Here is a 576,716-nt window from a genome sequence, read left to right as displayed (position 1 = left end):
TCACACTAAATTATTTGCTCAGCTCTGCTGACTTCCTGCAGTTAAAGGGGTGGAGAGCATTGTGCTTCTCCAGCCAAGCAACACACCAATGCTTTCAGTTAGAATGTTCTTTATTTCAGATTAAGAGAGGAACAAAAAATAAAGTTGCCAGGTGAAAGCATACTGTATATATGTGTCTCTCTTCTCTGTGACAGTCTGCATTGAACTGAACACAAAATGGCTGTCCATCTCTGCAAAGACAGCAGTTTTGTAAACCTCTAAAAATGCAGTCCACACAGACACACTTAACAGTAAGATACCTAAACGTATCACAGTGGGCTGAAGCAGTATTAGATTTAAGTCCCTTCCAGTCTTCTGATGATATAGTTATATTCTGTGTCACACTGCAAAGGCTATATCAAATATACAGGGAAGTGCGCACCAACAGAACGAAGGCTGTTATAGTAAAAATATAGTAACACCACAGATGGTAACATAAAGCTGTACTTAATAGCTCAGCATGGTTTACCACAATATTACTTGACTACCTACAGTTTCATGGTAACATTACTATGGATAAGACTGATTTATTGTGGGCTCACTTAATAAAATAAGGTTTACAATATTATCTGTGCTGCTACAGTACATTTAATATCATAAATATTATTCAGCCTCAGCATCATTGTAAAAACTCCTGTTACCATGCACTGCTATTTTTTTTTTTAACTTCTAGGGATTGTGCCATAGTTTTAAGTGGGGTGGGAGGAAAGTAGGGCTGACAGTTGTGCTAAGTGAGGACTGGATCTCAGTGGTACAGTGGTTTGGTCCAGATAAATATCCAGTTCGACTACTAGGCCACACACAATTAGACAAATATTCAAGAGCAATGGCATCCCTTGTTTAACTCCATGATACGAATGAGACGTCTCTGGCCCTTGGTGGTTATTCAAGGCCATGTTAAGAAGTGTGCCAGTCATTAATTCATGGAGGGCAGAACAGTGCCATGGGCCTCCACGCCAAGTCTCTGCATAGATACCAGCCATAGCCATAGTCCTTATGTTCTGATGGGTGTGGTGTGGGAGCACGGCCCATCTCAGACTGGCCAGCACAGCTGGCTGCAGCTCCCATGCTCTCTGTGTCCACCTGAGATGCTGGAGTTCTCGCTGTGTGCCTGCACATTTCCTCCTGCTGCAGACTCTGCGGTAATCCTCCATTTGAGGCCATTGTGCGTGTGACCAGACCCCAAGCTGTGCTGTGGAGAAATATAAATGTGCCTTGGGGTCTCTCTATGTCAGTCCTCTGTTTGATCAAACATGGGTCCATCCCTCAAATGGTTTGAACTGAACTGTGTGTGTTAACTCTACCAGCACAGATTGATAGAAGGACCATCCATGGTACCTGTGCTAACTGCCTGGTACAGAGATGGTTGGCCTAATTTTCAGAAGTTCTATACGCCCAACACTCTAACTGAAGTTAGTCCATGTAAGTTGCAGCTATAGCCCTCACCACCATAATATCTGAGCGTCACACACTCTTTAAACTCCCAACAGGGCAATGGTATTATCTCCATTTTGCAGATGGGGAACTGAAATATAGAGAGAGACTAAGTGACTTGCCCAAGGTCACAGAGGAAATCTGTAACAGGGCAGGGAACTGAACCCTGGTTTCCTAGCACCAAAGATAGTGCCCTAATCACTGGATCATCCTACCCTTCCTTAAGTGCGGCAGCAGGTTCTTGGCAGCTCTGAAAACCAGCCTCTTGCTTGCAGTGTTCACACTAAATAAAAGGAAGTTCTCCAAATTATTGTGAGTTGCTTGTGGGTCTCTGGGCACGAATGTTAATGTTCAGACAAGCTCCCAAATTCTATACCTATGAGACATTCAGGTTTACTCTTCAGAAAGCATCTGTCCCTCTATCTCTCTGTTAGCAGCTGCAGACTGTCCAGTTCAGAAATAATCATGTCTTGGGAAAATCCATTAAAAGACAGTAACAATGTGTATTGTTCAGTGACCTTTGGGGCTCTTGATTCCACCCAGTTAATGATCACTTTGGAATGGAGAAGCTGAGCGGAGATGGAAGCGTTCAAAAGCCTCTTGCCACCTGCTCTGCAGACACAGTCGTCATCGCGCTGCAATATTTAATGTTGTTTGAGTAATGTTCTCCAATAACTTCAGTGTTGTTAATTGTGCTTCAAGGGGCCCCTCTTGACCAATTCAAATGCTCCTCAGCCTATGAATAATTGATAGAGGTGATGTCATCCAAAACTACTCACATTCCCATTGACAGCACTTTGCAGCAGGTATGTTAAAATGGAGAAATACTACTGTAGTGGATGTGGGTTGGAGAAACTGGTACCCACTTCAGAAACAGATCCAGACAGAGGAGAAAAATGCATTTTTCCCTTGAAAACTGGTATTCGCATTAGTCTGCCCCTGCCTCTGTAGAGAAATCATATAGCACATTCTGCTCATACACAACATAGTTCCCAGATGTCTCTTCTGTCATTCATCATTGAAGACACTGGCCCAAATTCACATCTGATAGAAACAGATGCAACTCCCATGGAAATACCTGGGATGAATTAAGTCCTACATTGTATGTAAGTGGGTGAGGCAATGAATTTTCATGGGATAGTTGTGTAACTTGCATCAATTTGTCATTCCATTGTAATGATGGGAATGGCGTAAGAAGACAGGAAGATAGATAGATTCGGTGTGTGTGCAAACTAGGTGTAACTTACTGACTGAACAGAGGAAGTGGCAGTAGTAACAGGAGAAGCAACTAACTGAAAAAGGTGGAATACTCCTTCATTGACACATTTAACATTAGACTGGACAAAGTGCTAGTAAGTATATTCGGGAGCAACCCCGAACTGGCAGAAGATGGATGGGCTGAGTCTGCAAAGGTACTTTCCATCTCTGATTTCTATGATTCTATCAAAGGATTATAGTGATGTCACAAATAGAGGCCTGGGATCTGATGGAATTTTAAGAGAAAACGACACTTTTCCCATTTGCACATCCCTGTGGTCTTCCTCTGAAGGATATCCTTACATTCAAAGATAGGCATAGCGTACTATTTATAGTAGAGTTGGAAGGGAAACGGTTTTCCCGTCCAATCAGAATTTTAAAGATTTCAAAACATTTCCTGTTCTGATTTAGGATGAAAAGTCAAAATCTGAGTCCCCAAAATACTCACATTTGGTCAATCAATCTTGACATTTTTTTTTAAACCTTTTTTAAAAGTATAAATTAGCTGAAATTGTTTTGAGGTGGGGGCATTATTTTGAACCCAAACCCAAAACTTTTCTTTTAAAAAATGTCAAAATGGGATGTTTTCACCGTTTCAAAGCTTTTAGAAAATATTTTGTGTGGCAAACTGCTGGCTCTGCTGCAGTGGGTATTGCACTTTTCCCTCCTGTGATGGGTCCGGGTGCCGCCTGTTACCCTGTCTCCGGGCATCGGCCCCTCCGGTAGTGCACAGTGAGGCGGGAGAAGGGACCCAGGCCCACCCTCTACTGGAGCTCTGTGCAGCTGACAATGCTCGAGGCTGCAATTCTTTCCCCTGGGCTACTTCCCCCTTTGCCCTTTCAGCTTCTCAGGTTCCCTGCCCTCTCTCTTTCTGGGCAGGGTCTCTTCCAGTCCTCCTGCCTGGGGAGACTTTCAGTCTTGTCGGTGGCATACCGAGAGAGAGACAGGGGGCCATGCCCCGGGGTGCTGGCCTGGGGAGGGGCGCCAGCTGGGCCCTCCTCAGAGAAGCCAACCCCCAGGGGCCACCGGGCTTTAACATCCCCAGCAGCCGTGCCAACCCCAGTTCAGGCCTGCCGGCGGCTGAGAGTTCGCACTGCAGGGGCAGCAAACGTCCTCCCGGCCCCTCCGCCCCCATGCTGGGCACAAGGAGGGAGCCACAGGGACCCCGGCCACACAGGGGTCAGGCAGTCAAAGGTGGGGCAGAGCCCGTCACACTGCCCCTCTTCTCCTCCCCACCGCCAGGTGGCCCGGGGGCATCTGCCCCTGTCGCTCCCACTCCCCACCGCCCCCACAGCAAGAGGGAGTGGGGAAGAGTGGGAAACGGGCCTGCAGACTCACCCCCCCACACACACACAGGGTACTGCCACCGCTGCTCTCAACCGGGGGGAGGGGTTGTACAAATGTAAGTGTGAGCCCCTTGGCGCCGGAGTCTCTGTACCCCACTGGTATGCCACGGAGTCTTGTTCCCCTGCGCAGCAGGGTCCTTTCTCTCAGGCCTCCGTGCCTGGAAAGTCTGGAAAGTTTTCCCTTCCCTGGTCTCTGTACCTTTCTGGTGGGTCTTCTCTCATCCTCCAGTGAATCCCAACAGCTCTCCTCAGTCACTCACTGCATGGCTGGAGTGGGGGGAGGGGTTTACCAGGTTCCGGCAGGGTCTTAATTAGCTCCAGGTGCTCTAATTAACCTGTAGTAACCTCCCCTCAGTCCACAGGGAACAAGGCCCTGATCAGCCTGGGGCTGCTAGATCTCCCATCTCTCTCTCTCCTGCTGCCCTCTGACCGTGCTTATCACATTTGTTTCCATTCAGGAGATTTGTCAGCACAGTTTCAATTTCGACAAATTGACATTTTCCGATGAAAAAGCATTGGTTGGAAAATTGCAGACCAGCTCTACTGACTATACCCACCATGTGCCCCTACCTCCAGATGCCAACCCCTCCAAAAATAATTTCTGCCTTTGAATCCCACCAGCCTGCTTTCCCAGAAATGCTCTCCCCTGAGGGGTGGACTAGGTTGCACTGACAATTAACCTAACATTTCTGGTGCAACGCCTTTGAAGACAGCATTTCGGTGAATGTCAGGCCCGCTACACCTGTTCCCCTACCCTGCAGCCAACTCTCTAGCCAATCGCCTGTACTGCTCAGAGTGGACTCTGCCAGGCAGGCCACATACGTGCATCTGGATGATGATATCTTATCCATCTTCAAGCCCAGTGATTCCCACCATGTGATTAATGGTGTTACACTGGATGAGGAAAGGAACAAGTCATGATTTGTCATTCACTGCAGAGCGCTGCTATTTCATCTGCTATCTTTCCCCTCGTGCTGGCTGTTCACTGTATGCCCCAATTTATAGTCTCGCCCCAGACTAACGATACCACACTTTTGCAAGGCGAGGGGGGGTTATATGTTTGTGTTTCACCAGCTGAGGATAATGTTAGTGATTGATGCCCACCTGTGTGTCTGATTTGAATATTGATACCTGGATTTGGGTTGTAATCAGCTGTCCAGACAACTGCCTTTTGGAACTGAATAGATCAAAGCTTTGTCGCTTTCCGATGGGCTTTAAGGAGACTTTGACAAACCTTGTTATAAGTGAACATTCAATTATGGCAAATTTTAGGGGCAATAGATCATCAAAGCACACAACCAAGGGCCTCTGGGAGCCATGGGAATATACATTTCCAACCATCAGAGGCTACCTCCAGGAAGAAAAGCAATAGGCGGCTGCCGTCAAAGCCTCTGGGTACATTTGAGGCTTTCAAGCAACTCACTGACTTCAGAGTTTTTCAATTTGCAAGGAGGGATAAAAGTCATTTGAGGAGGATGTCTCTGGGAGTGTTTAAGGTGAGAGACCTTAAGACACAAAGCTGGGATTTTCAAAGGATCCGAAAGAAGTTAGATACCCAACTCCCATTGACTTCTGAAAATTCCAGCCTAAATCCACAAAATTAGGCAGAGGTGAAAAGGATGGAGAAGGGGGAAAAAATGTTAGGATCAGTTTGCATATTTGCCAGCTTCATTTATGACCTTATACTTAGCTGACTAAGAACAGAAACACTCCTAGATCACAGGTGCCCGCCTCTGACAATTTATTGCAGGCATTTAAGACATAGGCTAAAAGAATCTATCAATTATATTATCCTGTATTTAGTGCCAAAAGCATACTAGGCACTTTACAAACAAGCATCATGAAGAGGGGAGCTGAAGCCCCTCTCTCTTCCATTCCTCAGATGTTCTGAGTGTGAAATTCTGTCTTGATTTACACCCCTTTGCAACCTTATTGACTTACTGGAGACGTAAATCAAGCCAGACAGCATTTTGCCTGAATTCCAGTTATCTATACATAGGTTTCTCAGAGATTCATAGGTTATCATGTCTGAAGGGAGAATTGTGATTGTAACAGATTTGGCAAGTTCCTGCAATATCTTTGAAAAAACTTACCAAATTAAGTCAAAGTTCATTGTATTAAATGCAAAGGTTAGGTGTTATTGTGGGCCTAGGTGATCAAAAGACGATAGTGAACAATGTGGCAGCTGACAGCGGTCTTTTGAACAATATGTGTGACATAGATTTCCTGGGAAATGTCTAGGGGGGAGCGAATGTAAATTCCCTACCCCTGGTTATGCAAAAACCCAGCCTTTTGAGATTGCAGCCTGAGGAAAGGACCATTGTCTGCTGATCACCTGATTCTGGAATGTGAAGATCAGAAGCCCAGGCTGTATGAAGGAAAGACTGAACTATTTACGGTTATTCTGCTTCTGAGCTATGGCTTTTATGAACTTGTAACCACAGAAAAACCCCTTTGTGGGACTTGAAGGTCTGACTCCAGCCAGAACCCCTGTTGGCGTTGGGGTGGGGAGGGGGGGTGGCCTCTGAGAAGCTTATTAGTATGTGTGTAGGTTCTATTATTGTTTTTAATCTGTTTTCTCTGTAAGGGTTTCACTTTAGGAATAAATTTGCTTGCTTAGAAAGGGCGGTTTGGTAACTAGTGACTGCTGGCAGTTCAGAGCCTTTGAAGAGAAAGCGAAGCACAGATGCTGGCCAGTTTAGACAGCCTGCTTTCTGGAGCATATACCATTTATTTATAAGACTGAGTGGCTCTTGAGTTCTTCCACCACACAGAGAATAAGTGAGAAGCCAGGGGAAGCCGAGCTGAGAGGTGTTATTAGTTTGGGAAAGTCTGCTGTTTAACTTTTCTCCAAACACTGTGTTCGCCAGGTGAAGTCTGTAAGACCATTGGTCTAACCCAGTGTGGCTATTCTGATGTTCTGAAGGATCTGCACTGGGTCCCAGAGCTGCCCCATGGAGGTCTCCTTGCATGTATTGGCTTGGCACCGCTCAGCTTGTGAGACAGGATGGGATCACTGTATAAGGCAGGCTGGCTGGATTTACCGGTTACTCCTGGATATTTCCCTTTGTAGAGGGCCCAGCTTCTGGGAATCCATCAGCTGCTATGGAGCTCAGGATGGGATACCCTCACTGTTCTGGCCCACCGCTCCCGTGCACAATACAGCGTGCCACCATTCAGCAGGTGCAGTGAACGAAAACAGTGAATCCACCTGGCCTCCTTCATCTCCACTAACTATTTCACTGCTGATCACCTTTAGCGGTTGGCATGGAGGAGGCATGACACTGGCAGACCAGGCAGATACATGGCTGAGATCAGTCTGGTTCACTTGGATGTTAGCATTGTTAAAATAGGTGTTAGACTTCTCAGAATGTTTTTAGAGTTTACACTTTATTGAGCTGTTTGCACACAGGCAAGAGGGGGATAAGAACCCCAAACAGGAGAAACTAATTCTCTGTGCTGTTTGGATCTCTAGGGGGAAAGATTTATGAGGCATCAGCAAGACATCTCCAGTGCTTAGCCTGGGTTAGCTCTAAAGGACATATCACGCTTGTAGGTTACAGAAGCTTTCATTGCCTTTTGAATTTTAAAATTGGAACTCATTTGTGTACGTATGTTTACCTGCTTTAACCATGTAAATAATTCTCTTGTTTCCTTTTCCTATTTAATAAATCTTTAGTTAGGTTAGTACAGAATTGGTCACAAGTGCTGTCTTCGGTGTAAAATCTATGGTGAAATCACCTGGGGTAAGTGTCTGGCTCTTTGAGAACAGGAGTAACCTGAATATTGCTGTGATTCTTGGTGTAAGGGATGATCTATCACAAAGGTATATTCCCTTGGGTGGCAAGGCAGATTGAAGTACCCATGAGGACTGTCTGTGACTCCATGTGGAGACTGTTATAGTGCCTGAGGAGTTTACACTTGATAATTGGTTAATGAAATCTAGGTACAGAATTCACAACCAATTTGGGGGTTGTGCCCTGGTTCTTAATACTCTGCCCTAAGATTAGTATTCACACTCTTGAGTCACTGCAGGCAACTTTACAGAGGCATTCAGAGCAAATCTCTGGAGGTTAGAACTGCGGCAGCGAAGGAGATATAGACTGGAGAAGAAGGAGGGATACTAAAACAGGAAAGGGGAAGAGAACCAAAGATGAGAGGATGGGGAAGCAAGAGAGATGAAAGGCAGAAATAGCAGTGCACCAAAAGGGGAGCAGATTTCTCCAGTGAGTGATGCTGAATGTGAACATTTGGCAGGGATCGCATAATAAAGAATTAAATATTAGTTGCCACACCAAGATTAAAAGTCATAGGGACATAAAAATGGCCTGACTGGGTCAGACCACTGGCACATCCAACCCAGTACCTCGTCTTGCGACAGTGGCCAATGCCAGATGCCTCAGAGAGCATGAACAGAATTGGGCAATTATTGAGTGGTCCATCCCCTGTCACATCCTACAGTCTGTCTTTGCTCACTGTCCTGAGTGGGGGCAGCAGTGAGTCCAAAAGATACGCCCCAGGCCACAGACCACAATTCAAAGTGAAATCCAGCCCTCTGCCCAATGAGTTTGACCTCCCTGCCATATGGGTTTTGTATTTTTTATTTTCCTCCTCTGAGAGAGACTGGAGACTGGGCACACCGGACTGGAGGATGGCTTCATTTGCCACTGCAAGAGTCAGGCTGGCAGAAAAGAAGAACCATTGTGGCCGCTCTGTCAAACCTAGACAGACTGCTGTCATAGATCCTCAGGATCTGCATATGCCCAGCCTTTAAAGAGTCCCTTGGAGGAACACCTTCAGTGTGCCAGACCCCCTCCAGGGTCACAATCTTCCTTATGGGTCGGCCACAATGCCTCAGAGACTGAGCCTCTGGGCTCCCGCACTCCTGTTTCACACTGTGAGCTCTGCCCACGTCCAACTGAAAGTGAGTGCTGTTCAAAGACTTCTTTACCTTATTCACGGGTCAATGCACCAGTGCAACTATTTTCAGTGACACCATGCAGCCTTTTACAAAAGAGCAGGGAAGTCCTTAGGTTGGCACAGAGAAGTTAAGACTTAGTCCATGTAGGCTAAGCCAACACTTTCTTGAGTCATGCTGCTGAAGGAACCATCTTTATTTCCTCTCTCTGTCTCTGTTCCTTTTTTGTCCATGCCTGGTGAGTGCTCATGTCTCTTGTCTTTCCGGATCCTCCATTAATATGGGTTAGTTTCATCCAGAACTTAAACAGCCCATTGATACCACCCCAGACAGGTATGTGACACAAAAATCTTATGTCTCATGCTCTAGCCCAAAAGCAGCCGTTTGCACCCACTGGGTTGCAATCCCTCGCCAAGTAATTCACTGTCAGGCATATCATTCCTAAAAATGGTACAGCAAATTCCCACGTGGGCACAACATCATCTTTGTTAGTTAATTTGCTCTAAAGCTCTGGCTGCCGGGAAAAATTCCTGACAAATATCCCAGTGAAAGCATAATGCAGTGGGAGATGTCTCTGGCCACTGGTGATAGTTTGCTTGGCAGCTTTTCTTTGCTACTTTTGAATGCTAAATTAGTTTTTCTCCCTAGAATAACAATCTGCTTTTAATTAAGGAGTACCCAAGGAAGGCGCTGACAAAGCCGAACCTGGGTGAAAAGTGAAATGTGGAAACTTTTTTTCATTGTTTGTTTCATCTTGTCTTCTCGTCCCTGCCTCTCCCACCAAATTAAGAATTCTTCAGCCAAAGTTCACACTCTAAAAGGCATCGAAATCCAAGCATGCAGGCTTCTGCCAGTCGCTCGGCTGGGTGAGCACCGAGTGGCCCACTCCATTCCTGCCCATGTGCTGGCAGGATGGCACATTAAAATAAAACTGTTACATGCTCGAAGGGATTTCAGCTATGGATGGGATGGTGGGAAATAGATTAACAGTGTATTTTCCCCCCTGGTACCAGCTTGACTGGCAGCTTGGGGAAAGACGAACCCATTCTAAATGTTCCCAGGGGTCTGAAAAGGATCTCATTACATCCAGACTGCCAGTAGCCAGCAGTTCTGCTTTGTGAGCTGTGAAACTAATGTTTATCCACCACTCAGTTAGATTCAGTGCCATTTAAGGATTTCAGGATATTAAATTGGAGGAATGAGAAGTATATTACCCAGTGTGTTATTTAAACCGAGCCTAGGAAAGAGGAATCAGAATGGGACCCCCTTCCCTTTTAGCTGGAACATAACAAACAAGTCAATGCAGTTGTGCAAGAGTGCCAGAGGGGAAGGACTTCTGGCTGTCGATTTGTCTTTCCTTCTATTGTTGGGTGCTGGTTGATAGGCCTTTCCAACATAGGGATCTCGTGTGAGTTGGTCAGCCTCATGTTTCTTGCCTTTCTGCAAAGCCTTGCATCGTAGGAGAGCAAAGTGGCCTGGAGAGGTCTGCATTCATTTCCCTCGGGATGGTTGCACAGATTCTGCCCTATATTTTCAGGCCGAGGTTCTGAACAGTGACCAGTGATATGGGGTGTGCAACTCCGACCTTCAAGGGGCCTGATTTCCAAAGGGTTGATGCTCAGCATCTTCTCATAATCAGACATCCAGTACTACTACACATCTTGGCCACTTTCCCATTTCAGGCTAGAAGCTTCACATGCAAGGGTTTGGGTAGGAGGAGAGGTGTTCTAGGTTCAATCCCTGTTTCTTGGATAGAGAACTCCTGAGAAGGGTTCAAACAGGAACAGTGGGTCTGTAGGAAGCAGTTCTGTCAGGCTAGACAGAAGCAAACCACTCTGCCTTGCTTCCTGACTCAGATGGGGGAAGCTCTTCTCAGCCAGGGGTTGCAGTCGCATTAGCTGAGGATGGGATGGCAAAAAGGATGCTGTAACAAGGTGATGACACAGGGCAAGGTAGATGGGCCAAACGTAATTTCCTGGAGTGGAATTTGGCAAGGACCCTGGGGCTAACACCCTTGTTCTTGCAAAAGAAGTACACTGGGATCTTTAATTACCTCAAGGGATCAAAGAAGGGAACAAAGAGTGACAGAGGAGAGAGAGATTCAGGGAAACAGAAGACAACAAAAGGCCTTTTGTTGTTTTATTATTTATTTATTTTTGCAATCGATGATGCCCCAGAATGTTGACTCTGTAAATTTGTTCAACAAGGAGCTCGGCAAACACAGACGCTTCAGGATTTGAACAGCATCACCCAGCATGGCTGATTGCTGAGTTTACTGAGGGCCAGAACATGCAAGACATTGCAAACAATATGGAGAAGAAACAAGCAACTCTGAGCTGGGAGATTAAAGCTGTATAATCCCGCATCCAATACCCGCGCAGGCAATGTTAGTGACACAGGAATGCAGAGTGGAGGGAAGGGGAACTCACAAGAACACAACCTTCCCCTTTGCAAAGAAAGAGTAAGGCTGGGGTAAAGACAGTGGGTGGTGAGTCAGGAGAGCTGGCTTCAATTCCCAAATCTGCCATAGGCTTTGGATATGACTTTGGTGAAATCTCTTTGGCTCTCAGCCCCCCATTTGCAAAATGAGGCTAATAATATTTCCTCTCTGCTTACCCTTTGCCTGTCTTTGCTGCTCAGATTGCAAACATTGCAGGGCAGGGACTGTCTATTACATGCAATGCCTGCCACCCTGGGACTCTAATATCAGGTGGGCCGCTAGGCCCTGTACCATGGGGTGTGCAAACCCTAGACTGTCTCAGACACTAAAGGGAACTGACTGTCTGCTCAGTGGGGGCTGATTGGTGGTCTCCCCTCAGCCAAGGAGATAAAAGGGCTGCAGAACGGAAAAGCAGAGTAGCTGCCAGAGAGGTTGAGAGCAGCAGTTTCCAGCAAGGGGGTGGGGAAAAGCCATCCAGGAAATGGGATCCTCTGGAAGAGAGAGCCCCAAGGTGTGAGTCCAAGGAACTGCTTACAAGAGGGGTACAGTAAGAAGCAGACCAGGAAAACAGTATGAGGTTGGGAGAGCTTAGTGCCAACCCCTGCATATGGGATCCCTGGCCTGGAACCCAGAGCAATGAGTTCCACTGTCCAACCCAGCAAGGGGCTTTAATAGGGCCTAGAACAAATGAGCTATGCTCAAAGAGGCCAGGAACTGTATGCCCCTCATCGAAAGCGACTGAAGTATTGGAGTGTTCAACACAATCAGTGACCTGGCTGGGCGGCCAAGGTGGTAACAAAGAATCAACATGCGGGCAGGATGGTTATTAGCCTGTCAAAGGAGGGGAACTGAGGCAGAGTTGCTGTGTTTTCTGTTTTTGTGTCAAAGATCTAAGGTGACCACCAACACCCTTCCATAGTGCAAATAATAAATAGCAACAATAATAATAATAGCATTTCAGAATCTAAAATCCGAGATTTCCAAGAGTCTGTTAAGTTGTATCCACAAAATGTCCCCCCCACACACTTAAAAGATGGTATTTGCATGCACAGGGGGACATTTTGCATTGCAATTAGCAACGCTGTATGTGCACATGTGTGTCTTGTCCATGTAAACGTGGGTTTTGTATGTACGCACCTCTCTTCAAATGTGAGGGGGGAAGGGTCCCGGACCTGAGATGCCTATGCTGCATTTGACAGGATGGGCCAGCCACTGGTGTTTTACTGCAGTGTAGATGTAGCCACTGAGGTTCAGTGTTTGGCTGGTCTGCGGGTCTATTGGAAAGCCTGTATTAAAATGGACATAAATACAGAATGGAGATGGAGAGTTCATTGGTCTCTGTTCCGGGACGTTCTCACCGGGGCAGCTCTGAGCTAGTGCTGCTCTTATTTGACTCCCAGCTCTAGTGGAGGGTATTGTAATTTTCACAAAAAACCTCCTGCTCTTTCCAATCTCACTCCCTCCCCCTAGATCCTAAGCCGTGCAGAAGCTTAACTGTGAGAATCCTGAAGAATCCCCAAGCATCCTGAAATAGCCCCGGTAATATACCCTTTCCAACGGCCTCGCTCAGCTGGCTGAGTCAGAGCCCTCGCCCTGAAGAAGGGCTCCCAGGCAGTAGAGGATATTAAGAAGTTGTATAACTGACTGGGGAAGGCGCTGCATCAAGGCTGACAGCAGCGAAGCACATTTGAACGTTTCCAGTGCTGAGTAAACCATATGTCTTCATAATTTGATTGTGCCCTGGTCCCATAGGCACTTCCCAGCTCTATTGAACACCGATGGAGTTATTTAGAATCATCAATAATATTATCAAAAAGGATCCACTGGGTAAACAGAGTCAGTGTATAAATTGTTGGAGTGTGATATTGATTGTTCTTAGCTGACTAATGAATTATTCTGTTTAAGAGCCCACTGAAATAATGTTCAGTGTTTTCAAGGTGAGGGCCCTTTGGAGGATTTCCCTGGAGTTCTGCTTAGCTTTGTTGTTTCGGCCACTGCAGCCGGGAAGAACAGCCCGTCAGCAATCACACCAATAAACGCCCGTGTAACAGAACAGGTGAGCACTTAAGCAATGAGAGTCTGGTGCGGGTTAGGGCAAGCGGGGAGAGATGTATTAAAGGTGGCAGCTTGTCATGGGTAAATCATGGAACGTTTTCCTAACCTTTGATCCTTCCAGCGTCGTTGTTTTCCCTCCCCAAATTTCCTCCCAGATTCCTTCCTTTCTTTCTTCCTTTCCTGTTTTGCAGATGCCCAGGCAACACTCTGCAGACAAAGTGAGCGTGCTCTCTGTCTCAATCTCCCCCATACGCCTCCACGCCCCTGATCATGCTCCTTGTTGTTCTCTGAACACCTCCTGGGTTGTCCACTTCTTGCTGGTGTTAAGGTACCCTGGCAGAACTGAATGCTTTGGAACATAGCAGGCTAGATTCAGACCTGCTGTTGGCAGATGTAAATGTGTGATCCCATTGGAGCTGCACCAACAAACACAGCTCGCAATCTGGCGTAGTGCTTCTGAGTCTACAGCCCAAAATTCCCTTCCCATTTTGGATCTGCGTAGCATTGCTTGTTCAGACTTAGTTTGTGGAGCTCTATCATCTATCACTCTTATTGTTTTCTAGGTTTTCTTCAATTAAGTATCTGCAGTTTGCATCATTTCCCCTTAGATATATTAGCTTCATTGATCCTCCTCCAGAATCAGATTAAATGGACTTTCCATTTTAAAGTTACTTCCAATTTTTTTCCTGACAGTTGCAAAATACACTCTGTTAAATGTATAGTATTGCAATCCCTTTGATGCAAAGCACTCAAAATACCAGCTAATCTCACACTGCGGTGACAGGAATTTTGAAGGCATTGGTGGGATCAGTGAACCAGAAAACAATTATTGTCAGGGTAGGTGGGGAGGGAATTAAGAAACACAACTAGTTTTAGAACAAATGATTTCAACTGAATAACTCCCTCCCCCCGCAAATTTAGTCTTTCCAGGGCACCGATCCTGCAAGCCCGTATGTTCACAAGTGACTCTACTCAAGTGAGTTTTCCTGCTGACTTAAAAGGTATCATTAGCATACATAAAGTTATTCACATGGGTAAGTGTTTGCAGGTTCAGGGCCTGTATTATTTCATAATAAAATAGATAAAATCATCTTTGACTTAAAAAAAAATATATGTCTGCATAAGTAACTGAGGAAACAAAGGAGATGCCAGATTGGAGCAGACAGACGCATGGTCTGTCCTGTCCAGTATCCCAGCTCCGACAGTGGCCAATACTCGCTTCTTCAGAGAAAAGTGCAAGAAACCCTTCTGTAGGCAGATGCAGGATAATCTGCATCATGTGAACGTCTCATCTTAACCAGAATAGTCAGAGATTGATTTTAATCCTGAAACACGTGATTTTATATCCCTGCCAAAATTTGTGTGTGTGTGTGTGGGGGGGTTATTATTATTTAAGCATTAACTCTTAGACTTCTTTGCATAATGCTTTTTAGTTGGAACAATGACTCAATCTGTGCAAAACCCAGTTTTAAATTTCTAATTTCATGCAGTTTTATTTTTGCTGTTTTGCATGATTTTGCACCCCTCAGATTCTGTCTTTATGTAAAATATGAATCTTCACACACAAAGCCCCACAAACCGATGAATGCAAAGATGCAAAGCTGTCTTCTCTTGAAAATGAATCCCTTTCCACTTGAAGAATGTACTTATCTTGCCAAACTTTTTCACAGGAATGAGCCCACTCGGGGGTTTGTTATAAAATGTAGCACACACACCCCCACACACCCCTGAATTTTAAGTTGTTTTTTGTTTAATTGCAAATAATTTGCACACCTCAACTTAAGATCACATTTGCATCTTATTTGTAGTCTGTGTTAAACTGTAGACGTTATTTAAAATTCAAAATGTAAGAAAATTAATAGCATAATTCTGGCTTGCCGTAAATTAAAGGACTTGAGGGCTAGGGTTGCATGAGAAACGAGTGACCAAAAATGCCCTATGTATGTTTTAAACCCCTCCTTAAAAAACCTCAGACTTGTGAAGTGAGCAAGAAATGGTAAATAGCCTCTGTAAAGCACACAAGAGGTTTACAAAGTAGCTTTATGTAGAGAATAATTTACTATTATTAAAAAGGTAAAATGCTTGAATAGCACTTTCCCCCCACTGTTCCCACCCTAGTTATAGTAGGCAAAATAGTGCTGTGCTGTTTGGATGTTTATTTGGGGAGGGTTCGGCGGCAGCTGTATTGCATTCCTACAATGGGATTCTGGCACAGAGCCCAGTTATTAGCCTTTTATGAGAGTCATTTTCTTTCAGAATATTAAAACTTTTACTGCCTCAAGGGCAGCACTTTTGCTCCTGATAATTAATACTGATTTTACTGTAATATCTTATTTTTATATGCATTATCTTGTTATTCATGAGCTTCAAATATCACTCTAGTTTATAAAATAAGCTACTTTATTTTCCTTCACAAATATCATATTTGGGTCATTTTCTTGGCTCATTCTGGTGATAACTGGCCTCGGGTGACACTGAACATTGCTGAGTCCATTCTTTCTTGGGGATGTCTTTCAAAGACTATTAACTTGTTTCATTCACTTTTCTCTCTGTTAAGGCCCCAGTTCAGGAAAGCACTTCAGTAGTTGCTTAACTTTAAGCATGCGCTAATGTTCCATTTTAGTCTGTGAGACGTAGGCAAGCGCTTAAACTTAAGTACATGCTTATATGCTTTCCTTAACAGGATGACACTAATTCCCCTGTTCTTGTGACCTATATGATTGGATTTCTAATGAGCAAAAGCAGCTAGGAACTCAGTTCTCTGTCTCCTCTGAAATAAAGAATTTGTTTAGTTAATGACAGTTTTAGGGATTTTTCTCAGATTAATCTATTATGCTGAGATCAAAGAAACTGGTTCTTCCCCCAAAAGATTTTTACCCTGGGACTAATTCAGACCAAGACATGCACTCAGAGGGAGAGATGTACCAAAGTCTCAGGTGGTAACGTGATGTTAAAGCCTGCAGTTTCTATGTCCAGGATTCAACATTGCATAGCTTGCCCAGTTCTGTATCAGATCCCTTGGTGTTGAAAAGCTGGTAATTCTGTGCATATATTGCTAGGAGTGGGTAGATGGAGAAAGACCAGCCCACACCTTACCTCTGTGAGTGTAGGGATGTGGAGGGGAAAGATGCGACATACTAAGATCTTGATGTCCAGCATAATTTGGACCATTTAATTAGTGCCCCATGCTTGTTTCAGTCAATAGTGTTTCTCCCCTAAGGAGAAGTGCACCGGCTCACATGCATCGCCTGTTATCTTTCAAGTACTCAGAACAGAATGCTTTTTCAGTAACCTCATCAAAGGATAAGCTAGGATTCAGATAAGCTTTTCAGGGAGGAAGTCAGGGTTATAATTTTCAGAGACTTCTGAATGTCACCTCCAATTTTCAACTCTTCAATTGAAATGCCAGTTTTTGGAAGCCACACAGCCTCAGATATTGAAATCGTTGACCTATGGACTCAGGCCCTCTCAATTTCTGGTCATCTTAAACTGGCAAATCTTGGAGTTGAAAGAGCTGGAGATTTCTGACTTTATAATAATGCAGTTTCTCAGAAGTGCAAATTACAGAGGAATTGGTGCTAAACTCCCCATTAACTACAGAGTCCAAGAAATCTTTAGTGTCCCAAATTACCTGTCACTTTCTCTGTAACACGGTATAATTCTGTCGCTTAAAAAAATGGCTATAATTTGAAATTTCAGTGAAATTTCTAATTGAATCTGCACTTAACTTTGCAGGCTTGATGTTCCCCCATTTCATCTACGGGCAGGAATACATTCAGCATTCCAATTACCAGAGCCCTCTTTCCTTTGTGTACTTCAGCGCTTATCCCAGGCCTCAACGCAGGACTACACAGGCAATGTTCACTGAGTGCCCTGCCAGCTCTTGTGCTGTTTCTAGTGGCAGCTCATCAGAAGGGGTTCAAGGAGGTCAGCCATTTTCAAAAGTCACTTATAAATATTTAGATCTGGGTAGTCAGGAAAACACATTGCTCTCTCCTCTGTCTTCCATCGCCTATAATTTTTTTTCAAAATATGATGATCACTCTTCATAGCTAGAATCCTTTGTTATGATTCCTTTATAGATTCACAGGGAGAACTGGTTCCCATCTGCCAATAGGCAATTTAAAAATAAAGGTAGATGAAGATAAAAGAAAACTAGATGAAGATGAACTAGATAGCTATAGGATAATAGATAATAAAAAACTGGATGGATGGGTGGATGGATAGAGATGTTGTTGGGTGACTAGTTTCTCCTCAGTGATCTATAGGACTGTAGGACCCTTGTTCTATTATTTATCTGTAGCATTTAATTTTCAGAGGAGGTAGAGAAAAGATTCTTTCACAGCAAAACACACCCAGTGTGCACAACGTAATTTTGTTAATGGAGACAGCCGTTGTTCTGTTCTAGAAGAGCAAAGGGATGTTGACAAAAAGGAGCATAGGGTGATCAGATCCCTGTGATACAAACAGGTCACAGCCGTGATGGTCAAGTTGTTGATTTTTATGTTAAAGAAAAAGAAGTGCAAGACTAAAATGTGAAACCCTAAAACACTGAATGGAAGAGAACATTTGGATTTAGTCTTAATCTGTCTCTTGGGAGGAAACATGATTCTTGGCAATAAGAGAAAAGGCCTGAAGCACTGTCTGTTGGGATCTTATTCCATGTATTGCAATAGGGCCTAAAGACCCTGACAGAGACCACAACCTGACTGTGCTCAGTGCTGCACATACACAGTCTGAGGAAGAGTCCCTGCTCTGAAAAGTTTATTGTCCAGACAAAGGAAAGATTAACATCTCCAGTTTACAGATGGGACACTGAGGCACAGAGAAAGTCTGTGATTTACTAGTGGTCACACAGGGAGTCTGTGGTAAAGCAGGGAATCAAACAAGGTCTTCTGGGTCCTAGTCCAGTTCTTTAGCCTCCAACCATCTCTCCTCTTTAAAAAAAGAGAAGTATCTCTTTTCTCAATTATTCCTTCAATCCTATATATGCATCCATGGTATAGATCCAATACAAACACTAGCCTCTCTCTCCGTCAGCTCTAACCACAAGACAAAACTCCTTCCCTCCCTTGCTGCCTTTATCCATGGAGGAAGAAAAACATTCTATTCTACTTGTCTCAGAAATCCTTTTCCCAGGTTTCCTTTGGGGATTTTTCACTCCCTAGGCTCACTAATAAAGAACAGTAACAGCTACTAATACAGTCATGTAAATTAGGTAGGACACTGATTAGGATTGTGTAAAAAAGACAGTTTAACTTGAAATGGAAATAAAACTTGGAGAAATTAGAAAGCAGTAGGAATTTTTAACACTTAAAAAAAGAGAGAGAGAGAGAGGATATTGCTGGGTAGGTTCACCTCCAGCTCTCTTGCTCTATCATTCACAGATCTTGGAAAGTTATTGGTTATTGTGATTAATTTAATGACAATTATTGTGGTGAGCCCTTTACAATGCGCAAAAACCCGAACAATCCCTGCACCTGTGGCCTAAAGGCTCCGCAGAATGAAGGCAGAATGTCGTGTGAAACCCAGATTTGAGGGTCACATAAGGATTTTGAGGAGGTGGGGATAAGTATGCCTCTAGAGCTACAATAAGCCATGTCTCGTGGGAGAAATTGGGTTTATTAAAAGGGATTTGAATGTAGAGAGGGTGGTGGCTTTTCACACTAAGAGGAAATAGAGGACAGGCGTGGCTGATGAAGGTACGGAGCCAGGCATGTAAAATACTAGAGGTGGTCAGAACATTTTGCTGTGGAAAACGTCAATGAAAATGAAAAACAGTTCATTTTTGGTAAAATTTCAGTGGAAAATTTTGGCTTTTTTTGGTCATAAAAATGAAAACCAAAAAAAAAAAAAAAAAAAAGTGGTTGCAAAATGCCAAAACCTGATTTTCACCCCTACCCCATTCCCCACTAACACTGTCAAAAACTAAAATTTTGACTGAACGTTTTCATTTTTCAAACCAAAAAAAAAAAAAAATCAAGTATTTTAAAAGGACAACAGACACTAGCCACAAAAGCTTTCCTTTCTTCAAAACCCATTTTTTGTCAAGAAAAAGTTTCAGTGTAAATATGAAATATTTTCCTCCCCAACTTGATTCAATTTTTCTCTGATAAGGGACAATCCTGGTTGTTGTTTTTACTGTTTGTTTTAACATTTTCAAGTGGTGCAACCCTGATCCCCTTAGTGGAGGGTGACAGCCACAACTGAAACCTTTGATCAAAACACTTCCCAGATATTCCCCCTCAGGTTCATCGTGGGCTTTGCACACCTCTCTCCTTTACCTCACTGTCCACTGCTGCAACTGCACTGAACTGGGTGGAGCTGCTCCTGATTTCTCCTGGCATGAAATGAAAATCAGGCCCCTGGAGTCCATTTGTGCATGTTACTATGGCCAAAGCTTTTCTCCCTGTAAATGGCATCACAGTTAAACTGCTTTGTCTGAGAGATTTTTTCAGCCCTGTGTAAATGTATCAATCCAGATCATATACACTTAAAAACTCCGTCCCACCACAGTAAGCAGGGGCGTTCCAAGGACTAATGGCTCTCCCTAGTCTCAACTTGCCATTGATTTCCTATTTTCTGTTCCTTTCCTCTGCTTTCCAAAGCTGTTTTCCTGCTAATGCCACAAACACAGGTGTGTTTAGTTAGTCGCTTTGTCATGGTGAGAAGCTCTCCTGTTCCCAGCTGCTTGCACTTGTGTACAGACATCAAAATTCAATTATCCAGCCGCACTCAGTCACAGAGGAGGGGCCAGGTCTGGTTCGGGTAGATATCAGTAAGGTGGATGCCATGACTTCATCCGTGTCTACACTATGGGGACTATCATGGCATAGCCACGAAAGGGTCTTTGCATCTTGGCAGGAACATCACCTCCTGAAGGATTCTTCCATTGATCTAGCCGCGTCTACACCCGGGGTTAAGTTGGCCTCGCTACGGTACTCAGGGCTGTAGATTTTTCATCCCCTTGAATGCTGTTCCTATGTCGACCTAGCCTTTCAATGCAGAGTAGGCCTCTGAAAGAGACAGCTCGGTTGGCTGGGGCACTTGTAATCTTCACCTCTCTCTCCTGCGTCTGTCGCTTTCACAATGGTAAGATGTAGGCAGGCCATAAACCTGCTTCTGTTCTCCAGCTCACGACCCCGCCACATGAGATTTGGACCCATTACCTTCAGCCCCAAAAGACTGAGCGCTAATGCTTGCGCGAAGAGAAGAACTTCACTCCGTAGTAGCAATACCAGGCTGTTATCCTTTGTATGGCTCGACTACGCAATGGGGACAATGCAGAAACTCCATCTGCCCAGCTGCTGGAATGGACTAGGAGTTTCCCAACAAGCGTGCTTCTGATGCGTCACTCTGTTGCATTGCGTAACCGGGACGGGGAACGGCAACACCCATGGGATGGAGTTCACAAACCCTACACCGGACAGGAAGGGGTTAAAGAGCCGCCATCGGCTCAGTAAGATCGGGGGGACTTAAAAAGAGGGAAACCCACTGGGGGGTGGGGGAGCGATGATGGTGAACAGGCTTGTGCAATTGAGACTGCAGCCTGCCCAGACCCCCTGGCAGGAGGCTGGGCTGGGACTGGACTGCTGGTTTGATTGAGCCCAGCAAGCTACGGTTGTGCATTGAGTCTGGCCGCTGCAGCCGGGGGCCTGCCTGTGTGGAAAGGGGCAGAAAGTCAAGCCTGACAGGGCTGAAGAGTCTTTTGCTTTACGCTTCTATTGTATCTGAAGGACTCCGTTACTCCAGAAGAGGCTGAACTCTCTAAAATGACTAGGCCAGAGAGCTAAGCCATACCTACAGAGAAAGTGGGCCAAAGAAAATGTGGGGAAACTGAGGCAGGGCTGCTGCAACACACCACGCCACATGGAGGTCCCCGGACATGGCACTTTTTGTGACAAGTTACAACCCATTAAAAAAAAAAAACAGAAGTTTCAGTTGCTTGTTTTTAACCTCAGAAAAGTACTTATGTCTTGATTTTGGTTCTGTTAGCTGAACACTCTTCACCCTACAGTAGTATTAGGTTCAATGGGCTAAAAAGCATTTTTGAGCAAGATACCGTCTGGGAAGAGCTCACGCCAATATAATCATTGAAGAAAAAAGTTATTACATGGAGTATAAATAAGCAGAGAACAAATATTCCTCCATGGTTTTCCTCTTGTAAAAACTTGATTTGGTCCTGGCAAATGATAGCAGTGGGGCTAAGGGAAGCCAAGGAAAGAATATGATGATTTTAAAGTGAACTCTACAAACAGCTGGCTTCCCATTTGTGCTGGGCTCCTCAGAGCTTAGCTATCCCTTAAAACAGAGGCAGAGGATGCAGCTTCAGATTCAGACTAACAGAAGGCGTTTTATTTAAGCCTGTGCAGTTTCTAACAGGGCTGCTCCATGAGAGGTATATGTGTGAGAGAGAAAGAGACTCAGGCCTGTCCACACCGAAAAGTTATACCAACATGGGTGCTTCAGTCAGGACTGTGCAAAAGTCATGCCACTGACATACAGCCCTACGGACATAGCTGTGTCTGTATCGACAGAAGAGGCCATGCACCGACATTATTAATTTCATTCAGGGTCAGGGAGGCTGTGTTCCTACCCTGACAGAAAAACCCCATCTGTTTCTGTAGACTTCCTCTACAAATAAAGGCCTATGCCAGTATCGTTTATGTAGTGTAGCCATACCCTCAGAGACAGGCATCTTTTTGCACCAAGTGACTTTTCTCATTAGATTGTTCTTTCCTGGGGGCAAGGGAGAGAGCAGCTTTTGTAGATAATGTCCATTTTGTGGGTAGCTCACCCCCCCACACACACAGACCCTGGGACTAGTAGGGAAATGAGGGTTTTTTTCACTGAAAGTTTCAACAAAATTGAAAAAAAAAATTGTCTACACTTTCAAGAGAAAATTTTGACTTTTCAACGAAAAAATGGAAAATGATTTCCTTTGGAGGAGGAGGGGTCGATGAAAAATTGGACATTCTCAATGAAAGGAGATTCTGTCCATGACAACTTTCGTTTAGTTGAAAATTTAATTTTCTATTGACTGAAAAAGTTCATCGGGAACTGTTGGTCCAGCTGTGGCAGGGCACTGCAGCGCTGACACGCTCATGGCTGTTACTTCAGTCGGGGAGAGCAGGGTGAGATGCATGGGTCCCCCCAGCCGCTTTGATGAGGTGTGGTGAATGCAGAGAGTGCATCCACTGACTGTACCCTTAGGAGCTGAGTACAGGGAAGTGTCAAAGGCCTGTGGGGAGCTGGTGAGCACAGAGCCCAAGGTCAGAGGCAATGGCTGAGTTGTTGTGCTGGGGAAGGTACTGTAAGGTAGCGGGCAGGCTCCCCACAGAGTCAACACTGCACAGCTCCTACCACCAAGTCCAACCTCATGCAGCTTGCGTTCAGCTCATCCAGGAGGGGACAATTCCCAGACTATCCCAGTTCAATGAGCCTCCTACTGGATTGATGCTTGAGAGGGTTGGTGGCGAGTCTCAGGTGAGCCCTGCCGGCGTGGTGCTGGGTGAGTCTGGAGGAAATGGCAAGCCAGGGAAGGGTGACTACCGGTTGAGGCCAGCATTGCTAGGGTCGTATCGGCTCTTGTATTTGGCTCACAAGCCCCAGTCCCTGTCTCTGGGTCATGGAAGATATAATGTGAATCTTGGCTGTGTTCATATGCAGGATGGAGGACTTGGCACATCGGTCACATCTGCTGCTCTCTCCGGCCTCCAGCACACAGGTGCAACAGGCTTCTGCTTCCAGTCCCATGTCCTGGTGGGTTGCATGTTGTGAACACTAACTCGTCTCCTTCAAGTTACCCCTTCCTTCCTGGGTCTCCTGGCTAGAAAAGGGCATTCGCTGTCAGCTGAAAATCTTTCCTCAAGCCCCTGCATCTCTGTTGCTCCAGCACCACAAATTCAGGATGAAATTTCACTTCCTCTTCCAAGAGTTCCCAAGGGGGAGTGTGTGCAGCTCCTGCTGCTGGTAATGCCCGCCCAGGTGCCCACTGGTGCACAGAATGGAGCAAACTCAACAGCATCATGGCGCATTCTCCCCCTTTTCTTTTTTTCCCGGCTGAATCAATAATTTAGCACGTTCTAAGTAGTGCAGTTTTGCTTGAAAATTTCCATTTGGCTCATGCATTAGTTGGAAATGAAATATTTAGAGGACAGAATTCAGTTATAAAGCAAGAGCACATTTCTGTCTGTATATTTTAATTTTTTTTAACTAATGAGACACTGCAGCCCATCTCCAGTCTCTCGGTATTGGTGGCTTTTCCCTCTTCCCCTTGTGAGGCAGGAGATAATATCCCCCTTTAAAAAAAAAAATAAAGTCAGACATGTCTTACAAATCTCAGGGCCCACACTCTCAGATTGCAAATGTTCAAAGGAATTTCCCAGAAGGCTTTGGGAGAGAGAGTGGAGTAACCCAGCATCCCCATGGTTATGCTTGTACTAACTGGGGATTTATTTGCAAGGGGGAAGTCAGATGATTCTTTTCACTTAAACTATCTGTTCCCTGGTGCTAAACCTTCAATAATTTCCCAGAAAGGGATTGGATTCTTGTCACACAGGCACACAACCCCATCACCTCCATCTCCTCCTCTGTTTTTCTGTGGTTTGCATTTTCACTTGCTAAATATATTATGACGTGGTTTTTACCTCTGTCTGTGGCTTTGAGATGTTTGCAAGACTTTCCTCCCCTGGGAGTTTCATGAATAACTTACTGATGCTAATAGCTAAGCAGAGGAAAAAAAGATTTTTTTAAAAGTATTTTGTGATTGGGTTTTGGAGGGGATGTTGTATTCTAGGATATCATTTTTAACAACTGAGCCTCCATCACACCTTCTGGTCTGCATTCATTTGAGAGGTAGTGTGGCATAGTGGATAAAGCAGTGGACTTGGTCTTTAGAAAGACCAGCATTCCATTCCAAGCTCTCCAATTCCTCTGCTGAGTGACCTTGGGCAAGCCATGTCCCCTCTCTGTGCCTCAGTTTCCACATCGGTTAAATGGGGATAATGATCCTGACCTCCTTTGTAAAGTGCTTTGAGCTCGATGGATGAAAAGAGCTAGATAAAAGAGAGGTGGTGTTATTAGCATGTTATTAGTGTAATCTGTTGAAAACCTTGGGAGTTTGAGATTTACAGAAGCTGCTTGCCAAGAAGTAGACAACACTGTAACATACAAGGCCTGAAGGAGGATACACGACACAGCACAGCAGGTGTGCTCCACTTGGACATTTCCCTAGTGCATTCAACAGTAGAGCAAGTGCATTCTGCCTAGACAACTCTCAGTGGTAGTCAAACAGTTAAAATTGCGTCTATGGGCATGTCTGCACTGCAATTAAAAACCTGCACCAGCTGACTTGGGCTAAAGGGTTGATTAATTGCCATGTAGACATTTGTGCTGGGGTCTCGGGTCTAGGACACTGTGAGCTGAGGCTCCAGGACCCTTGAATAGCTGAATATAACATAGTGGAACTTACAGTTATCTTTCATACTTCTGAGGCTGTGCAGCCCTTCTATCCTTAGCAGAGTAGGTGGGAAACGTTTTTCCAATACTGCAAACATTTTTGACATTTCAAAAAACTGTCCTACCTGGAATCAGGATGAAAAGTCAAAATCTCAAATTTTCATGAACCAAAAGTCTGGAAAAAAAACCAAACGAACTCTGGGTCTGAGCAATTAAAATATCTTCTGCTTTTTTTTAATTAGCATTTTACTATAAATTAACTTACATTTCTAAATGAGAAGTTGTTTCAGATCAAAAAATCGGAAGGGTTTTTTTTTAAAAAAACCATTGAAACAGAATGTTTTGACAATTTCCTTGAAATGGGGAATTCACTGAAAGCAACCCTTTCCTGTGAACAGTTTCAGTTTCAACAAGTAGGCACTTTCAGACAAAAGATGTTTCAGTGTTAAATTCCCTACAAGATCTAATCCTTAGTTCCTACTAAGAATGATAAAGAGGGGGGACAGGTGGTGCGAGTTGGGAGTGGTAGCATTATGACCGGATACGGATGACTTCTAGGAGTCAGACCCCAATCTCGTTTCACATAGGCCGCCTAGCGACCTTCGGTGATTTTTTTCAATCACTATTGACATGGGCTGGATCCACCGCAGTGACCTGGACAATATGTTCACCTCAAAAAGATATAATAAATGTAAGGGGTACACAGTTGATCTTAACTAGATACATTGAGGTAAAACTACCCATGCCTTGTTTCCACTCTGATTTTTGCTTTGAGACAGCTATCTCAATGTTTGTTTAAAAAAAAAACCACCCTACCCATGCCTTTCACTACAGTGAAGATGTAGCCCTAGAGATGAGAGGCTGTATATTCTGTTCCCAGCTGCAGGGACTATCCACTTCTCCTAAATCTTTCTCTTTGTGACTGTACTTCCTTCATGTTAAGGTTTCAGATCTCAGACAGATTTACATGGGTGTCATAAGGCATTTTCTGCTGATAATATTGATCTGGTTGACTGTTTCCACAAGCTGCTTAGTCATTACCTCAGTTCCACGAAGATGTGATTAAAAATAATAAAAAAAAAAAACCCTTCTGTTTCAGGTGTGAAACAGCTTAAGATAACTAATTATTTGCACAGCTTGCCTCTCTGAGCTCCTCTGTACTTTAGATAAATATTTTGTATACGTTTGAACTTGGAAATTAGAAGAGAAGTTGAGTGATGTTGATCTTGAATCCAGCTTTGCTGTCTAGATCTCGCTGTGTTTGAGAAGTCAATCCATTCATCTTCAGCAAATTGGGGAAGGCAGAAAATTGATATTTTTCTAATATTTGCTCAGCCTATTGTCTCTTGCTGTGTATTCCCTGGAGGAAAGGCTTTTGCAGAAATTTAATCACTCGGTCTTAAGACCTCCTTGGCTATGTTGCTTTGGAGTGTATAGTGTTGAACATATACATACAAAAATATATTCACTGGGCCTAATTGTCCTTTCATTCACACCAGTGTAAATCGGGGTAATGCCATTGAATCAGTGGCAGTCCACTGGTGTAAAAGTGGTGTAAGTGAGAGAAGAATCAAGCATTCCATCATAATTCTGGTTTCACACATGGCTTGACTCAAAGCCCACTGAATTCCATAAAAAGGGTCCCATTGCCTTACTGGTCATTGCACCAGGAGGCCTGTGCACCGGTGTAACACAGGAGAAACTCCATTTTAGCCAGTGGAGCTAAATGGGTGTGAAACTGGGAGGAAGCTGAGGCCCCATCTCTTCACCATGACAGTAGAAGTCATTGGTTCCTGTAAAAAGTATACCTTCCGAAAAGGTGCTACCAACATTAGTAACATGACCTAGACCTTTTTAACAACACTTATTGCCCATCTCTGCAACATCAAACGTCGCCTCTGGGGGCAGGGCTTCCCAAAATCCCACCATGCCTGCGGGCAGCCCCAGTTGCCCAATGTAGCCACGAGCCAGGGATACATTTGTGTGGTTGTCAAGGCCAAGATGGGTTATCCACCCACTTCCTGTTTCCAGAAAGGAAGCAAAGTAAAGGCTATAGAAGGGTGGATGAAAAGATGACAGGTCCCCTAGTGCATGCGGACTGGAATTTGATACATTAGCAGAGCTGTGTTAGAGCCCGGGGTTGCTGAAGAGGGGATTAAGATACACAGGCATATTGGCACCAGGTATCATGTTGTACCCTGCTTGGCTCTGGCCAGCAGTGTATTTCTCCTCCTTTTCTAAGCACTAGGGATGACGAATTCATCCCTGTGTTGGTGCTGGGGCTTCCACAGGGATTGAAGACAGACAGCTGCCCTCGTTCTGGGGCTGCGGAACCACATTGGCCCCCTCTGCATGCTAGAGCCACCCCAGAGCAGCTCTAACCTAACTTGCACCCCTGCTGCAGTGGGCGATTTCTAGAGCTCAGAATTGCCCTCACCATGCCTCTTCTTCCTCTTTCCTTCCCGCAGCACACCCATCCCAAATCGCTCCCCGTGCACAGCTGGCAGAGTACGTCTGGCCTACAGTCTATGCAGCTGGAAAGAGGACTGGGGTGGCAAAGAATCCATACACATGGCCATTTCACAGCTGCTACGTGGTGAAACGTGGCACTCTCTGGGGGAAGGCTTTAAAATGCTGAGCGGAGCAAACTGAGGGCAGGCAACTTTCTCTTAAGTGCCAGGTGGTCTGTGGCATCCTTAGCTTATAATTGCCATCTGTTTTCTGGTTTGTAGCTCAATGCTATTTTAAGCAGCACAGGGTTGGTTTGGATTTCCAAGGCTGGCACTTTAACATGTGGACAAAACTATTGTTTTGGACTCTCTGAACAACTTTCAAGCCAGTTGCTGAGTTAAGCAGGACAGAGGGAAGAAGAGAAGGGTCCTTCTTCATTAATAACTCACTGGCAGTCCGAAGGAAATCTTTCTAGTCAGCTCTTTGTAGTTGATTCTTGATAGGAGTCCTATCACCGTTAACATTATTGTTAAACTCCTGTGTTCTCACTGACAGAGCGAATTATAATAATTAACAGAGAACTCGTGAACTCGTCAAACTGATAATTATAAACCACAGGAACTTTTATCATTAATAGATGCCATTCAGCAGTGAGGGATGGGGGGAAATGCAAAACCTCTTTTGATTAAAGATATAGCAGCAAGGATTCATGTCTCTGTCCAGCCTTGATCTCCTCTGGAATCTGGGCTATGTCTCCTCCAGACACCACAGAGACCAACTAACTGGTGCCCCGGGAGAGCCAGGATTTGGCATTCCATTCTCCAAACTGAACAAGCAATTATGCACAAATAGTTGCCTAGAAATCCAACAGAAACCCTCCTGGGCAGCTTTCCCTAGGCCAGTGCTGCCAACACTTTCAGGCCCCAGACACTCCCTGCTGCCTTGCTTGAGAAATGAATATTGGATCAAAAAGTTCTATTTTTGACTGAAGCCTCAAAAATCAAAATATTTCAGCCATAAACGGACCTCTTGGTGAGGGGAAGCTGTGCATCCCGGAGTCCCCAGCTGTAGTGCAGTATGGAAGCTGGATTACAGCTGGGGATGCTGGCCCTTAGAGGTGAATGGGGACATGAGAAACAAACGACAGCTCTCATGATGTTCTGTAACTCCCATTTTCAGCCAACAGATTTTGACGAAAGCCGAGTTTTCCATGAAAAGCTGACACTTTTTGTGAGATTTATTTCATTGAAAACCCAATTTTGTATCCAACTGTTCTGTTAAAGTCATTTTAACCAGCCTCATGCTGGAGCGGTACCGTAAGGTTGGTTTCATGAGTTAGTTGTAATAACAGCTACAGAATGAATGTCAAGTCAGTTCTTTCTGTGCTTCTTCGGTATGGGTGGGGAGGGGGATAGGAGGAACAAGCTGGGCCCTGTCTAAATTGGGTCACAAACTGAGCGAGCCAGAAAATAACACCCGAACATGACTGACAAGAAGGTGGTTGTTTTTTAATTAATTCCATCATGCTAGCTTTGCCCTGGGGAAGAGTTTGTGTCTCATCCAAATACATGTCACTGGTTCAGCAGAGGATTTTTTTTTTCCTCTTCTCAGCTCATTCAGTGACTTTTGCTTAGCTATTCTCCAAGTTCCCCTCGTGTCTATTGTGAGTTTTCTCTCCTGGACAGTAAACAACAAATGGTCCTTTTCACCCAGGAGATAAGATTGTTCATCTTCCAAAGTCACCGCCACTTGTTCGCTGGGTCTGGAACTGTTTGAGTAATGAGTCTCCAGGAGAACGTATGTTTCTTTTTGCATGTCCTTTTCTTAACAAAGATCTGAGATTCCCAAGGCAGCAGCTTTACCAGAAGGCAAATGCAAAAGGGCCGCATCTGAAGGGCACAAGTTACAGAGATGTTGCTTTTTGCTTTTTTCTCTTTTCCAATTGTCTTTTTTGCCAGGCACAGCCAATGAACATTAGGCCCTTTATGCAAAAATTCCCACCTGGACTGGCACACACCTTGTGGTACAGATTTGCTTCCACCACGATACAAGCTGTGCTTCTTCAATGGGTTCATTCCTGATCTTAATTTTAAAGGAAGCAAAAAGTTCCCTGTATCCTCAAAGTTTTGCTTTTGTGCCTCTTTTGTGTTATGTTCCCTGCTCCTTCCCATGGCTCTGCCTTTGTGCGTGTGTGTGTGCGTGCACGCGTGCGATCAGAACTGGTGTTATCCCCAAGTCTGAGCCAGACTCTTCCCCATCCTGCTGTCCCATCATTTTTCTGCCTACTGCATCCAGGTCTCTCCTAAACCCCTACTCTAATTCTGCCTGTCTCGGTCCCCTCACCTGTGTCAGCACTGATGGATGCATTTCTCATGTGCATCCAGCACCTGAACAGATGAGGACGCAAGCAGCAGAAGAGGAAGAGGAGTGGAGCATCTCCAGCAGAGCCCTGGGTTCATTCACATCGCCCTTTTCTCCAGAGTTCTCGAGGACCCATTAGCTTAGTGCTTCCCAAATTCAGGCACTCAGGTAACATTGGTGGGTGCAGGTAAGAAAGGATTTAAGTCCATCTCTATTCAAGGCAGCATTTAAGCATGTGCTTAACTCTGAGCATGTTCCGATCCCAATGACCCTGAATAGAAGTGTTTTCCTGAGCTGGAGTCCAAATAAACTTAGTTAGATATGCTTTATTTTCCTTCCTCTCCCATTCCACTTTTTCCCTGAGCCTCATCTCTTCCCCCCTCTCTCTCACACGCACACACACGCTCCCCTGCCTGTTTTCATTTCCCCTTTTGCTTCACCCCTACGCTAACCTTTAAACACCCTTCCATTTCACTCTTTCCTCAGCCTTTCTCCCATTTCTACCTCCTCCTTTCCCCATTTCACTGCTGCGTTTGCCCCTTCTGTTCTCCACTCTTGCTAACAAGCACATAACGTGTAGAAATAAAGCAGTGTTGCAGTGTTTACATTAAAATGTGAAGGGGGCAGGGAAATCACAGCCACATTAGCAATGTTCACTCAGATGATTGTATTGAAATCCAAGTCTGTAAATTTGACAGGGCTAAGAGTAAACCAAAGCAGATGTGTCCATCACTCCAGCAGCATTATTAGGGCTAATCCTAGACAATACAGGGAAAAACAGAGCAAGCGCCTGCATGCAGTTTCGCTCCTAATTGTCTGTGCATGCTGTGTACTCACACACCTCTAGACTCCTGGATACACAGGGCCTGACCCATCATTACAGTCACTGACACAAATGCAAAGTGACTGCACAGGGCGTGTTCTTCCCAGGAACGTTACTTTGCACTGGTGTCAATGGTGACTCAAGGTGTGGGGGTGCAATGGAGAACTGGGCCCAGGCTGTAATGCTCCCAGCTTTCACTCCACTCCCCAGCATTCTGATGTCATCTGCGGAGGCAAAACTTCAGAGCTTTGGTCCAGAGTCTTTGCTTATTTACCTTATGCTCTGGAGACTTGTTCCCATGCTCGGCTGGAACCCAGCATAGCCATGAGAATAAAGACATGAGAAAAAAAATACCAAGTTTTTACTCCACTCTGAAATGTGAGGCATGAAAATGAAATCCAGGTTTCCTTCCCAATGACTCCATAAAACAATGAAAGAGATTATTTCTCTTGGCTTGCCAACTCCGCCTACAATCTGAGAGTCAAGCTGGGTTCTGTCTGTCTCATGTGCCACCAGGAAGAAAGAATATTCTGGCCAAATTAGCCGCTCAGCAACTACTGTGCAACCCCCGTTGTTCTTTAATTATGACCTCAGTGATACCTGGCCAAACTCAGTAGCCATCAACAGGATTCCAGCTGGAATTTAGGAAATAATTCTCTTGATGATGCACAAGAAGGGACACAACTCAGCTGACTCTCTCTTACCTGTGCTGGCTTAGCAGGACAAATGGGAGTGTGAATTCAGCCAACGGCCCTGACTGAGAGATTATTCAACAGGAGCAGCGAGAAGGTGCCATTTTCACATAGTCCCTGTTTGCTGAGCAGAGCTGCGCTTTTGGAAACATTTAAGTCAGGAACAAAAGTTCGGTTGGGTTCTTTATTATCCCAACAAGTCTGGCCCAGCCTCTCTGCCAATGCACACAAAACACATTGAAAATCCAAGTGCACAGTTGACTTGCTGCAGGCCATTACCTGCGTGCTGTTCTGGGGCCACAAACCTGCTGTGGAGGCCATGTTCAGAAGGGAAAGGAGAAGGCCCATGTTGCCCTTGCCAGCCTTATGCACAGAGGCATCATGCGCATTCAAGCATTTAAAATACATTAAAGAAGCACTTCCTTTGAAGTGGGAAACTATCTCTATTTAATCAGAGAGAAACAACTTTTCAAACGATTTTTTTTTCCTCTTTACCTTCAGCTGTCTGGCTTCTCCTGCGGATAGTACCATGAATAAAACATGCATATCCCAATTAAATCTTGATTTAATTTCACTTCTTTGCAAAGCTGATGAACTCAAGTGCTTTCATAAAGACACTGAACATTAGCATTCTTTTGTCATGCACTATCCAGTCAGAGGAACAAGAGACTAAAAATAATCACCCGCGTCCTTCCTGGCCCTGCCAAACTCTCTGCCAATTTAGGGAATAAATCCCCAGTTGAGATAATCCTCAGGATTAGCTGCCATATGCAGCCCATGGTCATCTACAGACTCATGGGGGTGGGGACTGGACCAAAATAAAGGGACCCCCACTGAAAACAGAAGGAGGGAAGGGAAATCAAGGATGGATGGTTTCATATAACCAGCCAGTCTAGTAGCCTTTTTCTTAAATGCTGTCCATGTTGCAGCCAGCTGGTATGGCTTAAAATGTATTCTGATATACCCCTGCAATGGTGATTGGCCAAATGATTGTTATTTTATGTTTACATGTTTATTGATTTGTATTTCCTTAGGTCCTAGGGAACTCACATTAGTAATCTGGTTCATAGACCCATTGTACTACATGAGCAAGTAATAAGACAACAGACAGTATCTGCCCCTATAGAGAACACAATCCAACAGGAAAGATGCGAGAGGTAAGTGACACACAAAGTCTGGGCTGGGTAGAGGTGGGAAGACAGTATTATTTATTTAATGATGTAACTAGGTAGCAAGAAAGCAAAAGGGTTTTTGCATAATTATTAGCAGAGCTGATCAAAAAATGAAAATAAATGGTGTGAAAATTGTCAAAGTCATTTTCATTTCCTTTTTTTGTTTCTTGGGTATTCTCGGGACATTTTTTTTTTTTTTGCAAAATTTTTAATTGACAATTTCTATCCTTTTTGACAATTGATCCTTTTCCATTTTCAAAAGAAATGTTTAGAAAGTGAGTTTTGGACAGCCTTCTCACATCAAAGGACGTCTGATTAGTTACTTCAAAAATTACACATTCTTTTTAAAAAAACGGCTTATTTTGAAAATGGAAAATGACATTGAATGAAAAAAATAGACAAAAATTTCACAAACCAACAACTTTTAATGAAAAATGTGTCAATACCAAAAAAGGACAATTTTCATTTAAAAAAATAATTTTATCTACAACTAATCAAGCACGCATTGAAGTCATTGGAGAGACTCCCATGGACTTCAACAGGCTTTGAATCAGATCCTATTTGCCAAGCCATTGTCATATGGCAAATTTCCAAAGGCATCCCAGAGGAGTCAGTTCTTAGGAAAGAGTTTTAAGATGATTGTATGCAGAGGCTGACCAGGTCAGGTCGAATAAGAAACAATCTGAAACAAGCCCTACATATTTTCTATCTTTCTATTGGAACTGGCCAAAATGTTCCAAATTATGTTTTTTCAGTGAAAAAATTAGTTGACTTTATCAGCAAAATGGTTGTGAAAAGTGTTCCCACTTTTCACTTGCTCCTCTGTCTAATCTATTTCATGCCCATCCCTATAATCTCTCATCACGGATAGGTACTCTCTATTGTTTGAAGCTCTTCACAGAATATTTTTAAATGTTTTTGTGCTACAGTTCCCAGTTGCTTTTTCATGAACTTTTAAGCCTTGATCTTGCAAAGATTTATGCATTTGCTTAACTTTATGCAATATGAATAGTCTTATTGACTTCAGTGTCTTGAAGTTGTAGTCAGATAGGGAAGCAGAGCTGGCTGAAAATTTTGGTAAATGTCTTTTTGATCAAATGGAAATTTTTGTGGAAAACATTAATGTGTGGGGCTTCATTTAAAAACAGGACATCTTGAAATCTGAAACATTTTGGGTTTTGGCTGTTGAAAATATTCTTGGTTTTTCAACAAAAACCCAAAAAATGTCATAGACAATTTTTAACAAAATTTATTTTCATCAACATTTTTCATGAGGGGAAAAAATTCACTTCCCTGCCAGCAAAAATATAACCATGGAAACTGTCTCTGTTTCATTTCCATTCGGGACCAAAGAGGGAAAACTAATAATTTAATGTGCTCATAAGATTTGCAGCCAAAAAAGTTCTAAATAATTGGGGGAAGCAGGAGCATTTTGACAGCTGACGCTTGATCTGGTCATTAATACACAAGACTGGGTCTTCGGAGAGCTATTTACTCTCACTAGAGCTGTGCTACTGAGCCCTGGTCTATGCTACGAACTTATGTCGGTAAAACTACTAAAATCCACACCCCTTAGTGACGCAGTTATACCTACTGAGCTCCTGGTGTAGACAGCGCTTTGTTGATGGGACGGCTTTTCCCATCAACATAGCTGCAGCTTCTTGGAGGGGCGAGTACCTACGCCAACAGGAGATGCTCCCTCGTCGGCATAGGTAGCGTCTTCACTGCTATAAGTGTAGACAAGCCCTGAGTTTGCCTCTCTGTATGAGTTTGGGCAAATAATTTCACCTCTCTGTGCCTCAGTTTCCCAATAAGTACAATGGGGGGGGGGAGTAGAAAATAGGAAGATATTGGCTGGTCCCTCCTTCTTTTAAGAAAGGAAACCATACCAGGAGCCATACAGTTAATAGAAAGAAACAACTCCACGGTAGTCACAATAAAGCAATGTTCAATGGGAAACCATGTAATGGCTATTTTCATGGGTCATTGCAGGAGATTATGAATTCCACTTCACAGCTCAAACAGCTAAAACAGCATTCAACAAAGTTAAATGTACTCCGATGCCAGAGAGATCACATCGCTTCTGTGGCAGGCGGAGCACCCGCTCGGGGTGGGAGTGATGCTTTAGGCAACTCCTTGCCTTTGAAGAGTTTGGCATGATTTCCCTGTTGTGTCATGTGCTGCATTGGGCAGGCTACTGCTCATTCCCCACTGGCCGGGACCCAGCAAAGTGCTTAAGCATGTGACGTCAATGTGACTTAGGCATGTGCTTCAGTGCTTTGCTCAGTATCTTGTGGGAGCAATGATGATTATATCCATTCCCCAGGGGGAAGGTATAGGCCATCAAGACCTATTCAGCACAAGATGCTGAGGTAAGTGGAGCGCCGGTTATCTCACAAGGTGCTTCTTGTGCAAGAGCTCCATGAATGCTTTGGAGGAGGGAAGCCATGAAGCACTGCCGGTTCTGCAGAGAGCTCTTCCCCAGGGTAGCGAATACTGCGAGGTGTGGGAACTGTGCTGGTGCCTATTTCTTGAGGAAATCATTTGCTACATGGTAGCCAAGTGAGTGCACAAGCCATAGCGATGAATTGTCGCCAACAGTTATACAAGGGGGCAAGAAGGGCTGGGAGACTGGAACGCAGCAGCAAAGGAATTGCCAGACTGGATCAGACCCTGGGCCCATCTAGCCCAGAGTAAAGGATAATCTGCCCTCCCCACGTTAAGTCTCATCCTGGATTCTAGTGGTTAGAGATTGGCTCTGAAGGCTGCACTTAGAGGGGAGAGAAGAAAAAGATGACTCTTCAGTTAAGAATCTGAATCCCTGGCCCAGCTGGTGTGAGATTTATTTCCTCCGCTCTCCCAAAGGGCAGTTTATTCCTATTTTCAAGTCTGCCAAGTGGGGGTGGGGTGGCAGGGAGGGAGTGTTGAAATAAAGGTGTTAACTGTCTGGAGATGAGGGGAAATACAGTGTTTAGTGTTTTTAGGAACTCGCAGGGGAAGAATGTATAAAATTGCTATAATAACCCCAAGTATTAGAGTCTGCTTCCAGGAGTGTGTTTTAGTGAGCGGCTAAGCCAGCCTCTGACTGACCCTTAGTGCAGGATGTACTGTAATATATAGATATAAAATAAAAGCCAGGGAAAAGAATTAAAAACAAATTACTACATCTGATTACTTTAACGCCCCATCCATCTCTGGACAGGTTCCCCAACTCCATTCATAAGCATTTGTGCAGGTTGTCAAATTCCTTCCCTTCCCCTCCTCCCCCGCCATAGAAACTCAGTGATTTACTAGTCTGTGTGATCGATAAGCATCTGAGATGCCTTATTTATAAGATGAGGATTGTGATGTACTGCAAAGAAGTTTCAGTGAGCATTGCTTTTGATTTATGGATTTGCTGACGCTATTATAAACACAGGGCCTTGTAAATATCCGATTTATTTGTTAACTTTCCGATTCCGCACGAATGCCAGGGATAAGTGGAAGACATTATGCCCCAGTTTGGGAAACCAGAGCTTCAACTCAGTAGGGGTCAGTGTCTGACAGATCAGAAGTTTGACTCATGTAACAACCTGGTTGTTATGATCGTGACACTGGCAGACCAGGTGCCAGCTCACACCAAAGCCCCTAGGCCTCACTGAACACTGGAAGCCAGTCTGTCTCACCTGTGTATTAGTATTGTTAGAATAGATATTAGAGTTATAACTATGTATTTAGTGTTTCTGAAATGCTTGGAGGATCCTGCATGTATTAATCTTACTTATAATATCTGTGTCCCATGGCCCAGCGGGGCTCCGGCCAAAACGTGCCAACTGTGTCTCTTGCGGCACTGCAGACCGACTGGAGTCAGCTGCCCCGGGCCACTTCCTACCCTGCCCTTTGGGAGTACCTGGCTCCGTGGGGCATCCTGAGTCTCCGCGTTGTACTTGGCTAGTGGCCGCCCTGGCGGTTCTTCAGGAGATGGAGGCTCCTGGGCAGGCAGTGGGCGTCTGGGCTCAGCAGCAGAGGCAGCAGCTCAGAGCAAACAGGAGGCCTCCATCTCCCTCGCTGTCTTGGCCGCAACTGAGCCAGTGGCCTGCCTTCTTATACTTCCTGTCCCGCCTACCCACTTCTGGTGGGAGGGGTGAAGGTATTCTGGCTCCTCCCACCTGAGTAAGGAAGGTTGCCCCTCCCCTTCTGGGTCGGAGGGAGGCCACACTGCCTCACTGCACACATGTTTTTAAGCAACTTGCTGAATGAGGGCCATATCTATTATATCGCTAGCATGCAAAAGGAGACAATAAGAACAAGCCACCTCGCCATAGGCTCCCTGTTCAGTTATAGCAGGAAAATGGCGAACGGCCGTGCATGCTCACTGTGATTGGAAAACAAAAAGGTACCACGCGCCACCATTAATTGCTAAGCAAGGGTAGGGGGGAGCAAAGGATAAAGTTATTTTACCTGCTCAGTGGGATAATGAAAAGCTGCCTAACCCCCCCCTCACCTTTTTCATTACGGTGCCATTCATTATAAAGCCAGAAAGAATTAACTATGCTGCGTTATCAGATAGAGAAAAATATTAATAGCAAAAGTGGGAAAGAGAATAGAGGAATTTTTGCTGCGTTAATTAAACCACACATCCTCAGTGACTTCAGTGAATGGTTGGACTTCCTGGGGCTTAGCAGATCCCTAGTGCATGTGATACCATCTTTGAGAAAGGAACTATCCAATTCGAGGAACTTTTCCATCTAAAGACAAAGTCCTGGGTTGCATTACATGCTTGTGTGTTGGTGGCCATTGTGGCTGACAAACGGGGTACTGAAAGGGGACCTCCAATGTTCAAAGCATGCATCACTGCAGCTTGAGTCTCAGTGTTTGCAGGCAGGGGCCGTGACAGTCTCTCCTTCTCTGTGAATCAGGTGCAGAAGAGGATATGCAGCACATGCTGGCTGCTGAGTTACTCCTGTGCAATCACTGAAGTGCCTCTTCACTCTTCTGCATAAGTTTGCTGGGGTTGGGGCATCTCAGGGCAGGGTGGTAGAGCAACCTCCATGGGGCCATTGCACCCTTTCCCACCCGGGTGAATTGGGAGTGGGTGGAAAGAAACATGGGCCAGTGCTGCTGGGACACTCTCAGAGTCACAGTTCGCTCCCTGGTCCACTCCTGGTCCAGTGCAGATATGTGCTGCTCTTTACTATGAGTAAACGTAAACCCCCAGTCCAGACCCACAGCAGCATCTTGAGAACCAGAAAGCGAAATCGATTCTACAGCAGAAGGTCAACTTGACGAGTCTCATGTCATAATTTCACTGGAATGCAGGATGTAAACAATCAGTGCAAGTGGTGAACAAGATGTCCAATTTTCAAAGTTATTTTAGGTGTTTAGAGGTAAGAACTCGTAAAAATAGATATGATTTCTATCAGCACATTGTATCTTTAAATCAAGCCAAGAGGCAGACAAGAAATTTAAACAGGAGCACACCTCAGCTTGACGGGGGTCTGATTTTTAAAAGGGCTTTTATCCTGTGTGGGTTTATTCTACATTATAAAACCCTGAAAGTAACAAAACTCATCCACAATTTCTAATAAACAGCAATTGACAGAGTCTGCAGCTTCACCTCTCACATCACCACTGCACGGTTTCAAACCCGGCTCAGCTGAATAAAAATGGGTTGTTTCACTAGGAGAAAGCCCATTTTTCAAGCCATGATATCGGTTCTCAAACTTTGACTACATATGCAAGTGATGGCAAAACACTGTAGCCTGCATGGGGTTAATTAACGGAGGCACTCTTGTGCTAAGTTACAGGGCAAAGCTCAATTAAGTGGGGAACTGAAATGGATAATTCCATTAAAATGGATGTATTCACTGTGTCTGCCACCGACACGTGTCATGCCGAGGAATATGTTCAGTGAAAGTTTGTATTTCACCAGCCTTGCTTCCCTGTCGCTATCATCCCAAAATGACTGCAGTAGAGGTAGGAGCAATTAGTAAAGCACCACAGGCCGAGTTCATGCCTGGAGTAACTCAATCACTATCGGTAGATACATTGGGGATGAATTTGATCCACAAACCACAGGAGGGGATCAACCTCTTTGAAAAAAGGTGGGTTTTCAGATTATATTAGACAAGTGGCGCAGTTTGGCTGTCCTGTTGCTTCACAGGGACATTTGGGAGACTCAAATCCAGTTCTGAAGTCTGGGCTTGATCCTGGGCTCACACCAGCGAGAATAGGGATAATTCTACTGAAGTCAATGGAGCTAATCTGGATTTCATGCTAGTGGAACTGAGATCAAAATCTGGCTCCTGCTCTCTTGAACCCAGGGTTAGCACAGACAGAGAATGCTGCATATAGCCTCTGGAGAAGGGAGACTGAGCACGTTAGGCTGTTCAACAAGCATCCTTCAAGGAGCTGTTTAGGCCTGTTATTGATGGACTCTGTAAAGAGTTTCCTCCATGAAGACAGTAGCTCTGATATAAAGATGGGGGAAACAGAGGATCTTGTTGGACTGCGTGGGAGCCGCTCTGACTAGAATTTGACCCTCAGTTCCTAAGGGAACAGGGAGACTTTTTCTAAAGACGGCAGCAATGGGCAGGTAAGTGCTGGAGCCCTTTCAACTCCCATCCCTGCCATCTTCAGCAGCGCACCAGCACAGCACAGGAGAGGGAGCTGTCAGCGCCCATGCCGCTCACCAGGCAGACGAGCACATCCAAACGCTGGTAATTAATAGACGATCACAGAGTTACGCAAATGCAGACTGACAGTAGCCCTGCCTCACCCGTAACCTGCGCCTTGCTAACATTAGTTCTACAGCGAGACCCGCTGTCTGTTGACATGTTGTTCCTCCGCATTAATAAATAACTGCCTGAAACAATTACCTGCTAGAAACCACACTTATTATTTTTAATCTGTTTGTTTGTTTGTTCCCCCGGTGAAAGGGACCCAAAATAAATAAATAAATAAGGCTCAGGACGCCTAAGTGAGCAGAACTGCTGCTGCCCCATGGTCCATGTTCCTTCCCCAAGCAAACTTTTTCAAACGCTTCACTTTGAACCCTCCTCTAGGGGTCGCTCCCATCTTTCCTCCCGTTGGCCCCAGCCTCACCCATCTTCTCCCTGTCTCCATGCAAAGGGGGGGCTCACACTGGGGTGTCTTACAGGCCTATGGCCCTGCACTACAGTGCCTCTTGCTTTGAAATCTCACATGGGCTGTTGCAAAGTGGTGCAAACATGGTTCCAATTTTGGGGTGTCACACACCTCTCAGTGCACCTCAGTCCTTCCTGCCCTGCACTCCCCCTGCTATTCCAGCCCTAGGCTCCCCAGAGAGGTTTTGTCCTGAATCCAGACCTGCTATTCCAGTCCTGGGGCTTTCTCGACCAGATGCTCCCAGTCATGCCCGTTCCTACTGAACTGGGGGCAATTCAGCAATGTTAACAAGTGGGGATTCAGCGGAGATCCACCCTATCCAGTTCATATTTGACTTGATGTAGCATCAACCCCAAGGGCTAGTCTTCAGTACAAAGGGTTTGCCACTGGAGCTCTACTCCTCTAGCTATCCAGCAAAGTTCTCCAGTAGAAACACAGGGTACACTGGCAAGAGGAGATGAATCTCCTCCCCAGATGAAATAAGCTGTGTCTGCGGAAGGACTCTTGTCACGTATAAGCTGCATCTACCTGGGGAGTGGGGACTTGCTGCCTAGCAGTGTCACTTAGGGGTGATTCTTGCACAGTCCTAACCGAAATACTTAACGCTGGCAAAACTTTGTAGCATGCCTCTGTCCAAGGCAGTGACAAGCTAATGGGCAGATCTCTGTGCTGCCCACCCAAGAAGCTACAGAAGTTTCACACAGCAGAGCAGTTTGGTAAAAAAGAAAAGCCCTGGAAATGTAATAAACAAAATTGTTTCTTCCTTTCCCAGGGTCAGTTGCTTTGCAGTCAATTTAGGACATTGGGACACCTCTCTGTTTCATTTCTTCGGTTTAATTCTCACCACTTCATTAAAATCTGACCTTCTGGGAACTCTGTGGCTACTGCAGATGTCCAGCAAGAGACGCCATTATATTTTAAAGGCTGTTAAACTGTCCAATGGTATTTTAGCTTCTTTTTTATATTTGATAGCAAATCATCAATCACCATCAGCAAACTTAGCGTATGGCAGAGAATGGAAAAGCAGGAGATAATACGAAAGTATAGAAAGCTAAATCAATTTAATTCCTTTTTTCTATGAGCAGAGGAAAGGTCAGGTGAGATTTCAGTCAATTATCTCATTGTGTTTATTGACAAATCATTGGAGGTTTCAGAGCTGTCAATGTGTGACTTGAGACAAACAGATATTTAGTTACAAAAGGATGCTACAAAAGGAACAGGGATGAAAACTGTGTTAGATATAAATTCCTGTGACTTAGCCAGGCTCCAAGACAAGTGAAGGCTGGGATCCAATCATCCCCTAAACTATCGCTGGCATGATTGTTTGGGCTTCTGATTGTATGTCTGTATAAATACAGCTGAGCAGACAGGTAGGAGCAGGCATCCTAAGTGGCAGATGATGTGTCATGAGGAACCTTGGCAGTGCACTCAATTAATTTCACTTTGAGGAGCTGGCAATCAATGCCATTTTCAGGGCACAAGTGCAATAAGTTTGCTGGTTGCTCATGGCTTGGTCTCCATTTTCCTCCCCCACGCTTCAAAACTACTGGTGATTTGATTTGACACAGTTCAGTAGGATTGGCAACCGTCTGCTTAGGAAGGTCCCCAAAACTGAACTGAACTGCAGGGCATAGTTTAAGTGTGTAGCCAATGCTCATCAAACGAGGACGTCTGGGGTGAGCACAGGCTGGGACTGAGATGCACTGACAGAGTTCGGGGAGAAGAGAGCAGGATAAGAATGGCAGGGCTGCTTTAGGACGAGGTTTCTATGCCTTGACCGAACAGGCAGGAGAGTGTGCTGTGGGCTAGCGGCGTTCCATCCAGCTGCAATCAGCCGATGCTAAGCAGCCATCGCCGGAAAACCAGGCCCCTTAATGCGTCGCGGGTTGTGCCGCCAAGAGCTGAAGAGTCCCAAATCACGAGTCATTTTTGAAAATCTGGGCTGTGCATTTCTGTGAGGACTGGTTGAAAAATGTACCATGACCGCCCCTCGGCCATGCGACTGCCACGATACTTCAGTTTTCATCCTAAATGTTTCAGAGGACGATTTTTTTTCACCAAAAATTATTTTCGGTGGAAAAAAGAAAATGTTTTCCAACCCCACGCCTATGTGTTTTGTACAGCACCTCGCACAGCAGAGCCTGATCCTGAACAGACACTACCACGGTGCAAACATCATAGAATAATATTAATAGCACAGAAAAATTCATTGTGAATGGATGTAAGCCCAGACCCTCAATGTTGTTCGAGTGCCTAACGTCTACCAATCTCAGCAGGAGTTGGGTGTTTAGATGCCTTTGAGAATCTGGTCTGAAGAGATCTCCTGCAGAGCGTGGCAAGGAAGGCGTGAACTCTCCAGGAAGGTGTACCATTGACTACCCAAGTGCAGGGATTTGCTGGGAAGTGGGGCTGTTCCTGGCCAGCTGTGGGGACTCACTTACATTTCACAGTGGCTATCAGAGGGAGAGGTGGTGATGGGAGTGTGTTTGGTTTGCTAGGGAGCGCCAGGGTCTCTTGGAGGAGAGCTGAAGTCGGGAAAAGAAAAAAGAGAGATGTTTTCTCTTCATGGGTCTTTTGCTTCTCTGACTACTTCAGGCCTTTGCTTTGGGCGTGACTGACGTGGACTGTGGGTCTGCTGTGGTTGTAGTGGTGCTATAAATAGGCCCACATTTGCCTAGAACCGCTGGCCCCAGGCTCACAAATCTCAGAACCTTTTCCAGGGAGCTTAGCCGTCTTTTCAGGGCAGTAACCAGCCCCAAACTTAGCATGTTTGACCTAGTTTCATGATGAAGCTTCTACGCAGCTTTGTAAGGTACAACTTCCTGCTGAGCACACTGAGGAGTTGGCCTGTCTCGCCCCGGGGACTGCTATTGAATCATGCCAGGGTCTCTTTCCTCCCTAGAAGGGCCATGTGCTGCTTTTAGCACTCTCAGCATTGTCTGGGCTAGCGGTAAGGGCTAGCTAAGGTAAGGGCTAGCTAGGTAAGGAAGGGCTAGCGGTAAGTGTTGCTAGTGTTGCTAGTGATACCAGTATGCCATGTGGTAATACTCCGCTTCCCTCCGAGGATCTCAAAGCACTATACAGTTACTAATGAGTTAAAACGGGAATTCAAACACAAGCTCTCCCATTGCTCAGTGCGGAACATGAATCAGGGTACCGTGCAGCATGTGCCACACCATGCTTTTATGATACCTGGCCGGTACTGGGTCGTTCCATTTTATTTGTTCATCTTATTAGAAAGAGAGGCATCCAGCCTTTTAATTTCCGCTCTGTCCATCTATCCCATGCTGTGTTATAAATAGCGTTGATCATGTAGCAAGGAAAGGCAGAGGCCTATGGAGAGGTAAGGCCTGTGAGAAGAGCTGTTTAATAATAACACTGGAATGATTTATTACTTACTGCTTTGAGAGAGCAGCCTTTCTCTCCAGGAGGAGCAAACCTTCCGAATCTGCTCCTTTAATTTGCATAGATAATGGCCAGATTATTAACAGCTCATTAGGAACACTGAAAAGTCAGAACCATGTGACCAAACAAACCAAGAATCACTGGACTAGTGGGAAACAGAGTCCCTTGGCTTGTAAATTACAGGGAAAGTGCAACCTGTACCAGATTCAAAACTGCAGGTTAAAAAAGCAACTGGAATGACAGGTGTAAAAAATTGTGGCTCACGGAGATCTTATAAAATTAACCTATGAGGAGAGATGTGCAGAATGCAGGTTAAAATGGTCCTATGGTGGCCAGTGCGGCCCTGAGCTGCCTGTAATAGAATGAATATCCATGGACTACAATGAGAGAAGGACAGAGGGCAGGGAGTTAGTTGATACACTCTGTCATGTGGGGTGGGTGAAATAAGCCTGTTTTACGCATGCCATCAAGTGTTTTGAGCTTGCGTCTCTGTAGATTCTCCGCGGTGTTGTGCTACTGTTTGTTTTCCAGAAGCACCAGTTGAGATGAGGGCCCCATTTAGCAAGGATCTGAATACACGCACAGTGAGAGACAGCTCCTGCCCCGATGAGCTTACATCTAAAGATACAAGACAGACAAAGAATGGGAGGGGAGACAAAGGCATGGAGGGGAAAGTGAGTCCCCCAGGATATTGTACTAGATGGGACATTGGTATGATCCAGTGGAGTCATTTTTATGTTCCTGTTTATAGGCCATATAGCAACATTGGAAGCTCTGAATGCTTCCTCTAGCCAGACACCGAACTAATGGACATGGGAATGTGTTGCTGCAGTCTTGCACTGTCCGTGCCAGCTCTATTTTCTGGCCTCTCTCCAGCACTATCAGTTCTTCCACTTCCATAAATGCTCTATGTATTACCCCTACAATTTAAAGAATGGGGAAGAAATTATAAGTTGAATATGAGCCAATCTTGCCCAGCAGGTGCCTTTGTCAGGAAAGAAAGCCCTGGAGTCTTCAAATGACTAAAAAAATAAAACAGGTAAAAAAAGTGGATAAAATATAAATTAAAAAAGAAGAAAGAGCTGGTTTCAATCAATAACCCTTGAATTATTGACTGCTCTTACCATTACATTCTTATACCCTGGTAATCTTGTAGGGGAATTCTGCGAGGAGCACATCTGTGGGAGATAAGATGGCCATTGTCAAAAGTTATAATTCATTCCACTCCAGAACTGATAGGCACAGCGTGTACTCTTTTTTTTTCCTCCCTGAGTGATTCAGTATCATTGCAAATGACATGACATCATTATAGCCAAACCATATTAAATATTATCAAAGGAGCCAGCTCACATGTCTGTTGAGCTGTCATTACAGACAGGAGAACTTGTCTGAGTAGGACTTTTGGTTTTCCTTTTGTCAGCTCAAGTGTAGACAGCTTTCTGACATTTAAAAGTTGCGGTGTGGGGGTAAGGGAGAAGGGGAAGGGAACAAGCTTAGATAAAATAAGTTTCATGTGACAGATATATCTATAACAACAGCTTTTCTATTACAGTATTTCTTAGGCAAGGTGTTGACTTGACAGCCATGAAGACTGCAATCCTTGATCATGGACTGTATGGACTGTATGGACAATGAGGACAAACTTTTCTGTACTGCCTTGCCAATGTGATTCAACTCTATCCTTCAAGTAGCCACTTTTAGGCACCAGAGTATCATTCAGCAGAGCTGACCAGGATATTTATATTTGCTCCTGTAAAAAATTTTAAAGGAATTTTTTTTTGTATGTTGTCAACATTTTTCTTTCACCACTCGGGTGTTTTTCGACAAACCACCCCCAAAATTCATCACCATCATACATTTCACACTGACATTTTGGTTTTGATGAAAAAGCCATATTTGTAGAACAAAATAATTGAGTTTGCCCACTAATGCCACTAGTTGTGTAAGTGCTTGTTTCAGAAAAAGAGAACTGTCCACTGGGAAATGAACCAAGGCAGCTACCCAGATTTCATGCAGGCAAATGAATAGCTATCAGCTGGTGACACAACTTTCAGTCCCTATTGTCCTCGGACAGACACAAACCTCGCAATAAAAGGCTCGGGACTATATTTCATAACTGAACAGTGTTCACTCTATTTTTGGACGCCCAAGTGGAGACACCTCAAAGGAGCCTGATTTTCAGAAAGTTCTGATGGCAATCTGGATTCTCTGGGGGACTCAGGTTGAACACATAGAATCACCACCAGTGTTGAAAATCTTGGCCTCTGTGCCCATCACCAATCCTATGATATATCCACTATCTTCAGTCAAACTACTGACATTCCCCCTTTGTTATTTTTTAGAGGATTTCGTCTCAAGTTAGTTTCAGGTCGAAATATTCAAACCTCAGAGTTATGGGCAGATCAGTAAACTATGTGCACATACCTATTGCAATGGCAAAATCCTATATTTGTTCTTGCAAGTCAAGTAACTGCACAGACAAATAGGCAGCTAGATGTGTAATATCCCAATTTGCACACATAAATCACTGTCTGTGGGTGCTGCAGACCCAAAGCATGTGCCTGTACATTTGCACATCCACCATAGCGCCCTAAGGTCTGAAAGTAGCCCTCAAAGCCATTGCTGATCTCGTAAACGTCCAGCGAGTTCTCCAACCCTTAGCAGGCAGCTGCTGGCCTCCATCCCCCTCTGAAATTGTCATGAAGTGCTCTCTTTCAAAAATTGCATTGGATTTCTGGAGCAGAGAGAGAGTGGAGGAGGAATGAGAGCATTAGAAAAGGCATATACCATGCCGCTTTCTCTGGGGCATTGTGTCCAAATAGAAAAGCAAAGGTCTGCTGATTTTTATTATTAAGATTTACAGCTAGGAGTTATTTTTCTTGGCAATCCTGTCCACGGCATTTATGAGCAGCAATTACAAAGCATTTGGTACCTGGGAAAGCAACAAGCTTGAGATGAAATTCTCTGAGTGTATCACTCTGAGGAGCAAACGTCTTTGGTAATAAATACCATTGTTCATTAAGGTAAAACACGGAATGCAATCTTTCCCCAGGAATTCTCCCTCCCCTCGGAGCAGCATTTTTTCCTTATTTACAAGGCGTCCTTTCCATCCCTGTTTAAATGAGGCAGGCAGCAGGCCCAGAAGGAGAATTGATTAGAGTCAGTCATTCAGGGTGACCACGTCAGAACAATGGGAAGGGAAATTTTGCTCAAATCAGTTTCATTGTTATTCTCGTGGCTTTGGAGGTGAGGGTTGCTCGAGATTGTGAGTGAATTTTCAGTGTGGGCAAAAGACTTCAGACTGGCATCTTTGGACACGGAAGCCCTCTACATGCTGTGGGCTAGATCATGTCCCGAGGACACAGCTCATACTACAGAGCCAGCACAGGAGCATCTCAGGGCAGGAATTGTAGCTCTAAGCGTTGCAATTTCCTCACTGCTGCCTGCTTCTCCCCAAGGGGTGGTAATTTGCTTCTGAGCTACGCCAGCTGCAAATTACTATCCACCCCAGCTCAACTGTGCTGGCTGGTGCACGTGCGCGGGGGGAGGGGGGGGGGAGGGGGCAGGACCACTCCCCATTCACCTGCTCTGAGGGGAGAGTAAGCAGGTGCACAGTGCCTCTTACCCCTGTGCCCCCATCCCCCTGGTCTGGGTAGCCTGTGCAAGTCGGTAAGCCGTGCGAGGCATTGAGGAGTCGTGTAGCCCCTGCATGGCGGCACAGGCTTAGTCAAAATCTAGAGTGGTGTGAGCTACAGCTTGGGCATTGATCAGCTGGCATCGGCTGGACAATCAGGGTGTTTGGAACAGGAGGATCAGTGACCCAAGCTGCTGATTTGCAGAGAGAAGATTAATAATATTCAGAACAAAGCAGTTTCTCGAGGAGCCAGTTAAAAGAAAAATGCTTTCTCCCCTGGCATCCTGCCCCATGCAATGATTTCTAAACTTCGCTGGGTGCACCCGGTTCCATTTACCAAGGGCTTTTATATGCAACCCTTCGCTGGCAAAGTGTGAAATGGAACCCGAATGTTACCAACGTCCTTTACAGAGAAGAGGAGAACTAATCCAGCTCAGAGAAATAACGAGAGACGGTAGCTGGCCCTGCAAATCAAGATGTTATTGTTCCAATGCATTATTAATGATCAAGGCTGCAACTATTTGTAATGTGGTCATCACAAAAGCAGCTGTTACCATTTACATGTTGGTCTCCCAGAGTATGTTATTAAGGTAATATTTTATCGTGCATTCTAAATAGCTCAAGGGCTGCATTCCTAATGCATGGAGTGAACATTTCTCCTATTTACAAATAATCATTCCTTTCCTTCACTTTCACCACAAGTTAAGGGCCGTGAAAAATTTCAGCAAAGCCAGAGGCCACGTTTCTGTGCATGTCCTTTATGAACGGGGGGAAAAAATAAGATGTTGGAAAACATTCTGAGAGCCCCATAATTTTTAGTTTGCATTTAAAAATAACCCATTCGGAGTTATGCTGTCACTGTTCCTCAGCACTGAGCACTGGCTTCAACCCCCACACAGCTCAATATTTATACATGAGAAAGTAAATGCTCAAAAGATAAAAAATAAATCAGGTTAAAGTCCCACTAAGGGAGCCTGGATTTAGCAAAGGAGAAAAAAGCAAGAAGCTGTGGCGCTGGAGCCTGCCTGCTGCGGAAAGCATTTGCAGCCCTGAGCAGAGGAAGCATCTCCTGGAAAAAAACAGGAACTATGAAACTGTGGGCATCTTTGTGGTCTGCACTTCACGCGGCCCTAGGAGGTTAATTCTTTTGGTTTGTGTGAACAGAGAACCTCAAAGTTTGGGTCAGAGAAAGGACACCAAAGTTAGGACATTTCTCCAAACTTACCAAATTGTTCGGGTCTACAAAAGTGGACCTTGAAACCGTGGAGAAAGGATGGTTTTTGCTGTGCTTTGTGATTTTTGTTGCTCAGCCAGAACCAGAAAGAGCTTAAGAACGGCCACACTGGGTCAGACCAATGGTCCAACTAGCCCAGTGTCCTCGCTTCCAACAGTGGCCAATGCCAGGTGCTTCAGAGGGAAGAACAGAACAGGTCATCATCAAGGGATTAATCTCCTGTCACCCATTTCCAGCTTCTGGCAAACAGAGGCTAGGGACACTTCAGAGCATGGTTGTGCATCCCTGCCCATCCTGGCTAATAGCCACTGATGGACCGATCCTCCATGAACTTATCTAGTTCATTTCTGAACCCCGTTATAGTCTTGGCTGTCACAACATCCTCTAGCAAAGAGTTCCACGGGTTGACTGTGAGTTGTGTGAAGAAATACTTCCTTTTGTTTGTGTTAAACCTGCAGCCTATTCGTTTTATTTGGCGACCCCTAGTTCTTGTGTTATGAGAAGAAGGAAATAACACTTCCTTATTTACTTTCTCCACACCTGTCATGATAATATAGACTTCTATCATATCCCTCCTTAGTTGTCTCTTTTCCAAGCTGAAGAGTCTCAGGCTTATTAATCTCACCTCTTATGGAAGCTGTTCCCTGCCCCTAATCATTTTTGTTGCCCTTTTCTGTACCTTTTTCATTTCCAATGTATCTTTCTTGAGATGGGGTGTCCAGATCTGCTTGCGGTATTCAAGATGTGGGCGTACCATGGCTTTATAAAGAGGCAATACGATATTTTCTGTCTTATTATCTATCCCTTTCCCAATGATTCCCAACATTCTGTTAACTTTTTTGATGTTTGCAGAGAACTATCCACAATGACTCCAAGATCTCTTTCTTGAGTGGTAACAGCTAATTCGGACCCCCCTCGTTTTCTATGTCTAGTCGGGATTATGGTTTCCAGTGTTGTAGTCAGACCGTGGCATTCCTCCCCCTCTGGGTTGGAAGGAGGCCACGCCATCTCACTAGGTCACCATCTCTTGACAGGGGGAATTAGCCTTGAGGCCATTAGGGGAGCCCCATCCCGCAGGCAGGGCAGGGCAGGCAAACAGTCTAAAGCCCATGGCAGGGGTTTATGCACCTCTGCAGTCGAAGGTTTAGGTAGGGGGTAACTGCTACTCCAGGATGGTGGGGAGGGGGATGCAGGCCCACCCGATTCCACTGTGTCCCAGCCCAGGGCCCTGACAGTGGGGGAGTGCTCTGCCACGGGGTCAGCGGGAATCCTGCTGTAACGCGCTGACCGGGCTCAGGCCCCAACACAGCTGAATGGCAGTCAGCCGCTCCTGGGCGACTTCCGACCCTCTCCCCGGGCTGTACCTGGGTCCATGGGGCATCCTCAGTGACCCTGGGATAGGTGCAGAGGCAGTCCCGGCAGTTCCCCTGCAGGCATGGACTCCACAGCGGGCAGGGCGCATCAGTGAAGGCAGCAGCCTGGAGCAAGCCCAATGCAGCCCCAGCTGAGTGAGCTGGAGACCCTGCCTTTTAATTCTTGTCCCGTCTACTCGCTTCTGGTGGGAGGGGCAAGCTTGGTCTAGCTCCGCCCACTTGGGTAGGGAGCGTGGCTCCTCCTCCTCTGGCTCAGAGGGAGGCCACACTGCCTCACTACAAATATGTGCTACTTTGCATTTATCAACACTGAATTTCACCTGCCACTTAGTTGCCCAGTCACCCAGTTTTGTGAGATCATTTTGTAACTCTTCGCGGGGGCTGGGATAAAACCACCCGCAATATTTCATCCGGAGAGTTTTAAACATGGAGTTCAGACAGGCGTAATGTTTGTTGTCCCTATTTCCTGTGTCCTTGGCAGTAGGGGATCACTTAGCGCCAGCAGCCTTTAGGTTGTGAATCTGAAAAACAAGAGGGATGAGAAATTGCCAGCAAAGGTTTTCACGCAGTGAGGTCCCTTCGGGAATCTCAGATCATCTCCATTTCCACCCTCTCCCTTGTGTCCTCTGTCCCACAAGAGTGAAATGCAGGAGGGTGATTAGCAGGTCCGCAGTTGCAGCTTCAAGGACCACCTTAAATCATAAGAGTAGAGAGTTTCCGCTGTAATTGCCTGGGATAATCAGTGAGATTCTTCCATTTCCTTCTGCTAATATTTCCTGTTCAAAATCACCCAAGTGTTGCCATATAAATTTCAAGTGTAAAACCCAGAGCAATAATAGCCCGGGGTCTGACTGGGCTGTCCAGTGCCCGGGAGAGGGGGGGAGGGCAGGTGTTGTGAGATGGAGTGCTGGGCTGATTATTAATTGCTTCCTCTGTGTTGCTGCCCTCCTAAAAAATGTAACTCACAAAATGCTCAACAGAATATTCAGCTCTGACCAGGCACAAGGAATACGTCATACCACAGATGCTGAGCCACATTTCACCCTCCCCTGTGGAAAAAAAGCTGCACAGTGACAAAAGCTAAGCAGCAGTGAGCAATGTGGCCTTCAGGCTGCAGGCTTCCAGCTGCTCCTTCCTGTCCAGTAGGTTGGAGATGGCAACCTGGAGAGGAGACCTAGGACCTTCCCACCCCATCTTGCTGTCTATGGGATCCCTTGGTAGCTGCGAAGGGCCACAATGTTTGTGCATAGGAGCTTTTGAGGAGCTCTCCAGACCCATCTGTCTGAAGGGGAGCTGGGCTGTAACAGTGCGTCTACACGGCAGCTCGGACTGAGCCTCCCAGCCTTGGTAGACAGGGACCTCGGGGTAGGGTGGGCTCGTGCTCAGGTGGCTAGCCCGAGCCTACATCAGTGCCTCCATCGCCACCCTGCTATTTTTAGTGAGCTAACGCAAGCCCCGCGCATGCACGTCCATCTACCCAAGCTAGGAGGCTCACTCACTGCCGCAGTGTGGACGTTTTTATTTGCTTGTCATCGTAACAGGGCCAAGCCCCTCTCCCCTGCCAGTATTATTAATCCTGAACCCTCAAAAGTCATGAGTTTGGCTTCAAAATCACAAGGGTTGTTTTTTTTAAAATGATGAATGGAAATGGGAATCATCACATTGTCTGCCTTTAGGATTCATGTTTTCAAACTTTTCTCTGAAACCCTGAGGGATAGAAACTAATCTATAACAAGTGAGGTTCTCGCACAACGGCATGACTCCAGAGCCGGGGCTTTGCGAAAGACGTCAAACATCTTGCGCCTCACAATAAAGTCACAGGAGCTGGCAACATGGGCACACAGGAGATATAGAGGCGCGTGCCAGGAACCCAGGGAGAGTCATGCAGACAGGGTCAGAGGTGACACTTCTGGTCCGTGGCAGAAGCAGGAGTAGGAGTTTTGTGCTCCTCCCCACTAAAACATGCTGCTTCTCTTCTTTCTGTAGCTCCATGCGCCCCCGGCAGCCTCAGAAGCTTGTTTGTGTCTTTAATGTACTATGCGCCCAAAGAGGACTCTGGTGACACAGGCAGTAACATCAGACCATTATTACAGCCAGACTTAATGCTGCACTAATGTGAAGCCAGAACAAATGCAAAATGGTTCTGTCCTCTAAGAAGTTCATGGGAAGGGAAGAGTTAAAAGGCCATCTTCTCTACAGGAAAGGATTCAACCGCAAACTAAGCAGCACAGGGAAATGTTAGCGCCTTTAAAACACAGGCACAGCTCCTGCTACAAGCACCGTTAGCTACCCACATTCTGCCCCCTTGTTAAATGCTAGCGCCTACCCTCCCTGAGCATGGAGTCTGAGATGAAAGGCAAAGGGCTGGGAGTGATCCTGCATGTCAGTGGCAGGAGCTTGTCTCATAGTTGAAGCTAAATAAATTTAGCATGGTCTTAAAAACATTACTGTCTCCTCCTTGGTTCCTCAGCGGCATTAAGAGCCCAAACACAGGGGCAGCTGGGGCTGTTCTGAGGCTTGAATCCTGGCTTGTCTGTTGCTGGGCAGCTTGTTTCCCTGCCTCAGTCTCCCCGCCTGTAAAATGGGGATGGTTACTCGGCTTTGTAAAATTTCCTGAGCTCTAGGGATGAAACGCCTTAATATATAAGTGCCCAGGGCTCCGGTTGGCATTGCCTTGTGACATGGGTCCTGGCAGTTGGGCTGGTGCCGTGCTGTCAGCTTGGCACACCTGGAAAGACAGCCGTAGTAGGTCTGTTGTATCATATTGCCAGACACTCAGGGGGCAGAGGAGAAATGAGAGCTCAAGTTAGAGCTCTGCTCCAGCTGTTTCCATCCCCCAACACCAGGAGTCTGTGGTTTCATTGCAATGTCCACGCGATACAAACCATCCCCACAGCAGGGATCCTTGGAAGGGACTGTCTTTTTGTTCTGTTTGTACAGCGCCTAGCACGCTGCAGTCTTGGTCCATGCTGGGGCTCCTAGGCATTACCACAACCTGAATAATAATAATACCACCAGTGGAAGCAGAGCTTCCAGGGGGTGAATAGGAGTGTCTTCGTATTAGTTGTTCATACAGTGCCTGGAACAAGGGGCCTAATTCCTGTTTGGGTCCTTATAAAAATATAATAAAGGTAATTAATAGGTCTTGGTCACCCCCTCTTAGCCCTAGAATAGGGTCCTTCATGTGGAATCTGAACCACAGTGATGGAACGATATGGGGGAAGTTGATGCTGCCTGCATCTGTGTTGGGGATAAATAAAGAACTTGAGTCTAGTTTGCAAAATGTTTCAGATCCGTTGGGATGAAAGATTCTACACACATGTAAAAATATGATTCTTGTTATCTTACCGGGCTGCTGTTCCCCTGTCCTCTCTGCCTCCCAGCAATGCTTTTGGATGCCTGTTTGTTTTGCTGCGGATGGTAAGTTTGGTTCTAAGCGACAGCAATTTACAGTAGCTGAGAGTCAACTTCACCCTATGCTGCATTCATAAATTAATCTCCCGGGATTAGACACTGTATGTCAGTAACACTCCCAAGGCACTTTATTTACACATTAATAATAATAATAATAATAAAAGCAAAGCAAGACAAGTTCTGACAACTTTCAATAATGTTCTGAAATAAAAGCAGAAAACACAAAAGCCAGACACAGTGCCTGGAATTAATTATGTCCATTTGGTGCGGGACTTCTGGTTCTTTTCCTTCTAGGTGCAATTTTAAGACAACATTTTCTCTTCTTTAAAAAATTGTCACCCAAGGAAACATCTGACAGAGCAAACAGTGAAGCCGCTTTGATTTCTTTATATTTATTGTCACTTATGTTATTGTTTTCTTTAATTGTTGTGTTATTTTAGGAAGATGATGTAGGTTTGGATTTATTATTTATTGCTGTGATGCCTACAAGGTGCTTGTTTCAAGCTCTTAAGCACAAAAACAATTCTATATTGAAGAGATGTTGCAGAAATAATACAGAGCCGATGCACGATCAAAACTAAAGTGCTGCCCTACCCCATAAAATCAGAGAGATTCCCTTTAGGAAAATTTCCTTTACGTAAACTCTGCAGAATACCATGAAAGTCCACCAAGAGCATAAATTCCAGAGCTGAAGGATCTTGGATACATGGGGCCAGATCATCAGTTATAATAAACTGGCTTAGTTCAAGGAGAACATTACTGCTATGGCATCCTCTTCTACCAGGCAGAGGCGCGCTGGCAGCTGCAACCCCCCTGTTTCGAAAAATCTTCGAAGGCGCTGGCAACGGGTGACTAAGCAGCCCAACCAAAATCTGAGTTGCCTCTCCCTGTTTGTGTGTGTGTGTTTCTTCCCAGCGCATGGACATTTGGACATCAGCAAATGCTGAAGAATCATAAAAGGCAGAAAAGTAGAATTCCATTGCCTGGGCTGAAAAAACAAAAAGGATCATCGGTGCTAAGCTTCAGCCAGTGGAACACAAAAACCGGTATTAAAGGATTTGCTTTTCATGACCATAATTCAGAGTTAATGTTCATTTGATGTTTAATGTATGAACCACCGGTGATTTCAAACTGGCACGGCCTTTTCTAAATAGTGTTTTAATCTAAGGGTTTTTTTTTCCCAAGGTTCAGACTGCGGGTCTGTCAGACACGAGGAGAAAAATATAAGGCAAAGCTGGGTGTGAGGATCTGATCTGGGCATAGGCTTTTGTTCAGTCTTTTATTGCGGTTTTACCTCTAATCTCTGCCTTTTTGATGCAATTTAAGATTAAGGAAATGAAAGGCAAGGCTGCCTGTGAACAGTTATACAAACAGGGCAGCCAAGGGCTGTTCGTGAGATAGTTTTGTAAGGGGCTTTGGGCTGCTTTCTCCAGGAAGGACGAGGCCCGCAGATGAGCAGCAGCACACTTTTGTATGCCGGTGGGAACAAGAACAGGGACAGCTTCTTGTGACTGATGTTCGGAGATGATCAACCTTAGCCTTTAAACAGAGCACCTTTTTCAAGAAGTGAAAGGACGAAAGGAGCTTAGAACTCATCGCCAGTGAGCATCCCCTGAGACAAATACTGCTCATGCACCCACAGGTCCTAGCTCAATATGTCTGTGATCTTCTTCCTCTCTTCAGTCTGGCCCCAAGCCCTGACTCAGGAAGATACTTGAGCACGTGTGTCACTATAAGTTAGTAAGGACGGGCACTGAAGAAGAAGTCACTATGTACCTTCCTGAATCGAGGCACCAGAGAGGATCAGAACAGGCCATCTGCATGCTGCTAAAGGATTTACTTCTTTAGGGGCAGATTCAGCATCCCTTTCAGCCAGTGCAAAGTCACCCATTGACTTTAGAGGGCATTGGATTGGATCCTTCATGGTACTTTTGGGGCTGAAAATCCAAATGGAAAGTCCCAGTGATGACCAAGCTCTCTGCACGCATGTGGAGTCAGTTCATTACACCAGCATGTGACACTCTGCCTTGATCCCAGCAGGCCTGGGCTAGATCCAGCGCTGCCGTAACTCCCCTGACTCCACCATGAATTGGCACTTGATGCTGTTTCTCGGTACAGTTCTGCAGCTCTTATGAGAACCAGGAAAGCCTAATGCACAGGGAACTGGACTAGGAGTCTGGAGACTGTGTTCTCTTCCTGTTTCTGCTCATGACATTAGGGAAGTCACTTCACCTTTCTCTCTGTCTATTTAAATGGTAAGCACTTTGGGCCAGCTATATACATCTACATGACTTAGCACAATGGGTTTTCTGCATGCTACTGTGATCAAAATAAAAACGACAATGCTCTGTTTGCCAGGTCTCTGAAATGAAGTGGGAGAAACACCACTGTCTCCTAGTCAAAATCTGCCACCTGTTCCAGTCGGCCATTAATTTGATTTGAGTTCAACGAATGTGATCCCTTGAAACACTGAGAGAATGAACAGGAACCAAACTCCTGCCAGAGAAACCGTCTAAAATAATCAGACCCCTTCATGTGGCCTGCTGATGAATGGATGTTTCCTAGCCCGATGAACAGACAGGTCATTGGCAGACTTCACAAAATAATAATTAACTAATCCTGACCTTTGTTCAGGATCAACTGCAACCTCAGTACCCGGGTCAGGAGATGATTTCTTTGTGTTCTGGGCACAGCTCCAAAGGGCTCATTATTAGCAGTGGCCCCAAATTTTGCAAGAGGAAGAAAGATTGATCATCAGTTAAGACAAGTGTAATTTTCCAAGCTTTTGCCTTTCAGATAAATAATTTGCATTAAGCTTTTTTTTTTAAACTTTTTTCTTTTAAATTCCCGGAAGGGGAAGAAAATGTGTAATTCCTGTCCTTTTGGAACTCTAAACTTAACACAAAATAAAGATTCAGAGACTAACGTAGAAAAGAACTATGAGCCTTTTTTTACAAGTCTAACTGAAACTGCATGCTCCTCAGGACAGAGGCTTTGCCTTCTTATTTGTCTGTACAGCACCTAAAACATCAGTGGCACTAGCTGCAGGACACAAGGCATTTCTTTAAACTTGAAATAAGTTTGTTGAATCAAGAACTGACAAATGCAAATGAGTCCTGGAAAGTTTAAAAAAACTATATTTGAACAAATTCTACAGCCCAGCACAAGGTCATTAATATTTTTAGGATTTTGCAGTTTTGACACTGTTTTTCATCAAAAGTTGCGATTTGGACCAAAAATACTGTCAACAGTCTCATGATATTTTTTCCAATTTGTCAGCCTGCTCTAGTTGTAAACATGAAAGAATTTGATTCATCATGTTGATCTGTATGTGCTTCCTGTAACTACACAAATTGGACTGCTGTCTCTCATCTTTGCTCCAATCCACCGACACTTTGGGCCAGGTGTAGCCTTAATTATATCTAATAATTTCATCAGTTTTCCCACCACCTGATTTTTGCTTTTCCACGACTAGAGATACAAGTACCAGAGAGCAAGTTCTAGTGGGACAGGTACCCACCGTATAATACCTACCAGCCTGGCTGTGACTCCTCAGCTCCCTCGTTGACAATGGGGTTGAGCATGTGCCAGTAAAGTCAATGTGAGTTTTGCCATCAATTTCAGCGAGAAGAAGACTGGGTCTAATATCAGCAGAGAGGCCAGGAATTGCATGAGCCATTGATATTGGCCTGATCACTGAAGTCCATGGAAAGACTTCTATTGACTTCAGTGCACTTTGGATCAAATCTTCAAAGGCAGACATGCAGGTCATATGTGGAGTAGCCTGGTGGGTGCAGAGCGGTGTGTGTGGAAAGCTACCACAGTCCCCTGCCTATTCTATAGCCGCACTGTGAACAAGCAGTTCATGGAGTGTAAGGCCAGACTGGACCACTGAGGTCATCTAGTCTAACCTCCTGGTGCATCTCTCTCCAGGGCAATCAATCTATCGCCTTCCACCAGCACTAAATCCACTATTTAAAACATTGTAAAAGAAGAGGCATCAGGAATAAACAATGCAATGTCCCAACTAAAGTAGAATCCTGTTCCCCAGGAAAGTGTATTGTCTAGCACATTTGCTTTCAGGCTGACTCGGATTCCAATTCCCCTGACTTTGCCAAGTCTTTTGTTCCTTTGTAGGCGTCTTATATTTCCCCCAAGTTTTCCCCATGGAACCCTCACAGCTGAATTACCTCAGTGCTGTGAGCGTGGCATGACATCATTGGTAACAGGATGGGCGGCAAGAGCCATCAGCTAAGAGTTTGCCCTTCCCTTTTGTGGCGCTGAAAATCTCACTGGCTGCTGAGTAAAGAAGAAAAAGTCCTTGCTCTCCCCTTATAATCTGGCAGTCATTTTCTTCCTCCTGGGATTCTAGTTCTGGTCACTGATTCCTCTAGGACACTCAATATGGCCTTGGACGAATTTCCTACATGCCTAATTTGGTGCATTCGAAAGCATGAGTCATACGGTATCTGAAAGACAGCAGAATTCCCACTCCAAAGCTTACCTCCAATAGAAAGGAAAGGCAGCTTAATAGCCTGCTTTCTAGTTATCCAAGTATATTGCAAATGGATTGAAAATATACTTGTCCTATTGCCCATGCCGTGTGGAGAACTGGGTCTGATTTCCTGTTTTGGTTTCATGGGCACACAACTACACACATGCTTTGTTTGCTGCTGTTGTTTTTAGGATTGTTCTATACGCTCACTGCCTTGAAAATAAGAAAGGAGAGGAATTACTGTCCTGAGAAATAACTTCTTTCTTCTTGGCAAATCAAGAACTGTAATTCCAGCATGGATCTTAATGGTCTAAGGATCTCAGAATAAACCCAAGTTATCACCAGGCAGATCCCCCTCTGGAAAGTTAACTTTTAGGAGGACTGATTGTATGATCGAGGGGTCTGAGGTGCCAGCTATCACCACTGAGAGTTCATGAGATAGCTCAGAAGCTTTTGATAAGTAGCCTGGCTGGCTCAAGTGAGTCACAGTGGGCTAAACGAGGGTGCCTTTTCTCTTTGCTGGGCCACAGGTTCACGTCTGACTCAGGCTTACATATAACTGAAAGCTGCTATCATCTGTGGCTGTTTGGTTTCCTGTGTGAAAGGTGTTGATTTCAGGTGGACAGGGTCCCTGTCACAGAAAAACTGTCCCCCTTTTTAGCAGCCTTCACAAAGGGCCTAAGAGCTGAAAGGACCATGTAGACTGGACTGTTTTCTCCCTTGCAGAGATAGCCCCTTTGTGTATGACAATATTCAGGCACGTTAATGGGGCCCAAGGTGCGACGCTAGCAGTGCACTTGTCATGTGACTAGAGAAAGCCTCAGTTCCTAGCTCTGTCAATTTAGCACCAAAGTTTCAAAAGCAATTATGAATTCCTCCTGCATTTCCAAAGGCACCCTGAGACTAGGTACCTCCCACCACTGCACTTCTATTTTTAGGAGTGAGCTGCATGGAGGAGCCATTGCCAACTCCTACCTTCTTCCTTCCAAAGCGCAGGTCTTTGAGACCATTATGGAAGTGACGTCTGAGGCTGATGTGCCCGCCAAATGGGTACTCATTTCACAACACTTCCTAATTGTTCTGTTTTCACCTCAGCCTTTCTCACAATCCACATTCTCTCCATACAATGTTGAGTACGGATGTTGATTTACACTGGGAAGCTTTGACCATGTGCCAAAAACAAAGTGCCTTTCACCATCATAAACACAATTCAAGCTCACCGCACCAAATTTTTCACGTAACTAGCCAAAAGTAATGATTTTCCCTCCACCTTGTTTCTGCCAAGTGCGTGCAGCAAATTTTCACACAATTTTCCCTGAGAAGCTGTTTGATTTTTAAGCTACAGAAGGAATCTGGATGTGTAAACCAGAACTGGCTGGTATAACAGCAAATGGAATCTCTCCAGACCATTTCAGTGATGAGAAATGCTGATGTTCAACTTTTGGAGCTTTTTCCCTGGAGCTGCTCAGGCTGGAAGGGGCAGGGGAAAGAAAGCGAGCGAGCGAGAGAAGGGGCGAACGGAAACGCACCGCCGGAGCTTTCATTTAAATAAAGAGCAGAGTTTCATTGTGCTCCATTGATTACTATTTTTTTCTGACTGTTGTGACATTTGCGGGGAGGCTAATTTATTCAAGCATGGAAATCTTTAAAAACGTAATTAAGTTATTTCTGCGATTTCCATGTCTTATTGTTTCGACTTCACATTTAACTTTAATTCTGGTTAATATTAAAAAAAAGAAGAAGAAGAACATTTAAAAAAGAGAGAGAGAGAAAGAACCAGCAAGTGGGAAATCCAATTTGTGCCATTCATTGGCTCTGCTTCAGTGGACCAGTCCACCGGACGCTGGACTCTGCTTTTATCTGCCTCTGCAGGGTGTGTATGGTTACTGGAGATTCACTACGAACCAAAGCTTTTCCTCACAGATGTCGCTGGGATGTGCTGCTGTGCTGGATCAGCTGCAGGGATGTTGATTTCTATGTGTGGGGTGGGGGAAGCGTTTGTGAAAATGAATGGCTGGAGAGAGACAAAAGTGACACAGCTGAAGTATCCGAGATTGTTCACAGGTGTAGTAGCAGTGTTGGTCCCAGGATAGTAGAAAGACAAGGTGGGTGAGGTAATATATGGTTTTTTGGACCGACTTCTGTTTCACCTGTTAGTAAGGTACCAGGTTCAGTGGTGGGGCAGCATTTCAGTCCCTTGGAGAGTACGGATAATTCAGCTCTGAGTAGGGATGGTCATGATCATACGATGATGACGACGTTGGGTTGTCGTGACGTGTCCATCTGGTGGGTCCTAGAGTCAAGGTAACCAAGACAAATTCAGCGGGCAAGCAACGGTGCTCTCAGCTTTCCTGAATGGCCTGGCCGCACACAGAGAAACGAGGGGTTTGTGACTCCCCTCCCCAATAAATGCCCATCGCCTGCTTTGCAACCCGGATCTAGGAGGGAAGAGTGGCTCAGAGCCACCTCTCTGCTGCCCCCAGTCCTAGGGCCACCCTGAGGTTGGAACAGTAATTCTGAGCACGCTAGAGAACTTTCTGCCAGATGGGGATCGTCAGAGTGCGGCACGGTCCAACAACCCCCTTCCTGCCTCCAAGCTGTCCCCCTCCCCCAGAATGTCTCTGTCAGGAGAATCCCCAGCTGTCCTTTTAAAGCAGACTTCCAGCTGCCTGAACCACAAAAAGCAGCCAGGGGAGGGGCTGACAATCTGGTGATAGGACTTTCTGTTTGTCAGTTAGCCTAGGGCTGTGAGAGCCGACGGGCCCGGGAACCTCTCCCCTCCCCAAAGTCCTGCTCTGCTACTGGGTCCTGATTTGCAACACCAGAATGAAAGCAGAACAGAACCCAGCCAGTTCTGGCTAATCTAGTGGGCAGTGCCTGAGGTCCCCATAGGGCCAGCCCCCTCCACGGTCACCCCACCTCAAGGCATTTGCATTTTCTAAATAGCAGCATGTCGGTTTCTCACGCCACATCACAACAGGGTGCTCTGCACCCCCCACCATGCCTCCTGCCCTCTCTGGACCCTCGTGCATTCATTCTGCTCTTCTCCCATGCAGGTATGGGCATCCTCTAATCCTCTACAGAGCTCGAGCTGCTCCGCACCTGTCTGGAAATGGAAGGCAGTGGGAGAGGAAAGAGGAGCGACTGTTAATGTTGATGCATTCACCTCCCCAGGAAGAAACCCTCCTTTCACCTGGACAATGAATCTGCCATCAACCCAGCTCCCAATGGCATTCCAATCTGCTCCCAAGCGGAAACAGGCCCCAGGGAAGGCAGGGAGAGAGGGCACAGAGGTACTGCCATCTGTTCTTCCTGACTCCCCACGGCCATTAAACAGCATCTGTCCTGACCCTCTGCAGTATCTCCCCTAGCAAGGGTGGGCTGGCCTTTCCTGGCCTGGCCAGGGCTAAGGGCTGATCCTGCTGAGGTTTCTTATCTTGCTTCTCACTGCTGAGACTCTCTGTTCCTAAGCCACATCTGTTGCCCAAATGCCTGTTGACAGTCAATGGGATTTTGGCTGCTAAGTGCTTAGATCTCGTCTGAAAATGAGATATTGGCAATGACCTTGGAATGTTTTGCCTTTCTCTGCAGCGTGTGAGTGCAGGTCACTTCCCAAGGTTATCTGGGTATATCTCACTTAATCACTTCCTTGCCATTGAGGGTGGCATCCATGCTCCCCTGAGTGCTGAAAGTTTCACTTTCTCGGTTCACAATAACGTCCAAACTTATTTTCCTTGCACCAATAGTGAGCAAGCTTTAGAAGTTGCCATGGGAGTTTTGCCTGGGGAGGTAGTCCTTTAGGACTGTAAGCTCCCCAGAGCAGGAAGAGTTGTTTATTATATATTTGTACAGTGCTTTGCAAACTGGGGCCCAGTCCTCTCTGGAACCTCAAAAAGCTATCACAGTAACAACAAGCTGCAGCCCATCACCCCGACCTTCCCAGGATTGCGTGTATAATGAAGCTAGAGGCTGTGATACGCACATGAATGTTCATTGCTGTGGGATACCTGGGAGTTTCCCTTCATGATGAGGGGACTTGTGAATCGTTGGTCCATTTGGGTTCCCATGGGCTTCTGCCGTCATTTGGTTTTTGAGTTCTGGGTTTGAACCAATAAATCTAAAACTGAAACTCAGTTGAAACTGCTGAGTTTTGCTTGCATTGAAGGCAGCAGATTATGCACAGCTTTATGCGTCTCTTCAGTGGGGTTACTCCAGGAATGACTTCGACTCCAAGGTTTTGTAGCACCTCCAACCCACTAGTGGCTGTATCCCAGATTAATTGAGTACTAGCCACACTCGACTGTCACAAAAACGTCCCACACGCTGCACCATTTTGTTATAGCGTGCAATCCATCTCCATGGACTATCTGGCCTCTAACCTGATGGACCTGCCCTTCTAGAGAATGTGGAAATCATCGGTCTGGTGTTGCAGGTTGGGTGGGCCCATAACAGGTCAAGAGAGCCAAATAGAGATACTAGTGACAGAGAGCTGGACTGGACTCCGCAGGAAGCAAATCTTCCTTCTTTCTGCCTGTAATGTTTTTTCATTTTCCTCCTACTGTAACTCAGGTGAAATTTGTGTTCTTCAGCCAATAGCTGTCCCGTGCATATGGAATACATTTGCTTTGGGTGTTTGCCATTAATGTTTTCATTTCCGTTTAGCATCAGGAGTTTTCGATTACTGGCTTTGCAGAGCAGAGAGCTTTTGTTTTCATGCTCCCTTTGTTTTCACTTCCACATACCATCAGAGTAAATTATAGGATAGGAGTCCTGCCCTGGGGAATGGAGGAAGAAACCTAGCTGCTAGACTAGATTTGAATTTGTCTACTTTGGCTCGGTCATGGGTTAACAAGACCCAGATATATGCCAGACCCTCATCCACTCACACAGCTCTGAAGGAGCTCAGACTCAGAGCAAATCCATCACTCCTTCCTTCCGTATTTCCAAGTTTCCTGACCCTTCTTTAACAGGCTGGTGTTCTTCAGATTTTCCCGTGCTCCTCTTAAAATGCCTCTGGTGATGCATGCAACAATGTGGCTTTGAGGTAAAATGAACCTGATACGAGCACGGTGCCGACTGACTCAGAGTGGGAGGCAGGCTGATTTCTGCAACCCTGTGACAGCTGCTGCCTGATCATTATGGTCCCATGCCTTGGGTGCAGTAAGGTGCAGGAGCCTTCACCCCTGCAACTCCTGCCTTACTCTTGCTACACTTTACTGAATCCCTGTCTCTTGCCTACGCCTCTCCCTCTGCTGTGGATTTATATCTCAACTTTATTATTTAACTCCAGGCAGCAGACTACAAATAAAACTGCACTATCCTGTGTAGAAAGAGGGCCCAAGTAAACACACAGTCTGACTGTAGCAGCAAAGTCCATATTTCTGAAGTGCCACTTTCCTAAAATGTAATTAAGCCATAATGTTTAGAAGTGAGTAGCTGAAGGAGCAATAAATGGCTGACAGGTCAGGTAAACAGCAAAGCAAAAGCTAAAGCATTTACCAAAACTGAAAGCCGTTTATTGTGTATATACTATTTGCTCCTAAACATTATTGCGTTATACAGGCTGTCACCAGAATGTGAACAGTAAATAATTAGGGAGCAGTGGCTTGAGAAGGCTGCAGTGCAGCAGCTCGGTTCCCATGAGGACCTAGGCGCACAGGGATGGTAATGGTGGTGAATAATGGATCGAAGGCAGGATTTCAAGCTGAAAAACAGATCAAAGTGTAGCTCTGTGCTGGGAAGCATGAGGCGACTGGCCAGAGAGCTTGTCTGCCAAATTTATGAGGAAGGCGGTGATTTTCTTTTCTGGTCACATTGACTGGCTGATCTGATCTCAGTCCTGTAGCTCTGTGGAGATCCAGAAAGGATTATCGGGTATTTGCTTTTGAATAGTAACCACTCAGGAATGCTATTTGTTGGGTGGAATATTAACCCAATCCCTCTCTTCTTGGAGCTTATACTGGTCTCCTCTATCTTGCCCAAACAACTCACTCAGAATGAATTGCACTCTGCTATCTCCTCCCCTTTGTACGTATTCAATTTAGCCCTCTCGCCCCCATTGGAAACAGACACCACTGATTAACAAATCACCTCCAGGTGCATGCCTTATGATACCTGCCCTGCACTGCAGATATAATCATCAGCTTGCCTGCACAATGCTGGCTTGCAATATTATCCAGAGTTGTTATAATTAATGCTAACAAACCTTCAGGAAGGGATATTAAACCTCTTATTCCAGGGCTTCAGTGCATCTCTAACTCGTTTATTAGCGGGGGTTAGATTATCCCAGATTTCCCTACGGCAGGGTTCTCAAGGCGTTTGCTGAATCATCTGGTGATGACTATAGTCAGAGCCCAGACACTGGTCTAGCTGGACTTTGAGACTGGTATTCCCACGTTCTTATTACACAAAGAAACTTGTCTGACTACAGTAAGAGACTTAAAGCAGTAAGAAGAGATGCAGTGAGATGGAAGACAAAACTGCCATGGGCACTCCATCCCAGCAAAATATGGGGTCTGGAGAAGACAGACCAAACAAAAGCCTCCTGCATGATTATGGAGCTTTCCCTTTAAATTGCATGCAGTTAAAACCAAGTAAACCTGAGAGTCCAAGGATAAACTTGCTCCCAAGTCAGCAGTAAGCAAAGCAAATGGTGAAATGTAAACTCCAGACTCAGTTATCTGCATGTGGCCAGGTTCTGGTTGGATAGTGGAAGCTCACACAAGGTCGGGGGACTTTTTAGCAGGACATATTCTCTAAATTAAAGGATCCATCTTCATCTCCAACAGGAGATGCCCGTGTATCCCACTGATCAGGATCAGGATCAGGGTGTGTTCTCATCTCCCTCTGCACCAGATCTACAAAGCTCAGGCGGTAGACTCATGCACACTTCTGCTCTTTCCCATAGTATAAATAGCAGTCGTCACACCAACAGAAGCCTTTCTCTTCCCCGGCACCAGCTTGGTAGGGAAGCTGCTGGCTTTACAAAATATTAGGAGTGGAAGAGTCACCTAGCAGGCACTAGATTCTTGAACCAATTTCCTCCTCACCCCTCACTCCCCCCTTTCCCACAGAGCTCCCTCTCACTTCAGCTCTTCCATCTTCTTCCTCTTTAACTCCCCCGGACCTGAATTCACCCACAGTGGGAAGCACCCTGAGCAAAGGGGGTTCCACTTTGCAACTGCACCAATGAGCCTGGTCCCTCAGGCCAGCTAAGATGCAATGCTCAAGTTGGTGTGCAAGCCAGCCTGGCTCTCATGCCATGCAGCAGGCACTAGCCCTTTCACGGATCAAGGAGACAGAGGGTTGGTGCTCTAGCCCGGTCCTGGAGAGCCTGTTAAGTCCCCTGTGACACTCCCTGGGATCTACAGGGGCTGAGAGGAGTGCTGGAGAAGCAATGTGGTCAGCCTTTGGTGGCATACAGAAGTGTCACTCAAGAGTGTTCTCTCTGGCCAATGGAGAATCTGCATCGGTGGGTCCCAGTGTGAGTCTCACCCAATCTGCCCCAGAGAGGACAAGTGTCTTGCCCAAAACCACCAAAAGGGTTAGTCTCAGAGTCAGATTCATCATGTTTATGGGGCCATTAGATCATCTTGCCTGGCCTCCTGTATAGCACAGGCCATTAAGCATCTGCCACTTACCCCTGCACTGAGCTCAGTAACTTGGGTTTGTATAAAGCATTTATCAGACAGGCCTCCGCTCTTGATCTGAAGGAATCAAGAAATAGAGAATCCACCACTTCTCTTAGGAATGTGTCCCAGTGGTTAGCCACCCTCCTGTTAAACATTTGTGCATCATTTCAAATTGAATTTGTCTGGCTTCAGCTTCCAGACATTGGTTCTTGTTTTGCCTTTCTCCACTACGTTCAAGATCCTTTTAGTACCATAGGAGTCCTGAGTCCCGGTCCCCACTGATAAACAGGGGTCAATACTCCCTCTTTCTTTGCTGGACTTCGTGCAGCACTAACTTGGGTGGCCCCATCCACACTCATTACAGTTATTTCCCTTGTTATCTACGCGTTGCCATCTCTGCTTCCCAGACTAAGAGAAGAACACATCTCACATCAGCCAGAGGGGCAATTTATCTCTCTCTTCCTTCTTGAGAGAAGAGGAAGCAGCAAACAACAACCGCCTCTACCTGCTTTATGCATATTCCTTCTCCTCCCGTCTCCAATTCAACACTAAGGTTTGCTGGGGTTTTATAATTGGTTGGTTGGTTTTTTGTTTGATGATTTTCAAATGGACCAATTTTCCCTTTTGTCACGTGTCAGCTGCTGATATATTTGATGATCCTTTCTTGTTACTTGAAAGATTTTCTGCAATTCATCATCCTGTATTTCTTTGTCTTCCCATAATGAATCTCTCTCCAAGACGACTTTGCTTATTTTTATGACTCTCCCAGTGCCCCTCTTTACCAAATAGTTTATATTCTTGAAAGGATTTTTCTTTTCTACTTATTATTTACACTCACGTTTACACCCCAACTTAACCACATTGGTCCCCATTGCTCTTCTCCCCCCTCCAGTTTAGAATTAAGCAGTTTGAATCTACCTTCCTATCTCTCTAAATTATTTATGACATGTTTTCCACTTTTCTTCAGTCATTTCCCGGGCAGGGTTTCCCGCGGAGTTTTATGATCCCTTCACATTCATACGGTTTGTGGTCATTAGTTTAAGCACAATAACGGAGCAGGTGAAAAACAGCTAAGTAAATCTGGGAAAAAAGGGGTTAAAAAAAGATTCTTGATTTCATTTGAAATTTTTCATAAAATATTAGTTGGTTTTTTTGGTTCCTAAAAATTTCAAAACAATTTTTTCAACATTTCTCATTCTGAAGAACTTAAATACAAAATGTTTCATTTCCTCTGGGTGGGCTTTTCCCCCCTGCTCTTATTTTTAATTTCCCCTCTCTTTTCCCCCTGGGAATAAGTGTTGGAAAAATTAAAAGAAAGAAAGGAAATCCAGAGAAAGTGAGGAAAACCCCACTTTCTCTCAAAGTGCTTTTCTTCCAACTTTTTCTTTTTTAAAAAACTCCCCTCCCTTTCTCCAGTGAAAATACTTGTAAAAACATTTGACTGAAAATGAAATTTGTCCCACAATCTCCAAATTTTTGAATAATTTTGCATTTCTTGCACAAATTTTCCATTTCACAATTTAATTAAAAAACAAAAAACGTTGTCAACATTATTTTTTCAACCAAAAAAACATTGTTTTCAAAACCCATTTTTGATGACAAACTGGGTCGCATTTTCAAAAATGAGAGGCACTTAGGGCCAGGTTTTCAAAGGCATTTAGGTGCCTAAAGATGAAAATAGCTTCTGATTTCAATGCTTACATGTTTTATGAAAATACCACTAGGGGCCTCACTACTTTTGAAAATACTGCCATTGGGCAAATTGACTTCCAATGAGACTTAGGTGACTAAATACCTAAACAATGTTTGAAAATGGGAAACTAACTTAGATGCATTTGAAAATTTTACCCATGGAAGTCAGCAGCTGCCAGCACAAGCTCTAAAATTTTCAATTTTCCCCCGTGTTAATCGTTCCCAATGCCAGATGAGCACTGCCACAGACTTCACCAGAGAGACTGGCAAATCCTGAAGAACTATAGCTTAAGGAAAAGCTGGTATCCTTCTGAGTTTTTGCAAAGTTTGATTCAATCAATACGTAAATAAAGCAATTCCCTGCGATCTAAGTGGTGTTTATCTGTTTGGTTTTGTTGTTGTTTTGTTTTTCTCCCCTTCTTTTCTCATCCCTTTATAGGCCTTTTGTATATGGAGAAAGATTTCTTAACCTGATCTCTCTCACTACCTTACAGCTCCACTTGCTACATCTTAGAATCACCAGATTGCTTTTATTCTACTTAACTGCTGTCAAGCTGTCCTGCAGTGGGCCAAGAGCGTGAATACCAACCTCAGGGCAGACTAGTAGACCCATGGCACAAACCCCAAACTGGCTGGGAGTTCTATACTTAGATTTCAATAATCAATTATCAAGTGTAAAATCCTCAGGCACTATGACAGCCTAAACATGGAATCACAGACGGTTCCCTTGGGTACTCCAATCTATCTCGCCACCCAGGGGAATATATCTTTGTAATAGATCAACCCTTACAACAAGAATCACAATAGTATTCATGTTACTCCCGTCCCAAAGGACCAGTCACTTACCCTAGATCAGTTGCACCTTAGATCTCACACCAAATATGTCTGTAGCCAATCCTAAATTAAAATATCTAAAGATTTTTTAAAAAGGAAACAAGAGAGTTATTTACAAGGTGCAAGCAGATAAACATACATACACAAATGAGTTCCAACCTAAAGTTTTAAAAGGTAATAGAACCTTCTGTAACCAGCAAGCTCTCTCTGTCCTTTAGGGCTAACCCAGGCTAAGCACTGGGGTTCTCTTGCTTATGCCTAGAAAATCGTGCCTGGCAGAGTCCAAACAGCAGAGAGATACAGTTGGTTCTTGTTAGGGGTTTTAATTCCCACCCCCTTGTTCTCTGATCTGAAAACTCAGCTGATGGGAGGAATTCACTTGCATGCCTCATGTTCCTGGGGCTGAGGGGAGTAAACAACAAGGTATTTTATTGTCTTTAATGTTCCACTCTAGTCCATCGGGTGTCAATGGGCCTTCCTTGTCAGCCAGGATGTAACAGGAGCTGTTGGAGACCAGCATTTCACACCAGTTAATATCTCACTCCTGTGTGGTGATTTACACAGTTACAGAGGCTTACAATGCAAGCGCTCCAATATTACCTGATAATATGGGAGACAGATTTTGTAAGTGAGATTAATGCATGCAATAATTGACACGCGTTCCATAAAGTCTAAACACTGGACAGAGTCTTATAAGGCTAATGCCTGTTTTAACACTCCTAATGCATGGGTGAGCCAGGCTGATTCCAGCTATGGAGCTGCCAGTGTTCAGTGGAGGGCAGGAGCCCCTTGGCATGAGCTGGCACCTGGTCTGCTAGCATCGCAACTGTTACTCAAAGTGCTCGCCTGCATCTGCAAGCTGAGCTCTGTCCCTGCCCAGTGTCACAAGCCCTAGCTCACCATGCTCCTAGCCAGCGCAGGGGCTTGCATTGCACTTCAAGCACTCGGATCTGGAATGCAACTCATGATATTAAAAACCATTCTGGCATGATGGAGCAGGCCATTGTGACGTTCCCCCCTTGCAATCTGGACTTGGTGTGTGGCTGTGTCACCCCAGTTCTTTACTCCTGGGCCCCAACTTACCCCGCTTTGTTGTGTGAACCACCCACTCCTGGGTCGGCCCACGCCCAGCCTCCTAATGGGTCCATCACCTAGTGAAGGAGCGCTCTGGCCAGCCACTCATGGGATAGAGCCCCAGCAACACCCACAGTCCCAGATGCAACCCCAGGAACTGCCATCTTGCAGGGTGCAGCGCTGCACACTGCACCCTGCAATCTCATTTACATCTATCTGTCAATTTATTAAAGACATTGATATGCACCAGCTCAATCACTCTAAGCGAGGTCTCTGCACACACTGAATCCACATGCACTTCTTTAGATAAAACAGACAATTAAGTTTATTGATTACAGCAAGATTTTAAGTGAATCTAAATCAGATTATTAATAAATCAAGGGGTTAATTACAATTAACTAAAAGAGAACTCGCATCTTAACCTAAGATTAATATGTCAGTCTGTATTCAGCTTACCATGCAGGCTGGTTGGCATGCCTCTTGCAACCAGGCCCTCCCTCCCTGTGGGTAGATTCTCAATCTTTGGTGCTGCTTAGAAGATGGATTCCAGGGGAAAGCCAAGAGACACAGACGCCTCAGCTTTTAACAAGTTTCCCCAACGCCCCCTGGGGACAGGTGATCTGCCCTGTCCTGCAATGGCCATGATTTCTTCCACTTGGGCCGAAACACTCACAGGTGCTTAGGCCAGTCCATTGTTCCTGTGTGCCTGCCTCTGCTGGGGCATGGAAACGCAGCTTGGTGTTGGTCTGCATCTATCCAAACCACGTGAGGCACACATCTGAGGATAGGACACAGCGGAGTTCCATCTCTGTACATATGTATGAGATTGCAAGAAACATGCTACCATAACAATAATGTTCATCTGCCATGAGCATTCCAGAAACACCTGACATGGCATACTTTGCATCAGACAATGCACTGTTACACTGTAAGGTTGAACATGAATGATACACAAATCACACCATAAGGGTGCACACGGGGTACAGCGCGTCACAGCCATATCTTGTGATGTGCCTCTCTGGAGCCCCAGAAGAGGTGGAGTAAAGGTGGCTCAGATTCAGGCACAGCTACAGGGGGCAGAGTATCCCTTGGAGTAAATTACATCAGCTTAGCAGGATAGACCATCCCCTCACCCGCAGCCAATCTATCCCCCTCCTGCCTCTGGCCATGACCCCAGGACCCTTTATAATGGGGTTTGAGGGAGAGTGGGACATTGGGCAGCGCACTCCACTCCTGTTACTGCACTGTGGGAATTCCCATGAAGGCCGTTTCAGTCTCTCTACGCTGCAGAAGCTCCACAAAGGAGCCCTACTGAGGCTTTGAATCTGGCCCGGTGTATTTTACACGTGTTGGTATCTCTATTATGGATTAAACACTTTCAGGAATTCAGAGGCTTTCTGTATCTCGCAGGATGTATTGTGCCACACCATAGATTGCCAATGCAGTGAAATGGGACTCGTTTCATAACGTGCTAGGTATTTCTTAAGTATTGTCACATCTATTTTGAATCAATGTGCCAAATGTTTTATGACATGTAATACAGGCAGGGTAAAATATATATAGTCTTTCCCTGTGGCTGAATTTCAGAAGTCACAGGGGCAAATTCAGGCTCAGTAGTGCAAAATGAGGCAAATAAATCCAGCGACTATTAAATAACTATACGTACATCACCTAGGATACACACACACGCATGCATGCACACTCACAAAACTGCCACCTTGGCCTCACATATACCTTCAGCCCCTATGACACACACACACATCGACATGCCTCGCCTCCAGCTCCCAGACACTCACAACACCCCACACTGTAACACACAGAGACATATAAACACATACTCGCTCTTAGACTCCTCCTCAACGCCGTCATATCGACCAGCATTTCTCCACATAAATTCACTCCCCCACTCCTCCCACAGCATCTTGTATGCACAACATTCGCCTCCTCAAGCTCCCAGCACACGCACACACACACTCACATAGGGAGAGACTTTAAATAAAGGACAGGCTCTCTTAAAGTGACAGGAGCCTGCACCGATGCACTGTTGTTATGGCTGCAATCCCTCCCGCAAGCTGCTCCTGTGAGGAGGCCCGTTGGCATCACTACAATTCCACATGCTAGCAACCCCGAGTGTGTGCCCACGGGTCTCTGGGCAGTGTGGTAGCTGGCTACCACGGCTGCACTACTATTTTTAGCACGCTAGCCTGATGAAAGCTAACGTGAGTATGTGTCCTCGAGCTGGGAATCACACCCCTAGCTCCGAGCAGGCATGACCTCAGTGGGGGTAGAAGGGAGAGAACCTCCCCAATAGTTCTCATGTGAAACGGTGCAGGTCATGGGACGCTTGGGATTACAGCAGGTTACGTGACACAAAATAAAGATGCAACAAGAACCTCCCAACCATTTCTAGGGAGACAATGTTTTTGGCAGCAAAAGCAGAAGTCAAATCCACTGGTCCTGATTCTTCTGCCACTTATACCAGTTTTGTATCAGTGGCGTGCTTTTGACACCTGTAGAGTAACTCCTGGTTTATATCAAGGTGATATCACAAGCAAGCTCATTGACTTTTCTCAACAGATGAGAAAGCAAAGGGAAAGACGTCAAAGACACATACCTTCCTGTGGTCTCTGGTGATTTTAAATATACACACAGTTCAAAAAAGGTATTGCAAGACTGAAGAGTTTTGCAGCCGTACGAAAGCACTGTTAACCTATGATTTAAAGGCTGGGTCCCTTTTGATTTTTAAATGATTCAAAAGGTTTCTGCACTCCAGCAATCTAATTATCCAAAAGATTTCCGTTAGGTTTTTTTCTCCCTCTTTATTTCTAAAGAGGTCTTTCCAAGAATGCCACTGGGTTAGAATCATTATGGCATATATTGCAAACAGGGCCATTTATTGTATTTTTATGAGGGTAATATCACGCTATCTAATAAATTTCACAGGAAGGATTCAATATAGAGGACACTTAGTTTCAGCCACAGCAGGGTCAGCCAATGTAAGTTCTAACTCAAGATGAATGCAGTTAAAAAGGGGAAAAAAAGATAATTTCTACTCCTTTTATCTTGAGATGATAGAGATAGAGGAAGAGGCATGGTGATAAAATAAGAAAGCCCTGAGCCTCCAGGGCAAATTCATACCAAATTTGCATCTTTCTGGACTTTGAAAATGTTCTGCTAACTTTCTTCCTCATCAATTGGAATTTTTGTACAACTTCTGTGCTTCTTGGTTTTGGCTTGGTAGGATGGAAATTCTAAAATGCTGCAGAGAGGTAACGCTGCAAGACAATCAGATCTTGTGGTATTCCAGGTATGAGCAAAAACCAGAAGGTCTGAAAGTCACATGAGAAACTGGTTTTCTCACAAAAATCTTGGCTTTAGACTTAGTGTCAGACCATTCTGATTCAGAGACATGGGGACTTTTGTCCATCACTTATTGGTGTGTGTGAGTGCGGTCAGTCTTAATTATGGAGCCATGATCTGTAATACATACAACATGTGTGTGCGTACGTGTGTGTGTACTCAGTCTAGCATGCGTGGTGTGAGTAGACACACATGCATGCATGCACAGTGCTATGAATTCTTGCTTAACTAAGGTGAACAGGCTACCGCTTTAGCCAGTAGAAAGCGCTTGGTTTTGCAGCTGTATTTCTCTTAATCAGTTCATTACAACAAGTAAAGGAATCAATGAAAACAGGTTATTGATCAGAAATGCATATGTTAAAATGGTGCTGCAAGTACTAGTTCATTTCTCAGTGGCAGAGGCAGATCAATGCTGCCCCTTCCCTAGAAAATCACAGCTGATGTATAATTGTAATGGCTTTGTTCAGCTGCTGTTAGCATATCCCCACTGAGAGGATGCAATTCAGGCCACTGTTTAAGGCAACCTGCCTAGGCTTCCACTGAACAAAAGAAGTAGGGGGAAAGAATTTGTTGACTTAGAATCACTCTCTTATCTCACTGTCCATCCGGAGAACCCGGTGTCTGGTTCCACAGGCCCAGCACTTAGCCTGGGGTGGCTGCAGAAGCTGGGATGTGTCTGTTTCTGAGCATTTATGCAGCTCGGAGCAGGACTGGCAGGAGCGAAGCATGTTCCCCTGGCCCACATCTGGGAAGAAGCCCAAAGACTTTCCAGCTGTTTCAGGGCTGTCAGTTTGGAGAATCCGGCCCTCCGTAAAAGGCCACAGGAAGCACTGTGCTGCTTTGGCTGCTCCCTTCGTGCCCATCTGCTAGGAAGGCATGGTGCCCACTCACAAATTGGTCAGGCACTTGCCCTCAGGCATAGGTGCCAAGCAACCAGGGGAATAAACGGAAGGCTGCAGAACATTACCGGTGTCTTGTCTTCTGCAAGAAAGCCTTGCTCTGTGCCAGGGCTAAAGTGTATTGGCATTGCCCACTGACAGCACACCCCCTTTGCTCGATCACACCTGGTGACACTGCTAGGACAGCAGAGAGAAAGGAGGGTGATATGGACTTTACAGAGCTCCGGAGCGACTAGCTGATCTGACCGCGCTGCAGCGAGTATCTCAGAGAGCCTGGCCCATGTGGGGATTGCCAGGTGTGCAGAATGGGTCAATACTCCCCCAGGCCTCCTGCTCAGTGCTCATACCACAGTGGCAGGCAGTAGGGTAAAGCACCACGCTGGGCCCTTGTGTATTGGGGATAGCTGTTAGGATAAGCACTACCTCCCCTCCTTGTGCGGGGAACACCACATTGACAGGCGCTGACGAGAGGAGACACAATGTCCATAGCACAGACGGGAAGATCCAGCACTGTCCCGGGAAGAATCACAAGTTTCCATTACCCCCCAAAAGCCAGTGTGGGCAACTGGTGTAAACGGCAAAATGCAGCCTTAAGTTTTTCCTTTTCTTCCAACAATGTCTATTAGTAACTAGGAGAGTCTCAGAAATCTGTCCTTGGATCTCGGCAGATAAAAGGCTTTCAGTCCCTCTTGAAGAAGGAGGAGGGTATCTTTTCAGTCACTAGCCTGTTTCTGGGCATAGCACTTTCGGTCATTTCTAATGCGCCAGTGACTATCCCGTCGATTTCCAGGGCCACTGCACAGTCAGCACCGGCCTGCTTTGGAATGATGAGGTTTTGTGCCCGAGTGTGTGTCTGTGTTGAAGTCTGTTTCTGTGTGTCATTATCTGTGTGTACCTTTCCAACTGAAATATGCATAAGCCTTCGTGTCTGGGTAAGTGCTTAAACGTGTGGTGTGTGTGTGAGAGAGAGAGAGATGCAGTAACTGCATATTGCTGATGTTGCAAAAGTGAATGAAGGTTTGACAGTTAATCCGATTTTTCGTGCTTCTGTTGTTTTCCACACTCAGAACTGATAAAAATTTCCAGCAAATGACCGGTTCCATGGACTGTTTCCTCCTTTGTCAATACAAGGAATTGAGAGCTGTCATCACTTTCTCTCCGCTTGAGAGAAGGAACTCAAATATTTATAGCTGGCTCTTAAAATACTAATGGTATTTCTAATTGTTTTTCCTAGCAGCAATCTTATTTTTTTTCGCACCACTGGTAGTGGGCAGTTTAAGGGTGTATGCAGTGTGTTTCATCACACATGAGATTCAGGCATGAACTCATTTGAGATGACATTTTCTTTTCTAATCTTCTGCTTTTATTATTGATGTGGGGATTGAGTGGGAAACCCAGGCCTGTAGCTACTAACCTGGAACGCTCAGGACAGATGGTCAGGACTGAATACACTTGGATTTCTGTAGAACTGGATGGCGTTCTGCAGACAGCCGGGGTTTATGCATTCTCATCCACCCCCACCATGCTTGCTTGGCAGGCAGCCTGAACAGTGCTGGTCTTCCAAGGGTAAACTCTACTTCTCCATTCCAGCTGTGTGTTAGCAGCGGGTCGGCTGGTGAGGTGAGTTTACATTCATCAGCTCCAGCGTGCTGAGTCAGCCCTTGGCATCACCTGCAGGAGACGTTGGCTGGCTGGTCTCTGTTTGAGCCCCGGGGTTGAGAGGGGACAAGGCGCACAGTTTACGAACACAGTTCCACCGTTCAGTCTGGGGTGAGAAGATCCTCACAGCCGGGCGTGGGAGGGGGGAGGAGTGTTGCGAAGAGGGGCATCTTGGGGTGAGGTGGAGGACAGACTGCAGCTCCAGCAGAGCTCCCTCCAAGGCTTCCTACCAGACGAAAGGAAAGTTAAGTTCAAGAGTTTTATGCTTCGTGCCCCTTTTGAACCCTTTGACTAAGGATATGCCTACCCAGCAATAAAATACCCAGGGCTATCCTGTCTCAGCTGACGTGGGCTCCTGGGGAGCAAGCTGTGGGGCTATCAAATTGCTGTGGGAACGTTTGGACTCAGTCTCAGGTATTTTATTGCAGTGTAGACATACCCTGACACTGGCCGATGGGGAACAAAGGAATAAGCCGCTGATGGCTTGATCAGAGCAGAGTAATTGGTTGCAGAGCTCTTGCCGGCAACATGGTGTTTGTTACTACTACAGTGAGCAACATCTTAAAGAGACACATTATAATCAGCCAAATGCAGCTGAGGGCTGGGATTCCTTAGGCCTGTGAAGAGGCGTCCTGCAGAGAAGCTGTCTCTCTGTTCATTTCGCAGGCTCAGACTTGGATCTTCGGCTGGGTGCGGGAAGTGGTTTCTGCTCGGATGCTGCATTGCAAATTACAGCTAATGAAGCCAGCACAGGGAGGGCAGGGGAGGCTGCATGGAGGGAGCAAAGCAAGGCCGCTTGGAAACAGCCAAAGCCAGCCGTGCTTTCTCTGCCTGCAGCAGGCTTGATGAAGTAAGACGGGGCTTCTGCCTTGATTTGAATCCTTCTGTTTACATTGGCTTTCCCCCAGGAGTTATCTGGAGTTCTTTTAACACTGATTAGATGGGCATCCACGGGAGCTTAGCAAACATACCCCTTTCAAAAACAAAAATGGGCCAGAGGAGCCGACCGTCATGCAGCCTGGAGCCATTACTTGTCTCACCAGTGGCATCCCTTCGGGCTGGTTGAGGCACAATGCAGTGGACTGCCTGGGTGGATGTTAACAGTTTCCTCCCCCGCCCTTCCCATTTTATTTATTTCAAGGAATGGGCAGATTTGTGTTTCCAGGTTTGAAAGGACTCCTAGCATTCACTGCAGCCAGATGTACTGCAGGCATGACCTCCTCCCGGCCCTAGCTGATACACAGCTCTGCCAATGGCCATCTACATGCACCCTCTGCTAGTCCAGTTCTGGGCTTTATAGGGCTCTGACCGTGTACCTATGCCCTGTCTGGCAGCACCCTCTGTTGTTCCACTTCTGGGTCTTCCCCACAGCTTTGCTGATGTGCTTCAGTCCTGGCCCGCAGCCACCCCAACGGCTGAAGTTCTGAATTTCCGCAAACAAACAGCTTCAGCGAAGCCCTTCTCTCCTGACTTTTGACTCACTAGGATATCCCAGCGCCAGGCGCCCATGCAGCTCTGCCAATGTCCACAAGTGCTGGCCTGCTGCACCCCTGGCTCCAGATGGAAGGGACTGCTGTTGATAAAAAGAAGAGGTGTCCAGGTATCCGGCTGAGTGAGAGCTCAGCAGGTGATCCGCCTAAGAGCTCAGCATGGGCACATCAAATCCAGGCCATGCGGACTCTTCAGGCCAGACACTGGGCTTAAGGATTACACCCTTCTGTTTGCAGCAGACCAAAGCTCGTTGTTGCATCGTGTGGCTTTTCTCAGAACTGCTCTGAATGTTCCCACTGAGCATACACCCAGAGGAATATCAGCATGAATCATTTATGAACTGGAATTAGTTTACAAGATCTCTTACTTTTTAAATGCTTTGAGTGCCTTCTGTCTACTGGGGGAGAGAGGTTGATTGAGGAAGCTGTTCTGTATTTCCAGGTGTCCTGTCTCCAGCTGGTCTCCTCTCAAACTGCTCCTCACCCTTCCAGGCTATGACGTGACCCCCAGCATCCAAGCAATAAGGGACAACACAAGCTCTTAAGAAGAAGGCATCACCTTTCCTGAGTCCCTCTTTAGCCGTCTTATCTAGGATCAAAGTAATTCCCACAAAGCCATCCTGGTTCTTGAAAACTACAGGGAGCAGCAAGAGGAACTTAACACTTCATTAGGGCTGCTGTATAGCCAGTGGTTTTCCAGTATGGTCAGGGCACTCAAAACCTGGGGTGGGCTGTTAAATAAATAAACAAACAAATGAACTCCCTGGAAAGTGAACAGAGGCCACACAAACCTTTATACGACATAGCCCTTTATTTCAAGGGAGGCTTGTGCAGGAATGATCAAATTACAAACGAATCACATTATTATCTTGACAGCATCCTGGCCCCGGCAATTAGTTCAAGGGAGAGATTTGCCTGCAGAATGACTAAATAAGGACTTCACGACTGGTCACAGCTACAAGTTAGGGTGATTTTTACCTTTTGGGAGGAAAGAGGCCACTTAATTGTGCAATGTTATTAAAATGTTCTTAGCGGATAGGTGGCCATATAAAAACAGTTGGAGGGCATCAGGTGCTAATGTAATGAACATGGGATAGATAGATAGATAGATAGCTCTGTCTATTGATCGATCTATCTATTTAAATGATGACCTCTGAACCAACCCTCCAGTATAGGTGGTCTGTCTTAGCTGGATATATTGCTGTGAGGCAGTCTAATCCGTCCCCAGGCATCATAGCAGGTGAGATCTCACAGGGAGACAGCGTGCTCAAGTCATGATGTCCCTTTTGCTTCCATTCAAAGGTGAGCCAGCCTGGGCTGCTGAAAATATAAATTTCATTTCAGAACTGCAATTTGGCTGGAACACACTGCGGGACAGCTGCAGCTGCAGGAGCAAATCCAAATAATGCTCAGCACTATAATTGCATATGTAAAAAAAAATACAAAAGTGGTCTCCTTTTCTCCACTGGGTATTACAGATGTAGCTGTCATCTTATTTCCTCTGCTGAGTGGTTGGAGGTTACAGTACTGATACTATAATTTTCTCCACTGGTTGTTGTAGGGAGATTTGTAATATAATTTCTGATGCTGACTGAGCCATGTAGGATATCCAGTAGGGCCACAGAGTTAACAGTGTTTTACTGTTTGCTTAGGGCCTGACCCAAAGCCCACTGGTGACTATGGGAGTCTTTGCACTGATTTCAATGTGTTTAGGAGCGGATTCTTAGGTAGTAACACATGAAGAGCATTCTCCAATCCCACCTTCTGCTGCAGTGGGGGATCAGAATGATGGATACGTGCATAGCTCCATCTCCATTTTTCCCATGCTCACTACTTACCACCAGCTCACCCGCCCCGCCCCATAAATGAGTTACACCATCTCCATGGACTCAGTTATAAAGATTAAATTGCACATGAATAAACAATATTCACTTTACTTTGAAATCCTGCATTAAATCCCTTGAGGTGCTCCACAGGAGAAATACAATATTGTTTTTCTGTGTCCTAAATTAGATGGTGCACTTGATATAAATATTAATCATTATGGGAAAGAGACACCATCAAGGAAGACAACAATCTTAGATTTGACACAATTCCTTCGCGGTGTTATGCCTTAGATCATGCAAATTGAAATCATTTCACAAATCTAACTGGCTGTTCACTGTTTATGTTGTTGGTTTGCCTTTTGCATTTTATTCCAATTCAGACACTGAAACTTAATGGGACTGTTTCTCCCTCTATGTAGAGTCGGGGTCAGCTTTCAGGTTCTCATGCATTGACACTGTGTGCATGCTGTCCATAAAGCAAATGTCCCCTCGCTGTTTGCAGTCATTAAAGATCCCATGACATTTTTGCAAAGGATGAGTCAGTGACATCAGAGTATTAACTCACGTGAGAAATTCAATTCTGCCTCCCTAAATTGTCTCTGTCCTTTCAGTTAGCTATGGAATTCACTTCCTATCCTGAACTTCTGTGCAGAGGTTAAACAGTTGCTGCAGAGTGTCTACATTGTAGAGGTTGATGCATTTCAGTGGTGGGCAAAGTGATCTCTATATATCTCCTTCTCTGTCTCACAAGAGTGTTGTGATGCTTATGTTTGTGAGGTACTTTGAGAACCTTTAAAGAATGTCGTGTTATGGAGAAGTGCAAAGTGTTATTAATATGCCCAGATTTTCCCCCCAAAATCTGCTAAATAGATGAGCCATAGCCACAACAGCGTATTGTCATTCTACAATATTCCAACTTTTGATTTCTTTGAGTAGTAAATGTTTTCTATTTGTAACAAGCTGTGAATGTGATGAAAATGTAGAAAACACACAGACAAGCCGTTGAAGAAGCAAAATATATATAGCACAGTACATTGTTCCTATAGGGTATCTTCAAGTTTGCATCATAATGACCCAGCAGCTGCATATCCATACAAACTAGCAATGTTCCAAAAGACTGTAATTATTAATCTGCTAACACAGACACAATACACTCAGCCTTCTTCTCAACCCCTCTTAGGAATGGAAAATAATGCTACAGCGGCAATTACCCTAATGCAATTATCCCAAATGTGAAATTTCATAACACAAAGATCAGCTCCCCTTCTTGGAGACAGGTAAAGAAGGCGGGCCTTCTCCTAGACATATCCCACCCCTTTGCTCATCCTATGACATGTCTTCTTCAATGTTAAAAAGAGCCACAAACATTACTGGCTAGTAACACAGGCTGGCATTCATGTCTTCCCTCCAGCTATTTATAAATAGCCTTCTCGGTCTGGCAGGTCACCAAGCCATTGCTGTGCATTGGTAACACAGAACCCTTATGCAATTTGCATTGATTGTGCTGAGATTTTCCATTACGTGGAGATGCTTTGGGGAAAACTGTGTATTCGCACAGTAAAGATAGCCACGCAGCAGGTTGCACCATGTCCTCAGAGCCATTTTGCTGTGTTATAAACTCAGAGGAATCTTCTGCACGTCTTTCCTTGGCAGGTCTTTTCCTCTCATGAGCTGTTTGTATGAAAGAGTCCTGAAGCGCCTCTGAACTCCCCATGTGCAGCAGAGAGGCCAGAAGTGGTCCCTTGTGCTATCCAGTATGACATTTCCGGATGGCAAGACTCAAACTCAGACCAGCGCACCAGCGCACCTTCTGCAAGTGGCATCTCGCCTGCTTTCTTCAGCAGCAATTTACTGTTCAACCAGCTCTGACATACTTTGGGCACAGTTCTCTTTGACTTCAAGGGGAGCTGGAGCTTTTAGGGAAAAGGTTAAATTTTGCCATCAGAGCTTAAACCACACCAGAGGGAACCCCAGGCAAATGATTGCATTGCTCATTGGACAACCTTACACAGACTCCAGAAGACTGGATTCCCTAGAAGCCAGCAGAGCTGGCAGAGCAGGTTATGCAAGAGAGGACTTACGTTTAATTTACAGTGTGTGGCCCATTTTGCTATGCCTTGGCCAATTCCTTGCAATTCCCCATTGACCATTGGACATTTCTGGATCACAATGGCTATCAATGTGGGTCACCTCTGGTGAAAAATTGCCATCTATTTTGTCTAACAACTGATGGTCAGACATCTGAGTGGGTTTGACCAGCTCAGACTAACCCAGACGCTGGTTGGATGTCATAAACATTAACATAATTGAGGCTTCCACCAGAAACTTCGCAGTGCAAAGGCAGCACATCTGTCAAGCGAGTCATCCTTCCACCCAGGCAAACCCCTGAATTGAGCAGAAGGAGCTTTGATGATTTTGTCTTGGTTAGACACAGTGCTTTTCAGCCCTCACCAAGGAGGAAGAAAACACTTGGTACAATCTCTGAGATAATGGTAGGCCTTGCTGAAGGGATTTCTATAGCTTGCAACTCCCATTACAAGCAGTCACCCTGGGCCCTGGAAGGAATGACAATGTAAAAAAGAGGGACACCTGGAATTAGTGGCTGAAAGAGAAAGTCCTGTGCAACAAGTTGTCCCCCCACCCTCCTCTTTTCCCCAGATCAGGTCAGAAGATGCTCTGCAAGGTTCACAAGCCATTTCTGCGGACAACAAAATCCCTGAGTCTGGGGAAGGCAAGGAAACGATAAAGCAATTGCAAGAGGAATTAAAAAGAGAGAGAGAGATTTTAACTAGCCTGAAAAATAACATAGGGTTTTATTTCCTCAGTTCTGATAAATATTTAATTATCTAAAGTAACATGGGGAATTTGTTTGATTGTTTGTTTATTTTCTGAATGTGGATCACAGCAAGGACAGTATCTCACTTTCTGTACTATTTTATTGCTGCTCTTCCATTGCAACTGACATTCTTGTGTGGCATCTTCAAACTGACTTCCCTTGTAGTTAGAAGGAATTGTCTTTTCATACCACTAATCTGAATTGGCTAATTACTCAATGAATATTTAGCTCCTTGCATAGCCTAACATTAAGCGGAGATGCAGACTTCCTTGCATGCCTAATTCAATGCTGTACAGCTCCATGTAAGAGACATTCTCCTTCCTTCCAGGGACGTGGTCCTGCAATGTGCGGACTGCTCTGGCCCTCATCCATCAAAGCATCCATCAAACCAATGCAACTATTTGTACTGAAAGCTAAGCTCATGCTGGATCGGGGCCAGAGTGCTCAACACCTTGCAGGATTGAGCCCCATAACTCTGACCCAGCACCATCAGCCACTACTCTACATGGTCCAGCTCAAGTCATGTAAAGATTAGATTCTATAAACAGGAGCTCTGCATGTGCTTTGCACCATAAGCCTTCCCCCCTTGTGCTCTGTGTCTCTGATTTCCCAAGTGGCCTGTCCCCATTTCACACATGTGAGACTGAGCCTGTCAGAGTTCCTCCCATTCTTTTCACAGCAGCGCCAGCCCCCTCATGGCTCAAACCCAGGATTCAAACTGAACATCAAAGGAGGTGCGAAAGGGTCAATGAGCTTTAGTTTCTTTACTGCATTTCCTGGTTTCAGCTGAGGCTGGAAGTAGACGAGACCGCAGCAATAACCCTTTGCTCCCTTGGCACCCCTTCCATGTGTTAAGCTCATCAGGAGGCTCCAAACCCCCAGCCAAGGGCTGCACCCGTTCCATCCAGCTGACGACATCATCAGCTCACTGTGGTGGACAGAATGGGAGAGAACCTCTGCCATGATCAGGAACTCCTTCGTCATCATCAGGCCAGAATGGCTACCTGGCTTTGGGTTCCCACACTGACCCTGGAGCCAGATCAACAGGTTCAGGTGTGACTGTGTCAAGGTTCCCTGTGCCAAGGTTCAGGTTCCCTGTGCCAAGACCAGCCATGCCTGGAGGATGTAGGACCATCCCCTGTGCACCTGTGGTGCTAGAAAGGATGCTGCACGCATGCTGGATGGTTGCTTTTATCATCCTGGGCTCCCTAGAGGTCTTCTCAAGTTAAACACTGGTGACTGAGAAGCCACTGGTTGGATCAAGGCCATTTAGCTGTGTTTTCTTTTTTAAGCTTTGCCTTTCCTACATGCAATCTCTCTCTCTCTCTCTCTAGATAGATAGATAGATAGATACCCCCAGCCAATAAGCTGGTTAAGTATTAACAGACTTATTTTACAGTAGGAGAAACTGAGGCACAGTGGGTTGATGGTCACAGAATCAGTGACTGAGCTAGTGTTAGTCCTCAGGAATCCTGGCTCTGAGTCTCCTACTTTAACCACTAGACTATGAACCTTCTGGAAGTCTGTCCTTAGTTTATTTTCAAGCCAGATAGAATGAGGAGCTGCTAAAAAACTCGTGAGAGCCCGCACCCAGGTGTGGCAGACCAGGTGCCAGCTCATGCCACAGTGCCCCTGGCTCAATGGAACACTGACAGATCCATGGCTGGAATCAGCCTGGCTCACCTGTGTGCTAGGATTGTTGAAAAAGGCGTTAGCCTTATAAGACTGTGTCTAGTGGTTAGAATTTATGGAATGTTTGTCAGCATGACTCTCACTGATCACATCTGTCTCCCGTATTATCAGGTAATATCAGAGTGTTTGCTTTGTGAGCCTCTGAAACTGTGTAAATCAGGAGACAGGAGAGAGACATCAACCGGTGTAAAGTGCTGATCTTCAGCAGAAGGTTTATGTCCTGGGCTGGCAGTAAGGCCCATTGACACCAGTTGGACTAGAGTGCAACGTTAAGGAGAACGAAAGGCCATTGTTTACTTCACCATGAAGATGAGGCATGCAATTGAATTCCTCCCATCAGCTGAGTTTGCAGATCAGAGCAGAAATGGGGAAGGCAATAAAAACCGCTAACAAGGAGGAACTGTATTTTTATTCTGCTTGAACTCTGGGAGCAAGGATTACTAGGCATAAACAAAAGATCCCCAGCACTTAGCCTGGTTTAGCACTAAAGTATCTATGGAGCTTGCTTATTATAGATGTTTCTATTACTTTTTGAAACTTAAGATTGGAATTTCTTTGTGTGTGTCTATGTTCACCTGCTTTAACCTTATAAATATATCTTGTATTTCCTTTTCCTATTAATAAATATGTATATAGTTTATTAAAGGATTGGCTATCAGTGTTGTCTCTGGTGTGAGATCTAAAATGCAACTGATCTGGGGTAAGTAACTGGTCCTTTGGATTTGGGAGTGACCTATATATTGCTGTGATAGTTGGTGTAAGGGACTATCTACCACAAAGGTAGGCTCACCTGGCTGGCAGGACAAATTGGAGTACTCAAGGGGACTGTCTGTGACTCCGTGTTAAGGCTGTTATAATGCATGAGGAATTTACACTTGGTAGTTGAAATCTAAGTATCAAACTCCCAACCAATTTGGGGTTTGTGTCCTGATTCTTACCAGTCTGCCCTGTGGTTGGTACTCATGTTCTTGAGCCACTGCAGGACAACTTGACATAAGGAATTAGCCCTCAATTTTTGAAACTGAGCAAAGCAATTCTGAGAAGTCTGAACTGAACCTTTGGAGAATACTCTGTCACATATAGTGACATAATTCCTGTCTCTTTTCTCAGCAGCACTAAAATAAATTCCTTTATGTTACCTACTCCTGTGTCAATATCGATTTTCATATTCTGCAGGCCTTCTTTTCCCTAATTTTCTCTTGCACTGCATTTCATCCTGAACAAATATGGAAGTTTGTGTTTTAAACTTTAAACCCAGCGACATAATTGCTTTCCAGCATTTATTTACTTAAGTGATTCTTTATTGAACATCTTCAGGTTTTCATTTACTAATATCACACATTTACGTAATTGTGTAATTAGAAACGAAATGACAAATGTTTACTTAGAACAAGTGAAAAATGGAGCCTTTCATTCCTCTACATTCTAAATGCAATAGTTGGCTTCAGGCTTACTTCTGACATCCTTTCTCCTGGAGTGTGTGTTCCTGTGTATAGCCCCCTTTTCCCACTGTAACAGCCATGTATGTGTCCACTCTTAATTTTTTCCTGGTCCATACTCTATGTTGATTAATCTTTACTCAGGCAAAATCTCATTAAAAACACTGGGAATTTGCATGAGTTAAGAATCTCATGATCTGGTTCCCTGATTCAGGTTTGTAGTATGAGGAGTATCACATAGTCAGAGTTAGAGCCACGTGTCTAGATCCTCAGCTGATGGCAAAGCTCTGTTGACTTCAGTGGAACTACGCTGATTTGCACCATCTGAGCCTCTGGCCCTCGGAGTCCTGTGCTATCTTTTCTCTAATCCACCAGCCTAGAGCACTCTCCCACCCGACATACCCGGCAGAGTCCCCTTCTCTCTGCTTTTATTAAACAATATTATTCCTAGCAGGTTTCCTAATGATGTAGCCACATAAATAATATTCCCTATCAATTATTCCCAATATTGTGCTGGTATCTGGTCATTAATAGTACTGGATGTGTTTCTTTATACTGTTCAAAGAGCTACCTCAGCCTGACCACAGCTATAGAGGGGTCAGAGCACAGCAGAAAACCTCCAGTTGGAAAGAAGTAAATCTGCATGTAGGTGCATTAGGGTTACAAATGTGTTAGTACAGGAAAACAAGCCAGCACAGCATGGGGAGGCAGTGTTGACTAGTGAATAGAGCAATAGCCTGAGACTCAGGAGAGCTGAGTTCTACTGCAGGCTCTACCACTGGGTGACATTGGACAAGTCACATTGCTTCTCTGGGTCCCAGGTTCCCCAGCTGTAAAATGACACAGTCTCTTTATAAAGCACTTTGAGATGTAGAGAAGAAAAGCACTACACAGCAGCTAGGTGTTTGTTTCTGGCAAAGGGGACCGATGTTTTATGCCCTGCTGGTGAGGGCTTTGTATTCTGAGTGCACCCACCCAGTAAATATTCACACTCAGGTGAAGAAATTAACTGGCTTTTTACCACGGACAAATCCAGACAGGGGGAAACACCCCCGGAAACCACTTTGCTGCTCCTAATTTGCCATCGACATCCAGAACAGATGACATAGGCTTTCCCAACAAAAAAACACCATAGAGCATATTGTGAGAGCACCAGATGCCTCCCTCTCATCATGACCCCTTTCAGTGCAGTCTTCCTTGCCCCCTCAGAGGCCCACATCCCTCACCACCCCATCCAACCACTAGGACCAGGACCACTCTGCTTTGGTGCATGTGCTATTTAGCATCTCCTGAATGTTGCTAACCCCAAAGTTTAATGGCATGTGATTGGGTCACCTGCACGTCTGGAAAAAAGCTATAACAGTCTTCACATATCACGCTCAGCTCCTTTGTATCTCACACTCAATAATTCCTCTGCTCCGTAACCCGCAGCGTAGCTGCCAGGAGCTTGTCGTAAAAATGATAAGTCTGTAATTAAGCACATCTTCCTTCCCTGTAATCCTAATACGAATGGAGAGGGCATGAGACCAAATAGCAGCTTCCTTCTCCACTTCCTTTTTCACTTTGTTTGTTCGGTTTTTTTAAGTGGTTGCTATTATGCGAAGGACAGTCATAGCCTTCTAAGATGCCCCCTGAGTGCTTCTTGTTACCCATTTATTTTCTGTTTTCAGAAGACAGCCTAGTACTCAGAGGTTTTTAATCTGCATGTGTGATACTCCAGGGGTAAGTACACATACAGGCAGGTGGGCCCGTAGCCCATGTGTTCTCAGAAGGGCCAGTACTAGGTCCGCTCCTGCACTCTCTGGAAAACAAAAACTACACACAGAACACCGCTGAAGTCAGTGGAGTGACGCTGATTCATGCGAGCTCAGGATCTGGGCCACTGACTCCAGTGGAGCTACGGCCGATTTACACTAGCGACGGGTCTGGGCACAGTGACTTCACTGAAGTTACACTCATTTACACCATCTGGGGATCTGGCCTGGAATATTTTCGTGGTGTAACTCTCCAGAGTACGGGGGCGTTAGTTCTGGGCTGGAGAGCTTGTGCCGGAGGGTGCAATTATAAACACATTTGCAAAATTTGGATCCTGCTGTAGACCGGGATTTCAAGCACTGCCATGGGTTTGCGGGGCTTGGGTGTGGGGCTTTGGTTCAGGCCCGTCTCTGCTTAGTATCCATTTGGGGGATAAAATGAATTTCCATACAATGCACTATTAATAGATTGTATTTTGCAATCATCAGATTTGCCAGGCTGGCTGCAGGCCATTGCGTTACCTAGCCCCGTGGTTTGTACAGTCTTGGGTCCTGCCCACAGCAGCAGCAACCAGTATTGATGCTTCAGAGGAGGGTGACACCCCCATAATTCCCTTGCCTAATGGTGCGGTACTGACTGCGGTGGGCTGTTGACATTGTAACATAGTTTGCTATTTATTTACTGCAATTTATGACATATACAATGGCACCATTTGCTATTCAGAGCGCCTCTGACATCGCTTCAGCTCACAACATAACCTAAGCAAAACCGGCAGCAGTCCCCCAGCTCCAGTCTACCCCCAACGCAACCCAGCAATCTCCTCCCATCAGATTTCAGAGACGGAGAGAAGGAGAGATAGGACTGCATTGAAACAAGCGGCTCCAAGGCCTCCACTAAGGTACTGGATATAAATCTGATATGCCACACATGGTCTCTGCTGTATCTCCTCACCCCATGAGGGGAAGTACACATTAAATCCAACTCTAGCTAGCCAAACCTGCCGCAAGCAATGGACCCTGGGAGCACAGTCTCTTCTCACTGCCTTCGCAGCGACGTAGGGAAATGGGTGCCATGGTTCCTCTCCCATGCTCTTAGTGATGACTATAAAGTCCCTCCGTGCTGATGGGTGCTGTGTGTTTCCTTTTATTTTATCCATGTCCAAAGGACCCACTGGAGCATCCTCTGAAAGGGGGCAGGTAGCACAGATCTAGAACTGGAGCTTGGTGCTGAGAAGTGCAGCTGCCTGCCTATGGGAGGGAAGAGCAGTAAGGCAGAATACCTCAGACCACCCCGGCAGGCTTCTCTGTGCTAAGTGTTTGTTGTTTCTCTAGCAGCCACATACCCGTCCTCTCCCCCACCCCTCTGAGGAACACTTTGGCAGACGGGTTCCTGCTGTCCAGATGTTGTTGCCGGGAAGTCCTGTCAGGGGTTGATGGCCGGGGTCTCATTCTCGCCTGTCAGACTTGACATCTTCAGCGGATAATGGAATGCCAGGATGTGAGCAGCAGAGCAGGTGCATGCTAATGAGGAGATCAGTTTTAATTATGATTTTAATTAAACACCCAATCCGGTAGGAAATATGACAAGCAGGCTGAAAATGCAAAATTTATAAGACAAAAAAATTGCAAGAGAAAGGAAAAAGAGAAACCAGGATAGTGCAAAAACGTAAGCCTCCAAATAGTTAAAGAGCCAGGGAGGGAAAGGGACTGCTGCCATGGGGCTTTAGGGGCTGGACAAGGACTCATAGGTAGAAGGAAGGGAGTTTGATCTAATGGGTCAATAATTCTTGCTGGGAATTGGGAGATCAGAGTTCTGTTGTTGGTTTGTTGTGGGCCCTTAGACAAATCATCTCCTTCTTCTGTGCCTTGATCTCCCTTCTGTAAAACAGATAGAATAACCCTTACCTGCTTCACACAGGCCATGCACATAGGCTGGGTTGTTATTGTAGGGTGACTAAGTCTAATATTTTTGTTAGGTGAACAGGGGAATGGTTTGCGGTTAAGGGATTGGACCGGGAATGGGGGTGCTCAGTCCGGTTCCCAGCTCTGACATGGACTCCTTGTATGAGCCCAGACGCATATCTCTGTGTGCCACCTCCCTGTCTGTAGAATAGGGATACTAATACTTCTTTACTCTCACCGCTGGTTTGTCTTGCTGTTTAGATTGGAAGCTCTTTGGGACAGATTGTGTCTGTTCAGTGACTGGCACAATGGATCTTGGTTGGAGGCTCTAGGCTCTACCATAATACATAAAATAGAATTCCTTATAGTTGTCCTAAACTGATGAAGAAAGTCTGCCAGATTTGAAACATGGTTTTTAAAGCTACCACTGCTTTATTTTTCTTTCACTCCCCATTTTTATAGGCCCTATATAAACATAATACTTGTCTAGTTTGGCAGCAGCAGTTCACCAACAAATCCTGTTATGCACTGTGCACTCTCTTTGTCTCAGATGCTGAGCTCTTTGACAGGGATGCTTACATTGGCCAGATACATTGTTTGTAAGTCAAAGACAATGTTTCTGTTCTCTTTGAAAGCAGGTTCACTAATTTAGGCTCTGTTTAAAACACAGGAGTAGGGGGAAATCAACCTGATGGCAGACAACTGGAAAAGAAACAAAATAGGGATAGGAGAATGTATCTGCCAACGCCTTGGATATAAACAACAGAGTGTGGACCCACAATAAAAATATAACCCATTAAAGGAATTAGCACTAAATGGAGATCTGCACCTAGAAGACTTTGGACAGGAACAAGTTAATGAAGGGCAGTGAAATTCACAGATTTACAGATTATAAGACTAGAAGGGATCATCTAGTTTGACGTCCTGTATAACACAGGCCCAGAGGACTTCCCAGCATTAATTCCTGTTTGAACTAGAGCAGATCTTTTAGAGAAAACATCCAATATCGATTTAAAAATTGGCAGTGATGGAGAGTCCACCACAACTTTTGTTAAGATGTTCCAATGGTTAAAAATGGTCACGGTCAAAAATGTGCACCTTATTTCTATTCTGACTTTCTAGAGTCTAGAGACTGTCTGGGGTCAGCCACCATCCACTGGATACTGTGATGCCTTTGTCTGCTATGGAAGAACCCTCTATTATTAAAGTTTTGTTCCCCCTATAGGTACTTCATCAAGTACTTTTTTGTTAAATTAAGCAGATTGAGCTCCTGGTGTCTAATCACTATAGGACATGTTTTCCAACCCTTTAATCTTTTTTGTGAATCCTCTCCAATTTGTCAACATCCTTCTTGAACAATGGAGAGGACGGGAGAGAACACTCGGGAACATGATCATAACTTCTGAGCAGGATGACCGTAAAGAATTGGACCGGGGAAGTTACACTTTCAAGCAAAGGTCTATTGTTTAGACTCCTTGATTGTTCATTTCGAGGGAAGCTTGCTGTCCAAACCAGCCCCCAGCATTGCAGGAGCTAATGGGGTTAACCACAGATTTGGAGAGGGGGTGGGGATGACTCAAGCCCACCGCCAAGCCCCTATGCCATTTCCTATAGAAAGAGCAGCTGGCTGGATGTCCTTGCTAATGGAACACGAGGTCATCTGTGCCTTAGGGCTCAGAGGCCTAGGTAATGCAGCCGAAGCGGGAAAAGGAGCTGTAAATGAAAAGCATCTCACCAGTTCACCAGAATTTGATGGGCACAATCACGTATTTAACATGAGCACACATGTTGGGAACAGCCCTTTTAAACTCATCAAATATCTAAACTTGCCTCTGTGTCCCATCCCTTCCCTCCATGACTCTGCAGAGATACTGATTTTGCTGTTTCTCCCTATTACTTATTAGAAATGGACTCCAGCAACCCTTTTCCATAACTAATGAGGCCATTAGTACTAGGGCTTGGGCAGACAGACAGCTAGCCCAAGATCAATCAAACAGGGACATCTGCCTGCCTGGAGAGACAGCAAGGAGTAGTGGGACCACATAGAATATAGGGTGAATTATTACCAGTGGTGAACGAAGCTGTTTGATTCAACAAGTCCTGCCCTGAACCTTTCCTTGAAATGCAAGCCAAAGTCTTAAAGCCAGCACCCTAGAGGTGAAAGGCTTCAGGTATGTCTACACGTCTACTTATGTCTGCAAAACGTACATTGCTCAGGTGCGTGAATATTCCACCCTCCCGAGAAACGTAAGTTACACAGACAGAAGCACCGGTGTCGACAGCACCATGTCAGCGGGAGAGCTTCTCCGGCCGACATAGTTACCACTGCTCGTTGGGGGTGGATTAATTATGTTGATGGTAAAGCTCTCTTAAAACGGCTACACTAGAGAGTTTACAGCAGCAGGGCTGCATCGTTTCAGCTGCACCAGTGTAAGCTTTCTAGTGTAGACATGGCCTTAAACTGCACCAGTGGCACTGCTGTCGTATTTCAATGTAGACACTCCCTGGGCCTGCGAGAGGGGTTCTCCTATTGCTGAAGGTTATCCAGCCCCCGAGAAGCAGCAGCTAGGTTGATGGAAGAATTCTTCTGTCAACCTAGCCCTGTTTACACCAGGATTAGGTGTTGGCATAGGTACGTCTCTCAGGGGGGTGGATTTTTCCTATCACTGAGAGATGTAGCTATGCTGATGTAATTTCCAGTGTAGACCAGCCCTTTACGTTCTTTCCCAGAGCCAGCCAGTCCCTCCCCCGAAGCAATTTTTTATGCAGTGGCCTGAAGTTTGCTTTGTGTATTTCTCCCTCCTGTTTAATGAGCTGCTTTGAGAGCTCAGGTTAAAACCTCGGAGCGCCAGCCTGTGTGTTTCATACAGTTAGAGAACCCGTCCGCACCTCCCTTCCGCTCCAGGAAATGTCGGCGCAGTCGGAGGTCCGCTCTCCTTTCTGCACCCACTGTCTGCGACAGCTCTTTGTTTTAACAACACTTTATGGTTTCAAATCCCACAGCAGCCCATTCTCTCCCACTCACGCACTCGAAAGAGGAAAGCGGACAGCAAGATAACAGTCCATCTGATGCCGAAGAGCCGAGGGAGGAGAGCATCACACATCTTTAACCCCGCGCTTCAGCAGGGTCATTTCATTTAGGCACCAAGGCGTTTTCTGCCGCCTGAGCAGCAGAGCACTATGCGCTCCAATGTAGCAGTTCAGGAAATCAGTCTGGCCAGATAAAAATGGGAAGGATGGATAGTTACTTGTCTGTGGCTCGATTTGCAGGTAAGGGGAGAGGAAGCTAGTGAAGAGGGATGGGTGGCTGCCGCAGTGGAGAGGGAACCTTTGACTCACCTCTGGGAATGGGTGATTGTTAGAGCTGAGCCATCTCTGGCTGTGGGAAGCAATTTGCCTCAGAGAAGCTGACAGGGGTTCCTTTTTTCTCCAGTCTCTCCTCGCTCAGAATTAAAAAGGACATCCTTTCATATGAAGAGGGAGGAGGGCTCCAGCTTTCGCTGGTAAGATCTCTCCCGAGCTGGCACTGACTGGCAATTTGTACAAATGACACTTCCCTGTTAAAAAAGAAGACGAAGAAAGAGGAGAAGATGAAAAATAATCTACCAGCTTCCAATTGGTGCCTTGCCAGTTTCTGCTCGAGTCAAGTCCCTTGTCTCCCCAAATTTATCCTAATTTTTGACGTTGGTTCTGCCCTCTGTCGCTATTGTTTTGGTGGACTTCTCCTTCTCTGGCTAGAGGCCATAGTTAAAGGGACAACTGGAACCTGGATTGGTTGTGTTTACACTGAGGCCTGGGTCCTGCAACTCCTCCACTGACATGCAGCGCCGATGTGAGCTGGAGTGGAGTCGGTGCACTGCAGGGGCCTGATCCAAAGTCCAAGGGAAAGCAAGATGAGTCTTTCCATTGATTCAGTGAGTTCGAGATCAGGCCCCAAAGTGAGCACGAAGGCCCAGATCCCTGAAGGTATGTAGGCACCTCACTCCCATTGAAATCAGTGCAGCCTCCCCAGCTCCAAAATACGTGCACTTGGTCCCGCTCTCCTCCCATCTGTTACAGTGAATGGGAGCAGAGTGGATCTTCTTCTTGCAAAATCACAGCTCCCACATTGCCTCTGCCTCCTTCTCAGTCCCGGCCACTTCCACCGGTGCAGCTCCTTCCTTATGCTGTCTGGTGCAGTTCCTGACTCTCACATACACAAGCCAGCCCAGTTTGCCCAGCCACTACCCCCAGACCACAGCATCCTCTCCAACTCCACTTCTTCTTAGTTCAGCCCCAGTCTGACTTAGTGAGGACCCCACATTCTTTCACAACCTGGCACCGGGTCTCAACAACTTCACCGGCCTGCTGGGTCTTTGTCCTTCAGTCCACCCCTGATCTAATCCTAGATGTTACTAACCAGTCCGGGAGATGCTGTTCAGGGCTGGAATTCTTGTTTGTTGAGGGTGGTACCCAGGCGTGAGCTATCTCGTCTGGTGGCATGACACTAGAGTGTTTCCCTTCTGCATCTCCATGCATCAGAGGATCACATCTCGCTTAGCCACATTCATTAAATAACACTAATGCCATCTTTGTGACAGCTGGCCCTATTTGCCTTGCTCTACAGATGTGGAAACTCACACACACAAAGGTGAACTTAATGTCCTGAGTGTCTTGTTCACGGTTTCACTGTAGATCAGGGACGGCACTTCAGACAGAACCCAGGAGTCCTTCTGACTGCCAGGCACCTGCTCTAACCAATTAGATTATTATGAGTTATTTGAACTGTGGCAGTGCTCCAAAGAGCTGATGATCTAAGAGGAACAGGGCAGCCTGCCCCTTTAAGGGCCAGAGGCCTCGGACCTCTCAGCCACGTTCAATTAACCCTGCCCTCCGACAGCTGTGCAGTCTGTACACCTGTGGGGCTGAAGAGGCAGGAAGCCCCGCACAGCAGAGCAGGGGGAGCACAGCACAGCACAGCGAAGCGAAGCGAAGGCCTGGGAATGGTTGCTTGGAAGAAGCAGCTAACGACGCAAAGGAGCCCAGAAGGGGTTGGCCAGAGAGAGGAAAAGGAGTCTGAGGAGGGTGAAAGTTAGGTTCCGACAGCAGGCGGAAAAGTGCTTGACTCAGGGCTGGTCTATGCTGAACACTCACATACACTTACACTGAATCCGCACCCTGAGAGACGTACTTGTGCCGACCCAACCCCAGGTATAGGCAGTGCTAGAAGAATTCTTCCATCAGCCTAGCTCCTGCCTCTCAGGGAGGTGAATTACCTACAGCGACAGGAGAATCCTTCCCAGCGTTGAAGTGAATGTCTACACTGAAGTGCTACCGCAGTGCGGCTGCAATGCTGCGCCGGTGCCGCTGCAGCATTTTAAGTGTAGGCATGCCTTCAGAAGGGAGGAAAGAGGAGGCTGGGAAGGAGTGGCTGGGCCCAGGTTGAAGCTGGTGTAAAGACTCTGTCTGTTGTGTTTGCTTTGGACCTGTGTTCGCCAGGAGAGGTGGACTTTCCACTAATGACTTAGCCAGAGGGAGTCTGCAGGGAGTCTCTGAAGCATTCTAGAAGGCATTGGTGGCCGAGCAGAATTGTAGAAAACCAAAGGAAACTAAGACTGAGCTACAGCAAAACCCCACTACATCACGAGAGGGAGCTCCGGGATGGTGAGTTTTGGTACGCTAAATATGAGGCAAGAGATGACGGGTGGATACAAAAAGGGGGGCACTGGGAAAAAAATGAGGCAACAGAGGACGTTCCGTCTCTTCATTCGGGATGGATGCCGGCATGATGAAGCTTCTTAAAGAATGTTTGTTTTTAATAATCTGGTTCTGTTTTCAATGTGAGGGGAATGCAGCTGAGTCATATACAAGTTCCCTTTATGGTTTTGTGGGTACAGCTCTGGACTGGATCTTGGGATATCTGGATTCAATGTCTAACCCTGTCACAGACTTCTTGTGTGAGTTAGGGCAAACCACACAGGGCCACAGTTTCAAAAGAGCTGGGAATCAGATTATCAAGTGCTCAGAACCAGCTACTGGGGTCAAATTTTCAAAAGAGCTTCACTCCCATCTAGGACCTTAGAAAGGGGCAGATGTTCAAAGTGCACAACTCTCAACGTCCTGAGGTCTTTTGAAAATTCTGGCCCCTATATCTGTTCCTCTGTTTCCCTCTTCGGATACTATAGTACAGGGAAAGGGCTATATATGGACTCATGTAGACAGAGCCAACCAGAAAAATATTCATTGACCAAAAGCCAAAAAAAAAAAAAAAAAAAAATGAAAAATCAAATGGAGTTTTTCTCTCATGCTTTGTATGTGTATGGGAGGATGGGGGATTGTGTGTCTCAAGGTGAAAAAGTATCATTTCTCTTCAAAAATGATCTGAGTTGTGTCCAAATGACAGAAATTTGGGCGGGACAAACCAACAGAACCCAGGCTACCCAGTTCCAGTCAGGGCTTGTCTATACCTACAGTGCAGCTGCACCACTGTAGTGCTGTAGTGAAGATGTTACCACACTGACAGGAGAGGTGGTTGCCGTGTCAACGGGGAAAGCTCTCCCATCGATCTAGGCCTGTCTACCCAGGGGCTTAGGTCGGTATAACCTTATCGCTCAGGGGTGTGGATTTTTCAAATGAAATGTTTTCATAATTTGTGTTGATTTTGGCAAATTGTTTCAGTTGAAACAAAAAAAAAAGACCAAAGTTTCAGAAAATGTAAAATGTTCAATGAGGCAGGGCCTGGAATCCAGGTGTACCCCCCTCCTCAATGAGTGCCCTAGCCACCAGGTTAGAGATTCACTTCAATGCACTCTGGCCCAGTGACTATTGAGGTATTTTTTAAATATAAAGTGAAACAGCTTCAGAAGGAGAGCTGGGGACGCATCCCAGAGTAGCCAGAGGTTCAGGTGCTCACCTGGGAGCAGGGAGAGCTGGGTGAAAGCTCCTGCTCCAGGAGGAAGTTTTGAACTGGTGTTGCTAACATTTCAGGGGAGCATACCAACCCCTTAGTTATTAGGAGACACCAATACAACCACCTCCTCCTCCTCCTCCTCAGTTTTATGACTTCAGATTGTCTTGCCTTTGCTTTTATTTAAAAAGGTTAAAAACGCCCAGGGCAAAAGGTTTTGTTCAAACCAAAACAACATTTTCCCGCCTTTTTTGGCTCCCTGAAAATTCTAACAAATGCTACCTGACTAGAATTTTTTTCCGTTGTTCAGAACTGCCAGGAAGGTGGGAAAAAACCGTTATTCGCACAGCTCTACTTGAAAGATCACCTAAAATATTATTATTTCAAAGAAAGCTCATTTCTAGGCAACAGGTTTCGAAATCCTGTCTCTCTAGAAGAAGCACGCATGGCCTCTGAGAAGTCTTCAGAAAAAAAATATGAGAGAGGCGTCCCAAGCTGTAGCTCGCAGGGCTATTTTCTGAACAAGTGGTAAGGTTCTACCTCCGCTCAGTCCCACAGCTCACGCTCCTTGGGAAATCAGCAGAAATACACCTCCAAGTCTCTGGCTGTAATAGAGGGTTTGCTCCCAGTTTTCTCTGTGTGAGCTGTGTCCTTCTATATACAGGTGAAGGGCACCCAGTCACACCACAGTAACCACAAACCTTCATGGTAAAATAGCAAATGGTCTCACACTCCAGAAAATACGGATGTTAAGGGGCCGTCTTGTTGCCAGAATTGTGGCAAGATACTCCGATGAGGCCAGGAGAACATGGGAGAAGGCATCTGGCTGCCTACGACCCAGGCACAGTTGCTAGGTGAGGGGCCATCCCTCTGTCTCTACAGAGGCTTCTCACACAGTGCCCCTGTCAAAGCATGACAGACGTTTGGTGCCCATGGAGGGGACTTTGCAGCTCTGCCACACCGCTACTCTCTACCCAGTGGTGCCCCAAGACAGAAACCCATTGATTGGCTTGGTGAGGCCAGTCTATCATATCCCCTCCCCTCCCCCCATCATCTGAGCTGAGAAGTCCCTGTCTTTTTAATCTCTCCTCATACAAAAGCTGTTCCATACCCCAATCATTTTTGTTAACCCATGCAAAACCACACTCGGAAGTCTTCCTCGCCTCTGTTGGCCAGAAGCTGGGAATGCCCACATGTTTGAACTGGGGGGCAGGGTCATTCTAATCCTTCTGCAGTGCTGAGCACGGGGTCAGGATGTTCCTCTGAGAGGACCAATGCAGGCTGCCTTTTGCTCCCCTCCCATTTGTGACCCTGTGAGGGATGCAAACATTTGCTTTGATTTGTAAAATGATTCATGTAATTAGGCAAAAGAGTTCATCTGGAGGATTTATTCCTGGAAAAGTGTCTCCTAGTGGCACTAACACCTGACACAAGGGGGTCATTATCACAGGATAATGGACCTTATCAACATTAAGCTCTGTCAGGACGCAATTCAACACACTCAATTATCTCCTAATCAGGGCCGTTTTGTCAGAGGTTATTGCCCTGAGGAATCAATTAGATTACATATACATGTCATTAATATTTTATGGCAAAATCATTCACAAGAAAGTGTTAAATACTTTTTACACCTTCACTTCCCCCTCACCCTCCAGGGGAAAACAATCCCTTAGCAACCCGCTCCTCCAGTTGAGGTCTTATCCCGCTGGGTTGTAACGTAGGGAATTCAAAACAAACCATGGGACTGCTGAATTGCACCTCTGCGGGTGCAGCTGCTCTAGAGGTGTGAATGACAGCATGTCCTCCGGCGCTGCGCCGTTGGGAGGTGATGCGCATCCATCATTACTTTGTGTACGGCCTTCCCTCGATGTGCGTGAGCGGCAAAGATAGAGGTAGGTGTACAAGCCAAGAGGAGGGAAGGTAGCGTCAGGGGACTGAATAGCTCTGAGCTGTCACTGGAGATTTTCACCTGTAGGGTGAGTGGTTCAGATCTTGCTGATATCAGAGGTGAAGAAATGCTTTCACCAGCTGAAGGACAGTCTACATCACATGAGTTTGTGGTCTCAGTCCAGGCACTTGTGTCCATCCACGTCAAAGCTGGTGGTAATTATCAGGCTCAGCCGAGAACTCAACAGGGCATGGACACAGACCTCACTTCTCAGGCCTGTGCTGTGGACAGAGCCCAGGGCTAGCAATCCTGCACCTTGCACGAACATCAGATTCACTGGGAGAGAGGAAAAGAGCCCTATGGTATGAGTGGGGTGCACCATATTGATGATGTCTGAAGCAAGGGCTAATATGTATGTGTATGAAGGGACCAGAAACACTATAAACAAACCCTTCACATTCCTCAGTTATAGCAACTAGATGTGTAATTCAGTGCCTTTCCTAGTGTCTGAGTTCAGCAATTATGGGATTCAGTGGTATGGGGTTTGATCCATGGTGTGGCAGAGAGGGGGCTGTTGCCTGGCAACAACACCTGTAGAACATTAAGCATCTTCCTTTAGCTCTTTAAACTCATTGTGGAGAATGTGGGGGCAGAGTGGGAGGTGCCTACCCTTTTGGGGAATGGTGCATGGTGGGTGAATGGAGCAGGACTGGTTGAAAAGATCCTAAAATTGTACAGTTCTTCTGGTCAAATGACACTGACTCAGCAAGATCACCTGTCTCAGTTGCTTGGTGCAGAGGGCCAAGAACTTGGTCCCTGTGCTATTGGCGTATGGGCTGGGAATGTTAATTACTTGTATTATATGCTCTCACACCAGGATAAGCCAAGAGTAACTTCATTAAAGCCAATGATAGTATGCCACTGTTGTAAATCCAGGGTGTGTGTGAAGGGAATCAGACTCTTAAATTTTGATCAGCAAAAGAAAGAGAAGGATCAGAAAATGGATTTTTTTCCATCCCATGAAACATTTTGAGATTTCAAAAAAGTTTTCTTCCTGAACTGGGATGAAAAGCCAAAATTTCTACTAAAAAAAGAGTGTGAAATGAAATTCTGGGGAAAAAAAAAAAATCAGGTCAGTTGACGTTTGAGTTCAATAAATTCCAAATGTTTCAGTTTGGTTAGCCTCCTTTAAAAATATTTAACATAAAATGCAGTAAATCTTGAAACAAAGTCACTTGGAAATGAAAAATCAAAGCCTCTTGTTACAAAATTACAGAAATGGGGCATTTTGACATTTTCTAAACTTTTTTTTTCAAAATGAAATGTTTGTTAAAATCGATGCGATTTCATGAAAAATGTTGGTTTAGTCAAAACTGCACTTTCTAACAGCAAACTGTTTTGACAAAAAAGTTTCCAGCCAGCGCTAGTTAGGATACAAGGCTGGAAATCAGGACTCCTCGGTTTTATTCTATGTTTTGCCACTGACTTCGTGTGCTTACATTCCAGCTTCAATTAAAACCCGGCTCTTTGTCGGACGGATAGCTCGGGGCTTGGTGTCAAAGTACAGAGCCTTTCACTTCAAGATTGCATGTCCACCTATAACACAGATAAGGAGGAAGAAGCACTGTAAGTATCAATCTAGCAGCAGTGCAGTGGCCTATGTGAAATGTGTCAGAAGCCTCAGTCTAATGCCCTGTGTACAGGAGTCCACAAGTGGCAGTAGTCAATTGTCATTCTCTTTGGAAGTCTGTCTGAGCAGAGAGGCCAAAGTCTGAAGAGTCCTTGAAAATGAATTCCCCTCTCACCCAAAGAGATGATCCAGGGCAGACTTGAGGCACCTTTCACCAATCTCAAATTCACTCTAAAGCTTCATCTGTGTGTAATTTCAGTTTCTATGCTAACTTCAGGTCCCTTTCTAGAATTCCAGAAAGCAAATGTGCTGTGACGTTTTCTTGCAAAACCATCTCCTATCTCCTCATACAATCACACTTACACGCATCCTGCAGTTATTTTATTGCTTTGGGTTATATTTGACTCACACCGTAATATTTTGGAGCTTAGCAACCTTGAAGTTTTACCAAGAAAGAGGTTTGAGTATTCCATCCACCAGAGTCTTGCATATAGCTAGTTGGAAAACGTGTGGTGTTTTTTCTGCTGAAAATTTCAGAAGAAACAATTCATTTACATCAACATTTTCTGCGGGAAAATGTTGACCGTTTCATCAAAAACAGAACAACGTTGGCCAAAAAGTGTTTGCTTTGAGTTTCTGGGTGTTTAGTTTTTCAGCAAAAAGTCAAACTTTTCCATGGAAATCAGACATTCCATCCCAAAATTCAGTTTAATGGAAAACACAAATATTCACCAAAACAGTTTTTATGGACAATTTCCACCATGCCCTACTTGTGACATTCTGTAACTTTGGGCTTGATCCTGTGATGCCTGCTGATCGGCTAAGTACTTTGAACACTGTTAATCTGTGCTAAAGCATCTTATTATTTTGATATTTCCACCCACTCACCCCCTACTTGTCTCATATGGGTTTGGTGTAGGGTCTGTATTTGTGCATCACCTTGCACAACGGGGCTCTGTTGTGGTTGAGACCTCCAGGTGCTACCTCAATAGAAATGTTAACTAATAATGATGATGATGATCTTCCAAGGTGCCGATTTCCATCACTCAGAAGTATCCATGAATATCCATTCCTTTGGCAGGTTTGCCCAAATGTTTCTCTGATACCTTTGTCCTGTTGTTCTCTCGGAGTGACTTTTTTCCTGGCAAAAATATAACAGAAAGAAAATAAAAAAGAGAGACAGTGAGAGAGAGAAGTAAGGAAAGTTACAATATATTATGATACACTTCTGTGTCCACTAAGACTTCAGTATGCAAATAAAATAAAAAGTAGTATTTCTGATTGGCTGAGTCACTTCTGATGTCAGAAAATCATCACCCAACAACGAGTTTCCCTATTACAATTTCAAAATCAAATCAAAACCAGCTCTTTGTGTATTGCCACATAATAATTGCCTTAGTATCCCAGTCCTTACAAAGTTCTTGCTTGGGTATCTCTCTCACAACTTCCTGCAGAATGATTTTTCAAAACACAGCTTTCCAAAGTAATCAGGTGTCCAGGGAATGGAGCGACAGTACAAAGAGGGGTGTTCCTTAAAGCATGCTGAGATTCTCAGGACCTCACTGCATGTGGGCATGGAAAGAATGGAACATTTTCAAATACTTACAGGTATGTTAAGACTCAAAAAAAAATCTATCTTTCCATCTCACTTTTTAATCTGCTAGATGCAAAAAAACAAGCATTTCACATTCATGGGAATTGACATATGGTATAATTTTTTTAAGAAGTTCTCTGTTCCCTAGGCAGTTTTGATGTGAATATTAATACTAACATAATTTCATGATGATTAGAGAACACAATTAGGGGCTATTAATAATGACACAAATAATGACATTTAAGGCCTCGTTTTAATTGGAGTAATATTCTGTCTGGTGGTATTTAAACAGCTCTGTCTAGCACAATTACATCTGGGCCACAGTGCAATCACCTCATCACAATATCAATCATATCACTCCTGCCCCCCACAATGATAAGCGATGGTTCAGAGTCACCCAGCCTTGGAAAGGCAGCTAAAAGAAAAGCGATTTTCAATAAGATAGGAAGTTGCCTTGTACTTTTTGGAGGGATGTGTTCGCAGGCTGGTGGCTCTGTGAAAATACATATTATCTTGGTGATTTACCTCTAGGTTATATCACAGATTAAATGAGTTCAGGGGCTTCTCAGGCTGGGCCGTGGTGGGCGTCTGCATCACAAAGGACCAGATTCTGTTACCCGTATTTATGTTGAATGGCACCATGCTCCTACAATATTTCCTTTGAAGACAATGGGTATCACAATCTGGCCCAAAATGCACAAATAAGCATTATTGTCAGCCTCTGCTCAAGTGATTAGCAGGGGGTGCTGCAGGTCAAAATCAAAGTGACTTTGCTCTTGGTAGTGGGTCAGCCCTGGAATATCAAGGGCCATCACAGAGCTATTTAGAAGTCCAGCTATCTCCATTCCCTCTACATCTCTCATTGTCACATCTAGGTGACCTGGGTTCTATTCCTAGCCTGCTGAGTGACTTTGGGCAGGTCACTTCACCTCCCCGTGCCTGAGTTTCCCCATCTGTAAAATGGGGAATAATGGTACTGACCTCCTTTTTAAAGTGCTTGGAGATCTACCAATGAGAAAAGTGCTATATAAGGGCTAGGAATTGTTAGGTGCTTAAATCACTGGGTGGGGAGGGCACGGCAAACGTTAGCAGGATTCTGTAAGGGAGGCTTGCACTGCACCTGCCCGTGCTATATTGGGTGCTTCTCAGCTTCCTCTAACTCTCAGAAGCTCCTAATTTAAGGAGGCTATGCAGGAAACACTCAGAATTCTGCAGTCACTAGTAAAATACCATCTAATCTTGTTCAAAATCTCCAAAATTTTGTGTCTCCTGTGTCCCCTCTGGTATTAACCTAATGGAGTCACCCTTGCACTTATTTTGACTGAAGTCAGGCATTGAAAACATCCAGTCCCCTCTGCAATATACTCACTGCCAAGATCAGCCCTAGCAAGTGGTCTTGCTGTGCTAATGTGGGTTAATGGAAACTGCCAAATCCATTTTCTCTCCCAAAGAAAATCTCCCTGGTTTAGGCAGCAAAGGCTTTAATACTGGAAATGGCTTTGGATCTTTTTTCTTTTTTCAAGGTACATTGTAGTTCAACAAAGAGAGGGTTAAGTGAAACTTTTCTGGGTAATTGACTTGGTCTGTATGCATTGTCTTGGTCTGTATGCATTGTCCCAAGGAGACACAAAGCAGAATGTTGCGAGTTCTCTGTAGACACACGGTGCTGCTTTGTTGGAGAGGGGGAATGGTAATGTCTGTGTAGTGCTCGCCCTCTCGGTAACAAACTCGCGTTTGTCTGAATCCCTGATGCTGAGACTTCGGGAGCCGTCTCGCTCTGTGCAGCACAGATGATAATGCTGAGGTGTTGCCTTTATCATCCTACACTAGGCTCGGTGCAATACTAAACCAGTGAACAATTTCCATGGAGCCATCCCAGGCGATCTGTGTCACACACTCACACTATCTGACTCTTTCTGCCGCAGGAGTTCCTCGAGCTGCCTCTGCCACACTAATGTATTTTGCAGAGAGGAAATATGGATAACTCCACGGGCTGTACATTGCAGACATGTCAGGTTCTTCAGATGGCCTCACAGCACCAGACGGAATGAAGTCTGTGTATGGTTTTTGCTCTCGTCGGTGGACAGTGATTGGCATATTTGTGCCAGTGGATGAATTTTACCTGGATTATACTATTATTATTTGCACTACAGTAGTACCTAGAGGATTACTGCCCCATTGTGCTAGGTGCTGTATATGTATAATATATACATGCAACATGTTTTGATAAGTAAAGATTTTTTAATAAGCTCCTAAGTCGAAGAGTCCTTGGAACTCCTGCATTTTCACTGTGATGAATTTCAGTTTAATAAGACTTAAAGTTTAGTTTCACAGGCAGCATTTTCAGAAAATCAGCCACCTAATTTTGCATGCACAGTTTTGTGCCTGCAGTTATTTGCAAATGCAAAACTTCACTGGTGCCCCTGAAAACCAGATGCTTTGAGCTCTGACTGCCTGATTTACAGGCACAAATAAATAAGTTTTGCATGACAATAGAAGCAAGCCAATATATTTCCAAAGCAACTAGTGATCTTGGATGCATCAATTTTGGGGTGCCCACACTGAGGCATCTTAAAGAATCTGATTTTCAGAGGTCAGGAGCTGAGAACTTTGTGAAAATCAAGCCTGCTTAAAGACTCCTGGAGTAAGCAAAGGCAGCGAGCAAGCTACTACTACAACCCTGCTGATTTGATATTTTGGATTCACAGCTCTTTGCAGAGGGACCATGGGGACTGAGCCTCTTCACACTCACTTATCTCTAAATAAAGACTCTGCAGCCACCCTCCAGCAATAAATGTGGTTTATTGAAAACTGTTAAAATAATGATCTATCATTTTAAATTCTCTGTGGTTTCCTAGTCTTGCTTGCAAGGGAAGTGTAGGATCAGAGTCAATCTGCAGCCAACCAGCCTGCAGTAAGATGTGGTGAGTTGTGCCGCTCTGGTTTTTAGGGAGCAGTCTGCTTTGTTTCTCTCTGTTTTGTTTTTTTTTAAATCCCATTTTCATCATCAGTTTTTTTCTGTTATGCTCAATGCACAAACACAGAGAAGTTAGATAACAAAATACTCTTGCTGGAAAATTGGAGCATAACACTACTTTATTTGTTAGAGTTCAGAATGATGATATACAAGAAGTCATAAACACAGAAAAAGAGAAAGCAGGTTGCTCCCCAAAACAGGCTGGCTGGCTGAAGACTAACTCTGATCACACACACTTCCCTACAGACTCTCTAGCAGGACTAGGAAAACCTTTGAAAACTTAAAGTGATAAATCACAATTTTAACAAGTTTTCAATACATCACAGAAAACAGCATGTTCCGTTTAGGTGAAGAAGGGTGCTATTTTGGCAAATCAGTAAGCATAGTTTCTCCAGTGAAAGCTACACCAAAGCTTTGTATAGGAAGCAGTTAGAGGAAGAGAGACATACTGGAGAGACATAACCCCAGCTGACGTCACTGAGAATTCCTCTCCCCATCCCACTATGGTCTAGTATACACTTGTAAGTGAATTATATACGTGGGTTGTTACACCAAGCAGCCAATACTGGACACTTGGGAAAGTAGATTTCAGTCTACAATAGCTGGCTGGAAGTGTGCTGAGAATACTACCTAACATGTTGACCATTACTGTTCATTGTTCCCTTTTACCCTCCCCTCCCGTCCCCCCCATCCCACCCTGTCTGTTGTCTCTTGTCTCATACCTAGATTGGAAACTTTGTAGGGAAGGGACCATCTCTTTGTTCTGTGATCATACAGCAGCTACGACAATGGGGCCCTGATCCATGACTAGGGCGCCTAGGTGCTACAGAAATACAAATAATAAAGATGGATCATTAGTCTGTTCCAGGGTGACAACTATGTTCCGAAGAAGTCAGGGGTGGGAAATGACATATAAAGCAGATTGATGCAAGCAATACTGCCCTTAGCAGAAAGGGCCAACTTCCCCGACTGCGCTGAAGTCATTTCAGTCAGCTGTCTAAGTACTCAGTCTTGTACATACAAGGCTCCCCTCTTCCTATATAGTTCAGTGCCACTGTTTAATTTATCCTCCCATTTGGTAACCAACTCCAGACGTATTCTGACAGTGCAAAGTCACCAGCTGAACAAAGACCTTAGCTTTTGACAGTGAATGAGGCACTTCGCTCCGTGGAGTGGGAGGGGGCCCTTTTTATAGATGGAAAAATCCACCAAACAAGCTCTGACACTTAAATGAAACAATGCAGAAGGTTACGGGGCTAATGCTAACATTTAATGAGTCACGGCATTATTGGCTTCCCAGCTGAACAGTAGCACAGTAAATAAATGCTGCTCCTCAAAGGTTCCTGCCTGCCAGACACCATCCTTTTTGGCAGCCTCTCAATCTCTTCAGTCTTCCTCCGCCCAGGCAATGCGGAGCAAAGCGGCTCTTCCTTCTGTCCGCCTCAAGAAGAGGATTTATTTTCATGCTGCCCAGTGTCTCTGATCTGGGCTTGTCTTTCTTGTGGGTCTCTTGCTTTTTTACTCTTTACCTCTCCCAACACTTTTTCATTCAACCTTTTTCTGATCTTTTTAGCGCAGACGAATGTGAGGGTCTCACAGCCAGGCGTGAGTAAGGCAGCCACCGTGCAAGCTTTGCATGCGGACACATACACACACACACTCACTCTCTCTCCTGCCAACCTCTATCATGGTTGGTAGCAATCTCAGTTCTTCCAATCCTGGGCCCATCCAGCTCTGCCGATGCCCCTCCATCCTGACCTGCAGCACCGACTGCTAGCCTAGTGCCAAACGGCGCCTCCATGGACGAGCCCAGGGCCAGACTGAGTTGTGCTGTATGGGGATCCTCGGCTCAGACGGAAGGTCTGGGTCCCCCAGATCCGGGCGTGCAGTGCAGTTGAGTGGCTGGCAGCATCCCTTAAAGGGAGACTGGCCATGTGTGCGCTGACACCCTAGGCACAGCCTGCTGGTAGCATCATCCCTGTTACCTCCAGCTCTGTCTTTGCTAACATGAAGAGGTCTGATCCTTTCTTCCTTCTCCTCCTCCCCACGCCACAGGATGCAGGCAGCTCCCACAGACTCCAGTAGGAGTCACTCCTATCCTGTGGCGGGGAGAGGGGGAAATGAGGCCCACTGGGGCTGACTGAGAAAGAGGCAATGGTCAAATAGTGGGGTGAGTTCTGAGGCTGCCTCAATGAGCCATTTCCTCTCACCCCACCTCTATGTGCCCCGGATGGCTCACGCAACTCATGGGCTCCCTGCAGCCGAGCTGGGAAGCCGGGTTTCTTGCTCTCCCTGCCGATAATGAAAAAGGGGCCCAGGTTTTTGGGCAGGCAAACAAAACACATCTCTGCTTTTGGCTGCGAACAGCCTCTCCGCCTTGCAGCTTAGGATGCAAGTAGCGTAGCATCCAGAGCTGCACAGCTGCAGAGAGCAATTCAGGAATTGCTGTGCTGGACTACAGCGTGCCAATTTTTCAAATCTCGAGCCATTTGCAGTATTACAGCCTGCACCGCCGAAGCCAGGAGGGATTGTCTTCGGGGGAGCACAAATTGATTCAGAGGTTACCATTAACCCACATTAGCTCGGCATGGCCCCTTCTAGAGCTGTTCCAGGGAGGGAATGTGTCCAAGCCTGGTCTCACTGGAGCTAAGAGCGAGGGTGAGGGGTACCCCAGTATCATAGATTGCATGTGAGGGCGTGTGAGAGAGAGACAAAGGGAGAGCACATTATGGAGATCATGAAGGAGGGCTACTAATATTTTCCTAGTAGCTGCTGGATTCGGAGAGTTTCCCACCGTATTTTTATGAATCGGGGTGGATTTGAGGTTTATGCAAGTAAACAGCTATTGCGGGTGTCTGGAGCCAGGCATCGGATTGGAAGCTGCTCTCCATGAACCTGCTACACTACTGATTCCCAATCTGCAGCACCCCTGCTATTCCAGATCCCACCTCTGCCAATTCACCTCACTCCTGACCTGTGCCCCCCTGCTCTCTGAGTCCTCCCCTCCCACCCAGTCTGTGCACCTCCATCCTGACTCATAGCACCCCTGCTTTCCCCGTCCTGTGCTCAGCTCTGCAGAGGGATCTGCAGCCAAACTTGCAGCTATCCCAAGATTGGTAGACATTGAAATTTGCCAGTGGGACCTTTTCTGGCCTTCCGAATTCCATACACTGCTCAGATTCCTAGTTATAATCAACTATGAAATTAGGGGATGATTTTATGATGTGGAAAAATAAAAGAGAGGCATGAGTCCCATCGAACTCATGTCACCAGTGACTGATCTTTGAGCACAGCGCTCCAAAGGAGAAAGGCTAATGCATTCATCCTTTGCACAGCTCAAGACCTTGTTAAGATGGGGGCCAGGCTTTCCCCACCCTCCCGCAGGGGCTAGTGCAGTGTTTGCAATCTTGGCTAAATGCTTTCAGGGGTGGGTCCATAGCTGGGGCAGCTGCAGCTGAGGAGGGTTGATTGGTGGTGAATTTCTATAAAAGGGGGGAGGGGCAGGTGAGGGTAGGGGGTAAAGACATGGGGAAAGGCAAGGAGGGGTGGTTGGAAGATCACCACAAAGCAAACTGCTGCTTCAGCATCTACCCTGTTCCCCCTAATTTTGGGGGTCCTTCTGCAGCAAGCACCTTAGCTTCCATTACTCTGGTAAGACCTAGACATTCTCCCCTGATAGTGGACTTTGAATTCTGTGGGCCTCCCCCACTTTTCCCCCAAGCAGGTGTGAATTAAAGCTGTACTAATGGGACTATAGCTCTGAGGCCTATAAAAGTGCAAAGGATGGCTGTAGGGTTGGGGGATGCTGCCTGTGAGAGCTGGGGTCTGCTTTGAGTCAGCATCAGCAGAGCTGGGAGACAGGCACTTTTAAAAAGTGAAACCGTGTAGGACTGGGGATTTTTTTGGCTTCTTTTCTTAAATTGGAGAAGGATCCCCATTCAGTTTTACTCCTTTTATGCCTTCATGGGAGTCATCTCAATGGCCCCCTTGAAAACACCCAGCAAATGTAATTCCCTCTTGCAACAAAATTATTTCTTGAACTCCAGGCTGGTGGCAAAACAATTGCCTCTCATTAGGGAGAGCCTACCAGCTGAGGGGACCTGCATACTGAATTCTGCTGTGCAGTGAAGCATGCACCTTCTGCACGACCTTGCTGTTTAACTAGGATGGGTGGGTTTCGAAATGGCCCTGGCAGGTGGGTTGGGACATCTTCTGCAGTAGAAGCTCACTCTGGCTCTGCATTACTTGGTAGCCTGCTGAATTGTGCAGGGTGGCAAGGGAGAGAGAGGGTACTGCTAAGTGCTGACAGGACGTTGCTGTCAACACAATGTTCCACCCTAATGAGCCTTCATATATAAAGATATTTAATGAATTAGTTAATTAATGAGTGGAATTTGATTGATGGATCATACAGTGTTCTCAGCAGGCTGAGCTGACCCTGGGATATTTCCGCTATTGCTTAAACGTATCCCCTCATTGGTCTGAAGCACTCCATGTTCTGGCAATTTGCATGCATTTAATGTAGCTCTTTAATAGGCTGCAATGTTCGCGAAAAGCCAAAAGCACAGCAGCTGTAACTTAAAAGACAGCCCCATTACTGCAAACCTTATAATTAGGGTAAGAGGGAGACTGGCTCTGCCATATGTTAAACTCTTTGGAGGTTAATAGCTCTGTAAGATTTTGCAATTTAAAAAAAATTAGTCTGGAAGACTGACGAGGAGGCTCATCAGTGAAGCTTTTCAAACCAGGGACTGGGGATGGTCTATCCCCTCACAGGCCATCAGGAGGCACTTACTAAGATGGAGCTGGTACAGGGAGGTGGTAGCAGGTATCCTGCTCTTTCCTCATTCTTGTTGCATCACACTTCTCCACATTGATCTTTGTCTCTTCTCTGCTCTCCTCTGCCCACTTATCTTTCACCTCACCCCAGCTCCCCTAAAACTAGCACGACTTCATTTAACAGGGCATGAGCAACAGGCCTGGGCAGCGGTCTGCTTCACTTCCTCTGTGGCAGGCCTGCTGTGCAGTAAAATTATCCAGTGGTAGCTGTTGTCCGTAGGTCCGAAGTTTAGCATTGAGCAGACACTTATTGCACAGCATTTTCCTCCGGTTGTTGCCCTTGCAGACAGCAGCCTCTGGGGGAATGTGGTCTAGAGTCTGGAGTAGGGAACCAGAGGCTGTGTTTCCTGGTTCTATTCCTAGCTTGGGTGGAGGGGTTTGAACTGGAGGCTAGGAGTCAGAACGCCGAGGTTCTTCTCAGCTCCCCCTGACACTCTGATTTACGGCAAATGACTTCACCTTCCTGCGCCTCCGTATTCTCTCATCCATGTAACTGGGGCCAGTGAAATATTTCGCAGGGGTGTTGAGCCTTCTGCTTCTGAAGTGTTTAAAGTTCTCTGCTGACAGTTGTTGTGGAAGTGCAAATGCTTTATTGTTGCACAAAAGGGGCGGCTGGCAGACTGCAGCAATGTGCCCAGGGCCATCTGTGTCTGTGATAGCCTGGCCCATTGGGGCTTTCTGGGTTGTGCAGCTGAGCACCTGTCTGTGCAGGGACCAGTTGTCTTCCTTGGTCAGTGAAGTGCTGCTGATGCTCTGTAAATGACCAATGTTAACAGTACCCTGGTCTGAGTGAGGGACCATGGGTCAGCATAGTGCTGTTGTCATGGAGGCCGTAAGTTCTCTACTGCCTCCTCATTTCCTGCTCAATGACCTCATTGCAGGAAAAGAGGCTATCCTCCCTGCCCCTTCTACCCCCCAGCCACCCATTGGGCAGGAGTTTCTGGCTTAGCCATGTAAGGTTAAGCCCAGTTCATCACACTCCAGGGCGCCCTCGACCTCGGGCAGTGAGTCAGGGGACAGGTCTGGAGCGTTGGTTCCTGAAGGGGTAACAACCGCAATGTGCCACCACTGTCACCCACTTCTGTTCTACAAGGTTTGTGGCTTGCTACTGCTGCATCCTGAGGCTGTCTCTGGCCCCAACTCCGGGCTGAAGGCTGCCCGGTGTTGCCACCAATCCCAGCAGTTTTCTCCTGTCACTTTTAGTGCTCACAACCCACCACCACTGCTGCTGCCTGCTCACGGTCTTGTTTCACCTCCTTCCAAGGTGGCTAGGAGCACCCTGCTGGTGTTAATCTATCTGCAAGATCACTGGAGTTGATAGCAGCTGTGGGCTGGCAACCCCCAGTCCACATACCCAGTGCAGCTAACAGCCAGAGCTCTTTAGAGCTGGGTGGCCAGAGAACAGCGGTTGCTGACCAGGTGCTCTGAAGGCTGTACCACTCTCAGCAGCAGAGCAGGAGTAAGGGTGACATGACATGACATGGGGAGGGGAGTGGCATGGCATAGGGGAGTTGTTGCTTTTTGGGGGGTCATCACAGCCTGAAATATTTTCAAAGGGGGTCCCAACAAAAAAATTTGAGAACCCCTGCTTAAATGCAACTAAACCATCCTTATAAAGGAAAGAAACACATGAGAAGAGATGTTAAATGGTCAAAGCAATCTGATACATATGACTTTAAGGTCCATATATATCAGATCCTCAGCAGAACTGAGGAGTTTGCAGGCTTGTAGCATTTGTCAGTGTACATCCAGTACCTGGATGAGTCTCAGTCCTTCGTGTCACAGCTTCGGTTGTAGATGAGTTGATCCAGGGGCAGGAAGCAGGAATGAAGACAAGATGAAGATGGTGCAGCTGCATTTTATGGTTTCTGCTGTGAGGCTTGTGTATTTTGTCCCGAACACAGAACATGGCATGGGACAGCCTCAGAGTCCCCTGTCCATAGGCATGTTCTTGCATGTCCTGGTGATTCATAACGTGCAGCCCATGGGTTCTTACAACATGATAGTTCCCTTTTCCTTCTGCTGTGCTGTGCTCCAATGTCAGAAGTGAAATTACCATCCTCGGATCGATAGCGAAACCACTAAAGTGCACCTTAAATTTATACTCACGGTACTGCTGTCTTCATCATGTCTTTGGCAGCACTTCTTGTACTCTGGCTCATCTCTTCTTGTAGAAGGATAAGCTTTACTGAGCCCTTGGTGGCCACAGGAGTTAGTCGGCTGCCTTTTTGTTTCTGTGGGTGGGCCGAGGGTTTGAAGGCTGGCTTACTCTTGTGAAAGGGAGATTGGTAGGCTCATCAAAGGGTTCGTTAGGGGTTTTTTAACACAGAATAACGAGGCTGACACAAGCTCCCGGTGTGAAGCAGGGCCTGTTACAACTTAACCCTGTTTTAAGCCACCTCCATGCTTTGGTTTTGCACTGGCATAATGACATTGGTGTAAAAATCCCTACTGTAAAGGAGCCCTCACTCTCCAGGGGATATTTATCCAGGCACAATGTGCAGTCTGCAGCATGGCTGTCTATGCAGGCATGTGCAAAACACTTAAACACCCTTTTTTATTTCAAATCCCTCTGCACCCATTTCTACTGCGATGCCTGTAAGAAGTTAGCCAAGTCAGACAGATAGGACAAGGAGCAACTGGGGATAATTGATGGTCTGTTACTTTTCTCCTATTGTACATTTGTAACTTACCTAATATTGTGAGTTCTTCAGCCGAGGAAGCATGTGTTACTACATGTTTGGACAACACTTAGCACACTGGCTGCTACCATAACGCACATCTGTTCAGGTCCTTGCAATGTGTGCATCACACTTTCCAGTCGCACACTAGTCCATTTGACTAACATCTATTGCACACGAGTGGTGGCCTTTTGCATGGTTCTTTATTAATAACCCTCAGAAGGTGGGTTTAAGAGCCTTTTGTTTCCATTCTCCCTTTGCCACCTCCTGCTGGGATAGTTGAGTCCAGGTGGGTCGTGTTGGGGTCTCCGCCTGTCTGCCTACCCACAGAAAAGCTTTGTTTTTGTTGGCAAGAGGCAGTTGTCTAAATTAACTGGGGGTCTTGGGGCTGCGGTCTCCAGCCACTGTGCACTCGAGCAGGTTGTAGGACTGATACACCTACCCTGGTGCCCTGACTCCTCTGCAGTGAGGTCAGTATTGGCTACCTTGGCTCTGCCAGCTACCCCATTCAGGAACCCCCTGCCCCATTCATACAAACAGGAAAGAATGACTAAAGCCCCATTCTCACAGGTGAGGTGAAGATGTCCGGTGATTAGCCCCAGAGCGGCAAGTCCCGAAACTCCCGTTAAACCAGTTACAACGGCTGCTGTGTCCTCTCCAGCCCTTTCACGTATTCAGTGCACTATCCCAGCTTCTCCTCCCATGCAGGAGAAGGAGAGGATCTACAGAGCTCAGGGAAGAGGCTACTTTTTAATCATCTCTGATCTGCCTGAGGTTCGGCGCTTCATTTCCACCCAGCAGGAAAAAAATCAATAATGTTTAAATTATTCCATTAAAAAAGTGTTGGCTGCCAGTTTCTCTTCCTGTGCGAAGCAGCCGTCTCCTCCAGGAAAGGAACGTCTGCTGCAGGTGTGCTACACAAGGAGCACTGTGGTGCCAAACGGGATGCTTTTACAATCTCCCTTTCAGTACAGTGGGGGAGGAAGGAGAGAGTTTCCTTCCCTGTAACTGAACACAGCATGGCATGAGCTCTTGTCCTGGGGGAGCCATGCTCGGAAGCATAGTTGAAAAACTAGAATTTACTGCGAAAGCGAGAGCTGGGCCCAAACAAAAACCTCAGTTGAAAAGAGCCTTGCACAGAAGGAAGCTTCAGTGATGCCTCCCCCCACTCAGGAAGGGTTTGAGTGTCCGAGGTCCAGTTAAGTGCCCCCTCTTGGCCACTCACAAGACTGTTGTGTGGGAATCTCATCGCTGGATCCCATGTGTTTTAAGCCACGAGTCTGAACAGACCCTGTCTAAAGTCCCTAGGCATATTCTTGGTGTGCAGCTCCTCTATCTGGCATCTTCCTTGAGCATCTAGACCACATGGCCCAGTGCCCCCGTAGATCAAACACACCCTTGCCCAGAATCCCACTGCAGGTGTGAGCTATCCAGGTTAGTTTAACTCAAGTACTTAAGGTGTAGCACACACAGACTTTGCACAGAATTTGCACACAGCATTGTTCACTGTATATTTCTTGCACTAGTAAGTCTTTTTTTTATAAAAACAGTAAATCCTACACTTGTTTCCCTGCCTGTTTCCTCACCACTTGGGGCACTTTTTGGGCTGAGGACAGGGCTGTCTCCGGCTGTCTGGCAACCTTCTGTTAGTCTGTGGCTTGGCTCTGAAATAAAAGTCCTTCTCCCTCCAGCTAGCTTCCTCTGACCTTGGCTATTCTGTCCCCTTCCCCTCTGCTGCCCAAACTTCCTCTGTCTTTTTCCCGGAGTCTCGCCTTTGAGTCCTTTTATAATTTCCTGCTTTTGTCATCTTTGTCTTGCTTGATAACTTTCCATTCTGCAAACCTGTAATCCCTTCTTCAGGAAAACCGAAGAGCTAGTTTCTGGTAGAATGCAGTTACTCTTGTTCTCCCGAGGTCAGGCCTATTCAGGCACTGATAGTCCTTAATAATCCACTGTTGTTGCTGGTCTGGGACGTGCCCTCTTGGAGTTTAACATATCACCAGCCAGTGATGGGATACTTCAGGAATGGCTTGATGCTGGCTGGCTAGCTTGTGCTGTTAAAACTGAGAGTACACAGGAGAAAAGCAAATGGAAATCCATCTCCCAAACTCTGGTTAAATGATCATGTTGTTGAAGATGCAGGGAAATATACTTTAGAAAACTGACAATAAAACCTTATGGATGCTGTCAAACATGCTCTTAATTTTTTTGTGGGTATGTTGTTGATCAAGTGTGCGGTGTGAAGTGAGGTAAATAACGTGTTCAGCAAATGAAAGGCCAGAAACTGATCCTGTCCATGTCTAACCTGTTAAGTATGAGACGTAATGATCTGGTATACAAGAATTTCCTGGGGCAAGTGTGAGGGAGCCATGAGACTGGCCTGGGACACAGGTCAGGGACTAGAACCTGCCAGATGCTCCAATGGGGCCTTAAAAGATAGGAGCTGTGGAGAGAAGGAAAAAGGTCTGACAAGATGTAGGGAGGCATAGTGTCCCCTTGGAATGTCTACCTGGTTGCCTTCTTGGAGGGGGTGCATTTCTGCTAAGAATCAGGTGCAGGACAGCTGTCTGACCATCCTTGCGATAACTACATATTCCTGAGCTATAAGGCAAATGTTCCCAGTGGAGCAGTGTTTAACTTGGGCCAAGAGGGAAGGGGGTTCCCAGTGCTCATCTTGAGTCAGGAGTAGTCCAAGCTCTGTGGTTAAAGCACAAACAAATTCATCTGATCACTCACTTTTTCAGTTGATACCTCCAGGATACCTGGACAGTTCAGCAAATTTCATTCTGGCCACTTCCAGTAGCCTTTCTGACTACTTGCCTGATATTGACTCGGTCACTCTGCATCCCTCAGAACCTTTTGCTGATGTATTTGTATCTCTTTGTGGTGGTGGGGAAGCATTTTACTCCCTATTTGCCTAATTTGTGGTGATGAGGGGGAGAGAGCTAGCACTCTGAGGTGTTGTAAAGGACAGGAAAGTCTAACAAGTCACAGATCCTAGGTTTAGCTTCTTGGTACAGAGTATTTGAATTGGGAGTCCTAAATACACAGCAAGCTAAATAGAGAACAACCTATCACGTTTTGTTCCCAAAGGTTTCATCTCAGATTTTAATTTCTTTAATTAATGAGCTCATTCTTTTTATATATGCTAGTATTAGTCTGGTTTCCACAGTAACAACCACAACTGGTACCCAAAGCTCTGAGACAGACTTGAGTAAATAATGGAAGGAAAAAAATTCCTTGACTGCAGAGTGAACTTGCTTTAACTGTCCATGACCCCCTCTCTCCATTTTTCATGACTGGTCCTTCAAAGGAGTTTGGCAGCAACTTTCTTGGAAACATGGCTCTTAAGCCAATACTGGAGAATATTAATGGAAACTTGTATTCAGATTCATAATTCTTGGTGTTTGTATGAATAGCAAAATGCCAAATTCAGGGTGCAATGCTCAGTATCCCTAGCCACTATCTCTATGCAGCAGGCAGCATCAGGAGGTGTTGTAGTGGTGTCAAGCCAAATGGTACCAAGATCATGTATGGCTGTTTGAGGAAGCCCAAATATTTAGGACCAGATTTTAAAAGGTATATAAGCTCTCCATTGCATTAGGCATTTAATGGAACTTTCAAAGCACCTAGGTGTCTGTCTGCAGCTAAAAATCTGGCCCCTAGACTCTTGATGATAAAGCATGGGTACTTTTCACTGCTGGCACTGCAGATATGATTCACAGGGCAGTGGTGGCTATGAAATACCAATTTTTTTTCCTTAGAATTTTTTCTTTAGTCTTCCAAAATTTCCTGCAATTACTTTAATTTTGCAATGAAAAATGGAATTTATTCCCCTCTCCTGTTCTTAACAAAAGGAAAGTCCTTGTGGCTTTTTCTGTTGGGGGAGGGAGAGGGAAATGCGAATGAAAATTCTTTATAAGGGAAGGGAAAATTTCAGTAGAAACCAGATCTATTTAGAAGAGCCATTGTGCAGGTCTAAACTCATTGGTCTAATTCTCATGCAGAGCCAGGACTATAACAAGGGGCCAGTTTCTAATCCATTTTCTGTCCAAAATGTTACTCTGTAAAGCAAATGCTTTGGTATTGACAGTTTTCTCAACTTGTAGTAATTATCTTGGTTAACCTCTAGGCAGATCAATTATTCCCTATGACAGGGAATATAATCTTAATATCTACTTGGGTTAACTTACAGTAACTCCTTGGTACTTTTCCATGGTATCACAACACATCTTAATCAGATGGTGAGTGGGTTTAATTAGCTGAAGTATAGGCTTTTTTGATTCCTATGACTACTTAATCTAATGGAAACACATTATCTGCTCTGAGGTTTGCAGTTTTCCCTTTGTAATTATTGCTGCTCTTAATTGATAGTGCATCATAGTTGTGACTGCAATATGGGAACTGAAATAATGTCTCCTTTCTTGAGTAGAGCCTTAAATATGTTATCATTGAAGCGTCTATGCCCTCATCTTTGCAGACAGATGGACTCCCATTTTTAATTATTGGTTATCAGGCTTCTGTCAAAGGAGAAAGGACGTTCTTGGAAATTGATGTATTCAGTCTCTCATGAAGAACTTGTGTGTGGAAGTTTATCATGCCTGTGTATTTTTGGCTATCAATAATTTAATCTGGGGAATCTGCAGCAGGAAATGTAGGTAAAATATCTTAGTTTCCAAAGGAGACCTGACAATTATAGTGAGCACTGTAACTAATACGTGGCTGTCACCTTGTCTCACACCACATACACACAGATTTGGTGAAGGAGAGGGACAGGGATTATAGAACCAGAGACTCCCAGCTCAGACACCACAAACTCTCTCTAATTCCAGAAATGGAGACTTAGTGTTATGGGACCTATAACACAACCGAGTAGGTCAGATTTCATCAGGTAAAGGCAGTAGCACATGTTAGCATCTGGAGAACACCAGCTAGGATTCAAATTGAAAACTGAGATTTATCCTGTGGCTCCAGGATATCAACTGATGATTCATAGACCTGAGGAGGACAGCCTCTTCCCCAAAATGGTGTTCCTCAAGTGATCATTGAGACCAAGTAGTAGAACTGAGTAGAGAATTAAACACGAATGTGGCCAAAGAATGTCCAATGTCACAATATAAGGATTACAGTATTTATGTTGCGGTGGAATCTAGGAACCCCAGGCATGGACCCAGGACCCCTTTGTGTTAGGTGCTGTAAAAACCATGGAGGTAGGCAACTGGGGGTAATGGGAGCTTTAGCTCCCTCCCTCTAAAAGAAAAAAAAATAGCATTAACAAAGCTTCAATTCCATACTCCGTATTTCCTTCATCTAACTTTATTAAGTGGACAAATGTAGTCATGGTACAAAACTGCTCATTGAAGTGACGTTCAACAGCAATGGCTTTATTTTTTAAATTTACCATGGAACAAAAAAAGTTGCCCGCAAACAGTGAAAAGACAGCCCCTGTCCCGATTGCTTGCAGTAAAACTGATGCTTCAGGATGGAAGTTAACTGCTGACTGAGTGTGGGCAGGAAGAAATTTCCTGTGACCGGGCAGCCCCTTTAATAACTGTTTGAGCCTGGTAGAGGGGATGATCAGATCCAGCTGGGAAGGGGCCAGGTGATGACTATAAAGCCAGCAAGTGGCTCATTTGGGATGGAGAGAGTTGCATGAGACCATATGGTGGTTGTGGTAGGTCTTGGAGCAGAGGACTCCCTAGCAGATAGCTTGTAGGTTGATGGAGGGGGGCGGATAACTGTTTCTTTGAATTCTGTCCTCAAGTAATAGAGAACCTGAGAAATGGGGTCTAAGCAGGCTTTGAGTGTTGTCAGTCTGCTCTTGACTGAGAAGACAAGCCAGTAGTCTTGGATGTCTATTACAACATTTCTTGCATCTTCCTCTGAAACAGCTGGGGCCGGTCGCTGTTGGGCCACAACTCCCGGGCTGCAGTCTAAATTGATGCATTTTCTGCTGTAGGCCTTTTCCATTTGGTGCTAGGGCATGAGAGGGGAGGACAATCTCAGACTATTCAAACCTGAATAAGGGACAAGATTGCTGGCCAAGGGACAGGTACTGTGCTCCAGTAGCATCAGAGGTGCACCTCTGTCCCAGCCATCCAAACATCTCCTGTTCAGGCTCCTGCCGTCAGAGGAAATATACATAAATGCGGTGAGTGCTTATTTCCCCTCTCGCTTGTCTGTTTTTATTACAGTGATGTTGCTTAGCTCAGGCTGCCCGGGGGGGTTGGAGGGAGGGAGGGAGTGCTAGGCACTGAGACATTACCTCCAGAACAGGCTGAACTCTACATCTTGGGCCACGGGTCACCCATGCTCAGGGCTAGCAGGGGCTTCTTCATGCACTCACATCTGGGGCTGGGGAAGCCGTTGGTTTTGCAAAAAAAAAAAATATTTGCATAGCTCCCTCATGTCTGACTTCAGTCAGTGACCAGGAGAAGCCAAGGATTCCTCTCCCAGCCTCTTACAGGGTGACAGATCAGGTACGGCACCCTAAGCAAATGCACAGAGCAGTTAGGTGTGTTTGGGGAGTGTAGGGGAGGCAATTGGCAGTATTACAGGAAAATGCCAGTGTCTGTGATGCGGTGCTTTGTCAGAAAGCCTTCCCCCCCCCCCCAGAGATCTGCAGTGGCCTTCAGCAATCTGGTAGGAATGAAGTGGGAGGGATGGTTTTATGGTTAAGGCACTGGACTGGGATTCTGGAGAAGCGGTTTCAATGCCTGATTCTGCCACACTCCCCGTGACCCTGAGGCAGTCACTTAATCTCTCCGGGACATTGTTCCCCATCTGTGAAAATCCTTGGTTTAGACTGTAAACTCTTCAGGGCAGAGATTCTCATCTCTTGCAATGTTTGTGTGCAGCACCCTATGCAATGGGGGCTGGATCTTGCTATAATATAAACAATAGGGAAGGAAGCTGGTTGTTGAATAGGAAGGAGGACAGGAAAGTGTGTGGTTGAACAAGAGGTTGCCTGCTCCTATGCCATGTTTGCCAACCTTTATCCTTTGTCTCAATTTCAGCAAAAGCAAAATCAATCTCTGCCTTTCTGACTGTTCTGTGTGCACACAACAGTAGCAAGGCGGGGAATGGGTTTGCACATGTATCTATATGGGTGTTGACCGGGCTATGTACCCCAGAGTGGCTAGAGATTAAGACCTACATTGCACCTGAAAGCTTGTACACCCACGTACGCTTGTGTGTGCACCCAGGTGTGTGCACCTGCTGCAGTGGGGGATGTGACTCTGCATTGCCATCCATTGGCTCAGCTGCATATATCGCAGCACAGGCCAGGCTCACAGCTTTACTGGAGCATGTACGTGTGCGGGTGTGTGTCTGCAGATGTGTGCCTGTCTGACTCTCATACTTTGCCTAATAACAAGCTTTAGATCACCCTGGCAAACAAGTGCCCTTGTCCATCTTGTTACAGCTGCTGGTGTTCTCTGTTTCTGTGAACCTGAATTATGTGGGTAGAATGGTCTGAGATGATAACACTGTGTTCCACCCTCCAGTCTTTGCCACCTCCCTATCTTGTAGCTTTATTTAGCCACAGCTAGAGGCAAGTCTGAGGTATTAAACCAAGGTTGTTCACGACTTCTGAATGTGCAAAATAACCTTAGCTCCAAAGACATACAAACCCTGCCCTGCTGTCTCCCCTGGAAGGAGCAATAATTCCTCACCTTCATGCCCCAGCTATCCTGCCTAAGACCAGTGTTCCTTCTTAACACTGCAGAATCCACATCTGTCTCTCTTATGGTGTTTGTTTACATTGGGAAACTTCTGTTTAAAAAATAAAAAGTTAAGAGACTTTGGGAGTTGCCTGAACGAGTCCTCATATTTAGAAATGACAGACCTTTCAAGTTTAATAGATCAATTGCCTGCAGCCTTCATGGATTTTACTGACATCTGAATGCGTGTTACATAAGTGTCTGTTACACAAATAAATAAAGGGGAGAGATGAGCTTCTGATCTAAGTGAGCCCTCATCTAATGGTTCTGCAGTGCTCAGCTCAAATCCACATTAAGGATGTTGAAATAAATTTTCATTGCACTATTGTGGGTCAGTTTCACAAAGCCAGCATATAGCTTGCAAAACTGGCAAATCTCTGCTATTTTTAAAATTCGTCTGTTCTTGTTAAGCTGCGGCAGGTGTCTTTGACAATCCTGGCACAGTCATTTCACTAACGTGTTGGCAAGAAAATCTGCCTCTAGAAAAGAAAGGGGTGCTGCAGAGTGGAGACAATGATGCAGCAGATCAGAATTGAAGAGCGTTAGAATTCCACACTGGAATAATAAGGGAGCCAGCCGGTTAGGAATAAGATTAACTGGTATTACTTTGTGTGGAAGGAAGACTGGAATAGCTGGGAGTACTGGGAGGTCAGATTTCAGGTGGTCAGACAGGTGTTCAGGGGACACAGGGAGATGCGTAAGGAAGGGGGGAGCTATGTGACTTCAGTAAACAGTCAAAAACTAGCATGGTGAGAGGGGAGCTCATTTCAAATAGATCTCTGCTCTTACTTGTCTGTCTAGCAGCTGCAGTCAGTGGGGTTCACTTAAGGTGTCTACACAGCACTTTGAACGGCGCAGGAGCAAGCCTCCTAGCCTGAACTGACAGCGCCTGGCTAGCAGAGCCATGCTAGCACTCTAAAACAGCTGTGCAGATGGTACTGTGAAGTTGCGGCTTGGGCTGGAGGTTGGGGTCCCAAGTGCATCTGTCCCAGGCTTCAATGTCTGACCTGGGCTGGGAGCAGTCTCCCTCCTGCTCAGCCCCACATCCTGGGCAGACATGCCCTTGAACACATTGTGCTGGAACAGGGGCTGCAGTGGGCCTGGACTGAAGGGCATGGACAGATGTCAGAAGCTTCCGCAGCACCTGCTCGGCCTCGGTCTTAACTGAGCCCATGGCCATCAATCCTATTTTCTGGTGAGCTCTGAATTCACCAAACGCTGGTGTGTTCCTGAATAAAAGCAATGGAAAAACCTTGTTGGGTGAGGATCTCTTTCAAAGCATCTCCGTCCCCGGCTATGCCAGAGTGGGCTGCTGAGACCTTTGTACTCTCCCGAGTCTGGCAGAACAGCACAGGAATAGAGAACACCATGGCAGCATAAATAAGACTGGATCATAAGAGCACTGGTGCTCGCCAGCTTCATTTGTGTGTGAAAATGAGTCCAGACTCCTCTAAATCATGCCATATCTCCTCTGGTCTGTTCTGCTGTTGGGGAGCGGGGGGAGGGAGGCATGGGGAGTGAAGGAGCTGGCTGTACACTGAGACGTGTGTTAAACTTTAAACCAATGCAGTGAACTGGAAATGGCATCAAGGTAATTGGTGAGCTCTCCTCTACCTGGAGGACAGAATGCAGAGTTGAAGAGTTTACTTATCGCTTTAAATTTACATCACTGCATGGTTGTCATCAGAAACCAATTTCACACTGGGCCGTTTGAGCAGGGCCTGGCTTCGTGAGTAAGATTCTCTCACCCCTTTGGGCAGAGTGACCCCTGCATTTAGTGCTGCTTTCACAGCCACTGGGTTAAGCTATTAAATCTTATATGGAAGACGTAATATTCTTTGTCACTACCCCATTCCCTATGCATTAAGCATCTTAGCTTCTTGACTGTAGCTGCACATTGAGCAGAAGTCTGTAGAGAGCACTTTACAATGGCACCCAGGTTGTGCTGAGTTGATGCAAATAACTTGTACCCCTTTCAGGCTTTTAAGTTCCCCCCCTCAGTGTGCATAACTTTACATTTATCCACAATGAATTTCTTTTCAAGTAGTCCTGCCCATTTACCTACGTTCTTTAGGACTCTCTGAAGTTCCTCAATCCTTTCTGGTCCTGAGTAACCTAAATAACTCATCTGCAGCTGTTGCTAGGTCACTTCTTTCCCTGTACTTTTTCCAGATTATTAATAGAGTATACTGGAGACTGAAACATATTGGAGACCAGCTGGTAATTTAGAGTGCATGCGTATTTTAGTTGCTCCACTTACAGTATAAGTATCTTAGGGAATCTGCGAGGCTATGGAAATTTCCTTCTCCGAATCATTGGCCAGTCACTAGTGCTCGAAGTTTGGGCTGCTGAGTAAAACTAGCATGGTGAGATTCAAAATCACCCCAAGGGACAAGTATCCATATCATAAAACCATCACTGCCAACAACATGAACTGGTAACCTGGCTGGTTGTTGTCGCAAGAGAACACTGATTAAATGGGCTGGAGACAATGAAGTGGGGAAACAGTCTAGTGGGTAAAGCATGTGACTGAACTGAGCTCTAGATTCTATTCCCAAATCTTCTACTCACTGGGCAAGGGTGTGTAACCTCTCTGCCTCTGTCTTTTATATAGCCTCCAAGGCTGAGGTTTCATTACTTAATGTCTAACAGTATTTTAACAAGAAGTGGTACCAAAATGAAGATATTTGCTAAGGAAGTGTAGTACAAGCAGCAGATATAAGGTTTACTCAATTTAAAAAAACTATTTTTCTTAGAATAAAAATTACAGGAATGACACTAATTTGTATAATTGTTTAAGCAGCACAGGTTTATATTCTAAGTATTTCCAGCAAACTCTACTGATGAGTCAGTCAAAATTATTTATCATATGTGGTAATTCTGTTTTAGACAATGTTAGACTTCAATTTCTTTTCTTACCAGAACTGCATAATTGTGTGTAATTACTAATCTAATAATTTTTTCCCTTGTCAATGTTTATCAGAATAATTAACATTTGGGGGAGGGTTTCTGCAAAAGAGCTCAGGATGTTTATTTCTTAGGATGTAGAGAAGATTAAAAGGATAAAATCAGTCTCAAGAAATGCATTTCTAGAGTAGTTTCAGATGTCACAGCTGCTGAGTTCCACTGCCAGTTTTTGTGGTTGTACATTCCTATTTTCTGTTGGTTTTGTGCATGTGCACGCACACAAGGGGAAACTATACAGGGCCAGAGCAGAAATGATTCAACACAATGTTCTTCCCAATGCATGAAGTGAACAAACTGATAAAACATTATTTTTTACATTTAATCATCCATTGATAAATGGGTAGTGGGTCTAACAATAGTAAATATTCTAAATATTTTAAAGTGCACCCGTTAAGACTATTGTCAAATAATTGAAGCCCCAAATTGAGGCTTTTCCTAAATTACTTTAGATACTAAAATGGAACAGGAATTCTGGTTTTGAGCTTCAATTTCAATCAAAGCTGCTTGCGTTTTTTGTTAAAACGAACATTCCCACAAAGTGCTGGAAGCCCAAATGCTGTTTAGAAAGATGGACGTGGCACATACAGACCACAGATTGAAACAGCTCAGCCTAGTTTCACTGTCCTCACTGGGTTGTGGTACGGGAGGGAAGAAAACTGGATGAATAGTGGACAGTAATTAGATCCTCTCGAGAGAGAGAGAAAGGGATGAAGGTGACAGGCCTTTGCCAAACCCGAAGGAAACAGACCCTGCCTAGATGAGCTCACTGTCTAAAAGGACAGATGAGGTTTCCGAACGGGGCTGTGATATGTAAGTCAAGTAGCAAATTGTAACTTGGATGCCCTGAGGAAGGGGTGGCACCTAGATGCACTGTCTCAGAAGGAGACCAAAGGACAAATGGTTCGAGCCGAGGCCTCTTCCTACCTGCTGCCTGTTCCCACCCACACAGCAGGTTGTGTCTGGAGCGTAGCCAGGTTGGATTTGAGCAGGGCGAAGCAGGGAATGAGAGAGTCTTACTCTTTCTTCCCCATGTTTCTGAGGGTGAGGGATCAAGGGAATGATGGTGACAAATGGTATCTTTCCTAATCTGCTGATAGGTCGTTTGGGAGTTAAACTCCCATATTCCCCATCCTCCACTCATCTTGTTGGCTTCAACCAATCTTAAGCTTCAGGCTCAGACTTGCCTGTGCTAGCTACGATTCACAACCAGTGCAACTCCACCTTGGGTAACAATGGTGCAAGCAGTACAGGAGACTGGCCCCAGTGTTCTTTCCACCATCTCTATCCCTAGTAGTCCTCATCTATGCTACAGCTTACACTGTTGCTACAGATGATGGAGCTGGCCCCTGCTCGTAAACTATAGCCATGGCTAAGTTTGCTAGTGTTGGTGGGGGGCCCAGTGTTCTCCTATTCCTCCCTCTCACAGCCAACTCCTTTGCATGTGTTCAGTTGATAGGATAAGTAACCCAAGCAAATGGTTAGCTGATTTACTTGCAAGAATCCTGAGGATTCTGGTTCATTGGATGTGCTTATCCATTTAAATGGCTAATCCTCTTCAAAGTCCTACCTAACTTCTAACTGTAATACATATGTGTGAGTGCATTCTGAAGTAGTGTCTCACAACCTTGTCCATCTTCTAATGACATCCAGTCACCAAAAGAGAGGACAGCTTGGTCTCCTGCATAGAACTCTATTTTCTTGTAATCAATCAGATGCATCAAATGGTCACCAGGAGATACATCTGTGAATGTTTGTTTCCTGCGAGGTGAAGCTGGAACCAGTCTTTTAGAATGACTCTTTGTGCAAAACGTTTCAGCAAAGCAGGGCTACTCCTAGATCAGAGGCAGAGCTTGAAGAGGTGACCTGCTGGAATTTACATATGACGTTACAAAGCAATACACAAACGGGATAAGGCTATGAAGATCAGTATGATCAAGGGGAAGCATGAAAAACATTGGAGGGCCTTGGAACTAGGAGGGGGGCAGGTAGGGGGAGAAGCAGAGATGAAAGAAACAGAAGAAAATTAACACTGAATATTTTAACTAACAGAAAAGTTTCTTGCATTGAAGATAGATGAAAGACAGTGAGGAATTATTAGGACAGAAGATAAGGAGACAGCAGAGATAGGAAATAATTATAAAGACAGATACAAAATAAATGAAAATGAAGGGCATTAACTTAAATGGCATTTAGACTTTCAGGGACAGAAGGGGATGAATTAGGAATCATTTAGATAACATGGAATTATTATTAAAAGGTTGGGGGGCTCTTGAAACTGACTAGGCTTCTAGACCAGACAAGATCTTCTTAGTGTTAGGAGGCATAATGTGAGGCTTAGTCTTGCGGAAGCTTTCATGGGTATTTGTACAGGACTGCTTGGTTAAATACAGGAAAGTGACAGCGTCCTAAGTGTGCATAGAACTTGGCAAAATACTAGCGTCTCTGCCCTGGGGAGCATGCACTTCAGTGCCGAAGGAATACACCCAGCAGCAGGTCACATATATGACTGGGTGGGCATGGTGCCAGCAATAAGGTCAACTAGAAATGTTTTGCAAAAGTGTGGGGAGAGAATAGGAAGCATTTCAAGGATGGTGCAGGTGCTCCTGGAGATAGGGCGGATGTTGGTGATCTCAGGGGTGAGATGAAAAGATGAGTGATGCAATTGGGGAAAGGGTTATAGCTAGCCGTGTTATAGGGACAAAGGTGTATGTGCATGGGTCCTCTCTGATTAGCACCATTGCTACTACACCTGCAAATAGCATCTCTAATTGCACAACATTTAATTTATATTTTCAAACTAAATCTGATGCCAGTGTATCATTCTGCAGGATACAGACCTCAGCCTAGAGAAGTACAAGTGGTCCAGTCTCTCAAAGCCCTCTCTCATATCAGCCCCTCAGCCCACTGGGTGCAAAGCATATTTATTGAAATCACAAGCCCTGGGCTCTCCTGCGTTTTCATGCACATTGCAAAAATCTGTTTGTTCAGGTTTAGTTCAATTTTAGAAAGGTTGTTATAAAATCAGTCTTCCAATTTTGCATGCACAGTTTTCTGCTCATAGTTATTTGCAAGTGCAAAAACCCCTTGAATTTTAAACACTGACTACCTAATTTACAGGCACAGTACATAGGTTTGTGCATGTCCTTTGAAAACACAGGCCAAGATTCACTGTGACCAGGGATATTGGGTGCTTCAATTTTTGGAGCTCCCAAATTGAGAAACCTTTAATGGGTCTGATTTTCAAAGAGCAAAGGCCCTGATTTTTAGGAAGTGCTGAGCACTTGAAGATCTCCGTTTAAGCAACCAAATGCACTAACCACTTCTGAAAATCTGTCATTGTTCCCATATTGAAAATTAAAACTCAGTGTAAGCTTTGAAAATTTACAATGATGTACTGAATAGAGAAGCTTGGTAATTGCCTCTTAGACTGGTCTTCCAATACTTGTATAAACCACACTTTAGGCCTCGTCTACACTGCCAGCAAAATTCAGTGGCAGTTTACAGGAGTTACGCAAGCTACAAGGAGTTGCTTGTGACTCCCGTCAACTTAGTAACATCTGTTTAGTGCTCAGTCTCCACTGTGCTGCACCAACAGAAAATGCCTACCCGTCAATGCAGCGCTACTCTTTTTGGGGAGGTGGCGTTATTAAATCAACTTCAGGATCAATTGAGTGTCTTCACTGTGCCGCTCAATCAAATCGGAAAAATCGACCTGATGGTGGCAAATTTGCCTCTGTCCATGCAGATATAAACTGTTTTCTTTTTCTCCTACATACCCAAACTCTACAGACACCATGCTCACTGGTGATATCAGTGGTACTACACAATTTCAAGAGATTCCTCTAGCATTTCTGGAAGGCTTTTATTTTTTGTAAGGTTTTACTAGGGTGAGCAGATAGCAAGTGTGAAAAAAATTGAAACAGAGGCTGGGGGCGTAATAGGCACCTATATAAGACAAAGCCACTAATATCAGGCCTGTTTCTATAAAATTGAGACATCTGGTCATCCTAGGTTCTACCAGTGGGCTTCTAAACTCAGTCTATCCAAGAAAAGCCAGAGGCTGGGGATGGTTTGGGACCAGCTTTATTCTTTTCTGCTGACAGAACTAGATATTCAACTAATTCCTTGAGTCTGCCATAGATAGGGGCTCCTTGAGTGTGACATAAGGATGCTGTCAGGCCCGGCTTCTAAGAGTCTTAGTCAGCTTACTGCCTATTTGAGCAACTTAGCCCTGTGGTAATTACACCAAGCCTGTGTCCATGAGGAGAGCTGTGATATATCCGTGTAATCCTCCAGTTAAAATCCCATGCAGGGGAAGCTCAATGTTGCATATGTTTCCTAAAGATGGCAGGATCAACCTCCGGAGTGGGCAAGTTGCTTTATTTATAACTTTCTTGCTGCAGTTCAACTGGTTGAATTTTCTGGAGCAGCCCAGTGCTTGCAACTAATGCTGTATAAATGACTAGCAATGGAGTCTGTAGTCCATGAGATAGCTACAACGTATAGAGAATAGCCTAGCTATGCTATAGGCATGGATTGATGGTGTCATTTGCAATCGGTAAGAGTGTCAGTGAGGGACCCCTTAGAGGGAGTGAAGGCCAACTGGGTTTATTTTATTTGCTTTTAATACTGTCCCCTTTCTGCTGCTTCTGCTTCCTTAGCGTCACCTGGTGCTATATAAACCCGCACCTCAATGACCATTTTGATGTGAATGAAGGAGCTTAAGCCCTGATCTTGCAAATACTTATGCGGTGTTTACTTCACATGCTGTGTATAATCCCATTGAAGCCAATAGTCTGCAACTTGGTACATAAAGTGAAGCATGTGCTGAAACCTTTGCAGGAATGGAGCCTTGGTTACTGTGCTTATAGATACTAAGAGATGAGAAAATATGACGTTTGTTTCAGTCAATGAGCATCCCTCCTTGCACGCAGTCTGCTCGCTGCACTCCAGGTGAGAAGTGGTTGAGTTAACAGAGCTCAAGAAAGGATTAGTCAAAGAAGAAAGGGAGGGGTTACTGGTTGAAGTGAACTTGCTCTAACTGGAACATCCCAAGACCTTGACTTTCATGTAGGTAGGACTACTGCTGCCTTTCCACTGCTTAAATAAATGGCTCTCAAAGACCATGGTTATGTATTAACACTAGCCCCAACTGGATTAGATCTTTTCTGAGAACTTTTCACTCAGTTCAAGAAATACAAAAATTGCAGCTGAATAAACACCAAGGAAAAATAGGGGTTCTTAGAGGCTGCTAATGTCCATATATACAGTTAATTACTTTGTCAAATGTGTCATTAGCAAGGGCCGCCTCCTGCAGCTTTTGAAGTGCAGTCTTGCAAATTACCACAATAGATTTAGGATTTGGTCCTTAGTGAGAATTGATTGTACTTTTCACTTGAAGGGGGAATGGACCTAAATTACAGTAAGAGCACAACTGAAAATGCAGCCTCAATGCCTTTAATTTTTATTTTCAGATCACTGACTGCTATTTATACATAGGTACATACATCCCTATCTTCACAACTGCAGAAGCTGGCAGGATGTTGGGTAGGAATGATACTTTCTTACCAGATATAGAGGATCCAAATATGGCTGTACAAATTGTGGAGCGACTCAAATTAGAAGGCTGAGGAAATAAGAGCTGCTCTCACAGTTACTATAGTGCAATTTTCAAAGAGAAATTGAACAACCTGTGTGTCAACTAGGTAATGTAAGACTCATAATGTTGTCTTAGCTGGATATTTTGGAAGTGTATAAATGACAGCGGGACCCCTTTCAATCATTCTGGTTAGTTACTAAATGCTTCTAGGAATTTAGATTACAAAAAGGACCCATACAAAAATCAGAGGGCAATATCCCAGGAGGCCACTTTGCTACTTATAATAGTCCTTAAAGTGATCACTCTTTAGTACCTTCAGTAGAACTAGTTGAAGATCAGACTGAGTTTCAGTGGAAGGACTTTGAAAGCAGAATACTCCAGAGACTAGTGTTACCTGTAATAGTTTAAAAAAAAAAATCTATATTTACAGCCTGTATAGTAACAGGCTTATTGATCACAAGCACAACACAAATGTAGACATGATTTTGAAGAGCTGCTGTATTTCTTCTGACATGCAGCTGTAATAGAAAGCCATGCATGACCTTAATGAGACAAAACAATCTAAAGCTATAGATGGAACCTGAGGGAGTTTCTCCAAACTTTTGCTAATCAAGTCAAACATGGTCATTTCATGTCATACGAATTAAAAGGTACAATGGAAAATGTAGTCCCTTAGGTGTATTGAGCAGTATTTTGGTGCATAAACTGGATTCTTATAAAACAATCATCCAAAATAACTGTTAAATAAGGGTCCTTTGGCACCAGACAAGCTGATGGTTTTAAAACCATACATGAAAGATGCATGCATTCAGCTGGCTTTATACGGGATTTTCTGGGTGAGATACACCATACAATTAACATAGTTGCACATTAGGGGATAAGAACTTGCATAGAAATTACTGGCATGTAAGCAGCATAAGAAAATATGCTGCCACCACTACATGTTGATATATGAGCACTGCAGGGAAATGTGAATGTTCAAGTCATGTATTTTGCAGCCTAGGTGGGCAAACAAGCTCTTTGCTTCTATTGTGTTTAGCAATATGGTAGCATAGAGATCCACTTGGGTAGCAACTATAAACTCAAGTGCAAGACTTGCCCTGGACTATTTTGAAAGCCTAGTCCAAAATGACTTGCAGGCCCAAGTTCAAATGTAAATACCTCAAGTAAAGGCATTTGATTCCTTACTCATGTTTGCGTCTGGGCAGAAGGACACATCTAAATGTAAAATTGGGCTTTTTATTTGGAAAATGAACTCATTGGTCTGTTTTCAATGTTGAAAAATAATCACTGAACTTGCTGCACTGTTCATATGTTTCATTGGTCATAAGTCAAGCACCATATACTGCATTCAAGTCCAATGTTCAGACTGGAAAATCCAGTTGTCTCTGGAATGGGAATAAGTGCTTCTTTCTTTTGACACCCCTTCCCCCCCCCCCCCCACCTAATTCCCTGCAACCCAGGAACTGAGTTGAATGTCTAACAAAGCTTATTGTTTAGTTCTCTGAACTGTCCATGTCTTAACAACCTCTTACTTCAGTGGAGAGTCTGAAAAATTTAATATTTCAAATAAGAGAGCCAATCAAACTTGACATTATTAATATGATGTCAAGAGTTTTTCCAGCTGCTTAGGGAAAAAACAATGTGTCCCATTAAACACAGCTCCTTGCACTGTGAAATATGAAGTGACTTCTCAACAACTACCAGCTGGAGCTATTAGTTTTTCTTCATAACCATTGATGCTGAGAGAAGAGGTTGGTTGAGAACCTTTTATGAAGATGTAAGCTGAGCCTGTGCAATCAGAAAGGCTTTTAGGTTTCATAGGGATCCCACTTTAACTACAGCTGCATATCAAAATATGAATTATTAAAGGCTTTAAATACATTCTGCAATATGTTCATCCTCTCCCTCTCTTAATGCACTTGTTCCATCAGGGCCTCTGTAGTCTCCCGTGGGAATTCCACACTATACTTTAATCAACTGAGCCAACTTCTCCATCTCCTCCCCTCCCACTTACCAGGAGCAGGAAAGGCAAAGAAGGGAGGAATAGTTTTTTATATGGATTTTTGTGGTCAGTGCATGGAGGTACCCGCTAGTCTGGGATGTGAGTGAGGGCAGCTGTTCTGGATATTGAGCAGTGTTACATTCTGACAGGGTATCTCATTCAAAGTGGGTTTTCCTGCCTGGATATCTCAGCTGCTGCTTCCCTGCTTCTGGTTTTTCTTCTCTTGGCCTTGGACAGGCAGCTTGGGACAAGGAATATAAAGATCCTGAGATCTTCTCCTTAATCTGCTTTGAATTTGTCTGTAACCAAATTGCTTCATCTTCATCCAGACTGTTTGAAAAACGTATCTTTGGAATGTGTTAGATAATGTGCTAACTAACACATTGTAAAAGACTAAGGCAGATAAGGCTGCGTACCATATGTTCGTGTACACAGCTTGGTCTGTGTTAGACTTCTGCATTGTGTTGGCGCACATTACTGAATGTTCTAAAGACGCTTTAAATCCTAGTTAATACAAAGCCTCTTTCCCACCTGAACAATGAGCTAGCTCAAGGGGAGCCTGGAATATGAATTTCATGTTTATGCAGCTTTTTGCTGACCTGGGGTTGAATGTAATGTACAACTTTGAAGAAGTTGGGGCAGTGACCTTTGTATGCAGACTTCTCCTTAAAATATGCATTGACCTTCGGGGCTAGGAACAAAGATCATGGACATTGGACATCTCACATTCCCAGAACTACTGCTCAGATCCAGCATGTTCCCTCTGTTCTGACCATGCTTTAATTTGTTATCAAGTTGTTTAAATTGTTAATGCGGTTATAAGCTCTAGTGGAGTAGCTATACAAATGCTCCTCCCTCCTCCCCCCCACATATGTTTGCGTTGGCCTATGCTAGGATTTAGAATCAGGCTAGTTCATTTAGTCACATGTTTAAAATATGACTTTAAAGTCCAGTAGAGGCACATCCCATGTGCAGTGACTTCAGGATTTTTATGGGCCTAATACCAAGGGTGCTTTCTGATGAGTGAGCAGCTCGAGCTTTTGTAGGCTTCTTGTGAAAGGTGTGCTCCTCGCCCCAAAACGGGCTTTGGGACTGGCAAGTTGCCTTGCGATGTAGAACTGACCTGCTCAGCTGTGCCTCAGGCCTTCACATAAGAGTAGTTTCCACTGGCTTCTGATGACAGATCTACTCTTACCAGCCTCTTTTGTTGGGATCAGAAATGCTGTCTTGCAATCCAAGCGTCTGTTTTGAACATAGCATCTTCCCACTGTCTATGCAATGCATTTAAAAAAAAAAAAAAAAAAACCCTTGGTCCCATTGACTAATACAAAATCCAAAGCAGAGATTTAATTTTGTCTGGCTAATGTGAAGCAGCAACCTTCGCAAACTCCATGTAGACAGGTGGCAAGCTCCTGTGCTGTGAATAGCATGGAAAGTGCAGTTCTAACCAACAACCCCTGAGCATGGAGGTGTGCTGCCTTCCCCTCCACACTGAGCTGGGTCCTGTCACTAAATACAGCCTGGTTTCTTTCATACCCTACAGGGAGGAGGGAAACTTCTGAAGTCTCCTCTTGCTGTACAACCTTCCTTCGCCTTCTTTCTTTTAAAGTCTTAATCAAGTAGCTGATAAGAAAACTGATCGGTGAAAAGGACAGGTATCTTGACAAGACAGACTTGCAGTTGCACTTTTCTCCACAGATCAACATTTCCCACAAGAGCAGGAGAGACAGATTTTGTACCCTTAAGCCTCCACCAGTGCAGTTCAAAAGACCAATCTTTACAGAAAATAAATTTAAAGGAGAATTTTTTGTCTATTATGGTCTCTTGTGGCTTACAATAGTACTGCTGGCAGCATATGGAGTTATGCAAAGCCAGAGTGAGATTACTTAAGTGTCTGTAGTTCTTTGTGTCAGAGAAAAAATAAAATACACACTAGTTAATCCATCAGACCTACACTGATATCTCGCTGCTATTGTTCAATAGATGAAATTTGCCTTTTCCCTGCAGTATTTTACTGTTTTTAAGGGCATATATTTATTTAAGATCCCACTCTACATATTAAAATTTTGAGGTTCTCCATGCACATGGATGTAATCGGTGTGATGCTGAGACCAGCAGCTCCATAAACAGCAATTTGTGAATCTGAAAGCACAAAGAAGTTTGTCTCTTGGTGGTAACAGTAATATTTCCTAGGCACTGTGGTCTAGCAAACGGGCACTGAACCCGAGTTCTATCCTTGACTGCTTGAGATCACACAGCAGGTCAATAACAGACCTCTCTCTTCCCCCTTCACTGTTTCCCTTGTCTATTTAGATTGCTTCATGGGGAAATTGGGCATATTTTGTGAAACAAGGAAAAGCCTGTTGGGCATGAAGGGCAGCTTCAAATTTCAGCTTTTTAACTTGGTTTCAGTTTGGGGGAAAAAGCCAGTCCATGAACTGTGCAGAAAAACACTTAGTGTGAAAGTGCCTAAAGCAGTCCTGGCCAGATCTCCAGAGTGCTAGTTATTTCTCATTTCGTTAATTTCTTTCAATATATTTAAAAAAAAAAAAAAAAAACCTGATCTACTTAAACTCTCTGAGCTAGGTTCTCATTTAGCTGGAGGTCCCTTTTGCTGCAGCACTCGAGCAGTGTAAAAGGACCCAGGCTGTTGTATAAGGGATCCTCCTATAAATGAGCGTCTGGCCCTAGGTGCTTAGTCATTAAGATGAGGTTGAAAACTGCATCTGCTGAGGGACCCTCTCAACCCATCACCAGTAAAAAGCAAAAGCTGCCCCCCTTAGGGAAGACCTGGGAAAATAGATAGGCCTTGCAGCATAGCCTGAAGGTTGGCAAATCTAAGCTGTCAAGACACTGCTCATAAACTGTCACTTGCTCTGCTATCTCCTGCACCTGGGAGGTGGGAGGGAGAACATTAATTGCAACTCTGGAGTGCTTGTTTGCTCCTCCCAGTGACTGCCATCCAGCCTGGCGGTGATAGGGAATGCACAGAACATGCTGGATGGGTTACTGGCAATCCATCAGCTGCTCAGGATTTATCAGTGTGCCAACCTGTCTGCCCATTTCTGGGGATCTTGTCTCCCTTCTCAAACAGCTCAAAGTGGGAGTGAGTTGAATCTGCAGTGACAGCTTGACTCAGTTGGCCTCTGAATTTCTTGGCTCCTCCACATCCAAGTCTTGCCTTCCTGTTCAGCTTAGATGCTAGGTTTGGTTTGGTGTCCCAGAGTCAGGTGTCATTGTGCTTGCTAAGGGAAGCCAAGATCTTTTGAACTGTAATCCTGGTTCTGACGTCCAAGTTCACAGAAGTCAGTAGTAAGTCACCTAACCTTCCTGCCCCATGTTCCTTTGGCCAGCAAGTGGAGAAATGTATTTAGTAATCGCACAGGGTACATTTGAGTTTGTGGCTGTGCAGTGCTTTGCAGATCAGATCATGGACCCAGTACCTCATTGTTCAAGGTGCTGTACAAATGCAGAATAAAAACCCTTGCATCAAAAAGCTTAGATTCTAAAAATTACATCCGAGTATTTGTTTTATCCAGCTTCCTGGTGGAATAACAGAACTGGGCTGGTCAATGTTTCAGACCCATTAGTCAGGCAGGTATTAAAATACCCCATACTTGCCTACGCCCACAAGTGCCATAAAAATCCCCTTAGATTACTTGTTCACAAGGCTGTGGTCCTGGGAATATCAGTGCCATTACTGTCAACATCTTACACCTCTGTGTATATTCTCGTATGCGTCTTCAATATAAACTGCCCATCTTACAGACAAACACCTATCGCTGTCTCAGCAAGGGTGTAGGATTCTGATTTCAACGGAGCTATTTGTCTGTCTTTGTTACATGTCTGGTAACTATTGTAAGGGGCAAGGTTGTTTCAAGAGTTACGGTCAGAAGAGTGACTCCTCCAAATTGTCTTCAGGCTTCATGTTTATCCCTCAGCAACAACTTGCAGAGGAAACTTGTCCTATTAACATGTGCATGTGTTGAGGTGGTGTCTAGATTGTTCAGTCAAGAATCCGTTTCCCACTGTGCTGAGGTTTGTAGAAACCTACAAACGAAAGCCGGTCCCTGCCCAAAACAGCTTACAGTCTTAGTAACAAGCACATATAAAACTTATTGCAAAGCCTGCAAACTCAGTCACACCTGAAAATCAAGCTGGATTCTTACTGTGGTATGTACCTTACAATGCTGCTCATTTAATCCACATCACCAAAAATAACTGTTCCAAAATCCGAATGGAGCCATCAGTCTTGTGGATTATGTATAAGGTGTAATAAGACGCCAGCTCACTCCTTCGCAGGTATATTGGCTTTGCAGAACTGACAGTAGTAATAGCTTGTTCTTGTCAGTTGGCTAAGCAGATATGATTCAGGAGGCATACGCAGAGCAGAGATGAGCTGTACCAAGGTGTCTTATTTCTCTAACAGTCACTTTTTGCCCAACAATTCCTGTAGACAAAGCATTGGGTTTTTGGCTTTTTTAAAAAGCCAATTCATGAGGCAGCAGCTCACCAAGAATCGCTAAGGTGGCATTGAGTGTCTCTTGTAACATGGCAGTGATCCTACACAAGAAGGAACTAACTGGGTTTTATGGTGGGCCTCTTTGTTTCACTTGCGGTGATTCTCAAATCCTCAATGTTTAGCTGCAGTAAATGGCTCTGTGAAAATGACACCTTGATGTATCCGTTCCATCTGCGATTTTTATGACCGGCCTCCCAGCTCCTTAATCACTGTGAGTGATGCCCAGACAGTCAGTGCTGAAGGAACAACTTGACTCTTGGAAGTCTAGCTGGCTTGACATCTGCTTCAGAATCGGTCATCCAAGAGAGACTCTGAGCTCTGTTAAGTATTCTTAAAGCACCCATCACCATAATGCTCAGCTGTTGCTTTTGACAGAGTATTGTTGATATACAAGACTTATAACAACCTGGTTAATGTGACTGGAATGGCACTAGTCAAAGTAACTGCACTGCAGGTTAGTGGTCAAATCAGAGAAAACATCACGTGCTGGGGATGGTGGTTGGATAGGCAGTTTCTCCACATGGAGACAGTTGTGAGATTGGAATGAGGATAAGGATTCTCGGATCTTTGATTTTCAAATTTATGTTACTTCACCTCTTGACAGAAGTGAACATGAGAAGCAAAGTTCAGACCCAGAACAGGGTTTTCTGGAACTGAACAGCATAAACTCAGGTCCACAATATCAAGTGTCCAGAGCCCCAATTTTCAAATGTTCCATACCCACAACGGGGGTCAGATTTTCCAAAAGTGCTCCGCTCCCATGGTGACATTTGGACAGGCTTTCAAGAGAGCCCCAGGATTTTGGGTGTGGAACAGAATCTAGTCAATGTGTGTAAATGAGAGCTAGCTCACTTAAAATCAAAATCTGCCTCTAGTTGAGAGCTGAGCTTTCACAAACTCTGGCTTCAAGGACTAAGTCCTCTACCTGACAGATGTAGATCTGGTGTGAACCTGTATGTGAAGCAGGCACAGAGCAGGATGTAGAACAATGACCAGTGGCCTACACAGAAACAGCGTGCAAATTAAAAATATTTTTAGCTTTGACCGTTTTAATGTTGGATTCATCTATTGCAGTAAAAGTTCAGGGTTGGTTTTTATGTCTAAAGCAGTTATCTTGTCCTTAACTGAATCTACTCGCAGACTTGGGATACATAAGCCTGGGCTGGCTTTAAGATACAGTGGAGATTTAATAGTATCAGACATTATACAGGGTCACGTTACTAGTAACGAATATTTAAATGGGCAATGGCTAATTTAGAAATCAAGCCTGTTTTGTCTTTTAAAATGTGACCATGACCTCTGCGGCTGATGGCTGAAAACACCACATTTTAAAAAAGTTGAAATGTCTTCCATTCTCATGTATGTTTTGTTGGGAACTGTAACAAAGCAAGACCATGGAATTGTCTAACGCTCAGGAGTGAGTTATGAGTCTTTGAAGGCAGAAATAGCTGTTCCTGAAGCTTTACAACTGTATGAATATAGCAAAGATAAGAACAGAAGGATGGTCCAGTGGTTAGGGAACTAGCCTCGAAGTTGTGGTGGTCCAGGTTGACCTTGGCTGGGCCACAGATTTCTTGTATGTCCTTGTGACAGTGTAGACTTACCTGGACTAAAACTGCATCCAGGAGCAAGCCTCCCAGCCCAGTCCAGACTCTACCTAGTGTGCTAAATAGGCGTGTAGATACTGTGTCTCAGGCTGCAGCTTGGACTTTGAAGGGTGGGATGGGCTTGAGAGCCCACACTCCAGCCTGCATGTGGACACGTCCTGCTAGCACATGTATAGACCCTGGCTGAGAGTCACTGCCAGATGTAGTTGTACCCTCTATGCCTCAGTCCCCCATTGGTACAACAGAGATAATAGCACTGCCCTCCCACATGGGTGAAGACCAAACCATTAAAATTGCAAGGTGCTCAGGGTCTATGGTAATAGGCCATATAAATACAATGGACAAAGGATGTATAGGAAGGTGACTAGAGCAGGTGGGTAGAGCATTCTCATGCAGTCTTCCAAAGTGTTCATGCTTCTCCCCTTGCAAGTGGAAGTATTCCCACGGCTGATGTAGACAGCTGGCGACTTTCCTCAACCTGTTGGCCAGGGAAGGGAACGGCCCACCATTAATTGTGTAAATCTAGAAGCCAAAAGCCTGTTCCAGAGCTTACTGGAGTCAGTGGGAGTCTAATCATTTATTTCTAAGTGTTTTGGATCTGGTCTCAAGTTCTAATTCAGGTCGTGTGGGGGGGGGGGGTGGCAGCTTTGACTTTCAATGGTGTTTTCCCCTCCCTATATCATTCTGAAGTGGCTAAATGACTAGTTGATACTTGGCTCCTTTCATGCAATAATCTCCACTATTTGCAAACAGTAAGGGCCTGATTTTCAGAAGGGCTGAGCATTTGCCGTTTCCCTTGATTTTAACTTCAGTGCCGAAGGCTCAGCCCTTCTGCAAATCAGGCCACTTAAGTAGGTGCCTAAATTTGAATGTAGGAACCTAACTCCTCAAGTTATAAAAATCTTAGCTAGAGAGAATTACTCCCTTTGAAAATCCTCACCTGTATGTGTAGTGTATTGAAACCTATTAATACATATAACATTATTTAAATACCAACCAGATGTGTGTGTAAATATAAATAGCACCTGATGAATAAAGCAGGGCATTGACCTATAATTACTTTGTAGCTGATTCCGTCCATAATAAATATCTATTGCAATTAATAGCGAATCAAAACTTAATTAATGAAGCAATAACATCAGTGGAACAGAGTATGTCACAGGATAATGGTCTCCTGCAGCCAGTATACTGTAGCTGTCCCACTAAATCAAAATTAAGTACAATATTATGTGTATTTGGAACACTCTGAATATAAAGTGTCACTGTGCTCACTGTCTTGTTGCTGCTGGCCCCATGCCCACCTTCTTAGCAGGGTGCTTTGAGGACACTGGTTTTACGTAAAAGTACAGAGCATCTCCAGTAAAATGGGGTTCATGATTGCATGAAGAGTGAAGAGCAAACATACTCTGAACTTCTCTCAAACTACCCACTATAATCTCTGAGCCCTGGTACAAATGCAGCTCTATGCCATTCAGGCATGGGGATTCTGTTGCTCTGGATCTAGGTATAGCGTGCCTACATGTTGAATAGGCAGCATATGTCCTGTCCCTTCCTTCAACCATCTCCTCTCCCCACCTGCCCTGTGGCTTGGGCAGTAAAATGGGACGGAATGACTGACACATTTTTGTCTTAGAAAATGTAAGTCAAAGAGATTGTGCTTTTGAGAAACCATGAAGGCAGCATTTTTAGCAGCACCTTCAGGAAATGAGTGCGTTAGAATTGCCCAGGCACAGCACTTTTTTTTCTGCTTCGTTCTATGCCCTGTCCTTTTCTTAGAGTGCAGGTTGTTGCATTAAAGGTGACTTGGGACACACACATGCCAGCTCCTTTTCGTTTTTAAAACGTCACATTTTTCTGTCTTGTCAAGTCTATTTAAGAATTTAATGATGAGATAGCACCAATAAATTTAACACAGCACAATAACTCTGATACGGGCCACCGACTAATAAACTTCCATCCTTGGGACAGGAAAGTGATCCAGCCTATATTAGATTGTATCTGATTTGATTGCTTTGCTCAGATATTAAAAAGGCTGAACAAGGACTTTTCAGGCACTACTGCAAATCTAAGTGTCCTGAGCAGGAAAGATCGGAGTGGGCTTGCAGAAGGCAAGGTTGGCTGTTTAATTTCCAACTGAGGTATGGAAGATGGGCTCCAAATTTTCTTTTCTTTAATCCTATGAGTGTAGCCCAGCTTTCAGAGTTTGATAGTCATTCACTGGCCCCTTGCAAGCATAACGAGGTAGGAGGAGTCAGAAGACTATTTCAAAGGCTTTAGAATTCCATACGTACTATACAGATGTTCCAGATGTGCACTAACCAAACAAACACTGCATCTCACGTAGAGCTGACTTTCAACTCCAAATGCCTGAGGGTCTCTACCTCGTGACCTGAACAAACAGAACTCTCCTGCTGAGCTCGTTCAGGAAGAACTGTTACACAGAGATGAGATAATTGAGGCTGGGGTTTTCAAAGGCGCCTAAGTGTTGGGCACCCAATTTGTGTTGAAATCCAGTGGGATTTGGAGCCCTAACTCCATTCAACTGTGTTGAAAATCTCACCCTTAATGACCAATTTGGCAAATTGTCCTCCTTCCCATTTGTGACACGTCTGCAAGCAGCTGGCTGTTTTCTTAGACCTGTTACCTGGAATCATTAGCTGTCTTTCAGGATCCTTGTTCACCAAACATCTTGCCATGCATCATATTGCAAGCTGTTTCAACTGGTCATGAAGGGTCCATTGTTTATCACCCAGGTGGGTGAGAAGACCATGGTTTCTGTCATCAGGAACACTCCCTCAATGAATTTAAAACTTTTCATAAATGTGTGCAAGCTTAAAATTCACTTCCAGTGTAACTCATTGGCATGAATATTTGTGGCAGAAGGAAATGCATATTGGAGGAAGGGTTGTGCAATTCTGTTTGTAGTAAGTCTACTAATTGCTTTTATAACCTGATGCAGACCACCCAGGAGAGGTGTAATAATGGCAGAACAAAACCTTTCATGGGTGACGCATACACAACAGTAATCACAAGTTCATGAGAGTCCATGATTCTCCTCTCTGCCGAGGGAGAGGTGGGGAGAACTATACCTGCTCATGCTTCTTGCAGAACACTATCATCCAGCTGTACCTAACCAAGCCAGTGGGTGACATTTACTCTGATCCCTTATAAATCCATCTTGGGCTCTTCTCTATTTATAGATTTCTAAAGCCCACCAGTGCTAAAATTAATCATGTTTGTAGCTTTAGCTAGACACAAATCTAATTATCCCCAATGTGGGGAAGAGAAAATCACATAAAAAGTATCTACCTTTGTGGAAATCACAGTGGAAGATTCTAAGGTCCAGAGTCTGTTTCCTAGAGTACAGAGCTCCATCATAAGCACAGGGCTCTCTAAGCTCACTTTTTGTTTATCTGTTTTTGCTCTGTTTGCTGTGCTAAGGGACATGCTGAGGGTAGTTTTACAGCTTTCTCTTTAGCTCGGTTGCAGTACAGTAGAAATAATGCAATCGTGTCTTAGCTACATATGGTCTCCGAGGCTGACAAGCAGAACAACCTTTTGCTTTTTGTTTTTATGATGCTGAAGAAAACGGTGGGGGAGGGAGTTCCTGGTGGTGTTGCCATCAAGACCCAATACCCTCCCCTTTGTACCCTTCTGCCCCCAAAAGGACCGAGGCCTTGTTGGGGCTTATTTGTGGTGATGTATGACTAGGGAGAAAACATTATGCTTGGGGAAACAGCTATTCATGACCTAATTTTTTGTCTGGGTATGTGTATGAGAACCAGTTACAGATACTCACTGGCCTCAATACAAGAGTAACTGAACAAAATTCTATGGGCTGTGTTAGCATTAGATCTAGTCTGATCTTCTGTGTAACGTCTGACCCCTTAAGATCTATGAATATGTATGTATATGTAATATGCAGTATGGGTATTGTAGCTTGATGGTCAGACCTTATGGAAGGCTGTAGGTCTGGACTGTTACTGTATCATACATTGTCATTGCGATTTTGAGGCTAGTCTATGGAGAAATGGTTCTGTGTAGTCATGGCTGTTCCTAATTGCTGTTCTAAGGTGGTTTAAAGGTTTAATTGACTTCAGAATGCATGTGACATGGCTCTGTACTGGCCCCGTTCCTGGAAGCAGAGATTCTCCTTTTATTTTTAGAGGACAGAGACCTGCACTTTCGGACGGTCTGAACTCTCTTCAGTAGACATGAAGTTTTGAATGGCCACTGATCAAGTCATAGATGGCTGTGGCTTTGTTAGTATTCAACTAAGTATGTCAACATAGTGTAAGAATCAAGGGTATTGCAACATAGGTCATAAGAGAAAAGAGGGCCATTGGTTTGTCCTCTGAATCCAGAAGCTGTGCAAATTATACACCTAGCATTGCTTGCAAAATCCATCCAGAGCAGTCATATATATATATACATCCATTGCACTGGGGCTCAGATTTATTATTAAACAAGCTACTCAAATACTCTGAAGGGAGAATTTATTGTCCTGACTAGCACACTTTTAACTTTAGCTAAATAAGACCCACACGGGTTCGGGGGCAGGAGGTTTCTCAGACAGCAGAGTCAAATACACAAAAATTCCTTAACTGTCAGTGTTGGCTCGGCTACAGGTCACAAAGTGATAAATTCATCCAGCCTTGAACCCTGAAGTTTCTTGACACAAACGTAGGGGATCAAGAAAACATTCCAGAATGCCATTCTGTGCACAGAGCTGCAGTAACAAATGTTTCTAATTAGAGGGAGTTTGCATGCAGTGTCGTTTTCACCAAATGCTGCACAGTCTGGATTTCCTCACTGATGTGGTGAGGTCTGTTGGCCAACATATATGTTCATGTAGAAACAAAAGCCAGCTTTATTGGGTCTTTCATTGTACATATAAACTGTTTGAGGGAATGAGAGAGCAAAATCAAGAGGTGAGAGCAGAGATCTGAAGAGGTCTGTGGAGGAGACAGTGTTTTCAGGACCTGGTCTGAGTCAAATTCCCACAAGAATGAAGGACAGTCTCTCATCACCATCTTCCACTCCATGTGTAAGGTGCACTTTCCCGACCTGCCTTCTGACATAAAAATAGAGCAGCATGGATATCTGGGGTTGGGGTAATGTACTAAAACAGCACTCTTCGGCTCACACAGTTCTCCCCTGTGTTCTAGGGAGGGGATGACATGCGTGACAGATGCTATTCCTGTTTAAGGCATTACTGGAAGGTATGCTGACATTAAAGCAATGAGGGTAGGATAAGAACCAATAAAATAGCCTAAAGATACAGGGAAGCGGTTTTGGATGAGAAGGCTCTTGCACCAAGAGGGACAAGAGCATGTGACAGGACTATGAGGAGGCTTGTGCTTAAAGGAGTTTGAGAGGAACCTGGTTTGAGTCAAGCTGGAACAAGTCTTGAATAACTTCCAAATGATGGCTCATTTTGAACTGGAGAGCTGGTCGTGGGGTTGAGAATAGGCCTGGTTTGCCTAACTGTCAGCAGGTGGTGGTGGCCTTGTAGTAGCACCAGGCAAACACAGTAAGGGATGGACCCTGCACTGAGTAGCTTAGAATGGAAATAGAAAAGACAGAGCGGGAGAAAGCCAGTCTTAGCACTTCAAAGCAGCCGGAACTGACTCTCAGAGAAGGGTGAGTCACCAAAGGCCAGAGGAAGTCTCTGGCAGACCCTGGAATCGACCCTGTATCTCTTGATTCCCAGTCCGGTGCCATGCACTCAAGGATGGCCTTGTGGCTATTTAAAGCACAAAGCATTTGAATGGTGAGATCAGGGTTCTACACCTACCTCTGACTCTGGCTTCTTGAGTGACTTTGGGCAAATTGCTTCATCTCTCTGCACTTGAGTTTCCCCACTTGCGAAGTAAGGCAGATCCTCCCCTGGCTCCTATAAAATGCCGTAGTTTGAGATGCTCTGATGGGCATTAGGGATGGATCTAGATCAGCTGTTCCTGAATATTTTAAGCAAGATGCTCCTGAGATGGTTCATTTTTGGCTGCTGGTGTGTAGCTGCTGTTGCTGGGTCAGGCAGAGACCCTGAGGTTTTTTCCACCTTCCTCTGTAGCATGGGGGCACAGTTGACATGCAGGTTTAAACTAGTGTGAATTGTGGATTCTCCTAACTTGACGTCTTTAAACCACGATTTGAGGTAACTCAGTCAGAGGTTAGAGTTCCATTACAGGATTGGGCAGGTGAGGTTCTGTGGCATGCGATGTGCAGGAGGTCAGACCTGATCCTGCTTCCTTCTGACCTTTGTGTGAGTCTGAGAAGCCTACATCTATTTAGAGCAACTTTCTACTGGATTCACCTCCCCCCTGCCCATGTTTTTATCCATTGCCTTTTCTTTGCATCACCTTCCTTATTTTTGGTACCAATAAACTTAATCCTGAAGGTTATATTCTAACCTGTGATGCATGTCAGAGATATTAGTGTTTGAGAGGCTCTTCTATGTTCAAAGCAGAAAAGCCCAGCTGTTCAGATGCTGCTTATCCAAACTCACTGAAAGCCACAGCTCTGTGTAATTAGGATGTGCGTGTGCTTACAGCCCTCACGGTGGTATTTTGGCTCTTCTGGTCCTGCTGAAACCTCTAAGTGCAGAGGTATCAGCAGGGGATCTGAGAAATGAATGGTTTTAGAGGAGGTGAATTTAGGAAAGTTTGGCTAAGTTCAAGAAAGGCTTGGTTCAGTTCACTAGATTATGTATACATTTCTTAAAAGCATTAGATGTCTGAGCCCCTGGCTGCCCTTATAACAGGAATAATATGGCCTGCAGCCATACTACCTCAGGCTATGATCTCTCCAGTTACAAGCTGAACCAGAGTCAGGCCTGATAAGTGTTTAGATCAGAGACTTCCAAGGAAAATCCAGGATGCTTCAGAGAATGGTGCTGCTCAGTTAGGAGAGAACTTTCTGTCAGCATTGAACTGTCCTGCGGAGGAGAGTTACAGGGCTTGTGCTGACTGAGATGCTGTCTTTCAGCTGAGTTGCAAGCTCAAACCCCCTTGTTCCTTGGGGTCATTAATGAATCCATGGCACATCTCTCAAAACCAGCAGGGGGAGTGGCTTTATTTTAAACTGCAACGCTTTGAATTGTTTCTTTGTTGATCTTCATGTAACTACACCACCTTCTAAAGGGGTTCTTTCCAGGATTGTTCATTTGTGCTTTCAGCTAATGTCTAGCTTAGTGAGTTTTGACCTATAGGGCTATAGCTAGTATCGTAGGCTGAGCCTTTCCTAAGATGTTGAAAGGACTAAGTCCGCTGGCTCTAATACAGGCGAAGGGAACAGGGCAGGCCCAAAAAAAGCCTTGCTGTGGTGTTAGTAACAGAACTGGGCTCGTTTTTCTTTCGTGTGTTCAACAGAATAAGAAGTGCCGGGAGAGAGACAGCTGATAGATAGAAGGTGGGAGGGATTGAGGCAGAGGAGGTGCTGTGTGCCTAGAGCATTGATCTTGCCCCTACAGGAGTAAATGGAGATGCTCCCAGGTGTGACAATAGTTCAGCACTGGGTTAATAGTCAGGGTTGCTCAGGGTACAAGCGTACATCTAATGCATTCCTAAACAAAGGGGCGCTGTCAGCCTGTTCAGACCCCGTGCTGCCCTCCTTCAAAGGAAGGGGAGTTGTGTTTCATCCCTGTATGATGGCTGCAGTAAATAGATGGGAGAGGGGATGAAGATTGTTCAGTGTCCCAAATCTAGGTTCTTGTCTTCCCCTCCTGTTAGTCAGGGGAAATACATTAACCAGTCATCCTGCTTCCTCAATGCTTCAATTAAATGCACTTAAAACAGCTATTCTATTAAATGTAATCTGAGGTCAATTGTTACCTCCCCATAGTCTCTCAATTCTCCCTCTGGTTGTAATGAAACAATAGTTACTGCAAGGAACAAAACTGACTCCACTGAACCCCTCTTTTCCCATGCATCCCCCTCACCTCCCCAGTGCTTCCTGGTAAATCCTGCAACTTCATTGGATGGTGTAAATTTGTAATGCCATTCCGAGAAAAGCACCCTGCAAACCACCTCTGTCTAGCATCCATAACAAACTTATCAAAGAGCTTCTTTGCAGCAAGATCCAAGCCCTCCAGGTTTTGATTCGTAACAGGTAAAGACTGAACGTGCTGAAATCTGATTAAAATGAGCGAGATCAACAAAATAGAGCAGCGAATGTGCAATAATTGGAAAAGAAGCACTCGACTTGCTTTGTGTGTGTGCAGGTGATCCCTGCGCTTTCATCTTCCATTTCCAAAGGGAAGTCTTTGTCTTACATGCTCTTTATTATAGTGTTCATTTGTACAATGGGTCTTATTAAAAAAAGCGAACTCAAATTCTTGCTGACTTGTACCTTGTTCGTTGCAAGAACACAAAGAAATCTCTCTTTGATATTGAGGCTGAAAAGGTGAGTATGGAAGGAGGAAAGGTACTGATTCTAATTAAGGAATTCTTTCCCCCACTCTATTCCTCTGATCATTGTCCTAATAAACAGCTGATATTTACTGTAGATCAATAGATCTGAGATGGAGAGCTTTTGTGCTCTAACTTATTTGGAAGATAAACACTCTTGGAGGTGAGGGTTACATTTAGTTGCAGAACTAAAACCTCTGGGATCATCGGGGCAAAATGAATTGACTCATGTTGATCAGGTACTGAATCTGATATCTGAGAAGCCACACAGGTTCCAATCTTGGCCTTTTGTTACAACTGGTGTAAAGGTTTTGGTAGAACTTCTTTCCAACAAAAGGGGTCCTTTTTCCCCCCCGCTTAACAATTTTTCATGGGAAGTTTTCTCTATCAAATGTTGGACTTTATGACAAATCTTTGGCTGGCTGGCTGGCTGGTTTTCTTTTAGAAACTGAAATCTGAAAGCTCTTTGACTTGTGTGTGTGGGGGGAGGGGGTGGGTCTTTTCCATTTCATGGTCTCTTTCCACTAGAAATGGGGAAAGAATAGTTTAGAAAAAAAAGGGGGGGGGAAGAGAATGGACTGAAACCTTTTATTCAGTAAATTAAACAATGCTTTACATGGAACAACTTGTTTTTCTTTGAACCATGTTCATCACTTTTGGATCAAACAAGTGAGGCTCTGTCTGCCACATGTGGTCCTTCAACTGAGACCTTTTCCACAGAGGGGAGGTTTGCTCTCGTGTCCTTAATCAAAATTCCCTCTTTGGGTGCTGTGCTGTGATTGCCATGCTATGACCTGCTTTTTTCTGAGGCACTCTGTTCTCATTGAGGTCAACAGGAGTCGTGGGTGCTCAGCTTCTGAAAGTCAAATCACTAGTATTACCTTCTACTCCCCCCTCCCATCTGTTATCTGCCAGTTGTCCGCTGAGTTAAAATTAGACTGGTCTCTTTTGGGCACACTCTTATGCTTGTATAGCATCTAGACAAAGGGCCCTGGCCTCTAGGGATCATGGAATATGAACAAGTGTTTTGGGTATGAACAGGGCTATTAAACTATTTGAAGGAGGGGAAATTCAGTTTTGAATCTTCTTGCCCCTGCCCCAACCCTGTCTGCAAAACATCTCTCTGCCTAGGAAGTTTCTATTTTAATTCTCTGCTAGGATTCAATTTTGTAATTGCAGAGGAGCCCCGGCCATTTCATGTTGTACAGAAATGGAGGTGGCAATGCTTTGTGACCTCTGTCTTCCTCTATTACAGCAGAACCTTTAATCTCAGTGAACATAAGCAGGTATGCCTTCGTGTACATAGAGTAAACAATGGCCATTCCCCAGGCATATTGCTTATTCCACCCTCAGGAATGAATTGGAGGTGAGGAATGACTCCAGGAATGTCTCAAGGCAAAGATGCCAAATCCAGAGCTCTGAAAGCAAGGCTTCAAGCACTGACAGAATAGTACTCATGGCTCACTCCGAGGAGATGTATGGACCATTTTGCTGCACAGCTGTTCTTTGTGCTTTCCCCGTGGGGTGCCTGATTCATGGACAGGAGTCATGGCAAGTAAATGAGCTAGGGAGGCTGATAGAATAGAAGCCAAGTAAGTGAAGCAGGATTTTAAGACTGGTTCCAGCTCTGTCCCAAGCCCCCATGCAGAGGAGTTAAAGAAATCAGCCTAAAATTAGGGCATTGTTTACCACATCTTTTAATGCTACTGGGTGCTGCACCACAGGGCTGAGCTGCAGAAGGGATGTAGGGTCATTCCTGGGGGACCAGGACTAAACTGGGCACCATGACATAGGAGGCGATGATAAAACAGCAACACTTTTCCTCTTTCTATTCTCAGATAGTTTCACTTTTGACTCCAGCACCCATTGCCTGGACTGAGTGCCTCTCCATCTAAAATGACCAACCTACATACAAGATCCAGTCCGCTCACCCCCTTCTACCAAGCAGCAGCTTGCAATCCAATGCCAGTACCCTTGTGCGTTAGCCTAATCTCCCTCTCCCTACCTGTCATGAAAATCGATAGGCCCTGCCACTTGCCCTGAAAGTCAACGGTTTGGACTATTTCAGGCCGGAGTGCAGGAGGCTTCCTTCAATCCCCATCCCCACCTCTTGCCTTTCCCTTGCCACCTCTTTCTCTGCCAACGAAACTTGGCAATTCTCAATATTGCCCTGAAATTTTGCTCTTCCTGTGGAATGGACAGGAGACTTCAGAGGTCCAGCCGATGCACTTCGAACCCTGATGGGTCCTCCCATTGGCTTTGCCAGGCTTCAGACCCCTGGCCTGGTAGCAGCAGCCAGGCTTAAACCGCACAAAAGTGGTTTGAAGACAGAGCTACTGGAGCCTAATTATCACCAGATAGAATCACTGCCCTGCTGCAGATGCCAGACTGATTAACACGTGTCCCCAGCTAGATGAAAGCCCCGCGCATTCCATGGGGGGCGGGGAGGTCTCCAGGCTTCACAGTAATAGAGTGGTAGGTTTAAAGCGGTGACACTTCACTGTGCATCTGGTGAGCAGACCCCATAGGACCTGCTGCATCATGAATGACTTGGCATCAGACACACATGATTTGTAGACACGGGTGTAAACTAGACAGTGACACGCAAGCAGAAACCCGCTGCTGCAAAACACAGTATTCAAAACACTTTGCGGAATAATTCAACATTGGGGGGGGAGGGCAAAGGAAAATGGAGAGGCGGCAGTTATGTAATAGAGTTCATGGTGCTGTCAATTCCTGTGTGCCAGATGGACCAGTCCTAGACCTGAGACAAAAATATGTGCTGGAATTACACTTGCAGGAACAGCTTTAATCATATCTCCAGAAGATGAAAACTAACTTTAGTGCTGGGAATTGAGGCATGAGCAAGAGATCTCAAGCAAGGCATGCTATAAAGGAAACCTACATCCACATGCCATGGAGGAAGAAATACCTTTTGAGAACCAGCGTCTGGGGTTCATATTCAGTCTTGATCCTAACCAGTAACGGGCCTGGCAGAGGATGGACTACTGTCACTATGATTTCTTTGGGAACCTTTTGTAATGACTTCATGCAATCCACCTACCTGCTGTAATGTTTTTGCTAAGGGGCATTTGTGCCAAAGACTAAATGATTTTAATAACAAGACCTAAACTTGAGTATAACATGCAGCTTATTGGTTTTTAACCAGCAACTGCTCTCCTCTTCCAAAATATAAAAGCTTGAAGCCTAGGAGCAGAAGTCTGAGTTTAAAAGGGAACAATTGACTTGGCTGGTACATACTGAATTGGTTGGTTGTCTAGATTTGGATTTGAGAAACGCTCATGAGCTCTATACTATGACTTCATATGGTAGCATTCCATGTTTCCCTCCGCTATATGGCCTAATGGTAGGAGTAAGGGCCTGGAAGACAAAGAATTAAAATAAATTCCAGCGCTAACATGCTGTTTGCAAACCCATTTTCTGCTCTCTGCTTGTCCCTTATCTCTGCTCCTTCTCTGCCTGCTCTGCTCAGCCTAAGACCTTTAGGGCAGCAGCAGTGCTGCAATTAAATTGTAAGAGTTTGAGTCTCCTTCCAGATTTCGTGTTCACATGACTCCAGGGGCTGGGGCTTTGAGAACACACAACTCTGGTTTCATTGGGGGACATTCCCAGCCCTTCACAATTGTGGAGACCAGGCTAAAAGTATAAGCTGGCTGTGACTTAACCTGATTTAAGGCACACCAAAAGTAAATAAGAACCCAAAATATGTTTGGCTTAAAACTGAGTTTTAAACCCCTCTTGTGACTTTTTTACTTTTTTTTTTTGGGAGGGGGGTGGATCCTGATTCTTGATTTTTTTGAATTCTTGGGGCTGGCAGTACTGAAGGAGGGGCTGTCTATCACTGTACAGCACCTCACCCGTTAAGGGGTCATTCTCATTTGACCCCTATGGCCAGATTTTTAAAGATACCTAATTCCAGTTGAAATCAATGGAAGTTAGGCACCTAAATACCATGAAAACTCTAGCTCCTAGGCATTACCGTGCTGTAAGGCAGTGTGTTGAATCACTATGGAATAATGTTGCCTTTTTAAACAAGGGCTGCTGGCTGCTCTGAGCAGGTTTTATCTTGGTGAAATTTGGCGAAGGGCACTCACTCCCCTTCCCCCTGCTTCCCTGTGACCATTTTTGCTTTGTGGTCCCTGTTTTCTCTGCTGTTATGATCTCTCTTGCCTCTTCCCCCCGCTCCTCCCCAGGTCTGCCTGTAAATTTCACATCATAAACTGCTGTTGGTTTCCCTACTACTGCATCTTGCTACATTGTGGAACGCAGACCAAACAGAGCGCACAGAACCCGATCAGCCACTTAAACACAAATACTGACTTCCCATTACAGACTGAGATGATCATGCAGCTATAGCTTGAACACGTTTCCATTGACCCTGCCGCTAAGTTAAAATGTAGGTAATGCTGCAAACATAAGCCAAAGGGACAGACTCCGGAGAGCTCTTTCCTTGCATGAAAAAGACCGTTTTGTTCCTCCTTGTTACCTGCAAATGAGAAGGTGAAAAAAGTGCCGCATTCCACCACTGCTTGTAACATTATTCCAGCCATATTGATTCACAGCTCCCTTTTCCCCTAGCTAATAAGTAATCATGAGAAAGTTTGTGCTCTTGTTATATTTGGCCCAGGAAATACATTTTTCCCCACCTTGCTCAGTAAAATGCTTCCTGGGATTTATTTGTGAGCCTGTAAATGGAGTAAATAGCTTTAATGTATTGGGCTACTGTATGAAACGATCTACAAAACAAGAATTCCATCCAGCTCTATGGAACTGAGCAGGGTCTGTGTGGAGGCTGGAGGGGACATATCTCTGAATATTTTTCCCTTTCCGGCTGTTGTCATAGTCAACCTGCTCTGCCAAAGGATGCCAGCCTGCAAAACCAGTGTGTTTTTCACTGAAGGCTTGAGTCCTATAGTGAGCGCCACACAAGTGTTGAGGTCAGGTTGCCTGGAGCTTGCTGCAGGATCAACTATGGCACAAAAGGCAGGCACAAGGAGACACCCTGGGACCCAGAGGAAGGTGTTAGCTTGGTATTTTTCTCTTCTCCTTACTGTAGAGTACTGGGCTGCAGAAGCCTGATGCCAATTGATGTTGACAGGCATTTGCATAAGTAGCAGGGCTCTAGCGAAGGTTTGCATGGAGGGAAGCAGTCTGGCGCATGGGGGAGCAGCACCACACGGGTAGAGTGGGAGAGTGGAAGGGACAAGCCTGGCTTTGGTGGAGCAAAAGGGAGGGTGTGATATGAGAGCTGGGGTGCAAGTAGGAGACCTGAAAGCCCCCATGCATATTTCTGTGTTGGTGAAGGCAAAGTCTGTCACTCTAATGGCTGGTCCACACATCTCCCAACACCAGTCGGCTGTGTTACTCCTTTAGCTTTGAGTGAGGGAAGGTTCCAGGTTTAAATCCCTGCTGACACGTCATTGCAGCATCATTACACGTGCAACGGAGACACTTAGAACATTGGCTTGTCTGGATCCTGCTGCATCTCAGCCACTGTCCCAACCCGAGTGAAATTCTGTGCAAACAGTGCACACCTGCCTTTTTAAATACTTTATGGACTCAGTCATGATGCTGCTTTCTAGCTCTTCTTGAAGAGGGAAAGCCACTAATGAAACAGCAGCTCCTGGTCTTTATAATATCCTTGGCACTCCTAAGCATTACCACTTGTTCATGCAGCTATCCCACCCCCTCTATTTGCAGCCTCAAAAAGAATCTCTTCTCTTCCATGTTCCCTGTAGCATCCACAACATAAATTAGGCACAAGCCCAAAAGGTGGATGGGTGGAAATGCTGGCAGTCCTGGCACACTAGCCAAGCGCCTGGATAAATGAGCCACTCAGGAAAAATTTGTTCTCCCCTGCTTAGCCCAATAATAGGGACTGGCATACTTCCAGGTATTGGCCTAGTTGGTGGTCCATCAGTTAATGTGCTGGATTGGAGATTGCTCTACTTCAGGTGTACTCATCTGTCACAGATGAGCTTGAGTGGTTGTGTTCTGTATGGCTTTTCTAGTTTTGGTTTTTTAATTCCAGGTTTTGAAACTTACCAACTAAGGATCCTAGGTTGGCGTCTATTTATCAAGATGCTTCCTCACCCTTTTTTCTGTTTTTACTGCCTGCCCTGGCTACATCTGACAGCTTATTTAGAATGGGCTGGTGCCCAGAGATAGAATTTGCAAACAAATATCTTGCACACAAACCTAAACTTTGTCCTTATTAGTTTTTGGACATAAAGCATTTTTAATCTGTCCAACCTTGATTAAATGTCAGTGGGAACTGGCTTCAACAAAACCCCAACTACTTTGTAATGAGTGCTGTCTCCGTAATCTGAGGAATGAAGGAACTCTGCTTTCCCACTTGCTACCCACCATCGCCTAGTAAACTGTATTGAGTTCTGCAAGCTTTATTTGTGTACCTATAGTCATTTTTGAGGAGTGGTGGATATCATTAGCACTAGCTGATATCTGTGCATATTTTTTCCTTTTCCTCAACATCTTTTCTCAGAGGGCACCAGGAGCCCAAGAAATGCTACATGTTCTTCTGGAAACAAGTTCCAGGTTAATCTTGCTTTCTTTTTAATCATAAGCATTTGCAATTCCTGAAGCTGTTGCCCATTTAAAGGCTGACCTTAAATTACATATTGATAGTCACAGCATGTGGGGCAGAGGAGGATTGGGGAGGAGTATATGCAGGGGACTGGACTAAGACCTCTTGAGGTCCCTTCCAGTTCTACGATTCTATGCTGCAGTAAATGCTACCATTTCTTCTTGGCCCACCCACTCCTTTGCATTCTGTTAAAACTAGGCCCAACATGAATATTAAGATGGGGAGGAGGGAAACCTAATACATTCCAGTGTCTGTTCAGTCCATGATTCTTAGTCCCTAACGGAGGTATGAATTTAAGCTATGAATTTATGGCTTATTGCAACAATGTGTAACCCACTAACTCCCTCTTCTTGTCCTATGACTGCAGAAGTGTTAACAGGCCACTCTACATGGAACGGGCCCTTAGAATGTGTTTATGCTAAATAATCTGTTCCACCTTGCATTTAGCTGCGATGCTGCGAGTACCTTTCCAGATCAGAAGAAGAGCTCTGCGTCGTTCAAAGCTTGCCCCTCACCAACAGAAGTTGGTCCAATGAAAAATATTACCTCACCCATCTTGTCCCTTAGTACACTGAGTTTTCCAGGGAGAAACACAGGTCCTTCCCATTTGCTCCCACCTCCAGACTGCAGGTGCCTGGGGAGCAGTCACTGAATTGTCAGATGAAGGCTGACAGTCTCTCTCAAAGAAGAAACTGATCAGTTTTCTTATTGGGGTGCTGCGGGGCCACCGTTTTTCCTAAATACTCCTATCTTTCCCCTCTCAGGAATAAATAGCAAGCACGGAGACGAGATGAGAAGCACTATTTATCGCTGCTCTCGGAGGAAGCTGACATTGTGACAGGTGAAATATCAGGAGCAATTAAGAAAAGCAAGGGCATGCGCCAACAGCATGTGTGCTGCCAGCTCCTCACAGGTTAATTGTAAATCCAACGCCAGCCTCTGTAAGTATTCTGTTTTTCGAGGAACCCGCATGGAATTCGCTCTGTAGTTCTTCGATGATGACTTTCATCTGAGGGCCTTGGAGCTTTGTCGACATCTAAATTAAAGCTTTTTGTGCTCCCAGCAGGTACGGTAACTGCTCTTTATTATGCCCATTTCTCAGCTGCGTAAGTGAAACAAAGTAACTTGCTCAGTGACCCACAAATAGAGGTGGGACCCAGAGGTGCCAACTCCTTGCTCAAACCACTAGACAGCATTGCCTCACTGAACTTGGGTAACTTGATGCCAAGGTAGATATATTTGTGTGTGGCCTGTTTCCCTGCATCTCCTCTTCAGAGCCACACAAGTTCAATTCCCCTTTTCTTGTACTGGCCCTGGGCTTTACCTGTCCTGTAGGAGCCCTTCACCTAGTAGTTGTGGGTTTGCTGTAAATGTCTGAACTCTTAGAGACACTCCCGTCTCCAGTACAGGGCAGAGGAGAGATGGGAAAGATGAAGGACCCCAAACAGAGGTTCCAAGGAAGGATCACTGGGTATTGCCATCCTCTGGGACAGTGTGGGGGGAGGGGCTGTGGTGGCATAACTGGGTTGGGGGGTTGCAGTGTTGAACACATCTGGGCCTTCTCTCAGTTTGGCCGCTGGTCAGGAAGCTGGTGCTTCTCTCCTAGTGCTCTGTATGAAAGCTGTGGAGGCTCAAAATTTTTTAAACTCAATTCATAATGTTTCCGTGAATCCTCATCTCCTTCGTTACCCGGCTGAGAGCTGTGTGGGTGCAATGCAGTTGAGGATTTCACCACCTAGGGCTCCTGATGCTGGTTCTGTCATTTATCTTATTTGGTACATGCCTGCCTGGATATGCAAGGCATACAGATGTTCCTGGTGTCTCGGTTCCTGTCCAGAGGAGCATGTGCTTGGGGGTCACACGGATGATGATAGCATAGTCCAGTGTGTGAAGTCCTGGAATGAAGCATATATCTGATTGTTTTGATGGGCCCCAGAGGCAGTAGAAGAATCAGAAAATTAAAATAGGAGGGAGAACAGTTGCGGGTGGGGAGAAGTAGTGATATTTAGAGAGTTGGAAGCATGCAAGTTACTTGGGGCACAGAAAAGCTGAAGGTCCAGTTTTTACTCAGACCAGTTTTTCACCAGTGCTTCCACTGGCCCTAATGTAGCTATTGACTTAAACCAGGCTGAGGACCAGTAGCTTTCTATTTAAGTAACAAAAATGTGTGGGAGGTTGTATGTGCTATTTTCCAGCCTGCTTATCCAAGGGAAAAAAGCAGTGACCCAGGCAGCAAAAATCTTGTGGTTTTGGCAGTCTGGGAAACTTTTTAACAAATCACTGTCTTGATGCAGGGGGCTGAAGCAGGGGAATCCCAGTGGTATGTGCATTCTGAGAAGACTGCAGCTATCTATACCACTTAAGAGCTTGTCCATGGTTGTTTTTCTTGCTTTTGATGAGACAGCTGAGATGCATTAAGGAAAGCATCTGGAACAATGGCTCCTTTTAGCCTCCATTCTAAAATCAATGGTGAAGGGGCATGCCATGAGGGCTTCAAAAGATCAGTTCTGTTACAAATACTAGCTCTTCTCCAAGAGGCTCATGGGTCCGTTTAATCTCATTCCACTATCCCCATCTTTACCTCCTACCTATGTTTTGGAATTAAGTTTAAACTGCAGCATGGCTCCATAAGGAATACCCATTTGCATCTGAAGCAGAACTGTTGGAGATCTGAGTCAGAAACCGTATTTGTTCAAATGATGCAAAAACCTGATTACAAGAAGCATCACAGGGCTTCGCTTTAATTCTTCCTCCGTAACCCTAGCTTAGGCTGACAAGCGTAATAGATCTCTGGGATACATCTTGTACTAAAAGAAAATGTCTAGTCAAAAGTGTTTAAAATCCCTCAACTCTGGAGTTTGCTAATAATGTCATTACTTCACCAGCTCCACGTTATTTTTAGGACTGCTATTTCCTCCTACATTAAGCCTCATTAGGATTGTGCTGTAGTGTTCCTAAAACAGAATGAGTGGAATATAGCCTCTGGTCCAGATGAACACTTAAAAAATAATCCATGTGGCTGTTGCTCATCTTGTATCCCCTTTGACCAACTGCTACAGTCGCTAATTAGGACATTGTAGGGGGCTCCTCAAAGTGATCCTTTTATTCAGAGGGGAGGGAGGGAAAGCTAACGGCCAGCAACTTCGGACCTGGCAAATGCTGCATTTGGTTCATTTATATTTAAATCACTTACAACAGTGTCTCCCTTTCGTTTGCTGCCATGCCTCGTGTTCCTTCAACTAGCAATCCCAAGGCTCTGAAAGAAGAGAGAATAAATAGTGTGCATGTGGGAGGGTGGCGGGGATTTCTTCATCTCTAACCAGTGAGGTGGTGGTTTTAATTCAGGAACTAGGGAAGGAGGATTTGTTTCCTCCATGCATCGATCCTGGAACCAGTGCAGCCTCACTCAAGGGAGGCACAACATGTGCAGCTGTCAACAAAGATGTTGCATGTGACTGTGCAAGTGAAATCAAATGTGAAAGATGAAGAGGAGTGTTGAAAATCTCAGGTAGATATTCATCCTCCCTTAATGGTGCGTGATGAGTCATTCGGAGGAGAGAGAGCTGAGCTGTGACAGAGGCAGGCAGACCACATGGATTAATTTTAGAATATGCAGGGTGGCCAGGATCCCAGCCCGGCAAGGGGGGCAAAGAACTTGAGTCCCAAAAGAGAGCCAGCCATCTACCAAAGCTGCAGCTGTGCTTTATTTTGTTCTAGTAGATATTTATAGAGCGCTGTAGTACCTCGTGTTGTAGTCTGTGCTCCTTGCGGCTTTGGAATAGAAAATGCTGTCCAAAGTAGACTTCGTCGGCTTATGGCACTTGGATAAAATGCCACTTTATAGCATAACCATAGGGCTTTTCACCTCTTGTCTTTTTTGATATATGGAATGATTGATCTTCTCTGGACAAACTATCTGCAACTCCAGTGCCACCAGCAGTCAGTATAAATGGGATGTGTCCTGGAGTTCTCTGCAATTGGAAAGGGGAAGGGAAAACGAGCTGCAGCCTACAGACTGCCATGACATTCCAGGCAGGCAGTCAGCCAGCATGGCATGACAGGGTGATCCATGAGGTCAAAAAGGCATTAATCAAAGTCTGAGCTATGGTTGTCTCAAAAAAAAAAAAAAAAAAAAAAAGTTATTCCATGTTACACGCCAGTGACAGTGACTTGGTTTGTCTTAAGGAAAAGTCCTGATGGCAGAAGAGAAATGAGCCACAAAACTAAGATAGGGAATAAGGTTGCTATAACCAGCTGGAAATAAGCAGTGGCTGTAAAACAGATGACAGTTGAAACAGGTCAACTTTTGATGGACACATCTTTAGCTAAATTTAATTCTTCTATTGAAGTGGAATCTGCAATCAAAAGTAGCATGTTAGAGATGCCAGGAAAATTAAAATTGACAATCAGTGTCCTGACATCCCAGGAGGGGGAGAACAGGGTGTCTGAACACCAAAGAATAAGCAATTTAAATCAACTGATTTATAGTACAATAATATATACAAAGTGTATTTAGTAAGGTATCCTATAAAGACTGGTGACATGCTGGCTATGAATCTTACTCATGTATGGATGAGTTTGTATGTATAAAGAATTAGGTGTGTGTGTTGGAAATAGGTTCTTCATGTGTTTTGGAGACCATGCATAAAGCAAGTCTGCCTTAGACAAAGGAATGTGCATTTACCTGTCTGACGGACTTGATTACAGGCAGAGAGCAATGAAAGTATGTCTACATACAAGTTACACAAAGCATTCAGGCTGACCAGTGACTGAAGAAACAATTCAGTAAGCACGCTAGGAGACAGGCTCTGCACCCCCAGAAAGTCTTCCTGGCTGTTGATATGAAGATAATAGACTGTCTTTTCTGGCTCCCTCTTACCTTTTCTGTTCTGTTGTCAGTCCCTCAGAGGATATAGGGAACAGGCCCTCTGAGCCTGTGAATGGTGGATCCTCTTGGTCTGAAAGGCAGGAGCTGTTAACTTGCTGTGAGTGAGAAACTGTTAAGCAAAGATATAGCTTTCTAGAATCCGTTTTTAGTCACTTGAAAGCAAGTTTTACTTTGTAATCATTCTGCTATCTCCACTGAGTATCGCTTAAATCTCTTCGTGGTTGATACTTAGTTTTACTATGGATATCTGTGCTGCACTGATGCGAAAGGGCCTTGGAATGTCCAGTTTCCCCGACAGATAGGGTGGCACAGCTGGACCGTTGGCATCTTAGATATTAAAATTAGCTCTAGATTTTGAAATTCCTTTTGCTTTAGTCTCTCAACTGGAGTGTTGGCCAGTTCAGCCCATCATAGGAGAAGTCCTACCAGCAATATTCAGGTTTGGGTCTGAATTTCAAAATGCAGTCCCTTCCACACCCCAAAACTGGTGAGAGGGAGCTAGGATTCCCATTTTAAGGTTCTGAGCTGGGCTCGCATGGTGGGTGTTGAGAGAGTAAGGGAAAAGACACTCCCATTCAGAGCACACTGGATCATTCTGGAAGCACGCTGGGGGAAAACCTTATGTTGTGCATTTCAGAGCACTAACTGATCAATGCCAGACTCGACCACAGGCGTGATGTGGATGATCTTGGATTGTTTGTGGTGCAGACTCACAAGGGCCCTTTAGATGTAATGTGGATGGAGAGTATAACTTGCAATGATCCGTCTCTCTGATTAGTATTTAAAATTCGTATTCTGAGCATGACACTGAGTTGGTCATTTTTTAAAAGCCCCAACTTTGTGCAGAATGGAAAAGCAGGGAAAGGGGAGAAAAATATAAATCTGACAAGTCCTTGTTTAAAGCTAAAAAGGAGCCAATGAAAAACTCCCACTTTACTGTCAATAGAATCAAGGGAGCCCTGTGGAAGGGCTGCAGTCAGAGTGAAAACGAGAGTTCTGTAGCACCTTAAAGACTAACAAACCTGAAACCCCGAACACACAAACCATAAACCTTGCCATCAAATGATGGGAAGAAAATGGATGAAATGCCCAGTAAGCATATATCTCAAGGTCTAATATCAGTAGCTTGAATTAAATAAAGCTAGCTTTGCTCAGCTAAGATGAGAAGCAAGGGGGGGGGGGGGGGTTTGCAATACATCAGTGTGCAAATATGTGAAGGATCTGCCCTCAAAGGATGGAGAAGATGACCATTTTAGGGGGCTAAGAGTAATGGAATGTAATTAGGAAGAGAATACTTTCATACTGAATTGCAGGAAAAAATCTTCCTAATAGTAGGAAGTGGCAAACGCCCTGTCAATTGGGACACAAAACTAGACTGGCCCAATCACTACGAAATATGCAGTAGGGAACAATTCTGCAGTGGCTAAGGGGCTGGGCCAGATGATGTAATGGACCTTTTCCACCATAAACATCCAAAATTCAGTTTCTGAGAAGTACTGGGCTTCGGGTGTGAACAACAAAAGCCAGGGAAGGCATAGATTAGAGAAGTGATGGATCTAAAGAAAAATAAGAGATTTGACAAGTTGAAATTCACTGCGACGTCTTCCCCAGAGGTCACCCTATTTCTCCTTCTTTTGGCTCTTTTTCACTTGTGCAGAGAAAAGCAGCTGGCCAACTTGACAAGTGGAAACTGTAGTTTTGTCATTAATGTGCAATGCTGAAACAATGATGTATGGCTGGCGATAGATCATGTTGGGTTTCCGGGAGAGCAGGGAAGACTTAAGCATGAGCCTAATTCATGATGCATGAACACATTGATCTTCCTGGCTCAGAAAATACAGGGTAATGAACCCCTGCTAACCCATCATTTTTATGCCACTGCACCTCACTAATATCTAATGATTTCACCTTCCACTGAGATAAAATAATTGTATGGGAGTTCCAGCTTTGTTCTTTGATATGTGAATAGCTATGTTCTTGCTCTGCAGCTATTGGTGTGTTGAGACTGAAACTTACAAAACCAATTATTAAGATCAGATGCATATTTAAAGTACTGCATGTAAGTGTGTATAGAAAGTGTTTATGGGAGGTACATAATAGTGATATGTCCACATAGTAACTGAAACAGCTGAAAGATAAAATAAAATTGTAAAGATGCTCAGAAGCAGGTGTCCAGGCTCTGGAGTTTCTGGATCTCTTCCATCCAATTGACACTCAGGAAATAACACTTACTTAGGGATGGAGATTGCCCTGTAAATGTTGTTGTTTGCATCATTCCATCTGTGATTGGGCGGGGGGGAAATAACTGGAAAAATGGAAAGTCTACATCTCTTCCTAAGATCTGTCTGCCACAGCTAAGCAATAGTTCAGGCTGTGCTTCACTGACACAGCCCAGCCGTTTTCCACAATTCTTGTTACATTTTTAAATCTAAACTTAAAGTTCTGTGGTGCTTTCTGCTTTACTGCAGTGAAGAAGCAGCCCATTTTGCAAATGCTGATGGGCAAATGTCTCCGTTCTCTGCATGTGGTTTTTCTTTTACTTGCCTCTGGGTTCCACAACATCCCTCTGTTGAGCATATTTTGAATAGGAATAACTTGCAAGTGTCATTTGTGACAAGCCCATGAAGATCTCATGATGCCTTATAGGGTGGATAAAAATGGTCTCTCGCATCATTTTGTAAAAATGGGGAATGAGGCTGAGTGACTTGCTCTACCTCAGAGCAAGCCTGGAGTAGCAAATATGTCTCCTGACACCTACTGCCAACCAATTCCAATAGGGAAAGGTGAAATCTGAATTTTTATTCCAGTCTAATAAGCTCTCAAAAGGTCAGATGCTTCTCCATGCTTCCCAGATGTCTTGAATATATAGAATTGGGCTGGAAATCTTCTCCAAGCAGGCTTTGTTGGGAGACTAGTGCAGTTTCCAAGTTCAGTGCTATGCAGCCACTGAGGCATGGACCTGTTCGTGAGGTAAAGTGATGGTTGAGGAAGGTAACTAAATACTTGTGAGTCTGATTAAAAAGTTGGTTTGAGTTTGGGGTGAAAAGATTGGGGAAGGATGGTATCACTTTTTATCTGATTGTCCCTACCTCTTTGTACAGCAAAGTATAAATAGGAAAGGAAGCAGAGGTGCATGTCTCATTAGGCAAATGAGGTGGGTAGCCAGAACCACCCAGTCCAGAGTCTCTCAGAAAAACTGTCATTAATTTGACAATAGTTAAGTAACTGCTTTGCTGAGACCACTGCCTGATGTGCAGATCAGCGTTCTCATGGTTTCCTTAAGTTCTCTTGTCTGTCTCTCCATGTGTTGTCTCCTGTTTTATACTTGGATTGTAAGCTTTTGGGGGGGAGGGACCACCTTTTGTGTTCAATATTTGAAGAGCACCCAGCACAATGAGGTCCTGGCCCAGGAGTGGGGTGCTTGGGGGCCACCACATTAAGAATTAGCATCTATCTGCTTTTAAACTTCCTCACAGATGCCTCAAAGAAAAATCCTACAACTTCAAAATGAGTCCATCTAGTGCTTATGGAGTTAGAGCTGAAGTTATATCAAACCTAATTTGAAATTCCCTCAAGGCAAGGTAAGATTTTTTTTCTTCCTCTTGAACGTGTGATGTTTGTATAGCTTTTGGAGCCCTGGGCCTATGTACCCTTGTTTGACTACATGTAGTGCTAATGGAATACAAAGGCATAAAGTCTCCAAACTCGGAGGAACAGCCAAATCTCTACACACAGGTATGATCTGCATCACTTCGATCATCTGAACCCGATGAGTTCTCATGGATGGAAATACAAAAACCCAAAGTGGAGAACAATCCTCTGCTGACCCAGATGTACAGTGGGTGCTCTAACTGGTTTCTTTTACCTCTAATTTCTGTAATGCTTAGCTTAACTTCATGTTGTGGGGTCAAGAAACGAGCTTTAGGAAATGGTAGGCATGTGTTGAAAGTTTGTGGGGAAATAAGGCTAGATATTCCTGTAATATTCTAGTCCTCTGAAATATCGTCACTCTGTGGTGGTGCACTCTTCTGCCCTTTCAGAGGCTCCCTGGTGTCCTTTAAGCAAACAATGACTTTCTGCTCTGACGGATACATAGAATGTGAGTTCACATATTCAGTAGTATTCACACAATCTTGTATGTCTGGGATCTACAGCTTCTTTCTAGGAAACCTCCCATGCAGAGGAGATGCTTAACGCTACCAGCGGGAAGTACTTGATTGACTTTAAGTGCTGAGGAAAGGTGCCAGGCAGACAGCCCTGGGGACTAAATGCCTTTCTCAGGACTAAGGGCAGGGATCCAGAGCTGAGACTGAGGAGCAGCCTATGTGCTGGTTCCTTCTGGGGAAGGAATCTGTCCCACTCCAGTTGCATAGATTCCAGAAAATCCATAGCCTAATGGCTGAAATTCCCCTCCACTGCCCTTGAGTACCACTTGGCTCTCTCCTGTACGTTGCTATGCAGGAAGCTTCAGCATATTTGGGTTCCTTACTGCATGCTGGGGGTGAGTGACCCCTTTATGGCGCCTCTGAAAGTCTGTGCAGCAAAACCATGCTCCACAGCATTGCAGTTTGACCTTACGTGCACAGAATAGCTGCAGCAGAGCCAGGCACAGCACAAGTTTCTCCACACAGCCCCCATCTACCTTCCTCGAACCCGACCCGAAGAGCACTTCCAGCTGAATACTGCTCTCTCCATGCAGTTGTTGCTGAGGCATCCAGCAAGCATATTGTAAGAGTATTGCAGGCACCCATCCACTACAGCTGCAGTTAAACCCATCTGGTGGGAACAGCTTTTGGTTGCTGCCAACCAGAGTGCGCGTTTGAACCTATAGTTAGCTCAGTAGCTTCCCTGAGTAAAGGGGGAGGGGGTGGATTTGGGATCTGAGAATCTCAATGGAGGCAGCTAGAAGTTTAGCCTAACCAAAAGAAGGCTGAGAGGAGGTGGGGGTGTGTTCTGAGTTACTAGAGGATTCTTCTTGGTGTCAGGCTGAGTCTTGCCCACATGCTCAGGGTTGAACTGATGGCCATATTTGGAGTCGGGAAGGAATTTTCCCCCAGGGCAGATTGGCAAAAGCTCTGGGTTTTTCACCTTCCTCTGCAGCATGGGGCATGGGTCACTTGCTGGTGGATTCTCTTTTAAACAATGATTTTAGGTGGTCAATAACTGTCATTGGTTAGGGGTCTAGTACAGGAGCAGGTGGGTGAAGTTCTGGCCTGCGTTGTGCAAGAGGTCAGACTAGATCATAATGGACCCTTCTGACCTTAGTCAGAGTCTAACAGCGGTTCAGGAGGACCCCCACGGAAGAGATAACTGCGACTGCCTGGGGCAACTTCAGAAGGAACTGGTTTTGGTCACATCTGGAAGGCGTTAGGGAGGAAGGTGAGGAGATAGGCACTAGCATTCCATTAGCTCTGAAGCCCTCTCTTTGACAGGCCTGTGGTTTCCCTCGGCACTTATTGATGATGCTTCTCCCCCCAATCCTTTGATCTTCATGACTTCTACAGGCACTTTTCTTCAATAAGCGTATTAAACATAGTTAAAACACTTAAATGCTAATGTGAAACCTGAAAAAGGGATGCCAGACATAAGATGCAATGTATCTGCAGAAGGATTTGACCCCAGTAATCTAATTTGCTTTAAATTTAAAATGATGCTCCATTCCCTTATTATAAGGCTGTGTCATTGGCTCATAAAGATTGCAATTTCTTGTCTTCCAATTGTAGTAATTCCAATTCAAACACCCTCTTGATCTGAAATTTGTCACAACAACATGGAGAGGGCACAGCCTCTCGGATGAGTTTCACGGTGAGGGTGCTCTATTCCCATATGCAGGAGAGATGATGGAAGGCTATAAAATGATTTGCCTCACCTCCCTTCTCAATATGATCTGTGAAAAGAATACTATATATAAATGATAGTCTCCTCATTACCCAGCAGTAAAAAGGTAAGACCAGCCAGGAAGCCAGACTGGCTAGTTTTACATTTTATCTGTACACCGGACAATAGTTCAGTTTCTTTAATTCCATCGGAAATTATTGCATCTTGGTCCAACAAATCTGGTAATTTAACCTTTCTGGGTTTTTACTGTAAGTGATAACTGACGAATGAGGAGCGTCTCTCCTTACTATGTACTGAGTAATCTAGACATCTGAACTGACGCAAATAAGATGTTTTATGCTCTCTGCTCTCTATTCTCCATCCCTCTCAATCTTGCTCTGTATCCTCGATCATCGATCTCCTCTATCCGCGCTCATCCCTCCCTCACTTTCCCTATCCCCTCCTCCCTCTCCCCCCTCTTTCTGCCTCCTCTATCCTGTTGATCTTTCATTCTCCTCTGTCCCTCTTCTCTGTCGTCGCTCTAGTCATCTGTTGGTTTCCTGCTACTGTCCCTTCTCTAATCCTCTCTATCCATCTCTATGGCTCTCCTCCTGCTCTGTCCTCCCTCTATTAGTGTCTTGCGTCTCTTGGTCTACCCCTCTCTCCTCCATTCGTCTCTATTGGGGTCTCACCTCTGTTCATTGGCCTCTCTATCCTGGTCTCTCTCTGTCCTCTATCATTTCCTCCTGATCAATTTCTCTACTCTCCTCCTGTCTCTTCTTTCTCTAGCCTCGCATCTCCCTCGGTCTTCCTCTATTGGTCTCTCTTCCCACTCTGTCCTCACTCTCTTGATCCATTTCTGTCTGTGCTCCTCGCCGCGTCTCTCTAGCCCTATCTATCCCTTCTCTCGATCTCTATACAATATTCTTCCCTCTCTCCCTGTCCCTTCTCCACCCCACCCTCTATTGTCCCTCCCTCTGTCATCTATCACTTGTCTCCACTATCGCCTGTCCTCTCCCTACCCTTTGTCCCTATTCCCGATTCCTTCCTCATCCCTCCCTTTCTCTCTCCTCTATCCATCCCCAATCACCTCTCCCCTTCATCCCTTGTCTAGTTTCTCTTCCCTCTCTCCTCCCCAACCCCTCCCTTCTTTCTGTCTATCCTATGTCCATCCCCTTCTCTGCTCTATCCAACCTCCTATCCCGCATCGCTTCTCTCCTAACTTTTCTATCCTCTTTTCTCTTTCCATCCACTATCCCTTCTCTCTCCCCATCCGTTTTCTATCGTTTCTTTCTATTCTCATTCCTCTGTCCATCTCCTCTATCCCTCCTTTATCACTTTGCTTTCTTCATCCCTCTACTGCTTCTTTCTCTCCTCCATCCGTCCGTGTCTCCTCTGTCCTCTCGATCCCGTCTTTCCTGTCTCTCCTCTATATCCTCTTTCCATCCAGTCTCTCTTCTTCCTATCCATCCCCTTTCTCTCCTCTCCCCTTTCTCCATCCCCATCCCTTCTCTCTCTTCTCTCTCCATCCTGTCTTTCTCATTCCGCTCTCCATCTCCTATCACTTCACTCCATCCTCTCCCCATCCCCTCTCCTTTATACTCTAGCCATCCTCCTATCCTTTATAGCTTCTCTGCTCTATCCTATTGCTTCTCTGCCCTCTATCCATCCTCCTATCCTTCATCACTTCTCTCCTCAATTCTTCTCTATCCTCTCTCCTCTGCCCATCCCCTCACTTCGCTCTATCCTCTCTCCATCCCCTTTTCCCCCTATCCATTTGTATCCTTCTTTCCCTCTATCCTTTTTTCTCCATCCCCTCTTCTCCATCCTATATCTCTACCCTGTCATCTCTCCTTCTCTGTATCATCTGTCCTCTATCCACCTCTCTCATGTATCTGTCTGCTATTCTCTTGTCTCCATCTCTTCCCTCTCTTCTGTCCTTTGTCCTATCTCTCTCCTCTCTATCCATCTTTCTCCTCATTCTCTCTCCTACTGTACCCTTCATCTCTCCATCCATCTCTTCTATTGTCTCCCTTTGTATCTGTCTGTCTCTACATCTCCTGTATCCTCTGTCTCCTGTATCCTGTCTCTCTTGCTATATATATATCCCCATCCTCTCTCTACATCCTATCTCCATCTGTCTATCCTCTGTCACTTTGTCCTCTCTCCTCTATCTCTACCTCTTTTCTATTCACTACCTCTCTCTCTTTTCTCTCTCCCCCATTCTCTCTCTCTCTCCCCTCTCCCCCTCTCAAATAAAGGTGGAGCAAAAGTGTACTACCTTACTAATTAACTGTATTATGATAGTGCCCAGGATCTCCAGTCATGGTCCAGGACCCCACATGTATAAAAACAGGTTTTTAGTGTGGGTGTTCTCAGGTTGTCGACACAACAGGCTTACAAACTGATATTTCAGTGTTGGCAATTTACTCAGCTACTTCATACATGATTTTTGTTCCTGTTCCACTGTCTGTGTGTCTATAAAGAATAGGTCTGCATGTGTTAACAGATTATTGGAGGTACTGCAGATCAAGTCTCCATAGTTAAAATTGAATTCAATGTCTTGTACTCAGTGTAGGGTGTGCCAGACACTTGCATGTTTAGGATACATTTCCAGATCGAGATCTTTCTTTCATTCTCTGACATATGCCCAGACTGTTCTCTGGGTTCTTCTCACAGTGGCCTCATTTTTGTTCCCTTCTCTAAGCTTCCTGTAGATAGAGTTAAGTCTCATGTGCTGCCCAAAGCCAGCTGTGAAATGACCAACTGAACCAAAAATATTTCTAACCTTAAGTTCAGCTACCTTGCAGTTCCACTTTGGGCTGTGCAAAAGTGATTATGGCAACATTTCTGTAAAGTGATTGAGAAAAACCATTGTCAGTTGGCTTCAGGCCACATGGCCTTTCCAAAATTCTGCTTTTCTGTGAAATTTGACAAAATGGCTATTCTTTTTCCACCAAGGACTTGCAGTGTTTGCCAGCATTCATTCTGAATTTCAAGGTCACTCTTCTCTCAGAAATGGAGAGCCAGGAATGGAGTGCAAAAAGTTGTACTCCAGAGCCATGCTGGCTGCCTAATTTCCTGCTTTATGCATCTGTTGATAAGGTGATCTGAATTTGAAGGGAAATCCCTTCTATAAAAGACACAATGTGCTCTCATAATTTATCATCTTGCCTCTTGTGTAAGCCTTTCATGTAGAACAACAATTTAAAAATAATGAAAACAGACTAAACTCAACTGGCCTTTGTGAACTGATTCAGTGAACCAGTTCCATGGCTGTAATATTTCCAAGATCTCAGCCTGACGCAGAAATGGATACGCTGGCATTTCACAAACCCACATGTAATACAGTAGGTCCAGTCCGTGTGTGTGTGTGTGTGTGTGTGTGTGTGTGTGTGTGTGTGTGTGTGTGTGTGTGTGCACAGATATAGATTATATCAATATAGCAATTTGGAGAGACTTGACTGGTCTTGAATCAATGCATGCAGGAGACCTCCAGTCTCTGCTTGGAAAGGACAGTTCTACTCCTAGTGTGTGTGTAGTGTTCTTTAGGGTCTGTTTGGTTTTGTTAACAAAGGTCTTAGCCAAGCCAAAAAAAAAAAAATCCCATCTGTATGGTGCTTTTTATTAAAAGATAAAGCAGGAGTTAGCTTTAAGTCACAGTCCTTAGCAATCCTAAGGTATTCATTGGCTGGGGACTTCCTCTGTTTGTTTCAAATACCCCTTTATCATTTTTGTGGAAAGAGCTGTGTTCCCTGTAAAGTGCTGCCAGTTGGAAAAAGAATCCGATAATTAAGACTGATGCTGCACTGGTGACAGCCCTTCAGTTCCCCAGTAGGATTTCTCCAGAATCAAGACTGTTTTATTGTCACGTTTGGTGGGTTTTTTAAAGTGAATTAAAGTCAGGCCACATAACAAAAATTAAACCTTACAAACATGCTCGAAGAGGGAAAGCACAAAGCAAATATAAATATGAAGTGGGGTGTTGGGGGAAATTTTGTAGCTATAAATCAAAATGAAATCCTATTTGTGATGGGTGCTGAGCGTATGTGCTTGGCAAAGATGGCATTACTGCCCATAATAAGTGTGCCTGTGTGCGTGCAGGCCGTATTTATATAGATTGCAAGGGAATTGAAGTCAGTCCTATTCACAGCATTGTATAAATGTTGCTTTTATGTTTTTAATTCATCAATTGTTTCTGCAACTATTTGAAATCTAATCTTCCAGATATGGGCCGTGGTTCAGAAAAGTACTTTAAGCACGTGCTTAAATTTCATAGAGATCAAGAGGATTTGGGCAAGTGCTCAAGTGCTTTGCTGAGTAGGAATGGACTCTAGGACATCCTTAAAGTTAAGGACACGCTTGCGTTGCTGAACTGGGGCCACTGGGATCCCTTTGTGATGAAGTCAACTAAGTGTTCTGTGAACTGGTGACCAACTAGAGACCACGTCAGCCTTCACTGAAAAGCAGCCATCTCTGGAGTGAAAGGTGGTAGCTGTCAATGCACAGCGTCCCCTGTATCCTGCTCTGCCACTGGCCTGCTAGATGGCCTTGGGTAAGTCACCTCAATTCTGTGCCTTAGTTTCCCCATCCTGTAAATAATGATACGGACTTCCTTTGTAAAGCGATTAGAGACTTATGGATGCAAAATTACAAACCAGAGGGAAATAGTATTCTTTACATAAGTTAGCAAGTTAATAAAAACTTCATGGCACTGAAATTTTATTGAATTTGAAGGAGGCAAAATCTAGCTACTTAAGTTGTGGTGAGGCTTGAACACCTGGGGTTTAGTGATCCTAGTCTTGTGAAAAGTCCTAGGGACTTTTGAATATCTCATAGTTGGGATCCTCTGTCAATCCTTATTTCGCTTTCCTTACCTTAGTATCAGCGTACATAACTAAATTGCAGTCATCAAAATTGGTTTAAATTGCATCCAAAAGCGGCCTTTCCACCAATACAACATGCCCTTAAACAATGCTGAGATATTCAATCAGTACAGAGTGAGCTCTCTGGGCAGGAACTATCTCTTCTTTGTTTGTACAGCAGCTAGCACCATGGAGCCCTGATCATTACAGGGGTCTCCAGGTGCTGCTGCAATAAAAGTATATATTTAATAATGGGGAAAGTGTTCTCTGTTCAATCACCAGTAACACTTCCTAGACAATTTTCCTTCTAGCAAGTGACCTTGTCTAGCTCGTGCAAGCTGTTGGGATCAGAGCACAAGATGCTCTGTATTTTTTTAATGGGAATAGAGAACTGTATTTCTGCATTGTGTACAGAGGTCCCTCGGATATCTTTAAATTTTGAACAAATTTGTTATTCATCATAGTGAAAGCCAGATAAATAAAATATGTTGAGAGATTTGTACTGGAACTGAAGTATTAAATTTATAAGGAAGAGTGTGGCAAATGACAACTTTGTCACACTGCATGAAAGAGGAAATTAAGGTTTGCATTTTTACCTGGTCTTTAAACAGACTGAACTTTAGTTCTTCAGTCTGGGGATAGGTAAAAGGAGACATTCAAAGACTCCACCTGGGAGCCCTGTTGGCTGAATGAAACGCCTCCTTGAAGCCCTTGAATTTTTGTCAGTCGTTGAATCTGAAATGCCATAATGTGATTATTCCTTTTCTGGACTACGTTTTCCAAGAGTTGTAAAGATGTAGCCACACACCAACTTTAATGTGACTTGTGTGGCTAAATCCCATGCACCTCTATGAAAATTTAAGGGCTTGTGCTTCTCACTAGAAAGATGAATTTTATTCCACTTGACAGAATAAACACTATAATTTGTGGAAAAATGGAAATACCTTAGGAATCCTTTGCTCTTCATCTCTTATGAAAAGTGCTACATTCAGAGCTGTATAAGAATGGAAGAAACCCTAGGATACCTGCACAAGTTACATAAATGTTACTTCCATTTTACAGAGAAAATGAGGCGCACAAACTGACAATCAGCTACCAAGGTTCACACAGCAAGTGAGCGGTAGTCAGGGGGAACTCTGGAGTCCGGACTCCCAGCACGCTGCTCTAACCATTTAGTCATGCTCTCTGGACAGGCAACAGCTTAATACGTAGATAAATCCCTTGATGGAGTTCAGGTGAAACCCTAAACCACAAAAAATCCTAGCAAAATTCTCATGGTAAGAGCAGATTCTACTTTACATCGATGTCTCTAAAGATGTCTTTCAGAAAATGTTACCATGAAAAATGGCTCAATGTGGGAAAACGCAAACAACTTGCATAGCATTTTAATGAGTGGTGTTTGTGAATGACCAATGTGTTGGAGTTATTGCCAACTTCACCAAACACACAATGAGCAAGAAACAATGTGTGGTGTGGTGAAAAATAAAAGTAAGTTTAAATAACCACTTAAAGGTCTGTCTGTACTAACAAATCTCTGATAAACCAAACTTTATTAAACAAATATGGTAAAGAGAAAAGGAGGGGGCTTTGTATGTAATCTTAAATTAACCTTGATTTATGGGGGGGGGGGTGTATGTATATAAACCTTCATGCCCTCTGAATTGTATGGAGAGCGTACTGTAAATATCCCAGGATTCTGGTGGAGACCACCTTCCTCAACTGTGGTTTTGTTCCTACATAGATTATATAAATTTCAGTGGGGAGAGTCTGGTTTTATACCACAGTTACATTTGTAGCGGTTACTTCTGTAGAATCTCTGCTACATGCACTAGTGCTCCCGGGCTCCAGTCCTGCAAACACTCATGCAGTTACTTAAATTTACTCATGTGATTAGTCTGACTTCAATCCAGCTATTCTTGGGAGCAAAGTTCAGCATCTGTTTGCAGGATTGAGGCCATGAATTGCTACTTTGCATGTCTAGCTTTCTATCTCCCTATTGAATGATAGCTTGACCTACCCTGAATTTATCTGCAAGAGAAATTCCTCTGGATTTCATATACTTTAGGTTGTGTGGTTTGCCTATCATCAAGAAACTAAAAAAATGTAATGACTATTTTTAGAGCTTGTGAAAACATAATTTCTTGCTATTGGCTTTTTAGAAGTAGTTTAAAAAAATCTCATTGTGGAACTATGCTAATATTCTTATTTTTAGTATGAATAGGCTCCGTAGAAAACAAATGAGTCTCTAAGGCACAAATGTACCAACTGTAAATGTATATATGGATCTTGTAGGATCATCTAGTGGTAAGATCTGAAAGTCAAAAGGGCCAATTGAAGTCAATAGGCAGACCACCATTCAAACAGGAGCTATGTTGGTCCCCTAACCTGATAAACTTCACACAATGCTCCCTATTAATCCAAATATCTGAACATGGATCCTTTCCATGCCATTAAATGTCACTTAGGACAAACCTATTGTTAAACAGTGTGTGCTTTAGATATGATGTTGCATGAGGGGGGAGCCAATATATCAATTTCTCATTCCGCTTTTCTGCATTTTTTTTCTATTTAAGTCTAGCACTTCATGGTTTTGGCACTTTCTCCAGCTCAAGTATGCCACAGAGTGGAATTCTCATTTTTAAGTTTATTTCTGTTCTTGGTTTAAAAATGCATTAACAAACAATTGATTATCAGTTATAAACTGCAAAAACACCATCTGGTACTTGAAATTAGCTAAATTGAAGGAGAAAATATTCCCATTTGAAGAATATTTGCCAGTGGCATAAAGTACTACTGTCAAATTCTTCATGCTCCAACTTTTATTAAGTAGCTATGGAAACATGGCACATTTCACATATATTCCATGTGTGATCTAGATCTTCTTAGAATCTGGGAATTATCCTGTCTGTCACACTTTGAATGGATTTCAGCTGATGTTCTCCAGTTATAGTGCTATGAAATTGCAGCCCATACAGCCTTATAATATTCCCACCTACCAGTAGTTGGCAATATGAGAGGGAAGTCATACCTAGATTCAGAGGGCTTGATTCTTAGTTATTCTGAAGCCCTTCTTTACCACTCCAGCAGCGTAAAGGACCTTTGAGTAAGCAGAAGCAGCACGTTGTGACTCTTCAGGCCAGTGTGGTGCTGATGGGGGGAAGAGATGGCGGTATTCTAGTCCTGCTCCCCGCCCTCAGAACAGATTGGGAGCATGGCCCTAGTGCATGCTAGTCTCTGCTTCTCCAGGCTCAGAGGTTGCTCTGACAAGCTGTGTGCTGGGCAGGATCCTGCATGGCTAGAGAAAACAGGAAGAAAAGGTATGCTTAAGCCACATCTGAACTCCCACTTTCCATTTCTCTACTGGAGGAATTTAGAAAGATTTAATGTCTTCCATATTCCCTTGACCTCCTAAGTACTGCTGTCTGAAAGAAAGGTCACTACTGCATTGTCAGAAACCTGATGCTCATTGAAGGTCAGTTTGAATGGGAGACTTTGGGAGAGGCCTTGTAGTGTTAAGAAATATCTCTATTCTAGATGCAATGGTCAGGTCAAACTTCATCAGGCGGTTCTCCCTTCCCCCTTTATAGCTAGCTACTGTCGCCAGCTGTCTGTAACCTGAACCCTCACAAATTTAACATCACAGAGGGGCCCATGCGTCAAGATCAAAACTGCTAACACACTGTGACCAGTAATGTGAGGTTAAACTTCCATGAGAGAGGAAATAGTTTTCCTCTGAAAATGAAAGTTGATGCATAATGGAATGCACTAGGGTATTTCCAACAGGAACATAGCATAGCACATCATGACTCCCTTTTTGTGTTTGCTGAAAGGAATGCACATTGTGAAGGGAATTCTTTCCTATAGTTCAGGATTTGCAATTTGCATTCCATAATCTCTTGGTCATTTACCATCAGATAATTTGTCATGGTTTATTTTAGCTGTTGTGATATTGATATTTATTATGCAAATTGTATTTCCTACATCTTATTATTCTGCATCCTATGAAGACTTAAATTATTATTAAACCTTTATACTTAATATGGGTCGTCCTTCAATTTGATGCTTGAGCAGCAGTGGGTCATAATGTACAAATCTTATGGAAGGGAATAAAATAAGTAATTAAAAATAGACAAACAATGTAGTCTGGTACCTAATCATACTGAGGCAAATTGAGTTTATATGCAGTGTCTTTCAAACTAGATTTGTTTACCACCATGAAAGACCTTCTGGAGATGAGCAATCTACGATGTCCTAAACTAAGACAAGTGCCTCCCTCTTAAAGAGGATAAATCTGGTTTAGTCACGTAGTTGTAATGACCCTAGCAGCCTTAACGTTGTGTATCTTATGAAACAGGGCACTTGTTATGCGGGGAGAAACATGCTTTACAGCCAACTTGTAAAATTTGTAGGGCAAAAAGACATTGCTACTCCAACAGAAGTGAGAAGAGCACAGATCTGAAAGGGGAGGCTGTTTGCCCAGAGACTGGTAGTGGATATAAAGGCTCCCAATTTGAAGGAGTTGTGGCATGGGAAAAGAGCCCTGTGTTTGCACAGGTGCTGCTAGTAGAATCTGTTAGAAGCAATTCAATCAGAAAAGGTGGTTCTGTCCAAACCTACAGCGTGACTCAACATTTGCCCTGAGCAGTTTTAACTTTAAACTCCTGGAAAGGCGACAGAATGGTAACGCTACAGTGACAACTCATCTGCTGTAATGTTGCTTCGAATAACTTAATTAAGAATGTTGGAAATATTTGTAAGCAAGGTCTGAGTGGCACTCCCCCTGCTCAGCCAACTGAAAGAGTGGCACTTTATTTGCATGGGCTTTGTATTTGCACGAGTACAATTAAGTACTCGGCATGATTACACTGTGTCTGCATAAGCACACCTAGGTGCTGAGCATGATGGGAAATGGTCAGTATGGCTGGTATTGTTACAAATGACTTCTGTGTTAACTGCAGGGGTAATGAAATGCTATCTGTCGATTGTATGAACAAATGGCAGCAGAATTGTTTAATCTGTTCGGATGAAAAAATTCACTCAACTAACACTCAACGAGGGTGGTGTACAGATGCTCGAGCATTGTCAGAGCAAGCAGGGAGGGGTCAGGGAATCTCCTCCTGAGGCTACATTAGCCCTGGCAAAGGGCTACCCTCAGGCACTGATTGACTATCTCCTATTTTTAAAAGGTAAAATTATTCTTTTGGAGTCTTTTTAACAAAAAAAAGCAGGGACATTGCGCCTGTGTCAGTAGGTTTTCCCATGAGCTGAAATTCATGAAGAGCTGAAATCACTAAAGGAACTGGGAACCCTTGATAGACAACCAGCAGGGAGAACCTGGCATGATCTGGACGGTGGGAGCCAGCAGTGGGGACTCATTGAGGCTTGGAGGTGGCAGGAGACAACAACGGGAGGGGACTGGTCAAGCCCGTGTCCTGCAGGAGCCTGCAGAAGGGAATTGGCTGAGCGCCCCCTTCCCCCCCAACCGAAGGGTAAACACTGCAACTATGCCAAGCAGGGGAAAGCAAGAAGGGAGAGGCGAAGGACCCACCCAATATACTCTGGGGTGGGGTGTGTTTAGCTCGCTGTGTTCATGAATTCTGTTTGCACTGTTTTTCTCAAACCAGTGCTGTGCTACTTCCTTTTATTAAAAGGTTTACTTCCTACACTCTGTGCTTGCGAGAGGGGAAGTGTTGCCTTTTGGGGGTGCCCAGGGGATAGTGTGTGATTTCCCAGGTGACTGGGTGGGGGCTCGAGCCGGTTTGGTGTTGTATCATTGACAGGAACCCCTAGATATAGAACCCGGCCCTTCGCTGCTGCCGGCTCTGTCTGGCAGAAGGGTTACATTTGGCATCCCCTTCCTCTTTGTTAATGCATGTGCAGAACCATAATATTTAAGGAATGAGGGAGGTTTGAGGTTTTTTTCAATGTAAGAGACCTCGATTAGTCAATAGCTAGGTGTACTGCTCACAATTTATTAAGCCATGGCTTTAGCATTCTGGAGGGGCAATTCTCTGGAGCTAGTCCATTTTGAATAGAGGGAGGAAGGATTAATTTATTGAAGACCTGTAAAAATCATTGCACCTATGGACCAATGCACCTACAGAAAAGTAAATTACTGGATGTTTGACACCCATCTCCCAAATTACTGGATGTTTGACACCCATCTCCCATTTACTGTCAGTCCAGAAATACAATGAAATGGGGAGAGATGGTGATTGTCTAAGGATGACCCCACCCCACTTCATGGCTAAAAGAGCAAAGGAGGTAACACTGTTGGATATAGTGGTGTAATGCACTAATATCAAACCTGCAAAAATGGGGAAGAACTATAGATGCATGGGGTGGGGTGAGGCACCCCCTTGGTAGGCCCTTCCTCATGCCCTAGATTGAGTCTTACCCTTGGTTTAAATCTTAAATTGGCCAGAGTGGGAGGAAAGGTGGTAGGTTACTTTAGTTTGAGTCTGTTCAAGGAGTAGTTGGGTGGAGGGGTGAGATGGCTTGATTGAAAGAGAACACAACAGTCAAAGGAATGATGCAAATGGAGTTTATCTGAACTGAACAGCTGTTGATTTCGGGGTTTTGAGGGCTCCTGGTGAGGTTATAGAATCATTACAAGAACAAACCACCCTGCTAAGGTTGGACATACCCCTATGTGGACCATCAATACTTGTTTTGGTTGGTGTACTCAAACGGCACAAGGTTGCCACCCGCCTTGCGTTTTCTTTAGTGGGGAAACACACACGGATTAACTTGGAGCATTCACCAGCATGGTCTTCGTGGTCTTGATCACAACATGCTCATGGTATTCCTGGGCTGCCTTTGTCCTGATCCTAAAATATGTTCTGGTCAGATAAAGGGGAGAGAGCCAGATGACAGCCATGGCTCCATGTCTGTTCTGAGCAACTCCTAAAATGTGAAAGGAAGGTTGCTACTGTTACCTCCTCCATAGTCAGTTTCCTACTTCCACCTTTTTTCTACCCCTTTGCCGTTTTTGCCCCCTTTCTGATAAGAGTCCAGATCAGCCAACCAGAACAAACTGATCTGTGCAACCAAAGTCTCCAGCCAAATTTGATGCCCAAGCAGTCTGATTTCACTGGAAGCTTGCTAGGTCCCAGAGTGTCTAACTGGATGTTGCCACCTTGTAACCTTTGACTATTCCTGCTGTTGCTTGTAGTCCTCAGGCTTTCCCTGTACCCATACGGAGTGCAGCCAACATCAGGGCAACACTTCAACCCAGTACTCCAGGACAGTCCATGTCTTTTTCCCAGACTGCCTCTCACCAGGGGGCCAGGAAGTTGTCTTACAACAGCCACTTGGCCCCAAAACAGTGAGACTCAAAGATGACTGAACTGGAAGATAAGTGAAGCCAGATTTTCAGGTAGTGTAAATCAGTGTAGCTCTGCTGGCTTCCTTGAAGCTCCCTCACTGGCGCCAGCGGAAGAAGCCTATGCTTTAAGGACAGAAGGGGGAGGAAATCATATGGTGTACGTTGTGCACACCCTTCCAATGTATTCTGAAACTCACCAGGAGTTAAGCTAGGTAGTGGTACCTTGGGTTAGTTGTAGCAAAATAACAGCCTTAAATTTCTAGTGTGTGTTCTCCTGAGTCTCTTGAAAACACTGCCTGTGAAGCATACATCTTTCTTGGTCTGTGTTTTGTTACTCTTCCCTGCTGGGTGGGTCTAAGATTCAGCTTGACCCACTAGTGTTAAAACTACAATGGCCTGTCTGTCAGTCCTGGGATTAACACATGTCAGCTAATGTGTCAAAAATGCGCCTTTCTTCAGTGAAGACGAGGCCGCTTTTTCCCCCATTCAGATCCCAAATTCTTAATCTGTGCCCCCTTTTTGATGTTGAAGATGTGTGACGAAGCTCATGATCCCATTGGCCGTACTGGTGGTGTTCACATCAGCAGTGTAATGTGTAATCTGGTGCACCAGCCTAGGGAAGTGATCGTGTCTGCCCACTGTTCAATGCCTGCGCTCACTCCCCTCTAGCTGTTAACATCTCCTAGCTAGCTCTGAAGCTATTTCCCAATCTCTGATCAAAAGTCCAGCATTTCAAATTCTCTTTAGATCTTACTTGCCCCTTAGTAAACCTAAAGGGTCAAGAAGACTGGATCCTGGTTTGTCAGTTGTCCTTGGCTAGAGATAGGAGTCCAGCTCAATCTGTCCCTAAAGCAGCAGGATTTACATGTTTGTATAGTTCCCTCTTACTATTACTTCTTACAATTCATTCTTGCCATGAATTCTACTCTGTATCAACTATGAATCATCGAAAGATTAATCAGTCACAGCCGTATGTTATGTCTGATTTTTCTTAGCAACTGAATTGCAGGCATTAGAGACAGAAGGTGCATTTTCTTATCTTTAGTTATGCTTTTTCCTCCTGTGTCCCCCTCCCTTCTTTTGTTTTAAACAATAGGATCCGATTTCAATGGTGGTACCAGACAGCTTCTGCCTAAATCACTTTTTTACCCCAACAAGAGGATTTGATACCATCTGGGAGACTGGTAACAAAAGGTTTTTCTTTTAAAAGAGACTATACAAACAGAGGCAATAAGGGAAATTGTTTAAAAACATGTACTTGCTTGTTTTTTGGGGGAAAGCATGTGGTGAGCTTGAAATATTTTTGTTTTGTGTACTTGAAAAAGGATTTCTTGTTTAGCTCATAACAAACCAACCCAATCCCTGGCAACCACACCCTGAATTTAAATGTTGTGACAGTAAATGGTAACATCCTAAAAATCCTTTTGGATAATCCATGCAACAACCTTGTGTCCCTTCATTGCTAAACTCTGCTCCCCATAGTGAGCCCCAGTATCCTGAACTAATGCAGGGGACTGGGTATAGTGATTATAAAGGGTTTAGCCGCTCCCCACATGCCACTGTTGCTTGCTGCTGCTGCTATCACAGCCTATTTGGTCCATAATCAGTAATGCCTGATGCTGAATTCAAGACATTTAAAAGATCTGTGGAGCTTGTGGGTAGCAGAGAATCCATATGTTCTCCCTTTCCATGTCCCATTTACTCATAGCCTTGTCAACAGTGTCGCACCAGTTTAACTAAGGCTTTGCGTACATGGGAAGGTTTCTTTATCATAACCTGAAGTGTGAATTTAAGCCAATATAATAGTGGTACAAGTATCCAATCTTTCAGTTCACTAGCTATTTAAAAAAGATGGTTTTGACAGTCTCTAAATGGTTCATTTTAAGCTTGAGCATTTTAAATTTTTTGATTAAAAGTAAAGGAAATTTTGAACCAAACTCACTATTTTGGTAACATTTTGGTGTAGCTGAAATGTTTTGGCTGAACATTTTTGCTCCACTCTAGGTATAATCCCCTATTTAGACACTCTTATGCCAGGTTAAGGGTGGCACTTTTTCAGTTTAGTTTACAATGATGAGAGGAAGGGGTTTAAACTAAACTGAAAATAGCCCCTCTTGCTTTGAAATAAGTGTCCCCAGGGGAAGTCATATCCTTAAAAAGGATATACTTTCCCCTGTACCTAAGGTCTAAAAGTGGATGTGTTTTTAATAAGGCTTTAGGTAAATGGAAAAACTTTCTGTGGACACTCCTACATTGATTTAAAACTGGTTTATCAGATTACCTTACCTGGCTACATTTACAAATGCAAACTGAACCACGCTGCTGCCCCGTTTTAAATCAGTGGAAGTGTCCATGCAGGCTGGGGTTTGAATGGTGCTAAGGGAATTGGGTTGCTCTGTGGGAGGGAATGTGCTAAGGTAGAATGAACAGCAGTGCAAAGAAGCATGCAGGTGTGCAGACTGGTGGTGAGTGGTATCAAGTCATGTGAGAGTCACTCCAGGGCAGATAATGTCCTCCTGGTGCTACAGCCATCCAGCCCTCATTACTTTAAAGAGAGCGAGCACCTGGATTTAATCTGTGTGTGTGTGTGTGTGTGTGTGTGTGTGTGTGTGTGTGTGTGTGTTGGGGGGGGGGGGGGGAGATTGAGATTCCAGGCCCTAGTTACATTGCTTATGGAGGTTTTGGGAGAGTGGGCGTGGATTGTTAGACAATAATCCCAGTGTCTGAGAGCACAAGGGTAGGGCTAGTGGGGCTGCTGCATGTGTGGGGTGGGGTGGAGGGGGCTTGGGGCAGTAGTTGGAAGATGGTGGTTTTTGCAGGATCAGGGGGGAGACAGGTTGGGGGGGGGGGAAGAGAGGGGCAGGGTGAATGAGCTGGGGGCTGGGAGGACAGGTGCTGCGGCTCAGGGGCCCATGGACTGCAGGTGTGTGGGGGTGGAGGTAGATGTGGAGAAGGGGGGTGCAGGGGTGGCAGAGGCAGGTGTAGTCGGGGTGGGGGGGTCAGATGGAAGGGAGGCATGTACCAGCTGCCCCCCCTCCTCCCCCTGCCTCTGGTGAGCAGCAGACTCAACCTCCCTTCCCCCCGCCACTGCGTGCCATGCCGCAGATGAGACTTTACCCCCGGTCCCTTATCGCCGGGCGGGGCGGGGCCACGGCGGGGTTCATTAGCATACCGCCGGCCGGCGGGCGGGCGGGCGGCGAAGGGAGGGGGCGGGGTCCGCGGCCGCCCCGCCCCGCGCTGACGTCGGCGCATCTCATTAGCGGGCGCTCGCTCGCTGGCTGGCTCGCTAGGTGCGGGGCCGGGCGGCGCTGGCAGAGCGAGGCAGGTGCGCGGACATGGCGAGTCGGACCGAGCCCAGCGGCTGCTCCGGCCGCGGCGGCGGCGGCGTCCCCGGCCTCCTCCCGCTGCTGCTGCTGCTCGCCGCCGCCGCGCTCGTCCCCCGAGGTAGGGCGGGCCCCTGCCCCATCGCTCCCGGCCCCCGGGGGGGGGGGGTGCTGACCTCCCCCCGCCCCATAGCTCCCCCTCTGCCCCATAGCTCCCCCTCCCGCGCACCCCCTTCCCGCAGCCCCCATGTACCCCCTGCCCCATAGCTCCCCCCTCTGCCCCATAGCTCGCCCCATAGCTCCCCTTCCCGCAGCCCCCGTGCACCCCCTGCCCCATGGCTCCCCTATTGCCCCATGGTCCCCGCCCCGTGTAGCCCCGCTGCTGGGCCCCCGGAGCCCCCCTCTCCTCTCCTCTCCTCTCCCCATGGCTCCCCATCTCCTAGCCCCGCTCCTGCACGCCTTCCCCCGCGCTCTGCCCCCTTGCAGGGCCGGTTTCGGAGTCCCCCCCCTCCCCACAGCCCGGGTTGTCTCTTCTCTCCCCCCCCCCCCACACACACTCGGTCCCCGGCTCCTGCCCCCCCGGGTCTGACTCCTGGCTTGCGGGCACCGTCTCTTTGTGCGTCTCCCTTCAGCAGCTGTGACCCGGGTGGGGGGGCGGGGGGGGGGTGTTTCTTCTCCCTCCTGCATCCCCTCCGGCCCGGCACGGGAGGCGGCGAGCGACTTGCGGAGCTCCGTCCGTAGCAGGGTTTTGAATCCGGCCGGGCTGCCCGCCTTCGGGGCTGGCCGCGGGGATCCTGGGCAGACGCCCGAGCAGCCCCCCCCCCGCTTCCCCACGCCGAGCAGAGCGGTGAAGATGTGCAGGACTAGTTCGGGTGGCCGCCTCGTCTCACCCCCACCCCCGTTTTTACAGCTCTGTTGTACACAGAAGGGGGGTTTATTTCCTTTCCTTTCCTCCTCTGTTACAAACATTTTTCTCTTCCAACAGCAGCGCCTGTGCGTGTTGGCAAGATTGGAATGAAGAGGGCAGTATTTGCTTTCAGTAACAAAAGGGGGAGAGACAAATCACTTCACTGTCAGATCCCTCTTTGCAATGCTTCAGATAATGCTGTTTGCCGATTTCTTTCCCCCCAGACCTCCCTGAATAAACAAATGCGCGGAATAGATCAGGTTGAACCTCCCTTCCTGCAGAGAACTGAGGATCCCAGTTACAAAAGCAGCAACAAGTCCCCAAAAAGTAGATGGGGAGGGAAATGCCACATCAGAAAGGACGCGTAGCTATATTGCAGCCTGCAGATTGTTCTTCGGCAGCGATGTCTAGCATTTCTCTGATGTTTTGGTTTTACCGGTTATTTTCACAATTATGTAAATAGGATGTAGCTGAGTAATGGTGATGGGGGAGGTCAAGCCCTTGCAGGATGATTCCATGCAAAGCATTTTTTAAAAGTGCACCGTTTCCTCCAAGCCATTTATTTTATAGACTAAATATGGTGAATAAAATGAGATTTTTGGTCTCATTTTTCTTCCAGTGAAAGCTTTGTGTGACTCACCCAATCTTTAATGTATGGGTTGGTAGATAAATTGGTTTGGCAAACCTGGGTTTGTTGGAAGTTCCTTCTTTGTGCTGTCCAAGTTGTCATGATGTTCATAAAATATTCCTGAAAGAGCATCTTTGGGCGACTGCATTGTGAAAGACCCTGTGTCATTAAAACACGCATGCACATGAGGATCTGAAACGCCTGCATAACAGAGGCAACGATAGACTGGGCATAAATACTCCCTTTTTTGACCAAAAATAGGAACTATATAAGGTTGCTTCTAGAAAGTAAAGTAATGGACTGCACCTGAGTGTAAAGCCGGCTTGTTGAGGGAAAGGGGAAAGTAGTGACTGCTTTATTCAAAAATGTTTTGCTATATAAAATCGCTGCCTTTAAAAGGGATATATGGTGACTAGTGAAGAAGCAATTGTGGGCTTGGCAGTGCATGTCAAAGCTACCGGAAAATTCTGTTACTGGTTACCATGGAAGCAGCTTTTTGCTCTTGTGTATCTTTGGGTCTGACTGGCTATCAAGTAGTGTTCGCATGTAAAGTAATTGGTTTCTGTGTGTATTCTGTAATTCTTCGTTCATATAATGGTTGTAAATGCAAGTACTATCAACCTAAAGTAAGTCTGGGCCATATGTTGCAAAGGCGGGCTTCTGGTAGTGCAGTCCCATAAAGGGCACCCCAACCTGATGATGAATTAGGAAACCAGAAAGTCTGTATTGAAGAGTCCAAAACCTGTTGGTTTCAAGTAGAACTTTGTATGCGAGTCCATTTTCTTGTGGGTAATGGGAGCCTTGTTAAAAACGAATTCAGTGTACTATAATAGGTCTTTCATCAAGACTCCATGCTTTTCCAGTGGGGATTGTTTTGGATTAAATGGATGTTAATTTAACCCAGCTAAAATGGGGACGCCTAAACGTGTGCTCTGTGGCGCTATACAATTTCTCCTGCTTTACGATAAAGCTGCATGATTTAACGATCAGTGGAATCTCAGCTGACCATTCTGTGGGTGATTTGGGGCAACTCCTGCAGTACTGTGCCCCGGTATTTGTGCGGTGGCGTGACAAGATTGTATTCCGGGCTGTGTATTCTACAAAGTGCTGCCTTGCTATTGTTGCTTTTCTTCTGCACTGAACTAAATAGCCACAGGAGGGACTTGCACTTGTGTCTGGCTTTGATAAAATATCCCTCATTAATGCCACTTTATATTTACAGTGTGTCACTGGAGACACACAAGGCTTCATTTACTGACTCGTGTGACAAGAGGAGCTAGCGTTGTTTGACTAGGACATTTTGGAGGAACAAGAGAGCCATTGAGAGATCTTTTGAATTTAACTAATACGGGAGGGGGGGAATAAGAGAGCAGGCAGTTGGCTCGAACAAAGAGCTTTATTCATATGTATGTTGTACATGTTTTCCCCAGTGGCCCTCTTGGTAAGGAAGTGGGGGGGGGGGGAGAAACCTGGTGTCACTTTCAGTTTATTATTCTGACTTGACATACCTTCTTCTAGTGAAGCATGCCCGCCGAGCAATGCCACCATCCTGTGCCGGAGTACCAGTGAGGACAATGGCCGTTACTCTATGAATGTGCCTTTTTAAAAACAAGGTGTTTTTATGGAAGTGCTAAGGAGGGTTCCATCCCTCCTAGCTCAGCTGTTTCATAGCAGTAAGTGCCTGCTTCTGGGCGGGGAGGTGGCAAGGGAATGTCCCATTGGCTGAGGGTGGTTCTTTAAAGGGTAGAGAGCAGAGATGTCCCTTGGGCATGACTCTTGTCCACTCGCAGAGGCAGATGGTCAATCTGTTCAAGCGCTCGGGCGTTTATGCAATTACTGCACTGTTCACAGCTTTAAAGGTGTTTTTGCGGCCAGATGATTTTTGTCCTCAAGAATGACGTTGTAAAATGGGTTCTGGTTTTATGTGATCGTGGAGTTTGCTTGGTTTTAGCTTCATGCATAGTGAATTTGTTCAGCCGTCATTTGAGCTGAAGAACTGGATCGCTAAACAATACTAGAGCTAAAATAAAAAGGCTTTCACAACATGGCTATGAATACACAGTATTTCATTCCCTTTTTCTGTATCTCAAACTCTGAATGCCTCATCTCCCTCTTCGAATCACCCTTTAAAAAAAAAAAAAAAAAAAAAAAACTTCTTTATTAAACAAAAGGCTGGTAAATGGAGCCCAGCTAATAGACATAACAATCTGAATTAAAATATAGCCGCATTAGGAGCAATTTAAAAGAAATGAAAATGAGGGATCTGAACGCTGCAGTTCTTCGATTAAGAGATGTGACTGACCTATATATACATTGGGCATTAACAACTGACAGACTGAAGAGTACCACACAGCAGTAACTGTTGCAGAACGGAAAACTTGCTGCTCTGAGCCTGGCCTTCATTAATCTACATTAAAAGTTTCCTTATCTGAGGGAAGGGGTAAAGCACTGAAACTCGCAATTGGCTGAATTCATGTAAAGTTTCCTTGAAATCCAAGAAATGTTTTCCTCACTTTTCCCTCCTCCCCCTTTGCAACTTCATAAGCTATTAATATGCAATAATGAAGTTTCAATACTTCTGGGAAAGAGAATCCATGCCATGGCACTAAATATCTGTTTGGTAGTGACTGCATAGCTTTGTGTGCCTTCCTGTCTCCAGGTTAAGAAAGGTCTTTTTTCCACTGCGGTGCAAGGTACACTAGGGAGGTATTACTATATCCCACCATCTTGGTGAATCCTGGAATCGGGCTGTGCTTTGGAGTGTTGTAATGGCTGTGCTGAATGAATCAAGCCTGGTAATTGGTATAGGGCTAGGCAGTGTTAAGAGTTGGTATAAAATAATCTAGTAATGCCATGACGAATCTGTGTATTTCTTCAGCAGCTTTCATCTGATGGTCTCAGTGCTTTACAGGTAAAGTAAGCTTCACATCCTCCCTGTGAAGCAGGGAAAGAGAACTGGGGTGGCTTCTGGTAGCGCTGAACTGCAGTCAGCTCTGGGGTGGAACAGGCAGCTGTATGACAGCACGTAGCAACGCTACATGATAGTTTAGACCAAATAACTTTCCAGCTCAAACCATAGGTGGAATTTAAAGAGGCAGGGCATAACTGCCCACACTGGAACCTTGTGACACCAGCCAAGGTTAACGGAGAGACAAGATGGATGAAGTAATAGCTTATATTGGACTAATTTTTGTTGGTGAAAGAGATGAGCCCACTGAGAATATGGGTTAAGCAGACGTGTGAATATGGTGCAAGACTGTAAAGAGCCTTTGTATGCAAGCAGGGGGAAAAAAATCTTACTATCCACTGTTTCGTTGGGACTGAGCTGAGCACTTGGAATGAAAAAATATACTAAGTTTTTGGCTCTGATGGTGATTCTGCATGGTATGCAAACACTTGAGTCAAGCTGGAAAGGAGGGGTTGGCAAAGAAAATATAACTCCATTTTGGTTATGACGTGGGCTTATTCAAGGCCATGGAGCACTGGTTGTAAGCATGCCAACATGGTTTGGGTACCTAATCACCAGTGAATCTACCATGCCCTGTTCTGCAGGCAGGAGGAATAATACCAATCCTCCAGGCTTCACGTACACAAGTTTATGATGAAATGGGGAGCTAGTCACTAGCAACTTCATCTTGCTAATCAATTTTGAATTAACTGATGAGAATATTGGACACAACTGTACAACTCAGAACCATTGCTGTTGCCGCTCTAATTTTGTTTTGGGGAGGCCAGAACACAGATATGTTACTGCTTTAAGCAGCAGTCTTCATCAGTTTCCGGTGTGTTGATCTTTTGCTTGTTTTGCTTTCTTTTTTGTTGTGTAATTAAAGAAGCACTATACATCAAACAACTGACTCAGTAAGTGAGGATGGCTTAACATGGTTTCCTTTGGGCAGTGACAGACACATGAACTTGATATGGGGGGCATAGGTGTGCAGACAATCCTTCCCCGATTGCTTGATTAGTGCTGTATCTAAAAATGGATCAGACCTTGTGTGTCCGAGGCCATATGCAACAGAACCATTTATGTTTTAGATGAGGCATACAGCCTCTTCGTGCTATTTTTGAGTGTGCTTACCAACCTTCTTTGATCAAAAACAACTTTCCTAGTAACTTTGTTAGCATTATGCGTATTGTTGTGGTTACAGTGTTTGGCACGGACTTGTGCGGATGTTGGTAATTTACCTTTTTAAAGTGTCTTTACAATTCTTTGGATAAGTCTTTCATTTTGAGCAAAATATGGTGGAACGTTTCAGAGTGTCCCAGAACTCACTTTCTCTGACTATCTAAAAAGTTAAATAACTTTTTTTTGTTTCTGGGGATATGATTTTACCAGACTTCTAAAGCATCCTGTGAATGGGAACCGTAAATTTTAAAGCATTCAGTCAGGCTGGATTCCAGCCACATAAGTAAACATTTAGGCAGTGGTTTAGGGATACAAGCAAAACTGGACATGTAATCTGTATCTTTTCTGGGTAACTGAACATTACACGGAGAAATCTGTAGCTGTTTCTTTGTATACAATTCTCCAGTGTTGCAAAACCACTAGCACTGAATAACCAATCTTTGTTCAGAAACCTGCAATAAAGGGAGAACCTAGCTGGAAGGTTGCAATTACAACTGGTACCTACTTGTTTAAATTTCATAAAGCTCTGAAAAAGTAACTGGTTTAATTGCATACTCCAGCCAACAGCTGTTGTGGTTTTAATGGGCAGTTCCACAGCTGAACTTCCTTTGAAGGTCTTCCAGTGCTGGTTCAGAGGCTTTGGTGCAGCTGGCTTCAGACTTGTGTAGGAAGAGGTAGGGAGAATGATAAGAGTGTGTGGGAGGGATAGTTTTTCACAGCAGTGAGTTTTCCTTGGAGACAAACAATCATGAGGTTTTGATCACAAGCTTACAATGGGAACAGAGCAGCGAAGAGAAGAGAAGGGTGTTAGTCACCCTGGGCATGTTGTGGTGAATCAGTCAGTCTGAGTTAATCCAGTAAATTGAACTGGATGTGGAGTGGGTGCAGTGTCTGAATCTGATATTCCAGTTCTGGTTTGTCAAATAAAATAGTCCAGCCTGGCTGTTCTGAGGGAACACCAACTAGAAGCTACAAGTGGACACAGTAGCTCCCATTCTGTTACTTGGATCTGTTTGTGAATTGTGCGCACATGGCCCTCATCAATTATTTTGCCAGTACATTGAGAGACTCTCCTTGCCACACATTTAAAGTCAGGTCAGCTTGCTGGGCTTGCTTGTTCTGCTGCATTTTAAGTCTTTTGCCAAATTGTTTTATACAGCAGCTGTGAAAGTGTGTACAAACTCCTAACTTTTCGGAGTAGGTGAGCAGTCCACATGATGGGGCTTGTGGGGTTTCTCCAGTGAATAAGGCAAATTTGGGTTATTCTCTCTTCCTGTCTCAAACTCCTAATGTGAACCCAACCAGCTCTCATAACTGGGTCCAAACTCCAGTCTCAGCTGCTGCTGTGTGTGGATTTTGCCTGGCCTGGGGGACCACAGCATACTGGGGATTTCTGGTAGTATGTAGACAGGACCTGTTGGAATCAACGGGACTGCGAAAGCAAATAGTGACTTATAAGCCTAAACTGCTGCTGGACCAGCCCTTAATGTACATGTGCAGTAGATTTTCTAAACGAAATCACAGAACCTGTAATTTGACTAAAGCCTGCAGTGAAGGAAATTCTCTGAGGATATTGAATTCTCAAGATGAACTCATAAACCGCAAAACCAATCCTTTCCATATTAAGGGTTCAATACTCAGATTAAAAATGCCATCTCCACACTCCCGCATAATGGGAATAAAGAACCGGCATATTGTCTAGATATTGGAGACTTACCTGGAGGAGCTTATTGGCTGATTTCAGTAGGAACACTTACTGCTTTGTGGCTAAAAAGTAGCTGCTAAATGACTGTTTTCTGGACTGAAGACATCCAGGTTAGTTTAGCCCAAGTGCCAGTGGAAGTCACGTGGACATACTGTGGGGGAAAACAGACCCTTAGCTGTACGTGATTGAAACCACTTGTATTTAGAAGTTCTGTATGGTAGCGGGGAAAGTAATTGAGTTGAGAACATATTTCCTCTGCCAGGAGGTTAGACACAACCAACCTGATTCCTCTTTAGGGTGGAGAAAAGACATAGCTTCCACTTCTCTTTCTGAAATCTTTGACTAAACAATGAGAACTTCAAAGCTAGAAAAAGTAATTAATGTAACACTATTGCTTGCCCAAATGATTTTGTTTCTGAAAAGATTGATACTGATTAGCTGAATTTCCCCTCTTTGTTCCTATCCTGTGAAGGTACAGCATCTTGAAGACGAGGAAGTTCTTTGACACATCTGTTTGACAGTTGAGTTAATGCTGGCAGCTGCCACGTGCCAGATTAATTTGCTCTAGGAGAATGGCAAACATCTCACCAATTTTTCAGTCCATGATCTTGTCTTGTTTTGTTTCTCCAGTTGGGTACAGCATGTTTTTTACTCAGTACTACATGCTGGCTGTGAGCTGACCGTGTACATCTCATTTCTTACCCACTTTCAGATGTCAGCAGCTACCATTGCTGATACTGGCAAAGACAAGGCTCTAGACAATGAGAGTTCTGCGGCACTTTAAAGACTAACAAATTTAATATTTGAAGACATTAGCTTTTGAGAGACTTAGCTCTCTTCTTCAGATGCAGTAATTCTAGAACCATTCATAGAATGAACCTGTAATTCTCTAGTTGTAATTATGAATGTTATAGGAGATTGTAGAAGATTGACCTGTATCACCGGACCGGCAAGTCAAGAGTAACACATTGTGTCCAATAGGATCAAAATGTTCCTTCTGAGGTAATGGGTGGGCTGACCTCCCTTTCTAGGAATGCAATCTGGATGTACTCAAGGGGTCACTAAACTGTTTGATTAGTGTTCACCATGTCCAGGCCAAAAACTCCCTGTATAAGAATTTCCTAAAATGTGCAATTTAGGGTGCATAATCTACTACCACAAACACAAGTTGCTACTAGTGTAAACTGTGCCTTCTATCTCCTTCCATGTTTTCTGATCCCTCTGCCACAGTTTGGCTACCAGGGACAGATTACCATTGCTAGTCCTGAATTTTGGAGGGTAATTCTTGGTGATTCAACACTGTCCTGGTTGTAAAATAAGAGCAGCTGTGAATCAGAAGTTTACTTATTGGAAGTCAGATAGGTGAATTACATGTTGAGCTTCTCTCAGGGATGGGGAAGATGAAATTCTTGTATTAGCTAGAGAAACCGGATTTTTTTGGTCTACCCTCCCAAACACTTCTGCACCTTCTATTCTCTCTGCCATTGTAGCATAGCCAGATTCTTGGGTGAATAGTGTTTTAGGGCTTGGTATTGGGGTGGGGACTGCCATTGTACTTCACTGATAATACTGAGGAATGGTCTGCTTGTCTCCAAGTGGGAGTAGAGGGTTACCAGGCTAAGACTGGATGGTTCTGTGAAAAGCTTATTCCCTGGCTTTAAAAAAGAAAAGCCCTCTTGAACTTTCTGATACTCATCAAAGAGAAGATATTAACAGTTGCCAAGTTAGGGTCACAAGGCATTCCCACTTCATTGGTCTTGCTGGTGGGCATTGCTGGTATCTTGGTAACATGCCTAAATATCAGCATTGTATCAAACTTCCTTAAACATCAACTCTTTTTTCAGCCCACTCTCTGACTAATCAAGAGCACATGCAAAGGGGATATGGGCTAGGGGAGTAACTGATGAAGGAAAAAATCGCTGAGGTCTCCTTGGCTTTTCGTGAAGTGAGTCAGATGCGGAATCATCTCACGTCCTGCCTCGAGCCTCCGGAGCTGTGGTGTCACATCAGCATAATGCTTATGGGGGGAACTACAGTGGTGGCTTCTGAAGAGGTAGAATCACATTCTGGTCATGGTATTGCTCTTAATAATCACTGATTCTAACCATGCAGGGCGATGATGATAGAAAGTGCATTTCTGTGTTCTCTTTTAGAGAAACACAGCAATAGGTGCTAATCTTCAGAGGTGGAGAGTCCAGTGTCAGTGGGCTACAGGGCATTGGATTCCCTTGAGGGCAATTAGGTATACCTCTCCTGGGGTGGAGCTGAGTACACTGTACTTAGAATTCACTAACAGTAGTGGACATAAGAGCACTCAGGGTTCAGGTTGTAGCTCTGTCAATGTGTTAAGACTTGACCAAACCTCTCAGATCTTTGTATCCCCTTCTAGCATCCAACATCTGTGATAAGGCATCTCCAAAAGGCCTCACTCAGAATGGAACGTAAATTATGTCCTCCAAGGCATTACTGGGCATTTCAAAGTTTGCTGCCGTGGGTTTGTTTGTTCTGTCCATTAAAACAACTTCCTAAACCCTGATCCAAAACATAAATATGGAGATGTGCAGAAGCCTGGGAAGAGCTCTCCAGATTGAGAATTGCACATTTGTGTGGCCAAGAAGTGTACTTTATAATGTCGGTCACTTGGTGGATAACATGCTCAATTTGAGACCTATACGCAGAACTTGGCAAGCTCTTTCCCAAGATCACCATTAATGGAACAGTGGTTGGCTAAGGATTGTTGCTCATCAGCGGCTTGGATTAAACTTCTGCCTATGAGCTAGAGGGCAAAGGTGTCCTCTTCCACTGCCTGCCCTCTAAGCCCTGATGTGTTGTCTATACCGGGCATCTGTAGCCCATGTATTCTCAGAAGAAACGCTGTTGAAGTAAGGAAATGCTAAGCACCAGGGGACAGGTTTTTCCCTTCCAATCAGTAACTAGAAATAAGTCTGTCTACAGCATCAAACTATAAATCAGGGTAATAGGATCAAGCAAGAGAAGTGGATTGTTGCTGCTTTTTAAATGAGGCGGTCAGGGAGCCTCACTCCTAGGGAAATGTGTCCTGAAACACACGTGGTGTTAATCTCTAAAATTGGAGTTGTTGCTAAATAAGATTTAGCTACAATTAAGCCAGAAGGTGAATTGCCTTCAAACAATCTCTTGTTAATTAGAACAAAATTGCTTCACGTTAGCTCTGAGGTGAATAATTTAAAATAAAGGTGAAAGTAAAGGAGTGACTTCTTTCCCCTTTTAATTCATATCCTGGAAGTAGATTGGAGCTTGCACTCTAGCTCTGAATGCAGAGGTAGAACCTGCACTAGACATCTTTTATTGCTGTAATCCTTTTCTTAAATGTATTTAGTGACACTGATATATCTGTGACCTTGAAAAGGCATGTGGCTTCGTAAAAAGCTATTTTTCCCCTCAGCTGCCATAATATATCATGGGATAAGTTTTGGGCAACAGTCACTCTTCATCCATAAACAGCAGTTGAAACTACATGACTGAGTTGAATTGGGAAGGAAAAGTCTAGTGGCTCTTGTTATTTATAGCTTATTCACAAAGATTGTCTCCTTTACATGAACGTCCATTTGTTTGACCTTCTATTATGTCTGCTGAGGGCACGTAGACTGTCAGCACGGTTTTATTCTTTGTGATGCTCCATAGCATCAAAACATTCAAAGTCTTGCCAATGTTTCCCTTGCAGCTGTAAAACTGTCTTCGGTTACACAGTTGTATTTGCTTAAGCATTATGTATGGATTAGCTCAATTGGCTGAAGTTTTTAGAAGAATGACAAATACTTTGTTTTTCTGAAGCATAAAGTGATGCGAAATGGTACTGCTTGGTGGACGTCATAGATAGGACTGTTTGCTTTTGGGACTGCCGCTTCATGAGAGCGGTATTAAGCAGTCTTGTTGCAATGTTGTGGCTTCAGTTAAGCATTTCTTTCATAGGATGACATTGATAAGCCAGTGAAAGCATGAAGTTGATGCTAGGCAAATCTCATTTCTTGACTAAAGTCATCATCTTATATTAATGTACAGGATATAACATTTCTGCATTGAGCCAGTGAAAAGGTTAGTCAGCCAATTCCAACTGGATTCATTACAGTTAAGCTCTAAAATATTCCTGCTTAGAGAACTGCTGATATTTTGAATGAAAACAAGCTCTGGTTCTTAAATTCACCGGCTTCTGTGATCTTGTCCCCTGAAATCCTAACCCTCTGACATCTCGTTGGTAATATGGACATGGTTGTGATGTCAAAGGCTTCAGGTGGATGAGCAGCTGTAGGAGTGGGTAGCTCTTAAAAGCACCACCAAAAGCTATCTAAAACCAAAAGACAATATCTGTAACTGTGACAAAGGGAGAAGAGATACGGTGTATTATGCAAGCTGCTTCTAAATAGAATGTGTGAGTTTTTGAGGTGTCAGCAATTCTTCAAAACATTCATGCCCACATCTATCTCCCTGCCTTAATGGGGAAGGGGGAAAAACTTCAGAATAACTTGATAATGTTGCTTAATACTGAGCAGTGCCATTTTATATTTGTATTGCTTTCTGATTACTGTTTAATTAGGACTTTTGGGGTTACGGAGTTAAGCAGAAACCTGATCCACAAGCATCAGAACTTTAATGCTTTTCATTGACTGTCAGCTTTATCAAACTTCAGCATTCTTGTTGAGCAGTTGGGTTAGAACTGTTTGGAGTAAGCACAATTTTGTGTGTGCGCGCACTCGGGGACAAAACATAAAAACCTGATTTGTATAGGAAGTGTTTGCATGATGGCAGTGGAAATCTAGGTCAACTTAATAGCAATTCTGTTCTTTAGGCAGCCTGATTATTTATTTTTTTTGGCCACCCTAGTTTTTAGCCTGATATGCAGAGTCCAGAGAAACTGTACCTGGTTCCTTAGTTCATATTAGCCAGCAGGGGGTCTAGAATTAAATTTGCAAATTTTCATTTGCAGTTGAGCAGTGAGAATGTAGCTCAGTTCTAATATGGCATCATGCTGAGATGTTGTCTGCACTTACTGAACTCTCCAACATCTACCTAAAATCTCACGTTAGCTGTGGTAGGCAACGCTACGTTTTTTGAATGTGAAAACTGTAGGAGAAGAGAATGGGTGGACTCTAATGCTGGCTAATGTATGAAGGAGGATGGTCGGATGGCCCTGTCTTGCACATAGCATGATTGGGACAAGTGCCACAGCCTCCCTTCTATGCGTTGGCTGATACAACTCACTTCTAGCCTCTTAACGCCACAATTTCTCCCAGATTAAGTAGAAATATGGCAGAGTCCCTCCAACTCCTTTTTGTCTTGTTTCTTAATGCATCAGTCTCAATACTGGGTTTTATCTTATTGCTTACTCCCTACTACTTCATTACTTACAAAACTTCAGAAATCTCTTAAGGAGGAAATCAGCTTCATTTGAAGAATTATCCCTTTTGACCCCAGTGTTCCAGTAGCTCCCCCAGTACTCAGATTAATGACTTTAACCTAGTTCTTAAGAAGCTATATCTCAAAGGTTGTGATTACGGTTGCTGTGTCATGCCAATTCATGTTATCTTTCCTCACCCCCTTTCCCTTCTGATGCTAAAAGTGAGTGAAATGTGAAAGGAACATTACTCATTTTAAATTGTTTTTTTCCGATCGGGTTAATGTGACTCTTCATCTCAGCCGTATGAGCTCTGTCCACAGTAACCGCTTTTAAGTTGATTTAAAGTTCTTAAATACTCTGAATTGCTTCACATAATCTTTTAAACAGGATGTACAAATTTCATGTTTTGGAAAAAAAAGTCCATAACTGCCCGTTGCTGTGTAAAGAGCAGGTGATTGTGAATTTGGGGCGAGGGATAAAGTTGGTAATGGATAGAAAAAGCAGAGTAATATCACCTATTTTGATATCTTCAGGGGCAAAAGTAAAAGCTAGTGCGGATGAGAAATACAACATCCACTTGCAGCCAGTTCATTTGCTGCTATATAGAAATATAACCTAGTAAAAAGCAGAATTTACAGCAGAACCCCTGATACGGCTTTTACATTGCCCCAGGAGAATTGAGTGCACAGTTGCATAATGAATCTCTTGGCCATGCCCTCTTTTCTGCAACTGGAATCTGAAGTGTGTTAACGCAATCAGATGCACCGTTGTGAGCCACATGTGATGTGTTTAAATACCGTTGTCTTCCTCTTGACTTTTCAACTGGATAGCATTTCATGTGTAGGTGCTGAATAGGTCTATTGGTGTGATTGCTGTGGTAGGAGGAGACGGGCTTCCTTAGACTACCTACTTAGCCTTGATATCCTTTCTTGCAGGAGAGGGAATTTTAAAAATTGGTTCTTAAGTCATTTTCATTTTTGGGAGTGAAGGAGGTTGAGGTGTTCCAGGGCTCCTGTCAACCACTTAAAGTCCAAAATAAACCTTGAGACTCACTGAGATTGTGTATCTGCCATAGTGCAAGGGGAAGGAAAGAAGAAAGTATATGTATCTCCGGATATGTGCATTGGCGTTAATGTGGTGAGGATCTGGGCTGAAATTTATCTTGGGCTCAAATTAAGATGAGTTCCTTCAGTTAATCATTAGTGTGTCAATGGCACGATTAGGCACAAATCACAATGTTTAAGGACTGGACCTGGAGTATGGGGCACATTGGGAGAGCTGCATAGGAAGACTTGCTTCGTGATGGCCTGTGGTATGCCAGATGGCAGAATTGAACACCGCCACAGTTTATATGTTTAGCAGATTAGTAGGTAAACTGGCCTCCATTAATAATTACAGCAGTGCTGCCATAACTAAGGGTGCCTTCTGGAATAGAATTAAAATGGAACATACATTTCTGGTGGTTCTACATAGGGGGTAGTCTTTCAATCTGAAGTTTCACACAGTTCACATTCCTTGGAATTTTATATGTAGGTTTTCTTTTCATAAACTTTTAATGGGAAGTGTTTTGAAATTGGGTCTCTGGTCAAAATATGTTGGGTTTCTTCCTGTTTTGTTGTTGACTGTATCAACCAGTTGGAAGACGTTACCCATTGTACCAGAGCTACGATTAAGTCTTAATCCCTGCCAGATCATTCCAGTGGAGCTGAACTTACTGTGGTGTTGTGTAATCGCTCTATGCTTAAAGTGCTTGGGAGAGTTCCGCTTTGTTACTTGTTCGGTTCCAATGGGCTGCATGTAACCTAGCACCCTGCCCAGATTAAGGGCTGAGTTTCCCAGACAGTCATAATCCTAGATACCATACTTACCCAGTGCCTTCCCACAATCTCCCTCTGGGGGAAGAGAGGTGGGGACTGTGCTTCTTTTGGGAAGGGGGCTTTGTCTGAAAAAGGTTCATTGACCCTGAAGCCAAGAACATTGGTCTGGCTCCCACTGCAGTGACAGAACCACCCTCAAGGAGGAAAAACTCATTAGGCATCTTCCCATCCAGCTCGATGGAGACTTGGAACCAAGGAGTCACCTTGAGAGCAGTTGGTCAATTCCTTTGGCTTCAGCTGTAATCTTTTGAGTGGGTAGAGTATTGGAGGACTGAACTGGTTCCTGCTGATTTTAATTCAAGATCGGGACCTGCACAGCAACAGGTTGCCAAAAAAAATTAAAGAAATATTATTTTTCAGAGCTTGGTTAATAGGAAACTGAATAGGAAGTCTCTTACCTAAACCTTTGGAAAAAGTCACATTTGACTAAACTTGCCAAAGAAGGATCATTTTTGACAGTTTAAGCTGTCAAAAACAATGGATTTTAATGAAAATGCCTTTGAAATTGGTATCTTTATTTCAGATTGGTTCATCGGCTTTAAAGAAATAAAGGTGCATAGAGTAAACAGTAATAGCTAGATATTGAAGCAACAATTTTTCAGGAAAATATATGGGCATTATGGAATGGAAGTTACAGCTGCTAAACATGGCGGCACGCAAGGTGCTGCCTGCACAGCTTAGACTAGTGATAAAAGTAGACCTGCGTGTTTGATCTTGCAGGTCAGTGAACATTTCAAGAGTTGTTCCTGTTGTCTTCTCTGTGCCCTTTGCATTGATTTTTAACCCTTTCACATCAGCATGCAATTAGTTTTATTTATTCACCGCGGACTATTTTGTAGGCTTAGTCCTTTGTTACTAGCATTCATTTGTCCAGATTATCAGCATGCAAAGGGGAACCGGCTTGTATTTACATGATTTAGTTGTAAATATGGTGAGCGTGTTGATGGATATTGTTGTCACAAGTGCTTACAGCTTGCAAGCTGATTACTGAATTCCTTTTGGTTTGAAATTTGTGCATGCTATGCAGGCTACTATGTTCCCCAGGGAACTATAGCACGGAGCTCAGGGCTTGCATATAGAACTGAAATTCTAGGTGGGTGGTGTATTGCATTTCTGTATTTACCAGGAAAAACTTAAATTCAGGGCTACTGTGTTTGTGACAGCAGCAGATGCTCTGAGAAAGGACTTGAAGCAAATTCTTCCCTTTCTTCATTGTTCCTTGTTAAAGATTTCAGGGGTAGCCGTGTGAGTCTGTATACAGCAGAAACGAGAGTCCTGTAGCACTGTAAAGACTAACAAATTTGATTTCTGCAGGCATAAGCTTTCGTGGGCTGCAACCCACTTCCTGAGATGCGCTGACAAAGTGGGTTGCAGCCCACGAAAGCTTATGCCTGCAGAAATCAAATTTGTTAGTCTTTACAGTGCTACAGGACTCGTTGTTTTTGCTTGTTAGACGAGAAACTGTTCAATGGGGTAATGATTTGGAGATGAGGTATGAAGACTGTCCTTAAGCTCATGTGAAGAGAGCACTGGATTTGATGCTAGCTTTTTAATAGAATTACTACATCTTACTAGTCAATTACACCTTTATGGTATTTATTCCAGAATGCCTTTGAAGCCTGTTTAGGCCTCTGACCTTTCCACATGAAATTTCCTAGGAAATACCCCTCTGCATGCAAGGCATGGTCTTGACACAGGATTATTTGGGGGTCTTCTTTTGTTGGCCCGGAAGGTAGGCAGTGTTTTGCAATGCTGTATGAGACCTTGCTTGTTAGTAAATTTTGGATTCTTTTGTTCTAGACCAGTAGAAAAGGAAAACTTATGGCATTGGCTTGCTTAGTATCTATAAATGCAGAGTGAGTGAAAATGAGTTGACTGTATTGACTGCGAGTTAAGATTGAAAGGGCTATGTATAGACAACTCTCAGGGTATCAAGTGGTCTTGCATCTCCTGGACCCTGGTTAATAACCTGGTACAGCACAAGCTTTTCATTAAACCTGTTCAGTCTGAGGGAGGTATTGCATCCATTTACAGATGGGCACATGGAAAAACAAAAAGTGAAGTGGCTTCCTAGAGACACTCTTATGCATACTTGGCTAGTGGCAGAAACTGGACCCATGAGCTCTGACTTCACTAGGGATTTGAGGTATTTAGCACCGTGCTGAATTGGGCCAAAAATGTGTAAAGCACATTGTAGAACTATAGTGCTGCTCAGAGTGGTGTGACATAAATGAGATTTGGGGACACACGATTTATAATACAATTGGCTGAATGCACTGGTAGGAGACGGGTTGCTTGCTTTCTCTCCCAAACACATTGCCATACCCTGTTTTTGTTGTTAAATGGTCCTGACAATCCCCGGTTCTTCAGTTTCATAACCCCATTGCTTAGATTAAATGTACAAAATTCAGTACTGTGACTCAGCCTTCATTTTTTTCTCTGACGTGGCTAAATTCAGAAACAGTGATACACTTGAAATAGAAGCAGTACTTGCAGATCCACCACACCATACATTTAGTTGCTTTTATGGAACTAGGCTCCATCCAATATTCATAAATTACTCCAAAGCGTAGGTGTGATGGGGAGATATTCTCAGCATGGCTGAAAGGCAGGGTAAATAGTGACCAAGGAATCCATCAGTTCTTGGTATAAGATGACTTGCACTCTTGAATTTATAGCAGAATGCTACAGTTCAGTTGCAGAGTGTATCAAAAAGTTGCGCCTTAACTGTCCTGTATGGATGCTGCTGGTATGAAGTAAAATATATCTAGTTTGTGGTAAGTCATCCTCAAACAGGACTACATTAAAGTGAACTAGGAACCTTTTGATTTGTGCCAGCAATGGCCTCATGCCATGGTTAAGGCACAGCATTTTGGGGTGCTCTGCGGTCACATCCTCTGTAGCCTGCGCTGCAGTGCACTGTAGACACGTCTTTAGAAAACGTTCATCCCCCAGTGAGGGAAGGGGAGAGGAAGAGATGATGCTCCAGATTTAAGACGTATGGGCAAAATAGGCCTTAGAAAGTTGCACATCCAGATGGATTACATAGGGAACTTGACATCTTGTTTAAAAACAAATCATTCATTATGTAGCAATGAATAATCAAGCATTACAGTTTCATCTCTGGAGATTGCTTTTTTTGGTTGGGATTTTGATAGTTCAGTAATTAAAAGCTGAAAGCTGTTACACTGTCTACATGTTGATCAATTGGTAATTAAAAAGTTGATGATGGAATGGTATTTCATGTGACTGTTTGGTTTATGATCAAATTTCCTTAGTCTGTTTGAAATTTGTCACTTAACTTGACACTTGATTTTTTCAGTATTTGTGAACTATTGTATTTGAATTTTATAAATAACATTCGCAATTTGCATATTGCAAATTGAGATTCTAATGGATCACGTGACTTTAATATGATCTTGAAAGGTTTATCTTTCTACCAAAATGTATTTCCAGAATATTAAAAAGTTCTTTCTCTGAGTACCATATAATTTGACTGATTAATTTGCTGTGACTGCTGGACTTGTGGCTGGCTTAATCAGTAGGAATTTAAGACCGAATACTGAAATCTGCTTGAAATGTGACACGTAATTCAGGGTTCAATCTTTGGAGGAGTTACTCAACTTTCATATTGGGTTTTTAATCTATAACTGGTATGAAGTACTAATTGCAACAGAAATCATACAAGTGCCCAGGCCAGTATGTTGGCTAAACACTTAAAAAATGGACACAGTTTTCCACATAGTGACAATCTTTTGGTTGGGAGTTGTCTCAAGAAAGCGCTACATCTCAAACATAATGTCTAATAACCTATTCCATTTATAGTGGTCCGTTTAAATACAGTTCATGGGTTGGAGTCAAATATTGCAGTACCATATCAAGTTCTCTTAACCAACCTTGACCTACTGAAATGCAGGTGTGTAGTGAACAGATGTGTGCAGCCATGCAAGAAATATATTTGTTGTGCTTTAAGGAATGGATTCAATATTGTAATAGAAATGGTAATAAAAAAATCTAATCCTTTTGACCTGTTTTTGAAGTCATAGATATGATATATAAATTTTTCAGACTTAAATTCTAAATGGAGAGTTATGATATAGAGTACACCAAACTGCAAGTCCTTTGCTGTGGTGCCTCTTCAGATTATTGATTCCCAAAGTGCCCAAAGGCACTAGTTCAGGCCTAATTGTCAGAGGTGGTGTACAGAGCTCTAATAAAGGGACAGACCCTGCCCGAAAGAGTTTATAATCTTGTTTAATGAGAGGCTGTAGCAGGTGGGTGAGACAAGCATACGGAGTGAAGCGAGTAGGAGGTGTTGAGAACAATGTAAAAGTGATCCAAGCACAGTGTAGTTTACCTTCTGTCTAATTTATCAACTAGCAGTGTTCTGTAGGCAATATAGCATAATAAGCAAGTTTAAAGGAAGATAAAAGTAGCTTTCTGTGTCGTTTGTACCATGCAGAAAGGGGAGCATAGGGAAGCACCAAGGTGTTGGTGGAGGAAGCAGACTAAAAGTTAGTTAGGATTCATTGTGATGGACCCTAGGATGGGGGTCCTAGGCTAGAACACAACTAGCTAAGACCATTGTTATCTGCATCTCCATTGGGTTTCAGGAGAACTGGGGGGTGCATGTTCAATCATGTTAAGGTAACTCCATAGATAAAACGAGTCCTGTAGCACCTTCGCAGAAATTTGTTAGTCTTTAAGGTGCTACAGGACTCTAATTGTGTTTGCTGTATACAGACTAACACGGCTACCCCTCTGGAACTTTTCTCCATAGATAAGGCAATTTTTTTTTGCCATTTAGGTGTGCTATAACTACTGATCAAGGTTGGCAACAGTGGCAGAGCCAAAAGATCTGATTGCTTGAGGCTGGGCTAAGTTTTAAAGGGCGAGTACAGCAAGCTTAAACATGATCAGAACCAAAGAATCAATTTATCTAGGGTAGCTAGAGGCTCACATGGCTGCCATATTAAAAAAAAAAAAAAAAAAAAAAAAGATTGAGGTGGGAAGGATGATGGCTTTCAGTTAAAATGTCTTGGACTGGAGCCTCGGATAGGTTCTGTCGACAAGAATGGATTTGCACTAAAACGTGTTGCAGTAACTCAGGTCCATTCACTTCGTGAAGAAAATGGCAGGGCACGGAAGGGGAATTTTTGTTTCCTCTGAACAACAGTGTGCTGCTGGAGGGAGCTAGCATCTTCCCGGTTGGAGCCAAGAGACTGTGAATTTCACATTCTTATTGGTGAATCATGGATCGCGAACTGTTTCATTTGAAGAGGAATAGTTTGCATGTGCTTTTAAAGACATACTCTACTTGTATACAAAGGGAAACTGAGTTACCCCCATATCATGGTTACCGCCCAATGCTTCCTTTGAAACTGGCTGGTGAATTTCGAAAACCTTGCCTTAGTGAAGGAAGACTCCCCATGTGATCTGTGGCAGCAATTTAGCAGGGACCAAAGTGGAAGCTTTCAGTTAGTATGTTGGATTTTTGTCTCTACTAACAATAGCAAGGGTGTTGAATTTAGCTACTGAGTAGCTGGAAGGGCTTGTGAGCAATGTGTGAGGAATTCAGTTTATTTGCGAAGTGTTCAGGTCTTTTATTACTGTGTATTGGGCTGGTCGTTCTCCTCTAGAAATATATGAACACAAGGAGTGGAAGTGATGTATGAGTGTATTCCTATATCTGATATGTGAAGGTATGTAATCCTTAGCTTTGGCGTCATAATTTAAAGTCCCATATAGTGAAGGAACAAGCATTATCAGTGATTGACGCTTAATTTGAGAATTCCTGCTAAAGAACGCAATACTCTCTCTGAGTAGTTCTCTGATGAACACCTTCATGATATTCAGAGTGAAGACTTTCAACCTGCTGTCATAATGTGAAAGCACTTATTTTTCCCTTGAACACGGTTTGCTGTAGCTTATTTATAATCAGTACATTAAAATGAAAAATACTGAAAGGGTCTTAAGTGGAAGGCTGCCATTGAAATATTAAGTTATTTAAACTGGGGAATTTTGTCAAACTGATTTGTGGAGGGGACAAGTAACCTAGGTAGTTGATATACTTAAAAGCACAGTACAGCTCTGTGGGATGAAAATTATGCGCTCCATAGTAGTAATGAGCAAAGGACACCATATTCTATTTTAGCAGCGTTCATAGTGATATTTAGTCAATATTTGTGTGTGTTTGAACTTTCGAGTCACCACGAGTCAAAAAGTCTTAAAGACCTATTGGCCTGCTGTGCATTTGACTGCAGAGGAAAAGTGGAAGTGAATCCTGAAAGTATTACGAAGCTTTATAAAACAGTTCCAGCCCCAGGGAAAACTCTTGGGTGTAGGGAGTAGAGCGTTTTTGGTGGACGGCTCTCTGCTTTGAGCTCTCTCTAGCTTGAGATTAGACTGGAGCCCAAGCCTGCAGCTTTTCAGAGCATGACGCGAGACTCACATGCAGCCTCCCCCAAAAGATAAGTAGGTAAATAAAATCAAGATTTCTACCTATAATTAGAGCCAAAAACATTGAGGCCCTGGTCCCCTATAGGGGCTCCTGGGTGTTACAGCAATACAAATAAATAAAATACGTGACTTCACTTTGCTCCCACATACCTTACTAGTGGCACAATAAAAATGCTGAGAGCTGTGTAAACCTTTTACTCGTTTTGAGTCAATATTTGGTTTGGGAAGATTGGGTAATTTGACAAGAACACGAGCTCCTCAGGTCTAAGGTGCTTAGATTGATCTAGTGGTTTAAAAACCTTTGAAGTTGCTTCACCCACTCTTTCAAATATATGAACAACGTTGAAGTGATGGGGTTGAAATGGAACAGCAGATACGTCTAGTTCAAAATATTAATTGAGCTGCATTCTGATACTGAAATATTCTAAATATCCGTTGGTTTAAAATGCATGGTATCCTTGATTATTGTTGCTGTGTGACAGCTGGTTCCAGTGATTTGTTTTTATAGGGCAGTTTGTTGTAAATGGTTGACATGTTGAATATTTTACCGAGATTTTAGATTTATCTAAAGAATAGTTTCTGGTTTACTAATGGTAGATGATGGTGAGTACATTGATGTTGACATGAGCAAATGGATTTAAAATGATTTTGAAGTGAGCCTCATTAAAAGACGTTCTAATTCAGAGTCAACAGGAAATGTCAACTAGTGTGTCCATAGTCAGGTTCACAGATCAGATTGAAGCAGCGTTGGAATTTTTACAGGTTTGTTTTATAGGCAAATACAGATTCTGTATACCCATGTTGATACGTCTTGCTAAAAGGTGGGTAAAACTGTGGATTCAAGTCAGCAGAGAGTGTTAAGTGAGACTTGTTGTCTCTAGTGTGATGCTTTCGGTGAGCCTCTCTGGGCGTGGGGAGAAGATGCTTGTTTTAAAAACTCTCTCTCTCTCTCTCTCGCTGAAGAATTCTAAGGTGCTTTTTTCCACCTTAAAATGTGGTTACTTCCAAAAGATGACGAAACATTGATTCTGTAGCTGCTTTTTTGGTGAGCCAATAGTAGCCTTCAAGGATTTCAGAGTGCTTTGCAAAGATGGCTTTCTGTTTTTTCTGACTTCACAGATGGGGAAACGGAGGCACAAAAGGCTAATTGCCCAAGATAGACCTGAAGAAGAGCTCTGAGTGAGCTCAAAGCTGATCTTCCACCAACAGAGGTTGGTCCAGTAAAAGATACTGCCTCACCCACGTTGTCTTTCTCTAATACTAACATGCCTACAGCATGGCAGAGTTGAATAAAACTTAAGACTCCTGATTCAATCTGTTTCCAGAGCCACTCTATGTGGCCCCCCAGTGTATTATAATTGAACACATCTGATATAGAATTGCAGAAAAATGTAATAGAAGCAGAGTAAGAACTGCTGAATAAAATTATTGCTTAAGACAAGGCTCATACTTTATCACTAAGTTTCATGGTACTTTCAATCACCTTACGTGCTTGGCTCTTCAGGCCTGGTTCAGCTCAAAAACGGCTTCTCAGCAGCATATCTCTTCGCACGTCAGAAGGACCAGAGATAATATGGCTTTGGGTGCTATATTAAAAACCTAAGAGGGATGATAAGGAATCCAAGTACAGAAAACTCTGGTGTAGTAGGTGAGGGTGGAATTGTACCCTTTGTTACCAAGACCACTTATAGAAGCACTTGAGTTATTCCAAGATGTCTTCTATCACTGTACAGTGCCAACCCCTTCCTCTTCATCCTCCCAACAATATAAGATCAGAACCTATTGGTATTTCTCAGGAAAAACTACAATATACTAAGTTTCTAATGTCAGACTTCTATATTATGACTTCGTTCATCGTTTTGGAGTAGACCTCATTCTGTGGTTATTGGGCTAACACATCTAAGTTGACATCAAGATGAGTCCTCCCTTTTAGTTAAATATTGGTACATCACTGCCCTTATACCTAGACAACGTGGAAGTGGGGTGATCTGTAGCAAGCCAGTTTGACTTGACATTTGAGGATCCTAATGCCGTGTATTGATGAAGACATCATTTTTAATAGGTTGTGTTTTAGTCTCCCACTTTCTTCTGCAAATGGCTTGGGAAGTTTTGTGTCTAAAATTAACCATTGGAACAGTTTATCAAGTGTTGGGGTGGATTCTCAATCACTGACAATTTTCAAAGCAAGATTGGATGAGTTTCTAAAAGACGTGCTTTAGGAATTATTTTGGGGAAATTCTCTGGCCTGTGTTACACAGGAGACCATACTAGATGATCACAGTGGTCCCTTCTTTCCTTGGAATCTAAATACTGAATGCAGTAAAGTCTTCTGTACCTCCACCTCCTGAAAAACAACTTGAATTGCAGTGTACCTTTGGCATTTTGGCCTGGTTTAACCCCCTCTTGTTAGGGAAATGGAGCTTGCATTAAGTTTTTAAAAAATGAAGGAAAAAAATGCGGAATGAGTGATGTCTCAAATATTCATGATGCTACATGAGTTCATGTGGGTTAATTTAATGTTCTCGCTAAAGATTCATGACTTGTCAGGAGACCCTTTGCCAGAGAATTGTGAATGGGTTTATATTTTTATTGAAATCTACATTTACTTTACTTTACTTTTTTCTTTCCTTATTCAGTGTTGTTGCACTTCTGGTTCACTTCCTCTCTTACTTCACCACTATCTTGCCTGCTTGAGAATTGTTTTGTTCAATGAAATAAGACTAATGTGTTAAATATTTAACACTGCTAATTGATTCATTGTAAAGGAAAAGCGGACAGCCACAGATTGCCTGGAGCTTTGGTCAGCATTCTTTAAATCATTGAGACAGCAGGAGCAACGTACTGCAGATGATTCATCACAAGTCATGGGGGCAGGGATGTAGACCCAGTTTTAGTCTCTTCCTTGGGAAGAGGAGAGGAAGCTAGAGCCCATGAAGGTATATGCACAAAAGCGAGACTTGCACTTAAGTTATGGATAAGCAGGATCTAGGGAAGGGAGTAGGGGCTTCTGTGCAACAATATTACAGTAAAAATAACATGCATAAAGCATTGTTTTTCCTAAATGCTGTGCACAGACTAATCCTACAACAACCTTGTGAAATAGGTTAAACGTTCAGCATTTACTGATGGTGAAATTGAGTCAGAGATGGAATTAGCTGAAGGCCACATGGCCAAGGCAATGTGCTCTGTGGAGAGGGTGCTGGATTGGGAGACCTGGGTTCTAGGCATGGTTCTACCACTTACCTGCTTGGTGACATTGGAAAATATGGCTCCCTGCTATGGTGATCTGTTTCCTCAGCCATCTTCCATCTTGTCCAATTAAATTGTAAGCCCTTTGGGGCAGGAACTGTTTCTTACATGTTTGTGCAGTGCCTGATTCAACGGGGCACTGATCTTGGTGGGGCCTTCTAGATACTGTTTTAATATAAATCAAAAGCAGTAACACTCAGTGTGTCATGGCAGGGCTTAGAACTTGAGTCCCTGTCTCCTAGTCCTGAGCTCAGACAACTAAGCACCTTATGTTGCAGTTTGGAAATAAGATACAAAATTTTAGGACTAAAATATTATTGAAAACTCTTTGCCTAATTTAAATTGCTGAACTAAAATCTTGTTTTCCCTATAGTCCAGTAAAATGCTTCATATTCATATTAAAGAATGCAAATAGACTTTGTTTTTCCACACAATCGACTGGTATAAAATTATTAATGTTTTGAGTGTCTGCAATAAAGGAAAGCAGTCTATTAATATTCTTAACACTTTTTTATAAAGAACACGTTACCTAATTTCATTTAAAGCTGTCCGATCAGAAAATATGAAATGCATCTTAAATATAATCTGGGGCTGGGTGTCTAGTGTGATTTGCCTTTCTATAGCATCCTGGAAACTTGTCAAGGTCTCACGAAAACATTTCCAGGCCATCAAAGTGGGGGAAGGTGGAGAATAGGACTGAATAAGAAATTGTAATTGTGCAAGTCTACAAATTTACGGGAGTAAGTGCACTGTTGGGATGAGGGTTGAACAGACAGGTGTCCCCAATGCTGTGTTTGCTCCACAAGTTACTACTCTCTTAGGTCAGCAGGAGATTTCTATATACTGTTAATTCTTACCTCCAATGCCTTTCAGCAAGTTCACGGTTTCTTCTTTCTAAAACGTACTCATCGATACAGGAAGCCACAAACACAAGGATTATCAATTGACACACAAACTGGTAGCAGTCATTCCCAAGCCTGCCTTGTCTAAAAAGTGGTGGTGATAATACGCGGTCTTTTTTTTTTTTTTTTTTTTTCCTTCTCCCCCTTCTCTTCCTCTAGCAGTGTAAGCAGGTCTAGAATTGATTGTAGCCACTCCCTGGTTGGCACTTAGACCCCTTTTCTTTGTAGGATCTTGTCCTCTCTCCCTATCACATGAAAATGGGTTATTTGGGAGGGGTGCTTTACTGTAGAATGTTTTTCTCTAGATTGATACTAGACTGAATGCGGTGCTTGTCTACCAGCACAGCTGGAGATGCTACCGTCAGAACGCCAGCTGAGCACAGGCAATAATGACCTTTAGCCCCTAAAATTAGTGTCTCTGGATACCAAGCCACTGTGTAGGAGGAGCCATATTTAAAGAGAACCTCAGACGGTCATGTCGAGTTACTAGCTGCCTGGGGAGTTGCGCAGTATGTGCCATGCTTGTTAAGTCTACCTTTCAGTGAGTGGTATAGAGTAGCACTTAAATGTGTGGATGCCCTTGACTGTACACTTAGGCACCATGGCATTTACGTGACAGAAACAGTGTATGTAATGTGTGGAGGAGTAACAGCCTAAAATGAAGGTGATGGATTGAGAGGTAGGCAGACTTCCTTTGATTTGGTCATGTAGACATTAAGAAGAGCCGACTTGGCTCGCAATGATGTGAGGAAAGCAAAGGGAAAAAAGTGGAGAGTTCACTTATTGGTTGTCTAGATGGGGCTTCCACCCATTAAAACACTTTCCTGTTTGCCTGCCTCTTGCAGGTGGAAACCACTGACGTTGCTGAAGCATTGAGAACCTTGAAAGCACACTTATTCCAAATTTTAAATCTTATTTGTGGGAAATCACTAGAGGGGTTAATAAAAGCTGGAAACTATAGAGGAATATTCTAGCTTCCAGGAGTCTCCAGAGGAAGACCTGAAATATTATGGTGAAGTACCAGGAGGTAATTTATTTTCAAAGTTTACGGAACCCAGTGAAGCATAAACATGAGGATAACAGAAACCTTATGCACACATAGCAAAAAAATAAAATCCTTCGGATTTTGGATTCCTGGAACTCTGCACTAAACAGTCTTGAATTAACTTTTTTGTGACTCTTCCAATTTAATTTCTTCAGGTTGGCCAGTTGCAGAGAAACAGCTGGTTAAAGCTACTGTTGGACTGCTAAGAGAGAAATGAGGGCCAAGACTTCCTCACTGAAATTCACCTCCCTGTCAAGGGGAATTGTGAATTGCTTTTCTTGAAAGAAAGCAGCATACCAGCATTCAACTTAATCTATAGTTTCAACCTTTCCAAGGCATATAAATAGCAATTTGAGCCACTCTGAACTTGCATTAATGCCTAAAATTAATTGAATATATTTTAAACACTCTGTTTTCACTGAGAAATTCTTCAGTAGATTACATGTAGGCATAATTAAAGGATGCTTAACATATTGCATTACCTGGTTTGAGGATATTTTTATGCTACTATGAAACAGTCTGCAATGAAATCTGATATGAAGAGACAAAAGGTTAGTTGAAAGCAGACAAGAACTGAATCATTGAATTGACTACAGAACCACATTGTGCAAGCAATAATGTTCCTTTCCATTCATTACTGCAATTATAATTATGGAACCCAAAATACTTAATTGGCATAGCATACTCTTCACACTGAATAGATTGCATTGTTTCAGTTTTTAAAAATAAATCCCTCTTATGCATTGCAAATGCATGTACGTGTTCCTCTCTGGCTCTCAAGAGGCTTCTTTGTTTATGTGATGAATCATTAACTGAATTATGGATCCTTGCTATGTAGCATCATAAACAAAAATCAAGTGAGGGAGGATCTCTTCCAAGCTTCAACTTTCGGCGTTTCTGGCAATCTTGCCAACTTTTTCTGTCTCTTTCCAAGTGGAGAATCCAATACTTGAGAATTGGAAAAGGACGGTGGAGTCATCTCACTCAGTTTTTCCCCTTGACTGGATCTGGGTTGTTTGCCCTAGTGTGTCTCATCCAGTTAAAGACCACATCTGCACTAGAAACTTTTGCTGTATAACAATGTCTGTTAAGTGTGTTTAATCTATTGTGGCTCTATTTCTATTCCAGTGAAATCTCTAATATAGATCTGTTTCTGCCTACCCACAAAAGCACTTTTGTATATAATTCACTTTAGTCGAGGAACTGATATAAACTATACTGGCAAAACCACTTTCTTGCTGAAATAAATTGCGTCTGCACTATGATGGTTTGCTGGTGTCGTCATACAGCAACCTTTTGCTAGTGTAGACTGCGAGAGTGAGACTTATCGGGATGTTAGTCTTCAGAATTGTTTCAGGGTTGTGGTTGATTTTTGGTAACCCTGAAGTATGTTTGCCATGACTAAAACATTAATAGATTCTTTGATTTTTAAGGCTAGAAGGGACCATTAGGTCATATAGTCTGACACCTGTATTTCACAGGCCATTCAATTTCATCCAGTTCCCTCTGTATTGAGACAAATAAGGTTTTCAGCCAACCCTCCCCTCTCTCTCTCTCTCCAGCTGTCTAATCAGTGGAGCACAACTCTATCGACCACATAATGTATGCGTCTCCACTGGCAGATCAGTTCTGCCGACCTAAATTGAGGTAAAATTTGACTTAATAAAATCACCTCTGCAAGTGGCTAATTGTATGGGTTGAATGAGCATAGTTTAAGCAGAGCACAAAGTAAATCGATGTCATTGGCCTCTGGGAGGTATTCCATAATGCTCTGCTGTGATCGCTCTGGACATTCGCATTCTGCTGCACCATGGCCAGGTACACAGAGAACAGCTCCTCCCCATAAACCCCAGGAAATTTTGAATTCCCATTTCCTGTTTGATCAGTGTGGAGAGAGCTTGGCAGCAGAACTGATCATGGTGACTGCATGCCCCAGACACGCTCCAGCCTGGAGTCGACCTGAGGTCTTGGATCTCATTGGTCTCTGGGGCGAAGGGTCTGTTCTGGTTCAGCTCTCAGCCAGCTAAAGAAATTTGGATATCTACGAGAAGATATTGCGTGGCATGTTGGAGAAGAGACACGAGGGGCACGCAACAGTGCCTCGTTAAAATCGAAGTGCTGAGGCAGGCATAGCATAAAACTAGGGAGGCTAATAGTTCTGGTTCAGCACCAAAGACATGCTGCTTTTATGAGGCGCTACATGCGATTCTCGGCGGAGATCCCACCACGCAGCATAGATACCTTAGAGGAATCTGAGGCCAGGATGAATGAGGATGAGTCTGTGGATGAGGAGGAGGAGAACGGGGCAGGCGAGAGGGGTATCCCTTCTCCTGGAGAGCCAGGAGCTGTTTGCTACACAGGAGCAGCCCAGCCGGACGCAGGAAAGCGTGACTGACCGGGGTGCTGGGCAAGGCACATCTGGTGAGTATGTACTGCAAATCTAATTTTTGTGGTTCTATCCCCAGTCAAGATTCTTGTAGCAGTGAAAAAGAATGGGGTGTGGTGGTGGGGCTGGGCTTCTCGTAGTTGGTGTGCTTAAGCATAGGGTTCACCCCAGAAAAGATTTATGTGCACAGGGATGCTCCGAGAATCCTCCATGGATATCTCTAGGAAGCTTTCGTGTAAGTACTATGCAATTCTTTGCAGAAGGCTTTTTGGGAGGGTAGCTTTATTTCTTCCACTGTGATAGGACACTTTCCCCCGCTGCTCTGTTATTAATTGTGCAGGCATCATGGCGGAACACAGCATAATATCATAAGGGCCAGGCCTGTAGCCAGATGCTTGCAGCAAATCCTCCCTTTTCGCTGGTGACCCTCAGCAGACTATCATCACTCACGGTCATCTAGGGAAGATGGTGCACATTTACAGTACTGCCCAATACACTTTTTGAAAGTGTCTGTTATTCCACAGCCATGGATGGTCTCTTGGGTCAGTAAACTGCAAGTTCCTACACAGGACGTTGTTGCTATGGGCCTCAGGCATCTGCAAACGGGTGCCCATATTTTTTCTCAAGGGACGCTTAACTCCTACCAACCCCACGCCCTTTGTATGCCTCTTCAGAACCTGTTTTTGGGAGGGCAATGGGAGCCCCATGAAATGGCTGCTCTGGGAAGCAGGGACTTGTGCAGCCTGTGCACCGGAGATGTCCCTAAAATAGATGCACCAAGTGCTTTCTTACCATGGCTGGAAAGGCACTCCGACCCGCGCAGAGTTCCAAGAAAGTGACCTTTCGCATACGAAAGTTCTGCAGCCACTGCTCATCATCCTACACTTTCATAACTGTGATCCCACCAGTCACTGCTTGTTTCCCAGGACCGGAAGCAGCATTCCACCAACTGCAGGTGGTGCGTGACCGCCTGAGGCAAATGGGAATTGTTTTGTTCTATGGCTTGTAGCGAACCAGCTTCAGTAATGTCGCAATTTTCAGTGCTGCAGCTCCTGTGTTGGCCCTGAAAATACTGCAGAATAAGTCGTGAGTTGTTTGTGATGCTCACAATGACAGTGCAGAGCTGAGAAGGCTCCATTCCTCTCAGGCAATGGTGTGTGTGCAGCAGAGAGTGAAGGGTTGGAAAAAATGGCACAAAAAGTTGACCATCTGTTTTCTTGGATTGGGATAAGAAGGGGGGAGGAGGATGTTGCATCGTGGGAGGATGACAGCCTTCCCAAATGCTCCTGCAGGTAGTTGCGCTGTGGGATAGCTACCACAGGTGCATGGCTTTGATGTCAATGTAAGTGCGGATGGTGGGGACGCAGTCTCCTGACGTAATGAGCATGGTGTGATCACACTCTTCCAACTTCTGCAGCTCAGCAGGTGAAGGTTGATTGAAACTACATCTACTTCACTCCGCAGTGTAGGCATTCCGTCAGCTCTTTGTCACCAATGGCTTTTAAAATTGTACAGCTAATGGTATAAAACCATCCGATACAGCACATCCATAAATTACTATGTTCAAAGTTGAAATTGAAGAGTGAATAGATGGCTGCTTGAAAGAATGGCTGTTATGTTCTAAAGCAACATGAGACTAGGTGGTTTCAGAAGTTGAGCATGGTTGGACTTTGTCATTGCACGGATTGGAGACCTCCAGAGGCACATGATGCTCATCCAGGCTGACAGCTGCTGTCCAAAAGGTTCCTGCTGCCTTTAGCTCTGTGCAGTAGATAGCCTTCCCACTTCTGGATTCAGGAGGTTTCTGGTTCAATTTCTTGCTGGAATGAATTCCTCACAAATAAGGATAATCCTTCATGTGGTGTTTACTCACTTGGATGCCTTTCTGTATGCTGCACTGTCCACATCATCCTTTGCAATTTTATGTATTCTTGGTAGGATGCACTTATTCATTAGCTGTTTTTATTAGTGTCATGGCTGAGGTGGTACTTTTATTCTGAGCCCCCATTTTCAGTGGTGTATAACTTTGCAAAATAGTTACATTTCAGGCTGAAATTTCTCATTTTTGTTATCTGTTTGAAGGTGAATATGTTCTGTAAAGTTACAAGAAAATTCACTGATCTGCAGGAACCTTTAAAATAAAATTGACACATTTTTTCTTTTTTTCCATTAAAAGGAAAGTTGATGCATTAAATTATATTAATTTGACATTGTATCTGAATTGGCTGACTTCTGTGCAATTAAAATCCCATAACAACTATAATTCTCTTGTGCCTTTATAGGGTCTTTCAATAGGAGATCAAAGTCTTGGGTAATATAAAAATAATCTGCTAATATATTGGAAAGGGACTGCTCTTTTTTTTTTTTCTGAGAGTAAATAAAGTGGATGCTGTTTGAAGTGTGTGACCACATCTGTCTTTATTTTAAGATGCACACAAGCTTTATCTTGGCTTTTATGTAGGTTTGATGGCCATGCAATGAAAGATACAATTGTATTGCATACACACAAGGAGGTAGAAATAAGGTTGCTGTGGAGATATGCTAAGAATTTTCTGACTTGCACAATTAAAAATTTCAACCTGAACGATGCATTGGCGCTTCTTTTGCAAAGGGTGCCCTGGGAATTGCACGGTTGGAACTACTGCTGCTGTAATTTTACTATGAGATGTGTGCTTGCCCTACAGATGAGGCAAAATTGTCGCTATATTTCCTCTTAAATTATTTTGCTTTACGTTATATCCTTCTGCCCCACATTCTGGGGGTGTATGTGAGGAGAGAGAATATGATTTCCTGTTGCAGTTGTTGGCTGCGTGTGTATGCTTCCCATGTGCATGCTGTCCCAGCTCAGCGCAGATAACAGACACCACCCCACGATTGAATAATTCCACATGACCACAGATCCGCTGAGCAATGAAGGTGCCCGCCCAGGTTTATTGCCAAACAAGCACAGCAGAAAGTGCCCTATACGTGCTACAAATGCACTTAATATTGTGTGCCCCTGACAATGGACCAGCTCAGTAAACGGCAGGACTTTGCGTTCCCCTCTTGGACAGACAAAGATGCTTCCTCTGAGATCCTCCTTTATTAATCGATGCAAACAAGTTGCATGTTCCCCTCTGACGTATGTAGTTGCCACCCCCGGAGGTGGCTAGGTTACCGCCTTTTGATGTGGTATGATACCACGCATTACCTTGTACTGAATGGTTTGGTCAAAACCTCTTTGTGCATCAAATTAACAAGACATTTCTATCCATTACAGTGTCATTTGAGGGGGTCAGTGAGCCCTCGGTATCTCTGAGGTATTAGGATCTCCTGGTGTACCTTTCTGGAATGTGCTTGTGCTAGTACTTTTTGGAATGTGTTATACCAACTCTGTTCTTGCTAGTTACAGTGAGCCTGCCGGCATTCACAGCATGACTTTTGCTCACTGTACTTTATACCAGATGACCATTATTTTAGCTCAGGCCCCATATCTGAGCTGTTATGCAAAACCTCATACCTGGCCTGTCATATGAGGCCTTTAGGCCTCATGTTTCAGGCTTTCTTGCTACTACATTTGTTTCCCCAAATACAACTTAGCAGTATAAAAGTTTAAACCCTCAAAGTATTTATATAGATCTGTATTTAAAATTGATTTTAATTTATTTAATTTTGATTTGAATTTGATTTAATTTTAGCGTACCTTAGAAAAGTTAAAGGGGAAGTAGTGGTTGTTTAAAGTTTTTGCTATTAAACAGTTAACAGAAGTGGAATGTGTATTACAAGCACATAACTCTAAAAAGCTTGGGTAAAAATTGTTACTCTTTTGCTAAAACAGGGTGCTCGCTGGGGGGGAAAGGAATACATCTTATAGAAGATTGTGAGCATCTATTTTAGCCACTAAGTATTGTTTAGTATAAAGTATTAGTAATGCACTTCCAGTAAAAATGAATGTCTGTACAACACTTGCAAAATTATAGCATGTGTTATAAAAGACTTGGCCCTTATTGTATTACAAACACACTCACTTAATCTGTGTATTAAGTTTTGGTTAATTAAAATGAGAAATATAAAACATGCAAAAATTTTATTAACTCACTCAGTGGTCAAGGTTGCATCCTGCAGACCAAAGACACCAGAAGATATCACAGGCCGAAGATAACAGTACACAGTGAAGAAACCCTAGACACCAAGAAAAGAAAATTAAGTACTTCATAAATAACAGACTGGTGTGGTGTATGCCATCTATGGGACAACTAAGTTGACAATCACCTAGAGCAGTGTTTCTCAACTGGTGTTCTGCAGAACCCTGTTGGGGTTCCGCGAGAAAGTGACATTGCGCTGCTGAGAGCAGCTGTTCTCCGCGCTGCTGAAAAAGGGAAGATGTCCCGGATTTTTCAGCGGAGGGTATCGAGTCTGGGTGTAATTTCCCCGTAGAGCCTAAAGGGTTCTGTGGGGAAATTTAATTGAGACACACTGACCTAGACAGATAGTAGCTGGACCTGGTTAATCAGTCATTTAATTTGAATTTGGCTACTCCGTCAAAACTGTATTATTGCTGTATTTTTGTGCTGCATTGCTGTATTACTGCTATATGGCTGTACACGATTTACGATTTGTGTAGCATTGCTGAACTGTTTCATATGAACACAAGTAAAAATTAACAAACCACTGAGTGTAAACAACATAAAGGCAAGGAAAAATCAAATGGGTAAATAGCTTGTTTGTTTAGTTACAGGGTAACAACACCTTTTGTAAACAGTGTGCCTTCCCTGGCATACTACTCACAATTTGGGGGTGGGGTTAGTGCCACTGGGCCCTATGGGAGGCATATTACTCAAAGCATTTTTTTTTTGGTTTGGGTACTGATGTTAAATCCTAACACAGCACTTTAATGGAGCAGCCTCCTGAACGGACAATAACCAGCTGGAAGACAGCAGCTTTAAGAAACAACTGGCTCTATGTCCAGTACTGGTGTCTCATAGAGCAAGACAACTAGGGGAGAAGAGAAGGTAGCAAAACTTACCTGTAGATGCCACTAGCACCCAGGGTAACCTCTAACATGGATGGACGGTCCGGTATAGTAATTAATCACAAGAAATTAATATTAAAAAGGCATACTTTGTAATCTAACTACTCCAAGTACCTGTTTAATGTCTTATGCACATACTACTGTAGTACACCCAGTAATAATGCCTCTCCCAGTACTTCAAAAAGACAGCCTCTTCCTGCTGATAATGCAGGTGGCAACTGCAATTACCCTGGTAGAAGTATGTTGCTATCTGTGCTACCTAAGTGAAGGACCGAACTACACCACCACCGTGGAAAGGCTCATCATGCTTTAATATAGGGTGGTATATGTACACACACACACACCATGCTCATAGCCATATATATTATTTGCAAGGGCCTCAATCATAAAACTGCATCCACCATCAAAGTCCCGGGCCTATCATTCCCAGGCCCACCATAAGGGACTAAAAGTAATTGAAAAATAAAATCTGTCCATCAGTTGTACAATGGAATGTGTAGAGTAAGTGACAGGGGGCATGAGTGTGTGGATGGCAATAAAAGGTGGCCATATAACTGGGTCACCTTCAGTCCATGCATTATGCTTTTCTAGGACAATGGGTAAACATCCTCCCCATAAAAATACAAAAAGAGGGGGAATGTAGAAAGTAAGAGCCTGAAACATAAGGCCTACTATAACAGGGCAGGTATGAGGCCTAGCATAACAGGTTATATGTGAAGCCTGAGCTAAAACAGTGGTCAAGTCTGGCATAAAACAAAGTTAGCAGAAGTCAGGCTGTGAATGCTGGCGGCTCACAGTAACTAGCAAGAACAGAGTTGGTGTAACAAACACATATTCCAAAGACCTACTAGTTACTACCACAAGCACATCCCAGAAAGGTATCCGGACATTCTAATACCCCAGAGATAACGAGAGCTCATTGACCTCCTCAGATGACACTATAATGGATAGAAATGTCTTGTTAATGTGATGCATAGAGATGTTTTGACCGAACCATTGAGTGCAAGGTAATGGGTGGTACCTTGCCACGTCAGGAGGTGGCAACTACACACGTCAAAGAGGCAATACACAAGTTGTTTGGATCAATATATAAAGGAGGGTCTCAGAGGAAGCATCTTTGTCTGGCCAAGTGGAGAATGGAAAGTCCTGCTGTTTACTGAGCTGGTCCATTGTCAGGGGCCCACAATATTAAGTGTACTTGTAGCACACATAGGGCACTTCCTGCTGTTTGTTTGTTTGTTTGTTTGTTTGTCAGTCAATAAACCTGGGCGGGCACCTTCATTGCTCAGCGGATCTGTGGTCATGTAGAATTATTCGATCGTGGGATGGTGTCTCGATTATCTGCGCAGAGTTGGGACAGCATGCACACGGAGAGCATACACACGCAGCCAACAACTGGCACACTAAGCTAAACATGAAAAAGCAAAAGTGTGGCAATACATAAAGAGTAGCTCCTTGAACTCCCAAATTGCTTTTGGGCATTGCCGATTGGTGGTGTTTCAGAATGAAAATGTAGAGTATGCACATAGCTGTTGACTTGGTCTTGTAATACAGCACATGAGATCCATGAAATACTTCACCAGAGTGTGCATTGGCAGAAACCAGTTCATTTAGTCTTATATGTTAGATTTTTCTTTTCCTTGGCGGCTTCTGTTGTTAGATAGATACACTCAGATTTCATCAAATTCCATTTGGCCACTTAGCTTTAATCACGCTAAAGGTAACAATCTTGGCCACCATTTCGTGAAGTAAACCTGCTGGTGTATCAGTAATTATTGCACACTGAACTTTGTAGGTACTTAATTGTTAGCCTTATTCTGCCCATTTCTTCCTCCTCCCTGCCCTCAAGGCATGGATTTTATTAACTTTCACCTTTCCTTGGGAGGGAGTTCTACTGCTACAATAATGCTTTGCGGGAAAGGCTATTTGAATATTTCAGTATCCCTCAAAGTGCCGTACAGACCTTAATTCACAGTTTCCCTGTGGGATAGGTCCAATAGATAAGTCATTGCATTCCCATTTAAAAAATGGTGAAAATGTGGCAGAGATGTGTCCCAAGCGATGAGGTTAAAATCAAGAGCTCTTTGATCCCAATCCCATGCTCAGTCCTCTGGATCACGCTGTTTTATTCAGTATGTGTCCTTTTATGAGGTGACTATATATTGTAATAACCTCTGGATGCACCAAATAATCTAAAAGGCCTCTTCTGCCTTGCATCTGTAACTGTGGTTTCACTATCAGTGAGATCTGAGCAATGTGTTTTATTATGGATATCTTTAGAATAGATTGGAAAAGGGAAAACAGGAGTCTGGTATTTGGCATTTGTCAAGAAACTGCTTTTAAAGTAGTTGTACAATTTAGGAGTCCATTACACAGCTGCTGCTCACTTCTTGAGTTAATTTTGTTATCCGGCTTCTTTGTGTCTCCAGATTGTATCAGTCACTTGTGAGAAGCTAGGGATGAGTGTGGCACCTGTGACCCAGTACATTGGATGCTGTTTTAAACTAAAAAATAAAAAAAGCTTTAGCTGTGTGGGCTGCAGGGATTTAGTGCTGTCTGTCATCTTATCGTTCTTAAGAGGTACATCTGTGGCTGATTCTAAGTTCATCCTAAAGCTGCTGGGAAGAATCTGAAGTTTGTAACATATGATAACTTGGATATCCTGATATCTCACCAGGTGTCCTCTATAACTACATGCCTTGTCATATTGCTTTTTGCTCTAGAAGTTTTGTACTCAGGTTAGAATAGATTTGGGTTTTTCTGTTCTAAAACAATTAAGAATTGTTCCAGTAGGCTTGATTTCTTTCTCTTCCCCCCTGTCCCCTCTATGCATTATCCACCAATCCTAAAACAAGGGGAATTGTCTCCTATGGTGAGTGCCCCAGAAGCTACCTGTCAAGGGACTGCCAATCTGAAATTTTGGTTTTCTGGAGTTCCTGCCAGAAATTCTCCTGCTACACTGAGTGAAGTGGGCAGTCTGGTATACTTTTACATAATCAGGTGTACTGCTTTTAGCCACTGAGGCTGCAGGAAGTCTTCCTCAAAGAAAATTAAGAAATCTTTTTAGCTTCACTGTTCATGTTTGAAAGAATTTCAGGAGGTTCAGTCACATATCTCCGTGAACTTTATCTTCAGCCTTTCACTAAGGCGGCTCTCAGAATCCACTGCGTTATATATTGCAGTGGCTAATGCAGTTGTGTGCACAGGGTGCTAAAAGTTTCGCACTCAAAACAGTGATGTCTTAATAGCTGGTAGCCTACTGTATCTGAAACTGAGCAGCTAGAAGATACTAGTCTCCGCAGGCTGAGCAAGAGCCAGTGTCTGTGCAGCAGGCACCCCAGGATGTTGCTAATTATGCAAATCAACCAAGAAGCAGTGGAATGACCAAGTACAATTGTCTCTGGAATTGCTAAAGGATTTTTTGACAAAGGAAATGACCTCGTTGTAAGTCCTTCAGGAAAAGTCCTTGGAAAAGAAGCAGGATAATCTTGATAGCAGTGCTGACTGGTCTAAATGTAGCAATTGAATAACACCTAGGAAACATTTCCATTACTTTCAGGGGCCATCTACTTTTATCCGTTCATCGCCGTACTCGGAGGCCAAAATCTAAAAAGGCACCTAAAATTCAGGAAGGCACATATCCTTCATTCTCAGTGAGGAAGATGGTCTTTCAGATTACTCTGTTTAAAAAGACAACTGGTCTTAAAAGTCCTTGATGTGAGGAATCCACCATTTGCTCTTGGTATATTGTTACAGTGGTGGTAAATTCTCTGCATTCAGAAGCAGGAGCACAAGTATTTTCCGAGTACACCCAAGATACAGCGATCCCTGAATTTTCTTGGTGGAGAATGTAGCATGCTTCGAGGGCCCCAAGGACAGCGGCCTGACCAGTTTCAGAAATGATACAGAACACATCCTCCCCTTACCAAAAGCAAGCATCTCAAACAGAGCAGCAGCATTTGCATTATGGAATGATACCTTGGCAGGGAATTGTCCTATTTCTTTATCCCAAAGAATCCTCTTGGGGGTCCTCCCTTGGTCATTTAAAGAACGTCAGGGTTTCGGCAACCCCTGCAAATATCCCTGCCTGCCATCTGTTTGTCCTGAGTTACTGGCAACTGGTTTTTGTTAAAGAACATAAAAGTTCATCTGACCCTTTCATACTCCTAGTCCTGTTGATTGCTGGTCATACTCGTTAGTTGTCCTTCCCCAGTCTTTGAATGTCTCTGCAGATGGAAAGAGCTGTTTGTAATATGCTCAGACCATAACTTCCAATCTAAAACCGTTGTAAATATGAGCTGGTTTTGAAGCTGCTTGATTTTCATTGGCAAGTGAGGAGATGTGCTGAAATGCTGTGTGAGACACTTGAGTGAAAGAATTGAAATTGGATTTACAAGATACTATTCCAGCAAGTAAATGTCCATGGTGTTTATATAGCTAATCTCTATCCATCTACATTTGCAGGACTGTGCTCGCCAAGTGTTTAATGTAAACACTCTATTTCCAGACACTGGTCCACTTGCCTTCTGGAAATCCATCCTTTATAACATGGCAGTAAACCTTTGTACATAAAAAGCAAAACATCCCTGTGGTCAGAATGGTTTTACCTAACTGCACACACATGCTGCTGAAATTAAAGGACGGAACACTCACCACCTGTATCAACAATTGTGTGTAACCTAAGTCTTGTTTCATTTAAAGTACTCTTGCTTTGGGGGGGAAGGAGGGAAGTAGCTTGGCACAATGGATAAAGTACTTAACTCAAACTAGTCCAAGTCCTGCTTCAGGCCCTAATGGGAAGAGGGGGGGAGGGATCTGCCCTTTGCACCATCCCCAGTGGTCCAAAGACTACTTACCACTGACCATCTCCGTGCAAGGGACACCCAAGACTGCTGGTTTGAAGGCTGAGCATCCTTTTAACACAAGCTACCAGAAAGTAAGTATCCTGGCTAGGGCTGAAGTCCTTGATGGGACAGTGTTTGGGAACTCAGCTTGCTGCTGTCTGACAGTACATAACCACCAGATATAAGAGGAGCTTCTCTTCAACTTTCACAGCATTAAAACAGCACAAATAACTGTTATCTGGGCAATGATTTCATAATCCATGCTAAGTTTTTTGTGTGCCCCATGGTAAATGGAACTTTTACTCTGCATATGTAATTGAAAAGACGAGTTGGATGCTATGCCACAAAAATTCTAATTGAGTGGCAATTCTATGGTGTAACTTTTGTTATAATAAAGGTTCTGGTTATTGCATTTTGACGGTGCTGCTGGCTGGAGTTGAAAATTGAGGATGGCTTCAAAATTATTTGGGAACTGCAAGCCTGTTAGGTAGGACTTTGCTTAGAACTAGTTGGCTATGATAGCTGATAAGTTTTCCGTTAAACTTGCTCAGTTTTGAACTTGAGCATAATTTTCTTTTTTCCATCTCACAGTTCTTAAAATCCGATGTTGGGAATGTTGTTAGGAAGCTACTAATTCTTGTAATGAAAAAGATATTTACTCATCTATTGAATCCAAGTATATAGCGATGTAATAGGATGTACATATTCAATAACTGTTAGGAAAAATGCTGACACTTTTTCTATATTGTGTCAAATACAGTGGCAAATTTGATTACTTGGTTGCTTGGAAAAGATTACATGTACGCTAAGGATCCATTTAATATTTCACCCACCCCCATCTGTGGAAGTGGGGAGGACAAACACCGGGATTTAGGGGGGGAAATGTAAGGTGGGGGTAAATTGGCATCGTAAGGGAAGAATGCTGGAGAAGACTGTTCATGCCTGGAGATAATAATCTTGAATGCAAGGGATATCGAGATAAACAAAGTGGAGACTGAGGAACTGCAGTGGCCGTAGGGGAACACCTGGAGTTATAGGAAAGCTTTAACAGCTGACCATACCTGCTTGAACTGGTTTCTGTGTGTTGGAGTGCACAGGTTTAAAATGAAATTACGTAAATAGGAGAGTTATTCAGTGGATTTGGTACTGTAGGGCTTAAACACCAAAAAACCCCTTTCAGGTAATACATACAGGGCCCCGTGCATTCCGAGGTAGTGCATAATCCACCTCTTCAAAGCAGAATCGGGCTCCAAAAGCCAAACTTTAAATTAATCTAGCCCTTTTGGTTGCAGAGAGAAGTGTGAACAGGAGAGTGGGTTTAGTGTGCTGATGGTGGGCGGTGTTGGTTGCCTGTGATATACAGGAGGTCAGACTAGATGATATGGTGGTCCCTTCTGGCTATAAACTCTGACTGTATAAACCAATCTAGTGTATTGACTTCCATGAGTTTTTAGAGAGACTGAAATGATTGCTTTGGTAGACCTGTGCCTTTTAATCTGAGCTGCAGAATTCGGTATTTTTTTCCTGGATGCCATGGAATTTGCCGTTTTGTTGCATCCAGTTGTCCCAAAGTGCTTTCTGGTTTCCTTGCCTGGCTGAGCCTTGTCTGCAGCTGCCTCTTCATCTGCAGCTTTTTCCGCAAAATGGGAGAGGAGGGATTAATTGAATTACAGCACATGTTCTCTGTGCACTGGTGCATGGAGCCAGGTAGCCAGAGGTTTGGGGAGCCAAAACTGGAGTCCAGTTTACAATCAGGCTGGTGCGCTGGGCTGTCTGAATAGCACAGCAGCCAAGGCCTGGCTACAATCTCATCCCTTTCTTGACATGCCTGGAGGGAAGGAAGTGCTGAGCAAAGCTGCCTCGACCACATTGCAGGGGGACAAGAGTTGGAGAGATGGGTGGTCTCCCTAGAGAACTCGGTGAGAAGCCTTCCTTGAAAAAAAGTAATGCTCTGACTTTGTTAGTGAGTATGCAATTGAGCCATGGTCATGTGCCTTCTTGAATGGGTCGGGGGTATGAGACTGAGATGGAATAATTTGATATTGCCAGAGAATTTAGTAAGGATTGCTGCAGAATTTAAGGGTGCTTGCCATAGAGAGTTTGGTGCTGTTGGGCGGCATACCACATGGGTGCTCTGAATATAGACGTAGCCTTGAAATATGGTGGGGATTATTAGAGGGATACCTATTTCAAATATAGCAAGATTTTTTTAAGTGGCCAAATAGCTTCACCTACTCCTTGGTTCCGCTGAGTGTTTTACAATCTTTGTTACTGTTTTTAAATGCCTTTCTCTTCCCAATTGCAATGTGAAACATACAAACAGCAGGACCGCTGAGTACACAGAGAGGAAAGTGACTATTCACAGAGTACTATAAACTAATTTAAAAGCAATAAACATATAATTTTCTTTAATCTTAAAATTTACTAATCTTGTTTGGTTTTTTAAATTGACATCTTTTTTTAAACTTCTTTTTCGAATGAGCAGTAGATAAGAAGAATAAAAAGTCAATACCCAGTGAAGTATCCTATCTTTTAGGATGTTAAGATAATTGCCGAAACACTTTCTCCTCTGAAGCAAAAAGAACATGTGCTGCTTGTTTTTAGTCTTACAGGCTCTGTAATTAAATGGTTAAAATCAATAGACTGTTTGGAAGGATAAAGTAAAAACAATTTGGGACATTACTGTTTCATCTTTGGCTTAAAGACATGTTAGTTTGGAATAAAAGTGCCAAAAGCATTACCTGATGGCACTGCTAGGAGAAGGTGTTTAATTTTCAGTCGTGGAGTTAAGTTTTAAGAATTCAAATGTGAGAAGTGGAGAATGGAAAATTGCAGGAATTCATGTATTGCATTTCCCCCCATCTGCTTTGGGCTCAGACAAACTGGTGTTCAGAGGGGTCACTTCTGATTTTGACTGCTAGAAAAACAGTTTTACGGGGCTGACCTTAAGTACAAAATGGTCAGCAATTCAAACTCCTGCGGGGGCTTAGGGAATGGGTGTAGGTTATTGGTTTTGGCAGTGAAAAAGTTGGTTGGTAACGTCACTTAGACCTTTGCTTCAAAATGCAGAGAAGCTGAGCAAAAGTCAGGTGTGCTCTACTAAGCAATTCATTATTTTCATTGGCACGGTGCATTGCTCGCTGCTTTGGAAATTATCTGAAATGTAGGCTAAGTCGGATAAGGTCTGTTGCTTTAAATGTTGCTGTGGCAGACTCTTTACTTCTTAAAGACGTTTGAGTATCTCAGATGTACACCGAGTATTTTGTGTGGGGGGGGTGTTCAGAAATCCTGAGCTTGATTTTTTTTTTTTTAAAGAGTTTGTGAAAGTTGGACAGAATAACCTTGTTGTCATCTTACAGGTGAACATGATGGGGAAAAGCAGAGGGTGGATGAATGAATCTCTCATTGGAGAATGGTAGTGTTGCATATAGTTGTGGAAATGAAATCCATATATATACTTGGACTGCAGACAATTTTTTCCAGGAAATGAAACAAACTCAATTATGAAAACCAGGCCATCTGTTACCTATCCTTGTTCTCCATTTGCTACTTGCACATGAGAATTTATCAGAAGTCTACTATTGTTGAAAATTGAAATATGGTTTCTGGTGATCTTATGAAGGTGGCCTCAGATGGTGGGGAAGAAAGGGTTAATGACTTCTTAACAAATGAAGTTTCATCTGTTAATGAGGCTGGCCTCCTAGAAGGCTCTGGGAATACACTTGGCAGGGAAAAGAGTAGAATGTTCATATTTTCAGGCATTGTCTTTAGGTCAATTAAGGAAGCTGCAGAATGAATTTTCTAAACTGAATGTTAAATAAGAGGACAGTAGTTAAGCAATGTACCATTCCACTAATGAGTGCTTGGCACAACATGCTGAGATGAGCCACTGGAGTTGTTACTGATGTTAATGCACTTTCACAATGGTGCCCTTAGGTCACTTATTTAGGTTTAAAATAAGCAATTTTTTCCTATTAGTAAAGACAGGAAGAGTGGGATGGGCTGAGGAAAAGGGAAAAGGAGTTAAGCTGTAGCCATGCTCTGCTTTGCCTTCTCTGTGTGGGTTATTGGTGTTCAGGCAGAACTTTGGGATTGAAGTGTGGGGGAAGATGTAGAACTATGTAATGTAAAATCCCGGGTAGGGTGCTAAAGACCCACTCGCTTAGTTTATTTAAAAAAAAAATCGTGTTTGCTGAAGTTGCAGTCATTTTGGTCAGGTGGGATAAACTGCAGCTTTTATGCATCCTCTTCTCGGACAGGTAAACATCAGGATCTGCTGCACTCGGGACGGTTATATGAGAAACATAAGTGATCAACTTCCATCGTGACAAATGGAAACTGTCGGATAATTTTTATCCCCAGTTATACAGCGCTGGGACCAATTTTTCAGGTGGCATGTTGGAGCCATTAGAAAGAAATAAGTAAACTATACTGCATTCCATCATTTTTCTGGCAGCTACCCAATGATCTGTAGCCTTATTACATGTATGTTTTTATATAGATATTTTTCTCTGGGTTTCTGCAAGGATCCTATTTAACTCTCTCCTGACTTTCTGGAGGTTAGGGGCATTAAATAAATGTATAGTCAAATCCTTAATGGAAGCAGACAATGCAAAATGTTGGCTGTAGTTCTGTACCAATGTTTTTTCTGTTTCCTTGGTAAATTGATGGCCGATATGTTAAGTTTTCATACATATGTATCTAGAATGAGGCACTCTGAGCTTTGCTGGTGTATATCGAAGGCCTGTTAAAATTTAGGGCACTTGCCTGTAAGAAAAGAATGATTTATGTTCTTTCTTTGGTGAGAGTAGTCTACTGAAAACCCTGACAATATTGAATGGAACATACATTAAAATAGGCAGTCAGATATCTCCACTCCCTCTTGCTTATCAAACTGGGGTTAAATTGTAAAGCTGTTTGCTGGTTCTGCAACAATTTTGAGGGTGCTAAAACCATATTTTTATCTGAAGTATTAATATCTGGAGGCGTAAGAGTGGCAAATACTATGCAAGTGTCTCTTGCTCTTGGTGAGGTTCTTCAACAGTCTGTCTAGGTAAGGCCCCACACTTGGATACTTTCTAGAGTTCAACTAAGTCTTTGGTGTTTCTTTTTATACTCTACCTTGTTACTAAGAAGCAGAAACCTTAAATGTTAGCTTGAGTCTCAAAGTAGAATATCAAAATTTTGAGCATCATTTCTAGTAAGAGAAGTTTGGTAGTGCATTGAAGGAAATTACATTCTAAGTTTTCTTTAGATATTTTGAGGGAAGTTGAGTTACTTTTGCAGAAGCTGAAGGGGGGAATGCTATATGCTTCTTTGTACATGCCCACACAACTCTCAGCTGATAGTTACCATTCTACATTTAGGCCAAAGGGGGGTTCTTTTTAAGCAAAGGTTTTCTACTAAAACCTGTTATGTAGATCTAGTCCGCTTTCTTTTAAAGGAATAATAGCTGCAGACATTCTCTGCATACCATTGTAAAGGCATGAAGTTTCTGGATACAGCAATCAAAATGCCCTCTAAGTCTGTTGTCTGTGTTTCTTTTGCTCTTTTTAAACACCATTCTTGACAGTCATTTTGAGATGGGAATTCGGGTATTTTTTGGTGACTGACTTAGATTGCATGCTGATGTGGCAAAGCTTTCTACAGCTGATACATTTGCTTAACTAATTAACTAATTTACAAGAACTGCATACAAGTTGTTTCTTTCACTGACAGGAAGATAAATAAAACAAAAGACCTCAATGGCTGCAGTTCCAGACATACTCTAACTTTTTGAAGACGTAATCCTTTGTTGCTTAGGTTGACATAATAAAACAACTCCACTTAGTTAACGCAATTCCTGCAGAGGAAATGCCTGGGATTAGCTTGTGTTAAATTTTGTTTCCAGCGGGAATGTCTTTGACAAACTTGCTATCTCCTTTACAGCAAAGTGGTTATGAATGCTTGGCATAAAACATGGTAGTAAAATTAATGTGTCCTTTTGCATGTGTCTTTCCAGGCCAGTGGATTGACTTCTGTGTGGAGACAGAAGAAATCTGATGATGGAGGTCTTTTGTCCATATGAGTCGCAGGGCAGCTCAGACCTGACAGATATTGTTACGCCTTCAGCAGAGAGGTGCCCCTGAGATCAGGCCCCTGGTTCTTTGGAGTCAGTAGTTTGAGTCCCATTTATCGGTGGAAGGGAGGGAATGGAAAACCACACACAAGAGTGCAATTTTTCCCCCCACCTCCGGAGATCCCCAAAACCCGCTACCCCTGCCTCTAATCCCAGAGGTGGTGCATGTAATGTTGAGGGGTGCTGCTTGATGGCTGCTCAGTCTAGACCTCCGTCCTGGTGGGGTGCTTCACCATGCGATTGGACCGTCACCGGCCCTTGAGGCACATGCGCGAGCTTCAGTCCAAAGTGTGCACGACAAGTCCCAGTTGAGCCATGTCCATCACAGCCCTTCCCTTGGGTTCACCTTCACCCTGCGGCAACACAGTCCTTCCCCTTCCACCCCCTCCCCGTGGCTCCTTCGAACTGTCCTCCAATCCTCTGGCTGCTTGTCCCACTAGGCAGTTGTTCCTCCTTGACATGGCTGTTTGCACTTAGGCGTCATCTGCTGGCTTAGTACAATGTACTAAAAGCAGACTTTTAAAAAAAAAATATATATATAAGATTATTCTCCCTCATGAGCTTTTGTATCTCACTTGCTTCCTTAGATCAGAAGCTCCTCATGGGAGAAAGCTGCCTCTTTGTGTTGCCATCATGTCATAACACTTTGGGACCCAGTTCCTGATCAGATCCTTTGGGTCTTTCCATTACACACACACTAAAAAAGCTAGCTCACGCCCTATGTGCAGGAGAGTGTAATTTCACATTTCCTTTGCATTGCTGTTACTTTTTGAGTCTTGCTTCACAGTGGGGATGCATTGTGGACATGAACTTTCAGCTGCAGTCTTTAAGCCTTCTTTTAAAAAGACACTTCTTTTATGAAGATTATTTCTGTATTTGAAATCTGAATCAGTCCTGTTAGCTGGAGCGAACTAGAACACAGATTTCATTGCTCTGGATGTTAGGATGTATTACGTAGTTTGAATTCATTTGAAATAGAATAGAGTTCACACCTGATTTCCTTTTGTTATCCCAGTGTTAGGGACAAAGCAAATCCAAGGGTCAAAAGAAATCTATTCAGAGCTTGTGAAGTTGCCAGAGTTACTATTTAAGGTAGCTAGCTCTTTTCTGCAGGAGAAACATCTACTTCTGGCTACCAAAGATAGAACTGCCATGCTGAGGTTGGTCAGCAGAGTAAAATGGTTGTAATTCTGCAAATTCTACAAATTGTAAGGACGCTTTCTGCCCCCTCAGACGCACCAGTTGGGACATATGGGCTTTCCAAGCTGTGATTTGGAACATTTCAATTTTCAGTAATGGGCATTCATCCCTAACTCTGGTGCTGCTTTGAATGGTGACATGACTTGTAAGGTTATGATAGTGACCTCTTCCTACAATGTAGTTCTGTGATAACTGTTTACTGTTGAGTAACCTTCCTTTGCAATTATAATTCTGCTTCATGGCAGCTAGATGGCTATCCCTTATTTCTCACTTGCAGGCTCCTCCATTAGAATAAAATTATTTTCCTGTCTAGGTATGTTGGCTCTTTCTTTTAATGCATTGTACACTCCCCCGCCCCCAAATTTCTGGAGAAACAAAATAGCCAATGCTTTATTCAAAGGGCCAGTACATGTGCATGACCCTCTGGTTTGAGGGAAACAGGAGTCAACTTGGTGCTGTGGGTTAATCTTTAGTTAAATTGTACCAGCCTTGTGAAATCATTCTACTTTGTACACATTTAGGACTCAGCCCTGTTTGGGATCTCCTAGAGCAGAGCAGTGTGAGGACAGTATGACTGTGTGTGGGCACAGAGATCTGCACTTGTAGCTTGATGATGAAGGATCAGAGCCTTCATCCATTGTAGGGTAACAGAATAATGTTCTTCTGCACTATGGCAAATATTACAGAATGCTGACTGTGAAGTTGTAACAGACTCATTAGAATATAGGCACTTGCCAAGAAGGGTGTAGCAGGCTCTTTAAATACATCAGATTTTACCTGTTCATCAATGTTCTCCTTAAAAAGTAAGTGTTCATTAATGCCATTACATTTAATATTAAGACAACTTCCTGGGATACAGAACCTCTGTACTTTTTTAAAAGGAGCTGTAAAATTGGCCCTTTTACAGAATGATTAGCCTCTTAAAAATATTCAAAATTCTTGTGACAAAGACTAACATCTTTCAGGAACTGGCTCTTTAAACTTGGTAAACTTACAGGTAAAACTTTTAAATGTGTGTGCCAGTTTAAATATTTGGTATGTTAACCAGCCTTCATTCTAAGAAATGCGGGTAGATAGACCACTTCAGCTATAAAATTGCTGGGCAGGATTTAACCACGTGTGCATCAGATTGCTGCCAGCTGGAGAACAGGTGCACTTAATCTATATTTCCCTTCCATTGACATGAGGAAGAGAGGCAAAAAAAAAGAGGCTAATATCCTTCTGGTTAATACTCACTGAAATGAAAACAGATCTGTTTTTAGGACGTTTGCTGCAGAGGTCTAAAATTATGTGGCAAGTTTGCCAAATTGACAAAGAGTGTATCTTCAGTTGAACTGTGCAATTAAAGCAGTGCTGCGGTTACTTACAAACCAAAGCTGTGTTCAGGATTCCATGGAAAATGTTATAATAGATTTTTTTAAAAGAAAAAGGCAGTATTTTAATAAAACAAATTTCATCATAAGTGGCACTCTCTTATAAACTGCTGTGGAACCATGAGAATAAATTTGACTCTCAGCTGGCACTTTTTACCTTGATGAACAGTTCGGACAATATTTATCTGATTTGTGTACTCATTTCCAGTAAAATGAAGTGTGCGTTCAGGTTCAAGACTAATGAGTGAAACTGTATTGATCATGTACTCCTTAAACATTAATACACTTAAGAACCTTTCTCCTCAAAATCCTTCACCTACCTTCCTACATACATATAATAATGACACTTGTAGCCTGAACAATTTTTACCTTAATAAGATTATGTATTGGGGTGCAACATGCCCTTATCACAGATAACAGGTTCTTTTCCCAGGTGGCTACTTAAAGTTAATGGAGAGGATGGAATTGGTGAAACACACAAACTTTAATATAGACAACTATAATTGAAATCACAGGAAAGGGTCAATATGCAGAACGATTAGAGTAAGGTAAGTACAGTAAGTGGTTTCCTGCATTGTTCACACTTGCAATCTTGCATTGTGCAGACTTGCATCTTATGGAGACCGTGGGAAACAGAGATGGAAGGAAAATAAGTGGTACCCATCAGAAGGGAGATCCTAATTTAGTTTACACAATCTCAGGGACCTGATGAACCCAAAGAAATGGGAACTGGGTATGATATTTTATACCCTTTATGGTAATATATACCATATTTGACCCTTAGCCCTGATTATAATAAAGTCAGTTACTACCTCTATCTGTATGTGGACTTTGGAGTGTCCATAATTAAGCATTAGTATCCATGAGTTACATCACTTATTTCTTTAGACCGCATCTACGTATCAGAATTAACAGTTGGATATTGCATAGCAACCTAATGACTAAAAAAAACCCAAAACTCTCTTCTTGCAGAATTCTGTGGTGTACTGTACCCGTTTGTCATTACTTGGTTGTGCCTCTGAATGAGCGTGCAAAATATCTGACCTGAGGTTATCTTCTTAGGTCTCTCTCATTTCAGCTACATTTGAGCCTTTAATAAACTACTCCCACAAAGCCTTAACATGATATGACAGGCCCTTAACGATAGCAAGCTTAATAAACCATTTACTTATGTTCACCTATGTGCCCCCATGCATTTTCCAAGCTAATAAGCAATGTACCCTTGTCAGTCATGTACTCCTATAATGCCATTTTACCTCTAGCAAACATAAAATCACCCTCGACCTGGGACAGTGTCATAGGTTATGTGGTCGTGTCAGGGATCAACAAGCTGCATAATTACAAAAATGCTTTGCTATGTTAAACCTACAATTAAATATACTAGTTGGTCACAGTCTGTTTTAATGGATGATTCTTGCTGTTCTGAGGATAGGTTATGCTGTTTTGCTAGAAGCTCACAGTAGATCAGAGTAATTTGGTTATGGGAATGGGCCAGATGTCAAAGAACAGAAATATGCTTTCAAATACCACTGACTTGCTATGACAACTAGTATGGTGAAAGATGTTTCTTGGCAATCAAAGGCATTAATAGCGGGTTTTTGTTGTCCACCTGTTCAAGGGGAGGCTTTTAATTACCTTTTTGGTTGCTGGCCAGTGTGATAATAACTGTACATGCTGCTTTTCATTCCTTCCCTCCGTTCCCTTATTTGAACACGAAGGAAAGATTAAATGTCCTTTCCAGAAGAGATGAGGTATTTGGAAAGTGTATCCATCTTATTGCAGATCCCAGGTGAACCTTCAAATCTTAGTATGCTGAGGGATGCACCGAGGGTGACCGAGGAATGGTTTTTTGGAGTCGTTGGCAGTCTTAATTCTTTTTGCATTACTTAAGTTTTACCTGCTGAACACCATCACGGTAAAGGCACTCCAAAGTTCCATCGCCATCTATACAAATTAAGAGAGAAACAGACTGTGTGTGTGAGAGAGAGAGAGCCTTCATTATGGCATTTCCTAATTGAGTTTTTGACTTTGCAATCTTAATTCTTTAAGATTGTTTTTGGGATGCAATTGCTAACTTATTTAAAAAGCTACAACCCTTTTTCCTCTGAAAATCCATCATATGGAACCATATTGACCCCCCGCTTGGACTATCAGCAGTGTTTGGCCCTTGAGAGTCACAGCACAGCCTGTACACTTGAGCTAATGCAGTGATTGGTAGCAGTAGTGGACTATTATCCTCTGTGTGTCACAGTTGCTGGGGGATAGGAGGGGGGTGGGGATGAGACACAGACTTATGCTGTGGGTTTCATAGATATTTGCTGACGACAGAGGAATGTAGAAACTGAAGACTCCTGGATATGACTTCATGAAGAAAAAAACCTCACACACACAAAAGTGAATAACACCTTCCATGTGAGACATTCCAGAGCAGTCAACATCCGTCTCCAGGTAAGTAATGACAGCAGCAGGTAGAATTATTTGGAGTACCGTGGTACACGAACACTTGGTTTTCCAGTTAAATGAAATGAACTGAATTTACAGATGTTTGCAGGGTTGTCGCTGTGCCAGTCCCAGGATATTTGAGAGACAAGGTGGGCAATATTTTATTGAACTCTGTAGCTTGAAAGTTTCCCTCTTTCCAAGAGAAGTTGCTCCAATGAAAGATATTACCTTGTCTCTCTGATTTTACAGATTTATGAATTAGGCTGGTTTCCCCATTGCTACAACCACATTCAAATTAAGTTTAGGAAATACATATGTGAACGCTCATTTATTGAAACTGCTTTTGTAATAGTTCTCGTTTCCACCTGTTTGCTTTATTCCTATGCTGAGTATTTAGTTAGGTCACTGCTTGTCAGTTGTCTTGCCCTTCTGCTTGAGAATCTGTGCATATTAGTGAATTCACTGCAGGCAAACAATTGGACTGGCAATGTAGCCACTTGAAATCCAGACATTCAAATGAATGGGCCATAACCTTTCAGGGCAGGCCTGCCAGTTACACAGTTGTCACCAAGCCAGTTTCTATTATGATGCTAAGAAAATTAATCCATTCTTGTGATTGAATGTCTGTTTTATGTTGAAAAATTATGCTTTATCATGCTGTCACAAGGTACTCTCTTTGAGCAGCTAAGTTACTGCATTAATTTTAGTAAAATTACAGAGCATCTTAAATTTATATCTTCGCTTGCTCTTAATTAACATTGCATGCTTAAAGAAGGAGCGTCTTCTCATTGGCCCGCTGACTTTGCTGCACTCTAGTTTTTACAGATCCAAAATAATAGGTTTAAGAAAACCTTTATTTGAAAAATGCAGAGAAGGTTAAATGTTTAAAACTCTGTGCCAGGACTTTATTGCTCCCTTCATAAACTCACCTTTGATACTTAGTGTCATGTCTAAGAAGGGGGAAGGGAAAATCATTGCCCGTCCCTCACTTAAACTTAAGCAATTTTAATGCAAAGGTCTTTTATCTGGAGTGGTGGCAGACTTCTAAATTCAAGGGACTGTTTTAAACATTGTCCATCTAAAAAGTAATCCTATTAAAATGAAGTGTTTTTTCAGAGTAAAGAATTCCCTCATCCTCCTGTCCCCAACACATAAGAGAACATAAAAGGCAGACTGGAGTGTCCTCTGAACAATATTGAACCAGTCAATGTGTGTGCTCAGTTATAATCTCCCTTCAGCACACACTCAAGCAGTTGAACCACCTTGAAGAACCATAACGTTTGTAATGAACGACTAATTTACAGAACTTTTAAAATTACAATTAAAATGAGGTTTCCTGAACCTCTCCTGCCCTATGCCCTGAACACCACACAAAATTAATACCCATATTAATGGTTGCCTGGTAGGCCTGCTTTACCTAAAAGTTGCAGAAGAATTTTTGTAGTAACCCTAAGTTTCACGTGTTTGTAACTTTCCAGAGTATTTCTCCTGTGGGCTGAAATTTTCAATGTTTGGTCTTCGCTTGAAGATCTTTTTCAAGTGTGGTGTTTTTTGTAAATTGGGGTGGTCCCCCTTTTTGCTTGTTATGAAGGTTTTTCTCTTCTTGGTGTTCACATTAGAAATGTGAGGAATGCCAAGCCTAGCCTTACCGTTCTTTTTACTGGAGGACTGGGAGTTTCAAAAAGATGTATTGTGATCTCCTTTAATGCAAGGGGCAGGGTGCTGAATCTTTAACAAATATATCCTTTCCTCCAATTGTTCACCAGGCATTGGCTTTTTAATAGGTTTTAACAAAAACTGAAGCCAGAGCTCGAGCGTCTGGCTGAAATACTCCATTTTCCAGCTTTCAGTCTCCAGCGATGTCAGAATTTCACTAGTTCTCCAGTTGCTGTGGTCTTTCAGTGCAGACAAGATCTGCATTTCTAATGTGAAAAAACAAATAAGAGGATAAGGGGAAAACAAAAACTTACATCAGGTTGTCTTTGTACACTGTTAAGTTTGTGCTCTTAATTATGTTGGGAGAGGTCGCCTTTAAGGGGAACTGTGAGGTTTTGCTCAAATCAGTTGTTTGTTCCAAAAGAACGTAAAACCCCCTTTCTTTTATTTAAAAAAAAAAAATTAATTGCATTTTTAGAGCACCAGCAAAAAGAGCTTAAATATAAACTTGCCAGAGACCAGGGGCTTAGTGAAGGATTAGTTCTCTTGATGGGGAGGAAGTAAAGTGAATGGGGAAAAAATCACTTCAAAGCATGCTCATTTGGTTATTTAAGCTTTTACCTGCCTAATGAATCTGCTCACTTTGCAGCATTGCTCCATAGTGGGCCTGGCCACAGCCCAGCAAGCTGAGGGCTTTTTGATTTGGCAGGCGGAAAGTGGTGGGATGCGTAGGTGACTCACTCTGCAAGTACTAGTTCCCTCGCAACCATACCACAACATAATTTTTAGTTTCTCCTTCTCTGTAGAATAGTGTCTGCAACCTGAAATGTCTCCTCTTGTTTTAGGGTTTTTTGTTCCATTTCTTCCATGAGCTTGGGTTACCTTATTACAGGTCTGGGATGCCATTTTTGGTAAAACGGCAAAGAAAATGATCATATAATTCAGAGAGGTTTGCCCTTGGAGTGTTTTAGTCGTGCGGGATGATAGGCGAGGCGCTTTATTGACTTTGAGCTCCTTTTGGAACTGAATTCAGAAAGCTGGGCAGTTCTGCAGCACACCTGCAAGACGCTCACTTGAATAGAGCTACTGAGAAAAGCATTTCGGTTATTGGCATTTTTCCTAATGCATTGTGTATATGTCTATACCACAGGGAGAAATGTGTGGTTATTGTTGAAATATTATCTACATGGCTTTTCAGAAGATGAAAGAAAGCCACTCTGCAGCAATAACTATTGTGGCCGTAGTATTGTGGTAATGCTTTGGGGTTTTCACATAGAGATGTGGCTCAATATATTTTATCCCTACTATGCACATGTTTAAAAGCATTAAACTGGATGCAGAATTTCTTCAAATGTTTGGTGGTCTGCTTTCTGGTGGCTGGTAATTATGGGTTGAAATGCAATTTAAATCACTACTTCGGTTTAGTCTACTAGAAACTAGCTAGTAATGCACATTACCTATTTTAGTAGCTATGCTGTATATTAAACATCAAATGTAGAGGTCATTGGAAGGAGTAAATGAATCTCTCTGAAACACTTTGAATTAATACACTACTATTTAAATGTATATAAACAGATTTCACTTTGTCATGGCATTTCACTGCAGGTTGTAGTCTGTTGGAAACAGCTCTAAGTGTCTGTCTCATAGCCCTAGGATGCAATAGTGCTTTATTCATCTTGGAAAATCCTTTTTAATGTGTTTTGTTAACTTTGCAGGAAGACTTTGTAAATATTGTCTGAAACAGTACAAATCCTGTTGCTGTTTCTCAAACTTACTTAAAGAAAATTCAAAATATAATCTCATAAGTATGCCTTGATTTTTATTTGTTACATGAAAGACAGTTATTTATTATTCATTACTAGGCAAATGAGATGCAAGCATTGAAAAAACCCAACAGCAAAATAGCAAACCTATGTTGCATCTCCAAATTTCTATATCTTGTTTACTCAGCTTTTCTAGTCCTTTATCCTCACTTAGGAGAATGGGGCTTCCTTTCTGATAGCCTGGAGTTGTGGGTAGAATAAGTTCTCGAGTCCAGAATGATTGTTGAAAGTGCCAGGAGAAGGTGGAATTGAGAAAAAAGTGAATCAAGATGGAAACATGGTCATTTGCCCAGGTTACCAGTGACCTAACCACAAAATAAGGAGATAATCTCATGACCTCTCCTTAATATTCTACTTGAACAACATGCAACTACTGCATTTAATTGTTATTCCTCCGTTCGTAATGTGTAAGTGAAATACTAGATTTAAAAAAAAAAAGCAATTTATTTTATCTTGGGTGTATTAAATTAGCTGTCAGCCACAATATACAGGTGAATGGTGACTTTTGAATTGAATTAACAAATTGTTGTTCCTGAGGCATTTTCAGTTTCTTGTCCATGATAAAAATAAACAAATCATTAGTCTAGATAACAGTAATAGAATTGTAAGAAAGTGCTTTAGCGTGTATTGTATTTACCTATATTAATTACAAAAATGTGATGCTCCTCCTGTGGTGTGCAGGTTAATGGGATAACTTTTTAAATGATTCAACTGGATACCAAGTTAACCTGGATTTATTTTAGAAACACTGTGTGTAAAACAAAACCATCACATCACTTTAAAGTTGAGGCTTTAAAATAAATCCAGAAAAAGCAAGGGAATTCTGCATTAACTCTGTTCAGTTCTCTTTGTGTTACCTGGGTATTGCATCTATGCAGGGTTATTACTAAATTAGCTACATTAGTTAGGCACAGTGAAATGAACTAAGGACAAAAACTTACGTCAGGATATTAACCACAACATGCGTTAGTATGATCTATCTTAAGTAGGGTTCTTAAGAGTCACAGAGGGAAAAGGCACTTGGCTTTTTTTTTTTTTTTTTTTTTTTAAAGTGAATCCTCAACTTTGTGGATAGAATTTAGTGCTAAGGGTGAACTGTACTGGCAGTTCTTTTCATGAAGCTTGCTCACAGGAGAAAAGAACAGTCAAATGCTGGTCATACAGCATGGATTTATTGTTTGAAAATCAAGGCCCCAGTGTTCTCACTCAGGTGATACCACTCTTAATGCACAGGTCATTCATTAGCTTCTTTCTGTTTCAGCTTTTAAATCATCTGTTCCACTTACTTGCTAGGCCCGTGTAAACCCATAGGTTTTATATAGCTTGGTGATGTTTGTAACTTGAGGTTTGTCATATGGTAGCATGTATCTTCTTAGTTGTTAAGGCTGTAGGCCTGGCCATATTCCACAGCTAAGGGACCATTATCCAGCTGCAGTTTGGCATCTTTAAACCATCACTTCTGATGGTCTCTCTCTAAAGCCTTGCATGCACTAACCTGTCCCCCTAAAATTGCCCTCCATTGCTAACATGGGTACATTTCCATCTGATGGCACACTGAGAGTGTTAGTATATGGAAATCTTGATGCAATCTGGACGTACATGTAAACTTGAATTATCTTTGAAGATTTTTCTTAAGAGTTATACATAAGTATGAAAAGGTGAAGCCTGGCCCTAATGGTGATGTGGCAAAATATCTATTGGAAGAATAACTTAAATGTTTGACTTATTAAACTTTGCTGGACTGCACTAAGAGTTTTGTGTATTAAACTTGGTCTGCATAAAGAAGTCAAGGTGAAAGACTGTTAATTGGAATTTAATTGACTTTTTAACTAGAAAAGCAAGTTTTAAGATGAGTTATCTGGGTCAAGCACCATGGGAGTTTTTCCACATGTTGCACTCTGTGTGACTGTACTTTTTTCAGCATTTTGTTCTGTGATGGTGGTTGTGCCTCAGGTTTTCATTTGAACTATGAAGTATTCATCTAATTATAAGGGTGCATAAATGTTACAAAATGTACTACTTCTGTGACTTTCACTAGCATCTTATTTTGCTGCAATCTTGTTCTATCTTCCTTGAGAATGAGAGAGAGAAATCAAACTGGTAAATTAGGCCAAAATAAACCTGTTAGCGTATAAGCATTGTAACGATTTCCAATATGCAGTATAAACTGGAAACAATTCCATTGTTTTTAGGTGGCTGCATTCAGTCCACAACACAATTTAGTAATATAATAAATGCCATAAATCTGGGGTCTTGTCTGCACCGAGGCTTTTCATCAGTTCTTCCACTGGTGGTCTTACACCACTGAAGCAATACCACTAGTAACATCTATGGATATAGTCTACTGATATATTCGGGACACAAGATTTTTGTAACCAACATATCTCCTAATCACATCAGAACTGGACTTTCCCACAATGTCTGCACCTGGTTTACACCTCTACCATTGCTAACATCATTGGGGCTGGATCCACAATGTTGTCAGCTGTCATGATTTTTATTGTCTCTCAGTAGCTGGTGTTTTCTCCTAAAGCTTCAGCCTCAGGATTTGATTATGTGATACTCTCTGCTTTCACTTACAAAAGAAGCTTCTTCTAGCTTTTGTGCTTGTGGAGAAAAACCTGTAAATGTGAATGCTGTACCCTTACCAGCTCAGAAATCAGGAGGTGAATATGAAGAAACCAATTCTGTTTTAAATCATTAGCTTATTTGAGCCTCACTCATGATTTTGGAGTGCTTAAGGTTGATGATACTGCAGGGCTGGTAGATTAACAGTGGACATATTGCTGAAAAATCTCAGTTTGTGTCCCAGTGCTGGTCAGTGTTGATGTTAATTAATGTATAGCATATTTAACTTCTGTAGCCCAACTTATTGTATACCTTAGCTGAACTCCACCAAAGCCTGCCTTCTAACCATCGTTCACTTTTCATTTTGCTCCCGCTTTAGTCTTCAGGCTTTTGTCCATGCTCTCACTTAAAACAGTCTTATGGTTTAGTCTCTCATTTCTTATGCACCAAATCACCACCCTGCCCTCCTTCAAATCCTGTCTCTAAAACTTTCAACACTGCGCTGTACTGAAAAGGGGGCTGAGGGTGGAGGAAGAGTAAAATACAACTGTGCTGCTCTGAAACTGGGCCACCCTACCCATGATCATTCATTGTGCGGTGTCTGCAATGTTTTATCTGTTCAGTTTAGAGTGTAAAACCCTTAATCTGACCTCTTGTATAAAACAGGCCATAGAACTTCCCCAGAATAATTCCTAGAGCTGATCTTTTAGAAAAACATCCAATCTTGATTTAAAGATTGACAGTGATGGAGAATCCACCATGACCTCTGGTGTAAATTTTCCACTGGCTAATCACTCTACCGTTAATCATTTATGCCTTATTTCTAGTCTGAATTTTTCTAGTTTCAGCTTCTGGCCATTGGATCCTGTTCTATCTTTCTTTGCTAGATTGAAGAGCCCATTATTAAATGTTCCCCATCTGTATACTTAAATTCTAATCAGGTTACTTCTTAACGCTCTCCTTGTTAGACTCCAGGAGTTCAATCTATTTAGTCTATCACTTTAAGGCATGTTTTCTAATCCTTTAATCATTGTCATGGTTCTTCTCTGAACCCTTTACTTTTTACCTTTATAAGACTTCACAGGGATAGAGTGGCCATTCTTTGGTTAACTTGCTTAAATATCACAACTGTTTCTTCAGGTTAAGGATTAATCACATGGGATCTCTGCTTCATAGAAAAGTGGAAGAATTCACAAGCATGCATGAACTTTTCTAACCCCCCCCCCTCCTGTGGGACCAATTAATTCATGTGTGGTCTTGTGTAATTGGTTAGGTTTCTTCCCCACAATGCTGGTAGAACTTACTTTTGATAGATTTATAGGAGAATTTTATGCTATGGTGTTGTAGCTGTGTTGGTCCCAGGATAATGACACAAAGTGGATGAGATAATATCTGTTAGTGGACCAATTTCTGTTGGTGAGAGAGACAAGCTTTTAAATTTACTCACAACCTGAAGAAAAATCTGTGTAAGCTCCAAAACTTGTCTCTCTCTCTCTCTGACAGAAGTTGGTTCAGTAAAAAATATTACCTCATCCACCTTGTCTTATAAGAGAATTAGTAGTCAGGGAGGCAAAACTATAATTTTATTAGGTAAATATTAGAGAGAGAGAGAGAGAGTAGTTTCCTCTTGTGATGTGATGAAATAAGCTTTGTCTCATAGAGCCTTTCTTTGCTGACTCCCTCTTATTAGCTCAGAGCCTCCCTGTGAGTGTGTGAGAGAGAAGGGGGGTGATGGGTGGTTCTTACTGATTACTTTCCTCTGTGTTCTGTGAAGTCTTTGGTTTATCTATCAGAGCAGTGTTTTTTCAACCTCTTTTTCATTGGCAGACCCCTACAAAATTTCAAATGGAGATGCAGATCTCTTCAGAAATCTTAGATATAGGTTGAAAATCACAGTAGTAGAGCACACCCAGAAGTGGATAGGGTGGAGTTGCACATTCTTGTCTCACTCTACCCTCCTCAATCTCTTAGCTGCTCCCCAAAATACAATATCTGTTGAAGTCTTTCAGTACCTGACACTCTGTGAGGCTGGTTTCACACATAGTCAGTACATTTCAGCATCATGAACTCCCTATTTTCATCTTTTAAGAGTGCTGTGGCTTGTTTCGATGCAACCTGGTGAGGCTCCTGACTGATTTTTTACTCCTAAGCTCCTATCTTTTCATCTTTGTTCATTCTCATAGAAATGGAATACAGCATGACCAATTCCTAAATTAGACTTCCTATTTTAAATATTGCATTTGTCTTCCCTCAGAAATATTACTCTACTACCACTTTGCTGCGTGCTTTTCAGACACATTACTTTTGAGACATAAAACTAGATGTCAAACTTTCATTTTTAAGGCGTGTTCAGCTGCACATGTGGCCTGCTTGCTGATGCCTCATTGAAAGCATGGGCAAACACTGCTCTTTTTTTCTTTCTTTTTTTTTTTTTTAAAGCTCTTGCTTAACTCGTACAACAGTCTGCATTTCTCTTCAAGTATTAAGTGCAACAGAATATTTGCATAAAATATACTTTGCTTAGGAGTTAATCTCTTGCTATTTCTTATTCTGCACCTAAATACAATGTTTGAATGTTGAAAGCATTTCAAATTTTCAGTGAAATCTTTCTGGTTAATTAAGTGCTTCTCAGGAAGCTGTAATCTGTGACTAAAATGGTTCTTCAGAATGGGTGACCTACTTTATCTTCGTAGTATTTATAAAATGTTATGCAGCACCTGTGAAGATATTAAGACCAATTTCATCCAGGAGCCTTGCTTTTCTTTTAATCTCTGCTACCAGTTAAAACATACTCCCCTATCTTTCCATTACAATATCCTGCAATTGTAGCAAAGAGAAAAGACTAGCCAACTAAAATTTCCACCAAAACAAATGGTATCGACACTTTCTGTGGTGGAATGGTGTCTGATTTCTCATAGTGTTGGTGGAGTGAAACGTAATTTGGATATCGGATATGCAATTCTTCAGTGACCCTTTCACACACAGTGCTTGGAGCGTCTAAGTGGGCTCCATTAAGAATCTTAAGGCATGTCTGCGTGGAGAAAGCCTGCAGGAGCTGGTGTCCACTAGCTATTCCACACGAACGCCCTGTGCGGACAGTGTTATTGAGCCCTCAGAGTGCCTTTGTGCTTTTTAGCGTAATGCGCTTTGGAAGTGAACTAAGCTAAATTTCCTGAGGGCATGCTTAGTATGTATTAAAAGCGTCCTCAAAAGGAGTTGGTGTGGTAGCTAGGGCACACCAGCTGTCCCAGGGTAGACAAGCCCGTGGTGGTGGTTTGGTTATAGGATGCTTAAATGCACCCCCAAACCAATCTGGTGAGTGTACTGTCGTTAGACATACACAGGCCTGTTAAACGGCCAGTGCCTCCTGCTTGCATATGATCGCCTACCACAGAAGAAGTTACTGCATCCAAACTCTTGCAACACCATGTTCCAGACAGTTTTTTACTATCTGCGTCTGGCCCGGGACGTTGAGTTTGGGGCTCGTAGCCACTATCCGTGTGTTTATGTCATGTCAAGACTAGACTATATTGCAACATGCTCTGTTGGGACTACACCTTAAAACTATTCAGAGGCTCAAGCTGGTGGAGAATGCAGTGGCACACTCACTAAGTGGGACATCGTATGGGGAGTAGGACACCAGTGCTCCAGAATCTGCAGTGGCTGCCTATCGGTGGCTGGATGGAGTTGGAGTTGTGTCCTATAAAGTTCTAAATGGCCTGGGAGCTGTCTCCCTGCGACCTTCTTCTCATGCCATACTACCACAGCTGCAGATTCATCTCATTATAAATGAGGCGGGGGTGGTCTGTGAAGACTGGTAGCCTGGAACTCCTTCCCCATCCAAGGCTGAAATATCCTGAATTCAGTGACCTTCCAGACACACTGCAAGGGAAACCTTATTTGACAGTGGTTTTTGGAGAGTGTGCTGTTGGTAAGTTGCCAGAATGAAGGGGTGGAATTAATATTTTGTGGGTGGCTGGCTAGCAGAGATGGTTGTGTTATTAATTACCAGGGTGCCTAGAGCCTTCGTATAGGCACCTGTTTAATAGCATTCACCAAGCTACTACAGTAATATCCGTGCAGGGTTTCCATATGCTTAAAACAAGTGACTATGTTGAGTACTGTTGGTAAATGCAGACTTCATAAAAGGTGGTTGTTGTAAAAGTATCTATGTGACCCACCTAAGCCTTAAACTCTACATTCTCCTCAAGAACTAGAGCTCTCACAGGAGGCAATTTATCTGGTTGTAAGTCTATTGATTTGCTTAACTTTCTAAAGGTAATATTTTTTACCGAAAAAGAAATCCTTAAATTATGAGCTATGGGTATTGCAAAAATCCAGTGTTTAATGCTCAGAGTACATCAGGTTCAGCAGAAGAGGTTACATTAGGCTTAATAGCCAGAGCTGTCTAAGATTTTGCTGTTACCTAGCAACAGGTGGAAACAGAGAGAAGGAAAGGTACTTGTCTGTTGCTGACGTGGGTGTGATGCTGTTTTGCTCTGTATGTTCTTAAAATCATGGTTTAAACCAGTTGATGTCTAGTATTAAATTCAGTGTGAAATAGCAGCACAAGGCAAAGGGGGGGTCCCATGTTTCAGAACCACTTCTGACTCAGTAGGTTCTGGCTTAGCATAGCCCTCCTCTGCTGATGGAGGTGTCTGGGAATGTAATGTGTAAGCCTGTGGCTCTAACTTCTCAGGAGCAGGTGGTTACTTTGGCTTGTTCTACAGCATGTGCCATTTATAGCCTGTCTAAGAATAGCCTGGTGCAGCTCCGCTTCATGTAGCAAAACAGTTACTCAAGGTGGTTACCACTGACTTGGTAACCGTGATAACTTTAATATCCTTTTCTAATACCTTGCTAAGTTTCAATCCTTGGTTTGGTCTCAGTGACCCGAATAAGCCCACAGAGCATTAGGAGAGGAGTGCTGCTAAAATCACTCAAAAGTAATAGTGAAATTCATCATGCAAAATAAAATAAGAAAAGGATTCGTGTTAACTTCCCTCCCCCTCTTCCCCCCTTTCCCTGCTGTTTGGTTCTTGACTGAAATGTTCTACACAGGAAGGGAGATGAGTAGGTTTCTTCCTCACAGGCACAAAGTGCGGTTAACTGCCCAAAACACAGGTTCCTTAGGCTACTATAAAAATCCTAGCAATACCTGTCGGGTAAGCTTTGTTTCCCCACAGAAATATGATTCATACTGTAAGACAAAGTTTTGATAGGCAAATAAATGATCAAATCTGACTTAGCTATTACAATGCCTGCCCCATCAATAAACCTGATCCAAACCCATTGGCTCCTAATACAGTACTGAGGGAAAGTGTTGAGTACTTTCCATATATTTATGGCAACTTGTGACAAACAATTTAAAATTTGGCAGATGCAGCAAAACTGTTAGCTGTGTCCTGACACTACTTGTGGGGCTTCGGAATGTGTTTGTGTAGCAGATGGAGCTATTAGTTAGCTGTGCTATCTTGAAGAATTGCTTTCCCAGGTAATCAGCTCTGCTCATTTAGGATGTCGTTTCCCCCACCTCGATATGTCAGCTGAGGAAGCAGGAATGATTAATCGCTGTGGTTTGGGCACTGCTCTAGAATAACTGCATAGGGGAATCTTTCCATGGAGCACCAACACCACAGGGAGTTTAAAGTGCTCTGATGCAAAGCAAACAAGATGGAAAAGATGACTGTGATGCTTCCTGACTGTTGTGTGTGAGTGCATAGGGTTTCTGTGGCAACCTGAAGATTTGCAATTCATAGGAAGAGTGGAGCGAGACAAAACTTTAAGCCCAGGCTGTCATTCCAGTGGAATGGCTGCCGCAAACACCTGGCAACCTCTTCCTTCAACTGCTTTCCTTTCACGCTTGGGGGGATAAATCACGTAACAGTAATATGCATAGTAAACCCTCTTTGTTAAATATGTATGTCTTATGTATTTTGAATGAGTTGGGACTTTACAAAGGAAGAAAAAATGGGTATTAGTGATTTTTTTTCTTGAATACTTTTATTTTTGCTGGACAGTTACTCTAGTTTTCCTTGCATGGTGTTAACCATCTTCACCCCCCAAAACCAAACCAAACCCATATTTTTTACCTACTTATTTACAGAGCATGAGTATAAAATATCTTGCATTTTCAAATACTGATACTCCTAAATTGTCACTGATGACCAGGATTTGCACTTTCATTTTTCTCTAGCAGGTTTCAAAATGGACTTTCAGTAGTAATTTTGACTTTGAGTTTTGCAGTATCAGTTAGAGTTTTCAGTATAATATAAATATGAGGTGCAAAATAGGGCAATCTGGGATTTGCAGTTTGAAAGAGTACCAGCTACAGCTCCTCAGTATGACCAAATAAAATAAGAGAATTAGGCGGTTTAGTATTTTCATGAATATGCAGGATTTCCAGGGTCTGTCTTTCATTGTACTTGCTTCCTTCCCCTTCTGTTTTGTCTCTGAGATGTATATTGTGGAAATGGCTGAGCAGTGTCAGCATGTTTAGTGTTGTAAGCAAAATGAAGATGACAGGTTACTTGCCCGAAGGCGCTTACAATCAAACAACACATCAAATCATTATTGCATGGAGTTTTACAGACGGGTATATTAGATTCACCACTATTTGCTTGCTCTCCCTCCTCCCCCTTTCTAAAGTTTAAAGTTACAGCAGCTGAGCTATCAGTGATCCTTTCGGAAATCTGAGTTGCGATGAGCTTTTTCAGCTGACTAAGGTTCAGAAATAAAAAATCAGATTCAGATGCATATACCCATAAACTGGTTGCTGCATCAGACTACAACATGCTGTGCTTTCTGCTCAGTCTTTTCTGTTGAGCGTTCATTTACTTTAACGTGTGTACATATATTCATCTATATATTGCCCATTTATCAAAGTACTTGTACTTGGGCCATCACAGTGCTGTGTGGGCACTACATAAGAATGGCTATGCTGGGTCAAACCAATGATCCATCTAGCCCAGTATCCTGTCTTCCGACTGTGGCCATTGTTAGGTGCTTCAGAGGGAATGAACAGAACAGGTCATCATCAAGTGATCCATCCCCTGTTGCCCATTCCCAGCTTCTGGCCAATGGAGGCTAGGAATACTTTAGAGCATGGTTTTGTATCCCTGACCATCCTGGCTAGCAGCCATTGATGGATCTATCCTCTATGAACTTACCTAGTTCTTTTTTGAACCCTGTTACAGTCTTGACCTTCACAACATCCTCTGGCAAAGAGTTCCACAGGTCGACACTGCATTGTGTGAAGAAATACTTCCTATTGTTTGCTTTAAACCTGCCTGTGTTAAGAGAAGGAGTAAATAACACTTCCTTATTTACTTTCTCCACACCATTCATGATTTTATAGACCTCTGTCATATCCCCCTTAATCATCTCTTTTCCAAGCTGGAAAAGTCCCAGTCTTATTAATCTCCCCTCACATGGAAGCTGTTCCATACCCCTAATCATTTTTGTTGCCTTTTTCAGTACCTTTTCCAATTCCAGTACATGCTTTTTGAGATGTGGTGACCAGATCTGCACGTAATATTCAAGATGTAGGCGTACCATGGATTTATCAAGAGGCAATATCATGTTTTCTGTTTTATTATCTGTCTATCCCTTTCCTAATGAGTCCCAACACTCTGTTCGCTCAGTGTGCAGCGGCAGTCAAAAAAGCTATGTTTTCAGAGAACTATCACCGCGACTCCAAGGTCTCTTCTAAATGCGCCCTACTGGAAGTTGCCTACAGAAGCAGGGATAGAATCCAGGGGCCTGACTTTCTTAAGTGCTGTGCACAATGCTCATTGTAGCCCATAGAAGCTTTGGGTGCTCAGTGGTTCTGGGACCTGATTTTACAGCTGTTTTGTTCCTGGGTGCAGTGTGTTGCTTGTGTGTCTCATGGCTTACCTTAGTGCTATGTTGTCACTTGAGATCGGGTTGTCTTTTTCTTGATTGGCATGTTACTGCTATATGCTGTTAGTAGAATAACTTTAAACCAACAAGGTAACAGTTTGACATAAGTATCCTGAACCTGCAGTTCTGTGATTTTTGCAACCTGCCGGTAGAGAAATGATTCCAGTTTTTTTTAATCATGTTTGATAGTTTGCGCTGCTGATCAGACTGTTCTCATAACCTAATGATAGCCTGTGGTCAGTAACTTGAGCATACCACGATTGAATGAGAAGCCATACATTTTGAAAGTATGGCTCCGGGCTGATTATTTTCCAGGGTGTTCCATGGCTCCATCAAGGAATTCAGTTCTATAATTTGTAGCACAGTGAGTTATTTACCTTAATCAGACATGTTTGTGAACTTGGGTAAATGTTATTCTTATCCATTCTAGCTGTGTATATCGCCAAAAAACATGTTCACGTGTTTTCAAAGTAACTAATGCCTGTAGCAATGTTTTGAAGTTAATTGTCCAGATGTATATTGCAAATAAGATGAAGCATTACAAGAAGATAGTAGAAGATGAATGGATTGAGAGAATAACCTCAGGGCATGTGCCTAGGAACAGACATGTAAAAATGCATTAATTTTCAACTTCTGACTTCAGATATTTTGTATAGAAATATTCAAGTAGTTTTCTATCAAGTTTGATCTTCTGAATCGCCAGACCCTTTTGTGCTTGGCAGGAATCGTAAACGTATTTTCTTTTTAAATGATCTCTGAAGCTGTCAAGTTTGTGTGAATGGTTCTGGGTGTAAACTTGTACAATTTGTTCAGACCATAGCATAGAACTGGATTTTTTTCAATAGAAACTAAATTGGCTTTTTAAAACTACCTGCTGTTAACATTGAGATGGTTCAATGTGCAAACATTTGCACAAACGGAAGCCCATTATGTTAGTTTGCATTTTAATATTGAAGTGTGCATAAAATTTTTTAGACGAATGATTTGAACACTGTTTGAGATTTGAGTGTACTTTTGGCCGGCTAGATTGGTTTCATGAAGTTGTAAGTGTTTCCTAAAGTGTACGATAAACTAAGATAGGAAGCTGGGTCTTGTTTTTCCAGATGCTTAATTCTTTCCAAAATGGCATTAGGGACGATAGGATTTGGTTTTTAAATTGTTTTGGGCTGCTCGTCCTGTGTTCAGATATCACTTGGATTTGATAGAAACTTCCTGTCGGATGAAACCACAGCAGACTCCATTGGCTGGAAGCATTTGGCACAAAATGAATAGTTAAGCCTGCAGGGCTATCATTCTCTGAGGCTGTCCTAAGGGCCCATCAATAGACAGGTTTTGCCAGTGAGATTTACATTCTCAAGGTTAACATGAAAGCATAAAGCGTACATTAATCAAAGTAGCTTTTGTATGAAGGATAGAATATACTCCTTTCGTGCTAGTGGAGCAATGAAATTGTCCTTTCTCGGTGACCTAGCATGAAGAGACGAAGACTAGGACTTGTGTTTTTCCAAATATGTGAGATTACCTTGTGGGCCACTTCTCTTTGATTCTGAGCCTAGTGCAATATTGAAGCAGGTAGCTAAAAACTGCCTTGACATAGCTGGGCATCAGTAAGCCAAAAAACACAGCATGGTTCATTAAGATTTACAACTCACGTATAAATAATTCAGAATCAACAAACATAACATTAAAAAGCCCTAAAACACTCCTGGCATAGCACATAGATTAAAAGGATCAGGTGAACTGACTTGAGACTTAGTCCCAGGGGCACAGTAACTTACATTGTAAGGTTTTTCTGATCCTGTTAAGTCCATTGTTGGACCTCACTAAGGCGAATGGACAAGAAAAGACAAAACAGCAGGGGTATGTCAGCTGAGGAATTAAATGTTCTGAAATTGATTTACTCTGTAGAAATGTACGGTCTTCTTTCCAATCACAAACTGTAAACCAAACAGATTGGATCAATTAGTATTTTCTTTGCTGCAGCCGTCACAGTTAGTAAGCATCTCAAATGCAAAGCATGCTTTCCAGGTGAAGCCTGTTGCAGAGTGAAGATTATTGTGCTTCTAAAGCCTTGGATAGGGGACTTGCCCCAGCCATCAGCATAAGTCTGACCCATAGTGCTGACAGGCAGAGTTACTACTGGCACCAGTGCGGCTTATTTGAAACTGGTAAATAGTGGCTTTGCTGTCCACACTAAACATTGTGCCCATGCTATTACCCTGGTGCCTGCATTTGGTTCAAATCCTCTAGACAAGGCCTTAAGTTCACTGTTCTTCTCTTTTATTTTATGAAAGAATTCTGTTCCTGAACTACATGTTGAGAGTGAGTGCAGGAGGCTGACAACCCATTCAGATGTGTGGGCAAAAAGTAGTTGGTGCACATTCCATCATGCTGAAGGGATTTGGGGGAAGCTGCCATTTTATGTACAGTGGGCAAAGGTGTAAGTATTTCTGGTCTCTACAATTAGAAGGATGTTAAGAAATTGGAGAAGGTTCAAATTAGAAAACATGGTTTATAGGATAGATTCTAGGAGCTCGATCTGAGCATTAACCAAGAGAGGTTTAAGGGGTGATTTGATTAGTCTATAAGGGAGGATGTCTGCGGGGAACAGAAATTTGATGATAGAGAGCTCTTTACTCTAGCAGACAAAGGTATAACAAGATCCAGTGGCTGGAAGTTAAAGCTAGACAAATGCAGGCAAGAAATCCGGTGCACATTTTTAACTGCGTGGGGGATTTTAGCCATTGGAACAACTTTCCAAGGGTTGTGGTGGATTCTTCATTGCTGACCATTTTTAAATCAAGATTAAATGTTTTTTGTAAAAGACACTCTCTAGTTCAAACAGGAAACAATTCAGGGAATTAGACCAGAGTTCAAAGGCTTTATCTATGAATTCTGCTCCTACTCATTTGACAATCTGTTCCAGTGGGCTTCCCTGTACTATCCCCAATTCTGGAGACTTCCAAAACCTGTCAGAGGGTGTTTTGAATGGTGTTCAAACATCTCACCCCGGGCAGAGTGACTCTTGGAGCTCGTTCAAGCAGGGTTGGGTAGTACTCTCCCAGGGTATGTTTCTACTCTTGGGACATTGGAGAGAAGTGGAAGGGCTCCCATCCTCTTAAACACTTAATTCGGGCTATATTACCCTAAAATCAAGACTTTCATCCTGTAGTCTGGCTGTCGTGTAAATATTCCCTCTTGCTCATTTTGAGCCTATGCCACTATTCCTCTAGACTCCTTCTTCTAAAATGGCACTTTTAAAAAATGATTGTTTTGGCCAGACAACCTGGAGAGACAGCTCCTTTCTCCTGTAAAGAACCATTTCAGCACTTCCTACATGATAAAGGAGTGTCAACTTTTTCTCAAGTTTCCACTTGACACCAGAATTGCCTGTTCTGGGGTTTTATACTGCCACCTATCACCATAGTGATGGAGTGCCTTCCAGGTAAAATTAGTCCTTAGTGTTTCGTGGGTGTTTTACCAGCTCACCAGAAAATATAGCCTCGTTCATGACCATTGGGCAGTTCTAGAAAAGCTAAGTACTGAACTTATTTTTTCCTTTAAAAGAATCAATCTTTCTCGGGATGTTTGCGGCACTAGAATTGTACTTTATCTCATTGGCGGTTTATTTCTTAATCATGAGTTCATTTTTCAAGGGCTCATTCAGAAACATAATCTTCCTTTCTCTACTGCTTCATGTATTCCTTGTCTAAACTGTGATTTAACAAGTCTCTGAGTCTTATCTTTGTAGATTGACACTGTCTACCTCATAAATATTGTGTTAAAATACTGGCTCCTGGAAAATATCACATTGGAATAATTCTGTTGCATTCTTTGTTTTTGCTAAGCCCTAATCTCCAATACTGTTGTTAGTCTTTCTTGGGTTGCATTTAAGGGAAGTAATGTTGAACTGGATGCTTAATTCTAGAGTGCCTAATTAATTTTTCTCTTGGTAGGTGAAAAACTTTGGCTTTTGGTCTCTGCAATCTTTGGCATTAATCATAGTAAACCATGAAATGAAAGGGTGAACAACTTAAAGTGACCCAGTACATGCAATTTACAGCAGGATATCTTAGAGCATAATGCCGAGAATATTTCTGGTGCAGATTTACCATTAATAACTGAAGACAGTCCCAACTGGCAACTCCTGTTTTGGAATCTAATAGAATTTTTTGTAAATCTGAATGGATAGGAGTTTGATATTTCAACCTTAATTTTTTTTTTGCCCTATTGTAGTAACTATCTTGATGTAAGTAGATCATGTGAAGTAAAGGACCCGTGGACTCTCTGTTCTTGTTGTGTATAATAATAGAAGCTGCTCCACTCCTTTTATGCCCTTGGGCTATAGCATTAGAGGGACATTTCATTTCCAGTTGTGGATTGCCAAACTATATACTACACAACTACTGAGCCATGGGTGACCCTAGCTTCCCAGGGGTTAACAGGAATAATTTTCAGTGTGTCAGTGAGATCTTGTTGATACAAACACTCACTTTTGCTTTAGAAAACTGTACTCAAAATATTGAATGAGCATGTTCACCACACAGGCATGCAGTGCATTTGTTTCTCTGTTTACATTTTGGGCAAATATACTTGTTTGGTTGTTTTTGCACTAAAGGTTAGCTTTTAATTTCAAAGTATTTTTACTGCATTACATACGTGTTTTCCTATTCAGGCTACACATATGTAAACAAGTAGTAGTTAGTTACACAAACAGAAAAAGTAACCACACTAATTGTGTAAATAAATAAAAACCATAGTGTTGTCAGCCCTCTACTCAAAGCTTTAGTTCTGGAGTGCTTTTAGGATCTGATTGAGCATACACTTAACTTTAGCCGTTTACTTAAGTGCTGTGCTTAAGTGTTTTAGCGCTTTGAGTCCAATCCTTAGCAAGGTGACCTATCGTGAAGCCTTTGACAAATTCAGAGACTATAATACAGAATGGTTGCACATGGCGAAGTATATGGTTAATGTGAAATGGCACGTGTCAGAATTAAATTCACCAGTCTGCAGTGAATCTTTGGGTTATCATTTTGAATTCGCTAGGTTCTATTATAGTTTAATTACCAGTGTGTGTGTTTAGGTTCTGCCTTTATTGGCAAATGAATGGTTGGTTTATCTGAACAATTTCTAACTATATAACGGATGAAATGTAAAGTGAATATAAATAAAGTAGTGTGTTGAATCTACAGAAGATTGGAACGTAATTGCCATATCAGATGATATGAGCAGTGTGTCCTCTCTGAGAGTGGCTGGCATCTGATGATTTAGGAAGATGTTCAAGAAAACCCACTGTGGACAATGTCAGCTCACCCTAGAGGATGCTTCTTCCTAGCCCCATCAATCAGTGATTGACTCATTTTCCAATTATATGTGCAAACCTGTTCTGAATTTTGTCCTGACCGTCTTGTGGCAATGAGTTCCATGGGTTAATTATGTGTTACAGGCCATTGGGGATGGGGTGGAAGGAGTCATTCATTCTATCAGTTTTAAATGTTACTTTTCAATTAACTGAGTATTTTCTTGCTCTAGTATTATGAGAGGATGAATAGACGTGGCCATTTAACCTTCTGTATTGTTTGTTATTTTGTATACGTCTGTCAAGACTCATCTCTGAATTTAAACAGCTGTCCTCCGTTCTGTGAGCTTCTCCATGCCTTTAATGTTCATTGCTTGTCTCCGAACCCCATTCTATTTCTGCTTATCATTTCTGAGATGGGGAGACCAGAACTGCATGCAGCATTCCAGGTTGGTCCCAGTTATCTTTTTGCTGAAGCTCTAAAACAAGTAATCTACTGAAAATATCAGAGTAGTTGTGCTGTTTGTTTACTGTTACTCTACAGATTTAGTCATTCCATGTTTACAGCCTCAACAGTTTTCATATCAGGGTTTAATGATTCTGATAGGCAGAAATAGGAACACTATGTATTGTTTCTCTTCACACACTCCAAAGGATTAATGAGAAACCAGCAGAGAATTGGCTGAAGAAGCAGCACTTTGAATAGGAGCCTCTCCTGTCACAGAATATTACTTAAGGTTTTTTAATAATTGTGAGAGCCTGGAGTCTTCTGTCAGGTTGTGGAAAAGTGGTGCATTAATTGTTTGACTTGGGTTTTATAAGAATGAGGGCTGAGCTACAACATTGAAACAAAATGCCGGATATAGCAGGTGGACCAACAGATAACATTAAACTGAAATTCTTAGTAAGTACTATACCATATCATTGTGGACTGTCTAAATTGCCTGCTGTGGGTTCCTTTCCCTCAGTAACCAAACACAACAAATCTAATTATGGAGAAAACCCTATAGATGAAATTTGGTCTCTTCTTAAAATGCAGTATCACCGAGATTTATAGGTAGCTACTACCCCATCCATCTGTTGGTAGTAATTGTATATCCCCTTTCAAGACCTTTTACCCAACACTAAATTTATAATTACAGCTCAGTTATCAGGTTTCTTAGTACTACCTGTTGTCAAGGAGACAAATAAAGCCTATTGAACTAATAGAAATTGTACTTTAGAAGGAACTGGCACACACTTGTAGTTCTAGAAGTGAGTGATTTGATTCATTTAGGTTCTTCAGATGTTGGGTGCAGCAATTACGTTTACTTTTATAGATAGATAAACCTTTGATCTCATCTGGAGGGTTAAAATACATTGTTCACATGTGCTCTTGTTGTTCCGTGTATTGACTCATGGGGCATGCTTCATTGGAACTTGGTAATACAGGTTTGATGGCAGACGCACGTGATAACTGCATTGGTATGGAAGTGGGTGTGCAAGGGGTTATATTGGCAAACCAAATCATATTTGAAGAGGTAAAAGAAAAATTGAAAATACAGTCCCAGTTGAGTAATGTACAGTCTGTATTGCCAGGTAGTCGTCAACTCTTGTGGAATTCAACTCTTGGTGGACCGGGATTCTCACCCTTTGCAGAGGTAGAAGAAAAGTGTGTGTGCACATTCCCATCTATGTTTGTGTAACCTGAGCAAGTGCAAAAACGTATAATTTTATATTAATATGTGCTGTTATAATGTCTTTTAACACACTAGTCTTAGTGCTTTTCACAAACAACATCCCCAGGAAGTAAGTTATCCTTCCCCATTTTACACATGGGTAAATTGAGAAACAGTGAGGTGAAGGGACCTGTCCAAAGTGTGTTAGCAAGTCACTTGTAGAATGGGAACAGAATTTTGGTTTCTGACATAGTCATCTGTGGCAAATGTTATACCGTATTTTCCCTCTCTTGAACCTGATGGTTAATTTTGGTTTCTTCATTTTATGTCACCGTTAAAGGGATGTGTTCAATCTGTTACAAGAAACACGGATCCAAGGGCAGAATTTGTGCTGCTTGTATCCCAAGCAGGAGAATATGATGATGAGTCCGCTTAAATTAGAGGTGACAAATTATTGATAATTAGCATTGCCTTTTGTTTTATTTACTAGAGCAAAATTTGAATTTATAAAAGCCGTTTTGCTTTATCTTTGGCCTCAGGAATTCTGAAGCAGTTGTACTTATTCTTAATTGCTTGTTTTATGGGTGAAAATTAGGTTGTAATGGAGGCTGTATTGTGGGGAGAATATAGTAGAATTGTTGTGGTGGTTGAACACAGTGAAAAATTGGTATGGAGGATTGCCTAATACTTCGCAAATTCCAATTTTTATTAAGTTTAACTATGCAAGCATTTCATACTATCTATAACTAAATATAGTAATGAAATTTTATCTGAAGTCAGGAACATTATCCAGATATGACTTGATGTGTGTAGGATACTGCACATCAACTTAGTGGTACAGATTGTGTTAAATGGGCCTGAAATAATCTTCAGGAAAGAAAATCGCTTTCTATTCTTCTTGACACAAAGTGTTTGTCACAGATATGCATTCTTATCCACGTCTTGTTAGTGAAATCATTGTACTTTTTCATTATGAGTTTTATGCAAATATGCTGGCTTTCCTTGATTAGGTTTACATGATATAAGCTGTAATTATATACTGAGGTGATATTAACGTGTGATAATTAAAGGTGTAATTAATATGTGTAATTACAGTCTGAAAGGTGCATTGTAGTCCCTGTACACTGTGCTGATTTATGGGGCAGGTATTGCCCACACAGGGAGATAAGCATGAAATAGAACTCCAACACTTCTTCCCGTAAATCTTCAGCCACTTGCAGGCACAGAACACATTCTTTTATTTCAGCACAGGGAGTCTGTATAGCCATGGGATATGCAGGATTGTATTTGTACCACCCCCCAGGTGTTTCCTGGTGAAGGATTTGTTTCATAGGCAGACGCCAATATTGGGCAGAGAAAAGCAATACAATTGGAGTGTTGAGAAGGCCACTGAAAATGTGGCGACAGAGTTAGAAATGCCCCTTTCAGAAAGAAAGAAGTTTGTAGAATGGACGTCAGAGTCATTCTGCAGTGAGTCAGAAACATTCTTGTTGAGCATCACTTTGGATAGATTGTGGCATTCAGACCATGGGTGATGCTAGTCACTCTTACTCTGCAGTTCCTCTACTTCATGTAGGCAGTGGGGATTTGGCTACAAATAGAGTTTTGTTCCTGATCCATTCCTTTGTACAGAAATCGAGCAGCCAAGGGCAAGCTTAAGATCTTATGACCCCCTCTAGTTTGCTGTAAAGCTGGCTCAGTTTGCATCTGGATTGGTGTGCAAAGCGTTGGAGCATTTTTGTGGGCTGGATTATTTTGTAACCGTAAATTGACATGTAGGCATCATCAGTAACGGCATGCCTACTTTTGTCTTTAGAAGCACCATGTTTGACACCTCCATTGCATCCTCAAGTGGCGTGTACGGTTCATGTTTCATCCCTGTTGGGTTCCATTTGGAGCTGTGACTTGATGTCTGTGAACTTAATAGAGCCAAATTATTGGCAAAGGCCAATGTAACATCAGTTTAATATCTGATATATCCTCTCTTGAGGACTATATCTTGTCCTGGTTGGAAGGACAGACTCAATGCCTAAATAGGTTATTTTAATCTTTAACTCCTGATTTATGTTTAATTCATCAGAGTTCTTCTACCAGACTTTCAGGGTGGTTTCATTATGTATAACTTTAGATAGGTAAGGGCAAAGGACTTGGCATTTAGAAGGGGTTCTTTTGTTTTTCATGTACTTCATTTTGTATAAGTAGATACTGGCTTGTAAGGGGTCTTTTCATGATTACAGAGATTTTCAAATTCCATCAGCCAGTTGGTCTCCTAGAACACTCTTACTGTTGCTTGGTCTCTCAGTTGAAAGCCGCTGTAGCTCTAGGTGGCATGATGAATGTTCTTCCTCCATCACTTTCTCAAAATGTGTAATAACCGCCTGATTTGCCCACTTATTAGAACTGGGGTGTATCATCCCTGTGGATGTGAATAAATTGGATCCATTGCACTCAATGCTGTTCCACCCTCTCACTACAGTGATAACGTCTCTTTCAAGTAGCTTATTTTCATTGCAGTCATGGGGCCCATAGAGGTAGCAGACCCAGTGAGAACACTTCAAGCGCACTTGGAGAAGGACTTCCACACGGGAGGAGGAATTGTGACGATGCTCACTTGAGTGCTTATGAGGCATTGTTAAGGGAATTTACAAAGCTCCTGAACTCCTCTGACTTCTCTGTACGTGAAAGTGACTGAGGAAAGACGTAGATCTAGTGAGGTTACAGTACACTTGGGATCCTTGTTGTGAGCCTGGGCTGCAGACGAATAATGCCATGGGTATCTGTAATAGAGGAAGGAGAAGCCAGGTTGGAGATGATTTATATCTGACTACACAGCAGTAGAAAGCCCTAAGCAGTGTTTCTTGTCACGTTTTGGGGAGAGCCCCAGGGCCTAATAACTATCAGCGTATAATTTTGATAAGGGTGCATATGTGTGTGTTCTCTTGAATAACATGCAGAGGGTTGACTCAAATTTTAATGCAGCATGTTTCCAAGGGGGAATCTCAGAACAGATGTCTTGTCTACTATGACTGTACTGGGATCAATCCATTTTGTGCTTACAGACCCCCTTCTGTCTGGTGCACTCTGCCCTCTAAAAGCTTCCTGAATTGCTTTTTAAACAAGGCAGCTACTACAGCTGCAACCATTGGATTTGGCCATCTGCCAGCATGAAATGTATCCTTACCTACTGGGAGTCTAGGAGCAAAAGGAAAGGGAGTGATATTTCACACACAGAGAGAAATTGAAAGTGGGAAAAATATTAAACAGCTTTAACTTTGGACTACTTCAGCTGGGATTATGGCGTCCGTTGTCTTTTTTTCTTCAAAGTAAGGGTATTTATCGTTGTACACTCCTCGCTTCTGTCTGATTTATTGAGCAAACTCAGTGCAGTAAGTTGTTACTTCTCCCTTATCTTTGTAGTGTTCATGTTAGTCAAAGATACACAACATGCTTCCTTGAGGAAATGTTCATAAAGTCTAAACTGACTTTCAGGATTTTTCTTCATGTGTAATTTAGCTGGCAGAGGCACCAGGGTAGATCTTTTCTCTAAAACATTAATAAATTCTATACCCTTCACTTTCAGTGTATTAGAACACCATGTATAAATATGTATTTAACCTTATTACTGGAAGAGTAAAAATACCCTTCAGTAGCTTAATTCATATTGGATGCACATTTCCTTGTTCACAAACCCTGCAACATTTGAATGATTATATCTGTTTGCAAATGCTGAAGGTACAATGTGCTGTGTTTAGCCTTGGTTTTATATCCAGTTGCAATCATTTAAAGACTTCCTAAATACATTCCTTCTCCTTTCCTTCTGCCTGCTCAGGCATATACGACTCTTGGATTGTGTGGGGCCCCCAGTATACAGATGAGTCTTGGTTTATATTTATACATATAGGTTGAAATACGTATCTCTACTGACATAGCTCATATTGCTGTTTCACTGAAATCAGTACAGCAGTGAACTGGTTAAGTTTGTGTGCCAGTCGGTATTTGTCTTCAAACATTTGAGAAAACATAATGTGGTGCCTTAAGTAGTGGAAACCGAATGCCTTGAAAAAAGAAACAAGCAGGTGTGAATGACCTGGGCTGGAGATGGGGCTTCCGTTGATATCTTAACACTGCATGGTTACATGGAGTTGGAAATAAACTTTCAATCCTCCATACAAGTGTATTACACCTAGCCTATTATGCTTGTAGTAATAGGTGTTTCTCTTCTCTTTCTCTTTTAGGTAAGTGAACATAATGCTTGGATATACCAACTGAATGGTCATGTTTTGCATCCAGCTGTGAATTCAGAAGGAAATTGTGAGCAGAGCTGACCAGAGGACGATCGTTCTGTCTAGCAGCAACTTTCCAGGTTTCCGAAATTTTCATTCTGTAGTGAATCGAAAACAAAAATCTATGTGACACAGACACATTCAGTAGCCAGATGGCTTAGGTACCGGTCTGGGATGTGGAAGACCCAGTTTCAAATGCATGATTCAGAGCAATGTCTTTTGTCCCAAATCAAGCAGAGCAGGGATTTAAACCTGGATTATCCACATCCTGGGCTCATACTCTAATCATCCAGCTATTGATTCAGTCTCTGTGTCTCACACCCAAAACCTTCCCTACAAGCTTTGCGTAAACCAGCGTCTTCGTGAAACACTTGGGTGAAAATTTTCCGGCCAGCTCTAAGATACTTGCCAGCTGACAGATATGCCAGTGGTACATCTAGAAATAATAGAATGCATGAAGTACAGTGTACCTGAAAAACATAACAATGTGGCCCGTCTGAGGCACTGTTTCTCAGACCTGTGTGGGTTATAGTGACCCCTTCAGCTATGCAACGACCCTTCCTGCCATTTGAGAAATGGCATTGAATGGCTCTGAAGGGAGCTGGCTAATGGCTATCAGAAAAATACGCAGTGGAAAGCAGAGGCTGAGTTTCTGTGTGGCACTCTGGACTGGTGGGAATGAAGGGTAGGCCTAATTACAAAAGTCCATATGCCCTTTCCAGTCGGGGGTTTAATTTTTCTCCAGGTATGTTTGAGGAGATTGTCCTCTAGTCAACATTTTTAAATTGATTCCTCGTGGCAGGAATGTGCTTCTGTTTAATGTTGAATGAAAGGGTGAGGAAGGAAATCACCTTTTATGCTTGACTTAAAATTTAACCCAGAAGAGCTTGGAGAAAATAAACAAGATCCTTCTCTGATCAAATTCTCCGAATACTTTGTGTCACCTGTTCTGTTTTATGCAGTGAGCAAATAGGGCTAGTAGAGGCAGTTATACACTGAAGGGCAATTATAGTAGCAACACATATGCAGGGGAGGAATCTCAGACTGAATCAGAAGACCTTCAACCATCCATGGCTGATTTCATACTGGAGACTGCTATTTTTTGCAGTGAAGACAGGAGCTGACCTGTTCTCACTGAAGTCAATGGGAGTTTCTCCACTGACTTATGTGGACATGGGGTCAGAGTCCATTGTCTCAAAATATTTGGCTGACAACCACTCTCACTAGAAATAAACAGGGTTAAAGGAAGAGACTGCAACTGAATGCACATCATGTGATTAGCATCCCTCTCCGGTTGGTGGTTTCAGTGCATCTCTTGAAATTATTTAAAAGCTCTTTACTTTTTAATTGGTGCCTATTCATGACCAGCTGTCTAATTTAGATGGCAAATTTCTCTCCTTCACTAATGTTCTGAGATAAGTGTATGAGAATGCTGATACCCCCTGATTGGGTGGCTGGCAAAAAAGCTGTGTGTCCAGCCATGAATTCAGTAACAGACTTCTCAATTCCAGGAAGTCTTATTGGTATGGCTTGTTATACAGACAGCCTTCCAGGACAAATATAATCTGTTGTGATGGAGACATTTCCCATGGTGAAGGCAAAGAATGGGGGAGTGGGGTACTTATGGGGTCCAATCCTGTGACGTCTGAGCACCTCCTGTAAAGTGCTGACTTGACCGGAGGTCGAGGAGTCTCAATACTGTTCAGCACTCGCCCTGGCAGCACACATTAGGCTTGTCTACACAGCTTCGTAGCGCTGCCTATGGTGGTGTGAATTGTAGCCCGCATTGAAGAGTTGGGCTATACCCACCCCCATGTTGACCCTACCAGCGTGAACTAAATGGTACCTCCTTTGTGTTAATGTAGTCCTATTGGACTCAGCACTGCGGTAACACAGACTAGGTACACAAGCAGAGGTACACAGGCCATTATGGCATAAGACTCCAGAGTGTGCTACAACTCTCACCCCCATTGTCTGCACCTCATGGGGCTGTGTAGACAAGCCCCTGAATTCATTCCATCGTTAGCAAGGCGCTGTCCTGCAAAAATGCAAGTTTTTTTTTTTCTATTCCTGTTTGTGATTCTATGCTAATGGTGTGAGCTGGGCAGGCTAATCCAAATGTGTGTCACTTCATGCCACCCGGGCAATGAAACCTCTACAAATGAAGGATGTTATATAGGATGAGTGTAAAAGACGGAAACGGCCATCTGATTACTACTGTGTTCTTAGCTGAGCGGTGGTGGATACCAAATGGACAGAAGCTCAAGAGCAGCATGGGTCCCGACTTGACGAAGCTGCGTTCCTCCACCCTGTGGTGGTGTGCCCTGCTCAGGCGCACTGCCTTTCTCCGCGTCTTGTCCAGAGAAACGCAGATCCTTGCTTTGCCAGGAGTTACACACTTGAAGCCAGTTATACAGAGTGCACTGTTAACGAGTAGAAGGAAAAAATGGGGATTGCAGCAAGATAAATTATAGCTTCAAGTAGGACTGTTTAGTCAAAAATACTTGTGTAATGTGTTAAAATCCCATTTTTGAGCAATAACGTACTCAATGTTGTATTCAAACACTGAGCTAAATGCATCAATCTAAATTCATGATTTTGGTTTTTCATATTGCTGCTAATTATTGAACATAACTAGCTTATTCATAATTTCTTTTCTCCTTCTGCCTGATAGCTATAATCCTGTATTTGTGCTGCTGTCATTCCCATGGTAACATAGTAATGTCTGAAGCAAAAGATTATTTTAATGTACTATTCTGTATTTAATAATGTTAAGGTTCTCACTTAGACTTCCACATAGGGGCAAACTTAAAAAAAATGTATACAAAGCACAATTTAATTTGTCAGTAACGTTCTGTATTCCCAAAGCTGTTACTGAAGAGGTTTCTCCCTCCCAGCTCATCTTTTCCTTCTGCTTTGCAGTGAAAACGTAATCTTGTTTGTCGTCAGTCTGTTGCTGTGGAAACTTTTCCACAAAGCGTATCGTGACCTAACGGCAGAGTGGAGAAAGGAGGAAAACAAGGGTTCAGAAGAAGATGATATTAAAGAAGACTTATTTTTTAAAAAAAACAAATCCGCAAATCTTAGCAAAGGTAGCAAGGCAAAGAACATAAAGGTTAAATGGATTTAGGTTATTTTATATGAATAGATATGTTATAAACAAATTTCTTTTGGTTGTTCCCTCTCTGTTGTGAAAGTGGTCGCAAATCATCAAAAATGGCAAAATTCAGAGTTAAACCGTGGCATCATCTGACATGATTTGATACCTTGTGTCGCAGTATCACATGGAATGACAGACCAGTTTCCTCAACTTCCATGATTTTAATGGCTTGAATTATCAAATTATCTTGTTACAGGGATGTCAAACATTCTTTTTATTAACCCCCACAGTCTATTTCATTTCCTACCATAATGCAGTGAAGTGAACAAGACCGTTAGACTAATGAGTGTAGCAAAATTGCATGATTCTCTTATACAGGGGTAAAGGCCCGCCAACAGCAATTCTGGGTCCTAGGGCAGAACAGTCTATGGCCCCCCGAGAAAGGGATGGCTGAGGTTTACAACCATGGGTGATGGGTGAGCCTTCTTGAGGGGAAGCTTTAACTCCCTGTCTCACCACTTCTGCCCAAAGCCCTGCCCACACCACCCCCTGCTCTGCCCCAGGCGCCGCCCCCTCCCCTCTCAGCCTGCTCACCGCCATGTCCCCCGCACTCCCTGCTTGGCCCATTCCTCTCATCCAAACCCCTTTCCCCCTGGTGGTGAGTGGGGGGTGGGGGGAAGGGACCTGAGCAGAAGGGTAGGAGGGACGCAGAGAGCAGCGGGTCTGGGATGGAGTGTGGGCAGGGTCACGGGTGGAAGAGGTGGGACAGAGAGCTAGCCTCCCCGAGGGGAAACTTCACCCACCACCCATGGCTCGGGCCCTGTTCCCCAGGCCTCTGGGCAGTTGCCCCTATTGTGTCCCCCCCACCTCCCTGCATGTGTCGCATGGGTAGTGGACGTGTGAAATCCTGATACAGCAAATTCAAAGACATTTTTTAAATACCTGAAAAATCTAATTGAACCAAACCAAGAAAACAAACTAAAATGCATGTAGGATTTAGCTCCCAGAAGACAATGGAGATTATGTGCCTCAAAGGCACCAACAAAATTGGTATTTCTTGGATTGTTGGGGTCGGGAAAAAGGAACAACTATTAGAAAAGTCACATCATTCTTTGTAAATGGGTTGTGTGACCTGTAGTGGCTTTTGCTCATTTGAAACTAAAACTTATCACCAGTCTTGAGTTGGGAGGAAATTTTCTCCCACAACAAATTGGCAGGAAGGTTAGCTTTTTTTTGGCCTCCCTCTGGATCAGAGACCAGTGAGAAAGTTCCTCTCCCTTTGTGAGAATGACATGAGATAATTGGTGGGTTAAGATCTTCCTGGGAGAGGACGGGAGAGACAGGCAGATCTTGATCTTTCTCTCCACACGTGGAAGCTGAACCACTTCTAGCCCAAGGCACTTCAGGGTCCAGAGTTTGTCTCTGGCAAACAGCTTATTCAGATGTAGTCATTTTGACTGATGGAGCGTGAGAGCTTTATAAGTAGGAGATGTTTTTGGGTGAGGTTTCAAGTAAAAGTCAGTCTCGTCCACGGCCTCCTGTGCTGAAGGAAACTGAAGTTCAAAATAGCAAAGAGGATAACTGAGGAGTACTTGTGGATCTGTGTGACAAACTTGCAGTGGGTGTCTGCCTTATGCTTCCTTTTTAGCTCTTCACTGTCTTAAGTACCTAATCCAAAAGAAATGAATTTATAGAAAAAGTTTTGCATCTAAGAAGTTACTACTTTGCAAATGTCTGTTTGCAAATTCTTAAAACAGCCAGCCCACATAATAGTATAATTGCCTGCATACTTCTCTTATTAATAAATACAGCCCTTTATTACATTACCAAAAAGTCTTCAAACAGTTGAACTACGTGATAGATAGTGACCACTTTAGCAATAATTAAGGTTAAGATTTTGTCATTGTGTTTTAGTAAAAGTCACGGACAGGTCAGGGGAATACACAAAAATTCAAGTGACCTGTCTTTGACTTTAATAAAAATAACAGGGGACAGGGTTGGCGGGGGAGGAATGACAGCTGGAGCCCCATAGCGGGGAGGCTGGCTGCCCATCAGCTGTTTGGAGGGCGATGGGGGGGACTGGCCCCCCATCAGCTGCCGAACAGCTGATGGGCAGTGGCCAGCCCTGTCCCCTTCACCACGGCCAAACAGCTATTTGGCGACCCAGTGCAGCTGCTGCTCTGACAGCCCCCGGGGCTGACAGCTGCTTCAGCCCTGCCCCAGAAAAAAAGTCAGGGAGGACCTGGAAAGTCAAGGAATCTGTGACTTCTCTGACAGAATCGGATTCCTTATCAATAATGCCACATTGAGAAAGTGGTGGAGAGAGGAGAGATTCCTATTGCAGTTCCCACCTGTTTAGTGGCAATAATCAAAGCCTGACTTTTGGGGTTGGTTTGTATAGTACATTCTGATGCTCTAGTGTTCATCCCACATACAATTTTTTTCCCTTACGGTCTTTATAAATGAGATGATATTAAATGGATATTTTTCCTCTTGCAATAGGTAAGTGGAGATTTCTTCGTATCGTAAATCGAAGTACCATTGCAATAAAGTCCTGCCTAAAACTTAACCCTGCATTTTTTATTTACCCTTGGTTATTGCTTTTCACTGTCTCATAGTTTTAGTGAACAGAGATTTCCCCCTGGAACCGGACTTAAAAACAGAGGTTAGGTTATCAGAAATCAAAGTATCTTGTTTCATGGTTACCCTTAAGAAATATATTTGACTTCAAATAATAGGTCTACTTGTTTTTTTTTTCTGTTATGTTCAATTTTGTAACATGGATTGTCTTAATCTTAGTTTTAGACTATAGCCTACAGTAAATTTACAAGATAGCATTGTAAAATCATTGTGCTAGAGCACTTTTACAAAGGGTTTGGATATTATTCCTCCACTGGCACATTAACTCGATTGCTAAAGTGCGTGCTAGATGCTTGAAAATTTTAACTAACATTTGGATGTGCTCACACATTTAAACTACCTTAATTGGTTTATTTTCGAATAGCGAAATGACAAAGTTAGCAGAAAACTATTCTTTGAAAGTAGGGCATCTTTTCTTTTAGTTTTTCACCAAGGCTGTGCTATTTTATATGTGCAGTCTTTATCTTCTGGGTAATTTATGACTGAGTTCACCTAAATTCTATAGTTGGCTGATATATTGAAAAGTCCATTTACTATCAGTGACTTTGTTTTATATTAAAAGAAGCATATTTATGGGCAGGAGGAAGCTAGCATCACAGATGCCCTTTATCTTTACTCCTGTAGCAGGTGTACTCTTAACATGTCTGTTTGAACAGGTGCCTTGTTGGTTTTCTGAAAGATTGGGATTGGAAACTGTAATTGTGCTCTAAATATCTCCCCAAGGGAAACAGCCCAAGGGCATGAGGTTGCTTTTAAATTAAAACATTGAGGGTGTTTCTTTTTCTAGTCTGTTCCCATTGTTAATCTTTGTTTAGCTTTCGTAGCTGAAGCAAGAGAGAGACATGAGATATGAAGAGAGAAGCAATGATTCTTTCTGTACCTTTCTTCTTGTTTTTTCACTTGTCCAAAAATGTACAAAGATGACCGTTGCTTTAAAACAATAATGCTATTATTTTTTTGCAAAGCTAACATCACAAGATAATGACGGGCATGTAGTGGTTTCAGATTGGGAAGTGTTTTAACAATCTGATTTAAATCTGAATTAAATTCCTGAGGTGGATTGACTGATAGCCGAATGAGCTCTTTTACACAGATAACGTGAAGATGAACCACTGAGAGAATATCTGCTGGCCATACTACTTAAAATCTCATTTGGGAGATGGTTGTTGACAGCTGAAATCTCTGCCTGTTCCATAAACTGACATCCACACCAGTAAAGCAGTGGTCATTCTCCCACAGTAAAATGGTTGAGGTTGTCACAAATTAATTAATCCCTTAGCACCAGGAGGTGGATAGGAGCCCTGGTGGATTTTGGGGATGAAAAATACGTTGGCACTGGGATTATTAGGTTGAAGGCAGAGCAGAAATCAATGCATGTTGAATTATTTGGGAGAAAATCTGAGTCTGGTAGGACAAATGACTTTCAAGTAAGGCTCCCTAAAACAAAGGAATAAAAGAGGCATTGTGACTTGTGAGAAAGGTAATCAATGTTTGACGTTGACCCTTGGGATTATTTTGACAATAGATCACCGCCCATGTATTATCCCTTTTACGTGCTTTTTTTTTTTTTTTTTTTTAAATCTTCTGTATAGGAACGTGGAGGTGAGGTAACTTTTTTGTAGGGTAGGAAGCGTGTATAAACTGAAGCTTTGATCCTGGCAAAACAACTGGAGCCATAATGTACTTCTGTTATGGACAGTGGGAAACGGTGTAAGCAATTACAGAGGATTTGTAATAAGCTGTGGATGGGAGGTGGAAAAAGACAAGTTACTTATTTGCAACTGTGTGTATATATGAGAGAATCTCATCTGACCTAATACACTGAGCTGTTTTATTGCAATTTGCTTTAAAACAGGATAAACAAAAGCTGAGAGCTTATGTATGAAACAGGCTTTTAAAAGTTTAAATTCATTCAGATTTGTTTTCAGTCTGGATTCTTAAGACTCTTACGGTGAAACACACAAATGCCACTGGATAATTGATATTAAATAACTGCAGCTCTGAATCATACTATTACATAGTAAGTATAGTTTTAAATAGGAGTCTACATGATACTTGCCATGAATGGGCCCAAATGATTCTTGACTTCTGACTTGAGCTTGTGTTTCACCATTTGATGTAGTGGAATAATTGTGTCTTCATCTTAAATGCTTCATTTGTCTTTCAGGACTGTGATGTTGAAACTCTTGGTATTTCCAAATGAGAGATGTTTCAGCATGCACCACTTAACTCGATAGTCCTTTGTAATTGTTTGCTGATAAAGAATGTGAATGCAATAAAGAAATGGTGAAAAACTAGCTCGCAGTAAAAGTAGTGTCGTTTTGAAAAGGAACAAGAATTAAATGGAAAATTTCTTTATATTTGTTCATTCATTTTGATGACTCCTAAATTGTATGTCTAATTGTACTCAATTATTACAGTCTGGTGCAGATAGGTTAATTTCTAGACAGTGATGTACATTGATTTCTTTCACAGGCTTTGAGACAATTGTCAATTCATAAAGCATGGCTATAACTTTGGGTGATTGTCAATTCCTTGTTTCTTGCATTCCTGCTTCTATACTATATTGACAGTCCTTAAATTGATTCAATTTGAAATCTGAATGAGAAATTAGTGTGTTCCTATGTGGACATGTTTCAGCTAAATTATTAAATGAAGTGTTTGACTTTTCCATTTGAATTAAACTGGTAGGAGAATTTTAGTTAACTATTTCATTGGCTGAGGAGGTGCTAGAAGATAAGAATAAAGTTAAAAATTGACTAGATGAATGTTTTTTGTCTGTGCAATACTGTGGGAGGGGTATGAGGATGGGCTTTAAAAGGACTAGGAGGGGGTGGAGAAGTAGGCATAATTAGTTTGCACTAATAAATGTGAATTTCATCTTTATTCTCAGAGATTGTCCTTGCTTTAATACCCAGCTATTTGGTACAGGCAGCTTCTAGTGCTTGGCACCATTTGTACAGCAGAATGAGTTATGTATTTACCCAATATCAGTTTGTATTAACCAAAAAAAAAAAAAAAAAGTCAGTCTTGTCACCCCCACCTAAAGATGTCTCCTAACAGCATTCTTGAGGGCTGAGCTTTTTGAGAGAGCTTTTGCCTCAGTCAGATGACAGGATGGGCAGCCTGAAGGGGTGATGTCTCTTCATCTTGCTTGGTTTGGTTTGTCCTTTCCATAGCCATGATCGGTGTGTGTGTTATAGATACCTAAAGCTATGAGCCACACTCTAAGATGCCAAGTATGTTTAAATATTGGTTGACCTCCAACTTAAGAGGCTTTAATTTTTCATTCGAGAGAAAGTGATTCAAATGACACACAGGCAGACATTTATCAACTTCATTTTATGTGTGCGTACATGCCTGCACACATGTATGCAGTGAGTCATGTATATAGGATAGACTATGTAAAAAACCCCTTTACTGGTGTGGAGGGGAAGTAGAAACAGTCAAACATGTCCAAACTTGAATTGTATGCCCAATGTAATCCTATATATAACGGAAATAAGAACTGGTTGGGAAACAGAAGACTTCAGTACTGTGTACTTTTGTGGCGAAGGTGCTTAGCTTGTGTAGTGTTTTATATGTTCAAATCACTTTCTAGACCTCGCCTGCTCTTCGCGGCATCCTTGTGAGGGTTGATATCCTATTTTTACAGATCCACACAGATGTTCACACTGAGGCACAGTGAGGTGAAGCGATTTGCCCCTAGCTGTGCAGTGAGCCCATGGTAGACCCGGGATTAGAATTCAGGAGTCTGTCCCAGCCGTGTCTTTGTTCCTCCAGACCATACTGCTGCTCATGGACTTGCTCGTTGAGGATCTCTGATTAGCGAGTGTTGAATGCTTTCTCATTCTGTTTTCCCGCACAACATACTGCTATGCAGTGTACTAGCTGCTAGGTTTGATACAGTTAATATTATTAAGCTCTATTTCAGTTATGCCCAATTATCTGTCCTTGTTGATTTTTGCTTATGAACAGAGCTTTCACAGCACTATTTCTGTGGGGCCTATTTTTAAAAATAAATACTGATGTGCTGTTTGTCACATAATCAACCCTCACTCTGTCATTTCCAGCGAGACTACAGCATGCTAGTTACGCTGAGGTTCAACTCCTGCCAAGTATGGTGTAGTACGCTGGGCAAAAACATTTTTCAGTACTCCTTGCACGTACCTGGTGATATGTTGGTTAACTAATCATTCTTAACCTTCTCTGTGTTTTGAGATAAAAAGCCATGGATGAAATTTTTTTTGAGGCTTCATAATAAAACCTTCCTGTGAGGTAGGCAAGCCATCCCTATTTTAAAGATGGGGCAACTGAGGCATAGATAAGTGACTTCCTTAAGGTTACAGAGGAAGTCTGTAGCAGAGCTGGATGTAAAATGTAAGGCTATGTCTATACTGAAAGCACCACACTATCACAACAAACGTGGAGATGATGCTTTCTTTCTGGACTGCAATTTTGTGTATAATCTTAATGCATGCAGTGCAGGTATGTGGGTAGTATTATCCAGTGATTCTGTAGAAAATCCTAGAATGTAAAGTACCAGAGGACATTTATTACAAAAGAAAATGCTTCACTCTCATTCTTTGAGGACCAGACAAAATGGATCCTAAGTTTTGTTTGCAAAATGCTATGTAGTCTGATGAAACATGGATAGTTGTACATATAACTACATACATTAAAACAAATGGAGTTGAAGTTTGGGTTTACAAAGGAAAGTTTGCTTGATTTAACCTTGGCTGCTTTTATTTGGAAGAAGTTTGTTTACCAAGCAGATCTGAATTGATTAACTTATTTTCCTAGTGCAGTATAAAGGGAGAATGTGCCTTCTAGCACTACCTAATAGAGTTACAATTTAGGTGTTGCACTGGGTTATCCTGCCTTGTCTTAGTATCAAAAGCTTGCTACTGAATTCTTGCAGCAAGCCTTCATACTTAGAAAATTCTGCATGCCAAAACATTCCTTGGGAATTGCTGGAAACTTTGGTTCTGGAAATATTGACTCTTTTTTTTCAGAACTCTTTCTTTTTTGATGGGTACTTTTATCTGCAACATAAAGAAACTGAGCAGTGTGTGTATTAACTTTTTAAATTGGATAAACCACTTCAGAATCCCTTAAAGCTCCTCTGCTGAGGAATCTTCATTATACCGAGAACTGCTGCTGTGCTGGCCTAACTGACTTGAGGTAGAAATGCGCCCGGGGGCGGGAGAGGACTTGTGTGTGTTCTGCGACTTGAAATTCTTGAAAATCCTGTATGAAACTGTGTGTGGGTCTGTTAAGCATGGTCACATATTGCTGCCGAACATGTGGCAGCTCATTTCACCCTATCAACTTTTAATTGTACCGTCCTGTAATAGTGTGTGTAATAGCTGGCTTGGTAAGAGAAGCTAAAATGAGCATAAATGCAGGTTTTCTGTAAGGTTTTGGAGTGCAGTAATAGGATTTAAGCTCTACTGTTACAGGAAGGTGAGCTATCCATCAAAAGCACAATCTTGGATCTGGGTCTTCTATTTAGATTAGGCGTGTTAAGAAAGATGGATGGTAAATGTCTTTCAAGCACACTGTCCCCAAAACACACAATGAAATCTAAAGACTCTCAAAGAAGATTTCAATTACGTTAGCAAATAGCTTAAACAAGAATTGGGTAAAAGAAGGTCATGGGGCAGTGGAGTGCCGGTTGAGGATTTATATAGCTTAAAATGAAAACATTATTTTCATTAACCCCCCCTTACACACATATAACATTCCCTGCAAGTTATTTTTCAGGTGAGAGGTTTGCAGAGATTCATCATACTTGATGTAGAAAGACCTTTTGGCCAATATGAATTGCATGGCATTTCACTGTGCGCACGCGCCCACATACACACACACACGTATTATTCATTACTGCATGATGCATGGATCTTTGCCGTTAATACTCATGAGCTCTACCTGTGGTCTTTCATGGTTTGTTATACAGACTTGCTCTGAAAATGAAGCCACAAGCAGACTGGGTTGCAAGGAGGTGCTCATTCTTTTAAAGAAACCAAAAAAAAAAAAAAATGCCCCTTATTCAACGAGTGAACTTTTTTAGTTGTTTGGTTCTGATTACATTCATTTTACAGCATGGACACACTGATAACTGAAAAATAGGATCTACTGGAAATTAGAAACTAAGCTACTTAATACTTACTATAATTGATAATGGCTTAGGGAAATTTTGATGCTCAATAACTTAAACACATTGGAGAAAAACATTGTTGGTAAAAGCTGTCTCACTCTTGAAGAATTTAAATTTACTCTTTGCTCAAGGGCCATGAAATTCCAAGCAGCACTCTTAATTTGAATAAAACAAGAGAAGTGGGTATAACACATATTCAGAAAGCACCAAAGAAGATGAGCCCAATTGTATTTTCAATATTTAATGGTCTTCAGGCTTGAAGTTTTATAGGCATTTGAGACTGCTTTATTTCTTTATGTATTTGCTTGATGTGTGTATGGGGATGGGGAGAGTGCGTGATATTGATGACAAAAATGATGATGGCCAAGTGATTTGGAATCCGGATAGCTTTCCCGTTGTCTCCTTTGAGTGGAATTTTGCATCCTCGAGGCAACACATTTGGTTATTTAGACCAAAGAGAGAGAACTGATTCTTCAGGTATTCCCCATGTGATTGGCCTGGATGGAAGATGGAGAGCATAATCTGGGTAAATGCCTCTTTGTAGAAGGTCCTGTCTAGGCTTGTAGATGACTCTGGTCTTACACACTTAAAGGAGAACCTACTGTGTATGGGAAATTCTTGCCAGAAGTCCCCTTCAACATGAATGTCATAATTTAGCTTCTTACACCTGTATTCCATAAAGAAAAGTAATATTTATCACTGGGGGGGAAACAATCACCTCTGGTTAATATCTAGCCAGTTTCTTCATTACAAAATGTGCACGTTAATTACAACTAATGCAAGTGTGGTCTGTGCTTTGAAATGTGATGCTAGTATTCTAATGTCACAAGGCTAGGCTTGTGTTAAGGCTTCTAAGAAAATCAAAGATAGACTGACAGCCAGAATTCATGTCAATATGAAGAAGTGATTCTATACTATACTGACGCTTTTTTCATTTTGCCTTTTAGTTAATACAGGAGCCTAATTAGCCATTAACATGCTCTCACCTTGCATGGTCCTAACCACAGAAGCATGTCTTATTGTATTCTACAGAATGTCATTGCTAGTTATCTTTTCACTTAATCTATTTTATGTATTTTACACTAACGTTTGCCCTTTGGAAAATCCCTGCTTCAGATCTGTACTTTTCCTTATCTACAGGATCCATTCCAAAATATATTTTGACTGTTATCCTGTCCAGGACTGTACGAAGATGATTCATGTAATAATACAGGTCCACTAATAAAATCAGGAATCAGAATAATTATTTAGAAAATAGCAAACTATGCTGGGTGGCTGTGGCAAGATTAAAAAAGGGGAAAAACTACAAAAGATGCCTTTAGGCCCTTGCTATTGCATTTAGCCTGTTAATTAAGAAAGGTGGTGAAGTTGTTTCCATAATAAAATGTTGGTGGTAAGAGGTATTTGATTTCTACCTCTGTAAAACGGGTACTTAACTCTCACCTCTATCGCAAGATTGCTGTGAGCATTGGTAAAATGCTTTGAGAGCATCAGATGAAAGGTGGTAGAGATTTCAGTGTGGAGCTCCAACAACTCTTAACTGTCCCTAGTTCTCCCTTCTAGCCGTGGGCCAAAATGAATCGTGTAATTGACATCTGAGCATCGTCATAGCTGGTGAAATTTAACTTCACAAAAGTCTATTTTGCCTGCATGAGACATCATTTGACTGTTGGCTAGCTTAATGTTGCCATACTGTGCCTGAGGTGGTTGTGAATGATGCACCATGAGCTAGGCTTGGACATCGTGGGATGATAAGCAGAGGCACATCCAACTCTGCCTGGTAAGGGAAAAGTCCATCTTTTGTGATTGTGAGGAGCAGGTCCTACTTGAGCCACTCTGCACAAGAGGACTCTGTCATCACCCCATTGATCCAGTCCACATGTCTTGATTTAATGTATTCTGTGGGTGCTGTATGGGAAGAAAGGAGCAGCTGTATTTTATTGCTACCTCATAAATGGTGCCTAAAAGCAATATTATTAAAGATACTGTATCTTCTGCCGCACCACAATGATTGAGATACTTCCTGCACAGGAGCTTATTGGCACTATACCCATAAACTCACTGGTGTTTAAAGGTTGGCATGGGGTCCTGGTACAGATCCTAAACTCTCACGTGATGCTCTTTTTCTTGGACTCTGGAGGAGTAGCCACACTTGATAATACTCTTCATCCCTAAAGTTACTCCAGCTAGTTATCAGTCAATGAGGAAGGCAAATAAACTATGTATCATTTCCTCTTTCAATTGCTTTACCAGTTTCTAGGATGCGGACCAATTCTGCATGTGTGTTGCTGGTTTAGAGGGAAAGGGGAACCCTTACTGAAGCCAGTGGTTCATATGGCCCTCTGTCAGCAAGAGAATATTTTGAGTTGTGGTTTGCATGCTCTCACTCATGCTTTAAGAAAACAATTTTTTTCATGTATCCTCTGAAATGTGACTCATAGTTTTTCGTGACACTTAATTTAAGTGCTAATGTGCTTCTCAAAGGGGATTGTGGTGTGGTGAGGGGGTGAGTGTGTTTATCTTCTCTACTGAGGCAGTTTTAATTGATGATAAATAGGCTTTTTTTTAAAAATGTCTAGAGCTATTACATATCTTCAGTTATTTTGTCCTAATTTCAGGAGATCTGAAAAACCAGGTAGGTTTTAACAGCTCTTATCTGATTCAACATTCATGATTGCAGCTAAATCAAATAAGTACCAGGCTAATGGAAACGTGGCTGGTGCAGTCATTCCTCAATTTAATTAGAATAATGTACATTGTTTGTACTTAGATCTTTATATCAGAGACTGAACTTGTATCGATTCAAGAACTGTATTATAGCAGCGCCTGCTTAATGTCATTAGAAAGAGTTGCAAATACATTATATCTTCCTGTTTCCAGGACTTCCTACCTTGACGAAAAGAAACTTTTTGCTTTGAGCTAAAACTTTTTGGGTCATCTGAAAGAAGAGGGTTCATGTTCTGGCAGGTACCAGAGCATTTGAACAGTTTCTCCTGTCTGTGACAAATACAGGAAGCAATTAACTGTAGAGGTTAGTTAAGTCCTTCTTCCCCAATGGGTCTGATCAGCCAACTGGTTATCATTTGGGTTAGTATTCTGCATTCAAGGAAGGGTAAATGCTGGAAGATAGTTCAGGCTTGGTTTCAGTGACTCTAGGACGATGAATAGAATGGCAGGACTTGTGTATGGTAGGAGAGTACAGAAAGCAAACCACTTCAGTGCAGTTTGTAGACAATCTGAAGAGCTCACTGCCACAGTAGGTCAGTTTAATACTGTGGCTGGAGTTTTAAAATAGGTCATAAAACTATGCCAACCATCTGTAGCTATGCAAAATTAAGAGAAGGTTAATTGAATTTCAAGCTTCAAGATGTAAACCAATTTTCCTTCAGGACTGGGAAGGCTTTTTGTTGTTGTCGTTGCTGTTGACGAGTTGACAAGGCATTTAATTTGCCCCTGAAGTCTCAGATATTGGCCAGAGCCAAGATGCTGGACTAGATGGATTCGTGGTCAGATGCTGTATGACAAATCCTATGCTCCTGTAGCTCCTCTTCAAATGAAATTTAGTTTTATAGTTTACATACATGACTTCCTGTTCCTTGGGTGTTAAAATACAGTCACTTCCCTTATTTATACGGCACTAATGACTGGTATCTGGGTGTATGGTTAAATAAAACTGCTGGTGACTGGTCAAACCAAACCAAACCCAACCCTACTGGCCCCATATTTGATGAGATAAGTCTCCTTTGTAGAATTCCCTTGTAGAACTAGACTAGATTCCCTGGTTTAGCAGCTGATTGCCTTTTGGCCTCCTGCCCCCCTCCCAACCACTGCATAAAGTAATTAATTTAAGGTGAGCAAAGGATAATTGTAGGTTATTTTCAGTTGCGGTTACCTTGTGCTATCAGATACTTTTAGCTCTGAATTACCCAGGAACCAAGAGTACCACTGAGTTGATTTGTCTGAACTTCTCATTTCAAGAGAAACTCCTTTTATTTCTGTGGATTTCCCAGCATAAGTAACATGTGCATGATCTGCCTTTAAACCAACAATCCTAACCAAAATAAAATGCTGTAAATTGATTGTAGATTTTTGGTGTCAGTTTTCAGCCTTGTCTTTACTCATTGAGGTAGTTGGTATTTATATAAACAAATAACATGAGACTCGTTTTACAAGTAAAGTTTCTGTCAGTCTCATAATCCTGTTACGACATCTGTATAGATAACTGTAACACTGCAGAGGGATGCTGCTTCCATAAAGTCTTAATAGAGTTAATGAAAAGCACTTTAAAGCTCTCCATTCCACCTTGACCAGGCAACGAACAAAAAAGGTACCTGATCAGTTAAGTGCTTCAAAGCTGCTTTTTAACAGCGGTCAAGTATAGGTGGGCTAAACCTCTAAGTTAATTCACAAGGGAGTGAATTTGGGAGCTCTGTTCTTTCATTGAAAGTTCAGCTTGATGATGAATCTGCTTGCACTTGGTCATCTGACATTATGAATCGTCTTCCCATATAAATATAGAATTACTAATTTAAGATAGCCACTAGCATCACTCTCTAAACTGGACATCTTGGCAACCCTTTCTGCTTTCACTGTCTCTGCCTTTTTAGGACTACTGGAGCAGGACGTGCCATGCCATGGGAATTTAGAACCCTTCCATTGTAATGGTAGAGCTTTGGAACAGCACAAGATTGAGAGCTGTAAATGTCATCCAAGCAGAGTTGCTAGCCATTTCTCAAATTCATGTCAACCACCCATCTTCAGAACAGGTTAGTGAGGGGAGGAACTTGTAAGCGTGGTGTAGAGAGGTTATAGTGGTATAGGCTCTCTGAGTAGATTCCTATATACCAATCCAGACAATAGGTTACGACATTCTGCACCAACAGGGGAATGTGAAACCTACTTAATTTTAAGACCGGGATAATCACCATTGTCTCCTTTTGTCTTTGGTTGCAGCATGTCAATAGTTGAATGACTTAAGCTCCCTTAACTTCCAATAAATGTATTTGATGATGTTTTCCCCAACAAGCTGGATCCCTTTAAGTCCTGTTTTCCCCCATAACTTAAATATATTGGACAGTATGCCCCTTTTCTACCATGTGTAAATACAGTTGTCATGGTACAAAATGGTTCCCAAACCTTGCCTGGTGATCCTTTAGGTAGCATTCAAAGTTCTGTAGGTCAGCTTGGAATCATAATGCTGGCAAGGGGAAAAAAATTGACTTCAAAGGACAACTCTGACACGGTCAATTAATAATTAAAACCGTTTTTTAATGAGCTATGCAATTACCTGTGTGTCCCTGGAGATGATAGTTTATAGCATTATTTCAGAGTGCCCTTTCTTTAGTCATGGCACATGACATCTGCAATTTAAAGCAGGCTAGACATTAAAGTGACAGGACTTTCATTAACCTTGTCTAAAGTTTGCTAATGACAAATGTCTTATAAAAATGCTATTGTCAAAACACAAAGCTCAAATGAAAAGAAAAGCCTCTACAGTTGTGAGGGTTGTTTCTTCAGTTAATAAGCAGGCACAGCTCCTATTGATGTGGATAAGTATGTAATGTGAGGGCAGAGTGGGTTCCGTTCCTCCTGTACCCACAACCTCTGTGTATGATTTCTCTGTATTCAAGACATGATGGTGGTGCTGAATGAGTATTTCCTGTATAAATTCTGGGTTTTCTGGGACTTGCAGTTCTCCGCTATAATTTACTCAGGCCTGAAACTTGGTTAATAAATGTGTGGGTTTTTTTTGAGGTATTTCCCCCCATGTTTTAAAATGGCTTGGTTGGTTGTAGTTTAAGGGTGTTTTTTTTAAACACATCCAGATAAAATCAGGAGGGGAATGTTATCGAATGGATAGATTAAGAAACCTGGATTTTGTGTTTGGCCCTGTCACTAATGACCTCGGTCAAGTCACTTATCTCTGTTTATTTCCCTGTGATAAACATTTCTTTCTTTCAAAATGTGTCTGAAGGGAGATGAAAACTCAAGCTGACAGTGATATCAGCTCAACTGGGTGTCCGATCCATCTCCAGTAAAGTCTCCGGAATATTGACGTAGCCTGGGCTCCAGCGGGGGAGCCGTGTTAGTCTGTTTTTAGCAAAACAGCAAGAGTCCTGTGGCACCTTAAAGACAAGCACATTTATTTGGGCATACGCTTTCGTGGGCAGAAACCTACTTTGTTGGATGCATGAAGTGGAAACTGCAGTTAGGTAGGTGTAAATACACATGCAAGGATGGGTGAGTTACATCATAGTGAGGAGGGCGAGTGTTAACAAGGTACATACAATCAGGGTGGATGAGGCCATTCACAACAGTGGATGAGAAGGTGTGACTGTCAAAAGAGGGAACATAATTTTTTGTAGTGGGCTAGCCACGCCCAGTCTCTATTCAAACCTAGTCTGATGGTGTCAGGTTTGCATATGAGTTCCAGCTTTGCCATTTCGTGCTGGAGTTTGTTTTTGAAGTACTGCAACTTTCAAGTCTGTTACTGAGTGTCCAGGGACATAGACTGGGATTTTCAAAGTAGCCTAAGGGAGTTGGCTGGCTGGCTTCTCTGAAAATCCCGGCCACTGCTGGAAATGGTAGCTGCTGATGTATGAGATGGAGTAGACTGCAGCATGACCGGAATTACCCACAACTCCTGGGGATGATACCTGAAAACTTAAGAAGTTGGGGTGGAGCAGGCCCAGCCAAGCTCCACTCGTTGATTTCCATTCAGCAGCCGGACCAGACTTGGCTTGGCTTCTGGAATGTAAGAACTGCAAAACTGGAGCTTTTATCGCCCCTTTCAGGGTTCCTGATAAGCTGGGAGATGGGTATAATGCTAATCTTGCTTAGCTACCTTACAGTAAACACTCCAAGTGCTTTGTCTCCACTTGTGATTTTAGTGAGATAACTAATACATGGAACTTATGCCATGGTTTAAAAAATAAACCTAAACAAAAATACCCATAAAACCTAAGTGAGGTTAACCAGATGCTCATAGCTCTGTTGTCTGCAGTGCTGTCTGTATAAACTTTTGACTTTACTGACAAAGTTGATGTGAAAGTCATATTTGGAGCAATGAGTATCATTTTTATTCGCAGCAAACAAGAGGCTCTTGTTTATTTTTTAGGCTGTCTTAACACTGCTGCTATCTGCACCACAGTATTCCCCAATTATTTTGTGTTATTAATAGGGTAGATATTTTATTGTGGGCTAGATTAAACCATTATGTTTTGTGTATTTACCCATCCCACATCCCATTTGGGACTAGTTGAATGCTTCATTAAATGCCTTGCTATAATATGCTGGTAAATGAGCCAACCTTAACTCCACTCCTCAAACATATGAGTTGTCTCTGCTGCGGTGTTTTTTCTGTTTGGGGCACTGAGAAGTTAATTTAGTTTTCACTGGAGTCTGGATTAGAGAGCAAAATGTACCTGTTTGAATCACGAGCAACTTTGTAGGAAGGAGATCAGCAGCAGGAAAGTCTGTTGGGGAGAGATGCATTTACAAGGAGGTGGTGGTAAAATGGATAAGAAAAATCTTAACATCTTAGTATTGAATGTCAGACAGTTTGGAAATGGAATCTGTTCTAGTATTTTTTGCAGCAGCTTCACTAGAGAGTAATGTAAGTAAATATACTTTGATTATGCTTCTGACACTGCAGTAGAGCCTCAAACTCAGAACAGATAGCAGATTTATTATTTTACCCCCAGCGCTGATGGATCTGGAAAGAATATAGTAGCTCATTAGTAAAGTCTGAAGTGATAGGAATCAGAACTGGATTAACGTTACTTCTTTTCCTATGAAATTGAAAGCCATGTCAATCACACAATATTTTTTATTAATGTAGACTGTAGGATTTAGAAAGCATATTTCATACGTAACGCTGCTACCTTTGTAGTGGCTCCATATCACCATGAGAGAACCCATATTTTATCTCAGAATTTTATTTCCCATTTTAATTTATACAGGAATTTATATTTCTTACTGTTAAGCTTAACAATAAATTTATTCATTTCTATTTGCCGTGACAAACTGGATTTTAAAAAACTTGCTTGTGCAATAATTTGTTTTTGTTTGCCCCAAGGAAAGGGTTGTCTGCACTTGATAGAACCCTGTGTAGTTACATATAATCCCCCTAATATTCTCCAGGTTTTCCCTAAGGATTTGAAATGAAGGCACTTGAACAAAATGTCTGCATGGATTGACTGTAGTTACCTTCTCTTTAATTGTGGCTTTGCAGGAAGATTGTAGTATCAGCAGTATTCTACCCTTCGGTTAAATTGACTAATCGTTAATGGTTTTAAATGTTGCTCTCCAGTGTTTTATTGGATGAAGGGTTGTTGTAGAAAAGCATTCCTTTTGCAGGATGTTGCCTGCACTTCTCTCATCAGTTGGCTCACTGGGGGGGAGCCTGTGTTTCTGAACCTCTTCCTAAATCTGTTAGTTCATTTGATCCAACTGCAGTGTGTGGGTTTTGTGGCTCACTTCCTTGATATGTAAAATCTCTCTTTTTGTTTAATGAAGTCATTTGGGATTTTAGGAGAGGACTTTCATGCAGGTTTACAGGAACCACTGTAGTTGTGACTTCCCGACACTTGCTTTTTTGTCTTTTTAATGAAGTTTGGGATTTACAAACTGGCGCAGGGAATGGGGAAGGTTGGACACAAACCTCTAGTCTGTTATTAGGCTATATAGAGGCTTCCCCAATCCTAATCCCTCCTAAAACTCTGCTCCCCATTGTTCATTCCAGTCCTTTTTGTTACAAGTTAAATATAAAAACTTGGGAAACAACCAAGCAACCCTTGGCGCTAACAAAACACTTGCCTATCATAACTCAGTCAGTACTTAAGTTACCTTCCAACACGCCTTCCCGTCTTTGCTTCCATAAATGTCTAATTCAGAATGTGATCTCTTCAAACCAAGGACTGCACACATCTGTGTTGCCAAACTATTTTTTTCTCCATCTGCCCTAAACTAAGTGCTCCCAGAACATAAAATCTACAGAGTCTATTAAAAGATGAGAACAAAGAATAAACTAACGAACTGCCCCTAAAAACTTCTAAGTATAGGATCATTCACTTACTACAAGACAGATCCCACAAACTACTCCCCTCGCCAAAAGCCTGGGAGAGGAGGCGGGATGGTTGGGAATGGCTTTAGCACATGCCCTGAAGGTAACTAGCCTAGGTTATTTACAGTTGTGTGTGTAATGATCACATAGTAACAGGCCTTCACCGAAAACACCCTGTTAAAAGCCTCTTCTGGTATGTGTTCTCTGCAGAGTTAACCCAAGTGCAGCCCTTCACCCGCTTCCATCCATGCAGAAAAGCCTTGCACTGAGACTTGAGGGTGTGTTAAGATCAGGCTAGCAGGCAGAGCAGAGGATATAAGCTTGAGCTTGGTTGTTGCTTCAGCCTGGAGTGACAAAAACTGTGCTATGGGAATGCAGGCTAATCGAGTCTGGGTGCTGTTAGTCCCCCAGTCCCATCCCTCCATTCCACCTGGGTTGTAGTGTCTAGCTCTTCCCTTCTGCACTGCATTTTAACCACACCTTTGCCTTCTTCATTTGTTTCTGCTGTACTTGCACACCATTTGAACAGAGAGGAACAGCTACCCCAGTTGCGAATGGGCACAGCACCATGATGCTGCTGGCTGCGGCCAATGACTGAACCATGAGGGAGCAAGAAAGACAGAGATGCAGTGGGAACAGCAGAATCTGCTTAGGGAGATGGACTGGCTGCTTCGCATGATAGTCAGTGTGCAGCAGGAAATGCCAGCCATGATGCCAGTGCCTGCCCTGCTCCAGCCTGTTACCAGGGCTCTTCTCCACCTTAGCATGTCATGCAGTCACTGAACAAGTCTTGGTAGGGATGGAACAGCTCAAAGTAGCACATGGAAGGAGGTGTTCATGCTGTACATAGAGTCCATGGCCAGAGGTACCCCTTTCACACTAGCTAAGTGCAGCAAAGGGGGAAGAACAAGTTGAATCTCGAGGATTCAGTTCCACATTTTGTGACTCATGTTTTTTTGGTGAGGGGGGTTGTTCTTTGGGTTTTATTTTCCTTTTGATTGTGTACGTCGCTGCCGTGATCGTTTACTTTATACTCCCATTCTTTGGTGCTCAATGGATACCTTGGTGTGGTACTGTTTTGCAAGCAATAGAAACATGAATTTGAAAGGTTAAAGCTCTAATAAAGTCTCAGATTAAACGTACATCTAATTGACTACTGAATTGGTGTTTAAAAAAAATAGCAATGAATCACAGTGCGTTGCTATAGTGCACCAATGCTGTGTCATGTTATTCATTAAAATCCCCCTTCCCAGCATTGTACAAAATGTAATCTGATAATTCCCTCCTCCAAGTCAGGATGTGGGCACATAAGGCCTATCACTTACTTCCTTAGCTCTCTTGGAGTTGGATTCAGTTTGCACAGGGGCGCCTTCTGTACACCTGGTCCCTGTCTGTAATTCAGCACTAGCATCTGTCTGATGCTTGGAAAAGCTCTCCACCTTTTCCTCTCAAACGTGGTGCAGTGCACAGCATGATTCAGTACCAAAAAGGGGATTATACACAGTGACATCCAAATAGTTTTGTAGGCAGTGTCATCAAAAAAGGAATCCTACAGAAAGTGGAAACATGGACAAATTGTGAAGGAGGAATACAACAGAAGAGCACAAGCATGTAGGGACAAAGTCAGAAGGCAAAGGCACAAAATGAGTTATACCTAGCAAGGGACATAAAAGGCAGTAAGAGGTTCTTTAAATACATGAGGAACAAGAGAAAGACAAAGACGTGTAGGCTCTCTACGTAGCGGGAAGGGAGAGCTAATGATGGACCAGCATCAAGAATGCCTACTGTGCATCAATCTTCACTAAAAAGTTTAAGGGTGACCAGTTACTCAACACAATATTAACCACAAGGGGAAAGGAAGACCAGCCAAAAAGGATAAAAACAGGGTAAAGAATATTTAGATGTTAGATTTATTAAAGTTGACAGGGCCAGATAAAATTCATCCTAGGATACTTAAGGAACTAGCAGAAGCAATCTTGGAACTGTTAGCAATTATCTTTGAGAACTGAGGGAGGATGGGTGAAGGCCCAGAGGACTGGAGAAGGGCAAACATAGTACCTGTCTTTAAAAAGGGAAACAAAGAGGACGCAGGGAATTTCAGACCAGTCAGCCAAACTTCAATACCTGGAAAGATACTGGTGAGGTACTGGATCAAATGATTATCCTCTAGGTGCTCAGAAACTGGTTGTTTAATAGGGTTATAAGGAATCGCCAGTGTGGATTTCTCCAAAAAAAAAAAAATCATGAAAGACCAGCCTGATTTCCTTGTTTGCCAAGTTTACTGTCCCAGTGGGTGGGGTGGGGTGAGGTGAGGGGAAGAAGCAGAAGAGGTAGTATACCTTGGGGGTTTTTTGTAAGGCCTTTGACACGTTCCCAGATGACATTCTCATAAGCAAACTAGGGAAATGTTGTCTAGGTGATGTTATTAAAAGGGTGAAAGGCCATACTCAGAGTAGTTAGCAAAGATTCATTGTCAAACTGTGAGAGTCTGTCCAGTGTGGTCCTTCAGCAGTCAGTCGTGGGTCTGGTATTAATATTAATATTGCCATTAATGATGTGGAAGATGGAGTGGAGAGCATGCTTATCAAACCTGTGGATGACACCACGCTGAAATGGGTGACGGGCACTTTGGAGAAGAGGGTTAGAACTCCAAATGACCTTGACAAATTGGGGCATTGGTCTGAAATCAAGAAGACAAAATTCAATCAAGACAAGTGCAAAGTACTTCACTCGGAGGAGAAATCAAGTGTGCAGGTACAAGATGGGGAATAACTGGCTAGGTAGTGGTACTGCTGCAAAGGGTTTGGGAGTTAGTGGGTCACGAATTGAATGAGTCAACAATGTGATAGTTGTGAAAAAAGGTGATATCATTCTGGGGCATATAAAGAAGAGTGTTGTACGTAAGACATGGGAGGTAATTGTCTTGCTCTGCTTAGGACTGGTGTGGCGTCAGCTGGAGTACTCTCGAATTCTGGATGCCACACTTGAGGAATGATGTGGACAAATTGGAGAAAGACCACAAAAATGATAAAAGGTTTAGAAAACCTGCCCTATGAGAACAGGTTAAAAAAAAAACCTGGGCATGTTTAGTCGTCAGCAAAGAAGACTGAGAGGGGACCTGATACGTCTTCAAATATGTTAAGGGATTTTAGGGAAAAAAAAGACAGGGATCAGTTGTTCTCCGTGACTGCTGGAGGGTAGGACAAGAAAAATGGGTTTAATCTTGAGCAAGGGGGTCGTAGGTTAGATGTTAGGAAAAACTTGGTAATGGTAAGGGTAATTGAGCTCTAGAACAGGCTTCTAAGCGGAGTTGTAGAATCATTGGTGATTTTTAAGAACAGTTAAACACCTGTCAGCAGTGGTCTAGGTTTTCTTGGCTCTGCCGCAGGGCATGTCTACCCGAAGAGTGGGAAACAGGTGAAATGTACCCTTCTGTGTGCAAACAGTCCATGTGGATCTGGTGCCACACAGTACAAGTTTCCCTAGGCCAGTTTGATTTATCCGGATTGGAAAAGGGAGTAGATTAAAGTGCACTCTGGAACCTCCAGTACACAGCAGCAGGATCCACACAGACACTTAATGTGTGGCAGGCTAGTGAAGGATAGATTTACACCCCATGAACTAAGTGTCTGTGTAGACAAGCCCTAAGCAAAAAAGCAATACATGTCTAAAAAATGTATCCTTCTCTGCCAGCCTTCATAAGATGATTATTTTAGACTGGAAGCCGGGGCGAGGCTACTGCATCTTTGCGTGTGGATTTAATTTAATAAATATTACATAATTTTGTATACAAGATATCAATGCTGTTTGTGCAGCCCTATTACAGATCCTGTGACTAGTGACCTGAGTTGGCACTAAAAGACTCCATTATGTTGAATTAAAATATTGAGCATTTTCAAACGAGCAGATTTATTTTGATAGTTTGACACTAGTATTTGTAAATGAAAGTTGCTCTAATGTAACAAATACCAAGTCAGTAGATGTCGGTGCTGATGCTTGTGTGTACAGGTCAGCTGAATGAAATCTCAGTGTATAGTAACATGGTAAATGTGCAAAATGCTGCTCTTCTGGAATAGATAGGTGTGATTAAGCTCTTAATTAAGAAAAACATTTCAGCAATAAAAGCACACCTGTTCTAGGTGTGCTGAAATGTTAGTATGTGAGTGTGTTGGGGAAAGTGTAAGGGTTGGGAGCTTGCATTACTCTGACCGCTTACTTAAAATAACAGAAGTTACTGTGTTACAGGTAGAATAGAATTAGCAAATATTTCTGGGATGGTAACTGACCCACAGTGACTCCATATTCATTTTCTGAGTCATTTGGTTTACAAGGCAAATGACAGAGTTTAGTCATCGGCTATTTTGGATTTAGCAAGTATGTAAACTAACAGAATATGAAGTTTGGCTACTGAAAATACATTAATAAAAGGGATGATATGAAAGTAATGCTGCATTCCAAGTACATCATACGTAACAAAAAGGCTGTCTGTCAGCGATTGGCAGGGATTTGTCACTTGGTTTGTGTCATCATTATCGATGCAAGATGTGAGCAGTGACGTTGTATATCATATTGAAATAGAGTCTTTCCAAGTTTGTATAAAATACCCAGTATTAAGGGAAACCCAGATGTGGCCATGTATAGGTAACTCCTGAACATTTCCCAAACTATACTGGAAACATTTTTTTACAGTTCTACAGAATCCTAATATGCCTGATTGTTCCTTTCCTGAGGAACTTGTATATCTATAATTAAAATGGGGACCAGGGTAGAGAAGGAGCCTGCTTTGTGCTTTCATCTCCTGTTTAAAGTCCTTGGGTTACTATTTTCTGTAAATTGCTGGGTGCTAAATTGGCCTCCTTTCTCATCTTGTTTTGTGGAATACAGTAGTTCATCATCCCTACCCAAGCCCAACTATACACTTACCGCATTAGTCCCATAAATTAAATTCCCTCAAGCTTCCTAGGTTGTCATCAATCGTCATCTGTTGAACAGATGTCATCTGTCAACAGTCGTCATCTGTTGAACAACTTTCGTTCGGTAAAACTCTTCTCTCCTTACTAGTATTTGTATTTCATATCTACATTGCTGGTGATTTTATTCTACCTACTGGAAACTGAATCCATGCCAATACTTGTGGCAAGATGACTTGATGCTGGTGAGTAGCAGCAATTATGATATGGAGGCTGACTGTTCTACACATTAAATAAATCCCCCTTTATTGAATTAAGTGAAGATTGAGGAGATGACATTTTATCAGTTGCAGGCATAGGCTATTGTTGACTGGTTGGTCCAAGTGAACTAGTCACCAACAAAGTATGGTGTCTCTTAATTGATGTATATTAACTCTGCCTCTTTCTACCAAATGGATGGTGTCAGATATGTGTTGAAAGCAGATAGAAGTTTTATGAGCAGGCCCATACTACTCTAGAAACCAGAGCCTTCAAGTGTGAGAGAGTGGTCCCCTGGTACCACTCTTCAGTTGCAGCTGAAATATTTCCCCATGTTCCTATCAGAAACCCCAAGATTGAAGGAAGTTCAAACCCCAAGATTGAAAGAGGCTAAAGTAGGAACAAATTTGATTTTAAAGATAATGAGGGAACTGGAGCATAGCTAACGTGCAATTATTGCTTCTCTTGATATTTTTATAAGGACAAAAATATCAAATGTTTTACAGTTCAAGACTGACAATGTTGGGGGAAAGCAAGGTTAAATAACATCTCTCACACATTTCATTTCCAGTTTCATTATTCATGGATAATAGAAACCCGGACCATCTGTCTCTGCAAAGAAGGTGTGTGTGACAGGCATAGTTGATATTGCAAAACTTTCTCTTTGGTAAAATGTTGGTTTATAGCTTGATCTACTCTTGATGTCCTGGTGTCTTCTGCAGCTTGCCAGTTCTTACACGAACAGTAAATTACAAGCTTTGTTGCTACTGAGCTTAACTAACTGGGCTTCTCTGGCACTCCTTGGGTTAACAGAAACAATTAATATTGTCTCTCTTCCCCTTAGATTCAGTTGGCTTACTGGAAATTTTTCTTAAAAAAAGAAACAAAAACTGAGTTTTTGACACAGCTATAACTTAAGAGAAATGTATGTTGGGAAACGAATGGTTTATGTATTCTTAGTGGTATCTGGGCAAAGTGGCGTCACTATATAGGGACGCTTAATTCCTTTTGTGTTGGCTGTCTAGATAGGATCTAGCCGAGAATGAAATCGCCCTATCAAGATTCCATTGATGTAGAGATCATTAACCTTCATGAAGAACTTACTGCAGTCCATTTTTAGTTCTTACTCGTGAAGAAGTCTCTTATTCCCATTATTCCAGGCTATGCATTTTAATTTACCAATACCATGTTTTTTTCAGATGTCTCTTCAATTGAACTATTGGGATAGCTAAGAGGTGAATTTTGGAGGAGCGAGGGAAGGGTGTCCAGAGGTGAACTGCAAAGGGGAAAAGGAACCATTTTTTTTTCCTTTGGTGGTGGTGATTTTCTGGTGTACACAAAACTCTTCATATTCTGTTTTTCAGCATATTTTAGCTTACTACTAGGAATATATATAAAAAATTCTTCCCTGGAGGATATGAAAACTGCAGTGAGACTTCCCCCCCTTGTGTTTTTCATACCATGTTGATCATTATGACAGAGTTTAGTCATCAACTATTTTGGATTTAGTAAGTGTGTAAACTAACAGAATATGAAGTCTGGCTACTCAAAATAAGTGTCCTTGATCATTAAAGCTGACCAAGAATAGTTGTGGCAGAGCTACCATGTAAATGGCAATCTTATAGACAATCAAGTAGCTAAAAGAAGCATGAAGATAGTTGCACTAGTGGCAAATACAACTTTGAGTTGTTTTTATTACAGGATGCTTGCCTTTTGACTTTTTACATTGTTTTGTTCAATACTTAAGGTTCGTTTTTATATTTCATAGCGCATGTTCAGTGCTTATCTTCCTCAAACTGAGTTTATGGGTATTGCATCTTCCACAGGTATTTTATTCTCAAAAGTTTGAGGCCTGTGATTTAGGCGTTAGCTGAAAAAGGAATCAGACTGACTAAAAATATCTTCCCCTCTTATTTGCTCAGATTTCACTCTTTCTTGGTAGTTGGGGGGCGATTCTACAAGCTTTCAATTGTTGAGTCTGCTAAGGGAAACCAAGTAGACAAGATCTGATTTTTTTAAACCTGGGCAAAGGATTTTACACTCTTTGATGGGTGTAAAACAATCTTGGAGGCTGCCTTATACATTTAGAAGCAAAAAAGGGCATAAAGACTTCTTGTTGGTTCTAAGACCTTATTTATGGTTTGCAAGGTACGTTGTACGCACCTGGGGGCACAGACGGTTTGTTACTACAGCACCCAGCTCGATGGGATCCTGATCCTGACTAAGGATGTTCTGGGCAGTGGTGTAAACAAACGATATATTAGAACTTTTAACATCTGAAAAATGTAACTTCTTAAACTTTTCCTAGTAAAAGCTTTTAGATCAGCTGTAAGCTGGAATTGGAAAGTGCACAGGTTAAATTTGGGGGAGAGAGAGGGAGAGAATGTGAATATGCACGTGTTGGGTGCCTGTGTGTTGCAAGGGGAGTAACTTTTGGGAGAGACGGATCAGTTTGCTGAATATTTTTAATTCGCAAGTAAAGCAAGATAACCATTAAGCCTAGCTGCTTAAGTAAAAGATGATTTGGTTTCCTGTGGAATCCTTTTTTCTCCCTTTCTAGTCTCCTCAAGGGATTGAGGTCATCGTTCTTTTCTGTTAAAACTTGGTGAATTGCCTCTTGGATACTTATGAATGAGATGGTGTTCACTGAAGGGGTTCTGCTAACAGCACAAACCACACAGCTACAGTTCAGTTTGTGAGCATCAGCAGATGTCTGAGTTGGAAATACCACTATAGCGTTTGATTTAGTCATGGAATCTAAGGAATTTTCAACAGGAAATGTATCAGTTTCTGAAGTATTTTCATCCCCTGCAGACTTTTAAACTACATGCCATTGGGATATCGGCATTCATTTATGGAATTTTGTCTGGAAGGTATTTTTCCTATTTCTTCACAGGTCTAATGCTGCTCGTTCTGTTTTTTGCCATGGGTTACACAAATAGTTTTACCAGCAGATTTTGGCAGAAACTACTTTGTGTTTACTTGGATTTTTAACATTTATTGGCTAGCACTATAATAATTTCATTATCGTTTGTGCCCTTGTTAAGATGTGAATACAAAAGATACTATCCCCAAGGCATAAAATGTTCAGACGGCTTATTCATTTGTTACAGTTTGTGTCAGAACTGCACTTTATGCCAGTCAATAGCTTCTAGGGTTACACATTTGGAAGTTAAAGGAAAGTGTACCCAAAAACCCTAATTTGGGGGGCAGGGGTTGAAGAGTAACTCAGAAATGTTTAGTGACAAAGCGCTACCGTCATTCCTTTGTTCAAGTCTTGACTGCAGAGCTCATCTGGGTGACTGGCACCCACGTTAGCCTAGCCTGGGTGTGAGAAGCCACACAGCAAAGTCCTGCCAGAGTTAGCCTCCTCACGGGTGCTGCATTCTCCAGGTAATCCCGTTTCTTAATGCTGCAGTCAACTGAGTTGCTCGGATCATTTGCTAGTGAATCAACCCCAGTGAAAACAGTATCCATGCTGTTATTGACCCCCTTACAGGTGTGCCAACCAGCCCATGCTGAAAGCACCTCTGAACTCGAGTGAGGTGTTTTTGTGTGTGGATGGGAGAGGGGTTAGAATCAACACCTGAGTAAGAGTCCAGGCTAACTCTGCAGTGAGGACATACCCCTTATATCTTCCTGGCAGTAGGCAGTGCCGTCACTGATTTTCTTTCATCTCTGAATCTGAAGATGTACATTGGCTACAAGGATACAGGGGCTCGTTCTCATTCTAATCTCTCGAATTTGCAAACTCACCATGCAGTTAGTTATGTGCTGAGTAGTCACTGGGAACGGAAGTAGTAGGGATTTAAAAAAAAAAAAAAAAAGTAGGATTCAGGTGCATTGGCTAAAGATCCCTTTATTGCCTGGCTCTTCCTAGTGCTGTTTTATCCATAATTACCAAGTAAGCCCCCACATTGACAAAGTTGTTAGAGTTGTGCAGTGTAGGTGTGTTTCCAGGTAAGTGGTTTTTAATAAACCAGTCTGTATCATTCTGTTAGATTTGTATTGTTAATCTGGAGGTTTGGGATGATTGATTCATAATTTACCTTTTAAGATTATGTAATCCATGAAGTTGCCCCATCAATAGAGGCATGTGTGTTCATACGGGTGGCACAGGAATGCCCTGTCTGTTTGGAAAGGTCTCTCTTTTTTAGGAGGATATTAAAAATGGATTATTAGATCAGATGACAATCTATCATGGATGTTTTTGTTGTTGGATTTGAAAGGCTGGAATGATTTCATTTCATAATACTCATTTACAAAATATTATGGTGCTGGAGAGAAGTTTTAATAGGACAAGAAAGGAATTGCTAACCTTACCATCTGCAGTGAATCTCTCTTGGCCATACATGCCTCTGAGCAGTATATTTGGCCATTGAGCTGGAAAATTGTCATCCTTATGTGGGAAGGATATTTTTAGTCAGAGTAACATCTGTAGAACACCATTTCCTCAGAATTCCACCATCTTTTGACAAGTCAGACAGATGTGACTCATGTCAGTTTCGTACTTTATGGGGGAAGGGAGGAATGCAGTGCATGTACCAGAAATACAAAAAACGACCTATTTTAGAATGAAACACTATTTTCGCCTTGGTTTGGTTTGTAAATATATGGGGGAAAAACCTTGGTTTTTGGTCTTCGTGTTAGAGATACCTGCATTTGAAGGTTTGAATAAAATCTTTGTTGTGGTATCATGGAAATTATATTATGTTGATTTTTATGATACTTCCTACTAATTTCTAAGCAGAGGGGAAAATGTACTACTTCTGTACTTGAATGCACCCAGCATGTGCTCTGTCTGATGTTCTCCTTGAACCATGACATTTTGAAGTGTGCTGCTGCTTTAAGAAGTCTGCAAAAGTATGCTTAAAAAAAGAGTGGGGCAGTGGGGTTCTGTGTCACACATTCCCAAACTTGCTCCTTCACTATTAAAAAAGATGCTTTTCCTTCTTCCATCTACCTCTCAGTTCATTTCAGGATTAGAGAGTCAAGTGGTAATGTGTCATGAATTACAAGAAGGGCTGGTAGCCCACCTGTTAGGGCAGCCTGACGCTTCCTGTTTTCAATGGCTTTTAACTTTGCCCAACTTTAAATGGTTGGGTTGAGATTTTTACATGCCTGGTATCTGTCTCAGGGTGAATTTTTATATTTTTTGTAATTTTAACCAAAGCCGCTCAGCTGTTTCTGAGAATGAGGCCAGGGGAAAAATACATTTTGTTCATGTTAAATTCTGGCAACCTTTTCTTTGAAAAGCTCTCGTGCCCCCCACCTCCTTGCTTTGGAGCAGGCACTTGAAATGTGGGGGTCTGGGCCCTGTGTCGGAAATGTGTTTTCTGCCATCCCTGTGAAAATCTACCCCTAGTTTGCCAAGTTACAAGTCTGAAAATTTCCAGTTTGCACAAAAGCTTAGTGGAGACTTGCTAGAGCTTAGCTAAAATCTCAAAAGGTTCTGTCCTCACTGAGTACGGTGGAGCCTCTCGCAGCCGCTGTTGCTGACATGCACCTGCCCAGGACTATGGGAGTACAGAATGCCTTTCCCTCTTATTGCTGCTCTAGACGGGGGCTGGGTGCTGAAACGAAGAGCTGGGCAGGGGAACGCAGGCTGAAACGGGTTGGGCATGAATACGGCGGCTGGGAAGCACTGAGGGATAGGGGTGGAGACTGGGAGCCAGTTGGGAAGGGGGGCGAGAACCTCTGAGTTTGGGCGGGGATCAAACGGGAGGGGGAAAAGATGAGGACTGGCTGGACAAGGAGACTGGTGTTGAGACAAGGAGCCAGGGACAGGGAAGAGACGGGACTGAGGGAATGGGACATTGGGGTCAAGCTGGGGGGAAATAGGCTGAAGAATCTATGCCTACTAGAATACGTTCCCCTCCAGAACCTGGAATGGAGTCCCACCATTCTTCTGACATCATCAAATATATATGAAACCCCTGGCAAAATGTCCCATCCTCCTCCTGGTGCTGGACCACATCGAGTATGACAACCTACTGCTGCTATGAGTTAAATCATTTGCTCGTTTGGCAGAGGTCTGTGTGGTAGTTCTAAAGGTTCCAACCTGGTGGCAGAGCCATGAGTGTAAAAATGATGCTACATGACGGAGTTTGTTTGATCCCTTAACTTTTTTTCAAAAAACTCTGGGAAATTATCCACAAAGTTAAAAAAAAATGTAAGGTTGTAAAGTCAAGCACTCTTGAGTTAGAAAATGCCAGAATTAATTGTTGCCTGTGCAACATTACATTGACTCTACTCTGAATGAGGCTGGTTTCCTATGGAAAAAAAATATGAGATCATGTAATTAAAGACTATGATGCATATACACAGGCAACCTTCATTCTGGCACTTGCTGATTTTGGAGAGCTTGACTTTGCAAGCTTAATGTTTTCAATATGTGGGGGTTTGGATATAATAATGAGAGCCCTGCGCGGATAAATACATGTGACTCCGCATCTGATCCACATCCACTGGAATAAACTTTTACCTGACCCGCAGTCTGCTTTCCATCTTTTAGATTTAACCGCATCTGCAGCCACACACAAGCTGTTTTGGAGCCAGCAGCCCTCCATCGGCTGCTGAGCCTCTGCCACCCCAAACAGCTGATGAGCACACCCACCTAACAGCTAATCAGCTTTTTGCTACACCCCTGGCTGGCAGCTGCACCAGCCCTGCCCCAGAAGTCACTGAGATCCCGACCTCCATGACCATCCGACCTGCAATCCACAAGAAATGGTCCACAGATTTGCAGGGCTCTAATAATAATAATAATAAAGATTCTGTATTCCAGACTCTGCCCTTCGTTCCCTGTCGTCAATGGATTTGCTCATGGGTGACTTGGAATAATTTCATCCTGCAGCTGGCAGTCAGTTAACAATTGCATTGCTATACAAGCAAAACCAGAACCCTTCTCCCACACAGGCAGTGACCCTGGTAATGCGAGCAGGAATAAACAATGAAGATTTGTGTAACTGGAGCAGCAGACAGGACTTTGAATGCAGAGAGAGAGTAAATCAGCTGAGTAAAATGGTAGCGTATGTGATAGCTTCTGTCATTCTATGGTTGATTCTTGTGAATGACAAAATCAAGATAGTGAAGAAAGCAGCAGTTTTTAGGCCCCTTTTATACCCAAATGGCAGCAATATTTCACTTGGAAATATGGTTCTCTAAACCCACAAGGCGGTTTTAATGGGGGGTGGCTCAAATACAGGTTTTGTACACTATTTCCTGGGCCTTATGTACAGTGGACTTGTTTTTTGCTTAATTTTTCTGTGTTGGAGCTGCATGTTGTGGTAGAAACCTTGGCAATGTTATGGCACGAAAAGATGCATGCACACTAAGAAGCTTTGGGCCCATAATGTTGATGAAATTATTAGAACTCAGGTCAGCAAAAACACATGTTTGAGCCATGCTTAACAGTGTGTGTTTGAAACATTGCTATTATTGGGCCTTAAAGCAGGATTTTTAGTGAGATTTCACATGGTTGCCTACTCAGGGGAGCAGGATAGGAAAAGGAAAACAAGGACATAATTTGTCTTTCTCCTGGACTCCATTGAATATATCAGGGTGAAGGTGTGACGTTTTCTATTTGCATGTGGAGCATAACTTAAATAAAGAGTTTTTGTATTCACAAGAAAGGACATGAGAGTAAGTTGTTGAACAGTATTGATTTTTTTATGAAGGATGAATTGCAGCTTTTGTTGCCTGAGTTGATGTCTCTTGGTTTAAAGATTGCTCACAGTTTGAAACTTGTATTATCATTTACCTAAAAAGTTGACATTTGGATTCAGGAGCTGCCAGTCGTACAGCTCCAAATACTGGATACACAGCAGACATTTTTTTCAGCAATGCAACACTTCTGAATACCCCATTGTCACGTAATACTTTCATGGGAGTCCATTTTTTTACTAAAGTGACTTGCAGTTAAGATGTTCTTGAGTAGCACTTGGACCTTGACTTGAGGTTTCAAATATTTTTGGCTTAAATTCAGTCAGTTGCTGTTGAAAGCATAAGCAGATTTGTCTTGGCATATTTAGAGTTGCTTAAATAGCTTTTAAAATATTTTATAGCATTATGTTAATATATTAACATTATATTAATGACTTGTCTGTCACCTGTTAGTTGTAATACTTATCATTCCATTACTTCTGATGGGACTAGACAGTAATTTCTCACATCAGTATACACACACAATTTGTATTATAGTGAGTGGGAGTTCGTGTTAGTGAGTGCGAGGTTGTTCCCATTGTTATCTCACATACACGGATCCCAAGGTTCATGACGATCTAATTGTATGTTCATATTCCAATATCAAGTGGTAGCATTTTTTGCATTTTTAAGTCTTGCTTTCAAATTAATTTTTAAATAATCTTGCTTTTAAAATAATAGTTCGAATACAGTTTTGATAACTGGTTATCCAAGCATTCATAAATGGTTTCATGGAAACATATGTCTATTAAGGGATCAAACCAAATCCAAAGCTTGATTCTTTCTCTTCCATCAACCCCTTGAAAAAGACTCTTGAAAGAGACAGAGTTCCAGGTCCCTACTTCATGGGTCCGGTGTTTGTCTATTCAGCAACCAAAACAATGTTAAAATGGTAAAGATTGGGAATATGTATCAATAATTTAGGGCAAAACATGTTTTAGGGATGTTGTGTTGATTCCCCAAACCAAGTGTTCTAAACCCAAGAAATGCAAACATGTTAAAATATAAAAATACTGTGTGTACTCAAAGCCTTAACTCTGCCCTTTAGTAACACCATGCAATAACTATATAACGGGTGGAGGCATTTTTTGTGTTTGTACTCCCAGATTAGGTTACATTGATTTTTAAAGACAAACTAGATTTTTTTCTCCTTAGTGTCACAATAATTTATTTTATCCTCCATTACTGATGTGTTCTCAACTTCAACATCTTAGACAAAAACTGTTGAGAGTTTATTTTTTTTATTACTCTTGTACGAAATTATTGAAACAAGGACCCCACAGAGAATTTAGTGATATTTTAAATCAGTGTGAAGTATCTTATTTTTTTTAAACGTCTATGGCCATTTTTACCCATACGATCTGGCTTCTTTATGCTACTAAGAAGCAGCACAAACTACCCAGACTAACTAATCCAGGCCAGTTAACCTGGATTAGATCTGTTTTACATCTGAAGAGGAGTTCAAAGTAGTTGGAATACAACCCTAGAAGTTAAAACATGAGTCAGATCTCCAGTAACAAGAGAGGGTGTGTGTGTGTGTGTGTGTGTGTGTGTGTGTGTGTGTGTGTGTGTGTTCTCTCATTTTTGAACTCTCCTTGGGCATAGGCAGGGGACAAATATATCTTTTCTGTGCACATCTACACACTACCTGTTTTCCCTCCTCTCCCTCTTGCACCCAGTGTTGCCAGCCCTCATGATTTTGTCATGCATCTCACTATCCATGTTTTTCTGATAGCTCAAATTCAGGGAATCATGTGAATATGTGAAAACCTCAGCTTTCATTTAAAAAGAAAAACATGTATTTTTAGCTCATCTGATTGCAAATAGAAGCTGGAAAACACAAATCCTAAAGGCTCAAACACCAGAAGGCAAAAACTCTGAATCCGTTTTTAATCTTATCTCATGAAAAAAATTGTGATTTTTTTTTTGAATGCTTGGGGTTGGTAATTCTGTGTCTCTCACGTTATTTCACTGCAGAGAGCAGCCCCCCATGTCCCCCTGAATATATCTGCTGTAAGGAGCAGCTCCTGAAAATGAATATTTAGTACTATTGCTCACTTTTTGCCATTAATTTTCATAACTGAAAGTTCTCCTCAACAGAGGCTGCTGCACAAAAAAATATTTTCCTTCAGAGAAACTCATGGAAAATTGCCCTTTCAAAATAGCTGCTATTGTTCATAGTGAGGGTGAAGCCCAGCTCTCAATAAACGTGTCCTCCTTCAAAATGGCCACCCCATTATTTCTACTAAAGAGTGAAGCCAGCAGCCATCTTGGAGCAGCCTGTGTTGTCAATCCCGTTAAGAACAATAGGAGATAAACAGCCTTCTCAAAATAGCGACCCAACTGTAGGTAAATTTATGGCCTCTTTTCCACTGAAGACAATGGAAGATGTTAGCCATTTTGGAAGAAGGTGCTTCTATGTGGAATTATCTATAGTTGAATATTTATCAGCCGTTGCAGAAGAAGATTGAGGTTAACATGGGTATCTTTCTAGTAGCAATCTGAAGGGTAAGTTCTAATGTTTGCTGGCTTCAGATTTGTGTTCGTTTCTTTATCTAGTGGATCACTAGATATTGGAACTGGAAAGCAAGTTTCCTATGGGACAAAGAAAAAATCTTGGAAGTGATAGACATGATGGAATTACCAATGCCTTTAAGTAATGGATAATTTTTTTTAAAAAAGTACTACTTATTTTTGTTTGTTTCTTTGCTTGAAACCATGTCTATCTGCCGACCTTTCCGAAATGTCATCATGTAATTATTTTAACAGGCAGTGTATTCTCCTTTATTTGGGGGATATTAACCTTTCTAAACAAAAGGAATGTTAATATACACTGGAGACACAACTAATAGGATTTCATTTTTCTCGTTAGGCAAGAGACTTATTTGAATTCTCTTTTTAAATAATTGTAAAAGAATGCTGCAAGTAAAATAATTGCCTTAAGCTAATTCATGATAGCAATTTTAAACATGAATATCCAGATCATTGTGTATGGATTGGAAAGAGTAATGTTATTTCCTTGTTTTTGTTTGCTTTGGTCAAACAGTGTTGAAGGATGATATAAATTCATTGAATTCAGAACAAAAGAAATTATTAATGCACTAAATTCTTTTATGCCATGAAATGTAGCTTTTAATTCACAAAGCTTGTTGTGGCCTATTTAGGTTTCAGCTAATGTTTTGTGTGCTGGTTTGGGGTTTGGATTATGTATTAGGTTCAGCACTACATATTGTTTTGAGTTTTCTTTCCAAAATATTTAATTGCAATTTTGTTTGCCTGAGTTATCGGCATTTCACTTTTCTCAAACACTGTTTGCCTGGAGAAGCTGAATAGATGAGGAGAAGCGCCTTAAACTGCAAGTATCACTTCTGAGCTCTTTCCATTGATTTCTTTGGGTCTTAAAAAAGATGGCTTCTGCTGCTTTTGGATTAGTGGGAGGGTGTGAAACATTTTTTTTTTCCCCTTGCAGGCAAAAATACTGGCAGAGTCAATCTTTGGAATGCAGAGGCTGATACCTAGTGACTCCTCTGTTTTGAAATGCGTGTTCCAACAAGAACTATGCATTAGTCTGCTGAGACATTGTGGACATATTTTTACACACTCAGCTACTGCTTTGCAGAATTGGTTTGCATTCACTTTACTCAAGTGTAACTTTTCAAATAAAAAATCAATGTGCAGTCTATATCCCAAGCTATCTATTGTTTCTCAAATAGTCATTTGGCTTGTAATGTTACCTAGAATGCGAACACTAGTATTTTTATGGGCTGAAACAAATATATATATATATTGCAGTATTTTACATATGAAATGTAATGTGGACAAATATCCCAAACTCTAAAGCATTTATATTTCAATCTTGATTTTTAAAAGCATATTTCTAGGCCCCTTAATGACTTGCTTTATCTGCAGTGAAATGCAAGAGTATAACTGCTTTAGCACCTCTGGTGAACTTATAAAGGAGCAAAGAGTTGTTAACAAAATACATACTAGAATTTAATACAATCCTTTGATGCATAAAGGAGGGTGAATTGAAAGATAAGTTGATTGCATGTCTGGAAGAATATTAGTGCCTGATTTATGCTCTAATTTTAGCACTGAGTTTCCTTTGTAATAGTAAAATGTCACATTAGCATGTCCCTTTTAATCTAATTTAGTTCCAGTGAAAACAAATACATGTGCTGAGGGATTCTCAAATTTAGCAGTCCACTCTGTAGTAGACTTTGTTGCAATACAATTATATTTATAGTGACTCTTCACATATTTTATGAGACCAAAATGTTAATTTTTTTCTTTCCACCATACTCTTCAATTCTCCTTTCTGTGTACTGATGAAACAAAATTTAGAAGATAAAAGTGGCAGTAAAAAACTATTTGATTCTTTTTCAGCAGCGAAGGGGAGACCAGCTCATGAAGGCTAATGCCTATAAGAAAAACGAGTGACTCAAAAGTTCTTCCTATGTAAATAAAAATAATGCATTAGAGGATAAAATCAAAAAGAGAAAAAGTACCTTTATTCTGGAGAAGACTTTGGAATCACTAAATAGAGAGCATAATGTTCAAACTTTCAAGCTCAGTTACTTTTCTTCATCATTTAGTTAAAATCCAACACTTATAACACAAATACAATTTTACAATTAAAAATTAATGTTGCAGATTCTCAAGGGTTGTGACCCACAATTTGAAATCCCAGACTTGGCCAAAGATTCAGCTGCAACTACCGTAATGTCTGAGTGCTACTAATTTAAAACTGCACAGATCTAATCTTTAGTGGAATTGAAGGCTGCCTTTGAACCTAATTATGATTTACAGAAATTGATAATTTGTCGTGTGTGTGTCTCTGCTGGAAGAAAATGAGTATTAAATATGATTAGCAAATGACAGGTTTCAGCCCAGTAATTTACTGTCTTCGTTAACCAACTTCCAAAATTTATCAATAACACTGGAAGTCTCTTCATTTATATAACTTTATTACAACTGGTATCAATTTTGTATAAAGTGAAATGTGGACATTCTGTTGTTTGTGTGCCTTTCCTTTACCCAGCCCTTCTGTGGGCCCTAAAGTCCACTTAAATCATCTAAACCTTCCTCTAGTTATATATTACAGGCCAGTGACCAATGCATTTTGAGTCTTAATAGCTTATAACTTTCAGTACAAAATCTCCAAGTCAAAGTTTCCTTTTGCAAAGTGATGTAGTCCCATTTAATATAGATATATTTCAATCCTATCGACAGATTATGCATTTCATGCTGTATTATCAAACATGGTATGAGGGGAGGGGAGATCATAACAATCTAATGTGTAAGCTGTTGTACAGAGCTGATGAATGGGATATTGCTAGTATTCTTGGAACTGATTTCGTAGGCACCTTACTGAGATGTAAAATGCTTGTAGTATAACAGTTAAGGTCATTAAACTTTTTCTGTCCTTAGTTTTTAAAATTGTGCCTACAATAAAGTGAACGGTGTATTTATTCACTGTGGCTTAACATGTGCATTGCATTTATACCTAGCGGGTCTGACATCTCTCAGAGGAACTTGAGATGCTAGTCTCTGTGGATCATGAGGTCAAAGCTAATTATAAAAAAGCATGGAATGCATCTGCTATTGTCTTGGTAGAATAGGGCAGAAAATTGTGAAATGGCTTTGTATCCAGAGGGTAGAGGCCTGTGCATGACACTAATTCTGAAATGGGCTTGATAGCAAATGATCTGATGGACTAATCAAAACCCCAGATATAATATAATCTCTCACTCACAATTTTTGGGGCAGTAATGGGGAGGAGAGGCGTGGATGGAAATTGTTTGAATATACCAGTAGAGGAATCGGGTGTAATATTCCTGTAGTAGTACTGTGATGCTGATCTTTGACCGTGAGGCCTTTTAGAGCATAAATCATGTCCTGTCATAATTGTTAAAGTGAATTTTAATGCTTTTAAGAATGCCAGCGCGAGTACCTTAAATCAAAAGAAAAATAGACAGTGAAATTAACATTTCCTGAAATAAGAGAAGGGGGAAAAATTATCAGTCTGCCTAATCCCTGTCCTCAGTTCCAGGTCTTCTGTGCAGTGACCACCAATCATGCTCTATTTCATGCTGACTTATGTTGTGGACAAAGAGTCTTCGAAGTACTTCATTAGTGCGAGGGGTATGTAAGTTCCTGGAGAGTTCATGTGTATCTTAGATCTGTATTTGATCCTAGCTTTTGAGAAGCAGAAAGCTGATGGTTCTGTGACAATTTCCCCCTGTTTCTGCCAGCCGTACTACAGAATGGTACAAGGCTTATGCGAGTTTTCCAAGTATTTTGGATACAGGTTTCCAAAAATAATAGGACAGAATGCACAATGCATGGGAAATAGAGGTGTGGGAGACCTTCTTTAAAAACTCATTTCAGCCCCATTTTAAAACTTCTTACAATGCCTTAGGACCATCTTTCCCTACAATAAACGGGTACTGTTCAGTATTGTGCATTTATTACTTGCCACACTAACGTGCATGTTGCCATGAAATCTTCATACAAAATAGGTTTTTTAGAAGTATGTACTCCAGGTGGAATGAATACACAACAACATACTTACTGTCATGGCTGAACTTATCTTCAGTTTAATGATTTTCTGTGTGTTCATCACTGTGATATTTGGTCATGTGATAGGTAGCATGATCTAGCAGATAAGGCACCAGGTGGGGAGTCAATAAACTTGGGTTTTGTGCTCTGCCACTGACCAGCTGGGTGACCTGAGGCAAATCATTTCCCCTCTTTCATTCCTCTCCTTCTTTCAGATCTTTCAATCTTTCAGATTTTAAGCCTTTTTGTGGAAAGGACACTCACTGTCTTTGTACAGTGGCTAGCATAATGGAACATTGATCTCAGGGCCTTCAGAAGCTATTGTAATATAAGTGAGTAATAATAGCAATGTGATGTGTAGAAATAGTAAGTACCACATTAAACTTGTCGCAGTAGACCGCACAAAAAGTTGCTCTCTCTGCATCATCAAAAGCCCACCATAAGCAGGTTCTGAACAGTTATTCCTGCTCCCAATTGGTTGGTAAAAAGATGCATCTTTTACTGAGCTCTGAAGGTTACAAGAGTCAGGCTTTGATCAGACTAGAGATCAGATTAGATCAGACTAGAGATCTGAGTTTAATGAAGAATATTCCTGCAGTGGTTGGTTGCACACGTAGGGACCGTGTCAAAAGACTTAAGCTGAACTCCAGCCTTTTGCAGTTGCACAAGAAGGGAGGTGACCTCCACAGTAGCCAGTCTTCAAACCAAATAGGACTTGATAAAAGCACTATAAATCTAACATGCCCAAACCCATTCATTCCACTTAAAAATGGAGCCCAAAACGTCTTTAAGACCGCAGATTTAAAACAGGGTATTCATATTTATTGGAGGGTGTATTAGGAATCATCTTGCTCATAGCTGGTTCTGCATTTCCAAAGAAATCTTGACTAATTATTTTCCACAACTGACCAATGAACTTTGTCGTGTTGTGAACAGCCAGTAACATAGCTCATGTGCCCTCCCAATATGGCTGCTGCATCTTGATTGTTGCATTGTTATGGTGTTTGCTTTCATTGTAATATTTAATTTACAAACAGTTTAGTTTGAATTTTTAATAAGGAAGGAATTCAGTGACATCCGATGATTAAATAACTCCCATCATTTGTAAAATGATGTTGTCTGGCTGGTAGAAAGCCGCTCAGATAGCAGACATGGACTTCTAATACTCGGATCAGATTTGTAGCTGAAAGATGAGATGCATTGTAACATTCCCTCTTTTGATATCCCCTTGTATGTCTATCTCCTAGAGCAAAATGGATGGTGTGCAAAAGTTGGTGTATTTGTACACCATTAAACATAAAAAGCAAAATTCAAATAGCTGTCAGAGTTGGAACTAATTGGCACCATTGACTGGGGGCTTAGGACTGAATGGCCATTCAGAATGAGCTCCTTTCTCAGTCCTAGACACTGCTACAGTGTGGGCCGAAATGACAGTGGTGGAAGATGATGAAGAAACTCGTCATGATACTGCCCATACTGTACTGGCTCTGTGGAGGAAGAGGGTTGTTGTAGTTCCTACATCTGCAGTTATAGAACTTTAAGATAGCCCTAAATATTACGCAAAAATATCATTTTTAAAATATTTAGTGTCCTTGTATGTTGTTCTCTCTGAAAGACAGAGGACATTATTTACTCCTGGCTTTATAAAAGTGGCAGTACTTAGTGGACGATATCCAACCTCAGCTTTCTGTTTTCTGTCACAAAATCGCCTCCACCGAACTGCACTCTTTGCTTGTAAATCAAGAGTGTTGGTATGTGCAGACTCTTCCAGTTTATAAGAGGACACCTGGGGTTTTTCCCAACCCAGATTTTTCTGTCCGCCCCGATCCAATGTCACTTGATACTTGGCCTTTGATCACTGTGTACTTAAGATTCATTCAGGGCAGAATATAGATGTACCTCTTCAGTTGTGATGTATAGGGACTGTTTCCAGGTTCTCTATTAACTTTGCTTCTAAGGAATCGGATTAAAGTAATCTTCTCTTATAGTACGATAGAAGCTGCACATCTAGAGATTTTTATTGTAGTCATAGTTCTTAAGGTAAGTTAAAGTTATTTCAATTGTTACTTATCTTTGGGATGACAATTATGACAAATGGCTGGTATAATGTCTTTCCCTTAGGAGATGGATAAAAAGTGAAGGTATTACATAGATCTCTTTTATAAATTTTTAGTTTGTGAACGTTGAGTTAGATGCTGAGGCATTTAACTTGACAAGCAAGAAGCAAATTGTATTCTGATCTAGTTTGTATAATAAAGTGAAATCTAATTCTTGAGATTTGTGTTGGTAACTTTTCATTGCTGTAATAGTAAAGTTACAAGGAAGAGACAAGTCATAGGTCTCTGTTAGTGACACAGATTTCCAAGAGATGAAGTTTACTACAGTTGATTTTAAAATGGGCACTTTGTTGAAGAGGGATCCCTCTAAGCTATTAATGGATGGGCATGTAGCTGTCTTCATTGCAGCATAAATGAGTATAGCCTGCACCAGGCTGTGGGAAAAGAGGGCATCTGTCAGGAAACTGGAACTGCAGCGAATAGCTCTACTGACCCAGGAAAAGGACTATGGACCCCGTAATGAGAAGCAGTTGTGGTATAATGGATAAGATCCTTAAAAAGGAGATGGGGATTCTGGTCCTAGTTCTGTCACTGTTTCTCAGGGTGATCTTGGGCATGTCACTTCTGCCTCCCCGTCTTCAAATTAAGATGATACCTTTTGAAGGCTTTGGAGAGGGAGCGAAGATGTTAGCGTGAAGTATTGCGGATGCATTTGGGCTTTTTTGGATTGGTTGTCTTGTATTTAAAGATGGGTGAATATAGCAAAAGAACATAGGACTACTTTTTTTCAAGTAATAGCTGTTTATTTCAGCTACTTGTCTACAAGCACAAGATGATGATTGATTTGTGTTGAAGTAGCACTTAGACAACCATTGTGTGAGGCAAATAGTGACACTCCCCGATCCAAAAGTGCTCACGATTCAAATAGACTAGACATAAAAACAGGCATAGAGAGGTAAAAGTAACTTGACTGAGATCACAGGAAAAGGTCACTAGCAGGTCTCCTCTGGCCTTGTCTAGTTCCCTGTCTACTGGATCAGCTCATTTGTTTGTCAGATCAGCAGTGGACTCTCTCACTTGCTTTATTAGTGTGACAATGAGAAACAAGATGTAGTCCTTTCCCTCTATTGCTGCTTATTGTTTAAGATTTGAACTTGAGCCAGGACGCACTGGAGTGAGGTCCATTAGATTTGCTGGTGTACACACTTTTATTTCTGAACCCAATGACGTTATTTTTAGCGTGATGTTAATTGTGTACGGCTTTTCAAAATGCAGCATGGGATCATTAGTTTGCACCGGAGAAGGGAGGAATTTGGGTGAGATTCAAGTGGAATGCTTCACTGATACTTGGGAGCTCCCAGACAGCATCTATGGAATCTAAACTTTCATTTTAAAAAGGGGAAGACAAAGGTTTCTAGCATTGCTGGTTGCAAAGAAAATATATAAAATAATAGTTTCTGTTTACGGATACAGTGTGTGACCAGGATGAAGATTCCCTCCAGCCCCAAACTTTGTTCAGTTTCTGAGTTTGGGATTTTCTTGAGAAATTCGCCCCCCAGTCCTAAAGCATGAATGATGTATTTGTCAGTCACTAATGATAGTAGGTCATTGGATCGACTGCGAATCATTGTGATTTGGACAGACTTAGCCCCAAAGGACATACATTTTAGTAACATGGAATGATTTGCTTACCTTTTGGCCACTTATTTTACTTTATAATTAAGTGAGCAGCATCATGTACTATCTGTTTTTATTGTCTAATTTACTTTGGGTAAGCAACACTGAAGACTTTTGTGGCTACTTAGACTTGTGTAGCAATATTCTGTACCAACCCAGGCTCAGTGTCGTTGTATGCACGATATGGTTATATTTTCTTTCATAAGATAGGGGGTTTTTCCCCCTGTACACGTAAATGGTGGCATAGACCTTCAACAGATTTCAAGCAGCTTGAAAAGTCTTGCAGGTGTGCATGTGTTATACTAAAAGGAGATGCATATCTGGACATTTTATAGTCCCTCATAACATTTGGGACTTCAAATTGTCTTGAATCAGAGTGTTGTCACATGGATTATAAACTGGTTGGAAAAAATTATTTTAAAAAGTGTAACGATAAATGGCAATTTATTAAAGCCACCAGAGATGCCCCATGAGGTGCTGTAGTGATTGTTGTTAAACCATCTCATTAATAAAAGTCTTGAAACTAAAATGAAAGGGGGAGAGGGGACAAACAGCACGTTAATTAATCTCAGGTGAGACTAAATGGTGCTGTATATGCTACATTGGGTAGTGGAATAATACAGTCTTTGAGAGGGATTATTTAGCAATAAGAAGGAAATATAACTTGGAAACATTCAAGTGAATCCCCCTGAAGAATATTAATCAAAGATATATATTGAGGGAAACCAGGCAAAAGCAATACTAAGGGTCGGCCAAGGGGTGATAGTGATCAGTAAATTAGAAACGAGTATGTAAAAGCTGACAGTAAAATAGCCAGTGCATCATTGGGCTGTAAGTGCAGAGGTATCATGCATTGAGCAAAGAGGTGATGATCTGTGTCATACTGGTGGTGTTGTGCTGGAGATATACCACTAAGTTGCCAGGATCTGGTAGTTCAGATCTGGTGTTTTGGTTTGGCCCATTTCTCCGTTAGAAAGAGGGTGGCAAATGGGAGGGAATTCAGAAGAGAAGAATTTATTAACCAAAAAACCCCCCAAACTCCAAGATCCCAATCCAGCCATCTGCTCCACACTGGTGGACCTGTGCGTGTGTAGAGGGACCAAACAGATAAAGGGAGCGCTGTCTCACATGTATTTTGAATTCGAAGTAGCAGGATGAAATATAAGATGAGCATTGTGAAATGATATTTACTAGACTGGAATAGGGAAGTGATAGAAGCCTAATTACTTGTCATTTTAAGACTAGACTACTGGCAAAGCATGAATATGTACTATAGGGAACAATACTGTGTAGGCAGTTGCATAGACTAGGTGATCTAATAGGTCTCTTCCAACTGTAATTCCTGAAACACCTGGTTTTAAGCTATATACATTTCTGTTAATCTTTCAGCCGTTGGCTGGTTGGTTCAGAAACAAAGATATATTTTTGTTGAAGCTTCTGGATGAAGGGCTACTCTCATGAAAACAAGATGTGTATCTCACGAGGCTATTGGAGTGCTACAGAAATAAAAAATGCATGTAGAACTGACAGTTCAACGCTTAAAATAAAAAGCACATGCAGGTTGCAGTATGGAAGCTGGATTAGTACATTTCTCTAATTCGTTGTGGCCCTTAAATATTACATTTAAAATGGTACAATGAATTTGCCTAGTGAATTTTAATTGTTAATTTGCAGCCATATCTGTGTGCTACTGCTGTTTGGCAACGTGGAGAATGAACAGAATTCTTCGGTCTTTGAGTCTGATCAGTGCTGTTGCAGCCTTTGACAAATTCAGTGGTCACACAGCTATAATATGGTAGCAGGCAGGAGCATGCTTTTAATATTCATCATCTCTAAGTGTTACGAACTGACATCTAGTACTAAATGTGCAGATATGGGTGCTAGGAAAAACAGAGCAGGGAAGCATACTTGCTAATTTGTATTCTAAATGGAAGTCTTAAATTAGAGATTTTAAAATTAATTTTTAAATGCCAGGCACATAGGAGATGGAATTGATATTAATATTCATACAGCTTTAAAAGATATTTAGTGAAATATTTGTATAATTCAATTTTGTTCATAATCAAGTCAGAAATCATACCAAGGGTGACAGTGGAGTCCAGAAATTTGAGTTGGAGTAATCTTTAGTATGATTTTCCTTGGTATACAAAATATTTTGCGTTAACATGGATAACTTAATCCTCACTTGATTTTGCCTTTACGACTATGATGTGCACTCAATACATCAAAACTTATTTTTGCATCATGAATTTCATTGTTTTATCTGGAGCATTAAAATGATCTCTAATAAGGCATCCATATTCATCGCTCTGATTACCCGCCGATGACTTCTAGATCAGTACTCACAGAACAGTGTTTTTCTAGAATATTAATAATTATTTAATATCAGTCTATAGCGCAGTAGGTTTGCCTAGTGCCTGACAGAAAAGGAGTTAGGTGGGGGCATGAGGCAGGGAAAACTTTCCCTCCCTGGGGAGTCTAAAACACTATGAATAGCAAAGTTCAGCTGTAAAGAGTTCTGCTAATGGTTCAATGGGTTTGGTGTGTAAAATGTATTTTGTGTGTTCATTGCACTCGATCTTGCTCTAAAGAGAGGGAATGTGTAATATAATTACTTTCTTCTTAATTTTTACTTACCTCTTGCAAGTGGGAGGAAGGATTTCTCAGCACACGTCAGGTGCCAAGGTTTTAAGCTACTGTAAAAATAGCATGCATGTAATGTGAATGAGCAAGCAAGAGCAAATCTTGTGTTAGATTACTATGTAATGAATGCCTGTTGGGATTATAAAATACAATTAAAAAAGCATTTTACCCCAGATAAAGGGTGACTGGTTTTCTCTTGGAAGTGTTAAGTCACACAAGAGAATGTGTTTTGCCGTCCTGTTGATTGAGACACAAGTAAAAAGAATGTCCTGCAGATATAGATAAATCAGGGCAGTTATAAGAAGACAAAGATGGGAGAGATTAAAATATTAATGAATATGTTTAAAACACTGCACCTACTCTGAGAGCAATGTGATGTTCTTGCTTATGTGTATTCATGTTGCGTTAGCTGGGGTTTAAATTTTTAAAACCGAGTTGGAAAAGAATAGGTTTGCTGCTCGTTATAGGATTTAACGTTTTGTTTCTGCTGCTTAGGTAGAAATAGAGAAAACTGCTTGGAGCTTGTGTCCAGATATCTGTTGACTACACTATCCTCAATGTGTTCTCACATGCATGTGCACACACAACTACATCATGATTCTGACGGACACCCTATGCTCTTAGTAACTTCCTTGGTTTTGGGGGGCCATTGTCAAATATTCTATTAATTATGTAGCCAACGCTGGCTTTTAGACAAGCAGTATTACCAGTGCACCTAAGCTACCTTGTGTGTGCCATCTGTTCCTTCCATGCAGTTCTACTGCTTTATTGATACCGGTATCATTACACAACACCCTAATGTGGATGCTGTTCTAGCTTATTCCTCTTCTCGTGAAGAGAAATAAGCTATACCAGTATGACACCTTTCTATGGTATAACTGCATCCCCATTAGAGGCGGTACATTTATAACTGTTTTGATTTTTCTTTATAAAAAATTAACAAACACCTCTCCTCTAACGGGCGTACTTGTATCAGTACAAAAGCTGCATATAGGTCAGACCTGCCGGTATTTATTCATCTGGAATCCAATAGCTGCTACTTTTCCTGAGTTTCTCATGACTAGAGTGTCACTACCTATAAACACCTGCAGATTTGTACTGTATTTTTCTTAAGAGACTCAGGATGGGCTAATATGCTTCCGACTATGGGCTATGGTATCTGGGTTTGTTTATGCATTAAAAATCGGCTTGGTAAACTGCCTCTCTACCGATTGACTTGATGTAGTGTAGTGACTTTGCAAGGTATTTTAAAGACCTTGGTAATGTACGATTAAAATTTAATCTACTGTTCACATGACTGATAAAGTAACAGCATCTTTGCAGCTATTATGGACTATCTATCGGGGACTTATCTGTAGGTGAATTGCTTCTACATGGCTGCGTCAGCACCAGTAACAAGCTGTTCTGAATGAGGAACTGTTGATGCTATAGCAACTTTGATTAGCACTTCACTCACAGCTACTACAGTACCCTTTAGCTTTCATGTTGCTGTATGTGCTCACTTCAGCAAGGCTTTTGCCTCCACCTACAGGAAACAGCAGGCAAAAAAAAAAACAAAAAAAACCCCAAACCTCCGATCAGCCAACCTCTTCTAAATAAGCCTGGTAAAGTTTCTCTTCATTCTTCCTGTTTCTTGGAGGCAGTGAAGCAAACTCTCACTAGCATTATGGTGGTCCCAAGACCTCTTGCCCCTGGACTATTTCTGCATTCGCCTTTTCTCATGCCCTCGCGCTCATAGAAAGAAAACGTGTAAAAACAGACACGGTAGTAATTAGGTTCTACTTGGCATTCATGAGGCTTCCATTGGAGTTCTGGGTTGAAAAGAACATGCAGTTTAAAAGACAAAACGCATAGTTCAGAGGAGAGCAACAGAAATACTGGGAGATTTGGAAAAATAATAGCTTTTGGTTTTGGGAGAATGCAGCATGTCCGGCTGGAATAGCCTGAAGGGTAAACGTGGCAGTAACTGTCCAGCTCACCTTTATGTATCTGAAAGCGAGACAAGGATCTATTGCTGTCATCTGTCACCTCGACAGACTGTGCTGTGGTGGGCCTAAACTCCGGCAGGGAAAATTTGGGGAAGTAAACAGTCATACAGCCCCCTTCTCACGCTAATGATTGCACAGGGGAAGGTTGGGATGGCTCCTGCCTCTTCCAGAGCCATCGCTGAGAACAGATCATATCGATTTCGCTTTGACCCAAATGCTTCCTAAACCATGGAACCATAATGGTGGCCATGGATTGATGGTCTCCTAAATGCTCCTCTGTCTGCCTCTGGTGGGGCCCAATGGGAAGGTTAGATGCTAGACCAGTTGTGGCCTTCTTTGTAGCTTACAGAATATTAGCCACCGTGTTGCTGCTTCATTATTACCTCAGATTACTTCCGTGACTGAAACACGAGCCCAGCATATTGCTACCCCCTCCAAAGCCTTCAGACCATCTGCCTCTGACTGCTGTCCCCTTTGGCCTGTTTTGTCACCGTTTCATACAGATGGCCTTTTTCACTTTGCTTCTCTTGTCTTCCTTTTCTGTAGGAGCATGAGAGCATAGGCAGCCCGACAGTCTTTGATTAATTTGGGCTGGGTCCTGGGGGGATCATGGGGTGTAATCAGCTGAAGAAGAGCTTCCAGTGCAACTCTGTGGTCTAAAGGGCTAATGCGATCCTTGGATACATAAAGAGGGGGAATCTTGAGTAGGGGTAGAGAGGTTATTTTACCTCTGTATTTGGCATACCATCTCCAGTTCGGGTGCCCATGGTTCAAAGAGGATGCTGTTAAATGGGCGAGGGTTCACAGAAGATCCATGAGACTGATTAAAGGATTAAGAACATGTTTTAACAGGGCTGCTGAGTGAAGAGCTGACTACCTTGTCGCTCAAATCCCCGCCCATATCAGTTAATTGGGACCAAATGAGAGGATCAATTTTTAAGTGGAGCGACAGCTGAAGGACTACTTAGTGCGGGAGCGCAATCCCAGCAGCTGAGAGCAGGTAAATAGGAAGGAAGGAAGCTCTGGAAGTGGGGAGCTGAGAGCTGGCTGCTGTTAGTGTTGCTTCTTTATCCCAGTAGCTAGTGGGGGAGCCAACTGGGCCTTGTAAATAGCACTGCAGGTGGTGGCCTGCCGGAGTAATGTAGTAAACCACGCTGGTGGTGAAGGAGACCTGGAGAGGGTGTGGTCAGTACATAAAGTGAGAGAGGACTCACCAGAGATCACCCCGTGACACATGCCTTGTAGTGACAGACTCAAAGAGCACAATCTATTTAGCTTAACAAAGAGAAGATGAAGAGGTGACTTGATGATTGTCTATACGTACCAACATGGGGAACAAATATTAATGGATTTTTCAATCTAGCAGAAGAGGTAGAACGTTATCTGGTGGCTAGTAGTTGAAGTTCGTCCAATTGAGGCTGGAAATAAGACATACATTTTAAGTGTGAGTAATTAACAGTTGGAGGTTGGAACAATTTACCAAGGGTTGGGGTGGATTCTCCGTCACTGACAATTTTTAAATTGAGATTGGATGTTTTACTGAAAGATCTGCTGTAGGAATTATTTTTGGGGAACTTCTCTGGCCTGTATTATACATAAGGTCAGACTAGATGATCACAATGGTTCCCCCTGGCCTTGGAATCTGTATTACTTTAGTCTAGTGTCACATTCTTTGATTTCTTTTTATATTTGTTTTGGGAGGGTGGACATCTGTAGGCTGCCACTTCTAGGCTACTGCTGGACTGTTCACTAATGGGTTCTTGTACTGTTTAGTATATCTAGATAGGAACCCTTGGTGTAATGTCCAGTAAATTGTATCTGAGGGTGAGTGATTGTGGAGTAGTTCTTCACTTCTCAACATAGCAAGTTTCCAGTCTGATACTGCTGTAAGAATGGCTTTTCCCTTCCCGTAACTAATTCCTGAAATGATCACTAACTCCTAAGCTCGGCCTTCTGTCTGTATGCAGAGATCCATAGCAATTAGAAAAGAGCATGTACCAGGCAACGTCTCTAAACGTAATGCTTCAGAATTTCACGTGAGGTGCCAGTGGCTCTTTTGAGATATAGGGGTTTCTAAAAGTTTATAGTAAAACAAAAAGTTATCCAAGACATAAAGTCATTGACCATTAAAATCAACTAGGTCAACTGAGTTAGTGGCACTAGGAAGCCAGGGTGAGCTTCTGTTATGACAGGTGCAGGGCGGAGAGGGTAAACAAACAATATCTTAAACTTCACATGCTTTCCACTCCAGCTGTCAGTCCAAAAGTCATGCCATCGATCTAATGGCAGATAGAATTCTGTTTTTGTATGTCAAATGGATTGTATACTATTTTTGAGTGATGGTTTGACAAGAGATTCTAGCCTCCATATATTATGTAGAGGAGACCTGGTGGTAAAGCTTTATGATGATCTTTATGGAGTATGAGAATTAAGAAGTTCCCGATTTTAGTTTAAGTAAGCAATAAACCACAACAGATGGTGCATTTCTGAGTGATTATTGAATATCTCTTGTTCACCAGAGAAATTCACTAACGCTATAGAAATGCATTGTCTGGAGTGTCTTTTTGCCAATATGAACTGGGTATTAAAAAATAAGTACCACAGGCATGTGCTGGTAACGGGTTGATAGCGAGTTACTTACGTCTGGAGTTCTAAAGCAGTTTTATATTATAAGTGGCAAGGTCACAGGTGGAATATTAGTAGCTGCAGAATCCACTCCTCGTGCAGAAACATGCGCTAGAATCTCAGCTTTTTTTCATAAAAAGTTTGTAGTTCTTGTGTGCATAATACAATTTTAAGAGAACAAAATGCTAATGAGCACAGTCTCCTGTCTTTCTGATTTGTCTGAAACAATAGCTCTGAAAAGTGCAAGTTGCTGTCTTATTGAACTCAAAGAGAGATATTACCAATACGACCCATCATCTATGAGTTAACTATTAAGGTGCTGATATACATTTAGCAGAAATGTTTAGTTAATGCATTTAGACCTCAATAGCAAACTTCTTCCCATTCTTCTCTAGTTGCCAAAAGCCTCATCTGCCCCTGACAACTTCTGCCATGCAGTTATATATCAACACACATATCCTTGGTACTTTAGAAATTAAAGGTGCAGGCAGCAAAAAATTACATTGATGATCAAAATAAGTAGGCTGTTTTACTGATGGTATGATGGATTTTGTATTTAATGAACAAATTAATGATTTTAATTGAAACTAAGGATTATCTTTTGGTTAAGGTGTTGGAATGAGATTTTGGACATCTGGGTTCAGTGCCATGGATGACATTAGACAGCTCAGTTACTCCGTGTCTACACTACCAAGTATGTGCTGGCATAGCCCCTTAATGTAAATGAAGACTCTGTCGATAGAATTTTTCTGCCAATGTAGGTACATAGTTTCACCGAATGACACTAGGTACGTTGACAGAAGAAGCCCTCTTCTGGTGGCAAACCCGTGTCTACACTGGTGGTTTATTCGGCAAAATTATATTGGTCGGGGGTGTTGTTTTTCACACCCCTGGTCTATGTAACTATGCTGACATAACTTAAATGTAGACCAAGCCTTAGTCTTTCTGTTCCTCAGTTTTCCATATGTAAAATTGGAGTAATACTCTCTTTCTCCCAGCCTTTGTCTTGTCTATTTCAGGGCAGGCACTGTCTCTGCTATGTGTTGTACATACACATAGTCACAGAGAGACCCCATCTCAGTTGGGTCCTCCAGGCACTATTATAATACAAATAAATACTACCACAATTTCTAATTGGTTGCCGAATCCAGGAAATCAGCTTCCGAATTAAGGTCCAGCTTCCCATAGAGTGTATGGGACCATCACCATGTAACACAAAACTGCTGCAGTACCTGTTCAGTGAGGAGAAGGTCAGGAGTGCAGTTGCCAGGAATTCCCCAAAATGTAGCTGTTATAACCTCTCTCCCTATACTTGATTTGCAAACACTGTATACTCTGGTATTCTTTTGTGTAATCTGGGTCAAACATTAGGGATGCTTGGAATATGATTTGCATGTTTTAAGTGCTCAAAGGAGATCCAGTAAACGGAGAAGAGCTGAATTTATGGCAGGTTGTTTTATTGTGTTTGCTTTTACTGACTACAGAGAACATTGGGAGTTTTCTGCAATATGCATTTCTCTAAGTACTGTATGCTTACCGCTAACCTATTTACTCTAGAGGATGTTTAAAAATATACAGAGGCAGAAAGAACATGGAATTAATCAAATAAACCTCACCAATATCTGGCTCTTAATGGAGAGAACTGGACTGTAACTTGAGTCACAGTTACTCCCATTGGTATGGCATAACTGTTTGTATCTCCTATTATTTTTTGCCACTTAACAGCTCTGAAGATGTGACTTACTTGAAACCTGGCATAAAGCTTGCAATTGCACAGTATTTTAGATCACTAGCTAATATACCTCAATTTTTCTCATTAATGCAGTATTTGAAATCATCAAAATGAAATACATTCACTTATTGGCTGCAGTGTTGTTGAAAGTATGATCTGTGGGGAGTTTTTAATATAGATGTTGTTCTTTCAGATAAAATAACCCATCTGTCTCAACCTGGAGCTCTGATGATGAGCTTTTGGATTATATTTTATATTATGAACTTCAAGACATTTTTATACATAGATGCTTTAAATTTCATTTTGGAAAGTCTTTGACTCTTTTTAACTTTTACTATGCAAGGAAAAAGACTTTTTTTTTGCTACACTTTTTATAATGAGTTTGTCACCTTAAAGTTACATACTCAAGCGTTTGCATCTGCCAAGTTAAGTTTGCCTGGAGAGCTAACTATTTGATTTATTAAAATTTTTGGAGTAATTTTCCTGTAGCATTCTACTCTTCTGTTGCAACTACTTAATGGATAGAAAAAAACCAAAATACATCAAATAGCTTAATTTCTGTGAGCAAACACATTGCTGTTGAGTTAAAAAAATCTTGCCTTTAGTTAAAGTATAAATATATTAAGGAAAATATTTGCAAATTCTGTATCCTGCATGGTTCCCTGTGGATTCCTATTCTGACTTGTACTTCCAGCACTTCAGTTCCCCTACCACAAAAGTTATGAGCCGTTCCGTCCCCATTCCTTCATTCACCAGCTAGGCTCCTCCAGTCTTCTAAATTCATTTCCTGTCTGACTACAGTAGGAATAGGTGCTTCTAGGTATCACAATGCCATAGTATCCTTCAGTGTCTAAAATCTACAGTGATGGACACAATAAACACTGACCGTAAGAGAGAGAGTTCCCCAGCTTCTCCTAGTGATGTGCAGTGAGTACCCTGACTCCTCATGATGCTCTGTAGTGTACCGCCCTTCCCACATCCATTAATATCTTGCTCTTCTCCGCTTTAGGAGGCAAAGGGGTGTTAGAGAGTCACTCTGGGCGCTCTGACTCCTCAGGGCATCTCTTCCATGCTGTATTCCAGTCAGTTTCTGGAGTTCCTGGATCTCTGATATACTTGGTGCTTCAGCTGCTTTAGCAATAAATATTAGAATTTCTGGTAAGGAAAGCAGTGCTTAAGTAACTTAAAACCTAAAGTAAATAGTAGTTTCCAACAGAAGTTGGACTCTTTTAGATTACTACAGTTTAAAAAAAAAAAAAAAAAAAAAACCCATGTAGCAACGGGCAGGTGGAAGACACATTTTCTTTTTATAAAACATATGGGTTTCTTCTGGTGTCTTTGATGTCTCAGCTTTATGAGCGTGTGTGTCCCTTGGATACATGTTAAAGAACATTTGTGAGTAGGTACTCTAGGTTAGAAAAGAATAATCTCATTCCTCCTCTAGTACCTAGAGATTTTATGCACACGGCTCTTACTGTCTTCCAAGGGAGCTACATATCTGGAAGAATTTAGTTGGACAAACTATGTAATCAAAATGTTTCCATGTTAGACATGGACAGACCCCTGAGCATACAGAAGATGATGCCATATATTAATGCTCGATTGCTACTCTTTTAAAATTTCACTCACTGTTCTGGAACATCTGAAGAATGGAATGTGCTATAGAAAACCAAGTTCTTCTGGGTTTGCTCAAATTTCATGTCAATTTTAAGCATTTGGTGTTTAATAGAATAAACTCCATGTGTTCAGTGTTCCAATGCAAGGTTCTGACAGGTTAGAGTGTTTTCTTTAGGACTGTCTCTGCCCAACATATAAAAGATTTCTTGTTTCAAGAGCCGCATTTTGAATGCAGTGTTTTAAAACTAGTCGTGTAAAACAATTAAGCATATTCTTGGTCATAGATTAGTTGGTTTTATGTCATCTTCATAGGCAATGTCCTACTTAAATAACTTGGATTGGGCTGAAAAATAATTGCTGCTATGAAATAATTTTGCAATTACCACTGTAATCAAAGGCAGTTTGTTAATGAAAATGCTTGCTGAATAATGACTGTAGGGTACTCCATTTTGCAGCTTTATACCAGATGATTGGTTCACGTGGCGGATGTGGTTAGTGAATTAGTGACACATCTGTCATCGTTACAGGATAGAGGTAAATAGCCAGTGTTGTTGATGATGAACAGTCATTAGCCTCTTGTCCTATGGGAACTGGTCAGATAAGCAAAAATAAACTTAAGATACGAAGGTGAAAGCTATTGCTTATGTCTTTTTAAAAATATATTGATATATATGTTCACAACTACTCAGTGACCTATTGAAATATACAATTTATACATATATATTCATTCAGTAAGTCACTGACTACATGTGAACAAGGTTCCTTTTTTTAAAGCATGTTAACTTGATATATAGATGCCTCCAGTGAGATTATTGATTACTCAGTTGCGAACCACCATTATTAGCTTATGAACCAGTTCTTTGGAAACCCAGTGGACATACCAGGATTTTAACTTAATATATCGACTTGTTTCATGCACATGATATTTTTCTTTTACATGCTGTCTGCATAGAGCAAACTGGAAAACAATTTCTTTTTTGTTTGAGTAACAAAATATTCTGTTGGCCATAAAACCTGACAATCTTGTCTCTTCCTTCTGTTTGCAGGTAAGAAATATGAACATTTTCTAACACGCTTAGGTGTGAGAGATCCAGCACTCGAGCATGCTAACCTGTTGGATGGCAGTAGCCAGTGACAGATGTATTAACCAAAGACCTATGGATCAGGTTTGATAGATTGATTATGCAAAAGCTCCAGACCTGTTGAAGCGAGTGGTGGTTATGATCTGAATGTTGGTGTTGGATGAGCAATTTCCTGGACTTTTGAATATTTTCTTTATGTTGATAACTCTATTCTCAAAGCTATTAAAACCTAAGGTGATTCATGAGCAGTTTACACACATTTAAATCTCATCAGACTGGTTCTGTATTGAGCAGCTAACTGGATTCCTCCTGCAACTATAAACCTCCCTGTCACTAGCTGTGCAGTGTTATTGAGTACCTCCCTTAGCATTCATTTGCATATCTGTGCCATGGTGACCATAAGTAACTCTAACAGCATGGTTGGATTGTAGGGTATCTTGGGATTCTCACAGTATAAAGAAGGTACATTAGAACAACTGTTTTTCATTAAATCTTCATGTTATCAGGAAGTGGTCGGTCACCATTTTGGCCTTCTTACTGGTTTCTTCACCTTTCCTCTAGCCTCCATCTGTCTGTTTAGTTTCTCTTCCTTCAGAAGGCATGGATGGCTGGTGATTGTTGAAGTTGTGGTGGAAATCTATGAGGGAGTGTAGGTCTCCTGTCCAGAGGATGAAAATATCATGGATGTAGCTCAGGTATATCATGGGTTTTGTGGTGCATTTTTCCAGAAAGTCTTCCTCGAGGTGGCCCATAAAGAGATTGGCATATCAGAGAGCCATCCTGTACCCATGGTGCTGTTCCCGTGATTATAATTCAGAATAGCGAAGGAAGGGCTGGTTTAAAAGAAACTAAAATGTTTTATCCTAATACCTGACCGGTGGCTTGACTAGCACAACACTTACTGCGTCACTGTCAACTTGAATTCACTAATTTAAAAATCAGTGTTGTGACAATATGTCCTGAAGGTTAGTCCTTAAAAACCTAAACAAATAAAGGGGTTTCTGTTACTTGATTAGAAAGATTTTTTTGGACTAACCCAACAGCAACAGTTCCAGACACATGCAAGGAAACCTTCCTTCACTCCTGTTATACTCCTGCCTACTGGTGCTTCAGTGTTGCTGCTGCTGTTAGTAGACGTTCTCTTGTGGAGTTGAGAGAAGGGCTTGGCTTCATCAACAAACGAAAAATCTAACTACATACCAAGCGTGGTCAAATGCAAAAAAACCAACCCCCAAAACCCTAGAAAAAGAGAAATAATTTCTTCTTAAATTCCTTCCTGTTATAACTGTGGGTGTTTTACAATAAGTATATTTTCAGAACTGTGACAATTTTTCAGCAGATGATCCCCCTGCAAAGGCCAAAGGTACACTTTTAAAAGCACTGAGTGACTTACATCGGTGCCGGAGGCTCTTTGAAAATTGGACTTCGCTTTTTAAGTCTTTTCAACGCTTTTGAAAATGTTACCTTAAGAGCATCTCCACGCATCTCTCTTTTGTTTGTTTTTTGTTTTAATATACTGGACTGTTGTTGGTTTAATTGGATTCCCAACCAATTTGAACAGGTGCGATTTAGAAGATCTGCTTAAATATACATAGCAGGTTCTTTAGAATTGCAGAGGTGGTTGTCTTTCAACAACCAGTGTGAGATATACTACAGGTCCCCCATGTGTTCAGTTTGTGCAAATAGTTAAAGCTCCAGGGGAGTGAGAGAGAGTGTTGAATGTTGAATTTCTTCTTTTCCCTGCCTCTGCCATTTTGAGACCATTTATGTCATGCTCTGTCTTAAGTAGAAACACAAGGTGTGGGTACCAGGAGGATCTCTCTTCAGGGCTTGTGAGAGATTTTATAGAGTTCCGTAATGAAGATGGATTCGATTCTGTCTTGCTGCCAGTCACGCTATCAAAATAGTACCAGTTACAGCAGGTACAGATTAATGTGCTTCCATGCTCTTTAGTATCTTAAAAGACACTCTATGCCAGTTGAAAAAGACTAGAGTAAGGAGGCGAGGGGGGCTTCTTTCTTATTTTTGGGAGAGTAGTTAGTAAAGGAGTAAAAATTGATTTTGGTGTCACAGAGGACATGTCTGACAGGAGCGTACTTTGAAATGATTCAAAGCAGCTGTTTCTGTTGCAGACACCCGTTGCCGTTAAGAGCTGTATCTAAATCAAACTGTTTAACATGTCAGCTTTGGATCTGAACACAATCTACATCCCAGTTGCTTGGTTGGAGTTGTTATCGTTTTATGAACTTTCTTTCTTAAGTCACTGAACAAGGTCTTTCCTATAGCAACTGTTTTTTCTGGTGTTTGTTGATATTCAGATAGCATCTTGAGAACTGTCAAAATGGGCATATCTTCATAAGCTGTTTGGGCTCATATGGCATTTAGCTATAAAATTTAACTTTAAGGTTATATTTTTCATTTGCCCAGTCCTCCCAGAAGTCAATGACTACATTATCATTTATTCCAATGGGAGCCGTATGGGGTCCTTGGTTTGGAAGATGACTTTCTCCCTCACCCCTTGCTTTGTCATGCTAAAGCTGTCATCTATGGTAATCCAAGCGCCCCTATAAAGCCATTAGGGACAAAAAAATGAACACAGCATTTTTTTTTTAAATACAAAGGGCCGGGAATGTAGTACTATGTGTGTGTACAGTGCCTTGTACAGTGGATCTTCCTTGGGGCTCTGTTGTTGTAATATAAATAATAAAAAATCATTTGTTTTGAGAGACGCGTGATCTATTGGTTTAAGTGTGGTAGGAATCAGGAATTTGAGTTTTTATCCTAGCTCTGACACAGATGACTCCTTTGTCCTTGAGTAACTCAGTCTCTTTGTAAAACAGGGGTATAATTACAGAGACTTTGTCATTTTACAACCAGTGTCTGGAACTACTGCAAAACTTCCCAGCTCTTGTGTTTAGCAGAATACTCTGATTGTATGCTAGAGGAACACTCATTTGAAACCCATGATTATTTACTCCTTCTCATAACATGAAAACAGAGGTCACCAAATGAAATTAAAAGGCAGTAGGTTTAAAACAAACAAAATGAATTATTTCTTCACACAATGCACAGTCAACCTGTGGAACTCCTTGCCGAAGGATGTTGTGAAGGCCAAGACTATAACGAGGTTCCAAAAAGAACTAGATAAGTTTATGGAGGATAGGTCCATCAATGGCTATTAGTCAGGATAGGCAAGGATTGCTCTATGCCAGAGACTGGGAATGGCCGATGGAATGTATCATTTGATTACTTTGTCTATTCATTCCCTCTGAAGCACCTGGTATTGGCCACTGTCGGAAGACAGGATACTGGGCTAGATGGACCATTGTTCTGACCCAGTATGGCCATTCTTATGCAGCTGGAGTCACTTTTACTCTTTGTCTTGTATAATTATATGCCCTGTTTGTGTTGGTTTTTCACATACCAAGAGGAAAAGAGAATATTTTAAAACTGCAGGGAGCCTCGAGGGTACGGGAAAATACCTGAAAATGTGTTTAACTCATTTTTTAAAAAATTATCTAGGTTTCAAGTTGACAATATTAATCAAAAATCCATATAGAGTGCAAAACACCAAACAACAAACCCACAGTGACGACGCATCTTGAAATGCAAATTGGTATCAGGAGTGACCAAAACCAGAACAAGATGCCTCTAATAAATAGCTTGAGTCTTGACATTTTTAAAGAGTACCAAGATCTCTATTGAAATTCTACTCGCTCAATAGTTATAGGAACTGATTTATGTCAGGCTGCAAAATATCTGTTTGGTTTCTTCCGCTTACAAGTGGCAAAGACAACTTGGCATAATCTACATAGAAAAACAAACTTAAACAGTAACCTCTTCAGGTCAAGTGATATGTTTTCAAGCATGTTTATATAGAGCATTATACAATGGAGTCCCTCTTCCAGTAAGGACCTGGGAGAACAATGGCAATATTAAAATAACACTTCCTTATTTACTTTCTCCAAACCAGTCATGATTTTATAGACCTATGTCATATCCCCCCTTAGTCATCTCTTTTCCAAGATGAAACGTCCCAGTCTTACTAATCTCTCCTCCTATAGAAGCTTTTCCATACCCCTCATCATTTTAGTTTCCCTTTTCTGTACCTTTTCCAATTCCAATATATCTTTTTTGAGATCAGGTGTTCATTCTGTCAGATGTGCACAATAAGCAAGCCGGAAAAAAAATTCTTCCTAGTCTTTCAGTTATATGAATCCTATGTGGTGTTTTTTGTAACATTAATAGTTAAAATATTTTCTGGGAGAAATGTGACTTCTTTTAAGCTGTTGATGTCCTTGTAAGTTGCTTAAAATACAATTTGATTCTTTAATTTTCTGCCTTAGCTTAGCTAAATGTCTACCTTAATGTAAGTCCAGAATAAGTATTAAATGTAAAAACTGATACTCTGTGTAGGACTTAGTGTTCATGACGCACTCTGATAAGCTGACATTCCTATTGTTCCAGCTGTATTGAGGCTGCTATTAATGGATTAATGCATTTCAATTGTGCATTTCTATAGCAGTCTGTCTTCCAGCAATCAAAACATGAGAATAGTTGTGTTGTGAGTCAGAATATGGAACTGCTGGTTAGGCTGTGTTTAAAAGGGGGGTGAGGAAGGAGAAGTACTACTAAAATGATGAGAATGCTCATTTATTGTGACTTGTTTTTGTGTAATTTGCTAATGTGGGGAAAGGCTGTATCTGAGCTGTCCAAAGTAAAATGCTCTTATTTATAATCAGACTGTAAAGAATATTGCAATACGCTGATGTGTACATTTTTTGAAAAAATACTTCATTTTGTTGTTGTAGTCTTCTTCTCCACCCTTTGTCTGATTATCAGCTTTAACTGCAAGAGTTCAGCACAGGTAATCCTGACTGAGGTCTCTAACCTAGAAATAAAAGCACAGGTTTTATATTTTCATATTGCCATATTAACACAATTTAAGTATAATTTCTCAGTACTGATAAGGAAATCACATGTTATATCTGTTAACCCTTCAGGCTGCGGTATCTCAGCTGACTCCCTTGTACCGTTTTCATCAGAGAGGCTCACCTGGAGTCATTGCTCTTGTCTGTTTTATCTAGGGTCTGGTCTACACTGACAGGCAAATTCGGTGGCAGTCAACGGGAGTTACACTGACTTCCTAAATTCCCTTCTACATGCCATCCCCACTACGCTGCACCGATGGGAAATGCATACCCGTCGACGCACTTTTTTGGGAGGTGGTTTTATTACATCAACTTCCAGATGGATTGAGCCGGTCTTCACTTCCGCTCAATCGATCCAGATAAATCGATCAGCCAGCGGCGAATTTGCCACCGTCAGTGAAGACATACCCTAAGATTTTTCTTGTAACTCTTGAAGATGAACTTTCACCTTCCAAGGGGGGAGTGGGGGCGGAGGGGAGGAGAGGCAGGAAACCAGGAGGGTTAGCGTTACCTTTCTTACTTATACAGAACATGTGTGCATATGCTGTAGGAAGTGGAAGGTAGAACCAGTGGAAAATTATATCAAAAGGAACTGATCTGAGCAGTGAATCAGTGCAACCTCCCTCCCGCCATCAACCAGTATTAACAGGACACAGGCTGCAATCTGAATTGGATGCAGCAGAGGGTTGAATTTATCAGTGGCCCGATTCAGCTGTTTTGAGCATCACTTAATCCTGTGCGGTAGCACCCCAGCACAGCTACAGAATATGCAAGGATCAGCATTTCACCTTCCTTGGAGGGACAAGACCCCAGGGAAGTCTGCTGGGTTAGACATGCCGTCCTGCTAGCCCAAAGGGCTAGCAGGACGACTCTTAGAAAGAGAGACAGACGGGTGATAGGGAATTGCTCCAGGCCCATGACATAGTTCTGCATGCTTCAGGCCTTGTATGAATCCAAACCAGGCTTTCTGTAACAGACATCCCATCCCCCTCATGCTCAGGGGAAGGTCACCTTTCTTGCAAAATGATAGTTTTCAGAAGTAAGAATGCCTAAAGTAGGACAACCTCTCGGATTTGATCTGTTAAGTTTCCCAGTGTCTCAATTCAAGTGAGTTGAAGGAAAAAAGGAAATCATACCCTTTGGCACAAACGAATTTATGCAATACCTTTTCACAGGTCGGGAAAATCCCTGTTCTGGTTAGTGCTCTTGAAAGACACACTTGTGCTAGGTCACTACAGAGCCTCTAAAGGTCTTGTGCTGTAACAGCAACCCAGAAATGCACATGATGGACTCCATGCTGCTCTCTGTCTATGTCCCTCACGGTCCTTTTCATAGCAAGGAATGGAATGGCAGAAAGCTGAACATCAAGAAATGTGGAAAGCTGAGTTGTGCCATTCTCTCTCCTACTGTAAAATATCCCCTCGTTTTATTTTACAGGAAATAAATGTGCAGATTTTGTAAATTTGCTTAAATAACCTCCTCAGCCTACAATTGGGTGTGGTAAAAGAGGCCTGTGTACTTGTCTGAAGATGGCTCTTCACCTTCACCACATTCTACAGTCCCATTTTGAAGGAAGCTAAAGTTGCAAATCATACATTAAATGACTAAAAATAATTTCTACAACCATGCAGTGAATAGACCCTTTGCTTTCTCCTTTTCCAGAGTATCTGATGGCGTACTGCTAAATAGACTTGGCTGTGGGCATGCCTGACCTTAGCTCTGTGCTCTTTATCTCACAGTGGGGTTTTTTATGTGCTGTTGTGGCCTTTTATGCTAAGAACAAGTGACGGTTATGTATTTTTTTTTCGTCCTTTTGACTTGAAAGTATTTTTTTAATGCAACAATTAGTGAATCTTGTATTCAAGATTTGGGGGTTTTGTCAGTGGTAAGGTTCTGTGAAAGTTGCAGAACTTTCTATTTTTGATAGAGAATAGGTGTTTTAATAAGCTCATAAAGTTACTCTGATGCTACTGGGAGTAGAACAAGAAAGTATTGTGAAGGTTGCTTCTTACAGTTGTGAAAATGCACCATTTCTCAGTTGTTACACCTCCCTGCTTATCTCCAGTCTTTGGCATGACATGAATCAATTGACAGAATTTAGCACAGCAGGGAAACTGTCTATAACTTGAGACCACATGATTAATGCTGTTTCTAGTTGAACTCAGAAGTTGAACCCAGCTTTTCCAGGAGTGGGACATCAGTACCCTAAACTGCTGAGCCAAGTACAAATTGAACTTCCTGTGCTTCAATTCTTCCTCTTTTGCATAGTAATTAGCTACTGCTGCTGAAATAACACAAGCAGTAGGTCAGAATGTCTTGGTAGAAGTGGATCCTCTGGTTGATGGATGGGGAGAGGTGTTGGGAGATCTAGGTTCTGTTTCTAGCTATTCCGTGGAGTTTCTGTATGAGCTTGTTATTCCATTCACTTAAACATTGTGCTTGTTTCCTCCTAATGCATGTGAGAGGAGTATGCTGATAATCATAGGCATGGGAATATTGTGAGAATTGTAAAGTGTTTTAGATCCTCAGCTGGAAGGTGCTATAGATAAATGCAAATCACATTTATAAATTGCAGCCTGTAGGTTGGACTTTTAATAGCTCCTAAGATGATTAGGTGTCCAATTTTCATTGAAAATTGATCGGAGTATGGGAGTTAGGCGCCTTACCCTCTTAAGTGCTTCTGAAAATTCCACCTTGTAGTCCTTAAACTGTGTGTTCAATCTGCTGCTTCTGTTTGTCTGGCTTGATGAGACGATAGGGTTACACGGTTAGACTTTTTCTTTACCCAAAGTAAACTTTTCACTAAACTGTTTGGAGGTGAGAATAAATATTGGGACATTAGAAAAAAAAGTGTACTTAAGAGGGCAAGGGTGGCATGTCGTTACCATTCGTATTAGCTTGTATTGGCTAAAAGGATAAAGGGGGAAATATTGACTTAAATTATTTAATATTAAATTAGTGTTGCTTTGCAAAGGACTTTTGATTTAACTCCTAACTGTAAATAGTTTCCGTTCAAGGTGGCCTAGAAAGTTCTCAGTATGATGCAGAAGGTATGTGTTGCACATAACTGATTAACTTTTCAATATTGCTAAGTAGCTTGATGTTTGGGAAAGCTTTATGGAGTTGCTCCTAGAATTAAACTCTTTTTTATAGGTACATTCTTCAGCCAGTGGATTAATTTGCATAATGTTACATCATATGGTATAATTACATTGATTGCTAGAATTCCAATAGGACACATAGATTCTTGACACTCTATGAGACTTTTATGGCTTTCTCTGGAAGCTGAGCAGCCCAGTTGTCTTTCCGGAATGAAATGTCTCATGCTTTTTATTGGGATGAAAATTCTCGCATACCAAAGCATTGCAATCTCTTGTCCTGATACTTAAACCTGTAGTCTTTCAGCAAGAAAACACGTCACAGCTGGATGTAGTGCTATATGAAATGGTCACTAAACTCCAAGGAGGGAGAGACAAGGCACCAAATAAATGTTTCATGGAAACAAGGGGAATAAGCATAATTTATTGTATTGAAAAGAGAAAAAAGAATATAAGGGTCAAAATCTGCCTTTGGATGCAAACATCCAAAGGCAGAATTTGGTCCCAAGAGGTGGTCTGTCTTCTCTGGCTACATTAAGGATTTTGTTGTGTATGTGTTATCCTTGTTTACTTGCTTCCAAGGAAGTGGAGTAATTCAGAAAGTAGAAACTACCTCTTAAGCTATACTGATGGAACTAGTTACTATTCTCAATCCAAACTTCATTGAGTATGCGTAGGTAACTGGCGTTGTTGAGAAATCAGTCCTGATTTCAGCCTGCATTTCCCTGGGGGATAGAAAAAGCTGACAGATGACTAGGATGCACATTTTCATTGTCCTCCCAATAAGCAATATGCAGGCAAGAGATAAAGCAGAAATGTACATACTTCTGGCTTAAAGCTGCCCAGACAAGATGTTCAGGAGCTATTTGCAATGAAATGGAGATGTATATAGTATGTTCAAGCAGAGATGTGATAGCAGAATGAAGTCTACTCATCTGCAAATAAGGGAAGCCAGATCAAATCATTGGAAATAGAAAGGATTTACAATGCCTTGGAAATGAGTTTTTGATTGTTTTGCTTAATATATATTCTTTACGTCTCTTAATGCAACAGCGTGATGCTAACTTTCCTTGACACTCCAGCTGTGCATTACTCTCTCACTACATAAATTGATCATGGCTGCTGCCCTATTGATGGACAACTTAAATACTTCTCATTTAAAAAAGAGAAGCCTGGGTAATTAAGCAATGCACGCTACAAGCTCCTCACAGAGGATCAGTAACGAATAAAAAGTACACTACCCAACTTGAACTTTTGCATTGCCTGTAGGTCTGCAACTCTCTCCTCTCGGCCCCGCCCCTTTCCCCCACCCCTCTCCCACAACGTGGGCCCAGCGGTGGGGCACCCCCTCCCAGCCCTGCCACATGGGCGCAGTGGTGCCCTGGCCGGAGCGCAGCGGCCGCTCCCCCGGAAGAAATACTAGGTGCCAGATTTAAATTTCTAGGCGCCATGGCGACCTGGCACCTGGGGTTTGTTGATGGTGGTTCAGTGAATTTGCAGCCTTTCCCTCCTTTGTCTTCACCTGTGCAGTGACGTGGGATTCCTGTATGGTCAGAACATTTGTCAGCCACACTGGGACTATGTCTACCCTGTAAGTTAGGGGTGTGATTTCCTCCCCGCTCCTGCTCGTGTTGCTGGTCCAGCTTGCGTGAATGTAAGTAGCAGTGTCACCCTAGTAGTGGTAGTGGAGGCACAGCTGATGCATGCTGAGTACCTCTGTTTCCGCAACCTGTGCTACCATGGCTACACACTATTTATACGTGTGCTAGCTCTCACCAAGCTGTTGCACGTACACCTACGTGAGCAGAGGACTCCCACACCTAGATCATAATGTAGACATGGCCTGAGTCCTTCAGTGCCCAGTTTTAAATTGGCTTCCATTTGCCAGAGCGTACTACAGGGTTCACATTTGCATTGTTAACTTCTTTTGCAAAAAGCTAGTAACTACGAAATTGGATCTGAGCCATTTATTTGTGCCACAGTCATATCTTCCCTTGAAGAAAACCACCATTGAATTAGCTTCAGCATAGTGTGTTTCAATCAAAGCATTTGATCCTTGTTTCTGCAAGATAATCCGAAGAATTTCTTATGTTGAGAATAGAAGACCATGATGGATTTAATTCATAAAGGGAAGCAGCCGTAAGGAATGTAAATGTAAGAGCCAGATAAGGTAGGATTTCCTAGTTGCTATGGCAACCCTTGGGTCAGGAGCCTGAGAAAATATAAAGTAAGTCCTGAAGCTGTGAAGATGATTATAAAATTTAACTGTCATTCTTCATTTAGAGTTGCTAGCAAACATTATTTACTTAAGTTTATCGCAGGCAGGCAAGGATCCTTCCCCCCTGCCCCGTACCTCCTCCCTCCTTTTTTTTTTAAATCTGAGGCTTGGATCACAAATGAATGTATGTTGTACATGTCTGACATTTACAACGTGAATCCTGTATTTATTATTCTAGCCAGGCAATTTGCACATAATATCCAAGTAGATTTTATCACTGTCCTGTAGAAACGAAAGGTTTTATCTCTCAGAGCCGTAATGAAAGCCTTGGTAATGGAGCTCTGCGCAGAGTAGTTTTATAAAAGCGGCACACTTTTCGCCATACTGAAAAGGCAGGTGGGATTGCACACCAGTCTTGTACAGTTACCATTACCTTCTCTTTCTAGAGTACAGAGTTTTGGCTTGTACAGAGGAAATTTACAACCCTAATTATTTGTTCTGCAGGCCTACCAGTCTCAGCTTGCTGGGCGGCTGTTTTCTGCATCCAGGAGAGGACAAAAAGCAATCTGCAATCCCTGCTTTCTCCATATAGCATTTTCTAACTTGGTTTGGCTTTGGGTCCAGCACAAAAATTGTATTTTATTTTTCAGTTGTTGTCTCCTAGCTACAGCTGGTGGATGGTTCCTTCTCTAACCTATAAATGCTTTATATTGTTGTGAATACTTGATCACCATTTCCAACTGGGATTGAGAAGGGTATAGCACATTTTATGGGTCCCTCTGTCAGCTATTGATATTCTCAGGATTAAATTTTCAGGTAGCTGAGCATCACATTACTGCACAATCCTTGCAATCCATAGCATATCAGCCATTTATGCATAGTAACTTCAGCGTAGCAGTGTTTAGGAGCACCGTTAGCTAGTTTTTGTTTTTTATTAGCTAATTGTAAAAAAAAAATAAAAAAAAAATGCAGTCTTAGGTAGGATATGCTATGTCAAGGGTGCCTTCTTAACTATAGATGTTTGTATCACATGCGTGTGCACACATGCTCGCCTGCTAATGTGTAAGGGTTTTCAGCAAGTTGGCATCCGGCTATAAAGAGGAATAGTAAAACCAGCTATACCTAGTGCTGTCAGATGCAGAAAGTAAATAAACTTGTAAAGCAGGACGTTAAGTGTTTTGTTTGTTTCGGTGATGATAACCTTGTCTGTAATTACAATAAGCACATTTTCAGGCGAGCCAAGATTTTAAAGTTTGGTTTATATGAAACTATAAAACAATAAATTGGTGGTATCCATTTAACTTGGCACTTTGTCCTTTGTTTTGATCATTTATTTTACTGTGTTGACTCTCCTCTTAAAAAAACAAAAAACAAACCACCCTCCTTGTGAGCTGCTTTTAAGCTGTCTGCAAGTTCTACAGCCAGGATCTTAGGTCCAAATTAATTTAAAATAAAATAAAATAATGCCCCTCGTCCCCTAGAAATATCATCCCAAATCTTAGCAGAGATCATTCACTGCAGTTCAGACACACATCTATCGCTATCTCAAGTAAAAATAACTTGAATCATCTTGCTTTAATTTGAGGTCCCCATACACCAGATGCCCATTAAGATATTGCCCTGAATTTAAACAAAGGGAGATATTTATTTAGAGGTAAATCTGTATAATTTCTGTCAGTAAAACGTATTTCATCGCTATGGCCTTGATCCTGCAATGAACTTGATGCAGGCAGATCCCGATCACGACACGCAGCACCATGCAGGGTCAGGGCCTGTGGTTGCAAAATGAAATACCTATTGTGGAGAAACAGTAGATAAAGCGTAAAAGCTTTAAATAAAAACAGACCATCCCTGCCTTTACTAGGTTAACAGCTGAGCTATAGGAGAAGAACTGGACCAAGCAGGATGCAGATTACAAAATAATATCATTTATTATAAAGGTGGTATGGGTGTTCCCTCATTATAGCCCCCAATCTATAGTGCCTCCACTCTAGGGGCTTTGTCTACTTTGTACATCTGACACACTGTATTTATTTTACTGCTTCTTTCATTCATTATATTATTGAAAACATAAATAAAACTAAGCACCCCTTTCCAAATCAATGCAACAGAAATGTCCGAAGATCAGGAAAGAGTGACTTATATTTGGAAAGGAGACACCACTGTTAAAAAGTCATTGTTGTATGAGGCAACAGAGAGGCATATCTGCTTTGGGCATCCACTACCAGATGGACCCTTCCTACACTTCGTAATCTTAGAAGGGAGATCTTTGTAAAGAGCTGTTAGCAGCTTTTCTCACCACAGTAGTAGCTACTTCATGGAGACACCTCAATCTGAGATGCATTAGATAATTACCCTGAGACCTCCGTGTATTCACTTGGCACTGCTCGCTGGATGTGATCACCAGCAGAGGCAATATACTCAAGACAATACGTCCTACATGTCATTTTTCATCCTTGTTTTCTTCTGATTCTGTTTAATCTCGGCAACCCTGGATCTACCTGTACAAGGGAGCTTTGCCAAGAGGACAATCTCTTTCTACTTGCATGCTAATTTTATGCAGTTTCTTCTTTTTCAGTCCAGGAATCTCCCATTCAAAAGAGAATTTTCCCCCTCCAGTGAATAGTTGACGTACATACATCCTTATTTTCTTGTGTTCAGTTGCTGGGGTTCAGGATATTGTTGAATGCATGTGATAGCACTGGTGTGGAATTCTTCAATCTGAGGGGGGCTCATTCAAAGAGCATTGTACTGCACCTGTCTTGGCTTTCATAAGGTTACACTCTTAGGATCCCCAAATCTGGTTTTAACAGAATACTTCCACTCCCTCCGTCAGAAGGAAAGGAGTATTGTGAAATGTCCCAGAGGCAGGAGTTTTTTTCAAATTTTAAACTTAAAGAGAAAAATTTCCCCCCTCATTCATCCTAAGTTAGTTTAGTGCTGTCAAGGAAAACGATCAGATGAGCCAGCTGATTCCATTTTCAGACATCATTTCCTCCTATTCACCAGCTCTTCTGCTCTGCCTGACGCTCTGGATTCTGCCTACAGCCATTACCAGCTCCGCACCCTAGCAAACTCTATTGCTCCCATCCCTTTCCATGCCCCTACCTGCCCCGCTTCTCTAACACATGTTCAGCCTGAGTACCATGATCCCACTTTTAGAGACTTCCTAGGATCAGTTGCAACATGGTCTCCCCCTCGCACTTTCTGGTGTAGCACACGGGAGTCATCAAACTGAGCAGCTGTTTTTGGAAGAGATCACCAAGTTCTGTGTCTGACAAATTGGTTGCCCCACCTCCACTGAGAGTAAGAACACAGGGTACCTACGGGATGGGGGCGCCAAGCCCAGGTGGTCAGCAGCTCCACCGCATACGCAGCCGCACCCTCCGATAATGCACCCAGCGGCTTGGTCTGAGGAAGTCCAGTGCGAGTGAGTTGCTTAGGCTTAGTAAGGTCTTGCTGAAATGTGTCAGTGGTTGGAGAAGAGGGGAGGCTTAGAAGCCGATGAGGGGCCAGGGAGCATAGCAAAGAGACATAGAGTGAAGAGGGAGTTGCATCTCTAGTTGTGCTCCCTCTGCATGTAATCACATAGGTTCCCTCATGCATTCAGGCTCCTATTTATCATTTCTACTTCCTCTTTCTCATATCACTTCTCCAGCCCAGCAGCTCATGACTGCTCTTGACTTCCTCAAATCTGTCAGAGCAGGATTTCCTACTAGCAAGCCACAGGAAGTTCATTCCAAGGAGCATTTGCCAGTGCACCAACACCGCAAAGTCCTTATCTCTGATCTCATTGCCTTGAAGAGACCTGCAGCTTCACAACAAACTTGCTTTCGATTTGCTCACCATGCACGGGTGCAGTTTCTTATAATTCCACTAAACTCTGATCCCATACTTCCCCATGCACAAATTAAGTGTGTGCTTATCAAATTATCTAATTCTTGCTGAGGTGAGAGGTAAAGGCTTTTGTGTCTGTGATTTTGATAAATTGGATGAGTGCATTATGGGAACTTCTGTGTTACATAGAATGGAAAGTGGGTGGGTCTGTGGAGTTAGTCTCTGAATATACTTGGGTATTGTGGTGTGTGGGTGGAAACGTGAGATGAGGTTAACGTGTGTGCTTATGTTGGCCAACTTGGTGTCCTCCTTGATTTTTAGATATCACGTTGCCAAGAAGTGCAGTTAAGCAACTTTAACTGTACGTTAGTTCACACACGTGTTTTTGGGACTGACAAGAGAGTGGGTGGAGTGTAAGGAAGACTGGGAGGGAGGTATCTAATCACAAAAAAGAATCAGACCTTTGTATCACATACCTCGCAGCTCTTGACACCCAAGTATTTGAAGCATGCCTGGCGGCCCAGCTAGGGCTGAACTAACATGTACTTTTTCAGGACGATAGAAGAACTTCAATTTATATGTTCTGGTTAATCCCAGGTTGGGATTGGAATTGCTATATGGTTAGTCTAGTCTGTAAAGATGTATTATTTGAGAAGACCAAGGATAGAAATGTCAAACTGTCCTTTATAATGTATAATGTTCATTGTAAACTGGCTTATTGGCCAGGTAAGAGCTTTCTTCTGTGGTGCTTTTGAGGATACCTGAGCTACTGTATGACCGTAAGAGTTGTGTGTGTTATGTAACATATTTTTAGGTCTAGGTGAGGGCATTGCATATTTGCACTCTTATTGTCTAGTATTTTGAGTTGTACGTTTAGAAGAGTGCAGAACAACTTGGTACCCTGGATTTAAGGGAAAGCCTGTTGATAGCTTCCTAGGATTCCTAGACACCAAAAATAAGTTTACAGTCTGCAAGGATTTGCTATCATGATATCTCAGACTAATATTGTCCATGTTGTTTTTATACCGCATACTTTCAAAATATCTGAATACCGAAAACTTATTCCAAGCAATTACCCTAAATTATCCAGATGTAAAGTATGTAATTAGTTTGTTTTTAAAACAGCCTGACCAAATTCATCCAATGGAAAAATGATTGAATACCAAATAATCCAAGGGGGTCTAATGTGTACACCTGTTTGAGGAACATGGTGTAGTTGTGTAGGATACTGTTGTTAAAGCTTGCAATTATTTTCAGAATCCTGGGGAAAGATCTTCTCGTGTAAGAACTCATTTTCAGAAGTATTCACTCTGTATGAGAACAGCTTAGTATTTTTCCTTTTAGATCAATTGCCGTGTTTCAGTTTCCCTATTTATAGCCTAATTTTGGATGGATAAAATGAAAATTGTTACATTTGCCTGTATAATACACTTAAAGTAGCTAATCTGAAGTCGCAGTTTTCAATCAGAAGGGAATGTTGACTGCTTTTATAGAAAGATTACGCTAAAACAGGTTTCCTGTTTGGCTGTTTTAGATTCCTTGAACGCACTTTGCAAATGTTGAAATGTGAAACCAAGTGTGTTTCTCTCAATCTCTGTTAAAACAGTTCAAATTCAAGGCAGGGGATTCTGTTTCTATCTTCCTATCCATGAGAAATACAGTTTTAAGAGGGGGAAATGGTGGCTAAAGTGTCAGTGCTCTGTATCACCTCTATCAGAAAGACTGATTACCATGTTGATGGTGACTTCCAAGGCCATCTCTCACTTGTTTCTGCTCAATAAGGCAGTATAATGCAGTCCAAACGCAAGCGCAAGAAAAATAGGTCAAACTGCAAAACGGTGGGTATAGAACACTGAATTACAAAAAACCCAAAGCCGTAGGTTTGAGTGGACAGGCTCTCCGTGAACTATTTCTTTCTACAGTCTAAACAAAACTTTAAAACCTGTTAATAAAGACTCAACATATATTTATGCACGGTGTCTCTCTTTGCCCATTTAGGCATCATTTTCACATCTTTAGAGGCTGCCGTTTTTTACGTTTAATGACTGCAGAAGGCACATATTTGGTATCTGTCAAATCTCGCCATTCACATAGAATTTAAAAAGGTAAATAAATGGAATTTTTTAGATAAAGTGTTGTTCCTAAGCATTCCCTCAGGGCTGCAGGCAAAGTTAGTTTTGTCTGTAGGCAAATAATAAGAGTATGGACCCTGACTCAGCAAGCATGTCTGAGCACATCACTAACTTTAAGCATGACAAGGTGGGTGAGGTGGTACTTTTTTATTGGACCAAGTTCTGCTGGTGAGAAAGCAAAGCTTAGGAGACACATGAAGCTGAAGGCCTGAGCTCTGTGTAGCTCAAAAGCTTCTCTTGCTCACCAACTGAACTTGGTCAAATGAAAGTTACTACCTCACCCACTTTGTGTCTCATATCCTGGGACCAACATGGCTACAGAAGGCATGTACATTTAAGCATGTGAGTTGTCCCAGTGATTTTAATCCACGTGCCAAACACCTGAGCATGGAAGGGAAATTTGTTAATTTTTAAATTTGGTTTCTGATCAGCACTCAAGCATTGCAACAGCGCTAAATGGCCTGGGAAGTTAGGTTTACGGTCCTTATCTTTAGTTTGAGGTAGAAAATATCTTTTGAAAGACTTAAGACTAAAGCATAAGAGTTAATTAACTCTAGAAAGACATCCGCTAAGCTTCAAAGTTAGCTCTTTAAAATACATCTGACAGGTGCCCTGATGGTGTCTGCTTACTATTAGTATTCTGAAATAGTTCAACCTGACAGGATTCAGGTAACTTCAGATTTTTCTATAATACGAAGATTTCAAGCAATGTGCAGGAAACTGTTCATGTAAATCCAATCCAGGAATAGCAGCTATCACACGGACTGACAGATATATGCCGTTCTCTTCATCGGGCGCGTGTTGTCTGTGATACAAGGCTATGAGAGCTGGCTACAGGCCTGTGGTGTTGGGTGTCAGACTAAGAAATGTTCTGAGACGTATTTTCCAGACTGACAGTTACTTAAAAGCATTGAGTTAATAATAATAAATGAATAATGATAAAGGTACGGGTGGGAGAGTTGTTGGATTGTACAACGAAGCCAGAATTCTTAAAAAAAGCAGGCATGTTTCTGTTGGTGATGTGGGTTTTCTGGTGTTACTTTCTCCTCTTTAATATGTACTCGAGCAATATACTGGAGTAGTGACCTGCTTTGCACAATTATTATTGCTGCTGTGGAAGAGATCAATAATTCATGAACATATGGACTATAGCTGCTCGCTCGATGAGGTGACTTGTCGACTCCAGGAGAGAGATTTTTAGCTAGAGTGGTCCATCTGCTTTTGAGATTGTAATTAAGCTATGCATTTCCCTTTGACCAAAGAGGTGGAAAAGGTTTTTGATGAATGGAGGTGAGGTTACTTATTCAGCTGCCAGCTCCTTCCCCAGCACCCAAAAAAGCAAGAATTGGCAAATGTGATGTAAATACAAGTTACTCCCCACCCCATGCACCCCAAACACTGGCTTGAGCTTCGATGCTGTCACTGACAAATACTTAAACAATTTTAATCTCGATATCTTGATTGAACCTACATACTTTTGTGTAAGATGATATAGGGGGAATTGCTATTTTCCCATTTTTTGACAGTAAAAAGGATGCTGAATATTGTTACAAAATCAGTTTTGTAAGGCTTCCTGAGATGACTATGGAGGCTGTGTCAGGCACATGACACGTATGGCTGTATTTGCAGACTAATCAGCAACAAGCTGCATGATACCTTTTGACTAGTTGTCAGTGGATCTGTGCTTCTGTTGCTTTATTTTTCTGTATAAAATAGCTGGTGGAGGTGCAAGCAGACAGAAGCAATGATGCCAATATCTATAAGGATCAAAGCAATCTTCTCCTACCGTCTCATCCCTTATCATGCAGTTGAACATCTGTCTGTCTACCTTCTAATTGCTTCACCTAGGTATCTGTGATCATAGGCAGTTGTCAGTGCAGCTCTGTCTTCTACCCTGGCTGTTCCATGGGGGAGTGTTTGCTGAAGAAGGCTTCTTTATTAACTTATGCCTCCTCATTCCATGAGGAGTTAATTGACTGCTACATGTTTAGTGGCATGGAAACCATTTTGCTGATTTCCCCCCCCCCACCACAGGAACTCATAAGAGAATGTGTAGCCAGGTGGAGAGGTGGCGAAGTTAAGCAGCATATTCATTTGGTGCAAACAGATCTGACTTTGTGGGAACGCTTTCGTGTGTTCCTGAAGTTGTTTTCTTCTAAAGTAAATGTGCTTTCTGCGCAGAGAGAGTGAGGACAGAGTTCCAGTCAGTAGGCCAAGTAAGTCTGAAGTTTCTTGGGCACCATAATAGGCTCTCCCCACAAAATTAAAGGTTTCAGGGCCTCCTGTTGCAGGTTTACAGGGTAGGAAGGATCTGATTCAGCTCAGGGGGGACTAATTGGTCTCCTTGATAACAGTCAAATCCCTTCTGAGCTCATTCTGTCTCTTCCTGCCTCTGACAGAGATTGTAATGTGTCTTCAAAGCAGCACGTAGAATAAAGTGTCTGGGGATTCATACTGGTTTTAGTTTTTAGTTGTCTTGTATGGAGAAAAACACACATGCAGGTTCTCAGAACTGAACTCATCTGTGCTTTGCTATAGAGCCCTGCTGTAAACCTGGTATGACTCAAGGAAATGAAGAATCTCGTACGTTTGCTTCAGTATTCACCACCACTATCCTGACTTCTCTGCTCCCTTCTTGAACTAAATTAAAGAAACCCCAGCCTGGTGATCCCATGGTAGTGCTCTGAATTGCCATGCAGGGTCGAACCTCAATTCAAAGGGTCTCATTTCCAGGTAGCTAGGGTTGTATTGTCTTTCAACAGCCACCTTTCCAAACATAGAGGGCTAATGATGGTGTTAGTTAATTGGGGCTGTTCTGAGTGTCCAGTTAGTCATAGAATTTAAGGCCCGAAGGGAGCAACCAGATCATTATCACAGGCCACCAACACTACGCAGCAGCCCGCACACTAAATCCAGTTACCAAAATTAGAACAAGGAGACTAAACTATTATGTGCCACAGGCAGAGAATGGGAGGAGCTGAGGCTCAGCAGGGAACTGAGGCATGGAGAAATAAATTTAAGGCAGGGCTATGTAAGTGAGTATTGCTAATCAAAAACTGAAAATGGACTGGAATCTGCTGCTGACATTTTAATGTTCCCTTGCTACATCCAATAAGGGATATTGCAATGCCGCAATGGCAAATGTTGGATGTTCTGCTTTTGTAAGAAAGATCACGTCATGTGAATGTGTAACCCCTTCTGAAAAAAATCATACTACCACTTGAAGACCGTTGCAAGTTTGTACAAAGCTAGAAGATCCAGTGTGTCTTTTGCATTGTCAGCATTGTCAAATTTAACTAATTCAAAATAGGTGCGTATGTAGCTTGCTTTCTTGCCAAATCATATTAAGCCTATTTCTAAATACATTTTTCTTTCTCATTTAAACTGCCGGTTGTGGTAATTGGTTCCTTTTGTGACCCTGGTTGTGTCTTACTGCACAAAGAGAACAAGATCAAGATATTAAAAACCGAATGTCTTACTGGGTCTTTGCATGCCCAGCTTGGGATACTTTAAATGGGTTTGGTGATGAACATCCACTTTTTGAAAATCAACACACCTTCTCCCCAAACAAAATGAAGAATTACAGTCAACTCTTAATTTCTACATGTCATGCAGTTACTTAGGAGTGCATTTCATTGAGAGTTCTGGCCACTGAACTGTGATATTTTTAGCTCTTCTTCTGAGAACTTACAGATAGAGCTGGTTGAATAATTGAGTTTTTGCCAAAACTTAAAACAAACAAAATTGTTTCGTTGACAGGTGTTTTTACATTTTCTTAATTAAATGGGATTGAATTTTGAAACAAAAACTCTAAATGTTTTTTTAAGAAAATGTTGAAACAAAAACATTTACTCTCTTGATTTTTTTCTTTTTTTTTCCAGCTGAAACTATTCACTAAATTCAACTTAAATTGTCAAATAGGTTTGATTGACCTGAAATTACATTTTTGGCAAATAAGCTATTTTATTAAAAAAAATTCACTCAGCTGTATTTGCAAACCTCAGTTGCTTTTGGAACTTTTCTGAGACGTTAATAGTTTCACAAGTGTCAGTTTTCATTCAGTGAGTGACAAAGCATGTTTTATATTGTTTTTTATACATGTTTGCTATTTTAAGAAAACATCATTGACTTCTTGGAAGTTCTATACTGAAAATCTAAACAACTTTTTAAAAAAAGACACACATACCGAGTGGTATTTTAAATACATGGCTATATTATAGTATGTTAGTTTTGGGATTTCGACAAGGCCAACGGTGAGTGGCTTTTAAGAAAAGTGCTTTTGCCTACACAGCAGGACTATTATTCATCTACCTGGCTTTAACCTGCCTGCTGGAAGAACAGAAGTTAAGATGTTGTTAATTGCTCTTGACCATTGAGTTTTTACCCTTGCTCCCACCTGTAACTGAATCCTATTACATGGACCCCTTTACACTATTTCACTATGACCCATGTACTCTAGCTTGCCAATGAAAAGATGGGCTATGCTGGATTTAATATTATCCAGGCCAAAAACTAATAAAATAAAATAAGTCCACTAACATTTTATATGGAAAGTATCGCAAAATGCACGTGCTCTCAATAGCATATATAGTAGTGTCCTTTGCAATGAGGCTTAATTAATTAATGAAAAAGTTGTTCTTTAATTGCTTAGTTTCAGCTAGATTTCCGCCCTCTTCCCCCCCCCCCATGAGTCATATGGCTGGGGAGTTCTTTCCTATCTCACCCTCCCCCCAAAAAAGTTTAAATGTGGAACCTTTCAGAGAACTTTGAGCAGCGTATGTTATGATTGAATTAAGACTACATTTAATTTATGAAGAGGAAGGGAGGATAACATGAGAGAGACAGAAATCTGCTGTTCTCTTTTTAAGTGAAAGGTCACATTACTGAGCACTGCAGGGTGGATTTGAGAGAAATGAGCTCCTGTTTGCTAGGAATGAGAATGAGTCTATCTGATTTTTCCTTCACTTGTGACCTTTAAAGATGCAGCTTTTAGATTGATGAGCAGGTTGATGCTTTGAGTAATCCAATGCAGAATTTGTTTAATATAAAGACTATCTTACAAACCCCATAGATATTACTTCTGCAAAAAGGTTTCCTTCTGTGAAACCTCCAGAGAAAGGAATGCACCGATTACATCTTACCTGTCAGACAAAAGAAAAATTCAGAATTGCTGTAAGTTTATATGAGAAGAACGGTGAATTTGCTAAGGTATAAAAAACATTGTATGGAGCCTCGTGCCTCATTAGAGGCCTTCAGATTAAAATATTCTCTCTTAACCAGAAGCACATTTTCCATGCCCTACCCCTCCAGGTCTACCTGCTTTGTTCTCTTTCCACTTCGTTTGCAGACTTGAAGCATTCCTTTCCTATGTGACCATAGAATAGGTTGTCAAGATAACGTATTGTGTGCAGTGCACAATGGAATGTTACTTAACCATCTTTTTGTCGATGATGTATAGCTCGAGGTTTGTGGTGGCAGATCAAAGAATGCATGCAAGTTGAAAATTCCTTACGTACTGCACGAGTAAAACATTGACATATTGCCTGTAGATTTCTTTGTTTTCCACTCTAACAGGCTGCTCTCCCATACTGGTACAGCTGACTCTTTATAGCCCATCAAATTCCAAGTTTATCCGAACACTTTTTCTGTCTTCATGGGCACCTGTGGCCATGTGATTCATTTGTGACTGGGTTCTTCATAGCTGCCATGCCGGGAGGCCCTTTCCTTCCTTCCTTCCTCACAGCTGCTTGATGTGCCCACAGGGGCAGCTTTTCAGAGTACTGTTTGCAATGTAACCTCAGCTACCTAATCTCTCAGGTCTGCTCAGAGAGGGTTTCTCTGAAGCTCTCTTTGGCTCCTGGAAGGAGTTTTTTCCGGTGCATTATTTATATGTATGTAGGGTGTACACATGCGTGTGCATGCACCCTGGAAATTTTTTTTTTCCGGTGCGCCTAGAAGGGAGAGGATTTTTATTTACCTATTTATTTAAAGAAAGGAGCCTGCAGGCAACTGGAACTTGAGTAGAAAACATAATGGTGTGGCAGGCCTCACCATGGAGGCCTGGAAAAGTGTGACCATGGAAAGTCAATTTTATTCCTAGAGAAGGTCCTTTTTGGTCAGGATTGAAGTACGTTTGTGCGACAGTGGGTGGAGAGCTCTCCCTGACACTTCCTGGGCTCTTCTTGTTATGCTGGCAAATACAAGGCTTGCCTTTCCAGGGCTAGCAATCCAATATATCTCACTAAAGAGTTCCTCACTGAAGTGCTTTTCTCAGGTGAGGTGGTGTATCTGTGCAGACGTGCTGCATTTGAGTTCCTGTAACAGGAGTCCAGTTTTCATATTTATTGTGCTGAATATTATCCATTCTGTTTGCACAGTCAGTTTACTGCTGTACTTGAAAATTATTACAGAAAATGTGCTCTACAAAGAGAAAACGTGTTTGAGGTAGCTAGTAAGGAGGGTGCCTCCCAGTAATGCTCCTATTTGTCTCCTTCAGCTCTTGTACTCTCCGCTTTTCAGCTACATTCTCCGTTGTCTGTCAGCTGGAATTCGAATTTGACTAGTTGTCCTAAATCACATAAACGATTGTTCAGAGACTTCACCTGAATCATTGCAGGGACTTCCTAGGAGCGAATGGGAGTGCTGGCTCCGTTCTGTCCTTTTTGTTTCCATTTAATGTTGGTGGATGTAGATACACGAGGTAAATCTGAAGTAAAAACAGATATCTCATCACTTGCAAAACTTTGCCCGTACCTCTTTCACTGGATGCTGAAATTCCTGTCTAACTTTATTTCCTTACCTCTGGGATTGCTGTAATATACACCAGACATGCATTATGGATAATTGATGATTTGCGGTTAGATGGATGCAGCTGCAGTGATTCTGACCCCCATCAGGCAGACTGAATGTATTATGTCAGTTCCTGGTTCATCGTTATCTACTCTAGCTTTCAATTTGGGCTTGCTCTTGTTTTTAAAATCCTGTCCCAGATGCAATTTGTTGACTAATTCTGTGTCTTTATCCAAGATGCTAATTGCTCTGGAAGGCTAATTCTATCTAGACCGAAGGTTTCTACTTATAATATGGTGCATGCAAAAAACTCAGACCGAGCATGCGATGTTCCCTTCAATTGTACTTGATTTGCATCTCCTATTGAAATTGGGAGTGCATGTAGAAATTCTCAGAGCTGCAAAACTGCCTTCTCTCGGTGACATTAGGCCAGGAGCCCAAATGCTCATAGTGCTTTGGGCTCACGTTAGCAGAAGTGCAGCCTGAAGTACAAACTGAAACTCGTACAGACCCTGGGAGGGTTTCTTTATATGTGCTGTAAAGAAATAATCTGTAAAATACCTTTTCACCTCCGCTTGCCCCCAAAAGTGTGAAGATACTGGAAATGATGTATATAAAAATTATCCGAAGAACTTCTTAGTTACCCTTTAAAACTGTGAACAGCCCCAGCTGTCGAAAGTCATTGCACAATATTGTACACTAAGCCACTGCCGAAGAGCAGCCTTTCTTTTAAATGGCTTTCCTCATTGCAAATTAACGTAAGGAAGCCGTAGTTAGTTTACAGCGCACATCCTGAATGCATTCTTTAGATGAGTACAGTGTTGCAGCCCAGTCCAGAACCAGTATAAAGGAAACTTCACTAGACCAGCCAACTTTTCTGGTCTTGAGCCACACATCTGTTTTGTGTGGGGGCAGGGTGAGGAAGGGAGGGTGGTTATTGCATTCTTCAGTAGTATTAGGGAAACTAATAAAATGGTCTCCCCAGGGTATTGTGTTAGAGCCATATTCCCCACTAGCTCACTATCGATGCTCCTGGGTCTTGTGATTCTAACTTCAAAAGAAAAAAATCTTTGAATGAAAGCTACCAACTTCTTAACTTGAATAGATGTATGCTGCTTAATTAGGGTAGCCATTTAGAACGTCCCTTATTAGTTTTGCTTCTCTGGCTGAAGTCTTAGAGCAAGAGACAAAATGGAGGCGTTACCAAGCAGGAAATGATTGATAAGCTTCTTTTCTTGAAGTTCATTCTGTTATTGATTTTGTGATATTGTTTGAAGAATGATTCTGCATTTTTATTAAAGTAGGTTCTCCAAGTAGTTTTTCAATTAAGTGATTGTACTCTAGCTGGAAGGTTCCGTTGTGTTTGAAATATGCTTGCTTTTTTCTATATCTTCAGCACCTTCTTAATTAGTAGTGATGTGACAGGAGGTGGAGAAAACTCACTGGCAATCTTCTTCCTTCCCCTTGATTTTTTTTTTCTAAAGCTCAGCCTCTGTAGTGAATGAAGGTGACCTGACTGGGGAAAAGGGAAAGTTGTGTATCGGAGATATTTGATTATATACATGTTCAGCAATAGCTTCTGCTTGCCTCTTGCCTACACAAAGGAAGGAGTAAGATCCATAAGAGGAGAAAGCGCAGAACTAAATGACTAGAATCTATTTCTACTTCAACTTACATGCCGGCATGAAATGAAAAGCCATCTTGAGAAGTTCATTTAGCATAAGCAGCTTTCTAAGTGAATCAATCAGTGATTTGATGAAGTGCTAGCAAGCCAGGTTTTTTCCCCTGCAATAACTGAATTTGGTCAGTAAGGATTGGGGCAGCTTGCATTTTTTGATTTAATGTGGTTTTTATTCACTTGTTTTCCTTTCTTCAGGCTGGAAGTAATCATCTGTCTGCCTGAGGGTGGACTCTAGTGGCCAGTGGAGGAGGGCAGTTATTGGACCAGCACGAGGTTACTGTCCCAGGATGGTGACTGGAACTGTGTCACGTAGGGCTGGTGACTCAGTTGTTTTCTGTGATTCACAGAGAGAAGTCCCATTTGGCTTATTAACACATAAAAACCTACCAATTCTCCATGATGTCAGAAAGCATTGGGATGTGTCCATCAGATACAAAGGGTGAATGCACGACTGGGCTGAGCTACTGAACCATATGAAAGCTTTGTCTTGAATGACATTGCTGGATGGAGTCCATTCGCTAGGAATCAAAAGCTATGTCATTTCAGTCAATAGGGACAGTCTGGGGAAAAAATGCATTTTAGAATTGAGTGCTTTGAAAATGGGGAGGCCTTACAGTTAGCAAGCTTAAACTCGTACTTAAAAAAATTGCAGAGAACAGCTGTAATGTTTATGTATTCTAGGGAGAAAGTGTAACAATACAACGTTTAAGATGAGATGCAAACTAGGTGCAGATCAGGCAAAGAAATAATGGAAAGCCCTTCTGTGAATGAGTGTGGAAAAGCTAATAATCATAACTTCAACATTTCCGAGCCAATTTCTTTAAAACTTAACTTGTTGTTTAGAGTTCAGTGTGTTCTGAACAAGTCACATTTGAACAGAATAAGTTTGACTGTTTTTGCGTAAATTATGCACTGTTCTGATCAGACACACAAGTGTGTATTTCTCTTTTACATGCATAACTCAAATACCTACATAGATTTTTTTCTGATGCTCTACCCAAAAAAAAAATATATATATATATATATATGAACTCAAGGCAGACACATGAAAAATTCAGCCCAAAAGAAATTCGAATGATAAAAGACAAATATAACACATACTGCAATTCAATCTGAAATAAAGTGGTTACTAGCATTGTCTTCGTAATATACGTCTTGGTAGTTATAGTCCACTGAATATCCTGTATAAACTAATGAGGTTTCTCAATTACATTTTATTTTTCTGGTCAAGTTAGAACATTTCAAACCATGTATTTGTTGCAACCTATCCCCAAACTGTGTGTGGCTTATTCTTTCCTGCAAGGATGGAATTGCTCCTCTTTCAAGTTATCAAATTCTAAGCATTTTCCATATAGGAAAGAGGTTGCATCCTCCCTTCATGAAACCACAGTGAAAGTTTTCTGTCGGAGGCCTGTCGGACCAGGCCCACGATCACTATGCACAGATAGTGAAATTGCAATTTCAAGTTGCTGGAGAATGAGATGGCAGTGCCGTCTTTTTGTTCCTGGTTTTAAGAACAATATTTCCCATCTCCTAAAATGCTTTTATATATGTTCTGGTCATTGAACCTAGTTTCCCAAAAATTGCAATATTGAACAGGCCAGTCAGATGCCTGGTCTGTCTGGTGAAAATCAGCCTCTAAAGATTTGATGTCCCGGCCTGCAACGTGATTACATTAAGTGGCTCCTGGCAGTTTACAGTTGATGAGTGACAAGTTCAATTCAGTATATTCCATTTCAGAATGAAATGCAGAAGAGCATTGCAGCTAAATTCCATTTCTTTTCTAATTCCCCACCCCTATTTGATTATGCTATAGTGTCTCTAGGCATATTTTAAATAGAATTTGACTTAACTCATTATCCATTGTCCCCCACACCCTTCCATATAATTGGCTTTCTCTACATTCTCAAGATACTTGACTTTATGTAGCCTGGTTTGTAATGAGCGGAGTGTAATTCTGATTTTTAGGAAATTATAAGAAACAGCAGACCCATAAAATCTTATGATTCATGATCATTTGTTTTGTTCTCATAATGCAACCTAAACTAAAAAGCCATTCATCAAAGCTGTAAAGCTGTTCATGGCTGTCTCAGGATAGCATGCAAAAGATAATTCATCCCAAACAGAAGAAAAGCACATGTTCATCCATCCATTTCCAGACATGCAGTTAGATTCCTTCTTCAGGGCTCTGGTGGAGGGAAAAGCTGCCACCAAATTATAAAATATATGCAATGGGGGGGGGGGGGGGGGATTTTGTTTGTTGAAATAACCTGGCATATATTCAATGCAAAGTATATGGCAGGATGCTTAAAGTGACTTCCAGCTCTGCATCATAAATAGAATTGACTAAATTCCATTTACAGAATCTTTATTACTCTGATTTATTTCAAACTCAAACTAAGATTAGCTGTTAAATCATATCTACATACACAGTTGCACCAGTTTTTGTTGTTGTTTTTTCCTCGCCTTGAATTATATTTAAAAATGTCCCCTTCCTAACACTTTTTGGCTCCCTTAATAAGGTATTTGACACTGGAAAAGAGTTTTTTATACAACTGAGGTTAATCAACCTTTCAGCCTTTTTACCTAGATTAGATTGCTCTAAATTACTCAGCTGTGCTGGCAAATTCTAACAGCCCCTTTTAGAATGACTCCGGTTGGAAGGACTGGGTCTTGTTTATACAGCTTTGTGTTATCTCACTAATCTGCATATAGAAGATGATCTTAAAATGCTCGTCTGATTTGTTCAGTTTAACTTAGATGGATTATGCAAAACTGCAGCAAAGTGTCTGTGCCCTTGTTTCCAGAGAAGGAGAACTTCCACCTGGAGCACTATTATGGTAGGTCAAAATTGGGACCTAAACACCATATGCTGCTGTGACTGGCTAACCAGAAGGTGAAAGTTATTAATTTGAAAGTCATTTGTGGAAACCAGGTCTTGAATGAAAATACAGCTAGTGAATAAAATAACTCAATGGGGGTAATTTGGGAGTACAGTTGTGAGATGTTTTGGTTATTTATTCAAACAGTTGCTTTAGAAATCAGGTATTCCATTGGTTTCTGAAGCTTCTCTATTGTCAGAAGAGGCTTAGTGGAAAAACATTTCTAAGTGACAGTGGAGAGTTTTTTCCTTCACTGAGATGTGTGATGCTGGAGATATTTTTATCTGACTCGATACAGTTCTGATGTTTTATGTACCATCAGTCAGGCATTCACCTGCATCTTTGTCTGGTGTTCGAGGGGGCTGTCTTCCTGCTTTGTAAGATCTAGTAGAAAGTAAGCATACTTCTTCAAAACATTCTTTAATTTGGAACATGATTGTGGGGTTTATTCAGTATGGATTTTCAAACTTTCATTCGTTCAAGATGTTAAGTGAGTTTTGCAAATCTGTAAATCAGTTGCTAAATATTAACACCGAGGTTGCTCTGTTCAGCAACAACTGAGAAAGTTCATAACTAGGGCCCTACCAATTTCACGACTGTGAAAAACGCATCACACACCGTGAAATTGGCCCTTCCCCATGAAATCTGATCACCGCCATGCAGCTAGGAGCGCCCCTGCCGGGGATACCTACTGCTGGTCCCAGCAGCACAGAGGAGATCAGACTCAGCTCCCTGCTGAGCTGGGCTCTGAAGGCAGCACAGAAGTGAGTGGCAATCTTGCCACCCCCTTACAACAGGTTTATGACCCCCCACTTCCATCCCATTTTGGGTAAGGACCTCCGCAGTTACAACACTGAGAAATTTCAGATGAAAATATCTGAAATCGTAAAACTGACCAATTTTCAATTCCTCCGACTGTGAAATAGATTAGAATGGGCTGTGAATTTGGTAGGGCCCTATTCATAACTAGTTTCCACTGTATGCCATGGCAGCTAAGAATTTTGCATTTATTTGTAAAAGCTCTGATGAAAGTATGAGGATAAATAAAAACAGTGATTTTTGAGACTGAATTGTGTTCTTACATACAAACAGGAAAAGAGAGAGACTCAGCTTGTTTGCTAAATATCTGCAGGTTTCTTTTAAAGTGACTTCCTTCTTTCAATGGTTGTCTACGGGCCCAGACATCTATATAAAATCCCCACAACAGCTATATTCAACTCAAATTCTGTACTGCCCCATCTAAACCAAGATGGCTGTTGGGACTCATGAAACGCCACAGTACAGAGCTTGACTTTCAGGCATTCCCAATGTGTTTTGGGGATTTTTTTTGGCTGTCTGAGGCTATTTATCAGTGTTCTGATTGCTGCTGCTTTTACCTAGTTGTGCACAAAAGGAGAGATGGGAGGAGAGAGATGGAAATGGGAAGTGAATGAGTGGGGAGGACATAATGGGAAGGGTCCCCTATTCCTAAAGCCAGTGCTGGATGTAGGTTTACTAGTCCGTCTTCTGTCAGAAAGCTTCATTTTCTTTCAAGTTCTTGCTTTATTCCAGCGTTGACTTTCGGTCCTGAAAAAGAGCTCTGTGTAAGCTTGAAAATGTGTCTTTCACCAGCACAAGTTGGCCAATAAAAGGTATTACCTACACTGTGTCTCTAGTATCTTGGGACCAACAGGGCTACAACAACACTGCAAACAACTTTTTTTGGCAGTTTAGTGGTCTCTGGGAGATGAGTTTGGTCTATTATCAGTTTACATCCCCAAAACCATCTCCAAAACTGGCATTGAGGGGACCCTTGTTGGCGCTGTTGGCAGAAGGGGCTAGTTTAGAATGACCAAATTCTGCTTTCATCTCTAGAGCTGGCCCTCATGGGTGTGGCATTTGGGCAGCATGGTATAGGAAAAGTTTGCACTGCTGCAGCCCTGAGTCTCTGCTCTGTGGTCAAATAAAGCACATCTTTCCCAAGGGCTGTGAATCTGTCACTCTTCACAAGTACAGAATCCACATGGAAAAACCATTGATACAAGGAAAATTTACACAGGTACCCAAGGAACAGAAACCTATAAGGATGAAGGCTCTTGTTTATTTATGGACTGATTTTCAGAGGTGCTGAGCGCCTGGCAGGTCTTGCAGATTCAATGGGACGTGTGAGCTCTCAGCACTCTTGAAAATCAGGTGAGTAGCCTTGCAGAGAAGATGGCGTTTGTATGTGATGGTTGGCAGTTCTGCATTACACGCTGTACTCTTGCTTTATGGAAAAAATACAGAAATAGGAGCCTGCAATGATTAACTCCCCATTCTCTTACTTTGCTGAAAAGCAAATGGCTTGTTAATTAAGCCTTTTTCATAAACTGGATTAAATCCAGTGGTTTGGTGTTAGCATGCGCTGCAGCCAAGTCTGTTGTTCTTCCATGAAAGGAGTTTAGCATTGTACGGCAATAGAGTATGCAAAGCATGATTCCTTCATAGGGTGCTGGTTTGCTGTGGTTTCACTCTGGAATGCAAAAGGAGGGCAGCACATTGAGAAGCAGTCTCTAAATATTTTTAGACACTATAAAAAGACCATTGTAGTTAATATGTTGTGTGTATATATTTGTATATAAATGAACACTTGTTGAATATGGTGAGGATGGAAAGGAAAGATGCCTGGCTTTGAACTGCGGTTGATGTCTGACATGTAAAATCTGAATGACGTTATTCCCTCTCTGCTAGACTTTTATTGGGGTGTTTAGCATTTTAATGTGGAGGGTTATGATTTCCTGGTGGGTTTTACCAGTATCAGCAAATCAGTAAAATGCATTTATAATCTTCTTCCCCTGTAGTATTAATAAACTCACGATTGTTGGCATAACCTTTCTCATACACCGGAGAACCACTCCCGTTTCTCATTGAAGTGATAAATTCATTTGTGATGCCAGCAGTGTGTTCGATGCTACAGGGAAAGGCTAGAAGACAGCACTCCTTATTCTGCAGTACTTACAGTCTAAACAGCCAAAACTGAAGGAGCCGTTCTCAAGTATTAGCCAGTGTGCAAAGATTAGAGAGAGCCTCCTAGCCATTTATCTTATGCGATTTCAGGCACAAGTGTAACAGGGCCAATCCTGATCAGTTTGAGAGTGGTAATAGTGGATGCTGACCCTTGTCATGTGGTAGGGACTTAACCTTTGTAGTCAGACACACATTTCAGGTGATCAGAGCCGGGAAGAAACATGTAGTCCAGCTCACCTGTATCAGATGCTCTATTATCAGTAGTAAATTCATCTCTGCACAAATGGATCAAATGAAGCTGTCGGAATCCATCCCTCAGGCTGGAAGAGAACCTGACAGAGATGGGGGAAGCATTGGTAACAGAGCTTTCATTGTCTTGGAAGCATAGAAAAGAGAAAAGGTGAAATCCTCCATGGTGCCGCATGTTATATATAGTTCCAGAGGCACTGGAGATCTGGAGTAGTTTCCAGTGGGAGCAAAAAGGGGACTATAACTGTCTGGACAATGTCATTCGAAATGTTAAGAACACTGTGATCTCCTTTTCGCTTCCTTTGGAAGCAGTCGCAGAACACGACACAGGTGTCCACAGTGAGTGGTGCAGTGTCACACCTACTGTTTAAAAAAAACAACCCCAAAACAACCCTTTTACAAAGCTGTGGTGCTCTTGGCATTTAAGTAAAATACAGGAGACAGAAGGCAAGGAAGAAAACTAGCATTTTGCTGGCACTACTTTGTGTCAAACGGTTTTTACACCATGCACCTGTGGCTTATGACAGAGAGCCGCGTTGACAAAGTCCCCTGTTTTTTTGCAAACATTCTAACCTCAGAGCTGACAAACTCACTGCATCAAACACATCTTACAGGATATTTATCCTTAAAGAGTAACATGTAAGGTATTTCCAAATGGTCGTAACTTGTCAAGATTCATAAACCTTGTGAGATGCATGTATGGGTAATATTTAAGGAATAAAGTGTTTATGCTTTATTGACTTGGAGTAGAAATCAGTCACCAGGAAATAATGTGTCTTGGTGATGGCCCATTCAGACAACAGGGAGTTGTCACCCTACATTGTTTGGCCCTCAATGTGATGCAAGACTTAGACTTTGAATAGGAAACCATGAGAGGCAATTACAAACAATCAAAACCACTTAAAGATGAAAAAGAAACTTTGCAACAAGACAGTGGTTTGCCCTGTCTGTGAATAGAAACAAAAGGCAGTTTTCAGTACACAGAGGAGGGAGAAGCTCCGTATCCATTCACCGAGGAAACCCCTTGTGGAGGAGGCGGTTGGGGGGCAGCTTTCACAGACATTTGTATCCTGGTTCTTAAGAAACCAGCTGGCTCTGCAAGGGACTGAACTTGGGGGAGAAAGGGACCTACTTTATTAGATAGGAAAGGTAACTACTGATAAGTGTAGGCCCGGGTTTGCTTTTTATGATTTTGTTTTGTATTTGTTTTGTACAAAAGTAACCAGTTATTTCCGCCACTCTCCCTTGTATCTAGTTAAATCTGTACAGTTACTTAAATGAACCTTCTTCCGTTTTATTAGACGTGCTTTGTGGTTTACAGGATTGGTCGTTTAAGATAAAAACAGGTTAACTGGGGTGCACTGCACCTTTGGGGGCAGAGGATATGGAAATTCTGAGCGTAGCCAGAGTTGGGCTGGACGTCAGAGGAACAATTGAAAGGGACTTGGGGATTGGGATGCAGCTACTGGTAACTTGCAGGGCAAAGATGGGGCTGGTGTAGCACAGGGGAGAGCGCACGACTGGCTGAGAAGCTGCTGGTATCGGGGAGCTGACAGCCACTTACCAAAAGAAAGGCTCCCTTTTGAGGGAGGCAGGGGGTAACAAGGTGATTCTCAGACCTGGTTGTCCCCAAAAGTGTCTCAGTCCCTCGAAAGGAAAGTCTTTATGGTGATGCAGTAAGTGGTGTTTGTGAATAAATATAAATAATATATAGCACAGTGCTGTGCAAACACTCCTCCACCCAATACCTGGGGGGAAGGGGAGGGGCGATATTTATCAGCTATTGTCCCTCTTTCAGTTGGGGAAAATTTCAGGCATGGGTAGGCAAAGTGGCACTCTTCCCCTTCACTCTGCACCGTGTCTCTCACCACAGTGACGAGGGAAATCGTGCTCCTGGGCCGTACGGGTTTTCAGGTGAATTGCAATCATACTCATTAAAGATCCCATGACCCTCTTTAGAAAAGCAGAGGGAATGAGAGTCGGTATCCTGGCAGCATCCCAGTGTGGGCAATCACTTTTTACCTCTCCAAATTGTCCATCTCGGTTTGAATTGCTCATGGAATTGTTCATATTTCCTATCTTAAACAACTGAATTGTGCCTTTGTTGCTTTTAACACTATCGAAGTATAACTCCATCTTGGCAAGCTTTCTGTATTCAGTAGCAAAGCTGGGGATGTGATAGCTAACGCTCCATCCTTCTTTGCAGTTCAGAAGGCTACCATTACTAACAATGAGTAACATTTTGCAGGCCAGCTTGCAACCACCTTCGGTACATCACCCCGAGTGTATTTTTACTTTAAATTCATCTTTAATGGAAAATGTAGTCACTTTATTTTAGCTCAGCTTTCTTTATTCAGTAGATTCTTCTTTTTTTTTCCTTTTGTGTGTCCTCGTAGCATATGGGTGGATCTAAAATTCATGGCAATGAGGGTAGTTGCGGGACATCGTGGAGGATGCTGTTTCTCTCCCATGCACTGCTTGCTTGTTGCCCCATTTTCTTGTATCTGGAGGTGCATAAAGGATTAATTTCTTGATCACTCACCTGGTTCTATGGGTGCAAAGGTGATTTTTAAGCAAAAATGAAATGCTTTACTATAGAAATTAAACGCCAAGTGGATGAAGGGGGAGAAATGGTAGTCGTTTTAAAATAGCTGTACTTTACAGAGCTGTAGAAAAGCAGAATTAATAAATAGGTGCAGAAACATTGACTATTCACTCCCTGCTACTTCTGAAATGCCACAATATCATTTTTTAATGATGGGTAATGATAAACATCAATTTTACATCTGGTTTCTTCTTTTCTTCCTCCTAAAGCTGAGAGTCAGAAAGCTTGAAATTAAATACAGTTAATGCAGACAAGCTCTTGCTATCTTTATTCATAGAACTGATACCTGGCCATGTTTCTTGAATGCTCTGAGTAGTGGGGAAGATCAGTAAACTGAAAATTGTTGCTAATGGGCTCAGGTTGGATTTTTTCAAATGCATCTCAGATAGAAGAAAACAAGAAATATTGAGCCTTTAAATAGAACAGGCACCATTATCTTCTAAAGCACATTTCTTGTGTTTGTCTCTTTACAGCTCTTGTCTGCTGCTTTTCTATAATAGCTAAAATGAACCTGTAATCAAAAGGCATCCAGAAAAATACCCCTCATTTTATCTTAGTCTCCCTGTTGGCTCTAATCGGGCAGTCTGCATGCAGGAGACTTTGGGGATCAGAGTGCTGCTCATCCATTATGTAACACAACACATCCAGAGTGGGCAGCCTCCTATACCCCAGGGGCTAAGGTTGTATACTTGTTGGGGACAAGGAGATGCTATTAATGCAGTGTCAGCATGTTCCTGGATCTGATCATACCAGCTAATAAGGATGTTTTGTGTTTTACCACCGGAGGTGGAAGGAAGACATTTAACGTTGAACATTTAACTTTATAAGAGGGAACTACACAAAAATGAGGACGCTTGTTAAATGGAAATTAAAAGGAGCAGTCAGAAGGGTTAAATGCATGCAAGCAGCGTGGGGACTACTGATAAACACCAGAATTAAAGACTCAGACTAAATGTGCACCCCCCAGTCAGAAAAGAAAATAAGAGGACCAAAACACTGCCACCATGGCTAAACAACAGAGCAATGGAAGCCATTAGAGGCAAAGGGTATGTCTATACTGCAATCAAACATTTGCAGAGGACTCGGGCCAGCTGACTTCGGTTTTCAGGGCTTGGCTAAGGGGCTGTTTAATTGCAGTGTAGACGCTTAGGGTCTAGGACCCTGTGAGGTGGGAAGGTCCCAGAGTTAAGGCTGCAGTCTGGGCCCAAATGTTTCCGTTCCCATTAAACAGCCCCGCGAGTCTGAGTCAGCTGGCACCGGCCAGCTGCGGGTGTTTAATTGCAGTACAGACATGCCCAGAAAGGCATCCTTTAGCATTTGGAACTCAAAACCTAGTGAAGATAGTAGGAAGGAGCACAAGCTGTGTCAGGTTAGGTGTAAAAGTACAATAAGGTGGGTCCAGAAAGAAGTTGAGAGGAAACTTGCTGAAGACTCAAACCTAACAGTGGCCAGTGTGGTAGTAGCCAGGTCGGTCCCAGGATATTAGAGAGATAAGGTGGGTGAGGAAATATATTTTGTTGGACCAACTTCTGTTACTGAGAGAGATGAGCTTTTGAGCCACACACAATGCTTCTGCCTGTCAGCTCTGTGTGGCCTGAAAGCTAGTCTCACCAACAGAAGTTTGTCCAATAAAAGATATTGCCTCACAAACCTAACAGTTCGTGTGAACAGTGAAGTGGGAAAAAAATTGTGGATGATAGAAAACTATTTAAAATAAAAGTCCAAAGGAGATAGGGAGGAGTTACAAAGGGATCTCTCAAACCTGTATGATTGGGTGACAAAATGGAAGCTGAAATTCAACACTGATCAGTGCAAAGTAATGCACAATGGAAAACATGATCCCAACTACACACACATAATGATGGGGTCTAAATTAGCTGGTACCACCCAAGAATGAACTTGGAGTCACTGTGGACAGTTGTCTGAAAGCTTCTGCTCAATAAGCAACAGCAGCAGTCAGAAAAGCTAACAGTGTGTTAGCAACTATCAGGAAAGGGATAAAAAATAAGACAAAATATCATAATGCCACTTTATAAATCCATGCTGTGCCCACACCTTTAATTCTGTGTCCAGTTCTGATTGACCCATCTCAGAAAGGATATACAGTGGAAGGGGGAAAGCTTCAGAGAAGGCAACAAAGATGATCATGGCTGTGGAGCAGCTTCCATACAAGGAGAAACTAAAGAGATTAGATCAATTTAGAAAAGAGACAATTAAGGTGTGGTTTAATAGAGGTCTATGAAATTATGACTGGTGTGGAAAAAGTGAATAGAGAAGTATTATTTACCCTTTCCCACAATACAAACACCAGGGGTCACATGATGAAATGAATAGGCAGTCGTTTTGATACAAAGAAGAGGAAGTACTCTTTCCACACAATGCTCAATTAACCTGTGGAACTCATTGCCATGGGATGTTGTGGAGGCCAGAAGTATAACTAGATAAATTCATGATGATGCTCAGGGATGCAGCACCATCTTTGGGGAGACCGTAAACCTCTGACTGGCAGAATCCAGGTGGGGAAGACAAAGGTGGATGTCTCCAAAATTGCCTTGTTTTGTACACTCCCCCTATAGCTCTGGTACTGGCCTCTGTTAGAGACAAGATACTGGTCTAGATGTACCATAGGTCTGACCCAGCATGGCAGCTCCTATGCTCTTAGGAGAAAGTTCCCCCCCCCCCCTAAATTTCAACTTTAGATCCTTGAATACACTTAAACCATTATATTAATGGGCATTTTTAACCTTTTCTCCAATATAAGATTCTTAGCTGTGTTTTGTTTTTACTTCTCTTGCTGTCTAGGTAGCCATGGATACATGGTTAGAGAGAATCTAAAAGCAAAAGGGTTCGTGAATGAAAGGGAGTCACAAAGAATATGGATTTTCATTGACACATTCTCAAACCCGTTCAAAGTCCAGTTACATCTTTTGTTTCCAGTTTGTGGGTGCTGTGCTAAACATGGCAAATGTTAAGCTGGCAGAAACATTGTTGATGGAGTTATTGTATTGGACCATTGTCAACGTTTTATATTAAATCGCGCAATACAGAATTCGGGGCAAGGAGAAGAAGTGAACAGTGTCTGTCTCTCTCCCAGCTGTTTTGTTCTTCAAGGGACAAATCTCCCAGGGTGATAACTACCAGATTGGTGGGGTTAGTGAAACACAGTGCAGAAAAGAGGATGTTGGTTGGTAGGAAGTGGAATCCAAAGCTCATGTTTAAGTACCACTGGCACAGCTTCAGTTTTGTGTCTGAACAAGTAATATGAGAAACAAAGCATAAAACAGTGTTGCGCTGCTGTTCTTGTTGCCTTTGGTTATATAGTAAGCCAGTAGAAGATTTGTTAAAGAGCATGCAAGATGATCCCAAAACAGGCGTGAGCACAGAGCACCTTTCTTCTACTCCCATCTGATGAGACAGCAAGAAAATTTTGGATTTGGGGTGTCTAAAGTGTCTCGCTAGCCATCACTTGCTCTCAAGAATTGACTTTCTTCTTGGCATCACTTATGTTTGCATGTCATCATACTCCTCACATACTGATGTTCAGGATATAATTTCCAGGTGGTGTAATTGAAACCTAGATATTCTGCACTGACCTCTCTTTCTTTTCCTGCCCTTTTCACTCAACATTCTCTCTTGGATCTCAGGTAACACATTTGCCCAACTTTATGGTGTGTAATGGCTAAATATTCCCCTGTCCTGCTGTATGCAGAACTGTAAAAGGAAATTAATATTTCAGTTGAGAAGATGAAAATGTGAAGGCTTTTTTGTTGCGGTTTTGCCTTTCAGCATGCTTCTTCAAAGACATCAGTGAATTTAAGTCACTCACTGTAGCTGTCTCATTCTTTCTTGAGGCAGTGTTTTGATAAGTTGATGAGTTTATAACTGTAAAACCAAATGACATTTATAGCGCAATGTATGCTTTACTCATTGCATAATTATATCTAATGGCATTGCATGTAAAAAAGCATTTACTTTTGTTTAAAACGACAATCTAAACCTCCAGGCCTACAGTTTTTTTAATATGAAGATAAAGATTTAATTAAAAACTAAACACAATTTATTTTTGTATCTGGTTTTTAAAAGGTACCTAGCACTTTTTATTAAATATGTGATAAAAATCACAGTGCTTCTCCTGAAAGATCATTTCATTTGAGGGTTTTTTTTTTTTTCAGTTCTCAAGCACTGGTGGACTCTGTTTTTAATTAAAAAAAAATTGAATTGGGTATGAGTCATTCTCTTCGCTTTTTTGTTTTGAAACTTCAGGGCAGTGTTTAACAGTGTTCCACATTAACTGAAGCGATTTAGGTTCCAATCTGAATTTGATATGGTGGGTGCAAATGATGGCCACAGTTATCTGCAGTATGGTTGCATGGTGTAACATGAGCCTTCCGGAGCAGCGTTCCCTTCTTGGCTGTTAGTATTGGTGAAACCAGTCATGTGAAGACCATTCTGATTTTCTACCATTTGCTAAAGGAGTCCAGCTCAGAAACGACAAGTGAATTCTTAGAGAGATTGGGGGTTATATTTGACTTAAACTCCAACTCTAAGCTGAAATGCAACAATTTAGCACAAGTAACCTTCTTCTTTCTTACAAACCCTCTTGAGGATTTTTTTAAAGTTTATTTTTTGAGGCTACATGTATCCTATTGGTCTTGAACTTTGGGGCTACTACTGTTAATCATGGGGTAAAAAGTAAGGTTATCACCATCTGCCTCCTCCATTCTATGAAGCAATACACAAGTTCAAAATTGAACTTGTTTTTTAGGGGAAACTATATAATGAAACTAGATGTGTCTGATTTATCCAGTGGCATTCACTGAAATTTGTTTTTTTCTTTTTCTTGTTGTTGTTGTTGTTTTTGTTTTATGCTTCAAAAGAAAAATCTACAGATACATTTTGTTTACAAGCTATTGAGAACCTTCTGTCTGCTTGCCAATCAGCTTTTTGACGCTCAGCCAAGTCTGTCTTTGTGTTTCTTGACGTTTTATGGTGTTACTGGGTCTTCCATGGTTACACCATAAGTGACTGAGTCATTGCCAGTCTCCTACATTTTAAGTGAACCATTGTGTCATTTCTGCTAGTCTTAACTTACTGAATATCATTTCACTTGTCTCAGGCCTTTTGCAGATTCAAAGGAAAGCACTTGTCACGTTTTATTTATTTCTGAGTAAATTTGAGAAGCTAGTAAACTCTGTCTCCAGGGAACTTACTGGTGAATCTGCTAATAAGAGAGAGAGAAATATCTGTTCCTCATATTTGTAAAAGTTTTGGAGCTTATTGTCCAAATAGTGAGTTGGGTGGAGGTGTGCAGAAGGGTGAGAAGAGTAAAATGTTGTGCTTTCTGGAGCTGTGACCTACAACCTGGAGAGATGGTGCAGCTTTGGTTTGGAGACTTAATACAAATGGGGAGTGTGTCAAATACAGTAAAAAGTGTGAGGCTTTACAACCATCTATGCGTCCAGAATTTCAATCATGTCTTTCAGCACTAGTATTTTGTTTTGTACAAGTCCTTGCCACTCAATTGGCTCACAAATTCTCCCAGACAGAATAAAAGAACAACCAACACTAACCCCCACGTACGAAATGAAGGTCTCCCCAGACAATCTGCTGGGATTTGTTAAAATGGAAGGTAATGCTGCTTTCGCACTTCGTTCAGGTTTCCAACTCTATTTAAGGGGCGGTTGTTAATGATTCGATGCATATAACACCACCACCTTAGAGACAGCTGTAGTGCCTCTAATCCAGTGATGGAGAAAGTGGGACATCAACCATGACCCTGGGACAAACTCCAAACTTCTCAAAACAGGTCATTTAGAAAATATTTAATCTTTTTAATGTACATGAGGAACAGACGAGTACTTTTTGACTTGGATTTTGACTCTCCCACATGGTACATGCTACTTGATTGATCAGCCTTGGGCAGGATGAAGTTAGTCTCTCAGGTGAAATGAGAACTTACACCTGCAGGGTGTTGATGTACATTAAGCAAAGATGTATACTAGATGCATTGAAGGTCAACTTCAATAACCTTTTTTTCTCATTCTTTTTAATTACTATAATTTCAGAAGAAGGAGGAAGGCAGCGATAAACTATTTTGAAAACTCAATGTCAATATTTTCTTGGGGTTTTTTTTGTTTTTGTTTTGTTTTTTATCTTGTGTGTAGGGGACAATTCCCCTTCTCTAGATGTGCCATCGCATGTTAGCAAACAGAAGCTCCTCTATTGAAAATAACATGTCAAGAATGAGTATTTGTCTGTAAAACTGCCTTCTAAAAACAGACATTGGCTCAGAGTTTTGCACTTAAACCCAGCTACCCCAGCAGTGACAGCAGGCAGTAATTCGCTCAGGAGAGTCTGCTCTTTCTGTTCTTCTCAAGGTTTCACTCAATAAAGCAAATCCTGTAAATGCAGCAAGAAGAAATTTTTCCCTGAAAGAAGGTATATGTGGGGGGGGGAACAGAACTTGTAGTGAATAGATTTATATTTAGAGGTATCAGCACTGGTCTTTTACTAACATTTATAACTCTGCTGGTGGCAGATTGAGGGCTGAATCAACATTTTTCCCCTCTGTAAACTAATACATATGGTAAAATAGTTCTCAGAATTGCCTTTATCATCGGGATAAATCAGAGCAGTTTGTGTTGCAGGAGAGACTTCAAACTTACAAATATGTTGCCCTTTAGGCTACTATTCATCAGTGTGTCTGATATGAAATCTAGACTAAAGGCTTTTTTTATATATATACCTGTTTATCCTTTCTTTGAGGTATAAATTGGAAGAAGCTCTGTCACTTTGATCATAACAGGGCTGCTGAGTTATTTAAATGTTTCTCTGAGAATTTGAAAAGAATTACATAACAATGGTGGATATTGTCTGCCATGCTTTCATTTTACAAAGATCCTAGTTTTGCTTTCCAATCTCCCACTCCTGTGGTGTGTGTGTGTGTGGTGCAGAATTGCTTGAGAGATGACTTTCCTGCCACATTCAGCTTAATTTCCAGGGCCCCGAAAAGCAAAAGGATGCTTTCACTGTACGTTGATGGAGTGTGTGCATATGCACTCATATGCAGATTAACTTTCTTTCTCACATTTGATGGGAAAATGGATACAAATAATACGAAAAGACAGACCAGCAATTCCACACTTCACAAGGAAGTCTAATTCCTGGGGGTACACAGAGTTCCTACAAAATACGCACTAGTTTGCATTTCTCTTGTTCCTGTGTTTCTGCAGTGAGATCCTGAGCACTGAAGTTGAGGCTAAAGCACTGTCCTTAATTCCCCTCCCTACTTAGATAGTGCAGCACAGAGAGTGTGTAAAATTGCTACTGCCTGCCGACTACTTAGTATCTACTAAGTAGGGTTTATTTAATGTATGGTGAGGCTCTAGGTTGTAAAAATGACTAATTGGGAGTGTAAACATTGCTCTGCCCTTGAACTGTTTAGAGGGTTTTAAGGCTCCAGTGTTGTATACTAAAAATTCACAAAGGCAGCATTATGAATCTTGCTGCAGTTTGACACTCTGCCCATTTGGCTTCAGTAAGCTGCTGGCATAGAAGTGCTCTGGGAAGGAAGCAGCAGGATCTGTTAGTTATATTAGTTGTTATATCATGCACTGTTAGTAACATTGATCATTAACTACATCAGATGAAGCTCCCTGGAATCCTTGGATAGTCACACCAAAAAGTTGTTTTGGTTTTCAGAATTATACTCTAGATTTCAGGAAACAAAAGCATTTTGAACAGGAATTTTTTTTTGATAGTGTTGCTAGTTCAGATTTTATTGTGCTTCTTGAGATATTTGGCATTTTTCTTAGGCCCCGGCAGCTGGAATCAGTCAATTGTTTTAGAATCTTGGCTTTCATCTTTTAAAAAAAGCGTCTAGCTCGCCTGAACATAGAGGAAAGCTGGAGAATGTAAAGCAAGTGAATCTGAAAGGCTGAGACACCAGGAGACAGACCTGATTCTTAAGGCGGTATCATGATTTTTTGAACACCTGGGCTTGGCAGTAGTACAGTAATTAGGATGAAATTGAACTAGAGGCTCTTAACCACACGAAAGCTGTGGCACAAATCTGTGTCTGTGTGTGAGAGACAGACATAAGCATACTTGCATTTGAATACGACTGTATGCACACACACCTGTTTGGGGCCTACTGATTATGAACTCTGTGAAGTTGGGGAGCACGCTGGAAGGTGAGATTCAACAGTGGGTCCCTACCAATTGGTTGACTGAAGGGAATTTAGCTGGGTGCTGACAGATCAAGATACCCAGAACTAAAAATAACACTTCTGGGTCCTAACCACATCAGCCACCCCATCAAGAGCTCATTCACCTGCACATCTACTAATGTAATATATGCCATCATGTGCCAGCAATGCCCCTCTGCCATGTACATTGGCCAAACCGGATTGTCACTATGCAAAAGAATAAATGGACACAAATCAGACATAATAAATGGTAACATCCATAAACCAGTCGGAGAACACTTCAGTCTCCCAAGACACTCTGTAGCTGACTTGAAAGTTGCCATACTTCTAGAAAAAAACTTCAAAAACAGACTTCAAAGAGAAACTGCAGAGCTGGAACTCATCTGCAAACTTGACACAATCAAACTGGGTCTAAATAGGGACTTGGAATGGTTATCTCAGTACAAGAAGTAATCGTCACTGTTCACACACTCTCACCTCCTAATCAATGGTTGTGAATAGGCCTCAACTACTCTAACTGAATGGACTTTGCTCATACCTAACTTCCCCATTGTTGTTCCTTACAATTAAATGTATATATATACCTCTTCTCTGATTTCTATTCCTTACATCTGACAAAGTGGGTTACAGCCCATGAAACCTTATGCCTGCAGAAATTAAATTTCTTAGTCTTTAAAGTGCTACAGGACCCTCGTTGTTTTTACTCTTAGATCTGTTTGAGTGAGAGAAGTGAAACTGTGGTGATGGGACCTACTTAGATAGGCAGAGGAAACTAAACCATTAAAGCTCAAACATGAAACTGATATTTTATATAAATAAGAACCAATAGGGATTGTTTGTACCTTCTGGCAAGTCTGTGTTAAATTAATGTTGTTTGTCATGAGTGTGATCGATCAAAAATTGCAACATATTCTCCCTTATTTCTTCCTAAAAGAAATATAGTTTTGACTTGATTTAATTTTTTCACTCTTCTTTGCTCAACCCCTTCTGTTACAGGGAGCATATAAAAACTTTGGGAAGTTTTTATTTCACTGAATGAACTTCCCAAGATGTGGAAAGGGGTAAATATACTGTTTATAGGATTTTTAAACCTATGTTGTCTGCAGAACAATATATAGTGTGTGGTTATAATGTATCAAGGGAAATACATTGAAATGGAAGACGTCTATTTTAGTTGTGTTGACCTAATTTTGGATGTTACTTTGACTTACAGTGACCTGACAGTAGTATGTATTCCTTCAATAGGGCAATTAGAAAATACTGTTCAGAATAGTATAATTGCAATGCTTGGTTGAAAAATCATAGAATGCTCTCTTCCAAGCCATTGTTTGGTAGGTGGTTGATTCTCCCAGCCTCCTGAAACAGGAGTTAAATAATCGAGAGTGTGCTAATTTTCAATATACAAAGAACAGTCATTTTGGAGCATTTTGCAAAACAAGTGCTACAATAAATATGGAAGACAAGAGACCTTCAAGCATTTTGTTTTACTATGTGCTCACTTCAGTGCCATACAGATGCTTTCCCTCTTGGTTGTATGTTGGGGACAAAATAGCTGAGGAGGATCACACAAAAGCATATCAGTGCAATACAGTGACAGTATATGGTTTGCTTCCATCGCACTGCACAGTTGTGGGGGTATAGAGTACTGGGAGAAGAGGGCAGTTGGATGCACTCTGTCATCAAGATACAGACTCCAGACACTTTGGGTTGGGGAATATTTCTGAATGAGAGAGTGCATATTAAATCTGAAGCCTGACACAGCTGCCAGTTTTTACAATATGGTTAAAAATTGAGGTGGTGATGCAGATCACAAACCTGCAGATATAAATCCTCTTTTTTCACGTTTAAGGTTGTAACAAAAACTCCAACAGCTCTTGCCCACTCTTGCAAATATGGAAATGAATATGTAGCACTGTAAGCTATTAAATAAATTTGTTCTAATAATGTAAACATTTTGAATACACTTATTGTGTTCTGAAATAATTCCGTTTTCACAAAGATTCCTCTCCTCACCTGCAGCAATCCTGCTGTAAATCAACCTTCATTTACTAATGAAACAAGTCATGACAGACAAAAGAAATTCCATGTGTATTTTAAACTCCAGATTAATCAAGGTCTCCTTTCTTAGATCTAGGCTGTGTGTGTCCTTGGTCGTGATGTAGCTGGAAGAGAAAACACAGATAAGCTTTGTATTAGAACAACATTCATAATAAATAAGTATGATCTTAACTGAGTAGTATTTCAATATACTGGATGGAGGTAGCAATCTGCAGGGACCATCTTATGTTGTCATTACTCCCCCCTCGCCCCCCCCCCCCCCCCAATCCTGTTGGAACAGTTTCCTTTTTACAGTAAGACTGAACTATTACTTTATTTTTAAATGGAGGAATATGGTGGTTGAGCTTAGAAAAGGCTCACTTACATAATTTTGCTGCAGAACCCCTCCACCCTCCCAATGCTTTAAGGCTCTGCGCAGTTCTGACCCTCCCTGCGTCTTTGTTTCCATTTTCACCCCCTTCCCCTCTCGTCTCCTTCATTCCAATTAACAGCTCCCTTATTTTCAAGCCCACGAAGCAGCACGTGAGATCACCTGCCCTTTATTGATGTCCACCAAGTCTCTCACACGCACACTCAGACACCCTTCCTTCTTCATATCCTTCCGAGATTGTCTCCTTCGCCAGCAGAAGCTGGCCCGATAAAAGATATTACCTCACCCATCTTGTGTCTCTAGCATCTGGCTTAAAACATTTAAAGACTGGCATCCGCATCAGTTCCGCGCATTTTCAGTCCTTCACAGTCATCTGAAGCCCCAGGAATCTCAGCTGTTTTGGATCTGTTCTTGTGCCTAAACACCTTGGGGCTTGGACCTTGTCCCATTGTATGCACAGTGCTGAGCATGCTGTGCATAATACATGATTAGCAGTAGCTCAGGAAGTTTATACCTGCAGTAGTCCTCCTTCCAGGATAAGGACAGAAACATTTGTAACTAGTGTAATTTCTCCTATTCAGCAGTGGATGGATGATTTTTAATTGGCTCTCTGACTTTATATTGCAGAGCAATCTAGCTCTGCTCCTCTACAGCACAGACCAGCCATGCCTAGTCTTCTGTTTGTACCTCATTACAACTTAATGGTGCTCAGGTATTTAAGAATCTCCCACCTCCCTCTAGCACAGAGAACTTCCTTTGGCATGTCGGATCAGTTTTGGAAGGTAGAGATTCTCAGTGCCTCCTGTGACACCTGTAGTGATTGTGAACATGAAGGAAGAGAAATGCTAGGTCAGGAGAAAGGAGACAGGATGACAATTCAATTCAGTGCATTGGGTGTGTTTATCTACCCCTCTCCTCCATTTTGTATCTCTACAATTTTTCTCCCTGGGGTGTGGAGTCTTACATGATCTGGTATCAAGGCTTCCTTTTTTGTTTGGGTACTTATGGCCTTCATGTATTGAGTTCCTCAGTCATCAGCGGATTTTATCTGCATAAGACTCTGTGATGCAGGGAAATATTATCCTTATTTTACAAATGAGGACCTGAGGTACAGGATAGATTAAGGGATTGTCCCAGTCTGTGGCTTAATTAGGAATTGAAGGTCTCAAGTCCCAGTTTAGCACTCTATGCGCTATGCCAGCCTTCCTACCATTGCCTTCAGCACTCACTGCTCTGATCTCTCCAGTCACTTCATCCTCTGTGTTTGCTACCTTTCCCAGTTGTTTAGTGTTCAGATATAATTGTTGGATTTACATCACAGAAATTCTCAACAGCGAGAAACACAGAGCAGCCACTCGGTTCAGAGAGCTTGTTTTAGTGTAGTGAATCACATGAGCCTGTGGGACCCACCTAAGAATCTTGAACTGGTCTAGAGCAAACATGAAGCCTCCCTACTTGAAGGTGTATGGATTAAAGCATTTCACTGGACCATCTGGAAATGCATTTCAGATGATCATTTGAGACATGCTGATGTAGTGAGTTAGGATCTAGTGTGTAAGTGCCGGCTACTTTTCCAAAAGCCAAACAGCTAGGCGTGTTCTATCAAGTAGCATCTTTGCAATCTAGTTGTTTGATACTCTGTGCAGCTTCTGTCAATGTCATCCACTTGCTAACGTCTCTTCAACACAGCTCCTCCTCATCACATCTTGGCCCCAGTCTTGCACCGTTGATAAGTGCGCATAGATAGTCAGCAAGGGCAAGATGTTGATATTTGTTAGTCTCTATGCTGACTGTCTTACAATGGTTGCACCAGACAGGGACTCTTATCCACAATTCTGTCCTTCAGACCCTTTTGTCTGATGATTTGTTATTGACCATTTGACTACAAGGCAGTCTTCTAATAAGTAATCTTGTATTGTCTTCCCATGTGCTATTTCCGGGATAATAGGAATGGATCAATAGGTAACTGGTTCCTGACAGCATTTATCCTGTTAAGCTAGTTAAATTATTTGAGCATCCACACACATCCTTATAGAAGTACATTTTAAAGTCCTTACAGGTATAGTATTATCATAATGATCCCAAAACAGAAGTAGATTGTTGCAGTGGTGGCCTCACTTATTTAGGGATTGTAAAATGGGTTGCAAAATAGACACTGCATAGGATAAGCTTTCCAACTTAGTCAGTGAAAGCAGAATGTTTATTTTAACGTATAAACTGAGAACTCTGTTTTGCTGACTATAAACTGTAGAATTCTTTCCTTACATAAAAATCCCTTGCTGTAAATGTGCTAATATTCTATAAGGCCAGGAATTTTTGGCAGTTGATATAAATTACTATCTACCATAAGATCATTCACTTAGAAATGCTAATAAAACTCTGACTGACCCAGACTTTTATAGAATAACAGGCTTTGCTGTGCAAAGTTATGATCCCACGAGCCACACCATATTCTTTTTGACTTGTTCCCGGGCCTTGCAGTGAGCCTTGTTGGCCAGGCTTTTCTTGTGGTTTCTGACAGATAAGATCGGTATTGATTCTGAGCATCTACTGCCTGTAACCTTTTCAAGGAGCAGGCAGTGCTTGGCTGTAGAATTTTATCTATCAATATTTGAGTAATAGAAAGACAGGGATGACATCTAATCACAACACTGGTGACAGATCATAAATCGGACTGGATAAGGTACTGCTAATGGGCAATGGAGGAAAAGGGACAAGGATTAACAGGATAAAGTCAGAAAAGGCTTAGATGGAAACAGGATGTTCTGGTTTAAAATAAAAAAGCTATTTTTCATCTTTGAAAGGGATTTAATCAACTGTATAGAAAGCAAAATTAAAAGAAAAATCAAACAAATTTTACAGGTTGGATTTAGAAATAGTTACTCTAATAGGTAGTGCACTGTTATGAAAGACAAGCAGACTCTTATATATAGATTTCATACCGTGTTGACTTTAATGCACATGTATTTTTCATAGCTAGATCTCTGGTGGTCCCCTCCTTACCTCTCCACATTGCAGACATCATTCATCAAACTGTTCAGCTCAGACTGGAACCACTTTCAGAATTGATCTCTGTTCCTTAAACCACTGAATACTGCAGACATGCAATGTAGCGTACATACTGAGCCTCCTCCAGTGCTTTCCTTTTCATTAGCATTCTGAAAACCGCATGCATTGTACGGGTTACTTTTCTAGAGCGGTCATTTAGAGATGATGCACTCCCATCTCTGGCAGCCTGATGAGTAAATAATGCTAAGCACTTTAATAACACAAATGGAGCATGATTCAGCAAAGAAACTGCCTTCCTTTGGACCCAGAATACAGTTGCTTTTGCTGTTTCTCCAGCAATATTTTAAATCAGTTTTCTGTCTTATAGCATCCTGGATGCTTAGTGCTACAGAGAGTTTTTGGTACAGCTTAATCACACAAAAATTGACAATTTTTAAGCAAATGAAACAGTTAGTGTCAGTTTGGGGATATTGTCTTTTTTCACAGCAGAAATGTAATAATGGAGGAAGAATTCACTAGCGTCAACATTTTTCTGCAAGAATTTATGGCTGTGCACAACTGGTATTTTCCCATGAAGTATCTAATTTATACCGTAAATGTGCTCCCCGTAAACAGCTATCTTTTTTTTTTAAAGATCTGATTTCAGATATTGTCCAGAAGACTTCAGTTTTCAGTTTCAGCAAAGTTGCAGTTTACTAAGAATTGTGGAAAAGCGTTCATTGCAATATTGGGTGAATCAGTAATGAAAGGTGTTGAAAGCATTCACATGTGTGCATGTTTGTTAAAATATGTATTGAGGAGAGAGAAAATAAGTTCCCGCCATTAGAGGCTGAGTAAAATAGATGACAAGAAAATGAAATGTTTTGTGCCAGAGCATGCTGAATGTTTCTCTGCACAAAATGTCTGGGAAGCTCACTAAAATTCACATGAATACATCTCTTAACGTAAAGACCACTAGCAGTCATTCCAGTCTGTGCAATCTTAATTTCATCCGAACTCCCTAAATATTAAGGATTCAATCCTGTGCCCACGCTTTAGTGACCAAACTCCACTTCATTGAGAGGCGGGTTCAAGCCCCAGCGTTTTGTTGAATCTCATAAAATCTTATTGAGAAGTTAGTGGTCTTCTGTTCCGGGGTTTCTCACCCTGGTATCTGGCACCTGCATTTTTTTCTTCCTATGCAGTCTGTCTAGTGACTTCTTCTGAGAAACTTCAAACAAATTGCGTATGGTCTGCTCCTGCTTCCATTATATTCAACAGAGAGCCTTTCAAAGGCATTAATAGATAATTAGGCGCCTAATCCTTATTGGAAGTTAATGGGAGCTAATTGTGATTTTGATTTATGAAAATCTTTCCCCTTATTCTGCACCCGAAAGGGGCTGTCCCAGCTGAATATGGATGTCTGTTCCTTTCCTTTCCTTAATCTGGACCTTGTTTTCTTTATGTTGTTACTGTGTGTAGTGTGTGGCTCTCGCAGTCATTTGCATTTCTGGTACATCTAAATTCCTGAAGAAAATTGTGTTGTCTAGAAGATAAATTGAAGAATGCAAATGTTACTGCTTCTGATTGTGTTGTAAAATGTAGTTGTGGTTGCACCACAATAGCATTGTGGTTTGAAATCCTGTTCGAAAACCCAATTTTGTTTCCTTGATATGTTTCTTTTGCACGCTTTTTCCTGGTGAAGTTGGAAGTAGGCAGCTCAGAAGCATAGATACTGTGTTTTAGATGAAAACTTCTCATGTCCAATTTTAAGCAGAACTTGTACCTTTCCTAATGTTAAAAGTTTTCAAACTTCATGCTTACTACATCTTGGACGTCTCCCTAGAATTGTGAGTCAAATTCCTATTTATACTAAAGCCCTTAAAGACATCTGTACACGGCTGGAATGGAACGAAGGGGCCATAGAATAAAGGAGAATCTGGCATGCATGTTGGATAGGGACAGAGAGAATTTATTTCCCTACCTCACTGCTCTGAAGAAATGTGCACAGGCACAGAGTTGTCAAATCTTGGATGCTAATCCTGGCTCTCCCACTGATTGGCTGTGGTGGTCATAATCAGTTGATTTCCCCCTTCTGCCTTGGTTTCTCCATCTGTGAAATGGGGATGGTCTTACCTCAAAGTTGTATTGTGAGATGTAAAGTTCAGTGCTCTGAATATGTAAAATGCTATGCAAGTGCCAAGAATTTTTTTTAATATGAAAGATATCCATTTTTTTTTAAAGCCATGACACAAGAAACTGTTGGAATGGTTTCCTTCAAGGTGAATTATAACTTGTCTCCCTTAAAGGAAACTAGTGTTTTTGACTTGCATTCCTACTCAGAGTTAGCACATCAAACTTGATTGCAATCTGGAGCAACAGAATTGATGAGGAAAATTTTGCCCTCTGTCATTTTTCTTTACTTTTCTTTAAAATTAGCTTTTTGTGTGGGAGTGAAGGATGTGAAACCCATTACATGTGAAAGTAAAAATGTTAGCACAAGGTGAGCATTAGCAGATCAATTTGCTATGTAGCGAAAGCTTAAGACTCTGAAGTATAAATGTGTGTAAACTGTTAGACCCGGTTCTTCTTACTTCATTTGAGCAGTGCTTGTTTAGATTGACTTCAAGGCAGGAGCCTGCCTGTCCATAAAGCACCTAATGCTCTTGCCGCTATAGAAATAGGAGTTTTTCCCTGTGAAAATCTCAGAAGATGAAATACTCGAAGGTGGTCCACCACAATGGGGGAGAATTGAGAAATGAGACTGTTTCTACGTTTCTGTGTTCCTTCCAGAGTCTCTTCCCGCCTGAGTGTCTTCTACCATGATTTTTCTGCTGGAGTTTGCCATGAGATACCAGTCCTGTATGGTTTATATTAGTTTGCTGGCACTGAAATAACTTTTCACATTTCAGCATTCTGCCTTCTCTACAGGCATTAAAACTAAATGCTTTTTTTTGACTTGTCTAAAATTTTATTGAAATCAACACATTCCTGTGAAGCATTTAGATTTTGACAAAACTGCATTTCCCAATTTTTGACCAGCTCTAATGGTATCCAAAGTCATGTTTGCATGTGATGGCACCATGAGGTAGTGTGTAGTGGACCAAGAGGGAGACCAGTGATGAGAATTCCAGTGAGAGATTCTTACTGCAAGAGGGAGAGAAAAGCAAGGGAGACCCCATTGAACAAGACACTGAAGGAAGGAAGAACTGGGAGGGGATGGAGTCATAAAATCCCTGGGATGATAGGATTTTGAGAAGAACATCAGACAGTTGTTAGGTCTGGGAGGTTGAGGATAAAACACTGTGTGGTCCATGAGATTTGGCTGGGAAGAGGTGACTGGGGATCTGAATGAGAGAAGTTTCTATGGAGTCCAGGCAGAAACTGGATTAGAGAGGGTCTAGAGTGGAGTAGGAGAGTCTAGTAACTAAAGGGAGTTTAAGGCTACATCCTGCCCTTACAAAAAACAGCACGGGGGGATACACGTGTGACTAGCATTTGGCTAACATTGTACTTCTTCAGTGAAGTGGTACTGCATGCATCCTGAATCCCAGTTAGTGTTCCCATTGCACCAGCATGAGATGTGTGGGCTCCCGAATCTCAGCAGGCAAGAGCTGGATGGATGGGTGCAAGTGTATGGAGTGTCATCAGCCTTGGTCTCCATCCATCATAAATTCTTCTGTTCCTGTGTGGTTGGGAAATTTCTGCTCACTTACAGCTTGGGGGGAGGCATCTCCTCATGATATCCCAGCCTCTTTGAGGAATCTGGCCTTCCCGTTCCTTAGGCAGTGGTTCATCCTAATTCTCCTCTTTCCGAGCTTGTCAGCCTGCATAAGAAATATTTTTTCTGATTCTTTGGATAATTGTGGGCTCTGCCCAGGTTGCCTCCTACTGAATTACACCTTGGATTTTGATTCTTCCAATTTGGCTAAAGTGTTAGCCAATAGGGAATGTCTGTCTGTCTGTCTCTCTTTCTCTCAAGGGGAGAGCTGTATGAGAGAGTTAGACATTTCAGATGGCAATCTTCTCTGGTAGATAATGTCTCCGAGGAAGGGACTTACTGTTCTCTGCCTGATTCTGTGGCCTTGGAGGCTTTCCAGCTATTGATTATTTTGCCTGTGCTCAGAAAACAGAAGATACGATGGGGAACAGAAAGGTGACATAAGTCCTTCCTATTGGTAACTGCTGTTTGACTGACAGGTGAGGAGGTGAATAACCCATCACAGTAGATTGGTGGGTCTGGGTCACAAAAACCCAATTTTCAGGTAAGAAATTACCCTTTCATATAATAGTCTGACACCACTAGGCATCTTCATGAGAAATGAGAGTAATTTTCACATTGTAATATTATTCAGCATGATTATTATCATCCATTTACAGCTGTCTCTTGAACGAAATATATTCCTTCCACCCCCCTCCGAACTCTTTGGAATAAGAGTCTGAGCACAGAGCATCTCTTCTCTCCTCTCCTACTTTCCCCTTTCTTTGGTAATATCAGTGGATGCTGACACTCGTTCTGAGTGCATATCTGATGTGTTTCAACACAGATCCTTGCTGCTCTGTGTGTCAGTTCTAAGCTTTGAATTTGGAAGGCTTTCAACATCTCTCTTTGGCAGGAAAAACGAACCAGGAGATACAAAAAGACTAGTATTGAAGCCAAATTTCAGTCACACAGACTGTCAATATTAATGAATGCCCTTGAAGCAGGTACTGTGAATGTCTGAAGCTGGAGTTTTGCTGCTTTTAGAGGCTAGATCATTCAGCTGAACACAGCAGACTTCTTAGATACCAAAGGCCCTGTATTTAGGTTCTGGTTTTAGAGCTAATTTTATCAGTGTCACATTAGAAGCTGCTGAATGCTGACAGACTGAATGCTTAGATAAGTTCAGGTGCTTGTTGCAGTGCTTTATCTTTATTACTGTAGGCAAATGAGATGTTGAGTTATTTTGTTACCTCCCTGCGTTTAACCCTTCCATATCTGAAGACTAGGGTATCTTTCATGTGCATTATAAGCCTGCAGTGAAACTTGATTAAAATGGGCCTGGGTTATAAAGTCAACAATAAATGGAAATCAGTCCATTCCAATGACACTCAATTCACATAGTGAATCTGGTGCTTCTGATACCTGTAGGTAAAAAGCCCCACTGCTGGTCTGAGCATTGTGCATTGTAGAGCGTTTATACCAACATTCACTATGTATTAGCTGGTAGAAGGTTATTATACCAGTAATCCATAGAACTATGTACAGCACAGAAATTCAAGCAAATCTTTCCTGGTTCCCCATCTGTTCCAATACGTGCTTTATAATGTGGCACCGTTCGCACAACCTGCTGAGGAATTTTAGGAGGACTTTCAGTATAAAGTGTAGTGAAATGTAACTGTCAAAGATCTCACCTTTCCTAAAGTCTCAGAGTAGAAGTGCTATCTTGACTGTAAGCTCCTTGGGGGCAAGAGTCTGTCATTTTTTTTGTCTGCAGAGTGCCATGAACATCTGTGGTGTGGTCTGCAAAGAGTCATCTTCTTTGCCAGTTGTTCTCCAGTCCCCTCTTTGAATTTCTTCTCCCTTGCACGCTACTTCAAAGGCATTGCTCAACTCTACTCTAGCCTACATGCTGGAACCTTCTTTTATTGCATCTTCTGCTTCATCTACAATGCCAGCCCTGATGCCCTAAAGTCCTTTCTCCCATTTCCATCGCTTTGCCTTTTCTATGATCTCTTGCCCGTGGACAGTGTTACTATCTTGGCTCACCAAACATCATCCAACTTTTCATTTGTATCCCTCCTAAAAGCTCCCTCTTTAAGGAAGAAGAGACCCTAAGGTCTTCTCTCTGCTGGATTCTCCAGTATATCCTGTATTTGGCTGTCTGGTTGTTTTGTTTGGTTTTTTTTAGCTCTGTAGTTCCTCAGAAAGAGACTACATTTATTCTGTGACCTGGAGAGCACCAACTACCTGTCGCCATTAACACACATCGGAGACTGCTTCCTGTTCAAGAGCGAAGGACAGAGCAAAAGAATTGTTTGCTTAACGCACCTCTTTCCAAGGCTTATAAAGCTGCCATTTTATAGATGGCAGCTTCCAAGTGTCTTTGCCTCATTTCCACACTGAACTTCCGAAGTGGGCACGTTAGTGCATGTAGCAGAGAAGTAAGCGGCTTTTGCAGTAACTGGGATCAAGATTTTACAGAGGTCTTTAGATGCCTAAAAATGCAGATAGACACCAACCTAAGAGTGTTAGGTGTCTAATGCCCATTGCCTTTGAATGGGAAGTAGGCACCTAACCTGCTCAGGCGCTTTTGTAGATTCACTAGGCATCTAAGTGCATTTGTAAATCTGGCCCTGAGACAGTGAGAGGAGATGGTACCTGGGATAGAAAACACAAGCATTGTGTGTGGAGCGGCTGCTAGTTAATATGGTAGGTTTTCATTAAATGGTCACCTGTACATAGGAAGTAGACAGAGCAGCGATTCACTTCATGTGATCTGTGAGCAGATGTTAGAGGGCAGCTACTTCTGATCACAACTGACTCTGGCTGTATTTGAACCAATACCTTACAGGTGGGAGGCCACTGCAGTATGCATGTACTGCAGTGATGGGCGTCTTGGAAAAGCATTTTCTATAGTAGGACTTTACATCAGATCATTAATTCTCTTGTAAATTTCTGCTCTTTCTACAATTTGTTTTAGAAACAAGCTCTAAATATTTTCACCTAAGTTTTTATACAAGTGGACAATGGCATACCTGTTTTTTTACATACTCTAAATATTTGAATACATCTCACAGTACATAGTATCAGGGTTTTTATTGACTATTTTAAAGCAGCTGCAATCAGAGCTAGATGTGATCTTGTTTATCATTGGTATAGAACTGTTCTGGCCGGAAGAAACTTAAAGCTGTGCTGCTTTGCATCATTTATTGATATTTTTTTCTGCTGACAGCTAATCTAAAACTGTTCTTTTATTCTTTTGGCCATGAACAGACGTCAGAAAATTAACTCCATTGAAAGTAAAGGCCTTTCGTTGCCAACACAATTAGCACAAATTGTCCATTCTTCTCAAAAGTTGAAGTCTGACAATTGTCTGGCTTTTTAAAATCACTTCAGAAAGCAAGTCACTGATGCTCACTGCATCTGGTCAGGAAGTCTTCTGAGATGTTTTTTCTTAAAGCCAACTTGCAGCATAGTGAAACTGTGGTTAGTCCTCCTTTCCCTCCTCTCCCCAGCGTATAATCCTGTATACATTTACAGTGCAGTGTCTGTCCAGAGATAGGTTTCTTGTGTTTACTTTAAACAGATCCTATCTGCTTGACGAATGAAAAGGACAAGGAAACTGCCCAGTTAAAGGTAGTTACAAGAAAAACCTTTTAATAGCATGGCTAGATTACTAGATGTTTATAAGATTTACATAACGTTTGTCTCAGATTTGCTGGTTTTCTAGCCATTGCCTTTCTTGTTAAAGATCAACGTTGATGGATTGATTTTGACACTAAAATTACGTTATTCATGTGGATTGATCATTATCCTTTTTTTTTTTTTTTTCAAACTAACAAATGTATAATGGACGTCTGTTTTTTTTTTCCCCACCCCTAAATCAACTTATTGAGTGGAATTGTTGCTTTTAGGTTTGAGATAAGGGAGCTGACATTGAATTTCATAGTGATCCTAAAACCCTTCACTGCCAACTGGCAAAGGGTTTGGTGTTCTGTAACAGCACCTCCTATCAGGCCGGACAAACTCACTACACCAAACACTGCTTTCGTAACATTTACCAAAAAGGGATGTTTGAGGTGTCTAATGGAAACTTACGTCATGCTAATGCTCATAATGGTTGTGTGGTGTGAGTACGGCTGATGTGTACGTACTGAAAAATGTGGTTTAAATATGTGTCCCAGGCAAGGTTGACAGGTTTTTCCTAGGCAAAGGAAAGTTGATTTACCTGTCTGCCCCAATTGATATGTAAATTAAGCATTGGAAATTAAGCAATGGGAGTGATGTTTGTATTCCAAATAAACACAAAGATGTGAAGTCAACATGGGAAGACATTGGAGACTGGAACCACAGGGGGTTGTCTTGTCTCTCTGGGTGCAAAGACAATGAACTTTGGGGTATAAGAGGAAAGCAAAAGGACCTCAGTGTTCTCCATTTCACTGAAGGACCACATGTGGTGGAGGGAGGTAATTCTGAATCCTGGTTTGACTGAAAACCAGCAAGCTCTGCAGAAAAAGCTTGGGTGTGACACAGCTATAGACCAAGGATTGTAGCGTGTTATAGGTAAGTTTAGTCTCTAGAAAGCATGTTATACTTTTGTATAACATGTTATTCTTATTACCCCTGCTCATTATCTCTTACACCTTCTGTCAAAGTTACATTTAATTGTTCTATAAGCAGATTACAGGGCTGTGTTGGAGCTGATACTGATAGTGTATATGTACTATTCCCTTGAGAGTAGCTAGCTTGGTGATTACTGCGAGTGTCCGGTGACAGGCTGGACATGACAGGAGGAGGCGTCTGAGGTGTTTTGGGAACTGGGCACACCCATTTTTAATCTGCAAGGCGAAATAAGAGCTGGCAGAGCCCAGAGTAGAGCGTTTGAGGGGCTGAAGGGCTGGAGGTGCAGGGAGCTGTCATCCAGCTGCCACAAGACATTCTCTTGCTCAACCACAGTCACCAAGCCTGGACACCCTGAGAAAGTTGCATCCAGTGTATTCATTCAGCAGTTTTACTGAGCCACCAACCAGTCACTTTCTGTAGTGTTGTAACCACTTTGGTCTCTGGATATTAAAGACGCAGGGTGGGTGAGGTAACATCTTTTATTGGACCAACTTCTACTGGTGAGAAACACCAGCTTTTGAGCTACATAGAGGTCTTTTTCAGGTCATTATAAAAGACGCGTAGTTTAAGTTCTGTTGGAGATTGAAGAAGCATTGTTGAACCTCCCTCCTTCCTCTCCTACCTGTCACTCTGCCTGAGTCCAGTACATATAGAACAAGGATTTATTTTTAAGGGAAAAATCACTTTAATGCGATCAGTGTGAAATGAGTAGGGTGTTCCCATGTCATTCCCCTGTACAACACGCACATAACTGGGTCTTGTTCTGAACACTCTGCTTTTGGGGGAATTTTGTTATTTTGCAGTTTTAAAAACTAATGAAAACTTAAGGTGGGAATGTATATGTGCAAAGTTCAGCATGTACCATCGGAGCTTCCTCACAGCTCGGTTTATTCCAAGACTTTTCCTTACAGGATTTGTGTCCCTCCATCTCCCCCTCTCCTATACTCACTATAAAATATGCTAGTTTTTACATAGTGCAGAGGACTGAATAAATGAGGTCAGAGAGTTCCTTTAGGTAATAAGGGAAAGATGGCCTAGCAATTTTTCTTCCACTTACCTGAAATAGATAACTGCAAAGTATTACTGACTCCCATAAATATAATACGTGGTCATTCATCCTATTCATCCAAAATGCTGAGGTGCCGGCAGTGGTTTACTTTTATGTTGGATGTTTTTTCCAAAATAGGGAAACATTTCTGCTGTAGCTTGAATACCCCAGCATTGGTTCAAAAAGGTTCTTGCCTGTTGAGTAAACTGTAGGTCATCCAATTTTTCACAGAGATGGAAAGTTTAATCGAGGGAAAACATTTTGAGTATCTGCATACTGACAAGTGTAACTGACGTGTTCGCACAGATAAAATGGGTTCACCACTGAGTGTAAGCTAGCATTTAGTAAGCAAACAGACTTTTGTGTGCAGGTTTTTTCCCTTTTTCCAGGGCACTTTTTAAACATTTTTTATTTATTTTTTAACCTGTAGCATTTGTCATTGTTTGATCGTGGCTTGAATTTTGTTTTTTTATATCCCTTTCATATTTGATTCAGCAAAAAGAAGTATTTTTCAATGTTTTCCTGTAGGTTATCAGTCTCTGTAGAATCTGAGCCCCCAAGAAACAGCAGTGAATATATCCTCTCAATACCTAGGTGAGGAACGGTTGTATTGTATCTGTTTTACAGACCCTTATCCCAAGGGGGGACCTTTTACTCGGACTGAGGTCTAGCTGACATCCACACAGTCACCCAGGAGACGTGTGCCAAAGCGGGAAATTGAATCCAGGTCTCCTGAGTCTCTGTCCTCTGACTTAACCACAGATCATCCTTCCTCTCACTGAAAGTCCTTTTATGGTACTTGCGGCCAACTTTGGCAATAAAAGGCATTCAGCTATTGCAGTGATGGGAGGCAGTATGAAACCCTAAGATGGCTACGACAGGAGTGGGTAAAATCAAGTGGGACGCAGATCAGATTAAGATCTTTCCCTTAAAAGTTTCTCTCATCCTGAGATCTAGGTAAGAAAGGGGTTGAGCGAAGGAGTGCACTGTGAGTCACTTGAGACTCCTTTTCACTTACTTTTTATAAACAAAATTTTCAGTGTCTAGGAATCTCTATAGCACCAGCTAAGCACCCATAGCAGAGCCATATCATGTATAAACGCATGGTTTTTTAAAAAATGGACCAACGATGTCATAACTTAATTTATTTCATTCACAGATGAGAATACTCAGAAAGGAATTAATGGAGTCCTATTGCATATTGCCTCGGAATGTGTAGGCCTTGTTCAGAAGCTATTGGGATTAGCTAGTGAGGCTCGATGGACATAGTGATGTCCCTATGAAAGGACTCAGCACTGCAGAATTCAACATTTGATGTAGTAATTAAGTAAAAAAGTACAAAATTGGTTAATGTAGGATGTAAAGGGGTGAGCTGAGGATGGAATTTCAGCTTTCAAACTGAATTTCCTGGGTTTGCCAAGCCATTAACTTTATTTGAATGTGGGTTTTTTAATATTTTCTTTCTTTTGTTTCTATTACCAAAGCCTCCAAGAGAATTTGAGACAATGCACCTCAATTGTTAAGGAGATACAATGATCTATATGCAAATATCCATTTAGCTGATAGAATGTAGAGTAACCAGTTACAGGCTATCATCTAACATATATTTAAAGTATTGTGAAATTGTAACATATTTACTATATAGATCGTAATTACGCCAAAGGAGCCATTACACGATATTTTGTGATTTACAAATTTAAAGTACATTGTAATAAGCTTTTGGAGTTTAAAACTAATCAACATACTCACACAATAATGCATATCTAAGCTGGAAGAGAGAATTTTAACTTGGTATTAGACATCTCAACAGGAAATTAATTGTGTGTGCTTTGTAGCTATATATATTTTTTTATATTCAATTTGTGCACAATTAACTTCAATTGAAGAAAATCTATCCAACATTAATATAAATCGGTTGATTTTTTTTCCCCACTTTTTTTTCAAAACTTGTTTAAAGTTTTGCCAATTATGGGAGGATATTTATTTAAACAAGAAATTTACCCTCGAACACCTCTTCCCTCACTCGCTCACACCCTATGATTCTACAGTGGGAACATAAAATGGAAGCGGGGGGATCAATCATTTTTCTTTGTTAGAATACAAACACAATCTAATGAAATTAAACAGGCTTTAGTCTATCTACCACCAGTAAATATTTTGCTGACTATTTCCTGAAATGTTACAAGGGAAATTGATTGATGACATATCTTCTTTTTTACTTCTAGGCTTGTAATCTGCATGATTCCCATTTTTCCATATTTTCCCTATTATTTGGAACTGAATGTATACAGATAATGGAAAATACTAGCTTGTACTGTCTGGTGTTTTAGTATTACTAACAAGGATAATGCACGATTTGAACTATCCTCAGTTAGACTCAGTAAATGTCACCTGAGGTCATGATGCAGCGATAAAATTTCTAGAGTGACTGTTTCTTGGAGCAGCTCGTCTTGGAACCCAAATGGGGAGAAGGAACTCTTAATTTAGTCCTAAGTGGAACATAGGATCTGGTCCAAGAGGTAACTATAGCTGATCTTCTCATAATAGTGACCATAATGCAGTTCAGTTGAACATCCTAGTTGGGGGGAATATACCCCCCCAAAAAAACCCACACAGTAACATTTAACTTGTAAAAGAAGAGGTACAAAAGAATGAGGACGCTAGTGAGACGGAAATTAAAAAGAGCAGTCACAAGGGTAAAATGCCTGTGAGCAGTATGGGGACTACTGAAGAACATCATAATAGAAGCTCAGACAATATATATACCCCAAATCAAAAAAGATCATAAGAGGACCAAAAGAATTCCACCGTGGCTAACCACGAAAGTAACAACGGAGGCTTTTAGGGACAAAGAGGCATCCTTTAAAATTTGGCAGTCAAAACCTAGTGAGGAAGAAATACAAATTCTGTCAGGATAATTGTAAAAGTACAATAAGGCCCATCAAAAAGGAATATGAGAAGCAACTTGCTAGAGACACAAACTCTGTCAGTACAAATTCCTTAGTGTGTGTCAGAAGTGGGAAGCCTACCAAAAAGCAGTGTTAAAGGAGCAACCAAGGAAGACAAAGCTAAATGAATTCTTTGCATCGGTCTTCACTGCAGAGGATGTGAGGGAGATGCCCACGTCAGAGCCATTGGTTTTGGGTGACAAATCTAAGGAACTGTGCCAAATTGATGTGCCAATAGAAGAGGTGTTAGTGTTTCATTTATCTATTTGTTCTAAGTCACCTGGACCAGATGGTATTCAGCCAAGAGTTCTGAAGGAACTCAAATATGAAATTGTAGAACGACTGACTGTGGTATGTAACCTGTCCCTGAAATCAGCCTCTGTACCTGATGATTGGAGGATAGCTAATGTAATGCTGATTTTTTTTTAAAGGGCTCCAGAAGAGATCCTGGCAATTACAGGTTGGTGAGCCTAACCTAATTACTGGGGAGAATGGCAGAAACCATAGTAAAGAACAGCATTTTCAGGCACATAGATATCTGTGATTGGGGAAGAGTCAACATGGCTTTTCTAAAGGGAAGTCGTGCCTCACCAATCAACTAGAATTCTTTGAGGATGTCATCAGGCATGTGGACAAGGATGATCCAGTTGATATAGTGTAGTTGGATTTTCAGTAAGCCTTTCACAGTGGCCCTCACTAAAGGCTCTTAAGAAAATTAAGTTGTCATGGGATAAGAGGGAAGGTAACTGGATCAGTAACTTGATAGGAAACAAAGGGTAGGAATACATTCAATTTTCCCAGTGGAGAGAGATGGACAGCACCATCTCTCAAGGATTTGTACTAGAACCTGTGCTGTTCAGCATATTCATTAATGATATGGAAAAAGAAGTGGCAAAGTTTGCAGATGTTATAAACTATTCAAGATAGTTAAGTCCAAAGCAGATTGCAAGGAGTTAGAGATCTCTCAAAGCTGGATGACTGGACAGTAAATTGGCAGATGAAATTCAGTGTTAAGTGCAAAGTAATGCACACTGGAAAACATAATCCCAACTATACATACATAATGATTTTTGTTTCTAAATTAGCTGGTACCACCCAAGAAAGATCTTGGTGTTTTTCGTGGATAGTTCTCTAAAAACTTGCACTCAGTGCACACTTGCACTCACACAGGGTAACGGTATGTCAGGAACTGCTAGGGAAGGGATAGAAAACTGAAAATATTGTAATGCCACAATATAAATTCATGCTTTGCCTACATCTTGATTACTGTATCTGGTTGCCCCATCTCAAAAAGGAGGTAGTGGAACTGAAAAAGGTTCAGAGAAGGCAGCAAACATGACCAAGGGTATGGAACGGCTCCCATACAGAGGAAGACTAAAAAGATCTAGAAAAGAAACAACTAAGGGAGAATGTGATACCCTGTCATTAACCCCAAACCTAAAGGAGAAAACACACCACCATGAGACATGTTCTCGTTCTAGCTGGGACCTAGACACTGGACTTCAAAGAAACCAGTCATACGTTTTGACAGAGCAACGTTCCATCATCAAAAACTTTGGCGACTTGAACTTCAAATAATGCATTTCTAAATTACTTTTACTGTAATTCTTATTAATTAAGATAGGGTTTTGACTTGATATAAAACTCTCAGCAAATGAATGGAACAGTTTAATGAATTGAAAGATAGTATTGGGTCTTTTAAATAAATGTAAAAAATGTGCTGAGAGGCAAATCAAATCTTAATAGCTTTGTTAATGCTTTGTAGTGAATATTGTGTTTACAAAGAAGTATGGAGAATGTGTCCAGCTGCACCTTCTGCAGAAGTCTTTTCTCAGTTGGTTTGATAGAATTCTTCCCCAGGTTTTTTTGGTGATTAACTTTTTGCTGCTAGTCATCCACCACAGCGGCTGCTGTTTCTGTATTGCTGACAATTTTTGGCTGGAAGCTGGCCCTGCTGATAAATTCCTCATTGTTTAATGGCATAGCAAGTTAAATGTATCCAAAACCTCCTCTTCTTTGCACCTAAAAAAATTACTGCAGGGAAAACAGGTGTTTTGCCAACATGATATTGATCACTAGGACATCTGTACCCTTCCAGTGGTCTTAGTCTTGTGGATCCAGAAAAAAGTCTGTTCCGGAGTGGTGACTTGATCCATTTTTCAGTGCAGCAATCATTCCTATCATTATGAAAAGAGCCAGTGGCCAATGTGCCGAGTTAATGCAACTTGGTCACTTTCTTCAACAGGAGAATAGAGGAAAATGTTTGTTTGATGTGAGATCTTGAACTATCTCTTTCTGATTCACTGTGGATTGTTACAAAACAAGTCCACACAGCAATGCATTGCTAGTATTTTAACAGGGCCTCCCACCAAGATTTCCCTTTTAGCCATTATAAACCACCTTCCCAGGGTTCCTTGTTGCTGCAGAGAGGAAAGCGGGGGCCATAATGTGCAATACATTTGTTTGTTTTCACACATGAATAGGAGACTCTCCCACCCCCCAAGGTAACAGCTTAAGTAGACAGCATCACTTGGCAAACTAGCTTGAAATAATTGTTTTTTGGAAATGTTCCAGAAAACTATATTGCATATACGGTTAGTATAACGTGGTGTTCAGCTTATGTGATTTGAGATGAGGAGTGAGCACCTGGTGGAAAAAAAATTAAATGCCTGTCACTTACTCCTCATAAGTATTTTTAATGGATCCCAGGGACACATCCTCTCCAGTGAGGATTTGATTACTTTTTATTGATATATTTTTTAAATTAAAACACGGCTCTCCTGAAAGCCCTGGCCACACCTTCTCTGAGCATTGTGAAATTACATACAGAAGGTATGTGACAATTTTTCAGTCTATTAACATTTACATTTCTCTTACGGATTAAATAATAATGAGCAAAATAGGAAAATTTAAGAGTAAATCGTGTCCTTGTGTTGATGTTTGTCAACCTTTTATCAAATTGTGGTGCACAGAAAGACTTCATTCTAAGGTTTTATCAGAAGCGTGTATATTTCCCATCGTAACTAAGTTATACTTGGACTCCCTAGCCTAACTAAGCCTTCATGCATGCATATGCTGTCATTCGCTTCCTTAATGCCTTTTTGCTATATTTTCTAGGCATTCATTGAAGACACTTGACACCTTCCTTTCCCACCTCTACTTCAGTTCCATTATTTTCATAGTCATTAACGATATACCCACATCTTACAGTTTCTTATCATTAAGTTTAATTCGACATATCTTACAAATCAAAAGGTGCAAGTTTTTCCCAGTCTGTGCTCGCTTTTATGTCATCAAGTGAAATCACTTATAATTGGTACTTTTGTCCATACTGTTTGTATAACTTGAAAGCAGACAAGTTATAAGGAGTGACCCAAAGGGATTTCAACTGGAATTTCTCTTTTGGGTAGAAATCCTCTCAAGTTCTGTTTTATGTACTTTTTACTGGCTAGCTGCTCTTCTAACTTTGCTCAAGATTCCTTCTGCTTATTTTATGATCTGACAGAACTTGCATCATTTATGAGGCAAGTTAGAAATTTAGAATGCAAGGGTTTTATTTCAGCTGTGTTCCCCAGCATTCTTTAAAACTTGCATGCAGCAATATCTGGGTTCATCTGACGTGTTGGCTCCAGTCCATTAAAGAGAGAGAGATCTTCTTGTTCAGATGACTTGTAAATAATTACTAGACTCAGAGAGAGGGAATTGCATGAAGGATTTTTCTTATGTCTGTGGACTTCCACAGCATCACCTACTGATTAAATCTAGTAAGTAAACAGCAGATTACAAAAATGAGTCTCTCTGCTAATCTTTATTAAAAAGAATTAAAAAAAAAGAATTGCTTTGTGTGAATAGTCTTTCAATATTCATGTCTTGAGAGTGGGAGTCAGTCTTGTAACATTTTATGCAGTCACCCTGGTGCCAAGAAGTTAAGTGCTAATTTCATTTTCTCTGATCTGAGCAATTGGCTGTGTTTTAATACAATAGGCTATTCTTTCGCTTTCTGTAAAACACTCCTTCTGTTTAGATTTCATTGAATAATTCTGGTATCAATATGTTGCCACAGTGTAATCTGGATTCTGGTTTACTGTGAGTTCTCTTTTATTGCATATTCAAATGCAGGGTTTCTCCAAAGCATATGGAGTGTGTCACTTAGTAGCAGGCTAATTGTGGGTGTGAGTTCAGACTTGGTAAATGTCCACCATGGGAAAAAAAGCTGTTCTTCTGAGACTAAGCATGCTTAGTATTAAAGAATGAAGGGAGTAGTAAACAAGGTGTTTGATATTCAGTAGGGTTTCTCCCTAGTCTTGAAGTGCATGATTGGGTCCTGGACAAATTACAGGAATAAAAACGGTATTCAGTGTAAAAGAGCTCATTTACATAAAAGTATATTCTCCATAGCAAAGTAAATGATGCACAGGCAGGCATGGTTATTGTCCACCAGCTAAATAAAAGAAACCCCAACAATAAAGGATGTGGTTTGAAATAAATGGCCTGATCTGGAGAATTTTAGTACTATGGCTTGTAGGGTTTTTTTTTTTAAATAAACAAAATGTACTGGGGGAAAGCTTGACTTCAAAAATGCAAAAGTACATCCAGAAGGTATATGCATAGTACAGCCAATTCTTCATGCAGTACGAGGTTAGCATTACAATGAAGCCACACTGTGTCTTTGAGAGGTCTGCATGCTTTATCTAAAATAGCCAGGCTGCATGCGGATGAAAATAGTTAATTGTTACAGTATTTTATGGTTTATTTCTATTAATTTTTTTATAGTAGAGTAGACATTTTTAAAATTTCTATTAATTTTAATATAGTTCCAGTATTTCCATGGCAAATAAAGCAGTAAGCCTCTGTGGCGTATTTTGAACATAGGAGTTCCTAGGGGCTCAGGTCCGTCATGGAGTAGAGGACCTATAACAGCACAAAAGGAATGGTCATTCATTACCTAAGGAGTACATTTGTGACCATAACTGCCGAGGTGGTTCCCGTCTTGAAAGCACATGTGGTGTAAAGGGCTTTAAGCCACATCATTGGACGGAATCTGCTCTTGCTGGAATTTGAACTGCAGCTCCTTTTGGTCTCTTCCAGAACTCTGCCACTTCAGCTAGAGGAGATCATTCTTTCTCACGGAGAAAAAAAAAAGTGTGCTGATAACTTTACTCCTTGTTTTAAAGTGTACATAACGTTTTTAACTGGCTACCTGTAGCCGATTTCTTCTTCGTAGAACTGGAGCTGCTGCGATGTTGCTACGCGGGTTCTTGCTTGCCAGTCATAAGGCACATGTGTACCATATATGGACATAGTGATACTTTGGGAGGCTCATGAATGATGGGGTACATATAATTCTGGCATATATGTTGCCCAGAGGGATTAATTTCAGAGCAATTAGGTTACAATTTAGAATATTTGTAGAACAACACTCATGCAGATTACGTTTCATTACGTTTAAAAGTTGTGCTTCATTTTTCTCCCTGTGTTCCCTTATTCACAGCTTCTTAATGTTGCCAATTATCATTCAATTGGAAAGAATGTTTGGCCACCTATAGGGAAAAATATGTTGCCACTCTTAGTCCATAAAATCTGGAGACCGTTTAAGATTATTGAGGAAAGTAAATTCAGTTCTCAGACTTTTAAGCAAATACTTTTCTGTTCCCTTCTTCATTCATCTCAGTCAGCTACCCCAAGCTGACTTCTTTCTAAGACAGTCCTTCTTATCACAGACACTCTGTGCTGCAGGACTTGGCCACACGTACTTTCATACACGTTACCAGTCTATGTTGATGAAGACTTAGTATGGTCATCTTACCACTTCATCTTGGACTTACTAAGGGCTCCCATCCTTGAAGGCAGGAATTTAGCATAGTTTAGTTGTGTAGTTTGAGATTAATTACAAAAAACAAGTTGATCAGTAATGTAACAAAGTACCCAATCAATAGGTACCTTAATTGCCTCTCGAGATATTCGTTAAGGCTATTGCTTTGTCATAAAACAGTATAATTATTGCTGTATTTTCCTCAGAGATATGCAAGTTTGGTGCTGAGATGACCACATTAACGATTTTGAGTAAATAGCAACTGTTAGTTTTTGGTGATTCCCAGATATAAAAAAAAGAATCAAGAACATGGCCAAAGGAAGTATAAAATGGACTGTATAAAGCTTCCCCAGATCCAAGAGATTGAGGTGAAATTTGTTTGTGTGGAGGGGGAGTGTCGGATACCGTAGGGCTGACTCATGTATGGCTTTTGTAAATATGGGCATTTCATATTGTGAATGATTTTCCTTTCAACCACATTAACAAGAACTTTTTTTTTTCATTTAACAATATTTTGTGTTGTAATTCTCCCAACAATAATCCCAGCACTTGTTCAGTTCTAGTATTAGAGTAATCCAGTCACATTTTCTTAAGTCGCTCAGTGGGTTTGGTTCCCTCCCCTGCACCTCAACCAAAAAAAGATGTTCTTGTTATGTGTTGCTCACAGTTTTGCTGGATACATTTGAATCTTCAGGGTTGTTAGTGCTGCAGATAGCTTTTTTGACTGGCAGGAATTCCTTTTCACTTTCCCCTTTTGGTTGGTGGGCAGGGGGAGACTTTTTAACAAGTGTTTCTTGCATAATTACAATATACTGTGGAAATAAGTCCCTCATGTTCCTCCTCCTTTAGCATATTTTAGTATAAGAGCACTAGAAATGGTCTTTATATCAAGGGCAATCACATTGAATGAACTAAAAATTGGGCTGTAGATTTTCACACCATTTAAAGAGGAAATCTCAGGATTGTTGTATTTTTGGAAACTCTTTTCATTTTCAGTGACTTGGTTTGCCTCCTTGGCATCCAGATCTGCACATGTAGCTCCAGGAAATGTCTTACATATGTTAGTTAATAGGTCCTGATATTTTACTCCCCACAGCTTTAAGTTATAGCGTCTGTGCTGTCAGTTCATTTCTCCATTTCACTCTTTTATGTAGATCTCTTACTCTTTTGGTTTCCAGGGAATTAAGAGGTGGACAGCATGCCATTAACTGTATATCTCATGATGCTTCCACCACTAGTTTTTTTTTTTAGAAGCCTATCTGTGCCATGGTGTTTGGCTCCTTGCTGTGATGTATGGCTGAGATGAAGACTTGGGCCCCTAGAGTAAATCTCCTTTTCCCTCTCCTTTCCCCCATTTTGACATATATTCCTTGCGTTTCTGCCAACCAGGCGTTAATTTTAAAATATTGCATTCTGTGCAGGTGGGGTAATTTAGCAGATGTTTTGCTTCTAAGAACAAAGAGAGAACTTGCTTGCTCCTTCTTCCCCCAGCTGTCTCTTTGGAGTCACTAGATGAAGCTATCCTTCCGCTGTTTATACAGTAGCCTTGCCGACACATAGAGTAGAAGGGGAAGTTCTTAATTTTAGCAAAGCAACTGGCCCTTTTCCACTCTGGCTCTTCCAGTTATTCCAGGGGTGTTTATTAGAGTTAAATGGCAGGCCATTATTTTTCTTCCCCAGGATCCCCCTTTTAATGTTATCCAACGGACAACAGTATAGGTATACAGCAATACCATTATTGCCCTGGTAACTCTAGGCAGCCTCATACAGTGATACCCTCTTCATACTCGAGGGAATTGTTTGCTTCGGACCTGGGGTGCCATGAAGCTTGTTCTTGATCTATTCTGTATGTTTGAAATGAAACCTGCTCACAGATTTTAGAACCTTCGCAATGTTTAATCTCTTCCCTTTCTTTTTAAGGCGATGGACAGAACTTGGTTACTGAAGACGTGACTGTAGTGGAGGGAGAAGTAGCCACCATCAGTTGTCGAGTCAAAAACAGTGATGACTCAGTGATTCAGCTACTGAATCCCAACAGACAGACGATCTATTTCAGAGACTTCAGGCGTAAGTTTCCATCCCTGCATTATTTGGCAGCAGCTGACCCCTACCCTCCTTGCATTCTGGTTAAATTAAAAAAGAGGCTTTAGCAATATCTGTAATGTGAGACACTTAAAGTTTAGTCGATTCTTCAAAGCATAGATGAGACAAGCAATCATAATCTTTCTCCTTAATGGAAACCTTGATGGTCCCTTTTAAAAGTCAGACTGTTTTACTTTGCAATAGGAATTGATTGTAGTAATTCAGGGTGAATTGCAACTGTGCACCAAATATTTAGCTGACACAAACAAATTGAATAGAGTAATGCGGGAGTACAATGTTCTGAAAAGTAATAGGCTGGGTTTGAAGATTGTAATGTTAAAGATAATCTGTCCCTTTTAATGCCAAAACAAAATCTGTCACCATGGTGCCCAGTGCAAGGAGGATGGCTTTATTTCCTGTTTAGACAATACCGTAAGGGCTAACAATTGAAATGAGACCATTTAAATTTCTTCAGTCTAATGGCTACTATTGGAATTGGAAGGGATGGACCAGGACTACTTGTGCTCATTGTACACACAACAAAAAGAGGGTCTCTTCCCTAAAATTGCTTACAACCTAAGTAACTAATTGGGTGGGACAAACTCAGAGGAGATTGTGATTTACTGTTGTTATAATTAGATTAAAGATCAGGGCACCATTTTGCTAGGTATTGTACAGACCCTGTCCCAAAATTGGTGCTCCAGAAAGACCATCAGTGTTGTCAAAATTCCCAAAGGGGTTTTAACAGTAATTACTTGTGTAAGGAAACCTAAATCTTGAATTATCTTTGCCTTGATTCTTATCTCTGCTTCATGCCAGTCCTAATCCACTCATGCTGTCAATCCTGCAGTCTGCTTTAAGCTCCAAAACAACCCCTGGATTGTTTTTATGGCAACCTGCTTGCCAAAAAACATCCCTACATCTTCTGAAAATAAAAGCCAGACGCATGAGTAGTTTGTAGAGAGAATTTGTTTGTGTTGATTACTTATATTGATCTGAGAACATGATTATTGTTTAAACCCAAATTGAAATGCAACAAACTAGACTAACGTGGAGCGCTTAGGAGTTTTATTTAGACACCATTACTACTCTTTCAGGCTTCTGGCTTTGCCATGTTTTTGTGGGAGGAAATGTCCTATCTGTCTTGTTCATCACAATCAGCAATGATCTGTTTGTTCCACAGCTCTGAAGGACAGCAGGTTTCAGTTAGTGAATTTCTCTAACAGTGAGCTCAGAGTGTCTTTGACAAATGTCTCCGTGTCTGATGAAGGAAGATACTTCTGCCAGCTCTACACCGATCCCCCACAGGAAATTTATACCACTATTACTGTGCTTGGTAAGTGCCGCGCACTGAACTCGAACTCTTCAGTTAACTTGGACGGTCCTGGAATGAGTACATGTTTTTGAAAACTATTTTGTAGTAATTCCAGCCACCAAAAGCTGATGAAACTAAATCATATTCTTAAGACTTGACTTAAAGAGCCACATCCACTTTAACATTTCTGTAAAAAAACAACTTTGTTTTAATGCCAAAGAGCTCTTTCACTGAAGACCTGTTTCCTCTGTGGATCTGTTGAGTCTGGGGCTCAAAACTGCAATCACAAGATTCTGAAGGTGACTAGCAAAGATCAACCTAAATTTTCAAGTGAGCCATTCATCACATGGAATATCATAGTCTTTAGCTACTGGTTGTGTTAGCTAAATGAGGAAGAGACGGGCTATGTGCCTCTAACCAGTAGAAATTATTTTTTAGTCACTCTCCGTGCTCTTCTTTCTAGGTAATATCCTATGTATAGTGAAGTGGCTGGGTAGTTTGTTTGTTTTTTCTGGAGCAATTCAGTTTAGTGAAATAAGTACAGGTTGAGGACCCAGGGCTCTCGAGTGCTAAGCTTGGCTCTGCCGGTCACTGTTTCACTTGGGCAAGTCACTTAAACTCCCTTTGTTGTTGTTTCCATTTGGGAAGTGTGGGATAATAACTGCCTTACTGGAGCTGTGAGAGAATGAATCAGATCACTCCATCGGCTGAGTGTAAATGTACGAATTCCTAATTTGACATTTTGGAGTAAGTCTGAAATTGTTGTTTCCTCGGAGTGGATGTCTGCCCAGCCAACGGGTCTGGGAAATGGCATACACCTAAAAGGGGGTGCTTTAGCAATCCTCCAAGCTATCCTCATGAGCTTTCCTTGGCCACATGCCTTTCATCTTTAGGGTAGCAGAGTGTGTGTGTTTGTCACACTGCAGCAGCAGTGTAAGGAATGTGGTCACAGATTCTTTTCATTCAGTGAGGAGAGAAAGGTCAGGAATCAGAATCAAGTATATTATTCATCTAAAATATCTAACCAGCAAGTTCTACATGTCCTTTAGGGTTAACCCTGACTAAACTCTGGGGTTCTCTTGCTTATGTCTAGAAAAACCTTGTCCCCTGGCATCCTGACAGCATAGATATACCAAGTTCCTTTTCTTTGGGGTTTTTATTCCCAAACTCAGCTGATGGGTGGAATCCACTTGCATGATTCATCTTCACCGGGGTTGGGGCAGGAGCCAGACAACAAAAGTCTTTTGTCCTCTTTAACATCCCATAGTAGTCCGTCCAGGGTTGATGGAACTTTCCTGTTCAGAAGGATGTAATGCCTTCTGTTGAAGATCAGTCCTTCACGCTAATCAATGTGTCTCTCCTGTCTGGTGACTTACACTACAAACAATCACTCAAATATTACCTTATCTTACGAGCTAGATAGATGTTATCAGTGAGATTAATGCATGCAGCAACTCTCAAGCATTCAATAAAGTCTAAACGCTAAATATGTTCTTCTAATTCTAATACCTGTTTTAGTAGTTGTAACACACAGGTGAGCCAGGCAGATTCCAGCCACGTATTCATCAAGGTTCAGTTGTGGCATGTGAACCTTGGCATGAGCTGGCCCCTGGTCTTCCAGCATCACAAAAATAAATGAAGAATAAAATCTTTGCTGTTGTCTGGAGTGTTCTTCACGGAAAGTACTTTGCACATACACAGATGTTAAACCTCTGAACATGCTTCAGGATGCTTATGCCTCTGTGTGTTTGTTAATTGCTTGATGTGTTCAGCAAAATCTTAAGCATAATTATAATGTGAAGTGAGAGCTTTCTGTTAACTTTTATTTCAGCTGATTTTTTTAACCACTATTTTATTTATTATTTTGTATATATAAGGAGCTGGGGATCTCTCATCTGACATTTTTGTGTACTCATTTGCTCAGGAATGATCAGTTTTGGAGTATTGAAGTTCACTTTTCCTACTCAGAGTTACATTTTCACCAAGACAATCTACTGAATTCTCTCTCCGTCCTATTTCTCATGGGTTGCAAGACAAGGATACAGATGCAGCTATAAGGTTAAAGTAGTTACTGATAATTGTAGCTAATACTATTACAGCCATGTCTAAAGATTAGCGTTGGCTTTTAAGCTCATGTTAATAAGAGAACCTGAATCATAGTGGAAGATCTCGCTCTCTGATTAGTTGTAAATTGGGTCATTTTTCTCACATTTAATGAGATTCAGTTCTGTCTTAGCATTTAAACTGTGGAAACAATGTTTATAATCTGCCCTACTCTGAATCTCAGGTTTATCAACAGCCTTCAAGTTGTACTTCAGTTTTCTGATATTCAGCTGACTATGATGGTGTTTTTGTCCCCTTCAGTTTCTCTATTTGTATATGTTTAAATGTATTGAGTTAGCTAAGTGTACGTTCGCTCATTGCTCAGGGATGCATCAGAAGTAGAGGTAGCTGTTTAATGGGCCAATAAGCAAGTATTGTTTGTCTTCTATTGTACAGTAGAAAAATAATGTAGTTGTTCTCCTTATCTAAGTTGCACTTTATGATTCAGGATATGCCAGATTTCCTTTCTTGTTTTCCAGCACTATTTTAGAAAAATGGCAGCTGTGTGTATACCTGATGTATCTATAAGGCACAGAGCATTTAGGTGTGTCAGTTCTTGACATATTGGGTGTGTGCGTCCATGTGGTATTCTCCTCACCCTCATTTCCCAGAGTGGGAAACAAAGGCAAAAGCGTATTCAGTCGTTCGAGTGTCTGTCAGACTCACGATTGGGAACCAGGAACTCAAGTGCTCAAAACACTAAGTTAAACCTTGTTCACTTGAATAAATATTCTCATAAAAAGAAAATAAGTCAGAGCATTTCCTTGAGCCTTCCTTGTAGCACTTTATTAAGGCATCTTGTGCGTGGAAAGTAAGTAGCACCTATATTTCCGTAAGTTGATGTTACACTTAGTAGTAGCTCGAATGTTATGCTTTCAAGACACATTTTCAATGATAGCCACTTGGGAAAGCAGAAAAACCTTCCTCGGTGCCTCACACCACTGCTAGAGTGAGGAAGCTATATACCACTGCCTGCTGATTTTCTTCTTTGTCATTTTGTTATTTATTCTCTCTTGCCATGCATTTGAATGTCTTTTGTGACCCTATATATGTAGATTTATTCACAGTGGATTGGAATGTGAAAATCTGAAATACATGGTCTGTTTTACTCATCTTGGGGAAAAGCTACAAATAACTAATTAGTCCTTTGATCATCTGGATGATATTTATACATATTTGTTCATCAGCTGAAAATGTATTAGTCATTTGAACCATACACTTGCTTAATCACAGTGATGAGAACAAAAAAGTTGAGTTATCTTTGGAAATATCAGTTTAAATACTTTACTTAAAGGTTTAGAAGGGAAGGAATTGTGTGTATTGGTTAAAACATTCATGTTCCCCTCATCACTGATTTTCATCTTGTCCCTTTTTCAACATTTTTAAGCTTGTTTTTATCCTGTCTGTGGATTGCATTCTACTGTTGTGGTGGTCTCCCTTAGGTATTAGCCTATTCCTAAATATTAGTGGATTATTTTTCATTGATGATTATAACCCTCTAGCTTTGTGTAGCTCACACTAGTGTTGTTTATAGAGGTTACTTGCCTTAAAGAGAGGAAAACTGGCAGTTTACAGTAATTGCAATCTGAAGCAGTTATCTTGGTCTAGATCCAAAGCTCCACATCTCTTCATTGGATCAGGAATTGCATTTCCCTCGGGTTTATTTTGACGGGAGATGCATTGGCAGTTAAAGGCTTCGGCATTCTATTCTGGTTTCAGGCTTGAGGGCTTTTTTTTAAAAGAGGCCTAGATGTATTTGATCTTTGCTGGTCAACCTCCACTTCTTGAACTTCGGGTTTGGACCTGAAGAGCCGATGAGAATAATTTTACCTTCAGGTCATTAAAACTATAGTTAAGGTAAGGTACCTTTAAGTGTAATCGTTTTTCTGTTTCCCTTCTCCTCACTTATTGTAAAATGTATATGAATGCAAGCTGTATTCTTTGTGTGATGTCACACCCGGGTAGCGTGAAAGAGAGCAGACAACTTACATGGGACAGTGCTTAGATAGGAGGGACTATAGAAATTGGGGGAATTTAATAAGCAATAGTCTATGAAACTCAAAGCTGGGCTGAAAAATATAACACAACTAGTAGGAACCTATTTGTTAAGGGACGATAATACAAATAATAATCATAATTTGATAAATTAAGAGGTCTGATAAGTTTGGGTGTCCCGCTTCCCCAAAAAGAATCCAGCTCTTTTCAACATTGAGTAGCTTGTGTATGAGGTCTCGTGTATGTGCTAGTTAAAGATCAAAATGTATTGACCTTGTTCTGATTTATATTTTTAATTTTAGTCCCACCGCGCAATTTGATCATTGATATCCAGAAAGAAATTGCCGTTGAAGGAGATGCGATTGAGTTGAACTGCACTGCCATGGCCAGCAGACCAGCCAGCACAATCAGATGGTTCAAAGGAAACAAGGAGCTAACTGGTAGATATATCCTCTAAATCAGCACAGTTTTATAGATAACCGAAGTGGTTAAATTATACCTTCTAAATATAATATTGGGATGACAGAGAATGGAAACACTTGTTTAAAAAAGAAAAAGGCAAGCTGTTTCAAACCCCACGTCAGTGGCGAAATGTATGGGCAGACTTAAATGACAAATACATCTTAACACTAAAGGATTGTACGGCTGTTTTGTCCTTTAGTTACTTGCCAGAATCTGAGTTTGGAGTTGTGGGTTTGCTCTTCAGCTGCGTATGACCTCAACGATCCCTTAAGGTGTGCAGGGAGGATAGCTCTTTGCCATGTTGTAGGAGTCCTTGTGATGCATCAACTGAGATGTAAGGCTTTCTAGATCACTTTCATATCTAGCGCAGCTGTTCATGTGGTGATGTGTGTATGTTCATTTAAAAGTGAGTTTCTTCTACTCTTTGAAGTCTAGTACTTGTGGAATCTGTACAGAGACGTCGCCAACACCGATTGCACGTGATGGACTGTTTAAGTCTGCATGTCCGTGACGTCGCCTCTGTTCTTGCCTCATCTGAGATACTAAAAGCTCCTTACAGAAGTCAGACACAACACTTCAAATCTAGCCCCCTGCAAGGACAGGACACAGTCCTCCAGATAGAGGATGTGTATCTCTTCCCTCCTACAGGCATCTTAGCACAACACATACTGAGCTTACGTTAGTAATAGCAGAAGGCAAAGCTGCTGCCACATGTAGCGTCCCACACAACCAACTGCTTTCCAGCACTTGTCGTCATCTAAATGATGCCTGGACCTTCAAATGGCCTCCTCCTTGGTTTCTTTTGCTTTCTATAGGGCCCCAGCCCAACAGTATTTGACCACTTGTACTTGACCTGTTCAGCTCCTTTATTAAGCTTTCTCACTTCCGTAATTGAATTTCAACAGTCTTGTATCTTTGAAGACTGCCGAGCAAGGAGTAGCTTTTTGAAGTACCAAATCACCCTGATGATTCTTTGGTGCTGTGGGATTTTCAGAAATAGAAATAAAGAAATTGAAATAGTTTCCTTTGTTCTTGATTTCACATGGACTGCAGATGGAGAGAGAACTGAGGTCCCCTGTGATTATCTAATCTTTCCTCTAAACATCAGAGGTTATTGTTTTAGCAGTTGTGGTCACAGTGTTTTACCTATGTATTATACACAGGAGCTGTTTTGTGGGCTTGAAGAGGGTGTCTCTTGTAGGTTTCCCTCTTACCCATTTTATCTCCATGATCTGACCCATAAAAACAGTCGATAAGCTCATTTAAAAGAGACCGTAGTTGGTGGTCAGCAAGTACATGTTGAGGTAATGGAAAACCCTGTTAGTTTTTTCATTTAATCCTGAGTCTCTTCTTTCCTGTTCTATGTGTTCTGGGAAGTCTTATGTATGTGAAGGAGTCCTGCAATATTCTTGCCTTCAACCCGCTGCTATGGTATTTTCAATGGATCTTCAACAGTGCCACTGTTTAAATACTTTAATTACTGTTTTTAATTATGTTAATCCATTTACTCTCTTTTCCTCCTAATCGCTGATGATGGGTTTTCATCTCCATAGCATCTGAATTCCAGGATGCTTTCCAAAAAAACCCAAGTTCTTAAATCAGTGGAGCTATACGCATCCTGGTATTTTTCATCCTTATGACAGCGTGCTGTATATTTTAATGACTTTGTTAGGAGGGATATCATTACCCACAAATACACCTCCCTACACTTAGCATTGAGATGCTATAGAAATGAAAGTTGGAAGTTTAAGAGCACGTGTTCCCTGAACCTGTTTTGTGTACCATGGTGATGCAAGCGAGATGATAACATGACATTATCATGGCTATGCTCTCCCATGATTACTCTGTGCTCTGTCTCCCTCGTCTGTTTGGCAGGCAAATCTGAAGTGGAGCAATGGTCTGATATGTTCACTGTGACTAGTCGGCTTTTGCTGACAGTGGGGCGTGAAGACGATGGTGTTCCCGTCATCTGTCTGGTAGATCACCCTGCTGTCAAAGACTTACAGACCCAGCGCTACCTAGAAGTAATGTGTGAGTACCAGAGCTTTCTATTCTTCTAACGTAGAACGTTCCTTGTTTAAAAAGATGTTAGAAACCATTAATTATGTAATTAGATTTTATTACAATGTAGATAGGGTTTATATCTTGTTACCTACATGTAGAAATCAAAGTATTGAGTATTGTTTAATGGCTTAAACAATGACTTCTCCTTGCAGTTTTGCTGTGATGCCAAATTCCTACTTTTATTCTCTCCACATAGAATAAAGTATTTTACATAGATTTAACACCTTGAAGGGTTAATTGCTAGGCCTTGTAATTGTCTCAGCAGATTAATTTTAATTTTGAATCCTAACTTTTTTAACAGTTTTCTTTACATTTCTTTAAAATTTAGCATCACTGCAGAGCTCCATTTAAAGTAACTTACTGCAGTTCTCCATTGGCAAATGAACTGAGAGAGACATGCTGTGATGCAAGAGAGACTATCATACTTCATATAATGGGACGTCTAATACAGTAGTTCTATTTTAAATTACAGCTGCAGAAATATGTTTAAAAATAGTGGAACCTTTTAAGGTAAAGATCAAGTAAAAGCAGCCCGCTAAAGCACGCTAATCTTAGGGTTTAATGCTTCTGACTACATTCATGAGAAAAACTAGGTACAACATTTCACTTGGTTTTCTATGAATTGCTATTTATGTACATCACGTGAGTAGGTTTCTGAAAATACCCATGGGGCAATCCACAGCAGAGGTGGCTTGTGTTCATATTAGTAACACAGAACACAAGTCTTGTTACCATCACTGTATCATGCTAACAGTTGGAATATGGCTTTTGAAATCAGAGATGCAAACAAACCAGAAAATGGGGTGGCAATGCCTTAGCACAAGAGAACGGCAAAGTGGCGAGATGGTAAAATGACTCAAATTTCTTTCTTTTGTAGATTCATCTCAACCATAACATTATATAAAAAGGGGATGGAGGGTTGTTAATTTTTCATCTATTTCATTACGTAGCTTCATTATGAGCATTCTGCTTACAAATTTCATATCACTGAAACTAGCATGAAGTAATGTCCCTATAATAAGGAAAACAAAAATGATCAGATGCTACCTAAATTGGCAGATACTAGATTTCTTGTGACTGTGCTAATGTGTAATTCATTTATGCAAACTTAATGTCCATTAACATTTCTTGTAGAAGCTCCATTAGCTTTAATAATACATTAGCACCTTTGTGAGGCTTGATCAAATACTTAACGGGGGAGAAAATCCCATCTCTCAGATTATACAGGAAAATTGAAAACTTCTTTTGTTTAGTTTTTTAACTTGTTGTTTATAAGGGGGTCAGATTAGTAGTTTAAGGCTTGGTTTCCATATGGTTATTTCCTTTTTGGTGTTGTAGAAATGGGCCGGTCTTTTTAACGGAGCATTTGAGGTATGCAGTAGGGTTCCTTCTACATTTGGCTGTGAAAGAGAAAATAAATCTTTCTTTTCTGAATCTTTTTGACTGCAGCTTTTAAAAGGCACCACACAACAACAAAGTCCATGTAAACTGTGGTTATCTGAAGGTCTCGGGTGATATCCCAAATCCTTCAGATAAAGCACCGTACTGCTTTATCGGTTGCAAAGGGCATTTTTTTCACTTATTGCTAATTTTAGGCCTGCCTTCGGATGTCTCATGGGGAAGGAGAGGTGTTAGTCAGTGCCTACCACTTCAGTATGTTGGAATGCACTTAATGCAGAGCTTTCTGCGAGAGGAAGGGGAATAAACATGACATGGTTTTCTTGACTACTGTGTTTGTCTTTACATTCTGAAATCAACCTGGAGCTGGCGAAAGGCACTGGACGACCAACCCTGCCTGCCAGCATTGCTTTCTGATCCACAGAACAAGTACAGCTTAGGGAGCTGCACAATAAGCATCCCAACAGTTTCCCATCTACCTCCATCAATATGCTTCAACCTTCTCCTAGTATTGAGGGGTGTTCAGTCTCCATGACACATCAATTCCTGGCCTTTCTTCTGAACCTGTTATGATGGCGTGTGTGAAGATTTGTACAGTGAGAAAAGACCAAATTATACTTGCATATAGGCCATTTTGTGATAATTAGGCCTACAAATATACCTTAATTGTGAGCTCATCTGTGAAAATTGTATGAAAGTTCATAAGATGTCACAATAACCTGTAATAACAAATGTAGCTGAGAAAAGAAGCAAAAGAGAGACTGACTGAATTAGACTAAACATAAAGGCCTATTGTTTTAACTCAAAGACTGTGTTAAGCTCATACTTGGTTACCAAGAGAAGTTGGAACCAGAAGTCAGTGAACCAAAAGTGGTGTATTGGAAACTAGGCCTAACTGGCGGACAAAATAATGATGGGTTCGGGTATTCCGCCCATAAATCCCTTTCTGGGTCCTTAAAGAGACTTTGGGGAGAAAAATTGGCTACTGGAGTGAACTTCATCATCACAGCTGCCACCATCTCTTGGGACCCTGGGCCTTTGTCATCCCAATCTTGAAAGATGTCCTGATCAGGCTGGGCCCGAGAGAGGGACCCAGCTATCGCCAGCCACCACCCTGGCTCCAGCGGACTCCTAAACACCACCTGGATGAAACAGAATCAGACATTAACAACAGCACCAGCACATCACAGCTGACTTTTTCTTTTTTCCCCAAAAGGACAGTTTTTACCATCTTTATAACATCTGTCAAACTCAGACAGTCAAACAAGGGATTTTTTCCTTCTAAAATCTCTCTCCAGCTAAAGGGAAGGGGAGGGAATAAGGGATGTGGTTTAAAATGAAAACCTTATTTAATTCTTGACACTTCAAATGTTTTTATTGTTTTGCCTCCTTTTCTTTGTAATGGTGTTTGCCATGGAACTAAGCAAGCTGAGGTCTCAGTATTCTAAACCCTGAACCTTGTTTAACACTGTATCATGTTGGACAGCGCTTGGGTTATGCTAACACTTTTGGTCCATATATTCCATCTAAATTAATACAAGAACCGCCAGAGAGCCATCACATGGAAAGGGCTTCCAGTCAGTACTAGCCTGTCGTGGCTTTGACCTGGGGTCCAAGAGGTAAAAGGTTTTGTAGCCCAATGCCTATTGCTGGACCCAGTCTCGCATCTATTTTTTTTTCTCGTTTTTTTGAAGACAATATGGTCAGAAGATTGACTGCAGTCCGAGGGGGGAAGGAGGGAACTCGTGAGATTAAAACTATCTAGCAGCACCCCTCCCAGGAGATTCCCAGGCGCTCTGTTTGAAATTGGAATTCTGTATACAGACGACTGGGAGAGAAGGAAGTCAGTGTAATCTGATGGCAGAAACAGGAATCAGAAGATGGGATGTGGCTGCGGCCGCTGACATTGGTCCCTTTTGCTCTGTTGTGAGGGCATGCTGGCAGCATCACTGTATGTGCAGAAAAGAGAGATGGACCAGAAGGAATCCACTGTGCTGCCTTGTGAGCTGTGGGTCCCACAGGCTGCTCTCCTGGCTCAGAACAGACCATGCCATAGTAGCATCTGGGAGTGCCAGCCTAGACCTCCATAGTGCCGTGGGGAGCCTGGGCTGTCCCATGACATTGCAGGCTTCTCTGTCTCTTGTATCTCAAAGCTCCTGCATGTAGGAAAAAGCCACGCTCCCTGGTGACCTTTACTTAGTAGATCAGATTCATACTAGCACCAGGCAACAGTGAAGAGGCAGCTGGAACATTTACATCTATTTTCCTCTCTGTGAATCAGTTTTCTCATCCTTAAAATGGGAATAATCCTAACCTTCCTTGGCAAACCCCTTTGAAATCTCCAGAGGGGAAGTGTGATATAAAAGCTACGTATTATTGTTCTGCATAGTTTCTCCCCACTGTGTGATGCATGCAGTTCAGTGCTTTGTTTGCCCATTACATTGGTGAGCAAACAGGGGCAGCATAAGGGGGAGGAAAATCCACTTGTCTTCTCTGACTGACGTATAAATCAGAGCTTCCTCTGACACAGGGCCAGCCTTTTAAAGAAATTATACTCCTAAAATCAGGCATAATTGTCACTTTCTCAATAGCTTTTTAGAGCTGGTACTTGCAATCAGTGCAAAGTAACCCTCCAAATTGCTATTTCATGCACTTTAGTTGACCACTTTGTTACCTCCAGCTTTACAATATGCCGAATCTCCAAGCAAGTGGCAATTAACATTCGCCCACTATGCTGCGTCAAAGCACCAGTTTACATAGCTGCGTTACTGAACCTAGAGAGGCATCATTCGAAAGAGGGTTGGTTGCTTTAAAAAAAGGGATTGTTTGTTGTTGCACAGTGACAGCTTGATCATGTCCTTCCATCCATCCGTCCGTCCAGCACACCATGCCTGTTTCTTTGGAGTGTCAGCTACTGTCAGTACGTGCATAGCCACAATAGACAGTTTTCCCAAGGTGTTGTACGCCTCAGTGCTCTTAGTATGAAAAAGAGAAGTATTAGCAGGCAACTTTGAAATGATGGATCCATCTTTCAAAGGTTATGAGCTAATATTTGTTGGTTTAAAGTTCAGAATATGCAGATATAACATAAAGCTGGTTGCAAAAACGCCACCAAAAAAACACAACACAAACCTCAAAGCCAGGAGTGTGGGCTAGGGGAAATGATTGTCATCCTGCTAAACAACTCAAAGCAAAACCCAACAAAAGAAAACAAAAGCAGAAGGAACTCGGCATAATCTGGGCCTTGTGGAGGGTAGCCTGGAAACAGAAGTGCTTGAGGATTTTCTCCCACACAGCTCCCAGTAATTTTCCAAGAAAAATGTACTTGGGTTCTTCCCCCCACACAATCAATAGCAGCTATGGTAATGTTTTTTGTCATGGTCTTGAAAAAGAAATCAAATCACAGATTAACCAGCACGTGCCTGGTGCAAATGCAAAACATCAAAGAGAAGACGGGGCTGGGGTAGCCTTCAGAAGAAGCGGACTGATGGCAGAAAAGTCTGAGTAACTTTCCCCAATAAACAAGTCCCTCCTACTGTCTGCTCAGAGGTAGGGTTTTCAAAAGCTTCTCGGTGACTTAGGAGCTCAGATCTTATTAAAGTCAATAGCACGTATGCTTCTAACTCATGCAAATGCTTTTGAGAATCCTACCCTTAAAGATATACATGTTCCATTAGAAATATATTTTCAGCTGTTTAAAAAAAAGAAATCTGCTGGAAATTGGTGTACAAGAGCTTAGCCTGCAAAGTGACCTGTTACACTGAGTTTTATAAACAATTCATTTGTACATTTTCTTGGGTGTTACAGTTCAAAGAAATTTCCAGATTTCAGCTTCTTTTTTTTTTAGTTTACCAATCACTCCTAAGAACAAACATTTTGAAATGGTTCTCAGTCATACTGCCTCAGGCTGAGTTCTCTCCAGATCTCCTAAAATAAGCCAGCGTGGGGGGTCAGTGCTTTAATAAGAGACAGTGGAGGCCATCTTCGACTATGACTTCACTGGCCAGAAAGGTGGGTGTTGTACTGTGCATTAACTGTAAAAAGAGAACAGTGGAGGTTCCGGTAGTTTTACTGAATGATAAATTAGACAAAGTCAACCACATGTGGATGGTTTGGTGCTGACCTTGCCTAGCCTGTGTTACAGTAAAAACTACAGATGCCTTGTCTCCCCTAGGATTTTATAGTAAGCTAACGAAGGAACATGTTATCTCACTTGAGGCTGAGGATGGAGAGGGAGACATTTGTCAGTGAAGACAAAGCCTCGGGTGATGCGGGAAGTAGAGCTGATGACTCAGTCTACTTCAAACCATGCCTGAACGTGATTCTGGGAGGGGGGGCATATTGCTGCAACTGCCAACAATACATGAGAAAGAAAAGATTCCTTAACTGCTCCTGGTTATAAAAAATTCCAGAGCACTTTTCAGAAGAACAAGGCTATTGCCCTAACCAAATTCCATCCTGGTATTAATATTCCGCTCACCTAACATTCCCCTGTGGCAGTGAAGTCTTTATTCTTCACACCCTGGCCAGTAAGCTTGGTCATGCAGAGTTGCAGGAAAAAACATGCACTTCTGCTGTTTTCCGAGTCCTTTGGGTGTGCAGGAATTTGTGTCTCCCTATTCCACGACCCTTATAATGACCCTCCAGACAAAAGGGATCTGACCCCACTTCTTAGCAAAGACTGAGTAAGGCTGTTGCTCATATTCTGCTTAACATGATAGTTTCATTGTTACCTGTTCCTCTCTCTGCTTCTTCGTAAGCATCTAGTCATTATTCTGAGACTGTAATCTCTTAGGGGCAAGCGCTGTCTTTTATTGTATTTTTGTATGTGATAAGGATAGCTAATGCAGGGGGACTCTGCTCCCTGTTTTCAGTTAACAGGAGTACTGTGAAGTGTGCAAAGTAATTAAAAGTGAGCCACAAGTTCTCAAATAAATGAGCTTTAAAACCTTGATTTTTGCCACTCTTATTCATGTCGAGTAGTAGCTCACCCTACTCGTGAAGTAAGCTAATAGTAAACGCGAGTGAAGGATGGCAAAGTCTGCTCCTTTCTGAACTTTTGGGATAAAGGCTGCTGTATGAATGTATGAGATGATAGTGGAATGAAATCTCTGCAGACAGGCATGCCATAATGTCTTGGTAATATTTTTAAAAGCAAAACCCAGTTTGACAAATGGCAGCTGTGTACACACTGTAACAATAACTCTTTCATACTGGATTAATAGTCACACTAGCAAATTAAAACTATGCGATGGATTGATGCAATATGCTTCACAGTATTAATTCAGACATATTCAATGGCCCTGAAGTAGTGATCTCTTTCAGAATTCATTATTGCACGGGAGCTGGATGGATGTGTGTTTGTGTTAAGTACAATTTTTAGAAAGGAAACAAAGCAACAAAATACATTAAAAAATCATTAAGGAGTTGAAATGAGCAAAATACTCTCAGAAAAATGTGCTGAAGATTAATCTTCAGTCTTTGTGGTACTTTTTCCTTTGCTTATTATAGCACTAGAAATAGATGACAAAGTAGAAGTCTTAACTCTATTTTTTCTCTTGTGGTTTTAAATCTTAATTAATTGAACATAAATTTTTATGTCTGCATGCGTGTTTATAAAAATATATACTCATGGAAACTGTTATGACCTCTTGTTATGCCAGAAGAATTCGCTGTGCCCAATTATGCTAAAAATAAGCCATCTATGTGTGCTTTCATACTTTGTCATCTTTTTATGTTTCTAGTGAGTACAAATATTAATTGCATGGTATGCAGTGAAGTGATTAACATCAATGTAATTTATCATCTGAAGATTTCTGAACGTACGTAAACGAGTTGTTTTGCTCAGTGAGGTGTTTGACCCCTTCAGAATCTGTGACTTACATTCTTTATTGTAAATATGAAAGGCACCACAATCAGCCAAGTGTTGAGTTATTTGATTTTCTGGGGCATTAGTCGCTCTTGTTTGTGACATTTCCCAGTTGGGTGCTCGTTTGCAAGATCATTAATAAGGTTTTCTCGGAGGAATGTTGTTGGGAATGAAGAACATACAGTAGGCCGAAGTTTGGTGCTTTCACTCTGAGGCTCAGGAAGCAGACAGCAGCAGTTAGCAGTTTAAAATGGGAAATAATTCTACACAAAATCTTTGCGTTCGTTCCAAGGCCTCATCTTGTCAATCTGACTTAGACCAAAAGCTTGTATTTTTAAATGAGAAATAAACTGGTTTTGGTACATATGGCCTCCCCCAAACCAGAGAAGTAACCATTTGTTAGTATGGGCCTGTGTTTTTGGTGGCTGTACTCCTGTTACATTAAGGTTGGATATAGCAGGATGTATAACTGGGGGCAAAGGTTGGAGCCTTTGCCATCTGAGGAAGTGCCTCTAATAGTGTAACTGGCTGCTTAACAAGAACAATATGCTATATATTGAATAAAAGAAAACGAAATTAAATAAAGTCAAGGTGACAACACTTAGGCTGGACATTCAGATTGAAGGTTAGACACAATATCACGAATGCCTTTCATTGTGTAAAAAAAAATAGGAAAAGGCACGATGGAAATAAGAAAACTGGAGTATCTAACTTTTTAATATTTCTCTAGTTTGTTACTATTACAAGTTAAATGCTTAAATCCTCTCTATCTTTCAGGTCTGATTTTTTAAAAGTCTGTTTGAGATCAGAAGGGCTTTTTTAGACATATTGTGTCTGCATCCACTTAGCCTATAGTTTTAAAATGAGATGTATTGATCTGACAGAATTGTTTATTTTATAAACCCATATTGATATTCAACCCTTATATGGACCATAACATTGACACAAATATGTGCTGCTAGGATTATAAAAGCTGAGGTTGAAAGATCTATTAGACTCTCAAGTCCTTATCCTTTCCACTATGGAATATAACCCTCTGATAAGAGGACACAGCTGATTTTAGGAAAAAGTAACACTTACATATACTTAGCAGCCAATATACAAATATTAATGTTTGTGACATTTTAAAAAAATATATTCATTGAAGGCCTAACCCCAGGTCTTAATCTATAGTCTAGATTTGTATCCTGATTTCATCTGCAAAACTTCATATTAAAACACCAACAGATTTTTTTTTTTTTTTTTTTTTTGACATTTCAATCTTAACTCAAAAGTTGCATTCTTATAATTAACTTAGACATTTTTGGTTTAAGTGAAATACTTTTGACTGATTTTGTTGCGTTTTCTCTGGCGTTAATATATGCATTCTCATTTAGAGACTGCTAAAAATCAAAACTATTTGAGCAATTTACTTGTTAATTTTAATTTAGACAATATATATTGCTCATTAAAGTAAACCACAGGTCAAAAACCATAAAATAAGGAGATGAGCGTGCATATAAAACTTTCACAGACTTCAGACGATATTGGAAGCGGTATTGTGAGGCACATTCTAGATCAGTGGTTCTTAACCTTTCCAAACTACTGTACCTCAGAGGAGGCATGTAACTTAGTTTCATGGCGCCCCTGTGGCTCCAGGCAATTGCCTTTCTTGCCACCCCCAATACCAGCTCTGCACTTGAAACCCCCAGGTTGAGAAACACTGTTCTAGATGATTTTTAAACTAACATAAACGAAGGTAGACAGGAATTCTACTTCTTCAGCTGAAAATATTTTCTCCTGAGGAGATGGTGTGTCATAGATCAGCAGAGAGATGAAAACTAGGGATTAACACAATCAGAAAATAGATTTTAACACAGTAAGACTTCAAAAACTCAAAACTTAGGCAAGATAATATTTAATTGAGTTATTGAAAGAATCATTTTCTTAATTTTCTCAACTGGCAAAAGATTTGGCATTAAAAAGCATTTTTCATCATTGAAATCTAGAAACAAATATTTAATGCGGTATTAAAGAACATGTTGAGCTAGATAAAGTCTAATTTTCTCAGCACCAATGCAAGTTTTATCTCTGGTCTGGGAACATGCCCAGTTTGGGTTACAAACTCCTTAGCTTATGTGGAAATGTATGCAGTGTTGTAGCTATGTTGGGACAGGATATGAGAGAGACAAGGTGGATAAGGTAATACCGTTTATTGAACCAACATCTGTTGGTGAGAGAGACAAGCTTTCAAGTTTACAAAGAAAGTTAGCCTTTTTCTGGAAATGTTGACATGGCTTCTAGAGCAGCATAGATGCTGCAGCTCTACCTATGTATCTGCTCTGTTGAATGACTGTAATTGACTAGAGTGCTAGGTTTTACTCTTACGGATATGCCGAAAGCTGCCCATTAATACATTTTCTTGATCTATCTATATATACACACACCATAAATTTCGCTATGTTTTAAATGGCCTATTTGATCATGTGGCTGATTTTGAAGGCAGCTTGTGCAAAGAAAACCTTCAGTCTGATGGGCTGTATCAGCAATGAGGATCATTAGTTGGTTGCTTTTTCCAGGTAGCAAAAGTCATAATTGGGCTGAGTTATGAAGAAAGCTCTCAAGTTTAAACAACATTTCACACAAAGTTGTTATGTTATTAATGGCTCCGTTCCAACACAGTCAATGTGTATTTAAAGTGGGTGGTGCTGCCAGGGGCAGCTGCTGTGGTATGCCCTGTATCATTTACACTGGAATTCCGGAAGAGCCCTGAGCTATTAGAGTGTGATGAACCAAATCTGGTATGACTGACACAGCCCCAAAGAGCAAAGAGCATTGTCTGTACTTGGAGTGTAATGCGATTTTCTCTCTCACTGCGGCTTCCGATCACTCTTGTGCACTGTGAAATTACGGTATACGGCCAGCCAATTAAACGTATTGCAGAGCAATCCCCCATTCTGTGTGCTGATTGTATTTCTGCTGGGGTGGGGTGTCTCTGTGGTCACGCTCTCCGCCTCCCATTTGAGGTTTGGCAAGAAAACGAAACTCGCAGTTAAGCATTTTACTCATATTTTAAAATGTCAATCGCCTTTATTGCCCATTGACCCCCTTTACATCCTGGTTGGCTGCAGAGTCCAAATAGAAACAAGCCACAGGGGCTGGACCTATTCTCCTGCTCCCCCAAGATGGGCTGTCTCCAGCTCAGGGACATCTGTGAGTATGGGGAGGAAGGAATCTTGCCCTACCGCTCCTTGTGCTGTATTTGTGTGCACAGAACCGGTCTCGTACCACAGCTGTAGCTGGCGCCCCTTTTACAGACACTCAGTCCCTTTAAAAGAAGTTTTACATGCACGTGTATCCTCTTCAGTAGAAGCTGCAGTGTCTGTCCTCTGTTGTGCCCCCATCCTGTGTGGTTTAAGATGAGGTGAATATGTCAGGGTGGTTTTTAAACAAGGCGGGCCTACAGGTTGTACAGCCTGAGAAGTGCTTTGGGAATAGCTGGAAGTGAAAAGGGCTGTATAAATTTATAACATTCATTAAGCACTGCCATTTCAGAATAGGTTTCTAGAACAAGATTGTCAAGTTGCCCTTGGGACTGTCTGTATTGCATACATCCCTGCTGAAAAATAGCCAGCGTTGGGATTGAGGGTGACAACCAACTGTTGCAGGGCATGGAGGGGAATTTCTAGCTTGAGGACTCCAGAGCAAAATCCTGACCCTAGAGGAGTCCCATGTTATCCTCAGTGTACGTTCAGACCATCCGTGACACCATTTGTTTCACCGTCTCCTCTGAAAGAGACCTGCATGTTTAATCAGTGCATGCTCTTTGGAAAGAGGAAGTACTGAGTCAGTTTCTGCAGTAGTTAGTATTCGAGGTGCAGGAAGCAGCATGGCTTTCTGTAACTGCAAAGGGCTGAGAAATGGAGAGAGCCTTAGGAGTTGTGTGTCAGGATTGCCCGCATCACAGGCATTATAGACCGTGTTCTTTGGCATTTGGGCAGAGACACACCCTATTAAGAGAACACCTTTGCTGGCTAGACATGAAAAGTCATTGACACTGACCTCTAGGCAGGCCAGCCATGTGTTCCATGTTCAGCCAAGAAGAGCACTGTCATACTGGATTCTCTTGAGTGAGTAACAGAAAGGGAATGTGCTGCATCTGAGACACAGGCAGAGTTCAACCCAAACACACACTGATACCAGGAAGGGAGAGTTACTAAGAGTGTCTTTTTTAATAATCAGTGTGACAGCCGAGCTAATGGAGTCTTTAACTTTTCATTTGCTAATGAAATTAAAATATAGGTTATAAGAGAGAGCGTGCTTTTCATTTCATCGGTTGACTTAAACATCACATAACGTTGTGCGTGGTCAGGTTGGCAAACACTAATCTTCCAAGAAGGGGTGGAAAGTGAGTCTTGTCCTCTTTAAAGGCTGCTTTTTGTGTATCTATAGGCACACTGAGTGTTTCCAAGACATCTCATCAAATCAAGAATGTAATAAGGTTTGTTTGTTTGTTTGATTTTTGTTTTCAAATTGGTTGCTGTGCTGATGTTTAAGCTTTTGAATGAATTCAGCTTAATGAAGGTGCTTTATTAAATCCGTGGGCTGTTTTTTAAAAAAAGCCACTGGAAAAGTTGAGTTATTAGGAAATAGCTTTAGATTACTAGATGTAATTGATACTACCAGTATTGTACTCCTGGGATGTAGGTGAGTCTAACTATTCATCTTTATTTTTATGTAGGAGTCCCACTGTATAATGATATGAAGAATCTCCAAGATGTGCCTTTCAGGGCAGTTGTGTTGTACATAGGTAGTAAGTGTCCATATGCTGTTGGCTTTATGCCTTAGATTGCTATCTGAGGCATACAATAACTGCCCCAGTATGTACTACTACAGGCTTCATTTATTAAATAATTCTGGGAACTTGGCTTGTTTAAATATAATGTTTAATAGCTGAAAAATTGTTATTGGAGACCTTAAAGACATGATAAAAATGTACCAGTCCAAAGATTTGTAATAATGATAAACAATAATAAATGGTTAATAAGGAATATTAGATAATGAATAATATTTATTAGTTACTAAGATAGACTTACAGTAGCAACTATGGACTTACAGCAGAGATCAAGGACCTACTGTGTAAACACACAGTCCCTAACCTGAAGGATGTGGTCTAAATACTTACCAACCTTGCGCCATGATGACTGACAGTGGAGATATCAATAGATATAGATAATATCCTTGTTCCTGACAAGTCAAGTTTTGTAAGGCTGGGTTATCAGGTATTTTAAACCTAATTAAAATGTTATTCCTCCTGAATTCCTAGTCAACTTCTGACTCCTTCATAATTTTGGAGCACTTCCTGTTTTCATAAGTGTATTCTGTAATTACCAGCACACTGGGAAATCCTGTTTCATGGAGAACTAGGATAATCCTACCAGGCATGATCTTGTCTTCATGAATGCATGTATATCATGTTGTTAAAATCTAGAACACCAGCTCTGAGGGTGGTGGGGAAGGATTTATAACACAGTACCTCTAGGACAGGGGTGGCCAACCAGTCAGAGACAAAGAGCCGAAAGAGCCACATTTACCTTTTCAGTTTCCCCTCGTCTCTTATCCTCCTTGGAAAAGCTTGTCAATTTCAAAGAGCCGCATGCAAAGAGCCGGGAGCCGCATTTGTATGACCAAAGAGCCGCATGCAGCTCGCGAGCGGTGGGTTAGCCATCCCCGCTCTAGGAGTACCCGACACAGTGCCCAACTGGAATAGGGCTAACTTTGCTTTGTTTTTGTTTTATAAAATATGAAGAGTACAGCAGTAGACAGTAGAAACTGACAGACATATTTCATATAATTTTGAGGTAGATTACTTGACGATTTAGACTTCATTCTAGATACAGTGAGTCTTCCATGTGTTCTTATTGATTTTCATAAGTAATTGACAGCTGTTAAACAGCTCATTGGAAACACTAAAAATTGTCTGATGAAAACAGAAAGGGTGCAGCAGAAGAGGCAGGGTGCAATAGATTGTGTGTGTTACTCCTCAGCAGAGGATGCTGAGATCGTATCCTTCATGCTTACACATAAATCACAGTGAACATGCTTGTGTTGAGAGTTTATACTGCGCCTCGCACGTTACGGTCCTGCTACATGGCTGGGGCTTCTAGGTGCTACTGCAATTCAAATAATAACAGGAAAATCTCTGATTGGGGAGCAGATGCTCTTGAATACAGCATGAAATACTAGCCTGACAGAGAAGTAATTCATGATTTACTTGCTGTTTTATGCTGAGTTTAATCCAATCTCCTTTATCAAAATATTGCTCTGCTCTTCAAACAGCGAGTGGACTTGCATACTACAAATGCTTCATATCTGGGCATGGCAGGGAATGTTAAACATGGCATTCCAATTTTTCTTTTCTCTTTCCTTGTTTTATAGTGTGCATACACACTGTAGCACTGTACAAAACTTGACTGTCATTTTGTGAATTGGGTCCTTTTTGCCTCCCCATGTAATGAGATTCCATACCAATTACACAATCGTTACATTTAAAATTTGGTGTTTATCCCCACCTAGAAAGGGAGAAACCCAAGCATTACTTCTCATTGTCCAACTAGTCAGTAGTTCAAGGGCACATTATATTTAGTCCACCCTTCCAAGAATAGCCATCATTTCCCAGATCGATACCTGGAATATATGTACCAATTACTCTTACAGATTTACTTTGCAGCTTCCACACATTAAACCATATTACTAGAAGGTCAGCTGGTGATTTCAGGTGTGTGAATGTTTCCTGTTTTCCGATATAAGATGAGTTTGCATCTCTAAAAAGTTGCAAACACATACTGTGACCTGGTAAAACAGCACGTGGATGCTATTTTTTTAAACCTAGTGTTATGTCTTGTACTTTCATAGCCGCAAGAAGGATCTATGAGATGGGGATTCATTTATAAAAAAGCATTTATTGTGCAGCTATCTTAGCAGAGGATTTACTAGTGTACTTTATTCCATTACTGAAAATTATGGGGGTTTAAATTGCTTAAACCCAGCCATGGATTTTTTTTATTTCCATTATTCCTTAGGAAGCATGTTAATGGGTTAAACATTGTTAATATAAGGCAACAAGCCAATAATGTGGGCAGGTGAGATTCTCAAAAAAAATAAAAACATTTGAATTGTTTCGACCTTTATGCATACTGAGCTGTTGCCCTCCTCTATTTCTTACAGTTGAGTAACTTTCTAAAAAATATGTGTATATTGGCATTTGTGGTATCGAATTGATTTCTGTGTTGATAACATTTTAGCTGTAGTTGAGATTGAGTTTTTAATCTGTTTCAGTTGTTGAAGGCGGTGAATTTCTTATTAATTGTGTATGGTGGCCTTTTTCCAACAGGGTCTTTCTGAAAGGTTCCTGAGCCGCCTCTCTTGGTAGAAACTCCTTAATCCCCGTGTTTATTTTGAGAATTACACAAATTTCATTTGGACTAGCAAAAACCTTGCCTTGTTCAAACAAAGGCAGCAGCCCAGCAGTTACGATTTTTGTCTTTTGCACAAGTGCCTCCAGGAGAGCCGAAGGTATTAATATGCAGTGACACAAAGTATTGTCACATGATAAAATGTATCAATTCTGAGCCCCACAAATATCTCTGGTCTCACTTCAGCATGAAGGCAAAAGAGTTCCCTTTAGCTTGAGTGAGTTCAGAGATAAACTTCAGTGTAACAAAATGTATTTCCCTGGAAATGGTGGTGCTGCACTTAGTGTGTGACTCTCTTATCTGCGTCTCACGTGTTGGCGTTATTAGTCAATTTAATTTGAGAAAATGCCAAGTCTATTTACTGATTAGATGAATGTTATGGAGAGGGCAAGGGTTGGAGGAGTACTGACGCCTGGCTTTCCTTTATGGGTGCATACCAATCTGATTCTGTTCAATGAGATAATTTGTCAAATGCTTTTTTTTTTTCATGCAGATAAGCCTCAAGTGCGGGTTTTGCTGAATTACCCACTGCAAGGTCTAACGAGAGAAGGGGAGCCACTCGAACTAACGTGCACAGCTCTTGGAAAGCCACAGTAAGTTCAGGACTTCAAAGGCTTGAACAGATCACCCAGTGCCCATTATGTCATGTATAGAAAGGTAGTTTGCACGCACTCAGCCTACCTCCTTAGTGTGCGAAGCTAATATGAGATACTCAGCTGAGAAAATAGTTTAGCCCTGAAAACAGTGAGTGCTGAAGGGGAATGTGATTCTGAACATCAGCTAAAATGTGAAGACCTTGATTTTTAACCCGTATCCATTTTGATATAAGTGATAGTGGGAAATGTCTCCTCTCAAAGCTCCAAATAGAGCTTTTTCACACCTGGGCACATAAGAAGCAACTCTGTGCTTTGTGGAATGACTGGCAGTAAACGCTCTCTAATGCAAAGGGAAATAGAGTAAATTTTGTTATGGATGCCACGTGACAGTAAATTCCTTCAGGGAATGGCTTAGATGGCAATTGGTTTGTAATGAATCTGCAAAATCCAGGCCATTGACTACTTACTGAATCCTGCAAAGGTGTAGGTATGACTAAGTAATGATGGCACCAGGGAATCCTGCACATTAGAGATGGAGTGGAACTGTAAGGTTAGGCGGCCTTTCCCTGTCTGTATATGATAGTTCGGGGGTGGAGGGGTTGTTGTTTTTTGTTGTTGCGTAGGTTCCAGAGAGGATTTTGTCCCTTTTTCCTTGTGATGCTGCTATTTTACAGCTTACTGGATTGTATCCCAGGAAAAATTTTGTGACAAAGTGTAAAATTTCCCCTTTATTTTCATGCCATTAGTTCTAGTTGAACCCTTGTAGCCGCCTTAAATAATTCCTCTTCAGTTTTGGGTTTCCGTGTGTTTGTAGATTGTTAATATGTTTGCACTCTTATTAGTCTCTGAACCTAGCTTTTTCTCTTCCTTACTTAGCCCACATCTACACTGCAAGCTAGGGGTGTGATCCCTCCGCTCGGGTACACATTCTCCTACTAGTTCAATGAGTTCTAAAGCAAGTATAAATAGTAGTGTAGCGGCAGTAGCATGGGCAGTAGCAGTGAAACACTCCTGAAAGAGGTGGGTCCCATCCTGCCACTGCCCATGGTACCATGGCTACACTATTCTTTATGCTCATGCTAGCTGGAATGGAACTATCACAAGTATGTGTATGCGAGCTGGGGAATCAGATCTCTAGCTCATAGTGTAGATGAAGGGTTATTCTCAATCATCTTCATTACGTTTCTCTGAACTTCCTGCAATTTTCTGGTAATCTGTCCAGAACTGAAGAGGTTATTCTGAGTATAGTTGTACTTTAAAACTCCCAATCTAAATAGCTGTATCTCCAGGGCAGCAACGTGAGCTCAGAAATGCAGTGGTCCTCCTACTGCCATCTTGCATACTAAATTCACATCTAGCTTGTTACCCCTCCTCAATATTACTGTTTTCTCAGCTTCCTCTCCCCCATTCAGAGTTTGAATTTGAGTCCTTCCCCCAGCTATTAACTTGCATATTCCCCGTTGACTCTCATGTTTATGGTTTCTGTTCCCATGTTTCTAATTTCCCTATGCCCCCTTTGTATTTTTCTGTCCTCATTGGTGACTGCACCTCTTGCTCATTTAGTATCATCTGTGAATTTAATGAGCATATCATTTACTCCCTTTTCCAGATGATTAACGTTCAATAAGATTAAAACTAAACTTGACCCTTGTAGTACCCTCATTAAACACTTGTCCCAATGTCTGTCTCCTAACTTTATTAGGTGCCTCTGTGATGATGGTAACACTGTTTTTATATAGTGTGTTTCATCTGTGCATCTGAAAGAATTTACATCAAAATATAGTCTTTAAGGGTAACTGCCTAGGTTAATTTGTTCTAGAAATACAGTTTTCATAAAAGCTTATTTTTTCAAAAAATTAATATTAACAGGAATGTTTCCTTGATATCTTTATTCCAGTGGATTTTTTTTTTTAAATAACTATTCCTCTGCAATATTTGCAACCCAAACATTCTGACATTGTGGAGTTACATTAGAACCTGAAAAATAAGGTTAGACACTGTCTTTTTGTGACTAGTTACGCACTCGTCCATCTTCATTGTCTAAACTTAGACAAAACCAAAAACTAAACAAATCTAAATGGTGACCAGTAAGTAAGATTTTAAAAATTCCTTCTATTTAGTGATCTAAGGTGTTACAGGTAATGAAATTATATCATTTTGGAGCATCCAAATTGCCACCACTGTACATGAACTCATAGGAGATGTATCTGCTATCCCACAAGTTTACAGTCTACACATTTTTTGTATAACATTTTTAATGATGTGTAATCTAACTGTGCCCCTTTCACAGTAGAATTCACTTATTTGGACACACTCTTGCCTGATTTAAAATTTGCTGTCTGTCAGAATCTTCTGATGACCTCTGCACGCTTGAAATGTACAAGCCTATGGCAAAAGGGTAAGAGATGCTGGGTGCCTCATGTTTTGGTTGTCCCACTTGTGACACTGTAGAGGTGCCTGATTTTCAGACAGCACTGAACACCAACTCCATTAAAGTCGGATCTCGTCAAGGTAAGCTCCAAAAATTGAGACTCCCAAAGTCACTAGTCAGTTTAGAAAATCAAGGCCAATAGCATCAAAACCTGGCCCTGCAACGCTAAGATTAAACTTACCCACACTGCCAAATAACTGAAACTCTACATTTGACCTATTTTAATAACACCTAATTTGTATATAGAGGTTTACGTACTTTAACTAAGTTTCACAGATGCCTGTGAGTTAGGTAAGCAATTTTCTTCATTTTACAGATCAGGAAACTGAGGCACACAATGGTTAGCCTTTGCCCAAAACCACACAGTGAATTGATGACAAACAGGAGATCCAAATGCAGGAGTTCCTGCTGCTCAGTCCCAAGATGATTCCCCTCTGTCACTTCCATTTGTATTGTCTGGTGGGGAATTTCCAGGTTCTAAATACCTATTTTCTTCACAAAAGTCCATCACTTGGCCACTGCAAAAAGCCCGATCTTTTGGGGGACCCTCAGAAATGGCATAAGCTCCGTCTTCTGGCTCTGCAACGGGAGACATCTAACACATCTTATCCCCAGAATTGGGCTGATTTAAGAATACTTGACTCTCTTAGGTAACCTTTCATCCAACCTTGAAGTACTTTCCAAATCGCTAAGTACTCCAAAATCCAGATGAGGTAGATAGATAGTGGTATATCCATTTTACAGATGGGATACTAAAGTACCACCAAATGACCCAAGTTGCTCAGGGTCCAGCAGTGAGAAAGAGTTCTGAAGAGAACTACTACATTAGTGCTTTTTCTCTAAGCACTGGTCCGTATTTCTTCCGTTGTAAGTGCGTGGCTCTGTGGAGGCAATACCTTCTAGCAAAATTTCCCCCTTGTCAAAACTTTGGCTTCTGCTCTTGCCAAAGAAATCCCAACTTTTCTTCCATCTCTGGGTTTTTTTTTAACCCTCCCCTCACATTGTAGGCTAATTAGGAGCGCATCTTTTTTCCCAAAAGGCAGAACCAAATTTGAGGAGGATCTTAAATGCTTCACCACCTCCATTAAAAACCTAAATTGGAGTAAATTGAACACAACACAAATTCCTTACTTGGAAAAAAATAAATACTATGGCACCTAATGCCACAGCAGAGGGACAAGCAGTGCATTTCTTTTTGTTGCATTGATAGTACTGCATCTACACTAATTCTTTTCATTTAGTCATGTTGATAGGAGTGTATGCATGAAAACGTGTCACTCTGCAGATCTCTATCTTGGTAGGTTACTTGTGTGTTTTGCCAAGGTGTGGCGTACAATCAAAAGGGTAACATTAATTTGCTGTTAAATATTCTCTCCCGTATCCTGTCCAGCACTAGGACAGGAGTTCTGTTTGCCAAGCAGCCCATTGGCCACTGCCTTCAAATGTGACACATGTGATACTAATTTTTAAGTTACTTTACTGGATCATGGTGACATACCCAGTTGCTATTGTTTTTAGATGCAGTTTAAAGCTTTTAATGTATCCTGCTATGATTTGAATAACTATTAGTCAGACAAAATATCTGGTTCATAGATATTTCACTGCCCATTGAGACTGTTAGAATTGATAGAAAGTTTAGGCTGGTGCTTCTCATCTGTCTCCTTTGCATCAGAAATGTTGTCTCACTTCTGTTTAGATAATGTTCTGGAGTTTGCTTGGTTTTTTTTTTTTTCTCCCCATTACTCCTCAGAAGAGCAGTTTTCCAGTTGTCTGAGAGGTACAATATATTTTTTTCTTTCTTAGCGTGGTGACGAATGTTTCCTCGATTCCAAATATTGTATTGATGTGTTCTTTGTACGTTTAATGAAAAAGTCAGTGATCATCTTACTGCCATTGTGAGACCTACAAAAACAACAGTTGTTCCCTCCACTGACTGTAGAAACTTCCTTGTTCCCTGAGCTCCGTAACTATTACGTTCGTTGTTGTTCTATTATCAACAGATGAGAAAACAGACTGCCAAATGGAAAAAGGGTAATTAGGGGTGGGGAGAAGAGAGGCAATGTTGTTTTCCAGCTGCTAAAATGGTATTAACAAACAGCAGAGACAAAAACGTTGCAAATGAGTCAACTGTGTCCCTTTTCAAAGCTGTTCAAACTTGCTAAAATGTATCAATTTTGTTAATTTAACATGTGTTTTTAGAATCAAATGATACTGACATTTAATTCATACTTAAAGAGCTATTGTATATTCAGTATAGCCGATTGACCATAGGCCTCAAGGCTTTGAGTTGGTGGGCTTTTTCCCCCTAATTAATGAGATAATTAACTTTTGCTGAGGTCTGTCCTTCATGGATTGGTGTGAAACTGCACAGCAAGGAAAAAAATATTAATCTCACAGGGAATAGTCTCCAGTTGGTATAGGATAAATTGTAAGTAATAAAACTCCTTCAGTATGTGGGGCATGAGTGGTTCAAAAGCAAATGAAGAGAGCATCCACTAATGCTCTGTCTAGATTGACAGCGGCAGATTTGCCGCCGTCAGATCGATTTATCCGGATTGATTGAGTGGAAGTGGAGACCCGCCCAATTGACCCGGAAATTGATGCTATTAATCCACCTCCGCCAGGTGGAGTAACGCTGCGTCGACGAGAGCTCATTTCCCGTCGGCGCAGCGAACTGAAGACGCCGCGGTAAGTAGGAGTTAGAAAGTCAACAGGAGATAGGCAAACTACTCTACATAGCTTGCCTATCTCTCGTAGACTGCCGCCAAATTTGGCAGCAAGTGTAGACATAGTCTCGATGATGCATCTTATTCAGGAAGGTCAAGTATTTCATGTCATTTCCTTATATTGTCTCTTGGTACGATCGTCTTGTCTGTCATGTGATATAGTATTTGGATGTGGATGAAATGTTGAAAACATCAACTTGATTGTCGCAATTAGTAATGCAATTGTTTTTTTCCTCCTCCTCCATAGGCCTACGGACATGAAATGGTTAAGAATAGATGATGAGATGCCTCAACACGTTGTAGTGTCGGGTTCAAACCTTCTCATTAGTAACCTAAACAAAACAGATAACGGTACATACCGCTGTGAGGCTTCAAATGCGGTGGGGAAATCACATGCGGATTACATGCTGTTTGTATACGGTACGTGAGAAAAAACACCATTCTACTAGACTCATTGACACCCAATTGCTACATACCACTCTCTAAAAGCTTTTGAAATAGTAAACATTTTGCTTAAAGCTGGAATTTCTGATAGCATCCAACCCATCCTCTCATTATATTAGGGGGTGCTAGTAAACCATTTCTTTCATTCTTTTCCCCTGATGCTAACCTCAATGCAGAACCTCTTACTTTCAAAGTCCAGTAAGTGACTATTTCTGGGAGCTGTCATTGTGAGCTTGCCACAGAGGTGGAATGTATTGTAAGATGCAAGATAGGAAAAAATTAGGGCAGAAGTTGGAGGAGTGTGCGGGGACATGGGAGATAGGATGGGCAGCTTGTGTTGTCCTCTCTGACAGTCCCGAATATTGTGGGACGGTTCCTCAGTTCATTTTTCTGTGGGGTCTTATCTAATCTGCTGTGCGATATCTGCAGCAATGATACAGGATTTAGCAAGTTAAATTACTGAAGAATCAGCAAGCATATCCAGATAATTACAAACCAGTAAATAAGCTGGAGGAATGAGATGTCTTAAACGTATCTATGGCTGCCAAACAGACACTAAAACATGCCTCAGTATCTTTTTGAAGTGCTATTAAGTACCTACTTTAATTCTTCAGTTCCTCTGCATTATTTTACCATCGCTTTAAACCTTGTTGTGCTCTTGTCATGGAGGTCGTGCATACAGTGAAGATTCAGTAGACACTTGAAGAATGATCTCCAGTCTAATTACGAACAACTCCCGTGGGCTACATGTGTAAGGCTGGTTCTTTAGGAAGACTTCAGATGCATGTTTTTTTCCCTGCATTATATAAATGGTGCAACGCCTAGTGTGTGCAGGTGGAGTGGACAGTTTCTAAGGAGAGTTCAACGTAAGAGCAAGTATTGATAAGTGATGTCATTTGAAGGATTTTTTTTGCCAGCTTGCTCAGCTTCAAAATGAAATTTCATTTCATAAGACACACATCCATGTTTCAGCGTAATTTCTGTTCTCTCAGTCTGGTGGTGTGAAGGGGCATTCGCACTGATGTTTTTTCCTTAGAGCAGCAGCCAGTGACCTCCATACTAATAACAACACGGGAACATGTGAAACAAGGCATGATTATTTCATCAATACACTTACTGATCTCTCATTTTCTGTATATTGTCCTAAACATCATAACTAAGGAGTTCGTTTGAAACTAGAACTATGCAACATAATAAAACCAAACAACAATAAAAAGCCTTTCCATTCCTTGGCTAGCTTTATATACTACTTGTCCCCTAAATGAGGATTTTAAACAAAATTTAATAGATATTAAATGATCTGGTCTCAGTCTTGTTCCTAGTGTGTTTATCTTGGAAACAGCCAACATAAATGGCTCTAGTTGGAATCTCTGGCCTTTTCAGTAGTCAGACCAAGGACTCAATGTACGCTGGAAACTGCAAACACACTATCACTGATTTTGCTGTCTCTGTTGGGTCAACAAGAAGTTTGGTGTCCAGGACTGTCAAAGCTGCACCTCTCATCGCCACATTCAATTCACAGGAAAAGACTGCAATTAAATTATTTTAAAAGAAATAAAAATCCCAAGGATTTTTAGCCCATGCAGTTGGTGCATTCATATGATAGCCATGTAGGCATGGTTGACAGATTTTCTGGTCTGTCAGGGATCCATGGTAAAGTAACTCTTATACATCCCATCACAGCAAGATTCAGTGAGGTCAGAAGTGCCCCAGTAGGACTCGATACTCTATTTGTAGAAACGAATCCCTTGACTATGCATGTTCAGCTCAGGAATTCAGAGCTGTTGTTTTAATGAGTGGATTCCTCGTGACTCTATTCTGTAGTGCCCTGGTTCAAACGTAGCCCAAGTCAGCATTAAGGAATACAAGAACTATGCTGGGTCCTGTGTGAAAACGAGTCAACAATCTCAGTCCACTTCTTAATAAAGCATTCGCACCTCATAAGCCATCATCATCATGTTGGACACCTTTCCTCAGTAGAGAACAAAAGGATAGGATGGGCATGGAAACTGACCTGTAGCAGTGGCATCTACAAGTCTAACGCAAAATGTATTGAAAAGTTTCCCTCCACCTGTTCCATGGATAAGTAGGACTTATTCTCCTGGGGTGTCAGTACAGGACTTTGCAACAGCACCAAATTCACCTTAAAAGAGTGAATAAGAAAATAATGTGATTATTCTGTCAAATCACTCCATGTCTTAACAAGCCCCTTAATAGTTATCTGATGCTATAGAGTGTAATGACTGCAGAAGAGCTGTGACTATCTGACATGTCAGCCCTACTCCACTTCATCAAGATTAATCTCCTTATAAAATTAATATACACATATGTTTAAATAGCATTGTCTAAGAGACTTCCGCCAACAAAGTGATTGCCGCTGTACTATCCTTAGCATCCCCTAGCATTCTGCTGACTTGTTATAAGGATGTCTAATCACATACAAGATAATATAAATGGGAAACATTGTTGCCTAGAAATTGATTTCACACTGGGAGTGACCAGAAACATTTTCTAGAAATCTCTAGTGTGATTAACACATGAGATGAGACAATCATCTCTCCCACTCAGTAGCGACAAAACTGTCAGTTGTCGTTTCCCTTGGTGGAGACAGTGAAACAAAATTCAGTTTGTTTCCATCCTTCTGAATGACAAAGGTTGGTGGTTTTCTTTTCATGCTTTAGTTCTCTCTGTCTCCACTGGTAATACGGAAACATCAGTGTAGCACCTCGTCAGCCTATCCCAGGTTAGGCAAATGATGAAGAAAGGATCTAATAAAGATATGGACCCAGATATTGCAGCTGCAGGAGAAGGACAAAATGTTTAAAGACATTCTTCATGAATGATCATTTTCTTTTAGCCGACTTCACAATGAAGCTAACTCCAAGGTGATGTTTCTTAACTTTCAGGAAGTTGTACTGAACACAATAAAGGTGCAGCATATAATTAAAGTTTGGATGTATTAATTAGAGAATTTGAGAGCTCACTTGGAGATAAAAGAGTAGCGGATGTGTCAGTGATGAAAAGTTGACATGCTTTAGATAAAATTTAAAATCAAAAGCCTATGAACTGTTTCATGCTCTATTATTGCAGAATGATTCCTTAGTTCAAAGTCTTGCTGACTACTTAACACATTCAGTTTGATCATTTTTGGGCATTGATATACATATAATTTTTTTCTTTCACGTCTTTTCTCATTTTTCCTCCCTCCCCAAGTAACTTTTATGAAGATATGGCACTCTATCTGGTATAAATATTTTATACTGTATAGCATAGCACTGTTTGGTGGCTTTAACAGGTCATGTCTTCTATAAATTCTTTGTAAAGAAAAAAACTCTTCAGTTTTCTGTTTTTGTCATCAAGGATGTGATATTAACAAAAGCTAGGACAGCATTAAAATATTGATATTTATAAGTCACAAAGATATTGATTTTAAAAAAAGTCTCAATAAAATTTTGCATGACTTGAACTTGATATTTAGTAGTGACATTCTCATTTCTTTGTATTTATTGCTAGCTTAGAAGTAGTTTTACATCCTGCTGAGATGTATTGATGGAGAAAGAATAATGAAGTTACCAGTTCTGGAAAAAGAGAATGAGAAATACTCGTCTTCGGTGGATACTTAGTCTGTTAAGCGCAGCAGGAACTCCCCCTTCCCCACCAGAATTTTCAAATATAAATGTAGAAAAATGACAAAACACCATTGTCTTTCTTTGTACATAGTAAACTGTCCTTGTCACAGGAAGTTTGTGCTTTGTTTTTCTTATAGCTCTTCCATTCCATCTCTATCTCCCATCAATGACTAATTTGTGCTAGGTTTTATTTTTTTTAGCATTTATAGATGACAGAATGAGAGAGAAATTGCAGGCCAGATCCTTTTGCTGGCATAAGTCTGTGTATAGCTCCATTGCAATCAATGCAGCTATGCCACTTTACAGCAGCTGGGGTCTGGCTCTGTCTTTAAAGCCCACTGGAAAGTTTGCCCCCTGATTTTAGGGGAGGTAAAGACATCAAACAGTCATGCTGCTTTTCAATGTCCTTGTTTCTCTCTCTTATCATTGTTGATCATTGTTGTGTTCTGCTTGTTTTTCTTAATTTGCTTTTTTATTTTCCTTTTTATTTTTTATCCAGATCCCCCCACAACTATCCCTCCTCCCACAACAACCACCACCACCACCACCCCTACCACCATCACAGGTATGGTACCTACATAACCATTGGAAATGTCCTTAATGTGTATTGTCTTTTATGTCTATAAACACAGTTTGAAGCCTGAGGAAAAAATTTTTTAAAAAATCACTTCAATTTTTTTCATAAAATACAATTTTTGAACTGGGGTGTTTAAAATCTGGAGGCTCAAGAAGTTAGACAGTCCTTACTGCAGATGTTCTTGGAACATGGTAACTGACATGTCAGAAAAGACTAACAGTCCATTTAGTCCAGTACTGGTGGATAATATTGGATACCTCAAATGAAGGTGTAAACACCCCCATAGCACATCTAACATTGGGAAGCAAGTGTTAAATATCTTGCTCTCCCCAGTCGACATCAATTTCTGAGCAATTTGTGCCTGAAAGCATGAAGTTTATTGTCTGTAGCTTTATCCAACTAGCATGACTACAGATGCTATTCTTATTCACAGATTTTTCATCTATTTCTGAATCTTAACAAAACAAGCTATCCTGCAACAATAATCACACCACCTACCTCTTGCATATGAGCCCACGAGTCAATACTAAAGAGAATATTCCTTTCTCCAAATTGCCTTTTAATTTTTAATACCTGTATTCTGGGACAAGGTAAATAGGAGCACCCAATTTACCATAATACACCACTCATTATCTTTCCTATATCCATCACATCACTTCTGGCTTCTCTCCATAGTAACTAGATCGGTCTGCCCAGTCACTCCTCATAAGGGACGCTTTTCTGGTTCCCCTGCTTAGCTGCAGTGCCTCTGCTCATTTTTATTTCCATTTCCTGGATTTCTCTATTTCAGCTACATCTTTTTGTTTGTTTTTTTGAGATAGAAGTGACACACCGACTACAATACTGAAAGTGAGAATGCACCATCGATTTGTCCAGTGGCATAATATTTCCTGTATTATACTCCATCCCCTTCATAAAGCAGCATAACATTTTATTTATCTTTGTGACCATCACTGTGCCTTCACTTAGCTGACTTTAACTATCCTACATTCCCACTCCCGTTCCCATGTGATTTTCCAACTAAATCAGAACTCGCTGGCATAAACAAGTAATTTAAAATCTTCCTTCCGAAGTGCCTTAACATGCTCTTGTCCACAGTGTTTAATCTGCCATTGTGTTGTCCAGATTTTGCCATGTCTCTGTCTTCTTCCTTCCAGGTTGTAAATAAATACATTGAACTCCACCCTCTTACTAATGAACCTCGGAACACGCTGGTATTAACTTTTTCCCACCTTGAGACCTGAACATTTATTACAGTTTTTATCTTTTAACCACTTTTTATTCCATAATGTGTCTTAACCTCTTGCCTAATTTTTTTCAAAGTTTCCTTCAGAGCCTTTTGTGGAGAGATTGTATCAAATGTCTCTCAGTCCAAAGGAATGCTATACCATGTTCTTTATCCATTGTTTTGTTAATGCTTTCAAAGAACTCTAAATGATTACAGAAGATAACTTACCCTTACAGGAACCAAGATGCTTTGGCCCTATTACATTATATTCATGTGGTACTTTGAAACAATAATGATTTTCTCATCTCTTTTCCCTGGAAATGAAGTAAGTATTGCTAGCATGTAATTTTTGGCCAAACTCATAGTATCTTTTGTATAGATGGGTACTCTGCTAAGCTATCCTTCTGCACTCGATAGCATAGCTATTTTTCATAATAAATGACATGTCGTTTTGTAGCTCAAATGCTTTAATCATTGCTAGCGTCCAGGCCTATAATAAGGCATCTTAGGCAATCTCCGTGCTGATTCTAAAGATTTTAATTCTCCAACTTCTCCTTTTGGGTGCTTCTAGCTTCCTCACTCCTCTTTTTTTCATAGAGAAAAGTTACCCTTCTTAAAACTAAATATCACTGGGTCTTGGTATGACTCCCCCTTAATTGATGTTGAACTTGGTTATGTTACATCCACTGCTATTTAGTGGCTTGACCCTATTACTGATGCTTGCAGATTATTTGATATTCTGCATTCACCATTCATGCTTTGATGGCGAGACTGTTGCAGCACCCTCACTACTAAATCTGTGCTCTTATGAGTTGGTGTTTGTAGCCATACAAATTCATAGTCCTTCCCCCACAGATCTGCTCTGATCGTAAATCTACAGGCCGCCTCACCCCAGTGATCCAGTCTGCCTTCCGCAATTTTCAGTCTCAGTCATTATTCAAAATGCACATAGCACCGCTGGTGTGCTAGCTGGTCCATGCCCTTCTCTCAAGTTTCCCTATTGTCCTTCCTCTGTAATCTGCCTTCTCCTCCCATATAACATTCCCTGTCAGCTGACCCTGTCTATGGAGCATTTCAGGGAACGTTATTGTAGTGGCCCTTGGCCCTGATGATAATCCTAATAATCTAAATTTAGCTCCCAGGATTTCTCTCATATTGTTCACTTATGGTTGACAGACACATCAAGACCATAAGATCTTCTTCAGACTGTGTGTGAGAGTCATCCACATGCCTGGTGAGATCTGACAACCACTTATAACGGGCAAGTCATTGGTATCTTATGATTCTTGCAGCGATCACACACCCAACTGCGCCTGTTCTTGATGACAGAATCCCCTCTCCTCTTACCTCTCTAGTGATTAAAACAGGGGTGGGTTCCTTCTTCTGAGGGGGATTTAGTCAGCGCTGGAGGAGTTATCGTCCTCCTCCTTTGGAAGGGAAAAAGCTTCTAAGATTTTTACCCACCTCTTCTTCCATGGAGATCTTCCATCCAAACACACCAGCTTCCTTGACTGGAGGTCCAAGTGGTGAGTCTGGTGTACTACGGTGCAATTGTACTCTTAAAAATGGCTATATAATAGGCTTCCACGTTTGTCTCAGTGACTTGCAGATTGAAATTACTTCATTCACAAGTGGAAAGGTAGCTTTCTAATTGCCAGCCCGGCAAAAGCACTCTGGGATATGTAAGGTCAATCTGGACTCTCGCTTTCCACACATCATTGCCAGTACTAGGGAACCTACAACAGGAATTCTGGTGTTAATCCATGTGGCATGGGCCAGAATTCCAGTTCCTTTGCCCATTGCTATACTAGTTCTGCAGTACTAAACAGCAGGGAAAGATAAAGAAAACTGACTTTTTTCACTAAAGTAAGCAGTTACAACTTCAGATCGGCAGGGGGCAGATGTATTGAGTAAGAAGGGAGGCAATTTTGTATAATTACTTTTCTGACCAAAGAAGTCTCTATTTGGGTTTAGCTTTAAATGTTTTACACGTATTCATCCACCAGTTAAGCAGACTTTGCCTCGGAGGTGAATTGAGGCTCTGTGTCGGTTGCTGGTGACACTAGACTCTCTAGCAAATGTTTCCTCTGCAGTCTGTGCAACAATCTGGGTGCCCGCACCCCAAACCTTTTCTGCGTAGCAGCCATGTGAAAAAACCCCAGCTACTCTGGTTTATGAAACCGTTTAAAAAAATGTTTAAATACAGTTTATAACCCTCAGCAGCTAGTCTGGTTTGACCAGTGTGAATGGGGCCAGACTGGGTTAGTGACGTTGTGCTCTGTTCTATTCTTACCCAGATCGCGGGGAGCTTTTCCATTCACTCTAACGAGGGTGGAAACAAGCTGATTGTGCCAGACTCCCTGATTTCAATGTGGACTTCCTGTTTCTGTCTCATTCTGCTGCTGGCCTCTCAGCTTGAGATTTGATGCCATCTTACAGATGCACTTTAACCTCCTGATCCAGGAGTTGTATCTTCTCTCAGCACCACATGCCTTTGTGCTAATGAACGAGCTAGCACTGAGGCGTTGTTAAACTGAAATTGCTACTAGAACAACTTTGTCAAATCCCTCTCTTTGATGGATGTGATCTTGCAGAGTTACTGTCTGAGCAAGCAGCTCTCTATGTATTTATCTTATCCTGAAGGCTCAATATCTGCACTCGTGGAATTTAACATTTGCTCCTCGCTCCAAACAGATTAAAGGTTATGGAACTGAACAGTTTCAATCTCCATTTCTACAGAGGCCAGAAAGTCTACTAAATGTAGCTTGAAACCCAAGTCTGACAAATGGATCCAAAAATTAATTTCCACTCTTCCCCTGCATTGTTTAGTTCACTTGCAGCCCCCTGTTAACCTTAAAAGCTTCAACAGCCAAACACTGATGAATAAGTTCTTGCAGTTTTATACTCAAGCTTATCTTCCTTTCTTTTAGTAAAAGGTTTTGGAGCGGACATCCATTTTCAAACTAGCGTCGTCACAAGAATTATGTATAGTAGTAGTGTAGAAATACTACTTAAAAGCCTCAAGGGGCAATAAATAATTTCTAATTGTGTTGCCTCCAAAATACTGAAATGCTCTCATAGTCTCTCACCAGTATTCAGCCTTAGTCCAGAGGTAGTAATGTTCCTCAGTTGTGCTACCTATTCCCATGCTTAGTCTTCTATCCAAACCAGTTCAAAGTATTTTTAAATGGAATTCCTCAATGCAGGGGAGATTTACCCCAGTTGTCCTTCGTTCCCCACACAAGCTGGGTACACATTCAGCTGGAAGCTGAGGGCGGTTCTGACAAGACCCTGTCCTCATTAGAAAAATGAGCTGTTTGAATGAGTTTCCATTTGCAAAGCCACTATTCTCTGCATTTACACTGCACTCCTTGTCCCCTCCAGTGTAGAGTGTGCTTCCTCATTCAGATGCTTTGTTGAGGACTTTCTCTTTTTCTAGTGTAAATAAGAACCGGCTTAAGAAGGGCCCATTTGCACTTGAGTGTGTTCAGGAGGTTCTTTAGCCATAGTCTCCAGTGGCAAACATTCATTTTGAGTAGTCATATAAAGCAAAATGTACTAGGGACTGTACAGCCATTACAGGAACACACAGTTTCTGCCCCCAGAGAGCTTGCAATGCTCTAATAAGAGACATGATTTCAGCAAGTCAGAGCAACAGTAGTAGGTGAGAGAAATAGGAGGATGGCCAGATAGTCATGTGGTTACTTATGCCTATCAATTTTTGTTACAAAATTCCTCCCCCACCCATTAAAAATACCTGTTCAGTGCAAAGTGTCCCCTTGCCAGCCAGCCACGGTTGTCACCAGTCATGCTGCAGCCAGCCAGCCACGCTTTCTTTTCCATGCTCCAGATGACAACTTAAGGCAAGTCTTGGCATGCCTTCACTGGGCAACCAGTCCACTTCTGGAGCATAAGTCTCTCTCTCTCTCTCTCTGCATCACTCCTGATGTACCTGTGAAGGCTGCTGGCATGAACTTGACCTGGACAGTCAAGCTGAACTCTTAACATAGTTCTGTAGTGCTGTGGGGAAGTCATGGAGCTTCCAATAAAACACAACCTTTAAACCAGTTGCTCTGTCTCTGCTGCTTTGCTGCTTCTGATTTATCACATGATGGTTTGATCTTTTCAATATCTACATTGATATTCTGACCATCATTTGGCATTTCAGCTGTTCTCCTTGGCAAACCCTCTTTTATCATTTCAGATTGTCCTCATGGCTTTGTTCATTAAGATGTACAATATGATATGGCAGAGAAAACTGCATAATTTAAATTGCCCCTGGAGTCCTCACTTGAAATACTGGTTTTGGACAGCTGTTATATCCTGGGAGATGAGATAAAAGTTCTTAATTTTTTTTAAAAATCATTCTCTTTGGGTATAATGTAAAATGAAAAAAATTGGTCTGCCTTTAAAGAATTATTTTACCCCCTGTAGGGCTAATTTTCTTCCACCCCATTACATAAACAATTAATTGTGTACTGTACAGTCATGTTTGTTGCCTTCTCTGATGCTGGAAGTTGCTTGTAACATAGCAACAGTTTTAATGGAACATGAGATGTACTTAGCATACTTCCAGGGAATCCCTAGTGTTGCAGATTATATGTTTGAGCACATGGATGTTCCTTTATAACTTGTGCAGAAACCCAAGTTTAGTGCTGTCGCAACATTAAGACTCCTCAGCACATCCCGATCTTTGACTGGCAGGTTTCATCATCAGATGACTTGTCTTTAAAATAATTGTGTAGTCTTTTAAAATGTAATAAAACTTTTTTTTTTAAGTTAAAGGGATGCTGGAAGGTTTAAAAAATAAACAGATCTTTATTGGTGATACCATAGATGGTTAAAACCAAATGGTAAAAATAGAACAGACTTCTCAGTTTTTTTGCTGTTTTATATTTAGTCATTGGAAGTAGATTCAATTTTACTTTCTAAATCTCATGCAAATGTTCCAATGTTTAGGTTTCCAACACTGGAGAAGGTTGTTGAAATACAAATGAAGTATTTTTAACATTTAAGTGAAAATGTATGAATGTTTTTATTAGTATTCTCTTTTGTAAAACTTAAATTTGGGGACTAAACCACTAAACAACAATAAAAGTAGGTGCTGCTAAACCTGGAATGATTTCACACTTAAATATTGTATGGGCTAAACCTACAATGCTGGTGCCAAAAAATTCCAACAATTTCTTGCCCTCCCAGATGAATTCCCCTGAATAGCATCGTCGTGTCTTAAAAAGAGCTCTTGTCCTGAAGGTAAAACTTAAACCCCAAAACTGTAAATCAGTGGAAAAACTTTTTCCCACACTTGCAGAGGTATCTAATATAAAAATGGGAACTTTTCTATTCATTAGCTAAGCATGTTGCAACATTTTAAAACTTGAGTTCACGTTCCAGAAAACTCATTTAAAATGAGCATTTTATTCCCGCTACAAGTTTGTCCTTTTCCTGATTTTAGCTGCTAATGTGACGAATTTACAGCAGCATGGCATTTATTCCAGGAGTAATCCAAAAAGGTTGTGGGTGGGAAGAATGCAATAAAAGGCATTCTTTGCTGAAAGGTATTTTGAGCAATAAGTATGTGGGAGGTTCAGAGACAGTGTGTAGATTACTGCGACTACACATGTACCAGTGGATCTGGAAGCTTTGTGCCTAATCGGTTACTACAGCTGATATTTGTGATCTGCTATTCAGATGGAATTTAATGGATACATGGAAAACTTGTTTCTCTACAATGGATGATGGTGGTTAATGCCAACCTGAACTGGCCGAACATCAGATGGCCCCAGCTGCAGTTTTTCGTCTCCTTTTCTGAATGCTTCTTAAATTTGAACATCAGAAAACACGAATCTCAAAATGCACCGCACTGTTCTGACTTTGTTAACTTGGAATGCGCACACACAAAGCCAGGGTGTTTGGTGTCACACAATGCTTCAGTGGCGAGTGCAGAGATTTACATGGCTTAGTCATTCCTTTCCCCCAAATTATTTATTGTATCATTCTTGGTTTATGTAGAACCTTCCCTCTGCCCCTGATAAAATGTCAGGTTAATTTATTGTTAACATCGTACTCCTCTGACATTTTCATCCAATATGTGACCACATTAAAGGAAAGAGGGAGAGAATAACTTACATACCCGCAAAGAAATAACTAAGCCAATCTTACAGCACTGTTCTGTCAATAACAGTCAGAGCACTTTGACTTGTTTGTTACTCATATGTGATGAATAAAGTACTGCAGCAATAATTTTTACTTAATTGTGCATCTGCAGAAAACTTGTCTAATTTGAAGCAAGAGGGCTGAGGGAGAAGTGTAATATGGCTTCTTATTCCACCTCTCTGAAAATATACTCTTAAGTATCCTAGTATTTCTGTTGAGCTCAGAATTCACAGGGCTTCCCCATGACAGCTGGTATGTCTAGTAGCTTCCAGTATCCCTGCATGCTGTAGGAAGAATCCTCATTCTAAAATGGTAGCTACTAAATCCCTTATCCAGCACAGAGAGATGCATGGACGAATGTGTATACCTGTATAGAGCCCTTTTGACTTCAGGAGAGCTCTGTGCAGGTTCTCTCATTTCTCTTTGCAAGGCTGGGGCCTAAGTGAGACTGTCTGTTTTCATGGAAGAAGTGTTAAAAATCCTAGGCCAAGTTGCAGCACCAGATCTAGACATTTTTTTCCCCTACTACACAAAGCTACTTAGCAGATCCTCATTGTTTTAGTGAAACATCTGGTCTGCAAATGAAGCTACCTCAGGGGAGCAATGTAGTACACCTTTGCCAAAGCTTTCAACACAACTTGAAATTACTTTTCAAAGAATAATCTTATAGTATCTTAACACAGAGTCCATTTTCATCATTCTTCTGGGAAGGCTTTAGAAATAAAGAAAGGATGGCTGCGGCTCTGCATTATATGTAGGCTTGAGTTCACCTCATCCTTTCTCCTGCCACCATTCAGTTTAATTGAAATGTAATGAAATGAAACGACGCATTAGGTCAGTGGAAATTAATAGAAGATTTTTTCAGTATTCCTTTTATGGATTTGAAATAAACCAGAAAATAATGTTCCTTTCATAAATACTGAGCATTCATTACTTAAGGCATTGCTGTAAAAATGGTAACATCAAGGGAACTCATGCTTGCCCTGGCCCTGTAAATTTGAAGTAATCTGAAAAAAGCAGATGGAACACGATTTCAGTGAGTCTGATCAGAAACCTTATTGGCTCCTTTTTTACTTTAATTAAGGAAATAAACTAGAAGGAACTATATTGCATTTGTGCCGCTTAGTTTGGTTTAAAGCAAAGACTATGACATATGAAATAGGTGGAATTTAATCTTATGTGCACTTTTAGATGCTGCTCGCCTATCAGATTTTATTCTTCTATCTATTCTGATATGGGTTTTGTTTTTAAAAAGCCCCAGTGAATCTGTATATTCTTATAAGGTAGGAATGCTGCAGTTCAATTGGAAATAGAAAAGTCATTTGCATTTATGAATTTAATTCTGTTCCTAAGATTTTCATTTTCATTTATGGTGTTCATTCTGTTCAAGACTATGGACTAATTTATGGATTAGTTTTAACACCCCCTGCGTCTGTCACACTCAGTGAACGATTTTAAGTTGGAAAGAATCCATATGAAAGAATTAGAATGTGCCACAATGGAGTTTGTATGCTACTGTTTCAAGTAAATATTGCCCAGCTACTTCTGATGCGGTCATTTTTTTTCTTTTGCTACTTAGTTAAATGACTGGTGTCTTAAGGCATGAATGTTGCCAGTGTTTTCCTGTTTTGCAGATACTATCATCTTGTACCACAACATGGTATATATTAGAGGTTTAATTCATTCAAGACCTAGCCACAGTAAACTGAGTGAGTCCTATGACTGATACTAAAAGGAAGTCTATATTAAGTGAAATATGCACCTTTATATCAGCAGAACAAAGCCTTCCTGGGATACTTTGATTATACTCATAAAACAGTCATCTGGTGAACACTGGGTGCTTATGGACGGGTAGAACTGGGAAGGCCATGGATATATATATATTTAACTTCCCCACATAAAACAGTTTTAGCTGAGCCTTCCTAATTAAAATAGAGACAAGAAACTGCCTATTCTTTGTTGTACCTTGAGATGAACAGTGCCTTCACTCCACCTCAATGTTTTATGTTCTGTTCTTCCTTCTATCCTCTTTACTCACCTCATAATATGAAACTACCAGTGTCAGCACCATAGGATAAATTTCATTTTCATAAAATAAATGTGATTCTTGCTATCACTTGGAGACCTGAACAAATGCCTGCTGAAGTCACTGAAGTTATTGACTTCACTGGACCTTAAACTAGAAACAATAACACACATCTTCCCTTCAGCTCTCCAAGAGAACGTGTGATTTCTCCCTCCAGAATCTGGAACACAGACTTTACCCCACTCAGGAACGTTCTCTTTTTTTAGGTTGAGATAGTTTTCCTAAATATGAAATAAAACTAAAAGTGGGCAACCATGTTAAAATCCAGAGAATGATTTTAAAAATTAGTCAACCAGTGGTAAAATCATGAGGTATTCTAGCATTAGCAGCCTGCACAGTCTTTACTGTTACTTAGATATTTCATCTCTTTTACAGAGCTGAACAGTAGTGTTCTTGAAAGTGATTTATACACCATTTTGCATATACTCATTAGACTCACACCAAAGGAGCATAGCAAAAGACTAATTTTCTGTCTATCATAATGCAAAATAATCTTCCTAAGTGTGTTGTTTTAAATCTCTGAACATGAGATCATTCCTCTTTGGTGCAGCATTGTGCCATGCATTAAAAGAAGTAAAAATATGTATAAAATCCTTGTTCTGAAAGAAGATGGTGGAATTGAAATGGACCTCTAGAAAGCTCGTTCTAAACCTTTAATTGGTCTGTGTTTCCTGCTATAATCATCCAATCCATTTGCTAATCATAACTTTATCATTCCAGCTGCAGCAACCATGTTGTTTGACTTGGATATTTGTTCTTGCTTATAACTGCTTGAGAACTTTATTTTTGTAAGCTGTTGGTCTTTGTCCCCAGAAGGGGAAGCGAGATGCACTGTCCAGTTCACACTGTTTCTTGACTAATATCTTTTCCAGCACATGAGTACAAGTTTGCTTCCAGCACAGTTTTATTTAATCTTAATGCTGACATAATGTTTTTTTATTTCAGGAAGACAGTAAATTGAGACTATTTGTAAATGCCAAGTATCTCAGGAGTTGACACTCAGTTCTGTAATTCTTTCTAAACAACACTCCTCAACCTTACGTCCATTTTCCCCATCCCCATTTGCTTGGTTAAAATGAGGCATTATCGCAATGCTGCTTCCAAAAAAAAATAGACCCACTCTTCTTCTCATTTTTGTTTTGGAAGGCTTCCATACTGCCTTCACCAAAGTTCCCAGCGTGAGAACGAGTGCTAGCATATTAAATACATGTTAGATTTGATTGCCAAGATAAGAACAGTCTATGTTGGCAGGGGGAAGAGGTGAATGATGGCTTGATAATCTGTCATGCAAATCTTGGTGTAGAGTTGGTTAAATTGTGCTTTTTTTTTTTTGCTTTGATATTTAAAGCGTTCAGACTTTGAATCTGTAAGTATTGTGTGCTCTTTGTGTGATTCTTGTCTTCACTGATGATCCAGAAATTCAAACGTAGACTGTCCTTAGCTAAATTACAAAGGAATAGCCTTTCATGCTTCTGTTGCTTATTCTGAATATGTGGAAAGACTACAGCTCCTAGGGTTCTGAGGAGAGCATGTTAATTAAGGGGAACGCCTATGTAAAACTGTGTGCTGTGATTATGTGTGCTGTGATTCCTGGTCATTCTACGGAAATCACATGGTTTAGAGTGCTGCACTGCACTTTAACATATGCTTTTGTTCATTTAAACATTGCCTCTGTTGAACTAAATAGAACCCCTTTCCGATGTGAACAACCACATCTGTACTTCACTGAGTTTGAAAATATTTTTCTGGGTATTGACAATTTACAAATAGATTCTGAATAACCAGCCTATTACAGCATGCAACCAACAAATGCATGTAGTAAGAATGTTTTGACCTATTCAATAGAGCCATGGGAGGATAAAAGGAAAACCAGATGTAAGTCAATGGAGAATGGAGATAGATTTTCCACTTAGTGAATTGGGCACAGGTTTAGATGGTTTGGGTTAATCCTGCAGTGTTGTTGCAGAAATGTAAATAGAGCCAATAGGATAGAGAATTTGTTGGAAGATAATCTAGTTGCCAGGACACTCAGAGCTGAGGTGGTAGGAAGTCCATCCAAAATACAGTTCAGTCCTTATAAACTGTCTATATGTTCATATTTTGTCCGGAAAAAGGAACACTGCTGATTTAGATGGCAAAGCAGCAACTCGAAAAATATTCCAAAAGCCTTCAACAAAGCTTCACACTTTGATGTGAAGCAAGTTTCCTAAACCAGTATATTCAAGGCTAGATGCATACAATGCAATACATTTAACTTGTAATATATGACTTTTGGCCTCCAGAGTTTAGCATAAAAGACTAAAAATAGATGGCCTGAACTCTCATTCTTTCTCAGCAGCGGAATTGGTGATTTCTACTTGTGTCCCAGTATTCTGCAAAGACTTGTACTTTTCAATCAAGTGAATGTCTCATTGTTGCATGATTCATTAGAAACAAAGCAGAAAGGCCACCTATAAATGTGGTATGTGTTTGAGTGAATGTAGTCTATGAAAACACTGTGTGCTAGTCCTCGTCTTCTCTCTGTTGCTTAATTGTTACCTCCTGAACAACCCTAAAATGAGCTGAATGCAGAAATTAAACCATGCATTATAGCACTGTAGGTTCTCTAGCATCAGCTGGAGGAGGGGAAACTTGAGGAACTGGCTTATTGATTGACTTCTGATTGGCAATGAAGGAACTGGGGTGAATAAGCCAGGACAGGGAGAGATTTTAGTGAAGGCAATGTTTGAATGTATGAAACCATTTCCAGGCTTTAGGTCTTTGTCCTAGTTTTGAGCATCTATGTTTTGTGACTATTTAACAACCAAAGAGTTGACATTGGTGGTGTTCCCCACGTTTCATGTTCCCCTTAGCTCTTGACCACCTGTAAATATCCTCCTGGCAAGACTCCAGAAAAACAAAGAATTTACTGTTTTCCTCAGGCTCACAGCTTTTGAATTCAAGGCATGTCCTCTAAACAGTGCAACTCACTTCAAATGCTTTTTGCCTTTCATTTTATTATTGCTTGTCACGCAATGTTCTTTGAAAGCTTGCTCATATATTATCTGTTCCATTTTTTCCATTTTCCCTTTTTTTGCATGCCGTTCCTCCTGTTTCTTCCCTTCCTCCAATCCTCTGTTCCCGTGTGTAGACACAACGGCGACGACAGAACCGGCAGTTCACGGTTGGTATCACATTCCTGTTTATCTACTTTCTCAGCACTGCTGAGTGGCAAGGCAAGCCTGGGAAAAAAAAAGAAAAGAAAATGTAGTCTTCAAGGGAAATCATGTTTCAAGTGGACTGATCTCATAAATATAACATAATTTTTAAGGCTTGAAAGGATGTCTCGTCTTGTCATTTCTGTTGAGCTTAACCACCAATTGTTACAGTCGTAGGCTAACGGCAATTTCCAAAACTGATGGAAATGCTATGCATGTAAGAGCAGTACAAAGGGAGCGACTGATTTTTAGTAATCCTTATTACTAGGGTAATCACATCAAAGATTAAAAAGAAATCTGGCTTTTGAAAATATGAACTCAAATTTAATTTTTTAAGAGATGCATAAAATTTTCAGTAGTGTTTTTGGTCTGTGAAGAAGTTGAATTCCTTGTCTCTCTCATAGAGACAAGGGATATTTTTTTGATATTCTGTAGATGTTCTGCAGAAGAAGCTGTCATCTCATAGGTCGGGAGAAAAGTTTTCATCATTGCCCTGTGGAAGAGCTTTTTAAAACAAACATCAGCGCTAACTCTTTTCATTGTCATAGCAGTCTAGCAAACCAGCCCTTCTCTTCTGTTCAAATTAAGCTATCAGTGTGACAGTTTCTTTAGTTCTCTATTTTTAAACCAGGCTCAAATATTCACTTCAGGCCAGAATTCCAGCATACAACATCTTGGCACAAATAATTGATTTTTAAAACAAAATGACACCAGCCTGACAGCCATATTGAATTTGAATCCATATGGGGGTGTGTGTGTGAAGATTCATGTTAATACTTTTTTCACTTTGGTAACTCAACTGTTCCATGTTTCACCCTGAAATTTGATAAGCCAGTAAATCTCATGAGACAGATATCCTTTGGCAACAGTAAAGGGAGGGGGACTGAGAAATTAAATGGCTACAATAATAATGTACAATACCAAAAGAAGGAAAAACTTAATATGTCCTGAAGAACTTGCAATCTAATTTACAATACATTTTTTCACTTGTTTCAAGAAAACTTTTTAGGATGTTGTCAGGTTATGCATACACTGTCCACCTCCCCCTGTAAATTATGATGGTGACAGACGGTGTCCATTAAACGCTGCACATTTGCACCCGGTTACAGTGGTTTTGTCAAGCCTCCTGGTAAACGGATGCATTTTCCAGCAGCTGCAGCAGGAGAAGCCATAGTAATGGAAGCCCAAATGACCTCATATAATACAGACTACATTAAACAAACTTTCAAGGTCAGATGAACCCAAAAAGTTATGGAACCAACCACCCCATTAACATATGAGGAAAGATTTAAAGACGTGAATATGAATACAGTGGTTGGATTAAGTGACAATTTAGGGGTGTACATAACAGTCCACAAATATTTGATGTGTCAAAACTGAGGGAGAAGAATTATCTAGAGGTGTACAAGGTGTTAGAACTTCAAATAAAACTATGTGGATTAGTACTAGGGACTTCTGAAAAAAGTAATCTAAGCAACATTCTACAACTACAGAAAATGCACATTGAGGGATAGGCTGAATCACTTAACACCAGCTCTTTTTCACCTCTAGTCTCTGATTCAAGAATCAATTGAGAGATTAAATTTCAGATTCCTAGGATAGTGTGCCATCCTGCCTTTCTTAGTGTTACTCCTCCGTTCCTGAGTTTTAGTAATTAGTCCGTTTAATCCAGAATTTCCTGATTTAGTGATTCATCTCAGCCTTGCAGGCATATTTCCGTGCAGTTTGTGTGCGAATGCTCTTACTTTCTATGAGACATTTGAAAATCCCTTATACTTTCAGGTGGAGTTGAAAAATACTTTGGGCTAGTTAGGGTGACAAAGTTAGCTACATAGCGTGTAGCCATTTCAAAGGCACTCGGTGTTGGTCAAACGCTGATGAGGAATTTTAACATGGACTTCTGTGGGAGCAGAGTTAGGCCAACACTGCACTCTTTTGAAAATCCTAGTTCTGTTTCTTTCCTACTCAAGAGGCGTCCTCTGAACACCGAGGAGCTCTTTATTTTTAGCCTCTGTTTACTTTCTCCTGCATTCATGGTCTCACTAACAAAGGGTCTAGGCCAGGGGTTCTCAAACTGGGGGCTGGGACATCTCAAGGCTCGAGAGGCTATAATGGGGGGGTCACGAGCTGTCAGCCCCCACACATGCCGCAGCTGAGGCTGTGCACGGCTGACAGCCGGAGCCCTTCAGAACTGGGTGGCCGGAGAACAGCAGCTGCTGGCCAGGCGCTCTCAAGGTGGTGCCGCCCCCAGCAGCAGTGCAGAAGTCAGGGTGGCATGACATGCGGGAGGACAGCATGGCGCGGGAGGTCGTCACTTTTTGGGGCAGGGGGTCGTCACAGCCTGAAGTATTTTCAACAACAAAAGTTTGAGAACCCCTGGTTTAGGCGGCAGAGGTCATATCCCCTGGCAAAAGAAGTCTGGACGTGTGCCTATACAACGTTACCGAGGCACAAACTCCTACCAGAGGCTGCATGAGCTTTATCAAGTGCCCCTGATCGCTGCTGGGACATGACTAGAGCAGGGACAAGACTAGGTGCTGAATTTCAGTCCTCCTGATAACAGTGCACTCAACTCCTACCGAGATCACCAGTTTAAAACAAAATACTTGAAAGATGTTTCCACCTTGACTTTACTACACCTGCCAAGTCATAAGCTTGAAGATTGTATTTCCTCAGAAACCATTGGAGATATTAGAAACATCTGAAATGGAGCAGAAAGTTCAGGGAATACGCATGGCTTGACTTTGGAGTAAATCAAGTTCTTGCATTTTTTTAACAAGTGTGGTTTAATTCAGGACTAACCATAGTGGATTGTGTGAAACCCGCTCACCATAAGGATTTTGGGTTGCTGGGTATCCCTGATGCTTCATCAGCTTGATCAGCCAGAGACAAGAGTTAGAGGCTTTTGCCATTTTAATTCCTCTTGATGTTAAAGCAAAAATAAGAAACTAAAAACTTTATGGGGATGCCATGCCTCAAACCTTTGGGATTTGTATAAGAAAAGCTCAGTCTGTTCACTTGTAGGATACCTGGTTCATATAATACCCAAAATTTGTACCAGTGCGTGTTTTTGGTGTCTATCTGAAATCATCGCAGTTTGCAAGTAAAGGTATTCTTTGCCTCACTGTGGGGAGAGTTAGAAGGGTCTGCCATTCTGCAAACTAGTCTATACCAAGGGTGACATCTTTTTTGTGTGAAATAACACTTCTGTTGATCACTGGGAAAACCTGGGCTGATGGGAGAGAGCCCGGGATGCCAAAATTGAAGAGTAGTTGAATCCATAACTATAGTGAAGAGTGGACATGGCAGTTCATGTTGCAGAAGGAAATCACATTGGAACACAGTTGCAGCGAAATAACCAATATTAGTTAACATCTACTAAGGGCTTTAATTATTTACCTGGTTAGGGAGCTCCATTACACCTACCAGCACCTGTTTTTCAATATGTTAATCTACAGATGAAAAAGTTGTCAGGTTTTATCCCAGAGACAACTTAAATGACAAGAAGTGCTAGGCAAACTAGCTGAGACAGTCTTTTCAGCCTTAAAAATTAACCTGAACTCCACAATACCTGCCTCTTAAAGTGTTCTTTCCCTCTGAAGACTCTTGGGTTTCTTTCCAAGCTTGTGTTGCCAGAGTGTGTATGGAGTATACCAGATGTTTATGTATGTTGGCCATTTGTTCTTACCAATGTCCAATCTGGGTGAGCATGTACATGAATGACTAGAAATGCATGGGCATGATATAAAACCGAATGGATTTTCTCCAAAAAACACTTAAAATTAATTAAAAATTTAAATCCAATATACTGATAGTAAAGAAAATGCAAATGTTAGAATGGAACGTAAGGCTAGTGAGACACATACAAAACTACAATCTGGGAAAGGTTTTTTGAGCAATTACAATTTTTGGAGTGTATCCTAGAGGCCTGGAAAGGAGGGAGTCGTGCGTGAGTGTGTATGTGCGCGTGTGAGTGTGTGTGCGTGTGCATGTAAAACAATAGCAAAAAAACCCTGCCATTCCTGTTTTCTCATGGTACAGAATTTGCGGCAGTAATGCATGAGTGACTTAAAGCACGAACGTTAACCCTGATGCAGTTTAAAAATGAAAGCTTCACTGTAAATTTTCGTATGCACTGTTTCCTTTCTCTGCACTGTTCATTATCAGAACTCTAATAACAGCATGCTCGTGGCTGGCAGTAGTGCTTGTGTTTCTGCTGCACTGCGGTACACTGGTTTTACTGAATTTTTTAAAAAACCGCTCTCCCCTTTTATTTTTTCCACTTTGTGGTGCCAGTGGGGTTGAAGCTCCCCCATGTTTTTAAATCCCAATTCCCTTCATCAATTGACTAAACTGAGGGTTGAACATGGTGTAGCAATGGCAAAAATATTTAGTTAAACATCTAATCCCATGGAGTTTAGAGAACAGGTCATGCCCATTTCCCCCCACGCACCACCCCACCTCCTCCCCCATCTGCCAACATCTAAATTTATTTGCTTTAATTGTTTAAAGTGTTTTGTTCCCATGGTAGGCCTTGGAGCTTAGGCTCGTAGGTCATCTACCCTTCAAGAAACTCTGCATAATTATCCAGCTCATTCTTTTACCTCCTATATGAATAAAGCATGTATCAAAGGCCATGATTTTGTTCATAATGCACTGTGTTGCCACAGCAAAGGCAATATCTGAACTTTATAATTTCCTTAAGTTCTTACCTCTAGTCAGTTTTAAACAAAGCCCTAAACCAGTTTAAAAAATAATTAAAAAACCCATGCACATCGTACTTCATTACAAATGACATACCCACTCTGCATGTGCACTTGTGTGTGCATATTTGAGTACATAAAAATGACATTCAGAAACTAATTCAATCAAGGGATCCTGCTAACAGCATACCCATTACAAGAGTGCACCCTAAAGAGGAATGAATTAAGGAGAAATTTTAGGTTGCATTTCAGCTATAATATTTAACCAGGGAACATTAGGTTACCGTTTTAGTGTGGATGGAACTCCCACTAAATACTAAGGAAAGGAATGGGTTGAAAAAAATCCTTCCTAAAGCTGACAAAGCAGGAAGATAGCATTAAATAATAACATTTCTGTGGTACCAAAATCTGATTTGAGAGTGGAGGAGGGAAAAAAAATCCATATCGATATATGTAGATGTCTATGCCAGTTAAAGAGGGAAATATGTAATTGGGGACACATCAGGGTTTTTTATGATGATGGTAACATAAATGGCCAGTGTGTTAAGTTATTATTTCCTTTCTAACTGTCAGCCACTCTTTGAAAATCTGGCTTAAGTTGACAACCCAAACTGAGCCGTCCAAAATCACTAACCGCTTTTGAAATTTTGGCCATAATAAACAGGACAGTAAAGGAAAATCTCCCACTGATTTCTGCAGTGACATAATTGGGCAACGGTTGGTGCCTAACTCCTGTTTGTGCCATTTGAAAATCTTCCCCTTCATGTATAACCGTAGTAATAAATACAATATTTTAAAATATTACCTTGCAGGTCCAATCCTGGGGGCAATTAAATAAAACATCACAAAGATCTCTAAGCATATTTTAAGATGCTTGTCTACTGGTGTAAAATGATTAACATAAAATGGAGCCCATAATTTGATGTTTACAGTATTTTAAGGAAAGAAAATAATTGCTGCTTTAAAAAATAGATTACTTACGGAACTCTACGCAGTGTTATTCTGTCAATATAAAAATCTGAATAAATAGATGGCATACTAAAGTAATCACTTAAACATCTGTACCTGGAAGAAATGAAACTTGTAACTTCATGTTTGCACCTTTTTAAGTTTTATTATTTGGCAGCAATATTGCATCTGAGTGAAAAGTTAAATTTCATTTATTTAAAGAAGTTGCAAAATCCTTAGAATACATTTTAATCAAAAATGAAAAGACTTTTATATGAAAGTTTAATGAGAAGTAATTTACCACATATTTAAAATGCCTCGCAACAGGTTTTAATACTGTTGGTGACATTTTTGAGTCTACCAGGTGCAGGTAGAAACTGAATTGCTGAATTGTTAAATTTCCTTTTGAAAAAGATTCTTTGCTTCATAAAAAATGCAACGTTGCCCTTTTTTCATTATTGAGAAAACGAAGTTCCCTTTAAGTGAAAGGGAAGACTGTACAGAAGCAATTTTAGTGAGATAAAAATTGAATGGCTCCTCTTCAGAGCCCAGGTTTGCATGTCCAATTCTTCTGAGAGTCAACTCTAATTATATTTGTACAAAGATGTTCATATTATGGTAAAAAATGTGCAGCTCCCTGAAATCGAACAGTGGTGCGAAAACAAATTTCTTGCCATTAATCTAAATGGTTTTCTACGTTAGTAGATAATTCAAGCAGTAGATTCTGGATGACATGGTGTATTTTAAACACTGTTTCATTGAAAATGACAGTTTCATCTTTAATGAAGTGTATGTTGACTGTCTGCTGCTTTCTAATGGGAAAAGTTTTGCATATCAACAATATTGTATAAACATCTTCATCTTTATTATTAAAAAATACCTCTCTACTTTCTTCCTAACTTCTCTCTCCACTCAAGAGAGCTTTTAAGCAATATATACAAGCTCTAAACTCCAATTTTGCCTTTCCTCAGTACCCACTAATCTTATAGAAGCACATATAAAATTCTTTGATACTTCATAAATATAAAATTATTTGTTACTTCATGGCCCACATAAAAGGGATTAACTTTCTGAGATTTGCAACATTATTGCTAAGGAATTTTTTGTTGCCCATTTATAATTACTATTTGAATAATGGTAATGTGTTTTTATACAATGGATAAAACTTTCAACCAATGAAATCTCAGGAGATTTGGATGCTATTTCTGCTCATACACCTAAGGCCCTGTCAACTCTAGAAAAGAGTTGCAATCTGTTGTCAGCAGTTTTTAGCTAATCTGGTGTTGGCCATGCTTTGCCCTTGTCCATGCACCGCTGATGTTGTCAGCAGCAGTTCAGCTAAAACAGTGCCATTTCTTAGTGTATATAAGTCTGGGTGTCCCGTCCCTTGCAAAAGCAGTTTATTACAAGTACCAGTTTACTTCATTATACTGGATGTTATCCCTTAATTAAATAGGTTTCTTTGACCTTCACATACTTCATGTTGCTTTGCAACCTTTGTTAAAGTGTCAGCACAAATGAAGTAGTAAAGAGTAAAATGAACTAAATTTTGTACGCTCGCTGTCAACCTCTCCAAACACCTTTTTCAAACAGACTTTAAAAAAAAAAGACTGTACATGCCAAAGCCAGTTGGGTTGTAGTGGTAGCTTGCAATAGCTCTTAGTATTTAAAGGTCACAGAGGGGTTTATCCTGCCTAACTGCTTTATCAGCTTTGAGGATACTTTTCCACGAACAGATGAACTGCTGAAATTAAAAAGAAAATCATTTTCCATATCAGATTTTTTCACTGAAGACGTAACCGGCAATCGGCTTGGTACAGCTGCAGTGTGCGGTTTTGAAATGTGTTCTTTTTTGAGTGATTGCACATATCCGTTCTACTGTAGGTGCATGCCTCATGCACAGGTGTTGAAGATTTTTCCCTCAGCAGTACCCCTCGGGGCAGCGTGAGTGCCATCTTGTGCCACTGCATGCGAATGGGATGCCTGCCCATCATGATACCAGCCTCCACACTCTGAGAACCAAGGGCCTGCCCATAGCTGGGTCCCGTCTCCATAGCAATGGCTCTTTTGGACCCCTAGCGGCTTCCTTCCATGTTCTAGGCTCTAGAATCTAGTCTCTCCGCTCCGTTCCCACCCGTATACATCAACGAGGTGCTGGGACCATCTGCAGCAAGGCCACCATCTTCCCTCCCCCCGTCCTGTGCATGCAGAGCCATATGCTCAGGACTGTCCTGTGAAGGAATTAGAGGGAGGACCTCCTCAAACAACCCTGAGCCTCCTCTTTGTTGCCTAATGAAGGGTAGCCACTGAGTCTACCTCTCCTCAGCCTGATCATTTCAGAGCTCATCAGGACTTGTTGAGAACAGTGGCTGCAGCTCTGGATATCCAACCAGAAGAGATGCATGAAAAGTCACACAGGCCTGCGGACATTTCAGCGCCTGGAGAACCCTCGAGAGTAGCTCTCCCTATTAATGAAGCTGTCCTGGAACCCGTGAAGGTTTTATGGTAGATGCCATATTCCCTGCCTCCCACTGCTAAAAGAATGGAGAGGAGATGGTATGTCTCTTCACAGAGATTTGAGTACTTCTCTAATCACCCTCCTCCAGGCTCTCAGGTAGTCGCTGCTGCTAATGAAAAGGAGAGATGGACACCAGGTCTCATGTCCAAAAGGAAAAGAAGCAAAATAGTTAGACCTGTTTGGCAGGAAGCTTTATTGCACAGGACATTTACAGCTTAGGGATGGAAACCAGCAGGCTCTGCTGGGTCGGTACGATTTCAGCCTGTGGGGATAATATCCTGAAGTTCAAAGACAAGCTGAGTTGAGGCAAAGCAGGAGTTGACTGCTTTAGTGCAGGAGGCCAAATTAGTTGCTAAAACAGCTTTTCAAGCGAGCCTGGATGCAGTAGATTCTGTGGCTCGAGCAATGACTTTCACCATCACTATGCGGTGTTTATCTTGACTGCAGTAGTCAGGACTTCCCCCAGAGGTGCAACAAACCATTCAAAACCTCATAGAAAGGCCCTTCGCTCTTTTCCAATAAAACAGATATTCAGGGGGTAACCATTAAGTCTTTGGGGTCTTATTCGCCAGTGGCCAAAAAAAAACAAAACCAGCCGTTCCACCCACAGCATTCCCCACACTTACATCCCTTCTTGCCACGTACCCAGAATCTGTCCCAAAAGAGAAACAAAAGTTGCAAGAGGTGTCCTCCTCCTCTCCCGTCTTCTGCAGCTGCCAGTTCTTCTAGGCAGAGTGGGTCCTCCTAAACAATCGGTTTGATCAGTTGGTTGAGAGCAATATACCGCTCCCCACAGTGCCATGTTCCCCACCCCAGTTTTTGCTGACTGCCTATCCCACTTCCTAAGTGCTTGGACCCACATCACCATGCCAAGTGGGTCTTAAGGACGGCAGAACTAAGATGAGCCCTTCAATTAATTGCTGTCCCTCCTTCTCACCCTTCTTCCCTGTCACTCTTCAAGGAGCACTCGCATGGGAGCATGCTACTTGAGGGGATCCAGTCTCTCCTCTTTTTTGGGGGGAGGAGCATGCATACAGGAAGTTCCATGTCATTCAGAGGGAAGGAATTTTATTCTAGTTAATTCCTAATCCCAAAGGCCAAGAGGGTCTCAAGCCTATTTTAGATCTAAAGCAGTTAAACAAGTTCCAAAAGATGACGAAATTATGGATGGCTATTCTAGTATCTGTTATTCCTTCCTTAGTGCCCAGGGGCTGACATGCTGCTCTTGATTTAAAGAGCGTTTATTTTCACCTGGTGATTGACTAGAGCCACAGAAAGTTTCTCAGATGCATGGTCAACAGATCCCATTACCAGTTCTCAGAACTGCCTTTTGGCTTGTCCGCAGCCCCTCGTGTGTTCACGAAATGCATGCTTGTCGTAGCAGCATTCCTATGAAGCTCAGGAATCAGTGTATTCCCCTACCTGGATAACTGGCAAGTGAGTGGCTGGTCCTAGTCTCGGGTTCTCTCCAGTGTAGCCACTAGTTAGTCTGCTTTCAACACATTGGGGTTCCTAATCAATACAGAGAAATCCATCTGTGTGGTGTTCCTTCTGCGTATCAAGGGGGGGGCAGAATTTGTTGGTGCTCTCAGGCCATTCAGTGGCCGTGTGCTAAGTAAACAAATAAGGGGGAGCCTGTTTGACAGTTATGCCAGAAGGCACTTCTCCTTGGGAATTTCTGCATCACCAGTTCCATCAGCCTGAGAGCTGCTTACCTTCCAGGCGTTAAACCGTTCTGGTAGACTACCTGAGCAGGCAGTTTGCAGGTACAACAAATGGTCTCTGAGCCCAGAGGTGTCCAGGTGCGTTTTCCAGCAGCATGGAACTCCCCAAGGGGACCTATTTACAGGAGCAAACAAAAATAAAAGTTTTTGTTCCCAAGCTGCCCAGGTTCACTGACAGATGCTTTTTCCTATCCTGGTCACAAGGTCTGTTGTATGCCTTCCCTCCAGCTCTGCTCCTGCCCAAAGTCTTGTCCAAGATTCTGTTCAGGGCCCAGCGTAGCCCAGTCAATGTTGTCTTCTCTTGGAGTAGTGTCCCGATGGGTGCTCCACTGTAGGTGTGTCTGTGCCCCTGTGCCTCTAATCGGAGATTTTAGGTAGCAGAGTCCGTTCGTCCCACACATGTGCTTTCCCTCCCTGCTTGAGTCACCTACAATGGAATGGACATCTGCAATCACTCGAAGGAAAAACAAAAACCTGATACCTACCTGTCTGTAACTGTTCTTCGAGATGTTGCACACGTCCATTCCACGACCCACCCTCCTTCCCCTCTTTATCAGAGTCTTTCTAGTAGGAAGGAACTGGAAGGAAAGGGACAGGCAGCCCTTTATGCTTGCGTGCAGTGGTGCAGAGCATCAGGGGGCCCTCACTTTGTCCTGATGGGTTCTGCTGAGGGGAAAATCTCTTGACACCTATGCATGAGGCGCGCGCACACCCCCACAGCAGAATAGACTTATGCAACGCACCTTGAAGAACAACTGCTATGGAAAGGTAGGTCCTCTTTTTGTCCAGGATATCCATAAATTGATAAAATGCTGTTTGTGTCCAAATTGGCCAAGGATTTCAATTTGTATTGAAACTAGAAATAAAATGTTACCTACAAACGTGTAATCTAAATAGAACTGTAATGAAGTGATACATCACACCCTTTGACAATTAACAATCAAGGTTTGGGAAGGGTTTTTGCATGCTGTTATGGATGAGTGATTCTGAACGTTCACCTTCATGTTTCGTGTGTTTTAAACAGTGTAGACTGAGGAATCTTTCTGACAGTCTATCAGTACTCAAGTAGATGATTGGAGAACTGCATTTATACGCTAATCTGTTCAAACCATCCGAAGGTGGCAAGTGACTGACTCCCATTTTTTTTTCAGTAAATCCATCCTCAGTTATTAAGTGTGTTGTTGTTTTTTGTCCCTTGAGGAATATAAAGAAAAACGAGTTTGTTTTTACTTGTAAGGCTTTACTCAGTTGCCAAATTCCGCAGAGGAACTGGACTTTGGGGATCTCTCAGGTAAGGGCTAGTAATTAGGTAAAACACTGTGGTGTAACTTGTTCAATCTGTGGATACTGCCTCCACTTTGATTTCTGCATCTTGGCCATTTTGCATGGCACAGTTGCTGTTGTGTAGCAATTAATCAAATACAGACTCCTGCCTTTTAGAATATACTTGTTTTCTGCTTTTTTTCCCTCCTCTCTCAATATTGGCATGCATTTACATATCAACGTATCTCAGAATGGGGGCAGGGAAATGTATGTAATACGAAGTGATTCATATTTCAGGCTGTCTAATAGCTACTGTGAGTTCAGTGGCTTGAAATAATTTTTTAATCCTAATTAGAGAATGGTTCAGTTGAAATTTTGTTACATTTGTAAAACACTCTTGGATGTTGGATTGTGTGAAACAGTCTATAAAAATGCAGTTTACACTAAATCTAGTCTGCCTGCTTCTTCATATTGTGCTGGGAAATTGTCATGACATGATCTCAAATAGGGACAGAAAGGGGTAATTATTTTATCACACATTATAATGTAAATTAATTAGATGCTTTGAATCTTTTTTTCACAGCATACTGAACAGCTTGCAAAAGTAGGTTTTATTACCGATTCCCAAATGCAGGCATTACTCTTACAAATTAAGAAACCAACATCTCTTCAGCGGGTGATTTGGGGTGGTGGATGTATCTGAAACACAGAAATAAACGATGGTATATAGACCTGTGTTAAATGACTTGGTCTCACTACATCCCAAAGACAGGCTCTCTTCCTGAACATTCTGACTACTCTAATATAGCGCCTCTTGTTGCTGCTTCACTTTTAATTGTTGCTTTACTGACCCGTTTTTATTTGTGCAGCCCCATGAGACTCCCGTGGGGTCTGAGCACACACGAACTGTGCGGCCCCATGCGAGACTTTCAAACAGGCCGTACAGGTTCCACTTCCAGCATCAGCATGAGGCTCTTGTATAGTATATGTAATCATCAAGAAGTGGACCCCCTTTAAGTCCTGCTTCCACTGTGGGACTCCTGGCAATTGTTGAGGGGGCTGACTGCAGGGTGCCCAGCTACCTCTGCCCAGAAGCATCTTCTTGATTTGCTGCTTCTCCGTTTTGTAGTATAAAATTGGACCATGTTTTTTAACCTTTTTTTATTCATAGCATGTTTTATTTTGTTCCCAGTAAACTTGTCTGTATCTTTTTTGTGTGTGCCTCTAGAGTTGTAAATTGGCCAATAGGTTAGAAATTATTTAAGTAGTGCATTTTATCAGAATAAGTCCTCCCTTGAGCTGCACACCAGCTGCAGAGCCCAGCCGTGCTGATAATTATACTGCAGGCCTGAGCCAGTCCTACTAGGTAAGAAGTACCAGGTGTTTGTGATGTATCAATGTATGGAGGGGAAATGATAGTTTTGATTTGATCGTTAATTTAAAAAAAAGAACTATTACAGATGAACTGAATGACTTTTACTTAGAGATGAATTCCCTAGTGGAATTGCTGAAATGAATCTCTTCTATCACTCCTGTCATGATTGTGAGTGGAGCGATCTGCTTCTCAAATTCCTGACCGCAGCACAAACTCACAAACCAAGTGTAGCAGACTGTCAAGGAATGGATAGTACTGACTGGCATGGGGACAAGGTAATAACTTTGTTTAATTTTGCCATTATGCTTCTGATGCAGCCAATGACTCATTCTGTTTGCAAAGAGGCTCCAGAGGCATTGACAGGATAACACATTTTCTGCTGATAGGTGTGTTTTTGTATTTGAAGCTTAAAAATGTAGGGCTAAATTTTCAAAATTATTCACAAAATCCATTGCAAACACACCTGCTGCCTGTATCAAGCAGGTGAGAAAGAATCCTGTTTGTATGAGAACATACCCATGTGGTATGTTTTTGCAGATATAAAGCAGACCATGAATTGCACCCAGAGTTGAATAGGACGCCCCTCCAGTCTGAGAATCACTGATGGCTCTGGCATAATTAAATATGCTAGTCCAGCAACAGGATTTGCTCAGTATGCTATTCATTTCAGGTATTCATATCCTGCCAAACAGTTCCCCAGGCGCTCTCCCAACTGTACGATTATATAATACATCCATTTCCTTGCAGGTAGTTAGTTTCCAGTGGCCTGTATGACTTTTGCTGGCTGAGGTACATAATAAGACCCTATTGCAGTGAAAGTATTTGTTTTCTGCTCACATTAACTCATATTAACTTATTCCCCCATCACCCCTTCCTTGGCATCATATAGTGTCAGGGTATCATAGCTGCAGTCTTGTCAATCACTCACCCGTCACAAGTGCTAAAATATATTATTTTTGTTTTTCCTTGTAATAATCCAGTAAAATTACTTCAGTAAATTGTATTTTCACTCCCCACCGATGCATTATGGTCATCTTATGTTTCTCAAGTGTTGATACTCATCCTGTAAAACACTGAACAATGAAGGAACAACCATGTAGCCTCTGCATCTGCTTTGATTAACTAATCAAAACCTGATTAGCATCTTTGTTCAAGGGGGATGCTGATTAATCAATTACTATTGATTGTAAGCGTGGCTTCATTCTCTAGCAGAGAGATGTCTGAGGAAGCAGCCAATAAAAATTGAGCAGCTGTCATAGTGATTAAATTTATTAAAACAAAATACATTATTTTTTATAAAGCTATCTTGAAATGGGTCACTGCAGAGGAGTTTATTGATTGAAGCAGGATGAACTCCTTGAATTTCTATAGTTTAAGCTAGAGACCAAATTCAATTATAATACAAGACAAACAGGTTAACACCAGTCTTAAACAGTCCATCAATAAATTAGAGTAGGTGTAGCACACTTAATGCTAAACTGTCGTCATGAATAATAATATCCATTTCTACTCCATCTGGGTAGCAATTCCAATCCTTCCCTATTATGGATGAACATTACATATTTCTCCAAAATAATGATAGTCACAAAAAAACCCAAACTCTATTGCAGCTTCAGCTAATGCCATTTTCATAGGCAGCTTGATAAAACTCTCAACACAAAACAAGATGACCATCCGAACTACTACTTTAAATAGAAAATGCAATTTGACAATGTTTGTGCTTGCTGTTTTTCTTCAGCTTCCTGGTTACTAGCAGAGATGGACTGGCTTTTTTATCACATTTTATGCCTTTTAGATAGTGGGTAACGTCTTCAAAAGCGACTCAGTGGCCAAAGTCCCATTATCAAAAGCGATTTAGGTTCTTAGGAGCCTATATCTCATTGAAAGTCAATGGCTCATAGGCTCCTAAGCCACTTATGCACTTTTGAAAATGGTATTCATTAACTTTACTTTCTGAAAGTAAGATATTTACTGGGCTCAGGGTTCTTTTAAAAAAAAAAAAAATCACTTTCCTTTCCACAGCACAATCCGTGCATTGCAAAAACATGAGTAGCATGGTAGCTACGAACAGATTAAAAAAAAAAATTGTCCCACATCATAGTTTAAAAATTAATTTCCCCCTAGAAATGGAATCGCTGTTAAGAAATTTTTGTGGGAGTACAGTGGTAAATCTCAATTGCCAAAATTAACAGCCACACTGCATATGTACAAAGAGATCTATCAATCTTCCGCTTTTACGGCACAGACATGCACAGAAGAAACTTCAGAGCTGTCAGTTATCCCCCGCTTCCCCCTCAAAATGTTTTAAGACCTTGGTCTACATAGCAGAATGTAAACCAGAAAAAATAGATGTAGCAACTACATTAAATCATTGGACTAAAACACTCTGTTCTCTGAGCAGAGGTGGGACAAACTGTATCTCCTTAAATGCTTTATTTATATTGTGCCCCCGGTGGTAGAAAAAGTGCTTTATTGAGCCACAGGGATGGGGCGCAGGGAATGCAGTAAGAAACACCATGAAGGTATGTTGTTAAAAACATTCCTTGAGACGAGGGTAGCCTGGCGCTGGACATCAAGTTGAGATCCTAAAGCTTCTCTGCGCTGCAGGAGTGCAGAATGTTGTGAAGAAACCCTCCATCCTGTTAGTCACCCCACGAGCTACCGTGAAGAACCTCGACTCATTCTGGGGGAGCGCTTTTCTGCAAGGGGGAGGGGCTGTCATAAACCCAGCGTCTGTTTTAATGACCAGGTTCTAAACTCCATCCAGGACTTGAACTTGGTCATCCAGGGCTTTCAGTTCTTGTGCAGATTTAAAAAAATAAAACATTGTTTCAGTCAGTGGTTCTTGGTAGTTTTACAGGTGTGATGCTTTTTTTTAATTTCTTAATCAGATAAGACTTGGATTTAAAATCTGGCAAGTGATGTCATATTTAATCCAGTCTTTCTCAAGCTTTTAGCCGTCAGTTCTCACCACCTGCCAAGAGAGTAAAAACAAACTCAGAGGAGCTGGAATATATATATATTCCATCTAAAAATGGCCTGGTAAAAACAGAATCAAACAGAACCATTCACTAGTTAACTGGAAAAGATTTGCCACAATTTAGCCTAGAACCCCAATCTTGCTTTAGCTATTTTAACCCATACTATCAGAATATTGGCACCAAAATCTGCTCCCTTCTCTTCAGAATATCAATAGTCTCCAGAATCCTGGATGTTTTAAAACAATTACTACTCTGGAAGTCCAAAATACCATGTCAGCTTTGGAAACTTGGGGCTAATAATAAGTTGTTAGTCTTTTAAAAATATAAATGAATTAAAAACAAAACATTCAGATTTAAAAAGTGGCTGTTAACTGCATATGGTACTGTGAAAACCATTCTGGACAGAAATTTGTCTGAAATCAAGAGATGCATAATGGTTTCACTGATCATTTTCATAGTCCAACATGCTGTTTTCGACTTTTTTTTTTTTCCACTTCATTTATCCTGCCTCTCACAAAAGGTAGAAATAAGGCCGTTTTGGATTTTCCCTTAAGCCAGAAAAACAGGTAGGCAAAATGAATTGAAATTCTACAGATAGGACACTGCTGTGGGTTGACTGTTAACTATCTATCCTCCCCAGGAATATGGAAATATACCTAATTTAGCTACGGTGTTGAAAAGATGCTAATAAAAATAATTTACTTTTTTCCTTATGTATACTGTTTATCAGATATGCTCCTCATTTAAAGGAAAACTCCAGGTATAATATACTGTCAAAGCACTACCATTTTCATAATTTGTGGATAATTTAACAGTTGGCTTATCCAATTTTTAAAAAACCAACAAAACTTCATAGCAACCACCAAAGTCTCTGATTCCCCGTGCTTTTCAATGCAGGCGGAATGTTCTTGCTTTTAATTCATATCAGGCCGAGCCCCTGGCTGAGAAGTTCACTGCTGTATCTGCTGTAATGGCAGCCCCCAAATCAGTCAGCAGCTTCATTCCCTCTATGGAGGCAGTACAAGAATGTTTAAAAATTCATTGTTTCAACCTATATTAAGTTATTAAGATAGTTCTCTAAGGAGGTGGTGAAACAAATCACTGCAGTTTTCCTTTAAGCTACTTTGACATATTAGGAAGCACTGTTCTTGAAAGTTTGATTTTGATTTTATTTTTTTTACACCACGATGCAAAGTAATTGCTGAATAGAGCTGTACCACTGCATGCTGCTCAGAGAGCAACATGCAGCGATGTATGCTGACATGTTTCTTACCTTTCTGTGTTTCTTCCTTTCAACCAAGCCCACCCTTAAAAAGAAGGCTATTCACCATAGCGGCCAGTGTGCTCCAATGTATATTAACATCTTAATGGGAAAGCTGAGCATGTATACATTTACTACTCTCTGACAAGAGGGAATTAAATGTCAGAAGGATTTGTAGCATCTGTAATTGAATTGGTGCTGAGAAAAGCAAATCTTAAGGAAGAATAACATATTAGGATTAGCAAATAACGTGACATTTTGTCAGTTTCTGCCATCTAGCCTGTTCCTAATAAAGTTGTGATTTTTTTATCATAGATATGAAGCTACAGTGGGTTTTGTAAATTGGGGGCAGCATTTTCCAGAAGATGGCTTTTTAGAAGGTCAAATCTTTGTTCCTGCCACAAATTTGGGAAAGTTGCGTCTTCCGCCCCCAAAACACCCTTTTCTTTCAAAGAAAGAATTGGAGTCGTCATTGACTATTCCCTGCGTTAGAATAATGTCCCTCCTTCCCCCTGCTCTTGAGGCATTAGTCGTCATAATAATACCTGATCTTCAGGGCTAGTAACTGAGTTGTAAACTCAGCATGCATGGTCCCTGCAATCTAGGAAGGTGCTTTACCAACTGGAAAAGCACACAATGTGCGGATATAATGCATGCATTGTACCTCTGGCACTGCAGCCCTCATGTAGATATTTCGTATTAATGTCAGTAGCAGCGTTGTGTGTTTGAGATACAGGGATAGGGTCCTTATTCTCTATATTTAAAGCACTAAGTGAAAAAGAAGGTAAGTTCCCATCTCAGGTGTGAATTTGTTTGTCTGTTTTGCACTTGGGAAATTTAACAGGAAAAGTTTTTTTTTTTTTTTAATGAAATAGCCTGATATAATGCCCCATGGCACTTTGAAATAAAAGAAAAATTATTTGTTTCCAGTGGTGCCCAAAAAATAGAAGGGTTTATGTCAGGATCACTTGGGTCAGCTGATTCCACGGTGATACCTGCCCCAAGGGAAAGCCTCATTAGCACTTCTTGCCTTTGAAGTCAGAAGCTCTGCTAATGTTAGATGTCCTGAGAGCGGTGCTGTGTCCAGGACTGGGGAAGAGGTCGTGCTTGTCTTTCAATGCTAAAAGACAATGCTAAAAGTAGAGAGAGTGGTGAACAAGGCATGAAATGGAGATGCAAGGGAAGAGGAAGAACAAAAAGCGGTGAAGAAATTAGTGACAACGGAAGGAAGAGACGATGACGTCAGATGCGCTGGTGTATGGTGATGAGGAGCCATGTAAGTACCTAAACACAGTCCGCCCCTGCTGTTGGATGGGAAGCTCTTCTTGAAAATTCAGAACGTGGATAAGCACTGGAGATAAAAGCAGAAGGGCTGATCCATCTGTCTGGAGGCAAGAAAATCTAAAATTTGTTCCTGACTCATTGGAATTTCAGGCACTTTTTCCCTCCTGTCAGCGAGACACTGGCCCGCTTGTGAGTGGGGCTGAGGATGATTTCTAAACTGAATCCTTTACTTGATGATGCCTGCCAGGCAAGGCCACTGCTGATCTGAACAGAGGCGTGATCTTAGAGATGTGGGTGGCTACTGGCCGCTAGACTGCATCAGTTCTTCCATTTTAAAAAAATGTAAATAATGAGCTTTAAATATCCCCTGAGTTTTCTTTCCCAGTCAAAACAGCAAGTAGCCAAACTGCCCTTAGAGACTAGATGAAGCAAAGAGCAGATGCGGTGGTGGTTTTATTTTGTTCTCTGAAGCTGGTCTCAGGCGGCTAAACATGAAATATGTACGTGAAAAGGTGAAGTTTGATGGTTTAGAGCTTTCTCGAGGCAGAGTTTAAAACTTTATCTTCGGTCACAAATGTCATGAGTTATCAGGGACTCAGCTTCATCCCCATCTGTCAACTTTATGAAACGACTGCACAATTTGACATAACTGGTAGCCTCTGCTCAAGGCCCAGGACATGAATAATAACGTTGCAAGACAGGATTAACGTATTGGCTGAGCTTCGTGGGACACTCAGTACGGATGTAACGGGGTCCTGCAGGTCAGGGGTGAGGTGCATTGGCAGAGTCCCTGCCGAGGTGACTAACCTTTCCTCGGCTGAAGGTTGTTTGTGAGGATGAGAGAAGTAAAAGTGGGAGCAGGTGCATAAATGCATCTGGTTGGATAATGCAGTTGTAATGGACTAGTATGTACATCATTTCAAGGGAATAAACATCCAGTGCATTAGCAGTCAGGCTCAGAGAGAAGTTCCTTTTCTTTGATGATCTAATATAAGCATGAAGCCATTTTCCTTTAAGGCGAAAGTGCACTGTTGGCTGACTCTGATTTGACTCTACATGGTTGCAAGCACTGGAGTCCTCAGTGTGTTGTATTTAATTTTTAATTAACACATAAACTTAAAGATAGACTATTTAGCCATGCACATAATAAAATAAACTTGGAGCATATACTTGGAAAAAAGATTGTTTTCCATGAAAATAATTTAGAAAAATAGTGCGTGTCCCAGTGAAAGAAATCACATTCAATAAACTGTGCTGGCCAAAAATGTTTATCAAGCTGTATTGGAAAGTCACTTCTCAGGGACATAGTGACTCACTAAAAACTCACGGCTCTTGACTTAATTACAGATTGAACAGAAACCATCAAGGAGCGGCCAGGCCAGTGGCTTTGGCACAGCACTTCAGTTTATATTTTATGGGCAGTTCCGCAGCTGGTGCAGACCAACGTAGCTCCACTGAGGTCATTGATGCTATGCTGGCTTACACTGTCCAAACCTCTGGTCCTATATTTCTGTCCTGTCTCTCCATATTGGGTCAAGCAAAATGCATCTTGGCTCCAATTCTTGGGCTGTCTTTCCACATTCTACAGATGTGCTTATTTTCCCATGTCAGCAAGAAACGCTTAATTTGGGGTACGTCCATCTGTCCTGCAGACGGGATGCAGCACTAGGAAATCATAACTTCTGATGCTACTAGTTTGTAGAGTTAACTGATGCAACTGCAATTAACAAACAGAGGAAGATAGTTGAGTTAGTGCGGGCCATTGTTGAGTTGTGTAATCAGAGTGGAACTTGGAAGATAGCTGCTGGATCTGTTATGCTTCGGCTGCAAGTATCTGTGAAGTGTGCATGTCGATTTTAGAATAAGTAAAAATAATTTGTTACTTTGGTAGGACAGGTTTCGCAGTGTGTATTTAAGTGGATATTAATTGGATCATCCAACTTTGGTTGTCTTGTGGAAAATGACTCTTTAAAGACTTTGCATAGCTGTGCTGGAAGCACAAGGAGATGACTTTAGACTGGTTGCCTAGAACACAAGTCAGGGATCACCCATTGTTCTGGGTGCTTTACAGACAAGTAGCAGATAGTCCCTGCCCTGGTGCATGTGCAGCCTAGGTGCCAAAGGGGACATGATACTTAGGTGAGGCAGCTGTCACTAACCGGCAGCATTACACCTCTGGCCACAGCAGCAAATGCAGATGCATTTTCCTGAGAAGACGGGTGTCTGCAGCTCGGGTAACCGAACATGCCCTTCCCAACAGAAGGTTTTTCAGGGTGTATTTTGCAGCCACTGGAAGCCCCTCCTCACCCTTAATTATCAGGATCTGCACCTTCTCTGAACTACTTACCTTTCGTACATGTATCTCCTTTACTGTCAATATCTTCTTCCTGCTTGTCTCTTTCACCCACCTGTGAAAAATAGACGGGGGGCGGCAGAATAATAAACTTTCATTGGATCTGAAGCCCTTGGCAGGTGAAGATTAGTTAATTTTCCTCATTGAGCAATCAGTGTTTATGGCTTTTCAGCTGAGTAAAATATTCCGTTGGTTGCTTTCCTATTCGGTTTAGTCCTGCCACACTTAGTTTAACTTATTAGATATATTGCTGAAGAGGATTTTATTTAACATGGTTCTGTCTAATTGGCTGCGCTTCATTTTGTCCTTTAATGTGCACCTACTTTGACCTAATTAAGCCGAGACATTCCATAGTCCATGCCAGTGCTATTGGTTTTCTTCTGTTACTTTCAAAAGGTAACTTGAAGAAACACTGAGGATTTTTTTCTTTTTAATTTAAACTGTTTTAATTAAAATGCGTTTTATGGAGCTCTCTTGGTCATGAGTTATTTACTTACATCATTCAGTGTTTAATCTTAGAACAGGATTGGAAATATCGATAGTGTAAATCCGGGGCTCCTGCTGAACACATTGTATCAGGTTTCGACTCAAAAGAGCACCATTACTTTTAGCTGTCACGGATCTCTACACTTGATCGATAAACTTCAAATATTATTAGAGGTGGAGGCTTCAGAGATTTGCTCTGTTATTTGGAGAGAGACGGAGATAAATCTTTCTTAAAAATTGACTTGAATTTGCACTCTCAGTCTTCCTGGTGAAATGCATTTCTCTTACGTGTCCGGGCAACTGCATGTGGGACAGATTTATAGGCCGTGTGCTTCTTGTAGTGAAAGATTTAAATGGTAAATCCTTCACATATGACTTCACAAATCATGTAAAGTTAAAAGATTTTTACCGTTTCTGTTGCTGCTGTGCTTAAATTGTAAGGTACGGCTAGTAAATCATTTTAATAGAAGTGTCGCGCTTGACTCAATAAAAAAAAAAGAGACAATGGTTTAGCTTCCATTCCAAATGTTAATGTATTAATCAACGGGAGAATAATTGTTTTTTACTACGTTATAAATCTTGGTTGCCATTAGAATTGCAGCAAGGGTTGATGTAGCTGCATTCTTAAATTAAAATTGTTTACACTGCTATACATTCATTTTACATGCCCACAGCTCATTCTGGGTTCATTTCAGAGCTGTTCCCCAGCCAAATAAGTCATTCCTTTCTAGGATGCTAGCGTCCTAAGGGAGAGATGCTTATAAAAGAAAATTAATTGCATGGCGAGGTGTTAAATAAACAAAATAAAAAAGCGGTTGGTGGCAATGTACTATTATTACTCGCTATCTGTATTGGAAGAGGATTTTATGGTTTGCATTGAGAATTTTGCTATATGATACATCATGGAATGTACTGAGCAAAAAAAAAAGTATTTAATCACGTAATCCTGGATTTCTTTAGAGATGACAACTTGAGAATGCAATCACTTTTTCGCCCTACAAATACAATTTTGGGGGATTAACATTCATATAAATCAATGCCCTGTTGATATTTTCATACAGTTGATACTTGATGTCACCATACTGGCATTTCCTGGCCTTCCAATTGTTAGATCATCCCCTTTACTGAGGGAAGGGAGTATTGAAATTGGGGACTGATGTGTGGGCGGACCCTCACAAAAGCTGCAGGTGATTCCATGTCTCCCTTCCCTTCCTGATCTTGTTCCATGTGCATTAGTGCTGCTGCATTGTGGAGAAATACCTTGCAAGTTGATAGCCAGATCTGTTCAACATTGGACAGGCCTGTCTGCTCCCTTGTGTGAACTGATCCATCTGGATAGTTAAGCACTTTACCCTCTCCTTGTCAAAGTAAAAGGGTGGCTTTTCCAACCCTGGGCATAACTACAGCCAACCTGCAAATCATCCCATAATAAGCCCCGAATTCCTATTCCTGTTCTGCTTTCGACAGATTCTCGAGCAGGTGATGAAGGGTCTATAAGGGCCGTGGACCATGCGGTGATCGGCGGGGTCGTGGCCGTGGTGGTGTTCGCAATGCTTTGTCTGCTCATCGTTTTAGGGCGATACTTTGCGAGACATAAAGGTAAGCTGAGGCTTGAAGCTAAAAGTTGGAAAGACTTACTGTAGTGGTGGTGGTTGTAACAATTCATCCCCTATGAGAGAACAGAAAAAGCAGAGGGACTTCTGTGGAGGAAGAGTAACTTTCACTGAACCTCAGACTTAGGATCATAAACATTTAGAGATGGAATATGTATTGGGCAAGGTCCAGAGCTGGTGTCAACCATTGTAGTTTTCTGGTTTCAGTGGTGCTACATACTTGGTTGGCACCAGCTGAGTGTCTGGCTCATTAAGTCCATTACCAGGCTGGGATACAACACCTGAGAAGGAAGGGTTATGCAATTAAACTGATACAAAATTCTGGTTCTTCAAGTGACCTTTGCACATTTCCATTCATGGAATGTGCTGTGTCCATCTTAAAGAACTATATTTTAGCTCAAATTACTGGCTTTTAAGCATAAGAGATCACAGTGTATAATGATACTGCCAGATGCTACTGTTTTCTGAAGATTGAGACCAAATTTTCTGCTTTAGGCCTACCGCTATGGATTATAAAATGAATTTGAAATAGTCCACAAGTACTATTGACTAATCTGATCGCTGGAAACAGAAGGAAACCTAAAGCTGGCCATGCCATGTGAGGAGTGCAGGGGAAAGTGATGAGCTGAGCAGAAGAGTCCTGAGCATCAAGGAAACAGGAGTAGTGGGTGGGAGGAAGGTAAAAGCAAGATGGGGGAGCACAAATAAACAGGAGAGAAGAAGGGGGAAAACACATCAGGATTGGGAGAGGAAGATAGATGAAAGATACGTCATCTTAAGTGTGTCATGCCCTGCCATTAAAGAATTTAATTTAGTTTTGCATCCTCCTATATTGAGAGGGGCTCTATCACTCCAGACTCTTACATGACATGAAGTAAGTTGACCATCGTTCTGTTGTTAATTCAGGGGGGAAGTTTAATGGGCCACTCTAGAATAGCATGACAGTCCTTTGGGCAGTGAGGGATGCTAGTGGTGTTCACTTATAGTGTGTGCTCCCTGGACCTCCCATGTGTGTTGCTGAGCACTGCCAGTGTCTCTGCTGCTGTGAGAAAATGGCCCTTTAAAAGAAAAGCAGCACTATGGGTAGTTCTCAATAGACCCAGTCATGGAGACTCTCCCCCCGGATCGCTATATAATGTCTTACTACCTAACCAGTCGTGTTCGTTCTTTACTTGGCATCATTTTATAATGCCCTACATGGTCATTTTCAAAGCCCCTTGCAGAATTTAGATGCACAGTTCCCATTGAAATTAACGCGCCTCTAAATTTGCGAGGCAGCATTGAAAAATCTCAACCTTAACGTCCGAGGTCATAGCACTGTCCCGTTGATTAATGCTATCACAGCTGTTTACACTTGAGTAACAGCTATGGAATCCCTGGACTCAGACGTCTCTTTGTTCCTTATGGTGGTGTTTCTTCCCCGTCCCCCACCATGGCTTCTTCGCAAGAAAGCAAGTGACAGTTGTTCTAGCAATTTACACAGAGACCATCAATGAGTCACGGAACCTCACTGCTTTATTTTCAGGTACATACTTCACTCACGAAGCCAAAGGAGCAGACGATGCTGCGGACGCAGATACAGCTATAATCAATGCAGAAGGAGGACAGAACAATTCTGAAGAAAAGAAAGAGTACTTCATCTAGATCAGCCTTGGTTTCAATGAGGTGTCCAACCGTGGACAGTTACTGGCCCCATTTAGATGACAGAGACAGTGATATTGGAAGTTGCAACCAGCTTGTGTCTTTTTTTTTTTTTTTTTTTAAACGAATGGGTGGAGAGATGTCAGACTGGGAGGGTCCGGGATTTGCTGTGTAAAAACGTTATTTGTAAAGTACACTCTGCCGTTTGACACCTCAGTTGGGGTTTTATTTTTTGGCCAAGTCCAGCTTGGATTTAGTTTAGTTAAATCATTTGCAGAAAATTCTGTGCCTTGTTTTATTTTTATTTTATTTTTTCGAGGGGAGGGTTGTGTGTGTTTCTTTTTTTCCCTTTTGGAATTGCCTGCTGGGACCCCTTGGAATAGGTTTAACTTTTTTTTTTTTTTTAGTGTTTCTTTATTTTAACTCCTCTATTTTCTGTTCAAAATTCGATCTCATCAGAGGAGAACCAGCACACTTTAGATTTCGTAGTTTGCAATTCAGTGTATCCATAATACATTCTTCTCTGTTGTCTTAAAGGCTTGGATGAAGAAGCTATGAAAACTGTTTGCGGCTGCTCGTGTTTCAAATGCTTTCTAGTGGTGGAGAGTAGAAAATAGGCTGTGACTCAGAAAATGCACTCCGTTGACTGCGGAGAGACATTACTGCACAGGGTTATCTGCAAGTGAGGTGTGTCACTGTGAGATTGAATCTGTCTTGAATTCTGTGTTTGTAGACTGCTCAGTATAGGGTACCTCATGCTGTCTGGACAGGTTTGGGGCACGAAGATTCCTCCTTGTTCTTGCCCTAAGTAGAACTGACAGATGAAGGCTGTTCCTCTTATGCAAGTGGACAAATTTGAGTTGCCACAGGAGGGAAAGGGGGGGAAAAAGGTAGTTCTGCTCTGATTATTTCTGTTCCAAACAATTCCATCAAGCTTTCCCAATCGGCCGTACTTCTGCCTAATTTGCTGGAAAAAGAAAAGTCCTCATGGTGTGCAAAGGGCTCTAAATGAGCAGTTTTTATATTATTTTTCCTCCTTCTCTTTGTGCTAGTTAGGGAAGGCAGTGGGATCTGGCCTGCATGTACTGTATATTACAGATATTTGTCATGCTGAGAGATCCAACCAGAGACTGTGTGAAACTTTCATTCCTTAAGATTCAGTTTGACAAAGCAGGAGGGACAGAAGAAGGGTCGCTATAGTTTTCATGCTGGTCTGCCCTGTATCTCAGTTCTGCAAAGGTCAGAGCAGGTGGAAATAACAGCATGTAGGCTTTTTCAGTCACTTAATCAAAACTCAAATGTTGTATTTTTTTATCTCTTTACCTTTCATACACTAGCCTTGGCCTCTTTCCTCAGCCTTAAGAAGCGTCTGCCAACAAATTACTGATCCTTGCATGAATGCAGTCATGGTGCATAGCTACTAAAAATAAGTTACCTTGAAAATGTTTTAGATCTGAAGTCTTGGGAGATACTAGATAAGTGAAGTTGCCATTTCTTTTCTTTTCCGATTAAAGGGATTTGCATTCAAAATTGCAGGGAAACCTGGTTATAAAATGTTTAGGTGAAGAAAAAAAAACAATGAATTAGAATTATGATGGACCTACAGATAACAGTCCACAATGAGAAAGAAAGATAGCATTAAAATATATATATATATATACTGAAAATTGTTCAGTGAGTAACCTTGGATTTTGAAAGATGCATTTTTGTTATTGTTACATTAAATAGAAAACTTACACTGATTTATTTAAGGGAAAAATTCACATGTTACAACTTCTTGGGCTTTTAGGTAGCATTTTTTAAGTTTGTTTTTTGTTGTTTTTTTTTTAACTTTTGGCAGAACCACTGCAACACAAGAGCCTTTTGGGAATGGGTCGACATGTAAAAAGGAAAAAAACAACTAAATCCATTCTCGAGCAGTATTTTGTCTTTTCCCCTCCCTCAGAATCCTTTAAAAAAAGGAGAGCCACAAAAGGAAATTAAATTTTGTCAAGGGCAGCTCTCTTCTGAGCCTTCAGCACCAGCTGGGCCCTTAGCCAAACCACATCCAAGGGCAAGAATCATTTAGCATATTATCGGAAGGTTTGGGGGGACTTTTTTACACACTGATGACAGAATCGGCGTTCTGTTTTTTGATCAGCCCATCTTTCTGTTTTGAAAAGTGTACAGTAGTGCAGTGTTACCAATGTAACTTTGACTTACAATGTTGACATGTCTCAGGTTCATGTGTTTTGATTGATGTTTTCCGTCTCAGGTAGATTGCAAAATTTTGGCCCCACACATTGGAAGAGAACTAAGCAAAACAAAACACCCCAGAAAATTATGGATTTTAGTTGTATATTGGTTTATGTATTTTTTTCTTCAGTATACAGTGCGCTGTTGAAATGTAGTGTTGAGTATTACTTTGTACAGGTTTAGCTCATAAGGGTTTTTTTAAGAGTGTAGAAAGAACAAACTTACCTTTTTTTTTAATGAAGGATGTGTAACTGATGGCAAATAAGCTTGTTCTTTACTCACGTGCCCTTTTTATTTTTTCCCCTTAGGCCAGTTTTGTTTTAAAGTGTCCATGGACGATGTTACAGTGTAAGAAAATACATATCCATATGTTCCCATTCACATTTTGTATTGGTTCATGTATACCATTTTTACAAACAAAGAGAAGTACTATAAAATATCTGTCTTCTTAATAAAAAAAATTAATGTTACAAAACTATTCTTTAATCTCATTTTGCACTCTTTACCTCCACAGCCAGGGAAGCCAGTTGCAGTGAAGTCCCATCTTGGCTTGCTTATTGTGAAATTCCAGTTACAAAAATTGGTTGTGGTTTACCCAAGATCTGTGGCAGCCTAAAAATAAATCTCCCTTCTTTAATCCTCCTCCCTGTCTTTTGACCTGCTTCCCTCTCCCTATTCTGACTCACAAACAGTGGTAGGCAGCCACCGTAAGCCAAGCCAACACTGTTCTTTGGTTAAGGCGGCAGTAGTGGTAAGAGCCGCAGCTCCTTGTAACATATAAGCCAACAAGATGACATGCCAAGTCAGCGAGAACTTGCTGCTGTTCTGTGGATTTGTATTTTTAAATCCTGTCTGCGATCGCTGACCTACATATCTTGTATTATTTTGGATACTTCGTATAAAGATGCCTTCAATCTTCGTCATTAAAAAATCTTTTCTTTTTTTTTTTTTTTATAAACTTGTCACTAACAACGGCCTGAAATATTTTTTCCCTGTTTATTTGATTACAGTTATGTTCTTTCGAAGGCATATACTCTGTCTGATTTTTGTTCCCTTTTATTTCTAATCCCATCTCCTGCAAAGTTGAAAAATGCAGTGATGGTTAAATGTCACTTCTTTATTTCCAGTGCGCTTGTAGGAGGTAATATTATTTGAGGTCCGTAGCCCAGTATTTGGGTCTGTCGTACAAGCCAGCTTGAGTATTCTGAAGAACAAGGAAAATATCTCTAATTTCTGGAGGTGCCAAGCAATGATGGTTGCTCCCAAAACAAGAGAGTAATTTTTAAAGTTTCTTCAGCTTTTAATTATTTATGAATGTGTGTGGGTTTTTTTTAAAAGCTCTTCTGAAGGCTCCAGCCAGTCTTTTTTCCATATTTGGCACCAGGCTAATGTGAACCCCAGGTCCTTGGAGCAGGGGAATTGTCTTTGCTATTGTATCAGCTGACAAGTTTTCCCAAGATGTTTTTTAGGGCCCTGAGGTGACGTGTAGGTTCTAATTGGTGTCATCTTTCAATGCCTTCTGCAAGTTTGAGAAGAGAAGCCTTGCTCGGTAGAAGAGATTAGTACCTTGGAGAAATGTTTCTCTGATGCTTTCTTTCAGAATGCTAAATCCACAACAGAGTCGCCCCACTCCACATTTTAAAAGGGAACGTGTGTTTTATTTTTAAATGCCTTCCAGAGAGAAGTAATCCAGCCTCTGCATGGCAGTAGCAGTCACATTTTCCCTTTCCAGACCACAGGCACTAAATCTCCAGAACTATAGGAATCAAATTCCCTAAAAACAAATTATGAACACATACCTGCACGTACTTAGGGTGGGTGAAAGCACCTAAGGGATGTGGGTGCACAAGTCCTATTGAATTTCAGTGGGATTTGTGCTCCTAAATCACGTAGGTGCTTTTGAAAAATCTCCCCTTTAATGTATTTAATAATAAAGGGACAAAGAAACACAGAACCATTGTGGACCGAGAGGCCATGGCTACTTTGTTAACATGCTTTGGGGCAATTTAAAAAAGTCTGACTCTTTTAAAGACCTGTTCAGTGTCTTTAATTTTTAAAAGCATTCAAACTATTAGCCTTTTGCTGAATGCTGTCATATTGTTGCACTCTAATGAATGCTGTCAACTAGCAGACGGGCATGTTCGCGTTTTGCAATTTGACTGAAGAACTGGATGGAAAATGATTGACAGAATAATTTATTACAGATAACGTTCTGCCTCTCTTAAATCCATCCCCTTTGCAGTTCCAATTTGGATACCCATCTTTGCTTTCTCCTCTAAATTGCTATAGAATGTGGATGTGCACTGTAAAATGATGGTTGTGTTCCACTTGAGAGGTGGCTGCATTTTATTGGTGGGTGAAGTGATCTATGCAGAGGGGGTAGGAACGTTTGGGATAGAAAATATTATAAATGTAATTGGTTATGTTGTCAAGAAATCCTCCTAGAGGTGAAGGAAATAAAATTTTAGTCCCATATTAGTCACAGGATCTTGGATTCTACAGTCTAAAGAATCTAAAGCCATAGTTCTTGGAGAGGTTGCTGTCATACTTTTTCTGGTTATGGTTTTTTCAGATCTCACAAACTAAGCAGAGGAGTAGGATGTGGTCAGCACTTGAATGGGTGACCTCCAAATCAAACCCCAAGTACTGGAAGAGGTGCAGTCAGCAATTCAGTTAGGTGGCTTACTTGACTAAAAGTTGCTTATCTCTGAGTTCATGCTGAATGCGATGCCTCAACATGCTGTGGGGGACACTTATGTGCAGGGTGTTGTCTTTTGGTTGATACTTAAACCTTAGTCAGCTAAAACATTTAAAGTTCCCATGGTCCTTTTTGCAGAAGTAGAGTTAACTAGAGCATAGTTTCTCAACCCTGGGGGTACACAAGACACAGGCAGGGGGTATGCGGCAAAAAAACCCAGTGAAGGGAGGCGAGCGGCAGCCACCGACTTCTGGGGACGCCAAGCGACAGCCCCCTGGTCCCAGCTCCCAGCTGGGAGGCAGGCGGCCCACACAGTATGATTTGCCCCAGGCCCGCACCGCCCTAGGGACGGCCATGGGGAGCGCTGCTATCCACTCTGGTGGGCCGCTTGTGTCTGCTCATACCTCACAAGTTCCCGCCTGTGTGAGGAGAACACCACGAGACCCTGCCATCAGGCCATAGTGATTGGCTGGCGTTGACCTTTGCTCCTGTGTGAAGGAAGGGGGCTCTGTGATCTGCCACAGCCACACAGCATTGCAGAACTCAGAACTCTCCTGCTTCACGAGAAATGCAGTCATCCAGCGGTAAAGGGGAAAAAGATTGTATTTCTCAGAGTGGAAAATTGAGAGTTGGGTACTTATTAAAATTTTCAGAAGTTAGGGGGTACTTGCTACTTAAAAGGTTGAGAAACACTGAACTAGCGGAATACTAAATATTCATTATCTGTTTGTGGTAGTGCCCGTTCGGTACTAGATGCTTTCCAAAAACATAGCACTGTCTTTGCCTTGAGACGTTTACAATTTAGAAGGCAAAAGAGCACATGCAAGTTGAGGAGAAGGATACAATGTGGCAATGAAGTGGTCACGGTAATAATTGTTGATATTAGATAATAGAACAGTGGCTTCTTTAGTTAAAATATATACATTATCTCCAGATAACCCACAACAAAGCCAGAATTGAAAGGTCAGTTTCTTGTCATACTCTTTATGGGAGAGGTCAGTCTTTGAGAGATTTAGTACAGATATGGTTGTGGCCTTGGGGACCCAATCAGGAAGGACATTTCGCACACACAAGACAGCATAGAGGGCAGCACAAGGATGCTGGTGTGGAGCGGACATAGAAGACATTCAAGCAGGAGTGAGGAGCACTTAAACCAAAAAAGCAGCAGATCAATGAGGCGTAGGAGGAGTTATGTAGGGTCTTAAAGGTGGCAAGGAAAAGAAGTTTGATTTTGGTTCGTTGCAGGAAGGGTAGCCTAGAGTATGGCTCATAAGAGAGTGGTGTGGTCAGATTGGTCAAGGAAGATCTTGATAGCAGAATGTTATGGGGACAAGATGGTGTCAGGGATGCTAGCGATAAGGTTACAATAATCACTAGGAGATTCAGGGCCTGAATGAGTGTTTAACTTGTGCTGAAAAAGGAAGAGAGACAGGACAAGATAGGATTTGGATACAGCCAGATTGCAAGGTGAGAGTGTGGGGGGGTGGTGACAGAGAATGTAACGGGGGGAGAGAGTTGGGGAGAATCACGAATTCCGGTCTGTTAAACTTGAATTTACAGCATGCCATCCCGGAGATGTTGGAGACAAGCTGATGTAGGGAAGTTGCAGAATGGAGAAAACTCAGGAATGGACATGCTCAGACATCTCACGTAAAGCTGTTAATTGAAGCAAGGACAAGTGGGTAAGATGACCTAGAGGGAGGGTTTAAAGTAGGAAGAGGAAATGCAAGACTTCTAAAAACTCAGTAGCTTTATTTTCTTGTCGTTTTGCTACAAACTCAGAAATGAGCCCACTTTGTGGGAAATTTCACTGAGGTACAAGGCTTATGAGCAAAGTTGGGCTTTTTTTCCAAAATGAAGATAGTTCTATATTTGGAGCAAAGATGGCTTTCCTGTCAAAAACCTGAACATCTGTTTTTCTTGGCAAATTTTAGTTGTAAAAATATCCATGTTATTGAAAGTGCATAATTATGAAACTTGGTGGATGTAAAGTAACATGAAATGTGAACATTTTCATGAGAATGTCCATAAAAATAGAAGTATTGCATTGTGTATTAACCCTGTATCCTAGTCAAATTCCAACACTGCCCAACTAAACTCTCCCTACAGTTTCATAGAATCATAGAGTTGGAAGGGACCTCAGAAGGTATCTAGTCCAACCCCCTGCTCAAAGCAGGACCAACCTCAGCTAAATATTCATTCCTTATATTCTTTCCTTCCTAATGACTTCTGTATCCCATCTCAGCAGTTGCATTTCATTGGTGGGTGAGTGATCCCAATGTACTGTGTATGACTTGTAAAGTACTTTTGAATCCGTCAGGGTGAGAATTTTTTGTTACTAGAAGGGATTCTGGATTTCCTAGTTTGTAAATGCAGGAGCGCCCTGGTGGTACACTGAATCCCTGTCCCAGGCTGAACAGTTCTTCCCTAGTGTCACCTGAAAACCAGATCCCGAGAAAGGATTTAAAACTCTTCAGTACCATTCCTTTTAGATGTTTTTCTATCTATGCTACCTAACTATGTCCTCTTATCATAGCATTTGAGCACCTTACGATCTGCCATATATTGATCCTCCCAACACCCCCATAAGGAGGGAGGGGCTATTTTCCCATACCTGTACAGAAGGGGAACTGAAGCAGAGACTTCCTCAGGGGCACACACAAAGTCTGGTGAGGCCAGTACTTGAATCCCAAATTCAATTCTTAGGTTAGTGACCTAATCACTGGACCGTCCTTCCTCTCTAAAGTACATTTCTCATGGGACATAACCTCCATCCCTCAACCCTTGAATGCCTTCCCAATGCTAGAAGTCCAATGGACTAGACATAGTACTACAGAGCCATATGGCAAGCGAGCTTCTATTTCAACTCATTTAGAGTCCTCTTCCTTAATGCTTCCAAAACTTCACTGGATGAGTAAGGAGGTTGAAGTACTCTTTAAGAATAGCAGGCCCAAGTAAAAGGAGCGGGGAGTAAAATCCACAGGATACAGCCAGTAATGAATGAAAGAATTGACATCTGAAAGTGCCGGGGATTGGTTGGCAGTAAATGCCTGCATAAAGGTGACATCATGGCTGCACCAGTTCTTAAGATTAATACAATTATTTCAGTCGTGGCCAGGAATTACTGATATCCTGTGGTTTTACAACCATTTAGCCATGAAAAGAAAATTTGCCCAGTTTCGCAAACCTAATCCTTAAAGCTGTAAAGAATCAGTGCTGGGGAAAATGAGAGCTAAACTTGGGAAAATCAAAGCATGTTACTCCTTTTTGCAGCATTCCTCTTAACATGCACAGCATCTCATTCACTCATATTCCCAACATGATAGTCTTAAATCTTCCTTAAGTGATAACTTCTCAGGTTAATTAATCTCCAGGCTTAAACTTGCTGTGAGCAGCGGGAAGTCCGTCCTGAAGCCAGCAATGTTACGATTGCATCTTCTAATACTGTTTATCCTGCATTAGTGTTTACTTAAGGAGAAAATTGATCTGTAATTGATATTTCAATCTTCCAGAGCTGATGTTGGGAGAGACTTGCACAAATCTTTCATAGCAGACAAATATTTAAATCCTGTAATGGCAGGTGAATATGGAAACATGCGGCTTCCCCCACCACATACCCACTCCAAATTCGGCTCGGAGTTCTGTTTTCTTCAGGTTTGATGATTTCATTATTTTGAAACCTGCAACATGCTCAAAGAGGCAGAATCCTAATACGTAAAACCTCTTTGACTAGAGACACCAGACTTGATTAAAAAGTCCTGCCACGACAGGGACTTTTCAGCGTAATCAGTCTCAGTTTAAATAGTGACGAACTCAATGTTAATTTCTCCCCAGACATTTCTCCTAGCCACCTCTTCTGGAATCAGGTTATGAGGCAGCTGCAGTATTTAAATTAGAGGCATGAATCTTTTATGGCTCGGACAAAGACATGGGGTGGATGTAGAACAATTGCTCTCTGTTGAATAGGTACTACAGAGATGAGCGCCACAGAACTGCCCATAAATAAATAAATTGAAATATACTTGAGGTTGTTCCTCTGTTTGTGCTGCCATGCCAAAGCCTGTTGCTGCAGATACAGGAGGAGTCTGGTATTTGCAGCTGCTCTTGATTATGTGCCTATTGAGTACAGGTCTTTGCAAAACAAAAACTTGACCAGTAGAGCCATTGTTGCCCCAAAGAAAACTTGGAAGAAAGTAGGAAGAAGGGAATCCATTTTAAGGCACTTGGAAGAGAGGAAGGTGATCAGGAACAGTCAACATGGATTCACCAAGGGAAAGTCATGCCTGACCAACCTGATTGCTTTCTATGAAGAGGTGACTGGCTCTGTGGATGTGGGGAAAGCGGTGGATGTGATATACCTTGACTTTAGCAAAGTTTTTGATACGGTCTCTCACAGTATTCTTATTAGCAAGTTAAAGTAGTATGGGTTGGATGAACGGACTATAAAATGGATAGAGAACTGGCTAGAGCATAGGGCTCAACAAGTAGTGATCAATGGCTCCATGTCTAGCTGGCAGCCGGTCACAAGCGGAGTGCCCCAGGGGTTGGTGCTGGGGCCAGTTTTGTTCAACATCTTCATTAATGATCTAGAGGATGGGGTAGATTGCACCCTCAGCAAGTTTGCAGATGACACTAAGCTAGGGAGAGTGGAATACCCTGGAAGGTAGGGATAGGATACAGAAGGACCTAAACAAACTGGAGGATTGGGCCAAAAGAAATCTAATGAGGTTCAACAAGGACAAGTGCAGAGTCCTGCACTTTGGACGGAAGAATCCCATACACAGCTACAGACTGGGGACCAATGAGCTAGGCAGCAGTTCTGCAGAAAAGGACCTGGGGGTTACAGTGGATAAGAAGCTGGATATGAGTCAGCAGTGTGCCCTGGTTGCCAGGAAGGCTAATAGCATATTGGGCTGCATTAGTAGGAGCATTGCCAGCAGATTGCGGGAAGTGATTATTCCCCTCTATTCGGCATTGGTGAGGCCACATTTGGAGTATTGTGTCCAGTTTTGGGCCCCCCCACTGCAAAAAGGATGTGGAGGAGTTGGAGAGAGTCCAGCGGAGGGCAACAGAAATGATGACGGGGCTGGAGCACAAGACTTATGAGGAGAGGCTGAGGGAACTGGGCTTGTTTAGTCTGCAGAAGAGAAGAATGAGGGGGGATTTGATAGCAGCCTTTAACTACCTGAAAGGGGGTTCCAGGGAGGATGGGGCTAGGCTGTTCTCAGTGGTGGCAGATGACAGAACAAGGAGCAACGGTCTCAAATTACAGTGGGGAAGATCTAGGTTGGACATTAGGAAAAAGTTTTTCACTAGGAGGGTGGTGAAGCACTGGAATGGGTTACCTAGGGAGGTGGTGGAATCTCCATCTTTAGAGGTTTTTAAGCTGCGGCTTGACAAAACCCTGGCTGGGATTATTTAGCTGAGGTTAGTCCTGCTTTGAGCAGGGGGTTGGACTAGATACCTCCTGAGGTCCCTTCCAACTCTATGATTCTATGAAAGTAAGGAAATTTGCCTAAAAACAGAGTGCCTATGTTTGAGACCCTTATAAAGTTTCCAGGTATTTTACAATCACAGGTCAGATGCACACCCCTGCTATTTTTGTTCTCTTTGAGCCACAACCCCCTGTGACATCACCGTTGAATTGTGACATCACAAACAAGGTTATGATGTCAGTTGAGGAATTAAATTGCAGCCTGTCTGGCGCTCAGATACTATGGTGATGAGGACCTTCCAGTGCTTAGAGCTCACATAATAGTGTGTGTGGCTTAAAAAACTAAACAGGACAAAGCAGCGTTCCTAGACTGTGATTGCATGCAAATGTCCCAAAAAGAGTCCAGGGAAATGTAGAAAATCTGACAAATTATCAGAACAGCCTCCAAACAGAATGCCTTCTTAAACTCTACACGAGGCATCTGAGGAGCCACAATGGAAACACTGCAGTTTCCAAACCACAAGAGCTGAATTTATATCGCCGCCCTTCAAGTTTGTGCCATGATGCTACTTGGCAGAGACTCATAGAACATTACAAACCTAGCTATTCAGAAGTATCTAATGCATGCACAGCTGCCAAACCGGAGCCAGCGAAACCTTTTCTAATCCCATCACTCTGCGGTGCATCTTCTTCGTTTCCCACAGGGCAAAATAATTCCATTAAAATGTTTTAAAGGTTACCAAAAAGAATTAAATAAATAAAGGGAGAGGTATTGATATTTCATGCACTTAGCATATTATTGCACAATAACATGAAATGATTGGACTTTTATTTTTTCCCCTGCCCTGAATATAGTGTCAGTCAGGGAGGGAGCATCACTTAGAGAAGGCGTAATTGGGACCTTTCAGGTAAACTTCCTCTGTATATGTGTAACTCCCCGTTTATTTTAATTCTGGGCATCTCCAGAGCAAGCAATGCACAGGTGCATTGCTCCAAAAAGTGAAGGGGCTTCATGTGTTAACCCACTAAACTACCTGGTGTGCCTTGAATCACTTTGGTTCCTTGACGTTCCATAGCTTTGATGTTTTGAGCTGTGTTCTGAGTCGGCTGATTCAAATAGCTGCCCTCCCACCCACGAAAAAAACCAGAACAAAACAAAAAAGACTACCCGCTATTTTTTGTTTACCTGGAGCTTAGAGAGCTGCTCAATCCTTTGGTATAACTATGGCTGTTCTGTGTCTTATTTATATGTGCTGCACGTAGGTACTTTATGAATACACAGCCTGATCCTTTGCACTTCTGGTTCCACTGTGCAATACTTAAGTATCTGTGTATGTTGTGGTGGGGAGAGTCTTGCTTTGTGTTAATCATTTGATGTGTTGCTTTATTCCTAAAGCTTTGCATGCCACCCCACCAGTTTGCATTCTTCCCTGAAAGCTCTGTGCTGTGATTAATGCTACAGCTTTTCTTCAGTACAATCATCCTGCCACTTTTAAGCTGCAGTAATTTTCAATAATTTGGTGCGCTCGGAAGCGAGGTAGTGGATGGCTTACAAAAGAAAAGCCCCCAAGAGCACAGGCAGGCTGCTGCAGAAGATGGAGAAAGCACAAAGACCTGTTTGGTTTTAGTCTCTTCTCAGTTTCAAGGGTTTCACTGCAAAAAGTTTGATTGAACATTAATAGCCCATTATGAATCCAGTTGTGTACACTGCTCAGTGAAACTGCTGCCAGCCATGGCTTTTGTGAGAACAAATAAGTTGCATGTGGGAGAGTTCATGATTTATTTATGGGCCTATGTGGTTCATTCAGACCATTCCCCAAATCAGAACTTTTCCTCGTTATTTTTGCGTTTGCCAACTTTTTGGTGCTGTGAAGGAAATGCAGTTGCTTGGCTCTTGGGCTGTTTACCTTCTGTGAATGCTGAGCAGGGTTTTTGCCAGGATTTTGGATTTAGTTCCCCGAATGGCCCAGCTATTTCCCAAGCCATGCGTATTAAACGACTGCTCCCTCTAATCTTGGCAATTTCATGCTACAATATCCATCTGTTTGGAAAAAGAAACCAAAACAGAAACTGCTGCTTGAAAATGATCACAGATCCGCTTATTTACAACTTCCAAAGGTTCTGATTTATACCTCATTACATCCTATGGCATAAGGAGGTCTGCCTGGACAACAGGAGTTCAGTGCACGATCTGAGATGCCTGAAAGGTATTCATGTCAACATGCAATATCCCACTTCAATGTGAGAACACAATTGATGGTATTTTGCATTTGCCTGACCGCTCACCGTGCCGTGCAGAGAACTAAATCAGTTCAGCATCCATCTTGCTTTCATTTGCAAAGGTTTAAAGAGCTGAGTCCATTCTCTATACTCCTGGATTGCATACTGAATATGTCTCCTTTTCATTTCATGGCCTTTCAGCCCCTTGCAAGGCAGCTGTAGAAGTTGCTGTTGGACTTCTAGGTAGAACCTCTTCCCTTCCAATAGTGCTGCCATGATCTCTTCAATCATTTTCAGAAACAAAAAACAGACCAGTGCAACCAATTAGTATTCACCCAAACTTCGAAGAGTCCACCTTCCTTCTCATCTGTACCACCCAGCCCTCTTTGCCTTTCATCTTTCCCTTGCCATGACTCTCAGGTATAGTTCCTTTCCATGGTCCCTTCTTGCATCCATTTCTCTCAGGCGTCTCTTCTCTAGGTTTGCAGATGACTGCTGCAATAAGATATCATTAGAGCTTCTGTTTTTCAGGGTTTATTTTCATTTTGGGGGTGTATTTCTAGCAATTTTTGAGTTTTATATAGCTGTCCAAAAATTGGGGGGGAGGGGGAGAAGGGGAAAGAGGGTGGGGACTTCTCTTTTTATATATTGTAATGAGTAAAATATATTTATACACCACTACACTAATGTATACTGTCATCTCTTTGTAATGTTCCCTAGTGTGCTTTAACATAGTACTGTTTCAAAGCGCACTAGGGAATCTTCAGTGCACGCCAGCAAGAGTCTGATGGTGACTTACATAATTGTTTCCTTGACTTTTCTGCCAATTTGATATTAGTAAAAGTTGAGGTCACCATCTCTAGTGCTACATAAAGTAATGGTGTAATGGTGCTTTAACTTACAGCAAGTCTAATGTGTCTTAATTTTAATGAGTTTGAGAGTTGTATATAGAATATGCTGTTAAAAAATATCAGAAATGCTATAACTCAAAGACATTGATTTGAGATGGCCAGTCAGTTATCAATAGAAGGTCCTGACAACAAACTAATAGGTTTTTCTGAAGATCCAATCAAATTTTCTAGGCAGTGGTTTGAGGTGTTCCACATGGGATAATATCTGTCCCATACTGTATTGATTTCACCGTGTCTCTCTCTTTCCTTTTGGCTTCAGCTTGCATTCCATGTTAACAGTTAGGCAGACTGTAAGCTGTTCTGCTTTTGTGACAGATTCTGTTCCGTTTGGCGTGCTCATTTGTCTAGCTATCATTAATGCCAGATATAATGGGTTCCTGTTTTTCTCGCTTTATATTCCAATGCACACAGCTCTGGAGAGCAAAAGACATTATTAAAGAGAGCTTTGGTTTGGAATGGTTATATCTCCCCCTTCCCCCCTTAAAATAAGTAAATAAATAAAAGCAATTCCTGGAGCAAAGGGGACTTTGTATGCATCACAGCTCCACTGCCTTTGATGCAAAGTCCACGACAACAACAAAACTTAAACATTTATGAAATGGAGCCATGTACCATTGGACCTGCAAGTTGAATCTTGTAAAGAGCTCCCGCTCCCTGTTAGCTGGGTTCCTGCAGGTGGGTTTGGGTGGAGAGAGAGGCTTAGGGAATAGGACTGAAACAGTGTTCTTTTGGTGGGCAGCCAGCTCTGGGGGAAGCAGGCACTGGTGTATGAGGGCTCTGTCTGTGTTAAAAGTTTGTTGGATTTCTTTTGGATATGTTTTGATACCATAGTGGTATTAATCATTTCTAGCACAGTAGTACCTAGGTGCCCAGTCGTGGAGCAGGACCCCTTGGTGCTAGGTGCTGTACAAACACAGAACAAAAAGATGTCCCTGTCCCCAAAGAGCTTACAGTGCTGCTGAGGCTGGGACGCTGTGACCAGTTCTGGTGTTCACAATTCAAGAAGGATGTTGATAAATTGGAGAGGGTTCAGAGAAGAGCCACCAGAATGTTTAAAGGATTAGACAATGTGCCGTGTAGTGATTGACTCAAGGAGCTCAATCTATTTATCTTAACAAAAAGAAGATTAAGGGGTGAATTAATTCCAGTCTGTAAGTACTTACATGGGGAATAAATATTTAATGATGGGATCTAGCAGAGAAAAGTAGAACATAATTCAATGGCTGGAAGTTGAAACTAGACAAATTCAGACTGTAAATAAGGCATAAATTTTTAACAGTGAGAGTAATTACCCATTGGAACAATTTCCCAAGGGTAGTGGGTGTTGGATTCTTCATCACTGGCAATTTTTAAATCAAGATTGGATGTTTTGCTAAAAGATCTGCTCTAGGAATTATGATGATGAAGTTCCCTGGCCCGTGCTATACAGGAGGTTAGAAAAGATGATAATGGTCCCTTCTGGCCTTGGAATGCATGACTCTAAGCCCAGTGGGGTAGGACCAGGTGCTGAGAGCCAATGTACTATTGATATTACAGCGCTTAGAGGTCCCATCAGGTCGGAGCTCCTTTGTGCCAGGTGACACAAGACACTACAGGTGGATGGACCAACTGCAGTATTGGAGAAGAGAGTAGCAGCAATACAAGCATGTTTTACCTAGAGCAGCTGTGTGTGCAAATTGGAGAAGTAATAAACGAGTCAGTGGCCCTGATATTTGCTCTCCACATGCCTTAGGCATCATCAAGTGGCAATGTTCTTTAGACGTCTCAGCACAAGTGAGGCCTAAAAAGGCATTTAAAGAAAGGTTTGAGGTTGGGAAAGATCCCTCATTTTGTGACTGACTCACTGTGTGAGTGCACAGTTCCTTCACTAGTGCTGTTCTCCAGTTGCCCCCATCTGTAAAATACTTTACCAGTACACAGGGGAGCTGTGAGTCTAAATATCTGTAAAGTGCTCTGAGATGCTGTGGAAATGAAGTAGTGCTAAAATTACTATAATAAATAAAACAAGAACAACATCCTTGGGAAATCCTGCCTTTGAGTGGTTTCAGGATGAATGTGAATATTTTGCAGAGTCCTAATTTGCCCTTCCCATTCCCATTATATTTCAGTAAGATTTCTTTAAATACCAAACCCCAGCCCTTGTGGAATATATGTCTGTACAGCTTAGTGTCCGTATGTGCAGCTGATTCTCAGAAACATATTCCTTTGTCTCCCAACATGTCACTAACATTTAGGAGTAGTTTGCTCAGGAGGTTCAGATGAGGCCCCTGCTAACTAAATACTAGCCAGACCCTCCCTGTTTGGATTGCAAATTCTTCATATCACCTCACTGGATGTTCACTCTTAATTTGAAGATGAGCCCAATGACTTCTTTCTAGTCTTGCTAATAACGAGATTTTTCTAGACCATTCCTATAAGAGAAACTTTACAGGCATTTGAGTCTAGATCAACCAGGGTGAGTAGCATGTTGTGTGTGAAGATGAGTTTGCAATTGTCGTGCTTGTTAGTGCTCATCAACACTGCCATTGAGGGAAAAGAAGAAGGCAGGGGATACCTAATCTAGGGCTTCTGTGCAGCAGAATAGAAAGTAAGAAAGTTCCGTTGGTGACCAGTGAAGCAGATGGCTGTGAACATAGCATGTATACAATATTTATAGCACACCGATTGAAATGAGCTTTATGTGAGACGGCGAGCCCAGGCAGAGCAATTCAGTCCTGTGCATCGAACAAGATTGTAGTTGTGGTCGTTCCAATTTACTAACCATTTGCACAAGATTACTTACCTTGCACATATTATCCTCTCCTAATCTTTCTTTAATGAACATTACTTTTTCTGGATGTATAATTTCAGCAAAGGAAAAAAAACAATTTCCAGCCTAGAATGCAAAGCTTTAGCTAATATTTTAACATCTGAATTACTGCAAAAGAGAAAATAGTTCATGTCGACAGCTAATAAAATTTTAAAGGAACCTCGGCCTGTTTTGAAGAGTGGAAGTAGAGACCTTTCCCATTATAAGTCAAAGGCTTGTCTTGGATAATTTCTTTGGGTTTAAATAACTAGAAGCATCGCCAAGGACTGTATATCTGCTTCCTCTTTTTCAACGTAGTTTATCTTTGCCACCTAACTTTTCAAAATTGATTAGTGATTTTGGGAGCCTTCATTTTTGGTGATCAACCCGAGGCACCTTTTAAATGGGCCTTTCCAAGGAAAGACTTTCTGAAAAATGAAACCCTGTTAAGGTGTCTCAAGGTGGGAGCCAAAATGAAGTCACTTCTGAAAAGGTGGGTAAGGTGACTCCTTAGCTATGATTGGCTTTGTCAACTCGAGCTATTTGACTCTTCTAAAAACTTGAACAAAACTTGGGGGTGTGGGCAGACAGGAATTTTCGTGAGGTTTCCCCTTGGGTTTTTGACCAATGATAGAACTGGTCAATTTTATTTTTTTATTTCAGTTTTTTAATTGCTATTTTTTTTAAAGGAAGGGACTTTTCCCTTTTCTTCACCCCTTTTTTTGCCAGCCTGAATCAGAACCTTGTAGTCATGAGTGCGTGACCTACAGCACACAATGTATTTGAACATCTCTCTCCCACTCAAAAATTCACCCCTGCACGCTGGCTTATTGCTGATGTACTAAGCTCCTCTTGAGAAGATAATGATTTCTCAGAGGCAGCGGTAACCAAGCAACTTGAATCCAATGCTTGGAGTTTACAGAACTTCTGTTCCTGCTGTTCTGCTGACTCAGCACGTGACGTTAAGTTCTCCTTTTCTCTGTCAACCCATCTGTCAAATAGGTCTAATGATGCTTATTATCCATCTTTGAAAGGTGTGATGTGATCTTGGGCACAAAGCTTGATATAAGCCCAAAGTGGTATTCATCCTCTAAACAAGCATTAGTGATACTTAGATACCAAGCCACTCATGGCATGACATGGAAAATGTGAAATGATAATTACATGATTGATATCTGTATTCCAACCCAGAGGACATGTTCCATTGTAACTATTATTTTGGTTCTATCAAGGATAATGACTTCGTAATCTTCGGGGACATAACATTACTTGGGGGAAAAAAAGACCTACACATCACTACAGACAGCTCAATAAACACCTCTGCTCAATATGCGGCAGCAGTCAAAAGAGGCAAACAAAATGTTAGGATCTATAAAAAATGAGATCGTAAACAACTGAAAGTATAACAGCACTATTACATAAATCAATGGTTCGCCCTCCCATGGAACGATGTGTTCAGTTCTGGTCACCCACACTGAATGGGATTCAGACAGAACTAGGCTTTTATGTGGATGATAATTGTATCCATGGTTATGTTAGAAAGGATGCAAAAAATATTTGGGAAGGGGGAGAAATTTTCCTATTTCAGCCAAAAAATATCTGATGGAGCGAGGGAAAAATCTTCCAGTATGGACAGATTTTCTGTTTGTCCACTAACACGTTTCTTGCATCTTCGTCCAAAGCAGCTGGGGTTGACCAGCATGACTGATAGGATACTAAACTCTCTGGAATCCTGCCTGATGTGATCCAGTCTGGCAATGCCTATTCATTCACACCTGTGGTATTACTCAGTAATACCATGTGGTGGCCATGTGGATGTTGGTATCTTTACCAGTGACTGGACACTAAATCCAGACACATTAAAAATAAAAATAAGGCACAAACTTGCAAGAGTCAGGGTGATTAATCACTGGGACAAACTATTCTCCATCTCTTGGTGTCTTCAGATCGAGACTGGATGCCTTTCTGGAAGAGATACTTTAATAGTGATGAAGTGCCATGGCTTGTGTTGGACTAGATGATCTGATGGCCCTTTCTGGCTTTAAGAATCTATGAATTTATGAAAGGCTGATGGAAGTTACCAGGCCCGACTACTGGAGACAAGCTGTCCACCTCCCAGTTTTTGTACAAATGACAACCTCCAGGGTGGTTGGCTCTGCTGAGGCACTATTCTTGTGCCAGCAAATGGGATTCTTGGAATTACTATACAATGTTCTAAAAGTTTGATGGTGACTTTTTGGACCGTCTTGTGGTCAGGATTCTGGAGGCCCAGGTTCTCTTCCTTGCTCTACTACAGGCTTCTGGCAACTTAGTATCATGTTTGATCTCTCAGATTCCTGATCTGTAAAATAGGGGGTAATACTCGCCTACATTGCAGGAGATATCATGAGGTTTAATTCATCACTCACAATGTTCTTTGTGATCTTCAGACATGCAAAGTACTTCGAAATATCTATAGCTCTGAGCGAGGAAGATAGGATGACTCTTGTAATGCAGGTAAAACTGCTCAAGTAGGCATGTGAAGAGAAGAGTACTCCTATATTTGAATAGTAGATTTCAGAGTGGCTTGGATGGTGGCTAAATTCAAAGTGTTGGATTAGTTTAGATGCCTAGCATGCAGAAGGTGAAATGCAGCAGAATGAAGAGAACTCTAAGTATTCCTTAAGTGGCGTAAGAGATATGCAGATATGCATGTTTAGATGTTGCATGGAAAATTCACTGTATTATTTGTTCATTTCTAGCTAGAGCCATGAAATGGGATTTAGAAGCTACAGCAGATAACTAAAACAAGGTAAAGGCTATGAATTAAAAACCCAGTAAGCTTGATCATCTGGACATAATTCAGCATTTGACTAAATGGATGATTTAAAAGAAGCTTTGGTGCTTACTTTTCAGATTGTAGAAGTGCTGAAGCCAGGGGGAAAGGCATTAAAAACACTGGCCCAAATCCTGCCTTCAGGTCTACACCTGCCACCCCATTAAACAAAGTCAATGGGGTATCGTGTGTGTGTAATTGAGGGTAGGATGCAGCCCTTTGTTAGCAAAGAGGACAAGAATTGCTTCCCTTATGAGCTGAAGACTATCATGACCCCCAGGGTCAATCTTTGTAAAGTGTTTTGAGATTCTCTGCTGAAAGGAGAGAGACACAAGGACAAAGTATTACACACCCTGCTGCTCTATCTGAGAGAATGAGTGCAGGCCTCCTGCTCACTGCAGAAGTTTCTTGGTGAACTTTGGTCCTAGGAAAAAGTAAACAGAACGGAAATTAAAGCGGTGCAGACTGAACAGCGAGGTGCAGATGACATCTCCAGCTTCTCTCTAAGCTTGCCTCTATTACTGCTGGCTGCTGCTGAGGCATCAGGCAATGCTCGTATTGATCAACTGTCTCCTGTTTTGGAGGGGCAGAGGTAAGCATCTCTGCAGCTTAATTGATTATGGCAGAGGCTCCTCCATACAGTAATACAGTTTCCTCGGACTCTGGAGAAATTCCATTCGGTGTTCAACCTTTGAGCACCAATAGTCTAATTCCAGCCTATTGACTGCCTGTTTGCACTGCACTGGTGTCTGGAGATGTGCGTGGTACAGTATTAACCCTCTCCTGACTGGCATCGGTGCCCAAGGCACATTGCGCAGAGAAAGAACAGACCCAGGCCATGCCCAGGTAATTGCTGCCGATTACCATACAGCCAGGCGTTGAACTAATGTCCATCACCATGGCTGCTCTGCAGTCAATGGAGCCAGGGTGATTGAGGGGTCTGGAGGGGCCCTTGCTGGTAACCAAGGAAAGATTAGCCCCATTTAACCTAACACCTCTGAGAAGAGAGTGTCTCGCGGAGCAGCTGTAAGACCAGTCGCATCACCTGCCCTATTTCCATTGCATCTGTTTGCACTGCCACTGTGACCACGGAATGGGCAGGGAGGCGAATCAATCTGCTTCATCTTCAGTTTGCTTTGCGTGTTTCTTTCGTGGTGAGGCCTGCTGGATGGACAGCGCTGGACACTGTCGTGCCCTCTTGTGTGTCTTGCACAACAGGGGCACACTGGGCAGCAGTACACCTTGCCCTGGTTCGGTGGTTGAACCCTGACCGGGAGCGACCACTGCTAGAAATGGGAGAGGAAGTTCTGTTCTCTGGCAGGTTTGGCCTCTAGTCTCAGAAGCCAGCAAGGATGCCACTGAGCCCCAGCGGTGAAGATGTGTTTTTTGAGGTGTGGACAACTGCCCCTGCATCCCAGGCCAGGGGTATCTGCAGAGCAAAATTGTTTAAGGGGCCTACCATTTCAAGGCCTCCTCCGGGATGCTGTGGACTGCATCCATTTCACCTAGGAATGCGTATTTGGGGCACTGCGTTATGATGTGTTCCATGCTTTGGATGTTCTCACCGCAGACGCACAAAGGGGACCGTCTTTGATTTTTTTTTTTTCCCCCTTGTGCATCAAGGAGCTGCATCTTCCCTGGTGGTTTGGGTAGAGTTCAGCCCACACGCTGAACTCCAAGCACAAAGTTTGCCTGGCAGGTTGAAACTGGGCAGGTAGCTTGTTGGGCCAGTGATAATGTCTTGTTTGGGATGGTAGATGAGGTCTAGGCATTTTGCCATCCCCTGGCCGGAGCAGAGATGAGGTGGTCATGTGTAGTCCATAGTGGTTTTTGCAATTTCAGGCATTGTTGGGGTATGTTGTCATAACCTGCAGGATGGGAAATTACTTCTGGTTACTACCAATCCACCCGGGCTTTGAACCAGCGTCCTGGAGCGAAAGGCCCTGCGTCCTGCCAATCCTTCGCACTTGGTTAGCTCGTGAAATGGTTGTGAAAGTACTTCTTGCTCAACCTCTGATCTGGATAAAGCCTTGCCCACCAAAAAAGGGAGTGATTCAGTAGGTAGTGAATGTTCCTGCCCTGTTGTGTTCCGCAGAACGTGTTCAGTCTTAGCAGCAGTTGTTTTACTGATGCTGTCAAAGCTTGCCCAGCCTGAGTTCTGGAGAATAAATCTCCAACACTTCCTCAACCCAAAGCTGAACTCTCCCTGCTACTCTCAGCCCTTTGTCTGGTGCCTGGTTATTTCAAAGGACCCCAGAAAACAAGTGGCCTGGTAGTGAGCAATCTACACCTAGCTCCGGCATGGCTGGGCAGATTACTTCTCAGCCCCTGCTCCTCTTTCTAACATGGGAATTTTATTAGACCTCTTGCATGGCCTTGCTAGAACATCTCTTCTAGCCCACCCGCTCAACCAACCAGGAGCATCCTGATGCCAGGACAGTCTCCCAGCCACACCAACGTTCTTAATTCAAAGCTGCTATGCTTCACTTGCTTCACGTCTGCGCCCTACTCAGTCCTGTGTCTCCCTCCTTCCACCTTTACCCATTTCACTCTCATTTAATTGCCTTTCAGAGCTGTTTGCCAGGGCACAGTCAGACTGATTGAATCCAGTGCTTTGTTCCTGAGGTCTTGTCAGACGTCTCTCTCCCTCTCTCTCATATATACGTACAGACACTGACTGCAAAGGGCTTCCATCTGTTTTCCCTGTCAGATAAGGCCTACCTAAATTAATATCAGTTTTAACCCACACGTGTCTGCCTGCCTGCTTCGCAACCTCTATTCTGCTGCACCAGTTACTGATGGAGCCCTGTAGGACAAGAGCTGCTCTGATGGAATAACACCTTTAATATAGATAGAGTGGATCCTGGGAGATACAATTTAGCAATTCCACTGCCAGTAATGGACGAAAACGTTATGCAGGCAAGAGCTGTAAAGCAGGTCTGCATGCGCTGGGCTTGTTTTGGGGTGCCTTGGCCTTTGGCAGAAAGGAAGTGTGGGGTTAGTGGTTAAGTGGAGACCTGGTAGTGAGGAATCTACTGGGGTGTGACCTGGGGCAAGTTCCTAATGCCCTGATCCGGCAAAGCACTTGATCACGAGCATGGCTTTAAGTGACAGTCGTTGACTTCACTGCGACTATTCACGTCCTTCAGTGCTTTGCTGGATCAGGGTCAAAATCTCTCTCTGCTTCCATTTTCCTGCCTGTAAAATAGGGACAATACTTGCCTACCTTGGAAGAGAAAGGTGCGGTGAGGCTTGGCTAGTGGTCAGGAAGTGCTTTGAGATCCTTAGATGGAAAGCAAAGGATTTTTTACTTAGCTTGTAACTAGAGCCTTAAAAGTTATCCTGGTTCAGTATTTTCTTGCTTCGTCCACTTAGTGATTAGGGGCTGACCCAAATCTAAACACCCGCCCTGAACTCAGGAGAACTTGGGACGTGAACATCGCAGCTTACCCTTGTCTGTGTGGGGGGAGCAGAATCTGCCTGAGCTCTGATGTGCAGCCTGGGAGGACTAGCTTCACAATAGCCTATAATTGCCTCAGTGGAAATGCTGGTTCTCTCATAGTGGCTTACTTGAGGATGGGCTGTAAGTCCCATCTGTTTAGGTTGGCCTTTCTCTTCCCATTTGGGGCCCACTTCTTCTCTCCGCACCATCTGCCCAACATCCTTTGGGACAAGTTAGGGTCAGATCCCATTCTCGACTGACTACTCTGCGGAGAAGGGAAATGGGAATCCCTCTGCCAGGTTCCTTGGTTCACTGAGGTAGAGTGTTTGGCCTGGTATTTTGATGGATGATTAATGACTTCAGCTTTATTGCCCGGTGCTTAGATGCCCTGGGCAAGTTCACTATCTACTGATCTCCCGTGCAGCCCGTTTCCCCTTTGTTAACAGATGCCCAGGCTATGTCCTTCTCCTGAGAGCCCTCGCTGCTACGGGCCGGGTGGGTGGTGTTTGGGGTCACCTTTCCTGCAATAGAACAACCGGATCAGGCGCACATGCAACGAGCGATCGGGAGATATGAAGGCTGCCAGGAGTAAAAGGAATATTTGATCACACGTTTCCCCTGCCCTCCTCTCGCTCTGTACTCAACTCTCTGCTGTCCCTGGGGGCTGGCACCTGACTGGCTCTGAGTGCTGCGATCTTTCTCTCATCGGCATGGAGACAACGCGCTTGGCAGCAGCTACTCAATATGGCATCTGCACAAGAATATAAATAAGCTAGAGAAGGCGACCCAGTGTCCATGTCTCTACGTCTGTTTTTCTCACCCCTTTCCCCTTCCTTCCCTCCATGTCTCCACCTTCACCTTCTGCCTCTGGTGCTCCCTGGTCCCTGCTGTCTGGTGCTCCTTCCGTCTCCTTTCTCATTCTGTGTTCCCAGTCTTGGCTGCTCTGCCCTCTCCCTGGAGGCTGGCGAAGGGCATGGGGTGACTCTCAGGTGCCGTAAAAAGCAGATTCAGGGGGATATTTCACTTGCAGGTGACTGCCGTCTATGGCCAGGTGAGAATCTCCCCCTAGAAACTGTTTGTTCATAGCTACTGTAAGGGATCCATCAGGATAGACAGTATGTCATTGTAGCCTGCCACAGGGTTCTTCACAAGATGACTCTCAGCGTCTCACCATTGCACTAGCCCCTTGGGGGTCTCCTTTCCTGAGTGCTCCCATTCCCCGTGCCATGGGTCCAGGGCTGGAGCTTTGGAGCCTGATTGTCTTGTCGTGTGGTCCTTTATGCCTGTAAAATGTGAGCACAAAGTGGGGTGAAATCCTACCCCTCTGGTTTGGCCATGCTTTGAACCCATTTTGCACAGGGGTCAATGACTACCCAAGGTGTGGGGAATTGGAGCGCTGATCTTCTGATTGTTTCCCCCGTGTTAATCTTCCATTCTTTATGGTGCAGCCACTTAAGGACTGGACTGAACGGCACAGGACCGGACTTTACCTGGAACCGAACAATGGTTGGAGGAGAACATTACTAAGCAACAAAGGGCCACTTTCTTTTTTACTTCCTTTCTCAATTGCACCACAGTCCCTCTCTGGGCTGAGTGTATTGCTTCTGCACCTCTCCCAGTCTATAGGGCAAGAGACCAAGATCAGCGGTTTTACCCAGATTGCGCATGGCAATGCAGAGCACTAACCACTAGGCCATCCTTTTCATTCCCAGCAGAGGTTCTAGCGACTGACAGGGTGATAGAGACTCAGCTTCCATCACTAAAACTGGCCCTCCCCAGAGCAGGGATGAGAGATGGGTTAGGGCTGTAGGTGCGGGTGTGAGTGGAAGTTTACAACTGCCCACGCCATGCCTGTCATGGAAATAAGCAGAGGACTCCATGCTATCCACCACACACACGTTTCAGAGCACTAATCTCACTTCATGGACAGGCAGATCTCGGTTGCATCTTTTGATTTTGTACAAAAGATGTTTTCTGGGCGCTATACAGTCCTGGCGGTCCTGGGTGTGACTCATTCCCAAACATGGGGGCATAGTACCGTTTAGTAGGGAGGTGGTATAGTGGTGATCTGTGATTGAAATTCCTTCCTGCACCCCCGTGTTTAGAGAAGTGTTTGGCTAAAGCATCTCATCTGCAAGCCCCAGGAGTTTTCTTTCCTCTACTGCTCCCTGTCTGTAATCAGTCCGATAATGTCTGGATAATTTTCCCTTCTCTCGGCAATGCTGCTGTAGAAAGGAACAGGGAGAATGGTTTTTCTGTGAAAAGGTGGACATGGTCTTGATTGCAAATGAAAAATTATGGCCTCGTGTCTTGCATTCGTTCCCACTTGATTACACACCGGTACGTAAACAAATCTTCACCCTGTAGCCTGAAGGGTGCCAATGATCTACCTTTTCTTTCGCTTGCCTCCCTTTCGCAAATCTATAATGCATTTAATCTTCGCCAGCCACTCTGCTTGGTGTTCAAATGTCTAATTTGCTGCCAAGTGCAGCTCCAATTCTCCCCGTGTTGCAGTTGAGCTCTCTGGCTTGTGTTTGCCCCTTCACTTGTCCGCTTGAATAGACAGAATCAAATTCATCTGATTCTTCGGAGAAAGAGAGAGAGAAGTTAACTGATGAGCAGAGACTTTTCAGCATAATTGTCTAAGTAAACTTTCAGAGCTTCCCTAAATTCCTCCTCGTGCCACAGTTGGTGTCTTGTTTTCAACCAGCTCTTTTGGAATGATTTGAGGTGGTCCATGAAATGAGATGATGCAGATGCTAAAGATAGTCATTGGTTCACCTGCTTTCACATGGAGCTGGTTGGCGAACAATCACCAGTATGTGAATGTGCACATGGCTCCTAGGTGGTGGCTCTAGCACCAGAATAAAGACCCCTGTGCGTTGTGAAAGACCCAAAATCTGCAGTACGGATTAAATTATTGGATTCCTCTCGTGGTGTCAGCAAACATTGGGACGCCTGCCCCTCTCTCTCTGCCACAGTGACACCAGGGCTGCTTGGCCTTGCTTTAAAAGCAGTGCAGCTGGGGAGGAATGCTACCAAAACAAGACACTGCACTGCACAAGCCTCTCGTTATGAGAGAGGATGAGAGAGCCAACTTGACAGAGGTTTGTCAAAATGCTCAATGCATCACCGGACAGTACCCAGATGCCACTGTGATGGGTGCGGTAGAGAAACCTATGTAGAATAGAACCACTTTGAACTCAAACAAATAGCGTAAGATCTGGAGCAGATACTGGGCATTTAGATGCTCAGTTGACCTGAGCAGCCATTGGGAACGTTATCAATCCACTAAGGCAAGTACAGTCTGATCACGAGCACTCTTGATTTCTAATCCCAGATCTACCACTGACTCCACTTTTAACCTTGGCCAAATCATTTAATTCTGCCTCAGTTTCCCTATCAGTGACATGGGCAAATGACTCCCTACTTGCCTTCCTCTCAGAAGGGCTGGGAGGGATTGATTGATTAACGTGTATAGAACACTTTTCAGCTGCAAAGTGTTGAACTGTTATATTGACAAGGGCAAAGACAATTGGAATCTCAGTGCATCCTGAGAAATATTTCAATCTTTCCAGACGTCGCTGCCTCCATACCACCACCCTCAAATGCCACCTGCCTCTCATTCTGCCATTAGGAAATGCATGTGCATGGAACAACTGAATCACAGTGCCAAGCAGGGCAACCCCAAGGAACGAGCGAATGACACTACCTCAAGTACAAAGAATTTGGATGCACAGATGAACTACGTACGCAGCTCCCGTTAACCCTGGAGGGAGACAGTGAGCAAATCAATGCACACGGAAATGAGAACGTAGTCCTGTGCAAACTAGAAGACGGGAGGGGAATTGGCTGGAGAGATTTGCTTCTCTCTGTATGGGTGGGCCTTGAAGAGGCAGAGCACGCACCCTACAGACCACTGCTGCTGCCGAGTGTGGCCTCCCCATCCAGGTGTTTGAGCCCCACCAATGGGAGCAAAAATCCTTTTCCTGCCCCAGCCCTAGGGTCTTTGCCCCAGGGTCTGCACTATTTACCTGAGCCTGTTGGTGGAAGGGGGTTCGGGGCGAAGGGAGGCCAGGCGTTCCCCTGCTCTGTGGCTGGAGCGGAAATGTGGTATGGCGTGCACAATCGACCCTGTTTACTCCTGAGGAGTTGGACTTGCTGGGTAAAATAGCAGTGTTTGGGCGATGTGCAGCAGCTTCCCACATTTTGTCTCCTCTGTGGTTCTCTGTGGTTTGTGAGGGGCTCCAACAAAGCTGCCTGAAAAGCTAGCTGAACCGCAAAGAACCCAGCACAATGATCCTGCAGGTTTCCCCACAAGCTGCTTTGTTTCCCCCTTCCTAGCCAGCTGTGCTCACTCCTCAGTTCCCAGCACACTGACTCCATGCAGCGCCCCAATCTTAGCTGGGAAGCACGGGTTAGACAAGGGGTAGTGCTGCCCCCTTCTGTCTCTAGCAATGTGCAGGCAGGATGGGCAGCTCTGTGTAGTAACAACGCTTCCTCTTGTTGGGCAGAAATCATATCGGAAAGTCAAAGGGAACTAAATAAAACCAATTCACAGAACTAGGACATCAGGGGTCAAATTAAATCTCTGGAACTGCCTGACAAGCACAGAATTCAACGGCTGGGTCACTGGGGTGCTTTAGCAAACAGTTACACAATAGTATTGAGGGAAACGAAGAGCTGGGAATAGGAATCGCTGCGGCCGCTCAATCCTTTACTTATTCAACAGAAAACTTCTTATGTTTTGATTACCAAGGTCGGCAGCATTCCCTCCTGGGACTGTCAGGGCTGGAAACTTACTGCCCGGATGCTATCAGTCAAAAGTCTATGAGGTTTGAAGGTCTTGTTATTAGATAGCAACACAAAGGTAAATACGTTTCACTCCTGTCCGTTGCAGCCTGGTCGCACAGTTTATAAATGACCATTATTAAGACACAGCATCTGGCTGCTGGGAGGTTGTCACCTCCTTCTGCACTGCAGGAGCCACTGGCTGCCGCCTTTACACTGATTTAACTCTGTGCTTGTCACTGCAAATTCCAGAGGGCGACGCAATAAGTCCCTTTGGTTTCTTAATTCTGTTCTTCTGGTGAGATGGTATAATGCAGGTGGCCCTGTTCTCTCTGTCTGTCTGTCTGTCTCTCCCTCACACACACACCTCTAAATGCCCGTTGAATTGCACACACAGCATTGGGAAGGTAGGGTGGGATTTTCAACAGTATTGGCCTAGTTGTGCTCCCACTGCAGTCAACGGGGCGTTTGACCGTCGACGTCCCCATTCCAATGAAGGCAATGCTGAACAGTTCTGAAAATTGCACCCAAAATGTAGGACCTTTGGTTTCACATACAGAGACCTCCTCTACTGGGGGCTAACGGTGAATCTTTTGGGTGTCAGATCTTCTCTCTTCTCTGTAGCTTTTGATAAATGTGTTGTGTGGGGTTTTTTTTTACTTCTCAATTTTTTTTACTTCTCAATTTCAATTTGGTGGTGGAAATTAGACAAATGGAAAGAAAAATTTGTTTTCGGGTGTTTGGTTTTTCAGTTCAAAATTTTCTGCAGAAAGCAGACATTTCTCTCTCTCTCTATCAAAAAAAAAAAATCTATTTTTGTCGGAAATCCAACTTGTGTCAGTTTGGATGGAAAATTTTCGGCCAGCCCTTCTCACTCATTCTAATCTTTACAACACTATAATGTGTTGAGTGCCAAGCCAACTGGAAACATCAGCTGTTTGATCTAGTGCAAAGCTCAGCTCGTCCACCCGTATGTGCAGTTTCTCTGACTGGTTCAGGTGGCTTCTAAAAAAAGTCAGAACATACGCTAGAGAGACAGTGACCTGAGCTTTCCGGGACAGGGACTGTCCCTTCACTATGTTTGTACAGAGGCTCGCACAGTGTGGCCCTGATCCTGATTAAACTCTCTCATGATGTACAGGATTGATAGTCTCAGAGACTGGGCAGGGATATAGCTGGAGAAATCGTAGGCTGACTCCTGGAGTAAGTGCTGCATTTTGCTCATGTGCATTTCCATTGGAGGGCAGCTGTCTTCTTGTTATAAAGCCTGAGCACTGAGACAAAAACGATGCTCACTCACTTACTGTAAGAGCCAGCTGTAAACAGGGCATCAAACTTCATTGCATTTGTTGGTGAAATCCACAGCAGACAGCACTGAGTAATGATCTCTCTGGTGCAGCTAGATAGGCAAAAAGAGTAGCATCGCTTACTTCAGCATAATAGCGGTGCTGTTCTTTAGCTTCTCACGTATTCTTCCTAGATCTCTCAGAGGCCTGTTTGTGAGGCCTGCTACTCTGCTCAGAGCAAAATGTATTCATGTCATCAAACTCACCATAAAACTTATAAGACATCTCTTTTTTTTCTTTGTGCTTCTATTTCTACTTGAGTTTAAGGTTTTTTCCTTCCACTAGCTTTTATCTATTCATTTGAAATGACTCCTACAATATTTAATCTTTATCAGAAGCCGTAAGCCTTGTATTTATTTTGTGGGTTAGTTGTTCATCCTTTTTTCTTGATGCTTCTAGCTGGGGCTGGATAGATTCAGAAAACTCTGCTTGTTTCTGCCCATCAACATTTGTCCAAATGACAGGCAAACAAATCAGAGCTCTGAAGGCTAATAGCAGAAAGATAAATCTGGCAGAGAGTAAATGACTGCACGAAAGGGCCATCGGAAATTTCCATCCCTTGCTACACTTTCCGAAGAGGACAAGAAGATTACAATCTACAGTGCTGGTCAGGCTGTAGCATTCCCCTAGTTGCATAACCGTGTTTGTCACAGGAGGAGATTAGGATATCGAAAAGGCTTGAATTCTAAACTCTTTATGGATGAGATACAGCCACTGCTTCCTCCAGTGTAACTGCAGGCACTAATGTGGTGCCAATATTTTTAAAGTGTAAATGGAATGACCTGGGTGATTATGGGTCAGTCAGTCTGACATCGACCCCAGGCAAGATAATGGAGCAATTGACATGGGACTTGATTAATAAATAATTAAAGGATAACATAATGAATGGTCATCAACGTGGATTTATGGAAAATAGATCATGTCAAACGAGCTTGGTATTTTTGATGAGATGACATCTTTTGCTGATAAAGGTAATAGTGTTGATGTGTAATGTTCTAAGACATCTGTATGGTGTTTGACTTGGTATCACACAACATTTTAATTTAAAAAACTAGAAAAATGTAAAATTACCACAGTACACATTAAATGGATTAAAAGCCGGCTAACTGATAGGTCTCAAAATGTCATCATAAATGGGGAATTATTCAGGGGTGTGTTTTTAGTGTGGTCCCTGCAGGGGATGTACACTATTTAACGTTTTCATCAATGACCTGGAAGAAAACATTAAATTGTCACTGATAAAGTTTGCAGATGGCACAAAAGGTGTGGGGGGGGAGAGGAGGAGTAAATAATGAAGACGAATACAGAGCGATCTGCATTGCTAAGTAAAATGGGTGCGAGCTAACAATATGCATTTTAATACGGATCAATGTAAATGTATACATCTGGGATCAAAGAATGTAGGCCACACTTGGAGGATGAGTGGACTCTATGCTAGGATCCAGTGACTCTGAAAAACACTTGGAGGTCCTGGTGGATAATCAGCTGAACATGAGCTCCAAAAAACTAATGTGATCCCTGGATGCATAAATGGGAGACTTCTTGAGTAGGTGTAGGGAAGTAATTTTATCTCTGTATTTGCCACTTGTGCGACCGCTGATGGAATACTTGTCCAGTTCCGGTGCCCGCAAGTCAAGAGGATGTTGATAAATTTGAGAGGGTTCAGAGAAGAGTCAGGAGAATGATTAAAGGATTAGAAAACCTGCCTTATGGTGATAGACTCGAGGAGCCTAATTTATTTAGCTCAACAAAAACAAGGTTGAAGGGTGACTTGATTAGTCTATAAGTACCTACATGGGGAATAAATATTTAACAATGGGCTTTTCAATCTAGCAGAGAAAGATAGAACATGATCCAATGGCTGGAAGTTGAAGCTAGACAAATGGAGATGGTAAATAAGGCATATGTTTTTAACAGTGAGAGTAATTAACCATTGGAACAATTTCCCAAGGGTCATGGTGGATTCTCCATCACTGACAATTTTAAAATCAAGAATGGCTATTTTTCCAAAAGATCTGCTCTAGGAATTATTTGGGGGCAGTTCTCTGGCCTATATTATACAAGAGGTCATACTAAATGATCACAATGTTCCCTTCTGGCCTTGGAGTTTATGGATCTGGGTCTCTTGGCTTAATGGACCTCTTAAAACTTTGGCAGTTTGAAAGGATGTCTAAGAGGTAGATTTTTTTTTAGACACAACTCTGCGGAAAAGTAATGAATTTTTCAAACCCTAAAGTTAATCTTAACCATGGAAAAGCAAGGGTGATTTTTTTGTGTCCCCCCCTGCCCCCACTTTCTTTTTCCAAAGTCAGTCAAAACATTTATCAGAAATCTGTATAAACTGGCTAAGCGCTGTGAAGAGCTAATCTGTGCGAAGCTAATAAGAATGAACAAAGTCACCGTAGACTTGCTATGGGCATTTTTGATAAGGATTTGTCAGAGGAATTGCAGGTGAAATCTAGACCGCCTGTGGGAAGCGTGATGCAAATGTGTCATCGTAAAATCAACAGACCCTTGGGCAGCCATGCTGGAGCCTGGAAAGTGAAGAGCGGGACTCAACAGCAAGGTCACAGCCAACCCCAAAACGTAGCTGTGGTGGGATGACAGGGATTGCAGTAGGGAGGGTGGCTTATGCACAGAGTCATGCCTGGCCAGAGATGTAGGTCCAAAAAGTGCAGCATTGCTTGCACAGTACATAGTGCAGGGATGGTGAAAGAGGACGAAGAGAGGGTGTGGAAGACTGACCAGGTGTGTAGAAAAGGGAGATGCCCTGAAAAACTATTGCTGGCTTGGGGTTTTTCTTAACCTATACCTATGGCTAGAACTGTAATCCAATGTCCTGTCTCAATGTATAGCTTGATCAATGCCTGGACCGGGAGGATTCCCCCAGATGACGGATGACATTACTCATCTGGCCACGTGCATTGATAGGAAGGAGACAACTCCCTACACTGTACCCTGGTGATGGTCACCAGCAGAGGCAGGATACCTGACTTCATTACTTTATCCATCAGCTTGGCAATTCCTGTAAAACACATTAAGGGACTTGGAAGGGTGAGGACACTTGGACACTTGTGGTGATCTGCGAAATTCTGTTAATTTTCCTCCTCTTCTTGCTGGCTCCCACTCATGTATCTCTTCTGTCCACCTGTTGTGCCCTGTCTGAGACCTACATTGTGAGCTCACCACGGCAGGGGCTTTCATCGCTGTAAAACACCTAGTGCAAAGGGGGCCTGATCCTTGATTGAGGTGCCTAGGTGCTGCTAGAAAAAAGAATAATAACCACAGAGAGCAAATGGTGGGGGACTTTCAAATACCCTTTGGTCTCTGGGTAAAGTCTGCACAGTACAACTGAGAGTGAGGGCCAATGGAGAGGTCACATGGGACCTGGGCTCTATTCTCAACCTTTTCTGCTGAGACTTTGGACACGTCATTTGACCTCAGCTTCCTGTGAAGGGGCGTACCAGTTCCACACGGGGCTAGAAAGGGTTATGAGAGCCTGTGGGCTCAGGCAGCCGTGCCCTGCTACAGCGGCAGTAGGCTTAAAGCCTGGAGAGGAGGAGTTAAAAGGGCCGAAGCCAGCTCAGGTGGGAGCTGACCAGAACGGAGAGCAGATCACTGGCTCTCTGCCACAGAGCGAACCCTGCCTGGAGCCAGCGAGCAGAGGTGGCCTGAGGGCAGACAGCACCTCCATGAAGGAAGATGGACCTGCAGCTGCGAGCCCAAGCAGGAAAGCAGAAGGAAGTGAATCTGCCCAGGGTTCCCCGTGCTGGTGGAGGTTTTCCTCCTGAGTCAGGGACTGCCCTGCCAGGAAAGCAGGGAGAATTCCCCTGCAGCAGAACCTGCTGGGTGGCAGAAGGTGCTAAGAAGCTCTGCAGGGAATCTGTGGAAGAGGTTTAGAGGGAGATGCCAATACACAGTGAGCCTGGGAACAGACTATGGCCAAGGCCCAAGACAGGGAGAGGGAGGAGGTGATCCAGTGAAGCAGCCAAGGGGTCTCTGTAGTCAGGCCTTGACTATTGTTCAGGGGTCCCTAGACTGGAACCCAATGGGTTCCCCTAGCAGCCTACTGAGGAAGGTGGTGCAGAAACCCCCTGACAAAAGGGGCAAGGAATATGGAAACCCCCCGATACCAGGGTGAGCAAGTCTGCCGTGCCCAACGTGAGGTCGATGGATTATTGTTTGTCAGACTGTTGGTTTACTTCCTAAGGGAAGGGACTGCCTATGGCCTGGCTGGAAGGCTGAGCTGGAAAAAGAAGCAGACCAGCGCAGGGCTGGAGGGGCAGGGGAGCACAAGGAGGAAAGCCTGCTACACAACATCCAACCAACCCGGGGGCACGCCAGCCGGTGAGTCACACTTGTCTGCTTCCCCATCTATAAAATGAGAGAAGGATTCTTGCCAACTCTTGTAGAATGTTTTTGGTAATCTACTAATGGAAATTGCTGCCGTGAGGGCGTGCTGCGTGATTATTTATCACCGTGCTCACTTACCCAGCTTCGGTGAGGAAGAGGGATGGTTTGCATCTTATTGCTAGCTAGGATTGTGCAGCGAGGAGTCTGACTTCCAGCGATCAAGGGGTGCACGTGGTTTGTTGCATGCTACGGGCACTGAGGGGAGCTGGGAGCCTGAAACGCAGCAGTCATGGGAGCAAAGAGGGAGCCAGGGCTTGTAATAGGTATTTATTTTGCCTTCATAGTAAAGGAAACATTGGCACAGAGAGGGGTCATACGCTCTCTAGGTTGGGTCTTTATGGTGAAGTTTATTGTAGGCCTGATGTATTTTTATTGTCTCTTAAAGCAGCCACATTTCCATCTCTCTCTTGAAACACATATCATTAAACCTATCTGCCAATTGCCTCCCCGTGAAGCTCATTGGGACTGTGAGGAGCTTTTGAAAAGCACGGTTGGCTGTGGAGTCACATCTGAGAGGAGAGACCACAGCCTCACTCCACCCCTGCGGCTGGTGCATTGGCAGGAAACACAAATCGCCTAATTAATTGGCATTGGAGCCAGGCTCTCTGGTTTTAAAACCAGTGTTCGTGAGAACCTCCAGCCATGGGATCGCAGCACAATGCGAAGTCATGAGAGGAGGCCAGCATTGCCTTCTCCTTAAAACGTACATCACGGCCAGAGACTTTGTATGAGTTGGAGCTGCTAACAGGGTGTGCCTGGCCTTGATGGCTGCTTCCCCAGCTCCTCCCTCCAGTATTACCTGCTGGGGGCACCATGTACAAAACCCTAGGGACAGACCCATTTCTTCTTCATTCCTTTAATTTTCCAGTACAAACGTCCGTTCCCTATCCGCTCTCATGGGTTATTGTGCCATTGACTCCTGCTAGTGATGCTAGTTGTGATAGTCCTTAAATCCATTCCCCTTGTCTGTCCGTCTTGTAACTCCCCCTAAAAATCTGCTGCATTCTTCGCTTTCAAATCCCTCCTTGAAATTCTGTCCGTGGTGCCTCCCAGTCACAAGACAGTGGCTAGGCCGTGGGTATAATGTCACTCAGATCTGTCCTAGCTCCCTGGTGGTGAGTGGCAATACCTCGTGTCATGCCAGTCCTGCCCCTGTTGATGCACCGTCACGCTGCATCTGCAGCACCCCCTGCTACTCCCGCTCTGAGTCTCTGCAGAGCTTTACCAGTGCATGCTTGTAGTTATAGCCCTCTGACCCCATGTTCACGGGCAATGTCCCCATGGCAATTCTACTACCGAAGCTGTCTTGAGTGGCGGCTGCCAGCTGTGCCACGCTCTAAGGTTGGCTCTGTGATACGGACAGTTCCTCGCCCCGGGGTTTGAGATGCCCAAATTAATTTCGCTTGTGTCCTAAACCTCTCGCTGCCAAAAGCAGAGCCTGGGCTGGCCTTGCACACTTCATTTTCCATCTAAACGAATCTTGCTGGTACAGTACGAGTCTGAGCAACATTCCAAGTGTTGTCTGGAGAGAACTAGCCTCGATACAGCATTGAGACAACATTTCAAACCTCATTTAAGTGAACACAAAGAGAGGACTCTTGGGTAGCCAGAGAACTAATTAATCTCATTCCTGTGCAGAGACTTTTAATTAATATAAGTATATGGTCTTTTAAAAAATGTCTTAAAGAAAAAAAACAAAAACCCTGAGCCATTGTGCAAGTTTGCTGGGGGGGAGGAGGATGGGGCGTAGTGAAGTGAGAGAGAAAGAGAAGTGCATCAACGCAAGGAAGGTATTCTGGAACAGCCCAGAATGATTTTCTTCTGTCCTCTTGTCTCCATGCTGTGATGTCATGCGGCTTGGTGCCTGATGCCGTGTGCCAGATTTAAAAGACTGGACCAAGCCTTCCACCTCTGGGAAAAAAAGAAAAACAAACCCTGCGAGGTGGAGGGACAAATGAGGAGATGTGACAGGTTTCGGTGGAGTCTGCCCTGTCCGCAGAGTCCTGAGACGTGGGAGAAAGGCAGTGCTTTCCCATGACATTCTCTAAACTCGGGATGAAATCCTGAAGTCAGTGGCCAAGCACCCATCAACTTCATGGGGCTCAGATTTCACCCTTACTCTTTGAATCTTGGACATGAATCTCTCACATGCACACACATCCAATGGAGAAGGAACATCTCCTTATTCCTGGGTGGAGGTTTAAGGGGCCAGGCGATGTAAAACAGCAGGGCACGTTGCTTAGTAAGATCTTGAAAGGGCTCTTCCAGGTTGGGCGAGAAGAGAGGATGGGAGGATATCTTTCCTAGCTTCCCAGACAGAATAAGCTGGCTGTCCTGCTGAGCAAACTGATCGTAGTACATCCTGCTAGGATGGGCCCGCTGCCTTGCCGACCATGCCTGTGGGAGGTTCTAGTGGTCCATGGATGCTGACACCACAGCAGCCGCAAATAGAGGGCCAGGAGGCATGAGATTAGGGAGAGATTCTCAAAAGGTGGGTCGAGCATCCAGCTCCCACTACAGTCCAACGGGTTGGCAGTGCCCCAAAATCAGAAATCCCACCCTAGGTGCCCAGCTCTCCCCCTTGGCTATAAAAGGAACGTTAGCAGCTAAAGCAATGGAAGTCCTGAGTTAGGTTTTGCCACTGACATGGTCTGGGACACTGACCTGCCTGACAAGCAAGCAGAGATGCTCTGATGTCTGCAAAGGGCCCTATACGAGTGCAAAATGTTGTAGTCACTTAAGGTATTTCTGCACTGCAGCTGGGAGTGTGTGTCACCCCCCACGTTTCCCCCTAGCTTGCGCCTGCCGGAGAACGGTTTGGATCCACTTGGATATGCTACTGAGAAAGTGAGAACTTTACCCTTGTGTGTTTCTGAGCTTGACTAACTAAAGTTGTAGTGAGATTCCCTGGCTCTTAAAAAACCAACTCCAGCAGGTGATATAAGGGCATAATTAAATATTTATGAAGTATTTCTATAGACACTGGGAATTCAGCGAAATATCACTCAGGATCCCCCCTGCTAAAATGTGAAAGCAGATAAATAAGGAATGGGAATGCGTTGATTAAATTAAACAAACCCACAAAACTATCCCTCTGGGGGAAATAACCCTTATCAAATAAAGCAGCTATTTTCTCAACTTCAGTATTAAAGAGAAAAAGAAAGAGATGGCAGAGATACAGTGCTTTGATGGGCTGACTACAGAGTTACAGAGCTGTCTGTGTTTCTCCAGGGATTAAATATGTCCTAATCTGCAAACCCATCTGGAAACAGCTGTGTAAAATGCTGGTGTCATTGTTAAAGGCTCTGGAATTCTGCTGGGGAGAAGGTCAAATGCTGTAGAGCAGTGGTTCTCAACTAGGGGTACGTGTACCCCTGGGGGTATGCAGAGGTCTTCCAAGGGTACTTCAACTCATCTAGATATTTGCCTACTTTTATACCAGCCTACATAAAAATCACTAGCAAAGTCAGTACAAACTAAAATTTCATACAGACAATGACGTGTATGCTGCTCTGTATACTATCCACTGAAATAGAAGTACAGTATTGATATTCCAAAGGATTTATTTTATAGTTATATGGTAAAAATGAGAAAGTATGCAATTCTTCAGTAGTAGTGTGCTGTGACACTTTTGTATTTTTCGGTCTGATTTTTTAAGCCAGTAGTTTTTAAGTGAGCTGAAACTTGGGGATACGCAAGACAAATCAGATTCCTGAAAGGGGTACAGTAGTCTGGAAAGGCTGAGAATCCCTGCTACGGAGCTGCAAGCTTCAACATTCCCCCTTTCACTTGTGCAAACCCTTTTGTCTAGGTAGCTCTGGTGGTTAAGAGGAATTCCTTGATGCTTTTTGGTTTTATTTGTTGGTACCTTGCAGTGCCATGGCCCTCTTATTACTAGTATGCATCTGTCATTCAGGATGTGTGTGTGAGAAGTTTGCATCTTTCTTTGCCCCTAAGTGTGCTGTGGTGACGTGGTTGTGAGACCACCCATTGCCATGTTGTAAAGAAGTTACCTGGTCTCAGAATGCTCTTCAGAACTGATTTCTGTTCCCCAGTGCTTGGCATTTCTAAGAACATAAGAACGACCATACTGAGTCAGATCAATGCTCCATCTAGCCCCGTATCCTGTTTTCTGACAGTGGCTGGTGCCAGAGGCTTCAGAAGGAATGAACAGAACAGGGCAACTATTGAGTAATTCATCCCTTGGTGTTCAGTACCAGTTTCTGGCAGTCGGAGATTTAGGGACACCCACAGCATGGGGTTGCATCCCTGACCATCTTGACTAATAGCCATTGATGGACCTCTCCTCCATGAACGTATCTAATCCTTTTTTGAACCTAGTTTTACTTTGGACCTTCGCAACATCTCCCTGGAAACAAGGTCCCCAGGTTGACTGTGTGTTGTGTGAAGAACTACTTCCTTATGTTTGTTCTAAACAGCTGCCTATTAATTTCATTGGATGGCTGCTGGTTCTTGGATTATATGAATGGGTAAATAACACTTCCCTGTGCACTTTCTCCTCACCGTTCATGATTTTATAGATCTCTATCATGTCCCCTTCTTATCATCTCTTTTCTATGCTGAACAGTGCATTTTTAAAATCTCTCCTCATATGGAAGCTGTTCCATACCCCTAATCATTTTTCTTGTCTTCTCTGTACTTTTTTCCAATTCTAATATATCTTTTCTGAGATGGGGAGGCCAGAAGGGCACACAGTATTCAAGGTGTAGGCGTGCCATGGATTTATATAGTGGCATTATGTTATTTTCTTATTATCTATCCCTTTCCTAATAGTTACTAACATTCTGTTAGGTTTTTTGACTATCGCTGTACATTGAGCAGATGTTTTCAGAGAATTATCCACAATGACTCCAAGATCTTTCTTGAATAGTAACAGCTATTTTAGACCCCATCATTTTATATGTCTAGTCAGGATTATGTTTTCCAATGTGCATTACTTTGCATTTATCAACATTGAATTTCATCTGCCATTTTGTTGCCCAGTCACCCAGTTTTGTGAGATCCCTTTGTAACTCTTCATAGTCAGCTTTGGACCTAACTATCTTGAGTAATTTTGTATCATCTACAAATTTTGCCAGCTCAGTGTTTACCCCCTTTTTCAGATCATTTATGAATCAGCACTGGTCCCAGTCCAGATCTTAGGGGTACACTCTGTTTACCTCTCTCCACTGTGAAAACTATTTATTGTTACCCTTTGTTTTCCTATCTTTTAACCAGCTACTGATCCAGAAGAGGACCTTCCCTCTGATCACACAGTATTCTGACAGTAACCATTCCTCATCATCATCCAGCAAAAAACCAAGGAATCCAAATAAATCAAACTCTCTTGCTGACGTCAAACTGGAAAACTGGAGGCTCAGCATCTGTATCACAGCAAGAGCGATGTGTGTATGTGCGAGTGATGGGGAGGGGTCTCTCTTGGAGCACTGAGGCGCATGTGCCTGTATGTGCTCAGTTCTGGCTGGGTGAAATGGGATTCCAGGCTGTAGAAGGCAATGAGATCGGGATATACCCATCAATATGTCTGCAAGGCAATGAGTTAATCCATTATATGGATGGACTCTGTACTGGGGCCGAAACCACTGCAAGGAGATGACTTGAAGTGAACTCCAGTTCAGGTTGGTTTGGGGTTCTCCAAAGGCAAGTTCACAAAAACAACTACATGGGAAGAAACGCCAAGGTCTACTCATTAAAGTCTTGTTTGCTATTTACAGGAGGCCTTCTTTCTTTGCATTGGAGCTCTCCAGCCTGCTTAACAAAGGGATGTGATTCCCAAGTTTAACCCCTTGCTAGCCCCTCATTGGCTTGCAGTGTTGTTGAAGCCATACTGGGCCCAGCATATGAGAGAGACAAGGTAGGTGAGTAATACCTTTTACTGGACCAACTTCTGTTGATGGAAGGTGTAAGCTTTTGAACTTCAGTGAGCTCCTCTTCAGGTCTGGAAAAGGAATCCAGAGTGCATGAGTCTGAGTTCTGAATTTAAGTTCCCAGGCTCAACTTTTGAAGGAGTTGTGCAGGTTTCCTCTGAGAGGTTAGCTATGGAGAGACCACTTGTGAAAAGTGCTCATCCCTGGGCGCTGAGGTGTTTGATCATTGTTCTGTGCGAGTTCATTTCAGAGAGCAGTGATTGTCTGGTTTCACCCACATAGTTGGTGATGGGCCATTTGGTGGCTAGTTGGCTCATTATTCTCATAGAAACAAACTTGTTAAAACACTTGGCAACAGAATTTGATAAGTAATTTGCATGTGTCTCGCTCCAGTTGTTGCCACCTCTTCCCTTTTGGACCTGGCAGAACCCGCCAGAAACTAAAAGGCATGTCAAGCGCTCACTGCCCCATACAAAGTTGCAGCAGCAGTTGTGACGATTTTGCTGCAGCTCCCTGGAAAGTCTCCTAGTCCGACTGGCTCATTTAGGACGCAGGTGCATGTTCAGCTACATTTGTCTGGAGCAGCGCAGTGCTGCGTTCCTCACGGGTGGTTCACTGGGAAAAGCTTTTGATCGCTTCCTCCAAACGGGACCCTAACTTTAGAGCAGGTTATCAGCTCTGCTTAAGGCTGCTTTGCACGTCTAAGTAACAAGCCATACCATTCACAAATTCAAGGCAGGCTAGTGAAGGCTCCAGCCCAGTCCTGCCTGGCGTCTAAGGACTATGATGGAAAACTTATTTTTTAAGCGTACAAGGAAATTGGCAAGAGGCTGAGAAAATCAAACCCTGAAGCGTGTTGGTGTGTCTGCAGTGCGGCACTGGCTTGTTTTGACATCTTGTGAAGGCTCCTTGTTCTCCTCCTCTGTTGTTTTATCTTTTGTGGGCTGCTTGTAGATGCTTTGTAATGAGCTGAATGGGTCAGAGCTTTCTGTTAATGAGAGAGGTTTGCTGGCTGCTGGAAAATGTGATTGGAGAAACTGGGTAGGCAGGCAGTGCTGTCCTGTCACTTTGGGATGTAGGGGCTCAGTCCTCAGCAGCATCAAGCTCACACCTGGTATTATAAACCACCTTTTTGCTCTCTGAATACTGGTCCAACCAGGGGCTGAAGTGTAACTTATCAGTTACGCTGTGAACCTGGCAAATTAGAATCCCATGGCAAAAAAAAAAAAAATCTTTTGCACTCGTAAATTAGACGCAGCCCATGTAAAGATGAACTGTTTCTCATCATGCATCTGCCTCTCTGGTGGCCATTGATGTTGTTTCTGTGCTCCAAGAGATTTTGTGCCTGTAGCACGGGAAAGGCATTGTCCACCCACACAGCAAGTCAAGGACCATTCAAAATAATGACTTCAGGTTTCTACAACATCATGTTCTTAAAATGTTCAAGCTGCTGAACGAAATGCATAGAGTCCCATTTTTTCCTCTCACTTTCTCCCTCTCTTGCTTTGTCTATCTCTTCCCCCTGTGGTTTCTTATCTTAGTAGCTTGCCCCAACTGGTTTGCAAAACCTATTTAACATCAGGAAACTCTGTCAACCATGGAGAACTGACAAAATCGTGGACGATCAGGCAACAGCAGCTGTAAGTGCTGGCTGCATTTTCACAGCTCAAATTATATTCTGCTGCTGTCGAGTCTGAGAAAGCAAAACAAAACAGTAACAAAGCCAGAGGGAAAGAAATTTAATAATAAACATGTAAGATCTTGGACGAGATGTGTGGTGTTTTCTGGCTATTGCCAGAAGAGCCAAATCTTCCCCAGCCATGGGATGCACGCTTCCCAATGTCACCAACTTGTACTTCACCATGTTTTGCTGGAACTTTTTGAACTGTTACGGGGAAAGAGACACGCTGATTTTTGCTGGAACCAGTCTCGCTGCTACGGATCAGGACCTCCTCGCTGTTCTACTGCACCAGTATCAGCCAAGCCCCGTCTCTGTGAGTGCATTGCACAAAGCAGATGCTGTTGTTTTAATACTGAAATATCATGTTAAATTCAGAAAATCACTTTAATTTTCCCAGCAACAACACTTCAGTCTATGGACAGATGGGACCAAATTGGCCCACGTTGTTGTTGAATCAGGAGGACAAGCGTGATTAGTTTTCTGCCTTTATTTATTATTATTATTTTTTAATTTCTGATATTCCATAGTTCTACAGAACATGGGAATCCTGTATTTGAAAATGAGGGAGCCAATCATGATTAAAACAACGAGAGTCCTGTAGCACCTTAAAGACTAACAAATTTCTGCGGGCATCAGCTTTCGTGGGCTGCAACCCATGCATCTGACAAAGTAGGTTGCAACCCACAAAAGCTTATGCCCGCAGAAATGTGTTAGTCTTTAAGATGCCAGAGGACTCTCGTTGTTTTTGCTGTATACAGACTAACATGGCTACCCCTCTGGAACCTTTCAGTCATGAATTAGATTCTTTTAGACTATTGAGCAGGATAGACATTTGATGAAGGTAAGCTTTTTTGTTGATGAAGTCTTCCTAATTTCTGCAAACGAGTTGGTTATTGGTAAGCGCCTGCCAAATAGCTGAGCTTTGCGGTGAGGGATGAAACTGCTGGACCCCTCACGTGGGTGCGTGAAAAGGGAGACTAGAGGACAGGAGAATCCACTCCCAGGGTTCATTCACTTTAGACTTGGGAAGCTTCCCCCTGTTTTTCCATTTTTGAATGGGGTGCAAGCAGCTGTCAGTCTAAGAATCCCCAGCACTCTGAGTTTCACTGTGTGTGTCCTCCATAGCAGGTATCCTTACTGAAGCGGTAAACTGACGCATGCGGGCTTGCACATGAGCATGAAGGCAGGGATTGAAATGTCAAGCGAACTGCACATAGGGTTTGTCTACATGGTGACTTACCACATGGCAAGCCAGGGTCTACAGTGCACCAGCTTGCTGCGTAGCAACGTCCCCTGTGTATAGTGAAATGTCCCAGTAAAGTGAAAGTGCAGCTTAGTGTGCGACTGTTTGAAAGCATAGTGGCTAAGCTGCTCTCTGAGACTTTCGCTGCCCTGTAGCAGTGACCGCATGGGACATTATTGCATGGCAAGCGGATGTGCTGTAGATTCATATCCTGGCTGGCTGTGCAGAAACTCTCCATGTAGACATGACCTTCACCTCTGCCACTGGCAAGCCAAGCAGATTTTTAATGCAAAAAGCCCTAACTTCTACTTTATTACTATCCTATTAAGGTAGTGTCTGGAGTTCACCTGAGATCATGGCCTTGTTGTGCTAGGTGCTGTATAGACACAGAGTCTAAGTAGACAAGACAGACAAAGGGTGTGAGACAGGGTGGCGGAAGGGATATAATATATAAACGGATTGAACAGTGGTGGTTTGCAAATGCTATGTTAGTTCCATGAATTTGTTGTTTGGGTCATTTTGTTTGTTTTTTGTTTTTTTCTCTTTTTAATTAACAAACATTCAACTTCACAAACATGTCAACTTTCCCCAGCAATAAAAGTGTTGCTTCATTATCCTGTCATGTTCTGGCGAAAGGCGGGAATGTGGGTCTCTGCGGTCACCCCTCAAAATGACAGGATGTTAATGAATTGAGAAATTGCTGTGGGATGTGCTTAGGATCAGGCTGCCCTGATCACATCTCCATTAGCATTCCCCTCCTGGAGTTCGCTGTGATTAACATCACCACAATAAACAGAAAATGAAAGAATAATAATTGTCCATCTATTTGAAAATGTTACTGGTGTTGCCATAGTGATTGCCACCTTTCGTTAAGCAGCAGAGTATGGGCCCTGGGAGAACTTCAGTGAGTGGTTTAGTGGCTTCCCGGTTGCCTTGATTAATGATTTATTAACCATTTGTTGCCCTTTTAGCTGTAGTAGGAATGCCCTTTCTGGCTGAGCTCTGCTCAAAGGTGGTATGAAGTGGGAGTTAACCATTTCTGCGCTGGAAAGGACTCCGTAAGCATTTTGGACCTGTTCTTCATCGATCCACAGAGAAGCATCTCTTGGCGTGAACCTTTCCTTGTAATCTACGGCAAGTTCTCGATGCAAATGAAATCTGACCAGCTTCTCGTTGCAGCGTGAAGGCAGTAAGAAACCCTTCCTGGATTGCACACTGCAGGTGGAGGTCACCCACCTGGGAAATGTCAGTTACCTGGCCTCTTGTATCCCGGTGGGATTCAGCCAGCACGTGCTGTTTCCCACTTGTTGGAGGAGTTGAGCTGGGCTGGAACCCAGCAGCCTTCTCTTCCCTTCTACACCCACCCTCCCAGATGGGACAGGTAAGCTGGTGAATGGATTGTCGCCAGCGACGGGGCTTTGTTTTAGTCCTTCAAAATAAAACTGTTTGCAGCATATCAGTCATGTCCTTCTCCCGACCCGGTGTCTTCTGCAGGAGCCGAGCAGACTATCTACTCCCTGAAGCTCTGAGCTACTTGCCAGCTTTTATGCGGACCAGGTGATTTTCCAGCTAGCCCTGGCTTCACAGTCTCAGCTAGGAGGCAGTTGGTTAGTCACAGGTAGGGCTGTGCCCAACTCCCATTAAAGGGTGTGAGTGCATGGGGAAGGGTAGAGGAGGAAGGAAGTGAGAGAGACAGGGAGGTAAGACAATGAAAAAAGAGGAGCAACCACGTGGGGCTCTGTGGTTTCAGGAACTAGGCGCTGCGCTGGGAATGGAAACACCTGGGTTGTGTTCCCAACTCTGGTCACCTGCTGGGCAGCCTTGGGCAAGACACTTCCCCTCCCCGGGCCTGTCTTCCCTTTATCTTTCTCACCCATTTGGACTGTAAAAGTCTTTGGACTAGGAGTTCTCTGTCACTGTACCACACTTGGCGCGGTGGGGGCCCCGATTTTAGTTGAGGTCTCTTGGCACTATTGTAACACAACAGTAACAGCCTGTGAATGTTTCCCAGGTTTCCCAGCTAGTAGCCATGCGGTCTGTGCCCTATCCATTGAAGCAGACCCTCCTTTTGGGCTACGGAATTTGTAACAGGGCTGCCACGGAGCGTACACCGAAACCCCGGGCCTGGTATCCAGCGCACAACTTCAGACCTGGCGTGTCCCTGTGGCTGGAGGTTGCTAAGTCGCTAGGTTTGTAGGTGATTCTAACACTCCTCTATCATTTTAAATTGGAAGCCAGTCCTGGGCCTAGATCTGGGGCTCCCCTGCTGTGATTTTCCCAAACCAGCTTCATCACGCTGTGCTGAGCATGTTCCCCAACAGCACTACAGCAGCCTTCAACTGCCAGTTAAAAATAAACCCTCCCTAATTTGTTAGAGAAGGCATCTCAAGTGTCAGATTTCAGGTACTCCAGTCCCTGACACTTCCTAGTTATATAACAGCTTCAAATTCTCACTCTGGACTCTGGAGGAGGAACTTTTAACAAGTCTCTCACTTTCACAAGGAGCTTTTATTAGACAGTTGGGTAAAAAGCTTCAACTTGTTACACAGATGCCCTGCTGTATACGTGGTTAGTGATTCGAGAGGGGAAGGGAATGGAGTCGTTTTTAATGTGCCAGCACGATTTCTTTGGCGCACGTTCACTGGGAGACATACATATTGTACCAAGGAGGCTGAAGTTGCTGAAAAACTCTGAGGTCAAAAGAATAAATTATTGTAACTTTTAGGCTTTTGTGGGTTGTTTCTCCCTTCCTCTCTCTCTCCCCGCACCTTTCCAAGTCAATCTAATCAAATGCGGATTTGCTACAATCACTGCTCATGCTAGCCTTCACCTGCTCGATATTAATATGCATGGCACTTGTTAAGTGTTTGTTTAATTTTTATTTATGGAAACTAGAATCTGCTAACTGTAGCCAAGCTGAATGTGAGAACATGTGTGAAGTCTGTGCTGGAGTAGGAAGCCCATGTGAGAGATGAGTTTCTGTGCAGGTCTTTAACATAGGATGCTTCTAGCCTTAGCTGATCAAGACTTCGTTTTTACGTCCCTCCCATTTCACAAGAGCCAGGAGGTCGTTCATTGAAATTAACATGGTCAATTGAGAAAAAAGGAAAGACAACATCTCTCCATGCAGCATTAAGACACCTGGCAAAATTCACTGCTTGTGTCCAGTAAACTCAGCAGCTGGTTTTGAAAATGGACTGAGAATTTCATAATCCATGTAAATATTTGTAGTCAGGGAGGTAGTGAGGTCTCAGTTTGCATTATTATGGTATTGCCCAGAGAGGTCCAATCCAAGATCAGAGCCCCATTGTGAAAGGCGCAGTGTTTCCATAGAAGAATATACAGTTTCAGTAGATAAAATAAACCAAGGGTGTGGGATTGGTGGTGTCATCCTTGTTTTACAGATGGGGAATTGGGGCAAAGAGGGATTATGCCCAAAGTCACAGTGAGTCTATGGCAGCTGGGAAATGAAATCAAATGTGTTGGTTCCCAAGACACCATGCTTCCTCTCCTTTTGCAGGACATAAACTGGTCGGAAGAACGTTTTTTTCATCTCTACACACAATAGTGAGCTGAGGCACAGGGGAGGGAAGGGAAGCCAGATAGTTACTGAGAGCTAGGCTCACAACTCAAGAGTCTCGGTTCCCGTTTTTCTCAGCTACAGTCTGACTTCAGGGCTTTCTTGTAGTGCTGGGACTCAGTCAATGCCCAGAGCCAGCAGCAGGAGGCTCAGAAGTGACTGTTTGAATGAGAGAGGCTTTATTTCTAGATAGAGTTCACACTTTGTCTCGGATAAGAAAAGCTTCTCATCTGTGAACCTCCAGAACTTGGTGCTTGGAAATGCCTTGAAGTCACTTTCCTTTTCTAAGGGGTTTTGGGATCTCAGCTGTTCCATTATAAGGAGCTTCTGCGGAATCTTCGAGCCAAGACACAAGCTCTGATTTTAAGTAACTGAATCTAGGTTGTAAGAATGGCCTTTGGATTTGCAACATCTCTTCTCCGGATACCAGTGACAGGTGGCTCCTCCTCCGTTCCTTCTTTAGCAGTATTTTGCATTTTGTGTCCTGAGGGCTGGTAGGTAAATGCTAGCAGGTGCCTGTTTCCCCCCTCCCATCCCAACCCGGTCAGCATCTCATCCAGAGCTAGGTTCAGCAATGCGCCTCCAACACAGCACCGTGATTGGGCTTTGCTCCACGCCCTGACCCTGGAGCAGTGCTGACTCCCTGCAGCAGTGGATTAATGACAGACCCAAGGTTCTCTGCCTGCCTGTGCAGTGAGGAGATGGGCTGCAGATTGGAAGCACTCGACCTGAGTGGTGGAACTAGGTGACTGACACTCATCCACTGCCGCTGCAGCCCCCTTGGCTGATAAGAGCCATGTTGCCAAGTTACATAAGCCCCTTAAACACAGTATTTAAAGCGCTTGCAATAAGGGGAGCGCAGGGAAATCTCATGTGCCCGCTGGTAGCTCTATGCTGTATCTCCCCCTTTGTGCTGCTTATGGGTGATTACACATGACTAACTTATCCAGTGTTCCTTTGCTCCTTTCAGAGGAGGGGCATGTGAAGCTGAGATTTCCCCCTCCGCCCCTCATCACTCCTCTCGCTATTGTTTGCTTCCTGGGAGAAACCAATGCAGGGTTAGCTGCTACAGCAACACAATAGATCGAGTACCTACTAAATGCAGCATCTCCTTGCACAGAGAGAGAAACCCATTTTACAGAAGTTGTGGTGGAGCTTTTTTCCCTTGCCAGCTGGGGAAGGGAAGGAGTGTTGATCTTAAATCCTCAGGTATCAAAGAGAAACTCCACACAGGAGACTCCGTAGAAGTACCCTGTCGTTCTCAGCTGCTCAGAGCTCATTGCATGCACAGTGCACTAAACTGCATGGTCACCCTGCTTTCGCTCCTACTAGCATAGTTCTCCCACAAGCTCCCTGTGAGAATTTGCAGATTTGTGGGCCTGATTTAGTTGAAAGTATTCTGTTCCTAGAACTCTGAAGTGCCCATTTTCAAGTGCATCTGGGTCTGGTTATTGGTTTTTGCCTCGAAAAGAGGCAATTGTGCAGCTTAGAATGGTTTCAATGCAAAACCAGGGGAAGCTCAGTTTTTCTTTGAGTCCATTCCAACTCCTAACTAAGAGAAACTCGGAGGAAAGTTGGACTTCCCCCCCCGAGCCCCAAAGTTAAAGCCAAGGATAATATTTCCCTAAACTATTGCAAAGCAACATGGCTGAGCTTTTCACAGCTGCCTCTGTGGGGGGACTGAGCAGTGCCCGGTTGCAATAACGTAGAGAAGCAAGACTGCTAGACAAATAATAATAATAAAAAATCTGCTTTCTAAAGTGGAGTTTACACTGATCTCTCCACGGGGCTGTCAAGCTGGCAACCAGAGCACATTGTTAAATAGAAAAGCTTGACCCCTGGCCCCGGATTACTGTTTAATGATCTGAACCTTGTGCACCATTCTTCTAATCTATCGAAGATGTGCTCTGCAGCTCACTTAGGGGGTGATAACATTGTGTTCCCGTAAAGGAGAAAGGCTTTTTATAACAGGGGATTTTCCTGCAAAGGGTTTTATTTTTAGGATTGGCATTTGGGAAGAGAAAAAGGGCAGTATGTATTTTTAGCGTGATGTATATGCTTATAAGATAATGGATGCAATTGTTCCGTGGTAGCATTATTCTCCCATTTAGGTGATTTGGCCAGCCGGTTTGTTTCCATCACAGGGACAGAGCGAGGGAGATGTTTTTGCAACGGGCATAGAGTATGTTCTTACCAAAGCCATTCCAAGGACTTCAGGCTGCGGGGCAAAGCTATGTTTGGACCAGTATCCTCGGAGGTCTCCGTGTGCTGGGATGTTGTAAATATCACATCTATACCGATGACAAGACTGCCCCTGAGGCCATTTTTGCAACAAGAGCCCGTTGAGATCTAGTGGGCCTCATCTGTTACTATCATTGTGCTTTTCAAGTTTCCTTGCTGCTGTAACTCAGGTGGGGAGGGGAGGTGACATGGAGCGTTGGCTGTCACCGTACTGCTGTCAGAGAGCAGCAAGAACTGCAGGCACTTTGGGATATATGGCTGAACGGGCCTGATGGAGTGAGTCACCCCGGCAGTGCGCGACGGAGAGCAGCACAAGGCTGGAGGGAGAGATGCATTATTACTATGCAACTCTTTTGCCATTCAGCTCTCCCCCAGCCCAACCCCACTTGTTGTCACAAGAGCGCCTGGAATGAAAAACAACTATTTGTTTGTTTTATTGATTACCTGGCTCTTTCGCAAGAAAACTCCGGTAACCTTTCCATGAAGGCTTCAGTAACTCTCTCCATGGACCTTCCAGCCGCTGTCAGAGCTGCTTAATATTTAAGACAGCAGAAATACCAAATCATATTGAATCGCATTTGCAGACAGCATATCTAATCAGGTTCTTTCTTAATATTTCCCCCCTTTCTCTCTTTTCCAATGGGAGAGAAGGAGAGATCGAGCTAGACAACGAGATAAGAGAAAGAGAGATAATGAGAAATGGGGAGATGAAGAGGGAGAACAAAGGCAGGCGTGAGAACAAATGGATACAGAGAGGGGGAATAGTGTATCTATAAGGAGGAGGTCAGGGGAATAGAGGGACTGTTGAATTCTGTGCTTCCCTTAAATACTAGTTTTCTCAATAGGGCTTGCATAATTCTTTCTTAATATTTTCCATTTCCATAAGTGCCCTTCATCCCAAAGCACTTGACAATCTGTTGGTTCCAGTTGTACCCTCTGACACCTGGGTGTATTGTTGCAGTGGTGCCCTAGCTGCACCTGTGTGTCAGAGGGCATAAATAGATGCATTATGAATCCAGCAACACTGAAATGCAACTGTGGCTGGGGAGGAGGAAAGCAGACTGTACAACAGGGAAAGGAGAGGAGGAGTTTTGGCTGAGGAGGTGAACTCTATCTCTAGCCAGCAGTGATTGAGATTATGTCCGTGTTTAGTAGTTCAGTGTTGAGTCAGCTGAAAATCAAGCATAGGGGATTAGATTTTATTAAACTCAGAAGAGGGGAGGGCAGAGACTATTCAAGAGGGTGAATTGAGTACACCTCACACCAGAGTCAGGTAGGTATATATAAGTATCATTATGTCATTTGAAGATGGGGTTCTGTGGCACAGAGAGGGGTAAAGGTAAAGGTAAAGGTCTCACAGTGTGTCAGTGTCTGGGCTGGGACTGAAACTCAGGTCTCCTCATTCACATTCCTGTTTTCTAAGGAGCATGCCATACTGCCTCCTCCTTGAGTGTTCTTGGGGCTTGCAAAGTGCTTTCAAGTCCTCAGAAGGACAACGATTTATATAATAACTCATTTACTGGACACATGCAGAGGTTGCAAATGCAGTCTCTGTATGCTCTCTGTGACCCTTTTAAAATGAATTCGCTTTGGTTATGTGTTGAGCGTTGGTCTGATCCACTTTAGTCAGGCACCAATATCCACAGAAACCAAATTTCATCTGTCCTGTCAGTGTGCTCATCCAATCAGGGGTTGAATGCAATGCCATGGGACTTATTCAGCACGTTCCTATGAAACAGCACTTGGAATTTTACAATGTTCAAGACCAATCTATGGGGGCTAAAAAAAAAAAAAAACTTGAAGAAGTTGGTCATTGAATAACCAATAAAGTGGAGGAAACCTCAATAAGCTCAGGGTTATTCCTTGTACTGGAAAAGATGCTAACACCATCAGATACATTGTTTGCTGCAAATTATCCTCTCAGTTTCATTTATTAGAAGTCTTTTTATTGATGAAAAGATCCACAGCCCCATTAATTAAATCCAAGAAACATAGTCCTTAAGGCTGCCCTCAGGCTTGTATCCCAGCATTTCTCATTTAAAGGTACTAATTTGAACTGAAATGGACTTCCAGTCCTTGCAGTGTTTGTCTCAGGTCTACAAATAATAATTCATCCATTGACCACTCATTTGTAGACATTATCGAAGGTTATTGAACCGAATGCTTTTACACTAACCTTGATGAGAATCTGCAGCCAATCTCATCTTGAAATTGATTATCAAGTCAATATTTCCTAACATTTTATTTTGATCTCCTTGGAGCAGTCAGTGGGTGGTGTATGTGTCTGGTGCATTTGCTTTTTCTAATATCCAGTAACTTTATCCTCACACAAGCAGGGTTGATGTTAACACCAGTGATAGCAGGCTCTTGATACAAATCTTCAAAGCCGTCTCCTGGATACCCTTAACATATTCATAACATTGGTATTTATGTATTTGTCTCCAAAAAAAAAAATCCATAACCTTGGGGGAAAAAGAAACATTTAAGGGAGAGAGGGAAAAAAAGTGCTGTGGTGATTAAAGAAAGCTCTGTTCATTTGAGCAACATTAAATACAACTGGCATAATGACGGCTGTGAGATCTGATAGAATATAGAAAAGGCTGCAAATAAAAGGCTTGTATTTTTCCCTGATGTAACATAATGGTCACATTTTTCTTTCACAATGGTTTTTCTGAGATAAAGAACAAATTATACTGATTTGATTGCTACTTAGAAATACTTAAAATTGAAAAAGACAGCAGGTGGGCATGGTTAGGAAGGATGGTTATTTTAGCATAACAGATGCATGCATAAAACATTGCAGTGCCAATTTTTTAATCATGAGACCGAAAAAATTCCAAACTCCTTCCTTGTGAGCTGGGGAAGGAATTGGGCGGGGACGGGTAGGGCCATGAATGTTGACATGTAGAAACAGAGGAGACTGGGGCGGGTTTTTTTATGAATGGTGTTTTCTGCCAATGTTTGTTGCAGCAACAGCCTTTCTGTGCTGTTTCAGATAAAGCAGAACGAAGTGCTTCTTGGCTACAAAGCTCTCTGGGGTTGCGCTGTCTATGAGAAGCTCAAAGTGGGGAATGAATAGCAATGAGGAGTCAGATAGAAAGTTAGGGGGTATTTTTGGAACAGAGAGGTTTGTAGATCCAGGGAACGGCCTCCCAAAGGATGTAAGGAAGCTGAGAGATTTAAAATGTGACATGAAAAAGCCCTGGTGAATGTGTTGTAGGGAACAATTCTGCTCAGGCCCCTTGGAGAGGGTATGTGGAGAGGGGACCCATTTTCCAATGGATGGCACCTTATTAACTAGTCATTTCTCAGTGTTTGACAGGGCTGGTTTTGTCTCTTGATCCTTGTCCTTTATTCTCCAACTCCGAGACCAGTCATTGTACAGTCTGCCCTCTGCAATAAACTGGTTAGTGCATACCATGGCTAATCTGCTGCTAGAATCTTACCTGCACAATGACCCTGGGGTCTTTGCTCTGTGACTGGTCCCATTGCTGAGTGAGAAGCTCAGGGTTTGTTTTAAAGTCAGTTTATAATTTATTTAGCAGAGTTGGTTGTTTCAGTGCATTAACAGCTAATTATGCTGCCTACTTCCCCTAAGACCCAGCTCCCCTGGGCTTGCTCCATCAGTGCCTCACGCGGCCGGGAGCTTCTTTCAACTCCAGCCTGAATTTAGTGGGAGCAGATTCTTCGGGAGGAGGGGGAAAGGGGAGGAGGTGGGAAAGTCCTTTGCCTTAGTTCTGAATTCACTCAAATGTTGTGGGATTGAAAATCCAGCTCTAATGTTACTGGGTTTGCATTTCTGCCTATGGGAGGATTTAATGGCCTGATTTTCCTCTCACCTGCTGTGTAACTGAATTGGCTTCAGTGAAGTTAGTCCTGATTTAGGCTGGGATGGGGAGAATGAAGATAGTCGAGGATGGGGAAAGAAGGAGCAAGTCAGTGAAAGCAAGAGAGATTCTAACAAAAAACACATATTTGTCCCTTAACCTCATGCCCAACTCCCTCTTTTTTTTTTTCCTTATAATTTTTGTTGCCCTCCTCAGTGCTTCTTCTAGTTTGGCAACATCTTCTTGGCAACGGGTTTCCCCTACATGAACCCCAACACTGACCAGCTAGGGTGATGCTACAGGGGACACAGCATCCCTGCCTGAATTTCTAGATGAGCCTGTGCTTGAAGGCCTCTATTCATTTAGGCTGCCTCTCCCTCACAAAATGAAGAGGCGTGTTTAGACCCACTAAGCAGAGGGCTGACTGTGCTGCGAAAACAGGCTGCGGGCTCCCCAGTGGCACCAAGGCCTTCCATGAGCACCTGCAGCATTTCATGCGGATGTGAAATGGTGGCAGGATCCAAGTTAGTTTCCAGAACTGAAATAATTTCACCTATAAATCATAGTTTATCTAGGAATCTGCAGCAAGAGTTCTCTGCATGTGTGTATTACATTTGTCACATAACAGGCCTATTTGTTACAGCTTTGTCTAGGTAAAATTGAATCGCGGTGAATGAGATCTCACTGTACCACTCAACGGCTGCTAGGGTTTCTTTCTTTCTTCTCTCTTTAATGATAGGCTGACACAGTGTGTCTAAATAAATGAGACACTGCAACAAGCTTCCCAAAATACTGCAATTCAGCTGGGGAAAGGAAACCACTCAACCGGCTTTGCTTCCCAGGGTTAATCTGGCCTTTTCACTAACTGCTTTAAGTGTCGCAGGCCAAGGGCAGAGCAAGGACGATCTGGTGGTTAAAGCGCTGGAATGGGGCACTGGAGGCCTGGGTTTAGTTTCCAACTCTGCCACAAACTTCCTGCGAGACCTCGGGCAAGTGATTTCGGTAACATTTTTAAAAGTCACTTAGGAGCCTCGACCTCGTTGAAAGTCATTCAATTTCTCAAAGTGCTGGGTCATGTTTGGAAACGGGGTTTAGGATCCTAAATCACTGAGGTGCTTTTGAAAATTTGACTCAATCCTCCTGTGCCTTATTTAACCCTTTGTAAAATGGGGATAACCACGTTATCCAGCCTACCTCACAAATGGGTGGTGACGATAAATCCATTCATGTTCTTGAGACGTAGTATGGTTTTAGGGGCCATAGAAGTGCCCCAGATAAGTCACGGCATATTCAGATTTTCAGGACATGTGGAGAGATGTGTGGTTTGCATGGGCACTTTTCCTTTTCTTGTAATAATACCACCAAGAAAAAGAAACACAAAAATATTTAAGGCGCATTAAAGCTCTGATCATCCAGAGAGTAAGCTTATTCAGCAGTGAGAGGAGAAGAATCTAATTTAATCTCCCAAGGGAAGTGCTGGAAACTCGCTTGGATATTTTCAACTAGAAAAGACAAAACATTAGCAAGTGTCCCAAAGGAAGCAACCATGACGGGCTGGGAGCGGGAGTACAGCGGGCCTAGTAGGTATTACATTATAGCTTATTTGTTTAGCAACAACAATATCCTTGGTTCTGTACAAAGCACAATGTGGATGGTTCCTTGAGACTAACTAGCCCATATCTTCTGATCAGATCTTCATGGATATTCTCTTATGCCAGCATAGAGCGCTATTGAAGTCAATGGGGCAGCATCGACGCTCCCAGATCAACTTGCAGGATCGGAGTCTGACAGGTCAGAGATCAGGTGAAGGGGAGGGAGCCAAGATCAGAGGCCTCCTGGACTTCAATAGCAAGGGGAGTCTGGGGAAAAGGTAGCACTATAAAAACCATCCCTGGATGCAGACACACCGGCTAAAAATGCACTTGAAGAAAATCATAGATTAGAGTTGGAAGGGACCTCAGGAGGTATCTAGTCCAACTCCCTGCCCAAAGCAGGACTAACTTCAGCTAAATCATCCCAGCCAGGGCTTTGTCAAGCCGCAGCTTAAAAACCTCTAAAGATGGAGATTCTACCACCTCCCTAGGTAACCCATTCCAGTGCTTCACCACCCTCCTAGTGAAACACTATTTCCTAACATCCAGCCTAGACCTCCCCCACTGCAACTTGAGACCTTGTTCTGTCATCTGCCACCACTGAGAACAGCCTAGCTCCATCCTCCCTGGAACCCCCTTTCAGGTAGTTAAAAACTGCTATCAAATCCCCCCTCATTCTTCTCTTCTCATTCTCATCCTCCTCAGTCTCAAAATGCTCTGTAATTTTTAATTATTTATACAATTAAAACAAAAATCACTTGTTTGCTGAGAATTACCCGATGCTAATAAATATGTCTCGGAAATTACTTAGTAAGCCTTAATTTACTTAATAAAACACCATATATAAAGTAAATGCATTGCTTAGTAAATCAATTAATTAGTACTTAATTACTGGCAATTACTATCAGTTACTGAACATTGCTACAAATTACTTACGGTGGGAGAACGACCCAGTCACTACTAGTGTGGGTTATACTAAGCCTGTGAGCTCTTTGGGGCAGGGGCTGCCTTTTGATGGCTTGGGATGTACAGCACCTAGCATGAAGGGGCTCTGGAGCCCCAAGGAGCAAACATAATGCAGATAATAACAGCAACACTGGGAGCTGATAATGACTGGGACCTTCTCCTGCCTCGCTTGTCACAGAAAGAAAGCCTGAGGACCTTTTTGCTCAAAAGGCTGCTTTTTCTTTAGCTCCCGGCCCATTAAAAATGGTAGGTGCTCCTGAGCCTTTTAAACTCTCCTGTTTTCTGCCCTGACGCTTCCTTCTCTCTCACTTTTTTTCCCATCCCTGCTTGCAATTATGTTGGAATGGCCACATTTCTCATTGTCGCCTCTCCAGGTCTGCCGCGCCCCACTCCACGGCCGGGCACTCCAGCCGGTAGGAACAGAAGCAGCCAAAGCAGAGACGACCGCCCTGGGGGAGGGTAAAATGGGGCCCTGCCGGCGTCGCCCCTTGGTTGCAGAATTGCAAAGAGGACCCAGGGCGATGCATTGCCCTCCTGGCGTGTGGCCTTTGGGGGTGGGGGGGAAGAACAGCAGAGAGGAGCCAGCCAGAGAAGCCAGCCTGTAGGAGCACAAGCAACCAGAGCAGGGACCTGTGGGCATGCAGATAACAGCCAGGACTTCCTCTACCCTGGGCTGAGGAGCTGTTTGCTCCAACCCTCTTCCTCTCAGTCTTTTTACCTCAGTGTCACCCCGCACCTGTCCTCTTTCCAATGAGCTCGTCAGTCAGGAGGAGACGCACCCTCCCCGCCTCAGCAGAACGACACCGGAACTCTCGTGTTCCCGCCGCTGGCGTGTGCTGCCCCTTCCCCCACCCTGCGTCAGGCCGGCCTCTGTGGAAAAAGGCTTTGGGGCAGAGACCATCTACTGCGCTTGGCCCGTAGGCTCTGCTGTAAGAGCCATTATTATTGTCGTGAATGAATTAGCTGCAGAGAGCGAGGTTCCACCGAGTCTGGCAGCGGAGGGGAACTGTCTGAGGTAAGACCCAGCAGGGTTTGTAGATTTGTAGCTGATGTTGACGTCCAGTGCAGCTGAGCTGCGGGTGGAGCTAGCTCTGGGGAGGGCAGTGAGTTTGTTCCAGTCACTAGCAGCTGAGACAAGGCGCTCTAGTGACAACAGAGTAGAGGTGCTCAAAATATTTGTGAGGAAAAGGATTTGAGGGGGCGGTCAAAACTTCAGTTTTGGTTTGGTCAAAAACTCAAATGTTTTGCAAAATCCATTTTTGATGAAAGTATTTGGCTTTTTTATTGAAAACTAGATGTTTGGTTTACAAACTTTTTGGTTAAAACTGGAAGTTTTTAGTTTAAAAATTAAAACTTGGTTTTTTTTTTTAATGAAAATCCCCAAATGTTTTGCTGAAAGCGTTTGAGGAAAATTAATGTTTTTCCCCCCATTGAAGCTTTTTGTCATGGTGGGGGAGGAGAAGCATTTTGGGAGGGGAGCATGGTGGAGTATTATTTCCAGATTGGGTTTGCTGTAGGCTTGTTCTGGCTTGTGTTCATGGATTTAAGCTACACAGAGGTATGGCCAGAGGCTGTGCTGGGCTTTGGTTAATTTGTTTTCTTCCACCTGTCCAAGAACGTGCTACAAACAAATCTGAAACCCTAAAGGGGTCTTTTACTTTCAGTGGGTCTCCTGTGAAGTCCCAGGCACGTGGACCTGGCCTTGCCTAGTTGATACAGACCAGGCTGGGCTGGGAGCCTTCAACATGCTGGAAAATTCTTCCCATGTTTACCTTCAAAGAAGTCTTACGGAGCTTAGCAGAGACAACAACCTTCAAAAAATCAAGGCCCATTTTTTTCCCCAAATGGTTGTAGCTGCTGGGTTCTCCTCATTGCCACTGAGTGGAAGCAGAGAGAGAGAGAGCACATGCATGCCTTTCCCAGCAAAAGGTGAGGTGAGGGCATTCACACAGTGTGATGCAATTGGGGAGCTCTCCTGGAGTCTCACCCGAGCTGTGTCAATCGCCTGCCGTTGCAACCCCTAAACTCAGCCCAGGTGCCAGCAATGAGTTCCTGGACATGCATAGCTGGGTTTCGCTGCTCTAGCCCCCTTTACAGAAGTTCCAGGGAGAGATTTGTTCCCAGTTCATAGCCATTTGAATGTGTTGGCTTCATTTTGAATCTGCAGGTTCTTTCCAACTTGTAAGTAGCAGCAGGGGCACTGATACCATGCTGAGCCGAGACTGCAGGGTCTCATGCAGCTCAGATTCTTGCTTGAGTCAGTTTGAAGAAATGAAGCAAATGGTCAGAGCAGGAAGCTGGGACCATGGGCTTCTGGCATCTGCCACTCTTTGTGCCTCAGTTTCCCCATGTGTAAGGTATGGACACTGACCCACCTTCCAGACGGTCATTAAGGTCTTTGCACTTCCAGAGCTCCAAGGATTGCAAAGCATTGTTGGTAAATTGTAGTGTCAATTGTGTGACTACACTTTGGTTCATTATGAAATATATTCAAGAGACCAAATAACCAGTGTCTGTCAGAGTATTAATATGGCACACGGAAAAAGTTCTATATGATACCAGTCTCCAAAGAGCTGTCCTGTGCAATGATGTTACAATCATCCTATGCCGGTGTGCTCTCCAAGTTACACATTTCAGCTGGCATTATCTATGTGATGATTTTACAAGTTACAATTCTTCACCCATCACTAAAATCCAACCTGTTTGTTCCAGTTCAGTTCCCTAATTTATTGTTCTGTTCCTTCCTTATCTTTGTTTTGGATACTAGCATTCCACGTACTGCTCCGTGAAGGTATCTCCCTAGCTTGTACTGAGAGAGAGAATGAATCTATCTTGATTTTGACAAGTTTTCTATCTGCTTATGCCAAATGCTTACTTCTGCAAATGCGAGGCATTATGGGATACTTATCATAAATGAAGAGGATTATGGTTTCGGCCAGGTTAGGGATTATCACTGTTGCAATATTTGTCTTTAATGTTATTAGTGCTTAATGTGTACTAATATATGGATGGTGCAGATAATGCATATTAAGATGATCTATATTTATATGCTAGTCAGCATATATTTGTCAACAGTCCGGATGCGTCACATGTTGGATCAAGCATGTTTACTGAAGGGTATCTGCCTATCAGTGCATGGCTTCTGAAGTTAACAGAAGCTCAGAACAGAAGCTGGATGCTTCCACTGCATGACAAGTTCCACTTCCCACAAAGCACTGAGTGATGGGGGAGAGGCAGCACAGTAGAGCTAAATAACAACCACATTTGGACCCCCCAAAAATGTGAGTAGCCAGTTGCAAAGAGCAGGCGACAGCTGATTCTGCCCTTTGCTCCAAAAGGCAGTTCGTGCTATCAAGGCGCACCGTGCTCCAAACGGGTTGCCAAGGAACCGAGAGCAGATCTGAGTGCAGCAACAGGAGCCTTGTTTGTGCAGCAAAAAGCATTTCTGGGATTAGCCTGGATATTCTGGAACAGGATAACGCTGTCAAAGCCTTGCTCACGTGAGACATCACCAGTCCCAGCACAGCTGTGATTTGCTTAATTCAGTGCTGTGCTGGGTAGGGAACCTCTCAGGTTTGCAAGCAAACGAAACAGCTATGCTTAGGGTAAACCGGTTTCGTAGCTGTTTTCGATTGTCACCCTCTGGAGGGCTGGGACAGGATGGCACTGCTGCTACTGACAGCTCGCGAGGAGTCTCGTTACGTTAGCTGAAGAGCTCTGCTTTTTAGTACCCTGGAAGCCAAATGGAGAGTTTGCAATTTTAAACAGAGTGGGGTGCAAACTGCCATTAATACTTCAGGCGGATTTGACTGGGCAGAGATCCCATAGCACGGCTTCTGTTCCATGGCTGGACGAGCAGAATGCTTAGAACATTCTGCAGTATTCACTTCGCACACCGCTCCAGCCAGGAAACCTGTTGGCTGGGATGTCCACAAGAAGTGGTTTCATGGCTCCCCTTTGGGTTCAGCATAAACTAACTCATTTAAAAATTCTGAGGAACGTTAGTGGCAATATTTGTGCAGTATCTGCCTCGCTCTGGGACCAAACTGATTCCTCTGCTCTGCTTCGTAGCTCTTTTCCTTGCTCAGTATGAAACAGGTCAGTTCAGCACCTGCAGCCCTGCTTTCTTGGCAGCAATGACAGGGTTAATCAAAACTTCCACAGATTTGTTACCTTCATTAGGGAATTACTCCTGAGTGACTTGAGTTCCTACCGGAAATACTGTTTTTAGCTGACCCTTGAACCAGGGATACAATCACCAGCCAGCCCATAACCATACATGTAACATTTATAAAGTTGATACGATAGCTTTTGAATAGTCCGTGTTTCCAGAGCATTGCATCTGTCACAATTATACATATATGTATAACCTGTTACTATGGCCCAGACCTATTAAGAGTGGGTGCTGTGTGTGAGAAGCGGTAGAAGAGTTTGTGTATGAAAGTCACACTTCCAAGAGTGCTAAAAGAGAAAATAAATCAGATAAAAGTACAGATTGATCCAATTAAAATACTTCCTTTGCACCAAGCAGAGATCTGGTGGATAAAAGATCAGAGGTACATGTCAGAGATCCATGTGAAAAGAGAAGAGAGGCCTGCTAAGAAGCTAACATTCTGGGGCATTCAAGACTGCATGTTTCACAGCTTTCTGCTGTACTATCGGCACTTGACTGTGGTGACAAACCCTGACATGAGCAGAAGGAGCTAATTTTAGTCTGTCTCTCTCTCTCTCTCTTTTTTAAAATCTTGCCTGTCCTGCTGCATTCAGTGGGGCCTCCTATGAAAGTATGGATTTGTCTGGCTTTTTGTGTTTAATCCTGAATCTGTCAGGCCTTGTTAAATTTGATGGGGCCTGAAAGGTCTGGTGTTAAGCAAATACACGGTGACCAGAGCCTTTGATGAGAATCAAACTGAAGCCTAATCCTAAAGTAATGGCTTTTGCTGTAAGCCTGCAAGGCCCCAGGATAAATAAAGAAGGCAGAGCTGTGAGTACGTGTGAACAGGAGCTCTGAACAATGCCATGCTGCTGCACACCTTTTCCTTGGGACAAGTTTAGGGGCCAGACCTTCAGTGGCTTTATTAGTGTGTGAGCCTGTCAGGGGAGGGTGGTGAACCCTGCAGCGACTTCTGTCACGTCGTCTTACATCATTGGCCTGTCCTGTGTAGAAAGTGGGGGAGATGTCAAACAAAAGTGGGTACCCGGGAAGGAAGCAACTGTGCGGCTGCCTCTGACAGGGCCCTGGGACCCACAGTGTGCAGGCCTATTGAGAGGTAGGAAACTCATTTAATGACCTCCTCCTACCCAAGCAAGGAGGGAGGGCAGGGGATTAAACCCTTTCTAAAACAAAGGTGGTAGTTGCTGGAGCTGGCCCCTGTCGCTGCGGGGAAAGGTGGAGACATCCCCTCCAGACTGCCAGGAGACAAAATGGATGCTGCCGTGGAACGTTGGCACTGGAGACGCGGGAAGCCAGGTGGGACCGTGGGAGTGGGGGAAGTATAGCACCCAGAGCATAACACCCCTTAGGGAAGAAGTAGGCTCTGGTCAGAACTGGCGCAAAGAGCTGTGATATACAGATGGAAAGTCCTTCTGTAACAGATTCTGCCCTGCGGCGCTCCCTAGACCGCTGGGGAAAAGTGAGGGCTCTGATGTGATGGGGCTTCCAGTAGCTAGGCCAGAATCTGAGGATAGATGAGGTCCCTCCATCTACTGGAAGGTGTTTCTCAGGCCTGGAGCTGCAAGATTCCTGACAGACTTCTTGCTTGGGTGTGCGCTACACTTCTATCCAACAGTGGGCCCCATGTTACCTAATGCACCTCAGATACAAATTGAACCTGGCATCATCCCTGTGGAGGAGTAGGCGGGTATCGCTGTCGTACAGAGAGAAATGGAGGCAAAGAGGCTACCTGGTTTGCCCCAGCAGAAGTTAGTGTCAGCGCTAGGATTAGAGCTTCAGCATCTCTGGCTCCCAGCCCTGTGTTCCAGTACAAATAGGGGGCTCACCTCTCAGTGTATGACCATATTGTGATTTGCTGCTCCTTTACCCCACCCCTCTTGCTTTCCTCTCTCCCCTGAGCTGTGACCTGCCTGCTCTGGGAGGAATGCTCTTTACCTGGAATCTGGGTTCTAGACAGAGAACGCCCGCCCATCGCAGACTGTAAACCCTCTCTTCCCTTTCATCAAACCCTCCCAAACAAAATAGGAAGAAGCTGTCGTTCTGGCTCTGGCTGCTTCCCAGGGGAAGGCTGCTGTGAAGAGCGCTATGGTATCTGATTAAACATTCATGCAAAAGATATAAACACTTTGCAAAGAGATGGTTAAGCAATCAAACGCTCCTGGGGGTGGGTTACTGCATGATAACCACATACCCTGGGGCTAAGTGACATTAACGGTTGCCTTGTTCCTTAAGCACCCCTTTACAAAAGCGTACCTTTACATCACTGGAATCCTTCCCTAGAGGTCCTGCTACAGCTCTGGGGTAGCTCAGTTTGGTCTTTATTTCTCCTTTGGTTTTGTGGGTTTTTAGGTTTTTTTGAGGCTTGCTTTTTTCCCCCCACATCAGACAAAACTTTACAAGATGCAAGTTGTACAAAATAAATCAGAAATTGCTTTCAGGTCTTGCAATCTGTATGCAGAATGGCTTAACTCATGGTAGCAGGGGGAGAGTTACACTAGAATCTAACAGCGATGCTGCTCAGGCAAGCATAATCAGTCCTGATCCAATGCGAAGTGATGTGAGGGGCATGACCTTTCCCAGAGCCTTACGGGCATGTGTGGGGAGGCTCAAAACAATGTCTTTTTCTTGCGTTAAGTACAAAGGTGTATCACCGGCTTCATGAAATCCATGCAAGTTCTCGTTTATTTTCCAAGATAGGCTTCTGAACCTTCATGTCTTGGTTTTGGCAGCTTTTTTGGCATGGGCATATTGTAAGAATGGAAGACCAACAAATTCTGAAGCATGTGTACCAAGGTATGATTTTACACTGCTGTCAATCACATGGGCATGTAAATCTTGGGTTAGCACAATAAGATTATCCAGTTCATATCCATCCCTGGCTTTTAACTTCCAGACCACCTTAAGTATCTTGACAGAGATTGATATAGGTGCCTCTCAATTTGCAAGGAGGCAGTGTCCTTCCGAGACTTGCCATGATCATGATTCTGAACCCTGGGTTCAAACAAACCTGGATGTTCGGAAAGTGAACCCATGCCTTTATCTGAATGTCACATACAGTTTCTCTCTTTGTACTGCAATGGGTTGAGACAGATCCCCAGTACTGAACTTAGAGGTGCACATATGCAAGATCCCTGCTGTGAATATTGTGACTTGTGTCCATCTCTGTTGGTTTTATTAGTGGAAGGTTATAGAGATGTGTAGTAGTATTAATATCGTATTAGCTAAAGTCTACAGCTCCCAATCAGAGATCAAGGTTACATGCATACACACAGCCCAAAAGAACTTACAGTTTAAGTGAGACAGTCAACTTTGCAATTAACAAATACAAGAAACACCTTCCCCCATACAGTATGTAATTTCAGAACATCATAACGATTCTACATGTGTACTATGAGTCCCTCCCAGGACTGTGTACTTTAGGTGAGGTATGACAAGAAATCTGATGTTGGGAAACTAGTCAGCACTAGCTGTATTTTGTCAGTCTGGGACCTAGAGAGCCAGATGGAACCACTGGGTCTGTCTGTATCTAGCAGCCGCAGTAAAGAATCACCATGTATATTTATCACTGCTGTCAATTCTTGAACATAATGAACACTACAATACATGGTGGTGGGGAAATACAATCTTTATTCGCTGAGTAATATTTTAATCTCTCTTTTTATATTTCTACCTTCCAGCTCTAGCCTGCCTGCCTATGATAGTAGTTTTTAATTAAGCGACTACTACCGGACATGTAATTGAAATTCCAATATTAAATATTAAAACTGACAAGCAATGAACCTTGAAGGAAACTGTAATGATGACTGCAGCTCCCCACCATGTTTCTGCCACTGGGGTCAGGAGGAGGTAGTAGTACCAAGAAAATTCACTCTTTGGTTTCATTCCTGACTCTTCTAAACCAACGATCCTGGATTTTTGCCCTTTCTAGACTCCGATTCTGAGGAGAGAAAAAAAGAAGAATTTCATTCCCTTTTCAATTCTGCTGGCCTCTCTCTGGCAGGTGTGAGGGTCACAGATCAGCATATTACTCTGACCTTCAAGCTGCTGGTTACTGGTGAGATTGAAGAAATGGGACACTGTCAAAATACAAGCTCTGTTTATTTTAAAAACCCAACCAAACAGAAAGCTTTGTGCCTACTAGTGCTTCTACTTGTTCAAACTGAAATAATTGTATAAACATGCCATTGGCTTCCAGTGTTACCGTTTGCTTTTGGCACATCACTCACCTTGGACAGTCCAACTGGATGGGTCAGTTTAGTCAGACAACTGCTTGTTCTGTTTCACGCTCTCCTTAAAACTCTCCTCTGGCATGAGGCCTACAAAACACTTGACAACAGTTAGGCAGCTGATGTGTCTATCACTGCTCATCATGCTGTCCGACATCCTCATTATTTCGTTGTATGAACTGCCCCGTCTGTTCACCAGTATCCACCTGTTGTCTTTTATCTTCTATTTAGATTGTAAGCTGCTTGGGGAACAGGCTGTCTCTTTGTTCCATGTCTGTACAGCACCTAGCACAGTGGGGTCCTGGTCCGGGACTGGGGCTCTTAGGTACTATGGAATACAATCACTTTCAGGCTCTCGTGAAGCTAGTTCAAGGCTGCAGAGCTTGGATTGAAAAAGCAAATTGTGAATGCTCATCCAACTCACTCCTGCCCCTGAGTTATTTGAAATTGATATATATATTATTTCCTGGAACCCTTTCTTTTTGTATTAGATTCCATCTCACCTTTAACTGAAAACATGGGCCTAAATTACTTAATTATGGCTGGGATTTTCAAAGGATTTATTGCCTTTGAATGGCAGTTGGCTGCCTAATTCCCTTAGGCAGAGGTTATCAAAGGAGTCTACTTCTTTCTACCTCATTTTGGACACAATCCTGGGTATTAGAACTGTGTAATAGGGAACCACTGGCAGGGGAGAACAACAATAACTTGATTGGTCATACAAACTTAAAAAACAATGTTACTTATGCCTATGTGCCGGTACATGCCTTCTTTATATTAACCATATCGTATGGTGACATATATACAGCTATATCTCTTGTAAATAGAACTCCTGTAACTCTGAGCAGCCACATCTCTCCAGCTCCTTGCACAATTGGGCCTTACTTTGTTAACTTGTTAGAAAAGAAAGTGTGTGCATGACTATAGTACCGCTGGCTTATTCTTCTTCCTTGGTGTTGTCAACCCAAGGGGTTCAAAGATGAGTCAGACCGCCAAAATCATGAGGTTATAAATATAGGGTTCTTGCCTTCTGGTGTTGAAACATTTTCCACCTTGTTGTTGTTGCTACTATGAGGGTTAAAACTTATTTTTAAAAAATGAAAACTGAGATTCTCTGGTGGTTACCTACATGCAGTAGCTGGGGCTTTAAGGAAAATGGAATATCACAGAGTTGCCAACTGTACTTCCTGCTAATGGAGGGAACCACAGGCAATGGGTGCTAACACTTTCAGAGTAGACGTGGGTGGGAAACAATTTTCCCATCCTGCAAGAATTCTTGAGAGTTTGAAAAAATTTTCCTGTTCCAAATTGGGATAGGAAGTCAAAATCTCAAACTTCCACAAACAGGAAAAACCTGAACAAATTTTAAGTGCAGGCCAATCAAAATATGTTATTTCAATAATTTCAAAATGTTTTGTTTATGTTTTGGCCTTAATCTTAAACTAAATTTTTTTAAATGAAAAGATGTTTTGAACTGAAAATCAAAACATTGTTTTCTGAAGATGTTGAAACAGGACATTCTGACATCTTTAAATTTTTTGTTTATTTTAAACAATTAATAGAAACAGACACATTTCTGAAGGAAATTGTGGTTTTGACAAATTAACATTTTCTGACCTCCTTCCTTCCCCCTCCAAAAAAAGTTTTTGAAAAAAAAATTCCCAACTGGAACTATTTCTGAATCTACCACAGTGGGGCACTGTGTTTTGCAAACATAGATCAGATGCCTACCTCCATGTGTGAGACTTCTATTACAGCTTTACTAATTATTTACAATGAGCCACTTAGTCTGCTAATGATGGTGCTCTAATTAAGCAGGCGATTATTTGTGTTGAGCGGTAGGAACAGGGGCCTACAACTGACCTTATCATTAAATTCTGACACTGGATATGGAACATTTTGAAAAATCTGAAAGGAAAAGGAGTGGCCAACGGCAGGCTGGAATCTTGCCTTACTTCCCAGCTGCTGATAAAGGACCCTAATTCATAAATGAGAGCTGAAATGAAGATGTATCCTTTCCCGTCATCAGATAAAATAGTTTTCTTTGTAAATTAAAGTAATTCATTGTGCATCTCCAGACAAATATGCACTCACGCATTATTATTAATATGGTCTTTGCTTTTAATTTGCTTTTTTTTTTTAACAGCTAATTACCTGTCAGATAAAGAATTACCTGCTGTTTCATGTGCATTCAATAGCTGGTTGTGTGGTAAGCAAAGGGGAGGGGAGATACAGCTGTCTTCGGAAGGGTCTGATTGCCATGTCTGAATGATGGGTAGTTCTGAACACAGGCTTAGTGTGTCGTGCTTTCTTAGGGCTCTTTGGACACCAGACCCTTTCCCAAGCCACTTTCATATCATTGTTTTGCATCAGTGTACGTCAAGAGTAGACTTGATCCTATTCAACACCACAGACGGTTGGAACGGCTTTTAGGGTACCAAGGGTCAGAGTCATCGGGGTGATCCTACTCACAGATATCTTGCCAGAAACTGTATTGAATGGGACTCTGCTCAAATGGGAATGGTACCTATCCGGTAATACACCAGAAATTGACCTAACGATGGCAGCAACACTGTTGGAAATGGAAAGACCTGCTTCCCTGTTTCTGTGCCATTTGCATGATAATTTACCGCTGTGTGAATGCAACCTTATTAGAATGGACACGTTATGCGTGGGTGTAAATGGTGACACAAGGCGCAGGGCAGGGAAGAATCAGGCCCATGGTGTTTTGGAGCACTGATTTAGAATATTGTAGTATTTCATGGAAGGGAGGCTTGAATGTTGAGCATTTTAAGGTTGCCTTGAAAATCTCACATCTCATGAAAGACCATCGGGGGCGGGGGAATTGTTGTACTTCATGAAGTGTGGTTGTAGACTGGGATAACTCTGGCTAGAGCGCTGGGTCACACACAAGGGTACATGAAAGATGCATGTAGGGGAACTGTAACTGATAACTGAGACATCCAAGGGACCGTGAATGCCCAGAGAAACCAGCTAACTTCATATAGATGTAACTTTTATAAGACCGTATTGTAAAAGGGAGAACCAGATACTAGCCTGAGCCCTCCTCCCATGGGAACAATATGAGTGCTCAGATACACCAATCAATTGGATCTATGGCCCTGATTTAAGTTGCAGAGGTTTTAGGAAGCCCAGCTGCACTGATTATGGCAGTATGATTTGTGTACTGAACAAGAAAAGGTATTATCTTTACTAGCAGGGGATGTATCTTACCAGCCATCGGTAATTCCTTGATTCAGGATAAAATTATTAATCTCCCAGGCGTTTTGAGGAAGGAACTTTGAGGGGAGGAGGAGGGGGCAGAGACAGACCCTGGGCGTAGAATACAACAGAATCCCCAGTGCGGTAATGCTGGGCCTATCTTCTACACTCATCTTTGTGATGAATGGCGTTCATGCTGCACCCCCATTTAATCCCATCTCAGTTCCTCATGCTGACAAAACGCTCTGCACAGCATAGACAGAGCTAATGTTAATGCTTTGCATGGAACTCATGTAGGCCTCCACCCAAAACATGCAGGGCGGGGGACTGAGTTGGAGGGGAACTAAAATTTCGGAGGGGGTGGGATTTTACAAAACATACGTTGGGAGAAGGAAAGAAGACGAGAACTGAACGGGGTGGGATTGAATGGCTGATAGGCTTGTTAATGGGCTTCAGGGTCTCTTCTGGCTGGCTCATCTGCAGACTGTCGGCAGTGACTATGAATTGAGATCATTTGGCAGCCATGGGGTGGAGGCCTGTGTGGCGTGAGTTTGGTAGGTCTCAGTCCGGTCCCTGGTGTAAACGCACCCACAACACCAAAGCTTTCACTAGTGGTACTAACTACCCTCCTTATGGCCCATCTCACTAGAGAGCCCTGATCGCTGGCTACAAAATGGAGACCAATAGCCTGATTCCCCCTTCAGGTCTGGCTTAAAGCAGGCTGGAGAGAGACAGCGTGGAGGGAAGGTCATGCTGCTGCTGCTGCTGTTGGTAACAGTCCTGCTTCTGCGAATGGGCAGGGCAGCCAGTCCGGCTGCTTTCACAAGCCCGGATGTTCACACACCCTTTAAAACAGAAATACAAAACACAAAAGCAGCACGGGCTGCAGTTAAAATGCAACACGTGTGGAGTGCGTGGGGGGGTGGAGGGTGCCAGCTACAGCTCAGAGGGTGATGAAAGTGAATTTCCCTTCCAATTCCAGCACGTGGCGGTGTCAAAGTGACTCGTGTCTGGCTTCTGCAAGGTCCGCAGCCCCTTCAGCTTCCCATCGCTGCAACGAGACGACGAGAACGCTCCGCTCCTCTCAGGATACTGGCCTGAAACTGGGGCAAGAGACCCTTTAGATATTACCTGTCCTATCACACTGGCCCCTCGTCTGCTGACCCAGGCGTCTCACGATGCCCACTTGTATAAATGTACCCGTTGCAGTTTTGTAAGCCCCTACCTGTGAGACTGAGCTTGGGAGACTAAACACCCGTTATATTTATTTTCTAACACTTTATATTAGTTTATCACAGATTAATAAATGATGAATAGATGTTATGAGAATGTTATGGACATAAGTGGTATGCTATAGGACCCAGGTCCTCAGAGGCATTTAGGAGCCTAACTCCCATTGACTTCAGTGGAAGTTTAGTGCTTAAAAGTTGTTGGGGGTCTGGGCCTCAATGACTGTAAGTGCATGAGTTACAGGTGATTATAAGCAATCTGTTGGACTCTAATCTGTTAACCATGTATTAAATCGTCTATTCATCATTTATTACCCCTTTTAAAAACTATAAAAAGGAATTCAACGTAAATCCCTTGTGACAATTTTCCCTCTCAAAATCCCTGATGTTGCCTCTGCCCTACGAGGGGCTCCATGGAGAAAACGGGAACTGGATGACTTCCCTTTAAGAAGCAAAGCGAAGAAATATAAACTTCCTGGGTGACCCTAGAACACAATGTTTAGGGGAAGCACCAAACAGAAAACATGGAAATCCTCCAGCCCTAGAAAGTGGCTTCCCCCCGCCGCCTCCCCTGAGGCATTACACATAGGGCTGCTAACAGACCATCTGCTAGAGGGAGTTTAAAAGACCAGGTAATTGAGCTAGAGTGACACACGGATTCAATGTCCTTGGTTATGTATTGACCATTCCTGTCAAAGGCAGCGCTCAGGATAAGCACGCAGCTCTGTGGTCGTGACACAAATTGGCTGAAGAGTTGTCGTGCAACCGTGCCATGCTGTTTTATGCTAATGAGGTGAAATAAGTACCTGGGTAACTCTTTGGAGTCCATGAGAACCGTAATGGATGGCTGTAAACTCTGCAGAGAGCTAAAACGCCAATACACCAGTAACGGGGACCCATCAAGTGCCAAATCCTCCAGGTGTGTGACGCCGCCAGTGAGAGGTCATAATGCTGTGGCCTGAATCAAAAGCCCTTTGGAGATCATGGAAAGCCTCCCGTTGGCTTCCATGGGTTTTGGATCCGGTTTCTGGTGAGAATATTAGTACCCTAGGGCTTTGGAAATGCACGTCCGGTCACTGGCGGGAAAGGAGATGAGCGTTCCCAGTGCTATTCCTAAAAGTGGACCCAGTACAATTCTCTTTAGTTGCTCTGTCAAATTGTTCTTCTTCCTGGTTTTTCCCTTGGATTCTGTTGATTGAGCCATTGCAAATAAATGGCTCTTAGCTGAGCTCTTGTATAGTTTGTTCATGGAAACAGCTTAGAACCCCATCTCCCGGGACTCAGAAAGGCTTGTGCTGTTTTCAGTAGAATAATGTAATTCCTCATATTTTATTAACTGTAATAACCACAAATCTCTAGCCATTAATACATCCACATAGAGGGTTTTTTTTTTTTTTTTTGACTTTCCAATTATTTTAGCTTTTTCTGCAGCCCTGACAGAAAATACATTTTAGCACAGTTAGTTTGTTCAGTACAAAAACAAGCCTTCCCGGTGCATCAAACACAAGTACAGACACAGTAAAGAAAACACAAGCATTATTCTAAATGGCCATATCCTCCCATGAAACTGTATAAGCCTGGCAGTGTTTTTGATTAGCTACTTACATTTTACCACAATTCTCTGAGCCCTGATAAATCCTGAGCACCCAACTTTGGTTGTATTAAAATTATAGAAAATATTCAAGAGATTTACGCTCCATAAAAATTATGCAGCTGTTATGCCAACTTGTTGTATTCTTCTGTCTTTTCCTTGAATGGGTGATAAAATTGATTGACTCTGCAGCTTTAGATGACTTCACAGAATATTAGTTGGGGTGGTATTGATCTTTTCCTACCTTTTCTGTACAGAAGTCACCTGATGACTTTAAGTTATGAACTTTGAGTTAAATTATGAGCCTTTTAGCTTTGTATTAGAAGAAGTGTCTGAAACCTGATTTGCTACATCAAACCACATTAGTTGTGTTATGTTATTTTCTAAAAACACATTGCAGAGAAATAACTCCAATCTGTGTTGCATTTTACAGAGCAAAATAATTGAATGGCGGCTGTTTGTAATTTTAGCAATCTCTTAACCTTAATCATATTTAATGGCTTTTCTCTTCAGGCTAACAGGAGGGAAAAATATATTTTAGCTCCATTATATAACGGCACTACAGTAATGCACTCCAGTCTCTGGCAGGCACTGTAAATTCCTGCTTTCTGAATTGTTGGTTCAGGACAATCATTCAGCAGGGAATTACTTTCTCATCTATGAAATAAATGAGATGTTAAACTAGTTTTCTGCTTCCTGTGGTACAAATGTGGCAGCATTCAAACCCAGGGAAGGCAAAAACAAGTGCACAGCTCCCACCATGTCAATAGAGACAGTTGAAAGGAACCTGGGGTGAGCCGATCAATGAAAATATCAGGGCAAAATAAATAAATAAAACAAAAATCAAAGCAGACAGGAAAGAGCCATGCTTTCCAATGTGCGCTTCCAAGGCTGCGGTGGCACCCAGGGCAATGTGCGTGCTTCGGGATCAGACAAAAAGGAGTCCGTGCAGAGACATAACTTGGGCAGCACAAGCGGACTTTTATCACAGCCGCTCGCCCTCACTGCTTGCACCACAGGGTTTACGACCTGGCGCATGCCACTGCTCTTAAAGGCACGGTCCACTACGACCACTTGTTACGAAAGTTCTCTGCATCTGAATTATACATACGTAGTAAATGGAGAAGATGCTGGTAGATGCAGCTCTTGACTCCACCGGCCACTGGGGAGGTATGAGCTGGCTGCTGTGGGGCTATATGAGCTGCCTCCTTCCTAACAGGCATCCCAGGCTCAGGCAGCGCATCAGCTTCTGACTTTACAGCAGCAGGAGGGGCCAGTATCTTTTGCTGAGCAGCTGGACCTGCTGGTCACAGGGGGGGTCTTACACCTGTTAGTGCCCACGTGTGCTGAGCCCAAAACGCTGAGCACATTTAGAGAACCTAGTGGCGAAAACACCCAGGTCGTGTCCACGCTCGGGAACTCCACTGTTGCTACCAGCAGTGAGGCAGTACGGGTGCTGACTCCTGCTTTTCCTGATGTAGGCAGCCTCACCCCCTCTCCCCCTGTGCCCCAATGCCCAAGTATCTGCACTGCTCTTCCTCAGCTATACGATGGAGGCAGTAATCTTTTACCTGCTTGCACAGCCACAAAAAAGGCCTTCTGTTGACATAGCCAATGTTGTTTGGGGATGAGTAATTCCTACACCCAAAAAGAAAAAAAAGCTCCTTCTGTCGATATAGGCTGTGTCTACACTGGGGGCTGGGCTGGCATAGGCTCTGCAGTCCAGCCATAAATTAAGGCTCTGATTCGGGAAAGCCTCTGTTCCGGAAGTGCTTAAACACATGCTTAACTTTAAGTCAATGGGATTTAAGCACTTCCCTAACATTAAGCATGTGCTCAAATATTTTCCTGAATCACGGCCTGAAGGGTGGAGCTGCCAGGCGAAGAAAAGTAGAGACAGGTTCGAAGTGTGAACTTGAGAGCCAAACTGAAATTCAAACTTTCCCAGCGTGGCTGGGTTTGGGTTTGGTTCTGGGCTGATCTGTCAGACAGATATACTCGGTTCAGCAAATCTTCGATATGTAGGTGCTTGAGCTGTTTTCCGGAGCTTGCCTTTCTCAGCTGAGTTTCAGTGGTGATATATCATATTGGGTTGATGGAGGGAATTTTTTCTGTTTGTCTGTTTTCCAGATAGCTGGCAGAGTTTGAAGCACTTCTGCGCCGTTACTAATTAGAATTACAATTGCCTTTGGAATTGAAATGCGTATCATGGATGCATTTACAGAACTTCTTACTGAGGTGTGATTATTGCCCAGTTGCTGTGAGACAGTTCCATCCCAAGATGGCATATGGAGCAGCCAGCAGGCCTGCAAATTATGACATCACAAGCATTTGAAAATAACTGGCTCCCATGGGCAGCACTGATTCGTGGAATTGACCAGGGGGCTTATAAATAGCTTTTGTTTTACATCTGTGTAAGTTGTGCATGGCTGAGGAAAGTGAGAACACTCCTAAGGAAATAGAGTAGAGGATGGATTTTTGAATAAGACCTTCATCCAAGTGGACTGCTGCGTTTAACCTCGGAGATGTGGATTCAAACTCTGATTCAGCACACAAATCACAGGAGTTTGTTTGGGCTCACCTGATGGCTAATGAGTTTCTGACTGCCACTCAGTTTAGCAAGCCGCTGCACTCCGTGGGAAGTGGACTTTTGATGGGGGTGGAGTGGTGCTGCAGGACAAGTTTTGGGAAGAACTAGGACTGGATTAACAGAGAGTGGGGTGGTCAGGTTTGAGGCACACTGGCAAAACTTTGAGGGGCACCCTTACGCAATGGCCACTTGCAGTATGTGTCAGGGACCATGGGTCTTGAATGCCGGTCCATAGGAGCCAGTATATTTTGACTTGCCATCTAGTGACTTGCTAACAGTCACTAGAAGCTAAACTTTGACAGAGGACACCAGTCCTGGGATGTGATTGGTGGGTCTCTGGCGGTCCTGATTGGTTCTCTGCTTCTATTTAAACCAAGCTCAGGAAGAGGAATTTGCCCATGCAGCTGGGTTTCCCTTCCTTGGGACTGCTTCCTTTGTGCTACCTGCTCTGATGGCCTGATTCTGATTTCCTGGTGTCCTGACCCTGCCTGCCTCCTGACTCTCAGTTTGGGCTCTGATCTCCTGGTATGTGACCTAGCCTGATTCCCACTCTGACCGCTAGTCAAAGCGCCAGCATCCCAGTCACGACAGTGTGTTTGCTCGATCCTTGGCATTCATGAGCACCAAACTTTACAGTTAATACAACCAATACGGGTTCCTATCAATAAGCAGTAGCCTGACGTAGTGTTCATGGGATGCTCAGGCAGTTTGTCTGTGCGTTAACGTTCTCACCCTCAAATGGAACCAGTTGACATTTTTGGTTTAAATGATTTCCCCCCCACTACCACCACACAATCAACCAACCTGACTTTTTCATCAAAACAGATGGCGGGGGAGAGGGGTCACTGAAAAACTGAAACTGAAAACCCCAGTTTTTCCGTGTCTGAAACCCCGTATTTTTTCAGCTTTTAGCAATTAAACACCCAAAAATTTCAACTGGAAACTGAAAAGTTTCATTTGGGGGCGGATGGTTTTGGTTGCTGAAAACCATAAAATGTTTGATTTGGGGGTTCATCTGTTTTTTGATGGGGGGGGGGGAGGAACCTTTGAAGAAAAAAAACTAATGAAAATTTTGTTTTTAATCTACATTTTTCATAGCAACAAAACATATTTCCTGACCATCTCTGTCCACACACACACACACACACACGCACCATACTCTGCTGGGGGGAGACAGCTAATTAGAAGCATGGGAAGAGAAAGCACCACCAGCCCCAAGGGGTGGGGTGGACTTTACACTTGTACTCTAGAGGAGAATTTCTGAAACAGCTGAGAACAGGGGATCTTCTGAGTGCAGCTAAGCTCTGGCCATGTTGCTTCTGCGGCTATTGCATCCCAGTTTAAATCCCACTGCCTGAAAGGCCATTGCAGAGCCAGTGGGAGGATGGAGTAAAGAATTTAACTGCATGGCTCCTGTCTGTGTGCCATATTCTGCCACTCTTGGTCACACTGAATAGTACCTTACTCCTTGAGCAGTCTTACTGAAATCAAGGCAGGAGTAAGGTACTACTCAGGGGGAGTAAGGGTGCCTGATCTGGCCCCATGAGAGTTCTGTGGCTAAATACCCACTTGCTGTGTTAAAACACTCCCCCATGGTGCTAATGTAAAACGCGTCAGCATCATTAAAACTATATGGATCCCAGGGTAGCAAACACAAAGGCAGGAGGGTGATTAATTGTATGTGTGGGTGTACGGGATCTCCGCTCTTCACACCTTCCCTGGGAAAAATGATATTTCCCACTGATTTTTTTAATAAAGGTATGATGGAAATAATTGTGTTCCAGTGGACTTTAGATGACTATATACAGTATTTAAGAGATGGCAAAGCTGTGGAGGGAGTGAAAGCGATTCCTCTGAATTTCCCGGCTTCTTTCAGTATAAGTTGGAATATTAATGCTGTTTTAACAGTCTTTTATATTCCATTTCTACAGAGATTTTTAAAAAATGATGACATTAAAAGGGAAATAATGTCTCAGTTTACCCCTCCTCGCCTTCTCCCCCTCCCCCCCCCCCCATAGCCCTGAATCACATTGCAAAGAGCTGCTAAGGGGTTCTTTGATATAATACACAATAATGTCTCTGGAATCAATCCATACCACAAAGTCAATAAGCGGATCTGACACAATACATCATATTAGGTTGTGACGTGGAGCTCTGATGAGGACACTAAAGATGCAAATCTAGGAAATGGAATCCATAGGAAGAAATAAGGTAAGTGAAGGGAATTACAGTTCTTCTTTAAGGAACTGATTTTTTGGTATGCCATTTACTTGGGAGTTTAAACTTATTGAAAGAGGGGAAAATGTGTGAATTCAGTGCTCATGGATGGTGCGAGATTATCATGGCATGTGAGAACTGATTTGCATTTGCACTAAGAAATCTTTGTGCTGTTCTGGCATGGAGCCTCAGAAGATAGGGGGTCACAGAAGATAGTGCTCCTTTGCTCTGCTAGAAAAGGTGTAAAGGAGCCATCGTGCAAATGAGAATCAGGCCCCGGGTGTCCTCTGGCTAAGACAGAAGATGTGCAGACTTCCTCCATCTCATTAGGTATAAAGGCCCCATTCTGAAGCTGAGAGTTGGGGAAGAACTCACTCACCTACTTCCTTTCTTCCTTCTGCTGGTGTCCTGGTTGCAGTGACCTGTCTGTTAGACTGCACAATGCCTTCTTGTCGTTAAAAAGGCCGGTGTGCTCTTCATGTCTGCCTATCTCAAGTGCTTATCTTTGTCCCCATTATCACCGTATCCGAGTAACTCATAATGTTCAATGTGTTTATCCTCAGAACACCCCTGAGAGGTCGGAAAGTGATATTATACCCATTTTGAAGATGGGGAACTGAGGCACAGAGAGGCTAAATGACTTGCCCAAGGTCACACAAGAAGCCTGTGGCAGGGCAGGGATTCAAACTCTGCAATCCTGAGTCCCAGGCTAATGCCTTGACCATTGGGTGTCAAGTTTTACAACAACACTCCTTTCAAAAGTGTTTAAGCTAAAAGTAATCAAATTATTTCCCTATTCTGATGCCCATGTCCCAATGATGCATTTTAACCTTGATTGGACCAGACTACCTGATCCTGAGCTCTGTATCACTGGGATATTCAGGTCTTTACCACAGTGGTTAGACAGCCAGCAAAGGGGTGGTGGGGTGGTCAGGTTGTGTCACTTACCTGTCAGGCACCTGAATGAGAGCCACCAAATATTTCATATGGGCCACCCATCTCTTTTCTTCTATTTTAAAATTACAAAAGGAGAGTGAGGGGGAGAGAGAAGGTAGCAATCGCTGGGCAGGTCTTACAAGATCTATTGGCTTAGACAACTTGAGTCCTGTAGCACTTCCAAGACTAACAAATTTCTGCGGGAATAAGCTTTCGTGGGCTGCAACCCACTTCATCAGACGCATCAGTTTTTTCATGGAATTGGTAGATTTCCATTTCATACGGCTAAATTCAGTGCCTTCCATGGTGAAAAGTTCCAGAGGGGTAGCCGTGGGTTGCAGTTACCCTTAGTTGTTTAGCTAAGTCACTCCTGCCAACTCTTAAGGAGACATGGCTGGAATCCCTTGCATGCAATGCTTTGAAAAATATTCTGATGCTGTGAATCATTAGTCTCCAGTTTTTGACTGGAATGTGACTAGAGAAAGAGGGGACCTTCTCAAAACAGAGACACAATTGTTTTGTTTTGTTTGAAAAATTGTCAAACCAGGAAACTAATCTTGTGTGTTTGGTTTTTGTAAAAAGAATTGTTTGAAAAATGGCAAATATGTTTTCCTAAATATTTGAAAAAGAATTCACTTGTTTTTAAATTTTGGCGTTTTTTTTTGGTATAACAGAAAGTCAGAATTTTTCAGGTATTGATCTTGTCATTTGGCAATTTTTCTCTAAAAAAAGAAAAGGAAAAAATACCTTTCCTCCCTTTCTCAGTGGCAGGGAAGGGACGGAGGACAGAAAAATGAAGAAAGAGGAAACAAAAACGAATTATTTAATTTTAGTTTCTGCGATTTTTTTAGCCAAAAAAGAAAAGATTTTGAAAAGAGAAATCATGAACATTTTCAGTTTTGAAAAAGGTAATTTTTCACTAATGACCCCCCTCCTCACCTTTTTTGGACAAAAATAGAAACATTTAAAACAAAATCCAGTTTGTCAGAGAAAAAACATTTTCCACTGAAAAACATTTTGACGGAAAACTTTTGACCAACTTTACTCATGTGCAATGTGGAGCAGGGACAGTTTATCACTCTGTCGGCGCAGTGTCCAGGACAGCAGGGCCTGCCCTGGCTGAGGCCTGTAAATGCTATGGGAATAACATAATAAATTATAATAATGATGTCTAAAAAAGCCCCAGTAAGAAATCAAGGTGGGGCCAGATTCTCAAGTGGGAGGCACCCATAATCAGAGCCAGACGTTCAGAAATGCTTGGCCCCCAACCTGTACTGCACATGCTCTGCTCTTAAGAAAATCGGACTGCATATTTCAAGGCCTCAGTGAGAGTTGGGCTCTTTTGAAAATCTGGATGGAGATCCTCCTGGCCCCACTGAAGTCAATGGCCAAACTCCCAATGACTTCAGTGGGGTCAGAATTTCACCTCCGGCCTTCAGTGCAGAGAGTTGGGTAGCATATGCTAAACTGCAAGAGGCCAGCCCATGCGAAGATATGAATGAAGCTCCTGATGTGAGCACAGCCAAGTGAGTGACTTGCAGGGGAAGTTTGAAAGAGAAACATGAAGCAAATAAAAGTATAAGGAGTGGCGGCAGGAATGAGACCTAAACGTCCCTGAAGCCCCCTGCAAGTGAACTATTTAGCCATGCCAGCAGGACTCCACTGGGCATCCATATGAGTTGGAGACAGGCTGGAGCTGTGAAACCAGCCAGTGCATGCAACTGCCCATCCCCCAGCCAGCCTCTGTCTTCCTTTCCCTCCTTAATGCGCAGTGGTGTCTGATGCTCTGCTGAGGGAAAGTGATAATTGCCCTTTTATTCATTTTGATAGCATCATGAAACATTAAAATCAGATTTGGTTGGTCATACGGGAGCATCATTCATCGGTGACTCGGTGTGCGAGGGAGCGCACGCGCGTTTCCCACACTGCAGGCAGACGGCATTATTAGAGAAACTAATCATTTAAAAAAATAAATAAGTACAATTAACCTAGTTATCTGGTGAGCCTTAATGGCCTTATTTTTCCATTCTCTGGCATAATGAGAGCAGTCTGGGCTGCTTGAATCTGCCTCTCTGAGAGCCTAATTGTTTTTAAATGTCTTTGCTAACCACTTTACATAGAGACCATAAATCTATTTTCGGGTAACTGAGAGGCGCACTTCTGAGCTCCCTTTTATGATGACACATTTGTGCGTTAATTAAAACCACGCTTAGGAAGATGCAATCTTTCAGTCTTTAACGTGAGACTGTTCGCTGTGCTGGAGAAGGGTCCGAATGCTGGCTTTCTATCTGCAGCAGCGGGAAGAAAGTCAGTGCAGATTATCCTGGGCTCCTAACAAGGGAAATGGTCCCAAAGAAATGTCAAGAAATGTATTTCTTACTCTAATATATCTGCCCTTTATTTTGAAGCAGTCTTTTGAGGTTAGGCACTCCAGCCATGGTGTGCACCATTGCAATTTGTTTTCCTTCTAGGTCATTCCATTATGACGATGACAGAGAAGGTTACTTTATTTAATGGTGCCCCTGTGGGGTTGCAGAGGCTCTTGAACGCTGGCATTATTTTCAGAAATGTCTCTTCTTTCCTATGAGGCAGCTCCTGTAAAGCTACGCTGCCTCGGAGCTCTGAAGAGAATGAGAAAAGGAGAATGGGGGAATTAAATCAGATTTTAATCAGCTCTAATTGAATTATGTAAAACTGAATGAACACAGATGTTAAAGAACTAAAGAAGTAACCCATTCCCCTTGAAAATACAAGATTGTTTCCCTGACGTCTGCTCGGGGGGACTTTGTCCTGACTAGCTTTAAGTGACTCAAATGACTGTGGCTTGTAACTACAGAAATGAAAAAATGAGGGTGTTTTCTATGGAAATTGCTAAGTTTACAGTGAAAAATCAAAACATGAAATATTTTGATTCTGCAGAGATGCCTCATGGGAACTATAGTTTGGGTGACTCAAGCATTCCTTCTCTATAGGTCAGGCTGTATGGTTGGAGTACATTTCCCATGATGCACCATGGCCTCCCTTTTTGGAGAGGGAAGGAGGTGTGTCATGGAGGTTGCATGGCTGTGGGAGATGTAATCTGGTCAGGGAGCTCAGCCTGGCCAGGAGAGTGGGAGCACGAGGCATCCAAACAACAATTCCCATGAGGCACCGTGGTGGTATTTCAGAATAAAAACATTTTGGTTTTCAGCTGAAATAATTTGGTTTTTGGTGTTCAGTTTTCTGATGGGAAAATTGAATTTTTCTGTAAAATAACAAACCCATGCTCTGTGAAAAATTGTGTTTAGTCAAAAACTCATTTTCCACCGAATTTAGGAATGTAGCTGTTGTGGAAGGTCCTACTCATGCAGGGTGAAGCAGTTCCCTGGTGTCACTTGAGCCACTCATAGGGAGGCCTTTGAAGATGAAGTCCAAGACCATGAATTTGACCTGGTATTCCATGAGCAGCCAGGGCAGAGAGCAGAACACAGACAGGGCAATGGTTATCATCAGCCAACCGGAGCTTTCTTAATGAAAAATGTTTTGATCCCCCCAAAATAACTTTTTCATTTAAAAAAATGTTGAAACTTCTCATTCTGACAATTTTTAATTTTTTTCCCCCCCCATGACTTTTTTGAAATGGGAAATTCAGTGAAACCAACCCTTTCTTGGGAAGTTTTGTTTGTTCCAATTAAATGAAGTTTTAGTCAAAAACAATTCCTGACCAGCTGTACTAGTTACTCTATGGCACAGTACGATGACGTGAAAAACAAATGGTGCCTACCAGCTACAAATGCAGTTATTTCAAAAGACGGTTGGTTCACTTCTGGCCCTTGCTGAAGTCCATCTCTGAGCACTTTTGTCTTCCGTGGGGTTAGGATTTCAACTGGTGGACTGAAAATAAATTACGCATCTTGCTTTAAAGACCTGTGGGTTTCAGGTGCAGTATCTTGGGTAACTCTCTCATTAACACCCAGTATAAGTAGAAAGCACCCGGCATTCAGCCCTGTTTCCCAAAAAAATCTCTTCTGGGAAGATTGCATCAAAAGTCATTTCATAGGTATTCAGAGCGTGAAGGAGAAAATAACACAACTCTTCTCAGGAATCCAGAGGAGGACACTAATTGGGAAGCAGGAGAAAACGTTTAAGTCTGTGGTGTGGCTGGAGTGATCTACAGTAGTAACGTGCGTTCTGCTGAGATGATCTGGAACACTGATGTCTGAAGTGCTACCTGCAGCAGTCGGCAAACAGATGTTTTCCAGGGGGTATAGGCTGAAGAATTCTCTTTATTTCCCATCTTCTCTCTTAAGCTCTCCCAGCCATGGAAGAGTGGACAGTTGTTTGAACCGCTCTGGCAACTGTCTGTACCAATTTAAAAGCCACAGGCACAGTCTTTAATAACATTTAGACTATGTTTTCCCCTGTTGAATTAAATGAAGTCTGTAGTCTGTTATGAATTTGAACCTTGGGTTGGATTTAAGCTCAAGCAGCATGAAAATATCACATTTTCCAATCTCTACAGTGAAAAATTTTTCCCTGAGAAGCCGAAATATTAACTGTATCTTTCAGCGCAATTTTGATTCAATCACCCCTCTGTCTTAACTGTGAGATGAAGCTAATGCACAGGGATGTAAGTCAGGCACGACTTCCCAACAGCTTACTTTTAAGCAGCCCCGTTATACATTAACCTGTATGACAATATGTTTTAAAGAGAACCTTATTCATCACCTCAGAAAAGTCAAATTAACATAATTTCTGGAAAAGAACAATGGGGAAAAAACGTTAGTCATTATTGATTGAACAGGTAAGTTTCAGTTGCATGATCTGTTGAATATTCATACTACATTGTTTTTGACATTTAAGAACTCAATTATCAGTTGACTAATCAGTCTTTTACAGTACGTTATTTTTGTGATGGAAAATGAAGCACTGATAAGTCCCACGGGGAATACTATTCAGATAGACTTTTTAACACTTTTTTTTCTCATTAAATGGATGAATTTAGCGCTGGTACCAGCAAATGACTAATAGCTTTATAGTAGAATGGGCAGTTTTTAAGCAAGCTTCTCCCCCTTCCTCTCCAATGCACCTTGTTCCTGGTTTACAACACCCTGGATATTCCAGTCCTGAGCCAGTGTCGGTCGTGACTAACTCTGTACTGGTTTTGTGATGTGGGCAGATGTATTGTGGGGAGTTGGGGATCCACAATACACTCTGTGTGCATGTTAGGGCCTGTCTACGTAGTGAATTAGTGCATGTAGTGCAAGGCAGGGAGTGAATCTACTGCACACTCATCATGGGGACCCTGCTACAGTGCACTAAAACTTCTACTGGCACTTTGACATACTCCTATTTCAAACAACCATCTTCCAGTGGAGTAGCAGGACTGCTGCTCCTTGCTATGGGAGGAATCTCTTTCTGCTCAAAGGTTAACAGCCTGTGTTTAAGGAAATGGAAGGACCAGGGCTCTAGTCCCAGTTCCTCAGCCTGGCATGTGTGATTTAGGCTTTCCTCTCACACCATCGATAGGAGTTGTGTTGTTGATTTCATTAGGAGCAAGAAAAGGTCCTTATCCGGTACTGGATTCTATCATTATCCCACTGTCCCAACTCATCTTCTCTTGCGTTCCAGAGCGGGCTCTGAACCCAGAACTCCAGAGACAGAGTAGTGTGTTTACCCTACTGACCCAGTAGCCCCCAGTTTGCTCCCTTCAGGCTGATGCAATGTGTGTTGGTACAAAAGTATTTCTACATGGGACCCAGATAGGTGAGTGACGTGGACCTTCATGTGCCTGCTGAAGCCAGCCAAAAACCCTCTTCCAATTCATTTGTTCTCCCTTGACAGGAGCGTGCACAACGTGCTGCACCCCTTTTGAATGTTTGCATTTTCTCTGAGCAACAAGGTGACAAAAATTGCTTTTCATTGTGGCAAATCCTGTTCTCTGGAGCCCAAGACCGAGGCCCATTGCTAAAAAACGGAACTGAGGCATTATTTGCCAAGTGTCACTTTTTCTGAGACGCAACACTGTGTCTTGCTCCTGATTTGTGGCCAACCACTTATGGACCCACGAAGGATGGGGAGAGGAATCTACTCATCCCCCTAAAATCTACCTTTTGCCTGATCTAGCCTTTGTGTCAGGAATTGCTCTGGGGTAATTTCTCAGAGCTCCCTGATTTCTACTACTCCATTTGTGTAACAGCAGCAAGGCAGAGCAAATGGGGTCATCCTGCTGGGTTAAAATTCTCTGTGTTTAGGAAAGCGTGCCTTACCGCCCTGCCTTTACTCTTTTAGGCACCTGAGTGTGCTAATATTTCTCTCCCCAGGGCTTCTTTCTGCTGGTTAAAGAGAAATAATTGGGAGCGTCCCTTTCTGCTGATGCGTAGCTGACTTAGCTAAGATTCTCCCAGACTGTGGAATTCACCATTTACAGTAACTGCCAACCTTAATAACTTTCTGTGATGAAGTTTTACTGTAAACAGCAGAGGTGGGGGCGAAAGGGTGGGCTGCCAAAGTGACAGGTCTCCCGTCTTCTTGACACTACTGAGTCTCTTGTCTGCCTCTTGGAAATGACACTTCTGACATACTCCCCTACCAGGTTCTTTAAATTACTCTGCTTCCTATAGCCCTGGGATTAATAACAATGTCACCTGCTGATTTTATTTCCCTTTCTCTCTCTCGCAGGGAAATCATGCATTATGGACTGTAGCAAGCATTAGCATGCAGAGGACATTAACTACAATGAATGTGTATTCCCGGCATTTTCTCCCTCCGCCCCCCTTCCTGTAAAGCAAATGAACAATAAGGTGTTTGAGACAGTGAGGGAATGTTGTTTACTATAGACTGGCAAAGTCAGTGTAACATTAGCCCCAATCTGTAGCATGCGCTGTGAATAAACGATCATTCAGATTTCAAACCAAGCCCCTGAGTCAGGAAAGCATTTGAGCACATGCTTAACTTTAAGCATGGGCTTAATGCCCATTAAAGTCGATAAGGACACGAACTTCTATGTGAAGCCTAGGGTTACGTGCTTTCCTGAATTAGGACACTATGTCTTTTCTCCTTTAACAAAAGATACAGAAAGTTCTTTCCAAGAGTGACTTAGAAACAAAGCACCCTGGTTAAGCAGGCATGGCTGTGTTGAATTCAGTGGGGTTGTATCCATTTACCCAACTAATGAGTGTGGATTATTGTGCTTTATTGGGAAGTTCCAGTTAGAAGAAAGCATAATATGTCAATTTTGTTTTTCCTGGGCATATGGAAACATTCTGCTGGGCTTCAATCTGTGTGGGGTTCATAAGCCTCCATTTTTTCTTTGAGTTTTGGGTTTGAAATTGAAGCATTGCCAAATCCAAGTATTAAAGATCATGAGTTTGGGCCCCAAGAATTTTGAGATTGGCTTAAAAATCATGAGATTTTTTTCAAATTACCAGTTGTAGAGTTTTTTTCTTTGCCTTCTGGTTTCTCAGCCTTTAGAATACACTCGGTTTGTCTTCTCAGGCTTTTCTTCACAACTATGAGGCTAGAAATGCATTGGTTTTGTTCATGAAAACTGATATTCTCTTGTAATCACTTGCCTCTGAGAACTGGGGGCTTGAAGAAAGACACCAAATATTTCAAGACTCACTGTAATAGTATTAGTGTTGGCAACACTTCAATGGAACAAAGCCAGGATGTTTTTTTATCATTTCAAACTTTAAATTCACACTAAACTGGACTATATACAAAGGATATGAGAATCTGAGTGAATCACGACTGTATTTCCAAACCATCTTTGAAAGCAGGAAAGGGAAAAGCCCTGTCTAATATCCAGATGCCAACCCCCCTTTCTTCCTCCCTTCCCATTTTGTAATATATTTTGGAAATTCAGAGATAATCTTTGCATAATTTACTTCTCTCAGAGAATAGCTTTGGGACCAGGTTTCTTTTTGATAGATTATTTTGGCATGTTTACTCATGGTTATGTCTATCTCAACAGCATCCATATAAAAACCTTGAACTTTAAAATTAACATTTTGAGATTCTGGTTGTTTTGCCTCCTACTGACCTTGCTCTTTGACATACACCTTTTTCTCTGGCTCCCTTGCTTTTATTTATATGTACATCTAACATTTTAAAATGTTACAAGGGAGTTTGGTTGCCTACATTTTTGAGAACCCAGTTTTGCGACAGCATAAAAAGCTTGATTTTCATAGGGTGGGTACTCAGTGTTTTCTTCAAAATCAGACCTTTTTAAGGTGTCTTAAGTTAGGCACCCAAAATCACTAGTCACTTGTAAAAAATTAGGCTTGTAATCCTCCTGATGCCTCTGTACTCTAAGTCAAGAACCCCTTAGCTTTGCTCTAAGAGTAAGCCAAGGACCCCTCTGCATTACTTAAATTCCAACTTCTCTGTCAACAACAGATCCAGAAGACCTTGTTTGTTTTGGTGGTGTGAGCTAGATGAGGGCCTGACATTTTCAAGAATCCTGGTGTACGAAAGGAATGGCTCAGCCCAGCCTTGGCCCATGTGTCCTAGAACTAACCCCGAGTCCCCCATGCCTTTCCACAGGTTCTCTATCGGGTGATAGGTTTGACGTTTACACAATGCCTGTGTTCTTGTGGCATGGAGTGAACCTGAAAATGGGAACGCACAACTAGATTCTCCATTGCCTCGGCACCTTATGCCACCGTTTACGCCGGGGCAAAGTGCGTGTGAAATGCTACTAAATCTGACTGGTAAAGGCTTATGCCCACTTTGCACTAACACAAATGACTGCACGAGGTACAGCACAATGGAGAATGTAGCCCATGGAGTTATTGTGGCTCTGGGTAGGGTGAGCCTATGTGGTGCAGACTGGAATTTGAGCCCTGAACTTGGGATCTGACTCATGGGGAGGTTTCTTTTGACTCCTACCCAACCCTGTGGTGAATGTGAACGTCAGTGTTTGAGCATTACAAGAGCTAATGTGTTGTGTTGTTTGAGAAGAATCCAGATTTGCCTAGAGGGGAGGCCTCGAAGATTGTACCTCCTGGCTTGTGGGGAAATAATCGGAGGGTGGGTACCAGGACTGGGGAGGTGGGGAAGGACATGGATGCTACATGGATGAGCTGGTCTTTGAGTAACATTTTCATTTTTATAGCTATCAAGTTGAAAGATTTTGTTGGTACAATCACATTATTGCTTTTCTGCACTGGCTTAAAGATAGAAATGGGGAGGGGACAAAGACTCAGAAAATTCCCTCTTAGTTTATTTTAATCTATGGAGGGGGAAAAAAGCACATTATTTCACCATCTTGGAACATGACAGGTATTAATAACCCTATTAACAGCAGTACTGTTAGGCTCTATTTAAACAGGCAGTGCCCAAATGATTGCTGGGAAGCTGGAAGGCTGCCCCCAGCTTACAAAGTTAACAAGACGTTGGTTGGTTAAATCTTGTTTTTCTTCTTCTTTCACAAGCTGTGCTAGCGGTGTTACAGGTCAGATCCAGACAAGCTCAGTCTTCTCTGCCATCGCCCGTAAGGAGAGGGTCAAAGGACATCAGCAAAGTGTTTTTCTTCAAACCCCCTTTTTTTTTTTAAAGTGATTTTTTTTTTTTAAAGTAGGAATTTTCCTTTACACGCTCTTTCAACTTGCACCTCTTGGAAGTTTGAAGCAGAAATTTGTTTCTTTACCGTGACGTTTATTCCTCCATCAAACCTGCTGGTTTTGGGCAAGGTGTCTCATGAGTGTTTGTACAGGAGCCTGGATTTGTTGCTTTAGGGTTGCTCAGAGCACTGCGGCCATGCTCATGGGTTTGTTGTTATAACATTGCTCATGGACACTGCCGCAGCCGTGTGTGCTCTTTCTTTATTGTGGAGTTGCTCAGGGCACGGCAGTTGTGCATAGTGGGAACAGGGAGGCAAGGCAGCTGGATCATGGCCTTGATAAAGGTCTAGAGGTGGTTGGAATGTCCCCTTGTTCTTGTTGTTGTAGGGTTGCTTGGTAGCATTGCAGCTGTATACAATGGTTTGATATTTAGGGTTGTAGTTGGACATACTGGTTTGTTATTGTCGAGTTGCTAGGAGCATGTTTGTGGATCATTGGCATTAGTTTTATTTTTTTAAGAAAATACTGTTACAATTTTTTTGAGGGAAAACGCCAAGAATTAGAGCTGTCCTTTGTTCTCAGGTGACGATAATGATGTCTAGTGTTACAAATCCTGAATAATGCATCCACGTAAATTCTTTTGTGCCCAGAATAAAATGACACCCTCCAGAAAATGAAAACAGACCCAGAAAACTGTTAAAGAATAATTAGATTTCTCAGGTTGTCGGACAATTTTAGGGGGTTGTTTCTAAAGTCTGTGGGATGCATCTTCATTAGATGAGCAGGGATGTCCGTGTGTAATTCCAGTCAGTGATGCTAATGGGTGCAGAGCACACACAGCCGAGCAAGCTGAAATGGGAATATACAGTTCTGTGGCAGGGTGGGTGAACCCTACTGGAAAGCAAAAGATTAAAACCTTGTCAAAGGCAGCCAGTGGCCTTGTACCTGCTGCAAGCAATTAGGCTTTGTAAAGCAGCAGGTGTTGCTTATGAAGTTAATTGCATCAGGCCCTCTGATTCCCCAGTTCTCACACTGGGGAATGTGAAAGCAGCCACACAGAAGCAGGCTGGGGCTGGATGGTTTTGGTTGTGAGCTGTTCAGGCAGTGTTTTTGTGTTTTGTTTCGAAGATGAGTGCTGCACTGTTTCCTCCTCTGGGCAGGAGTGTGAGAATGCCAGACTAGGAATCAGGAGCTCTGCACTCTAATCCTCACTGTACCATGGACCTTGGGCGACTTGTTTCCCCTCCTGGTGCCTCTGTTTTCCCATCTGTACAAGAATGGATAAAGCCAATGTACCTCCTAAGCCAGATGGTGAGGCTGAAATAAAGTTTGTGCAATGCTAGAAGATCCTCCGATGAGAGGTTCTAGGGGAGAGCAAAATGTGGTTATTAAAGGTAACCAGCATTCTGAGTTTGAGCACAGAATAAACCTTCCTCTCTCCAGCCTGGATAACCCCCTGGAAAGGACCAATTTCTCAAAATTTCTGGAGTCCCAGACCATAATCCCCACTGCCTGCTGGCTAGGGAGATTTAGCAAAGTGCACCTGAGAACCCTGCTCTTGCAGCTGTCCATGTCAGGATTCTACAACAGGAGCTGTTTTGCCCATCTTTCCCCTACATGGATTTTTCTTTATGAAACCTATTTTCTTTCTGTTGCAAAGAAGAAACACGTTGCCTGATCTTGACTCCCTTCTCCCCTTCTAGTGAGCAAAATGGACACCTTTCCCCCTGCAAATATGTTTATTGTGCAGCAAGAAATCAAAATACCATTTAATCTTGAAGATTAAATGCCATGTTATCTGGAGACCCTCATTTTGGGCACTTATTTTCTTTGCATGCACACAATTCTCTCTTGATAGAAACACTTGTCTGTTTTCTCGTCAGAACCCAGACCCCTTCATACTGATCTCAGGGCTATTACTCTGTCACATTTTACCACTCTACAGAAAGAAGGCATTAAGCAAAATAGTGTTCTCTGGAGCAGGAATTGCTATTGTTAGCAAAACAATACCTGCAAAATAATTTCCTTCCAATTGCAGCCTCATTTCATGCAGCAGCTAGAAGGGAGAGACAATTTATTAACTGGAGGTAGGAATATGACTGTGACTTCTAGCCTGTGAAGTGCGGCTGTCTGGAAGTACATGGCTTAGGTGATTAGGAAGGAGTCAAAAGGATTCCAAAACATACATGGCACATCCTGAGAGCTCTGCATCCCATCCCAGCAGCAGTAACCAACTGAACTAGAACTGCTGGATGTCCCATGGTCTGAGCTGGTTGAAACTTTTCAAATGATGACAAATTTAGGGGGAAAAGGGGTGGGGAATTTCAAAGAAATTCTCATGCAAATTTTCTGTTTTCAGCTAGTTAGAGATTTGGTTAAAAATATAGATTTCTAAATTTTGATGAGACTTCAAAATTTGAGCAAAAAAAGGGCAAAATTAAGACACTAAACAAAAACGAAGTTTCTGTTTTTCCCCTCCTCCCCCATACGTTTTTCAATCATATCTACCTATGATAGAATTTCAAGAGGATGACAGAGGGGATTCTCTGAGTCATAGGCCTCTTCCTCTGGACTGCTCTACACTATGAAATATGCCACACACCATTTCTTTTGTCCTTCCCAGTGAGACCCCAAGGCATTTTTTCTTTCCCAATGAATTACATTTGGGAAGCTCTTATCGAGGGTGGCTGGGCCATGGATTTGCGTGGTGTCTTCCTGCATCCTCTCCCTCTTTAGTTCTGGGGTTTGTTGAATTTTACTGGTCCTTTTCCTGTTTGATTATACTATGTGAAGTCACAGCACCTCTCTATGCCTCCGTTTGCCCATCTGCGAAATGGAGGTAAGGATCCTGACCACCTTTTATGTAGTGCTTTGACATCTTGGACGGAGAGCCACTCTGTGTGAATTAAGTGTTGTTATTTCTGTGACCTACCTTGGAGGATCCCAAGATGTAGAAACGCAGAGACCTTTGCGGAGGAGAGCCAAATGTGTAACAGTGGTGGCAGGAGCAAACTGGGCCAACAACACTGCTGCAGGGTTGGGAGCTGGAATACCGGAAGACATTGAATACCCATGCAGATTAGACAGTGCCTAGGATTTGACGTAAACACAGATTTTAAGGCCACAAGGAAGAGTTATGTTAAGTTAGTCTGACCAGTTACGTGACACGTGCCATAGAATTTTACCTGGTAATTCCTGCATTGAACCTAACAATTTCTGGTTGAACAACAGTATATCATTGAGAAAGTCATTCATTCTTGACTTAAAATCCTTTGGCATTCTGCCACAATGATTGATTACTCTCACTGTGGACAATTATTCCTTATTTCCAGTTTGAATTTGTGTAGGTCCAATTTCCAACCATTGGATCCTGTTACTCCTTTAGCTGCTAGCTTAAAGAGCCCTCTAGTATCTGATATTTTCTCCTGGTGGAGGCACTTAAGAAGAGACTTGATCACCGCGTACAAGAGCGCATCTGAAAGCAAAGCTGTAACAGGCAGGTCCATGCCACTGCGAATCCTGAATGCCTTCATAATTCAACGTGATGTGGAAAAATGCAACTTTCTGAATGTACAAGAAAAAGGGATGCCGCATTGTGAACTGGATAAGGACAGGTCGCTGAGGTGGCATTGCACCAGATCTCTAGATTCACTGCTTAGTTTTTCAACGATAAGAAAAAGGCTTTTGAGCTAATTGGCTGTTTCATAAGTGACCATGGATAACGCTGCTCTAGAGCACGTGGCAAAAACATACTGAATAACATAACCACCATGTCATTAAAGCCAGGTGAGACATCCCTTGCCAAGGAAATTCCTCTCAGATCCATTTCCTCATTAAACAGAGATAGTAACATTATGGCTTCTAATGCTGAGAAGTAGGAAAGCCACAGAAATAACACCTGAATAGCTGGGATGTGCGTGCAGCAGTTTAGGTAGACTAGCCGGAGGGTGGAGGAAGGGGAATTTTATGAGTCTCAATAGCAGACAGTGATTTGGTTGCATAGATTGAGTGAAAACTATTGGAATCCAATGGCTACATTAGCAGATGCAGAGAGCCTTCAATTCCATCGATTAGAGGAGTGGGGATATCACCTTGATCTGCTTAAGTTAATGAACTATGGTCTGAATTCTGCAATCTGTTTAAGAACTTTATAGATTTCATCCACTAGCCTCACTCAGAGGATTTCTGTCATCCCCTGGGCCTTCTCTGCAGGCCCCTCGGTGTTGCAAGATTGCGTTTTATCCACTGCTGACATCTGCAATCTATGGCGGCCTCAAGAGGCTTGTCCCTCCCCTTCGCGCAGTGGTGGTTTTGTACTGAATGGTGCTCTAAGAGCTAGAGTTTATCTCTTTGCAGGCTGTTGTGGCAGGAGCCAGGCCCATGGATATTTGCTGAGCTTCACTGAATAGAACTGATGTACGGGACAGTACGAGAAAAGCATTTCTTTAGCGGGGCGCTTCCAGACATGCCTGTGAAATGGCTTTGATCAAGTTACCTACAGAAGCCTCTGGCTTCCATTTCATAGCACCTCTGGGACACGGTGCATGACGGCAACCTGGCTATAGCACTTCCTTCCCGCAGTGACCTCAAGTGCATGTTGCGACCCCACGACACAGTGACGTCGGGTTCATGTCCTGTGAAGTGATGAGTTCAGAGCATGAGCCAATTGCCTCCATTGGTAGGCGGCCACCCTATTACCGACACCACATTGTCCTTCCCAGCAACTTTATTAAACCCCAGGCTCACGAATTCATGATTTCCTGCTGGCTCGGAGACAGAAGTTTATTGATACATTCCCCCACAAGCTCAAAGCCAAACTAGATGCATCAGTCCCTTGGGAGTCTGTTCAGCTAAGCCAGAGGGAGGGCCAAACCTTTGGGCTGCCACTTTAGTAATTAACAATTGTAATGTGCCCTTCATTCCAAAGCGTCTTCCGAAGTGGGAGGCCGTGTAAGTGCTCTGCTTTTAATTTTATTCACAGAGCCACTGTTGCTCCATCCGGATCATGCAGAATGAATACTAATGGGCCTCCGGATTGTTTTAAGTGCAGATCTGAACAAGATACTTCCTTTCATTTTGTCAGGAGCTACAGAGGTTTGTGAACCTGCTTTCTGATAGATCCCATGCAAACTCAACGCCAAGTCCTGTCAGGTGTGTGAGGGGTGTTGAGTGCTCTACAGCTCCAGAGGAAGGAGGGGGAAAAACACCTTCCGAGCAGAAGCTGCCTCAATGCATAAAGGAAATGTTGTAATTGCACAGGCACTAAAGGCCTGATCCTGAAGGACGGTGGTGTGGTTAAGGCAGCAGTCTGAGACTCGAGGTTCAAATCCTGGCTCTGCCATGGACTCCCTGTGTGACCTTGGAGAAAGCTTTTATTCTCTCTGCTTCGGCTCCTCGTGTGTAAAGCGGGGATAATCGCTCCATGTCCATTTAGATTGTGAGCTCTTCAGGGCAGGGTGTGTCTCTTGCAATGGGCCTATCCACTGGGGCTTCAGTCTCAAGCGAGGCTGCTAGATATTACTTCAGTACAAATTATTAATTGTTCTTCATCTAGATTTCCTCCTCTCTCGAGATCTTTTGCTTCCATCTCTGACTCCTTTGAAAATTGATCCATTTGTTAGCTTGCCCCCTTTAAGAACTTTGAGTGTCCTAATAAGTAACTCCTTGACCCTGCCAGAGGTGCTGCAACCTCTTAAAACGGCACAAAACGTCCTCATGTTCTTTTGGTAATTATGCTGAATACAAGGATGTCTCTGAGTCTGCTCTGAGGGCACTCCAGCACTCACTATGGATCCGAGGTGGGAATTATTCCATTTAGCAAAGAGGATTAATGTTTCATAACAAAAGGTAATTTATTCAATTGTATGCAAAAAAGATAGCTGCAATGGCATGTGCGAAGCTTGCTTTATTTTTGTCTATTGTATTATAAGTTTAATTCCTGTGAAAACACTGGTAACTCCATTGTGTACCTTTGGGGCGAACTTGACCAGTCCCGGAATGAATTGGATTGCGTTAATTAAATACACTTGACTTTGACAGCAGAGAAACCTGATAGGCTTTCAGGGAAATGAGGCTTAAAAGCTTCTGTGAATTCTAATAGATAGAGGTGCGTGTTTAAACGGCGTCCGAAGTGGCTATGGGGCTCCTTCACTCAATTCATGTCAGGACATGACACTTGAAAGACATATTGACTAGTGTGGGCTGTGCTTCCCTTTGCCTGGAACACCCGGCTGGGCTAGCTAGGCAGTCAGATTCAGTGCTGGCAGCCAGACTCAGCCCCAGAGGGTCCAGGGGATCAGCTTTCCAAGCTTTTGGGATGAGAGGATTCCAAGTTTGCCATCACTCCTCCTAGTCCTCATCGAGGTCAGTCATAGACTCTGACCTGCACAGAGCTATGAAAGTGGCCGTTCGTCCTCACTGAGATTCACGTTCCTTTGTGTGGGAAGGGTTTTCTCTGGAGCTTTCCATCCTCAAAATACCCCAGAGCACTTCGACTGGATGGCCTGGGCTGTGTAGACAAAAGGAGCAGGCATTCTGCTTCCCATGAAAGCTCACAGATAGCACGGGACATCAGAACTGGCTCTAGTGAGAGAAGGAACATCGGTCAGGACAGCCGGGCTCTCCCTAGCTTTCTCCCAAGGGGTTGTGGCCTCCCTAGCTTACACTCAGGCAGCACCCCGGAGACAGGCAGCAGGGAACTGAATTTGGCGCCTCACTGGACGGGCGGCACTGGACGGGCGGCCCTCGTATTGCACGGTGGCGTCCATTTTGTCTGATTGCCATCTGCAGTGCGGGGGCTCTGAAATCAGTGACCATAGGCAAGTCAGCTGAGACCTATTCCTGGTGGCGGGGGACTCTGAACCGGATGACCTCTGACCTGTAGGCAAGACAGCTGCCCACTAACTCAGCGAAGCACGTATAAATTCCAGCTGGAAGTGCCTAAAGCCCACCTGCAACTGACCTCCTTGTCTTTCTCTCTTTATGCCTTGTGTTGGTGCAACCCAGCTTGTTTCTTTCTGGAGGCACTGGTGCTCTGCCAGGTTTATCCCTGCGGTGATGGGGGAGCTGTGTCAGGTTATGTCTCCGTAGATGCATTCGACTGCAGTGTTCCAGGTTGAGTCCCATTTTATTTTCCACCCACATTTCTGATCTCCGCAATCCCTTTCTGTTATTTCTCTGTCCCCACCAGTGTTTGCAACTCCTCCTAATTGAGTAACATCTGTGACTTTCTCTATTTGCTCTTTCTAGCTCATGAATGGAGATATTAATAGACAGGTAAATACACTCTCTCTCTGCATGCACTGCTACATGATTGAGAACAAGATGAATTCTCCACACCTCCCTTGTTCTGCCCATACATTGTTCACCAGATAGAAGATCAGTCTAGGACAGATCATTTACCATCCATATAATCTTTGTTTCTGGTGATGATTTGAGAAGCAGAAAGAAGGTTTTTTCAGATCCCATCTAGATCTGTGGTGTTGGCAGTTGGAAAAACCCTCGTCTTTTTGACGTGCAAACTGGGTGCTTTCTGCCTGGAAGTCATTGAGAGAGAATAAACATGGACACTTGTACTGCCATTTTTAACAGAGTTCTTTTCCTCACTGTAACCATCACTTGAAAGAAAAAAATGGCTGTCCTGCAAAGCACTGCATGTGAGTCATACTGTTAGATGTTGAGTGCTAACTTACGCACCGACAGTTTATACGGGTGCCGCAAGCTTCACTCTGCTCTCTGTGAAACTAAAGGGGGGGATCCTGTATGTTGTTTCTTTAGCAACTGTCACATGACATTAATCCTTCCGTGATTTGTGAACTTCACAGTAGCTGTTTACAGAGCCAGATGAGTGGAGCTGGTGACGCTGTGTGCGGTTTGCATTGTTTCCAGGGAACAGAGGCTATGTTAATTTCAAAGCGTTGGATACTCTCCATACTCCTAGCTTTGGTTTTCTCCCTGATTCCAGGTTTTCTCCTGGATTTCTGCCCTGATTATTGGGGCTAGATATATTATAATGGGACCCAACAACAGCTTTACACGAAGGATTCCTACCAGTTCATTGGACTGCTGCTCTGCAACTGAAGTTTTCACATGTCGGTGGTGAGGACCTATCACAGCATTCTCAACTAATGGAAGATATTTACTGAAATAGCTTCCTACCTGGGTATCTTTTTTGGAGGGAGCCTGGGGGAAGGGGGAGAAAATTCCACCTGCTAATTGCATCAGCAACATTTCCTTAAGCCACTGTGGACTAACTCCATTTGTGGAGTAACTCCACTGAGGTCAATAGAGCTACGCCAACAATGAATTTTGTTCCTTTCTATGATGTGCCCGTAGCAATTTATTGATTGAGAAAGCACATGATAGTGAAGCAGACTTCACTGGCCAAACAGGCTACCTCTTCCTCACACGTCCCAACCCTAAGTGGTATTAGCCAGATCTGATTTTTCGGCTCTTCTGATACATCATGATGTCACACACAGGATTATCACTTGAGGCCCTGACTCAGCAAGGTACTTCAAAGGCATGTGAGTGTCCCACTGAACTCAGTGAAATTATAAACTTGTTTGAAGTTAGGGGTGGTCTACACATCGAGTTACTGGTCAGTGACTAATTCTGCACTAGCTCAATCCAGGTTGGAAGTGGATTTAGATAAATCAGAAAAAACAACTCTTATTCTAGAGTAAGAGTATCCACATGTAGCTATTCTGCAATCGTTATTCTGCTATAAATTTACATGCTGCCTTAATGTGGAGACACTCTAATGTGTAAACAAGTCCATAGCTACATGCGTAAGCACCCAGCTAATTAAGGACCAAGGGAAGGATAAGAAGCCAGAGTTAAACATCTCTCAGACACAGAGCTCAGGCCTACCACTGCTCTCAGTTATGTTACTTTTGCCCTGATGACTTATTCTTGATTTACACCTGGGTACGTGAAATCAGAGTCACTCTCTCCTTTTTTCATGAAAATACCCTTCTTAATACAAAGGAGAAACCAGGGAAGAAATATTCTAAAACCAAAAGGAATCAAGCAAAATGAACCCTGCCTTCATGCCACTATCTCCAAAATTTTCTATGGGCGTCCATTGGTATTTGACTAATAATACAGCCCTGTTTTACTGTATGTAAATTAAATGCTTAAGACGCTTAATTCAAAGTGTGGCCAATTCAGTTGCTCTGAATTATTTTCTCTGGCTCTTCTAATCTCTGATTCACTTCGTTTCCTCTCTGACCAGTGTCCTCTCCAGTGTGTTGGAACCTAGTCGTTTTTTCCTGCAAAGCGAGTGTCATAGAATAGCATTTGAGAAGGGATATTGATCCACGAAGGAGTGTTCAGGGGAGCTTGGGGAAGCTCCCCCTGCCATGAGACTATGTGGACCAGGACACTGTGGTTTTGTGAGACTATTCCTGACCCTGATGGCAAATACTCTGAGGCTGTCCCGAACAGTCGTGCCGCCTGTGTTGCAAAGTGAGCGGGAGTAACTCAGTAAAGCAAAGCAGATGAAGAGTTAGAGGTTCGGGGGAGCGAGAAGCGTCTTACAATATTACCTGCTGCTGTTTCCCCTCAAAGTCAAAAAAGGGCAGAAGCATTCTTTTTATTCCATATTCATCATAAAAATGTCCTCCCCTGGGCTATGAATCCATCTGCCAAGGTTGGCTGAGAGGGAGTTGGAACTATCGCGTTACAACAGGAATCTTGAAAGTCCTTTAACTGGGTGGTGAGAGGTTGCTTCCACATTCCTCCTGCTTTACTTCCAAAGTAAAATGGGCCCCTCCGGTTACCAGCCAGTGGTTGTTTCCACTCCTTTGATAATTCCTTGGCAAATAAACATTACCCCATGTTGCATTTGCTACCTCCAGGGATCATAGAATCCTAGAAATGTGGGCTGGAAGGGACCTTGATCGGTTATCTAGTCCAGTCCCCTGCACTGAAGCAGGACTAGGTATTATTCTAGACCATCCCTGATAGATGTTTGTCCAACCTGTTCCTAAAACCCTCCAGTGATGGAGATTCCACAATCTCCCCAGGGAATTTGTTCTAGTGCTTAATTAACCTCACAGTTAGGAAGGTTTTACTAAATCTCTCATGCTGCACTTTAAGCCCATTACTACTTATCCTGTCCTTAGAGAATAAGGGGAACAATTTATCACCTTCCTCTTCATAACAACCTTTTACGGACTTGAAGATTGTTACCATGTCCCCTGTCGGTCTTCTCGTCTTCAGACTAAACCCTTTTTTTGAGGTCTTTCCTCGTAGCTCATGTTTTCCAGACCGTTAATAATTTTTGTTGCTCTCCTCTGGACTTTCTCCAATTTGTCCACATCTTTCCTCAAATGTGGTTCCCAGAACTGGACGTAATACTCCACCGGAGGCCTCCTCACCGGTGCTGAGTAGAGTTGTGTCTCGCTTACAACATTCCTACTAACACATCCCAGAATTATGTTTACTTTTTCTGCAACAGAATTACATTATTGACTCATATTTAGTTTGTGAACAGCTATAGCCCCCAGATCCTTTTCTGCAGTACTCCTGCCTAGGCAGTTGTATTCCATTTTGTATTTGTGCGATTGATTATTCCTTCCTACGTGTGCGTACCTTCCATTTGTCCTCATTCAATTTCAGCCTATTTAATTCAGACCATATCTCCAGTTTGTCAAGATCATCCACTCAATGTGCAGCGGCAGTCAAGAAAGCTGACAGAATGTTGGGAATCATTAGGAAAGGGATAGATAATAAGACAGAAAATATCATATTGCCTCTTTATAAATTCATGGTATGCCCACACCTTGAATACTGCATACAGATCTGGTCACCCCATCTCAAAAAAGGTATATTGGAATTGGAAAAGATACATAAAAGGGCAACCAAAATGATTAGCGGTATGGAACAGCTTCCATATGAGGAGAGATTAATAAGACTGGGACTTTTCAGCTTGGAAAAGAGATGACTAAGGGGGATATGACACAGGTCTATAAAATCATAATTGGTGTGGAGAAAGTGAATAAGGAAGTGTTATTTACTGCTTCTCATTGCTAGGGGTCACCAAATGAAATTAATAGGCAGCAGGCTTAAAATGAACAAAAGGAAGTATTTCCTCACACAATGCACAGCCAACCTGTGGAACTCCTTGCCAGAGGATGTTGTGAAGGCCAAGACTATAACAGGGCTCAAAAAAGAACTAAATAAGTTCATGGAGGATAGTTCCATCAATGGCTATTAGCCAGGATGGGCAGGGATACAAAACCGTGTTCTGAAGAGTCCTTAGCCTGTGTTTGCCAGAAGCTGGAAATGGGTGACAGGGATGGATCACTAGATGACTGCCTGTTCTGTTTATTCCTTCTGAAGCACCTGGCATTGGCCACTGTCGGAAGAGAGGACACTGAGCTAATTGGACAACCGGTCTGACTCAGAATGACTTTTCTTACATTCTTATCATTTTGACTTCTGATCCGGTCCTCCAAAGTGCTTGCAACCACAAAATTTATATGTGTACTCTCCCCATGCCATTATCCAAATCATTTATGAAGATACTGAATAGAATCAGATCCAGGACAGATCCCTGTGGGACCCCACTCGATTTACCTTTCCAGCTTGATTGTCAATCACTGATAACTGCTCTGAGTACATTTTCCATCCAGCTGCGCACCCATCTTATAGTAAATTCACTTAGGCTATAGTTCTCTAGTTTGTTTATGGAAAGGTTGTGTGAGACAGTATCAAAAGCCTTACTAAAGTCGAGATATAGCACATCTACTGCTTCACCCCATCCACAAGGCATTCCACCTTGTCAAAGAAGGATTATTAAGTTGGTTTGACATGATTTGTTCTTGACAAATCCATGTTGACTATTACTTATCACCTTATTTTTTCTTTAGGTGCTTAATAACATCTCTCTAAAAAACTACCTCTTCTCCTGAACTCTTCTTTCCCTTAGACTTGCTTCCCATGGAATCTTACCTACCAATTTTTTGAGTTTGCTAAAGTTTGCCTTCTTGAAGTCCATTGTCTTTATTCTGCTGTTTTCCCTCCTACCATTCCTTAGAATCATGAATTCTGTCATTTCATGATCACTTTCTCCCAAGCTGCCATCTGTCCTCAAATTCTCAACCAGTTCCTTCCTTTTTGTCAGACTCAGATCTGGAATAGCCTCTCCCCTCGTTGCTTTCTCCATCCTCTGTAATAAAAAGTTGCCTCCCATGTATTCCAAGAACTTGTTGGATAATCTTCGCCCGGCTGTATTTTTTCAATAGATATCTGGGTAGTTGAATTCCCCCATCACCAGCAAGTTCTGTGCTTTGGATAATTTTGTGAGTTGTTTAAATAAAGCCTCATCTGCCTTTTATTCCTGGTTAGGTGGTCTATAATAGACCCCTACCATGACATCACCCTTGTTTTTCACCCTTTTATCCTTACCTAGAGACTTTCAGCAGGTCTGCCTCCAACTTCTGTCTCAACCTCAGTACAAGTGTATTCATCTTTGATATACAGGTCAACACCTACTTCCTTTTCCCCCTACCTGTCCTTCCTGAACATGTCGTACCCTTCTATACCAATATTCCAGGCCTGTGAATTATCCCACGTATTTATAGAAACAAGCATTTGGGACTGGGTTCCATTTTTGGGAGGGGCCAGGAGCACTGTGCTAATTGTCCCATGGAGGGTATCAAAGATGATGCCCGCTGCTGCATCATAGAGCTGTAGTTTACCATCCTCTGCATTCCTGCGTTAACAACATCAGCCATTGCAAACCCACTGCAAATTAAGAAGGCACCACATTGTGCCCTGAAAAGATGCCACCTGCTCCACGACATGCCATCAAGGGTGGCCAAGCTCTATTCAGGAAAGGCATTACTAGCTGCAATGAATGGGGCACCTGGCTCCCTGTGAACAGCAAGCAATCTTGGTGTAGGATGTCCAAAGCACTGCATGCTCTGGCAGCAGCAGCTACGTCTCCTTACCATTTGCAAGAAACATCCTTGGGTGACTGTTATTAGAAAGGTTATGCAGCGTTTGATTCATGTTTCTCTGCCACTGCAGCACAAGGACACTAAAGAGTTATAAAGCCATTAATCTGCTTCTGAGACTATTCATAATCCCCAGAGTAGCAGGGTGACAACTGTAAACTACGGACTAGGCTTTGTTTTTAGTCTAGACTGTGGATTATTGGGCAGGAAACTTCCAGCAGGGATATCTGCAGATGCATGTCTGATTTCATTCTTCTCCCTAAGCATACTGGCTATTGTTTTGCCTTATTTAAACCAGATGCCCTAGGGTTATGGTGCCACAATCCAATCATGGGTTCTGGATAATTGTTAGTTTCTGGTTATGTTTATATGCAAACCAGGTAAAAGGCTTTGTGAACAGAGCCTTCTATTCCTCTGAGTCATGAGTTACAAATGGTGGCAAAGGGGATAATCTAGACACCAAAAAGTCTCAACTCAAGACTGGGGTGCTGTTCTGTTTTAAGCATCTCCCCTCCCCAAAAAAAGCACTTTTGGAAAATCCAGCATAATGACACCACACACATTCAGACTTACCCAAGTCATGGCACATTGTTCACCCACCAGCTGGAGGTGATAACAAGCAGAACTGAATGAATGCTACAAATATTCTTTTGAATTTAGTAAATAATTTTCTTTATTTGCACTCATTTTCCACATGTACTGTAGCAAATGAGTTTGCTGAAACAGTGAGTTTTAAGGGCATATTTCAGAAAATTATGTAAATCCATATTTTGAAAAAATGTAATCAGGGGCAACCTCACTGGAAACCCAGTTGAAAGCTTTCTGCTCAGGAAATGGGAACAGTGCCATGTGACCGATGTATCCAATTAAAAGAGCTCACAGTTGGAATATAATAAATTCATAACTGAAAGGGTAATTAATTACTGGAACAATTTATCAATGATTGTGGTGGTTTCTCCACCCCCAGCAATTTTAAAATCAAGATTGGATGTTTTTCTAGTTAAAACAGGAAATAATTCAGGGAAGTCCTAGGGCCTGTGATATACAGGAGGTCAGACTAGGTGATCACAGTGATCCCTTCTGGCTTTATAATCCAGGAACTGCTCCAAAACACTGCACAGACTGGGAATTATTGGCAAGTAACAAACTCACTTGAGAAAATCATGGCCAGCTCATGGACCACTCACACAGAAAAAGCAACAAGTCATCAGGTCAATTATTTGCTGTCAATTATTAACCCAACTAAGGAAGAACTTTTAATCATTTTTGTTTTGGCTGAAACTGAATCCATACCCTAAAGGTGAGAGCCACATAGTTTGGCGCATTTAAAACTAGACTGGACAGACTGTATCACATGAAACAATCCTCCCCTAGCAAGGACATTTCTCTACAGTCTGTGTAGCTAATCAAGGCTTTTAGCAGGTGTGTGGTAGCATACATAGATACTTCAGAGCCCTCTGGAAAGGATTCTGCAGCTAAAATGTACCTGCCTTAGTGCTGCCCTTAAGATGAAGCCTTGCCAATCCAAACAGAGTTGGATGGTTTGGGGAATTAAATCCCAGCAAGAATCGTCAGGGTCAGCTCCCAGCTGGGACATCATGAGCTGCAGCTGAGCCCCGTTAAACTCAGAACTTCAAAAATGGGACTGGGCTACTTTCAGGGAGCAATGCTGGGTTTTTGCTCCCTGAAACTGAGGCCAGGGAGTGCTGGAAAAAGCAGCCAGTGTGTTAACAGGGCTTCACTTCTACAACAACAAGAATAACCGAATAGAATGATTCTGTAACAACAATGGCTGGGAGCTGAAGCTAGACAAATTCAAATTAGAAATAAGACCCAAACATGTGACCGTGAATTTTGTTAACCATGGGAACAAATCCAGGGAAGTGGTGGATTCTCCATCTCTTTACGTCTTTCTGGAAAACAGGCTCTAACCAAACACAGGTTATGCTTTAGTCAAACACAAATTATTAAGCTCAGTAGAGGGGTAACAAGGTGAAAGTCAATACCCTGTGATGTGGAGGAGATCAGACTAGATGATCTAATGGTCTTTTCTGGCCATAAACTATGAATGAATCTACAACTAGCGTGTCTGTGCTGAAGGATTTGAGTGCTGTGCAGAGAATCCGGCCAGACACTGTGAGCAGGTTGGTTTATTTGTGTTCTCTGGGTTCCATATGAGCCCAGTAGAAACAAAACTTAAATCCAGGATAGGGTCGTTGCTTAATCAGGGCCTCCTGCGGGGCTTTCCTCCAGCTGCACAGATCCTGCCGCAGGGTGTAATTCCATCAAAGTCAACATAGTTGTACCTGCTTATGCCAGGGCTGACTTGAAATCCTATCACAATGCCCCAAGCAATCCTGGCCCTGTTGTTGCCCTTTCTAATAAGGGGTGTAGGGACAGCGGCCGATCTCGGGCTCCAATCTAGTTCAGAAATCAGAGTCCTCAGTGCTTGATTCCTCTCTGTCTGTGGTATGAGGTAGCTGCTTTTTTGCTGAGCCCATTCTGCCCTAAAGTTATCACAGAAGCAATGTCACTGCCTTTCGTGAGGTGGTTATAAAAGCCTCTGCTGTCTATCATGTTTTCTATTGCTCCTTGTACTTCAGACCCCTGCATATTTCTGTTTATTTCACAAAGTGCAGCTGATGATCCTTCTTGCTGAAGAGGTTTCTGGAGAATGCACCTCCATTTTTTATTTGCTTTTCAGCCCTGAACCTGGAGTGAGGGCTTTCTAGTGGAAAAAGAGCCTGTTGCTTTTTTGTTAGCTATCTCACTGAAGAGAACAACACACAATTTGTTGCTGAGGACAATTAACAGTGAAGTATTTGATATATTTATTAGAGAGACAAGGTGGGTGATGTAATATCTTTTATTGGACCAATCAACAGTATTACCTATTCCACCTTGTCTCTGTAATATCCTGGGACCAACATGGCTACAACAACACCGTATAATCAATGTATTAATGATCTGGAAAAGGGAATGAGCAGTGAGGTTGCAAAATTTGTAGATGATTCAAAACTATTTTAGACATTCAAGAGCAGACCAGAGTGCAAGGAGCTTGAGGGGGACATAACAAAGCTAAGTGGATGGGCGCCATAATGACTGATGAAATTCAGCATTGAGGTATGCGAAGTAATGGATGTTGGAAGGAATTATGGGAGCTATTTAGACATGTTTCTGGGTTCTAAATCAATTGTATCTACTCAGGACAAAAGATGTGTTTATATGGTGGGGGGAAGTAGCTCAATGAAAACCCCTGCTCCTTCTGGTCACAAAGCCAGAATGTTTGAATGCATTAAGAATGGGTAGAAAATAATATTGAAAATAATGATCATGCTATTATATAATGGTTCGCCCTCATCTGAAATACGGTGCTGAGTTCAGGTCAGTCTATCTAAAAAAAGATAGAGCAGAAATAAAGGGGGCTTAGTGATGGGTAATAAGAATGGTTAGTTGCATGGAGAGATTTCTGTGGGGGGAGAGATTGAAAAGGTTGGAACTGTTTAATTTAGAAGACAAGAAGAGGCAACATGATAGAATTATATAAAATAATGAACTGTCTAAAACTTGTTTATCGGTTTGCTTGTTTTTACTCTTTTGCATAATACAAACAGTCAATTAAAACCATTGAAACTAATGAAAGGAAATTCACAAAGCAGAACTGGCTTGTGGAACTCGCTGCCACGAGACATTAGTGACTACAGGAGCTTAGCGGGATTCAGAAAGGATTAGCCGCTTTTCCAGTTAAGGAGAACATGCATGGTTACATTCAGATACAACCCATAAACCCTCACGCGTCAGGGCATAAGCCAACCTCTAAATGATTGGGGGTAGGGAGAACCTTCCCTGATTACTTCATTGTCCACTGTAAGAATTCATCTTCAGCAGCCAGATTTAGCCACTCTGTGAGACATGATACTTACTGAATGGATCATTGATCTGATACTTATGGTAGCTTTTATGCTACAAAACCCAGGCAGCATATTGATGCTGCTTATGCTGAGTGGACATTGTATGGGTTCAGCTTCCTTGGTGGATACCTCCTTTCAGCTTGCGTTCTCAAAAGGATAGTTGAAAGTAATTCCAGTGTAATTCTCCTGTCTGGTCCAGTTTAGATATTCTGTAACTTCCTGAACCAAGGGAAGAGCTGAGTCTGGCTCTGGGCCAGCGTGATTTGGTGGGCTGCAAAATTTCCACCCTAATGTCTCAGTTAAGCTCAGGTGCACAGAGGAAGGGGGAGAGAAAAATCCATGTGTTAGTTGGAGAATTACAGCAGGGCAGTGATGTCCTCTGTCTGCCTGAGTCTAGCACCGATTACCCTAACACTCATCACCTGGGACAGTGTCTCCTCCCCTTCCAAAAACAGCAGTGCCCACAATTAAACCTCCTGTGCATTGTCTCTAACACGTGCCACCAGGATTAGTTATCAGGCCACAAGATTCATGGTGCTGCTTTTCCCCCTGATGAGTAATAATTCTCAAGCAACATTCAGAATTGCAATTTATTCCACTAGTAAAACAGAGAGAAGGTAAATCACAGGGAGTATAATCACTTCTTTTCTCTCTTTTAAATCATGCCACCTCTGAAAACTATTTTCCTGTCTGCACGCTCAGCCAGACTCTGTTTCATAATTTTGGGGGGTGAATTTTCATGAGCATGAATGTGAGGGACTGGTGGCATTTGAAGCCATGCACTCTGCACATGCGCTAACCAAGGAGACAACAAGGGAGACTTCCCCAAGCCTCTCTCTTCCTAGTCAGATAATCACATGATAATTGTCCTGTGCTGGTCATTCCTTCTGGAGCATCTGGCAGCAACCACTGTGGGAAGACAGGATACTGAGCTAGATGGACCATTGGTCTGACCCCGTATGGCCGTTCTTAAACATTTTATGAATAACCCCAGTGTGCACTTCTCTTCCTCTTTTCTTTGGTCCTTTCCTCCCCTCCTCCCCTCTATTCTTGTCACTTTCTAACTTTCTCTTCCGCTAGTTTCTTTTTTATCCCATATGCCATTTCTTGTTCAGCTCCTCTTTCATCACCCCACCCTTCCCCATTTCTGTAAAGCTTGGGGAAGTAGTCCTAACTGTCAAGGCAGCATAGCTTCACGGTCTTCCTCACTTCTGGGTGTGCAAACTGGGCACAGAGAGATCCGCAAGGAGGACTGAAGCTGAAGACCAAAAGCTGAGGGGGACTGAGCAGGCTGGAAGCTGCTGGGTTCCACCCCGGACTGTCAGGAGTTAATTTACAGCATAGCGGGTTAGCTGTTTGACACCCATTAGTGTGAATGTCAGTTGTGCAGTAAACTCTCTGCATATCGCCCCGCTGAGAGTACTCCCCGTTATGGGCATCAAGGCGCTTCCATCGTGCAAGCAAGATGGATTAACAGGCATTACGGGAAACATACCTACTGAACGTGGGCAGCAGCCAGCTTCCCAAGATCCCCACAGAGCTGCCCTGAATATACTTCATAGCAAAAGGCACCTCTGTGAAATGAGATGTGTGTGTGTGTGTGGGGGGGGTTCAGTCCAGTTCCCAGTGAATACAGGCACAAAGCACTTTGGTATTCAGCGCTGACTGATTCCTTCTGAGCAGAGCCTCAGCAGAGGAAACATGGAGTCTGAGCTTCCCCATTCAGCCCAGGGGGCAGTGTGTCTGGGGAGCCTCTTGTACTGTTCTGCAGGTGCTGCTCTGTTGGAAAACAGGGCTGACATCAAATCTGGTGGCTTTACTGGCACTGGACATGATGCTAATGTCAGCTGAGCCAGTGCGGGTCCGGAGTAGTTTCCGAGCCTTTGGTGCAAATGCTACAGATGTGTGCTGGTGGCAGGGATCTGAATCTAGCCTTTACATTCACCTAAGCCATAGCAGTAACTAGGTATCAGTAATGTCAGTATGGGGTTTAAAACTGAGCGCGCATTGGTCTGAGCAAAGGGCTGGGAGCTGAAACTCGCACTCTCCAAGCATGGCTCTGAAAGCGACTCCTTTCTTTGTGTGGGCAAGTCTCTTTGCCTCTTTCACCATCTGCAAACTGAAGATAACCTCCTGGGGCTGGAAAGAGGATAAATCTGAGAGGGTGGGATTTTCCAAACGCGTCCCTTGTTGGCCTAACTCTGCTCCCATTGAAGCCGATGGTAAACCTTGTATTGATTTCAGCAGGGGCAGTTAGTATTGGCGTAAGTGCTTTTGAAAGTCCCACTTCATGTCTGTAAAGCACTTGGAAGGAGCTTACCCCAGCTTACACATCTTTTTTTTTTTTATGAGAAGAAATTCTTGCCCTCATGCTAACCCCTTGCCTGTGCCGTACCAATGCCAGTCCGCAGTGGCTACGACCAAGGTTTTCAAAAACGAAAGCCTCTGAAGTTAGGCTCTTAAAGAAATGACTTGATTTTCAGAAGCACTGGGTTACAAGCGGTCCAGACAGTCAGGACACATTTTCAGGAGCCTCACTATGGAGTAGTGAGACCAGGGATTTGGGTGTGTGTAACTCTTTTTGGTACGATTGTCAGAAAGTTCTAAGTGTCTCAGTCAATGCGGTTTGTGCTCCTAAGTCACTTAGCACACGTCTACATGGTAAGCCCCCCCCCATTTCCACACCACAGCAGTGAGTCTCGGAGCCCAGGTCAACTGACTCAGGCTCGTGCTAGGGGGCTAAAAATGGCAGTGTAGACATTCCCACGTGGGCTCTGACACTTGGTGCAGGGGGAGAGAGGGTAGTTTCAGATCCCAGGCACCAGCTCAAGTGGGAACTGGGCCAAAAATAGCAGTGTAGACAAAGCACAAGCCCAAGTCAGTTGAGCTGGGCTCTGAGACTCGCTACTGCGCTGTTGTTTTTGCAGCTGAGACATATCATAGAATCATAGAATATTAGAGTTGGAAGGGACCTCAGGAGGTCATCTAGTCCAACCCCCTGCTCAAAGCAGGACTAACCTCTGCTATATCATCCCAAACAGGGCTTTGTCAAGCCGCAGCTTAAAAACCTCTAAGGATGGAGATTCCACCACCTCCCTAGGTAACCCATTCCAGTGCTTCACCACCCTCCTAGTAAAAAACTTTTTCCTAATGTCCAACCTAGACCTCCCTCTCTGCAACTTGAGACCGTTGCTCCTTGTTCTGTCATCTGCCACCACCGAGAACAGCCTAGCCCCATCCTCCCTAGAACCCCCTTTCAGGTAGTTAAAGGCCGCTATCAAATCCCCCCTCACTCTTCTCTTTTGCAGACTAAACAAGCCCAGTTCCCTCAGCCTCTCCTCATAAGTCCTGTGCTCCAGCCCCCTAATCATTTTTGTTGCCCTCCGCTGGACTCTCTCCAACTTGTCCACATCCTTTTTGTATTGGGGGGCCCAAAACTGGACACAATATTCTAAATGCGGCCTCACCAATGCCGAATAGAGGGGAATAATCACTTCCCGTGACCTGCTAGCAATGCCCCTCCTAATGCAGCCCAATATGCCATTGGCCTTCTTGACAACCAGGGCACACTGCTGACTCATATCCAGCTTTTTATCCACTGTTACCCCCAGGTCCTTTTCTGCAGAGCTGCTGCCCAGCTCGTCGGTCCCCAGTCTATCCTTAGGGTCTTCTGTCAATCCCGGCCTCCACGTGATTAAGAGCCAAGATCTGGGCATTTAGGGGGAGATATTTAAAGGCTCAAAAGAGAGTTTGATTTTCAATGGGAGTTGGGAGCCTAACATCCGTTTCTGCCTTTGAGAATCTATTCCTCAGACCAGAGCTTTCCAATCTGGTCCCTAGCATTTGGCTCATCAATATGCCCGGCATACAAGTAGCCTGATTTTCAAAGGTTTGAGCAAATACAGCTCCCGTGGTTTTCAACAGGGCTTGTGGGTGAAGTGATCAACACCTTTCAGAATCAGGCCCCTTATTGTGCAGGTGCCTACACATGGATTTAAGAGCCTGACTTAGGCACCTAGGTTGGAAAATATGGGTCTAGAGATTTTTTTTCACCCAATAATTATCCAGCAAAGGTGCTAATCTGGCCCTCATCATGATAGTATCTGAACACCTCACAACCATGAATGCATTTATCCTCATAACACCCGTGTGCAGTAGGGTGGTGCTATTATGCTCATGTTGCAGATGGCAAACTCAGGCAGTGAAAGACTAAGCAATTTGCCCAGGAAGTCTGTGGCAGGGCAGGGAATTGAGGCTGGGGCTCCCAAATCTCAGGGTAGCACCCCTCACCACCCAGCCATCCTTCATCTCTGGGCTTCATCCTGAAACACAATGGCAAAACTCGCTTTGGCTTCTGACTTCAATGGAAGCAAAAACTTAAAACTGCAGTTAGATAGGGCTGCTAATTAGACTGAGGACTCAGCCCTGACAATGGCATCTTGAAGCACAAGGAGGTAATGAATGGTAATTCTTCAAAGCCAGCCATTTGCTCTGTTTTTTTTCCCCCTTAACAACTGAACTGATTAGAATGAAACTTTGACTTGATTAGTGATTATTGTCTCTGTATGGCAGTCGCTCACAACCCTTTCATTTTCTTGGTTTGCTTTTTAAAAAACATTGGCAGCTTCTCAGCCCCTGATTTAATGCTTGGGTTCTCTGCTTCTTATTCGTCTCTCTTTCTCGCTCCCTTTCTCTCTACCCTGCAAAGGTTTGAATTCTTGTTTTATTTTTTTAAAAATACTATTGGGGTATGTTTGAAATCTTGGGAGGACTTTCGGGGCACCGGTCCCATTTTTGGCTCTCATTTTTGGGTGCAGTTGTTGAGAGGAAGCTATATGCAAGCATGGGCACCTTCTACACATGAAGAATAAGCTTTGAGGAGAGTGATAGAGGGCCCTGCAATATGTTTCTGTTACAGAGAAAAATGCAATAGCTTCTTCATTTTCCTCTTCCTCTTGGGCTACATGCCGCATATTCCTCCCCAAGCCCTCCCACATCAGAGAGCTACAAATGGTTATGCTTATTAATTAGTGACATCACAACAGAATCTAGGGTCCCGAGGGAGATCAGGGCTCTACTGTGGTGCTATTACTATTATTTATTGTCTGCTTTGGGGTAGCACCAGGACCCCAAAGGGCTTACAATCTAAACATAAGACAAAAGACAACTGGAAGATACAGACACTGGGGAGCAGAAGGGTCTTAGATGTTGTACAGACATAGAGGCAGGTATAATTCCTATCCAGAGGAGCTCACAGTGTGATGATTAACAGCGATGTTTTTTTATAAGAAGATTGTAATTGGAACAACTTACAGATTCATCACAAAGTCACAATGTTCACCATGACTGGCACTCACTGGCCCCAGTGTTGGCAGTCTTAGCAGAGAGGCCAAGGACTGAATAAGCCAAAGAGACTGAACTGCTTTAACAGTAGGCTTAGAAGGATTAGGTATGTCAGTAAACATCCATTTCACTGCACTCGCATGCACACAAACTGGCGACAAAATGTTTCCATCGATGATAATCAAAATTTACAGATCGCATTCTTCTTATTTTGCCTACTTGGGAAACTATTAGAGTTTGATTTAAGGATATTTACTTTGTATATTTTGACATGTGATGTTGGCAACTTGTGTTTTTGATGATGATAAAGCTTTCACTTGCTGAATTCCATGTCTACTGTCATTACATAATTATTGCCTGAACCTCCTGTCATTTCCTGCAACCGTGAAAATTTAAACTAACAATTGAAAAATAAAGCTTAGAAGCCATAATACTTTTTGCACAATAGCGAAAATTTACATTGCTGAAAATCGAAAAAAAAATGCGTTAAAATAAGCAGATATTATCCATCTGAATTATTAAAAAACAAATGAAAATTTCACCAAACCTGTTTACAGGGGGTCTCTCCTGGTCAGGGTCTTGTGAACAGGGGATGGCAGGAAAGAGTGAGGCTTGCACTACAGCTGCCAGTGCTATTTCTGTTTTGTAGTGCAAGGAGGCTTTAGTCTCCAGTGGCATCAGATCCAGCACTAAATCAACCCCATGCTCATCACATGCCTTCCACATAATTTACAAAATATTAAGAGTGGAGAGCAGCTAGATACCAGGCACCACAGGGAATGTTGCTCATGTGCCGCATATTTCAATAACAATGGCTTATTAAATAATAACTGACATTTACCTAGTGCTTTTCATCCTCAGAGCCCCCCAGACTTGGCAAACTTTAATTAATAGTTGTTTTAATAGTTAAATAACCTTTCTAACTGCATTTCATTTGTTCTGGGCCCCTCGGAAATAAAGTCATAATGATCTGAGTCAAGTGATAAAACATAACATATGGCTGAATGTTTGCAGATTATTAATGAGTCAAGTAACCCAGCAGAAGAAGAATATATTTTATTTCCAGTTCCCTCTGCTTGAAGTGGGTATTTTGAGAGCAATAATACTTTTCCACCTTGGCTTGACTTCCATCTATGGATCTCAAAGCACTTTGCAAATACTAATTAAATCTCACTCTTATCCCCATTTTATAGAGGGGGAAACTGAGGCACAGAGACAAAGCAATATTCCCTAGGTTACATAGTGAATCAATAGCAGAGCCAGGAATGTAGCTCAAGGGCTTGTCTACATGGTGCTTTAGTCCGCATCTAACAGGTATAAATTTTAGTCCGTACTAGTGCGTCGACAATTAACGGGATCGTGCAGTAAAAGTTTCCTAGTGTGTGTTCTCATAGACTCACAAACTTTAAGGTCAGAAGGGCCCATCATGATCATTTAATGAACTGGAACTATATTAATGCACCATAGGGGACTTTTAGTGCATGCCAGCAGGGTCCACATTGGCACTGACGTGTGTGGATTAAAATTCACACCCCTGTGGTATGGACTATAAAGCACTGGGTAAAGCCTCAAGAGTCCTGGGCCAAAATCTGCTCTAACCACAAAGAAGCAGTCAAAATATGGGTTTGAGGGGCTTGGGGTTCCCATTCCATGTGAAACACTCCACTTTGAAATAATCCCACCGTGGTTCCATTCTGTGCGCAAGGGCATGAACTAGGGAGATGAAAGGCGGGGGTGTGTCCCCTCTGATCAGAGAAGGTTTTTTGTAAAAGTACTGAATGCAAAATAAGATACCTTTAAAGCTACTGCGCACAGCTGCAACCTTCCCTGCAGCAATAGGGTCTTGCCCAAACCACCAACCGAGCAAAGCACTTTAACTTGAAACATGAATCCCACGCCAAAGGTGTGCTCAACTGCTTTGCTGAAGTTTGCCCTAAAAGTCTGCCTTGCACTTTATTTTGCTCCATCTCACATTCCCCTGGGCAAAGTGAACCTATTATAGCCACTGCTACGCCTCACTTTTCTCCCAGGCTTTTTTCTTTGGTCCAGGTACCTTACCCCACACACTCATTAGCTAAACAAATTCGGCGTCGGAGTCTTGCTGTATCAGATCTGTCCACCGGCAAAGTGGCAGAAGCGCTGTTGATTTATCTCTTTATGCAGTCTTTGCCATCTGTTTTTATATTGCTTTCAGCACAAGATGAGTGGTTCCCATATAGCACCAAGCTTCACAGACTGCAAAGTTCATGAGTCTGCAGAATTTATGATAAGGAAGAAAATTGTCTTAGTGCATCATTCAGATGAGCAGGGTCCAGAACAAATGTTGCAACCTCCAGATGTTTCCATCAATTCAGGAAGTTTTGATAGCTGCTGAATACTGGATGACTGGTCAGTGTTCTGAAGCTCTTGCTTTATATCATAGGCCCATCGAAGTCAGACTACAAAAGAGCTTTTACTGTCTTATTAAATGTGGCCACTGCAATGGAAAATGCCATGTTCAACAGAAAGCAGTGTCTGTTCATCAAACTCTTTTTGCGCTGTATAAACATACCCTGTGACATATCAGTCGCTCACTCCTGCTTCCACCACAGTTCAGGTTGAATTGGCAAGCCCAGAAGAGTAGGATACAGCCAATGGGGATTTTCATCCACTACTGCACAGATACTGACATTACCTAAAGATCGTGGCAGGTATCCTTATACAAATAAATACACAGTCCTGCATACTAATTGCCTCAACCTGTGTAACAAGGGGACAGTTCTTCACAGATTATTAGCAAAAGGTATGGTCTCTCCACCTCACATCTCTACCTCCCAGCCAGATCAAGGCTGGTAGTTGCCACGGTGTGCAGAAATATGCAAAAGAACTTGGCACGATCTCTAAGAATGAAGTCTTGTGGGATGCCAGTTTGTCTGTGGCCTCAGACAGACACCCCTGTAAAATAGGTGCTGACTTCCCCAAGCTCTGAAAATTAGATCTCATAATTGGACTCCCAGCTTGATTTAACTCTGCCAGTATCTTCCTGTGGGACTTTAGACAAGAGTTCCTGGCTCTTGTTTTTATGATGGTAGACGTTCCTGGAGCTAGATTTTCAAAGGAGATCAGCACATTGTTTGCTGAGTTCTTCTGAAAAATCTGGTCTTAAGTGACACAGGGGGAGCTGCTGGGTGCTGAGCACTTGGAAATCTGGCCTCGCTGACTATGTCAACTGGGACCCCTCTAAAAAAGGGCAAAGGAGGAAAATGGCCCCATTTGGCTGAAGCTCAACACAAGAACATTTAAATGGTCTTGCTTGCATTTCCTGACTTTGGTTTCATCGTCCCTCTCTGCAGCCTATTAAGACTCTATCCTGACTAATGTAGCTTAAAACAGCTCTCACTCTATAGTTCCCAGAGCAGTGTCTGCACAATAAAATTAGCTTTGTCAGGTATATTTTTGGTTCTTTTTCTTCTCCCCAACATTACCTATTAATTGCTTTCAGAAAATATTCCAGAAAGCTACTTATGCCCTTGAGTTATATTCATGATTATTTCCATAACTGTTTGATACAATATTTGTCTGGAATAGTCTGCCAAAAGAAAGGAGTGAGGGGTCGGGGGGGGGGGGGGAGAGAGAAGCCTGTGAATGGTTCTGATTACTTCACATCTGCCTTCTTTTAAGCAAACCATATGGGAAAACATTCTTTTGCACGGAATTTGTTAGCGGTTTCATGAAATACATTGCACACATTTTAAACATAGCCTAACACTATTTATATTTTAAATAGGACCAAACCGACCAATTTGGATAGGGGATGGCACTGCACTTTGACAATACAGCAGTTTATGAGGAGTATCTGTTCAGTTTGCGGTAGATATTCATGCAATAGTTTTAATAACCAACATGCAGAGAGCGTGTTTCGCCCATATAATAATATTAATATGGGCAATTTAATGGGCACATTATCACTGAGCGAGTCGAAGCAGAAAGGACAACAGCACTATTGTCTTACAGTCGAGGTAGTTGGACACCAGAAGATCATTGCCTGATTGCCTTACATCTGTGTCGATCACACAGGGTCAGATTGTCAATGCCTTATTGCCAATGGAGAGCAGTTACGGGATTGACTTTGTTGCAGATGCTCACCGGGGGGAGCTGTGGGGTTCACACTGTAGCTGACCCAAATGCTTCGTGCAGGGTGCTAACATCTTTAGCTCCAAAAGGGAACTGGGCACATTCAGCACGTCCCGCAGTTGTTTCTGAAAAGTGCCATACGATGCCCCGTTATGGTGGCATAAATCTGGAGCCACTCCACTGAAGTAATTGGAATTACACTGCTCTGAAGCTGATGTGAGATCAGAATCAAAGCGCCTGCGCCCCATCTCTAACTGCTGGAGGTAACAGTGTGAAATCCTGGTCTCACTGAAGTCAATGACACCAGTCCCATAGTTTCACTCAGAGCCTCATAAACAGCAGCTGAAGGGGATGAAACAAAGATGTCCAACCACACCCTGAACAGCTGGGCCTTGTCTTGTGCGTGGAAAGTTTGCAATGTGTCCAGGCATTGCTGTCCTTGAAATCCAATCGCTCTGCACCCATTTTAAAAACGTCCAGATTGGGTCAAATATTGTGCCCCAGCATAGCCAGCCAAGATGAAAATGCATCTCACTGAGAAATGTCTTATTTCTAAATTGCATTTAATCTAATGATTCAAAAATATTATTCTCACCCCCCCCCCCCAATGTGTTTCATTAAATGTACAAGTGCAGCATCTAAACAAGAATGGATTTGCAGGTTTTACAAATGAAAGGTAAAATCAGAAACTGAAGAGAGCTAATCAAATTCGATTAGCTAGTTTCAGACTTCACTGAGTTTTGTTTGGTCTAGTTTATCTGAATCTTTATTAGATAAGCTTGAACTGGCAACATTGTGTCTGATGCAACATCCTACGTGATCTCCATCTGAAAAGGCAAAAGGGCAGCTCACCAGCCCCCTAGCTATGCTTCCTGAGAGCAACTCACAGCTAGCTCTGCCTGCCTTGAAATCATTTTATTTAATCTTGGCAATCTTCTGCTGTAAACTTAAGTAAACAAAGATCAAGCCACTCGCAACCTTAATTAGGATACACATAAATAACGGTTTACTGGATTAGCCGTGAGTATAGAGGAGAGATGTGAGAGTGATAAAAGAGATGGTACTAATATTTCCCTAACAATACAAGTTTTTACCTGCCAACTGGCAATTCTGGGAAAATTATGCCAGCATCTGAAGAGGAACAGGAACGTAGCCAGTCTGGAAAATAAGCACAGATACTAGTGTGATGTAAAACCTAGATAGGTGGATTGCACAGAGGAAAGGGTTATGTATGTTACCAGTTTCAGGAATGTGCCATAGAACCGGCAGTCCAATCCTCTACTGTGAGGAGAACTGGGCCATGCTTTTCTCTCAGCTCAAACCAAACCTGAACCTTGTTAGACGGTTGATGAAGTTGAGGTGACTTAATTTTATTGTGATTTGTTTTCCCTGCGCCGCGCCTGTGCTTGCTGGCTTGGGCTGGGACTCAGCCTGGAAACACTGGACTCTTCAGGGGGTAGGAGTAATTCTTCTTGTGTTTCTGAACTGCTTAAGAACAAAGGAGGTGACAATTTAATAAGATCTCTGTCTGGAAATGCTACTGAGGGTGGTGAGAACTTGGAACTTTGGAGTCTTGTTTGAACATAGCAGAACTGCCGTTCTTTGTGAGGGACAAGCTGGGTGAGTTAATATCTGTTATTGGACCAGCTTCTGTTGGTGAGAATCTGTGGGATCTCCGAGAGAGCCACTGGAATCTGCCCCGTCATGAAGGTACTCAGTCTGTTCTTCTTCTGGGTACTCACATTTGGAAGGAGAATTATGCAGCACACGGTCAGGATTTTCGCCCTGCCCCCTCTGCAAACTCAGGACTGCAGGAAGCAGTTCCTCATGCACCTAGCCCTACTCAGAGCTAATTACCTGGGGCTCACACACCTAATCCTCCACACCTGTGATGAGCAGCCTGATTTCAACAGGGAAAGCAGGCTGGATGGGCTTCTAGAAGCTACTGGAGAATCCTACTGAATAGAGAGTGGTTTCCAGCCATCAATCTTCCCTTACCTTGGCACAATGAAACAGTGTCGATTCTGCGTGGACTAGATGGTGCGTGCACGTGAGCATCACTGTGCTCCATTGGCTGGAATCAGACATGTCCCGCTCCCTGGCTGTCAAAGGCCCTATTCTGCTAACAGCTAAGGAAGAGTCTCCTTTAGCTCAAGAGGTCTGGATCTCCGTTTTTGGAGGAGGACTCACCATGAAGTGCAGCATGATCACAACTGAAAATCAGGCAACTCCAGCTGAGTGCAGTTTTGTTGCAACCCATGGATTCACGAGGTAAGGTATAATTTGTGAATGTTGTTTTCTCAGAGCAGGTCTTTGCCAGGCTGGGCCCCTCTGTTACACAGGATAAACTGCACCTGTGCTATTGACAGCAGGTAAAAATGATCATTTTACCCAGGCCTATTACTCATCCTCTGCCTTTAAATGATAGAGAGACTCAGCCAAGTCAAAAATAACTCTCTGGCTGTGGTAGTTCATCTCAGATCAGCAGTCCATGTGGTCTCTATCTATCAACGTGTCCCCTATACTAATGATGTGATGGCTTTGAAAAGTTGAACTATTTACACAAGGTCACTTTATTAGTAGGGAAATCGCTCTTATGATAAATGAGCATTCGGCAGCCTGTCACAGGGGCTCTCCTATCCCACTCAGCCAGATCCTCAGCGCTGCAGCCTTAGCAGAAAAATATACCTCCCCCCCCCCCCCCAACACAAAGCAGAAGCTGATAAAGAGGAGATGGGTTATTAGATGGATGCAGTATTGTTACTAGGGAATGGAACGTCCTTTCTTTGCTGGGCTGGGGAGCAGACTCCATTGCTGACTAAGACTGTTTCATTCTACTCTCCTGTCTGCCTGTCTCCAGCTCTTGTGTGTTGATTTACACCTCAATTATTAAATCCGAATGGGTAGGGACCTTCATTTTGTTCTGCAGCAAGCACAATAGGCTACGATAAGACAAATAAGGGTAATACTCACCTTCTGGGCATTGCGCTAACACATGTCCATGTAACTTCTCTTAGTGCATCTGCAACGGACCGCTCAAATCTTTGGTCGGTTACGTTTCTCAGTATTTAAAACAAACAAACAAAAAAACCAATAATACAAAAGTGAAGAGGGTGGTGAGGAAAAGCCATGGAGGTTCAGAGTCCCTCAACTCCTCATTAAGTGGACAGGAGTTGAGGTTGCAATACACCCTGAGAAGTTGGGCCCCACAAGTGTTGCATGATGCCAGGCTGTCATTCCAGTGCCAAACTCTGTCCCCCCTCGCACCCCTAGCTGTCGGGGTCCTTCACACGGGGGCTTTTCTCAGGGACTCAACATTCCATTGGGCTGCCTGAGTGACATAAAGGGGCATTCGTGTAATAGAGACGTGCCCACGGTCCTCTTGGGTGTTTTTAGTTAATTACAGGAATCTCCATCTTTTTTTCTGAATTGCTCTCGGTGCAGGTTCAGCCGGCATCTGAATTACTTTAGCTTGGGTTCTGATCCTGAATCGTTTTGAACACCCAGTAGGGTCACAGGGGATTTTTGGATGAGCAAGGAATACAGAATGAGACACTAAAAACAGATGGCATAAAACTTTCAGTGGGATCCTTTTAACCTGCCATATCTGGACCAAAAAAAATAAAAAGCCTTTGTTAGCAAATCAGTAACATTCTCCCTCCCCTATTTGAGCATCCTTCATTCGCTGCTTATCTATAGAAGGCTAGTAAATTGGCCCAGCATGGTCACACATGCTCAGCAATCTGTCAGCACTTCCAGCTACACGTTCTAGCTACTGCCTGTGGAGGCACAGGCTGGAAGCGGGTGAGAGGCAAAAAAACCCAGCCAACTCCACAAGAAAGAAAGTAAATAAAACCTGAGCTGTTCCTGCCCTCTGGAAGGCTGGGAAATAGAGCGTTTGTTGTGCCGAGAGAGAAATAAAAGTGACAAGTGATCCCATGACATCTCAGCAGGATTCCATTGCAGCGGGGAGGAGGCATGGTGGAAAGGCTGGAAGGACTCAGTGACTTAGCATGGCAGGCTGCTTTTCAGCAACTGCCATAGAGACGGACTATCTATGGCCTGTCCCCTGTGCTACTGAGACGTTCTGGACAAAGTGTACATCATGGTGACAACAGTGAAGTCCTAGGTGGAAGTGGATTTGTTACAGTGCTTAACCTTCCCACAAGCGGACTAAGTGCTTTGAGATCCTTGTAGGAAAGGGGCAAAGCACTAGCAGAACCACACCATTCAAACACCTGCCGTGGTGTCCAGTTTTTAACCAAGGGGATCCTGGGCTAAGCATTTTGCAGAAGGGACAAATGCTTTTGAGTGTCTTGATTTTTGGCTGCCTGTAATGGCGTTCACTCGCTGTCAGGGCATTTCTTTGTGGACTGGCTCCATTCAGGTCTGACACCCCTTTTCTGACAGTTGCTTACCCTGCATCCCCCCCAAGACTCAAAGCACTCCCTCTCCATGACTAAGCCCTCTGGCCAGGATACTGTACAGTCCTCCCCATCCAGGGCATCACAGTCCCCCTGGATCAGCTTTCCCCATGCCCTTACAGACAGTCTTCTGCTCTAAGACCAGGCCCTGTGCCACTTTCCCAGCAGCTGCTAGGGGAACCCAGCCTGCCCACTAGGCTGGGTTCCATCCCAGAGACCCTACGTCTAGCAACTACATCCTGCTTGTTCTCAGGCCTTGTCGCTACTTCCCTGGATGCGGTCCTGCTTCCCTTCTCTATAGTCTGGCCCTCTTTGGGTTTGCCAGCCTAAATTCCCTCCTCCCGGGGAGTAACTACAGACTGCTTCCTCTCTGATGTCTTGCCAGACTCTGTACCCTGAACAAATCTCCCAGGAAGTGACTCCAGGCCGCTTCTCCTGCAGTCCCCTTCTGGTCTCAGTTTCTTCCCATGATGCAGGCTGTACTGCTCCTTCCCAGCTGAACTTCATCTTCCATTAGGCTTTATTGAGCTCTGGCTCTCCTCCAGGTGCAGCGCATAAGGTTAATTGACCTAATTTAACCTGCTCTGCCTTGGGTGGTGTGCATCCCCCATCACACTGCCCAACGTGAGAGACTTTAAAGGGGACTCACTTCAGAAACGGTGAGCACCCCTTGCTCTGAGCATCTTCCCTCTCTCCCCCCCCCCCCCCTGCTTTGTGCATCCAAGAACTGAGGCCTCTAAAATCACTTATGCACATTTGAATATTGTATCCTAAGTGACTACTCAGGGCTGGATTTTCAAAGGCATTTAGGTGCCTGGTGGAATTTACAAGAGTGTCTACGCAGCACCTAAAGCCCATAGAAAACAACCTAACCTGCTTAGTGCTTTTGAAAAAAAAAAAAAAAAAAAAAAATCACAGTAGGTACCCAACTGCATTGCTAGGCACCTAAATACCTTTGAAAGTCTGGCCTTAGGTGCCCCCATGCCCTCTTAAAAATGGGAGTTAGGCTCCCAAATCACTTAGACAGCTGCAAATTGTAACCCTTTTATGTATCGGTGGGGCTTGTTAGTAAGTCCATGTATTTTCCAGCCCCCATGGAAGCAGACAACCGTCTTCCTTACTGGTGTTCTTGAACCTGGCTTGGGATGGAAATTACTTTCCCCAGCAGCTGGAAGGGAAAGCTGATGCTGGTGATGATGTATGATAACCTGGCTGCATTACCAACAGGCATAAAATAATACCAGAAGTTATTTTTCAGCCAATGTGCTGGCTCAGCACCCTTTTTGTTTCTGAACTGAAAATGATGTATGAATTATCTCAGCCTAAGGCTTGAAATATACATTGTAGACTGTATCTGTGTTTTATTTGGGCTGTAAAGTGGTACCTTATTATCTTTCTCTCCTGGGCTTCCTTAAATGAATCTAGATTTGAAAGTGAAATATTTATTATATTTCAGAAGCGGGATTACATCTTAATTGAGGTAGGGGAGGCGGAGGGTTACGTTAATCGGCAGAGAGGCTAGAAAATGGCCTTCTATGGATGAAAAAGCACTGAGTGACTGCCCCCAAAGAGGAAATTGAAAAGGGGTGTGCAGTGGGATTCTGTTTGAGATATAGCCAAGTTATTTCTATCTATCTACCTCATTTACATGGTGGTAATTATCCCAGTGTTTATACCAAACAGTTTAGTTACCTGAATAATAATGGAGTGAGGAAGATGCTGTGGTCAAAGCATAGGATCAGATGCCAGATTTCCTGCATTCTATTCCTTGCTCTGTCACAATCTTCCAGCGCGATCCTAGATGAATACTTCGCCTTGCTGTTGGACCTCACAAGATTGAGCCAGTCACCAGTGCCAGGCAGAATCATGGTCAAATAAATGCTTTGCTCTCCTTTAGCACCTTTCACTTCAGGATCTCAAACTGCTCTACAGACACGCATTAAAACCTCACAACCTCCCTCCCCCCCTCACAAGGCAGGTATTATCTGCCTTTCATAATGGGGCCACTGAGTCACAGAAATTGTGACTTCCCCAAAAATCACCCAACAAGTAAATGACGGAGCCAGGAAACCTGAGAGGCTTGATTACCGGAGATGTGCTGGGACCACTAGTACATACTCTCTCCCCCAATGGGTGGAGAAGGCTTGGTAACTGGATATTCTGAACTAAATGCACTTTGTGCTCCCCTGTCCTAGGCCTCAAATTGTGTGAATTCAGGTGCTCAGATGCCACAATGATGGGTGTTGTAGAAAGATCTTGAATCGGCCAGAGAGAGCACATCCCCTTTCTTTAAAGAAATTAGCTTGCATTCAAATTTTCTGATGTGTTCACTAACTTTGGGTGCTTCATTTTTGGGGGTGTCTCAGCAGAGACCCCTGGGGCCTGGTTTTCAGCAGCGCTGGGCTCCCGTATCTACCAGTGGAGCAGCGGCTCCTTGACATCCCTCATGATCAGCTGCAGAGTGGCTCTAGTAAGTCACCCTCAAACTGGAGGCTCTTCGAACTAGTGAGCACTTCTGAAAATGTGGCCCTTAGTGTGCATGCTCGGAGAATGCACAGACATTGGCGTTCCCTTGTTCAATATTTCCCAATAATAGCACCAGTCCCCTCTGATACTGCAGGGTCAGGAGGCCCAGCAGGCTGAGCAGAAGTCATCCTCAGCATCTTGTTGCAGTTATAAGCTTCCTTTTTACAAGCAACACCTTCCTTGGACAGTTCACACATATATTCAAAACCATGCCATTTTCACCCAGGGCTACAGGGTGATGGCACGCTCATTCCAAGAGGTGGCAGGCCCTACTGATCAGTGACACAAGCAGCAAAACTGGCTCCTGCCTTTCCTGACATTCAGATGCAGGAACTGAGAAAAATATTGTGTCTCTGGAGACGGAGAGTCCCCACTGAGTGACATTTTCTCTGCCTGATTTACTGCTTTGCACCTGTTGCCAGGCAATGAGGTGTGAGCCTGCTAGACTGTTTACAGTGCAGCGTTGGAGCCTGGGGAGAATTCGCATTGTTCATTGCCCAGGGATAGAAATTCAGTCCAGATTTGCAGACGTGAACAAAAAGACCAATATGCCACTTTGTCGGGGTTTGCGTCGCTTGCACTATTGGGGGGGGGGGGGGATAAGGTACAAAAAACCAAAAAAACCTCCAAATGTGGTTTCCCAGCAGCAAACTTTGTGTACAGTTATTGCTGCTTAATGCTTCATGTGTGCAAATTCTCTGTGCCAGTGGCTCCAAGCACCATGCACAATGCCGTTGCAGGGAAATGAAAGGCCACGTGCTCTGCAGCCTCTTGAGTATTAAGTTGTGCAGTGGCTGTTCCAGTTGCCAGCCCACCCCCAGCACGCAGGGCATGAAAAGAGCATGTGCCCAGAGAGTCCTTGTGATCCAGAGCTGCTAGCACTGCCTCTTGGGAGACCTGGGACCAACATGGCTACAACAACCCTGCTAACAGCATAGCACGAGCTCTGGCAGCCCTCTGGCTGCAACTTTGGACTCCAGGTGCCTTAAAACCAGTTTTGGCCTCCTTCAGTTTGGCCATGAATATACCTCATTTGGGTTGTAGGATCTGGGTAAAAATGAATTCAAATCAGTCACCATAAATAATACATTTGGATTTTTATTTATTTAACGTTTTTAAACCTGATTGAAAGTTTCTCTCAGTCCCCATTTAATTCAGCTGTGGTTTTCAAAACCACCGTGAGAAACGTATGCAACTGAAATTGTATCTGGACAAGCCCTGGCACTGGTTAACTTGAATTCCTTTTGTTTAAAAATAGAAATATGCTACTTTCTGGCAGCAAGAATGAACTAAGCTATTAAAGGATTATGATTTTGTGACTTCAGACCTATTGTACTCTTAATATTTCTTGGTGCATTGACCTAGAGTACATAATATAGTGAATAATACTGTTGGTTTCTATTGTTCCAAACAGCACAGTGGAGAATTAATTGAATATAGCAGAGTAGAGAGAGCGAGCATCTCAGAATATTTTGTGAAACAGGAGCCTCGGTGTTCTGAGTCTACACTAAAAATAACTCCCCACCTTTGCTCTCAGAAAGATTTCAGGCCTGATTCTCCCCTGACTTGTGGAGTCATTTAGACCTGGGCAAAGAGAGCAAGTGAGTGGAGCTGTCTGATCCATTAGCAGCCTCCACATACTTTGCTTCCACTTTATACAGGGGCAAGGCAGTGGGAAATCAGGCCTTATTCCATATGCAGACTTGGACTGGTTTAGTTAAACTGGTCCCAACTCCTGTGCGGATGCCCTTATTCCAATTTCAGAGTGGTTTATTGCATTTTATCTTAAACCTGTTCTTAATCAATTTAAGCCAAACCAAAGTAAGCCAGATTTAAACTGAAAGAAAAGTATTTGCGTGGTCTTTGGCACTGGTTTAACTAAATCAGTTTAAAGTCACATCTTAAGTTAAACCAATGTAAGTCTGTAGGTAAACAGGCACTCGGACCCATTGCTTCAACATTATAGTAACTGGCCTGTCCTCCTATAATCTCTTGTAGATATAAAGATGATACTTCTGCACCGCAAGAGGAAGAAAGAAAAATAACCAGGAAGAGGTCCGAGGTTTGTTCAGAATTTGCAGGTGAGCTCCACAACCCCTCCCACCTGCTCCCCATTGATGTGCCATTAACTGAACCTCCTCAATTAGGTGCGAGTCCTGGAAATATTTTCCTCCTGCCTTTTAATCCATCCTCCACGCCATCTGCTTTCAGGGTGAAAGTCACTCCCATGCATTGGCTTTTTTCTGGATTTCTGCAGAGGGCTGAATTTCATTCTGAGCACTAGCCCTCACTTTCCTCTCCCTTCCAATTCAGTAGAGATTTTGTTCCTTTGAGGTATGGATACAAAACCTTTGGCTCATTGCCAGGTTAACGTAAACCACGCATGTGCAGCACCAACTCATTTTTAGTCTCTCCCCCACCCAACCCCATCCAATATATAGGGCTCTGACTCCCACACCACATGCAGCTTGGCCGTTCAAAGGGAGATCCATCTCTCTGTTCTTTGAAGCCTAGGGCCAATGAAATCAGATGACTCCGGCCCTGCTAGCAATATTTTGTTAACAAGCTTTTAGAAACTAGGGGGAGATGAGCGTGGGAAGCAATCTATACTTCCTATTCCTTCAGTTCTTAGCCTTTTCTGCCTCTAGGAAAATGCTTTTGCCGTGTAACTTTCCTTCACCTTGTTCATTATTATTTATTTTACCTATTTCATTTTTTGTCTCAGTAAAATCGAGGAGGGGCTGAGGGGGATGGGGTTTCTTGTGATTTGGTCAGGACCTAGGATTTTCCCCTTCTTGTAGCTGTCAGAAGCCTCTCATCCCTCACCAGATGTTCTGATTCACAAATCCACAAACATTCAGTCAGGCATATTCCTTCTTCCATTTCCACTGTGGAGAGAGACAGCCATTTGCATGACCAAGAATTAAAACTCCAGCAGACTGGCCCATCTGTGCTCATGAGGGAAACTTAACATGCAATGGTAGTTTGGGTGCCACCATCTGAGATCTCTTATATCAGGTGTTTTGAAAAGCTGAGACCTGATTACATCAGGAAAATCTAACAAATCACAACCATTCATCCCTATCCCCTGGTTTTTAAAGACCTATCCAAAAAAAGCTGCTGCTCCGAGTACACTGTGTTGATCCTTAGAATGTGAAACTTCCGCCTGCTTCTCATGTGCCTGGATGTGAAGAAAAGTAGTTAACAATGCTGACATTTAAAGCCACTTCCTACCATCTCTCTCGGGGCAAGAGTGGATTCATCATCAGGGTCCTCTGGTTCCCCAGTGACTCCAGTCCCTCTTCGGCATCAGTAGGTATCTGGGCACCCAAGTACCTGGGTCTCAGCGCTTCTGGCTTCAGTAGTCTGGTGTTCCAGCTGCTCCCTGCAAGGTACATCCTTCCATCTCAGCAGGCTGCCTGGAATGAGCTGGGCTGCTCCCTTTTAAACTGAAGCAGCAGTTGGCGCATGCCCAGCAGGGTCGAAGAGGTGTGGCTTCCTCTGCCAAGGGTAGAAGTTAACCCCTGCCAGGCCAGTGTGGGGCAAGTACATCACAGGTGTAGTCAGAGCTATTGTTTCAGGCTCTGTGTGGATATAGATGGGCCCCTAGGACTGGAACAGAAGTGGGCGCTGCAGGTCAGGACGAAGGTATATTGGCAATGTTGTGAGTGTGAGAAGCTCACCCAGCATCTAGTAATGTTGGCTGGTAATATTCAATGATCGCCAAATTGACATAAATGAAATTAGGTGCGATCTCTAACCTATAGAACTTGAGGGCCTATCCTGCCCCTGGAACAGCAGGGAACAGTGAACCGAATTCCTTCATTTTTCTAAGAGTCTCTGGATTGGCTGTACAGCAGATCTACCTCCTCCCACTTCACTCCTCAGCCCAAGGCAATTTTCAGATGTCTAATAGATTATGCATTTGTGATGCATCTGTGCATGTATTTCTCTCTCTAAAAGGCTTTAGATGATTTGTTTGTTCTTTGGAGTCTGAAGTTGTCATCTTTTTTTTTTTTTTCCGTTTACCTCCTGAGGTAAGTTAACCTGTCAGCATGCCATCAGGGGAGATATATCCCCGACTATCCATAAACTGAGGTTAAAAATTAGCAAGGAGAGCAATGTAGCCTGTTAGCTTTTCAGCAAAGACATTATTAGCTTCATGGGCCGATGCTTATGATGCTGCCTGCATTATTCAGCGTTGTGGAGAAGGGCTGCTCAGTAGCTGTTTAGGTGCATACGGGTGTCACTGAGTTTGCACACCACCCATCCCCTCTCTGAATAGTGCCCAGTGCCAGAAACGGCCCTGAGAGGCAGAGGACATGATTCTCACCTGGTGTAAATGGGTGTCGTTCCACTGACTTCAGCAAAGCGTCACCCAATTAGAATTGCTGAGAATCTGGCCCAAAATTTGGTACTGGATTTCAAGTGCACACTCATTCCCACTTCCTGGAGTCCAGGGCTGTTCAGATCTAGGGGCTACCCTGGGATTATTTCTATTTAAAACCACGTTTGTTGCAGTTTCAGTGAAGAAAGGCTGATTTTCTGTCCGCTTCTGAAGCCTATTCAGAGGCCACAGCACACAGATTAGGGCACTTCACTGTTATTTAGGGTCTTTTTCACCTGGGGACTGATCCAAAGACCATTAAAGGGGTGGAAAGACCCACTGATTTCAGTGATCTTTGGACCAAGTCCTTGGAGCCTGAGATCAAGTGAGTCTAATGGGAATAGGCAAATAGCAACATACATTTTGTGGGGGAAATTAACCTCTAGGCAGAGGCTTAGCAGCCACTTAAATTCCACTTAGTTCTTCAAGTCTTTAGTGAGATTTCTTAGGCCACATGCCGCAACTGTGCACCGAGGGGAGAAAGCACCTTGTGCTTCATAGGGTCGGCCTTGTCTCTTGGTAACAGTTTGTACCTTGTTATCTCTACAAATCTCTAGTCAGGATTTTCTACCTAACGCTTTAACGGGTGCCCCTGTATTTGGGGCCACCTGTGTGACTGCCCTGCTGCCTGACTCCAATTTCTGAGCTGTCATGGGAGAAAACTGAAAGAGAGAGGAAGAAAAATAAAGAAATCAGGACATGCCCCCAGAGATCTTCAAGGGACTGTTCCCATTGGAAGGCAGCTCCTATGGAGATCAGATTCAGTCAACAGTGGTAACCTGACATCTGTCATCTCCAGCGTTTTTCTCTCTCACCCGAGGCCAGGAGGTTTCTTCAGACAAGACTGAAATTGCTTTAAATATTAAAGTATTAGGTTAAAACAAACATATCTATGAAAGATTTGTGCAGGGGTGATGAGGCTGAGATCCCCATCGCTTTCAAAGCTGTATTCAAGGTGGCCTGCTGGAGGGAGATGTTTATACCCCTTTTATAGTCATAAGAGATGGGTTTGTGCTTTCCTGTTTTCTGATGTATTCTCCCTCTATCTGCCCTCTGGGTCTGTCTCTTGAATGTTCTGCTCTGTGACCAGGTATAGAAAATTCCCTCTGTAGTGCTTACTTCCTCCTGAGGGCTCAGATATTGGCCACTGCCAGGGATAGGATACCTGAGTGGATGGAGACTAGACGGGCCAATGGCTTTTTTTGCTGTGTTATGGCTGACCGCAGCTTTCTAGACTATATGCAATGTTGGTCTGAATTGGTATGGCTGAAGACAGGTTACTACACTAGATGGGATTATGAGAGTTCTCGGGGTACCCAGGAAAGAGAATCCAGATATTCAAGCGCTTAAAGGTACTGGAGGGTATTCTGGTTAAAATTCCACCCCCAAATTGAAAGGAAGGTTGGTTGTGATATCTCTGCCTCTGATAGAATCATGCAGCCTCTTTGGTAGTCAACCCTGCCAGAGATGAGTTATCTATGGGGGACTGTAAAACTCTCCTGCAGAGTAAAGTAGTTCCCTTGGAACTGGCCAGGTTTCAGGATGAGTTAGCTTAAAAAAAATTCCTGGTGGAGAGCTAGGAACGGGAAGCTAACTATGTTGGAAGAATCGTGTCTGACTCAACTGGCAGATATACAGTGTGCATTTCACTACTATGCAAAGGCCAAAATGAGGTTCTTGTCTGAGGATTTAAATGAGATGTAAATAGTCCATCAGCTTTGTTTTAGCAGTCTGGATGGGGGCAATTTTCATCTAGAGTGGCTGAATGGTCGCCAGCTCATAGATTATTTCTGTAGTGGTTTGTTGAGATGTTAGCAGATTATTATTATTTAGGTTGCAATAGGAACCCAAATGTGACAGACTCTTTCCAAACACATAGGAAGGAAACAGTCCCTGCCCCAATGTACTTGCAATATCATCTGTTGGTACAAAAAAAGATGGAATCATTTTTTATCCGAGTATGTGGTTCAGCTGAAATTATGTCAACTTTGACAAAATTTTGTTCTAGAGACAAAAAAAGTTCTGCAGATCTCAAAAGGGATGTGTTTGGAACAAAATGTTTTGATTTTTCATTTTGCAATGACTTTGCTTTGAAATAATTTTATATTTTGCATATTATAACATTTACAAAAAGTTAAAATTATAACAAAACGTTTTGAACAGTCAAAAACTAAATTTGGGGAGGAACTTTCCTTCTTGGAGAATTTTGAAAATTTCAGGTCTAGTTCTGATTCGGAAAGATGCCAGATTTTGAAATTTCAAACTCCACTGTGAAATGGACTTGAAGGTATAGATTGCCTCCAAATCTGAAGTAGGGAACTCTCTACAGTATCTGGACAGCATCTTGCAAGTACCATGTGTGCTGATTGCAGGAGATTCTTTTTCTGACATCTTGAGGGACATGAAGTCAGGCTGAATTTTTCTGGTCCCTAAACACCCTAATGAGATGACATTCATATGTAAGGAAATGTCACCTCCAGTGTTAGTTATTATAAATCACTCTTTGCTGGATATGGTGTTACAATGTATAGCAATTTTTTTCCATGTGAATTTAGTTCATTTAGAAATGAACAGAGGTTACCTACAGTACATATTGGAATGGAACATTCTATAATCAACAAACCTGAGCTTTAGCACTTTCAGCTTGTCTTGGTGACAGATGAAAAATTGATATGAGAATAGCAAGTTCAGAAGTTGGCAAAGGTTCAGAATCTCGGTCAGTTGCATTCTGGTTGCACTTGTTCCTGCACTATATTCCCAGCTCCCCACCCCTTGCCTTAGAATTTGTGTGAGATTTTTTGTTTGTTTTAAAGCTCATTGTTTCTCAAGAGCAATTACTCAGGATGCAGCCAAAACATGTGTTCTCTAATTAGAGGGAGGCATTTACTTCGTGTAGAGGGAAAAAATATTCAGCCTTACAGTCCCTTTGACTAGCTATTTCTTTCAGGGTTGGAGTCATTGAAGATCCTCTTTGATTTCCTTTCATCTGAATCCCCCTCATTTTCCTTCAAGGAGCCTTTACTCCTTCCACCACCTCTCTTTCATTCTTTCTTTCTTTCTTTTTCTCAGAGCACTTTTTATCTTTATCTTTCTGTTTACAGATGCCAGTCATCTACGTCTCTCATCTCCATTGCCTGCTACTTCAGGCCTCTCTTCTAAGTCCTTCTTTTACCTTTCTCTGCTACCCCCCGAGCCTCTCCACTTGGCTGCACGACACGAGACTTGCGGTACTTGGTGCATCTGTCATAGGCTTGTGATCGTGCCACTGATGCTTGCCTGCTATTTCTTCACTTCTCTGGCTGTGTTGCCACCTGTCTGACTGAGGACAATTCTAAAAGAAATTCCACCTCAGCCCCTCCTTCATCCAGTCTTTAAGGGACTGTGAGTCAGTGAAACTTGCCCCTCAGATAGCTCCATTCTGATAGGAAATGGCAGACCTGTGATTGTGCTAGAGTGAGTCTGCAATGGAACAAGTTCAACATAGGGACAGTTTGCTGCTATTATGGTTATTAATTATTTGTGTTACTTCGGCATCTAGATGCCCCAGTCACAGGCCAGCACACCTGTGTGCTAGGCACTGTACGAAAAAGACAGAACGACAAGACCATCTCTGCCGCAAAGAGCTTACTATCTAAGACAAAGAACAACAGGTGGATATAAACAGACAGATGGGGGAAGTACCAGGAAATGATGAGACAATATTAGTCAGCCTAACAGACTGACTCAGGCTCAGCACACTAGCAGCCTAACCGTTGTCAAGATGTTGGTAGATAAAAGAGAGTTTAAAGGGGCTTTTGAAAGAGGACAATGCGTTAATTTTGTGGATGTTTAAGAGAAGTCCTCCCAAACGCAAGGGGCAGCAGGTCAGAAAGCACCAAGGGGCCTGTTTGAAAATTTAACAAGAGGGTGCTGGAGGCTGGTATCATGGGCCAATCTGAGGCGGGAGTCAACCTTTCAATAGCGAATGAGAGATGATAAGAAGGGTGGGGATAGGCCATGAAGCGGCTTGAAATGGAAGACAAGTAGCTTGTGTTTTAAACAACAGAGAAAGGGGGGCAGTGGCGGGATGTAAAGAGATGTGGTCCAAGTGGCGGGCTAGGAAAAGGATCTTTACATCAGCATTGTGCATGGATATGAGTGGGGCCAGGTTGCGTTTATCAAGGCCGGAGAGAAGGATGTTGCTTTCTGCTGGACTTGGATGCTCATCCCTCTGTAACTGTATTGTGCATGTCCTGCACTCTCTGAATATGCCTTTGTAGATGCTTCGCTTCCAGAAACAGCAGTGCAATTTCAGCACCAAAGTGGCACTATCTCCTCTTGCTGCTGCTCGTGGCCTCTGTCCTTTCCTTCGTCATTCTCTGTCTCTGTATGGTCACACAGCACACCCAGGACCAAATCTTTCCATGGAAGTTCCAGGAACTGGTAGTAGCAAGCATCTACTTCTGTTTTTGCAGTAGATGAAACAATATGGAACTTCGCTCTCCTAGTGCCTCTTCCACGTTGTCGCTCCAAGCCCAGTTTTGACTCCACCTTCCAAGCTAACTGTCAGATCATCCGATGCTAGTTAGAGTTAGAAATCACAGCTATAGTGTGACCATGTTCCGTGGATGGCTAACAAAGACTCTTAAAGCTCCTTAGCATTAGAACAGACCTGTCAAGGTTTGAAGATTGCCAAGGGGCAGTTTGTTGAGTGAGACATACATTTTTAATAAACTATATTTTACTTCAGTGATGGGCAAGTTATTAAGCAGTTTGACAGCGAGTGGCATGAAGAAATGGAAGCATACCTTCAAGGTAGACTATTTTTGGCAGATAAGGAAAAAAAAAATCAGTGGGCTAGAGGCTATGAAAACAGAAGTGCAAATAAAGATATGATGCTTCTACTTCCATGCACATAAGGTAGATACTGCTAATGAAGTAGGGAGTTGTGGAAATTACTTTCTGTGTGTCTTAAATGTCCTGAAAGTGGGCACAACACCAAAAGAATCACCCTGCTGGGGAGAAGGTGTTAATTCATGGGTTCCTTATGCTAAGTCAGAACAGAATTGTATAGGGTGTGGGGTTTAATTTCCAACATTTGATTGGAATTAATCATGGGAATGATCTTCAGGTTGTATAGCACCATGTCTCCCAAAGACTCAGAGCCCTTTGCAATCTCCACAAACTGTTGTACAATTAGCTACCGCTGGTCCAATATAAACAATAAATAGGAAAATACCAGGAGTCATGATATCTTTGGTAAATATAGGAGTCCTGATTGCTTTGGTATGAAAAGTACTATATAAAAGCTAGGTGGTGGTGTTATAAGAATCACATACACCTACTACTGAAATGCAGCTACCTTTGGCATAAAACCCAGCAGCTGTTTAACTCATGCCCAATAATCTCCACATCAGTTTAGAGCAGGAGGTGAAGAATCCTGTATCTAGTTGAAGGTTGAATGAATGTAAGGGATCAGAATGTAATTCATCCTAGTTAGAATTTGGCCATGAATTCCGGATTAACCCCCCTTGTCCTGCTAAAAGAACAATAGGATTGTTTGTGCCCTGGGTCAGGGGGATGTTGTTTATTTCTAATCTCAGAAGCACAGACGTCCATGTGGGTTTGCTTCCCTCCTCGAACCTTTAATGAAAACACTCTGTGGGAAATGAGCCTCCTGTTATTACATAAATACAAAAACTCTCTGCTTTTTTACTTTTGTACTTAACGTATGTGGGTTTCTGGGAGATGAAAAGATTGGAGACAATGTTCTTTCTTTTGCTAGGTGATGGTCTGGGGGGAGAGAGCTAGGACTCTGGTTAACAATGTGAGACTGGCTCCCAGCATGGTCAGTCAGAAGTCTTAACCTCATTCCTTTCTGCAGGAAGTGCCCGTGGGCCTGTTTGCATTTTCATTTCAAGGCTTTCACGGAGAATGCAGACAGGCAGGAGGGAGGGAGTTAGTCACACAAACACACAGCGACGTCTGTGGTCGTTCTTTCATGACATGGTGGAGACTACAATGCAATCGGAGATGGCAACATCCTGAAATCTGGGGTTTCTCCTACCCCAGAGGAATCATTTATAAACATCCAGGTCCCCATCTTTATAGGCGCAGGCACACGCACAAAATGGAGTTTCCTTAAAATCTCAGAAACTAACACAAACCTAGACATACATAAACCTGGGCATTTTCTAGATTGTCATTGCAACGAATGTGTGTGTGCACTTGCATATGTGTATGCACGCACACACACACACACACATATATATATGTAGGGTCAGAGTCTCGGCTAGTGTAAATCAGCGTAGTTCCCTTGAAGTGAATGGAGCTATACCAGTTTACACCCACTGAGGATCTGGTCCAACATACATGTGTTTTGCACAGAATGTGAAGTAAGGAAGGGTTTATTATCTTAGTGTTTGCATGTGTGTGAAACTGGCGCCTTTGGGAGTTTTTTAGGCCCAGCTCCTCAAAGGGAATCAAGCTCCGAATGGCTATTAAAATCATTAGATGTTAGGAGCATAAATATCTTTGAGGATCTTGCCCTAAATTTCCAAATCTTGAAAGTGCCTGAAAACAGTAAAATGTGATGCATTGTTGCAACTAATATTCTAGCTTGTACTTGTGTTTCATTAATCTAGAGACAGCGGAAGAAGAGCTTGAGAATAGAAATGGTAAAATTGTAAATTTATTTTACAGAAAAAAAGGGTTTTTTTTTAAATTTCATGATTTCTTTCTGCAAAAAATTGAAAGATGTTGGCTTTCTGAACTGGTCCCCCCCCCCCCTTAGTTTGTGTGTGTGTTTTCACAGAAACAAAAGATATTTTAAAAGAAACTGTTTTTATTAACAAAAGGCCATTTTCTGTTGAAAAAAATTGACCATCTCTATTAAAGAGCTATGATGGCTTGTGAAGTGGGAGATGGGTTGCTTTCAGATTTGGGTCCCTGGAGTCTTCTTTCTGAGTGCAAATATAAATTAAGCATTTGTTAATGGAAGCTAAACCGAGGCTATGTTCTTGAGAACAATGTCCAAGGTGTATACTCCTACCTCGTGCTATCATTGCCCTGAGGAAAGCAATCTGCCATTGCAATCTATTTTCTGAGTGGAGGGGAGAGATAGTTAAACATGACTCAGAGGAAGGGAGTATAAACTTGCAATGCTTTTGGAGATCAAGAATGTTAAAGTAAATCCTTGAGCAAAAAAAGGAACAACCCCTCCCCTAAAAAACATGGGTGCTAACTATAAATAATAATGAGGGATCTTTCCCATTTCCCCCAGCACTATACTAGTAAGTTTCCTACATTATTACTTGCAAATATATACTGCAGGGCAAGTAGGTTTTCAAAGCAAAAATGAGGAAAGGTGGCCTTGTGGTTAAAGAGTTAGACTGAGACTCAGAAAATGTGGGTTTTCTTCTTGGCTCTTCCACATTCCTTGTGTGCTCTTGGGAAAGTTGCTTAGGTTGAGATATTTCAAGGGCCATGGGCCACAAATTCCCTTAAGGTCCTGGAAATCTCTGCCTTCATGTCTCTGTGCCTCAGTTCCCTATCTGTAAAATGGGGATAATAATCCTTGTCTACCTCGCAGGGATGTTGTGAGGCTAATTCCATAATTACTCAAGAGGTGCTTTGATACCATGGTGATGGGAGCCGTATATGTGCCTGGACAGACAGCCACAAGAATGCCTGCTCAGCCAAAGAGAACTGTGATAATCGATCGCCCTGGTTAGAGGGGAAGAGGTTTTGAATCTGATGCTCACTTTCATATGCTTGCTCTTTGTTCCCTGATGCTGGGATTTGCCTTTCCCCCATGCAGACTCCCAGATGCACTGCATAACTAACACTCTAGTTAGTCTTATGCACAGACGTTTCCTTGTCATTTCCCCTTCCCAATGCACAGGCAAGTTGGGCTAATCACTTCCTTCTCTCTCCTGAGCTTTCCATCCAGTGCATGTATCTCACCATGGAATGGGATGATCAGGCTGGCAGCCGGAGTCTATTCTGACAGAACTGTAACATGTGAGAGAAGAACATCAAATGATTGAATAAAGGCCCAGTTGCTTCTCTCTGTGCCCCTTTTGCAGATCCTCTGTGCGCTGTTCCCCTAGCAATGAGGCTTTGGAAGCAGAACAAGGAGGTTTTTGGGGTTTTTTTTCCAGCCAGCAATGTTTCCTCCTACTGCAGGCACTGGCTGTCTCCTGCGGCTGGTGTTCTGGAGCAGGCTGTATGTGCACGTGAGGGGGGAATTCACAGTGGATGTCAGCTTCTAACGAGTCATGAGACAATTAAAATTCAAGGAGTTCACATCCTGCTCTCCCTACCTCTCTTTGTATTTTAAAGAGCGAGACATAGCCCAGGTGCCTAGGCCTACTCATACGATACTCAGCACAAGACTCAGATTAGTGAGAGGATAGAAGAGGTGGTTTGTGCAGCGCCAGGAATAAATTAGAGCAGTCTCAGGCTGCTCTAACTTATGCCAGCTGGTAAGACCCCCTTCCAACCCTCTCCTCCCTCAGAGGTGGCTGTGACACAGCTGGAAATCACTGGAGTACAAGGCACAACCCCTAGGCCTGCTGTATGCCACCCAAGGAGTCCCCTACATAAGGGGAATCCGGCGCTGATCTTTTAAGGCAGTTTAAGAATGACTCATCTGTGCCACGCAAAGATGCAAAAGAGATGTGACACACACACTCCAACATGGGTCAAAGGTACCATAAAGATGATTCCTCTTTATACATGAATCACACACAGGGCTCAAATATATTTCACTGCAATTGGCTTGCTTCTAAGTTTAGCATCCTCTCAACTTGTGCAACATTTAATTAAGGCAAAGTAAGCTGATGGAGGGTCGTGCAGAATCTGCAAGATCCTGTTGGACTCTGTGCAAATGGAAATCCGAGCCCCATCTCTCCCCTGTCCTCAGAAGATGCTCACAATGCTGTATTTATCTCAATGTCATTTTCCTCAAGATGTGAGCTGGAACAAATCTGGAGCAGCTGCTTCATTTCTAAGTGTCCTTCAGGGATCCCTTCAGCAGACACTTTGCAGAATATAATGATGACATTCTAACGAGCATTAATGCACATGTTGTCATTTTTCTATATTTACACTTCCCACAGGAGGCATAGTTCTGAAAAAGAAAGAGAGAGGGAGAGAAAGTTTTTGTGTGTAAACTTCAGTGTCTGAGTTGCGCTGTGCAGTCAAAGAATCTGTCTAATTACAAAGAACTACAAACCAGACAGAGCCCCGGGGGCTGAGGATACATAGCAGGGATTCTGAGTGGAAGATGAGCCATGTGACGTTTCCTGTCTTCCGGCTACTGATGGAGGGCTGGATCCGGCTCCCAATAAAGGCAGGGTGGAATTCACCGCAAAGCAGAGGGCTGACATGAGGCCTGTGCACCACTCAAGTCCTATCAAGGTATTATTTATTATTTCAATTCTGGTTGTGCCTAGAGGCCCCCAGCTGAGAGCAGGGTCTCATTGTGTACATACACACAGGAAGAGACTGTCCCTGCCCCAAAGACCTTACAAATCTAATTAGATAAGGTAAAGCGTGCAAGAAAGAAACAATGAGGATCCCTGTTGTACAGATGGGGAGCTGAGGTAAAGAGAGATTAAGCGATTTGCCCATGGCCACACGGGAATCGCACCCAAATCTCCTGAATCCCAGTCCAGTGTTTTAATGCAGGACCATATGTCCTCTGAACGACATCGGAGATGGACTTACAGTTCAGTTATTGCATTGTTTTCTCAGATTTGCCCTTGAGGATGATGAATAGAGGCTATTTAAGGGCCATGGTGTTGGACAACTCTTGACCAAGCCATTACAAAAATAATTCTATAGCTACAGAAAACTCTTATTATTTATATCGTTTACCATGCACAAAATGCTCATAGTGTGTTTGGTACTTTGAAAAGAGGATCGCTGCCCCAAAGATGCCTCTGAAATCAATTCTGGCCACTTTGTCTCCAAAAGCAGACGTAGGTCCTCCTCCTCAAAAGGCATTGCTGTCATAAAAAAACTAACTTACTAAATAAATGAATATATATATATGCTTGGTACTTCACAATATGCACAGCTGAAACAGATCAGGTCCCAGCAATGACCTCTGCTTATCCATTATATCAGGGGAAAGATTGTATCAAATAATGTATTAAAAGATTTCTCTCACCTTCTCCTCCCTGCTACATTAACCAAATCAGAAGTGGAAATCCAGCTGGTATGATAAGTAGTAATAAATGGTTATGCTTGTCTCTGGAAATTTTGCTGGCAAATTTCTGAACCAGATTAAAAAGTAAATTAGATTTCTTCTGGAGAGTTATTTTCAAGGGTTTTTGTCTGCTGATGTTCTTGTGCGAGATTGCGGCTTTGCCAAGGGGGAAAAGAAAAATAAGGGAATGAAGAATTCAGCCTGCAATTATCTGACTGAACAAGGCTCTCCTGCAGAAGGTACCTAATCAGGAAAGTCTCAAATTTGCTTAAAATACTATGTGCAATATAAAATTTATTTATAATGTGCCTCACCCGCTCAGATAAAATTGTTTCTAGGGCCAGGCAATTGCCAAAGACAAGCCATAAACTGGAACAAATAGAACCAAATCGGATATTAATAACAGTGGAATAAAATTTTTTTTTTTTTTGCTTTTAGCCGAGCCTTAAATTTTTCTCTATGGAAAGTGCAGATGAATAGCAGAGCAGACTTTGTATGTACTCCAAGTACCAGGGCAGGCAGTGATAGGAGAAAGACAACATACTTGTCCCTAGGCATCAGAGGGAATTGGGGAATGAAATGCATTTCTAAGTTATGCCTTTTAATCTCACCCTGAAAGAAATTAAACTGTTAAATGAATAGGATAGTTTTGCATAATTACACTGTCTGCCCTGTCCTGCTGCTTCTCTTTGCGGGATTATATTGGCAAACGGAAAACAACAACAATAAAATGGGGGAAGAAAGAAAAATTTCATTTAAACCCACCTGGGGAAAAGGGCATGTGTGCAGGGAGTCACGAATCCTGCGTTCAATTCCGCACAACACACCTGTCTCATTGTGTAACCTTAGGCAACTCACTTCACTGATCCATGACTCAGTTTCCCCTTCTTTAAAGAGAGGCTAGCAAAATGTCCCTGTCTCATAGGAAGGCTGTGGGGCTACTGTTTGTGAAGCAATGAGAGATCACTGTTCCCTGTAGCACCTTTCCTGCAAAGAAGTGTTAGGCTAGGCATGGTTTGCAGGACGGTCCATGCATGGTGGAGACTCCCCAGGGGAGGCTGCACTAGCAGCTCTGCTCCCAGGGAAGGCCGAGATCCCGTTCTCCATCACGGAGCTGGCCGGCCACACCTCCGCCTCCTGGTTGCAGACATCCTTAGTTTCATCTGCATGTGGGCAAGCCGCGTTGCACGGTGCTGAACAGCTCGCTCGTTGACGTGAGTGACGCGCTCGGCCCATGTGGGCTGGCTTCTTAATTGGAGTCAATGGCAAAAAGCCCTGTCACCCTAGAAAGCAGCTCCCTGGACGCTGGCGCTGCCCCAGACAGCAGCCATCTGGGGCATGGATGGGAGCGCCTTGCTGCCCTGCCTCTTCCCCCGTCCTGTCTGCTGTTTGTTGCCTGGTTCCGTTCGTGGAACTCCGCCTCACTGCGCCCTGCAGATGGAGGGGAGTGCTTCTTTCACCCCTCCATGCCAAACGGCTGGGGCTGGCCTGGCCTTTATGGCTGACTGGACCCTGGGGAGTCAGCGCCATGAATCATTTGGGACATTTCCAGGGTTCTCCCTGTCCTTGACCCGCCCTGCTCATGGGGCCGGCTCTACTCATGCCTTCAGCTGTCTCTGCCAGTCAGTCCAGAAAGGGAACCAGCCCCTGTCACCAAGGAGATCCCATCTAATCAGCCCTGAGTGCTGCGTGGTAGGACCTTGCCAATGCTGCCTTTGCATTCTGCAGTGCTTCCCGCAGACCCTGAGAGAAGCACCAGAGCTCTGTGCACCTGCTGCAGATCCAGGCAGCTGAGAGACATCAGGAAGTGGACAGGCCTTTGTGTGTCTCTGGAGGGGGGGGCC

The 576,716-nt window shown here is 42.6% G+C and overlaps 1 protein-coding gene across 2 annotated transcripts; it reads left to right on the top strand.

Annotated features, from left to right (window-relative positions):
• Window positions 1-175,372: 175,372 nt before the first annotated feature.
• On the top strand, window positions 175,373-445,574 carry CADM1 (cell adhesion molecule 1). Of its 2 annotated transcripts, XM_067565805.1 has the most exons (12): window positions 175,373-175,506; window positions 373,126-373,272; window positions 374,471-374,623; window positions 379,003-379,140; window positions 381,038-381,193; window positions 396,441-396,540; window positions 401,948-402,120; window positions 406,273-406,338; window positions 418,951-418,983; window positions 430,148-430,201; window positions 441,381-441,512; window positions 443,052-445,574. In XM_067565805.1, the coding sequence occupies exons 1-12, from the start codon at window positions 175,398-175,400 to the stop codon at window positions 443,168-443,170; spliced, it is 1,380 nt and encodes a 459-aa protein (XP_067421906.1). In that variant the 5' UTR covers window positions 175,373-175,397; the 3' UTR covers window positions 443,171-445,574. The 2 variants fall into 2 exon arrangements, with proteins under 2 accessions (XP_067421906.1, XP_067421915.1); XM_067565814.1 differs by lacking the exons at window positions 406,273-406,338; window positions 418,951-418,983; window positions 430,148-430,201.
• The last annotated feature ends 131,142 nt before the right edge of the window (window positions 445,575-576,716 follow it).

Source organism: Emydura macquarii, unplaced genomic scaffold (assembly GCF_026122565.2).
Source record: "Emydura macquarii macquarii isolate MOO-44397 ecotype Brisbane River unplaced genomic scaffold, CSIRO-AGI_Emac_v2 contig_312, whole genome shotgun sequence".
Lineage (NCBI taxonomy): Eukaryota > Metazoa > Chordata > Testudines > Chelidae > Emydura > Emydura macquarii.
The sequence above is the reverse complement of the archived record's forward strand: the minus strand, read 5'-3'. Positions and strand labels throughout refer to the sequence as shown.

Excerpts from the sequence above, each read along its gene's own strand:
- CADM1 (XM_067565805.1), top strand. The coding sequence starts at position 175,398 with ATGGCGAGTCGGACCGAGCCCAGCGGCTGCTCCGGCCGCGGCGGCGGC. Across the intron at positions 381,194-396,440 it reads GCGCTACCTAGAAGTAATGT|ATAAGCCTCAAGTGCGGGTT; the intron begins GTGAGTACCAGA and ends TTTTTCATGCAG. Across the intron at positions 441,513-443,051 it reads ATACTTTGCGAGACATAAAG|GTACATACTTCACTCACGAA; the intron begins GTAAGCTGAGGC and ends CTTTATTTTCAG.